We start from the raw sequence: 576,716 nt of genomic DNA, 5'->3' as shown, positions 1-576,716 counted from the left end.
TAGTTTCACAAACAGAAGAACCCTGGGGCCATTTACATCTACAAAGAGTAAGTAGAGCACAGGGTTATAAAGCAGATTCACTCACATTTGGTTCAGACAGTTTCCCCTCTGGCACTCTTTGGAAGAAGGTTGATATGAACAGAAATTCTTAGATATTGGCTGACAGTTTCCTGTCCATTCACATTTTAGTAATTACTTGGCTATAGTTTTTAAGCTTCTCTCTCATATTCTACCATTTATGTGCAAATATTAATCCAACTATTCTTTATAGGTATAATCATATAAAATAAACTTTATATACCACCTTTATTTAAATTTTCAACAGAGGACTGGTTTCTCCAACAATGAAAACAAATTAAATGAAAATTCAATTAAGCAAATAATTCTGATCTCTGATTTCTAAATTATCTTGAGGTTCTGCTCTCTTAGCCTTACAAGAGCACAAACCATAGCTACTGGGAACAAAACCATCAAAGCTGACTATCTCTTCCACATACAATTGAACACACTGTGCTCAATCATCTTCCTGTCTGCAAGTTAGGTAAACACAGTTATTTCTCCCCTATACGTGTATGCGTCCTTACAACTTGAACTCCATGTAATACCCCTTTAGTTTGGTGGCTCTTGTTCTTTATATTCAACCAACATGACAAGCTGACAGGATGACATTCTAACAAATCTGGCCATTTGAAAGATTTGGCCAGCACAACTGTTGGCTGTAACTATTAGCTGATTAGGAAGACTCTAGAACTAAAACGGACAGGCTATAATTTACTCATTTTGGAATGACATAACAAAACACGAAAGATGAATGAATAAAACACAGAAGCATATTTTCCAACATTCTGCGGAATCAAATTCGAGATATAGGTGCCATAATGACTACATTCAGATGAGAGTCATTTCTGGATTGTGCCTGATTCCTTCCTCAATGTCCTCAAGTTGCAGATAGAGCATCCTTATTTCTTACTGTGTGTTTAAGTGGTTGCCATCATGGTTTATATTGTATTATCATATTATTTACCCTGGATGCTCCTAAAGGCATCATCAACTAATAAAATTAGAATATAGGGCTTCAGCACAGGATTTTGCAAATGCCACAAACTTTTCCATAGCATAGTTTAGTTCTATAGATTAGTTTCACTTTTTTCTTCTTAAAATGTTATATGTGTGAGCGTCTTCCTGCCTGCATGTATATGCCCATATGGGTGCCTGTTGAATGATGAGCTGAGAAAACAATGTCAGCTTTTCAGGAAATGGAGTTTCAGATGTTTGCGATGTACCATATGGGTACTGGAAATCAAACCTGGACTCTGCAAACATAGTGTGCCTGTCTATTTTCCAACATGAAAGAGATTGAAGGTTCCTCCATCAAATTTTACTATCAAAAATTTGGGGGAGCATTATCCCATTATTAACATGGAAGGACCCAATCCACTGCCACCCATGATAAAGTAGTCCTTGGTTTTACTAAAATTAAAGTTAAGCAAGGCAATAACCAGTCTTTTGTTCTGCTCTTTGCTTCCGTTTCTTGCTTCTAGGTATTTTCCTTGAGCTCCTCCCCTTTCCTTCCTTTATAATGGGCAATGCATATGCTGTAAGATGAAATAATGCCTTTCTTTCCAAGTTACCTTTGGTCATGGTGTTAATGCACCCTAGGACTAGCAAGTGATATCAAGTACTGTCTTAAGCTTTTCTACTGCTATGAAAAGACATCACGACCACAGCAATTCTAATAAGGCAAACATTTAATTGAGAGGGCTTACTTTCAGTTTCAGATGTTCAATTCGTTATCATTATGGCAAGGAGCATGGCAGCATGGAGCATGACAGAATTCAAAAAGCTTTCTGGCTAAGTTGCACTATCTAAAATCTAGCAAAGAATCTCTTGTAAAACCAGGAGGAATTGTACAGTTTATAAAACTGCAGAATTCCACACCATGAGGTACACATTAAGAGAGACACCTTAGTTATCCAAATACCTAATTTCAGGGATCAGTTTCCCCTAGTCAACTGATATGCCACAGTTTTGTCTTTACACTCACGGATATAGTTAATTTTGGCCATTGGTTGTAGTCAAGCTGGGCTTTAACACACTGCTGAAGGAAGAAAATTGTGAGCTTTCATTTGGCAGAAGATGCTGGAATACGACAGGAGAAACCCTGTAGACTTGGAATGCTTGCTTAGTTCTCCTCCATAGACATATTCTGAGCACTTCGACTTCTCAGAACTCTGGGCAATTAAAAACAAAAATGTTCTCCAGGGCCCTGCAATCATCAGCACTTCAGGAAAATGTCCTGCTGAGGTAAAGTGCTTAATCTCAGCCTGTGGGCAAGTGGCTAAATTCTTTCAGGAATTTGTGAGATTTCACACCGTCATGAGCAGAATATGGTGCTCGGCTGCCAAATGCTCAGGAGCAGAACATGAAATTTTACTTTAAAACCTCTAATGCTGTCATTTTTTTTCTCACTGGAAAATGTATTAATTTAATATTTCCAATGAAAATGAAAATAAACTTTGGGAGTTGTAAATATACTTGCAAATAATTATGAAGCACTGCTTTGAAGAAAAAAAAAATGTGTTCTTCCAACCTGTCACCTTGCATACAGTTTGGAGGTAATTCTAAAAGCAGAGGCACGGAATCAGACGCACACTCTAAAATATTCACCTCATGAGCAAAGGCTTCATTGTTATGATGTTCCCCTCTCTTTAGAACCATAACACCTAGTATATGACATATATATAGTAACAACTAAATAGATATGGGCTGAATCAAACCTAATGAATCAAGAAAATAATCTGGTAACATTTATATTTCAGTCTTCAGTCAAACTTTTGCTTTTTTTTTTTACTATGTACATCTTGAATGATACTCTTTAAATTTTCCGCATTATTGTTTTATTTTATCTAGGAGATAAAAATAATATTACCAAGCATAATTTATTATAAAACAAACACTCGATATTTTAAACTATAACTAGGGATATGGTAGATTTGATTATTCTTTTACCATGAATAATCAAAATACATTATTATTAAGCAAGACAGTATTTTTGCATTCTTATTAGATAAATAAGCTTATTAGAAATATTAGAAAATATAAATATTTCTTAATTTTCAATTTCTATTCATTAACTGACAAGTGTGTGAAAATCCTGTATATTATTCATGACTTTTACAACTATTCTTAAAAAAATAAATCAAATGTTAAACTTCAGTAGGCTGAGAAATCTAACATGATCTGTTCTCATTACTGTCATAGCTAAGCGTTTTCCTTATAATCAGGCAGATTATTCCAAAGTGATCCTGATGGAACCCAAATATACGTCACACTGTGATCGTCCTTTACTGCCTCATTAACTGCCTCAGGTCAACTAACAGAATGTTAAAGCAAAAATAGCGCAACAAATGAGGGTCGAGTAGATTAGAAATATGTTTGCCAATACACTGTGCTTTGTGATGGAAACACATAAAGTCATAAAATATTCCAATGCTCCTATAAAGGTATTATTTTGTTTCTAACCAAAGTCTAATCAAGGTAAATAATGAGAAAATTAAGGAAAATATAAGCATTAGATAATAATAAAAAGCCAGTTAAAAACTGTGAAAATAACTATTTGTGTTGGTAAATTTCATTCATGTTCTTATTACTGACATGAATGAGCAAGACGAAGTCTAGATCATAACCTTGAGATTCTTAAAACAGTATCCTGCATAAAAGATAGAATGGGGACATAGAATCGGTGATTCTTTTTTTAACTCACAGTCTTGAGAAGTACTTCAAAAAGACAGATAAAATCAACACCTTGAATTGCTATTTAATGCAACTGTCATTTTACGATAGGCCCATCTTTACATTGTTTGCGTATTCTAGATAAGAAATCTAAACAAATGTCTTTATTTCAATATTTCTAGTTATTTCTTCAGAAATTTTCAATGAAATTTTATGTCAAATATGTGGCAACGTGTCTTATATGGAGAAATGTCCATGAAAAGAATTTTATTCTCTATTTCTTCTAGCAGTTACAGAGACAAGCTTTACAAATACTTTCAAAATTAGATGCTTTTCTGTAATTGTAGATTAATATGTATGTTTGGAATTATTCTCAATTTTTAACCATCAGTTGCAACTTACATTTGATTTCTCTAATGTTCATTAGCAAAGCAGATGCATTGAGGCACGGAGCTCATGCAGAGGCCGTAGAGGGGCTGCTTATTTGATTTCTTGCGCTCCTGCCCTCACGGCTTTTGATGTTATATATCACTATTATATGTTATATGTGACTGCTCTATGTCACTGTGAGTGAATTAAACCTGTTCTTCCCAACCTTGCTTTTCACAGCAATAGTAATTCTAACTAATTCAAGTTGGACCTAGGATACTGGGGTATTGCTGTGACGGACCTGACCAGCTTTGCTTCAGATTGTGAAAAGAAAGGCACTGGATCTGTGTGCTAGAAAACTCATTGAGTTCATTGGAGTGTTCTGTAAGAGGTTGGAAGATAAAAATGTTGAGAACGGTGCAGACCATGGAAGCCGGGCTTCTGAAATTCTGAAGAGAAGATTCAAGACTTAATCAGAGCCATTTGCTATTTTTATTTGAAAACCTCGGGTTCTGTTTTTTTTTTTTTTTTTTTGTGGCCAAAGAATCAGGTGTGATTGACAAAAGACAAGAGCCAATAAAATAAAACCTTTATATTACTGGCATAATGGATGTAAGGAATCAGGATGCCAAGAAATAAGCAGTGATTAAAAAGAGACATTCGTTACTGAGCTTAAGTCTTTATGGAAGATTTTCCTCATAGCTCTGGCAGCTGAATTCTATTAAGAATCATCCAGAAGTTACTGGTTTTGAAGGCAAAAGGGGTCAGGGAGCCCCTGAGGTTTGGCACTGCATGAAAGGGCAGCTGGCCCAGAAGAAGGCACAGGAGGGGGTTGTTGTTGAATGTGCAGCCCACTTGCATCACGGGACCCAGCATTTTGGAGATGCCGGTGCCACCTGACGACCACCAGGACCAGCAGTGGTGGATTGAAGCCCATGAGAAGGAAGATGGAGTGTGTGCACAGGGCAGAATCATAGAAGTGACCCACGCCCTTTGGAAGGACCAAGAAGACTGTGAACGGATACCAGGTAATTTGACATCAAGTTGTTAACGCTTTGAAAGTTTTGTTGTTTGTTCGGACTGTGACTGTGCTGTGGTTCTTCTCTCTTGAAGTAGGAGAGTATTTAATTTACTTGTGATTGGTCAGGAGCCCACAGATGAGAGACTTTGAATTTTAAAAGACTTTGGATTTTAGAGAGATTGGATCTTTTAAAAAGACTGACTTTGTTGGCGTTTCAGATTTTAAATACTGAGACTTTTGATATTTGGGATATTTAATATCATGATGTTCCTGTTAGTGTGAGATCTTGAGGATGATTAGGAAGGAAAAATTTGTGACATAAGAATGAAGAGTCTGAGTCTCAGGGTAACAAATAGTCATTGTGCTGGCTGCACTAGCTTTCTGTCATCTTGACATAAAATAGTGTCACTCGAGAGAAGGGAGACTAGATTGAGAAAATGCCTCCATAAGTTAGGGCTATAGACTACGCTTTAGGGCATTTTCTTAATTAGTGATGGATGGTGTTGTTTTAGATAGTATGTCTAAAATCTGACTAAGGGCTGACTAAAATATTGATGAAACAATGCATACTAGAGAACATGGCACAGGTCAATACTGACAGTGTCAAATGAAAGTGACACAAAGAAAATATATTTAAATAATCATTGGAGACATTTGTGGAGGAAAAGTATGTTGTAGCAGAGCAATGTTGGTTTAAAGCATATTTTTGGTTGTGTATATTTTGGTGAATTTTGGTGAATTGTGGATAACCAAGCCAGGCAGTCTAGAAAATATTCCATGAATATGCTTTAGCACACATTTTGCAGGTTTGTTTTCTCTTGCTCACATTTTCTCTCAATGCAGTTTCATCTGCTAAGAATCAATATGATAATTTCTCAGAAAATTAGTAAACAATCTATTCCAGGACCCAGCAATATTACTGTTGGGTATGTACCCAAAAGACGCTCAATCATACCACAAGGATATGTACTCAACTATGTTCATAGCAGCAATTGTTGTAATAGCAAGAACTTGTAAACAACCTAGATGCTCCTCAACCAAATAATGGATAAAGAAAATGTTAACATGTACACAATGGAGACATCCCCGTGGATACCTGGGAACCCCTCTAGAGCCAAGTCTCTTGCCTACCCTAAAATGGCTCCCTTAATTAAGGTATCTTCTTCCCTGCTCCCATATCCAACCTTCCTCCATTTCCACCATCCCACTCCCCCAAGCTCTCCCCAATCCTCCCCTTCTCCCTTCTCTTTCTCTCTTTCCCCTTCTCCCCCTCACCCCCACCCCCATGTTTCCAACTTTTGCCCAGCGATTTTTGTATGCTTCCAATTTCCAGGAAGATCTATATGTTTTTCTTTGGGTTCACATTATTGTTTAGCTTCTCTAGGATTACAAACTATATGCTCAATGTCCTTGTGCTTATTGGATAGTAGAGACACTGTGCAGCCAATGTTGACAGTTAATCTAAACCAATGAGAAGGCTGTAGTTGTTTTGGATGTCAAAACTTGGAAGATCATTGCTAAGTAAGCAAGACTTTGGTAAAGTGTTGACATTTACTACAACATATATTACACAGAAAACACCCTCACAATCTAAAGGAGTGATTCATAGGCCACATGCTATATGTGGGAGGGGAATAAGTCAGAGTTTGCTCTGTGACAGTGCTTACATGGAAACTCTAAAATTTAGTAGAGGAGATGGTAGTTTGACTCTATGGATTCATTTTTGAAAAACTCTGAACAATTTATTTTAAATAGTGAATACTGTACTATAGGAATTTCATCTCAGTGAGGCTGCTGCTAATGTTTAGAAGACTTTGAGGCATAAAATAATTCCACAAATGATGAAAATTGACTCTTGTTCACTAAACATATTAGTTTCTTCTGTTTTAGGTTTTTTTTGAGAAAAAAATGAATTATAATTATTTTTAAATGAAAATAATGCTGACTTAGGGAGTTCAGGCACCTTCCATCAATCTCAAAGGATACATATGATCACAGCACCCCACAGGTGGAATGAGGCCCCCAGTGCTGAAGGCTGTCCATTGATCTCATGTCATGCCACACACACACACATACAAAAAAACAAGTAAACAAATTTGTGATTAAGATTTGAAAAAAAATTAAATTCCATTTGTCAACAATTTTATAATAAGTAAAAAACAGATAGTGATTAAATAAATTTGCAATTAAAATGGGAAAAAAACTAAAAATTCAAATGTTCCCTATACCATGACAATAATTATCAGCTATTTGTTCTATTTATGAGATTTTAATTTATAAAGTAAATAATATACTTGACAAAACTATGAATGTGCATTGAAAAAATCTTAAATTTATTGTTCTATTTTTGTGGAAACGAGAATTTAAAACAATTATATGCTTTACACACGTGATTCTCTATTCTGTAGTTTTTCTGATTTTTCTTAGAAAATGCAAAGCAGCACCCTATTATTACTGTTAATGTTTCAAATTAACAGGTAAACTACATGCATTTCAAATTATAAAGGAAAAGTAATTTTTTAAATATTGAATTAATAAAAAGAAATTTTATTAATACAGGTTGAGTGGTAGTGACAGCCCTAAAACATTTCTTCCATTTAAAGCAAACTTAAAAAAATATTTCGATTTTCAATAGAGAAATATGAGTGTTCAGATTGCTTATAAAATTGCTATTGGAAAAATGTCATGTATTCAGTTTTTTCTATTCTTCCAAATTCTTTTAAAAATTATATTATGTAGTCAATACAGAAAAAAGAAAAGATGCAGTTAAAATTAGTAAGTTATATGCATTATATCAGCTAAAATAATTATATATATGCATATTTGATTTTTTTTTTGAGACAGGGTTTCTCTGTAATTTTTGGAGCCTGTCCTGGAACTAGCTCTTGTAGACCAGGCTGGCCTCAAACTCACAAAGATCTGCCTGCCTCTGCCTCCCGAGTGCTGGGATTAAAGGCGTGCGCCACCACCGCTCGGCCATTACTATTTTATATTAATAGGTGATAGTTTTTAAATAGAAGAACAGTTGTAAGAATCTTCTTCTAATGTGTGATTGAACTTGCAATTATTTTCTTTGACTATGGATAAAAAGAGAATCAAAGAGACAGACAGACAAACAAACAGACACATTAATACATATATACTTATGATATTCTATTTTATACAAATTACTTTTCCTAGCAATAATTTCAGCATTTAAAAACAAAACCCAGTAAGAGTCTTATTGTTTTTGCTTTACTTTTTATCATCTAAAGTCCTCAATTGGGAAAATGAAAATGGTGATGTAAATTTATTATAAGGAAATAGAGTTTGATACCTCTACAGATAAGTGGTCAGTTAATGCCTTAAAATCCTGTCCTCACTAAATGAAAGTCAATAGATATTTAAACATTAGTGTACATTGTTTTCAAGTTTTATAGCTAATGGACATTATGCACATTTACAAAAGCATATGCATAAAATACATGCCCAGGAAGATCTATTGGGCTATTTGTAAATAATTAAAAATAACTCTTGTGTGTATAATCAGGATTTGGCATTTACAGTTTGTGAGTTAAATTTGTACATAATATATATGTATTATTATAAAGCATTTAAAACAAACATTATGCATAATAAAAAAGTTTTTAAAACATTTCTTAAATACTTAGTCTTTTAGTTAATTGGATATTTAATGAAGAATTAAAATGCTTATATCACATTTGGAAAAATCATTTGTCTCATTTTAAAGGAATTAGTGAACAAAGCTAGTGATTTCTGCCTAGATATTATGTGGATAATTTTGTTTGTTTTAAAAAATAAAAACTAAATTTAATTGTCAAATATTGAGCAATACCAGTTACTGAGGGTGTGTTGATGAGTGTGGAACCCATAAGAACTGTGGACATTACATGTTGAAAGTATTTTTCAGAATTTCCTTTTCTATATTTCCCCCTGAGTAATAAATGCTTCCTTTTTATTTAAATCACACACACACACACACACACACACACACACACACACACACACACACACAAACTTTTAAAATATTTTAGTAGAACTGTATGACTTTTGCTCCTTCTTTTTACCATCAACCTCAAGCTCCTCTCTACAAGACTCCTCCCATGATCCCCATCTCCCAAGTTGTTAGTTTCTGTTTCTTTTATTATTATTGTTCCATACATGCATGTAAATATATACAAGTATATGTAAATATAGCCCATTGATTTAATTTTCTTTGCTTGTATATATATATATACATATATGCATATACATATACACATATATCTATATCTATATATCACCTAAATGCCTTAATGAGGAACGGAAACTGTTGATGTATATATATTATTAGGAAATATATTTTGATACCCCTATAAATAAAGAGTCATTTGAAGCTTAAAATCCTGTCCTCACTGCATGAAAAATAAATAGATATTTAAACATTAGTGTACATGGTTTCAAGTTGTATAGCACTTTATCTAATTAATCATCACTGAAGTCATAAAGAGTATTTCTTTAATTCAAAAATCAGGTAATCTAACATGTATAAACATAAATATGAAACAATATGCATTTAAGTTTTTTTCAAATTCAAATTCACATGTGTGCATGTGTATATGAGTGAGCGTGTGTGTCTCTGTATGTTTGCCTCTTCATAGAGGTACTTATGAGAAAAAGTTTTAGCTAAGCAGAATAAAATATTTTAGTGGTGAGGAGAAAACCAATCTATAAAGAAAATATGACTACCCTAACCTACTCAAGCATATGTAGTAGATTTGTTATTTTCTAACAAATGCAATTTAAATTAGCCTTTTGACTTTGCATTTATATTGCTTTTTAAAAATGTTTTTCTCTCTTTCCCTGCATCATAATTATTTATGTTGTGGCCACTTTATCAAAGTCAGAAACAAAGCTTATAAGAAGACACGGGACTATCACTATTCAGTCCGCCATTTCTTTGGTCAAGAGCACTGCTGGAGGGATTACATATTTAATGACCTCATGTGAGGTGGTTGTCTGCAGCACAGCTAAAATTTTCAAGATGACCATGACTAGGGGCTACCTCATGAATGCAGTCCCTGAAGTAGTCCACTCAGCAGTTTGTAGAAGAGACTATTGAAAGACTCTTTCCAGTATTTGCTGGTTATCACTATTTGACAGTCACTGTTCTAATGCAGAGTGTGACTAGAGAGAACTAACAATCAGACCCCGGGGAGTATGTATTGGATAAGTCAAGGAAAGAAAACCTGGGAAGTACATTAATAAGCAGATGTTAGGTGAAAACAGTTCTATGTCAAAAACATAAGAATCCTTACTGAAAATTAAAAGATGGTGATTTTGCTAGTAGAAACTTTACTTTTTAAATACTGACTGGACATTTTAAATGAGTATAAATGGTAACTAGAGTCAAATACCAGGAAGCCTGAAAAGATTTGGTATGTTTATTTTTCAAGAAAATTAAGCCAAGTTAACTGTTGGCAAGATCACTAGAGTTCCATAGCAAAGAGCTTAAGCCAAAGAGTGAAAAGAAAGGAGTGATAATTGATCTTTATCGGTTACCAAAGCAAGAAAATCATATGTTACTGAAGAAAAATAGATTTTTAAAAATTGGTTTCAAGTGCAGGGGGAAAAACGGTGTGTGCCATACAATTCTATAAATCTTAAAAGTTTGTTGGTTTTGGGAAAATGCCCATTGAAAATGGAGAATAAAATGAAGATTAAGTTTGGAGCTTGTGGTAGTTCATGCTAAGCTAGAACAATGAGAATTTGGAAAGAAAGCCAAGGAAGAGTATACCCAAATGTATGGATGCCACTGACATACTAACAGATTAGGTACATGAAAGTCCAAGCGATCTAGTATCTGATGACACAGATTTACAAAGAAAGAGCTACACATTTTGTGCTCAGTATGTGAAAACACAATTTTAAATCGGAAAATTCTCTTTGGTGAAGGGAAACCAGAAGTAGAATCAATTTCGGAAGTTCATTGATTTTCACAGTATCAACAGATAAACTGCAAAGTAGATAATTCATTGGGATGGTGAAATCATAAAAACGTTAAGTTCATAATGAATATGAAATGATAAAATATATGGCAGAATGAGAAATAGACACCATCAGTTGTCAAAAGAACTAAAAAGGAATAAGAGTGGAGAAATGATGTGGTCTGGAAAGCTAATCCTGGATTAGATTTATGAGTCAACCACACTGCCCATATTCCAATCTGTCATTGTAACTTTATTATTTGTGCTATGTGTGAAACAAATGTTACATGACAAAGTTGAGGTATCAAGGGCTGCGGCATTGGATAAATTTGCCCTCAAATCTCTGTTCTCCAACTTCAAACATAAACAGAAATATTAAAACTTAATCTTGTACACTATTCTCTGTAAGAAAGCACAAAAGGTCATAAAGGTTCAACATTTTCTGATGTGTATGTGTGTGGTGTGTGAGTCTGTGTATGTGTGTGTATGTAGACCTTAATTAATATGATATCAATAATATTCCTTAATCACTCATGAACCTTTAGTTTGTGTAAAGGTCTCTCAATTGAACCAGAACTCTCTAACCTATGGTTTCTAGCAAGTTCCCTATCTGAAAAATCTCCTGTTGCTCTCTTTAGTTGGATGGTTCATCTTCAAGTTATTCTTAAAGAAAAGGAAAACAAAAGGCTATTCCTCAAGCAGATCTATTGTTCCCTCCTCTGTCTTTAAAGCATGGCATTTCAGTTTTGTTCTGAGCCACGACACAGGTCTGCAGGCGCTGCGTGTGTGACATAGCCACGTTCTCCGTTCCTCGGGTGTTCTGCTGCAGCTTCCTTATACACAGCATACCTTCATCCTCTTCACCATCTGTTTCTCTGTCTCGGCTCTCAGATGGCTGCATGAGGTGGGTAGAGCAAAAGTACGACCGTACAGGTGTGCTTTCCAACTTTAGCTACGTCTTAGCTCTGCTCTTTGATCCTGTTATGTGGCCCCCAGGTGGTGTCTTCATCTGTTTCGACAATTCTTGCAGAACTCTTTCTGCTCCTGAAACTTCTAAAAAGTTAGACTTCCTGTTACCTTAGCCAGTTAGGATTAAATGATCTTAATCCTCTTCTTCTTCACGTCTCCTGTTGATTCTTAACAGCCACAGTGAGGGATGGACATATAGATGCACGAGCTTGCGTTTGATGTCCTCTATCTACGGCCATGCATTCTGTTTGCTAACTACATCTTTGATTTACAAAACTGCACTTCATAATACAAAAAATTAATTACATATCTGTCCATGGGCTTTTGCCAGAAAAAACTATCTAGCTTCACCAGGTAGCTTTGCAAAGAAACTGACAATTGATGTTAGCAATTATAATTAATGACCACAAACAGATCTTTTACCTCTTCAATCTTAGTAGGCCTGATAACAGTTTAAAATGGATTATTTGATGCTTTGGTACCTTGTGTTTGTTCAACAAATTATTTTCATACTAATTGCTCAATATAATCCCATTTATTATTATTCATCTTTTTGTCATAGTGTGTACATGTTCTCTCTGTATTTCTCTATTTCCCTGTGTGTGTGTATGTGTGTGTTTGTGAGTGTGAGTGAGTGTGTTTGTGTTCAGGAGTGTGTTTTTTGTATATGTGCATGATTTCTCAGGTACCACACTCCATGTTTTGAGACAGTCTCAGAGATTAGTCTAGGCTGACTAGTAAGAGACCTGTGTCTTCTTCCCTAGTTCTGGGATTACAAGCACTCCCTAGAACACTCAACTTTTTGGGTTTGTTTAGTTTTTTGGTTGTTTGAGAAAGTGTTTCTCTGTGTACAAGTTTTGGATGTTCTGGAAATCACTTTGTTGATGGAGGAAGGTCATTGGTTAAATAAAAAGAAACTGCTTGGCTCTCATTGGTTAGGGGACAGGTGGGAGGAGTAAACAGAACAAAACGCAGGGAGGAAGAGGAAGTGAGGTCAGACTCCACAGCTCTCCTCTCCGGAGCAGACGCCTCAGAGAGACGCCATGCTCCCCGCTCCAGGGAAGATGCACGCTATGAAGCTCCGACCCAGGATGGAGTTAGGCTGGAATCTTCCCGGTAAGACCGGTGCTATACAGATGATAAGAAATGGGCTAGTCCAGGTGCGAGAGTTAGCCTAGAAGAGGCCAGGTAGAAATGAGCCAAGCAGAGATTAAAAGAATACAGTGTCCATGTAATTATTTCAGGGCAGGCAGCTGGGGTGTTGGGGACGCAGCCCCACCGCTGCCCATATTACTACACTTTGTAAAGCAAGCTGGCTTGAAATCCCAAAAACTGTCCTGCCTCTGACTTCTGGGTGCTGGGATTAAACATGTTCACCACCACTGCCAAGCTCCAACATTCTATTTAGGCTCAGGAAAATTACATGCATGTCCTCAGCTTCCACTGAAAGTACTGGTTATGATGCTTCACTATGTTCTATATGCTCAGTTGTTTTTTTTTTCTAGTTAGTAATTTTGTGTGTGTGGGGGGGAATATATGAAGAAGACATTTTAAAAGTTTGTTTTATACGACTGTCAGAAAATTATTGGATCTGTTTCAATTTGTTACATCATTCAGACTGAGGTTTGAAACCATGCTGGCTAGTACACTATTACAATTGTCAGATTTTATTATAGTTTATCTGAATTTTCTAAAAATATAAAACTTTAAGTTAGTCAGCTAGGAAATTAGACTTCTGTATGTTATTTCATATTATAAAGAAATATGTTGTGTTTCAAAATATTAAGTCATTTTGTAATTGAAATTAAGTCCAAGCAAAACAATAGATGCCATAGGTACTCACATTAAGCAGAAAAAAAATGTTATGATTATTCCAATAGAAGATGTAATAGATCACAAAAAGCAACTTAGAGTTTCTAATGATTTAAGAGCCTGCACAGGGGCTGGAGAGATGGCTCAGTGGTTAAGAGCATTGCCTGCTCTTCCAAAGGTCCTGAGTTCAATTCCCAGCAACCACATGGTGGCTCCCAACGATCTGTAATGAGCTCTGGCGCCCTCTTCTGGCCTGCGGGCATACATGGAGGCAGAATGTTGCATACATAATAAATAAATAAAATCTTAAAAAAAAGAGTCTGCATAAAGCAGAAGTATCTCTGCTCTAAGTTGGAAAACAACATAAGTGGATGCGCTTATTTAGGATAAAGAAATACAGGTGGATGCAAATTCTTTAGGAAAATGTGCAGGTGTCCTCGGAAATCTTTTCAAAGCCTAACTATGTGTTTTGCTATAAATACAACATTATGTATCCAATTAATTAAGCAACATTAGACTTATAGTTCTGTTTCCACATTTGCTTATTTCAATATTAAATGTGTTTCTCTTTTGACTGAGTGCTTAGAAATTTTGAATAACACATAGTTACGTTGAAAGGCAAAATCAAAATTATATTTGTGGGTTAATGAAATCATTGTGATTTCTCTTTTTAAAAGAGCTCAAGAAATTAAAGGGGCCTCATAGTGCTTTTTCTTCCAGTGACCCACCCTGAAAGCAATTTTAATTTTTTTTAATTGCACAAGGAGTAAATAAGAACTTTACATAGTCAAGTTTCGCCTTCAATTTGCAATCAGGTTTCAGCCACTTTTCTCATGTTATCTGATCCATAGTGCTAGCTAGAGCAATAAGACAAAAATATAGTATCTTAAAAGTGAGAGAAAATTGAACTGAATTTGACAACTTTTATAAAAACCAAACAGTAAGAGGCTGGGAGGTGATGGCTCTCACCTTTAATCCCAGCCCTCGGGAGGAAGAGACAAGCAGATCTCTGTGAGTTCTACACCATCCTGGTCTACAGAGTGAATACCAGGACATCCAGAGCTACATGGAGAAACCCTGTCCAAAAAAAAAAAAAAAAACCCACAGAAAGAAACAAAGCCATTCTTATACAGTCTCTCCCATTTTTGTTTCCTTTTGGCAGCTTTGTTTATTATATACTCTTTATCAAATTCCACTTGTAATTTTATTTTTATACTGCAATTTAGTTTCTTCTTCCACTATGGCCATATCATATTCATTGTTATAGGCTAATCAGAATCTTTGATGACTACACCTTTTGATTTGTATTTTCTAGAAAGTTGAATAGCTAAAACATAGAAGTTGATGCATTTATAGAAGAACAACAGTTTTGAATTGATATAGAGAGAATAGACAACTTTTCCTTGCCTCTTATTTTAGTGAAAATGCTGTTAGCTTCTATCCATTTAGTTTGATGGTTATAGTACACATACATTCCCATTATAAACTCATTTCTCTCATATACTAATTTTCTTTTGAATATTTTGTCCAATTTAAAATTTAAAATCCTGAATTTATTTGTGCTCATATGTTTGGGTATGGGTCTGCATATCGGTATGTGCACACACATGTAGAAGCCTGTTGGTAGACAGAAGGCAGACAGTGTTGGTAGACAGATTTATTGGAACTGATTATAGGTGGTTTTCAGGCACTAAGTGTGTGCTCTGCCAACTGGACTCAGGTCTTAAAGCAGCACTATCACTCAGTCATTTCTCCAGCCCCACGATCTGACACTTATATTGCATTCACAACTTTTAATACATGTCCATCTATAAAAGCATAAATATATAATGTTTAGTGGCCATTCATTTTAAAGCAACATATCCAGGGCCCCTGACATGGCTCAGCAGGTATTTCATGATTTGTGATATAAATCTGGCAAGTTGAGCTCAACCCCTCAAAGCTACGTAAAGGTGGAAGGAGATAAGTGACTTGAAAAAGTTGTCCTCTCTCCTCCCGTGGCTCAATTTAGGTTTCTCTCTCTCTCTCTCTCTCTCTCTCTCTCTCTCTCTCTCTCTCTCTCTCTCTCTCTCTCTCTCTCCTTTCACAAACACACACACATGCACACACACACAGGGCTGGGAAGAGAGAGAAGGCCCATACAATTACTAAATAATAAATCAAGAAAAACAATAGAAATGGTCTTATCCTTGTGTTGTTATTCAGGAACTGAAAGTAAATAATTTATGCTGTTTTCTTTCCATGCCCTAGTTTGCTCTTTTGTCTAATGTACATGTTTGTATTGACCTCATAGGTCTTGTTTTTCTGTGAAGGTGAGTAAAGAAAGACATATATTAAAGCATTTTTGGTGCTGAAGTGCCACATCAGGCACCCTTAATTTGCTGCAAATAAGACCAAATTAGAGTTTAAAATGAGAACACTGCTACATGGCACTTCTGGTAGCCATGTAGCATCCTAACAGCGTGTAAGCCATTAGAAGATTTAGAACTGAGCTCAATCAGTGGCAACAAAATTAGAAATAGAAGAAGATCAATATGAAGTGCTGTTTGGAATGAGGAAACAGCCCTGGGCTGGAAAAAATCCATTTTATCTTATTTCTTCTAGTTCAGTATTCTGGAAATATCTGACTGGACCAATAGAAACCAAATCCAGTCTGTTTATGAAGGAAAATAACGGTCAACGGCAGCAAGAATGATACATAAAGATCAACACAAAGATCTGTACAGACACATATGTTTAAAAGATGAATTGTCCAAGTAACATACAATGATTTTAAAGAAAAACCACAAAAAATTAAAATTATACTTAATTCAAATTAGTAGAAAATATTTAAATGGCTCTATAATTTGATCTGTTTTTATCCAGTAGATAAATGGTATTCTTTTTATTTTATAGTTTTATATTAAAAATGTTCCTCCAATAGACTTGAGGTGCTTCAAAATTATTTTATGATCAAGAGAGATTACATGCCTTGGAAAAGAAAAAATAGTCTAAAAAATAACTCTGTAGAGCCTTGAACTTCTTAATTCAGCAGTGATTGTAGAGCTCTTACTAGAGGCTCACTTCCCACGGAAACACTAGTGTTTGGAGGAATAACTTCTAAGGTGCCTCTAGGAAGCTGTATTTGGTCTCTTTACATGAAAAAAACCATTCATTTGGATGTATTCATTCAGCACACCAGTTTGTGCATTGAAAGCCTCTGTCTCTCGTCCTTTTGCTAGATGATAAAACTGGGAATGGAGATTTAGTAACCAAGTGTGCAAAGGGTCTGTCTGAGTGTTCCGAAGCCCAGGTGGAGACCATGGTAGTCTATACTATCTCCAAAGCAGGCTTCTTGATAGCCAATGAGTTCTAATGCATCCCCTCTAACCTACAGTATATCCTTCAAAGAGACTTATAACACAAGCAGCTCTTGAATGTTTATGAAATACAGGGTATATTTGAACTTTTACCTATGAAATAAATCTCTGGAGAGATGAGACACTTTAACATTAAAATATGTGCTTCACAAGCTGGAGATTCTATCGACCCCAAGCAAACATAATATTTATTGAGCGTAAAATATCATTAAGGGAAATTTTTTTTCAAAAATGTAAAAAATCTTTACAAGGAAAAGATGAATAGTGTCACTGGGAACTATAAATCTTCCTTGTGTTTGGAAGGATTGAAAATACCAATATTCTACTTCAAGATTTTTGTATGCAGAGGTCCATCGGGAAATTATTAATTGTTTTAATCATCAAATTTTATTTTATTCACACTGTCAAGTTGGGAGTATAGGCCCTAGCCCCTCACATCTATCCCACACCCCAGGCCCGGTCTGGACTCCAAATCCCAGCAGGCCAAATCCTGACTCCTCCCTTGGGATGGGGGTCAGGACCACTCCCCAGGGTACTTTAGTGAGCTCCCAAAAGAGGAACACATGGTCTCCCTTTCTTCCTCCAGTGGTCGCCTTCCTGTGACTTCCCGGTTCCCCCTGTGGCCACCCAAGAGCGCAGAACTCCTATTAAACCTTAGGAATATTAAGAAATATTCCTAAGAAGAACCAGTTTTCATAGGAGAAGCATCACATCTTAACGTTTCAATTGTTTACATTTTGAACAAATTTGAGTTAGTATTTAGACAATCTACAGAATCCAATGTGTGATAAATTATTATGGAAAATAATTTATCTCTTTACAACCTAAAAATAATATAATCCAGGAGATTCAGTGCTTCATTTTCTTAATGAGAATGAATACCCGATGTATCATCCTGTTTTTAATTATCAAAAAGTAGTCACTCTTTGTTATCAGAGTGCTTAAAAGCTGTTCCCAGGAAATTAATAAAGGGATAAGTCACCATGATTTAAGTACTTTTATGGACACTGTAAAATCATCACTTATAATGAAAAATAACAAAGCGGCCTTAGATCTATAATTAGCCTGGGAAGTTAAGGGATTTTTTTTTTGCTCTTTCTAAAAACCATACTCCATTTCCCAGCTCCCACTTCAGAGACTTCCAGTTCCAGGGGATTTTTTTTTTTTGCCTCTCCTGGGCTCTGCAGGCACAGTCATATGCAGAAACCCACACAAATAAATAATAAATAAATATTTTAAATGAAAAATAAGATAAAAATAAATGTGCTTCAATGCTATAATACTGAACTCCTAATGTAGATTACAAATTCTCAATTGGGTACTAGGTTTCAGAAGAGTAAAATCATAGAAGGGGGAAATGTTTGCTTGCTAAATTTCTTAAAATTCTTTTTATAATCGTTTTCATCCTTTTGCCACAAGATCTTTAAGTTAGAAACTTAACGAATGTCATCCGGCTCTATTGAATCACTACTACATCGAAAATGTTAATATCACTTGATCATGCTGAATAATGATTTAACATGGCAGTGGAATTTTGTGGTAGGATCAAGGACAATATTACTAAGAGCTGGGTGGTCTTGTGAGCTGAGACCATTGCAACCAGTCAAAAACTAATGCTGTCTGCAATCGGTGATAGACTATGGGTACATTTCTGCATCTGACACAGGAAGGGTTTCTGATCTTTATCTATCACACTTGTCTGGAAACAGAAACCATTAACATCTTCATGGAAGTTTTACCAAGATGTTATTAAATTCCTAGTCAAGTTTCTCTGTTTAATAACCTTTCTGTTCTCAGTAAAGGCGATCTTGCTTTATGCTACAGTTCCTGAGGAGGTTGTGGTTGCCTTGGATTCAACTCTTTACTCCGATGTATCCGGACCCGTTGCTTAGAGCCTAAAGAAGGACTCGTACACCAGTTTTGTCTTTCTTTCTTCTTTGATACGTCTTTGATTTATTTTCTATCAAGAACAAGCTGCTTTCCCTCACCTATATTAACATTCTTATCTATAATAATAACCATATATAAAAGACACAGCTTTTGCTTATGGTCAGACTGGGTCTTTGGAAAGCTCAGTGTTTTCAGGTTCATATTCAAGGACCAACTTTTAGTCTCCATTTCACTTTACTTTTGAGATTTTCTTTTATGGGTACTGAACTTATGAGAGTTTTGTATTTCTTCCTGACTACAACTTGTCTCTTATCTCACACTCCCTCTCAAATTCATCACCTCTTCTGTAATTCCTAGACATATATACATACCTCTGTGTGTGTGTGTATGAGAGAGAAAGAAAGAAAGAAAGAAAGAAAGAAAGAAAGAAAGAAAGAAAGAAGAGAGCTTGTCGCTGTACGTCAAACCATCTGAACTTAGTATTACTCTTGAGTACTTGTACTAAGGGAAGACAAGAAAGACAATTTGGCATTGAAGAAAGAAATTGAAGAGGATACCAAAAAATGGATGGACATCCCTTGCTCTTGGATTGGGAGGATCAACATAGTAAAAATGGCAATTCTACCAAAGGCAATTTATAGATTCAATGCAATCCCCATCAAGATCCCATCAAAATTCTTCACAGATCTGGAGAGGACAATAATCAACTTTATATGGAAAAACAAAAAACCCAGGATAGCCAAAACAATCCTATACAATAAAGGATCTTCTGGAGGCATTACCATCCCTGACTTCAAACTCTATTACCGAGCTACAGTAATGAAAACAGGGTGGTACTGGCATAAAAACAGAGAAGTCGACCAATGGAATCGTATAGAAGACCCGGACTTTATCCCACAAACCTATGAACACCTCATTCTCGATAAAGGAGCTAAAAGTATACATTGGAAGAAAGCAAGCATCTTCAACAAATGGTGCTGGCACAACTGGATGTCAACCTGTAGAAGAATGAAAATAGACCCATATCTATCACCGTGCACAAAACTCAAGTCCAAATGGATTAAAGACCTCAATATCAGCCCGAAAACACTGAATCTGATAGAAGAGAAAGTGGGCAATACCCTACAACAGATGGGCACAGGTGATCGCTTCTTCGGTATAACCCCAGAAGGACAGACATTAAGGGCAACATTGAATAAATGGGACCTACTAAAACTGAGAAGCTTCTGTAAAGCAAAGGACACTGTCACTAAGACACAAAGGCAACCTACTGACTGGGAGAAGATCTTCACCAACCCCGCAACAGACAAAAGTCTGATCTCCAAAATATATAGAGAACTCAAGAAACTAGACTTTAAAATGCTAATTAACCCAATTAAAAAATGGGGCGCTGAACTGAACAGAGAATTCTCAACAGAAGAAGTTCAAATGGCCAAAAGACACTTAAGGTCATGCTCAACCTCCTTAGCGATCAGGGAAATGCAAATCAAAACAACTTTGAGATATCATCTTACACCTGTAAGATTGGCTAAAGTCAAAAACACCAAGGATAGCCTTTGCTGGAGAGGCTGTGGAGGAAGGGGTATCCTCATCCATTGCTGGTGGGAATGCAATCTTGTGCAACCACTGTGGAAGTCAGTGTTTCGGTTTCTCAGGAAATTCGGGATCAACCTACCCCTGGACCCAGCAATACCACTCTTGGGAATTTACCCAAGAGATGCTCTATCACATGTCAAAAGCATTTGTTCAACTATGTTCATAGCAGTATTATTTGTAATAGCCAGAACCTGGAAACAACCTAGATGCCCTTCATTGGAAGAATGGATGAAGAAAGTATGGAATATATACACACTAGAGTACTACGCTGCGGTAAAAAACAATGACTTCTCGAATTTTGCATGCAAATGGATGGAAATAGAAAACACTATCCTGAGTGAGGTATCCCAGACCCAAAAAGATGAACATGGGATGTACTCACTCATAATTGGTTTCTAGCCATAAATAGGGTTCACGGAGTCTACAATAGGCGAATCTAAAGAAGCTAAGTAAGAAGGTGAACCCAAGGAAAAACATATAGTTATCCTCTTAGATAAGGGAAGTAGACAAAATTGCCGGGGAGAAAAGTGGGATGTTGGGGGTGGGGTGGGATGGGGGTTAGGGGAGATGGGGAGAGAAAAGGTAGAAGGGAAGGAGGGGGGACTTGGGGAAACAGGAGGATCGGGATAAAGGAAGGTTGGATAGGGGAGCACGGAACCACAATTCTTAGTTAAGGGACCCACTTTAGGGTGGGCAGGAGACTTGACCCTAGAGAGGCTCCCAGGTGCCCAAGCTGAGGTCCCCAGTTAGTTCCCTGGGCAGCTGAGGATAGGGAACCTACCCTAGAGCAATACTGACGAATATATTGCATATCATCCTAGAACTTGCATCTGGCGATGGATGGAGACAGAGACAGAGACCCACACTGGAGCACTGGACTGAGCTCCCAAGGTCCCAATGAGGAGCAGAAGGAGTGAGAACATGAGCAAAGATGTCGGGACCACGAGGAGTGCACCCACCCACTGAGACAGTGGAGATGATCTACTGGGAGCTCACCAAGGCCAGCTGGACTGTTACCAGAAAAAGCATGGGATAAAACTGGACTCTCGGTGAGGGCTGATGAGACGCCAAGGACAATGGCACGCGGTTTTGATCCTACTTCATGTTCTGGCTTGGTGGGAGCCTAGCCAGTCTGGATGTTCACCTTCCTAGATATGGATGGAGGGGGGAAGACCTAGGACTTACCACAGGGCAGGGAACCCTGACAGCTCTTTGGACTGGAAAGGGAGGGGGAGAGGAGTGAGGCGAAGGGGAGAGGGGTGGGAGGAGGGGGAGAAGAGTGGGAGGAGGGGGAGAAGAGTGGGAGGAGGGGGAGGGAAATGGGAGGCTGGTGGGAGGAGGTGGAAATTTGTTTTTTTTTCTTTTCTTTATCCTCCTTTTATCAATAAAAAAAATTAAAAAAAAAAGAAAGACAATTTGGGACTGAATAAACAAAAGGAGTTGGGTTTTTGGAGGGCATGGATTCTTTCTGTCCCTGCAGTTATTAAAAAATAAAGAAACAAATTCAAAATACACAAGCACATGAAAAAAACACGAGGAAAAATATTATTAAAACTATAATTTCTAGTCTTGAAAGAAGTGTTTATCTACCTTAGTCACTCACACAACGGCACTGTAGATCATTAAAATTCTGTAAGAATGGTAATATACTCTCAGGCTCCCTGTGCAAAAACATCTCCAATCGGCCTGGAAATGTATCACCCATGGGAAATAGCCCAACAAGAATATCAGTGCTCTGAATTCTCCTCTGGCATTTGTTTTTATTAACTGTGAAGATTAATAAAATATATAACATAATCTGTGGAATTCCGGGTAAGAATTTAAAACTGTTCTATCATCTGCTGTTATTTTATTATCTGTATAATTAAATGCAAATGAAAATAACAGAGAAGAAAGTGTTTATGTTCATTACACCTTGATACAATACATTGTAATTTCTTTGTGAAAAAGAAAAAAATCCTTCAATTTTTGAAATCTCAAGTGAAACGAAAAGATTAGTTCAATTTTAATCAAATGCTTCAACAACCTGGGTTATATTGGGATTGTATGCTAAACACTCTTTTTAGTGTACTCCCAAGTTTCTGTTTCTCAGTACTGAAATTTTTTTTCAGACATACCTCATTTTCTGATTTAAAGAAAAATGCTTTCACTTGTGTTTATGATACTTTTTTAAAATTAGTATTCTACATTCAGTATTCAAAATTTTATGTACTGATCTCTTTTTTTTTAAGGATGGGAAAGAGTTTAATATAAGTCTTTTCCCCCTTTTAAAATTTCCTTTTAGATTTCATTTTGCATTCCAACCAAATTTTACCCCCTCCTCCTTTCCCCTTCCCTCAGCCTACCTTCCACACCCTCCTCCCAAGAGGTAAGACTCTGATGGGGAGTCAACTAAGCTTGGCATATTAAGCAGAAGCAAGACCAAGTTCCTCCCCTCTGCCTTAATGCTGAGCATGGCATCCCATGGGAGAGAATGGACACCAAGAAGCTAGGTCATACAGCAGGGATTGATCCTGGGGTCCCTGCAGATAGTTCAAGTTTTATCACTGTCTTCTACATATGGAGGACCTAGTTTGGTCTCAAGGAGGCTCCACAGCTGTCGGTCTAGAGTTCATGAGTTTCCACAAATTTGGTTCAGCTGACTCCATCACGATCTACATCGCCCTTGCTCATTTATTCCCTCCTCACTGTCTTCTACCGGATTTCTGGAGCTTTGCCTGGTGCTCAGTTGTGGATCTCTGCATCTGGTTTCATCAGTTATTGGATGAAGGTTCCCTGATGCTTAAGGATGTTGAGCAGTTCGTTAAATGTCTTTCAGATATTTGGGATTCTTCTGATGAGAGTTCTTTGTTTAGCGCTCTGCTCTATTTTTTAACTGGATTATTTTGTATTTTGATGTCTAGTGTTTTGAGTACTTTATATATTTTGAAGATCAGCCTGCTGTCAGATGTCAATATTTCCCCCAGGCTATATAAAGCACATGGTCACAGAGAAGTCATATTTTAAGAATTATTGATAGCATTTTTCAACATTTTACTAGCACTCTGATTTCAATGTTTATTTTAATTTCATGTACTGTACTTCCTTCTTGTTTATCCTTCTTTTTTTTCCCAACTCTGGAATTCATGGGATGATACTATTCTGATAATAAGTGCACGGTAAATCTGATATACATATTAACTAATTATATATAAGAGATCCTCTGTAGAGGCTGGAGAGATGGCTCAGTGGTTAAGAGTACTGACTACTCTTCCAAAGGACCCAGGTTCAATTCCCAGCAGCCACACATCCTACAGCTCACAACTGTATGTAACTCCAAGATCAGACACCCTCACACAGATGTTGATGTAAGCCAAGTGCCAAGCACATAATTTATAAAAATTATTTATGGTAATAAATAAATAAAAATAGAAATAAATTAAAAATGTCTTCTCTGTATAGGACCAAATTCTGTGTAATGAACAAAATATCTATGATCAGACTGTTTTTAGTGAGAAAACAAATTTCAATATCTGCTTTTATGTTGTTACTCATGTTCTAAACAAACTTAGGCACTTGATATAATTGGTTCAACTTATGTACCTCCATAAGAAAGATAGTATTTTTCTTATTTTTGGTGTTATTTTGTAATTTTCAACACTTCATTTTTATGATGGAATTTTCAAGGCTAGAATTTCCACAGCCGAATCCAGCTACAGTGAACTGGATTTCTACCATGCACTGGCAACTGAAAAGTACCTTCCTATACCCTATCATGTACACTCATACAGCACACAAATAGAAACACACACACACTCAGATGAAGAATCAGACATTAAATAGCACATGTATTATATTATTTTTTAGCCATTTTCAGAGCAGTTTTTAAATGTCATACATCAGAGGTTTCTCTTAAATTCTATTCTCCTTTAACTCAAATGTTATTATGTATTTGTGTTTTTGTGGTTTTTCATTGTTACTTTCCTATTTTAAAGACTTCAAGTTGTTCTGTGGCTTTATTTCTTTCATTATTGTTTTTAATAAGATCCATATTTCAAAGTGGAGAGACCACAAGCCGTGGCCATGATTTTTGTCTAGAATGTGGCCAAAATATTCTCAACATAACCATTTTATGTCATAGTAGTAGTCCAGCCTCAAGCCCACTTGTTTAATTTTCAAGTATATCATCTTTTACTTTTCTAAAATTCTGGTTTATAGTAAAAACAAGAAGCACATTTTTGGTGTTTAATCAAAGAACAACTACCTGCTTTGACACGTTGTTTGGGTAAAACAATGTTTAAGACTTTAGTACATTTAATTCATCACCTTTAAACAAACCTCTGTGGAAAAGCCTAATTCATTAAGCATTAGAAAATGAAATTTCACTGTGCTTTTCTGTCTGAGACCTGAGCTTATTGAGTGTGACAATATGCCAGGCAAAGTGTCAATAGAAGGGGATTAGGAAGGACTAAAAGCACCTTTGATCTATTTGGCATCGACAGGGAATAAAACAACTTGGTAGAGAATAAAATACCATCAAAAGCAATGAATTCGCATTCAACGTGTCTCAATAGACCAGAGGTAGTGAGCTGTGGAGAGATAAAGACTCTGTTTTTCAGCAGCAGCTGAAATTACGTAGTTTTTACCTTGAAGCTAAGGCTTCATTCCCTTGTTCCCTGTCCTCCACATTTACTTTGTCTTTTGATGGGGTGACCTTTTGTCATCTTCATAATTCACCTTCACACACAGGTTATAGAATCCTGTTACCATGTGTGTCTTCTTCATCACTCCTGAATCACATTGCTTTTTATCCTGTTTGCTATTAGTTTAAAGAGATTTATATCGCATCTTTTGTCTGTTGGTTGATAACACTATTATTATTCCAACATTCTGGTTGTTTGTATGCAACATTGCTTATTTTTAGGTTTAATGCTACACTTTTTAAAGTATTTCTTGACTTAATAACTCCCTATTTCAGGTTGAATTTTGTAGTAACTTGGTACTGTTAGAAAGAAAAGATTTAGCCTTTAGTACCTTTTTTCTCCCAAAGAATTGAGTTTGTTTATTCAACTATTGTTTATTTTTTTTATTGATAAAAGGAGAGTAAAAAAAAACAAATTTCCACCTCCTCCCAGCCTCCCATTTCCCTCCCCCTCCTCCCACTCTTCTCCCCCTCCTCCCACTCTTCTCCCCCTCCTTCCACCCCTCTCTCCTTCTCCCCACTCCTCTCCCCCTCCCTCTCCAGTCCAAAGAGCAGTCAGGGTTCCCTGCCCTGTGGTAAGTCCTAGGGTTGGATAGGGGAGCACGGAACCACAATTCTTAGTTAAGGGACCCACTTTAGGGTGGGCAGGAGACTTGACCCTAGAGGGGCTCCCAGGTGCCCAAGCTGAGGTCCCCAGTTCCTTGGGCATCTGAGGATAGGGAACCTGAAATGACCCTATCCTAGAGCAATACTGATGAATATCTTGCATATCATCCTATTGTTTATTTTTTTCAAAGGTTTGGTTCATATTACATTTTCTGTATTTATAGTAGAGATCTACTGAGCAATTCAGGTAGTCATTATCTTCCTTAAGACAAATTTTCACTTGTAGAGAGAAGGGTGGCATTCACAGAGCCAAGGAATCAGTTCTTTTCACTGAATGATGGAGTCTCTGTCCTCTGAGGAAAGAAAGGAAATCTGTTAAAGTCTGAACATTCTTGCACAGAGTCGTGGTCACGGCAATAGAAGAACCTAAGGAAGACTAAGGTAGAGAGGATGCTGGAAATAAGAAAAAGATGGTCCTCTGTCAAGAATATCTAGATGTTTCCTGTATTTAAGGAGCTAGCCTCAACTACGAGCATGGAAAACGACCCTGGCAACACGTGTTTCCAGTTTTAAAAGCTTTCCGTCAGAGGGAAATCCAGATTGTAATGTCAGAATGAAGCAGTTGTTCTGGATATTGAAAGAATTATTAATAGACTTACTATGGAGTTATTGCATGTGTAAGCAGATGGGATATTGAAATGATAGAGATTCATTAATAAATATTACTTTTTATTTCCATTTTGGAGATCATTTCTTTATGGCTTTTAAAGGGCTTGACAGCTGCTGTGAATTTATTTGTACTTATTATTTCCCGTGGCCCAGCATGTGAATGTTTTTTTAGAAGAGTGCATATATATTATTCTGTTATTTTTTAATTATATGCATTATTTAATCATTATGAAATATCTGATTAAATAAATGGAAAAATAATAGGGAGGAAACTAAGGATTTCTATAATAAAGGATTGAATGCCACTTTTATAAATTCTTTGTATAAACACTGAACATTCCTATGGATGCTCTTACTTAAGAAAAATATTTCAGGAGAGACCCACACTGGAGCACTGGACTGAGCTCCCAAGGTCCCAATGAGGAGCAGAAGGAGGGAGAACATGAACAAAGAAGTCGGGACCATGAGGGGTGCACCCACCCACTGAAACAGTGGAGCTGATCTACTGGGGGCTCACCAAGGCCAGCTGGACTGTGACTGAAAAAGCATGGGTTAAAACCGGACTCTCTGAACATGGTGGACAATGAGGGCTGATGAGAAGCCAAGGACAATGGCTAGGGGTTTTGATCCTATGCAATGTGCTGGCTTTGTGGGAGCCTAGCCAGTTTGGATGTTCACCTTCCTAGATATGGACAGAGGGGGGAGGACCTAGGACTTACCACAGGGTAGGGAAACCTGACTGCTCTTTGGACTGGAGAGGGAGGGGGAGAGGAGGGGGAGGAGGGGGAGGGAAATGGGAGGCTGGGAGGAGGTGGAAACTTGTTTTTTTTTCTTCCTTTTCTCAATAAAAAAAAGAAAATAAATTAATAAAAAGAAAAATATTTCAGGAGTAGAATTTGTTGCTTTCAATTAGAATGCCTAATGTTAAAAAAATAAATGAATAGAATAATCCATTAGCTTTTAAAAATATAATATATAGAATAAAAATTCAAACTGGGTTTGGCATGGGACCTGTTTATCACAGGGCCCAGATCTGATGGGCCATCTGCATTTGGGTGCACATCTTCCATGTCTCATCTTCGTGATTAAGCTCAGTGCTGCACCACCATTTGCCAGCTTCCTGAAGAGAATATGTGAGTCACAGTGGCCTGGTGGCAACTAGGAAGCTTCATTTTTGAATCCCAAGACATAACCAAATCTTCCTATGATTGTAACAATTAGATGCCAGCATTCTGGCAGTGACATCATTCAATGATGCTTCTATTTCAGCTGAACTGTCAACAATTTCACCCTACTCGTGTGTGTGTGTGTGTGTGTGTGTGTGTGTGTGTGTGTGTGTAGCAGAACATAAGCTTTACAAAGACCAAACAACACAGTGATCATGTTGGTATTCCTTCCTGGAAAGGGAATGAGGTCAAGGGATACAATGCTTGATATTATCCAACATGTAATTTCAGAATGATTCTTTATTTGTGTCTATTGTCTTTGCCTTTGAAACTTTTTCCAGTGTATCTCAAGTCAATGGGTTTTTAAAAGAAGACGAAAAGGAGAAGGAAGAAGAGAAGAGAAAGAGCAGGAGGAGAAAGAAAAAGAGGAAGAAGATGAGAAGATGAAATAGGACAATGACTACTCTTGAGGAGAGTTAGGGTTTATACAGAAACTAGACGCAGGCTAGATAGTTCAAATATAGTGTTAGAAGGCTGGGTACTGAAAGATAGAATAATCCCAACAAGTGCCCAAAGCTAGTAAAAATCTTCTACATAATTGTGTGCTCTTACTGGAGAAGGAGGGGGAAAGGAGTGGGGGGAGGGGGAGAGGGTGGGAGGAGAGGGAGAAGGGTGGAAGGAGGGGGAGGGAAATGGGAGGCTGGGAGGAGGTGGAAACTTGTTTTTTTTTCTCATTTTCTCAATAAAAAAAATTTAAAAAAAAGAGTAATTCTGCGATGGATTAGTTATATCATCTGGCCTTGGCTGTCTCACAGCATTCAGTCACATCACCCTGGGATGAACACCCTTTGATCTAGGGTAAAAGAGAAATTTCTTCCAAGTCCACCTACCAGACTGTTATTAACTCCATTCTAATACTGTAATGATGGCTTTAATTCATTGCTGCTCATTGTACAAAAATGTTCTTAACATGGTAATGACAGAGGAGAGTTGGGAGAGAGGAGAGGAAGTCTCGGGGAGAAAGGGAGATAAAAGAGAAAGCAATGTCTTTTCCTATAATCAAATCTCTGAAGGGGAATTCATCGTTTCAGCTATATTAGTTATTAGAAAAGTCATTATCCTAAAATAGGCAGAAAGGAAGAGAAATACATATAGGTGACATACTAAGAGGCTGAATCGCTGAGAGTCATATTAAAATATCCTTATTATTCTTAATGTATTGTGTCCAGTTTCTAATAAGAGGTTAAGAGAAATACAGTTTTAAATAAAATGTATGATTCACTTTTCAACCATATTCCCTATACAAGAACACCTTATTTTTAAAAAATTATATATAAGCATATATATGTATGCACATGTGCATGTATATATACACATGCATTATACACATATACATACATATTTTGTTATATATTCTATATTATTGGGAGACACTATCACTTGGGAGATGTAAGGAAACACTCACTTACCACAGAATAAGAATCAGATGTGCCAAAATAAAAATGCCACCTAAGTCCTGTTTGCTCATCCAGGGAATTAATTGTGCTTGTTTACAGGGCGATAGATAATCCAAACACAACTGCATCCATGAACATCTGAGTCTCCATGGTGAGCACTTAAAGAAAACTGGACCACTGAAGCTCTCTGCAGAACATTCAGCTTGCTGGACAGACAGAAGAGTCTTTTCCTCATTAATTAGTTACTAATATTCTAACAACCATGGGAGTGAAGTCTTGTGACACTAAAGACTTCTAAGTCTCAGTGTTTGAAAACAAATGATGTTTGTAGCCAGGCGGTGGTGGCGCATGTCTTTAATCCCAGCACTTAGGAGGCAGAGGTAGGCGGATCTCTGTGAGTTCCAGACCAGACTGGTCTACAAGAGCTAGTTAGTTCCAGGACAGGCTCCAAAGCCACAGAGAAACCCTGTCTCGAAAAACAAAAAAAAAAAAAAAAAAAAAAAAAAGAAAGAAAGAAAGAAAACAAATGATGTTTGCTTATTTGCGGAAACTCATAAGCCTCCTTACCATTCGACATGGTTCAAGTTAAACTCTATTATTACTCAATCCCTCTGGTGCTAGAGAAATTTCCAGAAATCTACAAGAATGACCACTGCTAAGACTCATATCCATTGTGGAGAGGGTGCCTGAACTAGCCTTCCCATATAATCAGAATAATGGCTACTGTAATTGCCATCATAGAACCTCCATCCAGTAACTGATGGAAATAGATGCAGAGATCCACAGCCCATAGCCAAGAACTGGGCTGAGCTCCTGGAGTTTGGTTGAAGAGACAGAGCAGGGAGGCACCAATCATGGCACAGAAACAGCTGACCTGAGCTAGTGGGAGCTCAGGGACTCTGGACTGACAGCTGGGAAACCTCAATGGGACCAAACTAGACCTGCTGAATGTGGACGATAGCTTGATCTGCTGTGTTGGGAGGGCTGGCAGTGGGACCAGGACTTATCCTGTTTGTATGAACAGGCTTGTTTGAGCCCATTCCTTATGGTGGAATACCTTGCTCAGCCTTGATACAATGGGGAGAGGTTTGGTCCTGGGCCCAGCCCAACTTGCTATGCAGCATTTTGTTGACTCCCTAAAGGAAGCCTTACCTCCTCTGAGGGGTAGATGTGGGGTGGAAAGGAGTGATCTGTATAGGCCAGAAGGTGGACGGGGAGTGAGAACTGGAATTGCTATGTAAAATGAAAAAAAAATTAAATGAAGAAGCCATTGCTACATACTGCTAGGTATTGATAAAATTTTACAACTATAATATGACTTAGTAGTATACATTCAATAATGTTCTATTGAGGTTGTTGAAAAATATATAGATAAGGTTCGGAGGCAGAGCCTACAAAACAATATTTTATATAGTTTCAGCAGGAAAAGAAGAAACTACTTAAATGGAGCCACGTGCTAAAATATTTAGTATAGTGAAGAAAACATTCACATCACAAGTGTTACTTGAACACCTTTGAACTATCAGTTAAGCTCAGTGAGATTCAGCTGTAGGTCCACAGCAAATTTTATTGTCTTTTGGCATTAAGAATAACTGAAATGAATACATGCCTCAAAAGAATATTTGGATTAATTGAACGTAAACTCATGTTTTCCAGGAGTGAGGAGCAGTGTGGAAGCTGACATAGATTTGACATCAGGAAGTTACAGTGCCATCCCAAAACTCTAATACTCTGGACCTTTTGTAAAATAAAATAGTCACCAGTCTTACTTTTTTATTGGATAATTTAGTATTTCCAACAGGGAAATTTAAATAATTATAAAAAGCTATGGTTGTGATAATGTTAATGAATATTTGTTTTTAATATCATAGGCATAAATACATTCAAAATATTTACTCTGGTCTTATGTCTAATACTTAAGAAGGGATCAAAGTAATTAAAATACTTTCTATATGATTAAAAGACAATTTAATGGGAGTGTCATGAAAGCCTTTGGCATTAAAGCAGCATTTGTTGTTAATTTTCCTCAGATATTATTGCTCTCTTCACTTGCACAAGGTTTTCATGAAAGCCCAAAGCAAAAACTGCCTTTCATCACTTGTACCTTGGAATAAACAAGGAGAAGAGAAGTTTCCCGGGCCGGAGTGATTAGAGGTTAGGAATAATCTAAATTAGGAAATTGACTAGGAAGGATGACATTAACGGATGTATTGCATAACAGGGTGACTCCATGTCCTGGTTTGTCTCCATTGTCTACTTGATGGGAATTTGAATTACCTAGAAGACAAACCTCTTGCCTTGATTGCGAGCATCAAGAAAAAGAGGCTAATTTGAGGATAGAAGGCGCACCTGGACTGTTGCTATTGCATCCATGCGCTGCAGTTTCAGACTAAATAAAACCGAGAGTGTAAGAACAGCTTTATTTCTCCCTACTTCCTGACTGGAGACAGTGTGGCAAGCTGCCTCAAACTCCTGCCACTATGACCTCTCAGCCGTGATTGACTGAAACCCCACTCTGAGAGAACAAAAAGAGCTTCTTTTTTGAGGAACTTTGTCTGAGTATTTTGTTACAGTAACTTGGAGAGTAATTAATACACTCTGCTAAATAACAATGCTTTAGAGGCAACATTCCCGAACCCAATTTTTCAAGATGTTTGTCTCAAAAGATAAAAAAAAATATGTGAATTGACGCATAGGCGAGTGAGCTCAAAGAAGATATTATTCAGCAATGCATATTGCAAAACCTGAAAGGCTTTTTTTGCCTTGTTTTTACTAAAAGTGTTATATTATGCTGTATGTAGAAGTGTACGGCGAAATGTGAGGAAGGGGTCTTTTCTTACTGTAAACACAAACAAACTGGAGATGGGGGAAAGTGTTTCACCAGGGCTCACATTTCCAAAGTACTTAGTGCTGAGGGAAGCATGCATATCGTGACAAGCCATGAATAATGGAACACAACCATTTCCCTGAGAGCTAGTGAATAAAAGAGGATGCATGGGAGACAGTTCTCTCAGGATACCATTCAGGACCTTGGCTCAGTGGCCAGAAGACTTCACAGTAAGCCCCACCAACCTTTAACCCATAGTACCTAAACAGACTCTCTTCTCTCTCAAACAATTTCTCTCCTCTCTCTCTCTCTCTCTCTCTCTCTCTCTCTCTCTCTCTCTCTCTCTCTCTCTCTCTCTCTCTCTCTCTCTCTCCCCCTCCCTCCCTCCCTCCCTTTCTCCCTCCCTCCCTCTCCCTCCCTCCCTCTCTCTCTCTCTCTCTCTCTCTCTCTCTCTCTCTCTCTCTCTCTATCTCTCTCCCTCCCTCCCTGTCTGTCTCTTGACCACGTGTGCACATTCATACACAAATATGGTATTCTCATACTTAAGCAAACATATCAAATTTTGGTTAGACGCAAGATATCAACATTTAAAAAATTTTCACTTTATTTTTTTGTTTGTGAGCAACTTCCTATCCATGGGAGATCCAAACAAATATTTATCTGCTTTTCAAAAGGTCCCAATGATTAACCATTGCTCAGCCTGGGTTATCAATCAGTTTGTTAGGTCTTTCTTTTTTATAGCATTGATAAAGTTTATGGACAGGAATGAGGTTGACCTTAAGATAGTCATCCCGGGAGGTATGCACTAAGAATGGATGGAGGCTCTCTTATGTCTGCATACAGGGAGCCACCTGCCAATGGCCTTCTCCAGCCAATATGTCCTAGAATCTCCTCAAAACACAGACGGGATGCCACCTAGTGCAGGTTTGCATACAAAGGCTTTGAAACGTCACTAGAAAACTCAACTGAGGACCCAATGGCACTCCTTTTCCTCTTTCCCTAGGAGCAAATATCAGTCACCAACAACTACAATTATGACTAACTCTTGTAGTGCAGCACACCTGACCTGATGAAGAGTGTGGCTAGGTTCCATATAGGGTTTTGCACAATGACAATATGTATATTTCTGCATCTTTGTGAGTCTATGTGCACATGTAAATGCAATCCTCATCTACTTTTTTTTTTTTTTTTTTTTTTTTTTTTTTGGCTTTTGGAGACAGGGTTTCTCTGTGTTGCATTGGAGCCTGTCCTGAAACTAGCTCTTGTAGACCAGGCCAGCCTCAAACTCACAAAGATCCGCCCACCTCTGCCTCCTGAGTTCTGGGAGTTCTGGGATTAAAGGCATGAGTCATCACCACCTGGCATCCCATTGACTATTTTAAGGCAGGATCTTTTGCTGAATCCAACAAGGTTTGTAGTTTCTTGCTACTTTGGAAGTCAGCAAGCCCCAGTGATTCTTCAAACTGGTTACAGGATCTTAGAGGTTCATCCAGCTTGTGATGGTTGTAGGATCTGACCCCTGGGAGTCATTATTACATGCTTTAAACAGCAGGGCAGATATTTTTTCAGTCAAAATGTCAATATTTCTATCTTTCTTTTAATAATTCTATGTTGAGTTGGGACTAAGAGCATGTTAGTTATAGTAAAAAAAATATTGACATGAACTTCAGAGTTCTATGAAAATATACTGAAATCACCTAATGCAAATATTTTCCTAAAAGAAAAACTTATTTCTGAGGTTCAAACATATTTAAGCTACCCAAGTACAGCATTTTATAGTTAATATTTTGATGGTTTACAGAGTTAGAAATTAATGATGTGTCATCACCTGAAAATAAACAGAGTAGGTGTTGTTTCTAAGAGCAAATGCTAGATTAATGTCATTTCCATCACAAGAAGCTGAACATCAATTTCGATGCTAATCAGTGGTTGAAAGAACAGATTAGTGTTGGAGTGAAGAACATTATCTTTTCAAGAATCTCTTTATATGATGCTCCCTGCTGAGGCTTAAAAAACAATAGAAGGAGGTTATGGCATCTTAAAATGAAGTATCAGTTGGAGAAAAAGGTGATGGAGAGATAAAGAACTTGGGAGAGGAAATATCTAAGTTGAACGTCTCTGTAACAAATTTATTTTTGCCTGTATTGAAGTATCTTGCCAGCAATATAGTGAACAAAATTATATCTAAAATAAACAGTGTAGAGCCCTCTAAATTGAAAAATACAAGCTATATGATTTTTGAAGGGGTTTGTGTTCGATCATTTTACCATAAAGCTCTTAAGCTCAGAGCTGCCTTTTTCATCTCTACTCTGAGATGCTATTTCTGACTTACATTATATCTGTTCTACTGCATTATTAAAGAAACCTAATCAATAGAGTAGAAGCAGCAGCGTGCTAACAGTCCTCAAAGGAAATAAGATCGTGTTACTCAACTTTGAGGGCAATAAGTAAGTGATCAAAACCACGTGTTCTTATACTGGAAGTCTCTTATTATTTCCAATGAAGTTTTAAATGAACATATCTCTTGTATCTACAGATATTCTCTATGAAAATATATTCAAGTGAATATAATAAATTTGGGTTTAAGGAAAATTGTTTAAATGAATAATGATTTTTTTCATATTTCTATACATGAATTATCAGTTAAGCAGAAAAGGTAAAACAAAATACTTAATTTTCTTTTTCTCAATTTTTCTAGAATTCTTATCTACATAAACAGGGTTCTGTACAGAAATTCAAACTTTGGGAAAGAGAAAATCGTTTTGTGTTTATCAAACTTGCTGCATGCTCAGGCCAGCTGTGTGAAAATGTTAACTCCCCTACCTTCCATGATGGATAGGATGAAACTTGTTCTCCAATACCGTCAAGAGAACGTCAGTACTTTAAAGCTCTCATTTAAGCACAATACTTGTGATCCTAGTTATTCAGAGTGTTGAGGCAAGAGAATTAGATGTAGTAGCCTACCAGGAATGCAGACCTCATTACTGTATCTCAAACTATGTGTGAAAGTTCAAAGATCACCCAGACAACTTTGGAAGACCCTATTTTAAAATGAAAAGAAAATACAATTTGTGTTTGTTTGTACTGATTATATTTTATGTATTTTTTGTTTGTTTATTTTATTTTTTTAATTTATTTATTTATTAAAGATTTCTGTCTCTTCCCTGCCACCGCCTCCCATTTCCCTCCCCCTCCCCCAATTAAGTCCCCCCCCCCTCAGCCCGAAAAGCAATCAGGGTTCCCTGTCCTGTGGGAAGTCCAAGGAACCCCCACCTCCATCCAGGTCTAGTAAGGTGAGCATCCAAACTGCCTAGGCTCTCACAAAGCCAGTGCATGCAGTAGGATCAGAAACCCATTGACATTGTTCTTGAGTTCTCAGTAGTCCTCATTGTCCGCTATGTTCAGAGAGTCCGGTTTTATCCCAGGCTTTTCCAGACCCAGACCAGCTGGCCTTGGTGAGTTCCCGATAGAACATCCCCATTGTCTCAGTGTGTGGGTGCACCCCTTGCGTTCCTGAGTTCCTTGCTCATGCTCTCTCTCCTCCTGCTCCTGATTTGGACCTTGAGATGTATTTTTGAATGTAACTTGGTAAAGATGGGAAAGAGGACCAAGTAGGGATGCAATTAAAAGAAATTTTCAAGCATAGCTTTACTCCAATTCATAGTAAACATTAGAACACGTAACACTGCAACCCTGTTCCAATCTGTTACAAGGGATGTTTCGATTTTTTTCCTTAGAGGAAGAGCACACATGTTAGGAGGGATGGATGCCTAGAGGATCTGCGAAGACTTGCAGGATGGGAAAGAATATGATAAAATTGCACTGTTTGGAATTCTCAACGAATAATTGGTTCTAAAATATAGTTTTTAGTATTAATTGATGACAGGGTGTTTTTCAAGGTATTCTAACTTTTTATGTCCTTGGTAGCTTTAACTTGAAACTTAATCAACATTCATTTTACCATCCAACAGTAAGACAATATGTGGGTACTATTTCATTAACCTTATTACATAAAATCTTAAAAATACACATTATTATGTATCCCATTTTCATACAGTGCAACTATTAGTGATAATTAACTTTTTTATGTGATACCTACATGACAGATAATCTAATTTTCCATAGTACAAATGCAGAGGCCACCTATAAAAGCCAAATAGAGGCAGGAAACTATGAAAATCTTTGAGTAGTTAAAAATGAGCTTCCAAGCAGCTGAAACTAAAGAAAAGGTGAAATTAAATATTTATTCAACACAGGTTTCTTCCACATTCAATATTTATTTACCCCAAATGTCAAAGTTTCTGAGTATTTTCCAGATGAGACTGTATTTTGATCGACTTAAATCAGAATATTAAAAGTATATGTATTTTTGAAAAAAATAATGCATATCTAGAAATTTTGCTTAGGTATGTAACTCTAAATTTATAGGCTCAAAATTGGAACATTTTAAAAATTATACTTTTAATAATGCATCAGTACAAGCAAACAAAATTATGGAAGACCAAGAAAGGTGAAAACTATCTTGAGGTGCCTGCATTATAGGTAAGGACATTTTTATCCTGAGAAACAATTCTTAACTTGAGAACACACTCTGGGTTTCATTCCCTAAGCAGTGATTATAAATATTTAAGACATACACAGATTGTCTTAAAGATACCAGTGGGTCATAGGCAACTTCTCATACCACTATATATATTTATGTATATATATATTTAACTTATGTTTTTACTGAAATTTAAAGCCAATAACTAATTTTAAAGTTCTCAATGGGTTAAACATGAAACAGATAAATTTTGGTAATATTACCAGGTGTGGTATTATAATTCTATTAAAATATATGCTTCTTCTTTGGAATGTACAATCAAAATAATAATGTGATGTGTTGCCAGAAAGCTTAGAAGAATTTTCTGCCTACAGATATTAACAGTATGAACTTCATTATGTAAGTCTTATTTACACAGTTTACAGCATTATTACTTAGTTTACTTATTTCTAGCTAGTTTTTCTAACATAATTTATCCTGTTTCTCTTTAGCTACATTTTGCCTCTGGGACTTTTAGCTTTCTTTATTCTATATATCTTTCTTTCCTTCTTATTCCATGGCTGTCTGCGTGGCTTTTTGTCCGGCCCTTGGAGCCCTCCTCTAATTCTCCTTTTCTTGCCACTGCCTCTCTTCCTTAGATTTTCCTCCTATTTATTCTCTCTGTATATCAGCCCTGCCTATCCTTTTTCCAGCCTAGCTATTGGCCAATCAGTTCTTTCTTTATTAGACCAATCAGGTGTTTTAGACAAACAATATTACCCAGCTTTTCAGAGTTAAACAAAGGCAACGTAAAAGAATGTAACACAACTTTAATTAATATTCCACAACATTTTAATTAATATTCCAGCAACCATGGACGCATTCACGAGCTATGAAGTCTGCCCAGGGAATGTGTCCACTCGTACAATAATGATACAACAGTTTTTGTAATATCAAATTATTATTTTATTGGATTTGAATCCTTCACGAGAGAACTCGTGTCTGCTTCTTTAAACAGTGGTTTAAAACTTGCATAACAATGGGCATCATAGATCCTATTGGAGAACGTAATATTGTTTTGCTGATTTAACCTGATGTCAAACTGCTTTCTAAATACTTGATTTCATACCCCTAGAGAAATGCAACTATCAACCTTAGTTAATCAAGCCTTTCTTTGCAGTGAATGACAGTAAATGCAGAGTAATGGCTTCCTGAGGTGCTAAGATGAGAATAAGTAAAAGTTCATATGCAATTTCAAAACAGGACATTAATTAATCCTCCATAAACCTCCCTGACAATATAGAAGAGGATAAATTAAAAATAATGTAGAACCAGGTGATAGTGAGAAAGACAAAAATGATATATTTTTTTTTCCAGTAGAGCTAAAGCAGTTGTGGTTGCCTATACTGGGACTACACAATACTGTCTACCAAGAGTAGGTCACAGACTATGGGGAGAAGGGCTCATGGTATGTACCCCACCTTGGGGAACTATTGGCTATTGGATCCTGGAGAAGAGAGAATTAGTTTCAATTGTTTACCCACTGTAATGGCTTGAGCCTCCAGTGGACATGTCCACATACATAAATGTGCTGACCGTCCTTGGTTAAACTCTGTGGTTTACAAATAAAACAGAGAGACACAAAAGTAGATAGACTTGTAGCATTCTCAGTCAAGGGAGTTGATAAGAACAGGAAAGATACATAGGAGGACGTGGGAGTAGCCAGAATGCATTGTATATGTGTATTGAGTGTACATGTTTGATTGTGTATATGACATTTTATGTAATAAAATTTCATTTTTTTGTGTTTTTCAATTCTCATAAAGAAAACATAACACAGTTGTGAATTTATCCCTGATGATGCTAAAGTTGACGATAAATGTGTTGCCATCTACTCACTTGATTATAATGCACCAGCGCATAATGTATCATCCAGTGTAAATTATTGTCATAAATGTAGAGATAAAAGCCTGTAAAGACTAGGGAAAGTACATAATGGATACATTTCTTCAGCCAAACGTGATTATTACAAGAAATGAAACTCGAATCGCAAACAGAGAGGAAAAGGCATAGCATGAGCTCTAAGTTGAAACAACACATTCAGTGGAAAAAGTGCATCTCTCAGAACACATTCAGGCATTTTTCCATGAGTAGGATAGCTCTAGGAATTTGTCCCAGACCTTGGGAAGATAAAAAGTTGCAACTCTAAATATCAGCCAAGAAACGAGTTTTCCTTGCTTGAGTAATACACAGAATGAAATCTCTGTTACATCTGTATGTATCCGAAACAGCACCCTCCGATTTTCTGCGGTTTAGGGGAACTGTGGAACACACACTAGCTTTCACACTTTACTAAGAGCATGAAGCCCAATTATAATATTGTCAGTTGTTCTATTCAAATGTGTCAGTTTTCATATTAAGATTTTCACACCTGTACTAGCTAAGATTAAACAGTCATGTCATCCAAGACCACCCGGCATCTAAACTGTGAAAATTAATTTCAGTTTCACCTAAGCACAGACCCATGCTGGTTTCCTATTATTCAGGTAGCAGAGTATCTGTGACTTTTGCCAACCAAATGACTTACTTATTATTATAGAAAACACTGGAAAGAGTTGTGGGGATAGCGTATCATATTTTAGTATAAAGCTAATAAAAGCACTATTTTGGGAAGGAAAGTAGATTATGAAGTGATTTTTCTATTTCCTCCTTGGTGATTATGCAACTGAATATATCTTAGTGATGAATAGCAAGCTCTCAAAAGTATCTGTATGAAAATATGTGTGGTAATATTAAATAATAAACCATTATATGCCCCAAGTTAGCATTTCTAAGAAGTAGTTTTTCAAAATGAAAACAAAAGTAAGAGGAATAAAGACATCATAATCACAGTTGGAGTTTTAAATGAAATATCACATCACACGATGGCATTAAACGGAAATGAGGCACAGATTTGATTGTGAATATTGAAGTCATATGAATGGGGGTGGATATGATCAAGATACATTTGTTTAGATATGTGATTTTCAAAGTGTGAATAAAAACATTATTAAAAATGTTTTCTCCAGTGCATGAAAATGAGAGCATCTCTTTACCAAATAGTTTAGCTCTGAAATACAAAACTGTTTTAACTATGAATATAAAATGTGTTATGAAAAAAATCACTTGCTACAGACCTAAAAGTCATCTCTTAGAAACTATAATTGCTTTTAGTATCTTGGTAAGAAATTATCTCATTGACATATATTTGTATTAAATGAAACAAACACAAATTGAGTCAATGATATATTTGTTAATTAAGAAACGCTTACATTGAAACCAAGACAACAAGACTGAGTATTTATTTCTCCTCTTCTTATTTCTTACCTATGTTGCAATTTCCCATACACATTAGATAAAATATGTAGAACAGTCTAAAATATAAAAAAAATGATTACTGGATATAAGAATGTTGTACCTAATTTCAGCTAGTCATAAGTTTCTAGATTGTTGTTTATCAATCAAGTCTTTGGAGGTAGGAGATGGCTCAGTGTTAAGGAGAGCTTGCTAAAGAAACATGAGGATGTGAATTCGAATCTTTAAGCCCTATAATAAAAAGAAATATAGTCATAGCTATGTATGCCTATGACCCAGCTGCTGTGGAGGAGGCAATATTGTTCTACCATATTCATATAATCATGATTGTTAGCAATCAATTATGTGTTATTAAAACCGGACAGTAGGAAAACATGATGTTTGAGGTGCTCTGAATGTTGAGCATCATAATCAGATTGCTACATATTATATACAGGTATTGAATTATCTCACTGCACTCTATACTATAAATATAGAAAGCACATATCAATTAAAAATTTTCAAAAGGTACATTTAAGAATGATCTGAGTAGAGAATTTTTTCTAAAGATGAATATGCAAGTCTACCAGTTAGTCTTTTATTGGAATATTTAGAGTGACGTCCTTAGGGTATTTTAAAATCCTGTTAATAATGGATGACTAGGATGATTTAAAGAACCATTATAATTGTTCACTCATGGATTAATAGTCTTAATGTTGTCTCAGAATGCATGGGTGGGGGCGGCAGAAATGTTTTGCAGAACTCTTCAGGCTTCTAGTTTCTATGGGATGAGTTTGCTGAATTGACTAATATGAGCAGGAGACATTATTTACTGCTCATTGGTGTGATGTGGCAGGTTTCACAAGTAAATTTTCATATAAATATATCATATTTTTGATCATGTTTATTTCATCATACTCTTCTGCTCCATTTCTACCACCATTGTTCCTAGTCCTCTTCATTTCTCAAGACTTTCTCTTCTTCTATATAATTTCACAGTGTTCCCAAGTGAATCAGCAATTAAATGAGCCATAAACTAATCTTGAATATATTTCACAAAATAGGATACTCATCACAGGAATTTTCTGGTACATGAAATAGGAAGAACATTATTTCTGTTGACTGATATATCAACTCACAAGCTTTCATAATGTACTCAAATGTCTACAAACATTTTCAAATAGAAAAATTGAATTTATCAGTCACTCTTTTCTTTTTTTCTTATTGCATGAATGAGTATTTCTTGGCTTGTTTACTAGGGTTGAAAAGAAGGCATCTTTTATTCTGTGGGAAAGTATTGATCCTTTTCTCAATGGTTGTGTGCATGTTGGATTTCAAAGATGCCTTCAGCTGAAGGAAATTTAGAAGAAACACATCACCACATCGTGGGTTGCATTCCGAGTGATTACTTCTTCCACAGTGCACGTGTTGCAGTATAGCCTTGTTCAGAAGAATCAGGTGGGCAAACCGAGATCCATGTGAGATAACTTATTACTATCTCAACAATGTTGAGACTGGGATGAGACATGATTTGATTTCAAAAATGGATAGAAGAAACAAAACACTTAATAGAGGAAATCAGTAGGGTTTGTGACATCAGAATACAGGAAAAGAGGAGAAGAAACTGCTGGAAGACCGACGTGACAATTCCTATGGCTGGTGAGCTGGGAGTTGCAGGTTAGAGGTTTAGTATGTTTGGACAACTTTTGGTGTGTAGCACCATTGCGGTTTTTAACTTGAAGACTAAATTTTTAGGTAGAAATGTTATTTATCATATACATAGACCTACATATACATGTATACACACACACACGCACATATACACCTTGAGCTCAGATTAGAAGTAATAGACTTTAATATTATTAAAAAGTTTGACATAGTAAAATATTTTTAAATGTCTCAAATAAATAAGTGATTTTATTTTTGAAATCTCTTTTCTCTTAAATATGCTAATATTGAAAACTCACACTTTCTGTATGAGACACATTTATAAAATGACTTAAATTTGTGCTAAGTGTCATGGGATGCTTTTCCTAAATTAATTCACTAATTTCACTCATTTATTCATTACTTTCTTTCACTCTGTTTTTCTTTCTTACATTCATATTTTTAATAGATCAGATTCCTCTCTCATACTATACATCCATAATGAGGCTTCCCCTTTATCCACCCCTCTCAGTCCCTTCATCTCTCCTCTTCCCCAGATCTATGTCTCCATTTACCTTCAGAAAAGAGTAGGTCTCCAAGAGACGACAGCCAGTCAGATAAAGCAAGATGCAATAAGACAAGTCCAAAGCCCTCATTTCAAGACTGGCCAAGGCAAACCAATAGGATGAAAGGAATCCCAAGACTAGGGACACCCACTGTTAACAGTCCTACAAAAACACCAAGCTGTTACAGACACAAGTAGGCATCAAGCTTGTTGCTTGAATCTTTATGACCATTATGAGTCCTGCTTAGTTGGTTAGGTGGACCATGTTCTCCTGATGTTCTCCATCCCCTCTGGATCCTACAATCTCTCCCTTGCCTTGTCCAAGAAATTTACAGAGCTTGGAAGGGAGAGACTGGATAGGGACCTCCTATTTAGAATGGTGGCCCAAACCTTGTGTGAGTGGTTAAGCAATATCTGGTTTAAGTTTAGGACCACACCACTAGAGGGAGCACATGCCCTATACTGCCTGGATGGCAAGTATTCTGAGACTGGATATCCCAGAGACCTTGTGTAGAAACAAATACAACTGAACAAGAACAACAGCAACAAAATCAATAAAATGACTCCCAATGCTATTCTGCTATACTCATAGATTGGTGCCTTGTCCAGTCGTCATCAGAGAGGCTTCTTCTGGAAGGAGATGGGAGTGGGCAGATACAAACAGAGAGATATTATATGAAAAGACATTTTTTTGCATATAGATTATCATTTTTCTGAACTAGTAGTTGTATATTTGTTTTTTAAACAGTGGATCTTGTACACATATATTCCTCACCTCTCTTCTGCAACTCTTCCTAGGCCCCAAATCACAACTTTATCTCAACTTTTTATCTGCCTTTTATACTTATTTACTTATTATCTCGATAAGACTCCAAAGACTTAAGATTGTAGTATGTAACTATGCTGATACAGAAAAGTGGCAATATAGATACTTTTCTGTTTAACCACAGATTCCAATTAGTGGGGCCCACGAGTGTGTGGGTTCATCTAGTGGAACAACAGCAACTTTTCAACAGCTGAATTCCTAAACACACCATGCCTACCTTCTCCAAATAGCCAGCAATGGCCTACTGTTCAGATAGGGTTTCTGTAGTAGGACAAGCGTGGCGGGCTGCCTCCTGCCGCCCAGCTATCTTAACCCCTGAAATAACCACACAAACACTGTATTCATTTAAACACTGCCTGACCCATTAGCTCTAGCCACTTATTGGCTAACTCTCACATCTTGATTAACTCATTTTTATTAATGTGTATTACCAGTTGACTGTGGCTTACCGGCATGGGTCTAACCAGCGTCCGTCTCAGGCAGGAGAATCAAAACATCTGCCACACTTCCCTTCTTCCCAGCATTCTGTTGTCTATCTACTCCACCCATCTAAGGGCTGCCCAATCAAAAGGCCAAGGCAGTCTCTTTATTCAACCAATGAAAACAACACACAAACAGAAAAACCTCCTACACCAGTTTGACCTACATAGCTCCTCTTGACTTCCTCTTGAAACTCTTATCTGGCTGTATCTTAAGCAAATCTTGTGTAACTGGTCACTGTTGCACTGTATACACAACTCTGTCGCTTATGGAGTTTAGCATTTCACAGTCTCTCCTCCATCCTTAGGGTTGCATGCTTTTAATATAGTAGAAATTTTGCTCAAGTAATACTATTAATTTTAAGAATTAATCAACCAATGCTGGTTTTCAATGCAAACATAATCTCCTTGGGGAGATGGGCTGTAAAGAGGCTTTGGAGGTCCAATATCTGTAATGTCTAATTATGTAAGAATAATCCACAGTTTTCAAGTTATTCAAAGATGTAGTTATCCCAGGAATGAGGTCAGATTTATCTGATAATATAGAGTACTCAACAAAAGATGTTTTGCCTGTTTTAGATATTACAACACCATAAAATTCTTTTTCAAACTCATGCAAATATATTATCACAAAAATTTAGTAGTTGTTTAACATATCTCATCAAAATATTCATAAATAAATACAAGTTTACTTAGAGAGGATATAATGCTCCAAACCAATGTTAATATTTAATGCGTTATTGAAAGTAACATCATGAAAAAAGCAAAATAATTACTTTTAGGGAATTTGGCAATTTTATTAGATCAATTAAAGTAAATGATTAGTGAGTTTTACTGTTCTGTGCTATAAAAAATGGGTTATTTAGATTTTACTTACAATATTTAGGAGATAATAAAATTGTTTCTCCATAAACTTTTTTCTCTGTAAATACAGATGAATAATTTCATAACTGTAAATAAAACTGTTGTGTTTTAATGTATACTGAAAAAAATTAAAGAGTAGGAGTAGTCAAATTAGCATAAATATCAAATTTTATTTTAAAGTTGTAATGACTATGTGGAGACTTCTGGTAGCAGAGCAAAGGGTATTGACAAAATCCAGAAGTATGACCTCTTATGTAGGGTTAAGCCCCACCCTCTGGGGGCGGGTTTGCCTGGGGCTAATGTTTAGCTATAAATCTGCAAGGCATACGCCCAACCTTCCCTTCTGCTTCCTGTTCTCCGTGGGAACCGTGGTACTGTAAGTCTTTTGCTCCATTAAAGCTGTATATATTTTTTACAATCTGTCTGCATTCATTTACGCGGCTACACTCTTAGTCTTAGATGGGCCAACATTTAATAGGTTCTTTTGGCATCACTAGTATTATGGTAGCCATCTAGCTGCTGATTTTATTTATCCTTAAGATGACCATAAGCTCAATATTTTATTTAATTTTCAATGATTCTAAGATTTGGTATAATACAGAAAATGTCAAAAGCTACAAACTCAAGGTGTGAGGGAGGGTTTATTCAGGTATATGTGAATATATATCTCTGTCATTGTTGAAATATATTAACTTGATTTCTTCAGCTCTGATATAGAGCCTATATTAATTATATTTAGGAACGAAGTGTGAAGTGAGAGAGTATTATTGTGATAACATAAATGGCCCTGTTTTTTTTGCTTTTATTAGGGATATTCACATACACAATTTCACTATCAGATCTACGTTTTCATTATCACCATTACCAGTGTGCTAGCGGAGTGAGCAGAGCCAGGGAAGCTTCTGAAAACTACCGGAGAGGTCTGACATGCAAAATAAGCTAAGTTAGAAAAGTCTGCTCCCATAGGAGGAACTGTCTTTTATTTAAAAGGTAAATATGATATTAATAAAATGCCTTACCAATCATGAAGGTTACACAATATATTTCTTTTCTGCTATGCAAACACTCCCTTCCATGCCTTGGTCTTTGAGATAAAGTAGCTGTTGTTCTAAATGCTCAAGGCTAGTTACAAAAACAATGTCCCAGTGTAAAACCCAAACCCATCAGTGAGACATGATACTCAGGCAATAAAGTACAAACCAGAACTGTTTTATTTTTCCAGAAAAATCACAAGGAGGTCCTTTTTTGTTTTTGAAGAGACCAAGCAACAATTTAATAAAAACATGCTTGGTCACAAAAGAGACTCAATGCCACCAAAGTATAAGAAATTCTTTGATAACCGGGGGAGATAGAACCAGTTTCTTAATGGTGATTACATTCTGCTTAATATAAATTGTACTCTAGGGGGTTATCATTTCATTTTTATGGTAATAAATACATTCATTACTTATTAGTGTCAAGAACTGCAGTGATTATTTAAGCATTTAAAATAGTAATTTTGAAAATGCTGTCTCTTCTTTCTAAATAGGAATTAATTTTTTATTTGAGAATAGACATTATAACTTGTTAATTTTTCAACCACATTAATATTCTTAATTATCTGTATGCAATTATGTTTGGAAAAAAGGATTCTAGTGTATGTCATAAGGTTTCACAATAGAAATAAACATAAAATAATTACTAGATGGCTACATATATGCATGTGTCTATATTAAGTGACTTAGACTAACACAAATTTTCATAAAATATGACAGTGTTTTATGATTCATATGTTTTAAGGAATGCAAATGTGGAAAATTACAGTCTTGTATCACAGTGTACCCATAGATATTTTAGTACAGCTCATAAGTTTAAAATAGCATGAAGTGATTAATATTCATCAAAAGGAAGTGGGAGAAGAGGCATCATTTTATTTTCAATTAATAGAAAATATGGCATTGTGTATTTTTAGTCTCTTAGCTATTTATCCGTTCCCCATGGAGGCAAACGGGCTGCCGCTCTCTTCATGTCCTTTTTCACTGAAATGCCTGCCGGCACTGCCAAGCTCACCACACAATTTCTATGTGGCACAGAAACACTATCTTCCTCAGCCATGCAAGTCTGTGTTCTGTGATAAAGTTCAGTTATAGGAGGCCTTGCTGACTCTACTCAGGGGTAGAAAGAATTCTGTCTTGCTACAGGATTCCACTAAAAAAAGCCCTTTAGATGCTCGACTTTCTTCTGTAAATGCACCTGTCATTTTGATGCTTGTTTATATTGTAAATCATTTTTTCCTTACTAAATAGAACTTGTTTAATTCTAAATTAAACAGAAAGGACAGTTGCTGACTAGTGTGTAAAGTAAATCTTATAGGGGACAAGCTACAGTTTATGGTTTAATAAAGAATTATTTAAATATGCATATTAAAAATGTTCAAGGTACTGAGAGGAAAAATTGTCTTTGTGACTTCTTGGTATCTTCATTTTGACTAGCTCAGGACCTGAAATGATTATAATAAGCCACTGTGTTGGCTTTATTATCCATGACTGAAATATTGAAATTCTATTTAGTGTGGAAAACAAATGGATCATTTGTATAGAAACACTATCTTGTGTTATTGATATCTGATATTCTGTCAATAATGCGTAAACTTTCTTACTTCAAATGCCTAGACTTGAAAAAATAAGTTTCATATATGAAGAGCAAATGACTAAATCATCATGCTATAATAAAGAAAAATCTTAAAACTTTATCAAATTAGCAATTCTACAGGAAATCTAATATGTGCTTATGGGTTCTCTGAGTAATGAGCATGATAGCATTCGTTTTGTCTGTTTTTATTAAGGGGGAAAGCTTAATAATGATGATACAAATAGACTGACAATTTGAAAGGGGATGTTCTATAGTTCCAGAGTCCTGGAAATGCTGTAAATTCAAACGTAAATAGTTTATAAAGAAGGAAAATCCATTGTAAAATCAAAGAGATTGGAAAATAATATCTAAGTTCACTTACTTGTTCACTAAAAACTTTCAAAGCGAAAAAATACAGTTCCCACACTACCTTGGCTCACTGTCAAGCAGGCTAAGCTATTTTAATTACATAAACCCCACTGAACACTAGAGGTAGTACTAGGAAGCATTAGCTCTTGGATTCACTTCAGAAACAAAATAAAAATTCGGTTGGATAAACATAGTCCCAACAACACTGTACAGTATTTCAAGAGATTAAATAAAACTAAATCACTAGAACTATGCTCAGAATACAAAATAAAGAATCATCCAATGAAACATTCACCTATTAAAATTTTATAAGAGAAACATAGGAAATTGTATCTGGTCCTTCGAACTTTAAGAAAACTATCAATAAAGACTTTAGCATAAGCTTGACAAATATGCTACATATGGGCAATATTTAAAAATAAATAAATATTTTCAGTTTGGTTAGAAAAAGGATTATTTTCAACCTAGACAAACAAGATTAAAAGAAAAAATGTTTTCTTCAGAAATATATTTGAGCTGCCTTGGAAATGAGAACTCGGGTATTGAAAAACCAATGGAACAAAAAACTCAAGATGAGAACAAATTTTCTAGATCCCTGAAGAAATCATAGAAAAAATGTTAGGTTTGATGCATCAGAACATGTATTGATAATATAAATTTCACAGCATTCGGGACAACTAATTTAGGACTCAAATCTTCAAAGGAGTCTATATATATATATATATATATATATATATATATATATATATATATATATGTGTGTGTGTGTGTGTGTGTGTGTGTGTGTGTGTGTGTGTGTATACACACCCACATATATATATGTATACACACACACACACACACACATATACATATGCCACGCATATACCAGAATTTAATTGGGTGCTAACCTACACAAGATTAGTCATCCTCTCAGAGCTATGGGGTTACCAAATGAAATGTCCAAGGCCATGTGAGGACTCTCCACCCTCAAGCTGTTTGTCATGTATGTCACAAACAGCACCTAAACAATACAGGATACTGCACTGTACTTGAGAGAGCACCAAAACTTTACGTTGGGATGCTATTGCTGAGGATAAACTGAACGTGGGTAAATCAAAGTACTGACCAGGGATATTTTTCCCTTGTGGCTATCTTTCACACTACTAGGAGGTGCTATGTAGGTGTATTGAAGCTCAGTTTGGGGCAATAAACAATAGTCTTACTCAGACTCAGGCCCCATGGTGAATTGACTATCATCTATTTTGCTAAATAGATATAGTATCAAATTTTCTACTAATTTCATACTTACCTGACCTTAAAGGGGTCAAGCATATTTACTTATATTTATAGTGACAGGAAAGCGTGTAAACACAGTAATCACTATGGAAATGAAAAAAGTATATAAATAATACCTTTTGGGCTTTACCTTAAAAGTGGTCCAGAGATGCCAAGGATGTTGAGAAAGCAGAACCGTGGTACGGTCAGTCCTTGTAAGTGATATCATCACTGTGTTAAAAGGAAAGGCTATTCCTCAGATACTGTAAGTAAGGTTACCATAATGCAACCTGCTTATTCTGTGTCAGATATTTTGAGGTACAAGACTTTAAGAGATAACAAAAGCTACAGTCTATCAAAAAATAAAAATCTCTAAAAAGACTATTGTTAAAATTATATCCATCCATCAAAATGACAAGTTTTTGTATAGCAAAATATTTGAATGCCAAATATGTATCGACTTATTTTTCTTTTTCCAGTATTTATTAAGAACTCTGCTTCCAAAACATTTTATTTTTAATTATTTATCAGAAACTACAATACTCTTTTAAATAATTATTCTGAAATGTACGCATGCAGTCTCAGTTATTATTTTATTCCTTTGACAAACAAACAGACCAAAGCTGACCAAGACAACTTCTACAATGAAGAGTTTATTTGGCTCTAGAATGAAAAAAAAATCCATCATGATTGGGGGAATGTAGGTGGGTCCTAAGGAACCCTCTGTCCCTTTCACCGGGCTCATAGTGTCTATGTTGTTGATGTTGTGCCTTGTCACGCCTCTCAACTCTTCCCCAGAGGAAGGCATTAAGGCCCAACTAAACGGGAGGGGTGGTTATAGGAAGGCATGGAAGCACATATGATTTAAAACTCACAATGAAGCAAGGCAAGCACATTGTGACTGACACTTGGCTTTGAAACTTTGGTCATTCGATTGGACGTACTTCCTCCAGCGGGACCACATTTCAAGTTCTAAATCTACTCAATCTTTACCACCAGCTGGGTATCAAACACCTGAGGCTGTGGGAATATTTTCATTGAAATCACAACACAAACTACTTGCACCTTCAAATTTAATTGATAACATTGGTTTCACTACTTTTTGTGGGAATACAAATAAATACTTATACCAAAGCCTTTGAATAAAGTGATGTTATTGAAACTGAAGAAAATTTCTGAAAATAACCATTATTTATGCAATATTAAGGAAAAACATCCTTTGAACAATTTTATTTTCATTACAAAATAGACTTATTTACATGTTTATCTTAACATTTTATTTTCAACTATGTATGCATGTGCTCTCTCTCTCTCTCTCTCTCTCTCTCTCTCTCTCTCTCTCTGTCTCTCTCTGTCTCTGTCTCTCTGTGAAGGCCAGGAGAAGGTGGAGTTAAAGGTTCTCTGAGTCATCCATCGTGAAGCCTGGGAACAAAACTCTGATCTTGGAAAAATTAGAAACTATTCTTTCTTTTAAAAAAGGTACTTTTGATTCATCTATTTTTTTTAAAATCTTGGCCTAAACCTTCCCCTCCACCCTATCTTCCCAATACCTCACATCCCAATACTTCCCATTATCTCCCTTTATTCACTCCTCTTCTATTTCCCCAAGAAAGGGCAGGTCTTCCATGAGTATCAATAAAAATGATGTATCAAGTTGAAGTAAGATAAAGCATGATAGAGGAAGTAGATTCTTCAGTCCAAAAATGTTGTCAAAAATATTTCTAACACAAAACATCCTAGGAATCTGGGACACTATGAAAAGATAAAACATAAGAATAATAGAAAAAAGGAGAAGACATTCAGCTTAAAAGCTCAGAAACTATAGTTAACAAAATCATAGAAGAAAATTTTCCCTACCTAAATGAGGTCATGCCTATAAAAGTACAAGAAACTTACAGAATACCATATAGGTTGAATGAGAAAAGAAAATCCCCTTGCCACATAATAATCAAAGCACAAAGCATACAGAACAAAGGAAGAATATTAAAAGTGGCAAGGGAAAAACACCAAGCAACATATAAAGTCAGACCTATTAGAATCACACCTGATTTCTCAACAGAGATCTTATAATTAGGAAATTTCAGAAATGTTGACTCTAAGAAAGTGCTCTTAACCATGTTCTCTTCACCTCGTTTTTATCTTAATTCTTTTTTCTTAAGGCAGATAATTAATGAAAATTAGAAACCATTGTATTATTTACATTCATGGTTTACTGAATTGTTGGTTGACTCTATATGTTTCTATTTACAAAGTTTAGCACTGTTGCCAAGTACTGGGCTGTTAATGGAAATCAGTCTGCAGCATTCCTGAGACTGGCAGATGCATGTTCAAAGGAGCCTCATTGTGTAGGTGGAATTTTTAACTGGTCTGTTTATTTGAATTGCATTTCGCTTTGTTCTAAAATTTTCTCTGATAAGAGTCTTTAAAGCCATTGCAGTGATTGCTGATTTTCATTCTTCCATCATTACAAAGATGCTTAAATGTCATTCATAGGATTTTAGAATCACTCATATTGTCAAGAACTTAAGACTTCTGAGGCAATAATAATTCTGATGTCAAGTTAATGGAATTTTAGGAATCATATAAGAATGAATTTTATGAATAGCATAATGAAAAGAGCAGAATTTGTTTCCTTTTTTCTTCTTTTTGTCAGACTATTTCTTTCCCCTCCACTAAAGTTATTAAGTTGTCTTTTAAAACCTCTATTGGATAATAGCAATCTCAACATACTGTTCCTTTGGGAAGAGATAAATGTCAGTTATTCTTTGATACTTTAGGAAGTGTCGGTACCAAATTTCCACTAAGATTCTAAAGTTCTGATGCTGTTCTAAAACAAACTTCTGTCTTAGCAGCAAAATATTCAACATTAATCTGAATTTATAAGTTCCCATGTTTGGCATGGAATATATTATTGAGCTATCAATATCCATATCATATATCTGAGGTAACTATAAATAGTATATTTACTTGTGAAAATAAAATTACCTCATATCCCTAAAGTACATTTTCAAGAATTTTAATTCTTTGTTAATGGCTGTTAAATAGTGGCTGTAATTAGACAATCTACAAAGATAATCTCTTTTGTGGAAGGATGAACTGGTCCATGACTACTGTTGAATACAGCTTCTAAAATTGGTTTTATTTTTAGGTTCACTCTTGCAATAAATTTAGATTTAAATCTGTCATCATCCACAAAGAGGTCAACCATTCTGAATAGTCATATTTTAACCTAATATATATGCTACAATGTATCTACCTTTCACAAATTCATGGCTAATAGTCAATCGCACATACACACACACACATACACACACACACACACACACATGTGTACATACACCAAACATGTATGCAAACACACTCCTCCTGCCAAAGAGGTAAAGGGTATTCTGTTTCTCAGCGACTATGAGTCAGTTTGTGTCAATGGAACCTTTTCTCAAATGTCCTGATCCCAGCAACGTACTAAAAAGAGAGCCAGGTGATACCTGATTGCACACTTGTGTAAGAGAACTAACTTCCGAGTTTAGGGGAAGCCCCATGTTTTTTTATAAGAAGGCCTGCAGTAAACCAAACAACCTTTGCTTCAAATAATGGTATGACAGTGAAGCAGTATGTCCTGTGTTCTAAAGAAACACATTCTCTCTTTTCAGGGTGTGTGTAAGTATCATTGAAAGATAATACAGAATTAAAATGGTTTCAATGGATCGTCATACCATCCTGTAGTTATAAATGTCCATATAATTATATATGGGATGAATATGCATGCCACATGGATTTGTTAGGAAATAGTAATATCTCATTGCTCATAGCTCCAAGTGCAGATTATGTTATTTGACTCATTACTGAATTAAATAGACTCTAGAAGATGTCTCCGAAAATGTGGAAGCAAGTAAGCAACTTGTTGAGAATTCTAGAAAAATTAATATTATAAAGGTTAGATATTATAACATAAAAATCAAATGAAATTTTATTTAGTATAATTTTAATTCATGATGGTTTTAAAGCATTTGAACAACTATATTCCAATAAATCTGTTTAGAAGATTGGTAAACAGTCTCAAATCTTATATGGAAATTTTATAGTAATCAAGAGAGGAGGTTGATGGACTTAGGAAGGTTGAGGATAAGGGCAAAGATGTGGTTTTCTGAGCAACTTGACCAAGAATGATGGCAGAGCAAAGTCAAAGATTTTGTACCCTTTCTAACGAGTGTTATCTTTCAGAAGACAAAGAACCTAATGCTCTTCTAATTGGTTTCATTTCTGGAAGAAAATTGTAATGTGGAATCTTGAACAGGAAACTGGATTTCGGATAAGTCAAGTCATGTCGGTATAAAGTATGTAGTTCTGTATAGCTTTGTTTTTAAATATAACAACACCTTCTGCCAAGTCTTATAAACACATTTTTTAAAACATGAAATCATGAATGAGGATGAATTCATACATTTACTACATATCTTTTATACTAGTGACTTTGTATCACTGGTCCTCAAATATCTAATAGAAGGATTTAAGGGAAGAACATACTTCTGTCTTGATATAAGGGTTCTTACTGTGGCTATTTGGTTAGAACGTTCTGGTGGTAGGAGCTTATTTCAGAGCCTTATCTGTTTGCTGTAGATAAGAAGCAAAGAGAAAGGAAGAAATAAATAAAAGAACCATGCTGAGATATACTGGAAAGGACATATCCCGAGTAATCTACTCAACAAGGTTTCACTTTCTACTTTGGATTTCCAATCAATAATACCACACTATTATGAATATACCAAGGGATTTACCCAGTCATTAGATCAAAGCATTCAGGATTTAATCATCTTGCTACTTTCACTTCTATAACACAAGGATGAGAGAAAGTGTAACATAAAATATACACAAAATAAGAAAGTAAAAACTTGACCTTACTGTTTTGCGGAAATGTTGTTCCTACAAACACTACAACTCCACGAACACATACACACACATACATTCAAGTATGCACTTATAGTAATAAGAATGAAGTAATGAATATTACTAGAAAATAAATATTAGTTGATCAAAGGAAATACATTTAAGGATAGGAATGACTTTAATGTAAATAGGATATCTAAAAAATATGAATAAATAATTCTCATCATAATTCTGCCCATCCATGACATATGCTTGTTAAATATTTTGTACAGAAATACATGATTGAGCTATATTTTTAAGGTGACTACAATGAATCACAATCTGCTGCCCGCTGAGTACTAATTAGTATCTCTTAATTCATTCTTCTTGTCTCTTCTTTAGCAGATTACATCAGTTGGATCTGGATGGTATAAGCAAAGAGTGTCACCTAAATTAGGGAGGGAGGTTTTGAGACACGGTTCAGGGATTATGAGAACTGTTTACTCTTTCCACAGGTCCAGCTCCCACAAGACTGTTAACAGCACACTGTAGCTCCTGTACTAGAAAAATACAGTACTTACTTTTCTGGAAATAATTACTCAAATGAGGAAATAAATGGAAGTAGTAGACAGAAAATTCTAACCTTTATTGTAACAAATTACTTAACAGAGTTTTTTTTGTACATAAAATTCAGTAAGAGTTTTTTATCTTTTAATTTCTTTGTACAGATTTGCTTAGAGGCAGTACTAGGCAATCTATTATTTCAACACACTGATGTTTTCTTTTAGAATTCACCCATATTCAGCAACTGAGGACAAACCTTATAAATATTATGACAGGTTCATTGAGTTATCACAATATCTAGAAAGATTCAAATTATTATTTAACTTTTAGGGTGACCATGTATTGTAGGTAGATACAATTATTTCCTGTTCGCTCATTTGATGTGTCTATTTTCATGTCTCCTTTTCCCTTGTTGAACTCCACTACTGTGATATTGTTTAATATTGATTAGTGTATCATGTTTGAGTTACATTTATCTTTGTTTTGATAAAATAGTCTGACAAAAACTATTTCAGCAAGGAAGGTTCTATCTCAGTTTACTGTGTGGGATGATTCAGCCAGTTATAGGACATAAGTCCTGTGAGTGTTTTGGACACTTTGCATCTATTATCAGACCAACAGAGAGAGACAAAAGGTGAATTCAGTTTCCATTCTCTATTTTATGTAGTCCAGAACCCAGGTGATTATCAAATGGTACCTCCTACATTTACATTGGTTTGTTCCACCTCAATTATCCAAGTCAAGAAAATCCCTCTCTGATATACCCAGAAGCCAGCTAAACCTAGATGATTCCTCAGAGGCAAGATCAAAGACACTGAGGTCATTTTAATCTGATAATCCATATACACCATCACAGTATTTCACTTCAAAGTTCTTTACAAAGCTTAGATTAAGAGCTAGTTGCTGATTCTACAATGCTGTGATTATAGGCTCATCAAAGACCTTAGTAGAAAGAGAGCCACAATTATTATATTTTATGTTTACTGTAAATCATGAAATTGATCCTTATAATCACATTTACCTGTGTTATTTTTCATGTTAATAGGTATATCTCAGTAAATAAAACAAAGACATAAGATATTTAGCCAGATAACTTTTGAACTAATTCACGGATGAGACACTTAATTTTCATAAAATGCTTGTCGCTTTCAAATAAGAAATAGCAACATAATAGAAAAGCAATATCTAATTATAAAAATATTACATAAACATTATTTACCCATAAATTGATTTAAATTTATGCTGGTTAGGTTTATCAACATGATACAAAAGAGAAAGACCTGGGGGAAGGGGAAGACTTCTTTTTACCTAATTAGCCCATTAAGAGCGTCTGTGAGCCATTATTGTCTTGACTGACTTATGACGTGGGAGGACCTTATCCACAAGAGCGGACAGGAGACCCTGGCTTGTATCAGAAAACTTCCTGAGTTCAGGGGAGTGGGAAAAATAAATAAATAATAAAAAATATTTTCAGAATAAGGGGAAGAGAAGAGGGCTGGAAACACTGATTCCCCATGGGCTCTGCTTCAGTTCCTCCCTCCAGGTTCCTGTCCTCGTTTACCTAAATGATGGAGTCTCACTTTTCTTATTCAAGTAAGTATTATTTTTTAAATTTATTTTGTGGTTTTTATTGAGCTGTATTGTTTCTCTGTCCTACTCCTTTCCCCTCTCCTCCCCTTCTACCCTCTCCTATGATCCTTTTGCTCCCACCAAGTTACTTTGATCATAGTTTTAACTAATAGTTAACTATTACAGTTTAATTATTTATCACATAAAATTATATGCTTCAGAATTTAAATAGTATTTCACTACCTGAATTTTTTATTTTAATCTATTTTATGTGCATCTCTGTGTAAGGGTGCATGTATGTGTGCCCACAGAGGTCAGAAGATGGCTGTTGATGCCCTGCAGCTGGAATTACAGGCAGCTGTGAGCTTCAAGATATGGTATGGGGATGGGTAACCAAATTTGGGTTTTCTGCAAAAGCAACCTACACTCTTACCCACCTATCTATCTTTTAAGCCCTACTCTATTGTTGAAATAAAACAAACCATTCAGATATTGTGTGCAATACATTTAATCTTAGTAGCTTTAAATTATTTTATGTAACTATTTTTTGCTTCTTCCATTCAACAGTGGTAACTTGGAAGTGGTAACTTACTCTGGCTTGGTTACGCACTGTGTCCAAAAGAATTCTAATGATTATAGGCCAGTGTGAATTACCTTTAGGAAAAAAAAATGACTTATATCCAGTACTTCATACTCTTACTTGATAGCACAACATCTTCTGAATTGGCCAATTTCTCATACTGGATTGCCATCCCCAGCCTTAATATGTGGGGAGGTGTTTAGTCTTACTGCAACTTCATATTCCATGTTTTGTTGGACGCTTGCCCTTTCATGAACAGAAATGGAGGAGGAATAGATTGGGTGTCAGAACAGAGGGGATTTCAGGAGGTAGAAAAGAAAAACACAGACTGGATGTAAAACAAACAAATGAATGAATTCTTTAAAAACTATTCATAAAAGAATATTTTATTACTTATACAAGGTGAAATTGTTTTAATATGGTAATAAAAACAAGTGGAATAACTTTTAATTTGTATCATTAGTGTCCAAAATATCTCCAGTCTTTCTCTTCCTCTTTTTTATCCCTGTCACTATTCCTTCCACTGCCTCCCCATAAAATGCTCAAATGGAAGAAACACTGAACAGATTTTTAAAGTAGTTAATGCTTTAGGCAAATCCAGTACACACTTATTTCATGTCTTGCACTATGTGTAGATTGTGAAAGTGATTTTAATAACATTTTCAAAAAATATGAAGAATATTGGAAAGTAGAAAGGAAAATTGGTGCCACATAATTATTCCAATTTAACAAGAAATTTGCATAAAGTGATTCAAAAAAAGACATGTTTAAGTGTTGTGTACAATTATCTTCTCCCTAATAGCAAATAAAGGAAAATACCACTTGACAATGGATACTTGGTTGCAGTTGAATAATGTTGAGTTCTTGTACCTCTATTAAAATGCACATGTAGCCAGTGTTTAGGAATGGCGTGGCAGACATACCAATGTTAGTCTCAAATACAATTTCTCTGCTCGTTTGTGGGATTCACAGCTTTAATTCCAGAATTTGGGAAGTTGAGACAGAAGGATTTCTATGACATCCATGCCAGTCTGTCTTGCAGAGTGAGGGTTTGTGTCAAAAACGTAAAGAGAAGGAAAAATATAAAATTCTACAATCAAAGAAGTAAGAAGCAGGAAGAAAGAAGCTGTTTTGTGTCATTAATCCCATGCAAAGACATGATGGTTCTAGATCCTATGGGGGGTGACATTTCTATTTTTCTTGCATCCAATGAGCTTCAAATGATATTTGCCAAGTGCATTGTCTAACTAGTTATTACAAAATTGTTTTAGTAGTATAATTATGATCAGTAGTATCAGTAATTTTAAACAATATCTATGTATCATCAGGATATGCAACTGATTTATGGTTTAAAAATTAATACCATGACCAGAACATATCTATACAACAAATACTGATAATTGCACTCTAAATATTACACTCACAGAAAGAAAATAAGGAGTCAAAACCACAAGGTTTATGGAGCATTGGAGGTTTTGATGGGCGAAACAGATTGTTTTAAAAGTATATTGAGATATAAATAAAAGCAGATGGCAAAACAGAAGCACAAAATGAAAGGAAGTATGGTGTGAGCTCGTAAAAACTTTAAAAAAGAAGTAATGTCAAATGTACTTCCACATAAATGTATGTAGGCTACATCGTGAAGAAAACGAATCCAGGTAACACAGAGATAAGTGTTGAATTCTAGAAGTCTAAAAGTCCTCTGGACAGTTAAGTGGTTCACAGCTATAATTCAAACAAAAAAATATAATAGAATGTAATTAAATATAATATAATGTATATAATTTTAGGTGTGACTGAATTGAGTTAGATATTACTTGATATCTTTTATATTTGTTTTCCTTTTTTGAATATCCAATACTATTTTTTAATTTATTTATTTATTAAATATTTCTGTCTCTTCCCCGTCACCACCTCCCATTTCCCTCCCCCTCCCACAATCAAGTCCCCCTCCCTTGTCAGCCCGAAGAGCAATCAGGGTTCCCTGCCCTGTGGGAAGTCCAAGGACCACCCACCTCCATCCAGGTCTAGTAAGGTGAGCATCCAAACTGCCTAGGCTCCCACAAAGCCAGTATGTGCAGTAGGATCAAAAACCCATTGCCATTGTTCTTGAGTGCTCAGTAGTCTTCATTGTCCGCTATGTTCAACGAGTCTGGTTTTATCCCAGGCTTTTTCAGACCCAGGCCAGCTACTATGTTCATAGCAGCATTGTTTGTAAAAGCCAGAACATGGAAACAACCTAGATACCCTTCAATGGAAGAATGGATGAAGAAAGTATGGAATATATACATATTAGAGTACTACTCAGCAGTAAAAAACAAGGACTTCCTGAATTTTGCATGCAAATGGATGGGAATAGAAAACACTATCCTGAGTGAGGTAAGCCAGACCCCAAAAGAGGAACATGGGATGTACTCACTCATATTTGGTTTCTAGCCATAAATAAAGGACATTGAGCCTATAATTAGCAATTCTAGAGAAGCTAAATAAGAAGGAGAACCCAAAGAAAAACATATAGGCATCCTCCTGAATATTAACCTTCATCAGGCGATGAAAGGAGATAGAGACAGAGACCCACACTGGAGCACCGGACAGAAATCTCAAGGTCCAAATCAGGAGCAGAAGGAGAGAGAGCACGAGCAAGGAACTCAGGACCGCGAGGGGTGCACCCACACACTGAGACAATGGGGATGTTCTATCGGGAACTCCAATACTAATTTTAATCCAATACTAATTTAATACAACATTTTGGGTGCAATCCTATGACTCATGCTGAAGAATCTTTGCTCATTTTAAATAAATATCCTTGATAATGAGTGACTGACACGGATCTTAACTCCTGACTTAAATTTAAGTAAATTTCTAAATTGGTGTGTTTGGGGTTTTTAATGAATAATAGAACAAAATTAAAAGACTCATCAATAGGAGGAAGTGACGTGAAAATGATATATCCAATAACTTCCTATAAAATTATGACTTCCAAAAATATTTTATATGAATATAAATAATAATGAATGCCTTTGAATTCAAAATTACTGGCAGTTCTATTGTAATAAGAAGCCAAGGATCATTTGTTTGTATTGGATTGTTTTATTTGCTTACTTGTTTATTTTAGGATTGATTTCTAAATCCTAAGAATGTAAAACCCATTGGAAATCTCTGATATAAGAAATTTCTTCATGTACAGAATGAAATAAGTACATTTACAAATCATATGAACTCAGAACTTTAACATCTTTATCAGATCACATAGAAGAAGTGTTGGAACTGATGACTTCCTAGTTTGCTTCCTCTTCTTGTGTTAAGCATGGGCCAAAACCAATTTGGGTAGAAGGGCTTATTTCAGCTTACAAGGAATGAAGAACTCAAACCTGGACACTTCAGAAAGGAAATGAAGCAGAAATCTTTGCAGAATGCTTCTTTATTGACTTCCTCTTCATGGCATGCCCACCTTGCTTCTTCATAGTCAACTCAGGAACAATGGTCCAGTACTGAGAAAACAGTCATGGATCAGGCTTCTTTCAAACAGAAAGGTTAAGAGATCCTAGCAACTTAGCCTACGAGTGGACACAGGTGAGAGGCAATAGAACCAGACAGAAGCAGCTTCCCTTTCCTCATCTAAAGCCACACAGTTGGCTACCTACACTCTTCACATCTTCGAATGAGAGCCAACAGAGAGCTTGAAAAGTACTACAGAAGAGAAAATTTGGAATCTGTGTTTCTAATACGGCTTTTGAGTTCATTCTTGCATTTCATTGGAGTTTGCAAGCAAAGGATCGAAAAATTTGTTAATTTTGGTTAGGCTTATCTTTCTTAGACATGCATTCATCAGTTGTCTATCTGTTATTCTTTATAGCTCAGCCATTTATTATCAGATGAAACTTTGAAATACAAAATTACAAACTTATAATTTCATAAAATTTAGACTTAATATTTTTTTGTAGTATATCACCTAAATTACTTTGATATAATCGCATAGAGATGCAAAATGTGAATGTTTGAGGATAGAGACTTGCTCATTTAATATGGGGAAAGATATTAAGTGTGATGATTATGGCAAAATATTAGAGTCTAAGTATGCTATAAATGAAATGAAGCTCAGAAGCTGAATAATCACTATGAGTAAAATACTGTTTAGAGCTCTATATTTTATTGAAATATTATACATTATATTGTGTCACTGTTTTAATGAGGGAGAGGGACTTGATTGGGAGAGGGGGAGGGAAATGGGAGGCAGTGACGGGGAGGAGGCAGAAATCCTTAATAAATAAATAAATTAAAAAAATAGATTACAACTTGATATAATTAAAAATTAATCTCATATTGCCCATCACAAAAAGAATAGTTTAACTACAACAATGTCAATATATAATATAGTGGTAATCATTGAAAAATAAATAACATTAAACACAATAACCAAATAGACTATGTTTTTTTGTTTCTTATTTTGGGATTAACTCTTAGTCTATGACAGCACATTACTCTTGCTATTTATATGGTCTTTTGTGTAAAACATAGTCAACTGAGAAAGAAAAGAACTAGAAGTTTAACAGCGTCTATAAATCCAAGTGAAGAGTAAATATCTGTGTTTGTGTTCACTGAACGGTAATGCAGGTGCATCAAACTTTCCCTTGAACTGGTTCATTATCCCCATGCACAACTTTAAATCATGGGAAGTTCAGAAATGAGTAATGGAGACAACAGCTGGACTTTTATTGCTCAGCTGAAGCACACAGTACTATAAATAAATCAATTTATGTTTATTTCTCTACAATGGCCAAAATAATTTTCTCTTTGAAATCAAGACTTAATGAATTTTGTAAGCTCTCTGGGAATCCAGTGAAATGTCCATTAGTCAACAATAAAGATAAACGCTCTGTGTGGACTTAAAGTACGAATCTGCACAGCTAGTAACCTGCTTGAAGGAAAGGGAACCAACAATTTATAGAAGAGTTTGGTCACATTCTCTGATTGTGCATTCAGAAAAGTTCTAAGAGAAGGGAATAATTCATTATGGCACAGCTTGTGATTCAGAGTGAGGAGAACATGGGAGACAGGCCAAGTGTGGTGCAGGGGTCTGAGAATCACACATCACTGTTAAGAACACAAACCGTGGGAGGATTTCTCCTACACAATCTTTACACCCACGTATGGTGGGCATGGTCATCTTTTCAATCCCCACTTATGCCAGGCAATGGTTGCGCACACCTTCACTCCCAACACTCCAGAGGCAGAGACAGGTAGATCTTTGTGAATTCAAGGACAGCCTTATCTAAAAGAGCTAGTTCTAGGACAGGCTCAAAATCTACAGAGAAGACCTGTCTTGAAAAACCATAAAAAAAAAAAAAAGGAAAAAGAAAAAGAAAGAAAGAAAGAAAGAAAGAAAGAAAGAAAGAAAGAAAGAAAGAAGAAAAAGTAAAAAACACCCACTTATACATAGAACATTTAAACATATAAATGTCTCAGGTGGAAAAACGTCACAAAATGTATTATTTTTCACTGTCGACTTCTAACCGTTAGAGGAAATACATGAAACCATTTCCCAAGTGCTATAAATTGCAGCAACATTTTCTAAAGCTTTCTTTAGTTACCACACCTTTGAGGAGAGTTGGTACAGCAAGCTTCACGCTCATCTTTCCATTTTACTTTCTCACTTACAAATCATTTGTTTACCTAACTAAATTATAATTATTTTTAAACTATAAACTTAATACATTTGTGAATAGAGCATGATTATTTATGATACAATTCCTAGAATATCAAGTGAATGTTATTTTTAAAATCTCTATATATAATCCATATATATATATATATATATATATATATATATATATATATATAAGTTTCAAGTATATAGACAATATAAATTCAATGTTTATATTTAAAATTTGCAGTACGGGACAGGGTACAGCTATTTAGCCATGACTAGCATGAAACTCTTTGTGACTTGCTGGTTTTGTACTCACAATATTTGCCTACCATTTGATCCTGATTGCTGGGATTAAAGATTTGTATCATTCCTTAATTGCTATTATTTATTTATTTTGAAAATAAATGATCTTTTTATTTTTACAAGTATTAGAACACATATCTATTATATTGTATTGCATATTTTATTTTATTTTTTTTACTGAAAACAAACTTTATTTTTTCATTATACATAACCAATCCAAGTTTCCACTCCCTCTCCTCCTCCCATTCCCTCCACTTAACAACCCCCTCACCCGCAAAATCCTATCCACTCCTGAGAGAGGGTAAGGCACATTGCTTACCCTCCCTACTATATCTAGACAGAGAAAGGTATCCAGCCAAAAAGAATAGGTTTCCCAAAGCCAGAATAAGCAGTAGGGATAAATTCTGGTGCCCATTCCAGTGGCCCACAGTCTGCCCCAGCCATTCAACTGTCAGCCACGTTCAGAGGGACTAGTTTGGCCCTATGCTTATTCCTTCCCAGTCCAGCTGATGTTGGTGAGCTCCCATTAGCTCAGGTCAACTATTTCAGTGGGTGAAACCATTATGGTCTTGACCTCTTTGCTCATTTTCTCACTCTACCCACTCTTCAACTGGACTTTAGGAGCTCAGACCAATACTCCAATGTGGGTCTCTGCCTCTGTTTAAATCAGTTGCTAGATGAAAGTTCTATGGTGATATTTAAGATATTCATCAGTCTGACTCCAGGGCAAGACCAGTTTGGGCACCCTCTCCTCTATTGCTTAGGGTTGTAGCTGTGGTCATGCTTGTGGATTCCTGAGAATTTCTCTATAAATTTATGTATTTATTAAAGATTTCTGTCTCTTCCCCGCCACCACCTCCATGAGCAAGGAACTCAGGACCGCAAGGGGTGCACCCACACACTGAGACAATGGGGATGTTCTACTGGGAACTCACCAAGGCCAGCTGGCCTGGGTCTGGAAAAGCCTGGGATAAAACCGGACTCTCTGAACATAGCGGACAATGAGGACTAATGAGAACTCAAGAACAATGGCAATGGGTTTCTGATCCTACTGCATGCACTGGCTTTGTGGGAGCCTAGGCAGTTTGGATGCTCAACTTACTAGACCTGGATGGAGGTGGGGGTTCCTTGGACCTCCCACAGGACAGGGAACCCTGATTGCTTTTCGGGCTGGGGGGGGGGACTGTATTGCATATTTTAAAACAATCCAACAGACAAGGACACCATAAAAATATTGTGATCTCAATCATACTAAATTGAGTCAGGAGGAGGAATTTTTGGATTTAAGCTGCAGAAACTTTTTCTAGAATATGGTTAAAATCATACCAAAATAAAGAAAAACATAAAGTATAGCCTACTAAAATTATATAGTGATGGATCACCTTTCATATAAATTATCTTTTAAGTTTTCTTAGTTTGAAATGTATAAAAGCAGGTAGATTTTTTTTAATTATTAAAATTCTTCACTTAATTTACATCCAGATAGCAAGTTATTTTCCCCTTCCTCCCATTCTCTTCCCTGTTTTTTCTCTTTTCCTCTCCTCAATCCATTCCTCTTCCTACTCTGTTAAAAAAGGAGCAGGCCTCTCATGGGTGGCAACAAAGGGAGACCTATCAAGTTGAGGTAGGACTATGCTCCTCCCCTTGTATCAAGGCCAGGTAAAGCAATTCCACCACTAGCTACAGGTTTCCAAAATCCATACAAAGCCTTGTGGACAGGCCTGTTCCCACTGCGAGGAGTCCTACAAGACTGTCACACTTATGCAGAGGGCTAGGCAGGTCCCATGAAGGCTCCCAAGCCAACGTTTCAAGCCAAGCATGCCAGTTGCTTCGGTGTGTTATTTTTTGTTACCCTGAACTTCTTGCCTCCTACAATCATTCTTTCTTTTCCTCTAGAGGATTTTCTGGGCTCAGGCCAGTGCTTGGCATCTGTTTCTATCAAGGACTGGACAAAGACTCCAGAATGACATTGGGGTAGCTACAAATCCTATTATAGGAGTTGGACAGTTCAGCCTACCTATCTTCCATTGCTAGGAGTATTAGCTGGGGTCATCCCTGTAGATGCATGGGAGTTACTCTTGTTTCAGGGTTTAAAGCAACTATTTTAATAGAATACAATGACTCAGATTATTCAGCTTTTTGTAGGTAATTATTTGTTCATTACAAGTTACATATACTTTCTTACTTTATACTTTGGAAGATTTGAATAAACTTGGAGTACAAATAAGAACATCAATGGGTAATGTTTTTCTCTTATTACAAATTAATTTGCATTGAGTTTTTATACAAAATGCATATTTATAAAGTTTATTGTAGTGATATTTCATTTGTATTTTAATAAATAAATATTCCCTGGAGTTTAGACAGTAAAAGAGCCCCACTGATCATACAGACTAGACAGTGGACACACACATTTTTAACCCCAGAAACCACAGTAGTTTGCCATAGAAACTGGAAGGAAGGGGGTGGTGCATGCCTTTAATCCCAGCCCTAGAGAAAAATATAAGACAGGAGGAGGCAGTTCTCCCACACAGGCTCATTCTGAGATCCCTGGAGGCAGGGTTGCCATTTCGGACAGAGATAGAGGCAAGAGCCAGTAGCTGGCTGTTCTACATTTCTGACCTTCAGGTTGAACCCCAATTGCTGTCTGGGTTTTTATTAATCATGCTACAGCTTATGTATTTCCTTACTTGTGTTGTTTGTTGGAGACTGTCTCCCTGGTAACTAAGGCAGGCTTTTAACTCCTACTCTACTTGTTCCAGCCTCTTGATTGTAACTTTAAGACACTACATATAGCTATCATTTTCTCTCTTAATTAAAACAAAATTATGTATACATGTATAAAATCAGTACCAAGCAATATCATTATTTGTGTATCTGGCATATAGCCACTATCTATTTGTATTAGAAACAATAAAATACTCTCTACTACATATTTTGAAATATTCACTTATCAGCCCTAGTTAACTTTCCATGTTATAGAAATTAGAAGAGACTCATTGTACTTAGGATGTTCACCACTCAACTTTAGCCATTACTTTTATGTCCTTGTATCCCCCCAAAATTAATAGTATCTATTTCAGAATATTATTCCCTGTTTCTTTGAGATCAGATTCTTCGTTTTTACACATACATGAGAGCATACAACACTTGCTTTTCTTTATATACTTTGCTTTATTTGGCATAATATCCCCCATTTCCATGCATATTGCTACAAATTTCATAGTTTTCTTCTTTCTAAAAGAATAGTTAATAATCTCTTGTGAGTATATAGCTTATACATTCATTGGATGTTTTGAAAAGTATAAATGATAAGGCCCCAGATATCCGACATATTGTTTCATTCCCTGTGATTTCACACCTAGCAGTAAGATTGCTGCGTCATTCGAGAATTATTTAACTAGTTCATTTGGGGAAAGCCCCTTCTAAATTCCATATGCTATTCTGGTTTACATTTCAACAGTATTGTGAGATGTTTCCTCTTTTGTCATGCCTTTCCCAGCATTTAATTTTGTCTCTTATTGGTAATGAGCAATCCAACTGAGGTCAGTTAATAAGTCTTTATTTTAATTTGGATTTCCCTCCCTCACTCTTAGGAAAGATGGGCATTTTATTTACAATTTCATTTATTCTCGAGGTTTGTTTTCTAATCTAGAAAAAATCTATTATATATATATATATATATATAATTTTAAATATAAATATACACATACAAATTTTCTTCCTTTTCCTTATTTTTACTTTCTGACCTCAGTTTCCCCTTTCTTCTCTCTTCTAAGTCCCCTATAACCTCCACTCTTCTGCTGCCCCATCCACTCCTTCTCCATTTATATTGAGAAATAGCAAGCACCTCTTAGTTATCCACCAACTGTGGCATATCAAGTTGCAGTAAGGCTAGGCATCTCCCCTTGTATTAAAACTGGACAAGGCGGCCCAGCATGAAGAATAGAATCTCAAAAGCTGCCAAAAGAGTCAGAGGCAAACCCTTCTCCCACTGTTAGGAATCCCACAAGGAAACTTAGTTACATAATGGTTGCATATATGCAGAGGGCTGAGATCAGCTTCATGCAGGCTCCTTGATTTTCAGTTCATTCTCTATGAGCCCTTATCAGGCTAGGTTGGTTGACTCTGTAGGTTTTCATAGGATGTCCTTGATCCCTCTCGTTCCTACAATTCTTCCTAACCCTCTTTGGCAGAGTTCACTGATGTTTGCCTAATGTTTGGCTGTGGATCTCTGCATGGTTGGCCACTCCCACAATTTCTGCACCACCTTTAACCCAATACATCTTGTAGACATGACAAACTGTAGGTTGAGGGTTATGTAGCTGTGTTTGTGTCCTAATCCCACCTCTGGAAGTCTTGCCCGGTTACAAGAGATGGCAGGTTCAGGCTACACATCCAGTATTTCTAGGAGTCTTAGCTGGGAGCACCCTTAATCGTACAAGGTTTCCACCTTACCAAGAAATGCCCCCATTTTCATTAGTCTCTCACCACTCTCCTAATTAATTTCTCCTGTTTCCATCTCCACCGGCCCCCAGTCCACTTGTAAATTCTACTCCATTTCCTCTTCCCAGGAAGATCTAAGTGCCCCCCCCCCCTTGAGCCTTCTTTCTTACCTAGCTTCCGTGGGTCTGTGGGTTTTAGCATCATTACCCTTCACTTGAGATCTAATATTCACTTATAAGTGAGTTCATACCATGTTTTTCTGGGTCTGGCCTACCTCACTCAGGATATTTTCTGATTCGAAGCATTTGCCTAAAATTTTATGATTTCATTATTCTTAACAGCTGAGTAATTTTAAAAGCTGAGTATTTTTATTCATTCTTCAGTTTACGGATATCTTGGTTGGTTCCAGGTTCAGGCTATTATGAATAATGTTGCAATGAACACATGTGATCAAGTGTCCTTGTTGGGTTTACTGAGCATCCTTTTGGGTATATGCACAAGAGTGGTATAATTGTGTCTTGATGTAAATCGATTGCCAATTTCCTGAGGAAATTGAATCCAACCTTTGGATTTCCAAAGTGACATTACAGGAATGCACAGCCACCAGCATTTGAGGAGTGTTCCCCTTATTCCACATTCTCTCCAGTAGAAGCTGTCACTTGTGATTTTAAACTTAGACCTCCTAAGAGGAGTAAGAGGGGGAATCTCAGAATTATTTTTATTTGCATTTACCTGATGGCTTAGATGTTGAACAGTTCTTTAAGTGCTTCTCAACCATTTAAGATTCCTTTGTTGAGAATTCTGGTTTGATCTACCCAAGTTTTTAATTGGATTATTTTTTTTATTTATTTTTGATGTCTAGCTTTTGAGTAGTTTATATATTTTGAAAATTAGCCATCTCTCATACGTGGGGTTGGCCAAATTCTTTTCCTGTCCTACTGGCTGCCGTTTTGTCCTATTGATAATGTCCTTTGTCTTACAGAAGATTTTCAGATTTATGGGGCATCAGTATATTTATTATTAATCTATTAATTATCCATTAATTATTAATCTCTTTATTAATTATCAATCTTTGTTTCTGTGCCAAGGGTATTTTGTTCATGAAAGTTGTCTCCTGTGCCAATGAGTTCAAGTCAGTTCAAGTCTATTTCTTGTTTATCGGGTTCAGTGTATCTGTATTTATGGCGAGGTAATTGAACCACTTGGAACTGAGTTGTTTGCATGATGATAGACATTGTTCTCTTTGAATTTTTATATATGCTGACATATAGTTAGATCAGCTCCACATATTGAAGAATGTTTTCTTTTTTCCATTGTACAATTTTGGTTTTGGTCATAATCAAGTGTCCATAGGTTGGTGGATTTATATCTTTGTCTTTAATTCAATTATATTTATCCACCTGTCTGTCTTTATGCCAATACCATGTGGGTTTCATTACTATCGCTCTGTAGTAGAACTCAAAGTCAGGGACAGTCATACCTCTAGCAGTTCTTTTATTGTACAAGGTTGTTTTGGCTCTCCTGTGTTTTTTTCCAATATGAATTTATGTATTGTTCTTTCAAGGTCTGTAAAAAGTGTGTTGGGATTTTGATGGGGATTACATTTAATCTGTAAATTACTTTCAGTAAGATTGCCATTTTTACTATGTTAATCCTATGATCTATGAGCATGGGCGATAATTCCATTTTCTGATATATTCTTCAATTTCTTTCTTTAAGGATTTGAAGTTCCATTCATATGGGTCTTTCACATGCTTGGTTAGAGTTTAACCATGGTATTTTATATTATTTGTAGCTATTGCCAATGGTGTTGTTTTCTCGATTTCTTTCTCTGTATATCATTTATTAGAAGGTATCCTGACATTTTTGGGTTAATATTGTTTCCCACCACATAGCTGAACATATTTGTTAGTTGTAGAGGTTCTCTGATAGAAGTTTGCGGCACACTTATGTATGCTATCTTATCACTGCAAATAGTGATACTTTGATTTCTTCCTTTGCAATTGAATTGTCTTGATCTTTTTTAGTTGTCTTATTGCTCTGGCCAGAGACTAGAATTAATTGAATTCTGATATCACATCACATATTTTCTTCAAGACATTACAATATTGTTTGGTCTAAATATTCATTTAATGGTGATTGGATTTTTACATTGAATAATTCAATTTTAAAGATGAGAGAACATAGACTTGATTTTAATAATTAAAGCGACTTAACTGTCCTACCTGATTAAGCTTTAAAGAAAGTCTTCCCGAATGTCAACTCAGAACATATATCTGTCATTAAAATTGAGTTTAACCCTTGAAATTTACAGAATATCATGAACTAGGTTTATATATAAACCTTTGATAGCTTTTTACAAAAAATACAAAATATTCAACTTTCCAGACTCACAAAGTAAAATGTTTCATTTCTTCATTAATAATCCCCATTAACACAGGAAGCAGTGTTTACCTAAAATGACAAGTTAATGTATGGTAATCTATCTATGATAACTATGGTATTGTGTAATGTTTTGAACCATTCCCCTCATAATGAGCTGAGTAATACAAGGATCTGGCCAAGCCTAACCATCTGGTACCTTTTTATTATCTTCTAAAAAGTTTTAAAGGTGAAAATATTAATCTGAAACCATTCATTCCTTACAAATTATACTTGGGAATATCTACCCCTATTCAGATACATTAAAGTACTTTGGCCTTTTCTAGACTTGGAAGTATATCTAATAATTACGTTCAATAATTGGAAACTTTAATAAGGCACATTTCATAAAGGATACAAGAGGGAATTAAATTAAGAATAGTAAGGTAATAATCAAAGAAAAATATGACTCTTGTTAATTTTCTATACATTTAATAATATGTAATTTAATAGAATACAGAGGAGCTAAAAATATAAAGAAAAAATATTAGTGGGGTAGCCATTATCTGACAGAAAAATATTTAAAACTTTGCTGTTGTTTCGTATTTTATATAGATTTTTTCTTTCAAAAGAAAATGATATACAATGCAAAATGGCTTTAGATTCAAAGCTAGTTGTCAATTTGGGCCTCTTTTTAGGATATGGGATCTTTTAAAACCTGTGATGATATTCTTCTGAAGACTTAAAGGCAAAATATAAAGTTTTTTAGGTGCTTATAAATTTTTCCAGTCTTCTATAAAAAAAGATGCTCACCTATAATAATGTGCCCTTGATTCTGGTCCATAATAGATAGCCTCAGAGAGACTTTGTAAAACTGACAAACTTACATTGAATTAAATTCTAGATGCTTGAGGACTTTATAATTCGGGTATTTTAAAAACAATCATTGGACTCATTTTATAGAGGCTCATAAAGAGTATTAAATACAGAATCCTTTAAGAACATTTCCTGTTTTTTCAGAAGACCTGGGTTCAATACATACCTGCTAAATCAGGTTCCCAAGTATTCTTATTGAAGCCAGAGGAGATCTGACGCCCTCTTCTGACTTCAGTGGGTAGCATTTGATATACAGACATACAGTCAGACAAAACACTCATACAAATAAGATACATATTTTAAAAGTAAAACAAATTATGCCTAAAATGAAAGTCAATAAAGTTTTTTTTTAAAAAAATAGGAATTCTGATAAGAGCACAACTTTATCTTTAAAGTGGCATATGCATATTAATTCCAAACATACAAAAGTTCACATACATATATATTTCAAATTATCACGCTACCAAATTCGCTTTGACCATTGTGTGTGATTATGTCTGAAGCGACAGTCTCATCTTCAGTTTGAATCTTCTCTTCCTCATCATAATAATGTCTCTAAATCCCTAAACCTTGAAGATTTTCTAAATTTTTATTTTTTCCCTGTTTTTTTTAAAGTTTAAACATTTAATTTGGCTTATCACAGGTAAACATACACTATTTTCTGTGAAACATGCTCACATTTTTGATGTATGATATTGATGTTTCTGTACTGAAAGGGGCCATATTCATAACTAGTTTGTATTTCTGAAAGATGCAATGTGGCCATATCTAAAGAGAGAAAATTCATAATGAAGTCTTTTTTGTTATCCCCAGTTTTTATACATTAGACTTAGGGTTTGGAGCAAGCACAGTATATAATGGTCCCAAAGTTCACTGAACAAGGAAACGTGGCATGTTTCTACTGTTAAGGCATAAGAAGATGAAAATCTGAAAGATTTCTCAAGGAAATATGCATAACATATTTATTAACCTGACAAAACTCAAGTTTCTGTGGATTAAAGACCTCATTGGAAAGACAGTGAAAGTGAGGAATAGCCTTAAACAAAAAGGCATGGGAGACAATTACTACAACAGAACATACGGACAGCAAGGAAAAGCAATCTACAAATGATTTCTCACTAAACTGAAAAGCTTCTATAAGGCAAGGAAACCATCAATAGGAAAAAAAATGACAGTCTATAGAAAGGAAATCGATGTTCCTCAGCTTCATATTCAAAAGATTGTTAATATCCAAAATATATATTAAGAACTCAAGAAACTAGACAACCAACCAAACAATCCAATTAAAAAACAGTACAGAACTAAATAGAATTCTCAAGAGAGGACTATCAAATGGCTGAGAAGCACTTATAGAAATGTTCAGCTTCGTTACCAAGCAAGCAAATGCAAATCAAAGCTAATTGGAGATTCCATCTTACACATGTTGGAATGAGTAAATCAATAACACAAATGTCAGCTCATGATGGCTAGGGTGTGGAACCAGGATTAAGGGTCGGGATTATCTGTGTTTGAAAACCATTTTGCACTAACAAACTTTGTTGGAGGGAGCCGATTGTTTGTTTCTGGCTGCTCAGCCCCAAAATATTCACACAGAGACTGTATTAATTAAAGCACTGCTTGGCTTATTAGTTCTAACTTCGTATAGGCTAACTCTTACATATTAGGTTACCCCATTGCTAGGAATCTGTGTATCACCATGAAGTTGTGGTTTACCACCAAAATTTCAACATGTCTGACTCTGGAGGTGTCTCTTGCAGTTTCTCTGACTTCACCCTTCTTTCTCCCAGCATTTCCCTGCCTACCTAAGTTCTGCCTTGCTATAGGTCCAAAGAGGTTTCTTTATTCATTAACCAATAAAAGCAACACATAGACAGAAAGACCTCCCACATCAAAACTTTAAATTTTTTGCCCATTCTCTTTCTTTCAGATCATCATATTTATTGTTGGGGCTATATTTTGCAGTATATGGAACACTTAAAATAGACTTTGTCAATCTTGATTTTTTCTCAAAGAGCCAGTGCTTTGTTTCATTTATTTTTTGTATTGTTTTCTTTGTTTCTATTATGTTGATTTCAGTCCTCAATTTGAGTATTTCCTAACTTCTAATCCTCCTAGGTGAGTCTGCTTCATTTTGTTCCAGAGCTTTCAGGTGTGCTGTTAAGTCCCTAATATGAGCATATTGTATTTTCTTTATGTGGGCGTTTAGTGCTATACACTTTCCTCTTAGCATTGCTTTCCTAGTGTCCCGTAGGTTTGGATACATTGTGCCTTCACTTTCGTTGAATTCTAGGAAGTCTTTAATTTCTTACTTTATTTCTTTTTTGACCCAGGGCAGGAAAAAAGAAAAGGAGTCAGAGAGTGTGGTGACTCACTAAATGCCGAGTAAGGGCAATTGCCATGAAACTGATGATGGAACCAAGCTTGAGAGAAAGAAATAGCTGACGCTATAATGTTGCCCTATGAACTCCACATACCCTCTCCCCCAAAACTATATCTTTCATACAGCAACATCAGTCTTAGAAACATGTTTGGCTTTACTGTTATTTTACTAATATTTTAATAAATATTTAAACTTAATGACCTTTGAAAAATAAATATTAGTTCTACAGCTTAATACAGGACATATAACCCATAATTAAGTTTTCTCAACTTCCACGTACTTATTCCATTCATTTCAAAAATGTGTAACTTATAATGTTCTAATAATATACCTGGATTTGAAGTATTTTCCAAGTTTTGAATGGATAGTGGAGGAAGTGAAGGCCTTTAAAGTGTTTTATAGATCCCTTGGTGTTTCATTTGAAGAAATAATTAATTCAATATTCACTTAACTGCCTAGAACTGAAACCACTTTGATCTGTCTTGGATTTAATGAGTGCTCATTTGCCGTGTGTACTATGAACCACTACATCATTCAGTGGGCTATCTTTAAATTGGTAATTAGACAATACTGCAGATAATTACCCTATAAAAGGTAGTGTGAGTATACTATATGAATAGTTGAATCTATTTCCTTAAGTACTGAGGTAAATATTTATTGGGTGTGCAATAATCATTTAAAAATAATTTTACATGACATTTTTCACATAAATAACAGTTCAAGTTTTGCATATTGTCTTTGGGATGACTCATAGGACATAAGAATTTTAAGATGATAAGAAAGCAAATCATTTATTTCCATGCCATTTTCTTCACTGTAGCAAGTCCTGTGTCTTAATTTTCTATGCTAACAAAAATTATATCACAAGAAGGAATTGAGAACATTGCGCCAGTAAGTGTATTTTTTATTTCATTTTAAATTCTTATATAAGTATAGGAAAGAGTAAATAATGATGTTTTAAAAGTAATACGATTTCAGAAAAAAGACTGTATCATACAGACTGTGCTTTTTATAAGAGTTTAAGGATGATATGCGGTAGTGATAGAACTGATGAACTTCAACTCTGAATGTGTTATTAGTTATTATAAGAATGAGTTAGATGCATCACTATCACCTTAAACTTGTACAGTCATTTTTTAGAGTTGTTAAATAATTGCTTAATGTTCTGGCAGCTAAATTGATCCTATAAGAGAGGGATCAAATAATTTTAACTTGAAATCTACAACAAAACAAATTTTAGGAAATTGGGAACTTGATTTATTAAAGAAGGAAAAAATGAGGGCAAAATGGGAGTTCACATTTAAAAATGCTTCTTACCAGTTTTTAAAGAAATTTGAAAGAATATTAAAAATTCGAGCAAGAGAAGTTGTTTCAGTATTCTCAGAGGAAGGTCAGTAACAAATGGGTAGAATTATGAATTAGGCAACAGGGCTATAAATCATTTTGCAGAAGATTTAGATTACTAATACATAACATCTAGCATGGATAACAGGGAGAAGAGCAGTCGAGAATAAACACTTCAAAGTCCTTTAGTCATAGAGGATAGGCCAATGTGTCTTATATTTATAATATAATAATACATATTATAATATGATAATATTATAATATATTAATAATAAGCTAATATAATATAAGCTTCTCTTTGGTTTTTATTAGATAATCTTTGTATGGATTTGTCTTGAAACACTGTCACTATGCCTATGGATTTAAATAGCCTAATATTATCTAGGAGGCAGATATCTTCAGTTTCTGCAGTTCTAAATACCTTTTCTTATATCCATTGATAATGAAGCTCTCATTTTTTAAGAAATACATTATCTATGCTATTAGCTGATGGAGACCATTGAATTAATTAATTGCCTACACACAACATCTATATTGATGGCTCATGGAACATACAAAGAGAGAGGCAAAAAGATTACAAGAGTCAACAAAATAAAAGATCTTATGTGAGATAATGTTTCCTACATATGGCATGGAAGGGTGACCCAAAAATCTTAACAACATGCCTGTCTAAATAAGACCTGAGAAATGGAAAGGAGAAAACATACAAGGCCTCATCCTTAGATGGCTACTAATAAAAACCATGTTTGATTTATAATTGTAATTAAGTCATACTCATATCTAGGCACATAAAAATTAATTTAAAATAAAAAAATTATTCCTTAAAATTTGTAAAGTTAATATAATTATCTCATTTAATATACATACAGTCATATTAATATTAAATGGACATAAATAGATATTGTCTTTGTATTACATAGAATGATCTATTTTAATCATAACATATTAGATTTTTCTGAAATAAACAGTTGGTAATTTTAGATTTGTGAATGTATGATTTTTTTCTCTTCTATTATGGGTATCTAGTATAAAATGCTTACATTTTGTTTTGTGAAATTTAAATATATAGGTTTCACATATAATTGTATACAGAAATGAAAACGTTTCAGATGGAACTCTAGCATGGTGTGTGTATAGGTTACTAGAAATGGAAGCTGGATAAATCAGATGGACTGAAGCATTGTTGGAGAAAACAGTTACGTGAACACCCACGAAAAATATGTCATAGTAACACTCCTAAAAGAAACAATCTAGGCTTTCTGAGTAAATGCTATAGTGGGTGGCTAGTGGAAGCAATTTCCTTAATATTGCATGTTTTACCAAAGCAATTATATTCTGCAAGTGCTGTGGAGTCCTTCTGGCTGTAGTAATAAGACTTTACAATGAAAATTGCCCTGCATATGTAATTTCTCCTGCACATATGGTCACACAGTCTTCAGTGTTCCTTCTCAGAAGTGGGAAGAGTTGAAACATTTAAAAGCACATACATACACTATATACCTTCACTGTCACGCGAGATGTTTCCAAGTGCACAGAGTAAGGGCCCTGCTGTAACTGGGTCTTTTTTGTTTTTGTTTTTTTTAATTAATTAATTTATTTATTTATTTAAGGATTTCTGCCTCCTCCCCGCCACCGCCTCCCATTTCCCTCCCCCTCCCCCGATCAAGTCCCCCTCCCTCATCAGCTCGAAGAGCAATCAGGGTTCCCTGACCTGTGGGAAGCCCAAGGGTAACTGGGTCTTATCTGTGTGGTGATTCCCTTGATTCTTCACGGCAGGGCTGTCCTTACAGTTAGCATACTTGGTGTATTGGTAGTATTCTGGAAACTAAATTTAACATTTTACAATTGTTGTCATAATCTTTTGCCTGCAAAAATAAGAATATTTTTTGAAACTATTTTTTTAGGTGCAACTTTTAAAATTATTATTTTTTATTTATTTTTACTTAAAATTTTCCACCTACTCCCCTCCTCCCATTTCCCTCCTGCTCCCCCTTCCTCCTATCTCCCTCTCCCTCCCTCTCCAGTCCAAAGAGCAGTCAGGGTTCCCTGCACTGTGGGAAGTCCAAAGTCCTCCCCACTCCATCCAGGTCTAGGAAGGTGAGCATCCAAACAGACTAGGCTCCCACAAAGCCAGTATAAGCAGTAGGATCAAAACCCAGTACCACTGTCATTTAGTTTCACAGCATTTACTTCTTTTTAAAATTGTCATTTAGGGCTTATATGAAATAAATTTGTATTCTTACAGCATTATCATAAATGCATATATTTAAGCTTTCTATTGTTATTTCCTGCCTCTTCTCCTATCCTTAGCCTTTAATTGCCACTATAGTCCCTACATTCACATGCTGGACATAGAATCCAATACTCAATCTTGTTCTCCTCCTGCATTTTTGCACATAAAAGATAGTATGCAATATTTATTTTCTGAGTTGGCTTATTTCCTCTTCTGTAATAGTCTAAAATTCAGTCTGTTTTCATGTAATTTTAGAATTTTATCCTTTATTAAGATTGAATGAAATTCCATGTGCATTTATGTCACACTCTACCTCTAATAATGGACATCCGGGCTCCTTTCTTAATTTATGTGTGATTCCGTCTCACACCTATAAGAAAAGCCAAGATCAAAAACAGTGATGGCAACTTATTATGGAGGGGTTGTACGGTAAAGGGAACACTTCTGCATTGCTGGTATTAATGCAAACTGGTACAGCACCTTTGGATGTAATTGTGACAATTTCTCAGAAAATTAAAAAACAACCTTCTTCAAGATCTAGTAATACCACTTTTGGGTATATTTCCAAAAGATGCTCAATCGTACCAAAAGGACATGTACTAAACTATGTTCATAGCAGCATTGTTTGTCATAGCCAGAACCTGGAAACAACCTAAATGTGCCTCAATTGAAGAATGGATAAGGAAAATGTGGTACATTTACACAATGGAGAACTACACAGCAGAAAAAATAACGACATCTTGAAATCTGCAGGCAAATGGATGGAGCTAGAAAACATCATTTTGAGTGAAGCAACCCAGACCTAGAAAGACACATGTTCTCACTCATAAGTGTTTTTAAGCATAAACCAAATAAATAAATAAATAAAGCCCACAAATCACAATCCCAAAGAACCCAGACAACAATGAGGACCCTGAGAGAGACATACATAGATCTAGTCTATAGGGGTAGTAGAAAAAGACAAGATCTCCTGAGTAAATTTGGAGCATGGGGATCTTGGCAAAGGGTTGAAGGGGAGGAGAGAGGCAGGGAGGGGAACAGAGAAAAATGTGGATCTCAACAAAAATCAATAAAAAAATTTAGGTGTGATTTTTATAATTTAGCAATTTCATAACCAATTACAAAAACAAATTTCTTTTAGCCAGGTGACTTACATTTTTCTAACAAATTTTAATAATTTCTTGATCTTTTATTTTATGATTGCACGCTTCTAAATCTACACGTATATCTATATCTATATAAACTTCCATGTGTTCAGCTTTTGGTTGGTCTTGTATTTCTTTAATCTTAGTGGCTATTGTAGGGTTAACTTGTTTTCATTCCTCTGTTTAATTTTTGTATATTATAGAAATTTATTCGTTTCTTATATATCTTCTAATTTGCTGGACATTCGGTTTATACAGAGTTATTTAATGATACCTGAATTTCATTAGCCTCTTTTATAATGTTTTTCTTTCAGCTCTATTGTTATTGATTTAATTTTTTTCCCTTTTGCTTGTTTCTGCTAACTAGGAAGGTTACCAATGTTGACTATATTCTCAAGAAACCAATTATCTGCATGATAAATTTTTGTATTTTTCTTCCAATTTCCACATATTTACAGTTTATAAACTTTAATTTAACATACAAGTTCTGCCAGTTATTTTTTAATTCCACTTAATATTAACAGCTTCCAATTTCTCTCCTAAATTTTTCAGCAACATATTGATCTTTCAAAATTACATTGTTTAATTTCCATGTACATACAAGATATTCTCCTGAGTTAGTGATGCCAAGGTTTAGGATATTATATGCTAACTTGCAGGGAAATATTCTGATTATTTTGCATTTTTGATGTCATTTATAGCATAGATGTGCTCTTATTTTAAACTTCCATGAGCCTCTGGAAAGAATGTGTGATCATCAGTTGCTGTGGAATATTCTGTAGATGCCTAAAGCTTCATTCGATCTTTGATATAGCTTGTGTTGTCAGTTTCTTTTATAAGAAAAAAATAATCTATTATCTTTTATCTCTAGATTATCTGTCTCAATTCTTCAGTTTGATGATATGAGATTGCTGATTTTGTCCAAGTCAAAACAACAAACAAAACGTAACTATAAATTTCTACCAAGAGATAGATTTCACTGGCAAAGACTAAAACTTGAATAATGAAACACTATACACCAAGCAGATTTTGAGAAAGACTTGTTCTTAAGAGGTGAAGAGGTCAGGTGGCGGTGGCTCATGCCTTTAATCCCAACACTCACAAGTCAGAGGCAGGTGAATCCCTGTGAGTTCAAGGGCATCATGGTCTACAAGAACTAGTTCCAGGACAGCTAGGACTGTTACACAAGGAAACACTGTCCTGAAAAAAAAAAGTGAAGAAAGTCACTAAATTTCAGTAAAGTTTATAGAGCCCAAATAAAATGTGACCATAATAAATCAATAGGCACCAAATATTGTTTTTTTAACATGTATGAGATAAATAGTACCAGACAAATAGGATGAATAGGTGTGGATGAATTTAATATGCCATTCTCATCAGAAGGTGAGACTTTTTAGGAACACTTTGAATTTTATAAGGGGAGATAATTCCGTGACTCTATGAATTTTGCTACAGAGTGCTGAATATAATTTCTAGGTCCTTATGTTTCCCTAGTGTTTAACAGTCCTATTGGAAAAAACATTGCACTTGATACACAGAGAGTTTTGAAGTGTATATTCTAATCACTTCTAAGTAGAAAATAGAATAATACTATAAATCAGTAGAATCAAACATACACACACATTCACACACAATAATAATTAAGGAAAAGTTGTTTATTTAATTAATTATTATTTTATTTCTATAAATAAATAATATATACACAACAAGATATATATATATATATATATATATATATATATATATATATATATATATATATATATATTTGCCTATATTTACCACTTAGGTTTATAAAGAATTACTCATTGATACCAAGCATTATTATTATTAAAATCTTCATTACACAAATTTTCCCCACATTCCCATCTCGCCTACATAACACTATCAGTTTTCAAAAGTCCAATTCTATGGGATACAGTTTCTAATTTATGAAATATAACAACTTACAGTATTACTATTGATCCATTTAACCATAGCTTATTTGAATGATTCTAATGGATAACATTATTATATATTTTTAGGAATGGAGCTATACTTGTATACTTATAGAATGTGACATCAAGTACATAAGTATAATTCTAGCAGTAAGTTTGAAGGGAAATAATTATTTAATAAATGAATTCAAAATGCATCATGAAAATTCAACAAAATTTTAGACAGTTAAAAACATACCCAGACTATGAGTAGTTAAAAAAAATAATTCTTGAAATTTATCTGACAAGCAGGCATTGCTTCAGAAGAAAGTACTCATCAATATAAGCAAAATGTCTTTTAAATTACTTATAAATAGCTAGAGGCGTCCCTTAAAATCCAGGGCAAAATCAGCATGTGTATGTGTGTGTATGTGTGTGCATAAATCCCAAATATATACACATAATTTTCCAAAATATTCTCCATCAATATACATCTTATAACAATACCAAATATTGGTAAATGAAATTGATTTAATACCAGAAGTGCAATAATTTCTAGCATGTAGTCTTGATTACACAAATCTCAGAATCTTGTGACTTTTAAGATCACTTCATACACATGTCTAAGTAAGATTTATATTGCTGTGAAGAGACACTATGATAAAGGTATCTCTTAAAAAAGAAAATATTTAATTGGGTGCTGGCTTACTGTTCAGATCTTTTTTTTAATTTTTATTTTATTTATTTATTTATTTATTTATTTATTTATTAAGGATTTCTGCCTCCCCCCCCTCATCCGCCTCCCATTTCCCTCCCCCTCCCCCGATCAAGTCACCCTCCCTCATCAGCTCGAAGAGCAATCAGGGTTCCCTGCCCTGTGGGAAGTCCAAGGACCGCCCACCTCTATCCAGGTCTAGTAAGGTGAGCATCCAAACTGCCTAGGCTCCCCCAAACCCAGTACGTGCAGTAAGATCAAAAACCCACTGCGATTGTTCCTGAGTTCTCAGTATTCCTCATTGTCCTCTATGTTCAGCTAGTCCGGATTTATCCCATGCTTTTTCAGACCCAGGCCAGCTGGCCTTGGTGAGTTCCCGATAGAACATCCCCATTGTCTCAGATCTTTAGCCCATTTTCATCATGGGGAAAACTTGGTGGTACGGAGCAGACATGGTGCCAATTAAGTAGTTGAGAGGTTTTTTTTTTTTTTTTTTTTCCTGATCCATAGACAGAAGGAGGAAAAATATGAGCCACCAGGCCTGGCTTGAGCATCTGAAATCTCACCCCGCCCCCAGTGACACACTTCCTCCAACAATATCATTCCTAATTCATCAGTGCTACAGGGGACATTTTCATTGAAAACCACCACAGCACATAAAATTATAGGCATCTGAAAAATTGAAATAATAGGTTCATATATATTTTTAAATTTCATATTTTAGGAATTTAGTCACAGTGGAAATTATTTGAACTTAAAATTAATAAAAACAAATCCAAACCAAACATAGGTCCATGTCTTTCATCTCCAACAAAAAGGGAATTTTAAGGAAAATAATATTTTTATGAACTAAAGAATAGACTACTTCAAGCAAAAACTTCAGCAGTAGCAAACAAATTATCAATAAGATCTTAAAAATAAATGTATAATTTTCCTTCCAGGTAAATGTGCAGTAAGATTAATAGATTGTTATAAATTTTTCAGCATTCAGAGATGTGAATTGGAGGACCATAAGAGATAAGAGATGAAAAGCTTTAAGCCTTCGATGATGAGTGTTGTGCTAATTAAACTGCATAATCAAGTAATGTCAAGGATTTAGAGATTATTACGCAGCTGCTTCAGATTGAGTGTGGAAAATGAGTGAGGATTAGTTACTATTTGTTCCTTTTTAACTCCTTTGAAACTTACATACATCCAAGCTATAGGTTGCGGGGAAGAGAGGAAACAGGACCAAATGTAGACTAACCCTTCTCTCCAAGAAAGACTCAGCTTTAAAGCTTAAAGACATCTTTTCATTTGGGTGTGTCTGATTTCTTTTTTTCCTTTAGTCCAAATTTAGTTTTTCAAAACCATCTGCAGTCATTTCTTAGTTTCATATTGGAAAACATATTTATTTGATTGCTGTAGTCCCTATATACACTTCATCCCCTGAGAGGCCCAAACAAACATACAAAATAACTTGACATGTGTAGAATGAAACAAGACCAGGGACAGATGCAAGGAGTATGATTTAAGAGTAACAATTGCTTTCCACTTGCTTTAGATGCCACAGTGATTTTTCCCTTTTACTGACGGAAGGATTAAGAGGGTGAATTCTTATTAGCTAATACTTTGCCTTTCAAATATAAAGCAAATTTACTTTCTTTTCATTTACATTCCTGAAAATATTGATTGAAGGCTGATATTACCATTCAAGAATTAAGCTTTTTTTGTTTGAAAACTTTTGTGCACGTTCATACCCAGGTGGACCATAGGCAATGGTGATATATCTCACTCTGCATTCTTTCCCAGAAGACTGGATGCCACAATTGCATTGTCAATAAAGGACTTCAGTAAATATGCCAAGGCCAGTAGTGAATGAAAGAATATTTGGCCCACTAGGCTATAAGCACTGTACGAAGAGACACTATATCTGTCTTAGGTAGTGTTGTAGCTCATAATATTTGGTAAATTGTCTCTAGAAATATACTTCATTATTTTTATAGAATTTTTGCTATCTTTTATTTGATATGGTTATGTGACATAACATTAATTTTCTGACAATATAATTTATTTATGAGGCATTATTACTGTTTCATTATTCTTACTGTTAGTTATTATGATGAAATTAAGTGGCTGGATTTTAGAGAACCAAGTCCTAAGCTACTTTGTGAGGGCTTTGCAGTGAATGGGTTGATGTATTTTGTGACTGCCTGGGCCTGAGTTTGCTATGTCCAATGTTATAGTTTGGAGTTATAAAATCTTAATTATTTATAAATTCATCTGTACTTTCTTAAAACAATTGTATTTTCTGACATAACTGTCACATTTATCAGATATTTGTAGCTTATCCATGATAATTCAATGTAAATATAGATTTATTTATATATTAGTATGAAAAACAAATGAAGATCTTCATATTTGATACTTTAAAATATTTCTGCTGTCATTATATATGCTATTATTCATATAAATATAAAAAAGAATGACAAAATTGTTATTTGTAATTTATAGCATATATTTAACTGTATAACAAGTCACTATAATCTATAATTTTTAATGATTGATTTTTAATTATTAATCTTTTTTGTATAGTATTTAATTTTATTTTTTCCTATAATTTAATGTCTCAATAAAAAGAGATTTCAAATTCTGATGGTACATTCTTGCTACCCTTCTAAAATCGGAATTGTGGAACTTGTATTTAATGTCTGGCAATTTAAAAATAGGATAACGATAATTTTCTTCTGTACTGAAATGTATGAAAACAATTGTGATTATACCCCTTCAACAATAACAGTAATATATGTATAAAACAAATACTAAGAAATGTATCTATGACTCTTAAGGTAACTGGGACTCAGGAAACCTTCCCTGAACATTCAAAGGGATGGAAAAACACACGGTAACTGACAGGATGTAATATTCTGGGTGTAACTCATGATGTCATAACAGTAAAAAATTTAAAATAGTCTTTAGATTTTGATGACCAGTTTGAGACAGATATGTGAGAAACTCTTATGGCAGTGAAATCCTGAAGATAAACTTGAAAGATTTTTATCCCTATGAAATCTTCCACGTTTTCTTGGGGCAGAAAAGAGGAATGCACGTATAGCTGACCTGGTTATGAGGTAAATATATTAATAACTTAATTACATCAATTAAACAATTAAACGAACTAATAAAAGACTTATTAATGAATCATAAAATAACACTCTAGAAAGACAAAATTATATGTTTCCTCCATGTAATAATAAACTTATAAATATCTTCAAAATCCCAATTGGAATATGAAAAACTTAAAATAGTCATCACTGAATAAAATCTAGATAATGATTAGATAAGAAGTGCTTGTGAATGATCCTAACACCAGGTGTTTTCATATAATTGATTTTAAACTGGTTTTCAAGTGTCCTTTATTTTGTTTTCATGTTTATGATTGTTTGCATAAATGTATGCTTTTGCAAAATGAGTGTGGTAGTTGATCACAAGGTCAAAAAAGAATGTTCAATCTCCAGGAACCGAAGTTATATTGACCTGTGAGCTTTAGTATGAGTGCTGGGAACTGAATGTTGGTTCTTTAAGAGCATCAAGTACATTTAATGGCTGAGCCAAATCTCCAGGCCTCCAAACAATGCATTTGATCAACATATTATTTTGGTTACCAAAAACTCAACCGTGTTCATCAATTATGTGTTGTAATTGCAGTTTATAAGAAAATGCAAGTTGGTTGGTATCACAAAGAAATAAAATAATCCAGACAAAACAGCAGAACAGCTTAAATTCATACACACCTTGATCATGACATGTATAGTTTTTAATAGGTATTTGAGCCTTCATAGATAGCACATAGTACTATTTCTTGGGCTTTCAATTGAGAATTCTAAGAAATATGTACACCCCACTATCAGTAAGCACTCCTATGACCCACGTGTTGGTTTCTCTATTGCTCCCTATAAAAAAAGAAAACAGAACCCTGAGGAGAAACTCCTGACTGAAGTAGGCAGTAGGCAAGATTGTATGAGATATTTTCATGCCCTATAGATGAGGAATTTCAAAGAAACAAAGCAAACCCGAATGATTGGAGCTTGTTTGTAGACATAAGAACCAGCTTCTGAGCAACAAAAGAAGCATGCAGCATTTTGCTTATAACAAAAAGATTAAGTGGAGCTTTCCAGAGTCTACACTGACATAAATGTAGCAAAAATTGAGATAAAGGGAGAGTGTAAAGTTTTTTCAAATAATTGATGTAGATTTAGTACTGTCAATGTGGTAAAAGATTGGAGAGGGTGTCTTAACTACCTTTCCCCTGTTATCATATTGATGACTACCCTAATTGTCATCGTAAAACCTACATCCCGTAACCGATGGAAGAAGATGCAGAAATTCACAGCTCAGCACTGGTCCGAGCTCTTGGAGTCCAGTCTTAGAGAGAGGGGAGTGATAATATGAGAAAAGAGGTCAAGAGCATATGGGGGAAAGCCACAGAAACACCTGACCTGAGCAACTGGGAGCTCACTGAGTCCAGACTCTAGTTGGGGGACCTGCATAAGACCAAACTAGGCCCTCTGAATGTGGGTGGCAGCGGTATGGCATGGGCAGTTTGTGCGGCCACTAGCAGTGGAACCAATGTTTATTATTTATTCCTAATCTATAAACTGTGTGTGTGTGTGTGTGTGTGTGTGTGTGTGTGTGTGTGTGTGTGTGTGTGTGTTGAGCCTATTCCCTTTGGAGGGATTCCTTGCTAACCCAGATACAGGAGGAAAGGGAGGGCCTTGGTGCTGCCTCAAGTCATGTGACAGACTTTGTTGCCCATGGGAGGAGAGTGGACAGGGGGTGGGGGGATAAAGGTTAGACAGGGGGAGATTGGGAGGATGAAAAGGAGAGAGAACTGGGATTGGTATGTAAAATAATATTGTTTTTGTTTGTTTGTTTGTTTGTTTCGAGACAGGGTTTCTCTGTGGCTTTGGAGCCTGTCTTGGAACTAGCTCTGTAGACCAGGCGGTCTCAAACTCACGGAGATCCACCTGCCTCTGCCTCCTGAGTGCTGGGATTAAAGGCGTGCGCCACCATCGCCCAGCAATAATATTGTTTTAAAAAGAAAAAAGAAATCCAACTTTCAATCACTTAATTTTGAGTCATGATAGTAATTTCAACCATAAATGGCCTTAATAGAATAGGGGGGGCAGAAAGAAAACAAACATAGTTTCATGGCAAGAAAACTCATTCTGTCAAAAGATCAAAATTAACAAAAACCTTGTTTCTATACACTTTCAAGATGACAGCAAAAACATGCTCTCCCATTCAAAACCCATGCACATAGGCTAATTATAAGGAAAAAATTAGAAATAATTCCACATTAACTAAATTATCTAACTAGTATTTCTTAAAAATGTAACAGCCTTCCAACGCAAGAAAATCTACAAAACATTACAACCAAGCAGAGATTAAAGCCATGGACAGCTGACCTAATGAGGAATGTCTGTGGTTCTCTTGGAAAATAACAAATATTAAATGGAAAGTAATAAAATGTAAATCTGTGGTGTAATAATTACATTTGCTGCTTCTTTCCTCATACTTGTATTAAGAATTTCTGGGGCAAAATTAATACTCCCTTAGCCATGAGAATAAAGTTAGAATAACAAATTGGTGCCTTAGCATACAATGAATATGTGTATGTGAGCTTATTTTGTATTTTAGATCTTTGGTGTATTTGTTGGGATCGTCTGAGTTCCTCAAGGTTGTTATTGAACGCACTCCACCTATAGCTTCTTTGTATTATTCTCTAAAGTGCTGATACTCTTAACATGTTGAATTTAGAGAACGTGCTTGAGACCATGATGAATTGTATTTTATTGTTCTGTCTTTTGTGTGGTTTGCATTAGATAGGTCAAGAGATTGATAGCACTTTCATAATGCACAGGCTTGTTCACTGAAGAAGGGCGAGGTATGACCTTGCTATTTACACCATTATATGGGCATATCTTTATGAAGTAACTTAATTTGTGGTTTCACCAAATACATTGCTGCACAGTCTGCTTAGCTACTTTCAAATCCCTGCCTCCCTTCTCACAGGCACTCTGTTATGTCTCTGTCATATGTTCTGCCTTCTGTGTGTATTTTCTCATTGGACTCTGAAATTTTCTTACTGAACTCTTGAAGATATAGGAGTAATTAGCATTTAGCTTCATTAATTTCTTACTGGAAATCCCTACGTGTATAAGTAACTGCCAACATTCAGAGGCTGAAGATACAGCTAAGAGGTTAAGAGAACATGAAGCTCTTGCAGGGAACAATGGAGTTCAGTTACCAGCCTCCACATCAGAGAATTAGAATTGCCTGTGATTCCAGCTCCAAGAGATTCAATATTACCTCCTGTTCTACTTTGGCACCTATGCGCAAACACACACACATACAGACACACACACACAGAAGAGAGAGAGAGAGAGAGAGAGAGAGAGAGAGAGAGAGAGAGAGAGAGAGAGAGAGACAGAGAGACAGAGAGACAGAGAGAGACAGAGACAGAGACAGAGATGCGCACGCACACATACACACATAATTTTAAAAATAATTGAAACTTGCATGTCAGAAATTTCTGACTAGGAGTTTGGACATGACACATAAATAAGGACATGGGTGGATGTTCATAATGATATCTGAGGATATTTGTCCCACAAATTTAAATTTTTATGGTTTCAGATGCTTTGCAAGGAATTCTTCATGCCCTGTATTTTCCTAAAGCCAAAGAGATGAAAACAAAAATGGAGAACTATACAATGGCTGTTCAGAAATGCCCTATACTGCTGTGACTTTGAAGAGTATCTTCTTCTCTGATCCTCACATTCAGCCTTTAAAATAATCCAAGTTTAGCTACAATGTCCCTCCTGGTATATCATTGCAGTTTCTTTCAACTATAGATAGAGGGCGAACTTTCTGCAGTTTCTAAGAATTCTTGCATTGAACAATGCAAAAAATATTGTCTCAGTATGTCATTAGTCTAGGATCTTTGTCTTGACAACTTTATTATTTGAAAGAGTACTATTTTGCTGCATTTGGTATCTCACTCATATATTACATACACAGGATGAATGCGTAACTTTGGAACAATGTAATAAGAATTAGAATTTAAAAATATATTATTTAAACATATAAAGATTTTTAATTCTTTGATAGCTTTACTTTGGCAATTGGGAAGATATATAGGATATCTAGGATATATAGAAGAATAGATGTATCCTTCTATCATAAGTAGATTCTGTAAATATTAATGTGTCCGTTGTGATTTAATGACAAGTTCAGTGTTCGAGGTAGTTGTCACTTTAGCAGTGCTTATGTTTATAATGTCCTATAACATATTATATTATGTTATATAAGATTATAAAGAAGAACTATTATAGAGTTACAATATATTTATTAAGGATATTTCATCTTGTGTATGACTGACTGAAAAGTTTTGATATTGCCATTTTAATTGCTGCAATTATTATTAAGTCTGAAAGAATTTATAAAGCAGAAACCCACAAGTATGACATCAACAAAGACTTCTAGCAATAGTGGAGAGAGTGTCTAAACTGGCCACTTACTGCAAGCAGATTGGTGACTTCCCTAATTGCCATCAGAGATACACTGTCCAGTAACCAGTGGAAACAGAGGCAGAGATTCACAGAAAAGCATTGTGATGAGTTCCAAGAGTTTTGTGGAAGAATGGGAGGAGAGATTGTACCATCCATGGGGTGTCATGATAGGGGAACCCACAGAGAAGCTGACCTAGGCTTGTGGAGACTCATGGATGCTGGACAATGGTCAGGGAGCTTGCATGGGACAGACCTAGATTCTCTCCATGTGTGTGACAATCATGTAACTTGGTCTATTTGTAAAGTTATTCTAACATTGAGAGCAGGACCTCTGCCTGGCATTTAGCTGGCTTTTATAAACCTGCTCCCCAAGCTAAATTACCTGGACCCTCTAGATGGGAGGGAAAACTCGATTCTGCCCCAACTTTTTGTGTCTTGCTTTGTGTGAGCCTATGGGAGGCCTGTCTCTTTCTGGATGTATATGGAGAAGAAGTGTATTTAGGGGGTAGATGGAAAAGGGGAGAAGGCAGGAAGAAAGGAAAGAGGGAAAACTGGTTGGTATGGAAAATAAATGAACAAAAGTTATTTAAATAACTAAAAAAATAAAAAATAAGACCCTGCGAAATATAAAAATAAAAATTTACTTTTAATGACTAACTTATTTTAATTCTACTTTATGACTACTGTATGCAGTGCTGACATAAATTGAATATATACAGTAATGATGCATTTCAATCACTTTCAGTTCTTTTGAGTATATCCCAAGATGTGTATGTGAATTCTATTTTGGGGAAGCAACCTTATGACTTTTTCATATTAGGTGCCCCATTTGACATTCCCAACTTTAGAGAAGAATGCTATTTTTCAGCGTCCTTGTCAACACTTATTAGAGTCTAGCCTAGAAGCTGTCCATCTGAATAGGGATGAGATAGTATCACACTGTACCTTGATCCAACTTCATCTAATGGCTAATGACTTTGAACATCTGTTAATGGTATTATTTTTCACATGTATTCTTTGCAGAAATTTATATCCAGTCTTTTAAATATATTTTAAAGGAGATTGTTTAGTATTTGCTGTTGAATTGCTGCAGTTCTGTCTATATATGTTATGAGTTAATTTGCGTTTTAGTTTTGTGCTTATAAATGTTTTATTATGGTCACAGCCTCACCCTCTTTAATCCCCTTTCACCCCAGTTTTATGCTCTCTTCTGCTAATAAGTTCCTTTCATACTTTCTGGTCTTTTTGTTTTGTGAATCTTTGTGTTGAATCAGCCCTCTCTTAATGTAGGCATGGACAGAACCAGAGACTGGAACTGAGGACACTCACCCCTGGATTCTCCTCTGAAAATATTGACCCTCTGCTCTCTCAAGAGCCTTCCTCAGCCACATGATCCCAAGATAGGGTTAAGATAGGTCCCATGATCCCAGCACCCCATCTTTGATCATATGTTGAGAGATTTAACTGTACTGGCAACTTCAGCAAATTTAAGTTCATGAGTGCATCAGATATGTAATGTCCATAAGATAGACTCCACCGCACTCTTCATCATCTTACTTCTGACTCCTCCTCTGAGATGTTCCCTGTGCCTTAGACCTGGTAGTATGGATATACCACAAAAGGTTGAACTCAAACCTTATTTGCAGTACCTGAGCTAGCCGTTGACTATTCCTCTATTACACTCATTTGTTGCATTTATTTTGGCAAATACTTTTTCCACTTCTGTGAGTTCTTTTTCACTAGTCCTTTGGTTCTGATATGGTTTGATTAGACTGTTATTACATGTTTACTTACGACCTGAGTGTCATGTCAAAGAAAGCATCATCAAAACCCATGTCATAAATGAGTTTCCCTGCATTTACTTCCAATAATTTTATAGTTAAGCCTTTTATGATTTAATTTTCATTCATTTGAATTCATTTACATGTCTTCTGAGATAATTGTCTAGTTTCAGCCGATTGCATATCAATGACCTATTCTTTCAGCATCACTTCTTGAAGCATGTTCTTTTTTCAGGAAATGCTGTCTGTGCCCTTGATGGAAACCATATGAGCACACAGTAGGTGTTCATGTATTTATTTAGTGGTGATAGGAATTGAATGAAGGACATTGCTCATGCTAAGCAAGAATTCTAAGTGTGGTCATACCTGGTGTGTTAAAGTTTTCTTTATTTGCTTACTGTTCAACTCTAGTAGTCTAAATATCTGTCATTTCACCAGAACCACCTGCTTTAGTAGAGAGCTATGGGAAGAAGCCCAGTGCAGGAGAGGCTTAGATAAAATCCATAATGCTATCTGCTATGCTTTCTGTTTGATGACTTTTGATAAAAATGGGTAATATTTCCTAGGGCAGACAGATCATTGTCAAAATGTGTTGTATCATCTCCAGGAAATAATGAATATACAAATTATAATCTATAATATCAATTCCATTTGTATGTTTAAGAGTAATAAATGACATGTATTAAAAATTAATCAAGGAAGTGACTCCTAACTGGCCAAGGAGATGATTCTTGCCATTAAATAGGTGAGATATGATGGATTATGGGAAGGATGGTATGAGGTGTGGAAAAGATGAGAGATATTTAAGTTATGTAATCAGTGCATGGAGGGTTATATCCAGGAGGAAAACCCGTAATGATTCAATGAAACCTTTAGTGTTTCATATTTTAGTAGCCTGGTAGGTAGTGGCGCTTTCTTTGCCTTAAAGCTTCTGAGGTGTATGAAACTATGCTTTGTTTCTTGTATACATAACATGCTCCAGAATGTATAATCTCCATCCTCCAGTTATGATTCTGTAGTAGATAAGGTTAAAAGCAGGATTTTGATCTAACATTTTTTTTTCTGATTTCCAGATGATTGTATTCCCTTTGTTTTCCCTTTGTTTGGGAAACTCCATTCTTAGCGTGGGACCAAGAAACGACATAAACATCATACCATAGCATACTCAACATGCCATTGCTACATACAAACAAACACAGAACATACACAAGATTGATTTTATAGGCATTGGACTTTTTTCAAAAGTGTATATACTCTCAGAAGATTCTATGCCCTTAATTGCCCTGTCTAAATATTACATGCTTTTCCGTGTGACAAATCTAACACAGAAATCTGTGCATGTTAAAAATCCTTAAGTGCTTTGCTTGATGATAACACACCAGATGAACTCTATTTTATGCCTCAAATCCAGAATATTATTAAATGACTTAATGTTTAAGGCTCAGTACAAAAATTTAAATTTACCTCTTAGGTAATTTATTAGAATTAGATGTTCTTACTTTTTATTTTTTATGTATCTTTTTTATTTTTTATGTCGCTTGAAAACTCTGTATTTCTATGCAGAACTGCATACATTTAAGAAATTGTCTCTTAAAAATGCCAGTTTTTATTATTGTATATAAAATGTTTAACAAGTCTGTATATTAAAAGATAGTAAAATTAATGCAAATAAAAGAATAAATTTATGACAGATAAATGATCATGAAAATAGAACAAAATAGGAATTCTTTTTAACTAAAAACTTTGGTTCCATCACATAGAACTGTATATATCTCGATGGTGTGGATTCTATAGTATAGTCTAAGGGAAGGCAATAGTGCAAATAAATTCCGTGCCAGTAGACACTTTAAAATACTAGATTTAGCAGCAGTCACATTAGCTTAGATAATGGGAGAATTTTTCTCCATTGAAAATGCTCGCTGTCGCTTGAGAAGAACTTACTGAGGCAGCCTGCCATCTAGCTTTTTCACAGAAAAACAGGCTTGCAGACTGCAGATGAGAGTCTGGAGCACAGACAGTTTTAACTTAGCCATTCCTAATTTATCTCAAGCGTTTTCAATTCATCTTCACTGCTCTGTGCACACAGGGACACCAGATTGCCTTCCCTGGGGAAGAGACTGCAACCGGGGATCTAGAGAGCTGTCACATTCCAAGAAATATTTAAATTGTGCTGATTTTCTTCTGGAGAGCTGAGCCCTGGGAATGAAACTCTCCATCCAGTCATAGCTTTGCGGGCAATAGATCAGAGGATATTGCCAGGTTCCTAATGGATTATTGTTATCGGGCAGGTTTTCTCTGAAGGTACGTAGTTATTTTCTCAATTCATTACCCTCTCCTGTTTGTCAAGTAATAAGCTAATGAGCTGGGAATACAAACCTGTAAATAGAGAAAGCTGTTAAGGAGTCAGTATTGACTGAGTAATGGCACTTTATTGCTGCATGTTTGTTTGTGAAATAATTGGATTTCTTTATTAAGATGAGTATATATATATATATATATACTTTGAACTGCAGTGTCAGCACAAAACAGGCAAAAACCAAAACAAATCCGTGCTGCAGGCTGCATTATAATAAGTTCATATTAATTCTCTGGAGGGGGTTCCTTTTGTGGCTGCAGCCAATAATGAAGGGAATTGCATACTTTGGAAACTTGCTTCAGCCTGCGTATTTTGGAATAGTCATAACATTTTCTCTCTTTCTTGGCAAATACTCTCTATCAAATGCTGTCATTAAATGTGCTGTTTGTCATGGATGCTTATGCAGATATAGAAATGATGGAATTGCTTAATTTTTACAAACTCCAGTATAAGTATTTCTGAGAAATGATAAGGGGGCACGTGGTTTGTGTTGCTGATCTGTATTTGTGAGTTCGAATAAAATGTATTAAAATTAATTACTACCCTGCTAGTGAATTACATTGTAAAACTCATTTAAGTTTTCTGGACAAATAATGTTACCATATTCCCTTTGGTGGGAAAGCGTTAAGTAAAGTAAAATGTTCAAAGCTGACAAACTTCTGAACAGTAACTGAGCTAACAAAAATGGATAAAACATCTTTATCCTAAGTAAAATGTGTCTTATTTTACTCTGATCTATTGCCACTGGAAAGGATGACTTCTCTCTGTGTTTTCTAAAAGTTAAAGGTGGATGTGAATATTGGGGTCCTATGTTCTCCATCGGATTAGAATGAGGGTTCTTGGTAGAATGCAAGCCCAGAACAACCACAGAGTTTATAAAACAAGAGGACATCTTTAAAGCTGCAGTGTTAAGGGCTTTTGATGACTGTGTGAATGGGCTCAGTGAAACCTCCTGCCTTGCTGGTTGCTGGTACTTTTCCATGGTGAGAAATGGCTATTAGACTCAATGGAATTGCAGGTTTCCTTGGCGTGGGGTGCAGTGTACCAGCTGCTGAGCTTGGACTGGAACGCAGGCTTTGCCCACCCATCTGTGGGTTAATCACAGATTTAGAAGAGGAGATGGTGGCTGAGCTTTGCAAGGGCACTTAGTAAATGTTGTACATCCTTTGTAGCATTGGAGAGAGTGTCAGGAAAAAGAGAAACGAGAGAGAGACAGTGGAGGAGTGAGTCACGCAAACAGTCACTCTTAGTGTATTACTCTGAACCTCAGAGGAATTGTAGAGGGCAAAAGAGAAGAAAAACAGAAGAGAGTAAAGAGAATAGAGTCCTCAAACTCTACTTTCAAGTGCTGCCTTCCTTGAATCATACAAGGAATTGAATAACAGGAGCTGAAATTGAGGTTTTCCTAAGGACACTTCCATTTGGCAAGCTGTTCTCTTTTGTGAAACCTCTTTCCCCACTTGTTCCCAGTCTGGCTTCTCCACCAATAATCAAACGCTCCAATTCAAATCTACACAGGAACACTCAGAAAGTGCTCGCCAGCCTCTTATCTCAGAGCTTTCTGAATCAATAGTGTCTGAATACTGCCGGATGAGGTGTGTCCATTTCCTTTTAACCACTGAAGTTTTTAGAAATTTCAGTCTCTGTTCTAAACAACACTAGCAATGTTATTTTAGGGAATGGATTTTGGTGTTGCAGAAGGGGACCACTATATTATAAAACGTAGTTGTGTCAGTTTGGGGCAAAGGGAAGATATGATAATAGCCAAACAATAAGTTATAAATTTACATTAGAACATTCTATGAATTGAACAAATTTGAAAATAGCTCCACCTATCAAATTACAATGAAAATTCTCATCACTCTGGCCTCCTATTAACCTTTGTTACTACACTTTTGCCATTACCTCGGCCTTCCTCTAGGATGCATTTACTTACCCAGCTCTTTAAATTGGCTCAGCTTCTTGTTCTAGTACTAAAAGTTATTTTATTTCATCTTATGGTGAGTTCATTGCTAAATATATTACTGTAATTTCATTTTATTATTTGCCACTAAATAACATTAACATTTATTGAGTGCTTGTGATGTGCGTGCTGCTTCTGAGCAACATGTAGTAAGAAACCATGTAATGCTATCCCATCCTAAATCAAACTGTTTATTAATATTTCAGGGCCTCTAATTGGTACACAGAAAATGAGGAAATTAAACCTGGCTTTTCTAGTGGCCTCTTATGTACCCATGATGTATTAAATGTGTAATATTTAGTCTGTGACTTGAGTTTATCTTTATCAAGGAGTCATGCAGATTATCTGGTTGCTTTCAAATACTCCTTTTACTTCATGCCATGTGTTAAAGTACCGTAATGAACAGAGGATTGGATTGAGGGTAAGAGAAATAGCATTAGATACGGTAGGCAAGTATATGTAAGTTCACTGAACCCTATGTACATGTTATTTTGTGACGGAAACAATAATATCTACTTCGAATAAATTGGTTTAGAGAGATCACATACTCAAGCATCAAGCAATTTAAGCACAATGAATACTGAATAAATGATACTCATATCAAAGGCAGTTTTATCATAACCTTTCAAGTAAGAAACATAAATGTTCCAACTGAAACTACTTTGGCCCTCCAGTTTTTTAATAATGCATGTCTGTTGGCTTGGTTCATAATATCATAATTATATTTAATAAGAAATCAAACTTTAATAGTGTTTTACCTTTTGGTAATAAATTACTTGTAGATACATCAAAAGATTATGCATTGAGATATAAATTCAGGAAATGATTAGCTTTAGAAACCAGTGGGTATATTTTATATAGATATCAAATAACTTAATTACCAGTCATAACTTAGCAAGAGAAGCAGGCATAAATACATTTCATCTCTTGTAGCTCTTCCCAAAGGACGTAACAATAGAAGCCAATAAATCCTCTTGCTCATTAGTCTTTACCCTTCAACCCTCTTATTTGCATTTTATTTTGTTATTATCCCTACTAGGGAGATGACCTCACATTCCAGCTGCTCAGAGGAGTTCAAGCATATAAAACCTCCCCTCAAGGAGCAAAGTAAACACATGAGAACTTTAGTTAAAATAAACAGCATCTGCATGGAGGGCACCGTAAATACTCATTGTTCCTTTTAATGAAAAGAGATTTCTTCCTTCTGATTATGGTGTCCATTCCCTCTTACTCCTCCCAGTGCCTCCCACCTCTCTTCCCAATAGGATCCACTCCCTTTCTCTCTATCATTTGAAAACAGGCTTCCAAGGGATAACGGCAAAGTAATAGATAAGTAAAATGAAATAGCACATTAGAATGTGGGTGAGTGTAAGGGAGGCAGAAGAACAAGAGACCCATTTTCACACACCGAAAAATCCCATTAATACACTCTACTGGAAGGCATATACTTATGAAGACGAACACATTTGGACCTGTTCAGACTCTATATGTGCTGCCCCAGTCTTGATGAGGTTTTCTCCCTTGATTTACTTACAGGGCCTCGCTTTGTTGGGGTTCTCCATCCCTTCTGGCTCTTACATTCTTTCTGCCTCCTCTATCACAGTGATCTCTGGGCCTTGAGGGGCTCAGATATAATAGGGACATCCCTTTTATAGCTGAGTGTTTCATAGTCTCTCACTCTTCCTAGAATATCTGGCAGTGGCCCTCTGTGTTTGTTTCCATCTGACGAAGGTGAAAGCATCTCTGTGGACAGGCGAGGAAGGGACTAAGCTATAATTATAACAGAATGTCATTATCAGTCATTTTATTTCTATCTATCTATCTATCTATCTATCTATCTATCTATCTATCTATCATCTATCTATCTATCTATCTATCTATCTATCTATCTATCTAATTTTATTCTAGTATTTGGTTTTAGGCTGCTTAGATACCTAGTCTCTGGTTCATGGTCACCTAAACAGTGCTGGGCATAGTAAACATCTACATGGCCCTTAAGTCAAATCTGGTACTTGTCTGTGCCACCATGGCCCTGGCATATCTTTCAGGCATGACACCATTATTAATCAACGGTTTTGTGGCTGACTTGATGTTTATGTTTCTTTATTAGCAGTGTACATGGGAACTTCCTACAACAAACACCATAAAATGTTGGGGCAAAGGCTGTTATTTAGGTACCGGCTGGACTTTTCCATATTCACTTAGTTGTGAACATTGCTGTCTTCAGCAATGTTCCCTGGAGTCAGTTTTTAGAGAGCGATCTATAGTCTTAGTAGCAGCGTGGGTTGTTGGGGGATTCCAAAGGGAGCCCTTTAGCCAACAACTCAATTCAATGTAACCTAGTCCTGTTCCCGGAAATATGATTTGATGATGATAAGAGATGTCAAATTGAGACTTTTCCTACTCTGATGCTTACTGATTACATTTAGATTGATTAATATATGCACATATCATATTTGTCCATAATATTTTTACAAATTTGCACACCCATCATCACGAATCAGTATCAGAGGGTTTCACTAATCTTAGCCCTTCAGTGGAGTGTAAGATAAATTCTCAAGGCCGTTTTGTTTTGATTTTTCTGATGATCAAGGATGTTGAATATTCCCTTAAGTGTTACATAGGCATTTGAATTGCCTTTTTAAAGAATTCTCTGTTTTGGGGGCCTGGAGAGATGGCTCAAAGAGTAAGAGGATTGCCTGCTCTTCCAAAGGTCCTGAGTTCAATTCCCAGCAACCACATGGTGGCTCACAACCATTTGTAATGAGGTCTGGTGCCCTCTTGTGGCCTGCAGGCAGACACGCAGAGAGGATATTGCTTACATAATAAATAAATAAATAAATATTTTTTTTAAAAAGAATTCTCTGTTTAGATTTGTACGTGGTTTTTAAGTTGGATTATATTTTGGTGACATATAGTCCTTTAAACTTCTTCATATATTTTATAAACTAGCCCTCTACTGGATGTGTATTGTTAAAAATCTTCTCTAATTCTGAAGGCTGCTTCTTTGTCCAAACGATGGTGCCCTTGGTTGTGCAGCAGCTTCTCAGTTTCATGATTTGTAGTAGTGGTAAAACTGTCACATGCCAAAGATCAGTTCAGCCAAATGTTGATCTTTACAGTGGCTTTAAATCCTCACCACAATACCCAGTGTGGAAACTGTCTTACCATGGGTCTCAAAATTAATGAAAACATATGTGTCTGGATTAGCAATGTACTTTATATACCCAGAATATATGGGAAATTTACTTAACCCTGAATGTGAAGAGGTCAGATAGTAAGCTTTCTGATACTGGAATTTTGTTGATGAAGCAAGAAGATAATTACTTGGAAGAATAATGGTCGAGAAGTTTATACTATATTATAGCTGATTGGTATTTAGGCATAAGTAGGACATACTGGTAATATTGTTTTATGTTCGTTCTTATTTGTCACCATTACCAATACTACCTTAAATTGCAAATACTTCCCAATTTAGTAATCACAAAATAATTTATGCATATGACTTGACCTGACTCTTCTAAACTTTCTTGAAACATGTATATTTTCCTGATTCTCAAATTTAGAAATTTTAATACATTATTAAAATATAATCTGAGCAGGAAGGTGGAGCATACATTTAGTCCGAGCATTGAGGAGGCAATGGCAGACAAATATTAGACTTCAATGTCAGCTTGAATCTCCTAGATTGGGTTCTAGGAGAGGAAGAGCTAGCTGCACAGAGAAAGCCTGTCTCAAAGAACTAAAAAAGAAAGACAAAACATTATGGTCTACATTCTACTTTCAATTTAATTTTCTAAATTCTTTCCTTGTCCAAGCAAGGTGGCTGGTAGATAAATATCCATAGATTAATGTTTAATGAGTAAAAAGATGCAGCAACATTGTTTTAATGAAACCCCTTTCCTGTAAGTATAAAAATAGTTATGGGTATCATATTTAATGCCACCACATTGCCAGTTTGAAATGTACCCAAGTGCTGAGTTGCTTTGACTTATCTTTATTTTTCAACTTCCAATAGAATCTGAGATCTCACATGTTTATTTCCTCTGCTACTTCTAACTCCAGGAAGATAATTGCAAAAGTTTAACTCACCTTTTTTGATACAAACGAAATTTTAAACTGAGTAACTTAGTCACCAATACCTCAAGGTGAATTTCCTTCAGCGATACCTGTTTAATAGTTGATTCATTTTGCTTTTGAGATGTTTTGCCAGCAAGCTAGGTTTTTGTCAGCTGATGAAAGATCAAAGGAATTGTGGTATAAAGGAAGAAGAATATTATTTATTTTTTAAGAAGAAATTAAATCATTTGAGACAACTTGGATAGACCCTACTTGATATTATGTGTTTTGAAATAATTCAACCAAAAATTTAGCGAAGCAAGTTTTTCAGATGAGAGACTCTATCAACTTGTGAATGATGAAAAATACTTTTAAGGAGACACAAAATCTTGTTTATCATACACATCTTCCTCAGTTTTTTCTAATACAAGTTGGTGTTCACTCTCCCTCTGTATGAGGATAAACAATAGATGTTATGGGATGAATTATGTTTGTCCTGATATAAACATAGAAACTCGAATTTAAAAGCCCTTGACATGGTCGTATTTGGAGGTAAGGTCTTTAAAGAACCAATTACAAGGTAGGCTCTACTCAAGCCTTTAAAATGTCCTTGTAATCAGAGGGCATAATTAGGACAAACACACAGATAAAATTAAATGAAGACTGAGGGAAAAGGGGGGAATCTGTGAGCAAGGAGAGAAGCTTCAGAGGAAAGGCCCTGGAGACTCCTTAAATTTGGCCTGTGTTCCACAACTGTGACAATTCAATGGGTTTCATACTGTTATGAAATCTCAACCACGTAAGTTTAAAAATATGGAACTAACATACTAGACCTCAAAATTTGATCAAAAGATACCCTTCAATTCCATTTAATTGCAGAAGTCAAAACTGGTTTTAATATTGAAAAAACTAATCTCTTTCTCCCCCCCCCCCCAACCCAGTAAATTACATACATATGTGGTGATTATTTAATAGAATAGTCTCGGTCCTTTTCAATAGGACGCTGATGTGCCCCAGTGTTTAAATGATGTTTGAAGTGGTAAATGATTTAAAAACAGCCTTCTCATTTAAAAAACACCCCCAAAAGTAAAATTTATAAGATCTGTTGAGTATTATTTTTATGTGAATCTGACTATCATATTTACATGGTAGTTATTACTATCATCAATTTATGGATGTAAGAACTGAGGAATCAAGAGATGAAATAAGGGTCTGTTGTTATTATGCATAAGGTTACTAGGAGTTAGAGCCCGTGTATAACACTTAATCAATATACTATTACAGAACCTAAGCCATGGCAAGATTTTATTTTTAAATTACATTAAGAACTTCAGTGAAAACTGTGAGGAAATGCATTGAGATATAGTTCAGTGGGAAGGAAACAATCACTTGGGTTTTTTATTTAATATTTTATATTAATTTATAATAGTTCATGACAGTACCATACTTAATCATGTCACTTATTGGTATTTTTCTACAAAAGTATGGGATATTTTAGGACTTTTTAAAAAAATTGATGACTGTGTATAATTATAAAGTTAGTTTGAGTAGATAATACCTGATATAAAATTATAAACATGAATTTTAGATGTGTTATCCTTAGTTTTTATAGAAATATTATTACTTTAATAATTTGTACATAATGAAGAAGTGGTTTACAGACTAGTCTAACACATAATTTAAAAGGTTGTGTTATCTCTGCCCATTTAAACACAATTAAGATGGAATAGAAGGATAATTTTTGCAAGGAGGAATCTGAGTGGAAACTACTGGGGAGTGATTCTGTTTTATGTTTTATGAGCATATGATATTGTGTGGATTTGTGAGTTGTGCTTTCTAAGCTCCAGCTCTACCTGAGGTGTCTTCAACAGGTTTTATGGAACTGAATTATATTTTCTAGCTGAATGTAAATATAGTAGAGTCTCCATGACAGGAAAGTAGGCCAGCACCTTTCTGTAGTGTAAATGCAACTGACCTACTTCCTGTATTGTTCTTCTATCACTGCAATTACAGAACAGAATACATCTCAGATGTACAAACCTATGGCCAGAAATATGATTGTTCTGGAGAAGGCTGTCATTCATCTGCCAAAACCTAGCAACACAAACATCTGCCTTACTTGTTCCATCCAAAATTTACATATAATGTCTATGTTGTAATTAAAATAGTCGTTACTATCTAAAGCTTACTAGAATGGGGATAATGTTAAGATTATTGTTTGCGAATTTGTTTCAGTAGGCTTTCCTATTTCAGACACTTGGAGATTTCTAAATGGGATTTTGCTTTCCAACAGTTAGTTCCTTAATGGTTTTTATTTCAACAGGTAATCAACTATATTTCATAAGGTCTAGACCTTATGATCAATGTGATTTAGATTTAGTATTTCTAAAACAGTTTTATCGTGACTATGAGCGGCAAATATGTTTCTTTCAAGGATTATCCACAGGAATTGGCAAAGAAAGTCTGTTTGTAGTATATGGGGAAATGATGTGAAGTTGGATAGGCACTCTTATCTCCCTACCAAATGCATCCTGCAGTGTACAGGAATTGGATCATTCAATCCCTTGTGAATTGGATGGCTCCTTTCTCTTCAGATCCATCTACACAGTGTTACTCCTCAAAGAATAGACCAAGTTTTATAAACTGTCTCACCAAGACTATTTTCATTTCTCTTTGGAAAGAAAAGATGATTTCAAGAGTTAGTATAGTCTCCAAATAATAGAAATATTTATGAGGATAAATTGATTTTATCTATGGGAATTATAATTATCATTGTGAAATCTGAGAGTATGGCCCACTCTTATAAACTGTTGTTGAGGATAGAGGGGATAGAGCATGATATGGAAGCTAAAAATTGGAAAATAGCTTCTCTAGACTGTTCAGGAAATTTGTACCACCACACTTTCTCCCCTCATTGTGAGACTACTGTAGTTGGTATTCTTTCAAGTAATGTTTTTATTTGCTACTCCCATGTAACTGCTGCCAAACATGTGGAGAATGCCCACATAGGCTTGGAATGAAGATACTGTGGACGTAATTTGTCCATCGTTAAAGTAGTGAATTAATAATTCTCCTCCTCATAAAAAATAATCCTATAATGTGAGTAGCTATAATAACTGATCAAGCAGAGGCCGGAGAGGAAAGCACATGGACCTATCTATCACAAGTCATATCTTAATGAAAGATAATTATAATGACAAGAGTGTACCAGAGCATGGAACAGTAATTGGTAATCCACCATCTCCCAATTATAATCAAACTTGACTGTAACTGAAGGTAATGGATCAATTCTGGGAAGTAATTAATTAAAAATAATTTACTATTATGTGGATTGGAGATACATAGGAGGTAGATATTTGATAGGCACACAAATAAAATACATGAACAAAGTACTATACACAACCTTCGAATAAAGCCCAACACATAGATAAATCTGTGAAACCTAATCAATTGTCAAAAGGGGCAGTTAAGGTCAGTTACAGCGCAATTGAAAGTAGGCTCACTCATCATCATCAACAGTTGTACTGTCAATGTATATATGTCCAACTTATTTGTGCATTTCAATGTTACTGTTGCCTTAAAATTTAGGATTAAACTATTTCAATGTTATTAACAAAACTATTAAAGTTTCTTTCTCAGTCCTTTTTGTTAAAATTGCAAAACACAATTCTCAGTATGCATGTGGACATGGCTTGCAATTAACCTCATTTTCTGTTTCTAATAGCACTGTCATTAGGTAAGACAACAAACGATGTCAAGTTATTGTGAGCAGCCGTGGAAATGTAACCTTAAGGTCTTTTCAAACACTATAGTGTATGAGAAAAGTCAGAATCCAGGAAAGAGCGCAACCAGGTTCCTTTCTCTACCATAGGCAACATTAATTGCATGCCCAATATAAAGAAGAACAAAACACCACTGTCTATAAAACATTCTGAGTGCTAGAACTCTCTGTAGCCTATTGTCTTTTTGTTGAAGGTCACTGAAATCATTCATAACTTATAAACTTTTTTGCTAGATAAAAGACATAAAAATCAAAAGAAAATATGATCCCATGAGTGCATGGAGATTTAAGGCTTGAATGAACATATGTTGGACTTTGAATCTATAAAATATTTCATTATTACATTATATGTTACCATTGGGTTTGTGGAAATAACCATTCATTCTTTCAAGTGTTTTAAAATTATAAGGATACTAATTCTATAGCAGAAAGTGGTATTTACTTAAGAGTTTCTTTACAAGTTTGGAAGGCTATGTAATCTGTATAATACAATCCATTTGTAAACTACCCTTACTGATATAGCATGCAGTACTGGTTAGTACCTAACTATACTTTTTTTCCATGGTAAGGAGAAATATGCCAATCACCTGGCAGCACTGAGCAATTTCTCATATTTTAAAATCTCCCTTGATCAAAACACTTGCTGCTTCAGCAAACTAACGCATACTAATCTTGCATTGCTGTTTGAAATAAGGTTAAGTTAGAGAGACAGAGACTGGTATTTTTCATTTGAATCGCTCAAACAGCCCTCAGAATTCAAAACATATGGTTCACATGGCCTGGTGGTAACACTGGCCATGAACATAAACACAGACTCTGGTTGCCATAAGGTCATGGATCCAGATCTGGCTCTTGGCAACAGCTTGGGCTGGACACAACCCTGTCCTTGGTTGACAGCACAGGGTAAGGACATCAACCTGCTTCTCACTGCCTTCACCTCTTTAGTTCCACCTCTCTCCACAGTACATAGGCTCTCGACTACACTTTCTCTTCCATATCTCTACCATATATATATGTGTGTGTGTGTGATATATATATATATATACCAGACCAGTGCCTCAAGATACCAGGTGTCTGTGGTTGTCTTCCACATGCCTGCCTTTCCACTTATTTTTTATAAATTATTCTTTTAATAATTTTGTATTTATTACAATCAACATTTAGAACGGTTTCCATGTTCCAATAGGCAGCAGCACATATATGTATATAGTTATTATTTCACTCAAGACAAATGATGTAAGAGAACCCAGAAGCTAATCTACTTTAGGTCTATATACATTTGCCTTTTGTAAACAGTTCATACTATTAGATTCTTGCTTTATGCTGCCTTTTGCTTTTCTTTGTTCATCTTGAATGTAGTATCTCTTCATGGTTCAACAGCATCATACATTTTTGTTGCTGCTTATTCAGTTCATGCCCTTAGCTGACTCTTTTTTAGTGTTTTTAAGGTTGTTCAATCACTAAAATCAAATAGGCTGTTAAATACTTGTTAGTGTTTGTCAACTTGATGGAAGAAACCTAGTCATGCCCGGACAATAGGTATCACAATTGAAGAAGTGTCCCCATCGGAATGACTTGTGATCATATCTGAAGTAATTCCCTTGATTGCTCATTGTTGTAGCTTGCTCTTAGTCTCTGCATCTGTCAAGCATCAGGTTCCTGACCAGAGTTCCAGGCTTGCCGTCCCTCTAATATGGTTTCCCTCTGTTATGTAATTTATAAAGTCCAATAAACCCTTTCCTTCCAAGTTACTCTTGGTCATGGTATCTCATCATAGAAGCAAAGCTGCAAACTAGTATCCCTGTATCTTGAATCTCTGTGTCTGAAGCAGTAATGTAAGCTTGTGAGCAAACTGGAGTTCAACTTATTTCAGCCTTCAGCCACAGTTGATAATTACTAGATTCCCCTTTGAAATACTAAGAATAAAACAAAATAAATCAATAAAAATGTTTCAGAACTTTTTGAAGATAGGGAAAGTGAGAGAGAGAGAGAGAGAGAGACAGAGAGAGAGAGAGAGAGAGAGAGAGAGAGAGAGAGAGAGAGAGAGAGAGAGAGAGAGAGAGAGAGAATCTAACTGGGAGAGAGATGGAGAGAGACAGAGAGAACCAAAGGAAGAGAAGAATATTGGGAAGTTGTACTGAACCCTAAAGCACTGTTTTATTAAGCTAACCTAAGAAACTTACAATATATTGTTGTAAGTATTGTTTGAATTTAAAATCACAAATTTAAAATAACAGAGTTTAATTATATAAACCTGATGTTATTTGCATATGCTTATGCTTGCAAATTTTAAAAGTTTTGCTACAATTTAACTGATCATGTAGATCTTTTTGGAGACAAACACTAGAATGTCATTGAAAACGAAGTTCTTTTGTTCAGTCTGTCGTATGACCCTCTAAACATATTCTGATGTCTAGGCATAAAACAGCATCATAAAACTTCTATCTCCACAATATCAATAATATTAAACTTTTATCCTCACAACTATATTAGTTCTTTTAATAAGTACCATACTGACATGAATTTAGTCACTTATCAATGTCCATTATTTATAAAATCTGTGAATTGATTCATCTATCTTTTCTCATGGTTTTATTAATTCATTATTAAATTTTGTTTTTATATGCGAAAGCCTTTTCTAACATTTTGGCCTCATTTTCAAGATTTAATAAAATTTAGTATAACTTAATGTGAAAAAATAATTAGAAGCAACTATTTGTTGAAAATTGAAGAGGATTCAAGGAATTTGTAGTATGTTCAACTTATTAATATTTGATCAACAAATGAAGTGTTTTAAAGTAGTTAATTATGTGAGACTTTTTATATGCTCTACAGAAATAATAATTCAATATTTTTAAAGAAATTAAGAAGAGCGTCAATGTACTATCAAAATGATTGTTGTCCTGGCTAGTGTTATGTCAACTTGATGTAAACTATTGTCATATGAAAGGAATGAAACTCAACTGAGTGATGCCTAATAAGATCCTGCTGTAAAGTAATATCTTAATTAGTGATTGATGGGAGAAGGGCCAGCTTATTGTGGTTGGTACAATCCCAGAGTTCATGGTCCTAGCTTCTATAATAAAACAGGCTGAGCAATCTACATGAAGCAAGCCAGTAAACAGCACCCCTCCATAGCTTCTGCCGCAGAATTCTTCCCTTTAATGATGAACAATGATGTGGACGGGTAAGCCAAATAAACCCTTTCCTCCCTAACTTTCTTTGGTGATGGTGTTTTAGCACAGCAATAGTAACTGTGACATATATAGTTATTTACCAGATAAGATTGTTTGGTTAGCTTTGCAAGCATTAAAATCATCAAGAATTCATTGTGGCACAGTACCTAATTTCAGGAAAACTTTCTTGTTTTCATTTTGTATATTTTTTCCTTAAAAATAAATGCAATTTCAATCTAAAAAAATACAAATTAAACTGGAACTATTAAAATATTCACTGCACAATAAGGTAATTATTTCACATATTTATAAGAAGAGTAGATCAAGATAGCTAATATTTTATTTCTCAAAAAAATTGGTAATATTTAGTTGCCCTTGTTCAACAGCCCTTCCTATTGAAAAAGCTCATGTTTTCGAAGGATAGTGGGAAATTAAGACTATAAATATTACCTGCATGTATAAGGCACATGAATCAAGTACTTGAAAGATTATTTACTTAGGTTAATCAATACATTACCTTCTACTTGTTAATGTATGTATAAATGAAAGATTAGGCGTGACTAATAAAACTCAGAGAGAGAAACCTGAAGTTCTAAAAAAAAAACCAGCCAGCCCCAAGCTCTTACCCTGACTTTAGTCCAAAATTGCAATCCTGACCCTAGGAATCTCAGAATGAGACTGTGTTTGAGAGCTATCTCCTCCCATTTTATAATCCTCTCTAATTATGAGATTAAAAGAATGAACCACTGGGATTAAAGGCATTCATGCCTGGTTTCTATGGCACCTGGTTGCTTATTGGGATTAAAGGTGTGTGTCACTACTATTTGGAAGTAAGGCTGACCATTAGGGATGTTTTCCTTTCTGATCTTCAGGCAAGATTTATTTATCAAAATACAATTGAAAAGCCACTACATACAGAAACTATCATAAAATGCCTTATGAAGATGAGATAATATAATTCAGGTAATGTTCATTGGAAGTTGAAAACCTTGAGATAAATACATTTTGGCTATTGCAGCAACAAATGCTGATATTTAATGTTAAAAAGATATGTGATTAACTGCTAAAGTGCAAATTCACTGACATTTTTAATTATAAGATACAATTTTATTTTTGATATTCTAGGGCTTTCTTGATTTTATTTAGTTTTAACCTTTTATATATTTACAGGAAATATACTTGGACATAAATTTCTTTCTTATGAGGATCCATTTTCAAGTAATTGAATATAACTTTTGTAATCTCTCCAAAAATCAGGAGCATTGCTTTCTCAATATTAAATGTTTATTTTTATGGACCTTTAGGAGTTTATTTTTTTCAGAATGCAATTATTTTTTTTCAGAATTACAATTATTTTGTAATTTATGTTAGTTTTCAAAATTTAAACCAACATTTTCTGTACCAGAATGTCTTAGAATAATCACTGCATTTTAATCCTCTTTCCTGAACATGGCTTTTAAATTTCATTTAATAATTAAAAATAACTTGTAAGATAAAGAAAGTTTTATTCATACAATGGTTACCTATATGAAAAATCATGTAATTCTGAGTATTTCTGTTTTAAGTAGCATAAGTTAAATCTAGTACACTTAAAGAATTCAGAAATATCTTATTTAAGGAGTAATAGTAAATAATAGAGATAAAGAAAAAGACAAACAATGTATTCTTTCAATGCGCATAAAGAAGGAAAATTTGCCAATATGAGATGGCAATCTATCTATAATAATATTATAAGTGGTGTGTATAGGCTTTTCCAATGACTGTAGTTTAAATGCAGGGGAAAAAAGGTAACAATGGCTTGTCATCTAAAGGAATGCTTCAAAAAGGAAATTCTAAGCATTTTGGATACAAAATTATCTAGCAAATAATGACAAAATGTAGACAAATGTAGGTAGGAAATAGAGCTGACCAAAACTGGTACCCAACATAATTATAATCTAAGCTCCTTCTCCTGGTATTTAAATCTTCTTCCATCATTTTCCTCATATTTCTGTTATATCTCATCATGCGTTATTACCTGTGTATGGCCTGCTCTATAGTCAGCATTGAGATAAGAAGAAGGTCTGGGAAGAAATAGTGTCAGAGATGTTTTGATACCAAGAAGGGTTTGAGAAGACAGGCTTATAAAAACATGTTTTCTTCTGAAAAGGAACATTATTAGAGTCTGAATCTAATGCTGAACTATGTAATTCTCAAGGTAGCATGTTGTTTCTAGCTACTAAACTTGATTCAACAAGCCCTCATTGAGAATTTCTCTGTGCACCATACTAAAGGTAATAGAAACTTCACAGAGAAAAGGCCCTTTTGAAAATGTTGTCTGGAAAATAGGGAATAGGACAATAAAAAGCCCCGGAACATGTCTATAGGAGTATGACTTAAATAATACTAATAAATATTTATTTAAAAATGTAGAGATTAAAAGAGAAGTGGGATTCAAAGAACAAGAAAAATGTCATCAGACAGACACTGGTAAAGACCTATTTTCATCCATGTTGGTCTTAATTAAAATAGATGATTTAATAAGAATGTGCAGTATTACAAAAAATATAAATGATTTAAAATAAATTAATGTATTAAAATAATTATTATATGAAACAAAATAAAACCTTTAAACAGTTTCAACGGATGTTTACAGTTATACCCCTTAAAGTATTTCCTGATTTCTTTCCCTGATGCACAGTGTTTTATAAATGAAAAAAAAAGGACATCTGTGATTCATTTCTGTTTATTTAGAAAGATCCAACAGATGTATTTGTCTGAATAATAGGCATTCTTTGTCCCTAAGAAATTATTTATTCTGGTTGCGCTCTGAAATATTATCATGAATTTTAATACTTATAATTATTACCGCATTATTTTACTGTAGTTAGCTCTTCATCTGTCACTTTCTACCATGCCACATTTCTGAAATTTTTTTGAAATCAAGTTTAATCTCTTCTTCATTTTTGTTTCTGTAAGACTTAAAATTCAATAACCTTGTTGCTGGTGTCAATGCTAAATACTTGTATACCTCAACGGGCATGCACAGAGGAGTTTTTGGTGTTGTGGAGACAATACTTCAAAGAAAACACTGTGACCCAAGCTGAAAGACTTTGTTAAGTGTATAAAGAGGTTCAAAATTGGAACTCAAGCTAATTAATTTTTTTGTTTTTACTTAGAGGTTTAAGTTAATATCCATCATTTTGTAATAAACTATAAATCTATAAAAACAGAAAGGAAAATATATACTACCTCAAGTATCTATACTTTCAAAATAGAATATGTTGGTGTCTTCTTTTGTCTTCTCATATATACACATATGTGTATATAATAGATAGTACCTAGTAGTTTTCTAGAAAACATCAATATTGAAGTACTGGAATAATGGTATATTTTACTTAAAACTGTAATACTGGACCTGTATTTCATTGGAGGTAACCTCTTCTATATTATTTTTAAATTGTGTATTTACAACTCATTGAAACAAAATAAAGTGAATCCATTTCATATTTGATATTTATGAGACAATTATGAGATACATGGTGATTCAAAATTCTATTTTTATAATAATTTACATGCTAACATTAAATATAATTTCCCCCAATACTTGACTTTAATGTTGAAAAGTATTTAATGATTGTCAAATTCAATTATGTTTTTATTTCTTTATGCTTTCAATTTGGAATTTGTTGAATGCTAATTAGAATTCAAGTAAAAGCACATAAAACTAAATAGCAAGTATGTAGCATCACTTTAGGGAAATATTGCTCTTAATCATTTTTGAACTAATATGCTACCTTCCTGCTCCTACTGTTAGTAGTACCACAAAACACCCATTTTTAATAAAACACATAAATGTGAACAAGAAAAATAAAACATAAAGGATGGGGAAAGGCATTAATGCTTTTCAGGAGCCAATTTCCTCCTAAAATCATTACAGGAACCATCACCCTGGGGAGTCTGCAGAGAACCCCACACCCATAATTGTGTTAGGAAACAGAGCCTACCCCACACCCAAATTGGCTGTTAATGAGAGCTATCTGTTAGCGGAACCCACCCCACATTCCAAACTATCTAGGGAGCTAGGTGTGTCAACTTCCAGGCCTACAGTGACCTGACCGAAGATAACTCCTGCCTACGTGACCAACTCGGACCATGTGACCAACGTGAACCACGCGGCAAGAGACCAGGCCCCTGTGCCCATCCCCCAACTCCTTACCCTATAAAAAGTTGTATCTCGTCCCTAATAAACGGAGGCTTTGACAAACTTTGCATGGCCTTCTTCCTGTCTCCTAGCCCATATCTTCCAGGTAGTGCCTCTCCGGGACCCTGGAATAACTGAACTGCCAGGCGGGCTACTAACCCTAGACTAAGTAGCCCGCCAAGGCAATCAACAGTGGCGCCTGAACAGGGACTGGCGGGCTACTTAGAATGCTCAGTGTCTATAACCCCTTTTCTTATTATTTAATACTATTTCAGTAATCTACTCTGTAGTTTTATGATTCAATATCTGTTGAACTATTGACTGTACTATTTTGCTTCAATACACTATTCATAAGTTTAAAAAGAGATTGTTTTATCATATAATCTATCCCTATTATAGTCTCCTCCCCGCTCCTCCAAATTCCTCCCCACCACTCCACACCTTTGGATTCACTCCCTTTCTCTAGAAAAGACCAGGCTTCTAGGAGATAACAACCAACCAAGACAAAACAAAATATATTAAGATGAAGCAAAGACTATCATGTTGAAGTTGCAAATGGCAATTCTAAAACAGAAAAGAATTCTACAAACAGACATAAGGTCAGAGACCCACTTGTTCTCATAGACAGGACACTCAGAATAATACTAAGCAATTAGCTATACTAGATAGATAGATAGATAGATAGATAGATAGATAGATAGATAGATAGATAGATAGATAGATAGATAGATAGATAGATAGATAGATAGATAAGATAGATAGATAGATAGATAGATAGATAGATAGATAGATAGATAGATAGATAGATAGATAGATAGATAGATAGATAGATAGATATAGATGTCCTGGTGCAGATTCATGTAGGCCCTGTGCTTGCTGCCCAGTCTCTGTGCTCATATGACCCCTCTTTAGTTAATTCAGTGGGCAGTGTTCTCCTGGTGTCCTCCATCCCCTCTGACTGTTACAGTCTTCCCTGCTTCCTCTTCTGTGGGTTCCCTAAGCTTGCATGGGAGGGATATGATGTAGACTTCCATTTGAGATTCTCTCTCTGCGTATCTTGTGTGTAGGTCACTGTATCTGTTCTCATCTGCTGCCAAAGGAAGCCTCTCTGATGATGATTGTATAAGGAACTATTCTATGAGTATAGCAAAATTTCGCTAGAAACCACTTTATACTGGTTTTGTTTGTTTGGTTTTGTTTGTTTGTTTGTTTTTTGTCCAGTAAGTTTTGGTTTTAAGCTAGGACTTTGGGTTATCTAGTCTTTGGTTTTCAGTTACCCAACCAGTGCTGGAGAATGTTTGTTTGTTTGTTTGTTTCATAAAGTGGGCCTTATTCTAATCAGGTGTTAGTTGGCTATTCCCACAAGTTCTGTGCCATCATTGCCCTAGCATATTTTGCAGGCAGGACAGATTGTTGTAAGTAAAAGTTCTGTGAGTGGTGTGATGTCCACATTTGTCTTTCAGGAGCCTACAGAGTTCCTTCCCCCACCAGACAGACAAGAATGTAGAGATGAGAGCCCTTTGTAGGCACTAGCTCAGTTTCTCCATGTTCAACGTGTTGTGTGGGTGTTGTGATTACCAAAACCTGGCACTGGGTTTTGATCCTACTGCAAGTACCGCCTTTATGGGAGCCTAGACTTTGTGGGATGCTCACCTTCCTAGACCTGGATGGAGGGTGGAGAACCTTGGACTTCCCATAGGGTAGGGAACCCTGACTACTCTTTAGACTAGAGAGGGAGAGGGGCAGAGGAAGGGGGAGGGTAAGGAAAACGGGAGGAGGGGAGGAGGTGGAAATTTTTAAGTAAAAATAAATTTAAAAAAGATTCAAGACATGAAAATTCTCAAGTACAAAACTGATTGTTATGTTAACTCATTACAAATTTATTGTCAAAGTTCACTTTGAAGACTGACATCAAAAATAACCTATAGACAGGCATGGTAGAATGAATTTGAAATACCCATTCTCAGGAGGATAAAGATGGAGGTTTAGAAGTTTGAGGGCAAAGGTCCACAGAAAATTACTGTTCTAAAGAGACTATATTATATAAACATTCATTTCATAGCATTGGGATTTAATAAAACCACATATTTGCCAACATATGAGACCTGACAATTGCATTATTTTGTGATTTTTAATTAAACAGTTATGGACAATTTTGGCACAATATCAAAAACAGCTACAAATATTTGTCAAAAGTATATATTTTTTAAATTTGAAGATCTTTGGTAGTAAATAACAAATAATGGCTTTCCCCAAATTCCCATGAAAATGTTGAAAGATCACTCAAACAACTGTGATTTTGTTCTCTGCCTTTTTGTAATTTTGTATTTTTTCTTTATATTTCATAATTAAAAGGCAGAATAATGTAGAGTGAAGAGCCCAGATTTTAGAATTAAATATAACTACATCGTAATCCCCAGTTGCTAATCCATTTACCAGCTGTGTGTTCTCTGGCAATTTATATGTCCTTTGTTTTCACTTCCAGGAAAAATAACAGTGGTTTACAGAAAAGTAGTACACATTTGTGCAATTTGATATATCAGGGAGTAAAGATTGTTCCCTTTTTAATATTTTATTATAGTCTTTGTTTGTTTTGAATAGTGCAACAGTTTCAATGTGCTTTATATTGAAGATTTAACTATTCTTTTCTTATGTTAATGTAAATTAGTATTTTTTAATAAGAAAACTATAAATACTTATATAGGTTTCTAGATTAATCCAAGTAGTTGTCTACTTCACAAGGAAATGGTAAAGGTTTAGAATCATAAAAACAACAGTTATGTATTTATTACTAGAAAGATCTACATTCTGGAAATCCTCTTTTGAACACTAAGGAATGAGTAATTTTTTCATAAAATTAATTTATTAAAAAAACTATCTATTCTATTTACATAGCAATCCAAGTTTTCATTCTACCCCCTATCCTACACACATCTACTCCTCAGAGAAGGTAAGGCTTCCAATGGGATGTCAAGAAAGTCTAGCACATTGCTTTGAGGCAGGACCGAGGCCCTTATTATATCTAGGCTAGGGAAGGTATACATCCAAAGAGAATAGGTTCCCCAAAGCCAGTACAAGCAGTAGAGAGAAATTCTGATCTCACTGCCAGTGATACCACAGTCCACCACGACACACAACTGTCATCCACAATCAGAGGACCTAGTTTGGTCCTATGCTAGTTTTCCCACTGCCAGGCCCAAGTGGGTGGGCTCCCTTAAGGCAATGTAAGCTATTTCAGTGGGTATCCCCATCAAGGTCTTGACCCCTTTGCTCATATTATCGTTTTTTTTTTCTCTCTCTCTTTGCCTGAACTTTGGGTGTTTGGCCCAGTGTTTCGCTGTGTATCTCCGCATCTGCTTCCATCAGTTGCTGGGAAGGTTCTAAGGTGACATTTAAAATAGTCATCAATCTGACTACAGGACAATGCCAGTTCAGGTACCCTCTCCTCAACAGCTTAGTGTCTTAGCTGCGCTCATCCTTGTGGACTCCTGGAAATGTCTCTAGGGACTCACAATGGCTTCCTCAATCAAGATATATCTTTCTTTCCTCTCGCTCACTGTCATTCCCCTATCTTGGCCATCCTGTTGCCTCAAGTTCTTCTACTTCCCCTTTTTCCTTCCTCCCCCCTTCTGTCCTCACTTCTCCCCCACTCTTGGGTTACTCTCCCCCCCGCCCCCCCGTTTTTCTGTGTGTCTTTTTTTTTTATCTAAGCAGTCTCTGACATATAAGAAGGAAGCCACTTTGCTCAATTGAGTGACTTAGGGTCATCAAATATGCTAAAGATAACCTCTTGGGTTGCTTAGTCTGCCCTTTTACGTGGAGGAAGCAAATACTTCCTTTGTTCACTCTAATACCAATTAATTTATAGTTGAGCCAGAATTTACACAAAATCTTTTAGTTTTCTTGCTTACCAGCTTCTGATCTTCAAAAATGCTTGATGAAGAAGTTTCTCAAAGTATACTAGCCTTTCAGAATTCATATAAACATGTTATTAGGTAACATCTATACATGAAGATACTTTTGTATTTTCTCTCTCTTTAGCACACACACACAAACATACACACATGTGTGCGTGCATACACACAAAGATGCACCTTAAAGAAGACTAAAATCTACAAATACTTTTCAACATTAGGACCTTCGAAATACTGCTGGATCATGTACATGATCTTTGTCTGTTAACTCATATATAAGTACAGTAATACCTTCAATTTTATATGATAGAAATCAACACAGGGGAAAGAATTTTAACATAGGATATGCTATTAGTAAATAATGGAACCAAGAATTGAATCACAGTCCATTTACATACACAAGCTGCATCCATCTCCCTCTCTCTAGAGAGAAAAATGTTTTGAAACTAATTTAAACTAATGTACTATAATTATAGTGAATAATTAACCAGTACTACAGCAAATACAAAGTTTGAATCTATATAGAAAATTTATTCAAAATAGGAAAGATGGGTATTCTATGCATTGCTAAATTTTATGACTTTTTATTTTATTATTTATCTTCCAAATTGTCATAAAAGAAAACAATTGAAAATCAATCTCAAACTGCCTCTGGAGAAGGCTCGTGCACAGAGTCAACCTGAATTTTTGTGTTTCCTTTAGAAAGAGACTGTCAGCATGTGACATCTATTTACGTCCTTGTGTTTCCTCATCCTAACTTTTTCATTTTCCAAAACTACTCTCCTTTAATAGTTGAAATCTGTGCCAAGTACTACTGGAAAGATTTCCAAGTTCTAGTTCACACTCTGTCAGCTTCTAATTTATTTATTTATTAATTTTATTTCCCACATACCACTCCAAGACTCCCAGCCAAACAAAGACCAAGCCAAGGACACATTCTGGTCTACCAGAACTACTTTAAGACTGCAGTTCAATTCTGATAAATTATCTGAAAATAAACTAGATATTCTTGAGGTAGTAAACACACAGTCTAAACACAGCAGACTTTTCAGAATTTATAGTGCTTCAGCATCAGAACATATCTGTGAAAAATAGTTTCCTTACATTTTCTCTTACACATCTCTTAATGAGAATGATTTACTACATCTCTAAACATAAAAGAATAGTTTGCAATATCCCTATGACTATATTAATCTGCCTTGCTTAAATATGCAAGTGTGTTTTCTAAAATATTTGATGAAGTGTATACATCGTTCTCAAATAGTTGATTGCTAATTATTTAACTACATTTGTTAGCCAAATACACAATTTTTTATCAGATGTTATTTTCAGGACAATAACCAGTAAAAGATACTGAGTGCTTACATAAATGACATGGTTGAATGCATCTTAAAACTCTTAAGTATGCAGTAGGAACCTATGGTCCAGAATCATGTAAGTGCAAAGAATGACCAGAAAGCTAATGATATGACATAAAACACTGTAGTAGAGTGTTTCACAGATTTCACTTAAGTATTCTTCAGCATAAGTGCAAAGATATCCATATTTATTAAATGACAAATCAGATCTTTATGATGTGGACACAGATATCTTTAACTGGCATTCTCTAATAGCCTGTTTAAATTTGCCAAAGATTTTGATTTAGATGATTATCTCAAAAGATATTACTTTAAATAAGAAGAAATTTTTTGTCTGTTGTATTATAGATATATTGAGTAGTGATAAATATATCTTAAGAAAAATCTATTATCCATATAAACTAATAAATGATTGCTCTTCGGGCTGAGGAGGGGGGACTTAATTGGGGGAGGGGGAGGGAAATGGGAGGTGGTGGCGGGGAAGAGACAGAAATCTTTAATAAATAAATAAATTAAAAAAGAAAAAATCACCACAATGCAATAAAAACTAAAAATGTAATTTGTCCAAATGAAGTTTACACATCTACACTCTTTAGGAACATCACATATGTTGATGCACACATAATGTAATATATCCACAATAGCTCAATAGTTTTTTGTTTGTTTGTTTCTTAAGACAGAGTTTCTCTATAGCTTTAGAGCCTGTCCTGGAACTCCCTCTTATAAACCAGCCTGGCCTCGAACTCACAGAGATCCATCTACCTCTGCCTACTGAGTTCTGGGTTTAAAGGTGTGCGTTACCACTGCCCAGGCACAATATTTTTTTCCTTTCTTTTTTCTCTTGTTAATTTTACCAGTGATTATATTATTTTATTATTATTTTTTAAAGCACAATATCCACAAATGAAATAAATGTCAGTGACAGTGTGGCCTTTAGTAAATATCTTCAAATAAATAGCTGCCAGTATCTTTCCTGTAGCTTCTGCAAGTATTGTTCTGCCAAAACTTATCAAACTGGAAATTATTTGCACCAGAGTATGAAACCGGTAGCACCTTTTACCTTTTCCTGCTGTGTCCTTTCCCTTATTATAAAACAGATACCTTTGGAGACCTGGATAGAGGTGGGCGGTCCTTGGGCTTCCCACAAGTCAGGGAACCCTGATTGCTCTTCGAGCAGATGAGGGAGGGTGACTTGATCGGGGGAGGGGGAGGGAAATGGGAGGCGGTTGAGGGGAGGAGGCAGAAATCCTTAATAAATTAATAAATTAATTAAAAAAAGGAAAAAAAACAGATAGTGAATTGCTTTTAAATTTGTAAAGCCTTTCAATAATAAATACTAAAATGATAAATTTAACTCACACAATATCTATTATATATATTACATATGCACAAAATAGTACTATGTTAAATATATATGATCAATAATTCATACATATGCTTGCTTACTTTTATGGCCTTGTTATTTTAAACTAAATTACTATTTTTTGCCATGGTAAATACAGTGATAAGATTCTTCTGAAATTTTCAATGAATAAAAAATTTGGTGCCTTACCGGTTTTCAGGTATAGAGGTATAACAGGATTTGTGACTCTGTAAAAAGTACTTTAGCTGACCTTGTGAAACAGTGGCTCTTTTCACTACTAGAAACATCTTACTTATTTTAAAACTTTAATATTTTTCTAAAGCACAAGGTTTTGATATGTTTACAAAACGCTCCACTAAATAATTTCTTCTTCTTAAAATCACTTGAGCAATAGATAATCTCCCAGCCTGATTCTTCTGTCCGTATTTCTCACTAACTTTTCGAGAATCCCTTGTCTTTGGGTGGGGCTTACATTCACAGAAGGAAGTCCTCATCAGAGCTCATTACAGAGCCTTCTCTGCTTTCCATCATTAAATTAAGGCTGTCATAATGATAAAGCTCAAATCCTTGCTTCTTAAAATGCTTTTTAAAAATATTTAAAATCCTTCGGAAGTGTAAATGAAAATTCTCGGTAGTAATTAAGAATCATATTTCTAGGCTAGAGGAAGGTAATTGGAATTAAATTGGTAAATGTAGTGAATTATTTCACATAAAAACAGATTGAGGGGAACATGATTTGTTTTAAAATGAAGGAAAAATGAAAATAACATAATTATTTCTGAATACATCTAACCCTGCAAAAGGCCCCCCACTCCAAATTCTTTGAAATATATCTGGTTTCTCATACATGCACATGTAAGACTGACAATGAAAGGAAAGGAAGATTATAAGTCCCTTTATTTAACTATCTGGTATGTTCTAACCAAAGAAAGCTAAACTTGTATTATACAGTTAATATCTATGTAATTAGATATTTTTCAAGGTCTTTGAAATGCCATCTATGAATTGAATTATATAAGTAATTGAAAAAGTATAAACAATTATTTCACTGAAGTAGCCATATTTACATATATATGCATGCATATATAATATACATAAACACATACATACATATAAGCACATAACCTTGTATTTTGAGAATATGGGTACATCATATGCAGGCTTATGTTTTGACCACACACATATGCACATATTGTTTATTATATTAGTATATTACCTTATAAGTAAATAGAAATTAATAAAATCATATCCACATACAGTACACTCAAAAGTTCTCTAATACTGATAAACATCAAGCAGATTTTCATTCCTTTTTTTCTCAGAAGTAGGATAATTTTGTATGTTTTATGTCTGTTTCACACATGGTCCCTATGTATTCCAGGCTACTTGGCATAATCTAGAACACCTGTCACTCTGTGGCTAAAAATTAGGAGGTTTTTTTTTTTCTACAACCAAGTGAACTATAGGTTATAAGACTGTTGGATGAGTATGCTCTAGGACATGTAGACTATGCTTCTGCATGAATTTACTTGAACAGCCTTAACAATATGTCACAGAGTAGAAGGCTGTAAAAGAAGATTTATTTTTTTCCAGGCAAAAACAAAGCAAAAAGCATGTTGTCATCTTGGTTGTTTCTCTGTTGCCTTCAAAAATATAAGCAGGCCTCCCATTGATATCCTGGATAGCCACCGAACACAACCTAACAAGATAAACATGATAAATAAGACTGGACACAATCCCTCCTATCTCTGCTAGCCATGGCAACCTAGTAGAAGGAAACTGTTCCAGGTGCAGGCAAAAGAGTCAGAGACACCCTCACACACACACACACACACACACACACACACACACACACACACTCCAATTATTGGGTGTATCACAAGAACACCAAGAGACACATCCATAAGGTATACGCAGAACACCTAGCCTTGACACATACAAATTCTGTGAATCCCTATGTATGAGTCCTGCTTAGCTGATTTTGTGGAAAAAAAAAAATGTTCTCATGGTGTCCTAAGCAACTCTGGCTCCTACAATACTTCCTGCCTTTCCTTTGTGGGATTTCCCTGGCTCTTCCTAGTGTTTGACTTTGGGTCTCTGTATCTGCTCCCATAGTTTGCCAGATGAATGAAGATTGGGTTTTACCCTCTAGTGAAGATTGAGTTAAGGCATCGATCTCAGAGTATAGTAGAATATCATTACGAAACATTTCATCGACTTCTTTTTTTTTTCTTTTCGTCAGTCGTGTTTGATTCTGTTCTGGGTTTCTGAGCTGTCCTGCCTCTGGTTCCTGTCCCTGAAAGCAGTGGCTCCCATGGATTGCCTCTTCGCATTGGTCTCATGTTTTGGCCACTCACACAAATTTTGTACCATCATTCCACTAGAATGTTTTGCAGGGCAGACTGATTATGGGTTGAAGGGGTTTTTTTTTTGGGGGGGGGGGGCGATGGCTGGGATGATGTCCCAAGCTGTGCCTGGTTATAGAAGATGGCTAGTTGAGGCTCTGTATGCACCATTACCAGGAGACTACAATAGGGTCACTCAAGATGGATTTCTGGGAGTTTCCTTAGGTCACAATAGATTGAATGCTTCTTTCTGGAGGCTGAGAAGAGGGAGTTGCTTCAGGTTTAACCCCTTCATTTATTTGCAGATAACAGTAACCATCTTAAGATCTTATCTTCATACATGTCTGCTCTCATTTACCCATCTTCTGGGGGACTAGTCATCTCAGGAAAGACTTGTCATCTTGTCTTAATTTTATAAAGACCCTATTTCCTCCAAATGTTTCACACTCTGAAACATGACTTGTAAATATAGAGATAGGGTAATGCTTAAAACATTACACTTTGTTCATCTCTGTCAAACTTACCACACTCTTTAAATAAAGATTTCTAAGAATTCCAGTAGACTTTGTTTGACGTAAATACAAAGTTACCTTCCCTTTTCCAATTTAAATCTAAATTTTAAATGTTGTATTTTTAATAATATAAAACACTGAAAGCTTCAATAATTAAAATATACAAAATTAATTTAAAATATGATATTCAGCATTAACTTCGGATTTATCAAAAACTGCTCACATAAGAGCCCGAACTATAAAAAAATTAAAATAATGTTTATTATTCAACTACTTTAAAATTTTTTGCCATCCAATATATACATCATAAGTAATATCAGTACTGACATCTCAAAACCATAAATTATGGATAAAGAAGAAATCATGGGGAATAATTCTTAGAATATATCTTTCAGAATTCAATGATTTATCAAAATAGCAGAATTGCATCATTTTGCTTGTTTATTTAGTGTCCATTATTTTCTAGTATTAAATAAATATTGGGGAGTTAATCAAACAATTTGTATATTCTTGAAAAGTTTAGAGTATTCACTAGAGCAGTGTGGAATCCTGGATACAAAAATGCAGTTTCTGTTCAGAGTGCTCACTCTGAGGTCGCTAGAAATGGGTATTTGAAATAAGAATGTTTTCTATTCATCGATTGTTTACAAAATACTTAAAATGGCCTCTGTTTCTGAATTCAGGGAATTCGTTATTATTGTAGGACAAACAGAAACATAAGTGCTCAAGTTGGTCCATACAATTTCTAGTAGAATGGAATCAATGCCATTGTTAAAAGTATTTACACATACAAAGTTCAAGTGAAGGGACTGATGGGGGATGGTTCAATAGGCAAAGTACGTGCATTGCAATCAGAGGCAAGTGAGTTCAAACACCAGAGCCCACATATAAATTCTACTCACTGAGGCACACGCCTGCTATCACAGTTTTGGGGAGATGGAGACAAGAGGATACTTAGGGTTTGCTCCTTGACTGAGTAGCATAAGTGGTGAGATTCATATAATTTAGATGAGATACCTTGTCTCAAATAATAAAGATGGCTTTCCTCATAATAATACCAGGAGTTTTCATCTCTTCCAGATACAGGTGCATGCATGTGCATCTGCACACATGCATTCAGATACTTGCATATAAAATGTTCAAATACAATTATTAATAACATATACCATATGCATAAATATGTGGTTTCATTTTCGGAAGTACAGTTTTGTCTCTTGGAAATTAATGGAAAATTAATTATTACATTATAAAATGCTCAAATAATTTGGTAATTCTTAATAAAATTACCTATACAGTCATTATTAATTGTGTTGGTAGTATCTTAAGCATAGATATATACTGATGATATAAAGAAATACAAAAATAATTTCTGTCCTCTAATTCTTCAGAAATTTCTTAAGAATATAATACATATGATGAATATTAATAACAATTAGTACAGCAAATTAATGAGCTAAATTACTGCTAGATTCAATCATAGTCAATCATGATTGCAATGAAAGGAATAAAAGTTAATACATATTCAGGTTACTCAGAAGCAAAAGAAGGGGGAACTTTTATCTTCATATATTCATGTAAATATATTCATGTAAAGCCAAACTCTGAAAGTCGACTCACGGTTTTCTTTAGCAGCTAGAGGGACATGGCACTTCTCTTTTGCATTTCCCGGTGTCATTTATGCACAGGTTCATGTTGTGGGTCACGTTTAGTACTTTCATTCCATAGTCTCTCCATCGTGATTTCAGGAGAGTTCAACATGTACTCTCCTAGTGAGACAAGCTATGCTTATATTGCTGTATTTTTTTCATTCCCGTCCAAGCAACAGTATATTTGATGAGGTGCTTTTTATAATAAAGTATCTTGAAGGAGATTATATTCTACAAAGAGGAAGAACACATGTTCTAATTCAGTATCTGATTTATACTGAATACCCGAAGACTAGAAGATTCTGTATTTGTTTTTCATTTGAAAATGTTAGAAAAGATAACTTCATAACGGACATGTGATTTCTTTATTTATTTGGTTGAACCTGGTGCTACTTCCCAGTGATGTATTTTCACACTTTGAGAACTGATTCACTGTCTCTTTTGTTAACATCCAACTAGATGGAGGAAAGTACAGACTATTTTTAGATGTCAGAGATACATTTCAAAAAGAATTCATTATTTTATTTTTCTTTAAACATATACTAACCATTTAATGGTTCTTTTCATAAATCACTTAGAAGTTGAGTATTGCTTAGTGACTCAGAACTAAAGTTGAACAAGGTACCGTAATGGTGACAGAAGAGATTTTCTCTAGCCCATTTGAATGACGGTGTTACCACCTTGTCTGCAGAGAGTCTCTCGCAACCAACTGAAACTGTAAACCAGGAATGGAAGCTCAATTCTATAATTTTAGTTATGCCAATCACCTCAGCTTGACTGGGAGACAGAGTTACTCTTAAGAATCTATTTAGGAATAATGAAGATCATCCTTCCTTGGGGGAGAGGCGTAGAGTAGATACAATTACAAAGGTCTTTAAGAGAGAGTGGCAAAAGATAAAGAGAGCAGAAGGCAATGCTATCACGGAAGCTGACATTGGAGCAGTAGGGGTATTGGAAGAATGGGGGAATGAGTCCACTGATCAAGGAACACTGATAACCATTAGGCTGATACTTGACAAAATACAGATCTTCTCAGAGAGTCTGTAAAGGAGACTAGCCTGCTTGACTCCTAAAACTCTGCATTTAGTTTAATATGTCTACTGCTAGACTTCTGGAGATCCAGAAATTGAAAAGAATAAACTATGTTGTTTAAGGAATTGAGTTTATTTAATGTGGCACATTCATACCACTATCCCTGATCTAGTAGAAGTAAGTAATTGCATTCTCATAGTGTTCCAAACCACTAGACTTAGGGCATCAAAACACATTTAGAGATAGTTTTTAATATCCCACAATAATATTTAACTCCTAAAGAAAGACCCCAGTTATCACTAATCAAACCAAGGTGTTTGTCTTAAGAGTTTTCTAGAACCAAGTAGACAGTGGTGGTGCATGCTTTTAATCCCAGAATGCGGGAGGTTGAGGAAGGCTGGTCTCTCTGAGTTCAAAGCCAGCCTGGCCCATAGAGTGAGGACAGCCAGGGCTATTACCCAGAGAAACCTTGTCTCAAAAAACCAAAATGAGAGAGAGAGAGAGAGAGAGAGAGAGAGAGAGAGAGAGAGAGAGACAGAGAGAGAGAGACAGAGAGAGAGAGACAGAGACAGAGAGAGAGACAGAGAGAGAGACAGAGAGAGACAGAGAGACAGAGAGAGAGAGACAGAGAGAGACAGAGAGAGACACACAGAGAGAGAGAGACTTTGTATCCAAATCATGTTTGTTGTTTCTCACTAAGAGTATTGCCGTTTCTGTCTCTTTCTTTCCTAGATGCAATCAATATGCAAAAGCTAGGCATTAAACATAGCTTTCCTAAAACATCCTATCTAAACTACAAGATTTGCTCTTTTAATAGAATCACAATGTTGAGTAAATTCATATATTTAAAATCTATTATTTCATAGTTATTCACAAATTCATACACATGAGAAACTGCTACTAAAAGCTATCAACTCTAGAAATCATCTTCTATGCTGACGTAGTCATTTCTTGGAAATCTTTTACACATGGCTCTCTGGCACGCACTGCCATGTTCTTGTAAAATCAGAGCATCTTTAGGGCTCAAATGTTCATAAAGAAAACAAGAATCGAGTCCAGGCTATTAAAGAGTAAAGCCCCTGCCTAGTGAAATACTTCTTCCTGTAAGACTCCAACACCTATAGGTTTCACCATCATTAAACTGCACCACCAGCTGGAGACTAAATATTCAAACACGTGAACCTATAAAGGACAATTCATGGCCAAACCACAATATTTCTACCTGGGACTTGTGGGATCATAGCTATATCATGATCAAAAATATACTTGTTCCAACCTTCAAAATCCCAATATTCTCTTATACCTGCAACATGAACAGGATTACACCACAGGGACAGTGAGTGTGGAGGTTCTTTCTCATAGCCCTTACAAGTGCCAGGTTTCCAAAAAGAATATCAAATGCACATGACCAAATGCCATTTAATTTATTTGTATTTGACCCTTTGTATTCATTTAATATTTATCTTTTGACTGATTAGCAAATATTATCATGGGAAGAAATCATAGCAGCCAGAATGTCTCTGCTGAATTTATAGATAACTATTTTGTTACTCGCCAACAAATAGGTCTAAGACATTTACACACTGTTTTTTTCTCCCTCTGTTTTCTTTTTTTCTTTCTTTTTTCGAGACAGGGTTTCTCTGTAGCTTTTGGTTCCTATCCTGGAACTAGCTCTTGTAGACCAGGCTGGCCTCGAACTCACAGAGATCCGCCTGCCTCTGCCTCCCAAGTGCTGGGATTAAAGGCGTGCGCCCCCTCTGTTTTCTTAACTGTAAAGGTAAGATAAGTCTGGTAAATGGATCCCTTCCTAAACATGGGACAAGTATTTGATTAACTCATAAAAAGTAAAGAAGTAACTTTTCCAAAGGATGGCGCTAAGAGGTTAAATGTTATTTATTTCTTGCAAGACATTCAGCAATGAAAACATGGACGAGCTTTGTTTTCCAACATTTGGCAACTTACCAAGTTTCTTTTGATTCATCTTTATCTAGATACATGTTTCTCTGATAGCCTGCCAGGTTGGTCCAGAAAAATCTTTAGTGGTATATGCTTGCAAAGTTTTACAGCAATTTACCTTTGTGACATTGGTGGGAGAAGAAAGGACCTTTGGTAATTGAAATGCAGTTTGTCGGCTTTCAGTGGAAGCTCATGATGTTGCTCTGCCACCTATCATAAGAAAAATGTATAGTGTCCCATAAATTGTGCTCAATACAAAATGTTCTTTGAACAATTTCAAAAAGAAGTTATTAGGAGCAGGCGTTTTGCCACTCACTTTCCGGCTCACCCTGAGCATCCCAAATGTGATATCCATTGGTTCCATAGTAACTGAGGGCTAGAGGTTTTAACAATGACCAGACATGACCCACAGAGGACATAAGAATTTCAGCCGTTAAAATTGAGGTGAGGCTACGGTTTTTTGCTAAATAAGAAGTTGAATTACTACTTCCTATAGGGAAGCATGGCTATCTTTTACTGCCTTGAGGTTAAAGTCAGTAGAAAGGCAAGAATCACAGAATTTTACTATATTGTACAGAATACTCTCAGAAGTAGCAGACATCCTGGGTATCGTTTATGGTTTTAGGAACAAATATACATTTTAAGAAGAAAAGTCTCAATCTAAAGAGTGTTAAACTGTTTACAACCAGCATTTCCAAATCATTCTGGAATTCTGAAGAAGCAACGGGGTCCATTTGCAAACCTCTGGGACTGGGGGCTGGGAGCTTATGTAAATCTAGATGCCTGAATCTATGCAAAGATCTCTTCACTTAAATTAAAGCCCTTCTCCCACACCCATCTGATTATTATGCTGGATTTCATTGCAAACCTCTGTTTATTTTTTCTTTATCTAAAATGAATTTTGAGGTTTGGTTTTTGAACCCTTTTCACAGACATGGGAAAACTACACGCTATTTTCTGCAATGTGAAAATTAAGCTTAAGCTAGTTCCACATGGTTTTAGGGAGGTTTGGCGAATTACTTTGTAACAACAGTTAGTATAATCATTCGACAGTATAAACTCTGATTTTCAAATTGAGAACATCCTGCTATGATTATGCCATTATAAATTTGACGATAACACTTTTGTTCAGTAGCAACAATGGCTGTTTAGCTCTTAGAACTGCTGAAAGACCAGATTTAGAGTATACATTGGGCTATCCTTCCTCTCTCGAGTCTATAGCAATATGTCACACCTCATTTCATAAGTTTGAGGTTATTTTGAAACCTATGGAGTAGCAAAAGCAATTTTGCTATTTTGCTATTCAATGAATAAAGGAAAATATTTGTTTCTGCTCTGACAGGGATACCAAGTAACTCATCCATTTTACTTTATTATCTTTTTGAAAAAAAACATTTAATACCTTACTCAGTTTACATATATGCTAACTCTACAGTAAAATGTATTTAAATCTGTTCTGATTTTCTAATAAATGTAGATTTTATTTTACAGAAGTAAGTGATTTTTATTATTTGAAGGAGAGCATTTGGGTAAATCTGAGAAATGAATCAGCTTGTCCTAAAATTCATACGTTGAAGCCCTTAACCTTTTCCATAATAGTTTTTGGAAATTACTTTGAGAGGCAATTAGGATTAATGAGGTTACGCGGTTGCGGCCCCGTGACTGGATTAGCTTCCTTTCAAGAACAGACAACAGCCATCTTATCTCTGCTCCGGTCCCCTTCTTTTGCACCCCTCTCTCTCCCCAGCACAAACTTACAGTGCAAAAGTCAAGTGAGCATGGATAACTTGATCATCACTAAGCCTAAAGAGCTTCACTTTCATCTTGGGTTCCCCAGCCATTAAAACTGTGAGCAATAATTTCCAGAGTTTAAAGCATATGTTTGGTTATGCTGGCCCAAAGAACATGATCTATACTTTTAAGATTTGGTTTGATACCAATTGAGAAAGTTACAGAAACCTATTATAACCCCCCCCCTTTTTTTATTGAGAAAAGGAAAAAAAAAAACCAACAAGTTTCCACCTCCTCCCAGCCTCCCATTTCCCTCCCCCTCCTCCCACCCTTCTCCGGTCCTCCCAACCTTCTCCCCCTCCCCCCACTCCTCTCCCCCTCCCTCTCCAGTCCAAAGAGCAGTCAGGGTTCCCTGCCATGTGGTAAGACCTAGGTCCTCCCCCCTCTGTCCATATCTAGGAAGGTGAACATCCAAACTGGCTAGGCTCCCACAAAGCACATTAAGAAGGATCAAAACCCCGTGCCATTGTCCTTGGCTTCTCAGGGAAATAGACAAAATTGCCGGGAAGAAAATTGGGATCTTGGGAGTGGGGTGGGATGGGGGTAAGGGAAGAGAAAAGGGAGAAGGGGAGGATGGGGAGAACTTGGAGAAAAAGGATGATTGGGAGAAAGGAAGGTTGGATAGGGGAGCACGGAAGCACAATTCTTAGTTAAGGGAGCCACCCTGGGGTTGGCAAGAGACTTGAACTTAGAGTGGCTCCCAGGAGCCCAAGGCGATGTCCCCAGTTAGTTCCTTGGACAGCTGAGGATAGGGAATCTGATATTATAAACCCTTTAAATGTGTGTGATTATGATTACTTAAATAATTAAAAAATATTTAAGTAAATAGTAAGATGTACATAGCTGTATGGGCATGAGAAAGTGAAAGTCCCAGATATGATTTCCTTTCTCTTTATTAATAAAGGTGTATTACATTAGCTATGGCCTCAAACGATTAAAATTCTCCCAGAAAGCAGAATCAGTATGATATAGATTGAAAGAGATGCAGCTGTAACTATAAAGCAGGCTAGAGATTAAGTCTGATTGAATATATTAAGAATGTTAAAAAAATGTTTTGTCATTTAATGTCCAGTCTCTCATGGAATTTTAAGTTGTAGCTTCTAGTGCTGTCTAGGGAACCAGGGACAAAAGTCCACTGAATTTCAAGTCCTTCCTAAAGTCTGCTGTACAGTAAGATGGATTCAAGAGGATCACATTGTCTAATTCCATCCAAGACTCAAGTAATTTACTTGGAACTTACTGTTTTATGTCCACATTCACCAGAAGTGACAGTTACCTGACCTTACAGTGCGTTTTGACAAGCAACACCTTCCCTCTTGTCTGCGTCTAGCTCAGGGTGCAGGTGGTTCTCCGGTGATATTTTAAATGGATCTAGTTGTCATGTTAAATATGTCGCTTCACATATTTATTATCTACATTTCAGAAAATTTTATCTTATCCACTCTTCCTTAAAACTAACTTCACAGCCAAGATAAGAAAGATAGTTTTAGTTTCTGTTATGAAAGTATGCAACCATACTCATGGTACTCTTCTCTCTCAGAATTGTATTTAGATAAACATTCAGTGTGAACTGTATTAATCAGCTTTGATATTTTGGGGGATTATATTATTCTGAGATTCTTTAATAATATTTCGTGTAACTGTATGTATTTTCCTCAATAATAATTCGTGTTTCATTGCAAGTTGGTGACACAATATTTTGTGAATTTGCCCATTGAGTGACATTTAGATTGGGCTGTTGGAAAGAAAGCATCTTCGATAATTCATATGCTAGGATTTACATCTAAGTATGTTCTAAATTCTCTTGAGCTACCCCTTAAGTCCTCTACTGAATTTACAAAGCACTGTCTCTGTCTTTGTGCTTCATATTACATAAAAACAATTTAAATATTTGTTAAAATTAAAAAAAAAATTATCATGTATGTTTTCCAAGAGTCATGTATCAAGCCAAGCCTGGTTTTAACCCTTAAATTTTAAATAAATGTGTGAATCTAATTTGTAATATATTCTCATATATTCTCTTTCTCTCCTCATTGTATTTTTTCTTGTATAGTAAACAACCAATAACAGGATTTTTTAAAAAAATTTATAGGTTTATATTTATGTCTTTTTTCTTACCACTAAAGGCTCTCCTCTGCACGTTGATGTCTTTATTTACCTTAACTTAGCATGAAGATAAACAATGCATGTTTTTTTCTGGCAAAAAATTCCAGATTTCCATAACAAAACATACATGAGAAATAAATTTTCATTAACTTTCAACCAGTCTCTCAACAGAGCTAATGAAGAGAAAAATAATAAGCTGCTTTCTTTCCTGTTGGAATTTGGCTTATGATATTCACATGAGTCTTTTCTATGCCTAGTCCTAGTTATCACGGAATTAGGCTCACCTTACTCATATGAGTCTTTCCCTCTTAAGTTTCTTTCTTACTTCAGAAAATTTCCCTAGAATTCATCCCCAAAATCATTTTGGGCAAATCTGAAATAATACTATATGGTTCTGGTTATTTTTGTTTGTTTTCCATAAGCAAACTTTTTGGACCCCAATGCCTTGAGAACCCACCAAATTTGTAAAACAAGTCTTGAGTAAATCTTTAAAAAAATTAAGAAGAGTTTAACTCCCACCTACTACTTTTCAAAATTACTTTTGAGCATGTGGTCCAACTAAAAGGCACCACAAGAAAAGCAGGTGGAACTTAAGACTGGGACCTCTGAGATGAATGTAGTTGGTAGTTCCAGCTTTAATGGTGGGGCTCTCACATCCTTGGGAAATGAATCCCTGTATTTGAAGCTCCATATCTGTTGTAGTGAAAGCTTGGCTTCACCTGTGTGCATCTTCCAGTGCCGTTCTTAAACTACATTATTCCACAGAGCTCTCAGTAGGCCCATCTCAAGGGCCAGTTTGTTGAAGTTTTGATGAGATATACTTCATCCCAATTTATTCAGATGTGTAGCAGGGGAATAAATCTCAAGGCTCTAATGTGTTCGTCCTCAGTATACTCCAACTTCGTGAAAGGAACCAATTTATGTTTATAGATGACAAAAGTTCTTATGATCGGCCTGATCCCTGATGATTGACACTTAACCCATGTAATTGGGTATTTTCAGTTTCTTGAGACCCATTGTTATGCTGGAACTGACTTCAGTTAGAATCTACAGTTTAGCTAACTGAGAATGCTTCTTGTTCTGGATGAAAACTTGACACCAAACTGGGAAATGTCTTTAGAGATTGTGTGATGGAAGCTATGACTTTTAAAAATTCTCTTTCTTTTTTAATTGTAATATATTATTGCCACCTTCCCTCTCCTCCATTCAAACCCTCCCATGCTTCTTTCCTTACTCTCTATAAAATTGATGACACCTATTTTCCTTGTTCTTACATACATATGTATATGTGTATATATATTAATATACATTCCTAAGTACATAAATGAAACCTGCTCAGTCTCTATAAGGTTAGTTGTGTGTATGTTTTCAGGGCTGAGTATTTCATATTGTATTGAATAATCAAATTATCTTCCTAGGAGAAGACTATGCTTCCTAATCTCAGGATGCCGCAGCTGCCTGTAGTTCCTTGTGTCAGGTTGAAGCTTTGTGAGCTTTCTCATAATAACACATTTGCTGCTGTTGTTATTGTTTAGGTCATGTTTTGGCAGAAACTTTATAGGTGTAGTTTTTGCTTTGTTTTGTTTTGGTTTGGCTTTTGGTTTTTTTAAGACAGGCTTTCTCTATATAACAGTACTAACTGTCCTCACATTAGCTCTGTAGACCAGACTGGCCTTGAACTCTGGCCAGTCAGAAGATCTGAATGCTTCCGCCTCTCTAGTACTTGGCTTAAAGTTATATGCTACCACTGCCTGGCAAGGTGTAGTTTCTGATGTTACTGGGAGACACAATCTCACAGCCATCGTATTAACACTATCTAGTTTCACAAACTAATACCATTTTTTTTCGGGATCTACAGTGTTTCTTCCCATAAAACTGAACTATTGTGTTTGACACCAAAGTCAAGTTTGTCATAAATAATTTACTTGAGAAAGAAATATTTAAGGTAGGCACTTCTGAAAGTCAATGAATACTTCCAAAAGATTTCATAAAATACTTTTTTTCTTTTACTAATTTTACTATATTTGAGGGCAATGCTTTGATTTCGATGAGAAAAAAAACACATCAAATAAGAACCTATTATTTTGCGTATGGTGATAGGTAACATTTTACTATAAAATAACTGAAAGATAATGCAGTTTTTATACTTGACATCATATTTAAAAATGAATATTTTGTGTATTTTATGCTAAATTACCCAACAAAATTAATCAAAATTGATTACATGTTAAGTATTAAAGGGATTACTTGTTGTCTCACTATGCATGTAACAATTCAGGTACATAAATGTTTTAAAAGGTAGGTCTATTATTTTTAGGAGTGCAAAACTTAATGATAAAAAATATACATTTATAGATATATAACTTCATTACACTGCAATAAATATATTTCAGATCATTTCACTGACTTCCAGGTCATTGCTGATCTGTGAGAGAACCCAGGCATGGTATATTATCCAAGCCAGAATTAATAGGTACAGTGGGGTAGCAGAGAAAAAAGTCATGCATTAGCAATCTCTTAAGAAGTGTGTATATTATCAAATGAGAAAAGTTTGAAAGAATTTCCTTCGAGAAAATATCTAAGATGGAAAATAACACTTCTAACTACTTTACCAATATAAACATGATGGTTACTTCGTCTGAGTGTTCCACTGAAATCTTCAAAAAATTAATTTCCTCTACAACTAGGCCATTTTATTAACATATGGCTTTGTAAATGCTCACAAAAAAATTTGACCCTAGAAACACATTACAATTCACATCTTTTAGCATGAAAATCTCTGAGAATACCAATGATTGATTAGTACGCCCTGCTGATATTCTCCTTTGGTATGCATACTACTGCAGACAGGCTTCTCTGGCCTTGGCTGCATTTTAAACCAACATTAACATCCCCAAACTGGCACTCCCTTTGCTTTTATTTCAGGGAATCCTCTACTTTTTATATAATATTTCTTGGTGCTCTCATTAAGTCATGGTCTCATCTCACTTCTTTACTCCTGTGATTGCCAGTTGCTAAAGTCAATTTCTCCTTAATTAGATTGCCATGCAAAGAACAGGAGTGAATATCACCAATGATTTATTTTTCACTTAGCAGCAGACTCAGAAATCAAATTTTTCATTGCCTTTTGCCCATTTTTCAGCTTCTAAAATTGTCGATTTTTTCCTATTAGTCCCTGGCTGTTTCTGAGATCATGCTACAATTAAAACAAGTTCACAAACATTTTAACATCTAATGTTGTCCCAAATACTTGACAACCTAGATACTGTGTATCTCCCTCACCTGTGCACAAAAATCCTTCCTCTTTATGAGATATAAATAAGACAGTTAATGGAGTTGTGAATGCATTTAGATTTGCTTTACCATGTACCGAGTAAGAAACTGATCAATAAAATAGCCATGTGCAATAGGTGGTTTGGTTCTTGATTGTTCTAAAATGTACAAGTAACTTAATGATAAGAAAATTATATTTCCTGCTCTTAGTGGTGATAAATAACTTGTGAATTGCAGAACAAAGTACTAAAGACATCAGGGGTTTCATTCATGGCATAGATAAAGAGGTTCTTTGGTATTTGTCTCGGTACATTATGTACATTTTCACCCATGTCTGTGACCCAGGTTTATGATCCTACAAATAAAATACACCATCTATTTATTGCCAACTCCCTTTTAATTTCCTCTCCAGCTACCAGTGGGAAGAAGAATGCTGACACTTCTTAATTTCGCTCCAGAGAGCAAAAGACACATCTGAATGATGAAAGTGCCAGATAGCTCAATAAATGTTATCAATTATATTAAGAGTAAATTGTAGTGAAATGTGTTCTTTGAAAAGAAGAAAAATGCCCTATATACGTGTTCGCACACAATTATTTATAAAACAAATAGTTCAGCTATAATGCTTTTATTTTTAAACTAAAATTTTGGTGGTTTTGATGAATTTCACTTTATAGAGAAACACTTGTAAAATTGGTATATGCATTTACATAAGTAGCTACTTTGATTAGAATCAACACATGAGTACAGGTTGATTAAATTTAACTCACTGTTTTTTAAATACACAACGGATTAGAGAGACATTTAGCATTCTCTACTGAACTTCACTGTCCAGAAAGTTTTTAAGTCATTTAGAAAAATTATACTCATAGCTCAGCAGCGTTTCTACCAACACTTAGAAAAATTATCGTTTAAATTGAAGATGATTATGACCATAAATGGGGTTTATAGAGATTTTACAGACATTAGTCCATTTAATCCCCAGCGAAACCTTGCTTTGAATCAAAGGCATTCCCAAGATGATGTAAATAGTATTGAGATACAAATTTAAAATCAGTTAGTCCAGTTCTCAGTGCCAACACCAGCATTTCATTTATTTCTAATCACCTGGACTGTGCCAATTCACAGCAAGTCTGCCATATTGCAGAAATTGAGGGCATCATTCCAAAGAGGACAAAATTTTTCATGCAGGTAGCTTAAATATGTCAGGTGACAAAATGAATTATGAAATTGTTTTAATGACAAACACACACACACAGTCTTGAAACAGACTTAAAGATATAATCAACACTTTGTAAGGGAACACAGTGCATACCCAGCACGATATTTCTTCATTTTCACATATTTAATTAGGCCTATGTAAATGAAGAATTGTCATAGAGGAAGACTGAGGAACATGTATCAGTAGCAGAGGTAAGAAAAATACGGCTGCTTAAGTAATCAGTGAGTTATTTATTCACGGTGTTCTAAGTGTTGTCTTTAAGAAAAAGTAGACTAAACTGAGGAGAGTATTCACCGTTCAATGGAACATTGGACGTTTTTAAAGGTACATATATCAGAATGACCAGATAGCAAAAGCATTATCAAGATTTAGTATGGGAAGTGTGGCACCCCTATTCAGAGAATATGTGCAGATTTATCTCACACTCAGTTACAATTGAGACCTCCCACGGAAGCGGAGTACAAACTTCCAGACATCCTGGAGGATAAACTAAGGCATCCGAACGCACGAGGAGGCACTGTTCCAGGTCACTGGATGGTTTTAAGTGGAGGGTAGATGCTGCAGTAAGATTCTACTTAAAAAGATAAATCCTCTCTCTTGCTCCTTTGCACAGAGAAGGTGAGGAGTCAAGGGAAACAGTACCACAGTTCCATATTCACCTTGCACAGGCGGATCTAACCTCAGAGACCTGGCAAGTGCTCAAAGAATTACAACGTGTTGATTATGGCTTCTGGAAAATGAAGTGTCAGATTCTTAGGAGAAGAGAAAATGGATGGCGTGTGCTGGAAATACAAGTCCCAAGTTCCTACAAAAGCTAGCAGGAAAGTCAATTCATGGTACAAGGTTCCATGAGTTAAAAGGTCTATAATTATACTACACTGAAAACTATCATTAAATCCTAAGATCAGTTTAAGCTTTGAAGTTTGATTTTTATTCCTAAAGCTGAAGGAAATTCTTATTGATTCAAATGAGAATATTTAATTGATACAATAAGTTTTAACCAAAGCCATTAACTGAGATGAGTTTTTTTTTTTATCTATCATTTGTGCAGTTTGATAGAAAATGAATTGTTTTCACGGAGTCAGGTTTATTAATTCATCCAAACAGACTTATTCAACTCTTTAACATGCAAAATTATTTTGAGTGTTAAACAAACCCGGGGTCAATACAAATTGTTGATATATTTGAGCACCTACTAAAAGTTGTTGCTATAATTCATAGATTCTTCATGAATTTACCAGGGATGTATAATTGTCTTGGAATTCAAGTCTACTTACATTATGCCTACTGTATTGCAAAGTTTAGGCTCCACATTCAGAAGGATAAATTCAAACAGTAATTTATATTCATAGAAGCATACAACTGTCTTCTGAAATTGGAACTTCATTTGTATAAAATCTGCCTTTGGTTCTGCAAAATCCTTTGATTACACAGAAATAGGAATTTTTTTCGTCTTCCAGATGCCAACTTCTTCATGTACATTACCACTTAGAATCTGAATCTGCTCTTCTTTTGGTTACTTCAGACTTCTGATGGTATTTTTAAAAATCTAAATGTACTTCTATTGATAACAAGAGACATTAATTTTCTGTTTTAATTTTGCACAGGTGTAATACAGGTGGTACACCCTTTCCTCTCTGCCCCATAGGGTGTAGCTCTAACTACCCTCTAGGGAAGAGAAGGTTGGGTGAACAGCCTTACTATTTCTCCAGCTCAGTAATTATCTACAAACACATTTCCCTTCATTGTCTAGGTGCTATTAAGTGAAGCGAAGGCTGGGATGTGCAGAGAAGACTGTATAATGGTCTATCTTCCTTTCCACAGTCCCATTCAAAATTCTAATGCAAGGACTTAAGCCGATTACATCTCAAATTTCACCTCTTTATATTTGTAAAGTTGATGTGGTTGATTAAAAAATATCTTCATGTTTGGTTGGGAGGGTATACAATATGATGTTTTTGATGTGGTGTTATTCCAGTATTTGGTGACTTTCACTGAGAAGATAGGAACAAATGCCTATTCACCTAGATAAGACACTGACAGAAGGGCAAGACGATTCCATTTTTGTTTATCTTAATGAACTGATGAGTTTATTGTATCCAGGGTTTTGTGTTGCAATGAGAGGCAGCTTGTTTTTCCCTGCCGCCCGTGTTACAATGAGCAGCAGCCTTTTGTCCCGGAAGCCTGGTTAGCTTATACCTGAAATGCATTACTTGGCTGTGATTAATACAATTCTTAAAAATCCTGTCATTCATACCATCTCACAGTTAATGTTTGCTTCAGAGTAATATGAATGAATGCTACACTTATCTGAAGAAAACAAAGTTCAATTGAATTGCACACCTGTAGTTCAGTTAGCTGCTAAAAGTACTTGATGAATATCCTCACAAGCATGGAATAAATAAGAGGTATCTGGAATGGGTATTTGTTTGGAAATATTAAGCTAAAGAATCTTGAAAAATCTAGACATGCTTTCACATCCTTTAAGTCAGAAAATGTGTTTGATATTTTCAATGTAATTCCATTTGTGTGAACTAATTAAGAAAACAGAAATGGAGGAGACCAAGTAGGAAATTTATTATAGCCAGAAAACTTGTATGAAAAATTAAATATGCTGTTTATTTTGATTCTTCCCAAGCATTTACAGTAAAATTTAGAATGGTATCTAATGGAAACTTTCTCTTTGCCTGACATAATTGAGAATACATTTACATGCAGTTTGTATTTCATTTTTTCTTTAAAAAATATATTTACCACCACATCTTTCTTGGTTGTGAAGAAATGCTTGCTTTAAGTTTAGACTACTCACATTTTCTAAATAAGAGCCAGAAAATGATCTGCCTTGCTTATAGGTCCCTCCTCTTGTCCTCCTCCTAGTTCTGGTTCCTCATTTCTGGTTCCTCTCCTCCTCCCCTCTTTCTTATCCACTCCCTGTCTGTCTTTCATTAGAAAAGAACAAGCTTTCAAGGGTCACTAACTAAACATGGAAAAATAAAATATAGTATGATGAAGTAAAAAACTATCCTATCAAGGTTGGACACAGCAACCCAAAAGGAGTAAAGCAGTCCCAAGAACAGGCACAAGAGACAGAAACCCATTTGATTTCCCAGTCGAGTCCCACAAAAAATATTAAGATAAATATTATGTAGTAATTATAGCTGTTTTTCAGAAATTTGAGAATCAATATACTTCCAGATCAAGTTGTACCTCTGTTGCGCATATATATCCAAAGGATGCTCTATTCATACCACAAGGACACTGGTTCAACTATGTTTCTTTGTGGATTTATTCATTTTAGGTAGAACCAGGAAACCATCTAGATGTACCTCAATGGAAGAATGTTTGTTCTAAATTTTAAGAGCATATTTATGATGTAATTAAAAATGAGGTAAATATTTTTGCCTCCACTTTCTTATTAAATCTATTTGTGGAAAGTCATCTACCTAGTATTGATTCCCTGTATGAAATATTGTTCAAAGAGTGACTGATTTCAGTTTCTTCTTCATAAAAGCAAATATGGATTATAATGTCAGTGACAAAAATATACAATACTTTCATGGAAACACTATACTTGCAAGAGGTTCCTAAAATAAGATTTATTGAGTTGCAATATAATGAGACACCTTAAATATTATTTATATAAAATAGTTTTGGGAGACACTAATATTAACTAACGAATAATTTCCACAAATGTAAAAATTCTCAAACATGTATATCAAAATTACTTGAGTTAAGAGAATTAATAGTATGAATATCCTAAGTTGATATTTTCTGAAGATAAATTATTTATGATCATAATTAAGAAAATCTGGGTGCTTATAAAATTAAAAATATATACTTGCTCATTTTATTCCAATTTACAATTATACTGTACTTATTATCTGCCAATATATAATCACTGATTTTAGGTCAAATATGAATTACTTATTATACAAATGTGTTCATTTTAGGTATATAAAGTACTCATAGTCTTCTTCTTGTTAAATTTGAATATCTAATTGCAACATTTTCATGCCTAAAACATATATCCTAAATAAAAATTAATTAAAAATTGCTTAATGTTGTAATTCCATTTTTCACATATGAATAAATTACTTTATTTAGGGTAACATTACATTTTGGTAGACATAATAATGCACAAAAATCTGCTCTCAATTACCCTTTTCCTTCATTTTTTCCCAATTTTGTCTAGAACTCATGATCCCAATGCCTTTATACTCTGAGAACAGGGGCTAGAGTTGTGTGTCACTTGCACCCAACTAAATATTTTCATCACATTCTCAGCAGTATTTATAGTAAGAACTCTGATATTGTTGAAAACAGTCTCAATTCTAAAAGTTAATACTTAATAATTTACTTTTGTAGGTCTTCAAGACTGTGAACATTCAATTTTCTATTTGAAATTGATTATAAAATGTAACAAGTGTCACTAATTTTTACTTTTCTATGTAACAAATAACCATTGAGTACCTTCTAACTGCACTGATTGATCTACATGTACAACAAATCAATTGTAAAAAGGGAAAGAGGCAAAATATCCAGTTAATTGAACACGAAAATTATGAATATGATAGGATGGAATATCTTCCTAAAATCTTGACTTTTTCAGTATAAAAATCTCAAGAAAATGGATACATATGATTAGACACTCAAACCAAACAAAGCAAAACAAAAACAATTAGAACAAATACTTTAAGATATATGCAGTTTTTAATAAAAAAAATAACTGTAGAAGGGTGTTGAGATAGATGTGTTTGCAAAGAGCATCTGTTCAATCTTAGGGTTTCTAACTCAATTTCATCATGTTCATTTTTTTTTTAATCCAAGTGTCACCTGGAGGCTTTCAAGAAGGGAATCCTGTGGTCACTTAAATGTTTCCTTCATCATCTTCACTACTCCTTTAAAGTAGGCTAAAAAATAAACAGGAGAAAGAAAGATGCAGAAAAATGAACAGAAGGTTATTCTAAAATACGGGTAAGAAATGACTTGGGCTTACACTCATAAGCAAGCAAAACTGCAGAAGAGAGAAAGAGAGAGAGTGAGGGAGGGAGGGAAAGAGGAGGAGTGAAGGGCAGGAGGAAACATAAGGGAAGGAGGGAAGAAAAGGGGGAACATGAAAGATTGTAATTTTAGGCATGCATTCACTGTGATGATGTAAGATTCAGTTTTATGTTGCATTTGCTATATGTTTTACGTTTTCTAATGCTGTGACACATAGCATAAAATGTCCCTATGCAAAAGGGAATTTGAAGTATCTCGGATTTTTATTCAGTTAAATCCAAATTGTTTTTCATCCTTGTCCCTTTCTTCCTGCTTGGTTTAATTTCTGGGAAGTTTGTGTATTATAATAGTATCAGATAGTAAGCTTCAGCTTTTCATTGTTGCGTTTTGGCTCAGTGCCAACCTACAATTACATCTCATTGACTCCTTATATCAGCATCTGCTGGTGTTTCTGAATTCCTTCCTGGTTTACTGATGCACATTCTGTACTTCTCTTTGTCATAATTCCCTTGAGTCATGACCAAAGGCCCCTCCAATACCTGCAAACTTGAGTAACAAAACTGCAAGTTTTATGACTGAAGAACTCAGTGATCTTATGTGTACACTTGAGCATAAGTAAAGTGCCTGCTGCTTCCTGGTCTCCAACAGCAAACAGGCATCACCGTTCTTTCTTTCCCATGTCACAGAGTTACTTAGAAATCCAAAATGCTATGTCTTTACACTGTTTCAGACAGTAGCAAGTTAAAATGCAGCTATTATTAATAGACCTATGACCATGTCTGTGAGTTCTGTCAACATCCTTTGTATTTACACTGACTTCCCAGAGCACTGCATCATGAGCAGAGCTTCTTTGCAGATTCCAAATGTTTTATGTGCTCTCTCTCTAATGGATTTGATGTATTTTTCTGTACCAAAGAGAGCAATTATCCCTTTACTCTAACAAGAAGAGTGGTTTAATTTAAACCTTTCGCCCATTATATCAGTGGCATAGCTTTCATTAAAAGAAAAGCCAAAGATTTAGCATCTCCTTTCTTAGTTCTTCACTATCACTTCATTACAGTGAGATGGGCTACAAAGAAAAAGGAACTCAATGCTAAAACTTGAACTTATTTGATAATGAGAAGGGGAGATATTTATGCTGCATGACAGAATGATTAATCTGCTCCTCTCTTTGATTAGGGAGACTAAAAACTATAAATGATGAACATATTAGAGCTTTTAAATGCATCAATGAGCAAAATAGAAAGGAAAGAATACTTGGAGGCAAAACTAAATGAAAGGAAGAGGCAAGAAACGATGGGCAGAATACTGATCGCAGCTTTCTCCTTGAGGGCAACTGTGGCTTCTTGTGAACTTGAGTTTTGCTTTCACAGTTTTGTAACACACAGAGAAAAGTGAGCTACTGATGGCTTGAGATGTCTAATTCCATTGCAAAATCCGTAAATGTAAAATTTAAGAAAATGCCCAGAGAAGAAAGAAAAAGTGATTTAGAAAACTTTGAGGATTTTATAAGGAGATGTTTCTAGTACCAAACAAATGGGAGAAAACAATCCTAGACAAACAAAATGCAAAGTATTGTGCTTGTTAGAGAGAGAAAGTGAGTGTGTGTGTGTTTATGTGTGTGTGTGTGTGTGAGAGAGAGACAGAGAGACAGAGAGACAGAGAGAGAGACAGAGAGACAGAGAGACAGAGAGAGAGACAGAGAGACTGAGAGAGAGAGAGAGGGGGGGGGAGAACCACTTGTGTGAAATGCAGTGCAGCATAGTTTAAAATTTTCTTGGTTCATGGAACTCCATGAACCTGGCAGAAACAACCACAAAATTTCTTCAGAATGTTGTTCTCAGTCCATACAACTGTTTATAAACATTTTCACATATAAATTTATTATAAAAGTAGTTTAAAACATCAAAGAAAAGCAGAAACTATTCATTAAATTTTTCAGAAACACAGGACAGAACATGATAGAAAAATAAAATATAGCCGGGCTGTGGTGGCGCACGCCTTTAATCCCAACACTCGGGAGGCAGAGGCAGGCGGATCTCTGTGAGTTCGAGACCAGCCTGGTATACAAGAGCTAGTTCCAGGACAGGCTCAAAAACCATAGAGAAACCCTGTCTCGAAAAACCAAAAAAAAAATAAATAAATAAATAAAAAATAAAAAAATAAAATAAAATATACTTCCTGGGTTTTATTAAGATGTTTCTCGGAAAATAAGAATAACCCATTGCAATACTAATGAGGGCAGGAAGATTTGTGAAAAGACATGTTTAATATTGAGAAATTCTGCTTGAGCATGCAGTCTCAGAAGGGGACTTTTAGGTTGACAGTTGTAACCAAGAAGTTGATATGGGTATATACTTAGGGACAATGTCTCCTAGGCAGAATCAAAATCTGAACTGGACAGAAGGCAATGAAGATACAGATTGAATTGAAGGATCAGCTGATTGTATCATAAATGTTGGAGCTAATCACTCCTAAAATTGCAACTTTTAGAGTTTAATTGTATTATCTCAATAGCTCCACCCTGCAAAATGAATATGATGTTTCTATGGGGATACTGGATCACACAGATACAACCATTAATAAACAATTGGAAGCAACAAATGCTACAAGGATATTTTTACTACCTACAGAAGCAAAGAAAACCTAATAGGGCCTTACAAATCTTAATTCGCCTCTACTCTAAAAGATTGCTAAATAGTTGAACAAAAGTTAATTGTTCTATATTCACTTTTATCTCTCCTAGAGTAGCATTGAAACAACTACTTTATGTAGAATTGCAGAAGATACAATAGGAAAGATTTATCTGGAGTTAAGTATAGCATCTATTATAAAACAAAAGTTTTAACTGATACAATAAAAGCGCATCAGAACCATGGTCACTGATTCTGCTCCGTCACTTTTACTGTAGTTATTTGTCCATTATCTTTAACCTATTTGTCTTAAGACACTATGCATCTGTTCTATAATCCATGTCTTATTCTGCTCCCCAATAAACAAACAAACAAATGTATAAAGAGTACTTTAGAGGAAGGTTTACTTTCCTTGGAACTTGGAATATATTGTTCTGCAACACAGGAGGGCTCTTGCTTCTTTTTCTAATACTTACTATATGTGTATAGTACAAAAATATCTGATCTTTATTTTCTTTTGTCATTATAACACGCGTGTGTATAACACTGATAATTACAGGTACTGTATATTTTTGGTGTTTTTAGTAATCATGGGCCTCCCACAGTCATGTTAACAGAATAAACTTAGATTCTAGCAGTGGAATTTAATTAACCAAGACATTCACTGCTAAGAAATGATGTTGAACTGCTCAGTTTTCATCTGCCCCACCAAAGACTACATACAACTTTTCTTGCTATAACTTTAACTGTTTATTTTCTACATTAAAATAAGCTAGGTGACAATTGTTTAATTAAATAAAATCATTTCCCACTCTGACTCTTTAAAAGTTGTAACATTAATGCTACTATTTGGAAGTGTCTTTTGTTTCATTTCTTTTGTTTCTTTTTAATTGTGACAATTTCATGTATATCCCCCCCCGAGAGTCTCAAACTTCAGCTGTAGCTAGCGATGACAGAGAAGTTCCCTAAACTCCTAATAGATGCCCCACCTTCTGACTACTGTGGGCAAACCAGTTTGTCTTTAATATGTTGCCAAGGTGCTCCGCATAGCCTTCTACCAAACTGGCCTACATGCCCATCCCTAATTCCTAATAATTATGGCTAAAATGTTTTAAATGAGTGATAGAAACTGAAATAGATACAATGTATAATAAGATCTACAATAAGTAAGCATTTTGTTTAATTCATACTGGTTGACCATACTTGTGGCTTTCTTCTTTAATGAAAGTCTGGGTCTACATAGCTCCTGTGGTAAGTTGTCAAGATGAAAAATTCATGCTGTAATGTCAGCTTGCAGAACTTGTAGTTTAGGGGATATTTACAGCACATGCTATTTATTTTTCAATCACCTCAGATTTAAGAAAGAAACTATACAACAATTAATCTCAAAAAATGGAAAGGCAATTATTTGTACCATTTTTTTTGGTTGAAGTGTGTAAAGTATGCCATTTCTGAAGAAGCTGTTAAAACAACAGCATACAATTAGTGTACAATTAGTGTATATATATATATATATATATATATATATATACATATATATGTAGAATAAATAAATATTGGTTACAAAGGTATAATTTAAAAACAAAACCTAAAACACATACACTATGCTTGTCTTGGGGTATGATTTCACAATTGTTAGATATAAGTAATTCATTATTTTTTCAACATTGTATTTTTGTTTGTTTTACTGTAGATATTTTTATCATAATATAAATAGAGTATTTTTCCCTTCTCTTTCTTTCTTCCCAATCATCTGTGTATAAATTATTACATACTCTCTGCTCTCATGTCCTTTTTTCATTAATAGTTAATGCACACATATATATATTTATATATATTTATATCAAATATAGGCTTCTTAGTTTAAATAATGAAGTTTGTTTGCGTGTTTTTATTAAAAATCTATAATACATGTACTTCTGTATATAACTATACTTATATAGTTTTAGTGAACTTTTCTCATCTGGGCTGACAATTCTTATCCAAGAATCAAAGACCACAAAACAAAATCGTAAGTTCTTTCCATACATAAGTAAAAAAATACCTAAAGAAAATTATTTTTCCAAACAGTTATAATTTATTAACTAATAATAGTGCTTAAGCTGCCTTTAAAGATTTACCCTTCTCATGTATGACGATATAATACACCAGTTACCTCTGTTTGAAATACATTAATATATTCATTTCACTAATTTATTTTCAAATTGAAATTTCCCTTACTGCTCTAGGTTAATTTTATCACTGTTTTCTCAACACTTTCTTCTGGTACAGTCATATTTTCACTGATGTTCTCTGCCTCTCCAGTTCATTCTCAGCAATTTTACCATCTCTGGTACCTGCTGGGAAATAAGAAGCTGCTCTCAGGAGCCATGCCATACAAAATGTCTTTAAATATTCATTTAGCCAGAGAGTGCCAGGAACCCCAGGACATTTTATGAAATCACAACACTGTGATCTATTACTGAGGTAAAGAAGACAACTCATCGATTACAAGTGACTGTCTTTCACATAGTTCCTCATAGTCCCATCCTCATGTAATAACAATATATTTTACTAATTCTCTGGCATACTTCTCCATAGCTACTCAGCCACTTTGATGTGCTTCTTAAATGCTAAGTGTTACATACTTGTCTCATTCCTATAAAAAGAATCTTTAAGTACAAATATTGTGCTTACCAAGTAAGAGAAAATGAACATTTTCTTGTCATGAATTTATCTTGTCATGAATTACTGTGAAAAATAGATAGTTTGAGGGGTTTTGCCTATATCTTATGAATAATCAAATACTTAGACTTGAGATTTTGATAGCTTCTAGAATTGTATACATTTTTAATGAATACATATGTTTTTCTTATTTTTTATGGTATTAAAAGTTACAGCTATGTATAAGTGGTATTTACTGTTCTTTGTAAACATATATTTAATGTAAGATGATATAATTTTGAGATGGCTATACTCAAATTCTAAATGTGAAGGGAATCTATTTGGTGAAGTTTCTGCTATGATTATTTGAATGCTTTATGTGACCATCTGAAGAACATCCTCTGGTTCTGATATAAAATATATTTATATACTATATGTCTAACATTGCAGTCATAGGCACGATAATTGCTTGCAGTTACCCAAGATAAGAAAGGGGCCATGGAGATTTTAGTGTTTGCTTCTACCCAGCTTTGTATGGAGTCAGTCACTGTGCTGATCAGGTCTACTTGTTCACAGAATCACCTTGCGAAACTCTTAATGAGGAATTAACAGTATGAGATTGATCTATGAACATGTGGGGGGACTCTCTTAATTATTTATTGATGTGAAAAACATACAATTGTAGACTGCACAATTCCCTGTGCAGGAGATATTGACCAGTCTAAGAGAGGTAAAAGTAGCTCAGAACAAGGGAGAGAGCAAGCAGAGATACATTTATTCTCTCAGTTTTGTTTACTGCAAAAATGATGGAACTAGCTACTTGAAATCCTGATTAATTTCTCCAGAACTGTGAACCTTCATTTCTAATCCATATTGATCCTCTTACTCTTCTATATTGCTTTGGTTAGAGTTTCTGTCAATGCAAAAGAAACCTAAGTAGGACCTGTACTCTTTTGTGTCAGTGATAACAATGCTCCTTAGCTCTAGGATCCTGAAGAATGGGGGTATTTCTTCCTGAATTTAAAACAAAACAAAAACACTGATGCATACCAAAGAGATATCCAATCAAGTAATGATGATATGATTAGCTCTTCATTAATTAATATAATTGGAAATTATGGTCTATTCAAGCTAATAAAGAGGTAAATTAGCCAGTTTAAATTCCATTTTAACATAACGTGGAATAATTTTAAAAATGTTCTAGCCAATGTAATGGCATCCAGCTATTTTGACTTTAGACTCATTAGTCTCCATTAATCACTAATAGAGATACTTTTAAAGGCAGGTAGTATCAGCTGTTAAGTTTTCAGAATTTTAATAAATTATTTATTTTAATATCATTAAAAAGATCTTTCACCAAAAGCAAGCTGTTTTCAATTTTAGCATATTTTTATTTCAACCTTGAAATGTCAAGGATGAGTAAGCCTTTATGCTATACTTATTACTGTATTGTAGTATGGAGTTCAGGGCATTATTGATTATCAGTTGTCTTTTAAATGAACAGCATTGAAATAGCTGATCTGCGCATTAAACTATTGTTTAAAGCTTTTTGTAAGGTGACATGTCAGCAACATAAAGACACTGAAAAACAACACTAAAATTATAAATATGGTTAAATGAGATCCTCCATGTTCTAAGGTCTTGTTAATAATCAAGGGTGGATTTATGAGTATATAGAAACATACAAGTTTGTCAGAGATCAACTTAAAAAAATAGAGCTGAATAATTTGCCTAAGGCTATTGTGATAGTAAATTTGTAATGATGTTTGCACAAAACACCAACATTTATGATTTTAATATTTCATAAAGTATTACAGAAATCACAGTGTGTGAACCCTAGAAACTTTAATAGTTCCTGAGAGCCACATAGGACAAGAAGATAAAAAAAATCACATAATTTCTACTGACCTCCTTACATATGCCAGGACATGAGTGTGCCTACATATGCACACACAAGCACACACACACACTAAATAAATGACAAATAACTGCAAAAGACTGTTGTGGAAATGTCTGCATTACTTTATTTTGAACAATTATATTTATTGGCAATTTTGAATCTTTATAAAATCCTAGGCATTTTAAAACAGTATAGATGTTAAAAACTATGGCAATACTTGTTTTGTGTTTGAGGTGTGTTATATTTGTTAATTCTTTTTCATTATTCAGATTATACTATACCTATTTATCCCTTCCTTTCCCTCCATTCAAATTCTTCCCTATACCCTCCTAGCTCTCTTTCAAAATCATAATGTTTTATATACTCTTTTTTAATCACATGATATGTGTATATATATTTATATATTCAAAAATATAACTGCTCAGTTTGTATATTATTATTTGCATATATATTTTCAGGACTGACTATTTGGCACTGGACCACCAGTCTTCTCTTGGGAAGACCACCTCTCTTGCTCCAAAAATTTCTGTGCTATGCTTATTATTTCTGTAGAAAGAAGGCCTCTTGTGCTCTTCCCCACCCACTTCCTTATACCTATTGGTGTTGTCCTTTTCTGCTCACTTAAGGGGAATCATGTTGGTGAGACTTTTTCAATATAATTATGACTTCCCTAGGAGACACAATCACACAGCAAAGGTATATTAATAGGATGGAGCAGAATGTTTATCATTAAATGCTGGGATATGAGATGGGTAGCCCAAGAGGCTATAGGTTAAAATATATAACATTTCCAGTGCATTTTAAGGATAACTCAAGATATCTGTGTGATATAGTAACAATAATTATTGTTCTATTGTAGATTTATAAGTAAGAGGATATACATTGTTCTTATTATATAAATGATAACTATAGTGCATAAAACACATTTTATTGTATATCATTTAGTCATTCCATGTTGCATGCATATAAGAATTTATTTTAGCATATACAAACACTTTTATCCATAAACTAAATAATGATTAGTCGAATTTACAATGCATGTATATTGTACAGAACAAACGCGTGTTTAGTCAAAGCAGAAAACTGCATTTTATTCTTTTAATTATTACATAAACAGTCAATTACACACAAAACAATTTGCAAGCATACAAATTCAGACATTCCTTCAAAGAAGAACAACTTAATTACATGCTGTTTGAAGAGTTGCTAGGGACTCTAGTGCAGATGTTACATTTTATTTTTACTATAATCTATTGAATATGAAAAAAATATGCCACTTAGAAAAAAATATGCTGAAAAGTTGGGCCTAAAAAAGTGGATCAGTGACCAGAAGTTAAATTAGAATATTGACTATGAAAAAACCCTATTAAGGGTTAACTATGGCCTTCCTAAACTCAAATAGTACGACAGTACCTTAGAATAAGAACTTATTCGAAAACCATATCTTTAGAAGAACATTCAAGTGAAAATCTTTTTACAGAAGACTGTTATAGAAAGCCACAACTGGTCAAAATGCAGAGAACAATTAATGGTGCAGTGACCAGACCCAGTGTCAACCTCCACAGAACAATCTCTCCACCTAAGGCTCAAGGAGAATCAGGAATCGAGCAAGACTGTAAGAGCCAGAGGATCAGGACTTTGATACAGTGACTTCTATTTAGGGATGCTGTGCCCATGCTATATCAATAGGGTGGTCATCTAAACAAAACCTGAACAATGACATCACCAGATGAGATGCAAATATAGATGGAGCATTCTTACCAGGTCCCACTCACAGATGAAGAACTACAGGTATTTAATGACTACTGAGGAATGGAAAATTTCTTGTTTGTACTTTAATACCAAATACAGATGGAATTAAAAGTGATAGAAATAGCCAGGCAAGTGTAAAAAAGGTTGTATTTTCCCACTATTATCTTTTAATTTTTCAGCAGGTAAATTTATTAAAAATAAGAGACCTTTAGGCAGATTTATAACCTTTTAATCCTTTATTAAAATGTAAAAGCCGAATGTCAGATTTTGAGATTGAGAGCTCAGTTCTACCGCCTCTAGGATCTTTGGAGAATCAGCATTCATAGAGTCCCATCAAGCCTGCAGCAGGGCTAGATTTCCCTGCCTTCCATTGTGCAGGATGCTTGCTTACTGCTCTGCATACTTAACAGTGCCCTCCCTCCTGCTGTCTCCCTCATTTCCCTCCTCCTTGTGATCACTGATGGGAGAAGAAAACCATTACTAAACAATGACTGCAGAGCACTGCCTTGCTCACCCAGCCAAGCAGCCTTGTATTTACTGTCCTTGTAATTTATGTTGTTATTTCTTTAATCTAGGGTGTAAGTACTTGACATATGGGGTGATTTAGCAACACCATAGAGATGAAAGTTAGTTAAAATTCTAACATTAAATACCATGACATCAATAACTCTCAGGCTGACTGTTTTACCCATGGAAAATATAATGATATCTTTAGGTTCATCATATTAAAATATTCATTAGAAATCATTGAGGCACAGCTTGATGCCCATATGATTAGATTGGATATAATCAACTGGCCAACAAGGTTTGACTCTCTGTTGTCTAAAAAGTCTGTTGTTTTTGTTTGTTTGCTTGCTTTGGTTCCTTATTTCCCTTTCTTTGTTTCTTTCTTTTTCCTTCCTTCCTTCCTTCTTTCCTTCCTTCCTTCCTTCTTTCCTCCCTTCCTTCCTTCTTTCCTTCCTTCCTCCCACTCTCCCTCCCTTCATCCCTCCAGTCTTTTAAATAATTATTATTGATTATCTTTAAACCAACTACACCAGCACTTTAAGATAAAAATGTCAAATGTGTATGACCCACCCTATAATGACCATGTTTTGATGTACCATCTCTCAAATCCTCAAAGACTTAGCAATATGAAATAGGGAGGTGTTTCTTCATTCTTAAACCCACTGTTCATTTTTTTCTTTTTTGTTTTATTTTTTCATTTTTTATTACTAAAAAAATACCAATCCAAATTCCCACTCCCTCCCCTTCACCCAGTCCCCTCCCTTTCCCTCCACAGACCCTCCTCCCCACCCCTCCAACCCTAAGGGAGTGCCATGCACCCTATCCTGTGTAAAGTCCGGGCCCTCTCTACTATGTCTAGGTTGAGCAAGGTTTACATCCAAAGAGAATAGGATCCCATGAAGCTGGTATATGCAGTAGAGACACATCCCAGTGTCACTATCAGTGACCCCTCAGTCTGCGCCAGGTGTCAACCCCCTTCAGGGGGGCTTGGTTGTTCCCATGCTCATTCACTCCATGTCCAGTTAGAGTTGGTTAACATTAGCTCAAACAAGCTGTCTTAGTGGATGACCTCCTCATGGTCTTGAATTCCTTGCTCATACTCTCATCCTTCCACTCTTCAGCCGGATCTTGGGAGCTCAGTCTAGTGCTCTAATGTGGTCATTACCTCTCTTCCCATCTGTTGTCGGACTAGGGTTCTATGGTGATATTTAAGGTAATCATTAGTCTGTCTACAGGGTAAGGTCAGTTCAGATACCCTCTCCTCTATTGCTTAGGGTCTCAGCTGTATTCCCACTATTCTTTTTAATTAAAGATTCTGCTGAAATGATGGAAAGCAGGCAATGGCTGAGAGAAAAGCAAAGCATGCTATTATGAATATGAACAAATGTCTTCTGAGCCACAGGTTTGCTCTATTCAAGGTGATATTCTTTTTTTTTCTTTCTCTTCTTAAAATTATTTATTTATTTTTAAAATAGAACAAACTATATTTTTCAATATACATGCCAATCCAAGTTCCCACTCCCTCCTTTCATTTCATTCTCTCCACTTACCTCCCATCCCACCCCCCATCTACTCCATACACAGAGAGCAAAGCACATTGTTTGGGGGAAGGTCCAAGGCCCTCCCTACTACGTCTAGGCAGAGCAAGGAATCCATCCTAAGATAATAGGTTCCAAAACCTCAGTACAAGCAGCAGGGATAAATCTTGGTGACACTACCTATGGCCCCTCAGTCTGCCCCAGCCTTGTAACTGTCAACCACATTCAGAGGGACTAGTTTGAACCTATGCTTGTTCCTTCCCTGTCTGGCTGGAGTTGGTGAGGTCCCATTAGCTCAGGTAGGCTGTTTCAGTGGGTGTATCCATCATGTTCTTGACTTCTTTGCTCATATACTTACTCTTCAGCTGGACTTTGTGAGCTCAGTCCAGTGCTCCAATTCAGGTCTCTGCCTCTGTTTCCATCAGTTGCTGGATGAAGATTCTTTTTTTATTCTTTATTATTATTATTATTATTATTATTATTATTATTACTACGAATTTTCACCTCCTCCCCTTCTAGCATTTTCCTTTCCCTTCCCCTGATTCTCCCTCCCCTTCCCTCTCCAGTATTGATACTTTTGTGTGGATAATGGAATCAGATTTTAGAATGTGATGCATGTAATGAGTGAACATGAAGTCACAGTAGAACATATATCATTGATATCAATTGATTACCTAATTAGAGTACTATTGTGAATTAAAGGTAGACTATAAAACAAAGCAGCAGTTTTAAAATATACCATTCTTTTTCTGTTAAAGATCTAAGTTTGTGTCTATAGTTCTAGGACTTGTATAGCTTTGTGCCTATTTCAATCTATCTACTGCAAGATACGTGAACCTGAATAATTCTGAAGCTAGATTAAAAAAGACTGGTGAGTTTCTGGAGGTCTATCCTTAGAAACTCGTTTGGGACTTCAAATGTCAAAGAAGCACCTACTTCAAAGATGTCATGGGGGAAGAGCACAAGGAAAGATATTTGGAGATGAAAGCATTAAATTTTAAATCAAATTTCGAACAAAGGTTAACTATGTCAGGATTTTCCAGAACTTTCTATCAACACTGGCCCTGCATACTTATATAATTCTCAACATTAGTTTTATGTGTTTATTAGAAATTCCCTTGTTATATTTTTTTGTTAGAATGTATAGATTACTTTGAGCTAAAATGACAAAGACTATGTAACTATCTCACACACAGAATTCTGAGATTCCTGGAAGCCAGATTGCCATTTTGGACTGAGGTAGAGATAAAAGCCAGTGACTGATTTGCTGTTCTGACCTTCAGGTTAAATCCCAATTTCTGTCTCTGTGTTTTTGTTAGTTGTGCTACATAGGTGTTTGCTTTTCTGAGTCCTCAGGGCAGATATATTTGTTCCACTGTTGGCATGAGAAACACCGGTCAGGCAAACATGCCATTGCTACTAGGGCCTTTTAACTGTGAGGCAGGCATGATCAAACTCTATTATTGGTGATGTTATTGGCTAGTATAGAAGAAGGGTTACATAACAAAAGCTGATCATGAAGTACATGTGGAAATTTGAAGAACACTTTTTTATTATCAAGCTTGAACGGTGAGCTTTTTGTAGACTTTAGTTCACATTCAGATATTCTCCACACTTTCAGTGCCTTCATTTGCTGCTGGTAATTGTGTTAATAGGGTCCGTTTTCTGTATTAGTAACAGAAGCTGGATTATGACTATGAGATGCTGACGGTTCACGCATCCACAAATATGACTATCAAAAACACAAAATGATGAGTGGGGGTTAGATTAGTAAGAATTCAAAATAACCCATTTAAAAAGAAAAGAAAAGAAAGAAAGAAAGAAAGAAAGAAAGAAAGAAAGAAAGAAAGAAAAAAGAAAGAAAGAAAGAAAGAAGGAAGGAACAGTGGGAAAAGGAGCCTTCAAGAGTGCAAGGGTTACGTTCTTTAAGGGTATAGTCAGACTAGTCAGAAAGTCTATCAAATTCACTAATAAATGGCTTCAAAGACAACATTGGAAACAAACAAACAACCAAAATAGCATCAGAGTCCTATGATCTAGTCGCAAGTTGGCAAAATGTCTATCTTGAGCACTTTTATTTTTACATAAGCACATACAATTAGGGTTTTTTGTTTGTTTGTTTGGGGAGTTTGCGTTATCCTTTGTTGTTGTTTTTTCTGTTTTTTGTTTCCTTCTGTTAATGCTTTAGCTGATTCCTCATGGTCTTTTTTATAATTTCAATCAAAACAGTCTATATTATAGCTCAATAACTTTTAAAGAGATGAGATCTGTCCATCAGATAACTATAATTTATCATTCTGAGAATGTTAGAAATACTTATCAGGTAATAATTGCTAATTGAGACTAATGTAATATGCTGAGAATTTCTGACAGCATAATCTTACTCTTCAACTTTTGATTAAAATAATTGCATGGCAACTTGCAAGTCTAATTTGCACTGTCCAAATTGCTAATCACGAAAATGAACAAAATGATGGAATTTACAGTTGAGGGAACACAAAGTTTTATTAGGGTTCCTGTGATTTGTCCCACTATATCACTATTTTAAGAAGTTTCTGGTCTTTTATTTGACTCCAACTGTTATGGCAGATATTTAAAAAGAGGTATTGTAATAGTTTACAGTAGCTTATTGTTGGCTTCAAAGTTTTGGCTATAAGCAGTTAAAGCCATTGCATTAATTGTCTTAGTCTCTTTCACCGTTGCTTTGATGAGATACTTTGGCAAAAGCAACTTAATAGAAAGACGGTTAGTTTTAGCCTACAGATTATGGTACAGATGATCACTGCAGTATAGTGAAATATTAGGAACTTGAAGCAGATGGTTATTTGCATTTATAAGCAGGAAATGGAGAACAATGGACATATTCTAAACCTCTGACTGTACTCTATATTGTCCAGGATCCCCTGCAAAGGAATGGTCCCATCCACAATTAAGATGAGTCTTTAATTACATAATCAAGAAAATCTTTGTCAGGTGTATCTACCTGGTGACCACGTGTCTCCATAGCCCTGGTGATTTTAAATTCTGCTGATCGTTATACTAATCATGTGGCACACATTTTCTCTTCTTCCCTCTCTGACTTGAAGATGTTCATTGATCAGAGAGTATAAAATCCTTCGTATGTTTGATTTTCATATTTGTAGGTGAAGTATTGTCACTATCATTTTAAAACAGCCTGGTCTGGATAGCTGGTTGACACAAAATATGAGAAACCAGAGTACATTAGAGCAAATTCATCTTCAGTACCGGACAGTGCAGATAAATTAGTAGATCAATAAAAGCACATGAGTGTATTATATAATGTCAGAAAGTAAAAACAATCCATTGCATATTTAAAGGGACAAAATCCATCCACAACCGAAATACCTCTTTAATATTGTGTCAACTGAAAGGCTCATTACTTGCATACCGACCTCATCATGTCTAAGGCTTACCTATCACCTACAAAAGCCATTTTCCTATCTTTGGTTATTATCATGCAGCAATACAAGGCTTGGATTTGTCAGAGAAATAAGATATTTTTTACCTAGAACATTCAATTAGATTAAAACCATCTTTTTCTTTCTAAAAATGTTGCATAGTAAAATGATGTGCAAATTAATTTTTAAACGGTTTCTAACTTTGCATTCGTTTATTTCCTCATTGTCCATGAATTTTGTGAAAGGAGAATGAGATAGAAGTAATGTCTATTCCTTCAGTGTTGATATTCTTTTTTTAAAGAAATAGCATTCAAGGAACTGCTATTCATTCAGTGTTGACATTCTTTTTTTCAAGGGCAAGATGTTAAATGAAATGTGATAAATTACATTTTTAAGCATCCACGTTTCTCTGTCTGTCTCTCTCTTTCTCACTCTCTTCTTCTTTCTCTTTGTAAGCATGGAGAAGATTTTTTAAATTGTATTTATAAGGGAGGGAACAGTCAGAGAAAAGAATCCAGGCTGAGCATGGCTGGTAGAAACGGGGTGAGAGCAAGAGTAACTAAAAGGGCAGCCTGGAACAAGAGTGACAGTCACATTCAAAGTCAAGTGGATGCCAACCAAAAGATTTAGGAAAGATAAGAATAAATAGAAGAAAAGGATGGAAGGTGGGCACTTATGATTTCAAAGTAAACTTGAATCTCACAGGGTTTATCCAAGTGGTTTCGTATATAATATTGCCATTTATTTGACTTAATATGGTAGAAAATAAATCATTTGATACTAAATTGATGCTTTATTTTTTTTTCGTTTCTGCATGTATCTCCAATAAGATATATAAGATATGGCTGGTTAGTGAGTGGGCAGTTTGCTTCGCATATTTTAGAAAATCAATATGATATGGTTTTTGTGGCACTAAGAAACAAAATACAGCATGGTGCTATGTCTTGTGTTTATCTACCTCATGCAGTATGTCTCAGGTTTTAAATAGGTGAACTAAATTCAGTTGAATAAACTAAAAAAACAAATTATGAGAATATAATAACAAAATCCTATTTGTCTACCAGAAATACTTTGAGAGTGCTTACTTTGAAAATATGAATTTGTGATGTCATTTACATTGTCATTTACATTGTAACATTTTTGTAGTAAGGCTTACTGAACTTTAATTTTACGTGCGGGAAATATCACCATTGACTATGATGACTTTCCAGTCAAATAAGACCAGTTAATGTAATGATAGTCCCAAAATAAGTGGAACAGAATCCTTTGAAATGTTATAAAATGAATATTAGTTAAAAATAAAGAATGAATGTGTGTTCATGCTCCAGTTTAAATCTGGTGAGTGACTGAGCTCAGAATTGAAAGTTTATATTTTATTACGTTACCAAGGTCTTGATATTGAAATGTTAATGATCTAGTCATTATAAAATACACATAGGAAACTATGCTACCTGACAAAAATACAGAAACTATAATTAATATAATAAATATGATATAATTGTTATTCCAACACCTAGTTCAATATAACAGCAGTAAAGCCTTGAGTATCTTCTCTCCTCTCTCTCATTTGACTCCACCATATCCTCATTTTAACAGGCACTTCTACCCCAACTTTTTATTATGGCAGCTTGCTTTTGTACATATGTAAACAGATATCTTTAAAATTGAGATTATCCTTATAAATATTAATAGATGTTACTCTTATATCAACCAGCTTTTGGCTAAACAGATGCAATAACTATGATGCGTTAAACCACGAAGATGGCTGAAGATTTTTCAGAAACAGATAATACATCCTCAGATGGAAGGGTCAACCTAGTACTTGCTGGTTATGTTCAACAGCTGTTTGAACATATTGTCATTTCAGAGGGAAAAGAACCAATTCATCAAAATCAACAGTATCCACAGAGGGAGTTGCACTGTCTCATAGCTACATTTACATCAAATGTAGTCTAAAAAAAATTCATAGCTCAAGCCATCTGTTGTGGATAAGAAGACACTAAATTACAGCACTACTATTTCAAACAGAAGCAGAACTGCCAAGTATAATAGTATAAATGTCATGGGTATGGTGTGTGTGTGTGTGTGTGTGTGTGTGTGTGTGTGTGTGTGTGTGAATTGCAGCCTTCTGTATTTGAGTAGAACAATTTCACAGCAATTAAATAAAATGAAAATGTGTTCTACAGAAGTCTTCAGGATAAATAGTTGCCAATTACATATTCCTAAACTGTTTTACCACTAACCTTTTAACAAAATTTCTTTCCAGGAGATGTTTCTAATGAATGTTCATTATTGCTCTCGTGGGGACTGGGTGCAGAAGGGGCCTGCTTCTTTCCTTGATTTAGTGTCGTTAGATCAATAGGTGTTAGGTTAGTAAAATATTCCCTCAAGGGAAAAGATTTCAAAGTAGGAAAAACCGTGGGCAGTTTGCCACTGCCTTTCACCTTTGATTCAATCCAGCTTGTGCTTCCTAAAGAGATTAAAAGTATCCTGGCTGTACCTTTCTCACTTCTTTCAGTATTAATCTTTGCTTTAGTCCTCAAGGTCTAGGGGACACAAATTTGAAGAAAATAAAATAAAATATAAATGCTGTTTTAGTGATTAATGGTCAAATGACAAGTCAGTTTGGAAAGGTTATTTTCTCATGACTCAAAGTGACATGAGATGACATAAAAGCTTTGTCATCTGTGTATAAGCGACTGAGTAGTGGGGCACAATTCCAGAGATCCCTGTGTCCCTCTGAAGACTCATGGCCCCTGTGTTGAGAATATACAATCCAGGGCATTAATGCCACTCACGTTTGATGAGTCTCTACTTTTGGCTTATACACAGTACCCCAAGAGTGTCTTCTTTCTTCTAGTCAGGAGTTGACTTTTTTCTTTATAAATCCAGAACTGCTGTACATTGTAACTTTCAAAAACACTTTTTGATCCTATTCTATCATTTGTGTTTTTGCTAAATCAAGATACCTTGTTTCACTTTGGCGTGGTAAAGAATATAAAATTTTATGTATATATGTAAAAAATATTACTGATTGTAAATTTTTGATACCTGGAATGAGTATAAGGCACTATGTGTCAAATATTTCTTTAATTGGAGTTTTATACTCATTTTGTTTTTACTGTTAAATGTACAGCGTAGTTAACTGCATGAAGTTGGAATCTTGAAATGTCAGTGATATTAAGAGACATTTATAGAATATGGCAAACAAACTCGGGCTCAGGCGTTATGAACACACTGAAAGCCTATCCTCTTAAAACTTCAGGATACCCTTGAGGCAAGAAGAGACTTTACGTGTAGAAGACAAGCAGTGTGAATGGGGCTGTATAATCCAAAGACCCTCATGCTTGCTTGCTGATGCTTTCATTTATCCTTCAAAGTTCTTGACAATGTTTCAAGGGAGTTCCGCAGTTTACATGTTAATCAGAGTCTTTTGACATGCGGATTGGGGCTAGAGAAAAGGCTATGCTGTTCTGAGTACTTGCTAATCTCCCAGGAAACCAGATTTTGATTCCCAGCACCCATGTCAAGTAACTCACAACACCTTGAAACTCTTGCTTCCCTATTATCATACCTCCACAGGCATCTTCACTAGTCAAAATACCTACACAATCATTTAAAAGAAATGTTTTCATTGTGTATATGTCCCTAATACAGATTATTAAAAAGTCAAGAAATGACAAACTGCATTAACATTGCTCACTATATTAGCAGTTTTATTATAAATATAGCAATTTGAATAACTAAATTTGTAACATGCAAGTCTATCAGGATCCCTTATTGACTAGGTTCTTAGATCGTGTGATGAACCTGACTCAGAAAGACGTGGGAATGAAGAACTGACAGACAAATGGGCACAGAGAAAGAAAAAGATGGTATCAGGTAGGATGTGATGGAGAAATCACAGAGCATGTTTACTATGTAAAGTTGAACAGAGGGATAGGGTTATTGCATAAAACAAAACAGGAAAGTAAAATTACTGTTTCTAGATGTAGAAAGGAGGCAAGGAGGCAGGGTTAGTAAATCTCAAAAAGAGTCGTTTCTATGGAGAAGTCTTCAGATTAGAAATAACTAAGAGTTTTGAGAAGTCGTGATGGCCATTTTCTACACACACTGTCAGCATACGTACATGGAATTGAGGGTGGGTTTGATATCTCTTGAAATCTTACAGATAGACAGGTTTCGGATTTTCCATTTTCCCATAGGTCTGGGGCTAGGGCCCTTGACATGGCTGTTCCCATGTGAACAGCACACATTCACTTAGAACTTCACAAACTCTGGGTTTCCTCTACTTTCCTCACTTATTTTGTACCATTTTTTAAACTACTGGTGTAATCTTTTAATTAAAGTAAAAATTGTTAGCTGAAATTGTAATATTAATAATCTACAGCTACTTTTTCATTAGTGTAAGAGTGCAGGAAGACTCTTCACACAAAATCTTGAGTTGACATTTGTTCATGTTATGGTTACAATGATAGACAAGGTTTTCCTTTGAGAAAGTCATAGGTGACATTTCCTTAGACATGTCTTTACTACCCTTTTCTTCTCCTTTCCTTATTCTTCTTCATATTCTGCCTTGAGTTACTATGATACTTAAACTTAACTTGTTGCTGAAACTTACTGTTTTGTGAAAGAAGAGGAAAATGGTTGAATTTCACACTAAAAAGTTACATTATACTACTAATTACTTACTATCGTCTGATGGCTATGATATAAAATAATTTAATATTATTTGTCATTTTATTAATCCTTTAAATGTCTAGTTTCACACTATTAGTAATTAATTCAGCTTATAACGATGTCCTTACTAATTTTCTTTGAAAGATAATTTTAACAAGACCAGTCTCTAAAACATTGTATCCAGTAGGAAGGTTAGTAAAGCAATTTTACTCAGCCTCTGTACCTAGGTGTTCTGTATACATATAGGAAATATTTTATGACAATTATTAAATAAAAGTAGTTTTTTTCACTAAGTAGGTCTATAGAGAACCTAAATACATTTAGAGATTCAGAACTTCAATCTATGAAGTTTCAAGCAAATAGCATTTTGTGTTAGCATCTATGAGACTTACAATGGAACCATCATTTCTTGTGGATCGTAAGTTTGAAATTTTTTTTAAATATCTTTGCTTGCAGGTGTTTACTTTTATTATCAATTTTTACAAGAGGTAGAAATATGGAACAAAGGATGAAAGAACATTTGTGTCAAATAAAACCCTTCAAAAGGACAGCATTACCTTGTGTGTCTTTTATTACCTAGTGGCAGTTGGAATTTCAGGGAACTTTATGTTTGTGGAATAAAAATGCCAGTGCCTAAAGGAAAGCACTGTCTTGACATCCTTTTCTTGCTTCTTTAACTGCTATAAGTCACAATATGACTGAACCTGTAAGATATTATTTGAAATTTATAACAATAAATAATAAATCTTACTTTATTATTATTATTTGACATTCATAAAATACAGACCTCTAAAATCCATCTCAGTGTTCATATATCAAAATTCACTCCCATCATTCTAATTGCTTCTCTTTTTTTCCCCTCTAGTAAAAACAACAACACAAAAGAAAACAGTCAAACAAACAAAACCAAAACACTGAATGCTGTACATGACAGTAGGGTACTTTTTGAAATGTCTAGATATTCCTTCTACTGGTGTTTTTGTCCTAGGAATTTAAGATGCTGAGACCTCAACAAATGACAAAAGCCAACTCAGACAATTCTTCTTGGCTTCCTTGTCTCAAGCCAATAAGGATTAAAGATATATGACTGGTATCTATTTGAAGAAGAAGTCAATAATTTGAGTGAATCATAGAAGAAGATGGAGGGAGAAAAGAAAGGAATAGGGTGAGAATGCTTTACTCATATATAAAATTCTCAAAAAACCTTTTAAAAAACATTCAAGACACATACATACGGGATAGAAAAACAGGAACAAAACTTACTAAGATAAAAAAGAATAAGTAAAAAATTAAAGAGAAAGAAACTCTGAAAATTGCAATAGATTTCCAGTACAGGAAAAAAAAAAAGAGATTCGATTTTAGAACAAGTAACAGAAACTAGAGAAAGACTGAAGTCATCAACTGTATATGTCCTTCTGGCAAAACCTGGGAGATAATTCTTTTTGGTTATAGTTTGATCATAGAGTTAGGAGTCATTTGGGCCACCCCCACTCTGCATCTCTTCTTCACTCATTTCTGAATTAAATTTTAACTTCTCAGCATGACTTGGTAGAGCCATTAGCCTCTACTTTCAACATTGTAGGTGTCTAACTACAGGTCAATTAAATTCTGTTCCCTTGATTCTCTTATGCACATTATTAGCTTACAGTTTTACAGTAGTGGACAGTTAGCCCTCACTTCCTACGTGATGTAGCTAAAATCACTCTGGGTTATTTTAAAATAAGCTTTTTCTATTAAGTGGCCTGAAGTGGCATTTTACTAAAAGAATGTAAGATATTCAGTCACATCATGTCTTCATTTGCATATAAGTATATTGTATCTCACAAGAGTGACAAAACAGATTTAAAGACCCTGTAGAAATAAATCTGCTCTCTAAAGCTCCTGATTCCACCTCTCCTCCCCACTTTTTGTTACATTTAATCTTCTCTTACATTTTTTAGTTTCTTTAAGGTAAGTCCTTGCTTATTAAAAGCCAGCAAAAATTTCTTTTTGGCAAGTCTCCCATATATTTTTATATTCCATTTGAATCCTATTTCTAGATTATATTTCACTTTGATCTTATGGTTTGATTCAAGTACTCTGATTTTATGATTTGATTCAAGTATACCATCTCATCCTATGAGTAGGTTTCAAAAAGTATACACTTCAGTATTTCATAGTGTACCATTTCGCTAGAATATGGTGCTTCCTCCTAAATTTATCTTAAAGCCTATCTGTACTTCAAAGGTCCTGTAACATTCTCATTCTGTTTTTGGACCTTGACTGCTCATCACCTTTCAGGCTTGGCCTCTTCTGGTAGCTTATATTGTAAATGCCAGCACAGCACCTAACCATGTACCCGACCTTTCTTAAGTATGCTTACTAATGAAATAATAAAGTAAAATCTATCTTTCAAAAAAGTTTTCATGTATATCTAGATACCAATTAGATGCTTGATTAAGAGTTAACAAAGAGATGAATTGGGAGAAAAAGAGAGAGGAAGTGGGTAGAAGTAGAAAGAAGCAGGAGGGAAGAGAGAGAGAAAGGGAGAGGAAGTCTATGTTTTGATAAATTAGGAATGGGGATGGAGTTTTGGGGGTGGTGGTACAGTCTATTTAGTGTTCTATAAGCTTCTTGTACCATCATAGGGATATCCTTCTTTAGGTTGGGAAAGTTTTCTTCCATGATTTTGTTAAATATATTTTCTGAGCCTTTGAGTTGGATTTCTTCTCCTTCTTCTACCTTGTTATTTGCTCTTTTTCATGGTGTCCCAGATTTTATGGATGTTTTGTGTTAACAATGTTTTAGATTTAATGCTTTTTTTTGCTTGATAAATCTATTTTCTTGATAGTATCTTCACCTGTTATTCTCTCTTCCATCTCTTGTATTCTGTTGGTTATGTTTACCTTTGTATTTCTTGTTTGTTTACTCGAATAATCCGTTTCCAGAATTCCCTTGGTTTGTGTTTTCTTTATTGCCTCTATTTTAGTGTTCAAGTCTTGAACAGTTTGAATAGATTTTTTTCATCTGTTTGGTTTTCTTGTGTTTCTTTAAGAGATTTATTGATTTCATCCAACTTTTTGTTTTTCTTTTTCTCCATATGTTTAAAGAAATTTTTCATTTCCTCTTTAAATGTTTCTATAATCCTCATAAAGTTACATTTAAAATTGTTTTTTCTGCTCCTTCTGGCTTAGGGTTCTCAAGTGTTCCTGTTTTATGGCCATTAGGTTCTGGTGTTACCATGTTGCTTTTTAGATTGTTGAATGAGTTCTTGCATTAGTGCCTACCCATCCCTTCCTCCAATTGGTGCGGACAGTGTTTTTACCTCTTGGTCCAATCCTTGCAGTTGCTGTCTGTGTCTTTGGGAACTGTTCTTAGTCTGCTCTGTACTGTCTTTGTCTTTGTCTCAGGGAGTTGCTCTCCCTTAGTATTCTCTCTTGGTCCATTATTTTGGTCTGTTCTTTTGGTTTGCTGTCTTGGTCCTCTCTCTGTAGTTGAAGCCTGTGTTTCAGAGTTCTTCTGAGGTTTCAGGGGATAGGAGGGTTTAGGGGCAGAATGGTACTTGTAGCTTGCAGAGTCTGATAAGTGGGGTAGGAATGTTGGAGCAGCAAACCTGCAAGCAGCTTACCGGCTGGCTGGTTAGATAAACTGAGGCAGATTGGGGAGGGGCCCAGGGTTTTTCAGTTGTAGGAATGGCCTAGAGAGAGGGGTGAACAGCTGTGTGGTTGCTCATTTACCTCTTGGTCTTCTCTGTGTAGCTGCAGCCTGTGTTTCAGAGTTCCTCTGAGGTCATGGGTGTTAGGAGTGTTTGAGGGTGGAGTGGGACTTGTACCTTACACAGTCCAATGGATGGGATGGGGGTGTTCAAGCAGCCTACCTGTAGGAATTTTGCCTGATGACTGGCTAGAGAAGCTATCATGTATTTTTTAGGTACCTCTTATGTGCTTTTATACAATAGTCTTAACTTTTATATTTGAGGTTCATCATGTGTAATGTTTACTTTTCTTACAGATTTTGTTCACCTATGATTAAATATTAGAAAGCAAAAAGCACTTTTGATCATATTTAGTACTAAGACATACATAAACTCTCTCTGAACTTAATTTTTCTTCAGTCACCACATTATAGAACTTTAAAGTGATACATGTTTTCTGAATAGCTAAATTGATGCATAAATTATGAATATGTATCAAATCAAAGTCTAATCAGACATAGAATGAATAAATGAGGAACTCCATTTTTCATCCTTGAAATGCATAAAAACAATATTCAATAGTACACTAAGAAAATCTAAGTGATTACATTGCTAGTATATATTGATTTTCAGACAGCAGGATCTATCATAATTGCACAGTAAAATACCCTTTTTAATCCACGGTAGTATTGTCAGAAAGATGTAATTTAGAAATATATACAAAATGAATTTAAATAAGTCCCTTGGATTTATTTATTTATCTACTTCATTTGAATTAAATTTCCCTCTGTGTGGTAATGAGAAGTTATAGAATCCCTGTTTAATGATGAGGGATGATTAGAATTTTCACATTTCTTTTTGAATATAAATTAATCCTCTAGTTAGTAAAAATGGAGAGGAATGCGCCTTGCTGCTCTGAAACACTTAACAGAGAATGCTATCCTGCCCATTAACTCGGAGCTTACTGCCTCTTTTTCCTTGCATGTTTTCTAATCAAGGACATACTTTCTCCCGGAGGCACGTGGGAGTTTAGCAATTACTTGCCGTTCTAACACTAGGCAATTTCTTCTGGGACTGCAATCTGTTAGAGTTCAATTTTCTCAACCACAGACAAAATGATCAGAATGAATTCATTCCTTCAGAATGAAACCAAGTGAATAAACTAAATGTGATCGAAATGAACTTACGTGGCACTCACACATAAATCAGCAGGATATCCGGCACACTTCCCAACTGTACGCATCATGGCATGTGTTTCGCATTCTAGCAACTTTTTGAAAGTTTTTTATTTTAAATCTCTAAAGCACATCTTTTAACACCACTGAGATTTCAATATAAACATAATGATAGAATTATATATAGATATATACCATAGTGTTTGGTAAAGATAGTGCATATATTATATTCCCTCAATCATAAGAAATGAAAGAACTTCGGCATTGCCCCATGACCTTTTCAAAGCATTCCAGTAACAGATGCTCTTTCTTTTTCTGTCTGTTACATCTGTTAATCTGTTACATTAAACACACACACACACACACACACACACACACACACGCACACACACACACACACAACTTCACTTATTTCTTTTCAGAGACGGGGTTTTATTCTGTGCAATAGCTCTAACTATCGTGGAAGTCACTTTGTTGACCAAGCTTTCCTCAGACTCACAGAGATCCATCTGCTCCTGTCTCCCAAGTGCTGGGATTAAAGTTGTGGGCCACCACACCCAGCTTTAGGTAAATTTTTTAATTTTTTCTATTGTTGTTGTTAAAGGCTAACCCAGTTTAAAACTGAATAGTTGGTTTGATGTGAGACAGATTTTTCCCATATTTTACTATTACACTGATATGCCCTTATTACAAATGCATAAATAAATATATTAGAAAGCAATAGATCTATAGTCATTGTTGGATTTGGAAAAAGCTAAGGGTCTAAAAAATCACATGAACCCATTGGATAAAATACTGATTAGGAAAGTTGCTATATTTATATTTAATCAAATATGAAGCTGTTGGAAAGAATGAGAATTATGGCATACAGAATTATTTTTTCTAAGAGAAGATAATAAAACTGGGTCTTGGGTTTTCATATCCACATTAGAACAGAAATGTATGCTTTGTAGTGTTTATATTATCTTCATTATTATTTATTTATTTATTAAAACGGGCTTACATTTTCTTTTCACGACCAAAATCTAATTAGTTAATAGGAGCATTATGCATGTCTACCTTATACATATTTAAATAAAATTTATCATTAATAAGTCTTAGTTTTCCACTTCCCCAAAGAATAAGTCAGGGATGGTAAAGTCTTCCGAAATGTAAGAATGGGTACTACACACTTTAGATGAAGAAATTTAACTTCTGTGTCACCATAAACAATGAGATTTGTAGTTAACTTTCATTGGCAACTTTGTTCCATATTATTGAAATGAGAATACTGTTGTGGAGTGTTGTAATCACACTGTATGCAGAAAAGGTTATATTCAGATTTAGTGAGATGTAAATTGCCATTTTCTCAAGTCACCTGTGAGTCTCTACTTCCTCCACTTTAGCTTCATTAAGTAGTAGTAGAGCCTGGAGAACTATTACGCTTACATACAGGTAAGGAACAATGGGAAGATCACAAATACAATTTATGAGATTAAAATAGAGGAAAATTATAAATAAATTCTGCTTTAGACTATACAATTAGGAAATTCCAATTGCATATCTATGAGTCTATGTGCCCTCACTTTATAGTAATCAAGGAAGGCTAACTTGTCAGTCTAAGGTAAAATATATTTTTTTAGCTTTATTATTATTATTATTAAAAATTTCCATCTCCTCCCTTCCTCCCATTTCCCTCCGCCCTCCCCTTCCCCCTCCTGTTCCCTCTCCAGTACAAAGAGCAGTCAGGGTTCCCTGCCCTGTGGGAAGTCCAAGGTCTTCCCCCCTCCATCCAGGTCTAGGAAGGTGAGCATCCAAACAGACTAGGTTCCTACAAAGCCAGTACATGCAGTAGAATCTAAACCCAGTGCCATTGTCCTTGACTTCTCAGTTAGCTCTCCTTGTCAGCCACGTTCAGAGAGTCCAGTTTGATCACATGCTCCATCAGACCCAGTCCAGCTGGACTTGGTGAGTTCTCATTAGATCAGCCCCATCATCACAGTGGGTGGGTGCACCCCTCGTGGTCCTGACTTCCTTACTCATTTTCACTCTCCTTCTGCTCCTCATTTGGACCTTGGGAGCTCGCCCAGTGTTCCAGTGTGGGTCTCTGTCTCTATCTCCATCCATCGCCAGATGAAGGTTCTATGTTGATATGCAAGATATTCATCAGTGTGGCTATAGTATAGGGCCAGTTCAGGCGCCCTCTCCTCAGCTGCTCAAGGAACAAGCTGGGGACATCTCCCTGGACACCTGGGAACCCCAGATGAGGTATTCTTAAGAAAAAAAGAGTAAGAGCGGGAGCCAAGATTAGGAAGTTGGAGGATGCAGGTAAGCATACACTTCCAGTCCTGGTTGAGCCTTTGTTGCCAGTTGCTAACTGCTGGCACATGTGGAGTCCATTTTTTTTTTTTTTTTTTTTTTTTTTTGCTCACTGGTATGGCCTATGCTAGGAAGAGCACCCTCCAGTGAATGCACAAGCATACCAAAGCAGATGAGCATCAAAAAAAAAAAATGATGAAGTAGGTTAAAAAAATGTAGGATGCCATGTAAGAAGGCAGGAAAGGAGGCGATAATTGGAGAGGAGTTTAGGGAGGAGGATGAACATCATCAAAAGCACATGGGACAGAATTCTCAAAGAAATTAAAGAAACAGAATCAACAAGCATTTAAGCCAGTTCTTAAAAAAGGGAAGGGTTCAATGTGTGGTACTTAAATAGATATGAAATATAATGAATTTTTATTTACTTTAAGGTGGAAACTACTTTATGACTCTCCATTCCAAGCTAAATTAATGAACTAAGAAAAATAAAGAATCACCTGCATAAGGAATTTTCAACCTAGGTAAAGAATAGGCAATACATTCAAAAAGCAAGGCACAGGGTAGCACTAATAAGGACTTTGCCCTCTCACCAGATGTGACAAGCCCTTTTCTCCTTGGATTTATTAAACAGTTAGTGAACCTCTAATCTTTCCTTTAAAATATGTTATTACTTCATTTTGAGCCTCTACCAAAATTTTCTTAAGAGTAAGTGAGATAATGTATTTACAGTAAAATTCTATGTCATACAATTTAATAAAAGGTATTTCAAATCTAGTCTCATTTTCCCTACCTATTAAATTTCAAGGTTAATAAAAACCTGTCTACCTGACTTTCTTATAACATAAAAAAAGATTTGTAATAGTTAGAATTATGCCACTGCTATAGATTTGCATATGATTTTGCATAAGTCATGTGAACCCACAATTAAAATTGAATTTAAAAATCTAAAATCTCTGGTTTGGATCCATTGCTGCTTCTCTGGTATTCGCTATCTCAGGCATGGCCAGCCTAGGTCTCTGGCTCAGTCCTCTTTCCACAAATGTCCCTCCTGCTTCCTTGAAGCTGGTCGTCCCAGGTCCATTTGGACTAGGTCGCTGCTTCAATCCTGCTCACCTGGAGCTTGCCTCCTCAGGCTTGCTCTGGCCTAGGTCCCTGAGAACCTAGGTGGGTGGGCGCACCCCTCGTGGTCTTGACTTCCTTGCTCACAACAATGAGGACCCTAAGAGATATATACATGGATCTAATCTACATGGGAAGTAGAAAAACACAAAATCTCCTGAGTAAATTGGGAGCATGGGGTCGATGGGAGAAGGTAGGATTGGGGGGGGGGAAGGGAGCACAGAGAAATGTATAGCTCAATAAAAATCAATAAAAAAATCTAAAATCTCCATTTACCACCCAATAGAAAGTTCTATATGTTCTATCTATATTTTGCTCATTGCTTTGAAGGCTGAATTATATTCATCTGATTAGATTACACCAAGGAAAGTGAAAAAGAATCATAGCATTAGCATGAAAAGTTGCCTGAATTTTAAGTCAAGTATCTTCCCATTCTAAAACTCAGAAACTCTAAAAATTCAAAACTTGATTTTGCCTGAAACCAAACAAAAAAAAACTTTAGAATTACATGATTGACCTACTTTAGCTTATAAGAATTGTATTTTGCAATTCCAATGTATTAATTTATAACTAAAACTTAAAACAGAATATGCCTATATTCTCTGAAGCCATTGTATAGCTGGAAAAACACGATAATAATAGATCTTTTCTTAGCTCACCAGGGTATAGACATGTCTATAGAACATTCTCTACTTTTTTATCCATCTTTTAACTGCAAGCAAGTAACACAGTACTCAATTAGTATAAAGAAACATGATGGTGAGTGAGTGAATTCAGATGGCGTAGTCTTAATCCATTATTTAGAATTAAAAGAGAACTGAGCCTATTAGCTGTCAGAGCACAGTGTATGTAAAGCTTTCAGAGTAAATATCCTATGCAGATGGGAAAATCTCATATTCACCAAGATTAAAAATGTCATAGCCAGTAAAGCAATTATCATAAAAGACAGGTCTTTTTTTTAAATCAAGCTCTGTACTGTGTATACTTTCTGATATATAGTATGTATTTTTTAATCACATCAATGGTAAGCTAGTTAATCCTGACATGCTTATTATAGAGGCTATTACAGCAGTGCAGAATTCATAATGAAATCTAAATTCTAAAAGATAGGATGATGGGATAGTTTATGGAATATAAATGTAGAGTCTGCCCAAGGAGAATCACAAATTTCACTGGGATTTCTTTCTAGTGTATATTTTCCTCTTCAGGAGTAATAGGTCCTTCCCCATAATTTTTATTTAAATAAGTATGCTAAGGTGATTTTGAAATAAATTACTAACATCTTGAAAACAGAATGCACCAGGAGTCTCATGAGCATGATGTATCACACTCGAGAAAAAGAGTGTGTGCAAATGTGTAACAAATACGCTTGCCGTTTCTCCTAGAGCTGTTGATTTAAAAAGCCCTGGCTTCACAGCTACATAAAGAAGAAAGAAAAAGAACCACAATATAGGAACTTACAATTTATAAGTGATGAGCTAGGGATTCTGGATGGTATTCAGTGATATCAATCTCATTCTAGTTGAAGCTTAAGGTTATGACTTTTGCTTCAAAAGACTGTAAAAAATGTAATATTTATTTTATAGCAGGGAAATTGGATAAGTTAACTGGTTTTTGTTTGTAAAATATTGTTTACTTGAAGAATAAGTTATTTGGAGTCCATCCTTTCTAAAAATGTGGTCTTCTCTGGGAAATCATGTAACCACATTGTCGGGATTTATGCCCTGTATATCTTTTATAATATAGAAACACAAAACAATTCCACATCAGTCCTCACACTCAGCCACTTATTCTTTAAGGTACTTACTCAAATTCCCTGCTCTTTGGAGACAATGTTTTAAGTTGAAAGGTAAATAAAAATAGGAATAAAGAATCTTCAGCATGACAAGCTTGGACGAGAAAAGGATAAGGAGTTGTTAGGCAGGTAGGCATGCATCAGGTATATTGGCCAACCTCTCCTTATATTAGCCTCTCGATTTTGTTTTTCCCATAAGACAGACAGATTTCAAATCACTCTTCTTCATCCAGGAGAATAAATGTTGTCGTCTTTCCCAGTGTTATTCCTCATCATCACACTCTCTCCAGTTACAATATTCCTGAGCACAAGCAACTTCCAAAATCCTCATAAGTGATTGAACTATAGCTTTCTAATGAGGTTGATTTTTACTGTTGTGGATGAACACTTTCGTCTGATCATTTGCATTTCCTAGAGTACTTCTATGCAATACATATGATGACCTCATTTAGAATCACATGACCCTAAACTCACCACATGTGTGTAAATCGTATTAATAGATATTTAAGAGATAACATGATTAAATAATACGCTGGCACTTTCCTTGCTCTCCAGATTGGATCCAGAAAAACCTGTATAAAAATGAAAGCACATAATCTGTGTTTACTGTGAATTCCTTCTCAAGGAATGGGCCTTATGTCAAATCAGTTATTGGCAGGTTACTCTCAAAAGATTGATGCTACCATTGCTCTATTTTTTTCTTCTAGTCAGTGGGTACCTCAGCTATGTCACCTCCATAAAGGTCCTTTGCTTTAAACAAAAGCATAAATATAGCCGGTGTATTTTTGAGTAGCCATTGTAATTATAATTGAGTTGTACAGTTAATACCAACTCTCAACTTGAGAGTTTGAAATTTTGGGTTATCTGTTTTTTCTTTTTCCCTCTTCTTCTATTGGAGTCAATTCAGGTAATCAAAAATCAGAAACTCTGTGATCTAACATTATAGATCTATGATTTAACTTCAGTGATGTTTTTAAATTTGTCATGTGTTTATTAAAGATAATTACTTAAGCATGTATTATTTGAAAACAAGCAGATTACAGACATATGATAAAAATGTGAGTTAAAACAAATAAAGAACTGTTTTTTGAAGAATATTATCTTAAGATGTGTTAGATAATTAATATAGAACGTTTGTTTAATGATGCAAAGATGTGTTGCATTTGTTTAACTCTGTGAAGTTGTGTTACTTTTGCCTGTCTAAAATAAAGAGCTGAATGGCTAACAGCAAAGCAGGGGAAAGGATAGGCAGGGCTGGTAGGCAGAGAGAATAAATAGGAGAAGAAATCTGGGAGAAAATAAAGGAGCAAGTAAAGGAAGAGTTTAGGGGCCAGCCATCCAGCAACACAGAAAGCCACAGAAAATGATGTAAGGAAATATACAGAAGTAGATAAAGATAAAATCCCAGAGGCAAAAATTAGAAGGGATAATTTAAGTTAAGCAAACCTGGCAAGAAATGAATCAAGCTAAGGCTGGATAGTCATAAGTAAGAAAACATCTCTGTGTGAAATTACTTGGGTGAAATTACTATGGGGTGGCAGCCCCATAAAGAGTATGAGTAGAAAAACAACCAAATACATTTGCGCCTGTGGGCTCTACCCCCATCCCAACTCTCTGTAATCTGGTGGTCAGTTCCTGTGATTGCAAAGGAAACAGAATTCGACAGGTTAATAGCATTTGACAGTGCCTTCTCCACCCATTTTAGAAATAGTCTCTGATTTAAAATTACCTGACAACAATTTTCATCTTTCTCATCTTACCAATCTAGAAGTTTATCTTCTGCACCTTTGCAGTTACCAACTTCTCTACTGAATTTAAAATGTAAGAGGACAAGTTTGTGAGAATACTTGTTCGCTAGAGATCTTATTTTTCCACACAGGAATGGTCTATATCAAGTTTGCTTGGCATTTCAATCAGGATGGAATTTACATGAGTCATAGCTACTAATAAAGTAAGGTAGCAATATTTTGATGGTGATTCCTTCATACAGGTTTAAAGAAATGCATTTTTAAACAGGCATGTTCAATTTTTTTTTTCTGAAACAAAATGATCTTACTATAAGTGTGGTTCTACTGACATTTCTGCAAAAACATTTTACATACAAAAGGTGGACAGAAAACCAACAGTTGGGTGATTTTGACCTGTGGGATATTGTTCTTAGTTTTCATGTTTAAGAGTTGCATTCACACTTATGTTAAGAACATGTTAAGATCATCTGGTAGAAGCTACAGAGAAATGGGCTGGGTTTTCAAGGATTCTATTATGTTACAATTCAAACTCTCCTACCAGTAAGTGTCAGTGATTGGCACTACTAAGTGATGTATTCAGTTTTGAACATTTTTTTTATGACAGTCGACGTGGTCTGTATTTGATTCAATTGGTTCATCTGTAGTATAACGAAATGTTACCAGATGACTTTTTCATTGACATATCTTTAGAAAAAAAATAAGTGTGATAATATCATAATGTCGTTCCCAAAATTCAATCTTAAAATATGGTTTATAAAACCACAGTTCCAATATTTTACACTCTTGTTTATCTCTTATAATATCCTCAGACTCAAAGTCTTCTGGGCTCAGATACTTCTCATGTACAAATGAGATGTGGCCATTTTAACTCTCTCTGGCCACTATCTAAATACCAAACAAGTAGAAATAGAAATTCTTGTCAGCTACCAATACCTAGAGACATATTTTCCCTTGAACCTCAGTGACCACAGTTATCAGGATCTAAAAAGAATTTCAAGAGAGGGCAACAGAAATCAAGAAATGAAACACCCACTCAAAAAAATGAAGATCAGATATTATCAATTAGAATTATAACCTTCCCCCAAACAAGTACAGATGTCAGCATAAAAAAATCAATTAAAAACAGCCAGAAAAATATGTCTGCACTAGAGCCTAAAAACACTACCACAGCAGGTCCCAAGTATTGCAACACAGCTGAATCACACGAAAAAAGACCTTAATATACTCTTGATGAATAAGATAGAGGTCCTTAATGAAGAAATGAAAAACCCTTTAAGGAAGTCTATAAAAAATTAGACAGTGGAAGGAAATTAATAAAAGTGTTCAAGATGTAAGAACAGAAATAGAATCAATTAAGAAATTCCAAATTACAGGAAATATGGAAATTAAATATCTATTAACCCAAACAGCAGCCAAGAGGCAAGCTTCACAAACCAAACACAAGCGAGAAAAGAGAAAAATCTCAAGATTTGAGGACATGACAGAAGACATGGATAACTCAGACAAAGTGTTAAATCTAAAAATCAATAAATGAGAAAATAAACAAATAAATTTTAAGAAAATCCTGGTATGAAACATCCAGGAAATGTGAAGCACTATGGGAAGACAGAAATCTAGAAATCTAATAGGAATAGAAGAAAGAAAAGAAACCCAGGTAAAGACACAGAAAATATTTTCAACAAAATGATAAGAAAAATTTCTTTTACATAAAAGAAACTCACAGCATACTAAATAGGCTGGCCCAGAAACAAAATTCCCAATGGCATATGATAATTAAAATAACAAATATACATAACAAAGAAAGAATATTAAAATATGTCAGAAAAAACCAAGTAACATGTAACAGCAGACCCATTAAAATTATACTTGACTAAACAGATGTTATATAGACTTTATGAGACCACTGATGCCAGTTCAAACAACTACACAGAACAAAATTTTCAGTTACCAAAGATGGAGAAAATAAGATGCTCCAAGATAAAGCCAAATTTAAGCAATATCTATATGTAAATCCAGCCCCTGAAAAAGGTAGTAGAAAAAAAAATACCAACCTAAAAGATTAGGCACACTCAAAAAACAAAAAAACAAAAACAAAAACCACAATTAGCTGTTTTAGTATCTGCCACAATACACTTGAAGCCAAAACTAATCCAAAGAGATAGGGAAGGACAATACATACTCATTAAAGGAAAATTTCACCAAGAAGGCATTTCAATCTTTTCAATTCTTAACATCTGTACCACAAACGCAAAGGCAACCAAACTCATAACACAAACACTACATCATTGTAAATCATGTATTGATACTCACATACTGATAATGAGAGACTTCAATAACCCACGATCACCAATGCACAGGTTATCTAGAATAAAACATAAACAGATAACTATAAATGTTATAAATCATATGAACCCAATAGATACAGAATATTTCAGTCAAACAGAAAAGAATATACCTTCTTCCCCAAATCTCACAACTTTCTCCCAAGCTGAATGAATCTTTGGCTTCTAGTTCAGTGTTGTTATGGGATTCCTGATATTACAAAGGAGTGGGTCTCCATTTCTTGTGCCATCTATGGGGGTCTTCCTCCCCTCTTTTTTTTTCTTCAAATTTCTATGTGTTAATATATGTTTTGTCTTTTCTTATTTTATTTTCTAATGAGAGACAGAAAGAGGGTTGATCTGCATAGGGATGGAGGAGAGTAGAGACTGTGAGGAGTATTATGTAAGAAAAAATGTAAATCTATTTTCAATAAGAGGAAAAAGAGAACAAAGAAATCATACTTACCTTGTTCATATTGCTAAGTTCTATGTAGCACAGAGGTTATTTCAGAAACTCATAGAGTCTTTAGTGTGGAATAAAGCTCTAAAGGCAAATTGTTTTGTAGCACAACGTGAGTTCGAATCCAGATCCCACACTTTAAAAATACTAGCCCTGTTTTTTCACCTGTGATTTCAGCACTAAAGAGGTGAAGTGAGGTGGAACCCGGGGGGTCACTGAGATTGCCTACCTAATGAGATTGAGGTCAATGAAACTGCCTACTGAGAAAGCAAATGCTGAAATAGGAACAACTGTTCTTTCATCTCAAACGGTACAGACAAATGCATATAAATAATCATACACACACACAAATGTCATTAGTTAATTACATCCGATTACAGTGACTTTTAATCATATGGTCTACTTTAATCAGGTCTTACCATTAGAATAAATCCTCCAAAGTCCATAAATTGAATCTATTGAGTGATAATCTGCCATAAATGTGAAATATGGATAATATTTGTAAGGATTGCTTATTGGAATTTTCAATCTTATTCTGTTGAGCTAGAATAAAATTAAACATTTTCCATTGGATATTATTTATGTTCCTCTACCAACCAGCTTCAAGTTTATTATCTTACATAGATATTCTACTTCCACAGACCTGAACTGTTTCTTGAGATCTCTCAAGTGCACTACGGTTACATCTCTTAAACCACATATTCTTTCTTCCCGATTTCCCTGTTTCAACTTGCCCCTTTATTCTTTGCTTGGATGATGTTTTATTGATGAAAATCCTCAAATTTGCTAGGAGTCTTTAGCCTAATTTTATCATCCGTGCTGTTTTCATTGCTTATTTGGTACTGCAATAGAAAACTTATGTATTGATTGTAATTATCTGTTTTCTTAATACTTTTTTTTCATTTTTATCCATGAATTCTAATACAATATTTTGTAATTTTGGTTTATTCTCCTGTATAAACATCAAATACATAACAAGTATGTCAAGAACTAAAGAAAACTAAAAAAAGAGAAATGGAAAGGGGGTGATAATGGGATATGGATTAGGTGAAGCTGTAATAATTTATATTGAACATATACAATAATATACAAGAACATTCTAAATGTTATAAGGCCACACTCGTTACCTAACTTCTGCAGTTTACTTAATCTATGAACTTAACTGAGATGAAATTGAAGGAAAGTGAGAAGCAAGTAGTGAAGAAACTCTAAATATATCCAGTTACATAGAGCAAGTATTTTCCTAAGTATGTAGATCTTTGTATCCAGTTCAAAAAATAAAAAAATGACATATATGTATTTGTGACATATAGATACAGAGGTACAGAAATAGATGATAAATTGATTATAGATACATACATACATATGTACATACATACATACTTGATAGACTCAAGTAGATCTAGATTTAAGTAAGAAATAAGGTTCAAGCTATCAGGAATTTTCTTTCTTTTGTGAATTATTTCTCCACTTATTTACTGCTTGTCTGTATGAGGGTGGCAACTCCCCTGGAACCCTTTATTCTTTCATTGGTAGAAAGGAACTATTGAATAACCCATGCTCATGAACGGAAAGGATTCCTTGTCTTAGCTTCACTTGTGTGAAGAAAGTGATTAGTGAACACCATGAACTATATTGTACAGGAAGGGCTCATAAATCCTTTTTTGATATATACTTTCTATTGGCTATTACTCTAGCAAGATATGACCAATATGGATATTAGACTGCATACAATTCATTTTATCATTGGAACAGATTTCAGATTTCAAGGCATTTTAGAGCCCCTAATACTAACACAATGCTTTTCTTTAAAAAATTGTATAAATATTAAAAATAAAATGCTTCAGGAAAATTAAAAGTCACAAATGTTCACAGCCTCATTTCAGACCAGTTATCATGTAGAATAGAGTCAGCACACAGCTCACACCTAAGTTTGAACACCACTAGTTTGGTAGAGCTGCCTAAATTTTACAGTAGAGAGGCTCGGGACCTTTGCATGTGATCTTTAAAAGGCTTGGTCGTCAGCTTTCCTGACCTAAAGCCACTGAGCAGAATCAGACGTGAAGACTGTCAGAGGCAAGCAGCATGATTACAGATATGACAGCTAACAGCTTGACAGGCGCCTCATCACCTAAGGGTGTGATAATGGATGTTCAGGATGGAGGTGGTTGAGTCATCAAGATAAGAGTAAATCCCCTTAGTGACCACTTCTAACAGATGACAGGGAAGCACTAATAGTCTTCCAGAAGATTGCCGTCAAATAAAAAGTGATTAAAATAAATGTTTCCATGGCACTCAGAAGGCACTTTCCACATTTAGCGCGGTGAGCGGGTGCACTTCTCTTCAGCAGAAGGTCAACTTCTAAGGAAAGACTGGAATACCATTCAAGTTCTGATTCTGCTGTGTGTTCACAGTCTTGGAAACCTGGCATAATTCTGACGTGAGTTTCCTCTCTCTAATTTATTGATAGGAAAGTAACCTGTGTTAAATAGATCATAATGGAGATAAAAAAAATTAGGTAAGTTTTTCTTAGAGATTATTTCTTGCTATCCTAAAATAGATTTAAGGAAGTGGTACAATGGCAGGGCAGGGGGAAAAAACACAATTCAGTCCACATGAATTCAGCTAACCTAGTAATGTTCAGTGTGTATTATAACCATATTAAATATAAGTTATTGAGGACTGGAAAAATAGCTCAGAGAGCTTGATGTTTCCTGGGTATCCTGAGTCTAGATTCAGCACTTACCACAAGTGGCTCATACTTGCCTGTAACTCTGATTCCAAGAGATATGATATTTTCTTCGGATCTTCCTGAGTAACCATTCAAGTATGGCATACACTCGCAAGGATACATACCATACACACACACAAACACACACACTCACAGAGAGAGGAACAAAAATAAAAATTCATAAATTTAAAAGTAAATAATTGTGTTTAGTGTTTATTTGTTTGATTTTATGCTTCTATCATGATGTATATATTTGGCAAAAAAGTAGCATGTCAGTTGTATAAAATGATTAAAGCAGATTTGCATTTACATATAAAATTATACATGGCTCCTCAAGAAAAATATACGTTATACTACAGGGATACCCATGTATGATGAATCTATGCACAAAAAGAAAATGTCCAAAAGAAATTTGGGATATTCATCCAATTTTAGCTAAGAATTTCTGTTAGAAAAATATCAAAACTTTCTGTCAGACATAGAAATATGTAATCTTAGATATTATAAACTTAGACCTAAACATTGAAAAGGAAAACAGTTTAGCTCTAAACCTAACTTGGACAGTAATCAATGTAAAGAGGCAACATTCATTCCAGAATTTAGTATAACATTTATGTCTATTTTTCCAATTATTTTTGTCTCCTATTTAAGTTAACTATATCATTACACTTAAAAACAGTGGTGTGAGGATTTAGTTTTAAAGGTTCTAAAGACAAAGAGAAGAGAAAGTATTGTATTTTGCTAGCAAGGCTGTCATTTACAGTACATAAACATTCTCTGTGAAAATTCAACCAAATGTTGAAGTAGTCCATGCTAAGGAAAAGACTGCTATGTGTTATTTGTGGAGAACGTCAATCTATTTTAAACTTCTGATTGTATTTTCACAGAGTGGATGCTCAAACACTTTACTGAGATTGGAACTGCACATATAATGTTCATTTAGAGGTACTGAGTGATTTCAGTAAAATAAAGCATTATTTTCCCATTGAGTTGTATTTTCCTATTCCATTCAGAAAAGATTTCAGTACAAGTGAAGGTAGCTGTTTGATCGTCCTCTACTGGCTTCAATACGTTGATCTAAAATCGTTATTTAAGTAACTATTTAGACCAGTGGTCTTCAGCCTTCCTAATGCTGCAGCCTTTTAATACAGATCCTCATGTTGTGGTGGCCCCACATTCCATTGCTATTTCCTAACTTTAATTTTGCTACTGTTACGAATTTTTAAGTATATATGGGATATGCGACCTGTGTCTGGACCACGACCCACAGGTTTGAACCAGTGATTTAGAATAAGACAATGTTTTCTTCCCTTTTCATATACTTACTAAAGTAAATATTAGAATATGTTTGAAAATGAGATTTATTTATTTTTCTGATTTAGATGATTTTCATTTTTTCCCTGATTTCTGAACATATAATCATGAAACTACAATTATCAAGAAGAAGCGATCTTTGTGAATTTAGGCAAACGTGGTCTACAAGAACTAGTTCCAGAAAAAAAGAAGAGAAGAAGAAGAAGAAGAAGAAGAAGAAGAAGAAGAAGAAGAAGAAGAAGAAGAAGAAGAAGAAGCTGTAAATTTCACCAAACAGAAGTTTATTTGTGCCACATAGGTTATGACAGTTATCAAAATTATACCAGTATATGAAAGCATGTGTGTGTGCGTGTGTGTGTGTGTGTGTGTGTGTGTGTGTGTGTGTGTGTTTTGTTGTACTCAGCCAAGGAATTTGGGTAAATGAAGATATTATACTTGCTAAGGTCCTTCCTAATACTGGTAGTAACTCCATGGGTCTCTGTTAGAAATGTTTTACATGGGTCTATTGAAAATTAACCTTGGAATTTTGGAATATGGAATATTCATATGGATATGGAATATCTTCATTAAATAGAAACCTTTTATTCTGGCTACAGTTTGTAATAAGCCTGGGTCGTCCTATGTCATCAGGCTACAAGTGCTAGAATTACTGATGTAGACTATAAAGCCAGACTCAGGTTGCATTTTAACATTTAAGTGAATAAGCTAGAAAAAAATGTATAATGTATTTTTTTTTGTAAATATACTGATTTCTTTTGACTATGCTGTAGTTTTAATATTATTCTGTTTGGAGCACAACTTCTGATACATTCTTTTTAAAAATCAGGTGCATATAAACTCCAAGTTAGACAACATAATTAGTAATTGCCAGCTTTACATGAGGAAAATGTTCTCCTTCTCAAGTGTTAGTCTTTTTCCCAATTGTTTACACATTTCAGCTTGTTTTCTTTTGTCTTTAGAAAGTAAATACAGATGTCAAATCATAAATAAGTTCTTGAAGGCAAAAGAAAGCATGTGCTCGTGAGGAATTATTGAGATATTGTGTTTATTTCTCATACTATTTCTATGTGCCAAATTTCCAGTTCTTAGTTCTTTTTAGTTTTTGTTATTTTTTAATGTCTATGTTCCTTTTTTGATATTTTGTGAATCTCAAACATAAACACTGTAATTACATCATTTCTACCCTACCTAACCCCTTCTCAAAATACTTCCAAGTTCCTGCTTCCCTTTAATTAGTATCACAGATGCACACATATGTCTGCATACTCCACCTTCGTACATATACATACAGTTTAGGAGACATTTATGGAGGTTAGTATGTGTGTATGTTTAGGGCTGACATATTATTACTGAATAATCTATTAGCATCTCATTCCTTGAGGAAATAATTCTCCCTCTCTTACAAGTAATTAATGAGTGAAGTCCTTCATCTACTGCTATGGTATTTTGGAATTTCTGACTTTAATGCTTGTATTCCACTGTTGCTGCTATTGTGCATGTACTGATTAGGTAAACATATTTTTTTAAGAATTCACAGGTGCAGCATTCTGTCATGTGTAGAAGATCCTCTCTCCCCAAAGATGCCCTGGTCCTATGGCTCTTACAATCTTTGCACGTCTTCTTCAGAGATGATCCCTGAACTTTAGGTGTCAGGGAAGTGTTGTAGAAGCTTCAGTCTTTGAGATACACCTTTAACACTTTACAATTATAAAATCCAAACAGAACAAAAATAAGGGTATATAATCTTTCTACCATAATCACTTCTTAATTATGAGTTCAAGTAATCTTACGATTGTCCCAAAACTATTTAGAAGAGAAGAGGATTTCTTTGAAGTTGTCAGCAAGTTTGGTACCTCACCTAAGAGACCTTGCACTTACTAATTCGTCCCATAAGTTAAATAGACTTATTATGATATTGTGGACAAATATAGGATAACTCATTTCCAACTACAATAAAATAAACTAATTTTGTAAGGAAAGTTAATTGAATTAAAATAATTAATATATATTATGTACTATGTAGACCCAAAGACATTAACTGTAACTTACTCTACGTGACTGTACATAATTCATATTATCTCAATGATTATTAAGTATCAAATGAGGGATTTGTAAATATCCAAATAGTTTTACAATCCTTTTAAATATCAAAACATAGCAAATTAAAAGACCAAACTATTTGTATACTATATATATTACATATGTTTTACATTAATGTGATCTTTTACAATTTATTACAATTACAAAAAGAAGCTATGGATACGTTTCCATAGTAAGATAGTTAGCAATATTCTAAACCACATAAGTACAGACTTTTATTTTCTTAAGTAATAATAGAGTTAAGGTTTAATAGGTTAATAACTCAGCAAGTTATGGATTAATTTTTGTCTTTTCTTTATGTAGTAATCAATATCTAAATATTCAATTGTTTTATGGAGCTAGAAAAATACCAATGCAACAAGCTTAACTAAATAAGTCTAAATTATTCAGAAAATTCTTAGAGTTCTTAAATAACTCACTTAAGAAGAAATTATTTGCGGCACATAAATTGTGACTGAAATATATGACTGAATTAGAAGTTGGGGACCATTAACATGCTTACCATATTGCAGAATGCACAGTTTTATCCTATGTTTTGCATTCTTACACTAATAAAATAAACTTTGACAAACCCTTTTGTATAAATATTTGTTGTTCATATCAAATGATTTCAAATTACAATGCAAAGAGAGAGGCAATGCCAAACAGAGGACAGAGGAAAGGAGAGGACCAAGGAAAAGAAAAAAAAGAGACAGATGGAAGAAGCAACTGAAGAACAGAGATGGAAAGGGGGAAAGCAGAAGAGATATGTGTTAGAAAGGAATGGAAAGCCAGGAAATCTGTTATCGCCCAATTTTTCCCTCAGAACAAAGAGAAGCAGTTCTCTAGAACACCGTAAACACTTTTGTATCAATGCTGGGTGACAAACAGTGTGTTTCAGAATTCCAAAAGTCTGCTGTTGTTTGCTTTGTACTCAGATTAAATAAATATATTTCCAAATGGTGGAATGCCAAGCCCAAACAGGTAATGAAGCAAAAGTAACTTGGACAAATAAAGGTTGATTAAAAGACTGACAGAAAGCACAACATTGAGAGACAGAGAGAGAGAGAGAGAGAGAGAGAGAGAGAGAGAGAGAGAGAGAGAGAGTTGTTGTGCCTCAAGTGATGTGACAGACTTCACTGACTCCTAACATAGGAGGCCTCACTCTCTCTGATGAGTGGATGGGGTTATGGGGTCAGGGTAAGGTGGTGGTGGGGGAGCAGGAGGAGGGAAGAGAAAGGGAACTGGGATTGGTATGTAAAATTAAAAAAGATTGTTTTAAAATTTAAAAAAATTCTAAGTAATTAGAACTTTAGAACCCTCTTCTGCAAGCAAATGAAGCAATCACATGCATTTAAACTCTCTTCAGACCTTCACTTGAAAATGCAAGAAATGTATGCCTTTATTTAAAAAGAATTTAGGACTATGAAATAAAAGTCAGAAACTGGAATGTTGGGGGACACATATTTTAGGCACTGTTATTTCCAGTTCCACGTTATATATTTTCCAGTATGGGAGCATTCCACTTCTGTAGTTTCCCATTGGCTGTCATTATATATAAGAATAGCATAGTAAACACCACAGCTAAGGGTCTAGATGGAAAAATCAATAGGACACATTTTCCGAGTGAAAATCAATGGTACTTAAAACAACTTTTCTTTCCTTAGAGGCAAATCTTGTGGTGAATTACTAAGTTATGCATGGCCTACGACCCTTTCATGTCTGAGTTAGCAGGTTCTCTTGTTTTAATACAAATGAAAATTTGATCAGTTCCTTTAGGAGATATTAGTTATTTCTGGATAATAATTCACTCTTGTAAAAGTTTCTAGAATAATATGGGTTAGTCAGTATGAAAATCATTTAAATTATGACTTTCAAATATTTATTTATATATTATTAATGTCTCGAACATAATTTCAAAGGAAGAGAATTCATTGAAGTTTCTCAAAAGAATAGCAGTGTCCTTTTTTTGACATTAATCAATGAAGTTAATTGCTTTGCCTGTAGCCTAACACACCCTGGGAAACTAGTTACACTATTTTATAAGTGAAGATTAAAGATGCTGCTGACTGAGTGAAAGTGTTATGCCCAAATCCACGAAGTCCCCCGGAAGCCAACAAGTAGACCGAGTTCTGTATGTAAAAGCAAAGAGCCTTTATTTTAGGCAAGTGTGCAAACTCAGTCTCTCAGCCATGTCCAACGTATTGGAGTAAACGGAGAGCCCTGAGCTCAGTTAGAGTTGGGTTTTATAGTAGTAAAGGTGGGGGTGAGGGTTTCTGAGGTTCGGGACCCCTGATTGGCTGACATTTGTCTAGGGGTGTCCTGGTGAGGCTGTGTTGGCAGGTGATCCTACCTATAGAGGTTGAAACACCATTTCCTCTGGATGGTCTGTTCTTGGGCAGCGCTCAGGTAATCTTAGTTTATGGTTCTTCCTGCAATCAGGTATTGCTTCAGGGTAAACTACTGAGACTCAGGCCTCCATTAAATTTATCAATGGCTAAGTTCTACTCCTGCAGGTGATAATGGTTGGAAGTAAAGAACTTCCTTTGGGTGATCTGTTCATATTTAGCTCATCATGGCTGGCTCCTACAATAGTAACTTGGTAGCTGCAAGAACAATGAATGTAAGAAGCCCCATTACCAATCTGACAAGCACTATGCCAGATGCTATATAAGAGCTTTTTTTTTATTTTTTCTATTGGTTAACCTCTCTGTTTTTATGCCAATACCAAGCTGGCTTCATTACTGTAGTTCTGTAATAGAGCTTGATGTCAGGGATGGTGATGCCTCTGGAAATTCCTTAATTGTACAGGACTGTTTTGGCTACCTTGGTTTTTTGTTTTTCTATATTAAGTTGATTATTGTTCTTTTAAGGTCTGTGAAGAATTGTGTTGGAATTTTGATAGGGATTGAATTGAATCTACAGATTGCTTTTGGTAGGATTGTCATTTTTACTATGTTGATCCTACCTACCTAAGAGCACGTAAGATCTTTTAATTTTCTGGTATCCTCTTCAATTTTTTTCTTCAAAGACTTAAAGTTTTTGTTGAAAAGGTCTTTGAATTCTTTGGTTAATGTTACCCCAAGATATTTTAAGTTATTTGTAGCTATTGTAAAAGGTGATGTTTCTTTGATTTCCCTCTCAGTTTCTTTATCATTTTTGTATAGGAGGGCCACTAATTTTTTTGGAGTTGATATTGAATCCTGCCACATCATTGAAAGTATTTATCAGCTGTGGGAGTTCTCTGGTAGAGTTTTTGGATCACTAATAAATACTAACATATCATCTGCAAATAAGGAAAGTTTGACTTCTTCCTTTCCAATTTGAATACCCTTGTTCTTTTTTTGTTGTCTTATTGTTATTGCCAAAATTTCAAGAACTATGTTGAATAGCTATGGAGAGAGTGGGCACCCTTGCCTTGTTCCTTATTTTAGTGGAATCACTTTTACTTTCTATCCATTCATTGATGCTAGCTGTCGATTTGCTGTATATTGCTTTTATTATATTTAGATATGTTCCTCGTATCCCTGATCTCTCCAAAACCATTATCATGAAGGGGTGTTGGATTTTGTCAAATGCTATGGGTTTTTCTTTCAGTTTATTTATATTGATATATTTTCTTTTGTTGAATGAGCCCTGCATCTTTGGGAGTAAGTTGAAATGACCATGGTGGATTATTTTTTTTGATGTGTTCTTGGATTTGGTTTGCCAGTATTTTATTGAGTATCCATGTTCATGTTCATGATTTAGATTGGTCTGTAATTCTCTTTCTTGTTGAGCATTTGTGTGGTTTTGTTATCAGGGTACCTATAGCCTCATAAAAGTGTTCGGCAATGTTCCTTCTGTTTCTTTTATGTGGAACATTTTAAGGAGTATAGGTATTAGCTGTTTTTGGAAGTTCTGCTGGAATTCTGCACTAAAACCATTCAGTCCTAGGCTGTTTTTGGTTTGGTTTTTGATGAGAGCTTCTACTTCCTTGTCGTTTATAAGTTTATTTAAATTGCTCACCTGGTCTTGATTTGATTTTGGTATACGATATCTGTCTAAAAAATTGTCCATTTCCTTTACATTTTCCAATTTGTGGAATGCGGGTTTTTGTAATATGACCTAATAATTCCCTGAATTTTCTCAGTGTCTATTGTTATGTCCTTCTTTTCATTTCTGATTTTGTTAATTTGGATGTTCTGTCTCTATCTTTTGTTTAGTTTGGATAAGGGTTTGTCTATATTGATTTTCTCAAAGAACCAGCTCTTTGTTTTACTTATTCTTTGTATTGTTTTCTTTGTTTCTATTTTGTTGATTTCAGCCCTCAATTTGATTATTTCCTTTCTTTTACTACTCCTGGGTGAGTCTGCTTCTTTTTGTTCTAGAGCTTTCAGGTGTGCTGTTAAGTCAATAATGTGAGCTTTCTCCATTTTCTTTATGTGGGACTTAGTGTTATGAACTTTCCTCTTAGCACTGCTTTCATAGAGTCCCATAGGTTTGTTTGGATAAGTTGTGCCTTCATTTTAGTTGAATTCAAGGAAGTCTTTAATTTTTTTCTTTATTTCTTCCTTGATCCAGTGGTGGTTAAGTAGTTCACTGTTCAATTTCTATGAGTTTGTAGGCTTTCTGAGAGGAGTATTGTTGTTAAATTGTAACTTTAATCCATAAGTCACAGGGAGTTACTCCAAATTTTGTGTATGTGGAGGTTTGCTTTGTTACCCAGTATGTGATCAGTTTAAGAGAAGGTTCCATGAGATGTTGAGAAGAAAGTATATTCTTTTGTGTTTGGGTGGAATGTTCTATAAATGATTGGTAAGTCCATTTGATTCATGACATCTGTTAATTCTCTTATTTCTCTGTTATGTTTTCATCTGGTTGACCTGTCCATTGGTGAGAGTGGAGTGGTGAAGTCTCCTACTATTAGTCCAGTTGTGGCTAGTAGCAGGGAGGGTCCAGCGATGGTTTTGGGAAACTCTCTGCTGGCTGGCTAGAAAGGCCAAGGGAGTTGGGGGAGGTTCCTGGGGTTTTGTCCCACTCTGAGGGTTCTAGTGAGTGGGGTGTCCTGCTGCATGACTGTTTGCTCACCTTTTTAGTCCCCTCAGTGTTGAAGCCAGCTGTGTTTCAGAGTTCCATTGAAAATGCAAGAGGATAGGCAGGTTTGTGGGCAGGGTGGGGCTAGTAATTTGGGAGGAGCCTCTGAATGGGGTTGGATTTTGGGGGAGCCTACGCACAGGAAACTCCCTGCTTTCTGGCTAGAAAAAGTGAGAGAATTGGGGGAGGAGACCGGAGTTTTGTCCTCCTGTGGAGATCCTCGAGAGTGGTGTGTTCCACCGCATGGATTGTTGGCTCAGTACTGGAGCAAGCTGTGTTTCAAAGTCCCACCAAGGTTGCGACCTATTTTGTATTCTTCAGGAGTGCTTTTATCACTTATTCTCCAGACTGCTAATAATCTAACTCACTACAATTCCTGTTTCTACACATAAAGTTTACTACACACAAATCCCATAGAGTTTTTTCTCTTGGTTGAAGCTGGACAACATTTAAAAGGAAGACAACCAAAATTGTCCCTCTAATTTCATCTCTATCTAGTTAATTTTTTTCTTTGCTTGTTTTTCTTCATGTTGGAAAAACTAAATGAAGTTGGTCTGCAGCAGTTCATGTCTTTCCTGTAGCATTTTACAACGATAACCGCAGCCTGAAAGGTTCTTTTTCCATAAACCTTGTATATAAACAAAGATTACCTAAACATCAAGCAAGCATTGGAGAGGATAAAGCCTGAAAACTGTGAAAGCATTTTATCTCATGAGGAAAGGCTATCCATGGTATTAAACAGAATAGAGGATGATTTTTAAAGGTGGTTATTTTACTGAAGATTGGCCAAGTTATATACTGAATAAAATCAACTCCAAGCCTCAGAGGTTGGTTACAATAATTGTGCAATTATTGTTGGTACTTTTGGCAGTCACAGATCACAGCATGATCTGGATTACCAGAGACAACCCATACAGACCATTATCTTAAAAGAGATCTAAATAGGAAAATATCTGTATTCAGAGGCTATGTGATGTGCTTAAAATGTCTCCCTGCAAATTTGTATCGCTGCTGTTCATATGCCATTGAACAAAGCCGTTCAGACAGAGCAGTAATAAGGCCAGTGATTAGGGAATGTCTCATCCTTCTGGCAGAACGCATAGCTGTGGACACAAGTGCACTCTACCATGGGATGTGAAGAAAACTTGAGAAACTGGCATCTGATCCGACACAGCTGAAGACCTGAAAGAAGTAAAGAAGACAGTTGTGGGCTATCTAGGGGCAGATCATTCTTATTAGGCACATAATGACGACTTCTGCTCTTTTGTTCTAAGTGGGAACACTGTAAGTGCAGAGAAAATGATTCTTTTAATAGTAATTCTCTTGACAGTAATTGCTGTGATATGTCTTGCCGGGTATAGTTAGCAAGTGAAGAAAATGAATCAGACAAATCTTCTAATAATTATTATTCAGGCAAATGATGAATCAAATAGGCAAGAGGATAAGAATATCCTCAGACACCTTTTCTCTTCAAACTTAATGGTAGTTTGTACTTTAAGCAATATTTCCTCAAAGTATGATTTTTGTGAAACACTTCATCAGATCTAAATTTTTCCCATTGAGAAATTATTTTCAAACTACAGTTATTCAGTTAATTGCTTCACAAATTTTTATTTATGAAGAGAATGAATTAGTATATCACATCACTATAAATTGAACGTTATTAAGAGTTGATAGGGAACAGCAAAATGTATTCTTGAAAATTATATTTTTCATTTGGGATAAACATTTTGTTGGGAATATAGGAATAAATTTCATCATTTAATAACTTGCAAACATTTAATTTAATTTAATTGCAAACATTTTCAAAGAAATAGAGTTTTCTTGAATACTAAAATAAGCAGTATTATTGAATCTATTGAAAACTTCAAAATATTTTCTCCAACTATTATAATAGTGTGTAATGTCTACAACTTGTTAAAATACTGTTTGTAGACTAAAGGTTTGTACTAGAAATATCAGCTATATTACTGTCAGGGCTATTAAAAGTCAATCCTTGGATATGGGTGTAAATGGAGAAGAGTTTGGGAGGAGAATCAACAAAATAACAGTATATATGAAATTATTGAAAGGAAACTCGTATTTTCTATGATAATTTTCTTATAATTTTGACCTTTTATGGAATCTTCTATTCCCTCAAAATACAACCTGTTTATGGTTTCCTCTTTCTACTCGTCCAAATTCCACCCCTTATCTCCTCCCACAAAAACCAAACTTTTTCTGTCTGTTATTAGAGAAAAAAAAACAAGTATCTTATCAATAATAATAAAATAAAATACATAATGAGATAAAATAAAAAATCAGAATTACACAAAACAAACCAAAAAGAAAGAAAGAAAGAAAAGAAAAAAAGGATAAAAAGAGCCCAAAAGGAGGCACCAAAAAAACAGAGATCCACTTGTTCCTAAGCTTAAGAATTCTATAAAATGATAAAAAACAATAGCCATAATATATACTAAAAAAACCCTTTCAGGTAAAAAGAGAGAAGATTAAAAAAATAGCAATAAAATAACATAAACATAAAACTTAAGACACGATTTAAAATACGAAAGGAAACAAGGGCCTCTAATGTTGTCTTTGAGTTTGCTTTCTGTTGCCCATCTACTGCTTACCATGCAGCATACCCTTAAGAGTAGTTTGTTTCCCCAGTCAAACTCCCCTGGACAAAACGCATTTCTCATTGACAAGTGGGTAAGACTTCAGGGATAACGATGCGGCATGAGTTCACTTCTTTCAGCTCCAAGACCCATTTGACGCATACATGTGCAGGCCCTGTGCACATTGCCTCAGTTTTAAGAATTTTGATTTTGTTGATTCAGAGGGTGTTGTATGCTTGTTGTCCTCCATCCTCTCTGCCTCTTCTACTTTCTGCCTCTTCTTTGCTGCATGCCTTCCCTAGACCTGAGAGGACATATTTGATGGTGACAACCCATTAGGACTGAGTGTTCAAAGTCTCGTCCTTTCTGCACAATGTTGTGGGTTTCTGGCTTTGTTTCCCATCTGTTACAGAAAGGTACTTTTCTGATGATGGCTGAGCAAATAAATGGTCTAAATGTATAGCAAAATAACATTAGAAGTCATTTTATTGCTATGTTGGTTTCCATTTTGTTTTGATCTTTTACCAAGAGTATTGGTTTTGAACTTTGGTCCCTGGGCTATCTAGTCTCAGATTCTTGGTCACCTAAGCAGTTTCAAATATGAATTCCAACTTGTAGAGTGGTCTTTATATCAAATAAGGTATTGCTTGTTTGCTTACTTAAGATCTATGTCATTATATTTGTGTATCTTCCAGATGGAACATTAATGCAAATAAAGGGTAAATGGATGTGTTCTTGTTTATATTTCTCTGTTGTTAATATGCAGAGTGCCTTCCTGTACAGAAAACTCTAGAATGCAAAGGTAAAGCTCTGTGTTCACAACAACTTGATACTTCCATTTTCAATAAGTTGTGTAGGTCTGGCCATTAGTTTGTGCAGAGCATCTTTTGGTTTTGGAAATATTTTGGGTTTATTGAGAATACCTATTGGATCCTTGTGGCCAAATTTTATTAACTTAACACAGTCTCAGAGCCAGAAGCTTAATTTTCTGATCAAGGTTTGCTAGTAGGGGCTCTTTCTATTCCATTATTTCTCAATTTATTTAAGATGACCTTCATATTTGTGAATATATGAAGCTTCTGCTGTATTCAGTTCCCATAGTACCCTTCAAATGGCACTAAATAATAACTGCATCTCCCCAGAGTGGTTTTTTCATCACCCTCTCCCCTCTTCCCCCCAACTTGATCTTCTTGTTCCAGCTTCTCCAACCATCCATAAATATTGATTAATTTTTCTTTTCTACTGATGTCTTTCAGTATACCCTCTGTTTTTCTACAGATTGTAGCTTGCTTATCATTGACTGTTGGGAGCTGTGAACCCCCAGATCCTGAATTTCTTGTAAACAACTTGTTTTCCTCTGCTCTGAGACAGCCTGCAGCTCCTGACCCTCAGGAGTTCCTGATGGCAGAGTAGTGTTTTCTGGTGTGTTTGGATGGGGAGTGGCTAGCAGTTAGGATCTCTATTTAAGCAGCGATTGGTACACAATAAGGGGCATTCCTGTTTCAAGGATGACCCGTGTCTCTGTCTGTGTGTCGCTGTGTTTAAATCTTTAGGCTCTTGCCCAGTTCATGAATGGTTTGGTGATGCATAGAGATCAGACAGGCGTGGTGCGCCGCAATTAACTTAACGACTAATGTCCACCTATCAGCAAACAGACACCATATTTGTTTTTTCGAGTCTCAGATACTGTACTCATGATGATTTTTTTTATTTTTCCCTCCATTTACCTGAAAATTTCATGATTTTATTTTCAACCACTGAATAATGCAAGTGCATAACATTATTTCTATTATTTCTATTGATTGGTATCTAGGGTGTTTCCAGTTTCTGAATATAACAAGTAGAGAAACAATAAACATGGTCGTGCAAATGTCTCTATAGTAGGATAAGGCATTTTTTGGATATATGTTCAAGGATGGTATAACTGTCTTGAGATATATTATTTTCCATCTTCCTGAGAAACCGGTATTCTTTTTTTCATAATGGTTGTACAAGTTTGCACTCCCATCAGCAATGAGTGTTCCACTTACCTTGCATCCTCACCAGCCGGAGCTGTTACTTGTGTTTTTCATCTTAGCCATTCTGAAAGGTGTAAAATGAAATATAAAAGTGGATTTGATTTGCATTTCCCTGTGGGTAAGGATGCTGAAAATTTCTTTAGGTGTTTCTCAACCATTTGAGATTCCTTGATGGAGAATTCTGTTTAGATTTGTATACCCTATTTTTATTGGTTTATTTTTTTCCTGATACCTAATTTTTTGGGTTCTTCATATTTTTTTGAATATTTGCCATTATCAGATGTGTAGCTGATAAAATATTTCTATTCTGTTAGCCTCTGTTTCATCTGAATGACAGTGTCCTTTGTTGCTCAGAAGTTTCTCAGTTTCAGTTTCATGAGCTCCAATTTATTAATCATTGACCTTAGTGCTGGTACTAATGGTGTTCTCTGCAGAAGGATTTTTTCCTGGGTCAATGAGTTCACAATTATCCCCCCACTTTTTCTTCTATTAGGTTATGTTTATCTAGTTTTTACTGAGATCTTTGATCCGTTTGGAGCTGAAATTTGTGCAGGGTAATAAGTATAGATCTATTTGCGTTTTTCTACATGCAAATATCCAGTTTGACCAGCATCATTTCTTGAAGATGCTGTGGTTATATTTTCAGTGTATATTCCTGGCTACTTTATTAAAAAAAAGAAAAAGTTGTCCATAAGTTTTTCTGTCTTCAGTTAGATACTATTGACTATCATGTCTTTCTTTCTTTCTTTCTTTCTTTCTTTCTTTCTTTCTTTCTTTCTTTCTTCCTTTGTTTCCTTCTTTCCTTCTTTCTTTCTTTCATTATTTCTTCCTTTGTTTCCCCCTTTCCTTCCTTCCTTCTTTCTTTCTTTCTTTCTTTCTTTCTTTCTTTCTTTCTTTCTTTCTTTCTTTCTTTCTTTCTTTCTTTCTGGGATAGTGATACTCGAGCAGTTTTTATTGCTTAGGATTGTTTTAGCTACAATGGTTTTGGTTTTTTGTTGTCATTGTTTTTTTTCTATGCTTCCATATGAATCTGAAATTGCTTTTTAATGGGGATTATATTGAATCTGTACATAACTTTTGGCTGGATTACCATTTCTTCAATATTTGTCCTATTGATTCATAAGCAGGCGAATATTTTCCTTCTGAAAGCTTCTTCAATTTCTTTGTTAAAAGTCTTTAAGATTTATTTTATAAGCCTTTTACTTGCTTGGCTATAGTTATCCAAGATATTTTAAGTTACTTCAGGATATTGTGAAAGGTATTGCTTCTCTGAATTCTTTATCAATCTGTAATTTTAGTAAAGGAGGTTTGAGGTTTGCTGATATTTGTGAATTAAGTTTGCATTCAGGTACTTTGCAAAAAGCATATTTTTTCTATGCTAATTTTATAAAACTCATGAAAATAATCTTGAGTACATTGTTCATTTGTTGATATTATTACAAAATATTTCAACAGTTGTTGTTAAAGTATTATACAACTTCTTAGTATTTAAATAGTTTTAAGACTATTCTCTGAAATCATTCAATTAACGTAGTAATGTATAAATAATCATCATACCAATTGATTTTATTAAACTTATACTTGCTCTCCATAGGAATTGTGTGTTTGTGTGTGGTATATACATACAAGTGTAAATGTTCCTGTGTTGGCAGATGCACATGGACATTATATTGTGCCTCTGTGGAGGCCACAGATATAATCTCAATGTTTCCCTCTGTTGCAGTCCATCTTAAATTTTAAGACACACTCTATCACCGAACCTATAGATGACCATTTCAGTTAGAGTGCCTGCCAAGATAGATGCTGAGACCTGCTTGTCTCTATTTCCCCAGCCATTTGGTGACAGCTGCACATTGTCAAATATACATGAATGCTGGAGAGCCATACTCAAGTCAATGACAAGTGCCTTCCCCAGCAGCCCATCTTTTCAGTCCCATCAACCTTTCAGTTTTATTCTGTTTGATTAGCTAGGGATGCCAAAAACTTCTGGAACTAAAGTTTTGTAGGTTCTTAAGCATGATCTTACTTATAAAAATGATAATCAGGTGGGTTTCTCATAACATAATTCTGGAATTTTCTTTCTCCATCATTTCTTTTTCTGTCTCTTTCAGCTAAGTTCATTTCTCCTTATTATTTCTTCTCCTACTATATAAACCATTTCAACATATTTAAATCTGGCTGTGGTGATTACATGCTATCAAACATTGTATGAGCCGAACAGTGACATGAGGAAAAGACTATTGCTTTCTGCAGAATGTGCTATTTCTTTTAGTTCCAAGTTTCATCCTTTTGTCTCATACAGATTCCTTCTACTCATTCCCAGCATATTAAAATGCTCAAAATTCATCTTAATTTATTTTTTGCACCCTGTCATACCTATACCCTCATATATCATAGGATTTTAAATAAACATGCAGCAGAAGATAAAGGAAATAAAACAGAAATCATCTTTCCACTGAAAAGGAAATTTGACATTACTTTGAATTCATATTATGCTCGGAAACATTGCATAGATCAAAATATGATCAAATCAAGGTTTGTAAAAACAGGAACCTTGTGCATACATTAAAATAGCCTAAAATTAAAACAAACTAAAACTACAAATGGAAATTGTATGTAGTTCTAATGTTTTCCTTGAGTTTCTGTCTCATGAAAAAGACTAATTAATTAGGAAGGTGTTAATTAAATCTGGAGAATTGAATTTGAAATGCAAAGACACGTTTGGCTCAGAGTATATTTATATGAGTATGAAGAGATCTGTGTGTCCATTACTCATCGTAATCACAAGGATGCCATGAGTGTTCAAATTGATCATCACCCTTTTTAAAATTTAATTTCATGATGTTACAAAAATTCTTCTTTTTCTTCCTGTAGATCCAAATGTGTTGGATGTGTGTGCATGTCTGTTTCTGGACATTATAAAATCACTTGCCTTTAGCTCAGGTTTTCTAGGAAATTTCACCAAGTTTCTGTATAAAAAATAATTACTAGAAATAACAAGAAGTATCTTACCAATTGACACAAATGAGAATTGGAACAGAATTCAGGTTCCACTCTACTCAATTGTGTTTTTCTGCCATATTCTTTTCTAAACTTCTCAATTATACTGTCGGTAATACAAGAGTACACCTCCTTCACATCATTATCCAAGAGTAACTGACAGTGATGGAATTTCAAGTAAGCAGCGTCACTATCGACCGTGCTCTTTTAACCCTTCTTTTTAAGAATGTGAAAGGAGAATGTGGAAAGGCAGGACTAAAGTAGATCACCTAACGTTTTACCTATGGAGCTACAACTGTTTCTACTAAAGCATCAGGTTTAAGGTGGATCTGATAAGTTTGATTGGACAAATGAATTCTCTTTCATCGAATTTGACATCTAAGTAATGGGACTGAAGTTAAATTGTGCTGTACCAATTCTGAGAAGATGGACAGGCGGAAGAGGAGGAACCTACTGAAGATGCAAAGATTCCAAAGGCAAAAGGAAGTGTGAAAGGACTTATAGGCAGCCATTCTTTGTGATATCTGCATGGAAGATACAAATTAGTCTATATTATTGAAAAGTTGTCAGTTTGGAATGGAGTCTAACAAAAGTGGCATTGAAGAGAAATTAAGAACTGAAGTTTGTATGTCAAGTTAGAGTTTCCAAATTAAGTACACTGACATATTTATTACTTTCCATATTACAAAGAGATTATTCATCTATTAAATTTTTGTTTGATATATTAATAATTTTTGTTACAACAAAAACTTTCAAAATGCAGAAAAAGCTCAGGAACATATGAATGTAACATTATAAGGGGAAAATGCATAATGGCTAAGGTCATGCATCAAATCACACAGCTTTATAGCATTCGATAACAGTAATGGTCTCTATTCTAAGCTTTGTTCTCATAACTAAAGAGAAAAAAGGAATATTTGAAAAAGCCAGGGTTTATTTGAAGAGGTACTATTTGCTTTGTTTTGATTATGGCTCAAAGTAAAAATAAGTCTTTTTCTTTTATACATCTGAAGCTTAACAATAAAATTATACATTGAAATAAAATGACATATAGTTGCAGATACATAGATTATATATTTTCTCTTGTTTTATCACTTTTGATATATCTCCTGGCTCTCAAGTATTTGAAAAGAAAACTGATTTTCTTTGTTTCAGAAAACAAAACAAAACAAAAGAGAAAGCTCTCAAAGTTATTTCAATTGTTTCTAACTTTTTCATTAGACTCTTTTATCTATCTTTCTCACATTAGCCACAATTTGTAGACTTTGCTCTTCTTGTCTGATGCAATCAGAGTAAATGAAATGGAGAATCGAAAAGTCGATACCTTTCTAATCCAGGAAACACAACCTCATTCTTGCTTTCTCCAATTTCTTCTAAACCATAAGATCTTGTTCATCAGTGACTAAAACTGTGTTACAATAGTACTTTAAGTGCATAGACAAACCCCTCATCATGTTCTAAGTTTTTCTTTTCTCATTATAGAATAAAATACAAGTAATTCTAATTATATATAATTGGACTGGTTTTACATTTCTCATTTTAGTTATATTAATGGAATTGATTTTACTTTATTATCAAAACATATTTTTACTAAAATAGAAATCACAGTAATGCTATCTATAACAAAAAAACTTTGCAAAGGCAATGATGGTATTTAAAATTAATGAGGTATTTCATTTGATAATTAGACACATTAGCATGGTTGCTTTTCTAAGCAATTTTATGTCTATTTACATATGTTCAAGCATGCACACACATATACTTGTCCTGAATAAAATATTTGAATGATGGAAAAATATTTCAAATCAAGGTGATGAAATCTCTGTTTTAGTTTCTTCTGCCAACTTATATTTTCTAAATTTATTTTGTCTTAGTGGAAAAATATAGAAATGGACCAAACCAGGTGTTGCTTGGTAGTAAGCCTCGTTATTCATCAAGTATTATTACTTCCCTTATGCTTGTACTAGTCTTCCTTACCCAAGTATAGTGGTTAAGATGTTTTAAGCACAATTAAAAACCATGAATTTTGTCTCTAAACTACTTCATTCTTGGATGCAGTTCACAGGAAGTAAGTCTATCAATGACTTGACAATGTATTTTTTGATTGTTTCATACATTATTCAATGAACTATAATAATGAATTCCACATTTATCCTACTCTAATTCTTAACATATCTCCCAAAAATGTTCGCTTAAACATTGTGCCCATTTCTATTGCTGGATAGCGCAGTAGGTCTGGTAATTGCAGTCCGTATGTGCATATCTCTGCAACAACTCATTGGACTATTGGAAAACTACTAATGGCCGTATACTCAAAAACTTATGCTTTCCGCCCCTGGAATAACTATTAACTCTCAATAGTTCTCAGCAAAATGTGGAGCTTGGGAAATACCTGGCCACCTGTGCCCTCACAGTGGCACCCTTGGTATGGGGAGGTCTTACGTGCAGGTAACTACAGTTGCTATGAGTTTATGAGTTCAATAGTCATACGATGTCAGAAGACATTATTTCCCAGCACTTCTCCCCATACTTTCCTTTACTTCTTTTCCTCCTCTTCAGTAGCATTCCCATAGCTTTGGTAGTTGTGGATTGAGGGACTATAAAAAAATGATAACTATAATAAAGCTTCAGGGCTAAGGTCTCAGTCTCTTATTCTCAACAGATTGAACAGTTGTGATTATCTGAACTGATGATTGCACACCAAAGAAAGAAGCTTCTGCAACCATGGGTGAAAGAAGCTCTTGTCCATGGACATAAACAAACATGTTTAGGAGACAATTTGAAACACGGCTATGTAGTAAAATAGCAATAGTGCATTCTATTGAAGGAACACAGCCATGGGCTTCTGAGCAGGCTTTTAGACCAGACATGGAATATCACCCTGTGAAAAAGATCTCAAATCCAATAGGAAAGCAGTTACTCAATAATAGTCAGAGTGGACAATTGCTGTAAAATTTTTGGGGAAAAATAGTGTATTGATGTTTAAAATTTTAAAGTTTTAAGTGTTGAGGATGTAGTTCAGTTGGTAAATTGATTGCTACTTATGCATAAGGACCGGAGTTCCATTCCCAGGAGGTGGTGAGCGAGCACTTATAAAGCACTTAATGCTGGGGAGGAAGAGACAAAGCACTCCCTAGGGACCACTCGCCTGTACACTCAGGAATCGCCAGGTCTCAGTGTGAAATCCTCTCTCAACACACAAGCTGAATGGTTCCCAAGGTTGTGCTATGGCCTCCATCAGCGTATGTACATACATTCATAAGTATACACTCATACACACAAAAAAAACAGAATATTACCATAATGACTTTGTCCTTCCAGAAAATCTTGTTGTAGACATTCAAGGGACAAATGCGTTTTAAATATCTTTGCAATTGCAGGACTGTGTGAAGGATTGTTTTTGCTTGTCAATTATCAGTATGTATTCAGATGAGTTTATGTATGATAAGAATATACTACGATATGTAAAATATGAAGAAATTAAATACAGTAAATACAGTGTGACCCAAGGAGAAATATTTTTCAGATAGTTTATTACTACATGTCTATATGAAGTTTTATATTATTCATCTAATATCTACACACACACACTCAGTTCTCCTCTCTGGAATTAGGTTTTAGAACCAGGTATTGAATATTTAATATCCAAATATTACATTTGGCCATTAACTTAGCTGTCACTGATTCCAAAAGGACAATATATATTGGCATTCTTAAGAACATGGAGATCCACTTATTCATTTTCTCTGATCACATTCTAAACTCACAGATGAAAAAAACCATGATTTTCCATATAGGATGAGGAATTCATTCTCAAGATATGTGGCCCAACTACATCTGAGTAGTTGTGCTGACGTTTGAGTGTAGCTATTTTATCTAAGAAGGTAATATCTGGTATTTCCAGGAACTAATTACAAATAAGATCCATATCTATCACCATGCACAGATAACTTTTTAATTGAATAGACATTGTCACATAAGATACTATAAATTACCCTTTTCTACTGACATTAAGTTATCCAAAGTCTAAAACCTTCATGATATAACTGTATACAGGTATGTTAGATTATATTCCCCTACTCTCATTACTTATATTAAAATTTAGATTTGAATTCAGTCTGTATTTATATCTCTTTTTCTGATTGTGATCAGTTTGAAAAGTGACTTTTTCTTTGGAAGAGGTGACACTGTTGCTGTAAAATGAGTGATACTAATCAATAACAATATTATTTATTAAGCCTTCTAAAAATATTTGAAATACATCAGAAGTTATCAAGCATAACATACAGAGTAGTATAGCTCATCGGGTGACTTTATTATCTTCAGCCTCCCTCACCTGCTCACTACAATCCAATGCTACTAAGGAAATATTTTTCTTAAGTTTTATTTGATTTATGGTATATATTTTATTTTACTATATGCACTAAACAACCTTTATGATTTTATTAAGTGATAACTGTATCATCATTGTCATCATCAACATTTTCTTTTTTTCAATGCAGGGTTTATCTGTGTAATAGCCTTGGCTATCGTCAAACTCACTTTGTAGACCAGGTTGGCTTTGAACTCAGAGATCCACCTTCTTTTCCTCCTAAGTGCTGGGATTAAAAGTGTGTGCTACCACCCTGGACTTGTTTTATTATTATTATTTGTAACTCAATAACAGCACTTACCCATTATTTGGTAGATGATACTGTGTGGCAGTGCTAAAATGGTAGACGTCCTTGTAGGAGATGCAACATTTTAGCTTCTTTGACCCTCCACCCATATCCTAGGAATACAAGACGTCTTATTAGGCTAGAAATATGTATGTGTGAGGCTGTTTTTTAAAAACAACACTGGCCCTCTTGTGTACTGAAAGTAATAATCAACTAATATAAAAGATTTCATTTTCACGTATATATGCATGTATTTATATGATGTGTGTGTGAGAGAGAGAGAGCGAAAGAGAGAGAGAGAGAGAGAGAGAGAGAGAGAGAGAGAGAGAGAGAGAGAGAGAGAGAGAAGATGACATGATCATTATGTGACGGAACAAGGTAAAGAGTTTGCTCCCAATTTCCAACATTTGGGTTCTACTGGTGAAATTCAGGCTTAAGGGCAAGGACCTTCATCCACTGAATCATCTCATAGTCCCAATCCTTAATTCTTCCTAGTAATTATATCTACTAAAAAAGGATAATGTTTGATACGAATGGCAGAATTTTAGTCTTAAAATTATACAAATTATCATAGAATTAAATGTTACATGTATTTTATGAACAAAAGATTTCTTTGAAAGCATTAATGGCAAAACTGACAACTGGGGTTTAAATCATGTGGTGTTGGGCTATTTTTTTTTGGCTTTCTGAAATTTGGTTGGGAATATGTCTTACATGTGATTTTCCTTGCATATATATAAAACAGAAAATAATGAACCTGGCACCATTTAACCTAACACTTTTTTTTCCTCAGTGTTCCACACAGAAGTATATTATGCTTCTATAATAGATCTTAATAGCATAGACAGGCTGAAACTTCTTTCTCAGGTAGACAGCACATGCAATGTATTATCACCTAACACATCTTACTGTTACATATAATTAGAATGTTAAATGCCAGCAAGTCTGCTTTGTAAGTTATAGCTAATGTGCCTCTTACCCGAGCTACGTACCTGCTGAGCAGCCTTCATATTTAAAAAACTGCTTTCCAGGCTGCCTATGCCCTCAAGGAGAAGATGGGCTCAAGTAATGACACTATTGGAACTGCACATAATCAGCTCCTATAAAAACATCTAGTCCTGATTCCAATTATGTTAATTCACTGCTGTGGGAACTGTACATTTCAATCACCAGAAGGTTCGGTGCCTTTCAGAAGCCCCTTGGCAGCACACATGTAGTCCCCTTGAAAGTATTTAGCAAATCCCTCTGTGTTGCATGAGGGTTTAAAGCCATTGTAAGCCAATCCTTTTACATTGACAAATTCCTCTTAAGTCAATGAGAGCTTTGCACAGGCTGGAGATGGAGGGTTTTGCTTCCTTAGTTCATTCTCCAAAAGAATCTCAGATAATATATAATAATACAGGCATCTATTCTCCACTTCCACAGTCACGAGAGGGCGAGAGGATTATAACTCAAAGTAAAACAACAGTTTAAATCTGAGCCATCTGATTCCAGTATCGTAGAAATGCTAGTGAGACTTTTATCTTCATGCATTTTGCATTTGAATATGTCACGGTTGCAGTCTCCTGTGCCTGATAGAACTCTCAGGCCACAGTAGATGTGGAAGTGTGAAAAAAAAATGCAATGCAGTTTTCTTTACCAATAAAGTTCCTTTGGTGACTAACAGGTTGACTTTTCTTTTCTTTTCTTTTTTATTGAGAAAAAAAATTTCTGCTTCCTCCCAGCCTCCCATTTCCCTCCCCCTCCTCCCGCCCTTCTTCCCCTTCCCCCACTCCTCTCCCCCTCCATCTCCAGTCCAAAGAACAATCAGGGTTCCCTGCCCTTGGTGGAAAGTCCAAGGTCATCCCCCCTCTGTCCATGTCTAGGAAGGTGAACATCCAAACTGGCTAGGCTCCCACAAAGCCAGAACATGAAGTAGGATCAAAACCCAGTGCCATTGTCCTTGGCTTCTCATCAGCCCTCATTGTCTTCCATGTTCAGAGAGTCTGGTTTTATCCCATGCTTTTTCAGTCACAGTCCAGCTGGCCTTGGTGAGCTCCCAATAGATCAGCACCACTGTCTCAGTGGGTGGGTGCACCCCTCGTGGTCCTGACTTCCTTGCTCATGTTCTCCCTCCTCTGCTCCTCATTGGGACCTTGGGAGCTCAGTCTGGTGCTCCAGTGTGGGTCTCTGTCTCTATCTCCATCCATCGCCAGATGAAGGTTCTATGGTGATATGCAAGATATTCGTCAGTATTGCTATAGGATAGGGTCATTTCAGGTTCCCTATCCTCAGTTGCCCAAGGAACTAACTGGGGCATCCTCTAGTATCGAACTCTATTAATGTACAGCACAATTTCATGTAACCACCCAGAAGGAATGTTCACGCTCTCCCTGTGGAGTTATGATCTTAGCCACAATGTGAACCCACTCTTTGATACATTTCTTTGTTGTAGACCACTGGTTTCTCTCCTAATAGTTACTATTCCCCCTTCCAAACATGAAACCCTCTATTAACAACTAATAGACCAAGGCTCTCAGAGAAAATCTACTCAGTAAAGAGCAGTTATTGTAAAACATATTCTGTCCCGGAAAACTATATTAAAGTTCATAACTCCAAAATCATAAGTTGATTAGGAATTGTGGTCTGTAGCAGTTAGCAGACCTTGATTTTTTTTCAATTTTCCAGACAGATGGTGCATTTCAGGAGACAGGGTCTGACCAATTTTGTCCTCCTGACTTAGAAGTAACTGTAAGGTTTTAATATCATTAAAAAATTCCAATTTGTAAAATACTGCATACATTTTCAATTTATAAAATATTATAGGGTCTTGAAAAACTTGTCCTAAAATATTAGAAGTACAAGTTTTTTTGTGAAAACTATTTAGGTCTGTACTCTATTTTTTATTGGATTATTTGCTCTTTATGATCAGTTTCTTGAGTTCTTTGCATATTTTGGAGATCAGACTTCTGTTTGATTTGGGGTTGGTGAAGATCTTTTCCCATTCTGTAGGCTGCCATTTTCTCTTGTTGACCTTGTCCCTTGATTTACAGAGATTTTCAGTTTCAGGAGGTCATATTTATTAATAGTTTTTCTCAGTGTTGTGCCACAGGGCTAACTTGAGGAAGTGGTTCCCTGTGCCAATGCATTCAAGTGTACCTCCCACTTTCTCTTCTATGAGGTTCAGTGTGTTTGGCTTTATATTGAGGTCTTTGGTCCATTTGGACTTCAGTTTTCTGCATGGTGATAGATGTAGATCTATTTTCATTCTTCTACATATTGATATCCAGTTATGCCAGCACCATTTCTTAAATATGCTTTCTTTTTTTTCCATTTGATATTTTTTGCTTCTTTGTCAAAAATTGGGTACTCATAGGTTTGTGGATTAATAGTTGGGCCTTCTATTTGGTTCCATTGGTCCACCTATTATGCCAATACCAGGCTTATTTCAGTACTGTAGCTCTGTAGTAGAGTTTGAAGTCAGAGATTGTGATGCTTCCAGAAGTTCTTTTATTGTGCAGGATTGTTTGGGCTATCCTGTTTTTTGTTTTTGTTTTTGATTTGCTTTTCCATATGAAGTTGAGTACTATTTTTAGAGGTCTGTGAATAAATTTGCTGGGGTTTTGATGGAAATTGCATTGAATCTGTAGATTGCTTTTGGTAAGATTGCCATTTTTACTATGTTAATTCTACCTACACAAGAGCCTGAGATATGTATCCACTTTCTGGTGTCTTCTTCAATCTCTTTCTTCAAAGATTTAAAGTTCTTGTCATACATGTATTCCACTTGTTTGGCTAGAGTTACTCTAAGATATTTTTTTGCTATTTGTGGCTATTGTGAAGGGTGATGTTTCTCTGATTTCTTTCTCAGCCCATTTATCTAATGTGTAAAGGAGGACCACTGATTTTTTTTTTGAGTTAATCTTCTATCCTGCTTTATTACTGAAAGTGTTTATGAGTTGAAGTTCCTTGATAAAATTTTTGGGGTTGCATAGATAAAATATCATATCATCAACAAATAGTGAGAGTTTGACTTCTTTTCTGATTTGTATCTGGTTTCTTTATGTTGTCTTATTGCTCTAGTTAGCAACTCAAGAACTATATTGAATAGATATGGAGAGAGTGGACAATCTTGTCTTGTTCCTGATTTCAGTGGGATGGCTGTGAGTTTCTCTCCATTTAGTTTGGTGTTGGCTGTTGACTTGCTGTATATTGCCATTATTATGTTTAGGTAAGCTCCTTGTATCCCTGCTCTCTCCCAAGGCAACTCTGATACTAAAAAAAACATCAAATGGGGATGGCTCACTTACAGTTTCAGAAGTTTACTCCATTATCATTGCTGGAGGTCCCAGACTTGGGTGCAACTGGACCCACAGAATTTCTGGTTCAGGTGTACTCCCTTGGAGGTCCCAGACGCACACCTCGACCAACAGAGGTCTCTGACTCTGGCCTACCGCCTCAGTGGTTGCTCCCCTTTACCTGCTCCTGTGAAGTTTGATGTCACTGCCTCAGTCCTGTTTCTGGAAATGTCCTTGGTCTCTATTTGCTCCTGCTCCCGTGGTGTTCGCTGTTTCATGAATGCTCGCACGTAACCCAAGGTTTTCACAGACTATTAGGACCTCCTCTTTCTTGACTTTCATTCTAAGACATAGAGGTCTCTGCTTAAATTAGCCATCTTTACACGGATAATTTCCATTAGATATTTCAGAATTTGTCTTAAGAAGGCTCCATCGAAACTTGCTACAAGAAGAATTCCTTTAAATAAAGCATAAAGCAATGTTGTAACCTTCATAAAGTGCATAGAAAAATTATAAGAAAGAATGGTCTTTAAATACAATAATTTCGCTATTTCTTATCATATAACGTTTCTGAGGATGGATGATCATTACTAAAACTAATGCAGAAATGAATGTTTCACATTTGGTATCAAAGTATGTGCTATGATTGAGTTAATGCATTATTTTAATGTCTGAATGCTATAACAAATTAGGACAATTTTGGAGGTTTAAAGATATTACATCCTAGAACATGAGACACTTAAATAAATAGAAGTCATGAATTAGAGAGAAAACATGGGGCACACATTGAAAATAATGGAGGTGGGTATTGGAAGGGGATATAATATAACTGTATTTCAGTTTCATTAGATTATTATTCAAAAGGAATAAAGACAAAATACCGTCTTATTCCTAGTGAAATTTAGTATGTGCACTTCTGGTATGGACTCCCAGTGCTGTAAATGAAGACAGGTATTCTGAGACTCATCCCATTAGGGTTTTAACCCAAGACGGAATACTGAGGCCACATGAGTTCATCCATGCCATGTGTTTTCCCATAGGTCATATGTCTAGATAGCATCACATTTTAAAATAGAACTCTCACAAATGAGTTTGTGGGGTTGCAAACTGTATACAGAAGTGGTTAAAGACCAGCTTAAAGGTAAACAGACGTATTATTACTTTTTTAGCTAATCCTCATATAAGGTTACCAGAAATTTCTAATTATGAAGTATTTGTCAAATAAATATTGATTTATTTTCATGTGACAGACTTATCTTCATAGTTATTTTTCATACAGTCAGTTGCTCAATTTTCATTCCATCTGCCTACCTTTGGTATGGTCTTTTTCATCTTACTATCAGCTATGCGTTATTTTGATTCCATTGAAAAAGAAAAGATAAATGGATCAAAATCTAGTAATTGTCAAGATAATAGTCTAATAAATTTCAGCAATCATAATAGAAAAAGATAGGATAAAAATAATTTATGGTAGTGTATTTTTTCCAAAATCATAAAAAATATTGGTAAAAAGGTCATATTACTTAGATGGAAAAAAAATCAAGAGAAAGCAAAAAGGTTCTATTGTAATGACAAGGTTAATTTTTTTCTTCTCCTCATATTTGGAAACTGGATTAATTATGCACAGTATTAATAATGATATTATATACTCATACAATTATTTGTATTATTAATATCAATATTGCTTAAGGCAATGAGAGATTGCATGATTTTTTCTCAGAGAGACACTCATAAAATTGTACTCTGTAAACACAAAAAAGTTTCAAAATAATTAAATTGGCAAAAGTCCAGATTTTCTGATTATATTAGTCTGTATCAAAATGATGTGCTTCTACAATGCTAAAATATTAACACTGTTCAGAAAAGTTATGAAATTAGAATGTTCAAATGATCATTTGATTACCACATTAAACTCAATAAAGGTATTGTTTCTCCATGATAGCTTAAGGCTTTTACATTTCCAAACTAAATTCATATACTTGTAAATAAGAAAAATTGAGAAGCTCTTTCTTGACCTTAGTAGCATCTACTTTTGTTCAATAGCACCTGGAATTCTGAGTTTATTCAATTTATATTCATCCACTGATCATAATTTATTGAACAAACCATAGATTATTAATGTGTACAAGGAGTGTAGAGCAATAATTTATTGCCAGTATGAATAAGTAGGAATCTACCAGATTTAGATAAACAAAAAGTGAATGTAGTTGTGAGTACATAACCTGAGTTTTCAAACTAATACAGAAGACGCTTAGGGGAAGAAATGTAAATTTAGCGTACATGATGTTTATAAAAGTTTGTCACTGAACTACTTAAATTTTATACAGTAAAATTTGATCTCACTACATAGTATTTACTTTCTAAAGTGAAATTCCCTTCATTATTCTGTATAATTGCATGTGCTATTTGTACACATGTCAATCTCTTTATGCTATAATCACAGAGCAAAGAGAGTGAAACAGGCTAAAAACAGCGTATCCCTTGTTAATTGTGCCAAATATGATTTTTTTGACTTCTAGAAAGCATACTAATTAAAGATAGCAATAGACTTAATTTAAAATTGGATATAGAAGTAACACAACTTAAAAACCAACCTCCACTGATTGGAATCTTTTGCAATAGTGTCCGTGGATTTTAGTAGTATAGATCATAATATGTTTGATTTTCCCTAATGCATTTTTGACTCATTTTAAATTAAAAAAAATGAACTGAGGTTTCCTGAAACAATGAAAAGAGTCAGTTAAATGTTTGGGTTACTTCCCTGCTTTATATAAAACCACCTAAGTTGTATTGTATTGTGCTGGGAGACCATCAAAAATGGTACTGGAAGAATGTAATTACAATACCAATCTGTATATCTGAGAGATCTCCAATGACCAGGAGGAAAATATAAATATATTAGTCTGTTGAACAAGAGCGATATTTTATGGTGGAATTGATCCCTAATCAATAAAACTGGGTAGAATACACTCACTACATTGACTATCAAACAGGAATTCTTTTTTGGGGGAACATTTTATAATTTCAAAACATTACTGAAGGACAGGGAACACATAAATTTTTCCCATATTTGCATGAAATGAATTGCTAGAATACCACTAAATAGTGCTCCTTTGAACCTTTTGATATTATTACATTTTATTTTTGAAAACAAGGGTAAAAGATGACTGTTGTCAAAAAGAACAAAGTGTAAAAATGTATCTGCCACATAGATTCATCACAGGATTAATAATATTACAAATAAATCCTGCTTTTATCAACAAATTTTTGTGGGAAATATTTTTGTATTTTCTACTGTTACCATATTTGAAATTCTTGTAAGATTTTACAGTGTGAAGAAACAAGGTGGTAAAGTGCATAATCCCAAAAGTTATTGGCAATATTTTATTTACTGCGTACTGAATACTCTTCACAATCTTTAACTGATCTAAAACAGGAGAGTAACTTTTACCATGACTGTTTCCTTCATAAAGATCCCACATGATATGCAGATGTTTTAAACTATCAGATTATGAGACTATAACAAAATATATTTAATGTTGCCTATAATCTCAGTCTTAAATAAACTAATGCATGAGTGACATTAGTAAAACCAAATTTTAATTTTTCAGAGTTCTGATGTCTCCTGGATTCAAGAGTAGAGGTAAGCATGGCTGAAGATGCTCACTCATTCAATTAGTTGGCTTTATTGGTTTTTATAAACTCTATGTTTGCTAGGTCACATATGCTTAATGCATTTATCAGCTGTGAACACAAAGTATATGAAATGTGTTACATTATACCCATGTTGTTAATTTTAGAGAAATTGACATAAAGAATTGCATATGAATATTATTTGTTATGTTGGATCTTTGTACTTACATTAAGTTATAATACACAGAAGAATGCAGAATTCATAATGGTTCAGTTTAGTGATAGCAAATGCTTTCTCCTCTAACTACAGAATAATGAGAATGTAAAACGTCTCTACTGTCCAATGAATCATGTTCTCTTTTTTAAAAATTTGATCATAGTTTTTAGCAAAGCATATTGTGTTTTATTTTTGTATTGATTGACATATTTTTTCAGTCAGGAAATTTCTCAGTAGCTCAGGCCAATAACTTTCATTCTCTATGACTGAATGTCCTGAGGAGTAGAATTACAGATCTGTGTGATCTTGTGTGTCTATGCATTTTAATGAAAGTAATAATTTATTTTTGTTTTTGCTAGTAGACATCACATTGGGAGATAACTTTCACTATATCTACTATTCAATTGTGTCATTATTAATGAAGATGTATATTCTGCATCTGCCAAATTTAAGGATACATGAAAAATACAATGAAATTTCCTAGCTCTGTTCTTGGCCTGTACATGTACATTATTCTGTTGCCTTGTGATCAGAAAAATCAGTAGAGTCTCGTGTACACATGTACATAGGCTAATTTACATGCTTATTGCATTTTTCAAAGTCATAGCATAAAAGTAAGTTTCCACCACAAAATAGATGAAGTATCAGTGATCTACATTTTTATACTTTCTATCATTATCCCTTATAATTCGATGCATTTGAATTTTATTAAGTAGTTATTATTAGACACTCAGTTTAATTTTCTAAGAATGAATTGTCAGTTTCCATTGTGATAGACTATTTATAAATACATGCTCGAGTCTCTCTGATATTGTTTAAAGAGATTCTTCTTCACATCTGTTTACTATCGTTACTGATTGGTGACATATTACTGGTTTCTGCCAAATGTGAGATAATATCAGTGCTCACTGATAAAGTGAGAAATGATTAGAGTTCATAATAATCTCTTACCAATCAGTCTTTTGGACCACCAACCAGCTCTTATATCATGACACAGAGACTTATTATTAGTTTTAAATGCACAACCTAGATTAGACATATTTCTGGCTAGTTATTTTAACTTAAATTAACCTGTTTTTCTTTTTCTAACTTTTGCCTTGGTTCTTATTATCTTTCCTTGCTTTCTTTTCTCTATATTTGGGTGGGTGATGACTGCCTTGCTTCTGGTCCAGATATCCCCACCCCTTGTTCTTTCCTCCCTTCTCCTCTAGTGCTTTTTTCTTTTCTTCTGGATCCTAGATTATTCCTCCTATTTATCCACTTCTATTTCTGTCAGTACTGCCTATCCTCCTTCTGCCTAGCTTTTTGCCATTTAGCATTTTATTAGACCAATCAGATGTCTTAGGTAGGCAAGATGAAACAGATGCAACACATCTTTGCATAATTAAACACACATCCTTAATTCATTAAACAAATGCAGAATAAACAGAAGTAACACACCTTTACACAGTTAAAGTAATATTCTGCAGCATAAAGAAATATAACCTATCTTTGCCCAGTTAAAATAATATTCTGCAAAATACCAGAGCCCATGTAATCTTGAGGGGAAAGTAACAGGTTCCCTTCAAGGTATGGTGTTAATAGAGTGTGATTTTCAATGCAGCTTGTGTATTGAATTTATTTTCACTTCAAAATATTTTTTGTTACTTTGCTCTTTGTTGTGTTTTCTTTTGTCCTGTCTCCTATATTGGTCTGAAATATATGTTTGTCGTAGCATTAATTCCTCACTATGTGGGTTTTAATTACCCACTATATTTTTTTCCTTTTTAAATATACTACTACTTTTCTAACAAGCATACATGTTTTTAAATTACATGTATGCTACAACTATGTGCTTTCTTTTCTCTTTGTCATTCTTTCTGTGATCTAAATAAAATCTTACTAGTTATCTGCCTTGACTGATCAAAGTTAATTAAAAAAATGCTTTTTAGCTAAATGCAGGAAAAATATTTCCAAATTACCTGGACCAAATATAGAGGCTCAGTTGTTAAAAGAGCAAATACAGCTCTTGCAGAGGACCCATCTTCAGTCCCCGACATCCACAATGGGTGGCTCACAAGCAATTATAACATAGCCTCAGGAGCATCAAGAGCACTTGGCCACTGTGGGTACCTTCATTCAAATGCATATGTGTGCACACACATACATGTGTGCAGGGATTCAAATAAAAAAGAAAACATGGGAATGTATAAAACAATCAAGGTATATTGATGGATGTTTTTGTCCCACCAGGTCCTTTAGTTGTTCAGTTCCGTAGAAACACACAGAGATCTATTTTAATTATAAACTGGTTGGCTTATTAGCTCAGGATTCTTATCAACTCTTATAACTTATATTAGTCCATAATTCATGTCTATGTTAGCCATGTGGCTTAGTACCTTTTTTAGCAAGGCAGTAACATCTTTCTTACTCTGTGTCTGGCTTGTTCTGTATTGGGTGATGACTGCAGACTGATTCTTTCCTTTTCCCAGGACTTTTCTGTTCTCATTGTTTCATCTTTACTTCCTACCTACTTTCCCCACCTATACATCCTGCCTGACTCCAGGTTAATCAGTGTTTTATTAAACAAGTAAATGAAACAAATCTTTACAGAGTGAAATCATTGTCCCACAGCAAAGTGATTTTTATTTTCATACATTATCTAACCTAAACATTTTTATTATTTAAATGATAATTAATCTTTGTCTGACATAGTTGCCTCCAAATTTTATATTATTCCACATTCTAAGACAGGTTATATATTTTTTCTTTCCTTAAACCAAATATTCTATATTGATTTGGTGGTTACTTGTGTATCATTCAGATTCTATCATATGAATCTAATCCTAGTCGGTATGGTTGCCTAGAGTGCCCTGCAATACTTTGTTGAGTTACCTCAGAAAGTTAGAAGAAAACAATCAAAATTTACTGCTGACAACCCCTTCTCCAACCTCCTTATCAACTATCAGTACTTTTTAGAGTCCTTAATTTTCTTGTGTAATTTGAGATGATTTTTCACTTATTTTAGAACTTCTACACTGAGAAAAATTCAACGTTTCTTTTTTAGATCTAGTCAATCAAAATAACCCCAGTGTTTGCTCTAGCTAATTGCACTGTAGTTACATTTAACAAGAGAAGAGGTGATGAGTACTGGCTGGATAAAAGAGTCAGATGTGAGAATAAAATATCTGTGATTTTTTTACAAAAGCTATCCTATGTATGCATAAGCTACCTTAAATTTATTTCAAATGCTTGCTCTTTCTGTATTTTTATGGTATAATGATATATTTATATCTTTCATTTGTATAAAATATACCAAATGCTCACCCCCCAAAGAAATACATAGAAGTAACATTATATAGGCTGAAGAGGTTATTCATTCATATATCTGTCATCAATTAATAAAAAAGAGGCCATGAATTTTAAGAGCACCTGTAAGGCTATATTTAAATTTTGGACAGAAGAAAGGGAAGGAGAAAGTTATTTAAGTGAATGGATTACATTATAATTTCAAAAGAAGAAATATATTAATAGAGACTCTGATATCTCTCCTTAAATAATAAAAATACATATCAGTTGACTGTGTTAATAAAAATATCAAATTGATGAATAAATAGTATACATAGTTTTAGTACTTTGCTCATGAAGCAACATCAAACCAAATAACTGTAAAACAAAGACTGAAAAATAAAATGTTCCAAATTAAAGGATAATTCAATATCTTATTGTCCTACCTACCATGACTTATGTTGCAAAACAGATATTATCTATTTTTTGAAAGAAATTCTTAGTGTTTAAAATATCAATTGTTTCTTGTATAATATCATTCATGATGAACTAGTTATTAAGATTCGAGACTTAAAACACAATAATTAATTAGTCATTTGGAACAATATGTGTGCTATTTAGTTGACCTTACCTTCAACAAATGAACATCTTGAATACTTGAAAATAAAGAATTACTTTTCTCTACATGCTCCCCATACACTTGATACCTAGCGTTATAAGCATGCACTAGCTTCTCAATTGGGTGATAAGATACAATTTCTGGTCCTCTTATTTTTAGTAGATGTTATTTATTTTTGAGTCATCTTTCCATTCCTAAAATTTTCAGTATTCTATATAAGATGATGTAATGTTGTAGACAGAAATCCTAGAAAATCAAGATATAAATATAAATATAACACACACATATATGGGCTTTTGTATATGTTTATATACACACACAAATATATATATATATGTATATATATGTAACTGAGAATACTTAAAAGCACAGAATGTATGCACAGTTTGTAATGTCACTTCTAAGCTGCTTATGACCATGAATAAACATTTATAAATAAGGTATTAGTATTAGAAAAATCCAGATTATGTTTGCTTAGAGGTGAACATCATGGGAGGCTGATGGATTGTAATGAATGAGTAGGTTTGGAACACATTTCTGTAAATCTCTCCCTTCATAACCAGTCAGTAGTCATTACCTGAAATATCAATTACAATAACTGGATACCATGCTCAATCTTCTTTATACCTGGCAAGAGGTCAACAATAAAATTATATCTAGGTAGAAATTATCTCTGATAATGGCTAAACAGTAGTTTGAATAAAACTAAATTGTGCTATAAATCATATCAATTATAGCACAAGTTATATATATATATATATATAATTGATATTACTTATAGCACAAGTATATGTATAATTATAATCATGTAGATATATTATATATTATAATAACTATGTATTCCTTTTAAGTCACAACAAAAGCATATAAATATTTTTATTGTATTGATTATTCAACTAACTACATTTGAAATTAAAATTTCCCTGTATTCTCTAAAATATAAAAATATCATTTTAAACAAGTCTGATGATGAAGTAAAAAACAACAAACCAGTCCACTGCTAAAAGCAAAACAAAGGGTGAAGCACAAATTCTTCAGTTAGTTTGGCAATCTGTATTTATTTAACACCATTTTCCCAGTCTAATCACCCTACCAGATATATGAAACATATCCCAATATCCTAACACAGTTTGTAAATGTTAGCTGGGATATACTCAATTACTAAAAATAAACATAAGACCAATTTTACAATAAATGATGTTACTACAGGAAATGATGATTCAAGAGATGAATTTGTGCAATAGATTTGAGAGAAGAATGGGGCTTCATGCTTCTTATAAAAGGACCTAATTAGAAAGCATGGGCAACTATCCTGAAGTTCAACTGTCCTACACCAACTACTAGGATTGCATCTAGCACAGATTCAAATGATTTATCAAGCTGAGAAAAGTAATGGATGGGAATATTATTCAAGAAATATACTTTCATATTTTATTACTGTGGCTCATGCATTGAGCAGTGTCTGATTGCACTAACCATAGGAGGTCCTTGGCTGGAATTACTCTATGCCCTCACTTTTGGAAGATGTGACAGGGACTAAAGTCTATTTTTTCCACTAAATCTGAATGATTCTTCGTTTTCATAAGCTTCTAAAATGATATTTGACTTTCTTTGGCTACAAAAGGAACAGAAATTTTTATTTTAAAAATGAGCAGTTTAGCCGGGTGATGGTGGCGCACGCCTTTAATCCCAGCACTCGGGAGGCAGAGGTAGGCGGATCTCTGTGAGTTCGAGACCAGCCTGGTCTACAGAGCTAGTTCCAGGACAGGCTCCAAAGCCACAGAGAAACCCTGTCTCGAAAAACCAAAAAGAAAAAAAGAAAAAAAAAAGAGCAGTTTAGAAGCATAAGAAAAGTGCAGGTGATCCGTGGTCCAGGCACAGAGACTTTGAAAAAATATCCACAAGGAAACTCTAAATCAACCTAACACTAGAAGTGAACATATTCATCATACAGTTATAAGCATAGAGAATCGACAGTTTTGCTAGAGCTACAAAAGGTAGACTCTAATAGCTACAATTACTAAGAACAGACTTCAGTAATATTGACGAACTTCTGCCTGTATTAATTCATCACATTCACTATCAAGATTTGCACACACTTCAAGATAACCATAAAAATTATTTGTTTCTATTATAATTTATGTGGCCAGCAACTGGCTTTCTGGTAATCGACAAAACACAGCAAGGGATAAGGCACAAAATGAGTAACATTGTTAATGGAAATCTCATGTTCACCTGAAGGAAAAGAAATTCTTCCACTATCATTTAGCATGATGTTTTTTAGACTGAGGATACAGCTGATTTTGTGGATCATTTGCCTAACATGTAGGAGCTCCTGATCCTAAACACTGCATGAATAGTGCTTGGGGGTAAATGTGTATAATCTTGGCATGTGGGAATTGGAAGAAAGAGAATCAGAAGCTTCAAGATCATGCTTAGCTACACAGTGAGATTCCGACCAGTCAAGAGTGTATGCCAAACTATCTTAGAATTTTTCACATTTGATTGATTATTTCTATTAAGACAAGTACATTAATCTAAGATTTTTGATGTCTGTTTAAACTTAAAAATATAACAACATTGCCTTATTTATTTTAATTCACTAATTAAATATAAGTTTATATTTGATAATACCACTTATTTACAAAGTTTCCTAAAACCAACTAGGATATAGTTCAGTTCTGACCAAAATTTGTAATTAGCAGCAGCTTTCGGCACCTCATCTGTCGGGCTTATATTACTCTATTTTACACTGATTTGTATTACGACATTTTTGATTCTTTTGATCCTATTTCTCTAAAATAAACCTAACAGTAAAAGCAGGTTTCTAAAATTACATGGATAGAGCTTACTGTCCTCGTTAGATCAGCTATCAATTTGACTCAGCCTAGATAACGTGAAGTCTCAGTAGAGAGATTTCCCAGATCAAATTGGTATGTGGCCATGTCTATGAGAGATTTTCTTTATTGATATAGAAGGACCCAACCCACTGTGGGGAGCACCATCCTAAGGCAGGTGAGTCTGGGCTGGACAAAAAAGCTAACTAAACACAAGCCAGTGAGCAATCAGTACGTTAAGCTAGTGAGCTGCACAACAGTATTCTCCTAAACGACTGCCTCTAGTTTCTATACTGACATCCCTCTACAGTGGGTTATGCCCAGGAAGCTTAAGATAAAATGATCAGTTTCCTGCTACGGTTGCTTTTAGCCAGGTAGCCAGTGAGCTTGTTTTTTTGTTTGTTTTTTTTTTTTTTTTTTTTTTGAGATGGGGTTTCTGTGTATAGCTTTGGAGCCTTTCCTGAAACTAGCTCTGTAGACCAAGATGGCCTCAAACTCACAGAGATCCACCTGCATCCTCCTCCAGCGGGCTGAAATTAAAGGCATACGCCACCAGTGCCTGGCTAGTCACGGTGTTTTATCACAGCAAAAGAATGTAAAATAGAGCAGCAGTTGCTTTGTATTTACATTAACATACTATTTTTCTTAACTGAGGTATCTAGTTCTTTTACATGCAATATCATTAATAAGGTGTGTAAGTTGCTGTCAATCCTTGATTCATTTCATTTTCTTCTCACGTTTTCTTCTTTGTAAATTGTATTTCACACTTAAATCCTAGAATTAACTACTTGTCTGTATTGATGTGGGAGGTGATGTATGCTGTGAATATGTTTTAGTGCCATTGGTTAAAAAAGAAACAGCTTTCGGCCAATGTCTTAACAGAACTTAGACAGACTGGAAGAGATAGAGTAGGCAGAGTCAGAGAGAAGTCACGTGACCACCACAGGAGACAGAGGCCTCCGTTGGAGCCTGCAGAAACTTTACCTGTAGGCTACGACCTTGTGGTGATGCACAGATTAATAGAGATGGGTTAGTTTATAATATAAGAGCTAGCTAGAAATCTGCTTAAGCTAATGCCAATGAGTACTGAAAATGACATAGTTTCTGTATGTTTATTGTGGGACTGGGCAGGGCAGAAACCTCCATCAACACTGCATTATGTTTTATATTGAATATTGTATTTTTAAAGAAAATTTCATTTATGTGCATTTGTGAATACCAGTAGAATGTATTGGATCCTATGGTGTCAGGTTAACCATTTATTGTTGGCTACCTGATGTGGGTACTGGAAACTGAACTCAGGTCCTCAGGATGAGCCCTGATCAATATTAATCGCTGATCAATTGCTCTAGACATACCTATATGTTTTTAGGTTCTTTTGGTGTCTTTAATTTGTCTTATAAAACTCTTCTATCATTGAGAATGTTAAGGTCAAAATTTGTTGCTTTATGTGTGCTCAACCTAGTCTGTGTTATGTCACTGTGTCCAGAAGAAAAATTCCTCAAATTTAATAATTTTCTTATATTATAAAAGGTTTGTTATCTATTATTGAGTGGTTCTAATTTTATATTCATATGAAAATGATGTTTAATTATATTTATTTGTCTATGCATATATTTACTTATATTTACGTGTGTGTGTGTGCATGCACATGCATGTGCTTGCATGTTTTCCACAGCAAGTACTTTTGAGTACAGGTCAAAAGTCTCTGGAGTCATTTTTTTGCTTTGAACATAGCTGAGTCAAGATCTCTCTTATTTCTCCTTATGCTTCTAGCTGTTTTTCCTGTATCTGGCTCCCTGCACAAGCTCACTGTAGGAGTTCTGGGAGCACAGCTGGGCATGGCCACACTTTTATGTTTAAAATGTGAGTCTTAGGACTAAATTATATTTAAAGAAGTTTGGAGGCACTGTGCTTACTTTCTGAGCTTTCCTTCAGGAACAGTATCTCACTTCTAGATATCGGCTACATACCTAATGGGAAATTCCATGCTGAAGACTTGATGGATACCAGAAAAGTATAATCTTATTGCAATTTTCCTAGTAAAAATGTGTATTATTTTTCCTAGAGAAAATCTTTATCTTGACAATAGATATTGTTATCTCCTTAATAGTTTCACATTATAATTAAGTTTAAGCTTCTTTTTCACTCTAAGCTTACTTCTTTCTTTACCATTGATTCCTTTAGTAAGAAAATTATTTTCTCTGAACCTGCAAACAGGATGAGGTCTTTAAGTAATCTTACTTTCATTATTTCTCTCTTTGCTTTAGTTATGGGAAATCTAGTGGGAAAGTATAAGAAAATAGTGGAACCCCATCCTAATTCTCATTGACCCAGTTTCCCATTGTTCCACATTCACAAGTGTAGTTACTCACCTAAAGGTGATAGCTAGGTTTTTTTTTTTTTTTTTTTTTTTTTTTTTTTTTTTTTTTTTTTTTTAATTTTTTTATTGATAAAAGGAGGATAAAGAAAAGAAAAAAAAAACAAATTTCCACCTCCTCCCACCAGCCTCCCATTTCCCTCCCCCTCCTCCCACTCTTCTCCCCCTCCTCTCACTCTTCTCCCCCTCCTCCCACCCCTCTCCCCTTCCCCCCACTCCTCTCCCCCTCCCTTTTCAGTCCAAAGAGCTGTCAGGGTTCCCTGCCCTGTGGTACGTCCTAGGTCCTCCCCCCTCCATCCATATCTAGGAAGGTGAACATCCAGACTGGCTAGGCTCCCACCAAGCCAGCACATTGCATAGGATCAAAACCGCGTGCCATTGTCCTTGGCGTCTCATCAGCCCTCATTGTTCGCCATGTTCCGAGAGTCCAGTTTTATCCCATGCTTTTTCTGGTAACAGTCCAGCTGGCCTTGGTGAGCTCCCAGTAGATCATCTCCACTGTCTCAGTGGGTGGGTGCACTCCTCGTGGTCCCGACATCTTTGCTCATGTTCTCACTCCTTCTGCTCCTCATTGGGACCTTGGGAGCTCAGTCCAGTGCTCCAGTGTGGGTCTCTGTCTCTATCTCCATCCATCGCCAGATGCAAGTTCTAGGATGATATGCCATATATTCGTCAGTATTGCTCTAGGGTAGGGTCATTTCAGGTTCCCTATCCTCAGCTGCCCAGGGAACTAACTGGGGACCTCAGCTTGGGCACCTGGGAGCCCCTCTAGGGTCAAGTCTCCTGCCCACCCTAAAGTGGGTCCCTTAACTAAGAATTGTGGTTCCGTGCTCCCCTATCCAACCTTCCTTTATCCCGATCCTCCTGTTTCCCCAAGTCCACCCTCCTTCCCTTCTACCTTTTCTCTCCCCATCTCCCCTAACCCCCATCCCACCCCACCCCCAAGATCCCACTTTTCCCCCCGGCAATTTTGTCTACTTCCCTTATCCAAGAGGATAACTATATGTTTTTCCTTGGGTTCACCTTCTTACTTAGCTTCTTTAGATTCGCCTATTGTAGACTCCGTGGACCCTATTTATGGCTAGAAACCAATTATGAGTGAGTACATCCCATGTTCGTCTTTTTGGGCCTGGGATACCTCACTCAGGATAGTGTTTTCTATTTCCATCCATTTGCATGCAAAATTCGAGAAGTCATTGTTTTTTACCGCAGCGTAGTACTCTAGTGTGTATATATTCCATACTTTCTTCATCCATTCTTCCATTGAAGGGCATCTAGGTTGTTTCCAGGTTCTGGCTATTACAAATAATACTGCTATGAACATAGTTGAACAAATGCTTTTGACATGTGATAGAGCATCTCTTGGGTAAATTCCCAAGAGTGGTATTGCTGGGTCCAGGGGTAGGTTGATCCCGAATTTCCTGAGAAACCGAAACACTGACTTCCACAGTGGTTGCACAAGATTGCATTCCCACCAGCAATGGATGAGGGTACCCCTTCCTCCACAGCCTCTCCAGCAATGGCTATCCTTGGTGTTTTTGACTTTAGCCAATCTTACAGGTGTAAGATGATATCTCAAAGTTGTTTTGATTTGCATTTCCCTGATCGCTAAGGAGGTTGAGCATGACCTTAAGTGTCTTTTGGTCATTTGAACTTCTTCTGTTGAGAATTCTCTGTTCAGTTCAGCGCCCCATTTTTTAATTGGGTTAATTAGCATTTTAAAGTCTAGTTTCTTGAGTTCTCTATATATTTTGGAGATCAGACCTTTGTCTGTTGCGGGGTTGGTGAAGATCTTCTCCCAGTCAGTAGGTTGCCTTTGTGTCTTAGTGACAGTGTCCTTTGCTTTACAGAAGCTTCTCAGTTTTAGTAGGTCCCATTTATTCAATGTTTCCCTTAATGTCTGTGCTTCTGGGGTTATACCTAAGAAGCGATCGCCTGTGCCCATCTGTTGTAGGGTATTGCCCACTTTCTCTTCTATCAGATTCAGTGTTTTCGGGCTGATATTGAGGTCTTTAATCCATTTGGACTTGAGTTTTGTGCACGGTGATAGATATGGGTCTATTTTCATTCTTCTACAGGTTGACATCCAGTTGTGCCAGCACCATTTGTTGAAGATGCTTTCTTTCTTCCAATGTAAACTTTTAGCTCCTTTATCGAAAATGAGGTGTTCATAGGTTTGTGGGATAAAGTCCGGGTCTTCTATACGATTCCATTGGTCGACTTCTCTGTTTTTATGCCAGTACCACCCTGTTTTCATTACTGTAGCTCGGTAATAGAGTTTGAAGTCAGGGATGGTAATGCCTCCAGAAGATCCTTTATTGTATAGGATTGTTTTGGCTATCCTGGGTTTTTTGTTTTTCCATATAAAGTTGATTATTGTCCTCTCCAGATCTGTGAAGAATTTTGATGGGATCTTGATGGGGATTGCATTGAATCTATAAATTGCCTTTGGTAGAATTGCCATTTTTACTATGTTGATCCTCCCAATCCAAGAGCAAGGGATGTCCATCCATTTTTTGGTATCCTCTTCAATTTCTTTCTTCAATGCCTTAAAGTTCTTGTCAAATAGATCTTTCACTTCCTTGGTTAGATTTACCCCAAGATATTTTATGCTGTTTGTGGCTATCGTGAATGGAGAAGCTTCTCTGATTTCCCTCTCTGCTTCCATATCCTTTGAGTATAGGAGGGCGACTGATTTTTTGGAGTTGATCTTGTATCCTGCCACATTACTAAAGCTGTTTATCAGCTGTAAAAGTTCTTTGGTGGAATTTTGGGGGTCGCTTATGTACACTATCATATCATCTGCGAATAACGAAAGTTTAACTTCTTCATTTCCAATTCGAATCCCCTTGATCCCATTATGCTGTCTTATTGCTATTGCTAGAACTTCCAGCACTATATTGAAGAGGTATGGCGAAAGTGGGCAGCCTTGTCGTGTTCCTGAGTTAAGCGGGATGGCTTTGAGTTTCTCTCCATTTAATTTGATGTTAGCTGTCGGCTTGCTGTATATAGCTTTTATTATATTTAGGTATGACCCTTGTATCCCTAATCTCTCCAAGACTTTTAACATAAATGGATGTTGAATTTTGTCAAATGCTTTTTCAGCATCTAATGAAATGATCATATGGTTTTTTTCTTTCAGTTTATTTATATGATGGATTACATTGATAGATTTTCGTATGTTGAACCAGCCCTGCATCTCAGGAATGAAGCCTACTTGATCATAATGGATAATTTTTCGGATGTGTTCTTGGATTCGGTTTGCCAGTATTTTGTTGAGGATTTTTGCGTCGATATTCATGAGTGAGATCGGCCTGTAATTCTCTTTCCTGGTTGAGTCTTTGTGTGGTTTTGGTATCAGAGTAACTGTAGCTTCATAAAAGGAATTTGGTAATGACCCTTCTGTTTCTATATTGTGGAATACATTGAGGAGTATAGGTATTAGGTCTTCTTGGAAGTTCTGGTAGAATTCCGCATTGAAACCATCTGGCCCTGGGCTTTTTTTGGTAGGGAGGTTTTTGATAACAGCTTCTAGTTCTTCGCGACTGACAGGTCTGTTTAGCTTGTTCACCTGGTCCTGATTTAATTTTGGTAAATCGTATTTATCTAAGAAAGTGTCCATTTCTTTTACATTTTCCAGTTTAGTGGCATACAAGCTTTTGTAGTAAGATCTAATGACTCTCTGAATTTCCTCTGTGTTTGTGGTTATGTCCCCCTTTTCATTTCTGATCTTATTAATTTGCAAATTTTCTCTCTGCCGTTTGATTAGTTTGGATAGGGGTTTGTCAATCTTGTTGATTTTTTCCAGGAACCAGCTTCTTGATTCATTGATTCTTTGGATTGTTTTTTGTGTTTCTATTTTGTTGATTTCAGCCCTCAGTTTGATTATTTCCAGTCTTCTACTCCTCCTAGGTGAGTCTGCTTCTTTTTTTTCTAGAGCTTTCAGGTGGGCTGTTAAGTCTCCAATATGTGCTTTCTCTGTTTTCTTTAAGTGGGCACTTAGTGCTATGAACTTTCCTCTCAGGACTGCTTTCATAGTGTCCCATAAGTTCGAGTATGTTGTTTCTTTATTTTCATTGAATTCAAGGAAGACTTTAATTTCTTTCTTTATTTCCTCCTTAATCCAGGTATGGTTCAGTAGTTGACTGTTCAGTTTCCATGAGTTTGTAGGCTTTCTGGGGGTAGCATTGTTGTTGAATTCTAACTTTAATCCATGGTGGTCTGATAAGACACAGGTGGTTAGTAATATTTTTTTGTAGCTGTGTAAGTTAGCTTTGTTACCAAGTATGTGGTCAATTTTCGAGAAGGTTCCATGAGCTGCAGAGAAAAAGGTATATTCTTTCCTATTTGGGTGGAATATTCTATAGATGTCTGTTAAGTCCATTTGCTTCATTACCTCCATTAATTCTCTAATTTCTCTGTTAGGTTTCTGTCTGATTGACCTGTCCATTGGTGAAAGAGGAGTGTTGAAGTCTCCTACTATTAGTGTGTGCGGTTTGATGGCTGCCTTGAATTTTAGCAATGTTTCTTTTACATACGTGGGTGCTTTTATATTAGGGGCATAGATATTCAGGATTGAGATTTCTTCCTGATGAATTTTTCCTGTTATGAGTATAAAATGTCCCTCTCCATCTCTTTTGATTGATTTAAGTTTGAAGTCAACTTTGTTAGAAATTAGTATGGCCACACCTGCTTGTTTCTTAGGTCCATTTGCTTGATAAGCCTTTTCCCAGCCCTTTACTCTGAGTAGGTGCCTGTCTTTGTGGCTGAGGTGTGTTTCTTGTAGACAGCAGAATGTTGGATCCTGTTTTCGTATCCAGTCTCTTAGCCTGTGCCTTTTTATAGGTGAGTTGAGTCCATTGACATTAAGTGATATTAATGACCAGTGGTTGTTAACTCCGGTCACTTTTTAAGTAGTAGGGTTTGTGTGTTTCCCTTCTTTGAGTTGCGCTGGTGAAGGGTCTCTAGATGTCTGAGTTATTGAGGTCTTTGTTGGACTCCTTGGTTAGTGATTTTCCTTCTATTATTTTCTGTAAGGCTGGATTTGTGGCTACGTATTGCTTAAATTTGTTTTTATCGTGGAAAATTTTGTTTTCTCCATTTATGGTGAACGAAAGCTTGGCTGGATATAGTAGTCTGGGCTTGCATCCATGGTCTCTTAGTTTTTGCAGGACATCTATCCAGGACCTTCTGGCTTTCATGGTTTCCATAGAGAAGTCAGGTGTAAGTCTGATAGGTTTACCTTTATAAGTAAGTTGGCCTTTTTCCTTTGCGGCTCTTAATATTCTTTCTTTATTCTGTATATTTTGTGTTTTGATTATTATATGGCGAGGGGATGTTTTTTTTTGATCCAGCCTATTTGGGGTTCTGTATGCCTCTTGAACCTTCATAGGTACATCCTTCTTCAGGTTGGGAAAGTTTTCTTCTATAATTTTGTTAAGTATATATTCTGGACCGTTGAGCTGCACTTCTTCTCCTTCTTCTACTCCAATTATTCTTAGGTTTGGTCTTTTTATTGTGTCCCATATTTCCTGAATGTTTTGTGATGAGAGTTTGTTGGACTTGCTGTTTTCTTTGATCAGTGCGTTTATTTTCTCTATGTTATCCTCAGACTCTGAGATTCTTTCTTCTATCTCTTGTATTCTGCTGGTTATGCTTGTTTCTGTAGTCTCTATTCGTTTACCTAGATTTTCCATGTCCAGCCGGCCCTCTGTTTGTGTTTTCTTCTTTGCCTCCATTTCATTTTTCAAATCATGAACTGTTTCCATTATCTGCTTGATTGTTTTTCCTTGCTTTCCTAGGGTATCATTCACTGATTTACTCAATTCCTCGAACTTTCTGTTATACTTCTCATCCATTTCTATAAGGGCGTTTTTTATATGCTGTTTAAGGGTGTCAATCACTGTCATGAAGTCAGTTTTTTCTCCTTCTTCATGATTAAGGTGTTCATGTCCTCCTGTTGTGAGGTCGCTGGCTTCTGGTGGTTTCGTGTTGTTCTTCAGATTGTTGGGTGAATTCTTGCATTGGCGTCTCCCCATCTCTTCCTTCCAATATTCTCCTATGGATCTTCTTTTACAGGATCAGGTCTTCTTGCCAACTGATGTACCTTCCAAGTGATGTCACTCCCCCGTGATGTTTCTCCTGGAGTCCAGTTCCGATCTCCTTGCTGCTTGGTTAGCTTGCAAACAAAGGCCCACCCTGCTTGCTGCAGGCAGGTTATGGAGACAAAGGAGCTACCACCTTCCCCTTTGCACTCACCTTCGGGTTCAGTCCCAGCGCCCAGGCAGGCTGAACAGGGAGGCACTCTGCTCCAAGAAGGGAGGGATGGAGGGAGACAGGGGGTAGGGGGATCTGGATGTAAGCTGGATGGGATAGGAAGAGAGAGGAGATACCGGGCAGTGTAGCCCTGTAGGTTGATCAGGAAGTGTAGGCGGGCTGTTCCCGGGTGCCGCAGCACTCACTCACCACAATGGTGTCTCACTAGGTGCCCTGATCGAAACTCCGTGCTGCTTGGTTCGCTCGCAGACAAAGGGCCCACCCTGCTTGCTGCAGGCGGGCTATGGGGACAAAGAAGCCCCCGAGCTCCCCTTTACCCTGCGCTTGGGGTTAGGACCCAGCGCCCAAGCAGGCAGAGCAGAGAGGCACTCTGCCACCAGGGAAGGGAGGGGGGAGAGAAACAGAAGGTGGGGGGATCTGGATGTAAGCTGGATGGGATAGGAAGAGAGAGGAGGTACCGGGCAGTGTAGCCCTGTAGGTTGATCAGGAAGTGTAGGCGGGCTGTTCCCGGGTGCCGCAGCACTCACTCACCACAATGGTGTCTCACTAGGTGCCCTGATCGAAACTCCGTGCTGCTTGGTTCGCTCGCAGACAAAGGGCCCACCCTGCTTGCTGCAGGCGGGCTATGGGGACAAAGAAGCCCCCGAGCTCCCCTTTACCCTGCGCTTGGGGTTAGGACCCAGCGCCCAAGCAGGCAGAGCAGAGAGGCACTCTGCCACCAGGGAAGGGAGGGGGGAGAGAAACAGAAGGTGGGGGGATCTGGATGTAAGCTGGATGGGATAGGAAGAGAGAGGAGGTACCGGGCAGTGTAGCCCTGTAGGTTGATCAGGAAGTGTAGGCGGGCTGTTCCCGGGTGCCGCAGCACTCACTCACCACAATGGTGTCTCACTAGGTGCCCTGATCGAAACTCCGTGCTGCTTGGTTCGCTCGCAGACAAAGGGCCCACCCTGCTTGCTGCAGGCGGGCTATGGGGACAAAGAAGCCCCCGAGCTCCCCTTTACCCTGCGCTTGGGGTTAGGACCCAGCGCCCAAGCAGGCAGAGCAGAGAGGCACTCTGCCACCAGGGAAGGGAGGGGGGAGAGAAACAGAAGGTGGGGGGATCTGGATGTAAGCTGGATGGGATAGGAAGAGAGAGGAGGTACCGGGCAGTGTAGCCCTGTAGGTTGATCAGGAAGTGTAGGCGGGCTGTTCCCGGGTGCCGCAGCACTCACTCACCACAATGGTGTCTCACTAGGTGCCCTGATCGAAACTCCGTGCTGCTTGGTTCGCTCGCAGACAAAGGGCCCACCCTGCTTGCTGCAGGCGGGCTATGGGGACAAAGAAGCCCCCGAGCTCCCCTTTACCCTGCGCTTGGGGTTAGGACCCAGCGCCCAAGCAGGCAGAGCAGAGAGGCACTCTTCCCCCAGGGAAGGGAGGGGGGAGAGAAACAGAAGGTGGGGGGATCTGGATGTAAGCTGGATGGGATAGGAAGAGAGAGGAGGTACCGGGCAGTGTAGCCCTGTAGGTTGATCAGGAAGTGTAGGCGGGCTGTTCCCGGGTGCCGCAGCACTCACTCACCACAATGGTGTCTCACTAGGTGCCCTGATCGAAACTCCGTGCTGCTTGGTTCGCTCGCAGACAAAGGGCCCACCCTGCTTGCTGCAGGCGGGCTATGGGGACAAAGAAGCCCCCGAGCTCCCCTTTACCCTGCGCTTGGGGTTAGGACCCAGCGCCCAAGCAGGCAGAGCAGAGAGGCACTCTGCCACCAGGGAAGGGAGGGGGGAGAGAAACAGAAGGTGGGGGGATCTGGATGTAAGCTGGATGGGATAGGAAGAGAGAGGGATAGCTAGGTTTTTAATATATCTTGCTTCTTTATAAACTATTATGTATATTATACATATGAATAAATTATATATATATACATAGTTCTTCACATAGTTCATGGAACAATGCCAAAATCAGTTTTGTTATGAAAGCCATACAATCTTTATCTCCTTGCCACATTCTTTCTTGTTGGTAAGTCTATGACTCCCACATCAAGTTCTTTGTCTTAGTCTCAGAGGGCTCTTCTGTCCCCTGCTTGTATTATGGTGTAGACATATTCTTCAGAGTGAACTTTTCTAGCTCCTTCTAAGTTGCAAGACTTTCCTCTCACAATGTTACTCATATTCAAATCTCAAGACTTTTATTTTCTTAAACAGTTTTTTTTTTCGATATAGGGTTTCTCCATAGCTTTTGGTTCCAGTCCTGGAACTAGCTCTTGTAGACCAGGCTGGCCTTGAACTCACAGGGATCCGCCTACCTCTGCCTCCTGAGTGCTGGGATTAAAGGCCTGTGCCACCACCACCTGGTGACTTTTATTTTCTTAATGGTGGTAAGCAACCTTCATAATTGCTGTGATTTCAGGTACATAAGAAAGGATTAAATAAAACAACATCTTTATACTAAAGCCCAGTTTCACATGTTTGAATAATACAAATGTGTTTATTGTTTGTTAGCTTTGTTTTGTATATTATTTTCTGGCTTACCATTAGTCTACAAACCAGTTAATGAGATTTTTGTGTTAAACATTTTGTTATTTTATGGTAGAGGAGAGGAAAAAAATGGTTTGTTTTAGCTCATTTCATTCCAAATAGTTAGCCAGTTATGTCAGCCTAGTTCAGTTCATATGTAGAAACAGTTTGCAACATAAGAATAAATACTATATCTTTTAGAATTAATATCCAATACTGTTGTAACCTAATAAGAAATTTTGTGTTGCTGATTGCTTAAATTCTTTAATATGTGATGCTATTTTTCAGTTACCAATTGTTGAGAGCAGAACAGAAGTAAAACGTTGTGAAAGAAACTTCAGTGATCTAGAAGTAAAAGACTTCTCTCCCTTGTCTCATGCCCTAACATGGATTTCTCTAGTAATACCAAGAGATTGACAGACATGTGTACACCTATGTTTATTCTCTCTCCATGCACTTTTGTATGTACGAAGCTGTTTTTGATTTCCGAGTACAGTGCTGTTATTGAACATGGAGGAAAGAAAAAGATTGGACCAAGATACTGTCAAGTCCAATAAAATTGAGTTCACTCAAAAAGCAGGCAGCTTCAGGACTAAATGGGCACTAGGTTTCTGTGAAGTGAGGATGTTTTCTAAAGGATTACTGCTGTCTAAAATGTTTTCAGAAGATCAAAACTGAAAAGATGTGTCAGTAGTTAGCAATATTTTGTGAAGTTTCTTTACAAATGTCAATGTTGGCTGTTGTCTATAAGCTGTGCATACCAGTATATAGATGAAGTATATAAGCAACAAGTATGTATTTGAAGTATTTAAGAAATAAATAATACATTTTACCTTTTTTAAGTTTAGTTTTTTTTCACTTGTTGAAAATAAATTAATTTCATCTGCCATATTCTGATTAAGATATCTCTCCCTCAACCCTTTGTAGGTTCACACCAACTCCCCTTCTATCTGTATCTTTTCTGTCTCTCATTAGAAAACCAAGGGGCTTCTAAAATATAATGATATATATACTACAGTATGTAATATAAAATAATTATAATATGATATATTATGACCAAACAAAAACAAAAAGCACAAGAATAGGACAAAATAAACCTAAGGAAGTAAACCCAAGAAAACCACAAAGAAAGATAGATGGAGAGACCCATTGATTGACACTTTCAGTAATCACATAAAAACACTAAAATAATCTGCGGCCATAACGTACGGCCATTTCCACATCCATCAAGTGTGTCTTGAATCAAATCAGGTGTTGGTTGGTTATATCACCAAGCTTTGTGACGCCATTGGACTAGCATATTTTATGTGTAGGACACTATTGCAGATCAAAATGTTTATGGCTGGGTTGGCAGTATATTTCCCCTTTGGTAGTATGCAAAGTACTTTCCAGTACCAAGAACAATAGCCTGTAGTGTCAAGGTTCTAGTTAGGCAATAGCTCGACTTCTCAGCGTTCAATGAACTATTTAGGTGTTGTCTTCTCCATGAGGCCTCACTGTTAGTTACTGCAATCAAACTCTAACACTGGCAACAGCTTGGGTTGTTTGGGAATTCTCCCTGGATTATTATATGTGATTGATTTTGAAGAGCTAGAAGATTACAAAATTGTAACGGCTTTTATGGGCCTGGAAACTATATAATTGAAAGGGTATATTTTATGCATTAAAATGATTAAACTATTAATATTGCAAAACTTATATAGGTTTAAGGACCAGGAAAATGCCACAAGCAGTTGGCTGTGACAAACCTGCTAAGAGGCAGTCTAGGAATCTTACCAGTACTTTTAAAATTATATAAATATATAATTATATTAAAATATATATATTTGTCTGTTTGAACAAACATTGGTATTTAACCAGGCACAACTTTATTCATTATGCTGATATTTATTCTTTCCCAATTAATTTTATAATCTGAATATATTAATAAACTCCAGCTTATAATTCTTTAATATTGTTTACTCTTGAGCAAGTGATACTTAAACCGCAGTACCTTTTATATATTTTTCTTTCATTTGTTTTTCCTTCGCCACACACTGACTATTACATATCTAGAACCAATTCAAATTGCTATACAATTACAAATAAACAAACAATTGTAATACAGAAAATCATTTAAAAATATCACCCATGAAGATTGTCACAGGCATGTATCACATATTTTTCATTTATCATATTTTTCCACACAATTGAGCTTAATGAACGTTTCCTGAGTTAATCCATGCTACCATTAACTTTTTTCTTGTTTCAATCAAACCTTTGTTATTTTTTATTAAATTAAATAGCTATAACTTTCTAAATTTCCCATATGTATGAAAAGCCACTAGATTCACATGACATATTAATTAAGGAATATTTGAAATGCTACTAAAAGTCACATAGCAGATTTTGATGTCTCTTTTCCTTTTGATTTAGATTTTTCTAAAGATATTATGCTTGGGTCTTTTGAAACATTCTCTGGCAAAATGTTGAGAAAGGTTTTTGAGTATGTACCTCAAAAAGTCATATTTCAAGACTATGTCTTTTGACAGCTGTGAAATAAGTGGGTAATTGCAGTGTAACTGTGAAATATGACTTCTTGTTTGTAGAGAGTGGATCTTTCATCGATTCTGACATGTATACAACAGCTTCAGTATATCCTGTTTCCTTCTAATTAGTAAAGTCTCAATATTCACTTTGTTAGATTCATGATCATGTCTTCTCAGACAATGAAATAAGATGATTAAATATACCAAATGAAGGAAAATGGAAAAGCATACATTCTTTTGCTGTTATATACTGTGAGATACTCTTTTTCTCTGCATAATACTTGTGGGAGCATCTGCTTTCCAGTCTACTCATTTGTCTGTTTCTCTCTTCTGATAGAAAAACAAAAGAGAAGTGAGTGGTATATAATTTATAACTAGATAGATGAACAGAAACATATATTCAAGAGTTCTTGCTTTATATTAAGATTATTTTGCTTACAGAAATTTTTATTGACTACTGTATGGTATACCATAGCTGGAAAACTTATCTTCATATAGTAACTAAAACACTTTTAATTTTCCCAAAGGAATTGAAATAAAGATATGTAAGTGTAGAAGATCAGAAATGATCATACAAATCATTTACTGGAAGAGTATAAAATTTATCCTTTTAGAGAAAAAAAGTGAATTTGGATGTAATCATTTCATCATGAAGCAATTAAAATGTCATTGATTCACAGTGTCTAGTTCACTTAATAATAATAATGTTATACTTTAAAATGTATAACATTAATTTTGGGCAACAAATTTTATAGTTATAGGAGAGTTGTTTATAATTATAACAAAACAAATGATAAGAATTTTATGAGCTGAATTTGCAAGTTTTCATCTCTAAATTAAGAAAGACTGGATTTTACTTTGTGGGATATGGGATATTTACCACTTTAGTTAAACAATTTTTGTAAATAATAAAATGTCTTCAGTTTTTGTTCTTAAAATCTAAGAGATAAGTGTACAGAAATCTCTGATGAGATCTAAAGAGCAATAGAGACTATATAGCAGATTGTGTAATAATTGTTTAGCCAATGTTTAAAGCTTGTGCATTGCTTTGCCTAGGAAAGAAAGGTTGAAGCTATGTGCTAATGTATAAGCCACAGAGAATAGCACACATTCAACTGTATTGTGTATTTGCTTCTCAGGGTCACTATAGGTTACAGTAGGAGATGGGCTGACTGGAAAAGCAGATAGAAGTCTTAGAAAGAGACACTCTGAAGTTTAAGTGTATTCTGTCACCAAATGTCACTAACACTGAGATACTCAAAGTTGCCAAAGACACTTAAACAAATACAAGCTTTTTTTTTTCTAACATAGATACAAATCCAGAGCTGCTTGACTGATTGATTTTGAAAGATGGTGTCTTCATATATAACGCTAGCATGCAGCCAGTAATTGTTCATTCTCAACTTCACAAGTTAGGGGATTCCAGATTGCCTGACTATGCCAATCTCATAAATTAGATTATAAAAAAATTATCAAATAATTTGAAATTTTATATGTACCAAACTATCATAATAAGACAGAAATTTTAAATAGTACCTAAAATATTGACATATTTCACAGCAAACTGTATAACCTAACCAGCTAAATTATATAGACTATTATATAGCTTTTATTAAAGTAAAATCCAGTGTTTTTAACCTTGGTCATTTTTACAGGTATAAGATAGAATCTTAGAGTTGGTTTGATTTGCATTTCTCTGAAAACTAAGGATGTTGAACACTTCCTTAAGTGAGACATATATATATATATATATATATATATATATATATATATATATATATATTACACCCCTGTAAAGGTTTAAGGAATATCATTGAAAAGAAAGGAAATAGAAAGTCCATAACATTTGGAGCAAGCAGAGGTGGAATGCTATGTAATGATGTCTCATAAACTACATGTTTATCTCACTCATGAACCTGTACAAGACCTACACAAGATCAAGTTGTCAAAAATTCTAGTATAGATGGTACAGACGATCCCTATGCTCCATCCCTTTTTGTGGAGCTATTTTCAATAAATAGTTGCTGGAGGAGGGAGAATTCACACTGCAGTGGAAAGCTCCCTACCAAGGAACAAATGGTCAGAATGCATTGGGCTTAGTGGTAATCAAAAATATTTAAAGAAAAGATATAAAGTTGGGAAGGAAGCATAATGCATGGTAGTGGAAAATGGAGGATGAAGGCTAAATATAAGAATTTTTATTGTATATAAATATGACACTCTTACGTTAAAATGTAAGGAAACATCATTTGTATAAGAGCATATGTTAATAAAAATAAAGGATCGCAAGCCCCACCCCCAAAGTGCATTATTTTCTGTTAGCAACCATTACTATTCTAGCTAATGGGATGACAGCATTACTGGAGAAAGCTGATGGCCAAGGGAGGAGGAGTACTGAGTAGGAAAGCATCATAAATTGATAGAGTTGGCCCATAAATATTATAAAGGGCAAATTAGTCCAATGACCAGAACACATTAAACAGACATATGTTCCTGAAGGTCTGTCACTCCTGTGATCATCATGTTTCATAAAGAAGCACAATACTTGGGGGGGGGGTGAAACTATTGAAATATGAAAATTTGGTTTTATTCATACTATTTACATTTTTAATGTTTGGTTGTGGTTGTCCCATAAGTACGATGGTGATGAGAACAGGCTCCAGTGTTCAAAGTACTTCCCTTACTGCCTCTATATGTATATTTTCAAAATCTCCTGCCACGTTCTCTCTAAAATGATGCACTTCCAGATTTCGCCTAACTTTTTTTATGAATATAGCAAAGTAGCGGGCATAGCTTCCATTTCCAGCCTATGTATTATGCCTGGGAAGTTCTAGGCAAGTCTCCACTCAGGTGTTCTATGTTCACCATGGAGAAAATTCCAGGTTCTAGGCATTTTTGAACATGACCTTTACCCTTGTTTTTCTATTCTTTCTGCATAATAGCAAGCCAGCATTGCAGTCGGAATGGGAGAGTCACCTATTCCTGCTGCCGCTCTTCCTTTTCCTATCACAGGTGTTTCTGACAATAAATCTGGCCATCTTCTAATTTTTCCCAGATGCATCCTTCTTACTCAGTGGTCACAGTCAAGAAACTGGGCAATATTATTTAATGCCATGTTTGGAACGACAAGATGGCTCAGTGGGTAAAGTAACTTGCTGCCAAGCCAGGTTATGACTGCAAGGTCTTCAACCTGAGCAAACACGCCATGACATGTACACCTATACATATACACCCATACAAATACAAAGAAGAAATGAAAATACAAAATTGAACTGATGTATCGTATAAATACACGCTTAGCATTTTATAGCACAGAACATTCATTCCTTCAAAGTAGAGACCACCTAGCCTTTTACTCAGAATTTTTGAGTTCTCATCTCTATCTTCTTCAAGCCAGGAGACTGTACTTTTTTTTTTTTTTAACAAGTACGGAAGTTAATTTCTCACTGTGATATTTCAAGAGCACTTCAACTTCCTTTCATCAAGCTCTTAAAAGTTAACATCCCTCTTCAGCACAACAATTCTCACTACACCCTCAACCCTCAATCACCTTCACAAAGCGTTTTAGATTAATCACAAATTATAGTGTTAGTTTCCTATTATGTAATTTTTGGTTCTGATGGGGTAAACATTTCTATGCTTTACTTGGTTGGTAAATTCTAAAGCATTTTATGTCAAAAATAATTGAAAAATGTCCTTCAGATATCTTCTTGTTTGACATCTGTACCCAATAACAGGTTTCAAATAAGTAATTGAGAATAATGTATTTTGACAACTGTGGTAACCCCATCACCTATAAATTCTCGATCCATGGGTTACAAAACCAATGTCATATTTGCAGCATGAAAGTGATTTGGATGTTAAGACTACATTCTATTTCAATTGTTTTGTGTGAAGGTCTAATGTTGAAGAACATTCTCCCTCTGACCATTTTTGATACTAAGTTAATTGTAAGAAATGTAGCTCTATATATGCATCCAAAATTTTGTTGTGGCAAGCTGTGAAACCTCTTTGAGTAAATGGTAATTTTAACAATTATAGAGAGCTTTGTATTTTAACTATGCTAACTTACTTAAGGTGTGGCTTTACTATCGGATATATCTTTTTGGAAAATAGATCAAGAATTCAATATCAGCTTTCTAAAAAGCTTTTTCTCATCTACAAATGAATATTATCTAACAGCATAGGATTTAAAATATTCCTTTAAATGTGCCAGATAAATAATAATTTATTATACAGTGAATCCAGCTTCTACTATTATTGTGAGGATCCAAGAATAGCTGAAATTTAGAATCTATTGTGTGCCTAAGGAAACGTTACACCACTTATAACTCTTAACCAATATTGTCTTCATCTTCAACTTCAAACCACCAAAATCTCCATCAAAATGGTGGAGAACTTGAGTTAATTATTATTTTATCTTTATATCCATTTTGCCATTTTTCTCATGTTTTCTATCAAGATTTAGCTATGTAACCATTTATCTTTACAAAACATATTGGATAATAGAATTTTTAGTGTTTACGCAAGTAATACGCCAGACTTTATTTACATAAATTAACTTTACTGAGAGCAATTTTTTCTTGGCTCTCTTTTCTAATTTTCAATGTAGTAATTTTAGCTAATTCCTCATAGAAGAGTCATAATCGATACCTAACCCTAAGATACCAAAGGAATGTATTTAAAACAAGTAAAGATAACTAGACAGGAAACACAATATGATGTAAAAAATTATAATGTGTTTATTAATTCCATTATTATGACTTACACTTAACTTAGACAAAGACTTTGTGGCCAGCTTGGTGTTTTTATTTCTCTTTTCAAAGTATGAAAGGTCAGTTTCTGTGCCAAAGAAGCTGGATCATAGATGTTAGGCTCTGTGTAAGCATCTATTCGACATCTCTATTTTTAATAATCTTTATAGGTGTGGCTTACAGCAGTGGAGTCTTCTTGTTCATTTTGTGCAGAGCAGCCTATATTTCTTGGTATCAGCCAAGTTTGTTGGAGGATTTCTGTAGGTCCTCTATGGCCAACAACTGATTTGGATGAGACCCAATCCTTGTACTGGAAGCTTTGTTTGGTGATAAGAAGTATCCAGTTGGTACTCCCACACTGTTTGATATCATTCAGATAGCCTTTGTATATGTATATAGCTTAATAAGTTTATACTGTATTAATTTTCAATTTCTACAGTCAAATACCCCCCAAATTTAGCTGTCTCTTCCTGTATTCCCTCCTACTACCCTTTCTTTAGTCCCCCTCCCCATTTGTCCATTCTATCAAGCCCATTTATCCATACATATCTATTCTATTGACCCGCCCTAATGACATCTATCTGGTTCCCTTATTCTTTCCTTACCTACCTTGGTTTTATGGATTGTGGCTTGTTTATTATTAACTTAAACAGCTACTAGTCACATATAACCAAACTCAGAAGATCACTATTTTCTTTTCTTTTATCATGGAATGAAATTTCCTAATGATGTACCATGTAAACTAGATCAGTGCCTGGTGTTAGTACATATTTTTATTTTACTTTATGAGTACAAAGGAGAGTTTAAGAATTTATGAAATGACTCAGTATGTAATGGCAATTACCAGGAAGTCTGGGGACCTGGGTTAATTCCTGGTGGTATCAGGAGGAATCCAATTGTGGCATGCTTTCCTCTGACATCCACATGTGTAGTATAGCAGACATGCTTGCCATTGTACAATTATTTAATAAATAAAGCTAAAGATAAATATTTTAGCTAATATTTCTTCTTATTTTTTTCATAGTACAAACTTATATTCCATGGGTGGTAGTCACATTAATTTAGAAAGTTTTATTTTTAAAAAAGCTAATTTATGAAACTGTAGCTCAGTGCTAGTGCTGACCTAGCATGCACAAGGTCATATACTTGACCCTTAGAACTGAAAATAATAACAACGAAATGAAGAGCTCTATGGCATTTTCCCACGGATAGCAGAATGTTTACGAATTTCTCTTTTCTTCAAGTCTTGCTTTTTACAGCTTCATCATCTTAAAAACTCAACATATTTTAGTTGAAGCATATCATATGCTTACTAAAGTATAGAAGATAAATGTCATCATCTAACAGAAGCATGAAAGCATTGGATAGGCTATCGAAACATGTTTAAATCTGCTAAATATCCAAACACTGATGCTTATGTTTTAATGTGAGAAATAGCCAAAATCTATGGTGTACACCGGGTCCCATTTATTTACAGGGAAATTTGCAAAGACACCCTGTGTTAGAGCAGTCTCCAAGAATGCAGATGGCTGTGCCAAAACATTTGTTTTCTCTATGGTAATGTGGCCTTTTTCTAGCTAGCAATCCTAGGCGTTGTTTGCTTTGATCAAGTAACACTGAATCACTGAATCCCAATGAGGACAATGACTCTTAAAGATACATCTTGTTAAGGTGAACATTCAGAGGTAACAGGAACAGCTGTGTTTTCTGAGTGAGCTAACAGGGACTCGCGCTATGAAACTCTCAATCAGCAGAGCAAGATGTTCATTGTCTTCCAGCCCATGAGAGGGAACCGCACAAGCCAAATGATGTCCCAAATGTCTGCTGCTTTGTGTTGTTCATTTAGATTTACAAAGGAATGGCAAACTAGAATGGAAATCTGTCTTTTTTTTCATTATTTTACAAAATATACATGTGGTAGAGCATTTAAATGATACAAAACAAAATCACAAACTTTTAAGAGTAGAAGTGTTCTGATCTTGTTAAAATTCTAATAATTTAGAGATACATGCATTTAGATATATGTGTGTATTCATATTTCACTGATACCAGAATATAGTAGCAGGACCCATCCTTCTTATAGCCCATAATTCTGATGTCAGGATACCCTGTCTACCCCAAGAACTTCAAAATGTAGTGTGATTAAGTGGATGTAGCTTCTCCAAATTTTTCTATTGTTTGCTGGAGACAGAGTGCTGTAGGTTTTCATTTATAGAGAAGTTTCTGCAGTTAGCTAACATATGCAGGAGTTTTAACATCTTTTATTTTCCTGGATGGATATTTTTAATGAAACATCTATATTACTTTCAACGTAATAAGTGCCAGGCAGCAAAACACTGATAGAATGAGATTACAAACAGAAACTTGAGTCAACTAAAGAAGCAGGCCTCTCAAAATAGCCCAATGACTAGAAACATTTTAATTACTCACCAGATGTATACTATTTACTTTACAATGTGAATATATTTGAACATCACCTAGCAAAGCTATTAGAAGACATTGTTTTAATGACATGTTTGTAGATTAAGCAGGGTGAGGTATTAGCTTTGTTAATGAAATAGTGAAATCGTCCTTTTAGAAAAATCACTATAGAAATACTACTTAGGTCCATTTAGAGAATGTTAAAGAAAATGACTTTCCTTGATATCTTACACGATTGCTATGGTAAAAATGTATAAATAATTACATAAGGTTAGTACCGTATTTATAAGAAAAGACACTTCCGGTGTATAATTAGGGAGAAAAATGGCTGTCCTTGTGAAATCTTGAAAAATATGTCTTCCCTATGTTTTAGAGAACTATGAATCATTTTTAATTCATGACATATATCATTTGTTTATGCTTTGTCATGAATGCGAGGAAGATTATAGTTTGATTTATTTAAAGGGATATTTATTTCTGTGAATACCTGTATTCATACCTGAAGTTGTTGTATACCTTTTACTTCCTAATGAAACAAATAATCATATATTGAAGATATCATAAACCTAAATAATATATATGTTAATTTTCTGACCAAGGAAAGGATAAAAGACATTTTAAGGCCCTTATATACAAATAATTAAGAAATATTAAGGTAAATAATTTCACAGTAACATCTACACAATTGTCATAAGACTTTCATAGGGGCAATTGTTATCTATATTGTGTATCAATTAACAACATTGAGATTCTCTGGGAATTAATAATATTTACATTATTTATCATTGAAAAGTACAATATAGTATACTTAGTTATGAAAATATATTTTCTGTCAACAAAAATCTTCAATATTTTACAAATAAGAAATCTTTTATTTTTAAATCATTGTTTCTATATCCTGTAATGAATACTATAGGTGTAGGGTTTGCCATAACTTTAAATTTCTAAAATGTTTAAAAATCAAGAATGTGCTTATTTCAAATAAAAGGCATTAATCATAATAACAGTTTTGGCTTGAAAACATACTCAATTCAGTTATGGCATCTTTAGTAGACAAAGATGAAGATGAAGTTTATGTGAAAATTTATAAACTGATATTTTGTATTAAAAACCTTTGCATAATCAATATAGTTTTGAAGGATTATTTCAATCTGGGTAGCCAGAAAATGAATGTGCACTCTCCATTTACAATAGAATAAACATATATTACAATTGGAGTTTATTAAGTCGGCTTATACTGTACCTGTATTGTATGTAGGCTACGTCATCTGACAATGTTAAGGAGGAATCTACATCCCAGAGAAAAATAGAATACAGTAGCCTTTCTGTTCAGTCCCCAGAGCTGGTTTGATGATTCACCAACCCTGTTCTGGCAATAGAGATCTGGTGAGGGAAGATTTCTGGAGACCCATGAGATTTTAGTCCAAGTTGAAAGGCTTTAGAATCTGGTTTCCCATGTTTGAAAGGATTACAGCACCAGAAACAACAAGGGAATTTCAATTTTCATCAGAGTGACAAGACAGGAAGACAAGCAACAAAAACAGACCCTTGCTTTGACTTAAGACATCTTTCTATTAGGGTTACGGCTGGTTGTTGAGTATTGGGATGAGTATTCCTCCTTCACTCAATCCTTATACAAATAAAAAATAAAACAACTTCACAGAGCACCCAGAAAACAAATATATTACAACAATTGTCATCACACTGTTTGTTATTGTTAGATGGATGCGTTCCTATTACTAAGACGTCATCATTAGCCAAGTATGATGCCTTATGAATTTATTTTAAAGATGATTTGTCTTACAAGGATCGTGATGAGATTTAATCCTTGGTACCAAAGACCATTATAGGCAGATATCAGCAAGTAAAATGAAGAGAAATGGAACAACCGGGACCCCAGCACTGCACTAAATAAGAAGTTATTTTTAAATGATCACCAGTTTGCTATTATATTCATAGAATTTTGAGAAACACAGACCAAGAAGGTAGTAACCATGGGGAAAGAATCTGAATGAGTGATGACCACATTATATCAAGTACCTGGGGCCATCTGTATGGAGTAAACTCCTGAAAAGCAGCTGAAGAAGGGACATGCTTTTTCTTGTTGGCAGGTTTTCCCCAGGATTTACTTGATATGAAGACATTCTTTTGCATCAGGTTTTATGATCTCTGAGTATTAAGAGTCAAGAATAAAGAATCACACACCTGGCTTGACAGAGTGAAAATCTCTAGAAAGCCACTCCCAGGGAAATGGATGGGTATTATAAAATAAAACTTGTAAGCACTTAAATCCAACAATGTTAAGCCAGACAGCAAATAAAGTGACATTCATGTTTTAAAGTCTGCAGACACCTGTACTGTCGACACTGTAAATTTGGTTGTGAGTCTTAGTCATTTGAATAGAGACAGACATTATGTCTATTAGACTCAGATTAAAGAGCTGAAAAATCCCATCCTTAGTAATAGAGCCAACATTTTGATATTCCTTGAACCTCCATTTGCTGGACCAATCATGTGTTCCATCACTGCTTCCTATGCTGCCATTGGTTCATCATGCTGTGACTAACTATGATGAAGTCCAATGTGTAGGTGGAGACTTCTTTGTGTACACAGTCCCTATGCTGACAAAATCCTAATGTGTGAACTGCTGCTGGATTCACAGGTTTTCTGCCTGTTGTGCTGTTTGCTTTTCCTGAATAGGTCTCATGATAAAAGAAGCAAATCAGGCACACCGGAAACTGATGCTTCGTTTATTCACAGATCCTCAGCAGATAAAGTGGTGATGACATTGTGTGAGAAGCTTACCTTTGACCCTATCTCTAGCACCAGCGTTATGATTCTGAAGTGATGTCTTGTTGCGAATGGGCACACCAAGAAGACACCTGAAGTGCTTACCAACAGCACCTAAGTAGCAACGATGGAACATTTCTTCCAACTGTAGCACATTTTATATTCATTCATAAGGAAAAGCCATGTATTCAATCAAAGAAATATATCTCATTCTACTTAAAAGAAGAAAAATCATTTTAAAATGTGTGCCAATCAGAGTGGAGTGGAACTGGAAATCAGTAACAGAAAGTAATTTGGGAAGCCATGAAAATACTCTAGTATGCAGATAGTCTAGAGTACAAAGAACATATCACAGGGCTGTTATAAAATACTTTCATATGAATTAAAGTGAGACTTGCATCCTAAGTTAGATGAGGTTTATAAGAGGACCGTCTTCCAAAGGTCCTGAATTCAGTTACCAGCAACCACATATAAAAGCAATTAATTCATCAAGCAAAAGGCACAGCTTCAAATGTGTTTATGAAGAAAAAAGAATGTGGCACATCATCAAACAAAGTCTCAACTCAGGGAACTTGAAAAACAACAAATTTTTGATAAAACTAGAAAATGAAGGGAAACACAAGAATTAAAGTTAAAGGCATAGAGAAAATAAAAAAATACTGAAAAATTACTGAAAGATGATGATGATTAAGATGAGACATAAAAAATTACCAAATTTTAGCTAAATTGATCCAAATATAAATCAATAAAAGAAAACAAACCAAAAACAAGGAAAAGGTTGAATGAAACTTCGACAACTATTGAAAGTGAGGCCAATTGCTGGATTTGTTGAATTTAATATTTGTTATCTTTATGCATGTGTTCATGTATGTCATATATTTGTGTCATGTATTTGGTTGCCTTGGAGTTCAGAAGCATATCCCAGATCCCCAAGAACTTCTATTACAGGTGCTTGTGAAAAGTCAGATGTGGGCGGCAACTGAACTCAGGTGCTCTGGAAGAGCAAAATGCGCTCTTAAACAGAACCATGTCCCCAGCCCTCGCTTGCTAAATTTGAAAGAATGAAATTGTAACAATAAAATACTGTGAAAGCATGTATTTTAAGTTAGAAGACTTAGATTGGACAGACAACAAGTTCTTAGAGAAATAAGTACAAAAAAGAGAGGAAATTCTTAAACACAGCTGTTGATAATGAAAAGCAGAAAAAGCTGTCAAAGTCAATGACATTTGCAAGTGCTACTTGATTGAGACATGATATAATTTTTAAAAAGTTTTAAAGAAATTGGGGAGACGGGGAGAGAAAAGTGAGAAGGGGAGGATGGGGGGAACTTGGGGAAACAGATGATTGGGATAAAGGAAGGTTGGATAGGGGAGCAGGGAAGCACATATCTTAATTAAGGGAGCCATCTTAGGGTTGGCAAGAGACTTGGACCTAGAGGGGCTCTCAGGTGCCCAAGGCAATGTCCCCAGTTAGTTCCTTGGGCAGCTGAGGATAGGGAACCTGAAATGACCCTATGCTATAGCCATACTGATGAATATCTTGCATATCACCATAGAACCTTCATCTGGCGATGGATGGAGTTAGAGACAGAGACCCACACTGGAGCACCAGACTGAGCTCCCAAGGTCCCAATGAGGAGCAGAGGAGGGAGAACATGAGCAAGGAAGTCAGGACCACGAGGGGTGCACCCACCCACTGAGACAGTGGTGCTGATCTATTGGGAGCTCACCAAGGCCAGCTGGACTGTGACTGAAAAAGCATGGGATAAAACCGGACTCTCTGAACATGGCGGACAATGAGGGCTGATGAGAAGCCAAGGACAATGGCACTGGGTTTTGATTCTACTTCATGTTCTGGCTTTGTGGGAGCCTATCCAGTTTGGATGTTCACCTTCCTAGACCAGGATGGAGGGGGGAGGACTTTGGACTTTCCACAGGGCAGGGAACCCTGACTGCTCTTTGGACTGGAGAGGGAGGGGGAGAGGAGTGGGGGGAGGGGGAGAAGGACAGGAGGAGGGGGAGGGAAATGGGAGGCTGGGAGGAGGCGGAATTTTTTTTTTCAATAAAAAAAGAAATTGGGAGGTTAGGTATGTTGGGGCAGTTCTGAAAACATTATGTAGTTCAATAGACAAAAAAAAAGAGCATTCTAGTAATACCACCTCTGTCTAGATCTGGAGGTAACTGTCTCTGTGTTCAGATGTAATAGTAACTCTTTTTTACCAAGCTCCCAGTTCTAGCTATGCTATCCATGTTTACGAACATAATTTGAAACTTGAAGAAAGTATATTCTAAAAAAAAATGACTTTAGAATGCCTTTTGAGTAAATTTTTAATGTAAGTTTTAATATTTCTATTTCCATAGTTAAATGTGACTTCTAGAAGTTTGCTATGGTTTAGATGCAGAATGTTACCCTTATGCCTGTAAGTTAAATGTTTGTTTTTCACCCTGTTAAAGAGAGGCTCTTAGGCTTTGAGAGGTTAAGTCTATTTACTATTGGAAATGTTACAAGTTTGGCCCTAGTCAGTAGGTGCCTTTAAGAGGTAAGGGCTAGCAATCTCAGTACCAAGAAGGAAAAGTAGACATGAAGTTTATCTATAACCAGGGACATAAATATTATAAATCATTATATTGTTATAGATTGTTGTGAATTGTTTTCAAAGGAACTTTGGAAAAATACACTATTTAGGGTAACGATTTAGGTAATATTTCACTAACTTTGTGAAATTATTATTTTATGTATGCATACAGGTATCTCATGTAATTTGACACCTTGTTGATTTTTTAAAATTTTTAATTCCTTTGCTTTTATCATCCATCTGTAGAGCAGGAGGGAATTTTTCTGCAAGTACCACTGAATCCAATTTAGGTTAAACTTTAGAGAATTAAATATGCCAGTCTGGTCCCCCATTTTTTTACATTGCTTTTGTTGTCATTTGGGGGGAAAGCAGGTATGGCCTTCTGTACCACTGCTAACTATTCAACATGATTTTTGTAAATGTTTTTGTGAATATGGAATATACACGTGTGAGTGGGGGGAGGAGAAAAAAATATTACCAGGATAGTTTTTTGTTTGTTTGGTTGGTTTTTTTTTTAAGCATTGGAATTAAATCAGTTGCCATAGGCTCACTTTTTCCAATAAGCTGTTTCCCTCATAACATTTTTCTTACAAATAAGAGATGAATGAAATGAAGCCATCTGTAGTCAACAGAAACCAGTTAAATATTAGACGCTTGCTGAAAGTCATTGCTCCAGGGTTGGAGCAAAAAGACAGGAGCTTTGGAAAAGACAGCATAGCTATGGGAAGTAAGTCTCTTGCCTTGTGAGAGTATCTATCAGGGGGAATTACTGAAGTTTCCTGACCCCTTATGTCATCCTCAGCAAATGGTTGTGATTAGTGTAAATCCACAGGGCTTACACAGTGATTACAGCTAGAGATCATTCAGAGGGTGTGTTACTGATGTAATATGCATTTCGTCTTCTTTGAATTGATTGAACCTGCACATCTTTATTTTCTTTATTAGAACAGAACACGGAAAGGTCCTTAGACTACGATTAACAAATATTCAATGTAGCCATTTCCATACAGAAATTCCATGGGCTAATTATGACTTTTTAAATGTTTTATAATAGGAATCTGAAGATGCAGAAGTCTAGTCAATTTATTTTTATTTTCTGACTTTGGACTTTGGTTTATGCTTTGGAACAATATAACTTCCAAGTAGCAATGGTTTAAACATACAGATTATTTGAATATGGTACACTAATCTGTTTCAGGTTTTAGAAACAAGTAAAAACTAGTGATACCATATATTATGAACTGAGCAAGGCTTCCAGGTGTCCACAAGACAAGGATTGTTTACTCCTCCTACAACCTACTGAAACATAAATTGAGAGAAATAATCAGGCACCAGACATTTTCCTCCTACAACTGATATACTACTCTTAGGCTAAACCTCACATATCATATTTTATTAATGTGTCTTTTGAAATTTTGGGGCCTCAATTAAATATGTGATTCTTATTCTATTGGTTGTGACCCCAAAGGTACCATGTCAAATATCCTCCATATCAAATATTTACATTGTGATTCATCATGATAGCAAAATTACAATTGTGAAACAGCAATGAAATAATTTTGTATTGGGGGTCACCACAACATGAGGAACTATATCCAAGGGCCACAGCATTAGGAAGATGAATAACTATTAATTTAAACTTAATTCATGGTAGGTTACATTTCATAAAATAATGGATGTGAGAATGTTATAGTACTTTGTTTTATACATAATACATATTTATATGCTTTTATATTTTTACTATAATTCTAACAATGTACAGGAATGCTACTTTGGAGTAATTATACAATTTTCAAAATAAATAGACTAATTAATTATATAGACGTCAAAAGATGTATCCCCATAAAGGAAAACAGCCCTATATCATATCTTCTATAAAGCAAAGGTAATACAGTAACGCTAATATATAAGGGATATATAGGTAAGTATAACTTTCCTGAGATCATTCTATTAATTAGGTTAATAAAAGAAAGAAAATGAACTAGCAGAGACTGAAAGGAAACATGATTGGCCTCTGCTCAACTGTCATATTTCTGAAACAAAATTGTTACTCACAAAGACATACATATAAATCAGCAGATAGGGAGTTATCATCTCTGTTTACAACACAAGTTATACTTGCTAAAACATGAAGAAAAGTGTTATGAGAAAAAGATGCAGATAATATTACCAAGAAATTAACTGAACAGAAAGTGAATAGGCCCAAGAAGGAAAACAGGCTTCACTACACATGGAAGGTTTGAAGACTGAAAGGAACAGTGAGATATTCTAAGTTACCGGCTAGCAGAAATCTGAAAGATTAATTATTCAGTGAAACTGGACTCCATTCCAGACTTGGCAGAACTTGTCTAACAGCATTTTAAGCATCAAAGTACACATGTCCATCGAACCAGCAAGCACATTCTGGGCCAAGATCCAATACATATTTAAGTGTCATCAGGCAGAGATAATGTGTTAAGTGAATTTTTATCGTACTATATTAGGAGTAAAAAACATAGAAAAAGGAAGATGAACATCCATCAATAGTAAGTTACTTTAAGGCATGAATCTGGGATACTATATTTAATACTAAGTTTGAGAAATCACATTATAAATCAAGAAAACAAAGGGACAGGATGGTACATTGAGGTATTGATGTGGGAGTGTCATATATCAATCTGTTGATTTCATTGGTTAAGCAATAAAGAAACTGCTTGGCCCTGTGGGTGGAGTAAACAGAACAAAATGCTGGGAGGAAGAGGAAGTGAGGTCAGACTCCACAGCTCTCCTCTCGGGAGCAGACCCCTCAGAGAGACGCCATGTTCCCTGCTCCCGGGAAGATGCACGCGATGAAGCAAGCTGCCAGGTCAGACATGCTGAATCTTTCCCGGTAAGACCGGAGCTACACAGTTTATTAGAGATGAGTTGATCGGGATATCAGAATTAGCCAGTAAGGGCTAAAGCTAATGGGCCAAGCAGTGATTAAAAGAATACAGTGTCCGTGTAATTATTTCGGGGCATAAGCTAGCCGAGCAGGTGGCCGGGGTGCTGGGAACACAGCCCCGCCGCTCTTATTACTACAAGGTATGATTCTTTCAGCCCTATTCTCTAGAATTTTTGTCTTGAAGGGATACTAGATTTCCTCAAAACATTGTTTCTGCATCTGTTGAAAGAATCAAATATTTTTGTCTTTAGTCCATTTATATAATTTATTGTATTTATTGACTTACACAAATTGAACCATCCCTGTATCTATAAGATAAAGGTAACTATTTGTATAACATCACTACCTAATATGTGACCTGAATATTTAGTTGTTTAAACTAAGTATGAGAGGGAACAAACATAAAACATGAAAATTTCCAGGATGCTAATGAGGCAACACTTAGATGGAAATTTTCAGATTAAACACCAATGAAGAAAAATTGCAAATACGGACCCATACCTCAGAACAAATGTATGACAAAGACCTTGTTATCTACTTAAAGTATTTACTCTGTGTGTTTTAAATCCTAAATAAAATATTAGAGACTCTATTTTTTTAATTTTTTGAATAAAGAAAAAGATGAGCATTAAATACAACTACTGAGTAAAAGTGTTATTTATTATATTTGAATAGGAAACAGCGATAAATTTGAATTTTTATGTGCCTGTAATGCTTGAATATTTAAAATTATACTTTGCACGTCACTGAGGGGTACACAAATTTATGTAATGATAGCTCCACATTTTATTCATATTTTGAACTATTTGTGAAATATTTTAGAGCTCGTAGTATAAACAGGATATGTTTGCACAGAACGACTGCGTTAAGCAAGTTAAACTCGCAGTGATACGTTTTATTTATGATTTCGGAGTGGAACAAAGGAACAGTTAAACTTTTTAGTGCTGTCAAAGAACAGGATTAAGCTTTGAAGTGCACAGCATGGAAGCTGGTGTTGGTATTTATTAGCAGATGTGTTGACCCTGATAAATGAGTTCAGCCATTCATTGCCAGATAATGCCCCTGAAATCCAGCGAGAAGAAAAATAAATAGCTCAGACTAAAGAGAGTTTGCCTTTAAAATGGGCTGCTGTTGCCAATGGTTTTCTTTATTACTTTTGTTATTGAGAGGAAAGTCATTGAATATTTCATTTACTCTCTTTTCGATAGATGTTTTGATAGCCTGAGTGCCCCTTTATGGGAAACTCATTTCCTCAAAAAAATATTGTAATGTAAATCTAACCGATTTGAAATCCCTGGGGTTTTTTCTTTGTTCTCTTGTTTGTTTGTATTCTGTGTGCAGTATGTAGTCCTAAAGGCACAATGCTCTTAAAAGCACAAACTTTTGGAGAACTTACAGTAGAATTATTCGGATTCTGGCTTTTTAAATTTATATATAAAGGAAACCACTGTATCTTAAAAATCGTTGTTTTTCTGTCCTGTTTTGTTTTGTAAGCCAGAGGGAATATGTCTTAGCTGTGATGAAACATTATGATCATAGAGCAAGCTGAGGACGAAAGCATGTATTGGCTTACACTTTTTACTTTACTGCTCATCACCGAAGAAAGTCAGGACTGGAACACAAATAGGACAGGAACCTGGATGCAGGAACTGCTGCAGAGGCCATGGAGGGGAGCTACTCACCAGCATACTTTCCTTGGCTTGCTCAAGCTGCTCTCTGAAAGAAACCAAGCCCACAAGGGGCGGGGCCTCCCTCATTGGTCGCTAATTAAGAAACTGTCTCCCAGGTGGATCTCACAAAAGCAATTCCTCATCCTAGGCTCCTTCATCTTATGACTCTAGATTATCACGCAAGTTGATACACAAAACCATCCAGAACACAATACAATGCCATTTTTGTTGGGGAACAGCCTTGACAAAAGTACCTCTTGATAGGATAAAAGCATGGGGATTTAGAAATATAGTAAAGAATATAAAGACATGAATGAAAGTAATAAAACAGAGAATTATATAGGAATAATATTGGGAGGGGATTCCAGTGATACTAAAATTCACCCGAATTTAATTTCCAACTGCTTAAAATACCGCTTAAAAGACAAAAAGCTGCATTAACATGATACAAAGAAATGAACATATCATTTGAAGGTCACAGGCTATATTCTGTTGCTAGAACCAAACAAGTCTTACACCTTCCACCAAAACATTCTGTAGGCAAATCGTTCTCTGAGTGGAATTGAAAGTTATCTCCTTAAGGTGTTGCTAGAGGGCTAGAGGTCATTTGTTTCTTTCCCAACTTCCCAGTAGCTCAGACCCAAAATAACCACACAGAAGCTATATTATTTAAATGTTTTTTTAAATTAATTCTTATAACATTGCACTCAGGGTATCCTGATCATATTTATCTCCCCAACATCCTCACTTACATTTTTCCCTAAAATACATATATATTCTTTGTTTGTATTCTGTGAGTGATTTGTAATCCTAAAGACATAATGATGATGATGATGATAATGATTATTATATAACTGAAATTTTACATACCAATCCCGGTTCTTACTCCTTCCACCCTATGTCCCCCAGCTAATTCTTATTCTCAGAGTGGGTAAAGCTTCCCAATGGGAGTCAAGAAAGTCTAGCACATCACTTTGAGGGAGGAACAAGGATCTCTGCATCTGCTTCCATCAGTTGACTGATGAAGGTTCTATAATGAAAATTAAGGTAGTAATCAATGTGATTACAGGGGAAGGCCAGTTCAGGAACCCTTTTGCACCATTGCTTATGGTCTTGGCTAGGGTTATCCTTGTGGATATCTGGAAATTTCCCAATTGCCAGGTTTCTTGCTAGCTCCATAATAGCTCCCTAGATCATGATATTTCTGTCCCTGTTCTCCTTCACTGTCCTTCCCTGATCTCGACCATTATATTCTCCTCTCCACATCCTTTTCTTCTCTACTTCTCTCTTCTGCCCTCCCTTCTCCCCAGACCCCCCTATCCTTTGTGTATATGCCCAAGAGTAGGATTACCAATTTTATTATGTTGATCCCACCTATCCAAGATCATGGGGAATCTTTCCATTTTGTCATAATTTCTTCAGATTCTTTTTTTCAAATACTTAATTTTCTTGTTGTGCAGGTCTTACATTTTTTTTTTTTGGTTAGAGTTACCTCAATGTATTTTTCTATTTGTGACTCTAATAAAGGGTGATGTAAAGGGTGATGTCTTTCTAGACCCTTTTATCATTTGTACATAGGAGGGAAACCTTTTTTTTTTTGAGTTTATATTATATCCTGCAACATTATTGAAGGGGCATTTCAGCTGTAGGCATGCACACGTAGGGTTTGATGTACAATTTAAACTTTAGTAATGTTTCTTTTATGTATGTAGGTGGCATAGATGGTAAGCATTGAGACTTCATCTTAATGAATTTTTCCTGTGATGAATATAGCTTTATCTGAATTTATTTATAAATGATAATTTATAGCTATTAATGTAAGCAAGTTTGTGCTACTAGCTGTGTTTTTGACAAATGATTTTGAATACAAACATGTATTCATTACTCTTTATTTAGTGTATAAAATACATTACCATGGTCCAATTATGAAGTACTCCGAGACTATAGTAGTAGACTGAAGAGATAGAATTATTAAGCATATTAAGCTAAGATTTTAGAGAGAAAGCATGTATTTATTTAAAATGTTATCAAGTGAAGTCAAAAAGAAATACAGAGGAACATATGAAATTAGGTGTGATTCAGGGAACTGTAGGTGAGATTTGTTATTTAAATGATCATACTCACTAATAAAGTACAAGTTGGTGAAATTAACGTGACAACATCTATATAAAAGCCCTTAAATCAGAAAATAAAAAATGGAAAAAATATAACAACAGGAAAATGGAGAGATTACAGAAGCACGGATGATATGGATGACTGTTGTATGAACAGAAAATTTTGCAGAGACTGGACGTGTGTGTGTGTGTGTGTTTGTATGTTGATTGGGGGAGATATGATCACATATGTTATAGGAAGGATTTCTTTTGCTATTTAGTACACGAATATGTTTGGCCAAGTATAGGTAAACTTTACAACTTATTTTTTTTCAAATTTAACATCTTATTGTTTGTTGCTTTCACAGCATGCATCTCAACCCCACTCATCTTCCCTTCCCTTCCTATCTCTCCTCTAACCTCACAACACTCTTCACCCTCCAGGATAAAAAAGGTAAAATTTCCATAAAAAAGAAAAGTAAAATCTTCTTGTGGAAGCTATAGTGTTACACAATGAGTCAACAGCCCTTTAATCCATATATTGATCGTTGCAAGTGTTCATTGCATTGAGTCATTGGTCTGGTTTGAGGTCTCTGGTTTTTGCTACATCATCCACACTGGGCCCTCACTGGATCTACTCTTGGATATCCTGCTGCTATCCTATGTCATGGAAGGCCTGTAACTTTGAGTCTTACAAATCTAACCATTCACCTGCTGCAGCTAATCATTGAGAACTGGTGGATGATGGGGTGGGCCAACTTAAAACTCTGGTTCTGGGTTGGTCATCCCTCCAGCCTTCTTTCACTTTTGACACCAGGGTGAGCTCTGCTACTTCTCAAACCAGCTCATCTTACATGGTAAGCAGCAAGAGGCAGGGCCAAGCCCCCTGCTCTCATGTCTTCAAGTACTGCTCTCCTTCATCTACCCCACCAGCGCCATCGCTATCATGTTGCCTAATTCAGGTGTAGGAGCCACTCTGTCTAGTGCTGCGGCTGGTGGGAAGCAGGGCCAGGTCTCTCATTCTAATCTCAGGTCAAAAAGAATTCACCCACGAACTTCCTGTCATTTCTAGCCTGGCAGTCTCTGGAGGACCAGCAGAGCAGCGCTTTATTAGATTTATGTAAAAACATTTTAAACCGAGAACTTCAGAGTAAACAAGCTTGTTTTAACATAATGTTATAGACATTATTTTGTTATAAATATATAAACCCTTCAGGAAACAATAGGATAATCAATATATTAAAGAAAAAAATGCATCATTTATGAAAAAGACCAAATAAATAAACTGAATCCTTAGTTATGAAAGCAGTTAATATAATCTTAAATAAGAAACACTTTGTTAATCAACTAAATAACATATTTTGCTAATTGCATTTCTCTGCACTTCATGAACCAAATAAACTGGATTATTAAATCTTAAACAAATTTACTCAAACATTGATTTACGTATATCACAACCCTTAAGCATTAGGCATGCAAAATAGAAAAACGAGGCTGATCTCAAATACTCTAAAAGATTAATTAGAAGACTGAATAGCTGATTTAATTATAAAATTAATTAGGAGATCCATTGTGAGATTACAAAATTTATTCCAATGTTAATATCAAGAGATAACTATTAAGTATGTCTGATATCAGGGGTTCTGCTGAAGATGCTGTTACAGAAGACAAGATGCTTTGTTTTAACGTGGGAGTGAACTTGAGTTTCTTGCTGGGCAATCTGTAGGCAGAACGAAATGTGTTTCTTAACTACATCTTGAATTAAATATTCATAAATAAAGTTTTCTGAGGAAGTAGTCTTGGGAAAACTTGTGTGTCAAAAGTAAATATTCTAAAAAAGAAAGATGATCCCAGGTAAATGACAAAATGGGTCTAGGAAAGAGTCTGGAGAAGATTTTATAGCAGTGACCCATTTGAATGACTTGAAGAAGCACAGAACACTGTTAGTCACTGGGAAAGGAAGTATCGATGTTCTGAAACAGCTGCCGGGGAGCTGGCCAGCTAACTGATGAAATATTTTTTGACAGCTATAAGCTAGAGGTGAGCATTATGTATTAAGTAGAAAACAGATGCAAAATGGTGAACTCTGTGGGTGAGTGAGACATATTATTGATAGGCCAGTGGCTTAGTCTACTATCTGTTCACCTGGAGACACTGCAAGTTTTGGGGATAAACAGGTAGACACACTTGAAAGGAAAGTGGGTACTATTCATAATATTTTACAAAAGAATTCAGAAATAGTTTACTATAATCAAGGTGATATAATTATAGGAAAAATATAAGGCAAAAAAATCTAGTTGAAGAAAATGTTGATACAAAATGGGAGAATTATGTGCCGTATTCAAAAAATAGGGGGATGGGGGTGGGAAATGTGGAAGCCAAAGGAGATAAATGTTATTCCTAAAATTTGAGGGAAGAATTTGCACTTAGAGATTAGCTGACTGTGTAGAGGCTTCTTTACTGCTTTATTTAAGTGAGGTTTGTCTTTGACAATCTCATAAATGTATCCAGCATCCTCCATACCCTCCCTCCTACGCTTATAAAAACTTTCCTTAAAAGTCCCTTTGTGTGTGAAAATACTTCATTTTGTCTTGTTCTGATTTAGTTTAGCAAGTGCTGTACGTGTGAACATAGCTGTAGAGTTATCCACTGTCACGTGCTGGGCTTATTAGTGGGTACATGATTGCAGATAATAAGTCCCTTTTGGCATTATCCATCATAACCTGTAGTTTCCCAAGTAAGGCTATGGACCTGTGATGTTCTCTCACATCCTTGACTTGTTCTCCTAATAAAAATACATATACTATAATATGAACCTCAAACTGTAACGTAATAAAAAGCTAACAATGGAAAAAAAACCTTCAACCTAAATAGTTCCCTCTACATTGACATAAGGAATGAGAAGTAGCCATCCTTTTCTTATGCATATGTAAGTTTAAATAAGTAAAGGTTATGTGCAGTTCAAATGTCACCATAAACTGTCACAAATCGCCAGTGTAGGCTTTGGAAGAGGCTATAATTTTATTGGTAAAAGTAGAAAAAAGTCGAGCGATAAATTCTACTTTGTATGAGTCATTTAAAACAGGATTTATTACCATGAATTTAGGGTGAACCACCCTCTTCAAAGGGCTTCTGAAGATTTAGGTAGAAAACTAAGTGCCTAATATATATTTCATCTCTCTGACCTTAAAGGAAATTAACATTTCTCAGTGGGTGATTTTCTTTGGGTTTTGTTATTCAGATTTAATTAAATCTTTTTGTAGTTACCCATCAAATATCCTTGCTAAGAATGGACTAAAATGAGCTATATATTTATAATAGCACAAATAAACACACACATATTTAAATATTTCAAATTAATTCATAATTACATCAGTTCCCTCTTCTCATTCCCCTCTGAATCTGCTCCCATAGGCCTTGCCTTAAAGGGCTCTGTGCCTGCCTTCATTTCATTAAATTCAGTTTATTCCTATGTATAGCATACTTTGACAAAAATTATCATGTTTCATAGACTTTAAATATGTTTGTAGTCAATTTATTTTTCCTACCAGTTCTAGCTCTGTTATATAATTGAATAAAATAATGGGTAGACAAAATATATTTCAAAAATTGAATCATTTCTATTTTGCAGGAACAAAAATATAACTAGGATTTAAGACTTAAGAGTAAATGAGCTTCCTTGCTAAAATTAAGTGAGCAAAGAGTAAAATATCAAGCGCACAGCATTAGTGTAGCATATGCCTATTATGTATGGATGAAAGTCAGATAATATTTTTAATTAAGTGTATTTAAAGATCTTTGTCTTTTCCTTCTAAATCCAAAGCTATAATGGAATATATATAGAATATGAATAAGTAAATTATAATTTATATAGCGTTTTGATATATGCATCACCTCCAAAAAATGATATTTTGTGGGAAAAAAATGCCAAATCAACTAATCATAGCTATGGAATAGCACCTAGCTCAGCCTTCTATCTTAGAGTCTTTGCACCATACAATAAATCAATGGAATATTAAATGAACAATATTCCTACTGCCAGCCTATAAGTATACCCACGCTACTCTCTGTCCAATTTGTTCATATTTCTTTCCAGTTTGATCTACAAGTAAGGCCACACATTTGCTTTTCTGCCCTTTAATATATTTTATTCTCTCAAAGAGCAACATTTTCTTTTTCCTCACAACTGAATATTAGTGTATATGAAAGAAATAACTTAATTAATAGCCCAAATATTTAATGACTCAAAGCTACCCTCCAAATATGAGTGAGAACATGCGGCATTTGATTATCCAGTTCTGGATTATTACACTAGGAATAACTACTTCAAGCTCTATACATTTACCTGAGAATTTAATTTTTCTTTAAAGATGAATGACAAAATATTGCATTAAAGGATTTCTAAAAAACACGTGCATATGTTCTACACTTCCTTTGGATAGTGGAGAAGACTATTTGGTGGACATCTATGCTGGTTTTAACTCCAAATTGTGGTGAATAAGGCAGAAAGCATCTGCTTGGGAAAATATATCTGCAGCCTGGATGTTCTTTGGGAATATATTCAAAAGCTGGAGCCTTTTGAGGGGTTTACACCAGTTTTAATTCCTGCATACAATAAACACATGTTCTCATTTTTCCCCACAACTACCCAGCACTTGTTATCATTTTTAATTTCTTTTTTAACCATTCTGAGTACTATAAAATGCAATCTCAAAGTATTTCTATTGGTCCTTCTCGATGCAAGGAAATTGAACTTTGTGTGTGTGTGTGTGTGTGTGTGTGTGTGTGTGTGTGTTGTTCAACTATTGGTATTAATTCTTTTTAGAATCTCGGTGTAGATATATATGTTTAAATAGGAGACCATAGAGGTTAAGAAATTGGTAACTACAGGAAGGAGGTGAATTCCCAGGGGGCAAAGAAGAAAGGTGATATGAAGGAAGAATGGGGAACAATTGAACAAGAACTTTAGATAAGAGTCGGGTGAAAAAGCAAAGTAAAGGTGGGAAAATGGTCATGAAGACCTCTGAAATGCCAAATGAGAATTTGCCTATAAGTGTAGAAGTTTCTTAAATATATATGCTTGTATATTTTAAGAGAAAAATTTAAGGGCTCTACTCTATAACATACATAAAATTGTATGCTATAGAATAAAAAAGGCTAGATTCAGGGTCCTGTAAATGATGTCTTTTTAAGTTGTGGGTCACTAATGTCCCATATTAATACACTCCAAAAACATAATAGCCTATTGTCTTTGTCTTGTTTATCTTTCATAACTTTATGGTTAGGCTCCATTGCTGAAGATACCACGTATTTGAGTTGTAGTAGGTAGCTGATATTGACTTTGACATTTCCTCACCACTGGCTAGTTTTCATCATGCTAAAAGGCTCTATAATGATACCAGAAAAAATACATCACCAATCATTAATAGTTGTAATCCTTTCTATCTATGAAAATAACTGTCTTGCCATGATATGCCCATGGGTAAAATAATGGCATGAGAGTTATTAGAGTAACCAGCCATTTTATGATCAGTTAAAGTGTAATCCACAGAACTGAATTCATGCTTGGTACATTTAACTAGGCTAAACTTGAGCACAGAGAAGTTATACACCCTACAGGAGAACCTCACATTGTTAACCCGCTAAATGTCTATAATATTAAACTGACCCCTAAGTTCTTTATGGCCGTAGAGTAATTCATCTCTCAGCAATCAATCATCAGAGAAACTTCTTTTGTAGTAGATAGAAATTAATACAGATGCCTGCAACTGATCAGTGGACAAATGACAAAAAAGTGGGCTTTTTAATTAAAACATTTATATTATACTCTGTAGGCTCGCTGTCATTCTCCATAAAGGGTAAAAGACTGAAGGAGCCAGAGATAGTAGATGTTGGGAGTGAAAAAGTGTTTTCTCAACATGACAGGGTTGTTGTATATCCAAAGGTAGAAAATCTAAGACATTATACACTGCTATGCATAAGATAAATCCAGCCAAACTTGACACATTGATGCAAGAAAGGCTCCTGAGATCTTAAGCTAGCTAACGAGATATAGACAATTAATGAATGCTGAGGGAGAAGAGAAAGTTTTCTTTATGAGAACAACCCTTGACTCAATCAATACCCATGGTCTATTAGAAGATGGCTGTGCATCACCAAGAAGGATCAGCCATTTAAAACAAACAAAAAAAAATTCAAGGAATTAGAGGGAATAAGATGCAGGAGCAGTTAAGGAATAGGAATGAAGAAAAAGGTGTGGGTTTTATCAAAACACTGTGTGTGTGTGTGTGTGTGTGTGTGTGTGTGTGAAATTTTCAAACCATACAAATTTGTTAAAGTATGTGAATATTTCTATGTAAGACATTAAAATAAATGTGTTGAGTTTATTTAATGTCATAAACTCTGCAGAAACTTAATCCTACAGAATACATATAAAATGCCAGGAAAGGATGTATAGTTTATGGTTGCTATTTTTTTAAAATATTAATATCACTTTAGTGTCATGAAAAAATTAAAGATGTCCTTTATGTATGACACTGGAATACAGCGCATCACTAAAAATTAGTGCTTTTTTTTCTGCTCTGATATTGTCGTAATATCCATGGCTTTATTTTAGAGGAACTGTGTGAATGCAGAACATCTGGTTGCAGGAAAATTAAATCATAACATATGCAGTTAGTTATTTGTAGGATAAGTTGTGTGTTATGAATAAAGGTTTGAAAATAAGTAAGGTGTTGACTTATATAAGTAATTCACATGAAACAATTTCTGTTTCATTATTGCCATGTTCCATCTTGCTATCTTTCATAAAGAAATAATTTTGGATCGCTTTTTAAAACCTCTACCTCTGAGTAAATATTTTAATGTATGTTTTAAGAGTTTAACAATAACCGCAAAGGTTGTGTTTGTGGATAACAGAAAAACACTGGCATAAGCCACGAAATTTCTTCCAGGCTACATTTATATTCTTTAAAAGATCCAAAAACAAGAGATGGCAGTAATCAACAAGTCTCTATATGGACTTAAGACACATTGAAAAAGATGCTGACAGTTGTAGTCCTGGAAATGTAGCCAACTCCCCAGGTGTAGTAAAGTCACGGGGATTGTGGGAGACCTATAAACCACCACTTTATTAAGCCAGCATAATCTCTAACTTCATTTTAAATATTTGTTCTCATACATTGACTCAGAAAATGAAATCGTAACCAGAAGCGAACAAGGGGTCTAGTGACCTGGTTCATTGGTAGAGAGATTGACTGTCTGAATGAAAACTTAAGTTTCTTCATCACAGCACACAAAAACACGGCCTGCTGGGTATGAAGTATAAAGCCAGAGATGGATACATAACAATTTCAATGTTACCATGGTATATGTAAGAAAAGAGTAAATAAAGTGAGAAAGGAAGGAAGAGAAAAACAAAAGAAGGAGGGAAGAAAAGAAAGAAGGAAGGTGGAGCAAGGAAAGGAAGTAAAGAACATATAGTTGTGGATATATTTCATTGCTAGAGTGCAGGTTAAAAACAAACACATGAACATACATTTAAAAAACAATGTGACTAGAAACTAAATATGAGTGAAAGCCTGGGATAAAACCGGACTCGCTGAACATAGCGGACAATGAGGACTGCTGAGAACTCAAGAACAATGGCAATGGGGTTTTGATCCTACCGCACTTACTGGCTTTGTAGGAGCCTAGGCAGTTTGGATGCTCACCTTACTAGACCTGGATGGAGGTGGGTGGTCCTTGGGCTCCCCACAGGGCAGAAAACCCTGATTGCTCTTTGGGCTGACGAGGGAGGGGGACTTGAGTGGGGGAGGGGGGGGAAATGGGAGGCGGTGGCGGGGAAGAGTCAGAAATCTTTAATAAATAGATTAAAAAAATAAATATAAAACAATATGATAGTGACAAAGAAAGAGACAAAACAAACAAAAAAAATAAAAAAAAACAGACATATCTGAAATGGAGATGATAGAGATGCCTGAACATCTGTTATAAACGTGTGATTGTGAGTTTTAAGGGAAAAGCAGCACAAACAATAGAGCTTAAATAGATCAAAAAAGATAAAAATAAAATAAAATGCTCTGAGATGTGCATTTCATGAAACACCATCAATATCTATTCTTAGCTAGAAAAATATTATAGTTACGCATGTAAATAAAAATAATTTATAAATGGGTCTGCATCTCCGAAAGAAATTCTACAAATTTCTGACTGTCTCTCCTGTATGTAAATTTGTAGTCTACTGTTCATGGGTAAAATTATGCTTTGGAGATAAGTGGGATTAGAATGACATGAAATCCACAAAGAATCAATGAAAGTTAAAAGAATTATGCTTGGCTGAGTAAAGCAGTAAATGTTGATGCAATTGGGCAAAAAGTTTCCAATTGGAATTTTAAAAAATGATCTGGTTAAGTGGGGGCTTTAGAGGTTTGTAACCAACTTCACCTGACTGCAATCTCAGAGCCCTGGTAGCTCTTAAAGGAGAGAGAGCAGCTGTATGTCCACTGGAGAGGTGTGGGTAAGCTGTTTCCAGTCAGATACATAGTTCCTGTTAAAACAAAGAACAGAATACAATGTTAAATATTTTTTCTAAATCAGATTAGAGATACTTATTCTTTCCAGTAACACACTGCTTTATTTTTGTTCCAGACTAACTTGTTAGTAAAGATTCGAAGGCAAATAGGTACTCGCCAGGTTGTGTTTATTTTTAATAGTGTTCTGTAAAATCGTAATTTAAGAAAATCCAAGGTATTCAAGATTAACACCTACAAAATGTTTCTCAGCGGTATGAATCTAAGTTTTACACAATGAAATAACTTATAAGATATACTATGGGAGCCTAGGCAGTTTGGATGCTCACCTTACTAGACCTGGATGGAGGTGGGTGGTCCTTGGACTTCCCACAGGGCAGGGAACCCTGATTGCTCTTTGGGCTGATGAGGGAGGGGGAGGGAAATGGGAGGTGGTGGCGGGGAAGAGACAGAAATCTTTAATAAATAAATAAATTTAAAAAAAAGAAAAAAGAAAAAAAATAAACTACTATCTCCAGAGATAGAGAGGTGTCGTTTCCAAGGGTTTGCAATTGCATCTCTGCAGGTGTTGGTCAGGAGACAACTGATAAGCTCGGGAAGTTCTCCACTTATCCTAGTGGTTATGTCTAACACTGATCTGTGAAAGTGAAAACCACTGCCATCCTCTGTTGTCTTCCTGATGGCTGCCAGGGTCTATACTGTATCTGAACCCCACCCCTACCCCAAACAAGCAAAATCCAAGTCCAGAAAAGGGCAACGAGATTCAGGTTGGGAGCAGTGGTTTTGGAAATAGTTTTGCACAGGTCTGTATAGCTGAAGGGGAAACAAAAAACTTGCTTTGCAAGAAAATGTGCATAAGCATATTAAAGGTAGAGCTAGAGTTGAGAAACAAACATTACAGACAATATTTGTTTCAGACACAAATTTCAACAGTGCCTTATCATATATGTTAAATTTATTTGATTGATTTTAAGTATGTGCTTGCTCCAGCTAGTCATTTTTGGAAGCATGCATATGATAACTGAGATAAACGATCAGAAATGTTTTTAGGAGGATTATAATTTCTCCCAACATTTGTATTAGTTTTAAATGCCTCAGAGAAGCTATCCTTGATGCTAATAGTAGAAGCCAAGAAAGGAAGGGGGAGAGATCAGGAAAAAGGAGAGAATTAAGAACACTATTTATTCAGAGTCCAATTGTTAAACTGTGACATATGCAAACAATTAAATGAACAAAGCAAATACTACTTTGCTATAATATTTAGTCTTAATTTTACAGATGAAACAACCTCAATAAAAGAAGGTATCAGCAAAGGTAAAGACATATGAACAGATAGAAGTAAGTTACCAAAGAGAGTGTAACTTTCATCAAAGTATATACCTGTTTACATTAGAAATATTGATTTTCAGAAAACCCTGTCATCACCCTTGACACAAAAGTAAGAGGTTGTTTTGCTTCTTAAAGTGCCTACAGAGTCAACAGTGTTGAAATAGAACCATTGACTCAAAAGTTCCATTTTCCTCCTAGGTTTCCTCCAGTCTTTCCCTCTCTGCCATCTCTTTCCAGCCAAGCATCTGGAAAGCTTTCACAGCCAGTTTGGAAACCTTCCATGACATTTCAGCTTCGTTTGTCAGTACACTTTTCAGATAAATGCACCGTACTTCTGTTCATCTACTTACAGCTTGGGAAAACTACCTTTCAAAGTGTTTAAGTGAATATGTTTTTTCACAGCAGGTAAAATTTAATCATAAAACTGTTTTAACAAATGCATGGAGAAGCTGTTTCTGACCTTTATGTCAAAGGCTACTATAATTTGAAGCATGCGAAAATAAACCTTTTACGAATTCATAAATATTAGGGGTGTAGTTTTCTCTTTGCTCTTTAGCATTCAATGGAATCACTTTTTTTTTTCTTAATGTGCGATGGTTCAGCGCTGTTGATAGGCAGTGATGGAGACTGCTTGCTCAGTGTCTGCAGGGACAGCCTGGAAGGAGAGGTAAAAAGCACGAAAAGCATCACGTGTTTCCATAGGAATTTAGGTTGTCCAGATACATGCAATTCTAGAACTCTGTACTTTATATCCTACAAAAATAGTAAGGTGACTCATATTCAAAGAGGTCAATTCTGTTAGCAGCAAGAAATATTTCTTTAATTAGTTTCATTGTTGAAGATATAGAAGCAAAAAAAAATCCATGCAATTTTATGCTTTGAAGAATAATATGAAAAGAGCATCCAGAATGTTTCTTTATAAAGCAGTTTAATATTTCAGGTACAGTTGTCATTCACTGACACTTTCATAAAAGAAATTTTCCTCTCTGGCAATATTCTCAGAACCCGTGTTTCTAGGTGAGAATTAATTGGTAGCCTGGGTAGTTTTTCACATTAATATCACTTTTTTTAATTTGGTTCAGAATAGTGTGTATTTCCATTCTATCAAAAGAGTATATTTTTTTTTACTCTCTAAAACTTATGTTTCCAAATATTATCAAGATAAGTATTCAGTTCATTGTACCATTTTAATGGGAGAAACTACTCCTAAAAACCCTAAGCAAACAATTTGAAAACATATGGTAATCAAAAGCTCATAATCGGGTGTTATGATAGCAGTCTGTTATATGAAGGGTTTTGTGATTTGAATGTTGCTTCTCATCTAATCTGGCAAAAAATAAAAATAAAAAAATACTATCAAGTAAGCACGTTATTTAGAATAGACACAGCCTGTGGTTATTTAAAATTATTCAGCCTATATTGAAACGGAGATACGTTCTAGTTGAAATAAATGTTTCGTGGTGCAGCATCTTCATGAGGTTATCAAATTACCATTTCATACCATTTCAGAAAAAAATTACTGCATTTTAGCATTGTCACAGCATCTGCTGTAGAAAGCAGATTCATATTTAATGAGTTTCACAATGCAGTCCCCTGTCAGTGAGCTGCACTACTCTTTAGACGAGAACATAAATCATTATTTTATATCAATTCTCATTTTAATGTGCCAAATATTAGATATTGGAAGGGATGTTGTGAAAAATATATTTGTACAATGAAGGTTTAAAACCTAGAGTAGTCTTAGGCATTCCTTAGAAAAGTGATGTTTTCTTTCTGGGGCCAAGTCATACTATGGATCTAAAATTTTGGAAACTCGAGTGAAGAAAGTTGGCAGATAGAAAATGAGATTAAGCAAGTATAAAGCAACGACTATCACTTCTTAAAAGGGTCACATGTGAGTATAAAGTTTATAAATATGTCATTGTCATTTCTAATGGTAGTGGATCTACATTAGAATAAGAACTGAGTGTTCTCATGGCACGTTTTTATAGTTTAGAAAGTAAACCTTTCTCTTTAAATATATTTTGAGCTTTGTCGCCCCTTTATCATAACTACCTAAATGTAAGTGGATTGATTTGTACCATTACTGTGTTTCTTATAACTTCATATATACTGTACTTGGTTTTAGTAACTACATTGTGTATAAACACACACACATTTATATGCATATATACACACACTGCGTATGCCTACAAACGTATGTAGGCATATGCATATGTGGATATTGTGTGTCTATATAGTTTATATATATTATATAACTATATTATATATAAAATTATATAGTGTGAGTGTGTGTACGTGTGTGGGGGTGTATGTGTTAGATAAAGTGTCAAAACTTCTAGGTATATGACTTACTATAGTACACTAAGAACTACTTGAAAAAATAGTTACTCATGGATGTATTTGTTGATGTATTTTAACAAATTCTTTTGGTGGTATGAGGATTTCAATTTTTGATGAATTTTCAAGTCAAATGCATCCCCCTCACCCTGATGATATTTGGAGCACTGGTTTTTAGGCCTCATTTGGAGAACTATAATTAGTGAAAATTCCTCTCGGGCACCAACAATAATTTAAATGTCATATATTCATGTATTGCTTCAGTTTTTCAGCAACACAAATTAAAAATGTAGACCTCCTAAATGCAAGTTCTGTGCTCTTCACGCATAGCTTGTTGTAACATCTGAGTACAAATGACAGCCCTTCTTGCAGTCGTGAGAAAGCTCTTCTGGGGCTTTTGAACCTGTTCCCCTCTTGAGCATTTACTAGCTCAGGAGGGCAACAGGTTCAAAACAAGTAGCAAAAATTTTAATTTCTTAGTATTTTGAGGTATTAAGATGCCTGTTTTTTTTTTTTACTAAGTCTTCAAACTTAAACAACTCAGGCAGTTACAATAACCTCAAAGATATGTATCTGGAACAATCCTGGATTATTTAAGAAATCCCCATTTATTGGACATGGCATTTCTCTTTGGAGTCAATAGTGGCTACTCAATACAAGAAAAAAAAAGCCACAAAAAACATATGGATATCATCTGGCTGTCTGGTGATCTTAAATTATAGGTAAGAGTACAGACAACTTTTAATCAATTTTAATTTTTCCTCAAATGTTAATATGTTAACAATTCACATCATCCAATAGTTCTACATATTTTTTGGAATAAGAGTAGAGGTCCCGGGTTCAATAGCCAGCACCCACATGGCAGCTCACAACTGTCTGTAACTCCAAGATCTGATACCTTCAAACATACATGCATGTAGGCAAAAGACAAGTGCACAGTACACATAAAATAAAATAAATTATTTAAAAATAGAACTTTTATGCTTTAAATTTTTACCATCTCATAACTCTTATTATTGCTGTTTCTAAAATTTTATTTGTTTCATGTTTTCTTCTTCTTCAAACCTTTGTACTTATAAGTAAATAGTTTATTAAACTATTATATCAATTCATTTTTTATGCTAACAAATTTCAGCACATTTAGGGACTTGAAAGAGTCTTCAGAAGACCATATTTTTAGGAAGAGATTATATTAATTCATGAGGGCAAAAGGAAACACTCTTGAGTATCTTAAGTTCAATACCCCATAATTATTGCTGCATACATCTACATATTATACATAGATATATCTAGATAATTTTATAATATATAGAGATATACAGATATATATATAGAGAGAAAGAGATATACAAAAATACATGATCAAATTATTTGGCTTCTTATTGGCCACTTAATTCATAAGGAACCCAAGATTTCATTATTCTATATCTACAAATCATTTTATCTTCATCAATAATAGTCAGTTTTATTGCTTCCCTTAGTCACTTTCTTGAATAACAAAGGCTCCAATATGTCCTGTGTTTGTCCTTGACTTATAATTACTTGCAAAGATCATTTTCTTGCCCAGACTTGTCTCTTGACATTCTGTTTTTCAATTGCCAGTTTGACAGGATGATGTGCAGAAGAAAAAAATGCTTTGTAGTAGACATAGTTAGGTGTTTAAAAGCCTACTAATCAGTGTTGTGGCATTAGATATATAGTATAATAAGTCTGTGAATCAGTTTGCCTAAATGTATATAGTAGCAAAGCCATAATTGCTTAGCAAAATGTTGAGGAGGTTAAGATTATAATGAATGCTTGCAACGGTGGATCACAAATGATTTCATCACCCAGAAACATTTGTCACTACCTTCTCGAAACCTTTTCATGGTGGTCACACTGTGCAAGAGAAACATGCTATTTTATAGATTTTTTTTTAAGCTAAACAAACATAATAACATACTCAAATACACAAGATCACATCAGACTACAGTGTCAACTCCACTTGTTGACTTGAATGACCTCCCTAATTCCAGACATCTGGTCAACCTTTATTTTGAGCATTTCTCTGGAAAATTTAATATTTAGATCAGTGGACTGAGAAAAGCAGCTTGGCTTTCTTAATGCGATTAAAACTGATTAAGTCAGCTGGGGTTTGAGTAGGACACAATATCCTGTCTTAGAAAGGGAGATTTTCTCCAACCTGAATGTCTTTGCTCTAGGGGAGTGATGTTTTTGACTTTAAAGCAGAGCTGACACATTAGCTTCTCTTGGGTCCTCCACCTTCCAGATCTTGCAACATAGGTTTTAATTCAGTGCAGTAAATAGGGTTCCAAATTAGTTTACTTCTCTGGAAAATCCCAAATTCTATAAATATTGAAACATGCCTTCCCTAATGTTCCTGGCCTAATTACAGTGCAATGCTTAACTAGAAAGAAATAGATGCATATACAGTAAAATGAATTCATTGGCACCCATCTGAATGGGTGCTCTAAAATGGTCCTATAATTTAAAATATTAGTCAGAACCTAATATGAATTAGGTAAAACTTATAAATCTATTTCTCAGGCACTATATTAATCATTTTGAATTCTTATTAAGTATATGGCAGATTTTTATGAATTGCCTACTATACAATTTTGTTCAGATATTTTAGTAGTTTTGAATTTCATTTTAAAAATTCTATTATTTTGTTTAGTGATAGGATTGGACTATAAAATCCTTGCCCCTTCAAGGCTAAAACTGTTAATGGCTTAAGTTTGGTAACACACTATTAAGAGGCAGTGAAACTCTTCAAGTGGGATATGGGTGTGATAAATGGATTAAGGGAGACCAGTCTTAAAAGATAAGCATTCTCTTTAGTCTTTTTCTGTCTTTCTGCTTTTTGCCCAACATGAGTTGAGCTGCTCTGTAACAACATACCTGTATGTCCTGGTTATTTGCTTGACCACAACCCAGACATACAGAGCCGTCTAACCTTGGCTAAGACCACTGCAACCATGAGTTAAAATAAAATTTCCACTCACATATTCATTGATTTTTTTTCACACATTTTCCTTAGTGATGAAAAGAAGGACACCTTTTAATTTCATTGATGTCATCAAAGTCTTATAGAGTGTTTTAAAGTAGGGATTGTAGCTAAATTGGTGGAGTGTTTGTCTAACAGGCACTGAAGCCTGGGTTAGTTTTCTGTTTCTATAAAAATTACCAGATGTGATAACATGTCTATAATTCCAGGACAAGGGTAGTAGAAACAACAGAATCATCAGTTCGGCGTTTTCTCTTGCTACACTGGGAACTTGCAATCAACCGGGGCACTAGAGATTATCTTTAAAATTACAATTAGGATTGAAATTGTTTTTCAAAGTTGGGGCAAGAATGTAGAATTCCAAGGCTGTAAATTTACAAAGGAAGCCATGCATGCATTTGCATCTTTGGGTGCTGTATGGTAATTTTTCTGTAATGTTACAAGAGGATTAACTGCCTGGATTTGCAGGAGTTATTTACGACCACCCAAAACCCTGTTGAAGGAGGTTTTTTTTATGGTTTATTATGTCACTTTGAAAATTCTCTTTCTGGCAAGCTCACAAGGAAGTAACTTAGATTGTATGATGACTAATTATATCACTTGTATCCAGCAATTATTTCCAATTTGTTGATCTTAGTATGTGAGGATGAAGTAGCTCAATCATATGTTAAACCTTTTGAATTACATCGATGCCTGCATTTAGTAAACTAAGGGTTTTAATACCTTAATATGTAACATTTGTAAATCAGGCAGAAGAATGTGTAATACTGTATTAAAGGAGAAATGTGTATGATTAACTTAAGCACAACTGTAAGTTTACCTAAATTACCAATTTATTGAAAATGACAATAATATTTATATGTAAAAATTAATACTTATTAAACATATTTCATGTGTTTTCGTTGAGTTAAAATGAGTCATCTACTTTATGCATAAATACATTTACTTCTGCTTAATGATACTTGTTTAAATTAATATGGTAAAAATGCTTCCAGATCAAGATGATTGCTGTGACATAGACACATAAATGGGAATTTTTTAGACTCATAATTTGCATCATATTTCATTTTTTAATTTGCTTTATTTTCACAAATGTTACACTAATTGAACACATCTTTGCCAGTCCAGGCGATGCAAAATTGTCTATAAGCTAGTGACGCCTCAAGTGGACAGGAAATTCAAAGAAAGTTGAGTAACAAACTCATTGACATTTTAAAGAAGGGTAAATACAAGTTTGACACTGGAGTCTTCACCGTTCTTGCAGGAATGACATTGCATAATTTTTGTTGATACTAGTTTGATTATTTTACTCTGAAACATTTATTTAACAAAAGTAGGCAGTGGGAAATGTTAGCAGTTGAGATTTATTGAACGAAAATTAGTGTGTTCCCCTTTTGTCAGACACTTTCATGATTATAACATCTTGAAAGATTATTTAGCTTTTCTCAAGCATGTTATTCAATACTGTACATTAATGAGAAAGGATAAATAAGCATATACATTATAAAACTATTATATATATAATATTTGGAATTTCTATTTCCACATGGGCAATGTGAGAATAAAATTAAGTTAGATGCATACTGTGAAAAGTGACTGCAATGTAGGAGTCATTCTATAATTGTGACTCGTTTCTCATTAGTCTGTTACTTGCTCGAGCTGATAAGACAAATCTCATTACATGTAAATCTGCATAAGCAGAACCATTGGGAAGTTAAGTATAAAAAAATATAATGACGAACTGAAAATGAGATAAGAATGCACTATAAATTGCTTATTAAAATTATCTCCTAAAATATGACATGCCAATTAAAGACCAAGTTGTTGTCCAGTAAAGGCAGACCATAATGGCATCTTATCCTGATGATGTTCAAAGTAAAGTCATCAAATCTGTACTGCTGCTTTAGTGTAAACAATAAATTAGCTTCTTAGCTCTCAAGTATCTTGGTAAACACATTATTCCACCATATAAACTCACTTTCTAATCCTTACAATAACCAAGAGTATCATAATAATGCACAGGACCGTGACGGTTCAGAAAATGTAATGCGATCATCAGGAGTTACTCCCTGAATTACCTTCTGCATTTAATTAACCAGAGACGTTCCTGTCCTTTCATTCTCTAGCATGGCCAGAGTCTTAGAAAAATTACTAGTAACTTTCAAATTCTCTATGCTTTAATACCTATTGCTGTTCTATTTTGTCATTTGTTAAAATAAAAACAAAAGAAAATGAAAATAATATATTGGCCCGGAAAAATGGCTTTAGCTGGTCAAGTTTAATCCAGCCCTTCCAGAAAACTGAAAGTTTGAGTTTTATTCATGGAAGCCATGTTGCAGATCATCTTTGCATGCACACATATGCACTTCCCCATACATGTGCAAGGTAAACAAACAAATGGAAAAACATTAAATATTTTATAACAGTTTTTCTTAGATAGAATTCCTATATTTGAGTTATCTCATGAGTTAACACGGTTAAGTGCCTATTGAAAATAATGTGTGTATGAATCTTTATGTATTTTGTTGTCAGGACAAAATATATCTCTATTTTAAAGAAAATTTATTTGGAGCCAAATATGAATGAACCACAATGGCTAGGAAGATGGATTGAAATTATTCTGAATGGCCTGCTCTTTATAAGAGGTCTTAAGAACATTTATGACCATAGAACTAAGAGAGACATAAATCCATACACTGACCAAATAAACAGGTAGGGGAACAGAAAAATGGGAAGCAGCAAGGCAAGGGTATCTTTATGTTTCACAATTATAGTATAAAAAGTTAAATTTAATGTCCTTCTAAACTTACTTTGTTGGTTACCTTAACAGTGATAAAAATGTTACCTGAGATACAGAAATAATAAATGATAGCTCAAGATAATTTAGGCTCCTCTGTTCAACATTTAATTTCTTCTAAATTCTGATGTAAAATCTAGGTGAGGTAACATTCTATAACGTCTATACTATATGGTTTATTTTCAAAATATATCCTTTATATTCTGATAACATGTAATTAATTATCTCTGCTACTTATCATTGGCATGTCTCTGTGAATATAATCTGTCATGTTTTTTCTAAGTTACTGTCATTTGTAGTAAGAAACACTTTACATAAGTCAATCAAATATTCTAGTGACTAAATATTACCTTATTCCTAATTTGTAAACATATTAAAGTATCTGTTGGGCCTTAGATGGCATTGTAAGGAACTTGGTTCAAGTCTTTCATTTTCTAATTAGATATTTCCATAGGATTAAATATCTGGTTTCTCTACCTGCAAGACATCTTTTAAACTTCATTAACCCTTATTCAAATCCTCTATAAATCCAGTGTTTATCAGAAAACACGTTTTTTTTTTAAATTTTAAAGTCCAACCTGTTATCATAAGCTAAAGAACAGTATCTGGAACCTGACAATAGTACCTTGTCTTTAAAGACACCACCTACTTTGAGTCATTGAATACCATGACATGAATACCTGAAAGCTTTAATTGAGTTTGCTAGGTTTCATCATGCTGAAAGGTATTCATCGCATGTTACGGGAGAAGAAAAGGAATCTCATCTAGTGGTAAACCCTGTGAGCTATAATAATGACCAATCCTGGCAAGACATGATCACTGGTGTGACAGTGTCACAAATGTCATAGGAGATGGGTGTGTGTAGAATGAATGGTTGATTTATGTTGGGAAATTCTGCAGTCAGTCATTTAATCTCTGCACCTTGAGCATTTATGGCTCTCTCTTTTAATCATCATCCACTTCAAAATAAACGTCTCTGATAAGAGTTGGCAAATGAACTAATCTATATTATAAGTTATTGAATGTTGCTTTAATACTACCCCTCTTTAGCAGATTGATAAGTTCTTTCAGGCCTGTGACATATGTAGTCACAAGATTGGGACCACAATGTTGATGCCAGGTATGGGTTTCAACTTGTTGAGAAGAACTTCAAGCCAATCAGCATTCATACCCCATGTGCATCATCTCCCATGTCTCAGTATCAATGCAGAGATTTTAAAAGTTGGAGGTAGTAAGAAACATAAGTGTAATAGTGTTTTCATGGATAGAGCAATCAGTTACATACAAACTCACAATAGTTTCACAGCAAACATGAGACAAGTAAAAGCTAAAATCAGACAAATTCCAAAATGGAGAAGGGGAAAGGGAACATAGCCCTTCCACTTGCAAATAAAATGTTGGCAGTTGGTAGCTGCTGGGAAAGGGAGAGTATGATCTTTAAGGAACTGACGACAATTGGGTTTACAACACACCGGTAGATGGGAATATATTTAAGAGTATATGGAAAACATCAATTGTATCAATTGTACTTTTTTTGAATCTAAGAAACTAAAACCAAAACTAGACACAGAGCTGTGGGAGAAGGCAAAGTGGGGTGGTCCTGGGAGGGGATGAGGGAAGGTGAACATTTTCAAAATGTATAAAATTCTCACAGAAGTAATAAAAGTGTGGGAAAATATCAAATAATATTAACAAACACTTTAACACAAAGTTAAGTAAATATTTAATACACAGAACATTGGTTATTTTCATTTACTATCGGACATACTTCTGAACCTTGTCCGACAAATTACAAGATAAGAATGGCCCACCACTGAAGAGCAAAAATATGGGGGGGAAAGTCTCTAAGGTAAACATTTAAACTCAAAAGTGTTAAAGTTTAAACATACATTTGGCTCTCTGCAAGGTCCTACCTGTGAGTAAAGGAAAGGGCAATCTCTAAACAAGTGAATCCCTTAACCAAATATGGCTTTAATGACCACAGGCAATGCCTTGCATCACACTGGGAAGCAAATTGGCAGTCATTGGAGACTGCTGCGAAATGGTGTGATATTCCCTGAGGCTAAAACCAATCAGCAGCCAAGCCATTCTGTACCCCACGAAGGCTATAAGTGGTTTCCAAGGGCAACCTCTTTAGAACACATTTGAATAATCTAATTTGGAGTTTCACATGTGGGGCAAATGATGGGTTCATCACAGACTAACTGGTCCCATTCCTTACAATGGGAAAGGATCACTCTCATATTTTATATAGTTTGTAACGTGTATTTTTTTAAAATCAGTGTTGCTCGATGCTGTTTAACATGTCTCATAAACAAAATCTCTTTTATGATTAGTTTTAAGACAGCGTATCCTGTTATCATGAAGCCCAGGCTATTCTTAAATTTGCAATGTAGACAAAGATGATCTTGAACTTCTGGCCCTTATGTCTCTATCTCCTGTGTGCTAGGGTTAAGTATGTAGCAGCGTGTGTTAAGCATTTCTGGAGATCAAACCCAGGTCGTCTTGGGTGCTAGACAACCACTAAACTAAACCCCAGCCCACAAAAGCTTTTCAGAATTCTGAGGATGAATTGACTTTTCTGACTAGTTAAAATCTGTTCCCTTCTAAAAACACAAGAGCATACCTTTATCTTGTAGTTCTGTGCAATAAAAATCCACAAACTCATTTATTGTTCGCGTTTGCGATATGACTTTTTGCATCTACATTAGAAGCAAGTATAGAAAACATATTGGAACCTCTTCCTGTTGTAGCCAATAGATCTGGTTCTGTCCAAGCAGAGGACCCAGGTTCAGTTCCCAGCACCTAAGCTGTGACTCACAACTGCCCATAAGTCTAGCTCCAGGGGATCCCATGCTCTTTTCTCGCATTTGCTAGTACTGAGTTCACACATGATCCACTTCTATGCATGCAATCATGGTCTTTGATTGTGTGAACAAGTGCTCTTTACCAACTAGCTGTTTCTCTACCCATAAGGATGTGTGCATTTTGAATTAATGTGTTCTGAAAAGAAGTACTATGTTCTAATTGCAAATACCTCACTTTAAAAAATAAATAGGATAACTGTTAAAAAAGGGAAAGGAAAAATGTAAGGTCTAATGCGTACAGTGTGTATCTAGAGGGGAAAAAAGTAACCAGCCATATTTGTGTTGGTGCTCACTCTTCACACTAGTGATACCCTCATGACTAAGTGCTTACTATTCTTCTAAAGTTATAGTACTATTCATCTATAGAATTGCAATCATTTAATTGCAAGAGGGGAGATGATCTTCTCCAAATACAGAATACAAGCTAGAAGTCATTTCATGGAGCCATTTGCAATTTCATCACAGTTCTTGGCCTTTTGGATCATAGTTAAGAAAAGCCTCTAAAATGAGGAGTAGAAGAAAAGGCTTCCCTCCGGATACCTAATTAATAAGTTATGGTCATCATTTATTCACATTATGTGTCGATAATTATTAATGTACATCTTCTGGATTATTGCAATTATTAATGTACATTTTCTGGATAAGTGCTGTCCTAGCGTGAACCTTAGCAGAATCTCCATTTTGCTTGATTTTTATTTCTATAATGATTCAGGGAATCTTATTAAGTATCTATTAGCTACTTGTATTTTCTGCTTGAAGAAGTACCTCCATAAATCCTTTCACCATTTACTTTAAATTTGGCTTACATGCCACAACAGTTGTTTTGCATGATACACAGTCTTTCCTTGCAGTCATGCAGTTTATGAATGTCTTCTACTTTTCTGTTGTATGTCTTTTCATTTTCCTGGTGTGTCATCTAAAGAACAAGACTAGAATTTTGATGAACAACCATTTCTTACATTTCCTTTCTTTATTTCCTTATGCCTTTTGTTGTTACACTGAAAACAATGCATCATTACCTGCCTAGAAGAATTGATCATTTTTATACTTATTCCCCAATTTTAGTATCTTTATGTCTCAGTCTGTTTTCTATTTTAAATATTTTTTAATGTTTTTTTTAATACAGTGTGGAGTTGTAAGTACATGTTTTCACACAGATACCTAATTGCTTCACCTTTGAAAGAGGATGTCAGAGGAGTATGGCAGCAGGAAAAGAGAGAGTAATGAGGGTATCTGTGAGTAGGAAGCTGTCAAAGGATAAAAACAAACATAAGAAATATGTTTTCTTGTTTAATTATTCCTGAATCTTCAACAGAAATCATTGTTATCATAAATTGAAAGGCTTATATGGAAGTTTCAATTAAATTTACTTTTCTACCACCTATTTAATGAAAATACCATAACCTCTTGATCACAGTACCTCTGATGGCTTCCAGAAGATATGCAGAGTATCTTCTTAGTCTTTGTTTTATCTTATTATTTTATATTTTATTTTATTGTTATATTTTAGAAACTTGCTTTTTCCCCCTAATGATAGCCAGAAAGGAGTGGGTCCAGATCGGTGAAATATGGGGAGAAACTGGGAAAAGCAGGGTGAGAGGAAACCATGATAAGTTTATAGTATGTGAGAAAATAATCTATTTTCAATAAGCAGAATAAATAAATAAATAATGTTTTAGATGAACTTGCTTTATGCCATTTCTATATTAATTTAGTAATTTGTCAGCCATTTCCAGAAATCAAATTTCTAAATAATATTTTGAAAATAATTTATTAAAATAATTGTTTATCTTTACAGGTATTTCACAATTTTGAGCCCTTCTTAGGTAATGTAAATCAAATGGTGTCCCAGCATCTATATTTTAGCCTCTTAAAGCAGCTTTCTTCTCTTGATGGTTTGCTGTATAATTCTTATACTTTTTCTGAAATGTATTTATTAGTTTTTTATTTATATGGATATGTTCCTTTAATGTTATCTTTGATTGATCTATGTTCATGTGCAAGGTCATAAATTTTCCTGAATACCAGATGATCTTGTATCTTACAACCTCTATTTAAGAGTTACTATATTTTCCTATGTGTTCAGTGGGAGTAATTCTATTTGGCAGATCTTATCCCCTGAGAATATAATTTTATTCTTCTTATCCCTCTGGACCCTGTTCACATTTATTTTCACTAATTTTCTTTTACTGATGTATCTATTTCTTCTATTATGCCTTCAGCACCTGAGATTTTCTCTTCCATCTCTTGTATTCTCTTGGTGATTTTTTTATCCGAGGTGCCTTCTAATGTACCTATATTTTTCTTTTCCAGAATATCATCAGTTTGTGTTCCCTTTATTGCTTCTACTTCAATGCTCAGATCTTGAATAGTTTTATTCATTGTGGAGACTGACTTGACCCTCTGCATATATGTCACAATTATTTAGCTTGGTCTTTTGTGAGATTAATAACAGTGGGAGCCTGGACTGTCTCTGAATCTCTTGCTTGTTTTTAGAACCCTTATCCTCATACTGGGTTGCCTCATCCAGCCTTCAAATTGATATGCCTTGTTTGATTTATAACCATGGAAGGCCTTCCCTCCTCTGAATAGAAATGGATGAGGAGTGGATGCAGGTGTAGGCAGAGGATAAATGGAGAGAGAAGTAATGAGAGAGGAGGGAGGAAAATAGTAGTCAGGTTCTTAAATAAATAAATAAAATATTTGAAAATAATAATTTTCATCCTACCAGGAATGAGGTGATTTCTTTTACTTCATTTAAAACTTCAGCTATGATTAATGGTGTTCAGAATTTAAAAATGAATTTAGATACCTAATGGAAATCCTTAGAGGAAGATTATATAAAACATTGTCTATTTTTAAGCTTTCTTTTTTTGCAATTTAGATGTAATTTCTACTTTTATTTTGAATAGAAACCTCCTGGCAGAAACATGGTTGTCAAATATTTTTTCCCATCTCATTGACTGATTTTTAAAACACAAAATATTTCCTTTTATGTATGAAGACTTTATGTTGAATTTTATTTTGATATTACATTTTGTCTTTCTCTGAATTTTAACTTTACGTCTTGAGTTCAAGACTTAATTCTTTTAGGGTAGATTTTTATGTATGCTGTGAAAAAAAAAGGCTTAGTTCTTTTGATTGTGAATGTCTTGTTACCCAGCACCATTTGTTAGAACATTTCATTTTTAGTGTATACTCTTGATATTCTTAATAAAGATCAGATTATTCTATATGTGTGGTGATCACTGATTCTGATATAATAATCTAATATATAAAAAAAATAATAAAAATAAAAGTACAGTAAAAGCATTCTATTCCAAAGGGATAGCATTGGATATCCATCGCTGATAAGGAATTTTTTTATCCATTCCCTTATTGAAGGACATTTTATTTGGATTAGCTGTCATCATTTTAATGTTCTTTACAACCAACTTTATTTTACTCATAATCAATTTGTCAGTCTTTCTTCAGTAACAACAGTGTCTTGTGCTTTCTGTATAAAATGCCCCAAAGGCATATATTGAATATAACATAATAAGACAGTTGGTTCACATGTGGGATCATTTGCCAGTAATTAGAACAATGGTGTTCTAACTTCACATTTACTCTATAGCTGAGCTTCATTGTAGGGCATTGGTCCCTAGAAGCATGACTTGGAAGAGCATATTCTGCTCCAGTCACTATCTTACTTCTTAATCTTGTGACCTGCTTTGCTCTGACACAGATCTCTATCAGCAAGTCATTCTGCCTTGCTTCAGGTACAAAGAGATGGTGTCAGCTGACTACTATTTCTGAAAACAAGTGTTAAAGTCTTTAGGCTTATCTTCCTATGTATTTTGAAGAGCAACAGAATTCTGGGTGCTGGTTTGTTTTGGTCTCTAATCATGAGTTTGTTTCCCTACCTATTGCGTCTTGTGCTTTCCTATGCCATCTCCTAGATAGAAGCACTCTTGTCTTAAAGTCATTTGCACACCATTTGCACAGGATATAGTTTTTCAGATAAAATTATCTATAGACTCATTAAAGTCTTCTATGAAATGCAAGGGGCTCTGCTGTTAAGAAAACCTTTCTATCGCTGGTGAGAGCTTGCTGACAAATCTGGTGGGTCTTTTTGCCTTTTTCTGAGCAATCATCAGTGATGTATGCTCTGTAGATATTCTTAATAGGAGAAGCCAGATTATCAAATAAGACAGAAAATAGATTTGACATGTCTATGCTTGGAATTTTCTGGAAAATACTTTAAAGTCCTAATATAAAATCAAATCCATTTTTCTATACATTGGCGCAAATAATCTAAATATTGTATATTTCCCCTTGGGTCAAAAAATGCTGCATTAATTTGTAAGTGACATGGCTCTCAAGTCCTAAAAGTCTAATTTATCAATGCTTAATGCTTTGGATTCTTTTCTCAGTGGTAACTTGGTTTTGCTAATGACATAAATCATGCACAAAGAAATTAAGCAATTTAAAATCAATTACAAGGAAGAACACATTTTGAATTAAAAGTAATTGTAATTAACTAAATCCTTAGCACTTTTAGCCATCTGGATTTTATTGAAAATATTTACATTTCAGTAGTCTCTGAATTTTATAAAGCTGGGCATTGTGTGCTTAAAATTATAAACATTTTATATTTATTACAACATTATAAATTCTTGAGATGAGGACTGAATTTTTCTTCCTTTAAGAAAAATTATTTATACTGATTCTGTTATGTCTGTTACAGTTATTTTCAAATCTTATACTTTATGCTCTCATGAAAGAACCTTAGGGTCGCTGGTATATTTCTGGAATAAGCTATAGTTCTCTCGAAATTACTTAGAGCAATTACAAGATTCATAAAATATTTAAAGGAATACAATGAAAATTTTATAAATGACTGACTGGTGACCTCAATTACACAAAGCCTAGCTAAGAAGTGTTTTCCATGATGATATTTACATTTAAATGAAATTTAAATGGAATATTTGTGTATTTGTTTTGTTGTTTTCCATGCATCAACCTGCTTACAAATTTTAAAAGCTTGATTATCTACTTGTTGAATAAGACAAATTGTAATGAACAGCCAACAAAGATAAATTTTTATCTTTCATAAAAAATTTGCAACTTATTAAACTTAAGGACAAATAATTTTAGGTATTATACTCCCATACCTCCACTGCACACTGCTTTGAAAAGAATGACAAAGATAATCTCAACAGTTCCTCCAGACAGAGCTCAGCTCCTTCTCTCAGCGATGCTGCTAGTAATTAATCTAATTGTTTTATTATATTCATTCATTGAAGGACTAGTACAGTATAATTAGCAAGATTAACCTACTAGTGAAAAAACAGCAAGTTCAAAAATGAGCTTAAATATCCAACTTGTCAAAACGACCAAAAGATTCTTGACATTTATGTGATAATATTGCAAACAAACATTCAGGTTCCCCCCCCCTTTTTTTTCCTTTTCAATCCATAGTCTTCATCCATTTTACCACCTAGTGAAGTAATAAATGAAAGCAAAGTGAAGTCACTAGTGTGGTAATGGAATGTGTTTTGAAGACTCACATTTTACTAGCTAACATTAAATTCTATAGCCCTGCCTCCAAGTAAGCAAGGGTAGAAGGTAGCATATAAGGATGCCCGAGGTGAAGTACCCACTGATGTCGTTGAGGCATCTTGTTACACACAGAGGTAAATAAAATGAAAATCTTCAAGACCTCACAAATATAAAGTTGTTTTCTGGGCACACAAAAAAGGGCTTTGTGTATTTGCCTTGCATGCATGTAGGTGGCTCTATATAAATGATTTTTAGTAAATAGAATGGGAGTATAAGTTATATAAGAGAACTACATAAGAGAAATGCATGCGTGCATGGGTCCGTGTGTGTGCATGTATGTATACCTATACATAATACATGTATCTGTACCTTTTGTATATGAGACCATAGAACTTTGTAGCTCTCTCTGAAATTCCTATGATTTATGAATGTTAAACGTGAGAATTCTGTTTATTTGTATCTGTTTATTTCGATTGCAATATACAAATAATTGAGGCATATGATGTTTGCTTGTGCCTTAAATTATAATGTAATTTAATCAAGATAATTAGCATATATTCATCATCATATACACTTACTAGGTTTTGTGTTAATAGCAATTAAAATCTAACTTTTTAGCAAGTTTCGAGTGTGAAATATTTGTTAAATATGATAATTCTAAGATATTATTTACAAAAATATGCTAAGCAAATAAATTAGTGATAGAATGACACAACAAAAACAAAAGAAAAAACTCATAATGCCACTTACTCATGGAATCTATAAACATAATGCCACTTATTCATGGGATCTATAATGTCCAAAGGCATAAAAACAGATAACAATGTCTACCACAGTCAGGAGGGAATGATGGATGAGCAAAATAAATAAATAAATACATAAAAGTACATACAAAATAATAATAATAATAATAATAATAATAATAATAATAATAATAAAAAGGACAGGCACTAGTCCAAGAATGCAAGGTTTCTGCTGTTTGGAAAGGCAGTGTTCCCCACAAAAGTTCCTGTTTTCAAAGTCTAGTTCACAGCTGCTGAATACTGCATCTGATTACTGAAAGTGATTGACAGCGGAGGACTCTGACCTGGTAGAGTGAACGTTACCTCCATTCTCCTTTTCTTCTCGCTGTGAGTGTAAATTTCCAGTTCTGCCTGAGCACGCAAAGCATGAACACCCTTCTTCCCTCAATGTGGTCATTAAATTAGGAACCTGTCATGAAAATCACTTTAATCACAGAAAATGTTTCTCATGGAGGAGGCAAGCAAAGGACATGGAATGTCGTCCTCTTCTCTGACCTGCCCTTTGACACAGCCACAGTCCCCTGTTTTCTTCAGGCTGCCTGCTTCTCTTTAAGCCTGAGATGCAGATCAAACAATTCAGTAAAACAGGCAGGCCTGCAACTTTAACTGGAAACGCCTGAGCCTCAATCTAGAGCCACTGAAAAGCCATCAGTCACCAAGAAGTAAGCCTATATATGTTCAGAGCCATGGAAAAAGTTACAAATTTCAATATAGACAAAAATATTATTACCAACCTAATCATACTTTTTCATATGTCTATGTTGCTAAACTATAACATACCATATGTAGTTAGTTGCTTTTCTTTTTTTTAAATTTATTTTTCATTCAAAAATTTACACTTTCTCCCCTCCTCCCATTCCCCTCATGCTCCCCAACTCACCCTTCCCCCTCCCCCTCCCTCCTTAAGAGAGGGCAGGGAATCCTACCCTATGGGAAGTCCCAGCCCCACCCCCCACATCCAGGCCTAGGAAGCTTTGCATCCAAATAGACTAGGGTCCCAAAAAACTAGTACATGGTCATCTCGAATATCACCATAGAATCTTCGTCCGGCTATGGATGGAGATAGAGACAGAGACCCTCATCAGAGCAAAGGACTGAGCCCCAGAAGTCCAGATGAAGAGCAGAAGGAGGGAGAAGATGAACAAGTTGCTTTTCTTGAGACGAGGTTTCTTTATGTAGACCTTCTTTTATATTTGTCCTAGAACTCTTGAGGTAGACCATGATGGCTTTGAACTCACAGAGATCTACTTGCTTCTGCCTCTCTACTGAAGGTATTACCTCACCTGGCCTTGGTCTTAATATTTCTTAATAGTAATACAGCTCATATGCTTTATACATGACTAAAAAGAATGCAATTTTCAGATATAAGCATCAGAAAATAAGTAAATGTGGTTCCCAAAGTCATCTGGCAATTCTGATTTGAAGAAAAATCAAAAGACAAGAAACTATCACAATTTTCAATGCTGTTTATTGGAGAACTGATTAAAAATGTATATATGCATATACATATTTTTCTATCTATGTATATTTCTATCTATGTATATATATGAAAAAAGTTTGATGTTAAGGTAATCTCTAAGGAGGCATCTTAGCAAACAGTAATAAAAACTAGAGTTTGATTTTATTTTTATGTGGTTTTATTTGAACGTATATTTGAATTTACAAATACTATAAAAACAAAATCACCTAAAATGATGCATTATGTAAATTTATTGAAAATTAACCTTTGGTAGTTAGAAAGAAGAACTTCAGACAGTTCTTATGTTTAAATTATTGAGCTAGAAGAAAATGAAGAACCCCTTGAAGGGTATAATTAAGGACATCAAAATGCTGAAATCAGGTTTTTTTTCTATATTTGATAAGTTCGTGACTGCAAATGTGGATAATTTTAATAATTCAAAACTCAGGAGTATAAAATGATGTGAACCTCCTGGGAGTTCAAGCACTGCAAAAGATTATGTCTACATTTCAAAGACACTGCTTTGAGCAAAATCTTTCCCAGGGGTAAGAAAATTGAAATATAGAAATGTTTTTTCTATAATGCAAGTATGCATTGCTTATAAACAAAGACATTCTGGTCTCTATGGTAATTAATTTCTTCTACAAGAGTAATCCAGTGAATTTTGTAACAAAATTGTATGACTTTGTAAATTCTTACCAGCTGGTCTCATTGGAAGGGAAAGTCAGGTAGAAAGCCATAATATTATTCTTTTTGTCAAAGGTTCTCTACCTTATTAAAATTGGATTTTGGATGTTACATTGCATGTTTGATTTTTGGATGTCATATTGTCTAAAAGAATAAGGACTACACCCATTTTAAACACTGAACCAAAACTTCTTGCTTAAATGAATAAAATTGAAGATTTATAGTTTGAATAAAATGCAGTGTAGAAGGAAGGAGCTGCTTGTTCTTCCCAGCTGCCCAGCCAGTTTATCCCTCAAATAATCACACAGAAACTGTATTCATTAAATCACTGCTTTTCCCATTAGCTCTAGCTTCTTATTAGCTAAGTCTTACGTCTTAATTTTATCCATCTCTATTAAACTATGTATCACCACTAGGCTGTGGTTTACTGGGTAAAATTTCCAGTGTCTGTCTCAAGCAGCTCCATGGCTTCTCACTCTCCACCTTCCTTCTCCCAGTATTCAGTTCAGTCTTCCCTGCCTACCTAATTTCTGCTCTATCAACATGCCAAAGCAATTTCTTTATTAACCAATAAAGGCAACACATAGACAGTAGGACTTCCAACACCAATGCATCTATTCTGGTCAGAACTATCTGTGGCAGCCTATCCATGTAAGTCTCACATACTAATTTTAATATATTATATTTTTATACTTATGAGACAAATAATAAAATTGACTAACTCTTAGACACCTTATAAGATGTCATAAATGAAATAACATTATAGAATGCAAAATAAGAAATTTATCCGTAACGTTTCCATTATCATTTAAGATTCTCATTTATATCTTACGTAACTAAAAACACCTGTAAAATGTACTATGCTCAATGACTGTTGAAAAATCATAAACATCTAGATCACCCTTGCAACCTGATAATCCTTCCTTGTTTGGATACAAACTGGTCCCCCTATAATGTTAGTCCCTATCTCCAAAGTTGAAGATTCCCCCCACCACTGTTAAACAAACCCCATCAACCACACATCTTAATTTAACCTTCATGAAGAAAGTCCTTTTTAATTCATTTATTTTCAATAGGCTTTAATTACTTCCCTCCACTCTCCCTGCTCCCTCCAACCCTTTCCATAAATGCCTTTACCCTTTGGCTCTCTCAAATTCATAACCTCCTTTTAAAAATGTTTTGTTTTATTTAAATATTAACTATTTTTAAATAAAACAAAACATGCAGAGTACTTTCAATGTGGCTTTGTATTTATATAATTGCAAAGATAATCACATGGCAATGGATAACCAATTAAGGGACTCACTCCTTGAGAAAACTGTTTTTCACTCTCTCAGCCTTCCTTAGTTGCCTGTAGTTCTTAGTCTAAGAGCAGAGTTATATGAGATTTTCCTTTTACATTACAGTATTTATCTGGGTCTTGTCCTGTTAATTTTTGTTTAGGGAGTTACTTTCCCAATACATGATTGATGAAGTATCTCTATTATCTCTAAGAAATACAGTCTACCTCATATGTCCTGGTTTTCTAGGTCTGACAAATCTTTTTACTCCCTTATATTCATTTAAAGTGGTACGATGATATCATATTTTACTTAAATAATGACAATTATAAAAATAAATTCAATCTAAAAATTTACTAATAAAAACAAACATTTATAAAGTAGTTATTTAAGAAAGCTAGCAGAAATTCTGTACAATCCATGTGTTTTGTACAACTGAACCTTGCCAAGCTTTCATCTTTTCCTCTTAATTTATTTGTTAACCTTTAAAACCAACATCCAAAATCAAAGTTAGAATCAGCAGGCTGTATGCTACTTTAGCTAGTTCTGGCCTTCTTCAAAATCACATGTGTGATAGTTCCCTGGAGACTCATTTGCAAATTAGTTTTTACTTTCAATATCTCAAAGGGCAACCATGATTAAAAAAAAAAAGAAAAGAAAAAGAAAAAAAGGGGGGAAGCTTTTTTTCCTGGTTATGTTGTTGAACACAATTGATTAAATAATTTATGTATGATATAGGTGGAGGACACAAATTGGTGACAATAATCTGAATGATCAAGATGAAATCTGAGAAATAAAATCCTTACAGGTTGTTAAAATTCACATATACTCAGAATATTTTAAAGCCCATGCTCTCATAATCAGAAAACACCTGAGAAGTTCCCTTTTCCTCTCAATGCCAAAATCTTTTTATCTGTGAAAACGGGAAATAATATCTAGGGAACAGTTGTCACTGCCTGGCCAATTAAGTATGCTCCCAAATGAAAATGGATCATCTGCAATTGAGAAGAACAAACAATGATTCTAGTAATACAGAGAAACCTTTATAAGATCATTTGACCACAACACGCAGTTATGTAAGTAGCATCAAATTTTAGAGATAACAGACAGATTAAATTGGGTCTGACATCAAGTAGAGACTACTAAGGGACAGAATGTTAATGGTGTTAACAAGAACACACACACACACACACACACACACACACAAAAGCAAAGCAAACAAAGAACAAAAAAAATCCTAAAAATATATAGTAAAATACACTAAAGAAGATTTCAAAAACATGTAGGAGAATAGTTATTTTAAAAATAATAATAGAAAACAGGGTACCAGAGATATTATATGCAAAACAAATATCAAAACAATACACTGTGTCAAAAGCTATACAATATTAGGGTATTGCATTAAATACTCCATTTCTTCAAAATATCTCAGAATAGCTTATGACAATACTAGACTTCACTAAAAGCAGGCAAGTTTATTCTCTCTCATAAGCCCATGTATATTTATCCTATTCTGTGACACCTTTAGAGATCGTGTGTGTGTGTGTGTGTGTGTGTGAATCTGTCTTTATTGTGCATCTGTAATCATTTTTTTTTTACCAGAAGCACTTCTTAAAATGCCAAGCAGGCATAGCTAAGACTAATGCTCAGCTTTGCCTGTTGTCTCTGCCCTATCCAACATGGTGGAGATATGTTTGCTGCCTCTGCGAGCCATGCTTACCACCACAGCTCTAGGGACACAGTGGGTCTAAGTTGCCACTAAGCAACTTGTAGCACTCTTGCTCACAAACCCTGTGTGCTCTGTAGCAGAACCTCCCAAAAGAGCCAGAGTGGTTCATGCTGCCACTATGAACCAGGAAATCATTTCTTTCTTTTTTTTTTTTTTTCAGGTTACCTTTTATTTGTAATTGGCTACTATTTTTTTTGTATTTTTTTTCTTTCTTTTATTTTTAATTTATTTATTTATTAAAGATTTCTGTCTCTTCCCCGCCACCGCCTCCCATTTCCCTCCCCCTCCCCCAATTAAGTCTCCCCCCAGCCCGAAAAGCAATCAGGGTTCCCTGTCCTGTGGGAAGTCCAAGGAACCCCCACCTCCATCCAGGTCTAGTAAGTTGAGCATCCAACCTGCCTAGGCTCCCACAAAGCCAGTGCATGCAGTAGGATCAGAAACCCATTGCTCTTGGATTGGGAGGATCAACATAGTAAAAATGGCAATTCTACCAAAAGCAATCTATAGATTCAATGCAATCCCCAGGAAATCATTTCTTATAGAAGTCGCGTTTCTGCTTGGCTATCACTATACAGTCTATCAAAGAAATCAAGACAAATATGACCAAGTCTCTCTGGACCCACCTGTCACTAGGATCTCCACCTAAACACACCTCATCTCCACTGAAAGACTTTTCAGGAGACACCGTGACAATACAAAAAGCCCGATTTTATTAGTACACTTTCACAGGGCAAAACAGAAAATAACCAAAGGATTACTGTCATGGTCTACACTTTAGGCAGACTTTGCAGTGTTTTTTTTAATGACTCTCTAGAATAAGAGTGTCCTGACATTTGGTGGTGGTGCATGCCTTTATCCCCAGCACTCAGAAAACAGAGGCAGTTGGATGTCTGTGAGGTAGAGGCCAGTCTAGTCTACAAGAATTACTTCCAGGGAAGGCACCAAAACTACAGAGAAACTTTCAAAAAACAAAACAGCAAAAAGCCAAATAAGAGAGTCCTGGTTCACTTGGTCTTATCCCAACAGTGGGAGCTACCTGTTATTAGCTAGCTACCTTGCTGATTAGTTTTAACTGTTAACTTGACACTGCCTAGATCTACCTGAGAAGAGTGCCTTAATTCAAGAATTATCCAGATTATGTTTCCTTGCATGCAGGACTTTGGGAAAGTCTCTTGATTATTATTTCTTGGTTATTATTTATGCAGTTCACTGTGACTTAGTTGACTCCATAGGCTGCGTTCTATGCTCTATTAATGTAGAAAGCTATGGAAAGAGTAGCAGCAAACAGGCACCATGAGAGCATCTGTTTCTCTCTGTTCTTGACGATAGATGTGATTGGCTATTGTATGCATTCTTGTCTTTGTTTCCCACAGTGGTGGGGTGGAACACGGGAATAGAAAATGATGAACGCTTTTTTTTTCCTAAGCTGATTTTTTTTCATCATAGTGATTAATAATGACAACATAAAGAAATTATAACAGATAGTTGTTCCAAAGATTTTAGTTTCTTAGAGTTAAATTTAGATAACTACTTTGGTGAACCTTTGTGGCAGCTTATGATAACACCTATCCTATGAATAGAAAGAGATACAAGTCAGGTAAATCTGTTCTGCTATAGGCTGTTAATGTTGAAAGGAGCTGCCAGCCTGAAGACCCCCCCCAAGCATTCTAATTATTAACCAATTGCCCAAGACAATTACCAATTTTCATGATGTTTTTGGAAGAACAGCACACATACAAATCTCCTCATCCCAGATAGGGAGTCCACCATGGACAAAAGTAGATAACACCAAATTTGAACTTGGTGAACCATAATGTTATTGGGACCCCTTCTGGGAATATAGGTAGTGGTTACTAAAGAAGCAGAAATGACCGAAAGATAGTGGTATCACCAAAGTTTACCTCAGCAGGGTGACAGCTCACAAAACCTGGGATCTTAGAGCATATACTCTACAACCCAAAGCAAATCAACAAGCTGGAGAGTATCCTTCCAAAGATATTTAATTATGCTAACCTTTTTCTATGTAGTTTAAATTGTTTCTGCGTCATCCATGCAGCTGCTCTGGTCTTGTATCTTCTTTGCAACTTCTTTTGTCTAAAAATGACTCTTAACAATATGGCTTCTTACTTTTAGGAAGGGGCCTAGTGAATTTGGTCAATTTTAGAAACTTTGTAAATTTTTTTTAGATGTTAATCTACCTGTTTGAGGAGCTTCTCTACAGAATGGAAGGTTTCAATCCCAGAGGAAATAATTAGTACAGTAGGTTTTTAAATTCAAGGAATATGAATTTTTCCATAAATTTATCACCAGAAAAGTCTACACAGAGGGCAATGTAGTAGGGTAAACAGGTTTAATTATTTATTTGAAAATTATGAGAAAAAACCACAGTAATGGTAAGGTGATTTAGTGAAGATAGATACGGAAAAAATGGTCAGTGTAATGATAGCTAGTAAATAAAAATCAAATTGCCTTAATTTGAATGCCCACTACCTTAAAATATGCATGATACATATGTGTTTTAATATCTATATATTCAACTCTAATATGTACATAATTATTTACATATGTTCATTCTTATATCTATATGAATTAAAAATTAATAACTGATTATAGTTCTGTGAAAATCTTGTTGTATTGTTATACTTCTTTCCTCAAATAAATAAATTGATTCTTTCATTTTTCTTCAGAAAAGATAAATCTTTATCCTTTATTGCTGTTTTATTAAATATAAAACAGAAAACATTTTCAGAAGGAACTACAATGACAGGTATGCATTCATAGTGGAATGGCTCATTAGAGCATTCTTTCTGAAATATTTTCAACACATTATCTAATAATATTCTCAATGTCAAGCTCTCCAAAATTGTGTGAATTTGAATCAGAATAGTGTAGACATTAAGTTTAATCATTAAACCTATGTTTATGTAAATGACAAAGTTATTCATTTAGTATTCTATTTATTATTATATTACTGGCCAAGTTATAATTTAGTTATAATTTTTATCTTTTTTCTAGAGGTAATGCTAAAAGTAAATAAATGTTAACAGTCATCAGGATGTCCAAATTTTAGCCAGAACCATGTCCATGTTATGATTATATTTCTTTTCCATTCTCTTTTGCAATTTGATGACTTCTTTGCTGTCAATTGTGACAATATCAGTTTGAAGCAGTTTCATCATACCAACAATTGCAGCATGATGAAGGAAATGTACAATAAAAAGACCATCTTCCTGTTTTATAATAGAGTCATCTTCCTTACTAGGGCACCATTAACTGAATAGAGATTTCTGTCAACAACAACTAGCAATTTCTCATGCCACCACAATTACCTCTTAGTATTTCTTTTTGTTATCACATCAAATTTTATAAACACCTGTCTTCTAGTAAGGTATTTCAAGTATAAAATGAATAAATAAAGATAGTGATAATATGACCTAACATTTGACATGTATGTGAGGACCAACTTTTTTTCCATTACAAAATAACATGTTTTTATTTTAATCTAGTAAAAGTCAAAAAGTACCAAGAAAAAATTATAAGTGTTGACTCACTTTATTAAAATTGTACACTATTTATTTTTTAAGCACAAGGATTATTTTAGCATTTATTAATATGCTATTGACTAGCTCTTCTACATGAAAGAGAAAATAACAGCCTAGATTTCAAGCATGCATCTATCAAATTACTTAGAATAGATAACATTAGTAGGCTTACTGATTGGAATTAGCAAGGTATTTGATGTTTGAATTAGTTTCCATTTGATTGTATTGACATGTACTTTCTCATTCTGTCAGGAATATATTTCTAAAACTGGGAGATTATGCTGATTTAGTATTTAATATTCACATGCCTTTCAAATATGTGACACTTCAAAATTTTAAAACTGATATTTAAGGAATGTTGAAATATGTTTAATTTTGGAATAAGAAATACTATATTTTAAACATTTTTTTTTACAAAAACTTTATTATAGACATGGGTTTACTTCATTCTCGCTTTGTTTACTAGCTTACTAGTCTGCCTTTAGGAGGCTCCTTAAATCTATAATTCTCAGCTTTTTTAAAAAGTGTGTAAATAAGAGCATAATAGATTTTGACAATTGAATCAACTGATGCATTAACAAATTAAATTCTTGCCAGGCGGTGGTGGCACATGCCTTTAATCCCAGCACTTGGGAGGCAGAGGCAGGCGGATCTCTGTGAGTTCTAGACCAGCCTGGTCTACAAGAGCTAGTTCCAGGACAGGCTCCAAAACCACGAAGAAACCCTGTCTCGAAAAAAACAAAAAAAAATTAAATTCTTTGTTTATACAGAGACTGTATAATAACTCTGTGGAGGCCCAAAAATATGAGGCTATTTCCAACTTGTCTGAAGGTCAGACAGTCTGAGGTTGCTTAAAATAGTTAACAGCAACCATGGCTACATGTTTTGACTCAGGATACTTGATGCTTTTGACATTAAGATGGCTCATACACTCCACCCTTAAAAATGGTCAGGCTGTCTAAGCATACTCTGCTCCTTCTTTTGAAATAGGAAGCTTGATCTTGGCAATAGCTGACTTCAGGATATTTGGTCAAGGGTGGATTCACTGCTAATGACTTGATACTCAATGTATTGTAGCAATTAACAGTTTAAGCTGTCCTTTGTCGTGTTAAAGAAATCTTTTGTTGATTTCTTCCCCATTTGTATTGGGGTATAAAAGTGTATAACAAAATTAAACAATGGGATTTCAGTATTCACTAAAACTCCCTCCCAGTATATCCTGTGTTTTTGCTTTTTTATTGTTTTCACTCAAGCCTTTATTCTCTTTACTATTTTTTCTTATCCCCATGCCCCTACCCTGGTAAGTGAGATTTTTATCAGAACTGGTCTCCAACATAACTCTTAGAAATGATAATAAGTAATAAATAGGTATGAAATTAAGTCAATTTGTTAAAATTACTTTGTATCAATTTATACTTATAATATTTTAATTGATGATTATATATGGTATGGGTTCCTACATCTTTTACATGCTGATTTTTCTTGAAGCAGACTATACATAATTTTAAGTTTCAAGAAATATATTACAACCATTAAAGATATAATATATTGTCTATAAAATATGTGGCTCTTGCATTCTAAAATCTTTCTCTTTTCATGACATTACAAAATTAATCATCAATAATTTAAAATATTTGAAATTTTACCAGATTTGCTTCAAGTATCCATCCTAATGTTCATAAAGTTATCAATTTAATAGCAAAATATTTCTCTCAATATCAAATTAAATATGATTTAAGAGAAAATGTAACTTTTGTATAATTTACTATATTAATATTCTATGCAACTATCCTTATAGAACATTTTTGATCAAGAAAAATATAGATTGTACAAGATTTATTAAGGGAAAGTAAAAAAAAAGTCTCAAAAGGGGAAGAAGCTATTTCCAATTCTTTGTTTCCTACAAATTCCATTTTGTAATGATTGATAAAATACGTTCTTAGAATTACACTAAGCAAATTTTATATAGTTAATCACTAAAATAAGCCATTGAGATATTGAAGGGTTTCTTTTTATTTCCCACTTGAGAGAGTTAATTTTACCAAGCTTAAGTTTATTAAAAGTTATACAGTAAATGAGAAACTGAAAGGAAGTATGCTGACCAGGAGGTTATGTCTTTATTTTCAAGTCATATTATTTTAAGTACATAGTTGTACCATTTTACAATAGATATAAAAATAAATGCTGGTTAAGGATAAATGCCTGAGCCAGGAGCCTGCATTTATTCCCAGCACACAGGAGCTAGAGACAGTCAGATCTCTATGAGTTCAAGGCCAGATTGGTCTACAGAGATAGTTCCATTATGTCCAGCACTACACAGAGAAACTGTGTCTTAAACACCAAAATAAATAAATGTATAGGTCAATAAAAAATACTTAAAAATAATTCATTTGAGGGGTTTATTTTACATATTCTAGGGTGCTTAGTCATTTTATATGTTTTTGAACATAATTCCCATGTATCAATTATCTGAAGAATGGAAATAAAAGACTTATAGTTTATATTTGCACTATACAGTGAAGACTAAAAGGATAACATTTATATATCTGTGTACATCATATAAAAAGAATGATTTGTATCGAAGTAAACTTTGATCAGACCATACTCCATATTCCAGAGTGTAAAACCTATATTGACTCTTAAACAATAAGCATTTATACAAGAAAGGAACAAAGCTAAATGGCCAGAATATTAATCTTCAGGAAAACTGACAGCCTTTCTTTCCACTTATACAATTCATAAAATGAGCTTAACCTCCCCAGACGTAAGTGTGTGTATCTATAATTCTGGTGCTTAATTACTTCTAGTCAAGAGGGAGGCTTCAATATGACTGTCCCTGGCTTTGTGTTTGCTAAAGAAGGAGATCTCATTATCACAGCCTACCCTGAAGAGACTTTGGGAGGATGTTCGAAGGGAGAATGCCATTACACATCCTCAAAAAGAGGTCTACGACACTATTTTGTTTTTCAATTTATTCTCTGCTGGGGATTTCTAGTTTCTGCTGTAGAATAAATGTTTTTAAATGAATGCACCAGAGTCTAAGATAGATAGTATGACCCATGATGCCTGAGCAACACTGGTTACGGAAAGTTCTCATTGTCTCCTCCCAAAGTGACCCACATTCTCTCAAACTTTTAATGCTTTGTTTGAGAAGCCCTTTTTTTGTTAAAACTGAAAAATGTAAGTATCACTATATTAAGGAAGGAAATAGAAGTGCTTAACTCAAAATATAATAATAAATGATATGATAATACATATTCTTACAATATTTCAAAGTAATATAATTAATTGATATTTTGGTTATTACAATTTGTCATTCTTAGAGCGCTTTGAAATATTTTCAGCACTCATAGGGACAGTGAATAATTGAATTTGACATTCTAAATTATATATTATTTTCTTGTGAAATATATATGTACTTAAATATTTTACTTAGTTGTATCTATTTTGTCTGTAGATTCTTCCTTTGATTTGTAAACATCGCATGAGAAGCGATCTTTTTCATAGATGAAAAAGTCTATATCTAAAATCTTATGCACAATTCTACTAAAAATATTGATATAGTCATTTTATCAGTCATCACGACCAGGTATTTTTTATTTATTGATGACTGTCTTCCTAACTAAGTGAACTAACTACAAATAAACACCTAACTTCCTCCTCCTGCCTTTTCAGTTTTTTTCTCACTATTTTCTAAGTATAGCTCCTTTGTCATTTAACAGATATTATTCTAATTGTTTTTCTTGTTCTAATTTCGAATTTAAGTGATTAATTTGTGCTTGTAAAATTATATTTGTTAATCTTTCTTCGTAGTAATTATTTTAAAATACAACATAAAAAATGTTCTTAAGGTTAAAAGTATTATTTGTTACACAGTTAATATTTCTCCAGCATAAGGTATATGAAAATTGGTAGGGTATTTCTAAACTGAAGGAAAAACATCCCACTTATTGGCTAAATAAATATTTGCTTTGTATTCACTAGAGAAATTTCCTTTTACATTGTGCATTCCAAAAGTAATTTTGCTGTCTGTGGAATCTGAGAATAATTTTTTTCTTCATTTTTTCCCCCAGATGTTTTTGTACAATCTTTGGTTTGCCATTCCTGTCTGGTGAGATGCTACTGTCAATTAAATCATTGTTCTTCTATCAAGTGAATAAAACTATCAAAAGTGAATAGGGTGAGAAGCAGACAGGGAGGCGATGAGTTTATATTTTGTGATGGACAGGGCTCAGTGCTTCTCATGCGATGCTCATATAAGATTAAAGGCTTGACTTTAAAACAGAGAGTCTACAATCACACGTTCTGCAAAGCAACCATTGAAGCAACTCATACTTTAAAACGTGTGTGCTGACTCTGGTACTCAGGTGGATAAGTGGAAGCAGGGATGCAAAGCAATGCCATCAGTTCAACGCCTCAAGTAAATATCAGGGTGTTTCTGTGGCATTTTGAGCAAAATAAGGGCATGGAAAAAATTAGGAACTGATTAACTTCGGGGAAAGTACATTAAGAATATAGCCAAGAGGGTTTCATGATAGAGTGTGTACAACGTGTGGTAAGAATACATCAGAGATTAGGACAGAGGGTTTTGTTTTTTTCTTTAAAACATAATTTTATTGATTTTTTGGAAATGGCATATCATGCACTCTAATCCTGCTCACCTCCCAGTCCCTCCATAGCTGACCCTCACCCCTGCAATGCACTCCCCAAATAAATAAAATGAAAAACAAAACAAAAACAATTGACCCACCTAGCTCCTCCATCTTTCCAACACTACTTCTTTATCCTACCGTCATCGGGAGCTGTGTCCTCCCAGCCGATTGCAAAATATTAATTCCAGTGAATCATTGGTCTGGTTGACAGCCCGTGGTTTCGGCTATGCCATCTTCATTGATCTCAACGCTCATAGACACGCGTCTCAGATATCCTGTTGCTGTCCCAGTCATGGAGATTGTACACTTATGTTCTGCAGGATTAGTTTCTTTGTGCACTTCAGCAGGTCAAAGATGGGGGAAAAGGTTTTGACTCTAAGATCACAGAGAAGGACAGCATTATCATCAACTATTACAAAATGGTTTTGCTCTGAGAGAGCTTCCTTTTAGGTAGAGAATATTAGGATTTTCATCAGAGTAGTACAATTAGTTAGAAGTATTTAACTTTTAACCAAATGGATTTTATTCTGTGAGATTGAACAAGCTATAATAACTTGCACCTACCATATAGCATACATGGTTATATTCTGAAAACCTTCTTCATGGCTGCTTTCCTCTGAAAATGTCCACCTCTCCATCCAGTTATTATTTATTTTTACTAGCTCCATAAGTTTTTATTTTCTACAATATTTTCTACTTAAAATAATACAGAATAGAGCCATTCCAATTTGCCTTTTGCATTTAATAATGTGTCTGTTAGCCTAGACGAACTATGCAATTCTGTGGCTTGGTATCTCATTTCTATTTAGTGCTCAATAATATTACATTGTCCATATGCCATATATTTAACTTGTCCAGTCACCCACAAATATAACACTTGATTTATCCTCAGTCTAACAAATCCTAAATGGAGGCACCATATATATCTCCATGAAGGCTCTTTTGTAGGTCTAATTTTCAATATGTCTGAGTAGATATGGTTGAGAACAAATGTTAAATCATGTTATTAAATGTGGAAGGGGTTTTAATAAACTATATAACTGTGTTCCGCAGTGGTTATAAGAGTTTTCCTTCTCGGTAGTGAAGAATGAGAGTTCTTGCTGCCCCACAAACTAAGTAACATTTGGCCATGATCATTCCTCAGTGTGGTCATTCTGTCGCAGGAAATGTTGTCTCTCAGTGTGATTTGCAATTCTCAGACAATACAGACCTTAAAATTTCTCCTGTGGATATGCAATGTCCACCACTTGCATATTTTTGATCTGTAATTATTGATGGCCCCTTTGTGATTGGGCTATTTTCTCTTGCTGAATTCTTATACGATATTTGTACAGTATTTATATTACATTTTTTAACCTGAAGTCTTTAAGGGTATATTTTAAATATTTTAGAGATGTGGTATTATTTGAAAAAGAGAAATAATTAAAATTTATTCAAGTTTATTTTATCATTTTATAGGTTTTATTTTTTATTTCTTTTTTAATTTTTTTTATTGAAAAAAAATTTTCTGCCTCCACCAAGCCTCCCATTTCCCTCCCCCTCCTCCTGCCCTTCTCCCCCTCCTCCCACTCTTCTCCCCCTCCCTCTCCAGTCCAAAGAGCAGTCAGGGTTCCCTGCCCTGTGGAAAGTCCAAGGTCCTTCCCCCTCCATCCAGGTCTAGGAAGGTGAACATCCAAACTGGCTAGGCTCCCACAAAGCCAGGACATGAAGTATGATCAAAACCCCGTGCCATTGTCCTTGGCTTCTCATCAGCCCTCATTGTCTGCCATGTTCAGAGAGTCCAGTTTTATCCCATGTTTTTTCAGCCACAGTCCAGCTGGCCTTGGTGAGCCCCCAATAGATGAGCCCCACTGTCTCAGTGGGTGGGTGCACCCCTCGTGGTCCTGACTTCCATGCTCATGTTCTCCCTCCTTCCACTCCTCATTGGGACCTTGGGAGCTCAGTCCGAGCTCCAGTGTGGGTCTCTGTCTCTATCTCCATCCATCGCTAGATGAAGGTTCTATGGTGATCTGCAAGATATTCATCAGTATGGCTATAGGATAGGGTCATTTCAGGTTCCCTATCTTCAGCTGCCCAAGGAATCAGTCGCCCTCTTATACACAAATGATATGGAAGCCGAGAGGGAAATCAGAGAATCATCAACTTTCACGATAGCCACAAATGGCATTAAATATCTTGGGGTAACTCTAACCAAGGAAGTGAAAGATCTATTTGACAAGAACTTTAAGGCATTGAAGAAAGAAATTGAAGAGGATATCAGAAAATGGAAGGATCTCCCTTGCTCTTGGATTTGGAGCATCAACATAGTAAAAATGGCAATTCTACCAAAGGCTATTTATAGATTCAGTGCAATCCCCATCAAGGTCCCATCAAAATTCTTCACAGATCTTGAGAGAACAATAATCAACTTTATATGGAAAAACATTTTATAGGTTTTAATATTGGTTTTATATCTAAAAGTTATCATGATTCATAATGTCACCACAAATTATGATTCCTGTTAAATTATGAGTATTTTTTATATTTAGGTCTGTGATCAATTTTAAGTTCTGAAAATGTATAAGATATGTTCCTGAATTTCCTTCTCTATGGGTGAATGTCTCATCGTTCTACTAGGCATCATTCATTTTGGGGAATGCACCATAAAATCTAGAACATGGGTGCAGAATATCGAGGTTGATCTTTGTTTTCCACTTATTGATACCTAAATGTTGGTAAAAATTGCCTAACTATTCTGACCAAATTTTTCACTACAATACCAGGTTAGCACTATTTCTATCACCTCTATGAATAAGCAACATAAAAATATCATTTCATCATTGTGTTTCATGCAATGTGAAGTATTATGTAAACATAATGTACTTATTTATATTTTGATAATAAGTTCATTCATGAAAGACATACATTTATTTACAAAATTAAAAAAAGATTTTAGTCTTCAAAAATTAGTCTATCACTTTTATTTAGATAATATGATATTCAGATATTTAGCAAACATTATCATAGTATTGTCATGGAGTGTGTTCTCTTTACAGAAATATGAATTAGATAAGCAAATATTTATTTGCCAAGATGAATATATCTGGATAGATGAGGTTGTTAAACTCTGGTAATTTTGATGGACTATGTATGTAAGGCTTCATTTTCATAAACATATTTTCCGAACATCTGCATGAATTTGAATGTACCATCATCAAGGCAAATTTTAGGTGCAGATGAATTAGACGTACATGGAGGATATAGACGGTTATTTGAGACGTGATGTTACAATCAAATACTAGCAGGTGTGCATGTTTCAATGATCATGACTTCCATATTGAGTGACTTCAATAGAAAATCACTTTTAAATGTGCCAAGGCAATTTTCTCTATTTCCAACGCTTGTTCTTTCATACTTAAACACTGCAAAATGGCATTTTAATGTTTTTAAGTAAACAATTTGCGTCTACCTTTAAAGAGCTTCATTAGATTAGCAGACGCCTCAACAGCAGCCATATATGACGCACTCGTCACTGAAAATGCCCTATCTTCTCCAAATCATCTGGAAATTTCTGCTTAGAATTTTCAGGGAGTTATCATGGAGAATATGATGTGGAGTTCCTCACAGGCAGTACCATATTTTAGGCTTACAACACCTGGGAAGAGGCTAGATGATGCAAAAAGAAAACACGCAGAGAGAAGTCTGGCTAAATGAATATCTCATTAACTCTACATAGCTACGTTCTTAATAAACAAAAAATATGAAACCACACCCAAAACATATGTAACTAGGGAACCAAAGGAAAGTCGAAGTATTGATTTAAATGGACTATTTTCAGAATGCCATTCTGAACTTAAGTTTTCAAGCTATTTTCAATCATTGCTTATTTTCTTAATCCATGCACCAATAAATGCAAATTTAAAGCTAGTTAGTCAGGGCTGCAGAGATTGTGCAGTGACGGACAGCATTTCCTGTTCTCATACAGGAATGGGGTTCTGATCAGAGCGCCCATACTGAACAGCTCACAGATGACTGTAATGCTATTTCCAAGAGATTCAATGACCAGTTCTGACCTTGTGGTACAGATATTCATTGAATAGGCACGATACATATAATTACAAATTGTAAAGAATAAATTAGTTAAGAAATGAAACTTCATATTTAATTAATGAGGAATATTGTTGCACTAATTCTTGTCAGCTTCAATAAAAACTCCAAGTAGGGGTTAATCCAGAAGATCAGAGAAACTGAGAGTCTGAGAGTCACTAGAGAGTTTTTTGTTTTGTTTTTTAACCTCTGCCAATGCTCATACCGAAGGGGCGATCCTGTCCTCAGACTGCATCTTCCAACTCAATCTGACTCCACCAAAGCTCATACTGCAGCTGTATCCACCAAAGATCAGACTACCAGAGCTCCTGTCTCCTCCCACCTTATATTCCTCTCTCTGCCCAGCCAGATCACTCCTGTCTCCACCTCACTAGTGCCGGAATTAAAGGAATGGGATCCCAAGTCCTGAGATCACCTTTGTGTGAGCTCTGTTTCTCTTTTAGACAGGTTCAATCTTTATAGCCCAGGGTGGCCTTGAACTAACAGAAATCCGTTAAAGGTGTCTGCCACCACTCCTGGGCCTCTAGCACCTTAGTTTGACTCTCTGATATTTAGGCAACCTTAATTTGTTAAAAGATAAACAAAATATAACTACAGAATATGCATTATGTTCTCCTTTTTAAAATTTCATTTTACATTCCAGCCCCAGTTCTCCCCACTTCCCGGCCCATCTTCCCACCATCCCTGACTCCCCTTCTTGCCAAATCCATCCTGCATCCACTCTTCCCAGTGGTTAAAGGCTCCTATGGAGAGTCAACAAAGTCTGGCACTTTAATTTGGGACAGATACAAGCCCCCCTCACACTCCACCTTGCATTAAGGCTGAGCATGGCATCCCACCATAAGGAATGGGTGCTAACAAGCCAGTTCGTGCACCAGCAATAGATCCTGGTCCTACTGCCAGGGGTCCTTTAGATTGTCTAAGCTTCACCACTGTCTCCCCCATTTGGTGGGCCTAGTTTGGTCCCATAGAGGCGCCATAGATGTCAGTCTAGAGTTTAAGAGTTCCATGAGCTTGGTCCAGCTGTCTCTAGATTTCTCCATCATGATCTTGAGCTCTCTTGCTCATATATTCCCTCCTCCTTCTCTTTAATTAGATTCCTGGAGCTTGGTCTAGTGCTTGGTTGTGGATCTCTGCATCTGTTTCCATTAGTTACTGGATAAAGGCTCCATGATGATAGTTGGGGTATACACCAATTTGATTACAGGGGGAGGCCAATTCAGGCACCCTCTCCACTATTGCTGGTAGTCTTAGCTGGGGTCATCCTTGTGAATTCTTAGGAATTTCTCTAGCACCAGGTTTCTTTCTAAGGTTGTAGTGAATCTCTCTGTCAAGATCTCTTTTTCACTGCTGAGTAGAACTCTAAAGTGTATATGTGCCACACCTTCTTTATCCATTCTACTATTGAGGGGCACCTAGGTTGTTTCTAGGTTCTGGCTATTACAAATAGTGCTGCTATGAACATAGTTAAACAAATGCTTATGTAGTATGATTGGGCATATCTTGGGCATATTCCCAAGAGTGGAATTGCTGGATCCTGAGGTAGGTTGACTCCCATTTTCCTGAGAAACCGCCACACTGATTTCCAAAGTAGTTGCACAAGTTTGCATTCCCACCAGCAATGGATGAGTGTTCCACAACCTCTCCAGCAAAGGCTATCATTGGTGTTTTTGATTTTAGTCATTCTGACAGGTGTAAGATGGTATCTCAAAGTTGTTTTGATTTGCATTTCCCTGACCGCTAAGGAGGTTGAGCATGACCTTAAGTGTCTTTTATCCATTTGAACATCTTCTGTTGAGAATTCTCTGTTCAGTTCAGTAACCCATTTTTTTAATTGGTTTAATTAGAGTTTTAATGTCTAGTTTCTTGAGTTCTTTATATAATTTGGAGATCAGACATTGTTCTCCCACTCCAACCCTCTCCCCCCTGAACTGTCGTGTCCCTGCATATTCTCATCTCTCATCCCCTCCTCCTTATTTCTTTCCCCTTGCCCTAGTTTACCTAAAGGATCTCATCTAATTCCTCTTTGATTGGCAATTCCTGTGTCCATTTTTTTGTCTTCCTTGTTACCTAGTTTCTCTGGAGCTGAGGACTGTGGTCTAGTTATCCTTGGCTTTACATTTAATATCTACTTATGAGTCAGTACATATCTTGTTTGCCCTTTTTGTGTTTAGGTACCTCACTCAGGATGTCTTTTTTAAAGCTCCATCTATTTGCTTGCACATGTCATGATGTCATTGATGTTTTTACAGCTGAGTAATACAACATTGTATAAATGTACCACATTTTCTTTATCCATTCTTCAGTGGAGGGGCATCTCGGTTGTTTTCAGTGTCCTTTGCCATATAGAAGCATTTCAGTTTCAAGAACTTCCATTTATTGATTGTTGCTCTGTCTGTAAAACTAGTGTTAGATTTAGGAAGTGGTCTCCAGAGCCAATGCGTTAAAGGAATCACGCTTTCTTTTATTAAAACATTAATCTCTATGCTTACATTTTTGGTGAATATTCAGCAGCGAATTGAAACATTAATGTTAATGCTATTCAAAGACTCAATCCTTCTAAACAAAGATGATATGGTTGGTTTTTTTTTTTTTTTTGGTTTTTTGTTGTTGTTGTTTTGAGATAGGGTTTCTTTGTAGCTTTGAAGCCTGTCCTGAAACTAGCTCTTGTAGACTAGGCTGGCCTTGAACTCACAGAGATCCGCCTGCCTCTACCTCCCAAGTGCTGAGTGAGTGCCACCACTGCCCAGCTCAAATATGTATGATTTGAAGTTAATCTTGCTTTTATGACAGGGAGGAAAAGCAAAAGAAAACTTTAAGTGAATTTTTTTTGGTGAACAGGTGTTTGCAAATAAGTGTTATGAACTGCATTAAGCATAGTTCTATGTAGAGCCATGCCAACGACAATATCTCATTGAAAGAACTATAGGCAACAGGAAATTCCAGATTCAAACTTAGAACAATATATGATTTACTATTGTTTATAGAAAATGTAAATTTTTATAAAGACTAAGGATGAATAATCTATTCAGTATTTAAAAATATTCAAGAGTATATCTCAATAAAACTAATACTATACTTTATTTCCTGATAGGAAATGGCCTTTTTGTGTTTCACATATTGATCATTATTTTTTGTTGATTTTTCTGAATTCCTTTTTATTTGTTTGAAGGAAAAAAGATAAAGTATATTTCAAGCATATTCCATTTTCTTTGTTATTGTTTTGTTGTTGTTGTTGTTCCGAGTACCTACACAAAAGAGCAGATAATCTGGTTCAGGCTTCACCCTAAACCATTAACATATCTTGGTAACTATATGTTCAGCCCCACGACAGTACCACTAGTAAGTCACTACCGATTGAAGCGTTTTAAACTTCCGCATCACTAGAGGATTATTTGGTCTCTCCCACTCCTCTGCCTGAGTAGACTCTTTCCTTCTAGCCAGGTACCATGTCTACGCATCTTCCTGTGCAGTCTAATGTAAAGCAACGACTTAAAATTACGGGTACTCAGTCAATAATATATATTGAATATATGAATGCAATATTTATGTTAAAATTCGTTTGAATAATGCGGTGGCAGCAAATTTATTCATATGAACAAACTGTGTCTAACGAAACAGTGTCTTTAATATATTATAGAAAGCTTATTTTGTACTGAATTCAACTTCCACTACATCAAGCAATGCTTGCAATATCTGTTATTTTAATGCCCATATTAGTTAAAGTGAGCCTTCCACCATCTGTTCCATCTACTAACCATGAATGTAAAGGAACACATTTTTCTATTACTTTTGCAAAATGTGATATATAAATGATTTAAATACAGTTATATGCTCATGAAGTTATGCTGCATGCAGCTGGCATGTAACTCCCTTATGTTACAAACAGAAGCAAAGGAGAAAGTATATTCTATATGACACAGATAACTTTATGTTGTATGAGTTTTCATTGTCATGACAGTAGAAGATCAAATTTTTACATCAAAACTGGACCTCTCTCAGTATTGAATTTGCATTATGAACATCAATCCCCCCACCTCTCTTTCCATAAAGTCTTTGTTCATCAATACATTTTGATTTTGCTAGAATTTCATTCAATATGGTGAAGGTCTATTTACTGCACATTTATGTATGTTGAAATGCTTGGTGCTACTGTGAGCTATTGATCCTACTGTTAATTTGCATAGAGATAAAAAATCTACTAAAAGAATTGTTTACTGAGCTCAATTAAAATATAGTCTGCCTTAGAAACATTGAGAAGAAAGGACCATTAAAATTTAACAAAATTGCTTTAGCTGGACTGTCAATCCTGAGACTTTACTGCAAAAATAATTAAGAAGAAAAAAGATGTGTCCTTTTATCTTGCCTGTCACATCTATATCCATTCCCCATGAAAAACATTGCAATGGTTTTCAGACCAATAACTTTCTAGGGAGTAATATTCATGAAAAAGTCATGAAATCTAATAAAAATTTATATTTAAAGATCATAGGAAATGAGAATTGACAGGAAGAATGTGCTAAGACTTTAAAACTTTTTACATTGTGTTACCATAATGTATCCTTCACCCCTGAATAAAATAAGACATAGTTTTCATTGCCATGCAAATTGAGAAAGTAGGCTATTTCTTCCATGGCCTGGTTTACTGTCGACATTTAGTGGTAACATTAAAAAGTGGGAAAGAGTAGAAATTTAACATTTTAACTGCCATGAGTTATATCCTTGGCTTTTACATTCTTTGTTCATATAGCATATTGCTTAAAGGAAAAAAAATAAACTAGCAACTTGCATCTTTGCTCACCACAGTGTTATCGTCATATATAGAAATTGTTTCTAATTGCTTTTGCCAATTATTACAGACAAATTCTACAAACACACATAAAAATTAACTTATACTGTGTCAATATAGCAATGTGGTCAAAAAACGTAGATGGTCAGGAAGGTAATCAATAAAACATCACCAAAAAGAACTGATATATATTAAGGATAAATGCAATATCATAAGGTGATATGTTCTTTTTTTTGAGTTTTGATAAAATATCATTGCATCTTTCTCCATTGCCTTTCTTCTCTCAAAGCTGTCCTTTCCACCAATCCCTTTATTCTACATAAAATCTTTGGCTTCTCTTTTTATTAATTATTGGTACATGTACATATATAGTCTTAAATATGACATATTCCATCTGTGTGTTTTGCTCCCTTATATAACCTTAAGGCAGATGATTAGCTGTAGAATAATGAATCAGTGTGTTCTTCTCAGGAAGACACTATCTTTTCTGATCTCAGCATCGCTTTGTCATCTCTAACTCTTGGTGTATGGCTGCGTGGGCTTATCCCCTCCACTTTGGCATGCTTGTTGGTGTTGTCTTGTTCACTTCAGGTAGTCCTAAACCTTCATCCATGAAACTTCCCTTGCAACTGACAGCCCCTTTAGACAATCATACTATTTAATTTTAAATATGAAAGTTTACCCATTTGCAAAAACATTTTAGTTTTGTCTTTGATAGGTTTCAGAATCATAACATTGAATAATTGACTTATAAGGCCTGGCAGCGGTAGCACGCATCTTTAATGCCAGCACTGAGGAGGCAGAGGCAGGTATATTTCTGAATTAAAGCCAGTAGGTCTACAGAGTAAGTTCCAGAGCTGCACAGACAAAGTCTCTCTTGAAAAAATAATTGATTCATTAATTTAGACAAAATAACCTCAGTATAGACAGTTTGCCTAATATTCTGTTGTAAGTCCTGCCAAGAAGGTGGAAGGGATTCAGTGCATATAACCTCAGCTCTATTACTCCCAAGAAACGTCTAGGATTGAAGAATTTGCATTCCAGGTTTTCAAAACTACTATAGTGTCAATAATTAATGGCTTATAAGTACTCTAAAATATAAAGAAAGAAATTATAAAAAGAACAAAAAAATCATTTAAAAAGCTATGTTCTTAATTTTTAGCAATTGATGTTACATAAGTTTATTTCTTGTGACTCCTTGGTTAACAAAGGATGAAAACTTTTATTTTACTTTAGAGAAATTTTATTGGCTGCCTTAAAATGTTTGTTTTTCATTTGTGTGTTCTTTTGAGAGGAGCGTTACAGGGATGAATTCAAGTTGGTGGGGAGGCAGAGAGGAGCTGGGAGGAGGCGAGACTGGCAGTTGGAAAGTGGAAATAATATGCAACCTAAATCATGTGAAAAATACATTTTAAGTGTTCCGGTAAAGCTAAAAACTTAAAAAAAAAACAACTATAACATCTCCTGTAAACTTACCCCATGTCTGCTTTCAGGACAAGCTCTAAAACTGGAGTCAAATGAAATAACTTACTTTGCAATTCTTTCAGTCCAAACGTCCCACACCTTGTCAGCCTACAGATAAGCAGGTTTTCCACGAAGAAAAAAAAAAGTTTTCATCTCTGCCTTTAACCATACTCTGAGATAATTACAACTTAACTAAAAGCCTTTTGTATTTTATGGACTCCAAAGGAAGCTCTGTCATTCCTTTTATGTGTAGCGATCTTACCTGGAAATGCTTTTCCCATAGAGCCTCACAAAACCACAAGGAGTCCACTTAGTTATATGTAGACACCTGCTGTAGTACAGTGCACAAGAGGAACACTCAGCAAGCCACTGCTTTCTCCCACCCCCATCCATTCCTTTAAATGGAGGTGGTATTTTTATGTGCATATAAATATTAAGTTCAAAGGCAGCCTCGCCATATGGCCGAGGTGAATTCACGGGTTCACACTGAGAACGGGAAAACAATCATGTAGCAGAGCAAGGGCTGTTCCACACTTTTGAGAACTGTTGGGAAGACAGGGGTACAGACTAATCCTGGACACTGAAGACTGAGATAAGAGCAAAAGATAAGGATGCTTCAGTTTACAGGCTGTACATACTTTAAGTACTTCTAATGTATTTATTCCCACTATTTTAAAAGCAGTTTTAATGAAATGGTAAAACTCTTGGGGTAGTTAATTCTGAAGATGCTTGATTTTGAAGATAAATATTAGGAGTTCCATGAATTATAATGTGTTGTGATTGGCTACAGGTTTTCTTTTAATTTTTCTTTTGGTTCTGTTCTGAAAAATTTAAATCAGTCCTAATTTGTGGCTATTTGTCTATGAATTTTAAGTTACATTAAAATGACCAGCAATGGACTAGAATGAATGTTCAGAAGTTAAGAGTTTTTGATTTATAGTCATGAAGATCAGAATTTGAATATCAGCACCCGAAGGGACTCACAAATGCCTGTAACTCCTTCAATAAAGTATCCATTGTCTCTTCTGTCCTGAGCACTTACCTGTATGTGTGTGTGTCCTCACGTATACAAACAGTCATGCATTCACATGAACACAAGGACACATGAACACTCAAATGTAAACAGTATTTTAATCTTAAAATTATCTTTTATTTTTTTATTTGTACGTGTGTGCTTGCACATGCGCACACATATTTGTGTGAGTGCAACTGTGCAGGTGATATTGTGTGTCATGAATGGGGGAGCAGGATAATGAGGTCAGATTTTATCACTCTGGTATTGTCAAGCTTTCTTTTGTTGTAGTTGATGATACAATGTCTATACCTGAAGTGCATTGAGAACGTCTCATTATCTACCTGCCTCTGCCTCCCAGGTTCTAAGATTACAAGTATATAATTTCTTGCCTGGCTCCAGTCAATGCTGGCTTTCTAACTTAGGTCCTCACGCTGATGTGGCAAGGGCTTTCCCAAATGAGCCTTCACCTCAACCTTAAACATAATCCTTTTGTTTTTTAAGTTTCTTCTCCCTCCCCTCTTCCTGCTCCTCACCCACCTTCCCCCACCCAAACACCTTTCCACTCTTCAGAAGGGGTAAGGGCTTCCATAAGAAATTTACAAAATCTGCAATATAAAGTTGAGTTCAATAAATGGAAAAACATTAAATCTACCTGGATTATTTCATTTAACAAAATGCTCTCTAGGTATACCCATTTTTACTCAAATGATACTACTTTGTTCTTTATATTTTGAATAAAATAATATGTATATTTTTATTTAAAAGATAAAATTTAATTTAAAATGCTTCATGATCTTTAAAATGCCCATGTACCCATAGGTGGGATATTCGGGGATTCTTGTAATTAACACTGGACACACTCTCTATTACTAATCAAATAATGATGTATGTTGCCATTATAATTTGTGCTAGTAATATAAATTCAACCTTTATATGAATGTGTGCCTTGGGCACAAATCTACCAAATACTTTCATTTATCTAAGGAAACTGCAGGTCCTTATTCTTTTTTTCTTTTTTCTTCCTTTTATTGAAAATGGCTTATTTTTTATATAGTATATCCTGATTACAGTTTCCTGTCTCTCTGCTCTTCTTAGTTCCTTCCTTCTTGCCTCCCCCTTCTAATCCACTCTGTTTTATCTCTTATGATAAAGTGAAATATAAAATAAAACAAAATCCATCACTTTGAGGATAGACAAGGTAAACCAACAGAAGGAATAGAGTTTTAAGAACTGGCACAATAATCAGAGATCCCCCACTAACACACTCAGGAGTTCCATAAAAAATACTAAGATAAAAGCTATAATATATATGCCGAGAAACTTGTGCAGACCTCTCTTAGCCCTGTGCTTTCTGTTTCACTCTTTCTTATTTGATTCAGAAGCCTTGTTCTCATGGTGTCTTCCATTCCCTTTGACTTTTACACTCTTTCTGTCTCCCTTTTGCTGGGTTCTCTGAGCTCTGGTGGGTAGGATTTTATGGAGACATCCCATTAAGAGTTGTGTGTCCAAAGATCTCTCTCCATGTAATATCTGGCTGTGTGTCTCTGCATCTGTACCTACCTGTGGCAGAAGGAAGCTTCTCTGATGATGAGTAGAGCAGAATATCATTAGGAGTTATTTTATTGATACATTTTTTTAAATCAATTCTGTTTGGTTTAAACCCAGGTCTCTGAGTTACCCAGTTTCTGGATCTTGGTCACCCAAGTAGTATTGGGCATGGGTCTTATCAATGTCAAATCAGACATTGGTTGTCGGCTTCCACAAGTTCTATGCCACCATTGCCCTAGCATATCTTGCAAGTAGGACAGACTGTAAGTCAAAGGTTTTATAGCCAGGTTTATGCTTACATTTCATTTTTGGTAGTTTACAAAGCACCTTCCCACATCAAATATGCTAAAGTGTAGAGGAGAAAATTCCGTGTAGGTATCAATTCAATTTCTCCATGTTCAGTGAGTTGTGCAAGTGCTTGGTTCTCTTCTGTTTGTTTGCAGAAGCAATCCACTGCCTTAGCAACAGCCTGGGTTGTTAGGAGACTTTTATGGGAAAATGCTACATTGAATGCAACTCATTCCTGCTAGTGGAAGCCTTGTTTGGCGACAAAAGTTGTTCTGTTCAGATTCTGTCTCTCCAGTTATTAGGAGACCCCCATTGGCATCCCCTTCATATATTTTAGGGAGTTTCTGCTATACTAGGTTTCCATATCACAGCCTCCTCATTTCCAGCAGGCATTCCTGTATTCACTCCCTCATCACCATCTCCATTCCTGCTCCTTTCTCACCCTCAACAATATCTATTCTCTTTTCCTCTTCCAGGGAAATCCATGTGTATGTCTATTTCCTTCATCTATTCTCCAAGTCTACAGACTGTAGCTCCGTTATCATTTATTTAATGGTTAACATCCAAATATAAGTGAATACATCCCATATTTATCTTTCTGGATCTGGGTTATCTCACTCAGGATTATTTTTAGTTTCATTCAGTTCCCTGTGAATTTCATGATTCTTTTTTTTTTTAACAGCTGAGTAACAATTCCTTTTGTAAATGTTTCACATTTTCTTTATCCATTCTTCTGTTTGGAACATTTTCTGGCTACTATGAATATAGGAGCATAGAACATGTTTGAACAATGACACGTGTTTGAACAAGTGTCACTGTGGCAGAATGAATCTTCCCTTGGGCATCTGACCAAGAGTAGTAAGCTTGATTCAGAGGTATATCGATTCCCAACTTTTTGAGAAACCACCATAATGATTTCTATTGCGACTGAATAACTTTTTACTCTGACTATCAAAGGATAAGTGTGACCCTTCTTATACATTCTAGTGAGCGCGAGTTATGGTGTAAGATGGAATCTCAGAGTTGTTTTGATTTGCATTTCTCTGGTGGCTACAGATTTTTAGCATTACTGAAGTGTTTCCCAGCATTTTAGTGACTTCTACTGGGAACTGTTTAGAGCTGTACCCATTATAATTGGGCTACTGGTTTTTTTGTGATATCCAGTTCCTTGATATATATATATATATATATATATATATATATATATATATATATATATATATATATATTTGGATACTAGTTCTAAACCAAATCTGGAATTTGTTAAATTTCTTTTCATTTTGTAGTCTGTCCCTTTGTCCAAATTAGGGTGTCCTTTGCCTTACAGAAAAATTTCAATTTCATGTGGTTTAATTTATCAGTTTTTGATCTTAGTGCCTACTAGTATGCCTTTTAGGAAGTCTTCTCCTGGGCTAATGAGTTCAAGGTTCTTCCACCATTATTTTTTTTATCAGCTTCAGTGTATCCAGTTTTATGTTGAGGTCTTTGTTCCATTTTGTCTTGAGTTGTGTGCAGGGTAATAGGGGTGGGTCTATTAGCATTCTTCTACATACAGGCACACAGTTAGGCCAGCAGCATTTTTAAAGATGCTATTTTTCTAGTGTGCTTTTCTGGCTTCTTTATCAAAATCAGGTGGCCATAGTGTATGGCATCAGGGCTTGTTCTTCATTTTGATTCAAATGATCTACCTGACATTTATGCCAATATCATGCAGTTTTACTTTACTATAGTAATACAGCTTGACACAGAGAATGGTGAGATATCCAGCAGTTACTTGTTTGCTTTTATTGTGTACAATATTTTTCTTTTTTTGCAAAATCAAGTTAATAATTTCCTCAACTGAAAAGCATTCAATTTTTCATCTATTACATTTTATATGTCCATTACCTGTTAAAAGAGACTGTGATTGATTCAATATTAGGGTCACTGTGAGTAGGCAGAAATAAATATTGGTTCATGTATCTACTTGATATATTGAGTAAGTTTCCTTTGGTTATACATAAACAGTGGAAATGTTGGATCCTGTGGCAAGTATGACTTTGTTTCTAAAGGAATTGTCATGATGCTATGTTTGGTGGCTATACTTACTTACATTTCCTCCAAGGTATAGAAAGTTTCCGTATGCTCACAGGCGCTTGATTTTTGTTATAAGAGTCACTGGGACTAGAGGGAAGTGACATTATATTGTGGTTTTGATTTTCGTTTCCCAGGTAATTTGTGTGAGTGACTACTGTTGTTTAGGCTTGTCGGAATCTGAATGTTTTCTTTTGAAAAAAAGTACTCAGGTTATTGATTTATATTTTACTACATTATTGGATATTTCTTTTTGAATTTTTGTTATTTAAGACTTATTTTATTTATTATTTCATGCTGTTTGTCACCATTGCCCATATAAGAATATGTGTGCATATACCCTGCACAAACAGAGAACAGAAGAAAGCATCTAACCGTTGGTACACAGTTTGCAGGTGTTCGTGGTGCCTGGGCCTGAATTTTAAACCTCATGATTGCTCAGCAAGCATTTTAAATACTGAAATGCACAGAAGACTTAATATCTTCTCAGAAATTGAATCTAATTAAATGACAGAAAGCTATATGGACCATGTCCCATGGTATATTGTCTAAAACATGCAGATGGAATAGGCACTTAACTTTTTGTTCTCATCTGTCACTTACTATAAAGTAGGTTTCAGGTGTTTTAACCTCCTAGTTCCTTGTTTGCAAACCATACAGGCTACGTGGTAAAGGGAAACCACAGAAATCTCTGGTGGTTGGGATAAGAACCGTAAAGCATCTGGAGGAAAAGTATGGTTATTAAAGGGGAATGGAGAAGTCAGAGAACAAGACGGAAGACAGACTGTGACATTTCTATTTTCTACAAGCACAAAAAGCAGTGGGTAAAGATGCGGCATCTATGGAGAAAATTTACCTTGGCAGGAGACAAGAAGACTTAGGAGAAATAGTCTGAGAAAGTAGATGTGTGTATGTGTGTGTGTTTGCGGGTGAATGTGTTTAACTTACCTTTAACACGAGCTCTGTCTATACTATTTATCAACTCTAAAATACACTGCACAGTTTGTGACTATAAACTACATAGAAAACCATCTTTATATATCATAAGCTAAACAAATTGAATTAAGAAAAACTACGTTAAAATGTATGACATAAACAATTCAAGATTGGTTTAATATAGACTTTTTAATGTTTCTTATGTGCATTATTTCTAGAATATCTGGTATGTTTTTTATCTACAGCGTGTTATGTGAAGGTCCATTAAAAATTATAATGTCAAAATCACTACAACCATCTTCATGTTATCAGGCAGGATTTTTTTTAAAAAAAGATCCCAACTTCTTAATAACCAAAATTGCTTTTTGTTAAACAACCTACTTATTAAACAGCTTGTCCCAAATAGTAATTGCCAGAATCATGCATGATCCAGAATGGTTTTAAGATATCCATGGTAGAATTGAAAACTGGCACACTAGAATTGAAGACTGTGAATTATTTACAGGATGAGACACAGTGTACTCATAGTAGCAATGTGAAGTTGAAGAGAATTTAGGTTGTATGAACATATTTTGCATGTTTAATAGAAAAGTATGAATGAATATTATATACAAAGTTTAAGGGTCAGAGCTGAAGGCGACATAATATCAAAACTTGGCCACAAATATTAAAAATCTAAATCAATGGCAAGAAAAATAAAATTTCAAAGTGAATGATATCTTTGCAAGTTTTTATTACAGTTTATGTGAATATTAGTCTGTATCTTAATGTACAAATAAAAATAAAAGAATTGAGTTCCTTTAAGTGATAGAGATGAAAGCCCTAGTAAAGCCCTAGAAATACATCAGCTAAAAGGGAGAAAGAATCTGATGCAGTATGTGAAACATTCAGACAAACAACAGGACTATAAGATAGGTTCTGTAAATATACAATTATTATGGAATAAAGAATAAAGTTACAGAAAATGAAGAAAGGATGAAGATAAGAAAAGAGGGGTGTAAGAGTCAGAAGCCAAAGAGGATTAAGAAAAATATTTTAAAAATTCAGTTCTATTACTTTTATTCTCCCTTCAAATTCAAGCCGTTATTTCACATGGTACTTTAAAATGGTTATTTTGTAGTAACAGTCAATGCTATTATGACCACCTACTCATCTCTTCGGTAACATCAAAACAATATGATTAACATTATATTGGCTTTGGTAACTACTCTGTTGAATGATAATATCCATAATTTTAAGAACTGACTTTTACTTGACTGGTTTTGTTAAATTGGGACCTGCACAGGTGAGAAAAGAGGGGGTGAGTTTGTGATGGACTTTTCATGGGAGACCTATTTCCCCAAGCCATGGCTCTAAAGCCCTAAAGTGTTATGGCCCCAGAGGGCACAGGTGACAATTGTAAATACCAGATTACAGGTACACTGCTGAGGCTTTGCTCAAATCCAAGTCATATTAATCTCTATGCACATACTCATTACCATTTTTCTTAAGCTTATTACATTTCAATGAAATTAAATTTACAACCGAAAATTCTTTTTTTATTGAGAAAAGGAAGAAAAAAAAAACCAAGTTTCCACCTCATCCCAGCCTCCCATTTCCCTCCCCCTCCTCCCACCCTTCTACCCCTCCTAGCACCCTTCTACCCCTCCTCCCACTCCTGTCCCCCTCCCTCTCCAGTCCAAAGAGCAGTCAGGTTTCCCTGCCCTGTGGTAAGTCCTAGATATGGACGGGGGGGGGGGGGGGAGGACCGAAAATTCTTTTAATGTAGATATTTTGATGATATATATATATAGATGGATAGATAGATAGATAGATAGATATAGATATAGATATAGATATAGATATAGATATAGACACACAGATTGTAAATACATAGACAAACAAAAGCTTTTGGTATGGAATGATGTCCCCAGCTTATTCCAAAGCCTAGCACTGTCCACATCTCCAATCAATCCTTGATCTGCTTTCTGATAGAATCTAGCTCATAAGATGCAAACATATTTGTATTTTGCCATTAGGAACAGGGACACTTTCTTTAGCCATATTTAAGATTAACATAGACATAAAGCCAAATCTGAAACTACCAAAGTTAGTTAACGTGATGAAATACAGGGTGAGGACAATGCATCATCCTAAATCAAATTTATATTTGTATTTTAATTCATTTATTTTGCAATTTGTTCATTTGTATGTTCAGAGTCTTGTTTAAAATGGACATTATCTTGCTCCCAGCTCCCTATCGTATTTTGCACTAAACTTTTCTGTGTGGAAAACAATCTTTACATTTTTCTCATGAAAAAGTGTTGAGAAAGACTCTAAATCAAGTCTGTTTATAACAGTGGGATTAGACTCTGGTCAACCCAAGGACTTTTCGTGGAAAATAAATCTCTTAATCTTCTTCTTTCTTAGCATAACAGATTTGTATCCAGTATAGGATTTTTCTTTAGTAGTAGATAATGATCTCTGAACTTTTATAATCTTATTGACCCAGTTCTTGTTACTTGCAGATATAATCAAGGTGCTTCAATTATTTCCTTTCTTTCCTCAGCCTGAAGTGCTAATTCACAAGTACGAACTAAAGTAGGACTTAAATTTTAAAAATTCACAATTCCAGAGTGTTCTTCAGACTTTAGAGTTTCATTGTTATTAACTTTCTCTTTAGCATTGTTTATTTATAATACTTTTTATTTCAACACATTCTAAAGCTATCACTTTTAGAATTCACTTATGTTTTGTGGAGTTATGAGCATTTGTATATTAGTTAATGGCTTTGTACTTCTATGTATATATATGACAACTTTTTATGTTAATATATAAGCTTATGTTTTCTCTCTATATAAAGGTCTATTTGGTCCCTTTTAAATGGACCTTATTATAAATTTAGAGTTACCATTATTAGAGTTATCTTAAATAATGCTATCTTTAAACTATAGTTACCTATAAACTCCAAATCAAAGTAGTAGGCTTATTACCACCCTTTCCCCACAGATGAACAAATGCACGTGCAGCTATTGTTAAATAAAATAAAACAAACTTACTCAATTGTGCACATACTTATCCTCTTTTCTGATAGCTGTAATACCCATGTTTTTCATCTATGATTCATGGCAATTAGATACATCAGAAGAATGAAATAAATAAGTCCGACAGCATTTTCTTCTTACATGAACGGTGGACTATGCAGAAGACAAGATGTACATGGTTTGAATAATGTAATAGAAGATACAGTAAGAAAATATATGTATAGATGTATGGTAAATCCTGCTTATTTATTCATTAAAATATTGACTTAATAAATATGCATCACTGTAAAACAACTGTATCATAGATGGGAAGCATATTAAAAGTAATATTCATACTAATAGGGTGTGTTATTTTGAAGATTAATGCAGTGTTCACTTTCCCAAGGTTGTTTGTAGTTGTTTTCCTGAGATGAGTATTTACTCACATTTTATTCTCTTTTTTAATAAATCAACTTGATCAATATGACCTTATCATCTGTTCAAAATGAACCATTATCATAGCAGCAGGTATCACAAGCATATCAACAAATACTATATCCTGAGGGATGTATGGCAGTCCATTAGTTAATTCACGCACAGACATACAGACACACACAGACACACACACAGACACACACACACACACACACTAAACGGAGACTGCTTGTTCCATTTCCCGGCCATCCAGACTGGAATAATCACACATAAGCTGTATTAATTACAACACTGTTTGGCCCTTGCTCAAACACATTTCTGGCTAACTTTTATATCTTAAATTGGCCAATTTCTATTAATTTGTATTTTACCACGAGGCTTGTGGTTTGTTATTTCTTGCTTCGGGCAGCTATATGGCATCTCGCTTCTTTGGTAGATACATGGCGTCTCCCTGACTCCACCTACTCTCTCTATATATCTCTTCCAATTTAGCTATATTCTGCCCTGTCATAGGCCAAAACAGTTTTATTCAGTAACCAATAAAAGCAACACATATACAGAAGGAATACCACCTCTCTCTCTCTCTCTCTCTCTCTCTCTCTCTCTCTCTCTCTCTCTCTCACACACACACACACACACACACACACACACACACACACACAAAAGCTCGTGAATAGATACTTGATATATAGATTAAGCATAATAGCAAACAAAGTAATAGTTCTAAAGTGAATAACAAAATGAATTTTCACAGTGAATTTTTAAAATTTTTATTGGATATATTCTTCTCTTATACATCTTGACCACAGTTTCTCTCCTGTGGTCCTCCAAGCTCCCTCACCTTACCACCACTCTTGATGTTAGGGCTCTTACTCTTTTGTATGCTTTAGGGACTCTCTTAATCTTGTTGTATTTCCTAGTCCCAGTGGATTTTATCTGTGTATAACCCTAATAAGAAAAAAAAAATGTAAGCAATTTTTGAAGCAACAGTTTTATTCTTCTTGTTAAATGGATGACCAACAACTAGGAGAGTGATTTCTATCACTGTATTTTAGTTCTCTTGAAGCTAGTCAGAAAACACACACACACACACACACACACACACATCGTCAATAGATCAATTGTTGAAATTTGCTAAACTACTGAAGAATGGAGAAAGGTCTGGTTTGCAAAGGATATGGTATAATTGACTTCTTTGTTAGGTCATATTTCAACTAGTGATCTTTTTCTTTTGGAGAGCCAAGAGTTCAAATCAATATACAATACTCAGTGTTGTGGATTATCTTCAGTTTGGTGGATGATATAATTATCTTTCCAAAATAAATTTTTGTACTTTTAGACTAATTTTGCTTGCTTGTAAAAACAGGAGTTGAAATAATTCATAACTTTTAGACAGTTATGTAACATAAATGTATAAAGTTATGATTATTTTGTATTTTTGTTTAATCTATATAAATGACATAATCAAAATAATGACTCTAAAACTGCAATGATATCTCATCGCTTTCTAAGTGTCAGTTCTTACTATTTCAACTGTGGCAAAGCTCATAACTGTTAACCAGTCTTTAAACACACAATGGAGAAAACAGCGATAACATACTTGTATAGCTGTAAAGTGAGCTTATGGCTTAGATCACCACAAAGAACTATTCAGCTTGGTCTTGTTTTTTTTTTTTTTAATTGGGGCTTACATTTTGATCTAGCATTAAAATTCTCTTGGTCACAAGAATATGCCACTCATAGTTATAATCAGCTAATGTTCCCATACAATTTGAATGTTAAAAATCAGAAAAAGAATCAGGCTTGTGTGACCCCCTTCATTGATCCCATAAAAATTGAAAGATGTGATTGTGTCTGGGCCCCTTTGAAGGTTTGGGCAAAAGAACAGTGGAATATTTAATGAGATTTAGAAGCACAGAACAGCTGGATTTAGACTCCAGGGCATGTCGTATGCATCATTGATAAGACTTCTGTGAAAAACAGAGATGTAGAATGCTCGCTTATCTGCTATCAAATAACCAATGAAAGACACTTAATGATGCTGACACCTCGTTAGCATAAGGCACTATGCTATGACAGTAGCCTTAGTCCTTCCACTCATAAAATATAAAGTCCTGTACATGCTCAATCAATTTATGGGATAATACAGTCTTAATTTAAAAGCATGTGTCTTTTTTAAGTCTGAGACTGTACTTTCAGAAACTAAAGGTGACCGCACAGTGGATTGGACACAAATCCATTTTTTTTTCTTCAAAGATTTTCATCTCAGCATTGACTGGAGTAATTCTAACATCTGGGATTGAACAGAGAAACACAATTGGACTGTTTTGAAAAAGTCTACAAGGGAAACAGTGACTAGATTCAACATGCAACTGCCATCGTGATGAATGTTTCCATCACTTTCTTGAGAGCCAATTACACTGTTTTGTTTTGTTTTTTTTTGTGTGTGTGTGTGCAGGAACCTGAGATCAGCCAGATCAGTTGTGTACACAAAACCGCTGTGGATCTGTCTTTTCAAACAAGAACTCCACAAAGTGCTACAGCAAGCTTGGAGCGTTATACCAGTCTGGTAAGAGACACTTTCTATTTCTTTACTATGGTGAGATTACATAAGATATCATTTCAGACCATGGTGTGGTCTGTCAGACAGGAAGCAGCTGCTCAGAGACACGAGTTATAAAATGTATTGTGCTTTGAGATAACTTTCCACAATGCTTTTTTCCTTATGTACGATAAACTGTAACACAAAATTCTACTTGCCATGTAAACATGCAACGGAACTTCGGGAGTCTAGAGCTACGTGGTGTTGAATGGATGTGTTCTTGGTTATGTGACGTTTAATATGATAACTCTGATCAAGAGGGAGGCTGTTGAAACCATAGTGAGTTCATCTGTGTGCTTAAGTTTTCCTCTGTCCAATAGTGGGATGAATGACTGCCCCCTCACCATGACTTGCGGGGCCTGGGGGATTATCGACAGACATTCTGGAGCATGCTAACTTCTTTTCATTTTCAGAATTGAGAAAGCTGTAGATAAGAACTCCGGGAAAATTGGTTTATAGATGGATTTTCCTCAAAGCTCTAAATGATATGAAGGTGCACATGTGTGTAAAGAATATGGTTTTGTTGTTCCTATCTTTAGGCTTGTACTGCTCCTCAAGAAGTATAAAAAAATCCCTGCATGTTATCAACTCCCTATGAATTCATTTGTGTCTAAAACCAAAGGAAAAATATTAATATCTATCTATGTGTACTTGTGTCTATATCTACATCTGAATACATGTTTATATATATATATATATATATATGTTTATGCATATACATGTGTGTACCTGTGCTCATGCAGGCAAATATGTTTATTCAATACATGTAGAATGATATATTCTCTTCTGAACTTAATTATAAAATTGATTGTACATAATAGCCAATTGTTGTGCAATAACAGGGTAAATCCACAAATTTTTTGACGTTCAGTTTTAACTTCTCAGCTTCATTACCTTAGTAAGCATTAAGTTCTGAAAATAATGATGTAAATATTGAAAGAATCTTCCCACTGAATGAGCTATATTTGAAGATAAATCTAATATTTCATATGAAAATAAATTTGGTGCAATTTTATTCTGTTTGGCTACTCAATCACATCAATATTTATGTATCCATCAGGTTTGAATATAGCGCTTTTGGGTTTATTCATAGCTTCCAAAAAGTTAGTAATTTGCAAAGGCCTGTATGTCTCTATTATATATTCATACTTTTCTCTTTTTACAAAATTTTAGTGCCTACTTATCTCGATTGTGACTTTAGAAATGAAAATTCTTTAATTTTAATCAAGATGAACATAAATATTTTGCACAAATTTGATAAACGTTTAGCAAATATGCTTGAATATTATTATTTTGAAGTGAGGATTTGGTAAGGACAGACAGCAAAAAATACCTAGAACAAGGAAGACTCAAAGGTGAAATGAGAAGTAGACTTTCTGATTTAACTTAGCCTTTCTTTAACTCATTAACTCACGTAATTTCATAAAGGTCATCTTACCTTGTTTTGCTTTCATTTCAACCATTGTGTATCTGTAACCTTTTGCTGTCTTGAAGAGCTTTTAAATAGGCAAGCATCTTGGTTACAGTGGCTCTGGATTCTGGCTCTACATCTCTCCACTTTCAAAGTGGTGGAGGTACCATTACTGCCAGCCCTGGGACTGCCAGGTAGGAGCCGTGCTCAGCGCTTTAACTCTGAGAATGAGCAGGAAGTACATAAACCCTTTTTATCTGAGTAATAACTAAATATGCCATTCAGAGCATTGTGCAGCCTGGAAATATCTCTGTGCATAGTGGCAGGAATCCTCCATGATCTCCTGCCTGTGCACTCCTATTAATCCTGATCCCACAGCCTGTGCAGGCAAGGGGCACTGAGCTTCGGGCATGGTCTCAGCCACTTCCCCAAGTGGCATACAAACACCTGGCCCCACAAACCTCATGCAAGTGCTCCATAGCCCGACCTCCAGAAAGAGTCAGAGTTCACGCTATGGTCCAGAAAAGCAGCATTTCAAAACTGCAGCTTTTTTTTTTTCTGTTACTGCTAAATCAGGAAAACCTCTGTTAAAGGAGCCACAACATGCTGCCAGCAAGCAAAGGCCATTCTGGAAAATAAATGCAGCTAAACTTTGTTTTTTAGTGTCTAGAATTCCTTTCCAAGCCCTTTCAGGTGTTCCGTGGATTTAGTTCACCTCATTGTTGCCAATTTATTGTAAGAGAGGCTTCCTGACTAAGCTTTAGCTGAGAAATCTTGCAGCACTTTAAAGAAGACCTGCCACCAAACACTTAAATGGTGTTTATGAATTGCCCACAGAGAGTTTCTTGTGGTGTCAGGGACCTTGAAATGTCACAGAGTTGTATCAATAAATGTGGCTCTGTACCCCTGCCTTGGGGCTAGACTCTCAGAAAGCTAAAGAATGGGCTGGATCCAGCCATTAAAGCCAAAACTTTAATCCTAGCCATATTGATTATCAAAATAAAGACTTGTGTGGTCAGATAAAGAGAGATATTCAGTAAAGATAGATTCAAATGAATAAAACCTCTAAATGGTTTAAAATAAAAAAGAAGGAAAAAGTAGTTGGGTGTGGTGGCACACACCTTTAATTCCAACACTTGGGGGGAAAAACAGGTGGATCTCGGTGTGTTCAAGGATAACCTGGTCTACAGACTGAATTTTAGGAAGCCAAAATACACAGAGAAACCCTGTCTCAAAAAGCCAAAAAATAAAAATAAATGAAATAGAGGTTAAAATAAAGCCACATAGAAATGAAAAATACACAGTCTGTATACTATATGTTATTGTGTTGTCTTTAAATTGTTTTATGGTCGAGGAAGGAACAACAGCTGCTAAAAGACATTTAATTATAAATGCTCAAGGATTAATCCAACATATATATTTTGAAAATGCTTTTTCTTTAAAATTTAAGTCAAAAGATATTTACTTTGGAGAAGAGGTTTTGCTTTTGTTTCCATAAAAATGAGAGACTGTGGATTCATTCTTTGTTAAGAAAAATCAGGTTTGACCGAAAAAGACATCCTGAGGAATCTCTGATAGGAGGAATGGCCCAGATGTCTGAGCACTATATCCACAACAGTTCGAAGACTGCTGCCTGAGATGATGAAGCCTCATTGGATACTTCAGTCAGGACTTGATTATAATTCTAAATTTTCTTTATCAGATTATCAGAGCCCCCAATCAGCAGGAAGTAGCCTAGAAAAGTATGCCCACATTCCTAAAAACTGAATTATGAATAATTTTCTTTGTTTAGAATGTTGGTTATAATTTGTATGGATAATGGTCAGGAAGAACACTAAAGAAGGGATATTTGATTTAGAGATTTTGTTTTAAAAAAAGAAAAGGGGGGGGGGTGAAGTGTTGTGAGACAATGGTTTTACTCTATAAAGATTTGTTTCTTGTACTTGTTTAATAAAATGCTGACTAGCCAGTAGCCACGTAGGAAGTATAGGCAGGGTGATGGCAACCAGCCGGAAGTAGAGGCAGGGCAACAACAATTCTGGGAAGAGGAACATTTCAGTCTGCAGTCATCATCCAGACAAAGAGGAAGCCAGACACAGAGCAAACAAGATGTGTCTGCCTCGCCAAAAAAGGTACCAAGCCACGTGGCTAACATAGACAAGAAGAATGGGCTAATATAACCTATAAGAGTTAATAAAAAACCTGAGATACTAGGCCAATCAGTTTATAATTAATGTAGATCTCTGTGGTTTCCTATGGACTTAATGACCGTGGGAACTGGGCAGGACAGAAACCTCAGACAACATGTTGTACTCATAGATTACGTGTGTGTGTGTGTGTGTGTTAGGCTTTGTAGTACGAAATTATCATATGATTTTTTCAATTTCTTTATTGTTATTTACCCCTTCCTATATTCCATACTCTTTCCACCCCAAAACTAATTTAACCCTTACTATTCCACTCTTTTCTTTTGCCTCTTTTTAAACATATCGAAAGTTGTAGTTGACACCAAATTGTTTGAGATAGCAAAAGAGACAGAGACAGAGAGACAGAGACAGCGAGAGAACAAGAAAGTCAAGAAGATATTTAGTAGGTAAAGTTCTAGGCAAAGTTAAAAGTAGTCAAGGAGTGGAAATGTTCAAATTGCAACGCATAAGCATGAAAAATTTGAAGAAAGGATTAATATTACATTACAAATTAGTGAGATGTTGAGTGACAATATTTGGTAAGTCCTGGATTAAATATTTACTGATATTTAGTATTCAATGTAAAGAAAACTATGCTCATTTTTAGGATAATAAATAAACGTGAAAATCTACTTTTTAGTAAATTTGAAAAATACATTTCCAAGAATGAGGCTTTGGTAGATTGGTTCTATGCTAGTCTCAGAGTGTTTGTGTTTATATTTTAGTTTATAGAGACTTAATTGTCGATGTCAATATCAACAGTAAAGTAACAGCTTCTTGTTAATTCAAAACATAATTGACCAGATTACTCTAAACAGTAATTACAATCTCATAAATACTATATTATCGTATTATGTTTACACTCTATAACCTAATATTTTCAATGATTAAGTTGTCTGGGTATTTTCTTGTACTGCCAAATTCATGTGCTAATTTTACTAATTACCATATATTCACAAAAACTTAGCCAACTTTATTGCACTAAAAACGCGATAAACACACATAGTTATAGAACTTATAAAATGACGGCTGAGAAATCCACACATTGTGAGACAGTAATCAGCACTCCTTCATCAGCTCCTGTGTTCAGGTTCTAGGACTGCCTGAATTCCAGTTCTGACTTCCTTTGATGATGGGCGAAGATGTGGGTAATCCAGGAAAACTTTCCCTCAACAGCTAGCTTTTCCTCATGGTGTTTCATTGCAGCAATAATCCTAATTAAGACACAGGCATAATTACCAATTTATAAATACAACTAGTTGTTTTGGATGTTAGGATGGTGATGTATACATCACCTTCATATTGCTCAGATGCGGCTGCTCTACCCCAAGTTGTGCAGAGGCAACTATGACCCAGAACTTTGCTTTTCAAAGCTTTTCTCTCTCTGTGCTTCTTCCCTCCTCTCCTTTCATGAAAGTTTAGTTAAGAATATATATAATGGATTCCTACGTTTTAGAGGTATTCCTCCTTCTGTTCCATTATCTATTATTGTTAATAATGTGGCTAATCAAATAAAGCTCCACTAGGCGTTCAGTTATTCGTGTTTAATATGGAAATAATGACATCAATTTTAGAGGATGATTTAGACAAAATGATTTTGGTTAAGGATTATATATAATGTGCACATTTCTTAGTTCTATAACCTAATAGGAAGTAACTTAAAACTGATACCTTTACTAAAAGAGCTTTTAGATATTTTATGGGATTGAAAAGGTTCCTCACCTTTGTTAACATTTAAGAAAATAGGTAGCAATCAGACAATTTATCTCTATCACATAAAAGAGAATGCTATGTTCTATTATTAGACCCGTGTGCATGCACACGCTGTGAGAATAGATCTTCCTCTTGCACGTGGGAGAGGTGTGAGGGTGCCTGCTTGCAGGTGTGTGGTTTTGATAATTCTGACATCTAATTCAAAATAGGACTTTTGGAACTCCGCAATCCCATCACTTTTTTTTTTACACAGAAAAAGAAGAGGTTTTACTGTATGGTAAAAATAGAACTCCGTATACAATTAAGTTAGGACATGTTCTCATTGTCCTGGGGAAGCTTGGTGCATTGCCAGGGTGTGCCGGAGACATAAGTAGGCAGAATCAAACAGAAAGAGTAACTGTCCTGGCAGTAAACAATATCAAAGCAGTTTTTCTTGCCAATAAGAGAATGAAAGTTTGGCATAGTAGTGTACGGTAAATATGATTCTGGATATTCGGCTATTTAGGCTTTAAAAATCAGTAAGCAGATACTTACCTACATTCCCCCAATAAATATTTCTAGGCAAAGTGGAAAATTGAATTCCCAGAAAGCACAGGTATTGTTATTTCCTTTTGTTCAACTGAAAGTTGCTTTGGAATAGTCTAGGTAGGCGGCATATGCTCCTAGAAGCACACATACAATGTCTTTCTTGAGGATGAGACTTATAAACCAAATGTAAAGACATAGGAAAACTTTTGTCCACATTATAAGATGAGTCAATGAAAATAGAAAACACCATGCCACTAATAAAGTATGCTTATGTATTCATATTTTAAAACAGTGTTATTCAGTGTTAACTTTGATCCACACATGCATGCCCAGGTAACCATAGTAATATGTATATCAATAGAGGAAGATAGCATTTTGTCAGTGACCAAAATTTCAGTTTTTCTTTTCTGGAGAATTTATTAATGTGAATAGAATTGAAAAAATAGTGTTTACTATCTGTTTTCTGAGACTTCCTTTATTTAATTTGAAAAAAAATGTGTATAAATTGCTAATAATATTAACACTCCACATTAAATAATTTTATATCACATTAAACAACATTGATCAAATTATTGGTTTATGTAATTAAAATCAATATATACTGGATATCGACTTAAATATTAATATACTAAGATTTTTGCTATGAAACAAAACATGTACTATTTAATACAAACAGAAAGGTCTTATAGTCTAAGGATATTCTTTAACTACCTAATGTACATAGTTAGAATCAATTTACATTTAATATAATGGCACTGTCAAAGAATCAAAAATCATCTTAGAAGACAGAGTTGACTTTCTAAATATCCTTGAAACTTTATTAAAAATAATTATTTTATTCTGATTTTATGAGGGTTACTTTTCACATATTGGACATCAGTCATTCTATTCCACACAGCTCAATGAATAGGTGACAACTCCCAGCATTTGACGTTGGCAGAACAGAGTAGCAAGGGTTTTCACTTTGACCAATCAGATATATTAAACCTTTTCTGGAGGGAGGAATGCATTGAGGAAAAATTGTTTTGTCATCATAACCAAACTAAACTCATTTTTGCTTCATGAAAACTTGAAATGTTATCAAGATATTATAAGGAAATAATACTTAATTGCAGGTCCATCTATACTTTAAAGTATTTTATAACATCTTGATGTATATGACGTATTATTTAAAAGATTTCTTGAATTGTTTTGGTAGATGAAACTATGGGATTTTTTTGGGAACAGATTTCATTCATAAAGTTTGTTCTTTCACAGTTTCACACAAATGCTGTGCATTGTGATCTGTTTCTCCCACACTCTCTCTTCTCCTGCCACCTCCTTTATGCACCAAAATAAATATTCCCCTTAGTTACTAGTTTGTGTGTTGTTAATACAGCAGGACCGTTCAGGTTACTTGTCAAGCTAAAGACTGTCTGGGACATAAATGTCAAATCTTACAGGTTAAATTTTGGTTCAGTTCACAGCTATTTGTGGGTCTGAAGACTGAAATTTCACAACACTAAGATAACCAGAGGTATTGGTGTGCTTGTTTTATCATATGCTACACTAATTTTATGATTGTCAATGATAAAATGTGATTTGATTTCCAATAAATGTATTTATCATTCATTTTAATATTCATTTTCCTAATAAGTAAATTTGGAAAGAAACTCACTTCTCCTTTTCTGTCTTTAGTGACTAAACCAGCTATACAGAGCCAATCAGCATTCCAAGGTGTTTGACATAAGCATTATACCTGTCAAGTAATAAAAAAAAATCTGTGCCTGTATTTTAGCTAAGAAAAGAATAAATAGCGAGGCAGCATAAGAGGCGTGAATTGGAATCGAGGGAATGCTCAATAGAAAATGTTCCCAGATTGCTCAATGTCCTTGATTTTATTCTTAGTCATAATTCATCATTCTATTTCTTTTTTGAATAAAAAACCTCACAATTCTAATCCTTGCTTTAAAATATCATATTGACATCAAAGTATTAGTGATTTACTTTAGCTTCTGAAGTTGACTTTCTGCATAGGTTTAAATAATTGAGAGGGACTTTATATTAAACTCATAATATCTGGATACATATTACTCTGTTTTAGTCTATGCTAGATTGCATGTGCTACTAAGCATTTGTGTTAAATTTATGTAGTTGATGCTTGCTCTTTAATCCAAGGTCTTTAAAATATCATAAAGCTGTTTGGAAAATTGCAAAATGTAGTTTTGTGGAAATTTCTTTCCCTTACGTGTCATTGATGTAATTAATACACAGAGATTATATTCTGAGAATCTTATGTATGGAGTCAACACTCAAGTTAATATATAAAACATAATAATAATATCTATACATGTCATAAAGAGCCTGGCTTCCAGAAACATGCATCATTATTCCTACCCAGGATAGAGCAATTGTTGTCAGCTGAAGTAGAAACTAGAGGTCATATGGAACACATCATCAATATATAAAGACCATTTTATAAAAGCATTTAGCCTTATTTCTGTCATAGAGACACTCAGAGGTCAAGTAAAAAGAGACTCAGGTTTAAAGTGCGTGGTTTTTTTCCACAATAGCTATTTGGATACTGACTCATGTAACGTTTCATTTGGTTCGCATGGTCCAAGTTTATATTCTCTGTAGGTAAATAATTTCAGAATGTGTACCAATTTAAAAAAAACATTCAGGGCATCAAGCTAATTAAGTCAGAAGATTCAGATGTTGCAAGAAAAGTTATATCAGATAAGTATTGACCCACTGGGCTTTTTAAGAGCCAAATAGCTTTTGTGGTAAGCTTTCTATGTCAGATATTGTTCTGGGCCAGAGCTGTTGTGAACTGCCGGGTGCGTTAAAATGCAAGTTGACACAAAGCCAAAGAACAGTGTGGTTCTTACGGAATTGTTGGTATCTTCATGTCTTATGCTTTATAGAGAAGCCTCGTGATATTTTAAGGTAGCCTAGAAATGCCTCGGTATTATATGCCACTGAGATTTGTACTAGCTTTAAAGCTTACTCAAATTCAAATGTCCTATGAATAAACTTAATGTTTATTAATTTGCATACTTAGGAAACTTCCAAACTGTATATTTGTCAACTATATGAATGATCCATGATTTCAGTTCATATTTCAACCTTAACTTTTGTTTCTAAAAGAAGGATTTTTTTGGCCATGATTTTGTTGAAAGGAAAAGAAAATCATATTTAAACAAATTCTAAATAGTGTTACTCCTAACATTTTATCCACATTTCTGTCATATACCCTCCACTCAAAATTTACATATAAAGTGATAACTATTCGTGACCTTCTTATATATTCAAGACATCTCTTAGTAATGAGAGTCAAATATAATCTTCCTTAACCTACAGCTACTACATACATCTATTTTAATAAAATGACATAATGATTCCATATGAGTTTCAAAAGTTTTATTTTTATTTCCCTGTCATCAAAACAAAATATGATGAAATAAAACAGAATAAAACAGCAATAGAAAAAACCCACCTGCATCACTCATTCATTTGAAGCCGAGTTCCAAATTTGACTTATCTATCAAACTGTAGGTCTTTAAGTTTCACCACAACTTTAAACATGATATTTATCTGCAACCTTAAGATGTTCTACTCTGTACCTTATCATTTTTCAGGGTAAAATAGGGGTTTCTTTCCTCCATCTAGAAATGCAACATAGAGATAAAGTGAAAATTGTTGATGTAAATATTAGAGTTGATCAATGTAATTTTATATGTAGATACAAATTTATACTGCATGATTTATAACGTTATTATTTTACATGAGTTTCTGCAAGTATATACGTGCATGTGTCTGTACACACATACACACATGGTAAAAACTTGAAAAACTTCTAGTTTTTTTACTTTGAATATAGAGACTCTAACCAGACACTTCTGACTTGCAAATGTAAGGTTTGTTAGTGAAGTTCAACCCACAAATATTTATACATTTATAAATATTACTGGAGTTTAAGATCTTAGAAAGTTTTGAGGTGAAGAAATTCTTTAGGTGTGAGAAGCTATAAAATTTAATAATTTAACTAATTTTTCATACTAGCATATCCACATTTAGAGCCTTTCATTAAATAAATTTTAAAAAACAGACAAATACATTAAACTTTGTCCACCATGAATATATTTTAAAAAGCACAAAGTATAGTGAATAAAGTTAGGAAACAGGCTTTGCTCTATTGCTAGCGTAAGCCTTGTTCAATGTCTGTAATAAATCTCCAATTTACAGAGAGGCATGAAAACTGTTCAGTGTGGAAAGAAAAACGCTAGGATTTTTCTAGGAAGTTATTGCAACAGAACATTTGATCTCAGTTTTCAGCCAACACTATTTTGAAAGTCATAAGCTGTTTCCTGGCAAAACCCTATCCACTATCTGCATTTTCTCTGCTGGTTTCAATAACAATCTCTTTGATTTCTTTTCTCCTTTTGTCTACCTATAACTTTATTAATTATTAGACTCATTTTGTGTCTCTTTTTCCAAACTGTATTTATTTATGGTCTATTATGTGTTATAAACCCAACTCTGTCATAACAGAAACATATGGTTTCAGTTTGATTTATAAATAATTTGTTGTAAGTAGGTTTGAAATGAGAGTATTAAGGTAATAGTATATAAAACCACTTATCATTCATAATATTTCATTTTTAAAACTTTTAAAAATAAAAATGTGCACTCTTTGATTATATATTTATAAACCATTTCAAATGTTATACTTATTTTCAATAAGGCTTTAGAGATAATGAAGTCCAATACACTCTCCATCAATTCTTAGTTGTATTAAATTAGACAAAAAAATTCATTAAGCATTTTCTCACTCTAATACATTTTTATGAAATTAATTTTATAACGTTTGTTTATATACTTTCTGTTTCAAACATTGAAATGGAATTGTTCAAGTCTGTGAGACAATAAGAATTACTAAATTCTAGCTCTTATTATTTGAGTTAGACTTATAAAAACAAACCATTTTTGTGCTGGAGACTCTGATTCAATTGATAATTGCTTCCAAGAATGAGTACCTGAGTTTGGATACCCAGTATCCACATGACGAGATAGAAGGGAGAAAATCACTAAAGCTGATTGGCTAGCCAATCTAGCTTATCTGTAGATTCTGTAGGTCAGTAGGTTCATTGAAGAATTCTGTCTTTAAAACGAAGATGCTTAGAACCATCCCAACCATGGGTTTTAGGCCAATGAGTGGCATGAATTCCTTCCTGTGCATTTGGCCCTGCATGCATAAGATAATGGTTGATTACTCCATAACCATAATGCCATTGTTTGAGTAAAGGGTATGTAGTGTCTGATAACAGACTGATATTGTAGCATATAGGGTCTAATTTAAATTAAAACTATTAATGACCCCCCTCCATGACCTGCATACATTTCCCTACAACCTTCAATGGGTCTATTAATTTCCTTGTATCATGTTAATGTAGTTTTTTTTATCTTATTCCTACCTCTTAGGGTTGTGGTATTTGAGCAATTGGAAGTTAAACACGGGTGCCTTCAGTAATCACGGTAACTCCCTGCTGGTTGTATTCTATGGTTTCTTTTTTGATTTTCATTCCCATCTTTGTACTCTTTACATATTTTTCTATCCCCATACCCCTACACTCACAAGTGGTATTTTAGTTGAAGCTTGTCTCTGACAAAAACAACAGATTATGAAAAAAAAAATGGAAAGAATTCCATGACTGTCCAGCTCCTTGCCTCTATGCTCTACGATCTCCAAGCTAACTGGTCCTCATAGAGTGTTGATGAGAAGTGTAATTGGGTGCAATTTCCTGTAGCTATTGTGACCACAGAGTGCAAAGTGGGTACCATAAAATAAGCCTATTTTTCTATAGTTCAGAAGTCCAGAATGTCTGAAACCAAGTTGATATCAGAGTGAAAGTTTTTTTTTTTGAAACCCTGAGGAAAAGATTACCTTTCTGTTTTTGAGATTTTAGTCTTTGTCAGCGATCCTAGCATTCTTTAACTTATAAACGTGTAATTCAAACTTTAACCTAGATCTCTGTCATCATCTCCTTCATAGGTGTCTCTGTCCTCACTTGGTTCCAGTGTGCATGGAGGTATCTGTTGTTAAATTTCCTTTCTTACGGAAATGCCAATCATGCCACCAACTCCCACCTCCTGCTCTATTCGCATCTTAATAACTTGATTATTTCAGTACGCCAGCCCCTGTACCGCTAACCTGATTGCTCATGCTCCCGTTGCCACTCATCCTCAGGCCACTCAAGAAATCTCTTGTATTTCCCTTTTCCGGGATGATGTGAACTGTAATTACTTTAGTGTTATACCTAGCCTGCAATCTGTTTATGGGGAATTAATTCCATTGTACAATTAGGAATATTTGTGTTTTTCTAGGAATTCTTGAAAATATAATATTAGTATACTCTCAGCCTTCAAACAGATAGCCAGTGCCTACTAGAGAGAAAGCCTATCTTCTGTTCTCTACAGCATGCTTTAGAAGTCTTTGTAGGAGGTCTACTACTACTCAAGTAAAATGTGATTAAGACTTAAATCAGTTTCCAATCCATAAAGGAATTGATTATGCCAGAAGCCAATCAGAAAAGGTAAGATTTTCTGTTTCACAGTTTCATTATACTGCAGGCATGAGCCAGTCTCTTCTACTGTAGCTGATAGCTAATTTCTTCTCTGAATAAGAAGTACTTCTGGACTGAGGAAATGACACACTGTCGTCCAAGTGTATCACTTCAAAAATATGAGGAATAACAGAACTTTGTAGTCCAGATGTTACCTTATCCCCCTTGAATCCCTTTTGCTCTATAGAGTTTCCACCTGTCTGGGATTTGTCTAGGTTCACTGATAGCACCCCAAGCTTTGTGTTTCCATATCATCGTTGTAAATGCTTATTTATTCCAGTACAGATTATTCCCAGACACATTGTGGGTTATATTCATTCTACAGATAGAAGGGACTGTTTGGCTTATAAAATGAACATTTATAATGTTGTGAGGAAGCAGCTTCAAAGAGTAGAAATAACTACTTCTACTTTCTAGTGTTTCTACTGATGGAATTAGGAAAATGTCAGTTTGGGGAAAGTGGCCCGAATTCACAAGCCGTCTTCCCCATTTGGTTCAAAATTAAAGAAGCCTGAAACAACACACTTGTAACAAGATGCCTAATCTCCTATTGAGCAGTCAGCCATTAAGGTACACTAGTTAGGAAACCCTAAAAGGACACAGTGATTAGGAATATAGATCTTCAACATGAAGGGGATTTATTACAGCTTGCAAAGGTAACTAATGACTGTTTTAAAATATCCACAGTTAGGAAATCTTGTTACAGTTCTTAAAAATGGGCTTTTCTGACAGCTCATATATTGTCTAAGTCAATAAGAAGTAATTCATATGTGCTCTGCACATTCAAAAAGAGGCTCTAAGGTTTAAAATTGTTCTTCTGAGACCAGGGTTTCTGGCTGTGTTTTGTTGAGCATGCCTGATATTGTAAATACTAAATCTGTGAGGGGAATAATTAAAAAGCAAGAATATGTCTGTGTGAAAAACATATTGATTAATGCAGATGATCTCCTGATTTGAGTGTTTGTTTAATACTAGTTAAAATACATTCTTAGAATCTTCAGGTTTGTATTTGGCTCAAAATTCGTTCCCACAGAAGTGATTTGCCTCAATTATTTACATCTAAAAAATAAATTTGAGGACTAAAAGCTATCAGAATTTAATGTCACCCTTTGTATCTGTGTTTTTACTAGTTTATTCAAAAGATTCCTAGAATATTGTGGGGGAAGACAGTATATAATAACCATTTTCTTCAATAAATATTTTTGTGGAGAATTCTTATACTTGGTGTTCAAACTGGCTATTACAGAAGCAAAATGTAAAGACAATTATAGTTATAAACAAATGCATTTATTTTAAAAACAGCATCTGAAGCCGGGTATTGGTGGTGCATGTCTTTGATCCTAGCACTTGGGAGACAGAGGCAGGTATATCTCTGTGAGTTCAAGGCCAGCCTGGTCTACAAGAGCTAGTTCCAGGACAGACTCCAAAGCTACAAGAAACCCTGTCTTGAAAAACAAACAAAACCCCCATCTTTCTGTCTCCTCTTCCAATATTCCCCTCCTGGTCTTCCCTTCTCCCTTTTCTCCTGTGACCATATACTCATTCGACTAACAGGGCTAAAGGCCAGCCAGTTAAATCTAACCAGTTCAATCCAACACTTATATTAACACCTAGAAATACAAAGTTAGTAGGAGAAATTCACGGTTGTGACTTGAGTACAAAACACCCCCATCATAGATTCATACACTGTTCCCTAGCTGGTGGTACTGTTTCATCAGGTGGTGGAACTTGGTGAGTTGAGGCTTAAACCGTGGAAAATGTCACCCTGGGCATGCCTTTGGAGGTTAAAATAGTTTCCAGAAGCCCTTCCTTATATTCTATTCCCTATTTATCATTAGATGATAGGCCCTTTCTTCCAGAAGATTTGCCCACCAAGATGTTCTGTTCCACAATGCCCAGAATCTGTAGAACTAAGGAATGGAACCTTAAGTCTCTGACATGGTGAGCTGGATTAAATCTCATTTCTCATATGTGGTTCTTTAACTGCACATCCCACTGTAGTCGGGCCTTCAAGTTTAAACTGCCTCATGGTGTTTACATCTCAGTCCCTCGCCAGCACAAAGCCTGTTGCAGCTTTAGTAATTATGTGAGCCAATTCCACTAGTAGATTCCTTTATCTGAATTATTTATATCTATATTTATGCATGTCTATCACCAGAGCCCAAGCATACCTAGAGTTTTACAAATGACTATTTTTATTACAAAAATATTTATCTATTAGCTTATGATTTTTCATATCTTCACCATAGACTATTTTCTTTTATAAATGGTCAGGCGGTGGTGGCACATGCCTTTAATCCCAGCATTTGGTACATCCACATATACTTTGAGATCATACTTTTTCAAATACAATAGCTGTGGGTTTTGGTTGTTCTTGAAAGTAACTCTCTCTCTCTTTCTCTCTCTCTCTCTCTCTCTCTCTCTCTCTCTCTCTCTCTCTCTCTGTGTGTGTGTGTGTTCCGATAATATTAAATTACATGATCACATGAAGTATGTTTAAACTGGCCAAGAATGCTGCCTAACAACAATGTAGGGGACATAAAAGATGATGTATGCATATGTGTAGAGTGTGATTTGTCTTTATTTTAGCTAAGTGTTTCTAGTTGTCCACTCTGTGGCTATTGAATATCTGTTAAGTTTACATTTAGTGCTTGGCTAAGCTGTGCTTTCCAAATAAATGCAGCTGTAAATTTCGATGTTATGTTTAAACATTGTGGCTAGCACAAGACCCTAATATGTCTTTATCTTCCTAGAGAAATATCATCTCTCCTTCCAGAATGTACTAAATGGACCTTAGAGAATAGTGAGCTGTGTGATTTATTCACATATTCGAACAGAACAAGCAGTTTTATGGTGCAGAATGAAATTGTACCTGAGGGATTTGTTGAGTCAAATAAACTGAATAAACTCTAAAAAGTAGTATTCACCCTCAGTAGCATCCAATTTAAAATACCATTAGTTTCACACAGTCATACACACATTTGTAAGCAAATGAAAGTTTCACTTTAACTTACTTTCTTCCCAAAAAACGTGAACTACGCATAGCCAATAGTAAAAGAATTAAGTTTAGCATTGAAATAGATACAGGAGATAGCCATTGTCTACCCTTTATGTAGCTACCTATTAGCTTTAATATTTCTAATATATTTGTTTTTTTCATTTTAATATTGTAAAAATTACACAATTTATAAAAAAAGCAGGGTGCTTGATTATATATTCAATGGGAACAATAAACATATTGCATACTATCATGCATTTTAAATTGTATTTCTTTTATATAAAGCGTGCGTGTATCTTTTGTGTAAGTGTCTGTATATACAAACATTTAATTATGCATTGTACAGCCCACATTTGGAGGTCAGAGTACAGCTTGCAAGAATTGGTTCTCCCTTTCCTCCATGTGTGTACTCAGAATCAAACTCAGTTTATCAAATGAGGCCATTTTGTATTTATTATAAAACAAAATGAAATAAAAACCAAAGATGATATTATTTTATATTTAATAAAATCATTTGCAAAATAAAACATTGATCTTAAGATAACTTTTGAAATAAAAAAATAACAAAAATATATTGTTGTTCCTAGTATTACAAATCACTCTGACAACTTACAAAATTTAAATTATAATAACTCTCATTAAGATTTATAAAAATTTTCAGTCTGATTAATGACCAGGGATATATTTGTAATCAAAACCTTAGGTAGACTAGTTTTTGTGTCTGAGTCTATAATTGACGCCAAATAAAAAGTAAATTAAATTAACATAGTTATATTCTTCTTTTTCTTTCATAAATGCTATAGTAAGTGGTTTTATTCTAAAATGTTCTAACATAGTTTATTTTTTATCATGAACACAGTTCAGTTATATGGGAATGGAAAATAGTATGTTAAAAAATAGAATATTATTATGAGATCATCTGTTTAACTATCAATAATATATAGTCTCAAACTAGGCCTGCATTTTTATAAGACATATTCTTTTTGTTCTAGTCCAAATTGATCATTTATGCAGCCTATGTAACCTTGTGATTTCATTCAGTTTAATAAGGGTGTAGATTCCTAAAATACCAAGTCAAATAGACAATTGTCCTAATGGTTCATTTGCATAATCCTGATTTTACAGGATTACAACCACAGGAATTACTGCCATAATTCATTCCACCTTTGCATGATTTTCAAATCTTTGGATTCAGAGTGCTAATGTAGCTAAGGTAGCGGAATTACACTTCCCGAAAAATTCTTGTGAATCTGATGCCAGATGTGGCACCAAAACATTTAGTAATTTACGTATCTTGTGAAAAAGGAATATTATTTCAACTAGGGGATTTAGATGTAGTATTTTGTTAGTGACTTAGTGTTGGAGGAGGGCCCGCATGTTCATCCCAGCTGCCTGACTAGCTTAGCCCTGAAATAACCACACAGAAATTGTATTAATTAAAACACTGCTTGGCCCATTAACTCTAGTTTCTTATTGGCTAACTCTTACATACTAATTTAACCCATTTTTTTTTTTTTTACTCTTTATATCACCACGAGGTCATGGCCTATCAGAAAAATTCCAGCATGTCCGACTCTGGCAGCGGCTCCATAGCATCCTCCTGTGTCTGCCTTCTTTCTCCAAGCATTCAATTCCATCGTTCCTGCCTACCTAAGTTCTGTCCTATCAACAGGCCAAGGCAGTTTCTTTATTCATTAACTAATAAAAGCAACATACAGATAGAAGAGTCTCCCACACCATTTCCCCTTATCTGTTAAAACAAAAAGGTAGGCTTTAACATAGTAAAATCTAGCAAGAATTAGTTACAATATTTACATCTACTTTATCTTTTGTCACAAGTAAGGAAAACTATAACTATCTATTCTTCAACTCCAAAAAGAATACAGAAAGATATAATATTACCTAAGTAAACAGGAAGTGTATTTTAAGCAGCTTCCAAATCTCCAGAAATGACAGAGAGACATCTCACTGCCTGGATAGTAACCAAAAGGTCTTCTGTACCATTGGGGAATCCATATTCAGCCTTCAGACCCATAGTATCCAACAGATTTTTCCATGAAGCAGGAAATTTCAAAGACAGTTCAGTCACTTTTTTGTAGCCTATAGAATGTCTCGCAGACTCTTTCATGAAGCATGAACCCTGAAGAATAACCTCACCTTTAGGCAAGTTCAGCAGTCTTTTCTCTATGGATCCTGCATGTCCAGTAAAGCAGTCCAGGCAAAAGCATTTTTTTCCCCAAATGGCTAACCAACTCCATAAGGAGCCTCTTCAATGCCCATCATCCTCTTGAAGTAGCTTGGTGTTGTCAGAAGCAGATGTGTCTCATTGTCATGAAAAGTCCTAAATTCTTAAAACATTTTAAAGATATTATATCATTTTTCCCCAAACACTTGGTTATGATCCCTTTGTTACTGAAAAAAGAGGAAGTGAACAGAGAGAAAGAGAGAGAAAAAATAGAGAGAGAACAATTTTCTATGCCTTCTTTTGATTCTTCTTTCAGTAACTTTGCAATTGCCTTCTTTACTTACTATTCTCACTGAGTTATCTTGATCTATAAAAGGCATTTAAATTATAAATATACTTTGTTTTCTTTTTATGTTTGGTTTGTTGGTTGCTTATTATTTTACCTTACTTTTGTAATTTTTCATATATATATATTTATGATTAAATATGATTCTATCTATTCCCTATCTTCTCTGAACTTTTGCAATGGATTCTTATTCATTCTCTCAACTACATATATATTTTCCCCTCCTTCCCTCCTTCCCTCTCTCCATCCCTTCCTCCCTCCTCCTTCTTTTCTTTCTTTCTTTCTTTCTTTCTTTCTTTCTTTCTTTCTTTCTTTCTTTCTTTCTTCCTTTCTTTCTTTCTGTTTGTCTTTTTCTCTTTCTTTCTTTCTTTCTTTCTTTCTTTCTTTCTTTCTTTCTTTCTTTCTTTCTTTCTTTCTTTCTTATTACATACAACCCACTAAGTCTAAATAGTGTCATCCATGTATACAAGAGCCTGGAGCATCCACTGGAGCATGTGAAAACTAGCAGTGCTCACATCTTCAAAGAATGATTCTCCTTCTCCCAGCAACTAATTCCAACCAAAGCTACCTAGTAAATAGTAGGTGGAGACCCTACCTATGCTGCAAAGTTATAAAGGTGACTATGGAAGCTGTGAGGTCACTACTACATTGACCACTTTCTGTCTAGAAAACAATAGGAAGTTCTTCATTTTTCAATAGTCTAATTTGTCAGTTGTTCCTTTTGAACCCTAACCCAGATGCATAAAATTACTTTTCTGCACTATCCTCTAAACCTATCACAACTATATTTCCAGTTTCAATTGATTTTATCCATTGACTAATTTAGTAACAATTGACTTCTGAAAGTGGAAGTCAATTTCCTTTGAGAGTATAGCCCTTGGTAAGTTATTCAAGCTCCAATAGAAGTCCATACTTCCAAATACATATGGGCAGTAAAAATTGGACTCAACAAATGGAAATTTCTTTTTACCAAAAAAAGGACTTGGCTGGATAGGGAAGGAGGAAAGGTTCTGAGAAAAGATAAAAGAACTGGATTAAAATGATGATCAAAGTGCAATGCACAAAATTCTTACAGAACCTCAAATGTAGATAAATATCTTGTTTTTATTTCAGACTATGTTGCTTTTCAGTATGAAATCTCACATGAAATACATGAACACTGTTTTCTTTTTACTTTGAAATATTTTCACATGGAATAGAAGTAACACAGTAAGACACCAAAAATATTATTCTGTCAAATTATTGGTGCATAACACTTTCTAGTCTTCAGCAGCCCTTCCTATCACCTTCTCCTTGCCACATCTCACCATTCTCTAACTTCTGATAACCTATCAGTTCTTTATGTTAGAGATTTTTTAAATTAGTCTAGAGAAGTTATACAATTTAAATCTTTGAAGATTGCCCTTGTCATTCATAATTATACCCCCTTGAGATCCAATAGAGTAACAACAGTTAGTTCATTCTGACTATACTTTAGTGTAATTGCCAGTTGTTGAATGCATTCAGATGTTGATAAAGCAGTAAAAGACTTCGCAATGCGGCCCATTCCAGATTTTGTCCTATACTACTTTTCATAAGGAGAGTAAGAACTTATTGGTATGGTTGGCATCTAAAATCAGAGGTATCTAGTGGGACCAAGTTCTCGGACTGCAAAAATCTGAGTTACACTACCTTGCATTGTTTAGTAGAGAAAGAGACAACTCAGGAAACTAAAGGTAAACATCTTAAGCTGTTTTAATACACATCCCCTTCCCTAAACTGTCCATTCATGTGTAATATTTAGATGATGCTTGCATTTTATTTCATCTATCCCACTTCCTAAGTGATGTTGAGTTTCTCAATAATTCTAGATTCTTTTACAGTTATTAAAAAAGAGGAAAATTATGATAATAGGCTATCAGAAAGAACATCTTTTGGTGAATGAGATACGTGGTACAGTTTCATCATAAAACATTCTGCCCTCATTGTGCTCAAAACACTATGATGTTGGTGAGAATTTAATGAAAATGAAGCTTCTAACATCAACATGCATACATACATACATACTTATTTACCCATTCTTCTAGTTCCTGTTCATATGTCCTCTTTAACTAAAAAAAAATATGACATATGAGCAAAGACAAATGACTATTGTCAGTAGGTAGAAGTCTATCAATGTATCAGAATGGTAGGCTATATCATGATACCAAATTAAATTAAATCACAAGTCTGGCTTGTATAAATGTTATAAGAGACAGTTATTTTTAAATTAATATTTACCTGATCATCATAATGAAAAGAACGATTCTGAGATGGATATTGTCCAGGGTTATCCAAGTGGTCCCCATGTGCAATGGTATACTTTCTTTCGACAGAGGCAGTGGGATGACTAACCTAGCAAGATATATAATCTAGAGATGTCCACATAAACCAAAGGGGAATGGAATCACCAAAGCTAAAACAGGGTGGAGGTATAAATTGAGTCTCCAAAAGTATTCCTGATACACTCGTTTTGATCGAGTGCTATTGAGTATTTTAAATACTATCACTATGCATCCCCTAACTATGTAACTACATTGCAATTCATAGCTGTATCAAAATAACAATTATGAAGTAGCAACACAAATATTTTTTATGGTTGGTGACACTACAACCTGAGAATTCTATTCAAGGGTATCAGCATTAGAAAGGTTGAGAACCACTGATCTAAAGCGATGTTTGAAATATGTAGATTTTGGTAGTTCAAGTCCAATATTGAAACTACAGTTTGTAAAGGTTTGAGACAAAGCTGATGAATTTCCAAACAATACCATTGTATACATATTAAAATTAATATAGGCAAGGATTGCTAAACAATCAAAGACTACATAGTGAGACCCTTTCTCAAAAATGGGTATTAGGAAAGTAAATTTGTGTTTGTGACTCAGTGTTAGAGTATCTACCTCCTATGCACAACCTGTTTCTACATCTAGTATTCACCCAAATGGAAGGTAATACCAGCACAGTTGCACACACTTATAATCCTTGTACTGCTAAGAAAGCCAATGGGGGTGACTTTGAGAATGTCCTGGGCAGCACAAAGACACCTTGTATGAAATTAAGGGGAAGAAGTAGAAGTCTAGCCATAAAAGGCAAACAGATTCCAAACAGTATCTGTCTGATGATGTGACTGTTTAGGGAAGATATTTTTAATTTTAAGCACTTAACGATTTGAAACGGAAGGAAATCAAGAAATTGTTCTGTTATTATAATTACTGTTCACTGAATTATAAATCCAAAAGGCCACTGCACTTTCAAAATCTAAGAGTTCAGCAATACACACATTAAAAGCCTAGTTTGGTTGATGGTGCATGACAGAGCACTAATTTTACTGGTGCATTTAATCAAGAATATAATTTTGAAAGCTGTATCTTTGACTGAATTCAGCTCAATTTTCTCTAATTTTTGGATGATCCCCAAAATTATCTCAGGTGCCAATCATAGCTTCCTTTTCTTTCTAGGCTTATTTGAAATCATGTTTTGAAAATGGAGAGTGAATACACATTGCCTTAAATATTAAAATGTTTTTACTTATGAATGTTTACATAAGTTAGAAAGATAATCCAACTATGATGTATATCACAGTGACAAAATATTTTCAATAAGCCAAATCCTCTCTGTTGAATAATGTACTAACGGTTTATTCATTTCTGATTTGTAAAGCTTAGAATTATTTTTTAATATACAGAAAGTTAACTGGTTAGAACTAAAATCTTGAATTTTTATCACAAGAATTGGTAAGAACATCGGCATTTTGTGATTCATCTTTTTAATGTTAGGAACTTCACTAAATTGCTTAATGCTTCATCTCTATTTATTGTTCAAAAATAATTCCTTTTGACTTTGAAAGCTCTTCCAACTAGATTTTTTTCTGAAAGAGAACACTGAGAAAAATGAAGAGAAAAGGACTCACAAGCGGTCTTTATTTGACTTCTTGTTAACTAGGTTGTGCTGGGGAGATCGTTCAGTGAGTTAGTACTTCATATGTGAGCATGAGGAGTTGAGTTTGGATCACCAACACCAATGCAAAAGATGTCATATGCACAGTGTGACCTAGAACGTAGGGCAGAGATGTTGAAACCAAGGGTTTTCTGGACAGGCATTCTACCAAGTATTTAGTGCCATGTTCAGTGTGAGACTAAGTTAATTAAGATGGCAAGTACTCAAGAAGGAATAATTAGTTGATAACAGCAGGCATCAACGGGAACTGTATTATCATACATCCACAAAAGAATATACACTTACAAAATATCACACACACACAAGCACACACACACACACACACACACACACACACACACAAACACACATACAACCTTTATATTTAGTACACAAAAAGTATTCACCAAAAGTTAACATAACTCATCAATATTTCTAATAATATTCAAGTTCAAATGAGAATAGTCTGCATATTATTTTCTGTATCTCATCTAATTCCTTTAAGAAAAACCAACGTTAAATTGCATAATAGAAGCCAAGATGGTTTGAATGAGAATGTGCTCCATACACCCATATATTTCGAAACAGTTTCCCACTTGGATTAGTAGGTGTAGTCTTTTAAAAGAAGGTGTGTTATTGTAGATAAGATTTGAGGTTTCAAAAGACTCCATCCCAGCTAGCTTTTGCTCTTTGCCTAGTGATAGTTTGTGTCTCAAGATGTAAGCTCTAAGACACTGCACCTATCTCAGACCTTACAAGTCTGCTACTGCACTCCCTTTCGTGATGGTCCTGAACTCTAACTTTCTGGAACAATAAAAACCAAATTAAATGCTTTCTTTTATAAGTTTCCTCAGTCAAAGTATTTTTTCATGACTATAGAAAAGTAACTAAGGCAGAGCCAAAGTGTGTTCACAATGTGTATTTCCAAATTTATTGAAGATATATAGCATGATTATTAATATGTATCATAAAGCTATTCTCAGATTGCCTAAGAAACAGGATTTACTCCTGTTCATATGGCTATTCATTATTTATTAGTTGAGAACTAAAAGGTGTTCCTTCCCCAAACTGGTTCAGTAAGGCATCCTTCTTTGTCACGCTGTTGGTTTCCTCATTTTATGCTGACTTCCTCGTTACACTGGTTGTTTCTCTTCACAGCCCACCTCTTCTCTAAGAAAAATGCTTGAAGCAAGGAGAGGATGGGAGTTCACAAGCACTTTCTTCAAGCTACCTTTAGTCCTTCCTTCAATGACACAAGGAAAGTCATTGATGTCCACTATGGACTATATTTCATGTTTTATTAGAATGAGCACAGTAACATATTCATCCCTACTCGCTAATTCCTAGCAACATGGAACAAACTTGCCAGGATTAGAGAAACCAGTGTGTCCAACTGGCAGTGTTGACATTTTTGATGAGGAAACCCATTATAGACCAGGACTGTCTCTAATCCCTGGAAACTAAATGCCTGTGGCTAATCACCATGACAGCCAACATCACTCTCCATACATTCTGGAGAATCAGAGCTGCCAACCACTGAGAGCCGGTGATTAAACACTGAGGCTGGGCATGTTGCCCAGAGAATAAAGTCACTTATTTTTCAAATCAAGGGGAAACAAAGACTGGCCTTGAGGAGATGAACAGAGTCAGTAACACTTCTGTAAGGGAATGAGCTAATTACTTTATCTGTTTGTTCATATAACTTGCCACTAACAAGGCTCTAGTCAATACATCAGCTTGCCGAGTTTGTTGTGTTGGACTAAAAGTTCCATGTCATCAAACTTGAAAGTTATGAACTCTGAAAGGATAGTTTTTAATTTTAAGATACTGTTTTCTTCAAATGCAAACATCATAAGATCTTTATTTTATTTTTTACATCAGGTATTAGTTACACAAATTATATGTTAGAGAAGAACAATTTAGATTTTTACAAGTTCCCATGATTTTCTTAAGGGATCTCTAATAGTAAGTGAAAGCAAACAAAAATTTGATATAATGTAATGTTATATCAATCATATATACCAAGCAATTTTAAGGAATACTTACTATGTATAAAAACCAAGGTTAAATGAGTGGTTTGAGCAATACTTATTCAAAAATCTATAAAATCTTTTTGCTTTACCTTAAAAATTAACCCACACTTTATATGTGTATTTGTATATATAAATACATTAACAGTTTTGTAATTGAATTATTTTTCTATTTGTTATAGTTTAATAACCCTTACAATACTGCAGTAACTCTGTAAAAATGTAAATGTTCTATGTGCCTTGTGGAAATTTCTGTAATATTATCACTCAAACTGTTTTTCAGCAATGAATATTTTTCAGCAATTATTTTAAGTATATTTAAGGTTTTTATTTAAAACTTTTGTTTAGCTACATACGCATATATAATACTTACATTTTGTTAGTTAAATGTTTGCTATATATTTGCTACATAACTGCATGTATTCCATTGGACAACTTTATTCCCTATGTCTACTTTTTATATCTCACTTCCATTCATCTTTCAGAGGTCATGTAAAATTTACTCCAAAGGCAATCTCCGACTATTCTCTAATGATTAAGAAGCAGCTTTAGATAGTCTTAAGCCTCATGCTACTTAGGATTCTGGAAAAGGTATACACTCAGAGAAAGGGATTCAGTGGCCTTCTAACATAGTACTATACTTTTTTATCATGATTTGCCCACTAATTCATACTCAGGGCTTCATGCTAGTCTCAAAATGCATAATAAATTGCCATTAGAAACATGATTTAGTCATTATCATACTATCATTATCTATAATGACATGAGGATATCAAGATTGTCCCCTTCCTTTCATTATCAGTGGGAAAAGAATGAAAAGAAATGGGTAGCTTCTTACATACTGTTAATATGTAATATAATTTAGAATTCAAATGAATTCCTCTCAATAGCCTTTTCATGAACGACAGGTATGTATTGCAAAGTTATATTATGAATCACTGAATGAAAGTGGCCACTAGACCGAATCAGATAACTAGGAGCATGCAACCCTCCGTTTCTTCCAGCAATCAGTACTCCCTGTCTTCTAATGAGTCTAGCATATATATTTATATACTCATTATTTATTACTCTGTACTCTCACTATCTTCTCACATCCTCATTATCTCCTAACATTCAAAAAACCTTGTGGCACAGAGGTCTGATATTCCATTCATGGGATATACCATGCAAGCAGAAAATGCTTTATTGTGTAATTCGGAATTCCTAAAACTCTCTGAGTTGATACATGTGTTAAAGTACAGTTGCCACTTGGTCTCCAATTTTAGGGGTGTTTTTTGTCTTTCAATCACTATTTAAAAACTCAAGACTGTTTTAAAGTAGGTTAATTGCCAGGGATATTCAAGAAAAAAATAAATTTTGAATACTCCAACAAGCAAAATAAGAAAGAAGTGTTAAGTTATTTAATATCCTCATATCTTGTCGCATTTCAACTTCTTTAAAAGAGAGATATGCATTTAAAATTAAAAAAAATCTTTCTAGAATTGAATGCTGGAGTAGTAAAGTAATCATAGAGTCAGAAGAGATGAGATCAAGTTTTGGGCCTAGCTAATGAAATTGGTCCCTTTTGAATTAATATCAAACTTTCTGAGCTTCAGTTTCTTACAAAAAAAATTTCTAACTCTCGTCTATAACTAAAAATTGAAAGTAATACAGTGGGACCCACGTACTCTTTAATTCATTAAAATATAACATACATTTTGTAAGCTCTAGTCACTAAATATTTTTCAGGAATCTTTATTACCCAGTGTCTCTAATTTGCAGTTGAAACTGACAATTTAAGTGTTAGTCATTTTTCGGAGAGGTCATTTACATTTCTTTATAGATGTGAACTCATATTCATTTCATATGTATTATATATTGATATAATCCACAAATTTTATTGTTTAGGAAACAAAGAAAGTTAAAATAGTAAAAATTCATTTATGTTTTAACTTACCATCTCCATAAAAATTCCCTGTTTGTTTCTAATCATATTTTATACAATGAAAAATAAATTTTTCACCTTGGCGATATATAATACACTAATATTATATATTAATTATATATAACAATATATAGACATGTCTAGAACTGAGTAGATGGCTTGGTATGTAAGTGCTTATTATGCAAGCTTGAAATCTGACTTCACGTATCTAACGTCAAGGCAAAGGCTGGACACACTGGTAACCCAGCACCAAGAAGGTTATGAAAGCCCAGTCCTAAGACTAAGTGACCAAGCAGCAAAACCAAGACGGCAAGCACCAGTTCTATAAGATTCTTTGTCTCTCAAAACAAGGTGCAGCCTGATTGTCCACTGGTCTCTGCAGACACATACATATATACATAAATACATCCACCACACATACGCGTTCTCTCTCTCTCTCTCTCTCTCTCTCTCTCTCTCTCTCTCTCTCTCTCTCTCTCTCTCTCTCTCTCTCTCTCTGCCACACACACACACACACTAAAAAATGTTTCTTAACAATAGGATTGCAGAAAGGCATATCATAGTTTTCTAACCATAGTATTCTAGTAAGACGTGTGGGGATTTTTTTGTGTGTCTTATAGACTAATAATTCTGGACAGAAAACCATTTTTATCTCTTCAGATTGTGATGTAATTGCCAGTTATTTAGTTAAGCTGATCTTCACTTATCTCTACTAATTGATCTTCAGGGATCATACCGCAGCTGTGGGTCACCTGGACAAGGTTCTAGTCATTCACAGGGGGTGCGGGTCTGTATTGGGCATTTTACTAAGAGCTGATGTGAACATAACGCCATCAAGAGTGCATGTTCTTTCAGCAGCTATCCTACCTAAAGACCATAACTCACACTTCATATAAGCTACATACTCTCATGAACTTTGATGTGACCAAACCAATTCATATGGGAGCTACCAACCATATTGATATGCTGACATATTCTGCATTCTGAAAGAGAAAAAATTCTAAAGTTTGTATGAGGTAGTTTCACCCAATATTCGTGTGGAACAGAATTTTGAAGATATCCGGCTTGAAAATAGCTCAGTATTGTATATTATCAGTTGTTAAATGCTCTAATTTGACAACAGGATACTAGTTTTGATTAATTTTGTAATTTGCAACGATGATATAGTACAGGAAAAAAAATAATTCTGCACTTAGAAATGAAACCAAAGTGGCTGTTAATCATCAGATTTCATCACAAAATCAGTAGAAATAACTTTTACTTTTGAGACACTTCTTATTTTCTTTCAGTTTTCTCTGATAATTGTGTAAATTAAGTCACACAATTGTTGGATAGTTGTATTATCCATTAAAAGTACATTATTATTATTTTAAAATATTATTAGTAAAATAATTATTATTGTTTAATTTTTTTTACTTCTTTGTTACCAATACAACATATGAAGAGTAAAATTGAAAAAGTGAACTTCTCACTCTCAATATTAAAAGTAAACCAAATAAAGTCTTGACTCTCATTTTAGAAAGCATGGTTCATCTTCCAAAATTAAAAAAGAATATGTATTAAGCATTGATTTTAACCATATTTTAATTAATATTTAATTTTCTCCAGAAAAATACATATATAGATGTATTTTAAGCAATGTTCATATAATCCCCTGAACAACATTGTAAAAAAATATTCTGATGTTTCTTGTTTTCCTGAGAAAATGGGAAAGCTAAGATACTAATAATATTTCATCATTATAGTCTTTCCTCTGCATTTAGAGGACTGCTTTGCAGGAATCACCTAAGATCGACGGTTTGAATATTTATATATGAAGGAGAATGACATTTCAGCTGCCGTGTCTGGACTATAAACATCAATTCTTCCTTGTGCATAAATGTTTTAGCATTAATATCTGCATACCACATTGAATTTCACAGTAACATCTCCTGTTCCTGCTTTGTGAAACAATAGGGCATTTTGTCACAGAGCCTCTGCTATGTACACATTTATCAAATTATGATTAGCTGAGGTCAGGCTTGCAGCTACAAATAACATCCATGGCATTTGATAAATAATGCAATAAAATATCATTAAGTACTCCAGGAAATGGATGATCTACTTTTCTTCTATTGTGTTGCTCAGCTATGATCTTTAGTGCTTCACAAGTCTCAGTACAGCTCAAGCAATAATGGGCTTGTTATTGAATCCATTAACTTAATATTTTCCCACTTTATTGCACATTCTAGATAGAACAACCAACTGACAACATTTACAAACAATGTCAGTGAACACTGGTTGAATAGATCTTTACTGTGCTTTTTCTCTCAGATGTTTTCCAAATGTAGATCATGGAACTGTTTATGTATACTAGCACAAAAAATATAAACAATCACAGTTTAAGTTTCTTCATAGTTTCTTGTAGAGGAATATCAGCATGACATTTTTATGTACATATTGCTTTTAATCCTAGATAGGTACAATTAGCACACATATCACATATACACGAAGTGCACACACTGGGACCTATCTAAATAACTATGTTTAGAAAGAACTAATAATAAAGAAAGAGGATGCAAAAAGCATTAGGTTCAGAAACATATATTCATTATCTCAAAGCAACAAGGACTAGTTAATGAGAAGGCTATGTTTTGTCATTGCTGTGGGCTGAAGATCACTTGGATATTCAAGACAGAAATTAATTCATTCAGGCAACTATTGTTAATTTGTATTTGAAGAGGTTTAGAGAAGAGGAAGAAATTTTTTACAGTGCCTGATAAGTTGACATAAAATATGTACTAATCATAACATTATGTATGTACTTAAGCTGATTTGTATAAAATTAGGAGTGATTATTGCAGTTTATACACAGGAAAATTGATCAAAATTGTATTAAGCTAATAACTTTATACTTTTGGGAGTGAACTGCAAGCATGTAATTTGCAGTAAAAAGAACCTATGATGTGGGGAGGGAGAATGAGCTAGTGAAAGAGGGATATTAGGATACTGATGCTGGGAAGGAGGAAATCCAGTGAGGGTTTAACTGGGAAGAGACAGGGAGGGAAATAAAGAAGAGGGAGGAAGGAAAAATAAGACTAAAGATGCTTGAAAGGGTATAGAGGAATAAGTTGTATTATGCTTATTTAAAATACCTATATTATAAATATGAATATATTTGAAAAATTGGTGTCTGTATATGCACACATGCATACACACACACACACACACACACACACACACACACACACACACGGGGGGGGTGAGAGAGAAAAGAGACACTGACCTTATATTAGGGTGACAGTGCTTCCCTAAAGACCCAGAGTTTATATAAAAGAAACCCCAATGTCATACATGGAAAACGTCTCGAGATATTGAATAGGATAGTCCATGAAATTCTCAAAATAATAAAGGATATTGTCATTGCCTTCAGTTGCCTCCCAGAAACTGTAGTTAAGGGCAGACACCAGGATATAGGACTTGAAGGGATCCAGCTGGAATTGACCTGGAAGAAGCCTGATAACTAGCTCTCATTTATCAGAAGGTGCTTTGTAAGCTTCCAAGGCATAAATGCAATGAATAGCACTACTCATCTGTAAAGGCTATTCAAAAGTGAATAAAAAAATGAAAATGTTGCTCTCAAAGAGTTATTTTCATGCATATGATCCATGTTCATATCAGCATTCTTTGCAATGATTTCAAATAATTAGAAGCAATTAAATAACTAAAGCAAATGAGTATATGCAAATTACGATATCATTAAGGAAATATTAGTAAATGGTAAAATGAAAACTTATGAAAATTCTCCAACCTGCCTGAACTTTGCACACCCTGTGCAGTGTGAAACTTACTTTTAATCATTAGAAGCGCTTACATGAAGTAAATAAAGCAGTTAAATTCACAGAGACAGAAAACGCAGAACCACAGTGGGAGGCAAAGTCAAAGGATCATACGTTCATGTGAGGCTACAAAAGCTATCCTGGTTCAAGAATAGCAGAGAAGAAAAAAGCAATGCAGAGGGAAAGCAAGAAGAGAACTGGAAGTGGGGAGAGGGGAGGAAAGAAGGAATGATGGTTATGCAGGGTTCATCATGAATGAATAAAAGGAATTATTGCTTAATGGATATGACGCTTAAACAAGAAATCCAAAAAAAAAAAAATTTTAAGTAGATAATAGTGATACTCACATAATACTATGAATGGTTGTCAATTGTCTTGTGACATACTTTTGTTTTTATTGATCACACACAATGAGGCCAACCTTACTCATTTTTATTCATTCTACCAGTATTGTCTTTATGATATTTTGATCAGTGTTGTAGATGCAGGGGAATATGACAATTCACGGGGGCGTCTTTATACTCTAACTCAAAAATTATATGGCTATACACAAAAATATTTCATGGTTTACTTGAAGTGTAACTATTCATTTGCATACTTAGAGAGAAATGAGCAGTGTAGTACAGGCATATAGCTTCATTGTCTCATATCATATTGTAATCTTCCAAAATGAGACCTAACTTTTATTCTTTACACAGAGATCTAAAAGAGGGCTTAATATTGAACATCTTTCTTGCTTTCAACATTTTTCACAGATTGGCACTTATTATCACTTTGAAGCACTGGATATTGCATAATTCTAATCATTTCTAGCAATTCAATGTTTACATATGTTTATAGATGCTTACTGCATAAGATTTAACTTATCTTATATAATTAAAATTTTCAACATTGAAATTCTAGTAACAGATACACACATAGTCTCAGCTGTTAACTTGTCCAGTAAGATGTACTCTAGTTTAACAAAAATCACTAGTTAGCTCTGCCCATACATGCAGTTTTGTCTTCCTTATGGGAAATATTTGAAACATTAGGAAATGGATATTCACCCTGTTAACTCTTAGGAGAGAAAAAAGGAGGGGTGTTAATGACTGGTGAGGTGGTTTAGAGAGTAAAGACCAATCCAAGCACAGTCTGATGACATGAGTTATGAAATGGTGGAAAGAGGGAACTTCCTCCTTCCAGATGTCTGCTGATCTCTACACTCAAATTTGGTTATGTGCACCACCTGGTATGTACTCAAACATCCTCACATGCACACAGAGACAAAGTAAATAAATAAACATGCATGTGTGCAAAGACTTTTCAAGAAAAATAAATGAGCTATAAAGACCAACTTATAAACAGTGAACCTGATATCTACTGGCACTGTGCCTATTCAAAATTTCCTTTCTGTTTACTATTGCCTATGTTCTAGGTGATCTGAAAGGCATTTCCAATGCTGTGTCATGACATAGTGCAGACTTTTGTTCATAGACGCCCCATATCTCTCTCTGTTATATGTCGGAATGAATAGTTGAGTGCCCTAATTTTTTTTGCCTTCTGCTTTTCTAAGCCTCTTTGCACAAAGCCGTTTGAAATAGAAACATTATACTTTGTCTTTAAGCAAGCCAGCCTTCATATTCATATAAGAGAAGTGAAAATTAAAAGAATATATTTTAAACATAGGCGCTTACTAAACTTGGCAGTAGAGTGTTCTAAACATAGGACAGGATATTGAATGGAAGTGGATTACCATTTCTAGCATTATTTCTAATGAATTTCCCTGAATTGTTATCATATCATAAAAGTTGAGCTATATATTATTGGGCATCTACCATGTGTCAGTCAACCTGTTGAGTATACCAAGTTTGGTGGAAAAAATGATTACTAAACACAGTGTGAAGGGAGAAGCAATACTAAAAAAAAGTGTAGCAGATGCACAGAAATGAAATGGAATCAAAAGTATTATGGCATTTATGGTAAAGAACAGGTTGTAAGATAAACTTAATATAAGGTATCCCCCCCCCAATGTCTAATTTCTCTGTTTTGGATTACAATGGAATAGAAATTATCAATTCTAAATATTTAAACCCGTATGTCCTTGGGCTATCTTTCTGTAGAAGCTTTTAAAAAAAGAAATAATTGAAGTTGATGAACAGTATAATTCATCATTTCTGTGCACATCTCCTTCAAGAAAGGGCCACGGTTTTCCTAGATGCAATGCATAAAATAAGAAAGAGAAGACTGAGATGATTCTGAAATATTAACTTTCTTTTAGATTAATCACTTTTTCCCTTTTAATAAAAAGCCAGAGGCATATTGTAAGATGAAGATACTCCAGGGTATATTTTTATTGATCCATTAATATATGATGTGGGCAGTTAAAGCATTTAGCCTTTGCATTTGAAGCTCATAACATACCCTAGGCATGAATAAATGCAATACTAAAATGTCCCCTTGAGTTTTTAATGTCTTATTGAAAATAATAAAACACATGAACTAATATATTCAGAATTCAAAAGAGCAAAGGGTAAGTATGTAAACAAGCCTTCCTCTGGTGTAAACCCTATTGACACTTTGTATGCGCTTGATATTAAGGTTACTATACATAAAATTTTATTTCTAAACAGTATATTTTTATAAGTATGTGTGCTAAAATCTTCTAATGGACTTGAGAAATACCTTAATTAATGTTAAAGCACCCAAAGAAAAACATTGGATATTTAATATAGATGTGTTGTTAAAAATTCTGATTTCCAATGAGTATTTTATGATTTGTTCATACTCCTCTTCTGGGTCTGTTTACAATCGTCAGTTAATTTATTTTCTATTTCATTTTAAAAATGTATTTTCCTTGTTGTAAGCAATGAGCTGGGCATTGTTGCAAATATTCAGAAATAAAAGATAAATAAAACACAATGTCTTGATTTAAGAATTTGTACTCAAAAGTGAAAACCGCGCCTAAGTGATTTCATTCAGTGAAAATAAAAATGGGGACTCAACTACTTCTGCCTATGGGGTAAACAAAAGCTTTGCAAACGAAGACACATTAATAAATAGTAATAATAATAATATTACTTTGAGGAAGATGGAAAAAGCAGAAAGAGAACTAAGTAGATGTGGGTGTCACCTGGTGAGCAGTGTGCTATGACAGAAGTGATGTCTTAGAATTCTCCCTGAAGGCAAGGGAAGATTACTGATTGCTTTTGTTGTTTTATTTTTATTATTTGTTTTTATTTAAGCAAGGGAATAATATGAGCAGATTTGTCTTTTAGAAAGAGCCTTCTGGCAGTAGTGTGGAAGATCAATTGTCCTGGGATAAGGTAATTATAAAAGCCTAAGTGAGAGATGGCAAGACCCTAGAGACAGCGGGATGGGAATGGAAGGCAGCATATGAGGGATCGGTCTGAGCTAAAGACTTTGCTTCTCCACACACAGAGAGTAAAGCAAGTTTTGGTGAACACAGATAAGACATTAGGCTAGAAGGCAGGAAAGCATAAGGGAGGAAGGAATAATTCGTGTATTTTGGATTTCTTACTCCTAGAGATAATTAACCTGAGACCCAGACGAGTGAGCACCTAGTGGAGTCTCATTAATCCTACAAGACCCAGGATAAATTTTATTTCCTGTTGGAAATATTTTCTCAGAGGGCTGACCTAATATTCCAGGATCTCCCAACTGTGTATCTGACTGTATCTATTCAGTACCTATACTTATACCAATGTCAGATAGATAGATCAATAGATCAGATAGATAGAGAGATAGATAGATAATAGTTAGATAGGAGAGAGAGAGAGAGAGAGAGAGAGAGAGAGAGAGAGAGAGGGAGGGAGGGAGGGAGGGAGGGAGGGAGAGAGAGAGAGAGAGAGAGAGAGAGAGAGAGAGAGAGAGAGAGAGAGATATGGGTAGATAGATACATAGATAGACAGGATAGATAGTGATAGAGGGAACTGTCGGTAGCTAGGGATACAAGGGTGTGGCATTGCAGTCTCTTGGAACTGAGTCAGGTGAGCCTTGTGCCAAAGGTACATAGATCCTGAGTCTACTTACTAAGCTCAGACATAGAAAGCATCACTGCGCTTCCTGTAGTCCCTAATTTGTCAATTAAATCCTTTATTCAGTGTTCAAGCACAAGAAATAATATAAGTAATATTGACTTAATAGTGTTTTTCAAATATTTCATGCATAATGAAAAATTCTTATCTTCCACTGAGAGAAAAGAAACTGTTTGAAGTGACAATTTCATCAATTTATGATTCTGTATTAATGTTGTATCCCAAGAGGTTACTTATAAACAAATTGTTGCTTATCAATTTCAGAAGAAGAAATACACAAAATGATAGTCTACCTTTAAATGGCAAGTAACATATCCCAGCATGTACAAATGCTCTCAGAATTTTAAAAAAAATGTGTATACTTAGTGAATAGAATTTGAAATTGGGTTAGAAAATGTACAAAAAGATGCCTAGGAAATATCATTATATGAAGGAATAATAAACTATTAGAAATCAAATAACTTATGTGTAACTTTCAAATCCCTTAAGAAATTTAAGGTTGGGCTGGAGAGATGGCTCAGAGGTTAAGAGCACCGGCTGCTCTTCCAGAGGTCCTGAGTTCAATTTCCAGCAACCACATGGTGGCTCACAACCATCTGTACTGAGATCTGGTGCCCTCCTCTGGCGTGCAAGCATACATTGAGGCAGAATGTTGTATATATAATAAATAAATCTTTAGAAAAAAAAAGAAATTTAAGGTTGCCAGGCAGTGGTGGTGTACACCTTTAATTCTAGCACTTGGCAGGTAGTGGCAGGGTGATCTTTGTGAGTTTGAAGTCAGCCTGACCTATAAGAGCTAGTTCCAGGACATGCACCAAAGCTATAGAGAAACATTGTCTCGAAAAACAAAATTTAAGGTCAGTCAAAACTCTGTGTATGGTATTTTAATACTTAAAATAAAAATTTATTATTATAAAGATGACACATGTAAGTGAAGTTTGTATATCTGAAATAATTTCACCTTAAACTTTTAGAATGAGAATACCATGCTATCATGCATACATAAGAGAGTACCTCTTCAGCGATTCAGTGGGATGCTCTTGTGGAGATTTTAATAGATATATATGACTCAAAATATATATGCACATAGTCACAAGATAAATCAAAGTTAGCATCCAGTGTTAGGAGGGGTCAATATACCAAATAAACATCCCTATGAACAGCGGTCTCCTCTGAGAGTGTCTCATTTAATATAATTGCTGAGAGATAGAGAAAGAAAAAGGTGGAGAGGAACAGAGAGAAAGAGAATGACAGAAAAAGAGACAGGGAGAATTACATGGCTGTTTAATATTTAAAAAAGCACTGGTTTCCTTCAAATTAAGTATTTATTTAAAATCACATTTGTATGGTCACCAGGACAAGGTACACCAAAATATAACTGGTTCATCTCTGTGGTGCATTCAAAATAAACTATTGAGAAAGAGAACATAGTATGTAACTGTATTATTCAGCAAGGTTTGCTTGGCTAAAATATTTACAAGGTTGATGGTTAGAAGCCGGTTCGTTTTTCTTTTTGCCCCTGGAACACTTTCATTTTGTGGATTAGCAGAGCTGTCCCACGGTAAAGTATTCTCTTCTCCGGTGCCTTACTTAATTCAAACAACACTTTCCTCTGACGAAAGAGTCCCTGGGGGCAGGCGAAAACTAAGCACAGATATAAAAATGATTTCATTTCAAACTATTGTTCACACCTCATTCTTTTGGACGTCACATTTTTCTTTCAAGTTTTTAAAGAGTATCCAAACCCTTCCGACATGTTTCTTTTGTTTACTTTTCAGCTTGAACTGGTTGACTTTCCTGGAGAAATTCCCACTGAAATTCAAATATAGTGCTATATACTTCAGGATGGATTAATGTTAAAATTGAAAATTTGCCATCCTTATTGTGGCAGATTATTATCTTTGCACTTAACTACTATTATTTATTTATTATATCAAAAACTACTATTAGGAAGATTAAAGAGGTAGAGGAAGAAATGATTCAGATCTTCAGATATAGGTCATCCCCACATGAGCGCATTGTTTGCTGTCAAAAGCCTAGGCAAACAGCAGGCATTCTGTCACCAGAAAGTACACAGGTGTAAACAAACCATTCAGAGCCCAAAGGAAAGAGGTGGGGATAATGAGTGTTTCAAAAACAAAAGGGAAGGGTGCCTGAAGAGAAAAACAGGTAAAGTTGGTTTCTGTCCCATCATACACAGAGGGACACACACACAAACCGGCACACACACACACACACACACATACACACAGTTTAGTTTCCAGGGATACCAAAGTTCACTGTAAAATATATCTGAAACATCGCTTATTAAAAGTGCTTTGATTTGATTTTCTTTGTACTTCTGGAAAATGTCTCAACTGCCTATAAGAGGCTTTACAGTCTCTTCAGATTTTAGTATCTCTCTGAATTCTCAGACAGTGAATATTACTTTATTGTGTTACTTTTCACATAGGAGTTCAGAGCATAAACTAAGATGCAAGGCATGTTTTAAATCCGTGTTCTTCTCTGTCACTTAAACAAATCGTTTGACCCTTCATATGCTCCATCTTCTCATCCAGAACGTGAGTACAATAGCTACAAAACAGAGCTGTTTCCAAGACAAAAGGACATAAAATAATACTTACTTCAATCTGTGTCTCACAAGTATACTCACATACTATTTCACTATCACTCTTCATCATTAGATTATATTTTAAAATTACATTAATTCAGCTGATTTCATAAAGAAAACATTTATATTAAATAAATTAATCTTTTTTCGCAGAACCTTCTACAACAAATATTACCATCTAAATCGAGACACTTTTACCAAGTAAAAAGCTGCATTCTTTAGAATTATTCTCAGAAAACTGTTAAAATGCCAGTAAAGTCTGTCAGACTTTAACACCGACTATTTAGCAAATTTTAGCTTCTGCTACCTATCACGTAACTTGGAACATTCATATGCCTGGATTCCAACATTAACATCTTATTTTAATATTTTTGACAAACATCACAATAGTATTTTACATATATATGTGTGTGTGTTTGTATGTATATATATATACAATATAAACATAATAATACTAGTTTTAAAATTCTACAAGTTCTCATTTTACTTATTTTTATTTTGAAATTTTTTTAGTATGTGAGTGCTATACTTATATCATTCTTGCACTCCTTTCCTCTCCAACTTTTTCCAGGTTCACCAATTTCTTAAATTCACAACTACTTCTTTATTATTGTTTTACACACACACACACACACATGCACATACACACACAAGTGTATATAAAAAAAAAGTTGGCTGAGTCCAGTTTTATTTTTCCTCCATGTATGTGCTTAGGACTGACAACTTGGGTTTGGATAACATATCAAGGAAGTTTTCCTGAAGTAGACAGAATCTCCTACTCACATCATGCATCTACTAATGGCTCACAGCTCATTATCTTGTGGTGGGGCCTTGGGAGATCTACATTGTCATGAGAGCCCAGATACTGGAGTGGTCATTCTGCAGGTCTAATTGAGGACACTGTGTTTTAGACATATCATGAGGACAGCTCCTCTGCCATGTAAAGAAAAATTCTACTTCATAGGAAATATCCTGATCCTCTTGTGTTTACATTATTTTTTGTCCCCCTTCCATGCTGTTCCCTGAGCCTTTGGTATAGGTTTTATGTTGTAGATGCATCCTTCAGTATGTTATGTGTAGGTTTTATGTCAAAGACATTATCATTTAGCATGCATTTAGCATCCAGTCAGTTCTCTGCATTTTGACCAATTGTAGAATTCTGTAATTTTATCAATCTTCTAGAAGGAGATGCTTCTTTGAGGAAGGGTGGGAAACACACTTATCAGTAAATATGAGTTTTTAGATTACAGCCAGAAATTATACTGGTTAAAAAAAATGGCAGGAGTAGGTCCTCCTCTAGGATCCATAGACGCAAAATCATGGTTTGATTGTTAGGATAGCAGTACTAGGCATAAAATTCCTTCTATTCAGTGGGACTTAAGTACAACTAGATTCCTGTTGCTTACTTCCAAACTGTAAGTGCCACTATTGCAATCTTGCCGCGCACCTCGCCCCCATGTCTGCGCTCTGTGCACTGGCACCCAATTCGCGAGCTTCGGGCAAGAGGGGCGAGAGGTTAAAATACACAGACACACACAGACAGAGAGACAGCGACACGGATAATCGTTGAATTCCCCAAGAATGCCCCCTTTATTGTGTTCAGGGGCAGATTACATAGAGATAGCCACGCCCCAGCCAAACCCACCAGAAACCACTCTCCTGCCATCAGGAACTCCTGAAGGTCTCGTGCTCAGAGCAACTGTAGGCACTCAGATCAGGGGATCACAAGAAATTCAGGATCTGGGATCTTACTGCTCCCAACACAACCTTGGAGATATCTTGCCATTTGACTCATCCTTTTGGTCCATGGTCTTTCCATCTGGGTAGGAATGCTGTTTGTCTTTCTCTCTTGGTAATTTGCATACCATCTTCAGAAACTATGAGAACAAGGCCTCAAGGAGAAGTCCCCCACGGTAGTTCATTACCCCTTCCATCACGTTCTGCATTTGAAGTTTGTTCTGTCTTCAGCAACAGAGCATTACCTTCAGATTCTGGGAGGCAATCAAGGGAGCAATGTCAATAATCTATTTCAAAATACTGAACTAAAACCTGCAAATTAGGCATGTAGGCTATGATCTATTATAAATACCACTGAGAATGCTTTGACATTATAATCATGGTATTCTAGGTGTTAAATATTGTATGTGCAATTTTCTGTTTTATCATCATAAAAAGCTCGTGTGGCAGGATTCTGATGGTCCTACTCATGAAGTGAATAGAAGTTACACCAATTTAAAAGACAACTCCAACTTGCTAGATGAAGAGAGGGGGTTTGAAATCTGAGAACTTGATGCTAACACCATTGGTTCTCATCATTAAATTACACTTTTTCTCCAGTGGACATTTTGACCCAAAGACATACGAATGGATATTATTCAGTGAGTTATTCCTCTGTCTATTGTTATGTGCCCATCTGTTCTCACACCCCCAACCACATCCCTCTGAACAGCTGTTTTGATCATCTTTTCTTCACACTGCAATGTGAAGCTATTCTGAGGCTTTGATACGCACAGTGACTGCCTTCTGTAGCTGTTGGCCACTTCTAATTTATCTGGAAGACAATTAGATAATGCTATAAAATTCGGATATCATGACTTCAGTGGAAGTCCTTTCATCTTTTTTATGTTGCCTATAATATGTAAATAAATTTTTATCAGGTTCATTTCATTTCCTCCATCAAAACTTTTGAAAGCCCCGTCCCACTGCCTCTCAAATCCATGACTACACACACACACACACACACACACACACACACACACACACACACACACAATTTTCCTTTCCAAATCACTTGTACTCTATTATTCCTCTCTTTAGATCTCCCTCACTCCAGCTGTCATGGTCTTTCTTACTTTTTTGGTTTCTGTGGTTACTCCAGGATCTACACACTCATCTGAAGATTTGGAACTCAGGGCTATAGATGATATGCTTGCCTTTCTGGGTCTGGGCTACCTCACTTAGTATAATACTTTTTAGGTCAATCTATTTATCTGCAAATTACATTTCTTTCATCTCAAACTCAATAGAATTACAAATATTAATTATCTATTCATCAGTTGAAAGATATATATTGTTTCTATTTCCTAGTTACTGTATAGATATGACATGTTTAGGGATGTGCAAGAATCTGTGAGGTAAGTTATCAAGTCCTTCGAGAGTATTGTAAGGAATGGAATAGTTGGGTCATATGATAAATTTATTTTTAGCTCCTTGGGGAATTTTCTTTACTGATAGAGTGGTTCTATCAGTTTGTAATTCCATCAACAAGGAATGAACATTCTCCTCTCCCTACATTTTTTCCAACATTTGTTATTGGTTGTTTGGTTCATCTTAGTCATTATGAGTAGGGTAGGCTGAATTCTTGATGTAATTTTGATTTGCATTTTCTTAATTGAAATGATGATAATGATGAACATTTTTCTTGATATGCATCTTAGTCATTTTTTCTTCTTTTGAAAACTCTATGATCAGATTCACACACCCTCTTCTGTTTATATTTTTCACTTTTCGTTATTTATGTCTTTTTCCCATCAATGACATTGGTAATACTCTACCAATATCATTCTCTCACTAGATAGAAAATATGGAGTCAAATACAATGTCAGTCTTAAAAAAGACTGAATTATTAATGACCTCTGGAATATGCAAGACACCTGCTAATCTGAAACCCATGAAATATCATATGTGCTCTACTATTTAGTTTGTCAGCTTGACATAGTCTAGAGTCACTTGGGAAGAGAAAAACCTCAGTTGAGAAAGTGTCTCCATTAGATTGTCTTACAGGTGAGTCTATGGGGCATTTTCTTGATTAATGATTGATACTGGAAGCCCAGCCTACTGTGGGCAAGTGCCACAGCTGTACATGTAGTCTGCAAGTGGTCCAGAGGTGTATGATTTTTTGGGGGGCTGAGGGCATTGCAGGGGCAGAGGGCAGATACAAGGGGGCAGGGAGATGAGTGGAATCTGAATGCATGGTGTGAAATCCACAAATAATAACACCTTTTTTAAAAAAAAAAGAAAACAAGAAAGAAGGTCAACTGACCAAGCCTTGGATAAGTGAGCAAGTAAGCAGAGTTCCTACATAGTCTCTGCTTCCGGTCCAGCCTTTGTTATTGTGGTCATGGACTTTAACCTGTATGTCAAATAAAATACTTCCTCAATCATGCTGGTTTTGGAATTTTTTTTTCTTAACAGTAGCAGAAATAAAACTAGAACAATAGTTAAATATGCTCTCAAATAACGAAATTTAATTACAAAAAAATAAAGATACTGAGCTGAATGGCTGAATTACAAGGCAGAAGGATGCTTAAGAGCCCAGTCTAACTAGTAAAAAATGGGAGAGAATTTTAGTTTTAAGGTACACAATGACACCAGTCATCCATATTTACTAATTTTATTCAGAAAACTGGCCATAGAGACATTATAATTCTTGCTAGGTTTTGAAGTTTCCTAAAGAAAGACATTTCTGGGTTGTAAAACTGGCAGGAGACAAAGAGATTTCCATTTCAAAAGATGGATAAATAATTTACAGTTGCAATTTATCTTAAGTGATTTAAGAATATGGAGGTCAGGATCTTAGAATCAGAAATAAACCTGGTTAAATTTCATTAAGTAGGAATAAATAGTAAGTGTGTCTTGGTGAAGATTTAATTGCTAAGTTAGTGGTAAACTTAATAATATAGCGGATGAAATGTACATATATTAACAAAGGGGCAATTGTATGACCTCATATTCATAGCATTTAAGTAAGTTATTGGAAAATATGTAAATGACATGTTGCTTCTTTAGTACTTAAACTAATTGTTCTAATTATATTTTAACTTTTCTCTAGTCTATAAGGAAGTAGAATAGCAATTTCATAATATGATACGTAACGGATAGAGCAACACTATAATCTCACACTTTAGCTCCGTATTTGCTAAACCTTCTGAAAGATGAATGATGTCTTTGAAGTACTTGTAAATAAAATATTTCAAGATAAGCATAAAGTAAAACAGGAATAATAATTTTATCACCTTCAAGTGGAAGTTCTTGCATATTTTAAATGGTGTTTAATGTTGCTTAAATCATTATAGCTATAAAAGTATATATCTGATATAATTAATCTTCTGTAATTTCAAAGAAGGTAAATTCAGTAGGAATATGTATATCTCCCAGGATGTCAGTAAATATGGTGATAATATTAGGAAGATATTTTTGCTATAGTTTATCATATTTAGGACTATATAAATTACCTAACATACAGAACATTTAATTTAGCTAAAATTACCATGTTGTACATTGTTTAAGTTATATGGCTTTTTGTTTTCATTCTTGCATTTCCACACCACCATGACTTCCCAGTGTACATATCTAACCAAGCCATGGTGCATGGTTATATAGCTTTATTTCATACCTGAATTTAATTAAATGACCACAGCTCTACTTGGTTTCCTACTGTAATGAGATCACTGTGAAATTCTACAAAGTGAGTGAGTGAGAGAGATAAGCCTTGTTACATTTGAAAGTACAAAATTTAGAAATTGGCCCTCTTTAGTGTCATTTATTTGTGAGCGTTTAAGAGTCTATGGTAAAGAAAATTAAACTTCCCTTTTATTTTTTACACAAACTCACCTAGAAAGAGCAAGTCTGCTTTGCATGAGAAGAGCCACCTCTAAAAAACAATCTAAACAGTGAGTGTAGTTCCTATGTTTTGAACTGTAAACACTTTACAACGGATAAAGTGAAATTAAATGGTTATTGTGAGCATACACCAAAGGAGGATGTTTGGTGTCCTTCTTCATAGCTCTCTGTACTAATCCTTTGAGACAGGCTCTCTCCTTGAACCTCTCAGGCTTACACTGTTCAACTAGGATGACAACCAGCCAGACGGTCCTGAGTCTGCTTCCCAATGATGGAGCTGTGTGCACTCTGAGGACCACCCTCAGTTTGCGATTCAGGAGCTGAGATCTGAGTTCAGGCTTTCATCTTTGCACAGAAGACTCTCCTGTTGAGCATACTCTCCACTTCCTACTCCAGCCTTTTAATTCTTTATTATTTACTTTTACAGATTATTCAATTCAATGAGCTTTCCAAGTTAAATGTCTTCTATTATTTTGCTTTTTAAAGACGATTATCCACAAATACTTAGAACATACATTTAGCATTTCTGGTTTTCCCTGCTATTTTTTTTCAACCAGAATAAATTAAAGATGAACTCTTGAAGGCTCCTATTTTTCGCTCTGTCATGGATCTATCTTCACCACTTTACTGATGGCTGACATCTCTCCTCCCTGTTTGGCCTCTGATAAGTTGTTTTTCGATAACCTGCTGTTTTGTTCTTGAACCGGGCCATGGCTTCAACTTGGGGATATCAGAGCTGTCAAAAGAAGAAAAAGGGCAAGAATCACAGAGCTCATGAAAGTCGGCGAAGACATAAGGCCTGATCATCAACAGATGAGTGTTCAGCTGGCAGACGGTTTTCACTTTGCTCCGTTCGCTGCCACAGGTACCTAAAATAATAAGGGGATTTTTTCCCCCACATAATAGATGATGGCAGTTGTTTCCCTTGTGAGAACCTGCCAAGGCAACCTACCCTGTGGTTTTATCTTTGGAAGTAAGTACGAAACAAGCTTGCCTGGCTGCAGATAAGAGACTCAGAAAGAATCCTATTCAGATGTTCCTGTCACTAATTTATCTGCGGGGTTTGTGATTCATACATACTGTTCTGTGCGCAATGGAGCATTAAATTGGTTTCATCTGGGAGCAGGTCACATTCAGGGTCCTCAAACTCACGCTGTTGGACCAGGAAAGCTAGATTCATATAGCTGTTTGCTCCTGAATTTTCACTAGTACAAGGTGGTACCTATTTATATCTTAAAAATTTCTATAGTAAAATAATTGACTCAAACTTATCTATCATTTCATAAGCAATTGTAGATAAGGACAACAAAAAAGCACTTCTCTTGTTGGCATAGTGATTTTTCCTGATTCCTAGAGTTATAGGTATAGTTTTCTTTAATGACCTCGTTTTTGATAAATGTACTTTTTAGGCTCCTTTATTTATTAAACAGAGATTGAGACTTAAACTCACTAATTTATATTTAAAAAGTACAGAGCTTCTTTGAAGCAAGAATTCATGGGTGAAAATTATTACAAAAGGGATGTAGTTCACAGTGTAGTTTCCTATATATAAATTCCACTCTATCACTACAGAATTTGAATGATAATATCCTATCATGCAGAATGGTATAGCTATTGCTTTGAAGTAGATAGGAGCATATAGGTATGAGATCCTTGTTTTCTAGGTTACAATAGTGATATGGGTATACACTAGGGATTTTTAAATGTAGGATATTTGCAAAACACAATACTGCCCCACAAAAAATAAGTTTTTATTTTATTATTTCCATGACGGGGTGGTGGACTTGCTTTATTTTCCTGGGTTTTAAGTGTTCTTCATTTTGGCAAAATTCGACCAATAAATGGTTAAGTGGCAGTTAAAGAAAGCGATCAGTGAAATCATTCTAAAGTATTTCTAGCGCCCATGACAATAGTCTTTAAGTGTGTTAAATGTGATACATAAGGTGATAGTCTCTCTATTTTTATAAATTTAGCCCCGTTCTTTATATTCTGTGCTGCAATTAAAACCAATCCCGACCACTTCTCGAAGCAGCAAAATGGAATTTTACACAGGGTTATAAATGAAAGTTTTATTCTCATTTATTTAGTATAATTTCTTTAATTTTGTCCCAGTTGTGAGCATGTGGTGCAGATAAACCAGAATTCTCATATTGATGAATTAAAGCATAATTAGGGCATTACTGTAGGGAACTTTTTTATATTTTTCATGCATAATTCACTGTATGTAAATGAGATATTTTCTTATTGGTCCCAGTTCTTAAATTAGATTGTGACCTGAAAACCTTCTAAGGCCTACTCAGAAACAAGGGTTTCAAATTAGAATATTTAGTAGTATTACTGTGAGATTTTAAAATGTTCTTGTAGGCATTTTTGTGCGAGAAGAAAATACAAAGAAAACAAAACTGCAAAATTAGGAGGAAAAGAGGCATACTATCTGGAGACCGCAGATAACTGGTCATATTTCTCCCCTGTTCTTTCTATCTATGTAATTTTTCTTGTGAAAAAAGGTCTAAATTCTTAATTTTCCATATTTTTATATAAGATGCATTTTCACATCTTACACATGTGTTTGTCTCCCATTCTCCACTCCAAAGCACTTAAATATACAGAACTATTAGTAGTTCTTAAAGAGCAGCTCAACGAGATAGTTTGCTTTGTGATACTTATTTAACATTTTGCTGCTCAGACTCTAGGGAAGCTTTCAAATCATTTACATATCCTGAATTTTTCACTGTTCAATTACTCAAACTCTCACACGTCAGTTCAATTGCGGAAGACTTTTCGAAAGGTCCTTCTTAACCCTCTACCTTACCCATATCGCTGGGCATAAACCTTAACCATGTGAAATACATGTTCTCTTTTTTGATCCTTTTTACAAATCTCAGGGTTTCATACTCCATTTCTATAATGGAAGCTGGAAATTTTTAATAACTTATAAGTGCATGAATAGGTAAAATAAAAATAAAAAGCAGGTAATACCACAAATAAATAAAAATCCATGAATTACATAAACACAGAAAGTCAAATTTCTATGCTCACTAGTATATTTAGCAGACTATGTACAGGTTGACTTTATATTTGAAAAGCAAATATAAATATAATATATTTATAATAAGTTATAAATATTAGCTTTCTTCTTGCAGAACTAAACTTACTATGTGCACTTAGCTATTATACATAATATGGAAGGGAAAATAGTGATACAAATTTTCTTTTCTTTTTTTTTTCCTTATTCTTCTCTCATACACTACATCCTGAACACAGTCTCTCCTCCCTTCTCTCCTCCCAGTCCCCACCACCTCCCTTCTCCCCCAGAACCACTGCTTCTGCCTTTCCCTTCAAGAAAGAGCAGGCCTGCCAGGGATATCAAATGAACGCAACATGACAAGATGCAATAAAACTAGGCATAAACACTCATATCAAAGTTGGATTAAGCAAGTCAATAGGAAGAAAAGGGTTCCACAAGCAGGCAACAGAGTCAGAGTTCCCCCACTTTCATTGATAGGAGTTCCACAAAACCCCATCTAAACTACCACAGCATTTATGCAGAGGACCTATGTAGACCCATGCAGGCTCTGTGGTTGCTGTTTCAGTCTCTGCCAGACCCTATGAGTCCCACATAGTTGACTCAGTGGACAGTGTTCTTCTGATACCCATGACCCCTCTGGCTCCCACGATCTTTCCTCTGCCTCTTCTATGGGATTCCTCTGGTTCTGCCTAATGTTTGGCTGTGGGTCTCTGTATCTGTTCTCATTAGCTGCTGAAGAAAGCATTGCTGATGATTAGGCTAGGCAACTGAGTATGGTAGAATATGTCTAGAAAATAGTCCATGGATTTTATTTGTCAGTCATGTTTATTTCTTCCCTAGGTCTTTGACCCTTCCAACTTCTGGATCCTGGTCATCCAGGCAGTGTTGGACATGGGAAGTCTCTCATTACTTGGGTCTCAGGTTGATCCAATCGTTGGTTGGCAATTGCACAAAACACTGATCCACCATTGTCCCAGTACATCTTATAGACAGGACAGGCTACGGATTTGAAGGGTTTGTGGTTACACTGGTGTCCCACTTCTACTACTGGATGCCTCACCAAGTTAGAGAAGATGGCCAGTTCAGGCTCTGTAACTTCCATGAATAGGATTCCTAGTTTGTGCCCTTTTTATAGGTTCCAGAATTTTCACTACAATAGGCTTCCACATACCCTCCTAAATGCCCACCTATTCTATTAGTCTTGCACTGTACTCTCATACTCACGCCCTTTCTCCACACCCTGATTCCTCTTGTTCCCATCCCAATTCTCCCCAGTCCATCCATGAAACCTACTCTCTTGCCCCTTCTGAATGAGATCCATATATTCCCCTAGAGTTACCCATGTTACATATCCTCTCCCGGTCTCTGGATTGTAGTGTGATTATCCGTTACTTAACACTAAAATCCTATCATAAATGGGTACATATCATCTTTGTCTTTCTGGGTTCCTCTTTCTCCACATTCTTGCCAGCATGAGCCGTAATTCATGTCATTGATCTTGTCATACTGACACGTGTAATGTGGGATCTCGAAGTAGATTTAATTTGCATTTATTTCCATGGTGGCTAAGGATGTTGGACATTTCTTTAAATGTTTTTCAGCCATTTGAGTTTCTTTTGTTAATAATTCTCCTTTGATCAATACCCCATTTTTTAATTGGATCAATTAGTTTGGTGAATGTCAGTTTCTTGAGTTCTTGATTTAATTTTTTTATCTGTCTTATGATTCTTGAATAAAAGGAAAATTCCAATAAGCTTAAGTTTCATGTGGCACACAAACCTGTAAAAATGATTTAAAGAAATAGGAGAAACACTACAAATTTGGGGTTAATGAAGAGTCAGTATGTGGATTATGATGATATAAAAAGGGTACTAAATAATGCTAATACATAAATAATGCTTATACATTTGAAGAGAAGAAAGTTAGAAAGGTCAATTATATTTTTTTAAAAAAGTATCTCTACATGTATTATTCTTTTCCAAGTATAATTCAGGAAAATAAAAACTCTCATTTTTTATTTTATTTATATTATTTCCTCAAGCTTTAATTAATATTAATAATTTTGAGGTATCAATTAAATTGTTTTATACATCCTGTCTGAAAATATTTACTTATTCCCTTTTAGTTGCATCGTTAACCTCATGTTAAAAAGATTTCTCGATTTCTTTGTAATCGTGAATATTTTCAAATTCCTTCTGCTATTGATTTCTAGTTTTATTCTTTTGGTGGTCTGAAAAAAAAATACCTAGAAATCTTCAGACTTTTTCAACATATATGATTTGTTTTGCAACTTCGGCAGATATTCACCATAGAAAATGTCCTATATGTATTGGACAAAAATGAAAATTCTACTCTATTTCATTAAATGAAAATTAACTCATAAAAAGGTAAATTATTGAAATGAGGTATCTTAAGATGCCAGTAATTATTGAATCTCATCTATTAAAAATGTACACTTAACAAACCCAGTAGCCTGCCTATATTTCATGTAGAAAATGCAATACTATGGAAATCTGCAAATTTTGAAGTAAAACAAATTTATTTAGATCTACATAATTAATATTTCTTGTCTAATAAACTACCAATATCCATGGAAAAATATGCTTTAAAAAGAAATAGAAGAATTAAATTTTTATTTTTTACACTTATTTTAAATATATATATATATATATATATATATATATATATATATATATATAACATATACATGTGTGTGAGAGAGAGAGAGAAAGAGAGAGAGGAGGACACACCTATGTCATGAGCATATGTGAACGTCAGAAAACAATGTTATGAAACTGGTACTGTCCTACCTTCATGTATGTTCCTGGGATGAAGCTCGAGTTGTCAGGTTTGAAAGGCAAACAAGGACTTTTCCTAGATGAGGCCTATCTCTGGCCCTGCTGGAATATCTTAATACTACTCCTATATAAACTATTGTGTTGAAAATCCAGAGCACAAGTAAATATTCACTTTCAGAGTTTAGAGAAAATTTTTTCAGCATAATATCGATTATTTGGAAATTTCCTACAATGCACCAGATCATACTCATTTTCTATTTCTCTCAGGGCCACCCTTCCACTCTTGTGTTGTCTACAGAAAATGAAAAAATAGTTAATTTGTGTAGTGTGAATTCTAACTGTTCTTAATAGTAAAAACCTGGAATCAGAGTTCAGGATCAATGCTGAAAGATCAGAGAAGCAGAGCAGCCAGCCACTAGTTCCTGCCTCTACGAATTCCCAGACCAAATGGGGTTACCTGTCTCTACAAGTTCTTGGACTAAATACTGTCTCTAAGAAACCTCAGACTGAATGCCGAATTCCTGTCTCTTCGTGCCTTATAGTCCTCTTTCTGCCCAGCCAAATCACTTCCTGTCTCTACCTCCCTATTGCTGGGATTAAAGGTGTGAGTTACCACCGCTTGTCTCTGTTTCTCTTTTAGACTGATTCAATATCCTGTAGCCCAGGGTGACCTGAATTTACAGAGGTCCATCTGCCTCTGCCTCCTGAGTGCTGTGATTAAAGGTGTGTGCCACTACTGCCTGGCCTCAGTGGCTAACTAGAGTGGCTAGCTCAGCACTCTGATCTCCAGGCAAGCTTTATTTGTTAAAGTACAAACAAAATCTCACCACGTATTTGTGTTCCTCATATAGTCCATAGAGCTTGGTCAAATTCCCTGTGGCAACTCTCCTAAAGATAATTGAATCCTTCCCCACCCTCCACCCCTGTCAGAAGGCATCAACTGTGAAAAGCTCCACTTCAGTATCTTTATCACAATTTTTAAGGACTCTCTCCAATTGGGTCTTATCTGGACAGTTTTCTTGGAAGGGAGTGAGTGGGTGGAGAGCAGAAAGTATTGGCTCTTATTCTTAGCCAAGGACATTAATCTTTATCCATCGTTTTGTCAGGTATGAATATAATCGTAATTTGTAAGGGAAAGTAAATCTTTCTTTGTGTTTCTTCCTTTTAGTGAGAAGTAAAAAGCTATATGGTCCCAACCTTAGGGTCACAGACAGCAAATACATTATGTTCAAGACTGGTTTTTAAGGTTTGGGGGAGGGGGTTGCACTTAGCAACTTGCACATGGTAGAAAACACTCCGCAACTGAACTACATTCTCAGACTCCATTTTTAAAATTAAATAAGTCATTACCTGTAGTGAAATAACTGAAGTAAGTACTGTTTATATAAAATAAAATTAGAATTTTGGTTTGGAAATACATTTACTTGTGATGTTACCTAGGAACAAAGAAACACAATTGTTTGCCCTTTCAAGTCTATGTTATACTGTGACTCTCTTTAAAGTAAATACTGTTAAAATGCATCTTTAAGTCTTTATTTATACACCCTATTTCCGATTTCAACGAGACCATTAAAGGGCTAGTTAATTGTGATTACATAGACAAAGAAACATACATCACAATTTTCTTGTGGAAAGAAAGCTAGGTAAAGTTCCATTTTTAGCTGGGTAGCAGGAAGGTGGTAATTAATTTACAGTTTGGCTCCCAGAAATAGGAGCTCTTAGTCACTTTGTTTTCAAATACTAAGTGAAATAACCAAAAAACCTTCCACCTAGATCTAAATATAGTTTTAGCTTTCTGAAAATCAGGACATTAAAAACAAACAATACTCATTCTTTTTCTTAACAGTGTTTCCCCCTTGGGAGGGCAAATTTTAGTATATAGAGAGTCTCACTACAGTGGAAGGTCATATCCACTCATTAGGAAGTTTATCATACTCTAACCTAATCTAATCTAATGAAAGGTCAAAAACTGATTCATGCTTTTGTGTTTTACCTCTTCATAATGTAAGATTGCTTCTTTGGATCAGATTGACAGGAGTTTCGTGAGCCTTAGTTCATCATGTTTTCTACATGGCTTGCATAATTGTAAATGTCTATCATTTAGAATGTGTGCATCAGAAATGCTAATCTCTTCTTCAGTAAGCCTAAAATGATGATACTGGGCTGGTGTTCATCAGATTGTGCAGAAACTTATCAATTTTAGTCTTATTTATATTTCTAACATCAGTAGAAAGTCTACCACTTCAGCATAAACAGGATTATTTGTTTGTTTATTTGGTTGGTTTTTCAAGACTGAATTTCTCTCTGTGTCTTTTTTTTTTTTAAATCTCCTTTCAGGATACAAATCCAATGGAAAAAATGTCAATATTGTAGTCAGGTATTTTCAGTCTCCTGTTCATGTTGGCATGGTTCATAGTATCAGGCTCTTTCCTACTTTCATATCAATGTAAAGTTTATGTCAGCATTCTGACAGAAACAAGAAATTAGTCACAGAATTTTAACTGCCCTGTAGATATACTTGTACCAAGCCTTGTTTTATCTTCTTTTACTCCAATTACTTTCTAGATGAATAAAATGAGACACTGTGATTGTATTTCCCATATTAAAGGTATGACGTGAAACATGCCCCCAGCAATGCTGGAGCATGTATGGGCAGCCTGTTTATATTGGGTTTCACGGACTAAGTTGATGAAGATGACTGAGCAGGTCTCTTCCTCAAGAAATAGATTTCACCGAGATTCAACCTCTGATCGCTAGATTCAGAGTTTAGAGCATGAACCACTACACCACGGGAGCTGGTTGTGTCTGATATAGTGAGCTATAATCCTTCCTACTCGAGTGTTCAAACTGAATCATATAAACATCCCACTATCCAAGAGTTTATGGGTTTCATAGAGGCCTTTGGTCGTTCCACAACATAAGTTACCAGATCTAATATATATTATACATCACTTGATTAATAGAATTCTACATGGAAAGATGTGAAAAATAATCACTATTTGGCTATAGGGGTGAGATGCCCTTTCATAATTGTCAACTTTACGATTTACTGTGAACTAAATTATATTAAGGATAACCAAATCTTTAAGGAATAAGAAAACAAACGTCTATGTTTATCTGTCTACCTTCTACAAGTAAACAAGTGCAGACTTGATTTGATGTCTTCAAATTGCTGTTCACCCTGCATGAAGCCTAAATAGAATGTCAACATTTCATTAAAACAATTCATTGCCTCGAAAACCCCACTCTATGACACAAAAATTGGTATTTATTACTTAAGTTGTATGAAAATAGCTGCAATAACTTCATAACAATAACCCACATCATTTTAATACTTTAAGGCTGAATAATAAGCATTTTGGAAGTGGTTCATGGCAAGAACAAACAGCTGCCCTTGGTTTTCCGAGACCGCTGTCCAAGAGACAATAATAAGCCACCTCTCTTGAGAATGACACAAACCAAGTAAACATTCAGACACAAATCTGAGCAGAAGGGAAGCGTTCCTAGAAAACAAATATTGACTGTTTTCCTAATTTTCTTTGCACAGGCAAGAAAAGAAAGAAAAAAACAAAGCACCTTGTTTCTCTGAGGGTTCGTTATCACAGTATTTATGTTCCGGCCATTTTAGCTTCTAATACAAAGTTAGAATATTTAAAATGGAATAATTGCTGTTATTCATGTAGTCTCCCTTTAGGATTCACAGAGAATAAAGTGGCACATTTGAACGATGGCCTAATTATTCCTATGTTTAGATCACATGCTTAGTAATAAAATCTACAGCTAAAAGCAGTTAAGACCAAAGCAACAACATATATCATCAAGCGGAACCAAATAAAATGAACGCAGAATACATTTCCATCTATGAGTTTCAGAAAGGAGCACTAAGAAGGAAGGAAATGTAAGACCATAGGCGCATATGGTAATGGCACCTATTACAGTTGCTATTCAATTCAATGCATGCCAGCTTTCTATGTGGACGTATGACACAGTGTGAACCACCTTTATTGCAGGCCTTTGTAAACTGAATGAATTCATGTTTAGATAAGGCAGGGAGAAAGAGATGCCTCAGTAGAGGAATTGTCAGACAAGCTTGAGGACCTGAGTTTTTTGTTTGTTTGATTGGTTGGTTTTTTGTTTGTTTGTTTTTCTCTATAGCATCCGTGTAAAAGCCAGGGATACAACCTGTGATTTCAGTCCCACTGCCTAGGAGGCCAGGTCAAGGGAACAATTCTTGCTTGCTGAGAGCAAGCTTGGTCTAAGTGGAATTCCAAAGTCCAATGAGAGATTCTATCTCTAAGGAGGTGTATGGCTTTCCCAAGGATGACCGCCGTAGTTTTCCACAAATGTCTGCATCCATGTTTTTCTTTACCTACTGATACGCATGTATCACATGTTCCTGTAAAAACATGGAAATCCAACACATATCCACACCACCAAAGACTTAGAAAACTTGGATTATTTATTTTGAATATTGACATTTAATTTGTTGTTTTAGAAAATATTGATGTTTTGAAAATGTGATTTCTTTTCCATGGCTGTATGTCATTAAAAGTAAAAATAAATAAATAAATCTTCCACTCCTAGGAATAAATCAAATCAAGAATAAAATTAGTTAAATGTGAATGTCAAGTTCTATTGATTCACAAATAGTTATAAATTTAATATGTGAAGACACTTTGTTTTCACATCTGCTGATTTTATCTTTGTATATGCCAAATGTGTATTGGGGACAAAACAATGAGGTATTTTTGAGTACTGAGAAACACTGAACAAGTTTATACAGCCTTTTAAAAAGTATTCAGCTATATAATAGGAATTGTGAAATTATTAGACATTTTTAATAAGAAACTGAATATAGTAAATAATTTTTTTAACTGTTATGAGTGAAGATATGCTAAGGGTGTAAGGAATACTTGCAGCTCAGGTGACCTGATTTTAGCTTTGAACATGGATGTCAGGCAGCTTAGAACCACTTGCAACTGCAGTTCTAGGAGATCTAATGTCCTCTTCTGTTCTTAAAAGATACTTGCATTTTCACTGCAGACAAAGAAGCATACACATGTAACTAAAAATACATTTCTTCTTAAAAGAATTAAGTGCTGTGAGTTTTATGTTTATACATATGAATTAAATGCACTGTGATTTTATATTTATACATATTATATATATATATTACACTTTGGTTATATGGTTCCTTGTTGTGAACCTTGAATGATGTCTTCACACCCAGTATTTATCAATAACCGTGATAATGTTCTTTTATAAAAGCGCTGAATTGGTCAACCTCAAAAAAAAAAAGCTGCATTCACTGTGTTATCATTGAGTTTTCTTCTTTCCCTGTGCCTATTTAAGAGAGTGGTGATTATTATGTAATTCTAAATGACTATAAGCTTTTACATTGCTAAGGGTTGAACCCAGAGTGTGTGTATGCTGATAAAGAAAACTACCACTGAACTCTAGCCTCACCCTATCACTACTTGTTGAATGTTACCACTCCGTTGATTTTATTTTAGAAAATATATGTGCAATCCCTGAACATTTTGCCCAATGTAACATTTCCTACAAATAAAAAACAGGCAAAATATTACTATATAGATTTTATTCTTTGATAATGCACCCTGATTACTTTTATATTCAGAGAGAGATGCACATGACAATATGTACCTTCCATTAACTGATAAGAAAAAAAAAGACTTGACTGAAAGAGATGCCAGTGTGACACCAGTAAGGATACATTCCTGGTCAGTCATGGTAGTGATGGCTTCTAGTGTTTATAGCTTTGGAGAGCTATTGATGGCTTTTCTTCCTTGGTAACTGGCATAGAATGTTCCTATAGTATGAAGATTAATCCTTATAGTAAATATATTTAAAAAGCCATAGAGAAGTATATTTATGTTCACACTAGGTAGCAATGCTAATGCTCCATCTAAGAACCAGGCACGTGAAACCTCCCTTTGATTTACATCAAGGTACCTAAGAGATGCCCCTAAACAATACGTGGGATTGCCATCGCCCCAGTTGCATCCTAGAACTTGAAAGTAGCATCTTATTACTGATGACAACACATATTCTGGATACAGAACATTGGGAAATGAGCATGACAGAACTGCAGGTCTGGGTATCTTTGAAGCAGGATCTTCATGTTTGGTACAGGTTGGCCTTCAAACAGCAATCTTTCAGATTCAGCTCCCCAGGTCCTTCAGAGCTATACCATCACACACTGAGGTATAGTGTCTTTGTTGAGGATGTATTATGTAATGTGTGCATTTTTTATTTTGTCATAATATATGGGAAAATGCGTGTAAAAAGGAATGAACCCAATATCTGAGAAGGAAGAAGGAATCAATTAAGAACATAATCTAACAGAACTTGGGAGCCAAATAAAATTCAGTTGGTAATGTGCTTATTGCAAAATTAGTGGAACCGGAATTCAAATACCCCACACCAAGAAAACAAACGAGACCTAGCAGTGCTGCATTGGAGTCCCCATGTCCTTTAAGAGGAGAGAAGACAGGGGATCCTGGAGCTCCCTGGCCTGCCAGGTTGGGCAATATATGAACTCCCATTTTATGAAATACCACCTCAAAATAGAAAACAGAGAACAACTTAGGAAAACACCTGGTCTCAACTCCATTCTTCCACATTCTCTCTCTCTCTCTCTCTCTCTCTCTCTCTCTCTCTCTCTCTCTCTCTCTCTCTCTCTTACACACACACACACACACACACACTCTGTCACAGACACACGCATACACACAAACACACACATACATACAGGCATACACAAAGACAGTCATTCACACAAACACACATGTTCTCTCTCTCTCTCACACACACATACTCATATACAAACATTTACTCACACCCATACACAAACACATACATGCTCACAAACACACTCACAAGCATACATATACAAACACATACACATACAAAAGTGATCTTATTCTATGACAGGCATGTGGTGTGTATTAGTGGTAGCATTTATATTACCACCATCTTTGTTTAGTTTCACTATAATTCTAAGAATGTATACGAGTATTTATGGAAAAAAATATCTTACTTTTTTATTTATAAGTAGTTGAAGACGTGTGTGTATTTTATTTAGGTTTTCAAGGAGGTCATCAAAGACTTGTGAATTCATCCTCCATTTTTGTCTCAGGTGTATATGACTCAACAAAATCTAAAGTTAAAATAAAAGACAATTCCAAGAGAACTTTTCTGTGCACTTTATTAAGTTTTCAAATCCCTCTGTAATTATTCTACCCATTGAACCTCATGTATTCCTGAATTTTACAATGCCTTTCCAAGCTCTGATGCAAAAGCAATAAACATGAGCAATGCTTGTGATGAGTTTGTAATCTGCTTAATAATTCCCAGAGTTATGAACAAATCCGGAATTAACTTTCCTATTTCCTTGCAATACACCTAAAAATACAGACAGAAACCCAAACAAACAGGGTTGCAAATTTTAATGTGCTACTTTCACTATCTGAAACACTGTATTTCTGCTATTACAATTTTGAAATCTTAATAGTGTTTGTCTCGTGATGCATACAGTGTTATTTTATAGGGACTACAAAACGGCAAGAGGTAGCATTTGAAGGATAATCTTTAGTTTCTGTTCAAAGCAATTGAATCGCTTCTTGTTGACCATTTCCAGTGGATTTCCATAAAGTAGCCGCAATGCTATCCCTACAATCAGGAGTTTCAAAAAAAAAAAGGAACAAAAAAGGAACATCTAATTTTTTATAAATAATAAATTCAATATGATACTGACCTTGCTTTTATCTCTTAAAAATAAACAAGGAACAAAAAATCTTATCAGATTATGAATCTAAAAAAGAAATAATAATCATATTAATATGTAAAGTTATGGTTTAGAATACTGACTCAGGGTCACAGTCCTCCAATCTATAAAAGTACAATCAAAGGACATTTTATAAAGCATGGCAGAGACTGAGTAAATATAGTATATAATGGTATTTGACAATGACTTTAAAAATTCAGCTAGTATCATTTTCAGTTATAACTGCTGATGTTTTTTCTTTGCCTTAATGATAAAGTATAAAAAAGTATATTTCAAAAGCTTCTAAGATAGCCCATAAAGTTTAGTAACCATCCACTCAAAAGTTTGATTTAATCCATAAGTTAAGACTTGCCATTCATCTTATGGCAGTATAAACAATCAAACCATACTAATATTTATAATACATAAATGATGTTCACAAAAATTAAAAAATATCCATTTCATGTTACAGTATACCTTAAAATAGATTAAAACAAATCCCTGGTAAATTCAATCTCAACCACAGGCAGACTTAAAATGTCTTCAAATATTGAAAATAGAACATACAATTGGGAAATTCATATCAAATTAAAATGTTCGCTAATCAAAGTGAAATAACCTTGTATTTGAAAATAAAAGTTGTCATGTTTTTTCTCTTAATTTTCAGAATTTTATATAAATCTCCTTGCCTAAGTTTAAAGAGTGGTAAAAATGAAACAAAAGAATTTATAACTTGAAGCTCTTGTTGTAAAATAGCATCACATTATTTTAGCAGAAATGATTTTGAGGTTTATATGACTTTTTATATCTCTTAGATATTTACATAAAATTTAAATGCTTTGAACTCCAAAATTTTGTAAAGAGTCTAGCCTATCATCTATTGAATTGTTTCCATTTATATTGTTAAGAGAAAAAGAATAGGGTTAAATAGTTAACACAAAAGCCTCACTCATTCATGAATAATGAATTTTAAGTCCCACTATTGATTCCCAAAACTGCAGGAAGGGTACAGCAACCCACATGTACATAGTTTACAGTACTTAACACATATTCATACAGTCATACATACATATATTCAGGTTTACATACATTACCAATCCTCATAATATTCAGGTATACATATTTTGCAAAACCCCACAAATATTCAGGAACACATACTTGACAGAACTCCACATGTATAGAGGCATGAATACCTTATAGAATTTCAAATGTGAGCAAGTTTACATACCTTAAAATTTCAATTCTTAAATATTTAGCTTGTGATGTATGTGTATGGGTGATTTACCTATATGTATGTCTGTGCAACTTGTACATTTCTGGTGCCTATGGAGACCAGAAGAGGGTGTCCAATTCCCTGGAACTAAAGTTACAGATGTTTGTGAATTGTCATGTGAATAGCGGGAATTGAAGAGCAACATTGCTCTTAATTACTGAGACATCTCTCCAGTAATCATAACTCAAATTTTAAAATAAAGTTAAACACAATAAGTTTTTTTTATGAACAACAATAGCTCATATAAATTACAATGGTGCCCCCTCTCTCTTTCTTTTCCAACATGTACAGTACTCACCTTTGTTGTGATCAAAGTGTGATAGCTCACACACTTCTTACAGTATGAACTGAGGAGATCCTAAGCTTGTTGCTTGCATTGGGATACTACCTAAAGTTTCCTTAAACACAGAAACGATTATACTGATCATCAAGAAAGCTGCTAAGTGGATAAGTAAATAAGGGATGGTTACATGAAGAGAGTGGAAACTTCATACATAAGTGATTCAGTCCTCGGTGGTATGAGGTGAGATGGCTTGAGATACTGTACAGAGCAGCATGCTAGTACTTAAGAATTGTACATTTCCAAATTATTACATGTAATTTTTATTAGCTACAACTAGTTTAAGGTAATTAACCTTCGAGAAATAGGACCATGCATACCAGTGGACTATCATATAAATGGAGTCTTAGCTTCTGGCTCATTAAGGAAAATGACACGATAAAAATGAATTTTCCATTGCTTACAAAGAAAGGGCTTGACATCATCTGAGGGCTACTTGCATCACTTCATGAATGGCTGTTCCTGAAAAGCAAGGTGAGCATTTATTTTATTTTTACCCCTTTGGTGTAAGAAGTTTCAGGAAGTTATATTAAATAAACAAAAAACTGGTTATTTGTGCTCTCACGTAGACTAACACACACTGATTTACACATAAGGGGTAGAACAGTAGAAAAAATCTTTGTTGTTATTATACACACAGACAGTAAAACATAAAATACAGGAAAATCTTACTATTATTGACAGCAGCAATGCTGCCAAAATGAGTAAAAGTGATAATGTAGGTGGTCTTATTTAGTGCCACAATACAGAGAATACGCATATATATTAAGTATCTGAAAGCATTCACCTTTAAATCCTGGGTGGACTGTAGAAAAAAATCTGATTAAGAGCGAAGGTAGAATTAGGGACAATGTGGAACCTGAACATTATTTAAAAAGTTTTTTCACAGAAATGGTTAAAGTGATAGAAGTATTCATAAGGATTTTCTGGAGTTATCCTGCTGCGAGTGTTACATATTGTATGCTAAATGTACTAAATCCTTTATAGTTTATCTAAAAGTAAAATGAGATGTGTGTGTGCATCTGTGTGTGTGTGTGTGTGTATGTGTGTGTGTACATAGAAAGGCCAGACAACAACCTCTGTTGTTGTTCTGCAAAATCTGTCTTATTTGAAGCAGGGTCTCCTGTGATTTTACTTCTGTTAATGCAAGAACAGCATCTAAAGATTCTTCGGAAAATGCCTTCTAGCACCTCGTAGGCTCATTCTGGAATTATATACACCGTTCCTACCCATTTGGATTTCATATGGATTCTGAGGATTTGAACTCAAGTTCACAGAATTGCATAGAAAGCATGTTTCCCATTGATCCTTCCTCCTAGCCTGAGGAAGAAGATTTTGACAGGAGAAAGATATTATCAGAATTGCAATATAATAAGTTCTCACAGGCATCAGAATGATTCTGGTTAACAAACAGTAAGGTGATTTAATAGGAAACTAGGGTAGTTAATTTTCCCTTGATAAATATGTGTGACTTCGATGGTAGCAGAAAAACACAAGAAATTATATTAGAAGAGATTCAGAAAATTCTTCCCCACAGGGAAAATTTAATCTGCATCTTGTAGGAGATGAATGTTTGTAACATCTTAAGAAGTGCATAGGATTTGGAGGCTAAATTGAAATCTCAGACAACATGGAATGATTGGAGAAATTCACAATCATGGAAACCATGTCCCGATCACTGAAAGTTAACGTTTAAGATAAAGAAAACCACAGAGGAGCTATCAAAGATAAAACTGATAGGCTCTTTCTAGGAGTGATAATAAAGAACATTGCCAGAAACATCATTGAACGAGAACCTGGGATGAAACTGAATAATGGAACAACAATAAATGTGATCAGTGAGATGTAGGTGAATTCAGAAAAAAAAATTCATTGTCTGAATAATAGAAAGAAGTACAATATACATAGAAAGAAGTATATATAATTAGTATGGTTAAATAACAATGATGTTATATTAATTGTGTGATTAACACAATGGAGTAGAACAACCATTTTGTTGACGATGGTGGTGGTGGGTTAGATCTGGAATCCATGTGGTCTTCTGATACAATATGTGCCATTTTTTCTTAGAAAAGACATGTAGGAACCTATGTCGTCTATAAATTGTACTTAGGAACGAACCATGTTCCACTAATTAGAGGTGTCTAAGTATAAAGGTACCAATCTTTTGTCCACTCTAACAATTCCAGGAAAGCAGTGTGTATTTAGATGCTAGAGTCATCCTAGGAGGTTATATGCCACTTTTTTTATGTTATGACTTCTTGCTTAGACATAAACTATACGACTCAGGAACATTGCTTCAGTTCTATAAGGTGTGTTGAAAAACTCAGTCTAAATAAGATGATTAAAAATTATTGTGTCTTCTGAGGTGTAGATTAAATTTGAGCTTGAACAGTATGATAGCTTTAAAAATTATACATTTCAAAATACTCAAAGTTAAACCAAAAACATCTATTCTGATGGAGCCATTTCCTCCTTTATAAACCATTTATATTCTTCTAGTCTCTTTATTCCTTTGATATCTCAGAGATATTTTCAACTAAAAATTTCTTCAAGGCAAATTTAATACCCCCATTTTTGCTTTGATTTAAATTAAATTTGTTAGTTTATTTCTATAAGTAAAAGTTCTTTATTTACATAAAATGAGCATGGATGAGGAAAAATGTGAGATTTCTCATTGCAAACATGCAGTTAAGACATTTTACATATGAATAATGTGATTTAGAAAGCCATTATCGGTTCTTTGAAACCACTCAAAGCGTTTCCACCGCAGAATATCATATCAGAATGTGCCTTACATGTAAGGTTCATCCCTCAGTTACCTTGCTGACCATTCTCTCCTTTACAATATATCCCTTCCAGTGGTCTCACAGCAAAGGCCTTCTCTTTGCTTAGTCACAGTCATCTCATGCTTAACTCTCCCACTCCTCTTACTAAATATCCTAGCTATTCAAAAGAGAAACCGAGAGAAAATGCAAGCACTGGAACACTTCTGCCAGACCATTGCCTATCTGCTTCCCTGTTCCTGTGAGAACTCGAATTTTTTGCTCTGAGCCTTGGTTTCCTCATTGTCAAAGACCAGGGGACTTTGCAGGACGATTGGGCTGATCAAAACCACTGGAGACAGTGCACTGGATCCATGCCTGCTACCCAGCAGGTACTCAATAAATAGTGAGCTTCCTGCCACCTGCAGGGCAATCCAGATGAAAGAAAAGACAGACTAAGGCTGGAGGGTACCCGTGACTAGATGGGAGTACTAAGTCACAGCATCCACAATCCATCCTTAAATGGTACATGCACATTAGTCTCAATTGTCAACGTGGCAGGATCTACAGTCACCCAAGAGCTGAGCCTCTGCATCCACCAGTGAGAGCTTATCTAGATTAGGTAAGTCTCCAGGCCTGCCTGGGAGGCGTTTTCTTGATTAGGTTAGTTAAAATGGAAGGCCCATCCTAAACTCTTTCTGTGGTACTTTCCTGATGTAGAGTCGCCGAGGTGGGGGTTGTTTTTTGCTTTCTTGTCTTTGTCTCTTTCTGGCGAGTGCTGCTGTCATTGTTGCCATCACCACTGTCCTCCCCTGACATCAGAATGAAGTTTCTTTGGACCCCTAACCTGGGCTGAAGAGCAGTGAGTATCCAAGAATCTTCCATGCTCTTTGGTACCCAACTGGGATGGCTGAGACATGCAGCTTCGTGGATGAGCATCTTCTGCTCTCCCACTTTCTGTGATACAAAGACAGGCATTGCTGGACTATTTGCCCTTTATTGTGTATGCCAATTGAATAAAGTTCCTTCTAATATAAAAAACAAAAAAACAAACAAAAAAAACAAAAGAGAAACCGAGAAGTTTGCCTTGCTATCTGTATGATTTATATCAGCTGTCAAAGCTACAAAGCAGGGTATACTCACTTCCCTTTCCCAAACCCATCTGCAGAAGACAAAATTCCAACCTTAATCAAAATATTATTGGAAAGTACTTGGATACTTCCATGAAAATTAAGGTGCTAGTAAAAAATAATAATAAACATGGTTTGACTCCATCCATTAAACCCCATTTAAGCCAGAAAAAAATTGTTGGGTATTCCAATAATATTTTGAAGTACTAGTCGACAATAAAGTGCTTTTATTTTTATCAGACTACTTGAAGTCACCTTAAATCTCAAAATCCATGTTAGAGCTGCTTTGTTCTGATGACTGCGGTCTACAGAAGGCAAATTTCCTCCTTCCTGAGTATTTCCACAGTAACATGTAATCTATGGTTGCAGAATACATCACTCTCTGGTTTATAGCACACAAATGTGGTATGGATTGAAATAAGAATAAAGAAGCATTATGCTACAGCATTCTTCAGCTACTTTAAAGGCTAAAGTCCTGAGCAAGAAGAGAAATAGACACCCTATTCCTTAAATTTCTGATGAGACGAACTTTAGAAAATCCTGTAGGGTTTTTAAACACAATGACTTTTATTTAACAGGTGTCAATAGTATTTTTTGCCCTACATGTAACCCTTTTATCTTCCCCCACTGTTGTTAAGTCCATTCTGTGCTCTGTTAGAACATCCTGCAGAGACTCATTCTATTGTGCTGAGGGTTTAATGATGTCCACAAGTTGAACAGTAAATGATCCCAAAAGATAGAAATAGATCTGTGAGGACATTGATGAGTAGCTTATGGCTTGTCTGAAATAATACCTATAGAAAACATTTGCCCCAATACTGCCTTGGTTATAGAACAAGAGAGCATGGGCCTAAATAAGAGGAAATAATGTACAGTTGATTCAATGAAGCAGAGGTGATTCACTTGGTTACCTCAATGGGAATTAATTCTAACTACTCGCTTGGTTCCTACTATTTCTATAGTGATTTAAACTTGTCTCACATTTGTGAATTCCATTTCACGGTACAAGCTCTCTTTCTAAAGACATTGTATATCATTTGGAAAATCTATTTAGGTATTCATAAGCCTTAACTATTTATTTCCAGTATGTTTCACCAAGCAATTGATTATTTCTAATAACCTCTGCAATTAGAAATAAAATATTTTATTACCTCACATTCTTTGTTAAGATATAATGTGGTTAGAGTCCTATGAAAATATTGAGTTATACTAAAATAATTGTGCCCATTTTTCAAATAATCTTATTATTCATTGATTGCATAATTTTTTGTTTAATTTGATGGGAGAAGTAATTATTTTGTTTAATCTTTGCTTTACACAAATGTACGAATGTAATTACTTTGGCTTTTAAGTAAGTACATTAGAAGTCTTTGGCTGTCTTCTGTTAATTCTAACATAAACATATTTTTACTGAGTATATAACTGTGCTTACTAACTGACTTATGGAGTACCTTTTAATAATAATGATATGAGACCCTGAATGTTAAACATGCTAATTTTATTATTTTGAAAATATAATCACGTAATTTTAACAAGAGTATAGAATATCTTGGAAAAAATTTCCATAACAGAGATCCATATTGAATGTTTTAATAAGAGTGGAAAAATTAATTATTTCATAAACGGATATGCTCAGTCATTTCTTAAAGAATGCTTAAGCGGTTGCAATAAAAATTTTATGAACTATTTGGAAGTTAACTTGACGGACTTTAAGCTTTTGCAATTATACAAGAATCATTGGTCCTTATATGGAAATTGATTTTTTTCTCACAAAATATATCCTACTACTATTCTTCCAAGTTCCTTCCCAACACCCCTTTTTTCAGGATTTACTCTTTGCTGTCTCTTTACAAAACAAATAGGCCTCTAATGCATAATAAAAATACAATCCAATAAAAAGTTAAAATACTTGCATATTGAAGTTGGACAAAACCAACGGAAAAAAAGGAACCCACAAGAAGGTATAGGAAACTGATGCATTTGTTCCTACATTCAGGAATCCCAAAATATACTAAGCTGGAAATTATAATATATATGCAAAGGACCTGGATCAGACCCATGCAGCCCTGCTATCCTTCTCCAGTCTCTATGAGGCAATACAGGTTTTGATTATGATGAGTTAGAGGACCTTTTTTTCTTCGTTTCCTCCATCCCCTCTGGTTCTTATGATCTTTCCTCCTCCTACTGAGCCCTAAGAGTAAACTTTATAAGGGGAAATCTAGTTTAGAGCTAATTATTCCAATGTGTCTCCTTCTCTGCATAATGTCTGGCTGTACTTCTGTTCCCCTCTCCTTTAAGAAGAGCTGCTCTTTTTATGGCTTAGCAAGGCACTGATCTATGAGTATAGCAGAATGTCATTTGAAGTCTTTTTGGTGTTAAAAAGGTCCTAGAGCTATCTAGTCACAGATTCTAGATCACACAAGCAGTGTCAGATATGGGTTTCCTGCCATGGAACCTTAATTGGTCCTTAAGTCAAGTCAGATACAGGTTGGTTACTCCCACAAACTTTGCATGTTGAGCACCATCGTTGAAGGATTAGTGAGTGGGTTGGGGTTTCTCCTTCTCCTTTGGTACCATGCAGAATACCTTCCTATACCAAAGACACTACATTGGAGAAGTGGAGGCTCTATGTAGGCACCATCCCATTGTCTCCATGTTCAGTGAGTTGTTTGGTGATGTCTTCAGAAATGGTCCAAGCCATCAGTCTTAACAACAATCTGAGTTGTTTGGGGTTCCTATGAGACCTCTTTGAACAATTGTTGAATGTAACCCATTTCTGGTACCAAAAGTTCCATTTTATGACAAGAGATAGCCAGCTGGAGCTGTCGCCTCCATTTTGGGGCAATGTCAGATCACCATTCATATACGCCTATATTTTAGGAAGTTTATATTGTTATTTCCACACTATTCCCAAATGGTCCTTAATTTTATCTCTTTCTTTCCATGTTTCCTCCCTATCTCCCTTTCTCCCCTTCCTTCCCACTTTATCCTTCCATTCCAGCCTCCACCATCTTCGCATAACTACATTCTCTTTCCCTTCCACAATGAAATCTATCTATCTGTACCTATCCTCTTTACGTCTATGAATTGTAGCTTGGTTTATTGACTTAAAAACTAATATTCACATACAAGCAAATAAATATCATATTGTTTTTTTTCTTGCTCTGGGTTACACACTCAGGATCATTTTTTCCCCAACTCTATCCATTTGCCTGTGACATTTATAATTTCATTTTTAAAAAGCTAAAAATTATTCCACTTTGTAAATGCACCACATTTTCTTTTTTCTGTATTCTTTTGTTGATAGGCTTCCAGTTCATTTCCATTGTATGACGTTTAGCAGTAGAGAAGGAATGAACAGAGTCAAGTAAATGTCTTTGTAGTAGGATGAACTTTCCTTTGGGTTTATGTCCAAAAGTGATCTAGCAGATCTTAAGTTGATAGACTCCATCTTCCTGAGGAACCATCACACTGATTTTCATAACAGCTGTACAATTTTGAAGTCCCACTAGCAATGGATGATTCCCCTTATTCCTCGTCTTTGTCAACATGAGCGGTGACTTCTTTTATTGGTATTAACTATTCTGACAGGGGTAAAATGAAATCCCAAGGTAGTTTTGATTTGCATTTCCTTGATGGATAAGGATGCTGAATATTTCTTTAAGTTTTTCTCAGGCTCTTAAGTTTCTTTTTTGATAATTCTCAGTCTAGATCTGTACCTCATTTTGAATTTTTTTGATATCTGGGTTTTTGTTTGTTAGTTTTTAGTACTTTGGTTATTATCCCTTGTTCAACCAAGGTGGAATTCTGACTTAGAGGCATTCAGTCATAATCCCAGACATAGTTGCTTCACCCCAAAGTAACAATTGTGAAGAGTGTTTGGACAAGTATATTGCTAATTATCAATTATTACAACTATTAACCACTAATCTAACTTTACTAAAGCATGCAAATAGACCAATAACTACCTGTCTGTAAATTATCAAAACATATAAAGATGCAGAAATTCTAATAGCTAAGCAAACTCATTTAGGCCTACCACAGAACCTAAACAGTGTGCTTGGGTCCAGTACTTCCACAGTTCTGCATCAGCTTTAAGACCACGGAGGCTGTTTCACATCTACAAATTGTCCCACCACGCAAGGCGGGGTACCATACACATTCATGTTTATCTGCCTCAGAAATGCTTTTGGATGGTGCCGGATTGTGACTACTGAAATAAGACGGCTGCATTTCAACTCAGTTCACCCTACCTGCACGCTGACAAATGGGAACTGAGATTTAAACATCTGTCTACAATTTCAATCCCTTCGTTGTGCCATCTTTGTCCAATGAGATGACGTGGGCTTATAAAATAAAAATGTTATGAAAAACATTTTGTAAAAGAATGAAATTAGCCAAGTCAGGTTAAGCGACTTGCCCCAGGTCCCCCATTTTTAGAAAGTGGCAGAACAGGAGTTTGAATGAGGCTTGTTTGAACATGCCCTTCTAGCCTTACCAATGCTGTATGTGTGCCAAAGGTGAGCGAGAGGGAGCAGGTGCATTATAGGAGAAAGCACCAGCTCTGGGGCATGCACTTGCTCTCACGCTTTCCAGATTTAGGCTACGGAACAATGCCTGCTTCTAAATTAAAACACTCCCCACTTCTCTCAGCTAAACTCTTTCAAACACTCAGGTGTTATTAGTCCATTTAACTGGATGTCAGACGTTGGAAAGAAAACAAAAATGTGGAGTGCAGGGAAAAGAGGAGGTTAGAAAAACAAAGTACCTTGGAAGGCAGAATCACTTAGATACAGTGTTCAGTAGTCAGAAAAAATTAAAATGAAGACTCAATGTTAAGAAAGCCCTTTCTTTTCCATTCTAAGCTTCTACCCACTAACCCTTTTGTCTTCTTTCTTTCTTTCTTTCTTTCTTTCTTTCTGTCTTTCTTTCTTTCTTTCTTTCTTCTTTTCTATCTTCCTTCCTTCCTTTCTTTTTTTTTCGTTCCTTTCTTTTATAATTTATTCTCTGACTCATCAGCCATAGAACTACTCATAGGGCAAGGATCCCACACTTCCAGCGACCCAAAAACAAAATAAAGCAAACACACAAACAAAATTCTCCCTGTAGTGCCAGAGACTTGCTTCAAAATTGTATTGATAACTGCTGACTGTCCTTCCCTTCTTTTCAAATACGTCCAAAAAAACAAAAAACAAATAAAAAAAACTAAATGAAACCGATAGCGATCTAGCCTCAAAGAATTATTGCACACATTAAATGAGAAAATGACTACAACAGTTAGCACACTTTCTCAGCAGTACCAGTTTCATATAAACCCTAAGCACTAAGAAAACAGAAATCTCATCATCCCCCTAAGGGATCTGCTATTTGATTGAGACAAGAAACAGTGACTTTGTCTACATGTCTCTGTTTACCATGATTTTCTTCTATTTTGCCATTCTTGTTTTAATGGTCTATTTATTAGAATTATCACCCTCCCTGTTAGGCAGTTACATCCCAAGCAAGCAATCAGTTTCCTTTAACAGCAACAAACACACAAATCCTATTTGACTTTACCAAAGCAAAGTTTTCTTTTCTGCTGTCTGAAACCTCTTTTAAGTAAAAAAAAAAAAAAAAAAAATTCTGGGTTTGTGTTACTCTTGCTAGCCCTGAGATAGCTTTGTAAATCCACAGATCTCAGAAGTACATAGTTACAAATATCCAATATGAGAAATCTCTGAATTTACCCAGAGAAGGTGAGGTTTTATTTATATTTTTCTTTTACCATTTGATTGCCACAAAATAAAGATTTGAAAATTCTTTCTTTTTATAGAATAAATTGAAATATCCAACTATTTTAAATATAGGAAAGCTGACCACGTGCCACATACATTTATTTATTCATAGTATTCATATCTTTTATAAATGCATGTTTACACGCATTAAAATATAGGATTCTGCTGCGCTTTTGTGGCACATGCCTCTAATCTCAGCACTCTGGAGGCATAGGCAGGCAGATCTCTGGAGTTTGACTCTAGCCTAGTCTACTGATCAAGTTCAAGATCAAAGGACAAGGCTATACAGAAAAAAAAAAACTGTCTTAAAAAAAACAAAATAAAAGAACAATCAGAAAATCAAAAGAACTAGTAGGAGTGAGAGCAGGCATATGTCTAATTTTTTTGCTATACTCTTGAGACTCTTTTCCTCCTATTGGGTTACATTTTCAGCCTTGATAGGAGGGCTTTTGCCTTGTTTTATTTCATCATGTTATGTTGTGTTTGGTTGTTTTCTCTGAGGAAAAAAAAAAACTCTTTTCTGAAGGGAAACAGAAGGAGGGTGGATCTGGAAAAAAGGGAAGGTGGGAGATGCTGGGCCTTGAGGAGAAAGGGGAAATTGTAATTAGCATGTATTATATGAGAGATGAACTTATTTTCAATAAAAAAACAAACATTAACAAGACACAATAATAATAAAAAAAATAATAATAGTACATCTAAGCAAGCAGCTGAAAATATATGCCTTAAAATATTCCAGACAAAGTAATTGAGAAGAAGATGTCTGCTCCTACACAGGAAGCTATATGCTCCCTCATTCATCCTCTGTTTCTGCAAAACAGTTGCCGAGTCATGGTCCTCATTCCCCTTTCTTATTTGCCTCTCAGTGGTATCTTCTGTTCATTTTTTTTTTCACAGCTGGGCAGTGATGGTTCCCATCACCTTGAATGCAAAGTATATTTTTTACAAGCATTTGTTAAAGAGCTTACTCTGTACGGCTAGAATATTAAATACTGTCGTGATAAGATTATAAGCAGTTTGATGATGTAGAACTGTGTCCTTGTCATGAAGTTGATGAGTGTTTCTAATTAACACTGTGAATTTAGATAGACTATCATATGTTCTCTCATGATTATTACGTAAGAACTACACATTTAAAGCATGTCATTCATTAGTCTGTAATGTAAGTTTCTGGAACAAATGCAGACATTGGAGAGTTTATTAGTAAGAAAAGTATCTCAAGTGTGGTTTTTATTTTGAGTTCAGTGAATGTCTCTATATTAAATAATAGTGAGTAACTCTGGAGTAAATATGATCCAAGAATTCTGAATAATGGTAAACATTTCCATTGCAACTTTTGGGAATATATGGTGTAGAAAGTCCTTCTGTATATGTGTTGTTCTTATTAGTTAATTAATATAGAAGCTATTTTGGCCTGTGAATAGAACAAGGCAGGGAAAATTAAACTGTATGCTGGGAGAAAGAAGGCAGAGTCAGGAAAAGCCATGTAGCCACCACTGGGGACAGATGCATTGGAACCTGGACTGTAGGCCACGAGCCTCGTGGTATAATATAAAATAATGGAAATGGGTTAATTCTAGATTTAAGAGTTATATATAAATATGCATAAGCCAATAGGCCATGTAGTGTTGTAATTAATATAATTTTTGAGTGGTTATTTTGGATCTGAGCTGCCAGGCAACAGGGAACAAACAAATGGTTTCCTCTAACACATATAGACATTAGAAATTACTAGTGGATTAAATAATATATTTCTGCAATTTTTAATCAAATTTTCCCATATTCTCTCATGAAATGTTTCCAATATGCAAAATTATATAATGATAGAATACTTCCATATTCTCATTAATATATTAACTACTTTTAATATTTACTAATTCTCTATATACTTCCTTTGTTATTTTCCTTTATTGTATTTATTGCACTTGAATTATCAATATTATTTGATATCATAAATTTTTATAAATTTATATTTTATAATTCACTGTACAATAAAATTTTATACAACCAAATATTCTTACATTTATCATTTCATTAGTTTTAAGATTTTATGAACCTATACAATTCACCACTTATCCCGGTACAGAATATTACTATAACACAATTCCATCACAACCTCTAAATAGCCAATAACTTCATTGATTTCATCCATTTTAACATTTATATCAAAAGACCATACTACATGCACTCCTTGTTGCAATCTATCATTTAACATCCCTTACATAAACGTTTTACTTATTTTCAGTGTATATGAAATGTGAGTACTTCTTTGGTTGAGTGAAAGCCAGAAGTGGGATCAGATAGATACCTTGGAGCTAGAATTACAAATGTGTTCAGGAAGCCTGTTTTGTTACATGAGAGGCAGGATCTAAACTCAAGGATTCTCAATGTGAAGCAAGTGCTCTTCGAGCCTCCTCTCCAGCCTATATGCCGTAAAATGTTTAAAGCAATGCTTTTATTAACTCGTTGAGAGTTCCAAACAATGTATTCTCATCATATTCATCATCAGTCCAGAATGTCTCCTCAGAGCTGTCTACCTACTCTGTACCTGCCCAATTTCATGATCCCCCCACTCTCTCATAGCCATGTTTATTGTTTATGACGGGAGTGAGTGGTCCTACTCCTATGTCCCTATTGCCATACACTCTTCCATGTCTTCCACATCATGATGGACTGTAGGCATTCAAACTGTGAGTCAAAATGAATCCTGTCTATTTAGGAGTGCATTTGGAAGGCATTTGCCCAAGTAACAAGCAAAGCAAGACAGACGCATTTCTGACAATGATGCCCTTTAACTACTTAAAGAAGTGTGCATGTGTCTAAGTTCCTCCTTTTGATTCTAAGTTCATTTAGAAAGTTCAGACTTTGGGAACCAAAGAGAATACAAACATAATAAATAATAATGCCTTAAAATATTTACCTTAAAATAATATGCACATAATCCTAAATCAAACTTTAAGTTCTCTTTCCTAATTTTTATTTAATACAGTATTCATAGACTTATTTTTAACAGAAGAATAGGTAGAAAATGTTCACTGACAATGAAAAAGGAAAAGCTATAAGTAAAGCAGGAATAAGGTTGATTAAAAACAAAACAAAGGCAGGGCGGTGGTGGTGCATGCCTTTAATCCCAGCACTTGGGAGGCAGGTGGATCTCTGTGAATTTGAGACCGGCCTGGTCTACAAGAGCTAGTTCCAGGACAGGCTCCAAAACCACAGAGAAACCCTGTCTCGAAAAACCAAAAACAAAAAAACAAAAAACAAACAAACAAAAAAACCCAAAAAACATGATCCTAGCTGATGCAGAGGCCATAGAGGTTGTGCTGCTTACTGGTTTGCTCCTCATGGCTTGCTCAGCCTGCTTTCCTATAAAACCCACGGCCAGCCCAGGTAGGCATGGCCTACCATGGCCAAACCCTCCCCCATTGATCCCTAAATGAGAAAATGCCTTACAGATGGATCTCATGGAAGGATTTCCTCAGTTGAGGCTCCTTCCTTTCTGACTACTTTAGTTGTGCGTTGACACACAAAACCACCCAGTATAAGCCAAAGAGAACTGATGGGCAGTTCAGACAACCAGCTGCTTCATCTTGGGAACCATGACCTGGGTTCTAGCGGTGATCCAGCATAGCTCACCAATGCCTGTAACTATAAGGTACCTCTAATGGGCAAGCAGGAGGCATGGGCTCCCAACTGGTGGCAGACCAAATGGAAGCATTTAGTGAAGGAGACAGGTACATGAGCAACTGGAGCAGGAGCTGTGACATGGCCACCTGTTACAATCTTCTGGCCTGGTCTGTCACTTGGGTACCCTGTCCCTTTAAGAGACAAGCTCTGCCCACCCCCAGCCAAGTTCCCCTTCCTTGTAGGCAAGTGGATCTCCTGCCTCTGGCCTGCACTCCCTCTTTATTCCCTCTCCTGAAAAAGTAACTACTGCCTCTCTCATCCATGCCCCCATCCCTCCCTCTCTCTCCTTCTCTCCCTTCTCACCTCCCCCACCAAGGGGACCCATCGAGGTCTTGGATGACCCACTACTGTGCCTTGTGTGGCATGCCTCCTGTCCCGCCTGTCTTTATAAATAATAACACCACCCACCAAGCTGGGTGGGCTGGAGACCTGGTAATATATTCTACCCCAGCCATGGCCCCTGTGTGCTCCCAGAACAAGGGAGGACCTTCCTTGCTCTTCAGATTTAATCTTAACTCTGTAGTTGAAATAGCCTAATCTCTCACCTTTATACACCATAAAGGAATATTTTTACACAGAGTTCCTCTATTCTTGCCTCGTAAAATCTTGGTCTCCATCCTTTCATGATCCACAAAATCATTTCTCATCTAAACCCAGGCAGAAAAAGTATGTTGGCTGTTGAAATCATGGATGAATTGTCATATCATCTCAAATCCTCTAATATTTCTTTCCTTTTCTTTTGAAAGATTTTATTTATTTTTTATTTGATGTATAGGACTTCTTTCCTGTATGTGTATATGTGTGCTAGGTGTATACCTGCTTTCCGTGGAGGGCAGAAAATAGCCTAAAACCTCCTGAAATTAGAGTTATAGACATATGTGAGTCACCATGTAGATGCTGAGAAATGTACATGAGTCTGTCTCTACAAACGATCTTTATCACAAAGTCATTCCTCCAGTTCCATGTGTAATATGTATGACTAAAGACAACATATAGAATTAGAAAACAAATACATAAATAAACAAAAAGTAACCAAACGGTAGCTGTGGGTTTTCCATGAAAATTGCTTCTTTATTGTAATAGAAGCAATCAAATTCTTCTAAGATTTATTTATAATTTGAATATTTTTTATTTTCAAACATTTAATTATATATGTCAAAACTTAAACTTTATTTAAATATTTTTTTGCACTTGGAATATATAACTAATTCTATTACCAGAAATATCAAATCCATCTTTTAATGATATATCAAAGCAAAAAATATTAATTCTGATAGAATAATTTCACTGACTGTGTATTAATGCTACATTTAGACTGGGCTTGAGGTACTTCGAGTTTTGGATGGATTCATTATAGTATTTCACATGCAAACAAAATAGATTCATGAAATATTTCATTAGTTCAGAGGACACATGCTTTTATTTTTATTTTCACAACTATGAAGAAGATGCCAATACTACATCAGTAAGTAAACATTCTTTTGAATACTCTGTTCATAAATTCCAAGATGCCATCATTCCTAAACTATGCCAAAAATGCAGGTTATGTTTTTACTTCCAGGAATTATATTGATGCCCAGCTATTTAGGATGAAAATTTATTAATGAAATCTTAAAATGAAAGCATTTTTTAGTTGTAATGATATATGGTATGGCATTTTAGAATATGCTTCATTGCTATTTGTTGAAACAGAAGCCCTTTGCTACAGAATACCACAAATTCCAGGACCACGATATGTTCTATATGCATATGAAAAGCAGATGAAAATAACATTCATGCCATCTTTCAAAATTAAGGGAAAATGATAGAAGAAATATTCATGCAAATAATGTTTCATATAGTTGGAGAGAGAGGTCAGAAATGTAAAAGCACAGTAAAAATCTCCACTAAGAAATAATTTTTTTACAAAATAAATGTCTTTGAGAGAGGTACCAATTTTTAGCCGCAATCACAATACTTAGAAGAGGATTTATTCTCTTTGCTAAAAACAAATTAAGAAAAATATCTAAACGAAGCTGTAGTATAAACAGGAAGGCATTCATCCGAATGCGAAGTGAAGGTCAGGAAACATCTCAAGGCTTGGAAACAGGGCTTCCAAAAAATAAATGAGTTTGTGATAAGTGTTCCTTATCTTTAAAAGTACTTACAAGACTCCCTGAGATAGAAAGCCCAGCTTAACATTATCTATTTTGTTCAGCCACCCTTTGAGATGGTCTGTGTGTCAGACTTCTCACAGTTGGTGAGCCCCTGCGTGTAGATGAGTTAATGAGGGCCCAACACTGCAACGTGATAAATGTGAAGTGCCGAAGGATAGAATTCTAAGTGCTCTCCCGTTCCCTCACCAAATCTGCCCTGCAGGGCCCAGCAAATACATCAGTAACTCCAAGAGGCCCATTGCCACATCCTGAGCCTTAGGGATTGACCTGACCCTGGCATGAGGCAATGGAAGGACAAACACAGTTACACAGAAAAACTTCCACAGGATGGAATGGGCTCTTTGAGGGAACTTTCAGCCACCCAGAACCTCAAGCTTGGTATATGTATTACATAAAGTTTGACATGGTGATAGGTGTGGAGTGACTTTGTACAGGCAAACAATAAGGTAGGTTTAATCAATCTCTCCTTTAAACAGTAGCAGTCTCCATAGAATAGACTTCAGGTATAAACATCCAAGAAGAGAAATCTAGGGTGAATGTTTACTGAACACACTGTCAGCATGTGCACTCAGACCAAAAGAAAGCTTTGTTACCCCTTTCAGCATCACACTTTGGGGTGGAGGTGAAAGTTTCCAATGGGTCTGAACCACTGGTCTTTGACATGCTAGTTAATCACACTCACTCAAAGCTAAATTTACTCCCTAAAATCCATTGTTTTGATTAGATTTGCTTCTTCTTCATTCCTTTTTCTTTTCTTTTTTTTACATGATTCCCCTTAGATTGTAACCATTCGAAATCTGAGATCATGGCTGCATATTATACCTGTCGGTTTCTAGGGCTCAGTAGAATATTGCAGACACTGAAAAATGTTGCAATGATACAGGCAAGCATTACTTATTATTATGCATGAAACAATACAAGACTTGAGAGAATTCTGGATGATTTGGATCAAAAACAGTCACTTTCTGTTGTGTTTAATCCTCGAAGTTATCATTGGCCTACATTTAATGGAAATTATGAAAGAAGTTAACAAAGAATGAATACTAATGTCGCTGCCTAGCTTTTCACTTAGCTGTCAAACACACATTGAACTGGATGTGATTAAAACTACGTGTGTATTTTAAAGTAATTTTATTTTTTATTTCTGTTCTTTTTCTCCACTGATGAAGATAAATGTTCCGCTTAATCCTAGACATGGGGAAACAAGATTGTCTGTATCCTGCATATGTATTTATTTCTAAAGTTTCCAGATGTTGCCTCGAGAGACCTCAAATGGCATTTTCTGAGAAGTTGGCAGATACCTTGGTGCTATGAATGAAGATATCCCACAGCATTGTCTATGGCAGGGTATGCTAGTTTGAAGCATTGTAACTATTTTACATACAGGCCATGCAATGCAAGTAAACTTACTTTCAGAGGAATTCAAAGGAATATGGGAGTAGATTGCTGCACCATCAATTAATATTTTACATCTTAGATGCACAATAGTACTTTCAGTGGCAGAATATTATACTGGCTAGTTTTATGTTAACTTGACAGAAATTAGTTATCTGTGAGGAGGAAACATCAGTGGAGAAAATATCCTTCTAAGAATGAATGACATGGAAAAAAAAAAGAATGAATGACAGACAAGCCTGTTGTAGATTTTTGTAATGACAGATGGGAGAGGGCTTGACCTACTGTGGATTGGGCCAACCCTGGGCTGGTGATCCTGGGTTATATAAGAAAGCCAGCTGAGCACATCAGAGGAAGCAGGGCAGTAAGCAGCACTCCTCAATGGCCTCTGCATCACCTCCTGCCTCCAGGTTCTTGCCTTACTTGAGTCCCTGCCCTGAATACCTTTAATGATGAACTATGATACAGAAGAGGAAACCAAAAAAAAAAAATCATCTCCAAATTGATTTTGGTCATGGTGTTTCATCATAGCAAAAAACCCTGACTAAGACAATGGGTGGGGATCTGAAGACACTCAGTTACTATCTCATAGATAAAATCATCAGTTCCCATTTGTCCTACTCATAAAATAACCATTTGTTTTCTATTTTTACCTATTATTACTCAGGATTTGACAAATTCTAGATAACTTGTTTAATTAATCAATTCAGTTTTAATATTCACTTTATAACTTTAATGGAGGATGGGTTCATTGATTATTTTTTAATACTAATTTATTTTTAATTGGTTTCCTAATTTTTCTTTTAATAAAATGCTTCTTAACTAATACATAAAGAAATCAATGCTGTCCTTTAATTAATGGGGCAGCACATAATTTTAAAAATAACTGTACTTTTTCTTTTAAAATATTTTACATGTATACAATATAGTTTGATCCCTCCTACCTCATACCACCCCACTCCAGTTCCTCCTGGGAACCACTAGCCTGTCTCCCTCCTGAATTCCTGTCTTTAAAAAATGTTTATGATTATTATTTTAATTGTTTCCTAAGTCCAATCAATGTGAATGAGTGTGGTGGGGATAAGTAAGTACAGGCAAAGGTTAATCAAAACTAAGCTAATCCAACAGTTTGTAGACCACTTACATGGCATAGCATAATAAAAGGAGTTTGAGGAGAAGTAGCATGCTTGAACAGACAACACTTCCTTGAAATGACATGAATGATTTAATGAAAATCTAATTGCTAGGTACAGAATACTTTTTAATGAGTTATTAAAGGTCAGGAAGTACCCTGAGGCAACCAACATCATACAGAGTATTGACCTTATTATTGGCTGTCCATTTTAGCTAGATGGCAAGATCCTACCACTAAAGACTCTACACACTTCGGTTCCTGATTTTTAAAAAATCATGATCCTATCTTAATAAGAAGAAGACAATCAATTTCTGCTATAATATTCATTTTTAGAACATGCCATAGGTTTTTCTTCAGCAACCGCTCTTCCTGATAACTTTGCAGTGCAGTGCGAAGCTGCTGTCAATTCCTAAGAACAAAAGGAAGAAAAAAAACTGGATGCATAGGGAGCAAAATGGCATTTCACACTGGGTGCTTTGTAAATGTGAGCCAACTCAGACAAATACGTTAGGCATCAGGAGAGATGGAGCTGAGCCAGCAGAGAAGAAAACATGTCCAAATAGAGAAAGTTTGCTCAGCAAATTGAAATTCAAGCCTAAAATTGAAAAGTTTGAGTTAAATCTACTGCAAAGGGCATATGTCATCTTTTATTTATTTTTTTATCTCACAAGGCAAAGTTCATTAAATATTTTCGTAGTTGAAGATTCTTTGCATATATCCAGTTTTTTTTTTTATCTTGATTTTCTGACATAGCTATTATCCATCAGGAAAACAGCAATATAAATAAAATGTTAAATACTCGAACAATATCATGTGTGTACATAGACAATATTAATTCTGTGTAGTTTCTGCACCTTTGGCAATAGACAATCTGGTAATCAATGCTCCAAAGAAAATTTATTTTATTAAAACAATTTAGCTATAATCAGAATACTTTACATAAAATATATGATTTCAACAATTTCTCTGTCAGCATCCAACATACGACTGTACGTTTTAGAATATTAAAATAAATGTGATATGGAAAGAGAATTTAAATTACTAGGCCAAGCGGTGGTGGCGCACGCCTTTAATCCCAGCACTTGGGAGGCAGAGGCAGGCGGATCTCTGTGAGTTCGAGACCAGCCTGGTCTACAAGAGCTAGTTCCAGGACAGGCTCCAAAACCACAGAGAAACCCTGTCTCGAATAAAATAAATAAATAAATAAATTACTGACAAAAGGGCTGGAGATATGGCTCAGGGGTTAAGAGCACTGACTGTTCTTCCACAGGACTTAGATTAGATCCCTAGCACCCACACAAGGATTAAAGGCTGTAACTTCGTTCAGTGGGTTCTTCTGGCCTCTGCATACAGATGGTATACAGATATACATTCAGGCAAGACACCCATACATATAAAATAAAAATGAATAAATCTAAAAACTAAAACTGACAAAACAAACAAACAATCAGAAAAGTAACCTACAGCATGTTTGAATAAGAACTGCTCAGATAGGATCACATGTTTTGATATTAGGTCGTCATTGGTGGGACTGCTTGGGAAGAATTTGGGGGTTTGATCTTATTGGAGAATGATTGCCACTGGGGCATATCTTAGGCTTCTATTGTCATCTGCTATCCCTTGTCTATCCTCTCTCTCTCTCTCTCTTTTTCCCTAACCTGCGTTTTTATGTAGCTAGACTTTGGAGAATCTTCTCTGTGCTTCTCTTGTTTCTCCTTTCTTACAGTTTGTTATCTTTGTATTTCTAGTAGACAGACCTCTGGATGCAGGGTCTGCACATGGATGTAGGTAGGAATGGGCAGGAATAACAATGAGGAGCTGAGAGGAAACGGGTTTGAGAAAGAAGCATGAATTACCTCATCTCTTAATAAAGTAGGAATCTGCTAAAGAATCTTACATTTAGGGGGAAAAATTCCATGAAAAGGAGAACAAGACTCCAAATCGAAATTATAGGAACTAAGGAAATGGCAAAATTTAATTTTACTCACGCATTTACTTTATATGTTGGGTCATTGAGATGACACTGGGTTGTAGGTTATCTGGAAAACCCTATGTAGCCCAAATTAGTCCTAAAACTGACAATGCTGTCATCTAACTTCCTCAGGGATGGAACTGCATACCACATCACCTGATGTGACAACATTTTATTATGTGAATGAAAATAACCTACAATATAAAAATGTAAAACCTGAGGTATGATTTATACATGTATTTTTTTGCTCCTTGTTTTGTACATTTATTTCAAATATAGTATACATTTGAGTTTATTAAAATACTTTCCCTGAGTATAATAAAAGAGTTGGAGGAAACAAGACCCTAGAGCATATAATATATATGATATGAATGGGTATATACAATTATATCCTCCTATATAAGAAGAAAATAAGAGAATAAACAAATTGGATCTTGTAACCCGGGAGGCAATCCACAAAAAGTATTCTAATAAATAAGTGTTGTTGGTTTGTGAAATAATAAAAATATCATCTGTTGAGACGAGGGCAAACATTTGAAAGCAAAAAAAAATACATGAGGACAGTGTTACATCACACACACACACACGTATTTACATATTTGTGTATAAGTGTATGTATGTGTCTATAAATCCTAAACTGTTTTGAAGTAAAACGGTTGCTTACATATGACATAGAAACAAATCCTTCCTAATTATCTCCATTATCCTCTGAAGAGCTATAGATTCAGTTCAATGTGTTTCTTTCCTGTGGTCACCTTGTGTTCAGCAATGTAGCTGTGCTGTTATGGAATACTTGTTGATCTTATTGCTCCGGGGAAGTCACTTCCCAATTCATGTTCAGCCTTAGTCTCATCCTATTACTCAGCTCACCAGAAATCCAAAAGTAACAAGTTGAGATTTTTGCAAACTGAACTGATAATGTAATAAGATTGGAATTGTTCTGCCGGCAAACGGGAGGGGGGCAGGATGAATAGAGGAAAGAATTGGAGTATGAGCATATTTTGAAAATATTCCATCCATGGAAAGGAAAATTGGATCGGAAGATGGGATCATGAGCCTTGGGGTCATTGGAGGATATGAACCATTTTGAGATTCTTTGCTTGAAACCAAATAATCTATTCCTTTATAAATAGTCATTAAAATGGGTGTCATAGCAACATAGTAACAGTAATTTAAATGTAAGATCGAAATGGTGTTTCTTGGCACTAATAGAGGGGGAATAAAAGCAAGAGGGGTAGTAGGCTGCGTCAGTTATGGATCCTTGGCAAATGAAAAAATGGAAGAGGAGTGCTTCACTATTGAGATGGAAGGAAAGCCGCCCAATGTTGGAAGAAGTTTTAAACAGAAGAACACACACACAGAGACCACTACATTTGTAATTCAGGAATAATTAGAAATCTTGAGAGGGAAGATTTACTATGGTTAAAGATTTGAGAGTGAAATCTATATAGTAAAGGAAAGAGAATATAGCACTCATGGAACCAAACATGGTATTCACCAAAAAGGATTGTATTATTTCTGAAGAGAGAAAACCACTTTGTATGGGAGCAAGAGCGGCAGAGAAAAAACAGGAATAAGTTTTGCTTGTCTTCCCTCGTTTTTCAAGCTAGCCAAGCCCTGTAAATATTTTCATGCAGAGTGAGTACAGAAAGTCACAGGCTGATAGTCAAGTGACAATGACTTGGCTTGGTGCAGAGGAGAGAGAATGGGAAAGGTACTTAGAGCCACACAGAGGACAATGACTTGGAGCAAAGTCCTCGAATAGGCCTGTTTAGACAAACAGTAAGAAGAAAAGGTTACTATACCTTTTCCTTTAACTGAAGATAAGAAAGTGCATATAAATTGTGAGATGAATATAACAAATTAAAGAACACAAGAAGGTATAGATAAAATACGTGGGATAAATTAAGAGCAGGTAGAGGAGGGGAGAGAAAGGGAGTTGAAGGGATGAACAAGAGGGAAAGTTTTGTAACTGGCATTATATCTTAGTTAGGGTGTTATTGCTGTGAAGAGATACCATGACCACCAATGTTTATTACTCTTATAATAAACATTTAACTGGGGCATGCGAACAATTTCAGAGGTATAGTCAATTATCATCATGGCAGAAAGCATGGCAGCATGCAGATAGACATGCTGCTGGAGAATAGCCGAGAGTTCTACATCAGATCTGCAGGCACCAGAGAGAGAGAATGTCACTGGTCCTGACTCGAGCTTCTGAAACCTCAAAGCCCACCCCAGGTGAGATACTTCTTCCAACAAAGCCACATCTATTCCAGCAAGACCACACCTATTACAGCAAGGCCACACTTCCAATAATGTCACTCCCTATGGTCTATGGGGGCCATTTGCATTCAAACCAGCACACAGTACTGACCTCAACCAATAGCTCTCATACAATTCAAAGACGGGTGAACTTGGAAGCTTCCTTTTCCTTGGCTTTCCCTCTATGTTCTGGAGTATGGGCTATGGTTTTCTATCTACCCTTACAGGAGATGACTAGAAAGGGTGGAGTTTTATTTACTATTTGTTTGTTTGACAGGAACTGGAGTGAAATAATAATAGTCATAGAAAATTGAGCAAATATTGGGATATTCATTTGCTTATAATCTTATACACTGATTTGAAAAGTATCCACCAGTAAGGAAAGTAGACCAATGTTAAAGTTTTGGTTTAGGATGTTTCACAGTATAGACGAGATATAGATAGATACAGATATAGACGGCATAGATATAGCATACAAATATTGCCATGTTACAATATTTATACATTATATAAAACAAAAAATTCCCTTGAAACTAGAATTTGAATTAACCAGCATGAAGATAAAATGCACTTTCTTCAATTACAATGTGGGAACTCTAAATTCCAATTATTAAAACAATTTATTTCTTTTATTTAGGATAAGAGGCAATAAAAATATTCAGTGACTTAGGTGAAAGGTTTTATGTTTTCTTGAACTGGCCTGCTCATCAATTCATAGCCATTGGCATTTTGTAGTAAAAGGACTTGGGAGGGAGGCTCATCTTGACTTAGTGCTTTATCACAAAAATAACGTTGAATTAGCCAGGTCTGTATTCTTGAAAGCAAATCCTCTTCGGTATCCCAGGAACAACTGTCGAGAAGGTATTCAATTTAGTGAAAAATGAATGCTCACATCATTTCAAATATTATTCAATAGTAAAAATTAAGTATTTAATTTATCAGAGGGTAGTACCATACATGCTATAAAAACTTGTTTATCAGTTTATATACTGTTGAAAGGGGTTTCTATCCTGCCTGGTCCTACAGCCGTTCAGTGCCTAGAAATACACAGAGGTCTACTACATTGATTATAAACTGTTTGGCCTATAAGCTCAGGCATCCTATTAACTAATTCTGACATCTTATATTAACCCATTATTCTTGGCTGTGTTAGCCACATGGCTTGGTACCTTTGTCAGCGAGGGATTATCATATTGCCTCCTATGTGCCCAGGTGACAGAAGCAAACAGAGCTTTCCTCTTCAGAATTCTCCCGTTCTTGGTGCCCAACCTCTACTTCCTGCCTGGTCATCCTGTCTATACTTCCTGCCTGCTACTGGCCAATCAGCCTTTTATTTAAAATAATACATGTGACAGGATAAAAGGCCATTTTCCTAAAGCAAGACACCTTTTCAATGCTTTTTTTAAAAATATCTGTGTGAGTGTCTAACTATTTCAACCACTTTTATGATTTTCCTTGTGTACAAAGATATATGAACTAGCTTTCATAGATCCTTAAGAAATCAGCACACACGGCACATGGAGAAGCTGCTGTTATGATCTACGTGCTTCCAACTTTTAGGCGTGGAAAAAGAAAACAGTTATTTCCCCACCTTGCTGGCTTCTCACTAATAGCAGTTAACTCGCAGCAGCTGTTCTCTCTTCTGTCACGAGAGCTGCTCTTTCGTGATTAAAACGAGTCACCAAGCACTCCCTGCTATCAGTTATACCAATTAAGGCAAAAAAAAAAAAAAAAAGAAAGAAAAAGAACAGCAGTCCTTATGGGAATCACTGTGGGCAACATAACCTATTATTAATTTGAAGGCGTCATATGACAGCCTCTCCAGGAGTTACCATTAATTATATCTAGACAGCCATAGGTAAGCAGGACTCTGAAATCCATATGACTCTGTATTCCTTGAATTACATGGAAAAAAAAGACCAGGAAAAATATTCATGCTATCTTCATGGTTCTTACATTCTCAGATGGAGAATATCTGAAATCCTAATAACTGCATGCAGATGATTCTTTGGAACTCTGATTAATGACAGTTGACTTCAATAGCCCCACCTTCACAACTATACTCACAGTTCAGAAATTGGAGAATGAAAACCCACGTATTGTGCTTTCTGCATTTTCTACACACACAGTAACAGAGGCACAATAACTGAATTACAGCTTTTATTTAGAAAGCAGAAAACCCACCGAAATCATTGATCCATGACATGGCGGAATCCAGCAAGGCAGACCCCATGCTGTCCAGCTGCCTAGAAAGAAATTAAAAGGCTGTTTAAGCCTGTTTATATTCTCTAGGAGTAACATTCTGGTCTGGAAAATTGATATAATTAGATGTTGTTTTTCCTATCCTATATAATCATATTTAAAGTAGGGGTTTAAATATAATTTTTCTGCTTAACCAACTTGTAGAACCCATCTCTCATTTGTGCTTAACCTTACATCCAAGAGATCTTTCAGTGGATATAGACTCAAGCCCTTTGAATCTGGAGTTGTAGCTATTAGACAATAATTCTTCAGCAACTTGGAAGACAAATTCTTTGCAGGTGATTTTAGCTAGAAGTAGTCAGAAGACTAGACGGTTTTTCTAAATATGTTTCACTCCTTTTCATCCTTGGCATATTGTGTCTCGGTCTCAAGTCACTAGAAAGCCAGAGGATTGATGTGACCTTGGCAATAAGGCCCCAAGTACTGTTCTATATGGTATTGTTCTGCTGAAGCATCTCTCTGGGTCCTGACCATCTTAATTTCTCTTAAATTCCAACTCTGTGTGACTTCTGTCTATTACTTTTGTCTATTAATTCTCATTTCTACTTTGAACTTGTCAATAAAGGCTAACTGTCTTAACAACAAGTATCCAGATCACAGGACTCCATATTCAAATGATATAACGGTGCCTCATCCTCTTCTGGGGAGTTTACTTAGGTGCTAAAATCCTTAATTAACTGCAGGGTTCTCAGGAAAGTACCTGCTCTGCATTCATAAGGCCTTTAGTTCAATCCTTAGAACACACATAATGAAAGCCGAGCTTAGAGGTGCAAATGTTTAGTTCTACTTATAGGAGGTATAGACAGACAGATCCCTAGCACTCCCTCAACAACAACAATAATACAGACTCTTGATATCTGCTTTCCAAGGACTTCTAGTGCTAAGATCCCTCACTGCCAAATCACTGCGAATGATGCTATTTAAATCTATTTTCAGTGTTGTTCACAACAGAACAGTCTGCTTTATCTTTGTATTTTTGTCATCTTCTGCCTCATCATTAAATCTTATATTCCTTGTATTTTACTTCTAAATTTTGCTTCAAAGAACTAGCTTCTGTGTAAACGTGAATAGCCACTTGCTATTGATATTGCTAACCATCTAAAATTCCCTTCCAAATTATCCTTCTTTTATAAATCCAATGTGGGTCTTTCAGATGATCAAGTTCTGGGCAGATCTTGCCCTCAAAGTTAACTATAGACCCCATCTTTTTCTACTTAATATCACAGTTACATTTAGACCATGGATCACTTAAGGGTTGTTAAGGGTTGGATGCTTCTTCCAGAATGTTCACAAGTGTTCCTTGAAGCTCACATTTTACTTTCCTGTTTAAGGCTATCAGAGAATGTTCAAAGGAAATACATGACCCAGATTAGTTATATACTAGATGAGATGAAAGTCTTTTTTATTGAATATTATTGAGCTCTACATTTTTCTCTGCTTCCTTCCCTGCCTCTCCCCTCCCCTTAAAAGCTCTCAAAAGGTCCCCATGCTCCCTATTTACTCAGGAGATCTTGTCTTTTTCTACTATTCCTGTAGAGTAGATCTATGTATATCTCCCATTGTTGTCTAGGTTCTCTGGGATTGTGATTAGTGGGCTGGTTTTCTTTGCTTTATGTTTAAAAACCACTTATGAGTGAGCACATGCGATAATTTTTTTTCTGATTCTAGGTTACCTCAGTCAAAATGATGTTTTCTAGCTCCATCCATTTGCCTGTAAAATTCAAGACATTATTTTTTTTCTGCTATGTACCACTCCATTGTGTAAATGTACAACATTTCCTTATCCATTCTTCAGTCGAGGGACGTTTAGGTTGTTTCCAGGTTCTGGCTATGACAAACAATGCTGCTATGAAAATAGTTGAGCTCATGTCCTTGGCATGGTTGAGTATCCGTTGGATATATACCCAAAAGTGATATTCTTGAGGAAGGTTGTTTCCTAATTTTCTGAGAAATCACCACACTGACATCCAGAGGGGCTATACTGGCTTTCATTCCCACCAGCAATGCAGGAGTGTTCCCTTTACCCCACAACCTTTCCAGCATAAGTTGCCATCAGTGTTTTTGATCTTGGCCATTCTTACAGGTGTAATATGGAATCTCAGCGCCATTTTGATTTGCATTTCTCCGATGACTAAGGATGTTCAACATTTCCTTAAGTGTCTTTCAGCCATTTGAGATTCCTCTGCTGAGACTTCTCTATTTAGGTCTCTACTCCATTTTTTTATTGGATTATTTGTTCTTTTTATGACCAATTTATTGAGTTCTTTGTATGTTTTTGAGATCAGACCTCTGTCTGATGTGGGGTTAGTGAAGATATTTTCCCGTTATGTAGGCTCTCATTTTATCTTGTTGACTGTGTCCTTTGCTTTATAGAAGCTTTTCAGTTTCAGGAGGTCCCATGTATCAGTTCTTTCTCTCAGTGTCTGTGTTGCTGGGGTTATATTAGAAAATGGTCTCCTGTGCCAATGCGTTCAAGGGTACTGTTCACTTTCTCTTCTGTAAGGTTCAGTATGGCTGGCTTTATTTTGTGAAATGAAATTCTTAGTATTAAATGGTTTTTAAGAAAAATATGATAAAGTTGGGGGGAAATGTTCTTAATAGCTTATTTAATTTACTTATAGTCCCAATTTTAAACATAAGCCATTCTCTGCATACAAAGTGTAGCTAACCCATCGTGGGCAGTCAATTGTGAAAGTGTCATGCCTATAAATGTTAATGCTAGTACAAAGTTCTAAAATGCAAATGACTGTCATGAGTGAAGAACGTTGGCCCTTTTGTTGCATTATTTTCTGCAGTCCAATTCCTGCTTCTCAAACAAATACAAGCCATGTGCCAGATTGAAATAGATTTTCATGGGTAGCTAATGTGGAAATATTGTGTAGTCGCTTACTGCTAAGGCTGGAGTTTTAATTAGGGTATCTTTAATGTTCTTTTTATTGCTAACATTTTATCATATATGACACTCTCAAATTGAAGCCAAAGCCATGCTTGGCTACATTTAAATGTGTGTGAAACTTCACGTCTCTCCAACTCACTAAGTATAATGATCATAATTAGTGTTCTGATGATAATGTAAAGAACAAAATTGATTCAGGGGTTAAATATGAAAAGCTCCTTAAGATCACTTTTGTCTGAACTGTAAATAGCATGCCTCTTATAGGAAAAATAGATGAACCAAAATAATAAAAAAAAGTTGTAATACCTCCAAAGTGCTTAGCACTCCCAAATGCTCCCCTCCAAAAAAACCCTTTCTTCTATGTTTATTTCATATATCTATGGATATGTTTTTATAACAATGTTAATATACAAAAACTTAGTCCCACTTTTTATTTCATACATGCCATATTGTAGACATCATTTGATTGTCTACAAATCTATAATAGCAATGTGTGTATATACTATGTAATTATGTAGATGCCATCTTTATTAAATATTAAATTGCTCTTCAATTTGATATTCAGTGACATTACTCTTTTTAGTGGAATAATATATCTTTGTGTGTGTGTGAGAGAGAGACAGACAGACAGAGAGACACAGAGAGAGACAGAGAGAGAGAACATCAGTGTATTTTATTTTAATCAATGGCTGGTAAATGTTCAATGTACTTATTCTGTAGTTTAGGGGTGGTCATGACTTCTCTTTTTCAGATCAAGTAATGCACTCTCCCTTCTTCACAAACACACACAGCACACAAATAGGCTCTGAGGATAAACCATAAAACATTTTTTCACTTGATGGATATTGTTGGGGTTTTTTTTTTGCTTAAAAATAAATATACAATTACAAAGATGGAAAAAATAGTGCAGATGTAAGAGAGTTTATTTTTTAAAAAAATCAAAACAAAACGAAAGAAGAAAAAGCACAAATTGTACCAACTAATGGGATTTCCTGTGGTATTCCACACATGCCCACATCAGACACTGATTGTCTCTGTCACTCTCCCTGTCTCTAGAAACTGATAGCTTCAATATGAGAGCTTTTGACAAATAGATCTCATCACCAAAATCATTTAACACTAGAAAACTGCCCCCAAAATGTTTTCAAACAACCACTTATCTATAGCAAACTTTCTGAGAGAAAGAGGAAAGAGGGGAGGGAGGAAAGGAGAGAGCATGCTACTTTCTCATTCATTGGTATCATTCCCTTTATCTTGAAGTGAAATAGTAACTGTGTTTCTTTTTATATTTTTTATTATAAAAAATGACAAAAGCTATTTCTTTTCATTTTACATACCAATCCTTGCTCCCACTCCCTCCCCTCCTCCTGTGTCCTCTACATTATATCCCCACCCCATTCCCCCATCCATTTCAATTGCTTTGTGGAAGGACCAACACCCTTACAACTATATCTAGGCTGAGCAAGGTATCCGTCCAAAAAGAATGGGTTCATTATTTCCTAAATTTTGTCACTTTGACACAGAAATAAATATTCAAATTTTGAATTTCTCATTAGCTCAATGATTCAAATGTTTTCTCTTTGAAGTATTACTGTAAGTTTTAGGAAAATACTAAACTTTAGTTGAGAAAATTGACATTTCATGAGGTGAAAATAGAAAAGGTGATATTTAGATGCTATATGTGCTGAGGAAACACCTTATTTTTCTCTCACTTAAAACTGAAATAAACTTGACACTCTACATGATGCATGCATCTGTAATCACTAGATGACCATGTTCCAGAGGGGGGGGGGGATAAAACATAGCAACAGACTGCAAGCAAATGAAACAGTCATGCAAACATACATGAGCTATGTCAAGACTGATTTTCAATGCACAGCTACATGTTTCCCCCCCAGTTTTCTGTTTCATTCTTCATCTCTTTGTAATTAATTAGAGTATTTGATAGCAAAATTGTTTGTCCCGCCCCTTAGGGGGCGTGTTCGCCTCGGGCTAATGTCTGCCTATAAATTTGGCGAGCGTGCTCCGAGCTGTCGCTTCTACTTTCCTGGTCTCCGCGGGAACGGTGGTTCTGTAAGTCTATTTCTACATTAAAACTATATATATTTTTACAAACTGTCTGCATTCGTTTATGCCGCTACATTTTGGCGTCCAACGTCGGGCTATTTTGCCCCTGACTCAAGCGGGTAGCCCGCTAGCTAACACAGCACCCTCCTGGGTACTGTTTTTCAGTTCGTGACTCCGGCCCCAGTGCCGAGTCCGAGAGATACTCGGCCACACAGGCCCATTCTGCCTGCCTTGGCTAAGTTTTACAGCGGAACCCCACTGCCTGAATTAGCCGAAGCTCAAGTACCTACGGTTTTGCAACAAAAGCTGCCACAGCGGCAGATTTGGTCTGACACAAAGTGACTTGGCAGGGCAGTGGTGGAGCACGCTTTTGATACCAGCACTTGGGAGGCAAGGGCAGGCGGCGGATCTCTGTGCTTTTGAGGCCGGCCAGGCAGTGGTAGCACACGCCTTTAATCCCAGCACTTGGGAAGCAGAGGCAGATGGATCTCTGTGAGTTTGAGGCCTGCCAGGCCATGGTAGTGCACGCCTTTAATCCCAGCACTTGGGAGGCAGAGACAGGCGGATCTCTGTGAGTTCGAGGCCAGCCTGGTCTACAAGAGCTAGTTCTAGGACAGGCTCCAAAAACACAGAGACCAACAACTGGCAGGAACCGATCATTGCAGGTAAAAAATTTTTTCTTTTATAAATAAAATGTCTGAACACATTACTGTTCAAGAATTTAACAGTTTTTTTAATTGTACCATGTGGGAGATTTTACAAGAGGTGTCTGTCACGCCACCTCTATGGATCCTTCTGGGATTCGTAGTTTTCATTGGCACCAAATGGTTTGATAATAGAAATATGATAAAGTCTTTACGAGACGAATCCAGGATTCTTAAGGCAGAGATAGAACGCTTAAAAACAATTGAGAATGATAACAATCTTCTCAAGAATCAGTTTGGAGTTCTCCAGACTGATAACAATCTTCTCAAGAATCAGTTTGAAGTTCTCCAGACTGATAACAATCTTCTCAAGAATCAGTTTGAAGTTCTCCAGACTGATAACAATCTTCTCAAGAATCAGTTTGAAGTTCTCCAGACTGATAACAATCTTCTCAAGAATCAGTTTGGAGTTCTCCAGACTGATAACAATCTTCTCGAGAATCGGTTTGAAGTTCTCCAGGCTGATAACAATCTTCTCAAGAATCAGTTTGAGGCTCTCCAGGCTGATGTTAAGGAGAAATTCATTACTATGGAAGAGGGAACAGCTGATCTGGATCGTAAGGTTCAGTCCCTCTCTGTAGGAACTGAAACATTAGTGGCTGATATTAAGGAGAAATTCATTACTATGGAAGAGGGAACAGCTGATTTGGACAATAAGATTCAGTCCCTTTCTGTAGGAAATGAAACATTAACTGAGAGAATCAAAACTGCTGAATGTGACAATCAGATTTTGTCTAAAGCTTATGACAGATTGACGGAAAGATTGTCAATACAAGAAGGCATGGTTTATGCCATAAAAATTATGTCCAAAGATGATATGTTATCTCTAACGGACAAACTTCATACTTTAGAATCCTCAATGAAGGCTTTGGAACATAATTCTGGACAGGAGATTCAGACATTGCAGAAGGCAATAGTGAATAGAATTGAAAAGATTGAGGAATTTCTAAATTCTGATGAAGAAGAGCAAAGGGTAGAAGGGCAAATTTTAACTACATCTGTGGGTAAATCTCTCCGGGACAATTTCCACAAAGCTCTACCTACAGCTCTACCTGCCTTTCCAGTAATAACAACAGAGAAGGTGGTTGGTTCCAGAAACCCTAGGGTCATCAAGGAGGATACATGGGAGCCTGTCCGTATGAATGACCTCAAGGAAATTAAACAGGCTGTCATGACTTTTGGGATGCAAGCCTCTTTTGTTAAAGAGATGCTAAGATCTTGGGCCACGACAAACAAAGCAACCCCCTTGGACTGGCTCCAGCTGAGCTCTGCAGTACTTGAGAGTGGACCACAATTGAAATGGCAATGCTTATTCAGGCAAGAGGCTAAACTCTTAGAACAGCAGGAAAAAGCAAAGGGAATTGACATTTCCCTAGATAAAATTCTAGGTGAAGGGCTCTTTTCCGACCCTCAGGAACAAGCTAATTTGGATGAAAACACACTCTCCATGTGTACTACAGCAGCCTTAAGGGCTTGGGACAGGGTACAAGACCCAGGACAGAGAATAGAATCATTTGTCAGAGTTAAACAGGGTCAGAGAGAACCCTTTAGTGACTTTTTACAAAGATTAACTAAGGCTGTACAAATAGGGATATCTGACCCAGAAGCAAGACGTATAATGATTGAGTCTTTGGCTTATGAAAATGCAAATGTGGAATGCAAAAGGATTTTGGGGCCTTTAAAGCTCAGATCAGCGCCTTTGGAAGAATGGGTCTTGCATACACTCAATGTTGATACATTTGATTATGGCACTGAAGCATGGGTAGAAGAAGCAATTTCCAATGGTAAAAGGAGACACCAGAATACCAAATGTTTTAATTGTGGCAAAATGGGTCATATGAAAAGGAATTGTAGACAACGGATTTTCAGAAATAATAATAATGCATCTTTCAGAAATAATAATAATGCATCTTCTAGAAATAACAGAAATAGGAGGACTCAGCCTTCAGGTTTATGTAGAAGATGTGGAAAAGGCAGACATTGGACGAATGAATGCAGGTCTACAAGAGATAGACAAGGCAACCTGATACAGTCGGGAAACGTGAGAGGGGGGGCCTCACAGGCCCCCATGGCAAACATGGTTCAGTCATATCCAGTTTCTGCAGAGAACGTGCCTCATCAGGACAATTAGGAAGCCCCATGCCTACTGTTACAAGCAATAATGATCAGAAAGATAAGTTACGTGTGTTTTGGCAAACTTCTATAAATGATCAAAGACCTAAACTGAGAGTGTGTGTAAATGGCATTTTTATTACTGGCCTGCTGGACACAGGTGCTGATGTAAGTATCATTACCCCAGAATCTTGGCATCCGTATTGGCCTCTTCAGAATGTAAATGTTCAGCTCCTGGGAATTGGAACCCTATCTCGAGTAAGGCAGAGCACGAGATGGGTTGAATGTATAGGGCCAGAGGGACAAATAGGAAAATTAAAGCCATATGTAGCCAATATCGCAATGAATTTATGGGGTCGTGACCTATTACAACAATGGAATACCGAAATTAACATTCCTGCTACTTCTAGAGCCTATAGTTCTGAGAATAATATTAAAAGATATTACAAACGGAGAAAACCAGCCATTCAGGCTGTACAAGAACAAGCAATTGATGTCCCTTCAGAGATACCAACAACCTTGCCTCTAAAATGGTTGACTGAGAAACCAATATGGACAAAGCAATGGCCTTTAGCTGAGGAAAAGTTACAGGCTTTAGAACAGCTGGTACAAGAACAATTAGATGCTGGACATATAGAAGAATCTACCAGCCCTTGGAATTCTCCTGTATTTGTGGTTAAGAAAAAATCAGGTAAATGGAGAATGGTGACAGATCTCAGGGCCATCAACAAGGTTATTCAACCTATGGGCCCTCTGCAATCTGGAATTCCTTTGCCCTCTTTATTACCAAAAGGATGGCCTCTCATAGTTATTGATTTAAAGGATTGTTTTTTCACCATACCTTTGCAAAAAGAAGATAGAGAAAAATTTGCCTTCACAGTGCCTACTTATAACAATTCTCAACCTTCGAGGAGGTACCACTGGACCGTTCTCCCCCAGGGTATGTTAAATAGCCCCTCCCTGTGCCAATATTTTGTGAACCAACCATTGCAAATAATACGCAAGAAATTTCCCAAATCTATAGTATACCATTACATGGATGACATCTTGTTATCCGATTCAAACATGGATACCTTGAACAGACTGTTTGAAGAAATAAAGATACTTTTACCTAAATGGGGATTGCAAATCGCTCCTGATCAGATTCAGAAGGGAGATTCTGTTAATTATTTAGGTTATAAAATAGGTTTGCAAAAAATTAACCACAAAAAGCACAAATTAGGAGAGATTGCCTACGGACTCTTAATGACTTTCAAAGACTGTTAGGAGACATTTCCAGTCTACGACCAGCTATTGGAATAACACGTGATCTAATAATTCATTTGAACAAAACCTTGGATGGTGATAAAGATTTAAACAGTCCCAGAGAATTAACAGCTGAAGCAGAAAAGGAACTGACAATGATTGAGGAAAAATTACAACAGGCACATGTGGACAGGGTGAATCCAGAGCTCAATTGTATTCTTGTCATACTACCATCAAAAATTTCTCCTACAGGAATTTTAATGCAGAGAGATGATATTATTTTGGAATGGATCTTTTTACCACATAAACCAAGTAAGAAACTGAAAACTTATGTGGAAAAAGTCTCTGAGTTAATTATAAAAGGCAAGCTGAGACTTTGTCAACTAGCAGGCATAGACCCAGCAGAAATTATAGTGCCCTTCACTGCTGATGAACTAAAGAAATTATGGGAAGATAATGAACCATGGCAAAGAGCTTGTGCTAATTTTTTGGGAGACATTAATAACAACTATCCAAAAAGCAAGCCGCTTAACATCATAAAGAGAACTTCTTGGATTCTTCCTCGAATCGTCCGTGATGCTCCAATAACTGGAGCCCGTACATTCTATACTGATGCCAATAAATCAGGGAAGGCAGGTTACAAATCAGAAGACTTGGATAAGGTGGAACAAAGTCCGTATAATTCTGTCCAGAAGGCAGAATTATATGCCATTCTTATGGTGCTAAGGGATTTTAAAGAACCTATTAATATAGTTACAGATTCACAATACGCAGAAAGAGTTATTTTACATATTGAAACTGCTGAATTTATACCTGATGATACTGAACTAACCTCATTGTTTCTCCAGGTTCAAGATTTGATCAGGAACAGGCTTTGCCCTATGTACATAACACACATCCGATCCCATACGGGTCTGCCAGGTCCTCTAGCACAAGGTAATGCAGAAATTGATCAATTACTGATTGGTAGTATGCTACAAGCCTCTGAATTTCATAAAAAACATCATGTTAATAGCAAAGGTTTGAAGAAAGAGTTTTCAATTACATGGCAACAAGCTAAGGAGATTGCAAAGAAATGCCCTACTTGCTCTTTCTATAACCAAACGCCACTGCCTGCAGGGGCTAATCCAAAGGGCACCCAAAGGAATGAAATCTGGCAGATGGATGTGTTCCACTTTGCAGAATTTGGCAAATTAAAATATGTTCATCACACCATTGACACTTATTCAGGCTTTCAGTGGGCAACTGCTTTAAGTTCAGAAAAAGCTGATTCAGTAATCACTCATTTATTAGAAGTCATGGCTATCATGGGTATACCTACACAAATAAAAACGGACAATGGTCCTGCTTATGTTTCTAGGAAAATGAAACGGTTTTTTGATTATTACAATATCAAGCATGTTACAGGTATACCATACAATCCTACAGGTCAAGCAGTCATAGAAAGATCAAATCGAACTATAAAAGATATGTTGAACAAACAGAAAGGGGTGGAAAACACCCCCAGAAATAGGCTACATAATGCTTTGTTAACCTTGAATTTTCTCAACGCTAATGAGAAGGGAACAATGGCTGCAGAAAGACATTGGATAATGGAAAAGTCTACTGAACTAAATCAACCAGTTTATTTCAAGGATGTGCTGACCTCACAATGGAAGCCAGGATATGTGCTACATTGGGGAAGGGGTTTTGCTCTTATCTCCACAGGTGAGGAAAACTTGTGGATACCATCAAAATTAATAAAGGTTCGGTTTGAAGAAGAGAAGCCACTTGGAAAAGATAAATAACAATTCTTTCATAAGGATGGCGAACATACTGATGGTAAGAAATACAGATAGGTTGGAGGCAGGGTTCTTTTCTCATCTCCACAGGAAAATACTCATCTTCAAAGAAATTGAGGGACCCTGAATATTTAATTACTGATGGATGGACACATTTTGTAAGTATTAATTTTTATTTATATGTCTTATTAAACATTTCTTTATAAATATATAGAGCTGGTTTTGAAGTTGGACACTGGCTCAGTCCCTCTCCAATTCCAAGCCTGTTAGTAAGAGAAAAACCCAGAGTTTCTGGAGTTTCTGTCTCATGTCAAGAGCCATGATATGGGACAGAAAGAAATATGAGTTTAGAAAACATCCTTGCTTTTCTTCATATCTATCATACTTTTCATTGAATATATATATCATGCCTTTTATTGAATATATATATGTATGTATATATATGTCTATATGATTAATGTTTAAGTTTTTCACAATGAACAATGAGTTTTTCCCGAAGTGACATTTGAAGTTTCCAGGAAGAAGATGGGGCCCCACAACAACAACTCTACCTGGTTGATATGACGTCATGATACTGATAGCGCTACTACAAGACCTGTTTTGGATACCAGCTGCACAAGACGATCCCAACTTGGTTAGCTGAAATGGTGCACATCTTGTACAACATTCTGGCCAGACCTCCACAAAATACTCAGAGACTATTTGCAATTTTAAAAGACATTGATCTTGAAGTTTAACCATCATTTTACTTTCACAGGATCCCCCAGAAAGAACGTCGCCCCCATGACAGCTGGAAGTAATTCTAGAGGACGACGTCCCCTCTCCCAGTAAAGTTTACCCCTGGGTTTAGGGACATCATTTGGGGGTTGGGAGGTTGGGGGAGGAATTTTATAAGCTCAGGGATCATTTTGAGAAAAAAAAAAGAGGGAATGATGGGATTATAGATTTATAATTGTGAGTTACTGCTTTTAGACAAATATATTGGTATCAATTCTTGTATATTGAAACAAAGTTAAATTATATTGACTATTGTATGCATGCATGTTTCTATGTCTGTTTAAAACATTTTTATGTATTGACATATATTGTATTGATATATATTGTATACATTTACCATATTGCAATGTACATTTCTACCTCTGATTAAGATACCTATATAATGTTTGTGCATTGATATATATTTACCATATTGCAATGTATATTTGTACAGTGTTTATATTTGGAGGTCATTATCCTCATTTGTTACACAGTTGTTTATTGTCTTAGTCTTTAAGTTAGATAGATATTGAGAATTATATAGATAAATAGTCATCTAAGTTTGTCATTTATAATCAGACTAATCAGGTTCTTTAGATATATAGAGATTATACTCAGTATAGATAGATAATCTTCAACCTCTTTAAAGAGCTGTAGAAAATGGCCTTTAATCTAACTCAGAGTTTCGTGATAGTGAAACACAATTGCTCCTGGCAACACCACTCCATTCCCGAGAGAATGTTGAGCACCAAAGACACTCCACCTGGAGCCTTTCTATTTGGCAGAACTGGCCTTTGGGCAAAGAAATGCCTATACCTCAACCACTGACACAGATACAGAGCGTGCATCAATGGATAAAACAGGACTGTCATATCCTGCCAAGACAGGGTTAGATAGTTTTCAAAAGTTCCTTGCCTTTAATAATGGTATGTCAGTTATGTTAGGCCTTAGCCAAAATTGGTTGACTCAACATTGCAAACGAGACTTTGGGTGATTGCCCAGGTAGTCAGTTGTCTCTGTCAATTGCTGCACATTTTGGATATATCTCGTTTGTTGAGTAGTGTTTATTCCCTTCTCAAATCTTTGACTGAGTTGAAGATTATATAATTGTAGTTAATCTTTACATTATTTGGACTCCTTGAGATAGAATGTTTAGCAAAGCTTTTGTTCTCAATATTGTTTGTTATATTTATTATTTGTTGTTATTGTATGTAGTTGTATTTGGTTTAGTTCTGTCTTATTTAGACAAAAAGGGGAGATGTAGGGATAAGTCCCGCCCCTTAGGGGGCGTGTTCGCCTCGGGCTAATGTCTGCCTATAAATTTGGCGAGCGTGCTCCGAGCTGTCACTTCTACTTTCCTGGTCTCCACGGGAACGGTGGTTCTGTAAGTCTATTTCTACATTAAAACTATATATATTTTTACAAACTGTCTGCATTCGTTTACGCCGCTACAATTTAGATGCTATATGTGCTGAGGAAACACCTTATTTTTCTCTCACTTAAAACTGAAATAAACTTGACACTCTACATGATGCATGCATCTGTAATCACTAGATGACCATGTTCCGGGGGGGGGGGGATAAAACATAGCAACAGACTGCAAGCAAATGAAACAGTCATGCAAACATACATGAGCTATGTCAAGACTGATTTTCAATGCACAGCTACATGTTTCCCCCCCAGTTTTCTGTTTCATTCTTCATCTCTTTGTAATTAATTAGAGTATTTGATAGCAAAATTGTTTGTAATGTAACCAAGCCTGAGGGAAACGGAAAATGTGAAACAGTTTCCCTTGGAAGATATGATCTATTTCTGTATGGGATTTTAGCAAGTATTTTCATATGAGGTCAAGCTAAACCTGCATTATAAAAAAAAGCAACTTAACTAGATCTTAGAATGAAGTAGAATCTCCTTTGACAGGAGAGGCTCCATTGGGGGTAGGGGATGATGTGTCCTTCCAAAGACATGAATTACAATTTGTGGTCTGAAATATAAAACAAATCTTATTTCACCTATATTTACTCTAGAGTTACAATTAGAACAAACTCTCAAAGAAAGTAGCAAAAAGTATGAAAAATTGTACATGTCATTAAAACATAAAATATGTATATTTGGTGGTTTTATCGTTTTTACATAATATGAATATAAATCTTGCAAAACAGGTTAAATTTATCAAAAATTGCAGAGAAATGCAGAAGAGGCAAAATAGCCTTTGTCATTGAGACTTGAACAGAAATATGTAATATGTAATAACAATAGTGAAAAGTTAATGGTGGTATGCACATTTAATATCTTGATGTGTTTCCTGTCACTCTGGTGAGTTCAAGCATTACAACTTAGTGCTTAAGTGCCCAGTGCCAGGTCAGCACTATGTCTCTAGTTACGTCATGTGTCATGGGAAACTGTAAGCTATCATGATTCTCCTTGTAAACTGCATATGATACCCATATGGTTTTATGGAAATCAGTATTGATAACATCTTCAAGGCTTCTAGTCAATAGTAGTCAGGCTATCCATCAAATTTTTTAGAGAATCAAATGGGTTATGGTTAGGATTTGGGTAATATAGGATGGTAATTTTTTTTCTTTGATTTTCTTTCGTATATTCCTTCTATTTTTGAAAAAGATTATATGTTTGTTATTTGTTTGCTTGTTTTTAAGCCCAGACTTTCCTAGAGCAAACTCTAACGTAGGTTGGTTTGCACATTTGTGTCTCTGAAAGCTTTACGAACAGCCAATTGCTCTTTACCGGAAGTCTTCATGACAACATAAATATATATTTCCATTAAACATATTTGTGTCATATGAAGTGTATGAGGAGAATAGCTTGCTCTTTACTGTACTGTGTTAACTTGTAGCCTCCTGACTGTGTGGATAGCAAATGTTTCTTGTCATATCTGGCATAGGGAGGAAAATGTAAGAGGTTAGGTTCTGGGGGTGGTGGTGGTGAGCCCTCAAATGGATGCTGGAGCTATAGCGCCTCCTGTCTGTCTTTCATTCTGGGTGGGAAGAGAAGGACCATCTCCTGCTGCACGTCCCCATCATGCTTCACTGCCCTGAAGAGGCCTAATTTTGTGCATCAATTGACCATGCATCTAAATGACCATGAGCCAATACAAACCTTCCACTTTCTTTCCCTTCAAAAGGGGTACTTCAGATCCTTTTTAAACATTTTTATAATTTTGATTATTTTTTACTTTTGAAATTATAATATATTTGGATCATTTCCCCCATTCTCTTTGCTTTCCCCATATTCTAGACATAACCTACCCACACTTTGTTGCAAATTCATGACCTACTTATCTTCTTATTGTTACATACACACACAGACACGTACACAGTCTCTCTCACACAAACACACATTTCTAAATACATAAAAGTATTTTAAAGTTGATTATCGGATGTATTTTGCCACAATAATAGCTGATTAAAATAAAAAAGTTTTATATGAGTTTCTGAGAGATTGAGATGTCAGTGTCCATAAATTTCACATTATTTAAGAGACAAATATATATATATGACACACACATGTGTGTGTATAAATAAATAACTTTTCTTACTTTTTACTCATATTCACCCAAAGAAAATATTATTGCAAAAATGCATATTTTCTTTACACTGTCTACAATTTAAAAGTGCTTTTATGTAAGATAAACTGCAACATATATTGAAAAATTGATTACAAAATTAAATGTGGTGTGTGTGATGTTTCTAATATTGTTTGTATTTTAGAGTTTCCTATTTTATTTCATTCACCAACCTATTTTTTTTTCTTTTAATCTCTATGTGTACCACACGTGTTGAGCTGTCTAAATTTTATAGAACTTGTTGTCTGTCTTTGATTCAGCAACATAAAGTCCCAAGCAACATGGACTATCGGATGGAGAAGATTCGGTGTGAAAGTAAACTGTAAACGCTTTAAAGCTGCAGCACCTCAGCAGAAAGTGCTGAACATGCTTTGTATTCCATAGAGCAAAATACTATATCTCTCCCGAACTGTCAGGGTGGAGAAACGGAGTGTGGCAGCGGTTGTAAACATATCACACATAGACGTTTATTCAGACAGATAGAGATGTAGTTGTGTGTCGTTCTAAAGCTCAGATGCTTATGCTTTTGCCTGAGAACTGACAACAGATGCATCTGTAACATGGAGTTTGAAAATGTGTAACTACTCTACAAACAACATAACATCCTTAATAAGAGTTATTATTATTATCCCTGTTATTAAAATGTATTGATTACTCATATTAATAAAAGCATACTACTTAAAAGAAGAATCTTTCATGGTAAAGGCTTTTAAAACATTCTTTCCTACTTTATTTCATATACTTTTTTTTTAGAGAAGAAGATACATCCAGATTTTTAAAATAACTTCTTGATTTGTTTAGTATTCCAGAGATAGAAGAATAATTTCACAATGAAGCGATGGGGTTTTTGTATATGTCATAAGTTAATAACCAGTTCGCCCAGCATATTTACCTACACAATAATATAACATATCAATACATAATTTCACATCTTTCCATGACAGAGAGTTGTTTAGTTTCTTTCCAACTGTAAGTCTGTATAAGAGCAGATAAGTCAGAGGAACGATGGATGTTCATATTATGAATGAAAGAGCGAACCAGCTTACAGCGATACATAAAGTAAATGCAACAATAGCCACCGATTTCTGCTTGCAAGAACTTTCCTGACCATAAAGTAGGACAAAATTTGTGTCCCATGTTAATTACCCTGGCTGCAGTTCCTGGAGGAAGAAGTGTAAGACTTTGCTAGTTGTGAAACATTGGAATAAACACTGTGTGGTTTTGCCCAAAAGGCTGCACAAGCCCATCACAGGATTATGTTAATATTTGTTTAAATGTAATATTCAGTCTTTGATATAAAGTTTCAGAGTGCTGGAACTCATTCCATGTGTAATAAACTAGAATCCTGGGATGGTTTGAATGATAATGACCCTCCATAGGTTTATAATGAGTGACGCGATTCAAAAGATTAGGATGTCTGGCCTTGTTGGAGTAGATAAAGCCTTGTTAGAGAAGTGTGTTCCTGGGGGCTGGGCTTTGAGGTCTCAGAAGTTCAGTCTAGACCCAGTGACTCACTCTCTCTTCCTGCTGCCTGCCAATTTGATGTAGAACTCTCAGCTACCTCTCCAGGACCATGTCTGCCTGTATGCCACATTGCTTCATGACGACAATGGGCTAAACTTCTGAACTGTAAGCCAACACCAATTACATGTTTTCCTTTCTAAGAGCTGCCATGGTCGTATTATCTCTATCCAGTAAGAGAAACTCCAAAACTAATGCCAAACAGTTTATTCAAACCTGAAGATAAGACAGACATATAATCAAGAATAGACTTTGTAGTAGGACTATTGTAATCAAAGAGTAAAATTATTTTAGAACCATCCTTCAGAAAAACTGAAAATCAAGGCTGAGAAAATATAAAATATTTGACTTTAGATGTGTTATTGCTAGAACCAAACTAAGTATCTTAAAAGAACAACAAAATATGATTTTCAATAACAGAATCCACAATGTGTATTGTAGTACTGCTATTTGCTAGGTTTGATGAAGCATAAAGGTAGTCTAGTTTTAGAAGCAAACAGATGGTGTGTATATCAAAATTAGGTTATAAATATGTCCTTATGTTATTGCAAATGATATACATAAAATACAAATATGAATACTAAATTATATAATAATAAAAATAATTATTAATAAAAACCTAAGTGGAAATTCCAGAACAGAGATAATATTATTCAATATGAGAAAGTAGGTGGTAAGATATTATGAAATTGTTAAAATAAAGAAAAAACAATAGAAACAAAAAAATGATACTTAGAGGAAAAGGTAGATAGCAAAACAAAACAAAACAAAGGGTCTCAGTCATCTATGGAAAATATTTACAGTTCTGACCACGGTTTTGTTGTCATTCATGAAAGGAAGCAATGCAAAGGATGAGTCAAAACATCCTTAATAGAGTGGTGTTATACATTTATCATAAATTAAAAACATGATAAGATAGAGTAATACTTACAGTGCTGACCACGGTTTTGTTGTCATTCATGAAAGGAAGCAATGCAAAGGATGAGTCAAAACATCCTTTATCATAAATTAAAAACATGATAAGATAGAGTAGAAATAAGTTTGTTGGATCTGGTTTACTAAATATGACAGTTCTTCCTCATGCAAACCATCCCATTTCCTCATGTTAACCTCGCCGCACCCCCTTTCCACTCCTCCTCCCTTTCCTCCTTTATTCTCCCCCACCCATCACTCTGTTTTCTCAGGAGATCATGTCTATTTGTCCTTCCCCAGGGGAATCCATGCATGTCTCTCTTAGGACTCTCCTTGTTATCTAGGTTCTCTGTGGTCATGGACTTTAGGCTAGTTATCCTTCATTTATGCCTAATATCCACTTATGAGTGAGTCCATTCTGTGTTTGTCCTTCTTGATCTGGGTTACTTCACTTAGGATGGTATTTTTTTCTAGTTCCATTCATTTGCATGCAAATTTCATAATGTCATTGTTTTTTTTTCCACTAAGTAGTACTCCCTTGTATAAATGTTTCACATTTTCTTTATCCATTCTTGGGTTGATGGGCATCTAGCTTGTTTCCAGGTTCTGGATATTACAAATAATACTGCTATGAACACAGCTGAACAAACGTCCTTATGATATGAATGTACATCCTTTGGGTCTATGCCCAAGAGTGATGTTGCTGGGTCTTTGTAGGCAGAAACTGCTTGTTTGTTCCCGACTGCCCATACCCAAATAATCTCACAGAAACTGTATTAATTAAAACACTGATTGGCCAGCCATTTGGGTGTATTGCTAACTTGCTCTTATATCTTAAATTAACCCATCTATATTGACCTGTGCAACACCATGAGGTCATGGCTTACCAACAAATTTCCAACATACTCCCTCAGACTCTTGCAGGTGTCTTTCTCCTTAGGCAGCTACATGCCATCTCTCTGAGTCTGCCTTCTTTTCTCCTCTATCTGCTTGGAATTCCCACATTACTCTATTCTGCCCTGCCATAGGCCAAAACAGATTTATTCATTAACCAACAAAAGCAACACATATACAGAAAAACGTCCCCCACCAGGTCTTGAGGTAGACTGATTTCCAATTTTCTGAGAAACTGCCGTACTCATTTCCAAAGCAGCTGTACAAGTTTGTACTCCCATATTCTCATCATGTAAATTAGGACTTTAAGGAATTTGACCAAGGCCACATGGTTGTTAAATAGCAATGTTTGAATTTGAAGCCAGAAATCTCGCTGAAGAGAGTATCCCTTTTCTACCCTTTACACCATTTCTGTGAGCCAAATTTTAGAAGTTTCACTTGAAAATAAAGATGTCTTAACTATGAGATTTTTAGCTATTCTGTCATTGAGAAAACTTTAAGATTTATATCACACCTCTGTAAGACATCATGACAAAAAGAGATAATGAAGTCAATAATTTTAAGGACACCCAAAACTATGCAATTCCACAAAGTTGTAAGATGAAATAAAGCATTGTCTTCATGACTGAGAGGATTTAAATAAGTCTGGCTGGCCATCCATCATCCCTAATGAGATCACTTGATGCTTCAGTACCAGGCCCACCATCATAAACAGACAATGCCAGCATGGCTTTCAACACATGCCAAAGCCACCATAAAGAGTGTTGCAGCTGTAAATATGTCCCCTATATTTTGAAGAGAAGATTTTCATTAGAATTATTAAAAATGACAGGGATTGTTGCAAGAGAAATGAGTATGCCATTCCATTTGAACTCTCTTACATGAAAAGACTCTGAACCATTCTCAGACAGGAGCAATGTATCTTCAAGTCATAGAAATGACTAAATTTTTACCTTAAAAATATACTTACCTTTTCTCTGTGTTTAATAATATTTTTCCCTTTGTAGACCCACCAAACTGGTACATTTTTTCATATGTCTTTATTGATTTATATTTTATTGTAAAGTTCCTGTATGTCCCCTCCTTTAATTTATAGAAATCTAATGTGTTCCCAAAATGTATTTAAGGAGCAGCTTTGAATTAAAGAGAGTTCTCAATTATTTATTAAAAAGACAAAAGTTAATAGAAAATTCAAAATTGTATTATTTTCTAAAAGCAATATCTGTATATATATAAGTGATATTTGTATTTATATGCCAAATTTTAGTGTTATTTCATAAACTCAATGTAATATTTCGTTATATAAATGAAAATTTCACCTCCAGAGTATGTTATCAAACACTCTAGCAGAAAGATTTATGGAAAGAAAAGGCACTAATATGCTATTTGTGATGGAGAAGAGAGGAAAAGTTGGATGTGGAGTCTAATTCAAAGTTGAACTAGGGAGATTGGGGTCAGAAGAAACAAATCAATCTAAGACATATTAGGACAATTGCTTTCTCTCCTTTAAGAATACATACCCTTAAAAGATTTTATACAAAGCTTTGAGGAAGTGGGGGTAGTGTGATAAGGAATTGCTTCATTTATATGACAAATTCTGTTCACTGAGATTCTAATGTGCTTCCACTCAGAAGAAAACCCTAAAGTACAACACACTTCTGGCATGCTCTCAATTAATCATGAACTCTATTACATTTAATCAATCCAAGATGATTCACAAGGTACTCGAGTGTCTTGATATGCCTCTTGGTCCTGGTTGTGCATATTGAGAATCAATAGAGTACCATAGATACACAGGCTGCAAAATATTGTTCTGAATCAGTCATGGTGTTATTATACATCTTAAAAGTTGCTTTTCTCAGGAAATTGTCTCTAATAGCTTGCTGAAATTTTATTAACTCAAGCAAGAAAGAGAAATATTTGACACTTCAGCCTTATCGGAAAACTTATGCTTGTTTTAACTCACTGATAATAAAATTGGTTCATATTTTGTTTAATGGCACAATTTTCTCCTTGACTGAGAGTCCCTTGAAACCAAAGTGTGAGTCTGCTTTATGCCTATATTAGCAATGTCTGGTTATATAAAGTCATTGAGATTTGTCAGTTAAAAGAAAGGAAATTGATAGCATTTATTTACATGATAAGTTGCAAATATTTATCAATTCTTCAAATGATTTCAGCAATTTTAATAATATAATATTCTTCACAAGAAAGAATTAGACATTTTTCACTACTTATCTCAAACTCTGTCACCAGATGTGTGTGTATATGTGTGTGTATGTATACATATATGACATATGTATATATTATATATGTATGTATATATTATATATGTATGTATGCACACATATATAAAATCATCATCCATCCTTGTTCTGATTAAGAGTAATGAGTGATCATAAGTACTGTTGAATAAGCAAGTATTTTGATATGGTAAAGAAAAAATAAACAACTTTTGTTTATTCCAAAGGTGGTTAAGGAATTTGGTTAAAATTCATTTTCTCTCTATGAAATGGGCAAATGCGAACAATTACCTAGATAGCTTATATAGTTTATATTCTTTTTAATCATTCTATAAACCCATTGAGAACTAATTCTAATCATGAATCCATCTTAGCCTGAGCTGGGAGTACTGTTTCTCAAAGGTGATCACCATGCTCCTTTTTGCTGTCAAGGACTGTAGCACCACTGATCAGTGCCAACAGCCCTGGTATACATGGTTACCTGTGTTCTAATGCAACCACGTCACTAGAGGGCATGCTGATTAATCTTGATTGTCAGCTTGATTGGATTGTAAAGTTCAGCTGAGCATCCCTTTACTTGTGTCAGTGAAGTTGTTTCCAGGGAAATTTATTATAAAGGGGGAAAGATCCACCCTGAATAAAGACAACACCACACTGCACACTGGGTTAAAGGAAGAAGAAGCCCAGGCACTCTTTGCCTTACAGGAGGGGAGATGCAAGATTCCCTCCTATACCACACCCTCCTCCCATGATGCATGAAACCATAAGACTGAGATATTCTCTATGCTTATATTATATTACACCCTATACATTTGTGTTATTATATACATGTATATATAATATTAAGTACATAAATAATACGTGATGGAGAGGAGGGTTGAATAACACAGTTTAAAAATGGAAAACTTTCTATGTGTCACTACTGGGGAAGAACAATTAATTGAGAATACAAGGAATGTGAGTGGCCTGAAGCAGCCTGTACAAAGGCTTAATTCTAAGACTATACCTCTCCCTATATGATAGAGACTTAAGGGCCACATGCCTGATTCAGAAATGGAAAATACTGTAATTGCTTGAATCTGAAATGTTCCTCATGGCCTCATAATCTGAGCCTTGTTCCATCCAGTAAGTACATTGAAGAATGCCGGTGCTTGAGGAGGAGGGGCCTTATGGGTGAACACAGACCATTTCATTTGTTTTCTCAGCTTCTGTCTGCCACTCTGAATGCACAGCCATGGTACATTCGCATTACCATAGAATGAGTGATTCCTTCACCATGCCTTTCCCGCTGTGGAAGATTTAATCTTACGAACCCATGAGTCTAAGTAAACTTCCCATTCTTTATGCTGATTCTGTCAGATACTTTGTCTCAGTGATAACGAAGTGTGTACTGATGAAGTGGTTACATTGCTATGATTAATCTAACCACGTGGTTCTTGATCCTATGGAAATGGCTTAAAGAAAGACTGTGAATGAGTTGGGAGATGCATGATAGAAAATCTCTAAAATGTCATAGACAGCACGTAAAAGTCTTTCTATGAAGAGACTTGAGGGCTAGCAGACTGATAGAAATGGGATCAGTGAACCTTGTTCATGTGGGGTTAGAGATAGAAACATGAATGCTGGGAATTGAGCTAAAAGTTATTCATGTAACAAACTTGCAAAATTGCTATGTATTCCAAAAGCATCTTAAAATTATGTGAGAACTAAGTTTAAAAATAATGGCAAATATAACATTTAGGATGATGTTGTATTGTTGTTTGTGGTTATTGCTCACTGAGATCTAAAAGTAAGTTCCCAGAAAAAAAAGAAAGAAAAACGTATAATATAAAAATGTAAAAAAGAAAAGTTCAGCTTGATAAGGAAAGACGTTTAAGGACTTAAAATTATAGACAAGTTGAGTGAAGACACAGGCAGTATAATTGTTAAAATGCCAAACACTATCAAGAAGTTGTTCAGTTTCAACCAAAGACATGAGGAATGGATCCTTCAAAACAAAACCCTACCCATTATAGGCTCCAGCTTGTAAAAATGTAAACATCTTTGCAAAACATGTATTTTAAAGAAGAGTACCATAAATGAAAGAGATACTGGATTCTCTGCCCCAAAATGAGTTTCTAGGAATGTTTATGTTTATGCCAGTTCAATCTCTTAGATACTCTGAGTGCTGTGCCATAGTCCAAAGAGGTCCAGCTGCATCACAATCAGGTTAGCGGAGCTTGGCATCATTTGTACAGTGTTGTTTTACAGCAATACAGTCCATAAGAATCACAGGGTTCAGACTCTGCCAAGAAGACTCCACAAAAAAAGAAAAAGTGAGAAGCAAACAAATACAAAACTACTACAAAAAAACCTATCATTATGGTGAGATAGGTCAGTGTAAATTATGGGTAGATTCTCTGTAGAGAATTCCTGACACGTGGAAGCTTGAGGATGATTGTTGGGAGTATCTATGAGGTTCAATGTAGAAAAGTTTAATGGGAGAGAAAAGAACCACCCTAATTGAGGGCAGCGCCATTGATTGGGTGAAGTCTTGAGCAGAATAAAGATTATAAAACAATGTGAGCACCAGGATTTGCCTCTTTTTATTCTCTGCCTTGGAACAGCAGCCCAAGTTATTAGCTATGCTGCTTGCAGCCATGATAGGTGGTGTCTCCTCAAACTGAGATGAACACTTGTTCTCTCAGGTAGCTTTGGTAGGAAACTTGTCACATTAGTCCACGAAGTCACTGATACCAGGGTGAAGCCTTTGGTGCAGTGGTGTCCCCAGGATACTGGAGATACCAAAAATGTTGGTTTCCTGCTGTTCAGAATGGAACTACCCCCAAAGAGAGGACATGTGAGCTGTGAATGGTCTTACATAGAGCTGAAGCAACTGATTCCATGAGCACAGATAATGGCTGCCACCATATGCCTGGATGTCAGACTTGGGGCCACAGGACTGATGCTTGCTCTGACTGGTTTTGCTTTGATTCAGACTTTCCTTTTATCCCCTTTGTCTTAACCTTAGAATGAGAATATTGCTGTCATTATATATATATATATATATGCACTTATGTGTACAGTATGTATATTTGCATATATTTGCATACATACTCCCTCTCTCTCTCTCTCTTTCTCTCTCTCTCTCTCTCTCTCTCTATATATATATATATATATGTGTGTGTGTGTGTGTGTGTGTGTGTGTGTGTGTGTGTGTGTATGTGTGTGTGGTTTCACATCTTGCATTTGTAGTTTTGGGGGTTTTGTTTTGTTTTGATTTTGTTTGCTTGCTTTTTACTTTTGAATAGTGATAGGACTGTTACAATGTAAAATAATGACAACATTGGAAATTGGATTAAGTACGTTTTGTGTAAAACAGTAACTGTGAGCCCTTGTGGCCATGGACTAGAATGTTATCTTTGAAACAACCTTCTTATGCTTTTGCTTTAAGTGATTATTCCTCATTTTGTAACTATTCGTAGTGTGTGTGTGTGTGTGTGTGTGCATGTGTGTGTTTGTGTGCACTCTATTTGTGAGCATGGGTGCATATATATGGGTATATGCTATTCTGCTGACTCCAGAGCAGCCAGGATGTGAAAGAAAAAAGAGGAACTGACTTCAATAATATCTTCAAGGGCACATACTCACAGCCTAACTTCTCCTCACAGGGCCCCAATAAAGATTCCTCCACCTCCCAAGAGCACTGTAAGAGATCCAATAAGCTGTAAATGCATGTCCTCTAGGCTTCATCCATCCAAAATATACCTGCCACACATAAGCACCCGATGAAATATATATATTTTACACAGTGTTTACCCTGGATATTCCAGCCAAAGCTGTTGGAAAATAGTTGTCTGTTTTAGCATCTTAATTTATCTTGATTTCAGACTGGTTGTGAGGAAGGAATACTGCCCTTGTGACTTTAAGAATGTTTGATCCACTGTGCCTAACAGAGGCACAGTGCATAACACTTCCCAAAGAGATCATGTCTGGAAGGAAAATACAATATCGAGTTGCTTTGTGTATGCTTGTGTTGCCAACTAGTGATTTTTTTATTTGTTCAGTTTGACTTTAAAAGACCTCAGTACATTTTCCATATACACAACATCATCAATATGGTCCTAAAGAGATGACAAACTATATGCCTGTAATATTATATATCGTTCACAGACAGCACTTTCTATTTCTTCGAGAAATTGTAAAGATCTTATAGTTATCAGAGTGATCACTTGTCTTTCATGAGGTCAAGGATTAATAGGGATCATGAGATCCTACACAATAGTCAACCAAGATCTTATGTAGAGATATGGGTTCAAGTTCATCCCTGCAAAGACACAGAAGGATGCTTTTTACTTAGCTACCAAAGGCCACCCAGACATATTAAGATTTGGATCTTGAATTCACAGCTTTACACTGTTGCTGAATAATGGCAGGTGAAGTGATAGATGGTGCATGATGCATTGTCAAATAATAGCAAAGTAGCATTAAGCACACAGATGCAAAGAGGAGTTGTTTAACATAGATGTGTAAAGCATTTTTAAAAAGTAATTCTAGAGTCAGTCTCCTAAATACATTAAAGAATAAAAAAAAGGCTGATGTGATGTGAGACTTAAAGGATCAGCTGAAAAAAAAACAACTACTGTGATAGATTATAATGACGTAAAAACTGCAACTATAATACACATACGTGTATGCATATGATACACACACACATCAGTGACTTCTTGGTTAGAGAGAATTAATCTAAGTTAAAGGCATAGAACTGCACTGGACATACAACATAACATATATAATTAAAGCTGTTTAAAAAATCTCACCCTGTCTTGCAAAGATGTTGAAAAATAGGGCAAATGAATCTGGCGATGTAAAATGTTTAGAATAGTTCCTAGTTCAAAATAGTCACCCAGACTGAGTCAGTAGTGGTGGTAAATGGGGTGATGGCAGTGTTTCATTTATTATTAAAGTAATGCTAAGCCTACTCGTGATAACTGGATTGTTCGGAATACTTTAAATAATCCTCTATCTCAAAGTAACATTTAAGTTACTATTTCTCAGTGTCTTTCACATAGAAATATCTATGTGTCTGACACTAAGTTTTAAGCATGTAGATTTTGCATGAATAGGCTATTTCTTTGGTAGAATATAAAAGTAATTTTGGGCTGGAGAGATGGCCCAGCAGTTAAGTGCATTGCCTGTTCTTCCAAAGGTCCTGAGTTCAATTCTTGGCAACCACATGGTGGCTCACAACCATCTGTAATGAGGTCTGGTGCCCTCTTCTGACCTGCAGGCATACACACAGATAGAATATTGTATACATAATAAATAAATATTAAAAAAGATCACTTAAGAAAACAAAGTAATTTCAACTAGATGATTTTCACTAAGATATATTTTTTGAATTTTCATGGTAATAATGTCACTGTACTTCATCAAGAAAGAAAAAGAAAGATTATTTGATCAACTTTGAATAGCATGACACAATAAAAAAGGCCAAATAGAGGTGAAAAATGACATTTGTATAAGGTTTTACAAAAATAAACATTATAAATCAAATCAAATGGCCTTAATGAAGGAGGAACATGTAAACACAGGAGGCATGGCTGTTCAGAGGACATGATAAGCACAAATGTATAAATCCATCAGATTTTAGTTCTCATCATTTAACATCTTCAAAATATACACAAAACAGAGTAAGTTGCACTCAAAATCACTGTTCTAAATCATCAAAATATCATTGGGTCCTTGTCTTCATTATGAGGATCCACATTTCATTACCTTTTCTCACCCCTTTCAAATTTTTTCATCCTTCCCAAAGGTGACAATTACTGACACATACACACAAATAAGTATATCTTTATTATACATTTCCTGAAAAGAAAGTAATGTGAAGTGGCCCAATAATTCCAAGAGTTTTCAAAAAATTATCTGCACCATAGCAAAGATAACGATAATATAATGAAGTGTAAACTGAAGAGATTTGGGGTAGACTTAAAAAAAAAGTGACCGTGAAAATGATTACATATTAAAGGGAGATTCAGGTGCCATTAGTAAATAGATACTCTTATCGAAAATATATCTGGAACTGATTAGATGGAGAGTGTGCTTCGCATAGCTCTGTCTCAGTGAGGTAACACTGCCGCAGTCAGTTTTTAGTGCTAACTTTGTATTTTAAAGCAATACACTGTTTTCAAACAAAACAATAACTTATAAAGAGGGTGGCTTCATAAATTATTTATCATGAAATATTTGGGCATTGGTTTAGTTAGTTTTCAGATTGAAATGTCATGGTTTAAGGTGATTTAGATAATTGCTATTTTCTACAGATTTTATTATGCTGAAATAAAGATCACATAATCAGTGATATATACTTAAAAGTTATTCACGTTCTTTACATATTACAAGTAGCTAAAACAAGATCACATTAAATTCCTAAGTGGCCAAATAACCAGAGCTGCCATCTTGTGGTTAGCTAGGTAATGGGCAATGCTCTGCTTCAAGATGATGCAGGATGCTGCAATTTACTATTCCACCTGTTCAAAGTAAAACTGGTTAGAACCATTTAAGATTGTTTGAACTGCTATGTTCTCTCTGCAAATTATCACCTGAAGGATATGCTCATCTCTTGCAAAGTTAGCATTAACCTAAACCCCATTAATATGTAAGATGAGAGACAGGGTAGGATGGTTTCTCTAGTCTAATTAGCCTCCAGTGCTGATTTGTTTTGATAATATAAATAATTAGTTTAACCACAAAATTGATGTAACAGAAATAATTGTCAAGCAATTAAATACTGCAGTGATTTCAGCTCTCGGGAAATGTATAGCATGTAGGTATGGGTAATAAAACTCAGTGAGATGTGCTTGCTTTAACTACAAAATAACATCAGCTTTTTTAAAAAATAATTTACAGCCTCTATGTTCTTCATAGCATAACATATACACATTATAAATTCACCAAAAGTAAAGACTACATTAATTGCTATAGTGCTTTTCCTTCTTTATTTGCTATTAAATTTCAAATATTTTATGCTCTTTGGAGTTCAGCAATGCTAGCTGGCCTCCATAGCAGGAATAAATAATAAATAGTTATACAATGTCAATAAGTATATTTTAAAGTGCAAAGTTTATTTTCCTTTGATGAAAACATTTTTCAAAGTATTGAAATAAAATGTTTTTTACTACAGTGTGTATTAAGGTTAAAGTTGTTACTCAAAAAATATCATGTGATTTGTATTTTCCTTGCAAAGAACACACTTATATTACTCCAGATTGCTTGATTAATTTTCACATATGATTAATTATATCCTTGGGTTATCTCAAACCCTCTTTGAGTATAACTAGGTAATTATTCAAAAATAAAGCATGTTATTTAAGGGCTGGAAGCATGACTTAGCAAATCAGCAGATGTATTGCTCTTGTAGAGGACCCAACTTGATCCCCATCACTCAAGTTAGTCAGCTTACAACTGCCTGTAATTGCAGATCCACTGATAACCATTGCCGTTGCCCTCTTCTGGCTTCTGCGAGCACCATCATATACATTCTCTGACCCACACACAGACACACAGACATTCAAACAAACACACACACATGCACACAAACAATTTGTTACTCTCTAATAATGAGCTAGAATAAAATGATGCTCTAAATGCTCATTGATTATAGCCTAACATTAATATTAAGTATTTCTTCTCCACTTGCTCTTCCCATTACTTCTCCTATTAGTTAAAATACATTCTGCTAATTTTAATTATTCATACAAAACTTAAAATTAAGATACAAAATTATTTTTTCACTTAAATGAGTGGTATTGCAAATTTAAATTATTGACTCATTAAGATATTAAACTTTTGAATACATACTCACTAAAAACTACACCTTAAGATTATAAATTTTATGACACAAAACCTGTACCTTGTACTTAGATAATCAATGATAAATGACTCATGTATAGAAAGCAGGTAACTGGCACAAATTGTCAATGGAACACTCGTCATATCATATCCTATGTCATATCAAATTATTCATAAGGCTATGGTAAGCTGCACTGGAACACTAGAACAAATGCAAAACATTATCATTTTGCACAATTAATTATTGTAATATGTATTTATCATAAAAACTAACTGAATGAAATACACACACACACACACACACATATATATATATCAGAATGTTTTATAAGTGAAGCTGGATATAGCCTAATTTCTTCTAGTTATCTATCTCTGGCATTAAATATTTATATCATTAATATTTTATATAAAACATGAAGTATAGGAGCATATTTTACTTTATAAATTATTTTCTCCATGACATATTCTCTTAGCAAATGTAATATTGTAGTCTTATCATTTGTCTGCCAGAAATATAGTTGACATTCCCATTGTCCAAATTCATCTTTCTGGTTTGTAATTTAATTTTAGTTCACTTTACCCAGCATTCAGATTTTCATCCAAAACCTTGTGATTTTAGGCAGAAGTAAATGGACAGTGTCTTCCTCATTTCTTCAAATATTTCTTGACAAATAGACTTTTTTTAAAAAAAAATTTAAGTTCTTCTCAGGCTTGACTAATATGATTAAGTCCACAACTATCCTAGAAAGACAACAACTTTGAAAAAAAAAAGATCCCTTATGTGAGTTACTATTATAAATCAAGTTAATTTGACACAGTATGTCTCAGTTGAAATTTAAAGAGTTTAACATCTTTCTTCTTTCATTATTTTTTGAGCACTGAGTTCACTTTCCATTTTAACCTTCATAAACATAACTAAAGTGAATAGTTGATCATTTGCAGGCAATATTATTAATTTTTACCATGTAATATACGTTGGTTTGTATAACAAGTCTACACATTGCCCTATATCATTTTTGCTATGAATAATAGTCTCACACTAGTTCTTTATAATTGATGCTAATGGGATCAAATTCTTATAGATTGTAAATTATAGCCTTGGATCTTGAAGTTCATCCAGAACCCAGGCTCTTGAATCACATACAATCTTGAAACACACAATGAGTTAATCCAACAGTCAAAATTGTCAGAATGTAGTAGGAGCTGAGGGCAGTTCTTTCTAGTCGTTGTAAACTTTTGGAACTTTTATGGAAGTGATCCAGTAAAATAATTTATTCATTTTGAAAGTGGCCAGTCATTAGAAGTCATATATCCCGGTGCCCATTATTCAGAAAGGAACAAAGCAACAGGCATTCACAGCACAAGTCAAAGGTAGCATCCTTTTCCTGAAGGTGGATGTGAATGAAGTGAGCCTCCTGGTGTCTGTCCCTGGTGCTGATGATGACTGTATTTTGCACTGCACAGCTTTTAAAAGGTTAGCCTTGGGATACATCAGTAATGGATTTAGGAGGTGCTCGGTCAATTCTTGCATTTCACAGTGATGCCACTGACAGCTCCTTTTGGTGAGGGAACCTGGAGTATATTTCAAGGGGATTGTAGTTCTGTCCCTCTGGCAGCAAGCTACAATAACCAGCTTATGCCATTATCTTCCTCTCCCAATGAGAACTAGCCTGGGGAGAAATATGGGGCTTTTGTCAAGAAAGTAAAGCATGGATAATTATTCCCCATTTGTGCTGAAAAAATAAGAAGACAGCATTTTAAAGTAGCTTTCAATTACTTAAGTTGAATTGTCTACAAATCCAGTGACTTGTAAATTACTCATTTGAAAAACCAATATTAATAGCATTCTGTAACGTTATATTTTTCAATATTTCATACTTTAAACTTTGCTGCACAAACCTTGAAGATCTTGTTTAACATTCAGATAGTAAAATAAATGATCATTTTTTCTATTTATATTAGAAAGTTAAAAATACAGTCATATTTCTGGGAAGATTGGCTGTACAGTAATCTACATTATACTTTTTCATAACTTTCATCAATATAGTTTTGTCATCCTATGAAAGCAATCTAAGGACTCGTTTAAAAAATCAAATCCTAAAATGCGATCACTCTAGTCATTCCCTTAGTTGTTCCTCCACTTAATCATCTTAAAAAGTAACATTAAAAAAATAAATGTACTTGAGGAAAAAATGCCTAACATATCCTAAGTAATTAACTAGTTCAATAAGTCTTAGCCTACATGGAGCGCAATATTTTTGTATGCCATCGTCCAATAACTTATTCGGACCTCCCATTCTTTTTTGAGCAGAAATTGCAGCGAGAGAGAAGCATTTCGGTTTTCAGCTGACAGTTTAGGGTTAAGATATGATTCCAGGTAACAGAAGCCAATGAGAGTACACCCAGTTGATGTTTGTGACATCATCTTCCAGTCGGAGTACACAGAACAGCTGAGGCAGCGTTCAGTTTCAGCCCGAGTGCCATTATGATGGATGTTTACATGTCTTCATTGAGAGCCAATTATCTTGCTTTTGTGTGAGGCCCAAGGATCACTCATGCTGCCAGGCTGCACAGAGCGCTGCTGGATCTAGCTGAACGAATTGTTTTCTCTGTCTCGGGTAAGAGCCTGTTCCGTTTACCTTCTCATTCGAAAGAGAGGTGGATGTGTCTAACGGAGGGAAGAGTACAAGGGGCTGAGAGCTGAGAGCAGCCTTCCTATCCGGTAAGCTTTTAATCAGAGCAATGTTTAGCATGGTTAAAAAGGAGGCTCAAATGTAGCTAAAGGGACGGAAAGAAAAGCTGCTGGTGTGTACCTCGCAAACTAATCTGTAGTAGAAAATGGATAGCAGGTATTTCAGCTTTTCCCTAGAAAACGGAAAGTAAGTGATACCATTGGACTGCTATCTTTTAAATGTTCTAAATACTTTTGTGTATGGATAACATTCGGCTCATTTCTTCATATGTTGCTGTTAATGGTAAAGAGGGACTGAAAGGGTCAAAGTAATAGGGCCACGCATGTAAAATAAGTTCAAGTACCTAATTGTTAAATGACAGTTCTTTGGGACAGTTTTTCTAAACTTGTACCTGGCCAGCAAATACAGAATTTACCAAGTGAGCACAAGGCTTCAGTTTTGTAATGAACTTGGGTTCCTTTCCATGCAAACCTACTCTTTTAACTCAAAGAAGTGGTAATAGCAAATAATTTTTTTTTTTTTGAGACAGAGTTTCTCTGTAGCTTTGGAGCCTATCCTGGATCTAACACTTGTAGACCAGGCTAGCCGTGACTCACATGATTTTAAGGAACAGCGTGGGGTATTTTCCCTTGGTATGAAGTTTATTGTACTAACTGCTTTGGGGTGTATAGGTAATCCCATATTTATGCATCTGAGAGTCGTGAAGACCTTCAATGTTGTGATCATTTCTCAGTACTGATATTTTCATCTGAGGATCCTTTTCATGTTATACCAAGCTAACTATGTTTACAGTCGCTGAACTGCTCCGGATATAGGTGATTGAATCTGATAGGGATCTTAAAAAAATAAATATGCTGAAAGCTTTTAATTGATTAAGAATGTCCCTAAGCTAGCAAAAGAATTAAAAAGGAATACATTTAACTTTTCAAATGATGTCTGCTCTAATGGTGTAAGGTAGCAGCTTATTAATTGATTGAAAGGTGTTCTTTATGAGATGAAGGCTAAAAAAAAAAACTGTGTGACTGAATTTAACATGCTTTTAATTTGGAAAGCTCTCTGTCACCCTAGAGTAATAAAGTTTTGAATAATGATCACTCCATGTGGCTTTGATGCTCTTTTGCTCTTCAGATTTATTTTTATTCTTTTTTTTTTTAGCATCAAGTATCTAGCCTGTCTTTTCAAACCAGTGATGTTAATAATTAGAAATCAGGATCAGAGGTATTCAGGTGGTGCTGACAGACAGCAGGGGGTCGCAGTAATGTCTCACTCTGTCTTCTACTAGCCTGGTCCTGTTTGGCAGTTCTTGCCATGACTGTTGTTCGATTTGTCTCTTTCATTCTATTCATTCCTGAACAAATCCGAGCTTAGAGTGTCCAATACCTATTAACGCTATCTAAAGAATGGGGCTTTTTGTCTCAGTCAAGACAATGTGGAATCAATCAAACTTCAAAAAGTTTTCAAGTGTGCTTTGGGGATTCATCTTTCTCCGAGAAAAATCTATATTTGTATATACTGTGAATTCCAAAATCACTGGATTTGAAAAGACTCAAAATTAGGATTATAAATGTTTTGTACTGTGAATTCAGAGAAAAAGAATACCTTGCTTGGAATTGAGGTTTGCCTTCATTTATTTTGCCTTTAGAACTTTAAAACAGAATCAAATGACCCATGAGTATGGATACGATCAATCTTGACTAAGAGAAATCATTAGTTTCCTAATAATTAATTCTCTAAAAAAACTATTTGTTATCAGTCTATCCACAGTTGATAGGCTCTTACTCAGTGGGTAGTCTAGAAATTGCAGTTGTATTTTGCTGTGTATGACAGTGTATTTATCTCTGTTTCAGCCTCTCTAAAAACACATGCACTTGTACTAGCTGTAATTAATATAAATACCTTATCTCCTGATTTCTCTTTAGCAAGTCTATGCCATGTGTATACATAGGATGTGATTTTTCCAGTTGACAAACTTCACTAACTAGAGCTTTTAGCTTTTATTTTCCTTTTCTCTTAAAAGAACATACCAATACCTTTTGCTATATACTTCTGAGGAAAGTCTCCACACGCAATTTACATAGGTGAAAAATGCTCTGTGTTCTACAGATTTCACTAGTGATATCTAATGTACAAATATTGTTGTGTCTGAGTTAGATACTTTATCCTTTTGAGTGTGTTTCTCTATTATCTCATAATGTTCTTTGTATTTGGCACACCAAGTTAACAGTCAGAAAGGTCTTTCTTAAGAAGAGCAAGGAGGCATGGTGATGAACAGGTCCTTAAAGGATTCTGTGTGGTTCTCTGTGTTTCTCAGAGAAATGGGGAGAGAAGCCATCACGCTTGAAAATTGTTTTTCTCGTGATGATTTCTCCTCTCTCTCTCTCTCTCTCTCTCTCTCTCTCTCTCTCTCTCTCTCTCTCTCTCTCTCTCTCTCTCCCCCCCCCCCTCTCGCCAGTGTTCAATCTCTCTTACACTTTCATGCAGGTCTCTTCCTCAGCTGTCTAGAATGTATAAGACCATTTAGTTTTCTAACTTCTCAGTTCACGCACTCAAATGTACCATATGTTTAAAGCTTTCTAGCTGACTTTCTACTGAGGCAAAGTGGAGTTACTCTGTTGATATCTTAGTTTGAGATTTAATATTTTTATAATAATTATGTGTATCTTGCAATTTGACTTGTGTTTTGATGGACAAAGCCATTCATTTCTAGTAGCTGTTCTGTGATAAAAATGTGTGTGCTATAATACATTGAAGAAAACAGGAACTTGTAATTCATATTAGGAATTGTAACTTAATCTCAGAGCTCATCCGTTCAGTAAACTAATGGTAGAGGGGAAAGGGCTCAGAAACAGATTTGTAAATGTCAGTACAATCAATCAATCAACCAATCAATCAATTCATCTCTCTTTTCACATATTTAGGCACTTACCTGTTAACTCATCAATTGCCTACTCTATGCCAAGGACACGTCTATGTGCTTAGTACGTACAACTCAGAGTATAGAACATGTTAATTTTGCTTTCCTTTAATCTGGCAAGGTTTTATATTTAAATTCCAAAACTCATAGCATTTACATGAATGTATGGAGAAGAAAACTTAGAGCTGAATAGAAAATGAGGCACCAAAATTGAGGGATGGCTTCACTTATGTTTTTGATGTTTCCATTTAAGTTCTAAGATCCTGGAATCCAAATAAATTTTCGCATCTTTTGTATTCAGATTTGGAAAAGAATCCCCCAATGACTTTACAATAGAAACTTGACTCTCAATGTTCTAATTGCATTTTGGCAAAATTAAAATATTTAACCTAAATAATATAATCATCAAGCATATTAGACTTTGTTTTTCTGTATTTTTAGTGTAACCACAAGCTAACTATGTTTGTTTTTATTGTGTTTTTTAATAAAAGAGTCCTTAGCTATTAAATGCATTGGGTTAATCCTTCTCTTTTAGTACAGTTCAGTCACACAGACGACAATAAATGAGTAGGGGAACTTTTTACTTGCATTAATAAAAAGTATCTTTCAAGTAATAGTAATATATCTAGACAAGCAAACAAAGCAATATGTGACTTAATATCTACTTTTTCAGTAGTGAGAGAGAATTCTATTACTATTAGTTCTTAAGATAATTTAAGTCAACTGTAATATTTAGTAGCTATCAATTTTTTTTTTTACCGAATTTAAAGGAGAATTGTGAAAGGCAACTCCACGAGAAACATCACCCTATCCAAACAACTGATCAGTTCAAGAAATGTGTTGGATGGAATCATTCATTTAGCCACTGAAGTTTTTCTAATGATATACCTATAAATTGTGAAATAATTCAAGCTTATTGATCAACCACAAAACATTTCACATTTGGTAAATAGCTCATTTTTCAAAATAGGAACGCTTAATATACTGTCTTTACTAGAGTCCATATATGAAATAAAGATAGAATGGAATAACAAGGGAAATCAATCACTAATATTATAATTTTTAATCTGATTCTCCTTCTGGATGGAGAATCATAGAAATCACACTGCACTTTGAGAATTGAATAAATGATGAAGACTGTCTCTCTTCAGTTTCAAAGAAAGTTACCATGAGATATTAGGAAGGAGAACATACAAGGCAGAGACATTACTCGGTATATGCTTTGCCAAGAAGTTTTAGAAGGCACTAGGCCTTGGAATGAGCTATCTTCACCTAATGGAATTTCCAAATTTATTTTTATAATGTTTGTGATGAAGACAACATAAATTGAGGTCAAAGTGCTTTTAGTGTCAAATTCTCCCGAAAAGAGAGAATTAGCTATTTTATGTGTTATTGATTTCTTTAGCTAGGAGTTGAGCAAGGTGAGAAGGTCATCTTGGCCACTGTAGTCATAAAGTCTCGTTCAACTGATGTGCCAGGGCGAACAGCAAAAGATGGAATTGTATGCCCATGGCCCTGGGTCAATGTGGAAAATAAGTTGTTCCTCATTCTGAGTATAAGTATTCTTATAGCAAGTCAATCATGCGAAACACCGAGCCGAACTCTGAGGGAGAGCATAATAACATCTGCCCTGGTTGACAGAGGTTGAGTAGAAAATTAGGTGCCACAAACTTTTCTCAGTTTACAATACAGGAGACAATCTAATCAGGTTAGCAAAGCGTTCTCAGCAAGTCAAGAAATCAGCCTGTGTGTTCACACCCTCTCCTTTGCACGCACTGGGGGTAAGAATAGTTTCTGCCGCCAGACGATGTGAGTAAAATTTCTTCTCTTGCACATTTATATCCTTTATATCTTCGCATAAAAAGAACAATAAAACTGCCTTCTACTGGGGTTGTTCTGAAAATTGTGTGGTCTTCAAATTGTGTGCACTAATCTTATAAAAGCTGAGGACCACAGTTGTGTGCAGTAAATGCTCAATTAGATTTGCCTCTTGATGGTAGTTTTTATTGTGAGTGCTTGCTGGGTAGAATATGTGTATGTGTTGTGTGTCTGTATGTTTGTGTGTTTGCCTGTGTGTGTGTATTTGACTCTTTGTGTGGGGGGAGGTGCAGTGTTTACTAGAAGGCCTTTAGCAGTGATATTTGCAATCCTGTAACTCTGCTAAAGTAAAGTGAGCCCTGCTATTTAAACTAATACAAATAAGGGCACTGAAAAGAGTGGTTTTAGTGAACGACAGTAGTAAATGGAAGCTTACTCCTTACTCTGATATGACTCTCAAATTTGCAGCTCAAAATCTAAACTTTCATCATATAGTATGTCATATCCACATAAAATTTGAATGTCTGAATCAGTTTCCACCTGAATTTACTCTACTCTGATTATTTTATTTAATTTACACTGTTCTAACTTTCAATAGCATATTAGCTCATGTAGGTGATGAGGTGGATGAAATCAAGCTGAATTCCTTTTTTAAGTCAAGCAATTCAATGTGTTGCAAAAAAGTACTTGGGGAACATAAACAATGAGTATATTAATTTTTTTTGAAAAACCGGAAGAGCTTAAAAAAACAAACTAGCACTTTAAAACAAGTACAAAAATTGTTACAGATAAAAAAAATTGTTACAGATAATGCAGAGTTTATGCAGAGGGGCCTCTAATAAATACAAAGTCCAAAGTATAAGGAAAATTCACAGCAAGTTCAGAGAAAGACAGCTAATTTAGCACGAAGGAAGGAAGGCATGAATGAGTATTAAAAATTAATGTTCATCTATGAGAATTATTGTTGCTTGCAAAACATGGTTCTGTGTAACTTGTTACACCTGGCCACAAGTGACTCCTTGGCTAGAAAGCTGTTAGGCCCTTTGAACTCAAAATGCAATAGATGGTTTACAATGAGAGCTTTCTGTGGTCTGGAAATAATGGGAAATGTTCCCTAAATGAGCGCAGATGAATGATTGTCTTGGACTATTTAACCTAATCTGACATATCAGAGCAACAGGAGAGGCCCAGCGACCATTCTTCTGCATTGCAACTAGTGTTATTAGAAGTTGAGTCTCATAAATTCATGTTAAATGGTAGGTCATTGCCAGTAAAACAGCTAAACACACAAGCAAGCAAAGAAAGGAATGAAGCTTTCTTTTATCACTGATAAACAACATGATAGAAAGCAACTTGGGAGGAAGGGGTTTAATTGGCTTCTAGATTGCAGTCCATCAGTAGGGGAGCCAGGGGCAGAAGCTCAGAGGATGGACCTGGACGTAGGTACTAAAGAGATCATTGAGCAGTGATGCTAACTTTCTTGTTTCCAGTGATTGCTTTTTGTGCTTTATTGTATAGCCTAGGGCTCAGGGTAGCCACGTTCCACAGTGGGACAGACCTTTCCACATCAATCATAAATTAAAACAATGCCTACAATTAGCCTTCTCTTTTCCCACTTGATTCTAATTTACATCAGATGACAAGAACTAGCTAGCACGCTCACTTTTCTTTTCAGGGTCATATTTTTATTAAGATGCATTGATGAGGAAAACACAAATTAATTCTGGGCGGGGTGGGGACAGAGATTCTAAACTGTTTTTAGAAAATTCTATTCTGAGTTCTTTCATTTATACACTAAGATGAGATTCAAATACAGAAAAATATTTGACACCAAGCAGGAGGAAACAATGAGACATGATATATAGCCAACCACACTCACAGTGTTTTAATTACTATAGAGGACAAGTATAGGCAGAATAACAAGTGGGGTGGGATGATGTTGTATTAATAAAATTGATGTATGGTAGATAGGAGAGGATCTTACAGGTTTGTTCATGGAAAATCCAGATTATTGAATTTTTGTCACAAGTGCTTATATAGGGTGGATATATATGTTTAGATATGAACATGTGGAGAGCAGAGGTTGACATCTTGTCAGGTTTCTTTCTCTACTGAACTTCACTATATTAGAATTACTACAACTAAATAAAATAATACATCACCTATCAAATTAGGCAAATCCACAGTCTATGCAACTCAGTAAAATTCCATAGATTACAAACTAACATTTGGAATGGGAGATGCAAAGTTCTACAGTCAATGTTACACATTTATCATCAAAAGTATCTTATGCATTTACTCACCATGAACACCATAAAACTAAAACTAAGAAAACAATTAGCTTGATATCCCCTTTTATGACTCAACCTCTTACCTGACTCACATGATCTCTTATATGTTCATACCTACCCTTTCTTGTTCTCTTTTCTTTATGTTATACTGTGCTCAACAGAAAATTCCCATTAATATATTCATATATTATTGGTAAGGGTCCATATATGAGGGAGAATATATGATTTCTTCCTTTCAAGAATTGTGTGACCTCACCTCAAGGTATACATTCTGAATCTAGCAATATTCTGGCAAAATTAAACTTTTTCCCATTTAACTGAGTAGTTCACAGCCACAGACACACACACAACACACACATGCACACATATATCTGTATGTGAATTTATTTATTTATTAAAAATTTTATGCATTCATCTGTTGTTAACAAACTAGATTGATTTTCATTATTGCTCTAGTGAAAAAAAGTAGCAATAAGCATTGCTGCAAACATCTCTATGATAGGGTGTAGAATTCTGTATGTATTGCTTTGGGTGAAAGAGCTGGACGATATGGTAGTTCTATTTTTAGGTTTTGAAAAATTTTTCAAACTGATTGCCACAACGGTTATAGAGTTTTCAATCCCACTAACAACTAATAAGGGTTCCAGTGAGTCTACATCTTCTCCAACATTTGCTCCCAGATGTGTGTTGGAAATACCCATTCTGAGGTGAGGTAGTACCCCAAAGCAATTTTAATTTACATTTCTTGGATGACTAGGGACATTGAGAATTTTTAAAATGGTTATTGGACACTTGGGTTTCTATTTCTGAAAACTGTCTATCAGTTTATTTCCCACTGAATTAATTAACAGTACTGTTTTTCTGCAATTCTTTGTATATTCTGAATATTAAATCCTTATCAAATAAATATTTTCTCCTATCTCTTTGGCTGTTTGTTAACTGCTGATTCATATCCTCCCCTGTCTGTCTGTCTGTCTGTCTCTCTCTGTCTCTGTTTCTCTCCCCCGTTTCTTCCTCTCCTTTTCCTAGTTTCTACCACAATTTAAGCTGATCTATGACACTACACTTGCATCACCATGATAGACTCCAACTTTTGCAAACAAGTGCAAAATTATGTCTTTTCCCCCCTTTAGCTGTTTTCGCAGGCAGTTGTCACAGAATCAGGATGTCTGACTAACACTGTGATAACTCTCATCACACAAAATTGCTTAAGAAGCCGCAAGTGTGATGTTTTAAAAAAAGGAAGAGGGACTAGACCCGGAGACAGTAAACAGAATGGACTATAAAGCATCAGATTTACTTGAAGCCATCTGCAACATCTGCCCATAGGCTGCATAAGTCACAGGCAGCACATCTGTATAAGACATTTTTTCGCAATGCTCCTCATCTCTAAATGTCCCCTTCTTATTATATGTGAATGGCACCATAATTATAATACACCAGTGTTTAAACACAACTGTACATCCCATGCTCCTCTTTTTTGGTCTGGCTTACCTCACTCAGGATAGTGTTTTCTATTTCCATCCATTTGCATGCAAAATTCAAGAAGCCCTTGTTTTTTACTGCTGAGTAGTACTCTAATATGTATATATTCCATACTTTCTTCATCCATTCTTCCATTGAAGGGCATCTAGGTTGTTTCCAGGTTCTGGCTATTACAAACAATGCTGCTATGAACATCGTAAAGCATGTACTTTTGTTATATGATAAGGGATGTACTCACTCATATATGGTTTCTAGCCATAAACAAAGGACATTGAGCCTATAATTAGTGATCCTAGAGAAGCTAAATAAGGAGAACCCAAAGAAAAACATATAGGCATCCTCCTGAATATTAACCTTCATCAGGCGATGAAAGGAGACAGAGACAGAGACCCACATTGGAGCACCGGACATAATTCTCAAGGTCCAAATCAGGAGCAGAAGGAGAGAGAGCACAAGCAAGGAACTCAGGACCGCGAGGGGTGCACCCACACACTGAGACAATGGGGATGTTCTATCGGGAACTCACCAAGGCCAGCTGGCCTGGGTCTGAAAAAGTCTGGGATAAAACCGGACTCTCTGAACATAGTGGACAATGAGGACTACTGAGAACTCAAGAACAATGGCAATGGGTTTCTGATCCGACTGCACGGTACTGGCTTTGTAGGAGCCTAGGCAGTTTGGATGCTCAACTTACTAGACCTGGATTGAGGTGGGGGTTCCTTGGACTTCCCACAGGACAGGGAACCCTGATTGCTCTTCGGGCTGAGGAGGGAGGGGGACTTGATTGGGGGAGGGGGAGAGAAATGGGAGGCGGTGGCGGGGAAGAGACAGAAATCATAAATAAATAAATAAATAAATAAATAAATAAATAAATACAACTGCAAGCTTAAAACATAAACTATAACAAAAATACTCTTAATACCTATTTGTGGACCTTATTATAAATACAGATAGGAAACGGTATGCAGAAGTGCGGGCTTGGCAATAAAAGTGGGGTGGGGTGTAATAATACTTGAAGCCCGTTGTCCCACCGCCACTGCTGCGATGGAAAAAGCAATTGCGTTAGAGGGGTCAGACATAGGAAAGGCCGAAGCAGACTCAAAGTATGGGGACAAAGAAAACTGCTCTTTAAATTGAAAAAGGGTCGTCGGTGGCCTTAAAGTAGTCTGTGATGCTGGGCGGCGAGGTGTCGAGAGGAAATTGGTAGTTAGCAATTGCAGTCATGGTCAGGCAATTTGGAATTGGAAAGCAATAAAGACCTGCTAGACGGAGCTGTCAAGTAATGACGCCTTCAGAGATGAAAAACTTTATCTGGTGGGCAAATGTGCAAAAAAATAACATTAAAAATTCAGACGTGACACTCATGTCCGTGAGCCTTGCACATGGGAGGTGGAGACTAAATATTGCTGTGGATTCAGCAGGTCACACGGTGAAATCAGGATTACCTGAAGTAAAAACCCATACCCTCTTCAAACAACAGTAATAAAATAAACCAAAGCATCAATTTTGCAACTTACTCTTCCTAACTTGTATGTAATCCATTTATAATATTTATAATGAACTGTTCATGAAAAATCTTTCTGAATTAAAAACTTTACCATAGGGAAACAATACCATTAAATCTACCAAGAGAGAAAAAGGATGACAATTATTTTCCCCAAAGTGACTTTATTCTTAGGCTAATTACTGTGGTGCGTTAATAAATAAATAAGTATATTAATAAACGAATATCATTTCTCATTTTAAGCAGATATATAAATGAGCATTCTGACATAAGGCATGAACTACACAGAAAGTCACAACGTGTTCAAAAGTTTAAAAAAGCATCAGGTTATATATATATACATACATATATATATATATATATATATGTGTGTGTGTGTGTGTGGTATGTGTGTGCAATTATTAAATGTAAGGCTTCCCAGAACTTGAGATTGGACTAATTAAACAAAAGGAAAAGGTAAACATATGATAAGTATATATTTTCTGTTTTTACATATATAAAAACGAGTTGTGATAGAAAGTTTTAGAATAAAATATGACTGTATATCACAGAGTTTATCCTCATAGGTTTATCGTGATTATAGTTATTCTTAAAATACTTACTGTTAGAGGAAATCACTTTCTTTTATTTATTTCTTCCTATCTTAGAAAAACACATAGCTTCTATGAACAATTTAGACAGAAGAGAAACATTATCTCTGGTATTTCCAAAGTAATCTGAAACCTGAAGAAGGCAGCATACTCTTATCTTAGCATCTAAGAAGAATTGCTGTGAACCTTGGCTACAGAGATAGTGAGGTCACAGGATGATTCCAATATTAAAATGTCTTGACATAGCACTATGTCTAGGAGTTTCCACGGCATCTCGTAAGACAGAGACATTTCAGTGTTTTATAATCACACTGAATTACACTCCCTAGACCCCATCTGGAAAAAGATGTATAGTTAAAACAGATGTGTGGGTAAGAACATAAACAGGATGAAAACATGATGAAGTTCAAAATTAAGACAGAATGTGACATCTTAGGTATTATCAATGGGAATAGTCAAGAAGCATGAAGTAAAAACAGGAATCTAGCTTCATTCTAGAAAAATGAGATTAAAACCATATTCGTATGAAATAGGAGACAGCCAGCAGTCACTTTTTCACAACAACCTAATGACTAAATAAACACTCTGAAGAGGATTTGCAGCGCCTAAAGATGATTGGAAAATGCAGGTGGGGTTAGTAGCTCAACAAGAAAAAGTAGACAACTGGTCGACTACCCACCCTACTCTGGCATATTTGGTTTTAGCTTATCATTGTTGTATTAGTTTAAAGTCCTACCTTTAGAAACCATTGGCTGCTTTTACATCTTAGCTATGCTGTGTCCATGAGGGAGTGGGGGGGAGGGGAGAGAAACATCTTCTTTTGGCTTCAGTTGCTGGTTCAAAGGAATGCAATGAGGATTAAAGATGGTTATTCCAGATAACCCATAGTGCCCAGGATTAGCGGCTACAAACACACAACTTTGGATTTTGGTACATGTTTTCTTCTTAAGAGTGCTACGTATCTGACACAAGTCCCACTTCACAAATTAGTGGCCTTTGCAGAACCTAGAACTGTAGTGGCATTTCAATTATATTTTGATAGATAAAGACTGCCTAAAGATCCGAGCGTAAAACAGTCCCGCTGGTTAGCCTTATAGACCAGATTATGGTGACACACATCTTTAATCTCAGAAGCCATAACGACACACACCTTTATTCCCAATAGCGACACTAGTTGCCATAGAAACAAGGCAGTGCGTGCCTTTAATTATTAGGTGCACGCCATTAATCCCAGCCCTAGGGAGGATTAAAAAAACAGGAGGAAACAGCTCTCAACAGACAGTCTTATTCTGAGATTTCAGAAGGCAGGATTATCATTGAAGACTGGGGTCGAGGTAGGATCTAGTGGCTGACTGCTTTGCTCTTGGAATCTTCGGGTTGAACCCCAATTTCTTTCCCTGAGCTTTTATTGATCGTGCTTCACTAGAACCTCTTGCATGGGTGCAGAATCTTCATTTGTATTTTGAGAACATCTTAATTTTCCTTATCCTGTATTTTACTCGTCCATTTCCTTCTCTATGTCTCCCATTAGACTCAAAGCCCAATGTGTTTTGGGATTTTATAAGTTGTAGCCACTGCTCTATCAGCAATACTAGCACTGAGTAGAAGCACGTTAAATGGTAATTAGGTGCATATATGGAAATAAACCACAGCACAGTTCCCTCTGGAAGGATTTCTCAATCACAGTTTAATTTGTGAAATGATAGAGTCAAAAATGAAAGGTCTATCTGCATTGATCGCTACATAGACAATGTGGCTCACTACATGCCTGGAAACGAAACAGCCAATAGAATATGAATGGCAATATGAATGTTTTTTTCAAATAAATTATCTTAGAAATGAAAATTTGACTGACCCAACATGCCTCATGCACAGTACTACGTATTTGCATTTCTATAAAGATTTCTCTTAGTTTTTATTTTGCTTAATTTACTTATTTTGGGGGAAAAATTAAAAGTTCAAAACCAGAAATTTTTCTGAAGTCATTTTGGAAACTTAAAGAGAAAACGGACTTAGAAAGTGGGAAGACAGGGTTAAAGATTTTAAATCATGTTTTTTTTGTTTGTTTTATTTTATTTGTGTGTGTGTGTGTGTGTGTGTGTGTGTGTGTGTGTGTGTGTGTGTGTGTTTCTGGACTCTTCTCATTGTATGGGAAAAGTGTTCAGCCAGCAGAAGATTCTGTTGCTCAAGTCTACTGAGCTGGAGACTTGTTTGAGATGATATAATTGTAAACGCATACACCTGACCATTGGCACATTATACTAGCTTAAAATAAGCCCCGGACCTTGCCAACTCTCAACATGAAGTAATTAGACAAATTATGATCTATTGAGAGTCATCGGAGATCATGTGTAAATGATGGAACAATCATAGAAGATTCAGAAGACCAGAATATAAGTGATAATCAACTCCCCCCCCAAATTATTTCTTAGAAGTACCCGAAAGACACAGTTTTGATTGAGAAAAATTGCATTTCAACAGGATAAACAAGAGGTTAGAGGCTGATGGGGTGTCTGCCTGTTGGTTTTTTTTTCCCTGTGTACTCGACAATCATAAAAATTAGTCATGCAATTTGATTGTGGATTTGTAGAGCTGGCTCCAGGGCTATAGCACTTTACTGGTGTGAGAGAATGGTCTGTATGCTTTCAATTATGTTTTAAATAAATGCTGATTGGCCAGTAGCCAGGCAGGAAGGTGGTGAGACAACCAGACAGGTGGGCCTACTTATGACTAGAGAGATGGGTAGGCTGCTTAAGAGGATTTGCTTTTCTTGCAGGGGACCAGTGTTCGATTTCCTCCCCAGTCCCCACATCTCACAACAGTCTAGAATTGCACGTTTTGGGGTTCTTATATCCTCCGCAGGCCTCTGTGAACACATCATTCTTTTGCACAAACACACATACACACACACACACACACATGCATACACACACATGCACACACACTCATTCATGCACATATGATTAGAGTAAAAGTAGAATTATTAAGAACAAATAGAATAAAGTGGTCTTCCTTGATGTTAAGGTATTATGAAATAATACAAAATAACTCATTAACCCTTAATGATTTTGCAAGACACAACTGTGAAGAGTTCAACCAAAGTGAGGGTTGCACTTGGTAATTCTGTGGAATACTAAGATGAAGGTAAGTAACTGCAAAACTGGAAGGATAACTTCGAAAAACTGAAAAACCCACCCTGGTAAACAGAGGGATTTTTTCAAACCTTCCTTCCTTCCAGCCTCCTAATTCATAAAAAAAAGAGGACAAGTTTTGCAAGGGAACTTCTGGAAAAATTAGAAAAATGTCTCACGTGGACCAACTCTGGCTCTTTACAGATTTCAGCAGAAAACCGTTAGCATTGCCAGCCACAATGTACCATCATGTAGCCAAGCTCTTGTGTTTGGAGCTGCAGAAGAGTTAAATGAAATTGGAGTGGCAATGCATGAAATACTTTTCAGTGCAGAAGAGCCACTCCAGTCTGGGATCTGAGGCCAGCCCTGGATCCATGGCCATGACACATTTTGCGGTTTGCTTTCCTTTTGGGGAAGTGCAACTCTTTTCCTGGAATATATCCTCCTCACACCTATTTCAAACAAAACAACACAAAAAGTATAATAAAATGAACAGGGCATAACAATCTCTGGGAAATTGACAAAACTAAATTCTATGAGTAAACTCATGAAATATCATCAGCTGAACCAATCAACAATACCTAGTGGCACTTTTCCACAATAATGTAGAGAACCAACTGGTAAATGGGGTGAGAAAGAGAATTGGAAAATTCACTGTTTGAGTTATGATAGCATAAATTCCATCAGACAAAAATTGCCAATGCAAAGTGAATCCAGGAAATGATTTGGACTTTGAGCAGATATTCAATGTTTTTGTATCTTTATCTCAGGAAAAGTGCTTGTCAGAGGATAAAGAGCCCATAGTCCATTAACCCAGATAGGTTAGGTAACAAGGAGAACCTTAAAAGAAACATACATGGATCCCTCTGGGAAGGGAAGGTAGACTGAATTTTCTGGGAATGCTGGCTGCATGGGGGTAGGGTTGAAGAAGGTAGGGCTCAAGGGAAGGAGGAGGAGAGAAGGAGAGGGACAACTTGAAGGAACAAGATAGTCTAGATGGAGGAAGGACAGAGAGGGAGAGCAATGAAAGAGATAATTTTATTGAGGAAGTCATTACAGGACTAGCAAAGAAAACAAAAACAAACAAACAAACAAAAAACAACAACCTGGCACTACAGAAATTCCCAGGGATTTATAAGGATGACCCTAGTTAAGACACTAAACAATTGTGGAGAGGGTGCAAGATCTGGCTTTGTCCTGCAGTCAAATTGATAACTATCTTAAATATCATCATAGAACTTTATCCAGCATCTGATGGAAACAGATGCCGGACAGAGATTCGCAGCAGAAAAGAGGAAGGAGCGATAATATGAGCAAAGAGGTCAAGTCCATGATGGTGATCTCCACAGAAATAGCTTACCTGCGCTAATGGGAGCCCACTGACTATGGTCTGACAGCATTGGAACTAGCATAGGACCAAACTAGGCCCTCTGAATGTGAGTGACAGTTGTGTGGCTGGGGCAGTCTGTGGGGCCACTGGCAGTGAGACCAGGATTTATACTTATTGCTTGTACTGGCTTTTTGGAAACCACTCTCTTTGGAGCAATAACTTGCTCAGCCTAGAAATAATGGGGAAGGCCTTAGTCCTGCCTCAAAGCAATGTGCTAGACTTTGATGACTTCTCATGTGAAGCCTTATCCTCTCTTAGGAGTGAATTGTATGAGGGCTATGAAGTTGGAAGGAGAAGGAAGAGGGGAGGGAGTAAGAACTGGAATTAATATGTGAAATAAGAAAGATAGATTTTGTTAATAAGTAATGAAAGAAAAGAAAAGTGCTTGCGAGAGAAAATAATATTTGTCATTTTAGTGGAAAAAAACTGTCTGTATGCTAATTGTCTCTATAAATTTACCCAAACTGTTCTTTTAAATAGTAAAATGGCCATTATATTCACCTGTGCCTATATGTTTTTGTGTCTATTTATAGGGCATACATTTCTTGCATGGTATTTATTTAATATAAAAACCATTACTTCATGCTAAATACATATTATCAAATGACTTGATTGATAGTAGTTTAGTTCACGTTCTTACAAATAATGGTCTGGTGAGATGACTCTTGGTAGAAGCATATGTATTTCTGATGACCTCAGTTGGAACCCAGGACCCACAGGGTAAAAAAGGAACAACTCCTGTATGCTGTCCATACAAGTCCTCAATGCACTGTGGCTTGTGTGTACCTATGTGTGCACTGCAATAATTAAAGAAGTGTGATTTTTTTTATAATAAAGCCTTTTCTAATGCATCAATATGATTGAAGGCTTTAGAACTGCTTCTAGTAACTGTTTACCAAGATAAGCTTAGTGAAAAACTTCCACTCACACCTGCAATAGATTTTGTTGTTATTGAACCATGTGGTACTTTCAGAAACTCTTATTTTTTTTAAGCTAATCTTAATTGACCTTTGAATGACATAATCAGGGTCTGTTCTTATAATTACAGCATTTAAAAAGACCATTTAACATTCCCAGCTTCTTGTTCCTGTCTGTATTAGTGAAGGCTCTCTAGAGGAACAGAACAGATATAATGAGGTTATTTTAAATCGTGATTTATTAGATTGACTTACAAGGTATTGTTTAGGCATCTCAACCATGGTTATCCCACACTGAAAGAAGCTGAGAATCTGGTACTTTCTCAGTACAAGAGGCAGGGTAATAAGCAATTCCAGCCTGGTGCTGAAGACCTGGAGGATTTCTGATTTTCAATCCATATTGGAAACTGTAAGAAGTTGGGTTCTGGTAACAAGGAAAGGATGTGACACCCATGAGATAGGTGAATTTGCAGTGGAAATGGAAGGAAGCATGGAAAAACCAAACCTTCTCCTTTGAAGTTTTGTATAAATTGCTTCTGGAAAATGCCTCTCTTTTTTAGGTATTTCTTCCTACTTTAAATAATTTAAATTAAAAAGTCCTTCATAGAGGTGACAAATATTTACCTTTTAGTTGATTGCAAATCCAATTAAGCTGATAATCCAAATTAAGCACAAGCTACCCAATCTATTCCTATGTTTCTTTTTATGTAAAGAACTGAAGTTGTGATCCAAAGTATGAATATTGGCGACTTCATTGATCTTTGTGCACTGGTTTTGATGTGACTACTTGACATCTTCTGCTATTTTCCCCATCATTTATCAGAAACAATGTTCAATTTCATGTTTTTCTGTCATAGACCTAGAAATAGAATTGCAATCTTTGGGGTATAAGATGAAACATATTAAGATAAAGACAATGAAATCTCCTTTTTCTTAAATCTAAGAGAGAAAAAGGATCATTTTGTGCATCTGTTGCTGACGTGTTGCCAAAATTCAGTAGTCTAAGGCAATAAACGTCGAGGGACTGGATATGGAGAAGAACACATTTCTTCAATAATAGCTTTTAAAGCAACAACATCAACCAAACTTGAAAACACCCTGATTTGTACTATGAGATGAGATTGTGCCGTAACTTATCTCCTCACATTTGATTGAAATCAATTTTTTTCCAAGGACTATAAACTAGGGTAGCCTATGGACTGACAAAGTGGTTAAAAAAATTATACCTTTCAATCTGCTGAAAAGGCAGTTTAAACATTTATTTATTGCTATGGTGTAATACTAAAAAAAAAACTGAAAAATTTTTGTTATGATTACATAAACACCATTTTGGGGTTTTTGTAGCTATTAGAATTTTTTTAAATATTATGTCAAATATTTATATAATACCTACTTTGTTTTAGTCGGTATGCTAACAGATAAAATTGTCAATAAAATGCAGAAATCACTGTATGATTACTCTATAGTAAGGAGACAGGTATCTACTTAAAAGAAACATATTGTAAACTTCTGAATACAGGGCATAACTCTATTATGGGAGTGATGATTTCCAGTGCCAAGTACTTTCAATCTTTAGATCTCAGTGAAGTACTAAAACATCTCAGTCAAAGATATCCAGGCAAACATGAAGTGATACTTAATATATAATACACAAACAGACTGAGGTAAACAACAGAAGTTTGTGTGGACCTTCCTACAAAAAAAAAAAAAAACTGCTCTTGGGAAGAGAATATAAATAACCCAAGGGGAATGGATGAAAAAGTCCCACAGGATGGTGTTTTGTTTGTTTGTTTTGTGTGTTTTAGTTTTGGGATGTGTGTGTGTGTGTGTGTGTGTGTGTGTGTGTGTGTGTGTGTGCAAGTATGTGTTATTGTAGAAAACAGCAATGGCCAAGTCTTTTAAAAACATCATTTAAAAAGAAACAAAAATACTGACAAATCAATTCCTAAAAGAGAACAATAAAATCAACAGAAAACTATGTTTTTTTCAAGACAGGAGAAGGCAATTGTAATTGTCCATTGTAATGTTAGATTCATGTTTAGGAGTAAGACACTTGAACAAACGCCCATGGGCTTTAGTAAAAAGGAGGTCACTGGTGATTTGGAGGAAAAGCAGTTTCAGCCAGGTGCTGTGGGAAGAATACCAATTAGAATTGGTTTAGGAATGAATTAGAGGTAAACTAGAAAAGACAAAACTCCAGCAGCTAATGTAAGGGTGCGAGTGTGGCCGTTAAACAGAAGGGACACCTAGTGATGCCCGAGAATGCTACACTGACGCACGAGTTGTCAGGCATTCTGAGGACGGACTCAGAGACTGTCACTGCAGACTGGGACTTAGGCTTGCACACACTGTTTACCCAACACAGATTGGTATCTACTTTGCATTTAGAATGATCCTCGGACCACAGCCGGCTGCTGACTCAGCAGAGTGCCGGAGCTTGACGGAGGGTTTCTCTAAGTGTGCGCGCACAGTGCAGTGCTAGATGCACAGCCATCCTTCAGCAGCCATCCACAGGACACCATTAAAAGCCAGGCATATTAATCTTGGCCAGGCTACAATTTTATGCAGTGTAATTCACATCTTCAGGCTTTTTGTTGGTAATTTCTTTCCCAAAGTGCTGGTCTTATCAATGTAAAATGAAGTTAGATCATTTTGCATTTGTAATACCTCAATTTAAACACACTACTTTCCAATATACTTTATATTTTTTGTTATAACAGAGCTTCCATGCATTTTTAAATAAAAAGCTGGACAAAGTAGTTTATTAAAGTGAATTCATATTATTCATTACATATATATGAATTCATTTTAATATATACACACAAACACATATATCTATATACATACTATTATGGCTCAGACTTTTTCTTTAGTATTATTACTATTGCTACCATAATATCATAATTTATTATGTTTTAAAAATAAATTGATGTTGCTTAGTATAAAAAATGATTAATTGTGCAATTTCAGATAAGTGCAATTAACTCATTATAAAATTTGTATAATAAATTGCTGGAGAAATGGCTCAATGGTTAAGAACATTTGGTTCTTTTACAGATGCCCTGGTTTGTTTTTTTATTACTTACATGGTAGCTTAAAACAGTGTCACTTCAGTTCCAGGAGTTCCAAGAACTTCTTCTGCAACCCTTGTTACAGAACCCATAAATACATTTGGTGTTTATGCATTCATGTAGGCAACATACTAATGCATATAAAATAAAAATAGTTATATTTTCCTTTAATTGTTTATATATATATTCAAAATAAATCTCATAATCTTCAAGTAGTAGGCTGAAATTATTGTTTAGCTGTCATTAATGTTGAAATTTAGAATAAATTCATGTTCAAATATATATAATCAAACTTTTATTTCAAACAGAAATGTGAAAAATAATTTATCATGTAAACTTAGCTTATCTCTCCAAAATTATATATACATATACATATATATATATATATATATATATATCACAAAATAGGGGCTCAAGAGATGGCACAGCATTTGAAGTGCACTACTCCACAAGTTGATCCTAGTTTGGTTTGTAGCAGCCACATCACATGAGTCACAATCCCCTGTAAATTCAATTCCAGGAGATGGATATCTATTAACTATAGGAGTTTTTGTACATCCATGCATATCCTCCACATGCATATTATACTATAAATAAGTAAATAAATGTTTGACATATTTAGAGATGGAATTCCTAATGCATAAAGATCAAATATAAAATTAGTAAGATCATGTATTTTTTAAGGTTCATTCTTAAAGATTCATCCTTCTCTTTAGTTAGAGGGAAAAAAAAGAATTGTGTTGGGAATCATCAAGAACAAGGCAACACAGCTGTGCACCTTCACTCCTCAGAAGACTGAATGTTCCATTCTTGAAACAGAGCAAGATCATCACTGATCAAGCACCACGCCTATGGAATCTTGGTAATAAAGTTATTTAGGAATAATTTCATGAGCCATTGACATTACAGTGTCTTTGCAGACAGAGGTTTCACCTTAAACACTTTGAGTACTAACTGCTTGCCCCACTATCATGCTCTGAGCTGCTTCCTGAATAAAGCAGGGAGACAGTAGAGTAACTCAGTCCTTCAAACAAAGACTTGACTCTAAAAGGCTTAAGGATAGAGTTTTCATTTCAAAAGCACAGCTACTTCGCATTTATCAGTATACACATTAATAATCAAAATCCTTAGGTTTGAACTGTATGTGATGCCAATAATCCTCTATCCATTCATCCAAAACAGAGTATTCCCTTGACTGGGCTTTCATTATTTTGTCATCGCATCCCTACCCACGTTGGCAGAATCTACAACTGATTGAATATTTATTAACCATTTCACATATATTACAGGTGTCTGTGTGTTCGTATTGCCACATGGGATCAGAATGTTTTTCTTCCCAAACGAAGTATTCCAGCATGACACAGCGGCCACTCGCAAATGTTCTGCACCAACACAAGATGACATTCCAAGGCAAACCCTCACTTGCTCACTTTAGAAAGTCATTTTCTCCTCTATTGAGCTGTGAATTCTTTCACAATTTCCTCTTTGGTGATCACAAATGTCTACACACATATTCACTGATTCCATAACCTATAAGCGTGGGACCAGACTTTATAAGAGGTTCTTTTTCACTAGATTAAAATGTCAAGTAGAAAAGAACATAGACTGAAGAATTAGGTTAAATGTATATAGTTTAAATGAGTTCATCCGCAACATAGCCTTCTGCTCTAGTTTAAAAGTGAACTTCATAGGCTCATGAGTTTGAACACTGGCTGGCTCTGTTTGGAGAAGGTGGTGTTTTGGAAAGTTTATACAGCCTTTGAGATTATAGCTGACATCTTAAAATTAGGAAACTGGGAGTCTTAGACAATATCTACCTCTGACTGTGTTCCAAGCTTTCAGCTTCTTATTGGTACAATCTAAGAAGCCCTTGCCAACACAGACTGTGTTAGCCCAGCTTACACGCCTTCCTTCATCATGGTGGACTGTATCCTATGACCTGAACTAAAATAAAATTTTCTTTCTTTAAGTAATTTTCCTCAAGTATTTTAACTCTGCTTAAAAAAACAGTCAATACACATTCCATGGTGAGTAAAATTTGCCCTGTTTACATGGAAAAAGAGATAGCCTAAAGTCCAAGAAAAAGAAACAATACATGATATAAGAACAGATGACAAAGACAAGTCATAAATGAAGACAAACTGGTTCTCTCACTTTGAGCTCTCCAGCCTACTGCATTTCCTTCCAAAGCTGGCCAGAGGCAAGCATGTTAGCATACTTGGAGGACAATTATTGAGTAGTTTTGTGAACACTGTCTTCATCAATCACTGTTAAAAGACCATTATTTTCTTAACAAAAATGGTTTCTAAAATATTTTTTTCCATAGAGAGAAATAACCAGACAAGCTGTACTATCTTATGGAAGTCAGCAGACTTTAATAAGTTACATAACCTCTTTAAAGCTTTACTACCCTGATTGCTAATAAAATATATTCTTAACCGTTTTTAAACATAAAGCAAAGAAAGCCAGCCTACAATCCACAATCTGAGAGAATTTAGAGAACAATGCGGAGACTAAGAGAGACTTACATAGATCTAATCTACATGGGAAGTATAAAGTAGAAAAAGACAAGGTCTTCTGAGTAAATTGGGAGCATGGGGACTTTGGGGGAGGGTTGAAAGGGGGAGAGGGAGAGCCAGAGAGGGGAGCAGAGAAAAATGTAGAGCTCAATAAATATCAATAAAAATGTAATATATATATATATGTATGTATATATATATGTATATATATATATTTGTGGTCTGATTTCTAATAAAATATATCCTCATAGTGGGTTGTGGCTAGAATTAAATAATGCCCTTATTTATTTTCAATCATGCACAACACTACTCTTATAATGTTACCCAAGTAAAATTTAGAGTTAAACAAATAAAATGAAATTCAAATGAAAGAAAAACAAATGAGGATTATTTTCTTCTCTAGTCACAGATTTAGAGCACGTGAAATTGCTGAAGTAGTTCACATGCATTTGGTAACATAAAGGTGTTGTCTCCTAGGACTTTAATTTTGATGATTAATGCTCATTTCCAAAACTGGATTATTCTTTATTAACGGAACACTCTGCCTCTTCTGAAAGTTACATAGGAAGTCAGACTGGAAGATGACTACAAAGGAAAAATAAAAAAATCACTGGGTAGGTACATGCATATATGTGTGTATGTATACATACACACACACACACACACCCATATATATATATATATATATAAACAAGAATTCTGCTAGACTCTGTGTTAGAAGTCACAAAAGAATCAAATTATTTTAAGAGATCTTAACTCAGAATATGTTATCTTTTTTAGCTTAAAAATTGCTCTGTGTCTGAAATTTTCTTTTTAATATGGACAAACTATCATCTATGACATTTCTGAAACAAATTTCATTGAATATTTTAGAAATCCACAATTAGTGAGAAATAAGCTCTACAATCTCCATAATTTTCTAAAATAATTGATTATCAGATTATTGATTACCTGAAATTTCAATATGTGTTTTATCTAGGAGATGTAATTAATCTTGACCAAATCTTTTGCCACATGAAGTATAATATGTGTCCAATCTCGCTGATGACCCTAGAAACTTTCAGTAAGAGAAGGTGAATTGGTTATAATGGAATGGAAATAGCTTTGCCCACTTGGCTCATAAATTAGGAAGCAAGTTAGAAAGAGGGAATATTAGAAGCACATAGTCCTCTGTTAAAGGTCAGATTTTCAGACCTATCTTGACTATCCACCTGAGGAACTATTATTATAAAAATAATCATTTGCTTTCCCTGCAAATGGACAGAAGTGAATGTCTGCTGTGTTGATCAGGACTTTTCCTTGTATAGTATTCACACAAAAAAAATTAAAGCACAATATTTCATGTGTTTCTCTTCCTTTCCTAATCAAAATAACAAGTGACACATTGTCATCATCAGCTTCCCTTTTCTCATTTCATACCACTTAATTAGACAACGTACACTGGGCACATTATGTTTGCTCCCAAAGACAAAATTGAATTGAACAATTTGAACTAAACTTTACTTACGCAAGCATTGCAATGTAAGTGCTAATAATGGCTTTGAGCTAAAGGACGGATGAAATTGAAAAGGTCAAAACCTATTTGGCTTCCTGTAAATGTTTGATAGCTTGTTTACTTCATTTTTTTTATTTCAAATGTCAAGACATTTTACACTTTTTATATAGATTGTAGTGCTCTTCATTATTTTTCCTGTTTTCTGTTCACTCCAAAACATTAAATATTTCCCAGTATATCAACGTGTATACGGTAGTTAATTAAGAGGTAATACTAAACTTCGGAGCTCACAAAGTTGGTGGGTGGAAACAATCACTTACCAACAGGTAATTCTGGTGTTTTTCCATTCATTCAATGCACATATATAGAATGTCAGTCTTCTAGAATAGAACTAAACTCTGGAAAGTGCATATCTTCCTGGGTGGATCTCCTTCTAATGTGCTCCAATGCCAATAACTTAGAGAATCATGGTCCTCTTCTCCTTGAATCTGTACGAGACTCAATACAACAGAGCTGGAAGGTGGGAAGTAGTCCTTTCTGCTTGTAAAAATGGCATCATTTTGTCCTTATTGCATTAAAAGTTGATCCGCAATAAAATTTAAATTTTTTTATATTATGCTTTTTTAAAAACGTATTTATAACCATGCCTTCGTTACAGAGCCTAAAGCTTTATTTTAATGCATAAACAATATTCTTCAGTTACTTTCCCGTGCACCTTACTGTGATGCTCCTGATACCTGTTCCAATCTTCCCTGATAGCCCAATCCTTTAAAACTTCTTGTCCTTCATAATACCCGAAGAATTTTTCAACTTTGTTAACTAGTGTTTCCCTTTGTCATTTCTAAGCAGAAACTTAATTATTGGGGTGAGATCTTACAATGCTCAGTACTTCATTGTATTTCTAACATAACACATGTCATGGGCCTTAACAAATAAATTATTGTGTGCTTATTTGAAATATATTCAGAATAAATTTAGACTATAAACTAAGCAAACATATGAACTCGGTGTTCTCAAATTCTGCTTGAGATTTAGCATAATTTAGTATCACATTTTTTTATTTATTAAAAATTTCCACCTCCTCCCATTTCCCTCCCACTCCCCCCACTCCCTCTCCCCCTTCCTCTCCAGCTGTAAGAGCAGTCAGGGTTTCTTGCCCTGTGGGAAATTCAAGGTCCTTCCCCCTCCATCCAGGTCTAGAAAGGTGAGCTAGTATCACATATTTTGTCCATAAAGATAGTTTAATTCTTTTTACATTATTCCAATGTGTTAAATACATAGCTACAGGTTCATTTTAGTATAAGTGTAACATTTGATTCCCAATAGCACTGACAAATATTAGATTAAAATATTGTTACATTAATATAAAGAGTATATTTTAAGTCCAACCCTTGAAATTTATGTCACTGGAAACATTGATTTCCAAAGTCATATACATTGCTGTATTTGTGTTATAATGTCTCCGTGGCTTACCAAAAGAAGAAAGAGCTCTAGCAAAATTATTATTTATAATTTTCTTAATCATTTGCTTTCCAATTTTTATAGACATTAATATTCAAAATGCTAATTACTTTATATGAAATATCGGTTATCGTAGATGAAGGAAAAGCATCAAGCTAATTATCATCTCTTTCCAAATCTGCATGCATTTCATGATCTCCCAGGACATTGGAAACCCCAAGTTCACATTCTCTTGAGAATGGCTTTGATAATCCCCGATAACATTTGCTAGCTTGTGGAGAATGGCTCCTGGAGGAGTTCTTCATTTCACAGGCTAGGCTTGTTAAATTGAATTTCGCTGATCTTAACAAGAATTAATTTTCCAAGTTGTGTTGAATATGTAAGTATTGGGTTGAAACTATGCCTTGCTGCCAGGATGAGATTTTCTCTTATCATTGCTGTTGTTTTAAATGTGTATCTCATAAACCTAAAGAGAAATATTAGGATGCATTGACGTAAATGATATATTTTTAAACGCATTTTCTTTCTCTGGCTAACACATAGAGAATCATTTTGTAATAATATGGTGTTCGCTTTGTTGTAATACAGATATTCTTGTAAAGGGGAAGCTTCTTTAGCTTCCCTGAGCCTCTAAAAATACTTCCAAGTATTTCCCTTGAGCAGTTAAAAACCTCTGGAAACTCTTCTGTGTTTCAATAGTTTTTCTTCATTAAAAGCAGCCCACAATTTAAATATGTATTTACACAAAGAAGTCATTTATGTGTGCATTTAGACTCAATTAGGAAACGGATGAGAACATTGTTCCGTTATTATCTCTCCTCTACAAGGTCTGCATGCAGACAAAATTTAAGATGACTGATCTTCTTGTAAATTTTAACATTCTTCCTAGTCACATGATCTTCCCCGAGGAACATTTACTTGATTCTTTTAGCGTAATCCTCCTTTTCTATTAAATTTCTTTTTCCTTCTCTGTAGCAAAGTCAATAGGAAGAAGTGATGGATCTGAACATGCAGTTTCTAAAAGAAAGTGAAACAAAGTGGCCCAAAGCAAGAATTATACATCATTCATCCTTCTTATGCTAATGTCTAAGACTGTGTTTGATGCAGAGAGAAATTCAATAAATATCTGTGTGATTGAACATGCTGTACACCAAGGCCATGAACAAGCTCTCCTGAAATAAAATATGGCTCTCCACAATAAGAGAGGCGTTTTAGGAATATTAAAGAATCACAGCTCAAAATCTTGTCATATGCAGTTCTACTCTAAATCAAAACAGAAAAAAGATCAAGCCCCATATTTCTAATCACATTGTTATATGACTTTATACCACCAAGAAAGACAACCCAAAACATTTGTTAATCTGCTTCCCTTCCCCCACTAAACAGAATTGTGTTTCCACATCAAGAGAACTAGTCTTTGATATATAACGTACTGAATTTCTAAAATAACCTCATAGGAATTGAATTCAAATGTAGAGTCAATGAAGGGTTATATTAAGCAATGACATTCAAGATAATATACCATGATAGTAACCATATTTAACAAGGAATAAAAGTTGAAAATGTGTTGTAAAGGTCTGTCTTTAGATCATATACATGCAGGTAAAATTGTAAAAAAAAAATGATCATGTCTTTTTTCTTCAGGAGAGCATGTGTGTAGCAACAATTGGTAAAAGAATCTGGGAATTTGAGAGAACAAGAGGAAATAATGGGGGATTTGAGTGAGTGAAAATAGGGAAATGGCATAATTTCAAAATATAAAAAAGAAAATCTTCTCGTGTGTGTATGTGTGTGCGTAAGAGTGTGTGTAAAAGTCCTGAAATCTGAAGCATAATTGCAAAGCTGCCATATTGGATATATAAAGAATCTACACAGTATAAATCACCAGAAATAACAACAATATCCTCTTGGAACTTTTGTTATGAATTTTGTTGAAAGCAAGGGAGTTCTATCTCACTGAAGGACCGTTGCTATGTAGAAGGGTGCCGTGGCACTGGTATTAACTGCATGACATTCTCCACCCACACTCCTGAGCAGAGCTTCATGCTGTCTCATCTGTGGAAAGGATCTCAGCCTTGGCAAGGTGTATCAGCCATGGAAGCCCTTCAGCTGTGTCTGCTTGACTCAGGCTTTAAGGCTTGTGGAGTACCAAGAGCTTTGGCATGGGCAGTTTCAGGTGAATATGACCCAAAACTGGAGAGAGAGAATAGATTAAAACATTACACTACTATAGAAATGTTTACAGGTTTGACAAACCCAATGATTAAGTACAAAAGCTTTTGAATTTGTGAATTTATATTAGATACTTCATGTACAAAGATATAAACTTAGAATGCACTTTGGATACTGAAAGTCCTGAAATACACTGGTGAGCACAACCAAGAGAAAACTACTTAACATGTCCCCACATTAGCATGATAATAAGGAACTGATACATACGTACATCTCACATGGAAAAAAAAATAAGACAGGCTTCTAAGAGAGGACAATAAAATGAAAAAAAACACCTATACATTGGAATAGAACAAAACAAACAAAGAGATGGAACAAAGATTCAGAGGCCCACTCATTCACACACTCAAGAATCCCATAAACATACTAATCTGGAAGCCATAATAAATACTCAAAAGACCAATAGGGTAAAACAGAAAGAAAAATAATAAATAAATATATTGTGATATAATGAAATTAATATAAGAAAATGTTTTAAAAAAAGAAAAAATTCCTGAAATAACATTTGAGACATAGCACCTCCAAAGATACCTTTAGTTTATTTTCTATTGGCCAGCTACAGTTGATCATGGAGCCTACGCCAAGAGTACTTTGTCTGTCCAGCGACACTCCCTTGAAGAAAACCAAATTTTTATTTGCAAGTGGTTATCACCTGGAAGAAGCTTCTGGGAAGGGATGGGGGCATGTACGTACTTCATTTTCAGCTCTAGGTCCCCATGTGGTACAGACTTCTTCAGGCCCTATCCACACTGCCTATGTCTCTGTTGAGTTCACACGTGCATCAGTCTCATTGATTAGTAGGCCTAGGTTATTGTCTGAAAGAATGATTCCTGAGCTCAGGGTGGTTTCAAACAATCTAAGTATGAACATTTGGAAGACATTGAAAATACCAAAAATAATTTAATTTTTTATTAATGGCAGATGAGGGCACAATATCCAGAGTTAGACAACCAAACGTTTGCACCACAACCAGCTATGCTCCGAGATTTGGAATGAACACCAACAACACATCTCTTGACTCCCTTTGCCTTCTACTCCCTTTGCATCTTAGTAATAAATGTAGTATTTCAAATATGGATTCAATCATCACTATTTACACTAAGTTTTGCTATTGCTATTTAATATTTGAATGAATCTTTGAAATAATCCAATTTGTTTTAAAAGCCCAACGACTTAAGCAGCAGATACTTATAATATAAGGACAGTAGTACCTGTCTGATGAAGTTAATGGTATTGAGGACTTAATTTAAGCACTGAGGCTTGTCAACAAGAGAAGCAACATGTTCTCAGATAATACATCACACCTATGTCGGGAAGTTGGAATAATAGGAGGAGACAATATTAGGAGTAAGGGGCATGAAAGAGTCTACTTATTATTTCTTGTATACTTTATACCATGTTTTTTTTTATCTGCTACAATCAAAGAGTCCCTTATGTATGTCCTGCTATATTAGAATAATGAATTTAGTAAAGAAAATGAAAATAAGTACATTAAATATGTCTCTAAGAAAGAGCTGATAAATTTTGATTGCTTTATTAGACTATGCCCAACATTTATTTTATGCTCATGTTTATTTTTCATTTCTATATCCCATTGAAGTGTCAAACAATCTTTCTGTAAGATTATACTTTATAATACTTGTATTATTCTGATTTAATATATTTTTCCAGTGTTTCTGTGCAAGACACAGTACCAAAAACAAAACTACTGTTCTTGTATTTTATATTCAAGCTATATGAAAAACAATAAAGTAAATTTATCAAATAAGACATTAGTTATGAAGAAAATAAGAATAAAATAGGATATGTAAAATCAAGGTTCTTTTCGATCAGGAAAAAAATGAATGAAATGTATTTAAATTCCTAAGTGAGGTTCATTCATATAATCCTTGAATTGACCTGTGACGGCTAGGTTTCTGCTACTATAGCAAAGTATTTCAGGCAACTTTAAAAGAAAAGAAACATTGATTTTGGCTCACAGTTTGTGAAGTTTCAGTCCATGGTTAATTCATACTATTATCTTCTGGCCTTTAGTTACATAGAACTATGTAAAAAATGGGTATAAAGGAAGCTGCTTACCTCTAAGAATCCTAGGCAGCAAACTCCGGAGAGAGGCTGGAGCCTCATATATTCTGTTTTAAAGCATACTCTCTAGACCTAACTCCAACAAAGTTCGACAAACTCAGTTGTACCAAACTTTTGACATGTATATCCAAGCTATAGCCTAGGCACCGTGCTGAAATGGGAGAGGTCTCTGAATTAGAAGGGACCAGAGCAAAAGGAATTGTGATAGGTCAGTGAGAGAGTGTGGTGACTGGACAGATGGTTCTATTTTAAAAATAAAAAGATGGGGTGAAGTGCTTAAAGTGTATGGGTATCCTGGAAATTGATAATTGAGTAAAATACTACTGACTAAATAAGGAGAAAACAGAAAGATTATGGAAAGGTAATGGGTCTCTATGTCTATGTCTGTTTCCTTTGTCACTTCTTGGGCTCTTTTCTTTCTGCTTATGTTAGTTTTTGTTTTACCTCAATTTATTTTGGTTTACTATTTTCCCTCACAAGCAGACTTCTTTTTTTTAAAATGCAAAGCAGAAAGGTATTCGAGGGGAAGTGGAGGAACTGGAAAGAGTAGAGAGGGAAAAAATTAATTGGCATAAATTATGGAAGAAAAATATGTGTTTTAATAAAAGGGGAAATAGATGAAGAAGAAAGTATCTTTGATGACAAATATAAAGATGAATGACAAACTGTTGGTAAACTGTAGCAACTAGGGAAGAAAGAAACTTCCTTCTTTGAGGGTGTGGTCACTATGTGGTTTCCTGTTATCCAATGGGTGACTCCACCGTGGTGCACATTAAGGGAGGCACCATTTGGAGTTAGTAGGTTATTCTAAACAAAGTCGAGAAGAAAGAGGAGGCAGTGAAAGAGGAGAGGGAAGTAGAGGAAGAGGAGAAAGAGGAGGAGGGGAAAATTAAAAGAAGCTAGGAGGAATTAGAAGGGGAAAAAGTGATGTGTATATGATAATATTTCATTGCATACATGCATGATGTATGAGAGTCTCAAATTATATACGTGTGTGTGTGTGTGTGTGTGTGTGTGTGTGTGTGTGTTTATGCAAGAACATTGAGGACAGAGATGCGGCCTACTGTTATAGTAAGTTAGAAACTGAATGTCTTGAGGTGGGGCAAGGCAGCAAAATAAAAGCTTTCAATTATTCTCATGCTTACTCAAGAAAACACACACAAAAAACATATCATAGGAGAGTGAGAAGAAAGATGAAATGGAAGTCTAAGAACATGGAGAAATAACTCACTCGATCAGAAATAGCAAACTGCCTAGGTTGAGCAAAGAAAAAAGGAATGAGCAAAGAAGTTTGTAGAAATCTCATCAGCAAACACATCTCCCTGGAAACTCTTCTTCAAATGGCCTGTTCAAGCCATACAATTGCTTTTCTTGGCCATGAAATATGGGGTTACATCTGAGGTCCTCCTAAGGCTACTGCTCTGCTAGGAGAAGCATCAGCTTTTAATTGTTCTTTAAATCTCCATTTGCATGGAAGGAAGCTTTCCTTCCAAAAAATTCCAAATTACCCAATTGTATCATACAGGGTACTTCGTATATTTCTTTCCTTTCAACGAACAGGACATACATTTCTTCCATTATGCTTGAAGACCAGCAGTAGTTATGGGCAGAATATTATATGTGTGTGTATAGTGTAAATACATTATCATATTACACATACGTTATATTCTTTCTTGTTTCCCCCACCAAACTCAGTTTGTTTGAAAATGTATTGTGTCCTCAAAACTTGCAGAGTAAGTAAATATTTAGAATTACATTTTGTAAGGCTGAAAAAAATATCTCAATGTTTATGATGTTGCACTGGGCAGGTGATTGCTCAGAATAATTTGTATCTTACTCAAGCCAGATATTACCATGTCCACGAGAGAAAGTGTGAGAAGAAACAACCAATTCTAGATAACAAAGCACCTCATAAAAAAATATAGGCTTATAAAGAATGACAACTTTGATGTGAGAAAGGATCAAGTATAATAAAGCTTGAGAAACTTAAAATTTAATATTTAATTAAAAAACTTCTGAAGGAACTAAAAGGAATTATAATTCATCTTTCAGGTTGCTGAGGTGTTCCATAATTACCCCAAAGATGTGATTCAAACTTTAACTTCAGACAAATATAAAGGTATAATTTAGATGAAGAGAAAGTCCTAGCAATACAACAATGTGACAATAGGAGGCTTGAAAATTTCATTCAGTGTGAGGGAAATATAATAGAGAAATCTGTCACTTTTGATGGAGAACAGAGTATAATTAAATTTAATTTAGCCTTATTTGAGACCTCTGTTTCAATTTGATTTTCGGTTAACTAAAGCTCATTGTTTAGCTTAAAAGCTTGTAAATTTGGTTTTCTTATCTGCACAAAGGGACACATCTAAAGCACCACACCTGGTTTTCAAATGCATTTGGAGTTCTGTGTGATCTGCATTGCAGCCTGATGTAGTGCCCCTGCTCTCTTCAAAGGAATACACACATTTCCACCCACCTCTCTCTCTCTCTCCCTCTCCCTCTCTCTCTCTCTCTCTCTCTCTCTCTCTCTCTCTCTCTCTCTCTCTCTCTCTCTCACACACACACACACACACACACACACACACACACACACACAAGCATACACACACGCAGGCATGCACATGTATGCACAGAGATGGGGATTTGAGAGAGAAGAGAATGAGACAAAGAAAATGATTATAATTGTGGTCACAAGTTTTAGACTGTGCTTTTGACTATGTCTATGTAGCAAGTGGCACAGAATTCTGTTGAAAATCTTTACTTCTAACCTACGCATCATTTGCCACAAAATAAAAAGTAACACTAACATTAGAATCCTAAAGAAATACTTTAATGGTATAATATAATCGCAAGAGTATATGTGTGCATGTTATTAAACAAGATAAAATGTACAGATACCCCATCTATTACTAAGGAATATTGCTTTTCTCTAAATGAATATAACATGGAAAGTTTGTCAGAAAGCTATAATGTTTTGGGAACAAAATGTGCAATACAGACAACCTGTGGCAGAAGGAATGGTAGGTAGGATAATAGAAATTATTCCCACGAATCTATGGGTTGCTTTTAATTTAAAATATATTTACCCTCTTAGAGTTCCAGAGTTTATAGTATGAAGAACTTACGTATCAAATCATCCTCATAGAACACATTGTCTTCTTCACAACTAATATATAATGTGATTTATTTAAAATAAGACAATCAGTGAGTCATAAACACCTTTTGAACGCTATCAAGACTGAAACAGGAATCTCCAAGTGAAGGATATGTTGCAGTGTGCCTAACATCAGATTCAGATTACTGATTCCAAATAAAAGCAACTTTGCTAAATGTTCATATATTATATGTTGTTCTAGACAGTAGATATTTGATTAAAATAAGTTCCTACGGTAAACTAAATATTTGTTTGATCATATTTAGAAATTGGCCTTCTGAAGGTAATTAAGCCATAGATGTAGATCCAGTATGAGTAGAATAGATGTACTTGAAACAAAACATAGAAGCACATGCTATCATTGGCTTTTGAGGTTATAATATAAAAGCAAGTTTCTATCAACCAGGAAAATATTGGTCCCCAGATCGAATCAGCTTGTACCATGATCTTATACTTCCTCCCATTCTAGAAGTATAAGTCATGTTTGGGGCTTCAGTTTCCAGCTTATAATGCTTTGTCATATTGACCCTAACTTGATGAGAGAGAGAGAGAGAGAGAGAGAGAGAGAGAGAGAGAGAGAGAGAGAGAGGAGAGACTGAGTTTATACCATCAGAAACATTTCAAAAAATATCTGAGGGAAAGAGTCTAATTAGAAAAATCAGATAATGGGGCAAATATTTAAAATAAAGACAACAATGAGGATCCTAAGAGAGACATACATAGATCTAATCTACATTGGAAGTAGAACAAGACAAGATCTGAATAAATTGAGAGCATGGGGACCTTGGAAGAGGGTTAAAGGGGATGGGGAGAAGTAAGGAGGGGAGCAGAGAAAAACGTAGAGCTCAATGCTCAATAAAAAAAAAAAGCCAAATTGGACAAGAGTACCCAGCCAATACAGATGATCTCCATGAAGGGGAGGCTCTTGGTGATGCAGACAGAGAAAAAAGAAGGACAGTTAACATCCAAACAAAATGTGATTACACTGAGTTATAAGACAAGTATTGACAAGGATACATGGCTCAGAGCATTACAGACACAGAGCAGCTGTGTTTTTATATTGCACAATGCAGTTGGTAGCATATTGGACGTGAGTTCACAGAGTTAAGCTTAAAAAAAAAAAAGCCTGAGGTGGACCTTGTAGTGTCAGAGACCAGAAGCAGAGTCTTATAAAGAAATAAACCTGGGTTATAAGATATGCTTGAGTTTCCATTGGCCAATCAGAACTTCAGGGATGAGTCAGATGACAACAGAAAACCAGAAGGACCACTTAAATAAAGCAAATAGGAGATGGAAATGTAATATTAGGCAGGTCCATAGTAGTGAGGAAAGTCAGAACTTTTTCCATTTTTCAATTAAAATTAGATTCTTTTCCTCTCATACAGTGCATTCCGATAATATCCCAACCCCAGTATCCATTATCTCCACTTCTCTGAGCCCCGCCACACACACACACACACACACACACACACACTCACACACACACACACACACACACCCCTCCCCTCTCTTCCAGATCCACTCTCCCTACATTTGCCTGCAGAAAAGATCAGGCTTCCCAGAAACAACCAAGCAAGACACAACAAGATACAATAAACAAGACAAATGCCCGATAGAAGCAATCCAATAGGAGGGAAAGTGTCCCAAGAGCAGGAGGAAGAATGAGAGACACATCCCAAAAGCCTGGTTCTTGCAGCTTCCACTTATCTGAGCCCATATAGCCCCTGCTTACTTGATTATGTGGGCCAGGTTCCCCTGGTTTCCCCCATCCACTCTAACTCCTACAATCTTTCCTCCCTTTCTTTTGTAGTGTTTCCCAAACTCCAAAGAGAGGGACCTGATTTTCTTTAAAACTACATCTAAATCAATGTTTATTTGGATCTACCTTCTTTATTTTTATTTTTCTCCAATACATTTTAGCACATGCCAATCAATGCAATCTGTATATGGTATCTCTAAATTGCTAAACATAATACTTGAATAAAAAAATCAATGTTGTCATGTGTTTTCAATTTTCTACCATGTTCTTTTTAAATTAATTATCGCTAGAGGTTCATTAACCATAAACATTTATGATTATGGTAGTTCTTTAAATTTGGAAAATGGTCAAATATTTATATTTAGTACCAGGAAAAAGCATACTGTAATAATATCTACCCTTTCCTCTCACTATGAGGTTAAAGCTCACAGTTCATTAAACGTGAAAATATATATATACTTTTTGTTTTTAGATGATTCTAACCAGTCTTTATCATAATGATGTTGTTTTCCCCCAAGTCTGTGAACCAATCAACACACTGTGGTGACATTTAGTGGAGGTGTCTGCCAATAAGCAGAGCTGTATCGGTGACAGTGGCTCTCAGTTGAGGGTATCTTTGGACAGACAGAACAGGAGCAATTCCTGGGCAGCAATTTTAGGTCTCAGACTCACTTTTAGAAAGAACTTGATAAGTGCTTGTTTCTGTTCCCAAGTGATTTGTCAATTTAGGTCACTGATACCAAAACCTAGGAAAGTAAAGCTATCAGGATATCAGGTGTAAATGCGAACCATATCTGCCAGCCACAAATTCTGTTATCCCTCAGTGCACAAAGCTAATGTTCCAGGAGTTTAGCTATTGAGCTGGTAAAGGAGATGTCACAACTCAAAACCCATGGGGAAATATGTCAAACTGAATCCTCAGAACACACCACTGAATGTTTGCTTTAAGAAATACAGTCGCCATAGTAACTTTTGTGATAATTTACTAAAACAAAAGCTTCACTAAATGGTAATCACCAATGTTTTTATTAAACTGGTGTTTTGCCCCATTTTTAGCATCTATTCAAAGATCTCACATAATTATTTGCAATATGAAAGAACTGGAAAGATTGTTCAGTGCTTAAGAGCTCTGGCTGCTTTTCCAAAGGACCTACATACAATTTGGAATACCTACCTGGCAGATAAAAATCATCTGTAACTCCAGTTCCAGGGAATACAATGCCTTTGAAACTCAGGAACATGGTTTATACATGGACACGGAAAACCCTTAGACCTAATGGTAGATATTGAAATATCATTTTTAAAATTAAAGTAGTATTTAGTAGGTGTAAAGATGAATTATGAGTTAATGGGTAGTGCTTATATTGGAGAGAAAGAATGCTTTCAAGGTGAAGTAAAAAAAAATTGAGCCTCAGCTGTTGGGCTTTGTTCTAGAGAAGTAATAAAATACCCATATTTGTAAGCATGAAGAACCAAGATATGAAACTAGTGAGCAAAGGAATTAAAATTTCCACATTAGGCATTGCTAGAAAACAGACTCTCCCAAAAGTGTCCAAATTACTTTTGTTTACCAAAAGTAACAGTAGAATCCTTTATTGCCTTCCTTCTTGGAGATGTTTGAAGGAACTGAGAGTCATACAGCATTTGAGGCACCAATGCTGCATGACTAAGAATTTTGTAAAATAAAAGCATGAGACTTGAGTCCAACCCCCCAAATAATAGCTAATGACAATAAGTCAAGGATGACTTTGCTATTCTGAGTTCTCCCAGAGTGGTAATATTAATCACTGGAGTTTGCAGTCAAATTAATTTAGATTACTAGGTGAAATTCTGGTCAGTGAAATGTTCTATCAAAGGAGCAGAGAGAGGAGGGGGAAAGTAGGAAGGGGGAAGAAAAGAAGGAAGAAGAAATCAAAGGCCAGCTTGATGTGGTGGTTCACATCTGTAATCTTAGCCCTGTTGAGGTTGAAGTGCAAATATCACCCGAGTTAGAGGCCACCCTGTGTGTGGCATAGAAAGTTTAATTCCATCCGCCTCAAACTAGATCACTGTATTCTGTCATGACTGCCTTCCAGATGGCAAAGCCAGTCTCTCACTCATCTGTCTAGAGATTGATAAAAAAGTACAGTTATCTTATTAAAATTACACTGAGAAACTTGGATCAATTTGGCTAAGTCAAATCAATTAAATCTGAGATGAGAAAGAATTTCATTTATGCTAAGGGTCTACAGTAACGCAAAACATTACACATGCTGGGACCCACTAACATTACTGTAACTTGGTGCAGAGAATGATATCAGAAGCTTAAGCTAATAATTGGACAGCAGGTAGATTTAATATTATTGAACATAATTCTTTATGCCAAAGAATATTGGTAAGAATGTTACTTTGAAGGTATTATTAAATGAGAAACCACAAAGATGATTTATCTTCATATTACTTTACAGAATGTCCTCAGGAAGGATGGTATCTCATTTTAACACAGCGTAATATTGAAATTACATAATACTTGTACTTTCCATTAATGCCTATCTATATTCAGAGAAAAATTAATGGGAAACTGTAATATATAATATTGGAAAGTATGAAATATGAAATGTTCTAAAACCATTCATAGAAAATGCAATGTGTTTATATGTTAGCCCACAGTTCCGTCACAAAAAATCTACCAAAGCTGCTCATGAGTGCAGGAACAGTAATACTTTCATTGAGCAATGGAGACAATGTTCTTTTTTTAATGCAAAGAGCAGGTTTTAGAATTTTACAAATAAAAGTAGTTTTTACATATAATGTAATGAAAAATAAATTTACAATTCCTAAAGAAATTTATTTTGCATTCTGACACTTTATTGCTTACTTAGGTAGATCTAATTTGTGAGAGATGGATCTATTTTTCAAGAGCATTAAATTCACAGTTAGAATCGGAAAATTAAGATTAAAAGGGAGCCAGATATTATATCCTGCAAAATACTATTTTCCTTCAAAGTAGTAGAGTTGTAATTATGACAATTTTTTGTAAAGCAAAGCAAATTTTTGCAAAGCAAACTTTAAACAGTAAATAAATTTTATCTTAATCTATTGTCGTAAGCAAGAGAAATCAACCACTGGCTGAACAGTCTGCCAAGCATTTCCAAGGAATGGCTCCCAGCTCCTTGACAATGACATTCTTATGTTGTAAACCTGACAAGAGGCTTTTTAAAAAGATTTATATTTTAAACCAGCAAGGGAAGGCTTTACACGCATGCTTTCTAAAATAAATGTTCCAGGAGCATGGGGAGAACTCACTGAGTAGAACCTGTGGATTCTGAACTCAGGGATGAGGGAGGGGTTACAGATATAAATGAAGTGCACAGCTCAGAAAACTGTTAGATTATCACAAAATTCCTCATAATATAGTGAAAATCTCATCCGTTCCTCTTTGTTATATGCCCATGAAGAAAGTTTCTAAATTCTATATTGCTCTTTCCTCTGATTCAATGTAGATGCCCCGTGACAGACAGACAGACAGACACAGACAGACAGACAGACGGATGGATAGATCGCCAGGGCCCACTGCATAAGCACTGGCCCAAGAAAGGGACAAAATTGAAAACTTGCAATACTTCTTCTGATGACCACATATCTCTCATTATAAACCAATTTGAAAGTCACAGGTTAGGAGCCACTGATTTGCACTATTCAATTTGAAACTTTCTTATTAATAGTTTAAAAAAAGTATTATTTTGCCTTGCCTGTTACTAGCTCTCAGAACCACATAAACATAACTGACACTGGTGGTCATGAGCTGCAGCTTTGCTGACAGGGAAACAAACTGAGGCAACTAAAAAAGAGAAGAACTTGGCTTATCTTTTATAAAAAATTATAATTCATTTTACTTACCAACCCCAGTTCCCACTCCCTCCACACCGGCTACTATCCACCCAACCTTTCCCACCCCATCCCCAACCCACTCCTCAGAAAGGGTAGGGCATTCCATGAGGACTCAACAAAGACATGAAATAAAGTAGAAAATTATATAATATTCACAATTTACAGTGGAATTAGTTATCATTTTTACTCAAAATTCATATTAAAATATCTCACTTGGAGAAGGCAAATTTAAAAAAGCAGAATTTTCATGATGATAAAATAATTAAAGAAATTATTTTAAAATAATATTAATTGCAAACTTAGCAAATGAAACAGAAAAAAGTAAAGATTCAGTACTTACTAGAATATAAATTTTGTATGTATTTTAGATTGATTGATCGCATTTGCTTTTATGATTTTAACTTTACATAATAAAATATTTCTGTATAATTAAAATGTCATCATGCAGTATACATACTCATTTTTAAAATTTCTACTGTGCACATCAATTTTGCTTCAAGAAAACTTTATTTTTTATTTTAATGTGAGCATTGACCACATAGGAAGAATAAAGTGATTGTTCAAGTGACTCTTAGAAGACAAGTCTTTGTTTTTTCATCAACTTTTCCTCCTTCTCTACTTCTGACTTATACCCTGTGTAGTCACTTGAATTTAGCTTCTTGAAAAACAACCTTGAAGAATATTTCTCAAAATTCATCCAACATTGTTTATAAATCTATATTACTAAAAGTTTAATATTTATTATCTGTACTTTTAAGTTTATCATTAATTCACAGATTTATTCAATGAATTAATAGTTATGAGATATGGGTAATTAATTTTTCCTCTCAATAAACTCAAGTGAATTGGAAATCTTACAATATCCCTTTTTTTTCCTTTCTACTGGATTAATGACTTCTAAATGTATATTAGTCAATACATTCCGCCATAGTCTCTTGAATATAAACAGCAATGTGCAAACCAATTGTTTCCGACTACCCAAATGTAAAATTTAAGCCGCTAAGATAATTAATTTTCTTTACTCAGAATAATTCTAAACTATATACTTGGTCCTTTTTCATGAACGTTTAGAATTTTCTTTAGGCATTCCTCTAAGGTTTATTTCTGTGCTTGTTGAATATAATTCTGATCTTTTCTAAAGATGAATTGTCCCCACAAGAATCACAAAGGGAAGAAATATGATCCTCATAAGCTGTACTTTCCATTTATACTGTTAATGTTCCATTGGATGTGTGTGGCTGTCCATAGGTAAGGAGTATTTAATGTTTACATCCTAGAGAGAACGCTCACTTCCTCTTAAAAGCATTTGTCTTATTTCTGTATTCAGGCATGAAAGCACAATAAGCATTCCCCTACTCTATGTTACCACTTGAAAATCAACATACTTGAGTAGATAAAATAACTCCATTGCCTTAAAAATGGCTGTCACAATCAGTTAGCATCTTCATTCTGTTCAGATGGTTTGTGATTCTTTTGAAAAACCACTCCTATAATAGAACTTGGGCAGAGAAGTTGCCCTGGAAAAGAGAAATGTCATCTCTGGGAAAAAAAAAAAACTTAAAAGAGTTAATGGTACAACCATTCCCCCCTGAGCATAGCACAATCTCAGTGGACCTTTGATGTGGATACTTTAGTTATCTCATTTGAGAAACATCAAACAAAATTACTCTCTATTTTTTAAGGTAATTTCCTCCCCAATTCAAGATCACACAATGGACTTTCCCAAGATCATCCGTTCTCAAATTGTGTAAAATCTGTGCAATGTTGTGCCCATTAAATAAGTAGCCAACTTTTAACATTTTCAAGAGAAGAGTCCTAAGGAGGGAAAGATGGTTACTTTGCTATTGGAAGATAGAAACACATTGGCATGGGTTAAAATAATACAACTCTATCTCATTGCAATACCACTATTGTTTTCCTACTTTTGGCTCTCTATAAGCAAGACAAAGCAGTTCTGAATGAAAAAATTATTAATAATATTACATTTTAGGGAAGGAAAAAACATCTAAAGAAATGGTTTTTCTACCAGTAGTAGCCAGAATCTGGAGACCTAGATGATGGAGAAAGAAAATTATGGCCGATGATTGAGACAGCATTTGGACACTAGAAACACTACTATTGAAAATGTTGATAGTGGTATTCTTGTGCATCAGATTATGCCTCCCTTGAGCCGTTCTACAGTCATTGAATTTACTTATTTGTGTGTGTGTGTGTGTGCATGTGTGTGCCTTGAAGTAGCGTATCACTATGTATTCCAATGAACTATTATTGGAATGGTGGTGATCCTATTGCCTTAGCTTCCTGAGTGATAGAATCCCAAGTGTTAAACCCTACAGATGGCCTAAAATATTGTCTTATTTTTAATTTTATTTTGTAGGGACAGGATAGGAGTCTGTAGCTCTAAAATTATCCTGGAACCTACACAGTAGGTTGGTTTGCCAGAAACTTATTATAGAACCCAAACCAATCCTCCTGCCTTGGTCTCTCAACTATTAAGATTATACAATGATTATAGATGTTAATATAGTTAGAATTTTGGAAGTATGCATCATCTGAGTGTATGAATATTAATTTGAGCAACTATATTTGTCAACAGTGATACATACTTTAATGCACTAGCTTCTTATCAGTTGAAGCCTTTCAATTCCTTATCTTATATAAAAAGCACCATAATCCAATGCCCGCACCAGCCTTACATGGATATTAGTATCATATCTATGGTTGGGTAGGTATTTCTGAGGAGGCAGCAAACATTCTAAAACAACAACCACACACACACACACATAAAAAAAAAACACCTAAAATGTGGCTTTTAATCTCGAAACTTATCTGACTATAAGAAGGAAAGAGAACAGAGGGCGAAAAAAAGAAGGAGGAAAAGAAGAAAAGAAAAAGAAAAAGTAAGCACTAAAGAAACAGACTGGATCAAAGATTGATGGAGAAAATTGGGGAGCTGCATGCAACCAAAGATGGGGTTTTGAAGCCCAAAGCATGATGAAAGCATGATGAAAGTCAGTTATTTGTTGAGGGTCTGCTTGGTTTATGATAAGAAAAGAAAAAGAAAGAGGGAGCTTAGACTTATTAATATAACTACCAGTTTGATGTCTGCAAACCCAAGTCCTAAATGTGAATTTCTCAAGGCTCAAATCTAGCTGAATAGCCATTCAGGTACAAATGTCTGCAATAGGATGAGCAGCCATCTCAGATTGAGGGAAGAGAATATGGAAAGAAGATTAAATTCAAATCGTTTAAGTATAAACAGACACTCTGACACTATAAATGTAATGAATTAACAAAATGTGGAAGGGCAGGAAATGCCATTTCAATCTTTCAAGAACAGGAATAGAAACAAGGTGATTGAGAGGAATCACCATTTGGCTGCTAATTAAATTCTCATCGTATCTGTGAACACACAGGCTTACTGTCTAGGATTATGGGAATTATAAAGCCTCCACCCAGACACTGTGTGCCATGAAAATTGTAAACTGTCTATGAGTCCTTTCAGTCTGCACATGATCTATACTGATGTTGTATAAATATATTCTCAATTACGAATAAGTAAAAAGAATCTAATTATCAAAAAACAACTCTCCTATTATAGGCTTTTCTGAACACCTTGCTAAGTAACTAAATAATTTTGATAGGTCCTAATTCCTATACAATATGAAATTATCAATCTCAGTCTTGGAAAGCCAGTTCTAATTATCAGTTCTTATAAACATGAAGATAGAAGACTGATATAAAAGGAGTTATACACATTATTTATTTTCCTTTTTATTTATTCTTTTTTGAAAAAATACATCCTTGTCACACTTTCTCCTACTTTCACTCCTCTCAGAACTTACCTCAACTCCCCTCTTTCCTAGAATCACTACTTATCTGTTTCCCTTCAAAAATAGCAGGCTTCCAAGCCAGGCAGTGGTGGTGCAGGCCTTTAATCCCAGCACTCAGGAGACAGAGGCAGGCGGATCTCTATGAGTTCGAGGCCAGCCTGGTCTAGAAAAGCTAGTTCTAGGACAGGAACCAAAAGCCACGGAGAAACCCTGTCCCAAAATCAATAATAATAATAATAATAATAATAATAATAATAATAATAATAACAATAATAATAGCAGGCTTCCAGGGATATCAATTGAACGGGGCATAACACAATGCAATAAGACTAGGCACAAACCCTCCTATCAACCCAAGAGTAGGAAAAGGGTCCCACAAGCAGATAAAAGAGTCATAGACACCCGTACTTGCATTGTTAGGAGTCCCACAAACACCCCAAGATAAACAACCACAGCACATATGCAGAGGATCTAGTTCAGAACCATGCAGACTCCGTGATTGCTACTTCAGTCTCTGAGCCCCTTTGAGTCTTCTTAGTTGTTTCTGTGGTTTTTTTTTCCTCCTGCTGTTTTTGACCTTTCTGTCTCCTACAATCCATCCTCCCCCATTTTTCTGGAGTTCCCTGAGCTCTTCCTAATGTTTGACTGTGGGTCCTCCCATCAGCAGTGGGAGGAAGCTTCTCTGATGATGATTGGGCTAGGCACCAATGTATGAGTATAGCAGAATATCATTAGAAATTATTCTCTTTTTATTTATTTTTTACAAAAGAAAACAAACCATTTTTTCATTATACAAACCACTCCAAGTTCCCTCTCCCTCCCCTCCTCCCATCCTTTCCACATACCCTCCACCTGACCCTCATCCGCTCTTATGAGAAAGCAAGGCAAACTGCTTTGGGGAAGTTCCAAGACCCTCTCTACTATATCTAGGCTGAGCAAGGTATCCAACCAAAGAAAATAGGTTCCCAAAAAGCCTGTACAAGCAGTAAGGTAAATCCTAGTGCCACTGAGAGTGGCCCCTCAGTCTTCCCTGCCATGTAACTGTCAACCACATTCAGAGGGACTAGTTTGGTTCTATGCTTGTTCTGTTCCTTCCCAGTCTGGCTGCTGTTGGAGAGCTCCCATTAGCTCAGGCAGATGGTTTTAGTGAGTGAACCCATCATGGTCTTGACAACTTTGCTCATTTTCTCCTTCCTCCCACTCTTCAGCTGGACTTTAGTAGCTCAGTCCAGTGCTCCAATGTGGGTCTCTGCCTCTGTCTCCATCAGTTGCTGGCTGAATGTTCTATGGTGAGATTTAGGATATTCATCAGTCTGACTACAAAACAAGGCCAGTTCAGGTACCCTCTCTTTTATTGCTTAGGGTTCAGCAAGAAACCTGTCACTAGAGAAATTCCCAGGGATCCACAAAGATGACCCCAGCTAGAAATCATTCTTAAATAATCATGTTAGCCAATGTAATCAAGAATTTTCATGCTTTCTTTCACAACTTTCTGTTTTACAAATAATGATTTGTTTTCAAATGCATCTTTTTTTCATATGTTCTATTTTATATTTAAGATTTGGGCACAATAGAGGATAAATGATACATTTTATAAAGCATAAATGCATGAGCAGTTTTAAGTATAATCTGAGTATTTCTTTATTCATTCATGAGTCTTTTTGCCAAAGAAATGCCTGGTATTGAGAGACTTAAAGGTTCTGGCCTATAAGACTCTGTTTCGGGGTTCAACTAATGAAGCCATGAACAGCTAAAGGGTGACTAGAAATCCAAGGGTTAAAATCGAGGGGGTAAGAAATCTACTCACAATAGGAATCATCTCTCCGTGTTTCTGATTCTTCTCTCAATCCTTGTCCTTCCTTGGTCTCTCTTGTTCTACATTGTTCTTAGTTCTACATCCTTCTTTCTTGTCCTACCCATTATAAATCTTCCCAGACCTACATAGCCTTAAAATCAGAAATTCCCCAGTCCTAGGACATTCCAAGGTAGGAATTCTTTTGCTCCATACAAAATCAGATGAAGTTTTCACATACACACACAGATCAATGGGAGGGGCTAGTCCATGTCTGTTGAACTCCTTAATGGAGAAAGCTAGTTAAGAAAGTGATTAAATTATCAGGGAATTCCAGAGGGGATGGTTAGTACACGATGCTACATTTTTAGGTGGTTACTAAGAACTAAAAGGTTTGCTTTTAGTAAAATTCTGAAGAGGGCATGGATTGTTTAAATCAGTGTGCTACTTCTTTTCTCAGTACTACATATTGATGATACCAGGAATCCAGACAACCTATGTAAACAGTCAGAAAGAAGCTGATGGCTCTTGATCAGATAGCTCACACACCAGACGCTGCAGGTTCTATGGGCCTACATCTGGAATTAGAGTTACTGCTCTAAGTGAAGAAGAGAACTAGGCCTCTAATAGTTCTGGCCTACGCTGTTATCAGCCATTCTGATCATAGGTCTTTTTCTGGGTTGTAGCTAAATATCCCTTCTGCTGTCTTTGGGAGTCCTAAACTAATATCGCCAGTAAACTGAGGTGAAAGGCAACATAAGGAGTTAAGAATATTTTAATTCAGGTGAAACCAGAGCATCAGCTTGGACAGGTAGTAATTCTATGTCCTTGGAGATCTGTGAATATCTCACGTGTGATGCTCTATGCCTGGGTACCGATCAAATGTCTGCTGAAGAAGATAATAGCAGGAAGACAGATCTCTCATCTGGAAGTGAGAAACTGTTTTCATGACACAGTTCTGAACTGTGGAAATTAATTCCCAAATATGTAACAGGAAAGGGAAGTCAGCTACAAGTAAAAAATCTAAAGCAAAGTAAAGCCACTTATTCACAAAGCAGAAATGTCAAAAAGCCTTGCCTTTTGGTTAAGCCTTTCCCAGGTGCCCTGGTTCTGATAAGTCACTCATGAAAAGGCGGTTGAAAAATTACTGTATACTGTTGTGGCTTGTAGCATTGAATCAGAGGTTGACCTCTTTTAGCTCTTCTGACTTTATTACTTGAGAGATCAGTCCATGCAAATTCTCTATTCCTGGTTTCTATTGAGAGAACTGGGCACATTAAGGTTCATTTCAGTGCTGAACTCGGGAGAACGACAATTACTGCAAAACAGAGAACATGCCATAAAATAGTTGTTATTAACGATCTCTTTAAAACAGATTGACTAAGGTGTACATGAAAGTTAGTACTGCATGGATCTTTGTTTATTTCCTTTCTCAGTCTCACTATTTAGCCCTGGTTCGTTTGGTAATCTCTATGTAGTCTCAGCTGGCCTAGAACTCATGGTACACCTCCTGCCTCAGCATCTGGAACATCTACTAAATATTACACTGCTGCTATTCTGAATAAGGATGTTACAAACCCTCTAGAAATACACACAATGAAAGTATTTGTTACTAAAGAAAAGGTAATAGAAACTCATACTCAGTGAGAAAGGGAAAGACCCATGCTGTATCACAGAAATAAAAATACAGTTTTCAAAATAATTAATCCAGATAAGACACAATAAAATGTTAATTGAATTCCCCACATTTTCTCTCCCACTGGCTAAGAATATATTTGACAAAATTTTGTATCAGTATATACATGCACCATATATTATAGATTATATAATATACAGGCTACTATTAAATTATAGATTATTTGTAAATATTAATTTGATGAAAGAGAGTGAGTCTTTGAAAATGTAAATACATAATTGTGTAAACTACTATGACTCATTGGGAATAATTCCCACTGATCTGTTGTGAAGAAACAATGGCATTATGAATAAAATTAATAACTGCAGAATCTTAAACATTTGTTCTGTAATAAGCATTGCTGCTTGAGGTTTACTCAACATTTCTAAAAATACAGCATTCTGATAAACTAAATGGAGACTCATATTGTTTTAGTGATTATTATAATATATATATAAATGTTCACATATAATAAATTTGTTTGCCTAACATGGAATTTGCTGATACAGAGTTAAACTAAATGTTCATAGTAATAAAAATCACTATTAAGTGAGGGGTAAGTGGAAGCTCCTGTAAGCAATGTATGAATAGCTGATTAGTCTATTCTCCTCTTTACATAAGGAAGCAATTTAGAATCCTGATCACAATTTATCCCAGGCTGAACGGAAAGGCTCCAGCAGAACATTAGTGCTTCCATTAATGTAGATTTTGCTAGCTAACATTTTTCCTCTGTGACAGTTTCATATTCACAATTGTATAAGCCTGGCCTTCTACATGTATAATTTTATGGTTATATTTTAAATGATAATGATGCTATAAATTCTTACCTAAAAGTCATCAATGACCCTAATCGTATTAATACATTTGGTCATTAATATTAATTATTAAAAGTAGATGTAGACTAGAGTAAGTCAAATTTCTTTGGTTTGGAACTCTCAGCATTTGTAAAAGTGATCCAGTTTTTGTATGTGTAATCATTGGTACAAAATCAATCAATTGTGTCCCAGTGAATAATTGAGGAAAAGCATTATTTTTATTATATACAGGAACAATTGAAAATTTAAGGCATAATTTAACAAATATCTGAAATTTACCTACCATTGGATATACACCATAAATAAAAAGTAAATGAAACATAAGTCCTGGTTGATATACCAAACACATAACTGAATATGAATTTACCATACACAATTGTAAAAATAGATTATTAGTATTGTTTCACACATTGAGATAAAAGAAAGAGGTGACTTTATCTTTTGGTAACTTTTTCATATTCAATCAACTAGCAAAGAGCTTTGTGTAATGCAGGTAGCCAATATTTGTTAAGTAAAATGAAAATAAAAATAAATTATAATGAGAATTATATTAGGTTAAAGAATGAAAATATGTTCTTCAAAATGTTAATTTTAAAAGAATTTCTAATTTTATGGATATTTATATACAAGATATTATATAAGATATTTATATAAATGAAAACATTATTCTCGAAACTGAGCAGGTTGATGAGAATATATTTTTTTAAGCTTCTGAGTAAAGCATTGTTTTTAGCTCAAGAGTCACAATTTAGTGGCTGGCTTTGAAGCATAATGCTTAGCAAGCTTCAGGTGCTGTTCTCTGCCTTGTAGTTATTTTGACTCCTATCATGTCTGTAGCTAACTTGAGACATAAGTGGAACATTCCTGTAATTGTATTGGAAAAGAAACTGAAGAACATTCGAGAAGGCAGGAAGTAATATACACAGAGCTATATAGCACAGAAGTAAAGACTTGGGTTTACAAAGCTGTCTGGTTTGAGGGTCTTTCCTTTTAGCCACTAAGCCTTGCAGCTTTTCAAGACACCTATTTCTATTTATGAAATGATGGTCTCAACTTGCTGGTCTACTACAAATAATCTTATACAAACAGTGATTTTATATCCAGAGGATAACATGGATTGGTTTAACAATTTAAGAAATAAATCTAGTATATTTCAGACAATGTGGCAAATAGTGATAATACAAAATGCTTTACGAAAGAAAGACAGAGTCTAGTTGTCTAAAAGCTTTGCATCTTAAGGATGATTTATATTAATTTCCAGGCTAGACTATCATAGAAATAATGCTTCATGTAATCTTTCTTATACGAGGTGATGATGATTGAATTGAACAAGCCTCACACAATAAAGGTACTCACTCTGAGCTGAAGATGTAGAAACAGGACAAAGAATGATTGGCAGGACTTAGGTACTGCACACAGGGAAAACACCCAGAACTAAAGGCAGTACTGGAATCAAATGAATAAGAAGTCTTATTGAATGATAAATTACTAGGGCTCACTACAACCTTCCTAAGTCAATATCAGAAAGCACATAACAAATCTCAAGTCATTTAAGATAAATATAGTTGTTTGTGAATCCTAAAAATAAAATATATAGTAATGATCCAAATTGAATGTATGTATTTGTAGAAATACAGCAATATACATCATAAAAAATTACCTTGCTTTATGACTTTTTCATTATATAAAAGAGCAAACAGGAAAATTTATTTTTTCAATTTTGAAAATTATTACATTTCCAGTTGGTAACAATACTGAGATTCATTGAACTGAATCAGGTATTTAAGATATAAATATAGTTTTGTGAAGAGCCATGCTAATTTTGTTAGTGGGTCTGTATTCTGTACTGTGACAAATTACCTGAGGCTTTCACACTGAAAAAAAAAATGTAGCTTGATCCATGGATTCAAAAGTTTAGTGCATTTTCACTTGGCTTTGTTGCTCTGTGCTTAAGGTCTCTAGGTGAAATGTATAGATAGAAGAGGAGATTGATGTACTACATGTGGCCAGGAATCTAGAGAGAAACAAGTCAGAGTCTCAATATTTTCTGAAAAGAGCAGGCTTCCAAAAAACTAAACTCTCTCCTTTGGATCCCACCTCTTTTTTGTTTTTGCATCTTGTAAACATCATCATAAACAAGAAAATAAGCCTTCAACTTGTGGGATTCTGAGATATTTAAGACTGAAACCATTGCAGGATTATCTTTAGAAATTTAATATGCTTTAATGTCAGTTGCATGTTATATTTATTTTTTAATATTTCATATTTTCCCTATTCCATTTTAAGTGAACATAAGACACTGAAACTAAGATTTTCAGTGTATTCTTTATGTATTTTAATAAAGTAACAGTTTGAAAGTTGTCTATATTATGGGATACACATGTGTAATACATGAAAATGATGTAGAAAAATTAATTCAAGCTAATAGACAGAAGTTTCTGCTCTGCCTTGTCCCATAGCTGTTCAATTAGAAAGTGGTCTCCTGTGCCAATGCATTCAAGCATTCTTTCCACTTTATCTTCTATGAAGTAAAGTGTGGTTGGTTTTATGTTGAGGTCTTTGATCCATTTGGACTTGAGGTTTGTGCATGGATAGATATGGAACTATTTAAATTCTTCTACTATATGTTCTTTTTTTCTATTACCTTAGATAGAATTATAGGCTGATGTCTCAACTGGCCCTTTGTAGATAGTACTGTATTGAGCACTGACTACAAACATCTCAGTAGCACATGGATTTCAAATCTGCCAAAATGGACCATTATTAAGGAAATGTATATTACATTTTAAACTTCCAGTAAGACAAATTAATTTGCTCATTATTTCATTCATGTTTAACTATTATTGCTTTCTGAAAAAAAAATTCCAGTTAAAGCTCTTATCACTGATTATCAAAATTATATAAGTGGCTTCATCATTTTCCTAAGATACTTAAAAGTATTTTTATCTATGTGCATAATAAGAATATGAATATATTGAAGTGTAAAGAATATGAAGGCAATAATAGCATTCTACTAAATTTACATCGCATATGATATTCTTTATGCATGACTTTAATCTCATTGTGAGTTGATGCTTTCACTTGAATAAGTAATACTTTTGAATTATCATATTTTACATTTCATATGGATATAAATTTTTATAATTTTCAATACGGGATAATCAATGGGTCATTATGCATTTTCTTAGAATAGAATGTCATAAGGTAAAATGGAAAAAATGGCATCTTTTACTAGATTCATCAGTTCTCTTTCAGTTAAGGAACATTACAAATGTAAATACTGAGAACATTACAGTGTATGCAAATTATTCATTCATTGTATGCCCCCAAAAAGTTTTCCATGCTGTGGCAGCATGTGTTTTTCTCAGTGACACGTAGCTATGAGTTTTAAAAAGAGTACTTTATATAAAACAGTTCTATAAATGCCTCTACAGCATCAGGGACTCACCTCACAGTAATCACACCCCAGGACGTGGATGGCAAGAAAAGGGGAATTTACATAATTTTCTATTTGCCCAATATCAAATTAGGCCATGTTTTTGGTTTTGTTTTGTTTTGTTGATGTTGTTTTCTGGCCAATTATCTTGCTCTCGTGGGGAAAAAAAGTACTTTTGAGTCAGATTGATCTAGTGATGTGTTTGTTTTATAACATTATTTTAGGCCTTGAGATTCTGTGAGAGATATTTGAAGCTTCTGATCTATAATTACACTACAGAAAATTGAAGATATCAAAACACCCTAGATAATGTATTATCTACTCTGAAACCAGAACATCCTCTTATCTGAACCAGAACATTGCTCATATCCTGTACCTACTATCAATTTAAGCAATATTATCCATTTCTTAGCTGTAATTTACAAGTCAGTGTTTTAAAGATTCACGTTTTAGTTTTTAAATACATAAAATTAAAACGGCAAAATGATATATTTAATAATTTAATGAAAATATAAAACAGAATACCAATGATTTTAAACTTAGGAGTTAATGTTGCAATGCTAAAATTCCTCCAAAATCCCATGAGAAGTTACCTAAAAGTATTTATATATGTGTGCAAATGTACCTATGCAACATGAAAATTGAAAAAAGAAAGTTAACACTTCTGAATTTAGATCCAAGCTTATTTTTACTTTATACAACAATAAATGTTAAAATTTTATGTCACTAGGAAGAAATTAAGTAACTAAACAATAATATCTGTACATGGTGGCTCACTTGAAATGTTATCAGAGGTAGATTATAATTTGGTAGTTAATCAGATCTTCTTAGAATTACAATGTATCAAAACAATAACAATAAGAACAAGACTCAGAAAATGATAGTGAAGCTACAAGTCAAAAGTTTTCTACAGATTTGGAAAATGGCCTAGTTAATAAAAAGTTAAATCCAGTATTGCAGTGAAATAGAAATTATCTTCATTCTCTATTTACAATATGAGATTTCTGATCTCTCTTTCACTTGTTACATTTAGAGTTGTATTTATATGATTTTTATGAATACATGACTATACAGAAAATCCATATATATATATATATATATATATATATATGAATCACATGAGCATTGATTTTTTCTCCTACTTGGTATTCCAATATATTCTCTAGTGGCACCATCAGCATTAACAGATCTGAAATATGCATGTTCTCAACCTGCTTCTTCCTAACTTTTCCATATCTGTGAAAAAAAAAAGAGCTGCTTTTCTATGGATTCAAGTCCTGAGTGTAGGGATTTTAACTGATTAATCATCTCTTCCCTTTGTATAAACACACTATCAAAACCATCCAAAGTCTAGTGACTTAATGCCTCATAAAGTGAATTTTGTTGTAGCATGTTATACACACTATCAACAGTTTGCTCTATGCATAGAGAAATTGTCAGTTTATGTCAAAATAAGTAAGTTACTCTTGGTGGAGCAAATTCACTGTGTACTGTTTGCCTTGTTGACTTAATCTAGTGAGATACGTCAAAATTACGATAAACTAATATATTTCCTGGACAATAGAGAAATTCTGAACCGTGAGATCACTAGACATTGTCACTCAAAACTTAGAAAATTTCTAATTGATCAGATTCTTTCTGCATATGGTCCATTTACACCATGGCTGAGGAAAGTCAACAAGTGGCTCACATCAATTTGACAACTCTGCCATCAGCACAGCATCCGGGGATGTACAAAAGGTCAGCCTATTTCTACAAGAGATTGGAGCAGAGTTTTGGCGACTTTGCAAATCCCTCAGTCAGGAGATGTCCCAGTCCCAACACATTTTACAATGAGACCAGAAAACAAAAGTGAGGAAATAGAATGGCCAGACACTGCTGTGCCACCCAGAGAACTGGCCCACACTTTTGCCATATAGAAGAGCGCTGTTGGGAATATTGCAGGTCAAACGTATGCTTTTTAATTGGAAAAGGTATAGTTTGTCTAAATATGAATCCTTGTGGACTGAATATTTTTATTCACTATGCTTTGCTAAACTATCATTCTGTCTCACCAAATATTTTTTTTTATCCAACTTGTAGATAATTCTGAATAAACATCCTGTTCAGGAAAGGGAATGATGAGTGTATGAAACTTTTGGGTGCTTTATATATTTGGGGTACAAACATTTTACTGATACTTTTAGAGCTATCAGCTTTTATGACCTTGCGGCCTAATGTATGTAATGAGCTGGAAATGGAAATTTTAGAAGGTACAGTACTATAAATATGTTATGATTTTAGGGTCATTTTGCACAATTCACCCCAGAGACAATTTATTAAAAATGTAAATTTTAAATATTTGTTCATTAGGTTCTGATGCATTCACTTGAGAGTTGATATTTTCCCTAAGTGTTTTGAAAGTATACTGGAGATTTTCTCCAAGAGCAAGAGACCTGGAGGCCATCTGTATGTTGGATTTACATCTGTTTGTATCAAGAGAGGGCAATTCATTTTGATAATCTTTGCTTTTAATGGTAAGGAGGCTGTCACTCTTTGTCACACTTCGTCACATTAAGAGGCATGCAGGGACAAAGAGCATTACTTTTATAATCAGTGGTGCAGATTGGGATTCATGAAGTGTAAAATTTAACATCACAAACTTGCAGGATCAGAGCACAGTATTTTCCAGGAGGTTCCAAAGTGAACTGAACCATATTGGTCTCAGAAAAACATTAACACACAAAACTCAAGGAAAGAAAATGGGGAAGCACTTATGTGGTAGCCATTTCTACATGCAGATTTTCTATCAATTAAGAAAAGTCTAGAATGCAAAAAAAAAGTATAAGTAAACATTGGTATTCTGGAGCTAGGATCATGCATGTTCCTAATTCCAATTGTTTGCACAGTACCTGGTTTTTAATGGTCATTCCAGAAGCAAAATCCAGGAAATGTTGTAAATTACATGTTAAATGCATGAAAGGTTAATTTCTTTCTAAACAGAGTATCTTGTGAGCGATTCTCTATCTGGAACGAATACCCACATAAGCAACTAAAAAGAATTGAGGCAATAGTTTTTTCCAGTATGTTACCAGTACCCTGATGGCGAATATATAATCACCTGTATGGCAGTATTAAGAGGAAGAACATATAAAGGGTTTTCCAAGCATGAGGATGAAGTTCTTATGGATCATAACATTAGGATCCTTATAAAAGGATTTCAGACCATGAATGTGCCTCCTCTCCTCTTCCATCACAGGAAGACCCAAGCTCCATCTTGGAATCAGGGATTTCTGTAAAATCTTATCAGAAATTTAAAATCTCAGGTCTTAACTCAAAGACATCCAACACAATTTTCTACACAATAATGCCCAGGATACATAATTTGTGAACCCCATGTTTTGTTTCTTTGAAGTAGGAGCACTTAATGCAGCTCAAGTTCTAAGTGCACTCTAATCCCTTCCAATCTGTATAGCCTTCCACACGCATTTTCTGGTATGTGTGTTTCTCATTCCAAGACACAAACACACACACACACACTCACAAATAGATGAAATAAATAAACATCATTAGATCATTTTAATTATTTAAATGTCTGGAATGAGAAACACACATACCAGAAAATGCGTGTGGAAGGCTATACAGATTGGAAGGGATTAGAGTGCACTTAGAACTTGAGCTGCATTAAGTGCTCAAATTCTCTTTGTATAGGTTCAAAGAGAACCCTAGCTTGAGAAAAGGTATGTATGACGCTGAACATAAGTAATGATAAACATCTAGGTGTGCTCGGTGGAGCATGTTCCTTGAAGAGCAAGAAATATAAATCCTGTAACATTTTCTAGACTTTGCTACATGTCCTTTATACGTCTTACCTCATTTAGATATCAATTATTTCATTCAGGAGACATCTAAAGGTATATTGTTAAACAGATATTTAGAAAAGTTCAGGGAAGGTGTTTGAGTTTTTGATTTAATATATTATCTAGTTTTTTCTAAATATCCTCTTTAATTTTGAAGGCATAAATTACTAATCTATGTTAAAATGTGATCATTATCAATAATTCTATCTTTAGAGATAATATTTGATAGTGATATTGTGGATAACTCCAAAATGTAACGAGGTGGATAAGGTGTACTTCAAAGACTTTGCTCAAGAATTGTTTTCTAAGATATCATCTCAAGGTGTGGGGGGTTCTACTTTAGTTTCCTTCTAGTGTTCTTTCCTGGGTGATATTTTGTGATTCAAAATGAGACATTTAAATAATAATTAAAATGATCTAATGATGGTTATTTATTTCATCTATTTGTGAGTGTGTGTGTGTTTGTGTCTTGGAATGAGAAACACACATACCAGAAAAATGCCTGTGGAAGTTAAAGGGAGACTTATTGGGATTGCTTCTCTCCTTCCAACATATGGGACCCAGAGATGAAAATCAGGGTCTCAGGGACAGCAGCATCCTCTTCTACTCACCGAACCATCTTTCTGGTCCCATACTCTTTTCTTTTCCTTTGGCTGAGTATGGAATTCTAAGTGTATGAGACACTATATGAAATGATGAGAATTGACCCACACTGAGACTGTTTCTGTAAACTTATAGTGATGAATACAATTTACATACATGTACATGCATGTTCATGTATGTATACATTTACATGCATGCACATATATGCAATAAGGGAAGAAGAGGCTATCAATTAGAGAATGTATGACACGAATAGTGTTGGAGAGGAAATTGGGTGGGTGTGGAGGGAGGAAGGAAAGGAGAAAAGTGATTTAATTATGTTTCAATTAACATTCATTAAAACATTTAAGAAATAACTAATTTCAGAATTTAAAAGATTGAATTAATACTTTAATCAATTAAGATGGAATAACAAGCAATTTCCTTCTGATGTTAATCTAGAAAGGATGTATGTATAGCATGTTTATCTTTCTTATCATTTATAAAATGAAGACTTGGGTAATCAAATCAAATTTTGGTGAAGATTCAATTAAATACATGAATGTCAAATATTTTAACATAAATACCATCATATCACTATTACAGAGTATGAAATTATGCTTAATATTAATAATTTATGCTAAAATAAAGACTAGTTTTTATTTAATTTGGCATCCAGAAACTACTATTTATTTCTTTAACCTATAAGAAATTTTAAATAGAACATTAAAATACCATATTGGAGACCCTCCCACTGATATCTCATATCAGAGCCAAACTTTTATTTTTCTTTTCTATAATTGCTCATAAAATGAGAAAGAGGGCTCAGCAGTGCTTGAGGAGAGATATAAAAGTCAAACATTAATTTTATTCAGATGAGATGATTTGCATGCAAGCTATCAGGCTACAAGCTTATCTCATTACAAGCTCACGGCTGTGTTTCATCATTTCTCAGATGCCATTAAGTTTAATAATAAGACTGCCTGTATTATGTATTAAAAATGTGTCAGTTCTCAATTCAGTATAATGGCGAAGTGTTTGTGAATATTTATTACCCCATCTTTAGTGCTCTTAACTTTGTACTAAATAGCAAAGTTAATTGCCTTCATGGGTCTAATTGCACTGTTCAGAGTGTGTTCTGGTCTATCCTCTTCCTCTTCATGTGCAGAGAGAGTTGGAATATGCAGATTTTTTCTGGAAAGCAATAATTGGCATGTGAAAACTTGCACAGGCATATAATTGCACCCTGAATTAAAACACAGTGGGTTTGCTTGGTCTCTTGCAGGGTCAATTAGCTCCATGCCCTTCTCTGTGGGAATACTAGTAGCCAGGCCTGCTGGCTTTAAACAGTTACAGAGACACAGATTTGCATATGCAATTTGTTCTAAGAAATTATTATGAGGGTGATTTTAAGTGACACTAAATGGAATGATTGCAAAAATCTTTTACAATAGTTATTTAATTATTCATTCACTTTGCTTCTTTTCAAGTTAGTAATTCTACAAGAAATAGTTTAAAACAGATTTTACAACCATTGTTTATACTCTTCAATTTGGATTTCATAAATTAATCTTCACTTGCTTTACCCCACTGTACCCCTCCCCAAAAAAACCCTGTAAATTAGACTCTGAAGTAAAGTGAAGAGATTCCAACCATTTCAGGAGGGAATTTTACCTTTCTCCACCTTCCTGTATACCACTCAAAAGCAACATCTCCTAGTGATATAATAAAACATGTATAATCTTATCAGAATCATTAATATTTTTACTAGTATATCTTTAAAGTAGTTACATAAGTGTTTAATCCCTGATAGATGAAATTTCTCAATTAACGTGACCTATATTTGTTCTCTTCTCTGGAGATATTCTAAATTCGGCATGTTCCTCACATGGAAGACAAGAAGAAACTTAGTCCTACTGTTGCTATTCTTTAAACTAAATGATATTCTGTAGCATGGAGGAGACCCTTTGTTAGTTTCTGACTGCTCAGCCCCCTGAAATAATCACACAGAAACTATATTATTTAAAACACAGCTTTGCCCATTAGCTCTAACTTCTTATTGACTAACTCTTACATATTCATTTAATCCAATTCTATTAATTTGTGTATCACTAAGAGGCTGTGGCTTATTGGCTAAAGTTCCTATGTCTGTCTCAGGCTGGGCTATATGGCTTCTCCCTGACTCCATCCTTCTTTCTCCCAGCATTCAGGTTAGTATTCCCCACCTAGCTCTGTTACGCTATAACTCTGCTATAGGCCCAAAGCAGTTCCTTTATTAACCAATGATGTTCACAACATACAGAGGAGAAGCCCACATTAATATTCCATAGGAATGATAGTTTTTATTGTTTTATACAAGCTATTTATGAATGAAAATAGGGAAATTACCAGATCACAGGACACACAATGTAATCCTCTTTGAGAGTTTATTAAGAGAAAGAAAGAAACATGCTCAGGCCTGGGGAGAGCTTGTGTGGGAACGAGAATGTGGAGCAGGCATATCTAGCTTTTAAAGACTGTCTAGAGCATCGCACAGAGGTTTACACAGCTGCATCACACATAGATCACGTGACCATGCTGCACATAGATCATGCAGGGCTTGAGGAATCTGGGTGGCTATATCAGTGGCTATATTAGAACCACTTGAGCTGGCTAGGCATTTTGCCAGAACGGTGGCAACTTTGGGCAATGGAAATGATAACATTTCACCCTTTTGTTTATTATAAAAATTGCACGGGGGGGGAAGTATACTAGATGGGTGGGAATGGGGCATTGGGTTTCTCGAGACTGCTTCCTTCTGATTTGTGGGCATTGGAATGTTTTGGTGGTTGGCCATGTCCTGGGGTAGCTGCTTACTTGAGTTTATTACAGGCTTTGTGGAACTGGCTGGCTGGCAGCTTGGACCCCACAAGATGCTGGCAAGGCAGAAGATTACACTTAAAAAAGTTTTGATCCTGGTAATAAAATCTTTAATAGTTGGACCCACCTTTGTAAGTCATACTTGAGGGTGAATTACTTTTCTACAGGTAAAAATTATACCTGAAATATTATATACACTTACCTCATAAATTTCCAATATTGTATAGCTGTAGACAGTACAAATACAAGAGCAAATGTAACCAATGATTTTGAGATAGACCATTAGTTTAGTCTATCTGATGAGTACTATGCTGTGGGAGATTCATTTTATATAATAGTGCAATTTCAAGGAAGATATTGTCAGCATCAAACCAGGAAATGTCTGAGCAAGTAGATATAAAAGTACATATTTTATTAGTTGAAAAAATAACTAAAATATATAAGGAAAAAATCACATAAGGTTGTTATAAATTTTTGACTCAATCTCAATTATAATATATGTTGTTGAAAGCCATTAGCTATTTTTGTTTACAAAAAAAAGATAAAATACATGTTTTCCTGTACCCCAAATGTTACGATAAAGTGGCCGAAAAGATACCTTTGGCGGGCTGGCCAAAATGAATTGCACACTAAGCAACAGATCTAATGAAAGGGGTTTGCTGGGAGAGGGAGGAGAGTGAAGGCCATCTCGGAGTACAGACATGAGAGAGGGACAGACAGACAGACAGACAGACAGAGAGAGAGACTAAAATACAGAGATGAGGAACAAGACAACGAGAGCTATGTGGGATGGCCAAGGTTTTTAAGTGAGCACATAAGGGTACAAAACTCGAAGTGGCAACAATGGAATTAAGTTGTACCCATGAGCCACTGCCTCTGTACCTGCCACAGATTGGCAGTGCGCTAGCTTACCCCCGATTCTTTCTTCCTAGATCCTACCCACTCAACTATCCAACTTCTCTCTCTCTCTCTTTCTTTCTCTATCTCCCTCCCTCCTTCCTCCCAGCAGAAATCAAAAACCTAAAAGAAAACAAAACAAAAATAACAAATAAAAAAACAAACAATAGGACAAAAATGCTAAACACCCGAACCCACACCTCCCTTAAAAATATTCCACAACAAATAAACCCATGGAGTCTATTTGTTGTGGGTCAACATTCCTAAGCATTGGCTCTGACCTAGGGTATGTTTGCTATCACCAGTGGCACTTCATTGAAGAAATCCTACTCTGTCTTCCCAGCTGGCATCCATTGCGGATAGCTTCTTGGTCTGGGGAAGGACTTCTGTCCACTCTCCCTTCTCAGCTCTTGAGATTTCATCTGGTTTGAACCCATGCGAGTTTTGTATGTGCCATCACAGTTTCTGTGAGTTCATATTTGTGTCGGTCCTGTCTTGTCTAGAAGGTGTGGTTTCCTTGGATTTTAACCATTGCCTACAGTGGTATTGTCTAGTTTATAGAACAGCATTATAAGTGGGAACAGAACAATTGCAGTTGTTCCATAAAGGAAAGCGACATAAAAATTCTGTCCAGATATGATGCATATTAGAGGGAAGGAGCCTCAAGGCCACAAATAGATCTTGAGCATTAGACAGAAATAATATAGTGTATGGAGATATAAACAAGAGGGTCCTTTAACGAAAAGGAGTGTCTTTTCTTTCACACAAGGATATAAGTTTTCCTAAGAGTGAGAATGATTGAGATGGGGAAAGACAAATATAGAAAGTTGTCATAAGAGAGAGGAGCTATATTAAGGGCAATCTCTCAAAAAGGGCAATCCTTTTGAGGAGGGGGCAAACCAACTCCACAGAAAAGAGAGAAAGAGGAGAAAGAGGAAGGGAGAGAGAGAGAGAAAGAGAGAGAGAGATCTGATATTTTCTAACCTTTTAGGTGTAGTTGGAAGCTCATATTGTGTAACGCATTTCATCACTGCATAAGTGACAGGGAGTATCAAGGAGCCAGGTATTAAAAGTTGAGTATTGTCAAGTCACTGAACAGACTGATTCTTAACCTAGGCAGAACTGAAGGATCCATATTTGCTTCTTATAACTATGACTTCACGGAACTTACACTTGCTTTGACAAAGAAAACTTTCAAAACAGAACAAAAACAAAATGAACATGGAGAAAGAAATGCTGAGAAATAGTCAGTGCCCTGTGCCTAGGATGAAGAACTAGAAAGGGCATCAGATCACATAATGCTCAAGTCTAAAAGAGATTTGAACAGAGTAGAGAAAATGAAACAAAAGTCAACCTGTTTTTCTACTATAATTCCTAATCAATCAAACAAGAAAAACTGCTTGTAATTATTTACCATAACAGAGAAGTAAATGGGAAAACACAAAGTAAGGACTATTGTCAAATGAAGCAAAAGAGAGCCCTGGAACTGAAAATGTGTAGAGAAAGAAAGAGGAACAAGTTGAAGAATAAGAGAATGAAGATAGGGAGAGGGAGAGGAAAGGAGATGGAAGAAGACAGGATGAGAGGGAAGAAGAGAAAATGGGAGGGGAGGGAAAAGAAGGAGAAGCTGATGGAATGGAAGCAAAGAAGAGAGAGAGAGAGAGAGAGAGAGAGAGAGAGAGAGAGAGAGAGAGAGAGAGAGAGAGAGAGATTTTGATACCCATTTTCTTCCAACAAAATATGTGCCATGTAGCTAATTAAATAAATTATCATTGTTAAAATAAAATAAAAATAAATAAAAACAAATTAGATAGGATTCGATAGGATAGGCCAGTGAATTGTTCCAAGCAAGCATTGAGAGAGTTTCCCGGTGGTTTTCAGCAAAGAAAGTCCTGCTTGCAACAGTTAGGCTATAAACCTACTAAAATTAACAAAAAAAAGATTGTACTGTGACTCATTGATGAATACTCTTGCAGGCATGCTCAGACCCTTGATAGAGAAAATAAAAGAAGCAATGGTTGTTCAAGTACTGCCCCATCGTTGTTAAAATTTCATGATATCTCCTGTGCTTTCCTTCAGAATGAATACCTCTTATATGCTCAGGCTATGAAGGGATAGTACAAAACATGTTCGTCCATCCTTTAATCTGTAGCCCCTTAAAAATGTACTTAATTTCTTTTATGTGTGTAAATATTTTGCCTGTGTGCATGTATGTGTACCATGCACACGCCTGGTGCCCACATAGATCATACCGGACCTCTGGATGGTTGTGAGCTGGGATGTTGGTCCTGAAAATGGAACCTGGGTCCTCTGCATGACCAGCAAGTCGTAGTAACTGCTGAGGCACTTCTCCAGTTCATGCTCTAAAATTTTTGTGTGGACACATCCTCATGTCGCACCTTGTACAAATAACCTATAACTAAGTGTATAGAAGACAGTGTGTTCCTAACCTTCCTGAATCCCGTTTCTGACACATAGGGTTTCTTTGTTATAACTGGAAGTAGTTAGGAAAGCTCTATTTGTGGCAGGAATATTATTCTGTTTCTTTTAATGGCACACACCTCTCTCTCTCTCTGTCTCTCTCTCTCTCTGACTCTGTCTCTCTGTCTCTGTCTCTGTCTCTCTCTCTCTCTCTCTCTCTCTCTCTCTCTCTCTCTGTGTGTGTGTGTGTGTGTATGTTTATTGGAGAGGAAGGGGAAGGTTTATTTCAGCTTACAGTCAGAGTCCATCATGAAGGAAATTCAGGGGAAGATCTTGGGCAGGACCCTGAACACATGAACTGAAGCAGAGACAATAGAGGAACACTGCTTATGAGCTTGCACCTGTCTTGTTCAGCTTGCTACTTTATACAACCCAGGACCAGCCGCCCACCCAGGTATAAGCCCACAGTGGGCTGGGCCCTTCCTTAATGAATTTTGTTTTCTATGCTCCTAAAGTAATTATTTTACATTGAGAGAGAGAGAGAGAGAGAGAGAGAGAGAGAGAGAATAAATGTCCAGCAAATTAACATGAAACACATCTCTTTTCTGTTATTTTCAATCATCTCCGAATATGAACACAATTAATTTCCTGACATAGTAGTCCATAATGAAACACGATTTCTAGAGAAAACACCTTCTGAACACCTGATTATCTCAGGACCATGGATGTTTTCGCAGAATTAGAATGTAATTAGGTCTAGGTTTGGCCAAACTCCGGAGAAGGATTTGAGGATCTGCTAGGACGTAATGAATGTCTAATTGTTGGTAATTATGTTGTTTAGCTTCATGCACAACCCAATTTATTTTATTTTTGCAGGAGAGCCCATGCCAATTATACTCTGGCCACAACTGCCAAAGCTATCAACAAATTAAATACTGATTGTTAGGGCTGCATGATAATGGCCTCTGAACAATTTGCATAAAGTAAGCAGGCTCTTAAACGAGGAAAAAAAAAAAAGCAAGTCTGTGCTGAATGTTGTATCTCCCTTGTCACTTCTAATTACCCCCTAATAGCTAGCCTGGCCAGAATTTAATGCACACACTAGAGATGGATCGGCATATGAGTACCACAGACGTATTTCTTACTCTTGTTTAAAATATTTAGGGACGATTTAAAAATCTTACCGCCTGAGAGAATGTTGAACAAGATTTGGCATTTAAACCTCTCTCTGTCTACAGAGTAGCTCATCGTTTGCATTACTGCAGCTGAACTGAACCTTTCCTGTTTCCCTATTGCTGCTTTGTTTTCCTGTAAATTCCTCAGCTCAATTGCAGCTGCGGCAATGCAACATGGAAAATGGGCCTATAAAGTTCTGATTGTTTTATTGATGAAATATTTCTTCTCATAAAGTGCTCCTTAAAGTAGAAAATAATTCAACATCTCCAAGGACTGGTTTTCCAGTTTAACCTATGAATATTTTTAATGTTCTTGTTGCAGAGACAACTTCAATAACTTTGAATACGTGAAACAAAGCACGCGACCTCTAGTAAACCCTTACCATAATGCTCATTATGCCCCTTTAGCTGAGACCATACAGCAAAGCTATGTCACTGGAAATATGTTACAGGTTACAATGGTGATATAGGATACCGAGTCTCCGATGAAATGATTCCTCAGAGCGAAGGCATTCGGGTGTAATTCATTGGAACAATAGCTCTTGGTGCTATACAGTACATCACAAGCATGACAACTTTGTGATGGAATGTAATTCATAATCCCCTCAGTCAGACACTCCAATTTTTCCCTGACCCAAGGAGCATTTCGTCTCTATTTTAATAATAGTACCATTACTCTTCTTTTGGTAGTAAATAGATATAAGAGCTACACTTGAGGGCATAGGCGGCGGCGTGGTTTTGATTAAGGAAAGTATCCGCAGCATTATACAGAGCCTTCCTGGTGAAAGAAATACTTGGCTTGGTCAACCAGCAAAACATTCATTTGCTTATCAGCATTCAATTCCTAAGAAAAATTAAATAAAACAAATATGAAATACTCATTTTTAGATAGACAACACTTTCATATTGTGTGTTAAAGTAAAAAAGATATGTGGATTAGAAGGCATGCTTTGGGCTGAGCTATGTCAAACTATCTTTGCTCACACTCATTTACTCTCGCCTTAGCGGTGTCTTCAGGACAATATAGGCCAGCTTGCTGATCTGCAACCCCAGAATAGAGCTCTATGAAGATCTCCATTTGTTCCACTGGAACTTATGGATATAAATTATGCGTGAGATAGAGGTAGGATTCGCAATGGAGTTGTAAGCATGCTTCCTTAGCTAAAAGGAGCATCCTGAAAGTGAACCACATCAATCATGATCACAATGACATCCCAATCCCACTTGGCTTCATGTTCCTTCCACCAGCTCCTGTTGCTATTTATCTTGATCCAGAATATTATCTACCCATTAACAAGGCATGGTTAGTGTTTAAAGTTCTGCAAACAATAAGTTTTATCTTCTTTATTTCTTATCTCTATTTGTTCCTACCATGGTTTTAAAATGTTCTATATACAAAAATGAATATTTCATATTTGTATTCTTGGTTTTTCTTAGCAATAGAATTCTGATAAATTAAATGAAACTAAAAACTCTAGAGGATCCTAATAACATATAGCCTTATAACCTCAGCTACTTAGGAGGCTGAGATAAGAAAATCACAGACTCAAGATTAGCCTTGGATATAGAGTGAGTTCAAGGTAATTTAAGCAATTTAGTATTGTTGGGAGCAGTGAACGCCCAGATCCTGAATTTCTTGTAAACAACTTGTTTTCTCCTGATCTAAGTGCCTACAGCTGCTCTGAGCACGAGACTCTCAGGAGTTTCTAATGGCAGGGGAATGGTTTCTGGTGCTTTTGGCTGGGGCGTTGCTATCTCTATATAATCTGCCCCTGGACACAATAAGGGGGGCATTCTTGGGCCATTCTGGCATCAAGGAGGACCCATGTCTCTCTCTGTCTGTGAATCTTTGTGAGTTTCAATCTCCAGCCCCTTACTTGGTTCACGAACTGTATAGCGGCCCCAAGAGCACAGGCAAGCCTTGTGAGTCCCATAGTATGATCATGTCCCAAAGAGGGGACAAGGAGAGTCTCATTATAGAGAAAAACTTCAAATGCGTAAAGTGATAATATTTTTCCTGAGAGAGGAATTTCCTTCTCTTTGCTACCCCCCTAAAAAATCCTAAGTATAAATTTTCTCCCCTTTTCCATCTATTTATTTATATATCTCCCATAGCAACTTATCTGTACCTGTATTAGAATTTTTTGGACTACTCTTTTGAGTTTCCCTCCTGTTTTGGATAGTCATGTCCCATTATAAATTGGTTTTACCTAGGAAATCTTTACCCTTAATGAGGACCTTGATGTATGGTGATTTTTATTAGTGAATGATAGTAGTAGAGATACTTCTTAAGTTACATCACTTGTGAATTATACTATTATCCTGCTTTGCTATGCATAAATATAGGTACTTACATTTATATGCAAAAAGTGCCTCTCTTTAGAAATGGGGTGATAATTATATTAGATCAAGATGTTTAAGCATATATCACTGACTGGACACTTTAATGAACAGAATTCACACATGTATATAAGTTTTACATTATTATATATACATTGTATATTTATATTATATAATGTATATTCTGTTCATTAAAGTATCCAGTCAGTGATAAACCCTTAAACATATATTTTTCTGGAGAACAGAGTAGCCAACAAACTTAGTTTCCTGTGAGAACCCTTCTTGGCTTTTAGAAAGGATATTTTTCTTGTGTTCTCACAAGAACCTTTGTTCTGTGCATCAGTGGAGAGGAAATATACACTCTGATGTCTTGCAATCATGGAAAGAACTTGTATATATGTGGGCAAGGCATCTTAAAGGGAAAATGGAGACACAACCAGCTTTTCACTACTCAGGGGGGAGACCTCATCTCTCAACTATGAATCTTGACTACATTGGCTGGATTTTCTTCGTTTACTGATTTAGTCCTACTTTCTCTCTTCAGAATGTATACCATGGCTTAAGGTTTCATGGTGACATCATCACCTGAATTGCAAACATAAAATATAGCTGTCACTAGCTGATCTTAAATTCCAATTACCTTTTGAAACACTAGCATCATTCCTCTGGGTGGTGGTGGCATATGCCTTTAAACCCAGCACTTGGGAAGTAAAGGCAGACAGATCTCTGAGTTCAAGTACAACATGTTTGATTAAACAACTTCCAGGACAGTCAGGGCTACACAGAAAAACCCTATTTCAAAAATCTTATGCAAGAAAAAAAACAAAACAAACAAACAAACAAACAAAAACAACCCACATACACACACAAAACATACCAAAAACGGAGAATCCTTCTAGCTTCGCATCAAAAGTATGTCATGAAATGAATAGATTGCAGCCATTGGAAAGGTCACAAAATTGGCAACAACTTATGCTTCTACATGTGAGCATTGTTCAGAACCTGTAAACAGAGGTTGCTGACACCTGAATAATCACCCAGAAACCATATTAATTACCCTACTACTTGGCCTATTAGCTCAGGATTCATACTAGCTAACTCTTACATCTTACATTAACCTATTTCTTTTAACCTGTGTATCACCGTGAGACTGTGGCCTAAAGTAAGACTCCAGTGTCTGTCTCCTATGGCAGCTACATGGCTTCTCCCTGACTCTGCCTAATCTCTATATTTATCTCTGTTTGGATTTCCCTGCCTGGCTTTACTCTGCTAGGGTATTGACCAAAGAAGCTTTATTCATTATCCAGCAGAAGGACATCCCATATCAAAAACCTGATAGGAAACAAACACCTTGGATCAAGGATTCTAGTAACGGACTTTTATTGGAGAAATTTAAATTTTTTGAAGGCGCACTCAATTGGCCTCAGAGATTAGAGAGACTTCCAGTTTTAGAGTTCCACTGGCAGGTGTGTCTTAGAAACACACACCTTTTTGCCACTTGAATTGTAATATCTTTTTGATTTAAATTACATGCTTTTAGTTATGATCCACTTAACACCTCTCAAACTTAAATAGCTTTTTTTTCCTTTATGACTGAAAAGTTGAATTTAAATGATAGGTGTAGGTGGTAATTGGTGAAATGCATTTTATAGTACAACTCAGAGAATTAGGGGGCATCCAAAGAGGCAATCACTAAACCCTTTACCCACAGCTAATGGAAAAATGTTCGGCTTATAGCTGACCCTTAAAATGTTGAGTAAAACTGTCAATTATAACTGTTAACAGCCATCCATAGTCTTCACTGTATTTTACACAGAGATATGGAAGAATATATGTGGCATAACGTTATGATCAGCATTTGAAATCGGGAAATCTTCTGTTAAATATCTCAGTGTTCAGCTTTTAATTATCACTCAATTTAGTTTGAAGAAAATTCATATCAGTAGACATTACTATTTAAACTTCATTTTCTTTTTCTTAATATTGCTTGATAAAAATCTATCTCAATAAGGTTTGTGTCTATGTAAGAAAGTCATTTCTTTGAAAACCTTATTTGTTGTATGTTATAATTAGATTGTACAAATACCCACTAACTATATGTGACTTACAAAAAACGTGTGCTTAAACTTACCACAGGTATTCTTATATGATGCTTATCACAATGGTCGAAGAAGGCACAGCATCAATAACAAAGCAGAGAAACATTTGCTCTTTGGTTGTATGTTTGAAGGATAGGGATTACAAGGACATGGAAATTTGTGATGAAAACTGATCAGAAGTATGTGTATTTGTACATGAGTAAAAATGGACTTTCCAATTCCGTGTACATAGTATGCACTGACACTGTCATGTACTTTCTGTATGCTATATATGAATTTGCACAAAGCAATATATAACTGACTTCATCAGTTATGAAAGTTGTGAGGGGGGTGTTTTTCACAAATATGACACTTCTTCTGAGGTAAAGGAAAAATTTGTGAAAATTGGGGAAAAATACAGTATAAACAATTGGAGAAGTCAATGAAAGCCCTGATTGATTTTTAAGGCAGCCTTCCCTGAGCAATATCAACAGCAGAAAGGTCATTGTGATAGTATCATTTAAAATGAGTAAAAAGAAAAAAGCATGTACAAAATCCTGGGAGCAAGTTAAGGAATTGAGGTGCAGTGTCATCACAGCTTGGGATGGAGAAGTTAGACCATAAAAAATTCAGAGACAATGTTAGATTTCCAGAATTCATATGGCAATCATTAAGAAGCCATTATATAATTGAAAAAATGAATAAGTTACTTAATAGGGTTTGTGTTTGTAAACAGTTACATCACAAAAACAGATAAGAAATATAGCAGACCCAAACTAAAGGTTCTTGATATAAATGAAACCCTAGTAATTCTTATAATCTAGAGACTAGTTATGAATATAAGACTCATGTAAATATTTGGAATATTATTTTAATCCTCCTGCTAAACCAAAGTTTTATATGTTAGGCATCTAATATTTCTACTCTTGATATTTGAAGAAATCTTAGACTTACTCATCAGAAGATTATATATATATTGAATGTGTTAATTTGTAAAGAATCATGAGTTACCAAATATTTGTCATCATAAGAATATATAAATAAGTTGCAACTTTCCCCAGAATTTGAAAAGATAATAAAGTTATATTATGTTTAGATTATGAAATAATTCATTACCTTATAATTTTAAATATCGTAACTTTAATTGTCCTAAATAAAGACCCAGGACGTAATTGTTGTGTCAACAGAAGAAAATCATAGAACATTATAAATACTATTATCTTTTATTTATATTTTAAGTGCAAAACAAGTGAACAAGACAATCTAGAAATGCAGAAAAAAATGATGAATTTTAAGTAGTTTTAGGAAATAAGTGATAAAAGAATAAGCAAAAGAAAATTCTCATTATCTGGCTCAAGACAGAATCGAATAGGGTAATGGTGAAGAGTACAGTACATTTTTATACTAGATGTACATAAATATTTTAGTATTTATGGTTTATATTTCATATAATTTTGTAATGTTTATGATTGGCACATATTTAATTGCAAATAAACTTTGAACATAAAATTATTAAATTCAAGCCTGCCATTTTAAATATTAATACAATCTCATAAATGTAACCAGTTAGTTATGCTAAAAGCAAGGCCTCAAGACAAAGGAAGAAAAAGTTGAAAGTGACCGTAAAAGGCTGTGGAATTTTTGAGCAGCCTTGAGAACTTCGTCATAGATTTTTCTTCTGAAATCCATAGACAAATGACATTACTTCTGTCCATGATTCTTGGTACCTTTCTATGTTGTTCTTTGAGTATTACTCATAAAAATTCAGATGACTGAAGTCAGCCAAATAAACATACTTATAATCTTCTGCCCAGGTTTGAACATCCCTTTGGTATCATCGTGTACATTTTGTTTATAAAAAAGGATATGACTAATAATTCCCTTGCTAATTTTACTCCAGAGAATACTGCTGTGGTATAAATATGTCCCACAAAGATTGTGGATTGTGAACCTAATCCCAGTATTTACCTGTTAATGTTTGGAGCTTAGGCATTTAGTGTGTAATTAGTGCTGTATAATGTCATTTATCCAAACGATAGAATACATGATATTATGAGAAAACAAAGAGATACTCAAGATTGTATGTTAATTCTTATTCTTTTGCCACAAGGTATCCCAGGTCATCTAATGTCATCACAGGTGAGCACATACCAGATGTAGCCTTGTAGGTATTGTAATTTTCAGCCAGCAGAACAGTAATACATAAATATTTGTTTTTAATAAGTAGGCCAGGCTCAGGTATCCTGTTACAACAAAAGATTAGTTGGTTTATATTTATTAGGTATTACATAAAATGCAAAATTGGAATTGAGTTAGATCATTATTTCTTTTTGAGCTTGTTATCTTTTCCAGACATTCAGATGCGAATTGTGGGTAGGTAGATATTTTCTGTAAATCTCAAAGTAAATTCTAGCCTAGGGAAAAACTTATGACATTAGATAGAGATAGCTGAAAATTTATACGGATGACATATAGAGTGACTGAGAAAATGATTCGAGGCTGAGTACTTAAGAAGTCACACACTTTTATATTGAGAGAAGAAGGAAAAGTTCACAGGGATAATGACGAAGAAAAGCCAGAAATTATGTGGAAGATGGAAGAGGGCAGCATCTTGGGTCATACGTTGAGAAGCAGAAAATGTCATAAGAATTCATGTTTTGTTTGTTTGAAACATGTTACCTGAGAAATGATTGAAGAAGTAGGTAAGAGGGAGAGATAAAACAAGAGTGTAGCTTTAAGAAAAGACACAGTAACACTCTTGGTTTCTTATGCCCAGTCTGAAGTTAAAATCGACCCTGACAGCTGTTTCTGATAAATGAGATTGTATGGATTTTGATAGTTCTCCTAGCAGGACAAGATCGAGTTTTCCTATTTATTGAAGTTGAGACCCTCTTCTTTTCTCTGAAAAGGGGGTGATTGTTGTCTGTAGATAGGCCTGAAAATTCCACTACACTACCAAGAATCCAAAATCACAGGAAGTAACTGGATAGAGCAAAAATGAAATGTTTACTATGTTCAAAGGCTATCTAGCCAAAGAATCAAAAAGTCCCTGCTAAAGATGGCATCATAGTATCCAAAGAGAGGTTTTCAGTGTGCTCAGTTCATAAGAGTTTAAGGTAGGTTGAGAACTGACAATGATGAATTTGAATAAATATACTTGATTAAAGATGGCAATGGTTATATGACAAATGATAATTTATAAGAACTTGAACTTTGTCCTTTATGCTGGAAAAATCAATGAATAGTTTTAAGAAGGAGCCTGACAAATCATATTGGCAATTATCTCAGTGAAGACAATATAATGACATATGATGATACTTTATCAAAACCTGTGAAGATATAAAAATAACAGGGAGGCATAATAAATGCTTTTGGAATTAAGAAAAGGACTAAGGTTTCTTTCTCTTTTACTTAAGAAGTACTTGTCCATATATTAAATAAGAAATATTCAAAAGAAAAAATAATACATTGTAATAAATGCCAATAGACCTCAATATTTACAAAAATATAAACAAGTTGCTGATTTAATAGAATAATAAAAAAGGCTGATGAATATACACCAATTCAACTTTTAAAGGAGAATTCAGTTGTCTAGGTTCTTTCCAAAATACCAGACAGCAAAATTATGAAAGCATATAATATTGTCAGTCAGTTATCTTATGAAACAGCTTAATGAGTCAAATCATTTCCTAAGTAAGCATGAGATTCTTCTGAGTTGAAACCTCTGCCTTCCTACAAAACTCTACATATGGCTTCATGCTCCTGTCACCCCTGATGTGGGAGTCAGAGTCAGTGAATAGGAACTTCATGACCCACCAGTGTAGCTAAAATCACTACCTTCTAGTTTAGTGAGAGACCCTCTCTTCAGATAGCAATGGGAAGGACTATGGAAGAGGACATATGACAAAGGTTCCACATTCATGTACATCTCTGTGTCTATTTAATCTAATATATAATATATATTATATAGAACTTAAGATTGATATATGCCAACATCTGCATGACATTTAAATGTCATTAGATCAAGGAGAATACAAGCATTTTGACGGAGCCAGAATCTGATCAGTTTTATAGTAAAAACATAAATCAAAGCATTATGTTGTTATCTAACAGTCTTTAAACATGTGAAGCAAAGGACACCTTCAGGGGTAAGGAAGTTTCCTTTCCAAAGTTCTGCTGAAATACTCCATTGTAGAGTAGCCTGCTATTAGATCTCTGCCTGTGACAAATGGCTCTCAGCCACTGTCTCTCCACTGTCTATCTCCCCAACCTTGGACATCAGCATTCTTCTATGAATGCATTAGTCATTCATGAATAATGACATAAAAGCTTAGCAATGCTCCAGACAGAGAGCCTTCTATTATACTTTCCCAACAGCCATTAATATCTATAACACTCAGCAGTTTTCTAATTTTCTTTTCTAAAGGACGAGCTATAACTGTGTGACAGAGTAGCATGAGGTCCAAAACTACTACCGGTTTCATTAGTGAATGTGAGAAAAGAAAATAAGTGGAAAAAAAAGGGCTGTACCACTATCCGGCACAAGAAACTGTGGCTTAAAAATAGAAGACAGGGAAGTGATTGTTGGATCTGAAGTACAAAGTACAACAGAATGCATGTCATTTTATAAAACCATTTGTTTGTCCTCATAAATATCTTAGATAATAAAGAATTTCTATGTTAGGTAATAATACTGGCTTCCTTTGCTTCCAGAAGGGACAGCATCAAATTGATCTCCTGCTTGCTATGAACTCTCAGTAAATTGCCAAGTTCTATCAATGGTTAAGAAGACAAAGCAAGTAGAAACATCTCCATTTACAAGTAAGGAGACTCTAAGTATTTTCAAAGATAAAATGGTTTACATGAAGGCTAACTAATTCTCTGGGGAAGGTACTTTCTCCCGCTCTCATCATTCTCTCATTCCCTTTGTTCTTTGTCTAAGCTGTGGACCCATGAGCTTTCCCTTTTCATGTTAGCATCTCCATCAGTACATCATTGTTTAAGGCTTATTTAAACAGCCACGTTGATGCAGTTTCGTGGGCATATCCTCTATGGTATTTCCAGGAGGTACAAACTAACACCATCTTGACTATGCCTCTGGCTCCTCGCAGTGTTTCTTTCTTCTTCTGCAGTGATCCCTTTAGACTTAGGTGCAGGAATCATGTTATAGGAAGCAGAATGAAGATTGTCATTTGGACATTGGTCAGAATTTGTTGCTATTTTATTCTTTTTATTAGTTAAAGTACAGCGACCAAGCCAAAGCTTATGGAGTTTTCTAAAGAGAAAAGGAGAAAAAAAAAAGAATCTATACAGTCTACAAAAGCAGTGAACTGACTGAAGCCTGTATTTCTTTTTGTTGGTACAGATTAATTACCATTATAGCATGCGTTTATTTAATAACAATGTAAACAATTTTGATATTTTATGACAACATGTTCAAGTAATAGTTCATGTCAGCATACTTTTAAAACATGCTTGGTATCATGAGCTTCATGGTCAAAGTTACTTTCTAAGTTCACAAAAGGAAAAAGAATATTTCATTTGAGGTTTTGAAAAGTGGAACTCACTGATATAAAAGGTTAAAAGTAAATAATGGAACAGGAATGGTTACACTGGGTTAGAAAAACAGAGCATAGATAGAGGAGGAATATAGAAATGCATAATCACACTAAAGTCCCCTTAAAAAGATATATAGATACTTACTGCCATAGAAGCATAGAACCTTGCTAAAAAGAAATAAATAAGAATAAAAGAGATTGATATGTGGTGACCAGTGTGTGTTGTACAGGAAACCAAGAAAAAAAAAGTTTTGCAGAATATGTTTGAGTGCCTCCCCAAATGAGAACTGGCTTCTAACTTACCCTTGCACTGATAATGTGGGACACAGTTGTTTCCCTAAAGGAACCTTAGCAGCCATTTGGTCAACATGCTTTAATATCGAAGATGTGACTACCCAGTAACTTTTCAAACGTGCTTTTATTTCTTTTGAATTTCTGGCTGGCCTGAATTTCCTATGTTGACAAAATTATATTAAAAATAATGTAATATTGTCCTCTTCTTACTTGAGTTTCTTGTTCCATAGACCATAGAACATATTTTCCATTGTTTTTAAAGAACTATAAAACTTTGCCTGATACATGAAAGCTTTAGCACTTTTGTAATGTTGATGCTCCTGTTATTAAAACACATACACACACAGTAAGAGAATCATGGTGTCTTCAATAATTCCTACGATGTATTGCTGATTTTACTATTCCACCCAGCGGCAAGCATCCGCTCCAAGATTAATTGAAAGCCTAATGAAACCACTGTGAGCAACTAGATCATCTGCAGTGTTGATATTTCCGTAGCATAATGTTTACTTTCTCCATTTATATAATTAACTTTGATGAAACGCCTTGTGCAGTAATGCGGAGATGTTATAGATTAATTACTCATTTAATAGCCAGGATGAAATGTGTCATGTAAATTTTAAATATACCAATTAGGACTTTTTGCTTTGCTGCACTTACAATAAAATTGTAAGCTAGGAGTGATCACATAGGATAGTACATACTATTGAATACATAACAGCAAGAACATAATTTCAGTAGAGTTAGTAGATTTTGATTAGCCAGGATTTTGAACAGAAGAAACAAAGAGTGAATATATTTCTACAGTGAAATGTGGTATTATTTTTGCATAAAAGCATTTTTTGATATTTTTAGTAATGATAATATAAATTATGCAAACTTTACATTCTGCAATAATTTCACAACTGTGAGTTCCTAAATTTTCAAAATAAGTGCAAACTATTTAAAAAAAATGTCGCTGATTTTCTGGCAAAGTCATACTACCCCATAATTTTAAAATCAAAGACAGCTTTGAGTCTTATGTGTATCGGTTTTTTTGTACAGGTTCAAAAAATTTAAGTCAGGAAAGAACCGAAACTAAGAAAATTACTACATAATTCATATGTGCATTTTCTTTGCTTTTAACAAAATACAATTAAAAAATTGAAATGAACAATTTGTATAAACTTGGGCAAAGCATCCACTTCAACAACCTAGACAAATCAGCCATGCGTTCATCAGACTTAAATACAGCTTGCTTTTATTCAAAGCTTTTCTCTTATTGTAAGCACAAATTATTGTCTTTTGCCACTTTGTTTTAAAAATTAGCATATGTTTACTTGTAAACTTAAGATTCTTGAACGATCTCTTTTGCTGCATTTTGCACTATAACATAAATGTATTTCAGTTGAACTCTTCACTGTATATGAACAATGTGAAGCAGATAATGGTATTATTACTATCATGAAATTATTGTAACAGTGCCTGTGACATTTCCCTAAACTCTGGTTTGTGCCTTTCCAACTTTTTATTTAAAACAATTCTCAATATGAATGGAAATTTGCCATATATCTAAGATAATAGCATTTAGAGAAATTCCTAAAAAAAGTATAGCAATACGTGTCATTAAAAAATTATACCTAAAAATTTATCTTTAATAAGAATACTCTAAGTCTGTGAATAGGTCTTCTCTTTGAGGTTTCTGGGTTCCATCTCTCTTAAGCACTGTGGATACAAAGGATGGGGAAGAAAAGCTTCAGACCCACTTTACCGAATAGGAGTCCTACTGAAAGTGGAATTTTCCTTTAATATGCTATATCTCCTTTGCCTACCAATTCTGTTCCTGTCTCTTAAACGGTAAAACTGTGTAGCTTCATTGAGTAAATTTGATCTTCTTGAATTCTATTAAAGGAGCTTATTTCATAATCACCTCATTTTGCAGTGAATAGCAGAAAACGAGTTCAGTTTCATCACTAAAAAGTGTCTTTTCTATTCATAACAGACAACCGTTTTAGAATGGTATATTAACATTTTATATCTATATAAGTTCTTATCAAAATGTACAAGTGTTCCCAAAGGCATCTAACAAGATTATATTGCTTCCTAGTTATTTACTGTTTTAGTAACTTTGCCAGTATGAAGAGAATATATTTATTTAGTATGCTTTCATTTTAGTCCATGTACGTTTTCATGCTGGTCTTTGCTTTGCCTCAAACTACGGGTAATCTATCCTTTAAATATTGAGGTATAGAGATTTATCTGATTTAAAACTATAAAACTTTGTTTTATAAATATTCATATGGAAAGGTCTGAACTTGGCATTCAACTTTAACAACGGCTCAGCGAGCACACTGATGTTGGCACAGTAACTGTGCACATCACTACAAGGAGCCTCCTGTCTTTTATATGTCCCTGTTAGCAAGCTAACCTTAGTGTAACCCCATTCCAATAGCACTGTGAAGTCCAAGATAAAGAAAGGCTGGGAATTGGGGGATGCACAGAATCGATGAGTAATTTCTCCTCAATAGATACTTCCCTGTGACATATGGTCCCCTGTGTCTAGAGTATGCTTTTCTTGCCATTTATATTTTTCTCATCTTGCTCTTTACAAAGTCTTAAGATTAGTACTAGACATTCCTAATTCCTGGAGCCAAAGATACTGATTTTTTTTGTTCATTATCCCAAATACAACTTAATCAATTTTTAAGACTTGCCATGATACAGAACTAAAGTATAGAAATCAGGTGCGTCCTTTTAGGAAATGACTAGTAATACTTAAAAGGGGGAAGGGAGAGGGAAATTGGAGGAGGTGGAAATTTTTAATAAATAAATAAATTTTAAAAAATACTTAAGGAGTCTTTGCTTACATTCTGTCTGTTATGACTGCTTCTTCTTCTTGCTACAGTTTATTCCTTTTGAATCCTTTGTCTTATATTGCAAGATTGCCAGTTTTGCTTCTGTTCAGTTCATTGTTGTTTTTTGATAACACAATATCTTCCCTCATTCTTTTATGGCCCAATGTTTATTATTTCCTTCTTCCTCCAGTTTTTACTTGGGGTTTTTCTTACTTTTTATTTTTAATAATTATACATTTACTTTATCTTTTTTTAAAAAAAATTATTAGATTTTTTAAAAAAAATACCAATCCAAATTCCCACTCCCTCCACGCACTGTTTCATCCCACCCTCATCTAATCCTAAGAGAGGGTAAGGCACATTGCTTTGAGGAAGGTTCAAGTCTCTCCCTACTACATCTAGGCTGAGCAAGGTATATATCCAAAGAGAATATGATCCTAAAAGCCAGTACATGCAGTAGAGTATGGTGTAAATGGTTGTTGGAATCCTTTAGTCTACACTAGATAATCCTGGTTCCACTGTCAGTGGCCCCTCAGTCTGCCCCAGCTATACACCTGTCGAACACATCCAGAGGGACTAGTTTGTTTATCTTTTTTTGGGGGGGGGCTTTATTGGGAGGGAGATTCTCAGTGGTCCCTCATGAAGTCCTGAGTTCACATGTTGAAGAATTCCTCCTCGTTTATTCTCCAGTTTTATACCAAAACTTAGAAGTGGGACTGGTCCGTGAACCCCGACACTCCCCGTTTCCCTTTCCCTCTCTTCCTTCCCTTCTCCCCAAACCCTCATGCTCCCAATTTTCTCAGGAATTCTTGTCTATTTCTCCTTCCCAGGGAGGGGGGTGGAATCTATGTATGTTTCTCTTAAGGTTCTCCTTGTTACTTAGCTTCTCTGAGTTCAAGGAGTACAAGTTCCTTAACCTTTAATTCACAACTAGTATCTATTTCCTGTATAGAATCTCCAACCTTTGAGATTCTCTCTTCCAACTCTTGTATTCTGTTGGATATGCTTGCATCCGTAGGTCCTGTTCATTTACCCAGATATTCAATTTTCCGAATTCCCTCATTATGTTTTCTATATTGCCTCTATTTCAGTTTTCCAAGTCTTGAACTGTTTCCTTCACCTGTTTGATTAGTTTGTTTATCTTAAATCTGTCTTTTTCCAATATAGGTCTGAGGTGGTTTAAATGAAAATGGACCTCATACATTTACATGTTTGAATCCTTGGTCTCCATTCAGTGGTTTTGGTAGTACTAGGAGGTATAGCGTTTTTGGAAGTAGTGTGTCACTGTAGGTGGGCTTTCTGATGTAAAAACTGCACAACATAACCAGTTAGCTCTCTCTTCATCCTACTTGCCCATAAAGATGCTGATTCTAAACTCCTGCTTCACAATTCTGATTGTCTGGCCGTGCTTGTCTGGCTACAATGATGCCAATGTGGACAAACACTGGAACTCTGAACACAAAGTTAAATTCTTTGTTATATGCTATATTGTTTATGGTGTTTTGTCACAGCAGTAGAAAAGCAACTAAAACAAAGCCTGATGTGGGAGTGTCATATATCAATCTGTTGATTTCACTGGTTAATCAATAAAGAAACTGCTTGGCTGGCCCTCATAGGTTAAAACATAGGTGGGTGGAGTAAACAGAACAGAATGCTGGGAGGAAGAGGAAGTGAGCTCAGAGACACCATGGTCCCTTCTCTCAGGTAGACGTGATAGCTCTGCTCTCTGAGGCACACAGGATTCAGCTCTGACCCAGGATGGACGTAGGCTAGAATCTTCCCAGTAAGCACACCTTGGGATGCTATACACCTTATTAGAAATGGGCTAGTCCAGGTGAGAGAATTAGCTTAGAAGAGGCTAGATAGAAATGGGACAAGCAGTGTTTAAATGAATACAGTTTGTGTGTTGTTATTTCGGGGCATAAGCTAGCCAGGCGGCCAGGGTGCCGGGGATGCAGCCCCGCCACTCCTATTACAACAAAAGCCCTTCTAAAGCAGTATCTTAGTTTTGTTGCTGATGTTTTGTTACTTCTGATAAACTTTGCTGTATTGGCTTTCATTTTCATTGCTGAAATTTTCTAAAATTTGACATTTCGTGCATTCATTACTGAGAAGAAAGTTTAGCATTCATTTATTTGTATAATTTCCAATGTTCCTCTTTTATTGAGTTTTAGTTTTATGCTAGTATACTCAGAGAAATGTGATGGGGGAGTGTCATATATCAATCTGTTGATTTCATTGGTTAAGCAATAAAGAAACTGCTAGGCCCATTTGATAGGCCCACCCTTAGGTGGGAGGAGTAAACAGAACAGAACGCTGGGAGGAAGAGGAAGTGAGCTCAGACTCGACAGCTCTGCTCTCCAGAGCAGACGCAGGAGAGACGCCATGCTACCTGCTCCAGGGAAGACGCACTCTATGAAGCTCCGACCCAGGATGGACTTAGGCTAGAATCTTCCCGGTAAGACCGGTGCTACACAGATGATAAGAAATGGGCTAGTCCAGGTGTGAGAATTAGCCTAGAAGAGGCTAGATAGGAATGGGCCAAAGCAGTGTTTAGAAGAATACAGTTTCCTTGTAATTATTTCGGGGCATAAGCTAGCCGGGCAGGTGGCTGGGGTATTGGGAACGCAGCCCCGCCGCTCCATATTACTACAGAAATGCCTGATGTAACTCTAGGTTTTCAGAATTTCTGGAGATTGTTCTGGTGAATTAACATTATATAACCTATACCTATAAAATGTGCTTATGTATATAGGTACTGTGCAGTTATTTACTGAAATACTGTTTAACTGATTGTTGGGATCTTTTAATCTCAAACAGAATTTAACAGTGAGGCTTCATTATTAAAGTTATTAATGTTTTATTTGTGTGTTAAAAATGAGTTGTTGAAATCCTCAAATAGTGTTTTATCACCGTTTACATATTCTTTTACATCTAACTATGTTTTCTATATATAACTGGGTGCTCCAGAATTGGGTCCATATATGTTTCAATTTATTTCTTATTGAATTTAACCTTTATGGTTCAATGTCAACTTCTTTTTTTCTCCTTTTAAAAATCGATTTTTCATATCTAATTTATGTAAATAAGCAGATACCTTTGTTTGATTTTGATTTCTGCTTCTATAGAATATCATTTTTCATCCCTCCAGATCTGCTTGCATCTTTCTTGGGTTTGAGTTTCTGTTAGGTGGTAAATTATATTAGTTACTTTTGTGTTATTGTCAGCAAAGTACAACAGCAAATTAAGAGCAGGAATTATTCTCTTCTATTCCTATTTTGGAGATCTTCCTATAGAATCCTCAGAAGGAATATGAAGAAGAAAAATGTTTTGTCATCATGGCTGTCGGGAACAAAGAAAGAGGGACAGAACAGAGTAAGATACTACTAGGGGATAGTTCAGTGGTTGAGGCACTTGCTGTACGTGTGTGAACACCAGAGTTCATAACCCCAGTTCAACATGCAGCAAGAGGATGCTGTCTGTCTAAATTCCAAGCACTATGGAACTAAAGGCAGGTATTCATAAGAAAGCCAGAAACAGTGAGCTCCACAGTTCCACATTCAGCAAGAGATGAAGTAGAACCATTAAGGAAGGTACTCCACATAAACCTTAGGGCTCTGCATGAACACAAACACGCACATGCACACATACACACACAGAGAAAGTTTATCATGTCACACACATAAAAAACAAAGAGAGGAAGACAGAGTAGAGGGGTAGAAAAAGATGGGAGCATGCATGACATGTCTTAAATGACTCGAATCTGCCTCTTCCATTTTACAGTTTCCCAATAATAACATCCTTGTGTGCATTCAACCAACAGATTAATCCATGATTACACAGAGATCTGTCTGTCTAGTTGTGTCAGAGAATGCATTCATACACCCACCCACATTAGCTTCTTAATCTATCCCATGTAACAATTATTGTTAACCTTCACAAAAACAACTGGGTATAGGTTCTCCTTCCCCTTATTCATCCATTCTGCATCTTTTACTTTGGGGAACACATATGTTCCTTTCATAGATATTACTGATAAAGATGTACTCTTGTCTTTCTGTACTTTTTCACCTTTGTATTTGGATGGGTTTCATGTTAACAGATTTAACTTTCTCTGCTGTATCTGCTTTACTGTTCTTCTGCAATTTTTTCTCCCATTTTCATACTACTTATCCCTTCAGTCCTAGTATAGAAGTCTAAGAAAATTGCTTTTAAAAAAACCTATCGTACCTGTCCAATCTTACATTCTACATTTGGGTATAAATCTCCCAAACATGTTCCTACATATGTTAATTCCAATATATATTAAGAAAATCACACATTTTATTTCAGCACAAAGTTATTTTTGTTTTTCTTTAACCAAAGCCATGCTTTCTTATACAATGTTAATTCATGAAGTGATCTATTTGCTTGCCTGGAAATTATCAGGTCTGTTGTAGGTTATTTTTGAGTAAAGTAAAACTGTTCTTGTCAGAAACAAAGCCAGAAATGTCATTGCAGAGTACATAGTCACAGGAAAATTAGTTCAAAATAAAGCATGAAGTTATTTCTCTAGAGATGGTTCAGTGGATACGAGCACTGCCTGCTCTTCCACAGGTCCTTAGTTCAATTCACAGCAACCACATGGTGGCTCACAGCCATCTGTAATGTCATCTGGTGCCCTCTTGAGGAAGAGACCAGGTCAGTTGTCCTCATCAGCTTAGATCATTAAACCTAATACGGACAAGTTCAACAGAACCGCCGTATACAGGCTGTCCATGCATGCTTCAGCATTGCCAGGGCATAAATTTCATTTCAAATTTTAGAAGGTTTAACCATCCTATTATCTTGTAATTTCTAAACCTGTTCCCCAGTATGCTTGCATGGGCTAAACAAGCCAACACATGAGTTTTATATGGGAAGACTTGGCAATAGTGTGCCCATTCCCTGCACACTTCTGCTACCATCAATAGACTCCAAAGTCTGACTTTCCATTTAGCTTTTCTAGATTTGGCAAGAGATAAAGATCGTTTAGGTCATTAGTGACCCTAATACAGTTCTTTAATACAGTTCTACATCTTTTGGTGACACCCAACCATAGAATTATTTCATTTGCCTCTGTTAAAAATAATAAAGAAATATTCATGTTTTCTGATAGTTTGGGGTGACCACTATGAAAGGTTGCATCTCACAGGTTGAGAACAACAGTTTTAGGTATTTCTATTAAGTTCTCCTGAAGTGAAAGGATTTCTATATGTCAGCTTACTTAGATGAATGTTATACCATATCTCCTAATGTCTTGGTGTCAATCTATAAAAAGTCACAAACCCCCAAAGCATACAGTTACCATTGTCTCTATGTCTTCCTTTTAACACATCTAACAGAGAATCCAGGGCACCTTTCTTCATGGAAACCTCTTGCCAATCTGTCCATGTGCTTTGATAGAGATCTAAATAACATCTTGGACACCATCAGTGGGGTCCATTTAACTGTCTGAATAGTGAAGATTATAGTTCTAGTATCTTAAAATGAGGGCTTGTTTCTATAACCATTTGAGACAGTATATCTCCTTTTCAGGGTTCCATAACATTTACAGCAAAATTCTGCTGGGCAAAGATTCAGAATTAATCTTAAGGAACCTGACAACAGTGTCAGATATTACATTTTAGGGAGGAAACACTGCAAAGCCTTATTGAGTTAATGGCATAAAGGTAAAATAGTCTTTATTCCACAGAGACCTTTAGAGAAGACACGTAAAAAGCAATTTAAAAATTGTCAAAAATTTTATGCCATAGGGAAAAATTAACTATATTAAATATTTATTTATGTTTCTATGAGAGCTCCTATATTTCTAATAAAATTAGTCTAGGGATTCTACTATGTTTGTGATATCTACTTTCATGGATGTTTTCTACAACCAGAACCAACCCGTCTTGAATTTCAAGTATTAATAAAACTGTCATGTTACTCTGGGTATATAATAACTAAAATAAAAGTTCATTTATTAAATGAAGCAGGGAAAGGCTATCTCATAACATTTAGCAGGTATTAACTAGAGATAATCTCACATAATAAACCTCTCTTGGGGTTCATAGTAAATACTTTATTGCTAATAGCATTCTCAGAAAAGATATTTCCCTAGTGGTAACAGAAAATACAAATTTACATAGTAACCATTTACTAGGATCTATTTTATATTCTGTAGGCTAGTCACGTGTATTTACATGATACAGATTACAGCAGAAATAAGAAAGGAAGATTTAGTTTGCTCATGGCTTAACAGAATTTGGTCTCATGTTGCAAAAACTGTTTGTCTTGTGATGGTCAAGAAACAGAGAGGAAAAAGAAGCCATACTAGCAGGATGCTTTTTTATTAGCCTTTCCCTTCAGCTGACTTAGACAACTAGACAGTGCTGACCATAAGCTGTAAGGGAGAACCCTCCTCAAGTATTAGTCCATATGCCAATTATCTCTGAAGACAACCTCACAAACATCCCCAGAAATGTCTTTTCCCCAGTGTCCTATGCATTTTTCGAGTCAATTAACCAAGCTTAACTATCACATTGCAATTAGAAATTGAATTTTGAATGATATTGTCTTAGCCAGTGTTCTATTGCTGCGAAGAAACACCATGACCATGGCAACTCTTTTAAAAGCAAGCTTTTGTGAATTGGCGCTGCTTTACAATGTCAGAGGTTTAATCTCTATTATCATGGGATCACAGTGGCATTCAGACATACATTGTGTTGGAGAAGTAGCTAAGAGTTTTTCTACATCCATATTCTAAGGGAACAGGAAAAAAAGAGCCACTGGGCATGACTTGGATTTTTTTTAAACCTCAAAGCCCCACCTCCTGTGGCTCATTTCCTCCAAGACCACAAATCTAATCCTTTAATCTAATGCCTCCCTGGTGACCAAACATTCAAATATATAAACCTATGGGAGCCAATCTCATTCAAAACAACATAATATTGATGATGCTTATGAACTGAAAGCTTTTCTTAAAATACTTGGATCAATAGATTCTTAGTATCAAATATTTATAATATTTAGACTCATGAGCCTCTAAGTACTGTAAATATTATTTCTGCAAAGTTGTCTTTAACTAATACAGTCTTAATACTGCATCATAGAGTTTACTGAAATATAGCTTTCATGGATTCTTTACATTGTCTAACTTGTTTGTTTTGCATTTCCCATAAGGGAATGCACTCTAGTGTTCAGACAATTCTCATTGAAGAGAAAGTAGATCTACTTTTACATAACTCCTACACTCTGGCATCTTCTGATGAATCTACCTCCTTAGTCTCTTGTCCTGCACTTCAATGTGTTTAGAAAAGTCGAAATGTTCAAAGATGCACAGTTCATATTATGCTCCATCTCTACATATCCACTTGATTATTCTACTATTCTACACACAAAAACATGAAGATCAGATTCCTCCCTGCATGCTCTAATGTTCTATACAAATTGGCTTCCCATTGACAATTCAACTTTGTTATCTTCTCTTGTTGCTAATGTTTCTAACCACAATATATTTACCAATTTTTGGCATACCAAAAGTTTTCCTTTCTCAGAGATAAGTCATCATCTTTATTAGCTCAGATAATGATAATTTTGGAGAAAGTGTTTGCAAAGGTGAAATTCAACTGAAGATTATTCCAGGCATTCCCTAAGCCAACACAGCAACTTCAGAAGTGAGTATGACCTAGACATGGAAAAGGGAATACCACTGAATGCTGAGAAACACATACCCACTTACAAGTAAAGAAAGCACAGAAAAACTCAGTCTTGCTCATGTTAATTTTGAGCATTTATCTTCCACGTGTAAGAAAAAATAAAATATTATTATGCCCCCTATATTACTATACTCTGCTTTCATGGGCTAATTCTTTCCTCATTTTTATGGAATTTAAATGTTGCATCCTCAGAAAGGCCTTCTTTAAGTATAATAATTAAGGGCTCAAATACATTAACTACTCTCTGTTTCTCTTTTCTTTGATACCATTAATGCAAAAGCAATGTTTGTCTTGTTAAACTATTCATATTATGACACTAAGCTTCTTGAGGCTACAATTTTAAATTTTCTGGTCAGCCAACACTATCACAAAATTTTCATCCGACTATATCCAAGCAAATGGTATATTAGAAGTCTGTTGGACACTCTGATTTAGTGACACTTGTTTGCAGTCCTGGCATTTATGAGGCTGAGGCTGGAGGAGTGTGATGAGTTCAAGACCAGACATGACTACATAGTGAGTTGCAACTCACCTGGGGTGGTACATATGCAGACTGCTTGCAAAGCCTACCCTTTAAAAAGCTAAACTCCTATTCTTGATTTCTACCATTCAATTACTTTGATTTCTGCCTCATCTGAGACTTCACTCCCAGGAGTCTCTGCTTCCTGTCTGTGAAAGAAGAGTGGTTGTCTGCTTCCTAATTGCAAGTGTACTCCTTGTCCTTTGGATGTGCATTTCCACCACAATAGAGTTTATTGTCTTGGGAAACATAAGCCCAAAGCAATCCAATTTTCTCTAAGTCACTATTGTTATGCTCTGTGTATGTATATGTATGTACTATGTAATATGTCACAACTCCATAAGAATTTCTGTGGTTTCTTATTGGATCTAAATATATCCGTTATAATTCGTCTTTACCATCTTTGTCTCTTTGTGTCGATTTTAGAGTGACCCCAGTCACTCTGCTTAACTTCCAAATGCTGACCTTATGTCTTCACTCACAAATACAATTTCAGTACTTTTCAAACTCTTTTTGAGGGCAAACTTATTCTTTCAAATTCTTTTGGAGAATTCATCTAATTCATGAATTACATCATAACTACTGCAAACCCAATCATCTCCCCAACCCCCAAGTTTTGATTGTATTTGCTATATTTGGATTTACCTATCATTAACTAGTATTGCTTCTTGCTATTCATCTGCAACAAACAAATAGCATATAATGAAATCATGAAACAAAAACTACTTTGATTTTAAATATTCACCTTGATAGGAAAGATTTTATAGATATTTTCTAAATAATTTCTGGCTGGTAAATCATCCAGGCTTTCCCACAGAAATGTTAATAAGAAAGTAGATAAAGATCTCACTTTATTGCCCTTTCCCGAGACACCTAATTTTCAACCACTTTCCATAGGGAAAAAAAAGAACTAAACAAGGACATTAGGTACATCTGTAGCATTAAATGTAGCTACAAATATACTAAAAGTAAAGGAGAGGGAAGAGAAGAGATTACAAAGCACTATTTAGGGAATATTGAAATGTCATCTACCTTCAAGGTGAAAGAAATTTTAGCTACAAAGTGCTAAATGTTGCCATAAACCTGAAGCTCACTTCAGTAACTATTATCTTTGATTATAAGATTTGCCAAGCATGAATAATATGTACATAATTTGATTTTGAGTGTTCATCTCTTCCATAACTTTTATAGGCTATTTACGTGTGAAACATACAAAGTATGGATTTTATTTTGAACATGTGTAATGTGTATATGTTTATTTTGAACATGTATAATGATACCATGTATATATGTCCAGTTTATATAAAAACATACATACATAAGCATTTGATATTTTATGCAAATACTTTTTGCCTGTAGTAGTATTTGTCAAGTAATTACGTTACAGAAATGACTGGTAGTACACGGTCAGCCCCAGGTGACTCTTTTTGCTATTCAGAAGTGATTACAGAAAGATTGAAGAGATATTTTGCCTTCCATTTATGGTTATCTTTTATTGAACTTGGTTAATATAACATGCTTCTATGATTTTAGGCTTGAGAACAGGTGCAATCAACTTGGAAATGTGTTCATAGAAATGTGGGTGTAAAACATGTGGCAACTGTAGTCAAGCTTTCAAATGTGCTTTTAGAAGGAATTTAATTGAAACTCAGGTTTTAGACGTCCCTTAACATGTACACTTAACACATTCTACCCATGTGTGTGTGTGTGTGTGTGTGTGTGTGTGTATCATTTCCCCTTCTCTTTCCTTCAACAGTCCCCCTTGTATCTCCTTCCTCAGCCCCTCCTCTGACTTCTCTCTCCAACCTGCCTCGTGCTTTTTCACTTTCAAATTAGTAGTCTTACAACAACCTTCTCAGAAAGATGTAGTATATGAGTAAAATATTTATAGAATTCATGTTCTCAAAATGTTTGATTTATAATACCACGGTTATATACCAAGTTTTCTGGACACTCACCAGCTAAGGGTAGAGCTACTTATTTTGTTTTTTTTATTCAACAAATTGCTTTCGAATATGAGTCAAAATTCTGAAGAACTTTGTTTGACTGGGTAAATGCTAAGATTGGAGGTCTACACGGGAAGTTCCTGGGAGCTTGCTCTTCATTCAATCTAGTGAATTGGTGAGCTCTAGGATCAATGTGATACTCTAGGAAAACAATGGGGGGAATTATTGAATGTCAACATCTGTCCTCCACATCCATGAACTCAGATAACCACATCCACACATGTACACAATCACACAAAGATAAAGCACACACATACACATACACATCATATAGAAAATTCTGTTCTGTCTAGTTTGACAGTATTAAGGCTGTGAATTTGGTCAAACAGTGACAATCTGAATCATAGTGTGCTTTTCCTGACACTGTAGGCTGTTGTCTCTATAGTTCCAGTTTCTGTATTATCTATAAGATAGCATGGAGGAATCAAAAATTTTAAATAAAGGTCATTATTTTATTACTGCCTTATCCTTATCCAACTGCATAATATCTTGCCCTTAAATAAAATTCTAAATTTATTTATTTAATAGTGGCATATCCTTAATTACCTGTGGGGAATATCAAATGCAAAGGTAATCTGGACAATTTTAAAAAGTCATAAATTATTCAGTTATTTTAAATAAATACCTTCCTATTATAAAATTTACTGAAAATTCTCCAGTATATAATTTACATTAATTATTTAATTAAGAAATCTTGTCATTAACTTCTGTGACTCTGGTACAACCCAGGAATAGTGATTCATTTATTGAATATTTTCATTAAGCTCTGGAAGGATTTCAATGTGTGTAACAATAACAGATATCAAATAGTAGCTTTGATGAGATGTCAATCAATACTCTGCTCCGTGGGTATGGAAGAGAGCTACAGAAGCTCAGGGAAAATATCTTGTTACTTTTTTTTATAACTTGTGATACACCTGGAGAATTAAAGTTTATTTAAAGAAGAAATTTGATGCCTAATATCTTGATTCATATGTTAATGGCCAACAATACATCTCTAACATTACATCTCTAGCATATTAAGGAATAATACAGTGCTCTTTAGCATTGAAAATAAAAAGAAATAGCACTACATAATATTTCCAGGTATTCTACTTTGAAAGAGAATTTAGGCACTTAGTGCATAAACCCCATGTTACTCTCAGTTACCTTTTATCAATGCAAATGATCTTTAAATATGATTTCAACTAAAATGTTGTTACAACTAAATGTTATTACAACATGCTTTTATATTTTTATTCTGATACCCAATTCTTTGCAGACTCATCCCTTATTCTCTCTCCATGGAGCTTCATGTTCTTTTTTGTTAACTCCTAAAAATAAATTATTGCTATACAAATTATCTTGGTTGTGCAGTGTTCGACTGGAGCATGAGTGACTTATTAGAGATTCCACTCTCAGAGAAAAGCCATCTCTTCCTCTCCCTGCAACCAAAAATGTTATTAGGAATAAAGATGGGATTTTGTACCCAATTCTCATCTACGTGCTAATATTCTCTGTGGCTTAGCCTTCAGCAGACTTTATGTAAGCTGTTGTATGCTGTTACAACAGCTTCAAGTTCAGCTATGTCACTCTTGTGCTATTGTTCCCCTATAGCCATATATTGTCTCTGACTCCATACTCCTGCTCACTCTTAAGGATCACCAAGACTTATGAGAGCAGGTTCAGTTTTATCAGTTACTTTCCAATGGCTCTACTTTAAAAAAAATTAACAAGGCAACTTTTAAAATAAAGTATCTAATTTGACCGAGAGTTCTAGAAAGTTAGAGCCCATGATGCCAAAACAAAGGCATGCCAGCAGTCACAGTTGAGAGCTCACATATTAAACCACAAGAAGGATGCAGATAATACATAGAAAGTGGTTAGAGGTGTTTGAAACCTCAAAGTCTGATATCTAAGTAGTGGGACAATAATTCATCTGCTTGATTTCGCCATGCTCTTTGACTCGAGTATGTGATATCCTAAGTAATAGGGTTCTGCTATCAAGTTTTAAAATATCAAGTATTTAAAATCTTATCTAATTAGAACTTAAATTTCCAAATTAGTCTTAATATTCGAGTTGCATTGTAAAACGCTGCCAAAGTTGAAATCAAGCCCAAGTTGTCAAAAAATTTCAAGTATTTATTTATTTTTGTGATTATATTTATTTCCAACTAAAGAAGACACTTAGGCTTCAGGTCCACAAAGGTGAAGTTTTGAGGGCTCAGTAGACTAAGCAAATGAGAGCTAATCACCATGGATATTTTAACATATCGTGTGTAGGGACCCACAGCTAACAATCTTCATGAAAGTGCTGCTGAGTAGTTATTCTCTTTGTATTTTCTCCATGAAAACGTTATTGTTCTCAATGGATTTCAAATGTAAAATCAGCTGTGATTCAATGGAAATGCACATTAATTTCCAGGACTAATGGAAAAATTTGACCTTAAAAATACATCAAAGTGTCTGTCTCTTCTCCTAAGAAAATTCATTATTCATAGAAAGAAACACATGAATACTAAGGAAACCTTGAAATTGTGTAGATAAAGCAATTATTACTATTACCTTACTCAAATCAAGAAAATGCTGCACATTAGGGAAAAATAGAAGATTAAAGAAAAGTAGAAATGAATTATAATGTCTAAAAAAATCCAGTTGAGTCTTAAACAGAGAAGAAAATGAACCAAAAGAATAAATCTAAAATTATAACCACCCATATAGTATGCATAAAACATACACATATATACTATCTATTGATATAGATATATAAAATTTTTCAGACAACATTATGTACTTAGGAATTTGTATGTGAAATTGGGTTAAGATAATGTTACTTTAATACTGATAGCATTGGAGATTTTTGCTATCACTTCACTAAGGTTCTGCTATCTGGAGAATGTTCTTCACACTCATGCCTTAAATCCATAGCGATTTTTTTCATGTAGGCAAAAATACTTGTAAAATAATATTTATAAACCAAGTACAAAATTGAGTTATTTTATGTATTGTGAAGAATATTTATGTTGGAGACTAATTTTAGATTTTCCTTACAACCATTCTCACCAAAAGTTTGTGGTGAATAAATCATCATTGATATGGGGAAAAGCCTGAGTTATGTATGGAAAATCTTGTATGTTTATATTAATAGGATATACAAACAGAGTCTGCTTTCTCTCCTATGATATTTTTACAGGAGTTTTATATCATTTTCTGCATCTTAACTCTTCTTTATAGCAAATGCCTGACAGGTGCTTCAAAATCAATGTGAATCAATCAATATATGCTAAGATAAACTTACTGTTATTGAATTACCATTTCCAATTTCACATAGGCTAATAAATTGTGAGTGAGAAGCTGAAAATTGGCACCTATAACACCTCTCCCATAATACCACATGTTGAATGCAATTTTGGACAAATGAAGTTGTTTTTGTTTTGATATCATAGGTCAAAGTCAGTCTAGGGAAGTTGCTATAGTATGCCACTTGCCCTGAAATATTCAGCACACCATATTTAACTGCATTAAAATAAGTTGTGCTGCTTTTTCTATTTAGGTTCCTCCCTGACCCACTTTTCTTGATAATAGTGTATTATTAGCAAAAATGAATGATCTGAGGAGGAATCAGGCTTGACTCACTATACCAATCTGATTCCCAATGAGAGCAAGGGAATGTTCAATATGCTCAACTCAAAAGTATTTATATGCTGTCAAAGAACAAGGTTCTTGCCTGGCGGTGGTAGTGCACGCCTTTAATCCCAGCACTTGGGAGGCAGAGGCAGGCGGATCTCTGGGAGTTCGAGACCAGCCTGGTCTACAAGAGCTAGTTCCAGGACAGGCTCCAAAACCACAGAGAAACCCTGTCTCGAAAAACCAACAACAACAACAACAACAACAACAAAAAAGAACAAGGTTCTTTATATATTTACATAAGCATTCTTCTCATCTAGTAGCCAAAAATGTATAGACACAAAATATACGTTAGTGACAAGATTATTCTCAGCATACAAAGTGTGTTTTATTTTTAAATTATTTCTAATTCAGCAATCAGTCATGACTCATTTTGTTTAGTAAATTGAAATTTTAATTTATAAAAGAGGAACATGAATATCTACGGTAAAGATAAGAGGAAACTGAACTTTGGAGCATTAACTTTTTGAATAAAAGTTTTCCTCTAACTGCTATATTTTTCACCATTTTGCTTATTTCCTTCTTTTCAGAAATTCATTGGGATTTACTTATTTTTTCTTTTCAACATATTTTTTTCTTTTTATGAAGGCATGCATATATGTATGTATGTATGCACATGTGAGTGTATGTATATTGAAAATATATTCTTCTCTCATAAAATACATCCCAGACACAGTTTATAATCTATCTATGTCTCCCTGTCACCCCTGTTTTACAGAAACACTTCCCATCTGTTTCCTCTAAAAAAAAAAAAAAGGCCTCCAAGAGACTATAGCTAAACAGAACAGAACAAGATATAAGAATCAAACAAACAAACAAACAAAAATATCATGTGACTTTCTTTAAAAATGTTTCCTACTTAATTCTCACCCTTGATTTTACTTTTACCTTGTCTAATAAGATTAAAGATTATAAAACGCTTAAATGATAGAAATTTAGCGAATTTACTGGCGATTTGGCTAAATATCAATTATGTAGTATATTAAATGTTATACAAATTATTAGGGTAAATCTGATTTAAAAGAGTTATTTAAATAAATAATTTGATCTCCTAATTACTTTTAAACCCCTGCTCTATGGTTACTGTAACTAACTTCTGGCAGTCGAAACATGGAAAAAAGTGGGTCATCTAAGATGTGTGAGCCACAGGATCTCGGACATTAGGTCACGACATTGTGCTCTATCTAATTTGTTAGGGGTATGTATGTTAGAAAAGAACAAATCACTGACAGTTCTTGAATGCACACCTTTGCTGTACTCCCCACCTTTGGTCTATAGGAAAATGACAGCTAAAGTTCAAAGAAATAAGGTATAGCAAAGACAAGGTTTATTACCTAGATAGGCAGAAAAAAGAAAGGAGTCTGAAGTAGATCCCTGGGCCTCTTCTGATAAACACATCAAAAAGAGTGTTTTTTTTTTTAAAAAAAAAAGGCAGAAATGTGTTCTTCAGCTGTTGCTATGTCTTAAGTAAAAGTTCCTCAAAGATACATATGCAAATCTTATCCAAAAAGGTAAGATATTATTGGTAGATGATGTGGCCCTTTAAGAAGGGGAGCCTATGAAAGCAAACTCAGAAAAAGCACTTGCTGCCAAAACCTTGAGTATAGTTGGTAGAATTGACATAGCAGAAGGAGAGAAGCTATTAGGTTTTTGTTGTTGCTGTTGTTTAGTTTTGTGAATTTTTCTTTGCTTTTTTCCCTCACTCTGTTTTATTTTTTTAAAGATAACAAATTATCTTTTTGCATTTTAAATAACAATCCCAGTTTCCACTCCCACTCCTCCTCCCATTTCCTCCACCTTTCCCTCCCATTCCAACCCCCATCCACTCTCCAAGAGGGCAAGACACATTTCTTCAAGGAAGGACCAAGTCCCTACCCACTATATTCAGGCTGAACAAGGTATCCATCCAAAGGGAATAGGTTCCAAAAAGCCAGTACAAGTAGCAGGAACAAATCCTGGTGCCACTGCCAGTGGTCCCTTATTCTGCCCCAGCAATACATCTGTCACCCACATTCAGAGAGTCTAGCTTGGTCCAATGCTGGTTCCTTCCTTGTCGGGCTGGAGTTGGTGAACTCCCATTAGCTCAGGTAAATTGTTTCCGTCGGTGGCCCCATGATGGTCTTGACCTCTTTGCTCATATTCTCACTCTTCCCACTCTTCGACTGAATTTTGGAAGCTCAGCCCAGTGCTCCTCTGTGGGTCTTCTGACCCTGTCTCCATCAGTTGCTGGATGAAGGTTAGTCTATGTGGACATTTAAGATAGTTACCAATCTTACTACAGGACAAGGTCAGTTTAGGCCCATTCTCCACTCTTGCTTAGAGTCTTAGCTGGGGTCATCCTTGTGGATTCCTGGGGATATCTCTAGTGTCAGGTTTCTTCCTAGCCCCATAATCGATCCCTCAATCAAAATATCTCTTTCTCTACTCTCCGTCTCTGAAGTTCCCCCCCCTTGACTATTCCTTTCCCTCAAATTCTCTTCCCCCTTCCCCTTCTTTCCTTCTTTTCCTCTTCTGCACTCCCTTCTCCCCCGAACCCTCATTACCTCAATTTTGTCAGGTGATCTTGTCTATTTCCCCTTCCCAGGGAGATCTATATATGTTTCTCTTAGGGCTTTGGACTATAAGGCTCATTATCCTTTGCTTTTTCAGCTTGTATCCAATTATGAGTGAGTACAAACCATGTTCATCTATCTAGGTCTGGGTTACCTCACTCAAGATGCTTTTTTTTTCTAGTTCCTTCCATTTGTATGCAAATTTCAAGATGTTATTGGTTTTTACCACTGAGTAGTTCTTTATTGTGTAGACGCACAACATTTTCTTTATCCATTCTTCAGTTGAGAGGCTTCTAGGTTATTTCCAGGTTCTGGCTATTACAAATGATGCTGCTATGAACCTAATTGAACAAATGTGCTTGTAGTATGATTGAGCATCCTTTGGGTATATGCCCTAGAGAGGTATTGTTGGGTCCTGAGGTAGGTTGATTCCCAGTTTTCTGAGAAACTGCCATACTGATTTCCAGAGGAGTTGTACAAGTTTGCATTCCAACCGGCAATGCAGAAATAGAGGTAATAAAGAAAACAAAAACAGGGAATTCTGAAAATGGAGAAGCATTTTTTAAAAGTAGACCTTTAACCACCATTTATGCTACGGTCACACAAGCATCGCATACAGGAAGGACACATACATATATACACATGTGCATGCATGTATACACATACACACACACACATAAATATAAAACATTTTTAAAAGATGTGGATTCCATAGATAAATATCCATGGTATTTGGAGTAAAACATCCTCATAGCAATTATACAAACTTGTTCTTTTTTGCCCAATTCAGAGTCTAAACTGTCGGGCACTGCAGCTCCTGTCTGTGCTCTATGAGCTAGAACCCAGTTCGCGAGCTTCTGGCAAGGGGCTGGAGGTTGAGAATACACACGCAGAGACAGACCGACACACAGACCTTCCAACACTGGTACCAAAAAACCCTCTTTAATAGCGCCATGGAGGCTTAAAAACCCTGCAGTCAATGGCCAACAGGTGAAAATCCCATCCTCTGATCCTCTAGGCAAACACAGCTTTTATTAACTTCCATTAGAAGGCTCTAGACAGGGTAGAGCACCTGACGGCCAGGACTCAATTAGTCCCAACACTAAACACTGCCCCATGGTTTAGATAAAGGAATTACAAAGAGTGAAAGGACAATATCATACAAGAGGCCCCATTCTCTGCTTTCTGTTTCCCAGGCTGCCAAGCAGTAAGAAATAGGTGATGTTCAAAACTGTGAGAAAACAGACTTTTTATAACATTTGTTGCTTTAAACATCTAAAGAGGGTCCTCAAATTAATTAATCCAGTTCTGTATGGAGACCAGAAATCCATGAGCTCAAGAGTGGACAGCAACTGTTTATTCAGTATGACATGGTCTGCCCTGAAAACACATCTACAAGCAGAATTGTGAACACTGAGCAGTACTTACGTGTCATTTCTTTAGGCTCCTACTCAGCCCACTGCCATGTGAATTCACAAATAAATTTAGGTGAATCATCCTATTTGTCTACTGCAGGTTGTAGAAAACATAATACATTTTATTAAATTTAAAGGACTATTCTCAATAAAATCTATTGAATTTATAAACATTAGTAAGTATTAAAGTGTTAAACAATGGCTAAGGTTCTTAATTGATTTCTCATAGTGAAAAAAAAAAGATGCATGATTCTTAAGGAAGATTAGAGTTGCATAAAACTACCAAAAATATCTAATTTGGATTAAGATAATCCGCCCTTTTTATGAGGCTGTTACTGTATTTGTATGTGTAGTATGTAGTATTTATGTGTATGCATGTAGGTATGTGTATGTATGTAGGTATGTATATTTTGTCACTATTTATATGATTCTGTACTGGAAGATTTTTAAGCTGTTAAAAGTTTATAAGGTTAAAGTATTCAGGAAAATAAAAATAAATTTTAATAGGTATTATTTTGGGTTAATTTAAAAATCATTATTAAAGGTAAATATATTTCTTGGCGCTGCCTCAGTATGCTTTTGCTAATATTGTAATACACACAAATACACACACATAATATATTACCTATAATATAATGATATATATAAACTAAAAGGTGTTTATTTTGCTCTTGATTTTAGAGAGTAGGAGACTTAGGATAGCAAGGGCACTGGGGCAAGTTCCCTTTAATTCCCTTTAATCATTCTAATATTGTGATATTTTCATTAATATTTAATTTTTTGAGAATTTCCTACAAAGTATCACGATCATTTTTCCCTCTCTCTTTTCTAATTTCCACGACATTTCACAGTTCTACTACCTTCTAAGTCTTTCACTCCATATCACTTTTTTTTTTAACAGTCTCATGGTACGAGTCCTGATCTTCCAGCTATTAACAATCTTTCTGTTTCCTCTTCCATGATGTCCAAGGGCGTGAGTTGTAAATGGAGTCAGGCATCCATGGTCAATTTATTTCTGCCGTTCCCTAGTCTAGCTGCAGTTTCTTGTATCTTCTTTATCTATTTCAAAACAAGCTTCTTTGTAGAGGGGTGAAGGCTGCATTTGTATGTGTATTTACATGTGTATATAAAAGTAAATAGTGAGAATGAAGATTAAACCTATTCTGATCTAGGAACATAACAGTAGTAGTTTTTCCTCAATGCCATGGGTAGTTAGTTAATTTCAGTACTAGTAATAAACTCCCTCCTAAGGAAGGGCTGTAAATTGAATCTTCTGGTTGTTGGCTATCTCCAGGGTATAAGTGCCATGATTTCTCCTTTGAGAATATGTTGCCATAATGATCATTGTTGTAGCTTATAGACATTACAACTAGATATAACTGCTGGTTATTTTTATTTTTTTGCCATCTTATATGGCTACTTCAGACACTTTGAGAGCTAGTCCTTTGGGAATATGATTGTGGCTTATATTCAGATCAGGTCATTCCAAGTGCTGTATCTGAGATGTGTGATGTCTCCACCATTAAGGTTTTACTTTCTTACTGAAAATAGAAAGAGTAAAGGCAAATGCTTATATTCTTATGAAGTCTCTTGAAATACCCTGATCAACAATTACAAAGGAGACTATCTATGCCAGGCACTGGGATTTTGATAAATCTTTAAGTAGCAGCTGTTACTGGGAACAAAATAATTTCTTATATAAATAGAGATGTATTTAAAATAGCAAAGCTATAACCATTACCATTGATGCATAATTTTGGCTGTGTCATTTCTCTTAAAAAGTCCAAATATATTGTCATAGCAAACTGGAATGTTTCTTTTCATTCCAACAGCATTATGCATGGGCCTTTTTGATAATCTGTTTCTTAGTTATTCATCTTTTATCGGCATATGGCTCCTCTCTTACTTAATAATTTCTGCTGTGATGAAATGTGCTGATTAAATATTTTAAATGAGATATAAACAGTCACTATTCATAATTATCTTGTATCTCTTTTCTGCCATCCTTGATTAATTATACAAACTGACACCATAGATTTCAAGTAAGAAGTATCATTCCTTTAAAGATAAGTTTTCATTAGGAAAAGGTTTTGGATAAATATTTCTTGACACACGAAATTCAGAAGAAGGTTTTCAATTTATGGATTTAAGACATTATTGCCATTAATTTCAGTCGATAATGATAAATACACAATATGCATTTTTCAAAGGTGCATGCATAGTTTTACTGAATTCCTAGTCACTTTATGGTGTAACAAGGATATAGTTATTGTCTTAGGATTTATCTAGATCATTTCTCTGTTATACATTCTTCATGCTGTCGCCAATTTCACCACGGCACAGCATTTACAGAGCTATTATATTTGCTCCATAACTACATAGTTCTGGAGTTCCCACTGTGATTTAAATCAGCTAAAACAGCCATGTTGACGTGAGTGTCTGAACAGAGTTTTATATATAGTCTCTTTCAAATTTAGATGTCTATCACTTTATAAGGTAATTGTACGCTACAAATAATGGAAGTTTGATTACTCTTTGATTTATTATAAATTTGATACATTTTAAGTCAATTTACAATGTAGGAGAATGGTTTAAGACGGTCAACCTTCCTTTGAGCAGGAAAGAGTCTAGAATCACTGAGTAGATGAGGACCTGTCCCTGAAGATGTTTCCAGAAAGAATTAACTCGGGGAAGACACATCCTCACTGTGTAGGACATTTTATTCTATGCATTTAGTATAACTGAAAATACTGCATACAAAAGGGAAAAATGAAGGAAAACTTGATGAAAAAGAGATTTCCCTGTTTTCTATTTCTTGCCTAGTGTCCAGAATCTCAACGGAACCAACACCCACCACCATGAAATCTGCCCTGCTTTCCCCCACCACAAAATAACTGTATCCTCTCAAACTATTGGCTAAAATACATTATTTTCCCTATACTTCTCATCTTCTTAAATATTCGGTTGAAGTAAACAGAGAAATAGCAAATGTGGGGAACATACTAACTTGTGGAAGCAGTGCTATGATCAGGCAGACTGTATTTCAGGGCCTTTGATGTTGGGTTATTAAGGAATACAAAATAGTTTGGGGTTCTCTACAAATTCCGGAATACCATTGGCTAAGCATAGAGATCTATTCTGATGTGATTGGGACACATTAGATCCTCTATAAAGGCAGCCAGGAAAGACTATGCTCTGGGTGGGGTGTTGAATGGAGAAGTAGTAAACAAGGTCACAATTGAGAACTGGCCTAGAGTTCACAAATTATTCAAAGACTCATTCATAAATACTTTGGAAAAGAACCTGGGTATGTTCTGTCTTTATTTGGAACACTCAATTGAGGGAGTGTTTGAAACTAATGTACTAATCTGTTTCAAAGCATTATAAGGCACAAGCACCGTTTCTGCTAACTGCTCTTAGTCAGAGATACAGTTGGTGACAGTACAGACATCTGAAAAGGATACCCATCAGTAAAGCACAAGAGAGAGCTTAAAGTTAGAGAGGCTGCTCTCTAGGGAGAAAGCATGGTAACTATAAAAGACAATCGTCCATTAAATGATATATCCCACTCAATCGAAACTCCGGCTTCTAAAATGGCATTCGAAAGGAAAGAGCTTTTAAAGGAATTCACTGCCTAAAAGTTCGTGGGAGTGTTTTTCTAGGTTTAGTCATCAAAGCTTTCAAAAGCCTCTCTCTAGATCTTTAATTAACAGCCCAGATTAATAGCAGCATCCATATGGTGCTGAATTCCAGGCACACAAGGTGCAAACGAGACTTACAGTCCCATTGAAGCTCATGCCAAGACTGTAGATAGTCACTGAGGGCCTCACAATGTGTGTTGAAGTTGCCAAGATGTACTGAGGTCTAAGGAGCATACCAGAATTTTTATTATTGGAGGACTGGCCATGTCTGGCACAGAAAGTAGAAGGTGCATAATATAACCAGAGAAATAGAGACGTTGAATGTAGTTGGGGCTACACAAACATGATGAAGACCAATTAATGCCACCAAGACTGCAGTACACAGGACATAAAGAAATATGGGAGGGTGTTTGTCCTGCTATGTTTCTGTTTTTCTTTGGTCCAGTCTTTTTTCTCAGTTGCCTAATTTCTCTCTTTTAGAAGAGAAAAAAAAACTTGCTCTTCACCACTGTATATTAGATGAGCAAGTTTGTTTTATTTTCTAGGGCCTCATAGTTAATGGTTGCAGATTTTTAAATTTTGGAATTTTGAACATTGTGGACAATGTTGAAATGTTGGGGACCCAAGTAGACACATAAAATATGTTTGTCTTTTGAATTGAATGGGAGAATTTAAGAGCCAATAGTGGAATTTAATTGCTTACATTGATGGTTTGGATCTCATTTTGTAAGGGGATAGACTAGTGGTTATTTATCTTACTTGTTGATGTTACCAGATATAGAAACACCCACAACAGTGGTTCTCAAGTGTGGGTCATGACACCTTTGAGAGTCACATAGCAGAGATTTACATTACTATTCATAACAGTAGAAAAATGACAGTTATGAAGTAGCAATGAGATAATATTATGTTTGGGGGTAACTAAAATATGAGGAACTGTGTTCAATGGTCGAAGCATTAGGAAGATTAAGAACCACCGGCATACAAAAAGGCTTAGCTGGGAATGGAAGACCCACCCTATCCTGGTGTGAGTGGTGCTATCCTAACAGTTAGAGTACTGAAGAGTGTAATTATATAGAAAACAAAGACCAGCATTCATTGTATCTTTTTCCTAGTATGTACGGATGCAATGTGTCCCCGTCTTTTGCACCTCCCATGCGAAACCGTCTTTCACCTTCCATGCAATGGTGAATTCTATTACCTCAGATTGTGAGCCAAAAATATCCTTCTCCTAAATGGTTCTATCAGCTCTATGGTCACAATAACACAAGGTAACTATCATATTTCCTGCGCTGCTGTCTTCAAGGGACACAGTAAGTTTAATTCCACTCTTCTTAAAGTCTACAGGGGGGAAGGATCTTGACCTCTTTTAACTTCTACTAAAACAATATCCTTTAAGTAATTAAAATGTGACAGGAAATTATAAATGTTCACATGTATTTTTCCTTAGTATAAAATTTCTCTAAGCCAAGTTCATGAGCATTTAAAAGTCCTTTCCCTGATCTCCCTAACTAAAACCCAAGTATCTTGAAGTAGCGATAATATCATCATATCATTCAGAATAACTAATAAATGTTGCATATGCTTTAATGAACTGCAGATAACAATTTTAATGAGTTCTTTATGACGTGAAAAACAGGTAAGATTTTTTTTTATTTTAGTTAAAAGATGAATGCAAACACCAGCACTAACCAAAAAAAAAAATACTTCCAGGTCAGCAGTTTTCATCAAATATGAATGAAAATATCTTAATTTTTACAGTGTATTTTACAACAGGTGCAAATATCTTAAGGACAGTCATACAATTCCCTATGTTACAATTGTCTAGAAATAGAGAATCTTTCCCTTTTTTCTCTATTGAAATTCAACTGTGGAATTAGCACCATTATGAATTTTTAAGTGTAGAAAGAAAAAAAAGAAACTTTTGGGGGGCTGAGGGTGAAGACATTCTGTGTCTCCTAATTCATTTTTTTAAATTTTCCATCTGTTTATTTTTTCAAAATAACATTAAAATTTATTTTACATCCAACCAGTTTCCCCTCCTTCCTCTCCTCTTGTCCCTTGCACAAAGCATGGCACATTAAGTTGAAGCAGGACCAAGGTCCCCACCCACCCATCCTTACCTAGAGGTAGGAGCAGGTAAACAGCAGGCGAACAGGTTACCAAATGTCAGCTAAACACCAGGGAGAGCTTCCGCTCCCACTGTTAGAAGCCTTACTAAGAGACCAAGCTACAAGATTGTTAAACACATGCAGAGGGCCTAGGTAGGTCCCATGCAGGCTCCCTGACTGTGTGTTCAGGGTCCATGAGCCCCTCGATGCTCAGGTCAGCTGTCTCTGTTGGTTCTCCATCAAAACCCCATCTCACCGGCTGCTGGTACAATCCCTCCTTCTTTTCTTCTGGAATACTCTCGGAGCTCAGTGCAGTGTTTGTGGATCTCTGCCTCTGTTACTGGATAAAAAAATCGCTGATGGCAATTAGGGAAGAAACCAATCTTCTTATAGTAGATGGCCCATTCAGACGCCCTCTCCACCATTGCGAGGTGTCTTAGTTGGGGTCATGTTTGTGAGTTCCTGTGGGTTACGTGGCATCAGGTTTTTTTCCTAACCCCATAAACAACTTTTTATCTTATCAGTTTTATGCATTATATCAGGTGAATTGATTCTTTGAGATAAAAAGCACAGTCTAATCTTGAGAAAATCTATGCTTATCTATCACAAAGCTATTTAGAAAGAGAATTTGAGAACAAAGAGAGTGGCATAGTTAGTTATATGTATATATAATTGCTCTCTCTATAAATCATATATATATATTTGCTCATTTCACAGAACCTGAGAGCTAAATGTTATTAGAGATCTGGGAAAACAAAGTAAGGTGAAAGAAGGGGAAGGCAGATCAGTTTGGATTAGGTTACAGAGATCTTAATGTACGAAGAAGCAATTAGTATTGGGGCACCAATAGAGAAATTCTTACCAGTTTTGGAAATTGTATCTAGGCAATAATTAATGTTGAATATTTTGTGAAACTTACTTTATATATTTTATGCATAATAATATAATGAATAGCAAATTAGTGTATCTTGGCTGACACAAAATAATGATGGTTAAACCTAATGAAACAGGAAATTTAGCCATCCTTTGGTTCACAAGGACTTTGCAGCATATATTGAAGTATATAAACTCCACCCTTTGAATTTCTCTAGAAAAAAATGACAAAAATAAAATTAATAATTATGAGAAAGAAAATAAAGTCCCCATAAACACACTATAAGTATTTGAAGATAAAGACGTATATAAATTCTGAGTTTGGATGCGATACGGGCACCTTGAGAACAAATTCATGAGAAATAAATGACGGAGTGTTTTTTTAAAATCAAAACTCATGATTTATCCAAACTATTGAATAGCTAAGAATAATATCCTCAAAAGAGGTATAGAAGAAAAACAAGAATGAAAACAGCAAAAAAAGGAGTAAATATTTTATCTTTAGATACATGAAAAGGTCTTAAAATATCAAGTTAGATATTCATTTATTGTGAACTCTGATAAGTTATATAAGTTTTCACTAAACTACATCATAAAATTATGAGTAAATAGACTCTTGACTGAGGAAAAATATTTCGAAAGAAGTAGATAATTCAAATGAACTTTACTCATGCTGTCAACACTGATTATATTAACAGTGAGTATGAGAAATTAACTATAATAAAACAGTAAGATCCGTGAAATTTATTCATTTTTCCTTCCAGACTTTTTCAAGTTCCATTACCTAACAAGGCATGTTGAATGATGCTATAATCTGACCTCTGCTTTTTCATCCCAACTGCCAATGGAAAATGTTTTGCTCATGGCCTTACACTGATTCATTTTTATTTGAACATGGCTTGTGTGGTTATCTGACAGAACTATGGTCTGCAAGGAAAGAACCATTAGGCTTTTTGACAGTTTTCCTATGTATTTTCATTCCGTCATATATCAAAGAAGAATGAAGACCCTAGGATTACTACGGGGTGACAGAAAGTGCTGTACTTACTTTTCACTTCAGAGGGTGGGTTTAAAAAGAAAGACAATTTCTAATCCTACCTGTGATGTTAGAGAGTGCATGGCTTAGTGCCTTTGGGATTCTCTCTGGGGAACTATTATTAGATAAAGGCAGGTTAGTTTCTTTCTTATACTGTCTCTCTGTGTCTGCCAAATGCCAGGGGCAGGTGCTTGCAGACTCCACGATGCCTCTGCAACAGCACAGAAACATTGAGATCCATTTCAAGGAGGGAAGAAATAAACAGAACCGTACCTTTGTGTCAAGGAATGTTATTTTTCATTTTCCTCTATAATTCTATAGTGTGTCACCTTTCAGAGGAGTAACATAAAGTAGACCTGATGTCATAAAGCTGTGTTTCAATTTCTCAGTATTTCTTTGAGACTGCTATTTCTTGTTTGCCTACAACTTTTAGCCATTTCTGTCCAAGGTCTAATATACTGGAGACACTGTCATTTACAGATGAATTGTAACTGCCTGATCAGTCATTTTATGTTCTGCTTTCTATTTAATTTGCTTCATTTAAAACAAAAACATCAGCAGGATCTCCACAGATATTTTAGCATATGGAGTCAGTGAATTAATGGCAACAACCCATAACAATATTCATGTTTAAAAGTTTAACAATTACACATTAAAGTTTTGTGGATTTGCTTTGTTGACTGGACTCTTGAGAAATATCTTTTATTCAAGATGTATCTGCAATTGTTCTTTTCAGTCTCAATGATTTTAAAAATAAATATCTGAGATAACATTTTTTCTTAGAAAATATTACTGAGTCACCAATATCTATAGTAATTTTAGACTCAGCATATTAAATTATGGTAAGTTATTTACATTATATATACATTTTGTTTATTCTTCATATGACATATGAGTATAGAAATAACACAAAGAGCATTTCCAAAATAATGAGTCAAAAGTCTTAAAAAAACAGGCATGAACACCAAGACAATATGTCATTTTATTTGAGGTTTAAGAGTGACCAACATACATGACCAATATTTTGACTAGACTGGAGCCAATTTTCAGATAATTACAACATCGGTGGCGGTGCACGCCTTTAATCCCAGCACTTGGGAGGCAGAGGCAGGTGGATCTCTGTGAGTTCGAGACCAGCCTGGTCTACAAGAGCTAGTTCCAGGACAGGCTCTGAAACCACAGAGAAACCCTGTCTCGAAAAACCAAATAAAGAAGAAGAAGAAAAAGAAGAAGAAGAAGAAGAGGAGGAGGAGGAGGAGGAGGAGGAGGAGGAGGAGGAGAAGAAGAAGAAGAAGAAGAAGAAGAAGAAGAAGAAGAAGAAGAAGAAGAAGAAGAAGAAGAAGAAGAAGAAGAAGAAGAAAGAAGAAGAAGAAGGTGCATCCCCTCCTAAGTCTGGAATATGATAGTTATATGAAGATTTACTCATCACCATCAGGAGCTAAATTAGAAAAAAAACCTAATATGAAAAATACTGTTTAAGAAATGGTGATTAACAATGAAATGACTCCAAATTTGTTTTAATTCTAAACAGAAAAAACACTGTGGCTGTGTAGTCTAGAGTATAGCGAAAAGATCTTAAAACTTGTTAAGAGGAGATACCCTACAATGAATGACGAAAAATAATTAATACTATATTATATATTTTTATTTTTCAAAGTTTAATTTAATTAAAACATTTCTCCCTTTCCTTTCCCACCTCCAAACCCTCCAATAGAGCCCTCTCTGCTCTCCTTCAAATTCATGCCTCTTTTTCCCCACTAATTGGTATTTCTAAATAATACCTATTCTGTATATATTATGTTATCCATATATATGTTTTTACCTTAAATATGAGATAAAATATGTACTGTGAAGTAAATTATATAAGCTATACCACACATGCAAAGGAATCTTTTGAATACTGTGCTATTCAAAGTTAGAGTCTGTTCTGATTGAATAAATGCAGGAAAATGAGATTGGCAAAATAGAAACACCTCTAAAACAAAATTGTGACAGTGTAATTTATGGGTGTATATTGGTAGGCTGTTTTATAATAGATATGATAGCATTTATGTGAAAGAGTTTAAACATTACAAAGATGGGTAAATTTGCAAGTACATTTAAATACAAAGAGAAATATTGTATTTGAGTAAGCATATTGTAGTGAGACTAAGCATAGATTTCTGCCCCCCAAAATTAAAATACACAACTATTGTGATAGAAGAAATGAAATATGTGAATATTTTGAAATATACCAACTACATACAATCTATGTACTGTATATTGTATATATTATATAGTATATATTAAAATGAATAGTATATAGTATATAAACTATATGCATGATATAACATACACATACACTACATAAAAATACTATGATATACTATGTTATATATATATATGTAGTATATTTATGTATACCATATACACAATGTATATTCCAAAGTTAAGGTAAAGATATATTTCTTTTACTTACATGACATATATTTTAATACTATAAATATGTTTATAGTATTATGGTATTTATTAGTATTATGGTATTATATATATATGGAACATAAACAAGAACAAATTATATTGCTGCCTATAAAAAACTTTATCATGTTAAAATATAAATGCTATAGGATACACAGTTAATAAATTGCACTAAAACATTCAAAACCTTTCTATGTGTATGCTCATTATATATTAGGGTTTTATTCAATGATATTTTACTGAACTTTCGTATCCCAGTTTTGAATTTGCTGGTTTCCTTTACTTTCTTCTTCAAAGATGCCTAAAATATTGTTCCCTGTATGAATTCTTTATCTTCTTTAACTAGAACTAGTAGACCATTCATTAGAAATAACAGAGAGTGCTGCAAAGTGAGTCCAGGACAATCAGAGCTGTTCCAGTGAGAAAGCCTGTCTCAAAAAGCCAAAGGCAAAATCAAAATAAAAACAAACAAAACAAAATACCCATCAGGACCAAAAGCAACTCCTGGAGAAAATTGTATATTTCAGCTTACAGTTCCAGATTGTGGTTGAACACTGCTTACTGGCTTGATCTTCGTGGTTTGCTCAGCATACATACAGTACAGATATGCATACATACATGCACAGATAAAGTGGAGAAGTAACCGTGGTTGTCTGACCCAGCCTGCAAAAGAGTGGCATTGCCCACAGTAGGTTAAGCCCTACCACATCAAACATCAATTAAGGAAATAAAAACAGGTTTGACAAGTTTTTCCAGCCGCCAATCTGGAGGAGACTTTTTCAATTTTTTAAATTCCCCATTTCCAAATGGCTTTAATTTAGGTCAAGTTAACATAGCCAGCACAAATGGCATTTACGAGGAAATCATTGCTGAAAAAACGAAAAAGAATTAGCAGAAAGTGTTATCTTAAAATGCTAAAACCTTAAATGCCAGAAAAAAAAACAGTGAAATGTTCAACATTTTAAAAAAGTTATAATTTTAATAATTTTAATCTTTGAAATCATAGAATAAATAGAAAACAAGGTAGCTTTGTAAAGAAGAAACTGGGGAACAGCCAGTCTTTTGCAGGCTGGGTCAGACAACCACAGTTACTTCTCCACTTTATCTGTGCATCCGCTCCAATGTTAATCACTCGGTGCTGTGTTTCCTAACTACCTCCTGAAGAAGCCAACTTGTCTCCCTTCCCCTTTCTCTTACTCCGCAGTATATTTTTACTTAATGCTTCCTGGACAACCAATTTTCTCCTTCAATGGTGAGAAAACAGATCACGAACAGGTGATAACACAATGATCTTCTTTGTGAATCTTGACAACCTCACACCGTCAAGAGAATCATATTCCTACAAACTATCAAAGAACTGGGTCTTTGAAGCATTAGAATAATCAACAAATAAAATAATGAAACAGGGACACTCCTGAGCAGGAAGACTTCAGAAGGAGCCTCATGGTGACAGGTTCAGATCTGCTGACTCAACATGAACCTCAAATGTGCTTATTTTCCTGCCATACACTTCATGAGTGCTCATTGCTAACTGGATCAGATTTTTATTATAAAAAATATTTATTTATTTATTTATTTATTTATTTATTTATTTATTTATTTATTTATTATGTATACAATATTCTGTCTGTGTGTATGTCTGCAGGCCAGAAGAGGGCACCAGACCTCATTACAGATGGTTGTGAGCCACCATATTTTTGCTGTGAATTGAACTCAGAACCTTTGGAAGAGCAGGCAATGCTCTTAACCACTGAGCCATCTCTCCAGCCACCTCCTGTCTGTTCTTATGCCAATACCTCTTTTTAGTACTGTAGCTCTGTAGTATACTAGAGTTTGAAGTCACGGATTTTGATGCCTCCAGAAGTTCTTTTATTGTACAGGATTGTACATCTTTTCAACTATTTAGTTCTCGAGTTGGAAACGTAGAGTGTTGAGGAGTGTGTTTCAGTTATTTTATGTGGATGCAAATCCATCTATGCAATTGATGATTGACTGTGAGAATCTCTGTACCATCTTTTCAAAGATTGTAACATGAAGGGCATCTGAGGATCAGAGAGGCATTCAGCTACCCAGTTATGAATATATACTATTGTGATGTTTTTAAGAGATAACGTCTCCTTCTGTCTCCATGTTTCCTTAAAGCAAAGCTCTCAACATTTCTAGAGGATAGTATATGCATACCTACATACCATCTTTGCATTACCGTCATTTATTTCTTATTAACAAGATGTTGAGGTATATAAGACTTCTAAGTCAGAATTTGTGGGAAGCTGTTATTTGTCGATATATTAGGAACTTAGGAAATAGATTTGGAGGCTGACAGCCATGCAATCATGAAGACAATTGTACATAGAATCAGAAAACTGAGTTGAGAGTGTCATATATATATATATATATATATATATATATATATATATGTATGTATGTGGGTGCGTGTGTGTGTGTGTGTATACACATTGTATATAAAAGAAGTTATTTTTTGAACAGAAGTCTTAATGAAATTTTATATTGTTTACAGTATAAAGGATTTTAATAGGGAACACGACATTTCACTGGGCAGTTTTGTTCTGAAAATAACAATATACATTTCGCCACTTACAACTGTGAAAGCTTTATTTTCTTTTCTCCCAGAAGATGCCAAAACTGTGGTTGATATGTGTTAGTATTAAACTCCTATTAAGAAAATCTCTCACTTGACAAATAGATATACTTCAGATTGTCTCTGAAGAAATACAGTAAGACAAATGAGCTGCTGTCTACCAGTTTCTTTTGCAGTATAAACTTTTACTTTATTTCCTGTTAGTCAAAGAAATCATCCTTCTGAGAAAAGAAACACACATAGCAATGCTGAAAAAATAATGGACTTTTCAAGGTAAAATGGCCTTAGAAATGATTCAACTCATAGCATTCATTGTCAAAATGAAGAAACCCGTTTAATGCCATTTGAAGTATTAGGGATCCTGAGTTCTGGTTTGTACTCTAGTGTTTGTTTGCTTGCTTTTTTTTTCTTGTTTTGTTATTATTTTTTAAATTGTACGGTGGTCCCCATGGTATCCACTTTTAAATAGACTTCTCAGACAGTGCCAATGTGTGAAACACAGTGTTGTTTCCAATGGAAACACCTTTCTTGAAGGGAGAATCCCGATTTTCTCGGGTGCTGTAACAGCTCCCACTGGGCATGGGACCCTAGACAGTGTATTTCACAAGCTGTAATGAGCTGGAAACTGTCCCATTTCTCTGGGGACATGGAAGCTTCAATAATTAAAGTATTTGTTTAAATGAAGATATAAAAGAACAAGTTCAGATGTCTTCCCTCTGGACAACATCTCAGAAGACATGAACTACAGTCTGTCATGACCAGCAATTGTTTAGGACAATTAAGATGCTTTGGGACATCTCAGGAACGTTCCAGGAGAACTGCCCTGGTTTGTTTAGATCACTTGAACAGTTCCCATGGTCTTCCAGGTTGTCTTTTTGTAACTGAGCAACTGACTAACACATCAGTATGTACACTGTAGTCACAGCAATACTCAAAATATCAGACATGTTATTGCCAGAGTTCAGATATTATTTGGAATATGTAGCTTCCATTGTCCTTGTTCAAAAAGGCTTCTTAGTCATAAGTTTTTAGTCTTCATAAATTGTGCTATATAAGCACTTTTTCTTGAATATTTGACAACTAATTCTTACTGAATGTTTGTAACTTTATTTTTTACTTTCTACTATTATTAAATAATTAGTATAATTTTGACAATTTTAAACATATAATACAGTCCATTTTTCTTCTCAATATTCTGCCTTTCTATTTCCCTTACTACCCATATCAACCACTCCCTTTCTCGCATGTCACCCTCTTACTATGCCAAGTTGCTTTGTATTGTTGTTATCTATATTTCTTCTATTGAAAATAGCTCTTATTTTTATACCATCCATTTTGATTATATTTTCTCCGCTCAACTCCTCCCAGATAGTCTCACCTCTTCTCCCATCCAAATACACACCCTTTCTTTTTCTCTATTTGGAAAGCAAAAGTAATAAAATAAGAGAGAACAAAACAAGTAAACCAGAAAAAGAACTAGACAAACAACCACAAGAAAAGAAAAAAAAAGACAAAGAAAAGCACAAGAAATACATGTAAAGACATTTGGCACATATGTCCCCATACAGGAATCCTGTGAAAACACAAACTTGGAAACCATAATATATACACACAAAACCTGCAAGGCTGTTGGAAGGAAAGCTTTGGCAAGTGAAAAAATACCCTTGAGTTCACTTTCTGTGGGCCGTCCACGATGATCATAGGAACTGGCTGCCTTGAAGAGTCGTTTGCATACTCCATAAGATCCCATTGAAGAAAATAATTTTTCACATGCCAGTGACTATCAACGGGATTTAGCCACTGTTTCAGAGTTGCGGTGGCTTAGCTCATTTCCACTTCTAGAATTGACACCCCACTAAGCCCAGACCTGAGCCAGCACCTGTGCGCGCTTTCAGTCTCTGTGGGTTCATATGTCTGTTAGTTCTGCTATAAATCTCTAAAGGTTTACAAATAGCTTGTTAGTTCTGTAAGAATACCCTACAATGCCTTTCCATCATGTTCACACACAGAACCTACCCACCTTGTGTCCATTTTAACCCATTAAGTTCAGTTGAGCATGCTGGCTTTGAATATGTTTTGTTCCACTGGAGCGTGGTCGACCGATCCAGGGCTATACTCTTACAGAAAACTGTTCCGCCCACTCTAAGAAGTTTCTAATTGCAAACAGCTTCCCACCTAGGGTTAGGACTTTGTGTCCACCTCCTCTTTCCCTGCTGAGACTTGGTTAGGTTGTGACTACAGAGGTTGTGTGAAAGATTTCAGAACGACTGTGAGTTCAAAAGCTACTAGAATATAAACTACTAAAAATTAGTGGAATCCGTATGAGATTAAAATTATCTACCTAATTTCCATCTAATAAATACTTGCTTCTCCTTTGGGTCACAGACTTTCAAATAAAAACTATTTTGATTGCACTCATTTTCATTATCCTCAAAAGTCACCATATTAATAAATAATCACAGTAAAATGAATTCACTACTGGCTCTTTGCATCTATAGGTTCATAGGGCAGGTTACTAGAAAACAATATATTAGGTACATTTTTTTTTTACTTGCACGCCACTATTGTTGCTTTCTTAGAATTACCATATGTGCTTTCTTCAATGTGGACTTGCAAAATAGTTACAGCAAAGCACATGATACCTCTGTCACTATTAACTTTGATCATAGAGAAATTATTTCCAATCACATCCAGTGAATCTCATTCACTTTTAATAACTCTTCTGTAGATTAGTGCATAATTTAAGTGTTTACTGTTATTTAAATACACTATACATGGCCTTGATTTATTATATAACATCTTTTAAAAGACATTTTCATGCTGATAACATAAGTTCATTATAAAAATTAAATACTTTAATAATCTTGCTAACATTTTAATAATGCTAGAAAATGATAATTGCATTTTTAATCTTACACCAGGAAGCTAGGTTTACGAGGCAGCATATTAATTTGAGTATACATTAAATCTGTTATTAAAACTTATTTTTTCTCTGTGCCTACTAATATGTCATTTTTAAAGCAATGGATGGTTCAACAGACAGGAAAAACTGGTTGCCATGTTTTTGTTTTTTTGGTTTTTTTTGCCAACCAAAATCATGGTTCTCAAAATGAATGCTAATAACTGTATGTGTTCTACAATGTATCTATGTAACCATATTGAAACACAAATAAGTGGAATGGTCTTTCAAGCATTTTTCTCCTGTACCTGAAGTAGCAATTTATCTTCCTCCAAAAACTTAAGTACTGTATCTCATTATTTAAATATAAAATATATAATGCATAAGTGCCCCTAAAAATATGTTGAATAAGGTTTTCCTACAGATGATACAGACTCAAAGCAAAGTAATTGGATGCAAAATTAACTCATAAAATTCGGTAGCCCTCCTACATACATATGAAAAATGTACTGAGAAAGATGTCAGTGTAACAGCATCTTTCAAAATAGCATCAAATGATAGAAAATATCTTGGAGTAACTGTAACCAAGCAAATGAAAGGCTTGTTAATCAAAAGTTCAAGTCTTTTAAGAAAGAAATTGAATAAGTAATTGGAAAATGGAAATATCTCTCATGCTCTGGATCAGGAAGGTTAACATAATAAAAATGGCCATAAAAATCCCCACCAAAATTCCAACACAATTCCTCACAGATCTCGAAAGGACAGTTATCACTTTCATAGGGGACAAAAAAAACACGATAACTAAAACAATCTTTAACAATAAAGGAACTGCTAAAGGGCTCACCATTTCAAACTTCAAGTTGTACTACATACCTATAGTAATAAAATCAGCATGGTATTGACATAAAGCAAAACATGTTGATCAATGGAATAAAATTGAACATCCAGAAACAAATCCAAACATCTTTGTGCATCTTATTTTTCTTAAAGAGGCCTAAAGCACACACTGGAAAAGAAAAGACAGCATCTTCAACAAATGGTGCTAGTGAAACTGGATGGCTGCTCAGAGAATTATCCAAAGAGATCCATACTTATAACCCAGCACAAAACTTGACTCCAAATAGAAAATAATAGAAAAATAAAACCTCAGCATAAAATGGATACACTGTAACTGATAGGAGAGAAAATGGGGAATAGCCTTGAACTCATTGAAAAACTGTCTGAATAGAACATCAGCAGAAGTATAAGATCAATAATGAATAAACAAGATTTTATGAAACTGAGGAGCTTCTGCAAGGCAAAAGATACTGTCATTTTGACAAAAAGATATCCTCCAGAATGGAAAAATATTTTTATCAACTCTACATCTGATAAAGGGCTAATATCCAAAGTGTTTAAAGAACTAATAAATTAAATATAAAGGAAACAGCCTAATTTTAAAAATGGGAAAAAATATTTAAATAGAGAATTCTCAATAGAGGAAAGGAAAAATTCTGAGAAGTACTTTCCCCATCAGGGAAATTCTAATAAAAGTGCTTTGAGATTTCCTGTTATACGAAGATCAACAAAATAAGTGACAGCTAATGCTGGCAAGGATGTGGAGTAAGAGGAATACTCATCCATTGTTCCTCACTGAAACTCATGCATCTACTATAGAAATTGGTGTGTCAGGTCCTCAGGAAGATGGGACTCTATGTTCCTCAAGATATAGCTATACCACTCTTGGACATGTACCCAAGAGATATTTCATCACACCACAAGACACATGTTTATTTTTGCTTTATTCATAATAGCCAAAAATCAGAAACAAACTAGATGTCTCTCAACAGATGAATGAATAAAGAAAATGTACTACATGTAATAATTGAATATTACTCAGTCATTAAAAAATAACACCGTGAAATTAATCCTGGATATTAATTTTACATGTTTCTATTCTGTGAACAAAAAATGCCAAAAACGACATTGTGTTCCTTATGAACACAGAAGTAATATGTCAAGCAATATAAGTAATTATATAAATCAAAGGAAGAGTTTGTGAAAAATGGTTTACTGTGAACATTAGAAACACACTAGCTCTCACAAGGGAAGGAAAAAGTGTCATCTAAATCGAACAAAATGATGTCTTTAAGCATTGTATGGTTTACATCTTACTATATTGTGTTCAACCTACCCAAATGATGTAAACAACCTTGTAAATATTTTCTATAAGCAATGGACCATGCACTAATAAGGTTGAAGATGTGAAGAATTGTAAAACAACAGTTGAAATAGCTTATCTTATATTTAAGAAATTAATAAGCTGTCAAAGCAGTTGTTAAACCTATTTCATTATAATTGAATCAGCCCATTTTGTGTAAAAATAAATCTATGTAAAAAAATCTATTCTGATATATCTCTACATTCTGCTTCATGAGTTAATTTTAATTCAACTTGAGAAGACTGAAACATTGAATTGAATGTTGCCTTGGGGAAATTATGGAATCTTTTGTATATTCTAATATAAAAGTAAGAACAAGGTCAAATGTCACTGAGCATGCCTCTAAAGACTGTCCTAAGAATCAATGTCAATATTACTTTAGATCTTTTTCAGATTTAAGTAACTGCAAACTTCAAAGTGCAATTGAATGCAAGTTTTATTGACTACTATGTAAAGTCTGTGACAGTGGCTCTCAACCTTATTAATGGTGCGATACTTTAATACAGTTCCTCGCGTGGTGGTGATCCTCTATCATAAAATTATTGTCATTGCTACTTCATAACTGTAATTTTTCTATGAATTGTAATGTACATATCTGTGTTTTCCAATGGCCAGTGCGTCATTTGACCCCAAAAGGTATTGCAACCTGTGGGTTGAGAAACACAGGTCTAAGAGTATACAGTCTCTCTCTCTCTCTCTCTCTCTCTCTCTGGTAAGGGAGGTCATGAAAGATCATGAACATTTTTTTGGTGACACTGTCTGAAATATTTTCATATATATTTGAAGAGGAAAAGGCATTTTATACGAACTACTGAAATAGAGAACTAATATCTTTCTCATGAGACTTTGATTTGCATTGTCTTAAGTTTTATTCTAGCATTTTTGTGTATTACAAGTTATTGGGAATATTAGAAATTTCTGGATAACTTGGACTTCAAACTCCTATTAATCACTAAAATATCACCACAGGAGAATTTAATTTCCTAATAAAAGAATACTTTTATTTGCATCTTAATTTCTCTTATAACATTTTTCTAGGGAAAAGGTTAGTTTAATGTCTAAACAAGAAAGAGAAGCAATATAATTTTAACAACTCTAAGATTTTCTGTGGAATTTGTATTATTCGAGAGACCCAGAAAGAACTGTCAAAACAAAAATATTTTCTCAAATAACTATATATAAGATTCAATTTTGTTTTCCCTAAACAGTCAATTAGTGGGAAAGCACATATCACCTAGCAAGCAATCATTGCATATATACTGTATTCTAAACACACACATACAAATAAATGTCTACAGTTTCATTCAATACAAAATTTTTCCCAGTGCGATAAATTTAGATCTCTAAGTTTAACCCTAAAAAGAGATATAAACAATCCTGTAGGAGTCATGGACTTTCTTGAAAAGATGAGAGGAGAATAGGGTTTTACCCAGGAAAACAGAATAGAGGTTAAAGGGCCTTGAGGGCTGAAGTATATTAACTGAATTTGAAAACTAGCAGTTGATCACAATGGCTGCAGTGCAGAATATTCAATTGAAATAGACCACACATCTAATAAACTTATTAAATCAAATTGAGAATGGGAGACCTTATATGGTCTGATTTTTGAAATAGTGAAAAACCAATGAGATCAGTGTCAAAAATGATTTCACTCGGAGAGTCTTTTAGGTTATTATTTGGGCAGCAGAGCTACGGAGTTCACTAACTTAATAGGAAAAGGAGAGCCTTGGAAGAAAATCAGATAAGTTTTGTGTAAACAGAAACATTGTTTTGTGGTTGGAAGCTTAAAGCAAGTAACAGAGCTCCCAAAAGTTGGTGGTAAAAAACAGGTAGTGTTTTTGTTAAAATTTACCCTTCCCTGGGATCCTCATTAATGCTGTACAAAGGGTAATCCAGGTTATTCTTGTTCCAAAGATAGTCCAAGACCAAAGGGAAACAAGGCATTGTTCACTGTTCTTTCACACTCTTCCTAGGGTTGCAAAGTTAGAAGCTTCCAATTCTGTGAATCCAGAATGTGAGAAAAGAAATACCTTCACAAGTCTATGATCATGTCACATTAGCATGCACAGTGAATGTTGATCTCACCACTCATGAGAATCCTATGTACTTTTATTACAAATATTAAATAGATACATCTTTGTTAGAGGGAGGTTCAAGTAGTTCTTAGCAGGTGTGTCTCTTCCAAATGGTGCAAAGCTGTATGATTTTCCAAATAATATCTTTTAAGTTTTTTATCCCTACATAATAGTACAAACACAGTGAATCTGTTCTCCTCACACTTAGTAGAGCATGGGTTTGTATTATTTTTTTCACAGATCTTATTCTTCCAACTAGATGGCTACGCAAGGCCAGAATATTAATTATAACACAAATATTTCAGTACCACGTGATTTCTAAAGCAATATGTACTCTGTCAAAACAGTAGCTATACTTCGAATAAAGAGCCACACCTACCCTAAGCATTAGTAATGATTATCATATCAGAGCATGCTAGTAGGCACAGATATAACTGAGAAATAAATTGCAAATGTTTTAAAGTGACCTAAATGTTTGCCTTCTTCTTTTCAACAATGTATAAACTCAAGCGATACAGTTTTATGCCAAAATAAGCAAAGACTTCTTTAATACACAATAGGTAAGAAAAGTATTAAACAATCACATATACTTAAAAATGAGATGAAAATATTGACAAAAACAAAAGAAAAACAAGCAGAAAATCAGATTTTCTGTGTTGTTTCAAATTCTAGTGCCAGTAGTGAAGGACAATACCTTTACAGAAACACGGTTTTCCTCTCTCTGATTGTGTTCTATGTTGTATCCTGCACATCCTTGGGAATAGAAACCCTGGGTAGAGGTAGTTAGGGAATGAAGGAGAGAAACACCGCCAACATACATGAAACTCTGATCCAATGGAATTCTCTGACCCCTATCATAGCAACCTAGAACAGTATGTTTATTAGGTATAACACAAGGGCGGGGTTAGCTACTCTGAATAGGAGGTCTCTATTGGTGAACAGAATGAGTCTTCATATACCCATGGGAAGAAAGACATACTTGATAGTCATTGAAAAACACTGATGGATCTATCATAAACACTCATAGCTGGATTCCCAAGGAAACTTTTGAAGGATCTTTCATTCTTCATTAACCTGGGCAATTCCTGTGAGCCTTGATAGATCATATCCATACCGTATTTATAACCATGTCAAAATGCATTCATATTGAATTTCAGCCAGGGTTTTTTTCCACTTCTATATCCCTTTTCTTATTTCTTCAATGCTCTTAATTAACCTTCACACTTGGTTCAAGAGTAGTTTGCTACAGTGCTTGATACTGGACTGTAATGATGATAAGAAAGAAGAATATAGCAAACACTATGTCCCCCAAAACCAGACTAACTCACTCAAGACCTTCTCTCCTTCCTACAGTACTAAACACATTTCTTCACACAAGTATTGATTGACATGCAGAAACTACCTGGTTCTTTCTGTGACTCTGGTTTATTCTGTGGAAGAAGAATGGTGTAGACAGAGTTTCTGTCTCACCTGGTACCACAGCAAATTCAGTCCCAAAGAAACACAAGAGACTTATACTAATTATAAACTGCTTGGCCTATTAGTTCATGCTTATTGTTAACTAGCTCTTAGAACTTATACTGTCCCATAATTTTGTGTATTTTTAACTATGTGTCTTGGTACCTTTTATGAGGCAGTCTCATCTTCCTCTGTGTCTTACTGGCAAGTGACTCTGCATTTCACCTTCCCAGAATTCTCCTAGTCTGGTTGCCCCATCTATACTTCCTGCCTGGATACTGGCCAATCAGTGTTTTATTAAACCAATATGAGTGATAAGTCTTTACAGTGTATAAAAGCATTAACCCACAGCATAATGGCATCCAATGTAAATGTGGCCACTTTTTGCTGCTGCTGTTAATGTTTGTATGGACTAATTTTAAAAATTCCATGTTTACAATGTCACAATACTTTAGGATTTATACATATTCCATGTGGAATGGATACATGAAACTAAGTCATTTATGTATTAACTTACATACCTATGATTTTATTCTCTTACTATTTTAAGAATCTAGGAAGTTGTTGTTAACTGTAGCCATCCTATTATACAATAGATCTCTTGAGATTATTCACATCCAGCTAGTATCTTGTATCATTTTCTGAACATCTTCCTCACCCTTAAATCACATTCCTGTTCCTGCCATCTTAGTTCTTTCCAGATATAGCATGCAACTGAAATTATTACTTACCTTTTGAGAAATGACAAGGATTTCCTATTTCTTTCAAAGATGACTGCTATGTCATTGTGAATGGAGAGATAGAGGCATTGCCTTTACCTTTTCTTTACCCATTTGTCAATTGAGGGACCTCTAAAGTGATTCTATCTGGGTTATCTTTATGAGGTACCAATGAAAGTGGACTAGAAGATATCTCTTCAGTTTATTCATCTTAATCCCTTAACGTTGTATATCTGGTAGCAGAATTATCAGATCATATGTTTGCTATATTTTTAATTTTTTGAGGATCTTCCAAAATTGTTCTCCTTAGTGACTATACTATTGACATTATTATCTGTATTATTCAAGGATTCCCTTTTCTCCATATTCTCTTTAATACATTATTGCATCATTTGATACAACCTAGCTAGTAGGTGTCAAGTCATATTTTATACTACATTTCATCTGAATTTCTCTGATGATCTGTGATGTTGAGTATTTTCCTGCAAAGCAATTGGTCATTTGTGTGTTTCTTTTTAGAAATATCTAGCCAGCTCTTTTTTTCATATTTTAAAGAGGTTAATTTCTTTCATGTTTCTGAATTAATTTATCAGAAAAAAATATTTACAGAGGGTTTCCTCTCATGGCTTTCGTTTTCACTTCACTGGTTGTGACCACTGCTGTGCAGATGTCATCATGTTTGATGTAACTCAGTTTATCAAATTTTGCGTTTGTTCACTATGTTTTTGAGGTCCAATATAAGAAATAATTGTTAGAGTCAACATTATGGATCTTCCCCTGTTTGTGGTTTCAAAGAGGCTGAATCTTAGAACATTCTGTCTTGTATGGATCTTTATATATAAATACATGGAGTTCAGCCAAAGTGTCACAGATAAACCTGTTAAGTAAACCTTACTTCATGAGCCAGGAAGCCAAGCCCTGTTTAACAAGGGGCAAAACGGTATCTTTTCAGTTTAAAGTATTTGGAGATCTTTAATTTACCTATCTATAGTGAATTGAATGTTCAAAATTGAGACAGTGGGCTTATTTACCCAAATGTAGTACATTAATATTCTTGTTATATCAATACTTTGATATAAAAAGAAAAGGCATCGTTGCTGCTCATCTTATTGAAAAGGTCATTTTCAACAACAGTAGACATTCACAAGCAGGGGCTGATGTGAGTTGGGAGGGAACTGTCTTCATCGCTCCCCAAAGATCTTTTACTTTGCTTGGCTGACTTTGCAGCTATAGTCAAGTGCAGCCAGACTCCAGTAAAAAGAAATAAAGTGAGCACTTTACTTCCTGGTATCTCTGCTGTGGTTTGCACTTCACCACTGGCTTATAGAGATGAAATCTATTACTCGGCAGGCAATGCTTGCACAAATGAAAGATAAATTTTTCTTTTCGATGAGACAGATCACTGAGACTCATAAAATATTAATGATGAAAGCTCTGGGAATTTGGTATATCCCTGAGCATAGGTTTCTTTTGACAGTGACACACTGTCTGTTTAACCCATTTTTCTTCCTGTAAGATTCACATCAAGAATGATACGGAAGGGAAAGCAGACAAGATTTAAGAGTCCGATGAGCATAGATTTTTTGAGAAAGGTAATCTTTCTGTCTTTCATTTTCTATCATGTTTTGTGTTTCTTATCTACGGTAAATTCTTCTGAGTGATGTAACATAGTAGATGTAACGCGTGTTGCAGTTCAAGTGCTCACGGGGGAAACTGTCTGGGAAGAATGCAGGAAGTTCAGTCTCTTAAAGTAACATATAACAATAACAGACATGTCATAGAAGAAACTTATATAATTCATAATTAGGTTATTATTGAACTTTTGTATTAATATATCCATACAAAGTAATGAGTTTCAGCTTAGTATTTTCATACATATTTCTTATTCTACTTTGCTCTAATTTGGCCCTCACGCATGGCCTCCCCCTGTCTCCACTACTTCCCACTTGATGGTTTCCTTCTTCAAACAATAAATGTCCCCATGCATGCTTGAATGTCACACATATCTCTTTACCCAACTTGCCAGGATTGAATATGCATTTAGATGTGTAAAAATATTAATAAGTGATATCAGTTCTACTTGTCTGGTTTTTGTGAGTTGTTAACATTTCCATAATCATCTCAGATTTGTTATGCATGCTCTTTTTATTATTTCATTTCTAGAGTACATAGGGCAACTATTATTACCATGAATCATTTTAGCATATTTAACCAAATTTTATTCAAAACACCAGTTATATTACTAAAAAACTAAAGTTGATAGAACTAAGTTTAATATTTTAAAATGTTATTAAATTATATATCATGAGCAAAAATTTTAGAATTATATATGTGGGTATTTATAATAAATCTAAGTATAGGAAATTTACTGAGAGTAGTGAATTATTTTCTTTAGCATTTCATAGAATATCCATATAAAAAATCTTATTGTTTTAAATAGTCATCGAAATATTTTACATACAAGTTTATTGATTTTGAGTGATGTCAGGAAATTTCCAAAATCGGGTTGCTTAAAAAAGACTTGAACAATGACTACTTGAAGATATATAGACAATGAATATGGCAAGCAGGAGAATAAGTCGACTCCCATGCTCAGCACTTCACTTGGTTATCCAACAGCAAGGGGTCAGCATTAGACACATAGACACATAAATACCAGCAAGTAGACTCAGCGGTTTCTGTGTGTACATGTGAGACAGAGAAGAATTGTGTGTGTATGTAACAAAGAAAGTCCATGAATCGGAAAGGGACAAGGTGATGGACAATATGGGAAGTGTTACAGACTGGAAAAGGAAGGTATAAGTGATGTATATACAGAACAAACATACGAAGTATCAAAAAAAAAACCAAGAAAATAAACGCATTAAGTAAAAAAGCCTTAAAAACTTTAAACTATAAATGAATACATAAGAAAATTAACAACATAGAAATTGCCAAAATACAATTTGGAAGTTTCTGTATGGTTATTACTATATAACTAAAGATGTATGATATTGTTGTACAAACATTGTCGTAGAAAATTTAAAGGAAATACTTCCTTGATGATTATTATCACTGAAAAAGTTTAGTAGAAAAAATAAATTAATAAAAATGAAACATATTGATTATAAAATAAAAAATGTATACTAAACAGAAACAGTATCATTCATTAATTAATTCAAACAAGTAACTCCTGAAATAAATGAGAAATCTAACAGAGGTAGTTATAAAAATAAACAGAAACTTTGAAGATAAAGGATTTAATGAATGATATTGCATATGCTAATGCATTCATAATCACAGTCTAAATTAATTACACGAAAAACTTTAACTTTAGTGGAGATATTTTAATAGATAAGTTAGATGAATAAACAAGCACAAACACATAAACATAATAACAATAATAAATCAGAAAAAAAGCAAAGAAACTTTATACAACTTTTATTAGCCAATATTCTCTAGAGGATCAGGATGGAATCAATACTTACTATAAAGGAGCCTGGTTAAATTGGCTCGCACAATATGGGCTAGGTAGTCCACCAATAGCAGTGCGCAGGCTAGAAAGACTAAAACGGGCAATCTCTTAGTAAACCTGGTTGCCTCAATAATCCTAATCCTAATCTTGAAAACTACAAGTCTTTCATTTATATTGGAATGCCAAATAATATGTGACCAAATAATGACATCTGCAGCAGAGGATACAGGAAAGGTAAATTTGTCCATATGGAACCAAGGTAGAAAGGCAGGTTGCCCACCTTTTCCCTCGGACTTTCTTATATATTGCATACCACCTGAAAGTGCCATCCACTGTCTTGGAGAGTCTTCTTCCTTTAATGCTCTCAGTAAATACACTTACAGACTTTCCTAGAGGCGTTTGTCTTAGTTGACCCAGAAACAACTAAGCTGACAACTAAGCTGTAAGACTTCATTAAGAAAATGAATAACTGCCGGTTAAAGTTTCAAAATAGATGGTGAAAAGCACAGAAAGGATAAAAACAAATCAAGATGAAAACATTCTAAACTTTTGAAAGAGCCATGATAATTCTGTAGCAGATGCATTTATTATGCTCTTCTGTTATAGAATATTATCTTACCTGGGCAAAGGTGTTATATTTGTTTATACTGAAGAATATTCCTTTAATTATGTGATGGTGTGTTACATTTGTTTCTGCTTCCTTTGTTAATGAAATAAAGATGTTTTACGTTTGTTTGTGCTTCATTTGTGCAATTCTGAAAAGATGTGTTGCTGTTTTACCCTGCCTGCCTAAGACACCTGGTTGGTCTAATAAAATGCTGAATAGGCAATAGCTAGGCATTAGAAAGATAGGCAGGGCTGAAAGGCGGAGAGAATGAATAGGAGGAGTAAGTTAGGCTCAGGAGAAGAAGAAGGAGGACTCTAAGTTCAGGAGAAGAAAGAGAACAGAGGGAGAAAGAGAGGGATACACCCAGGGCCAAGCAACCAGGCAGTTGTTAGCCAGATACGGAAGCAGTGAAAGTAAAATATACAGGAAGAAAGGAAGGAAGGGAGGAAAGGAGAGAGGGAGGAAGGGAAGGAGAGAGAGAGAAAGAGAGAAATAGCCATAGGCAAAATGTAGATAAGGAAAAACAAAATAAAATAAGAGATAAGCTAAAGCCAAGCATTAAAAACTAATAATAAGTCTCCGTGTCATGATTTGAGAGCTGGTTGGTGGCCTAAAAGGAAAAGCCTGGTACACTCCGCAGGAGATTCATTGAGAAACACACCTATAACTATCTGTCAAAAATTTGTGAATTAGTCCAGAAAGTGGATCTGCATTTCTAACTCATTACAACATTATTTTTAAAAGTCCAGAAATGAAGCAAGCATAGGTTACTCTTCTGTTGGATACAGTGATACATGGATTTTATTATATATACACAAATGCTACTTACTCTGTCATAAACAGTATACAAGCCTGTTTCCCAACAGCATGACAGAACTGAAGAATACTATGTTAAATATGTGAGGCACAGAAAGAAAAATAGTTAATGTTTTAATCTATGTGGAAATTAAAAGCATTATTCATATAGATTTGAAATTAGAACAGTATTCACCACAGGTAAGAGGGGGAAGACATAGATGGTTAAAGGACATTGCTTTAGTTGAGTAGGATAGGATAAATATTTAATATTAAGAAATTAAAATTTTTGAGATCTCATTTCACATATATAATTCTCTTTAACAAGAGTATATCTATACTTCGAAACACTTAGTTTTATGCTTTAAAAGAATTTGTAGAGAGGATTATAAATGCTCTCTACACATAAAAAATGAAAATATTTGGTATGCCTGTATTGAGTATCCTAATCTAATCATTACGTATGACATGTATGTATTGAGCTATCACAGTATCCAAATAAATATATATATAATAATTGGTTAAAATGATGAAAAAGGTTTTACTTGCTAAATAATATAAGTTCCCAAACTACTATTTAATAATATCTCAAAATGTATGAGGTAGAGATAATCACTCAGTATTCAAAGAGATGGCTCAGTGGTTAAGAGTAGTTGCTACTCTTACAGAGGATCCAAGTACAGTTCTCAGAACCTGGTTGGGGGGGGGGGGCTCATAGTTGTATGTAAATTTATTTCCATAGATACCAACACTCATTGATACACAACTTTATACACATGTGCACGTTTGCACAAATATAAGAAAATATTTACAAAGGCAATACATTTCCAAACAATAAAGTCAAGATAAGTAATGATGCTATAATTCTTAATATTATTACTAAGTTTTGACAATCTTCACAGTAATGATTTAGCCAGTGAAGATATCTGAGTTAATAGCCTGTGGATTTCTACAAATGAATGTGATCTTATGAAATTAATATTTACTTGGGGCTGAATTCAAGAAAATAGCATCATTACTCCTCCTACGAGATACATTAGTAATTCAGGGTAGCACCATAGTAGTGGTTAATTTTTTAATAATATAAAAGGTACTTTGATCTATACAATAGAGCATTAGTGATAATTAATACCATATTTATTTCCTATTCTTCCTTTGGTTAGGTAGATGCAAATGACTTTGGAAGTAAGCAATTCTTACAGAATCTGTTTGACATTTTCATTGTATTATAGCTTCGGTTTTACTGTGAATACCCTTGTTAACATAGTCTGGCAGACATTCAATAGCAAACTGTGTTCCAGGCAATGAATTTATAATGTTGTAGCAGCAACAATCTCGTGAATGGTATGAGCCCTTATAGATGATGGAAAAATCAATAACTTGGATAAATTGGTAGCAAACTACCATATGTGTTCTTAGGTGAAGAGAAACTCAATACTGTAGACTAAAATTACTTTCATATAGAGAATAGGCCAGAACATAAGTGAAACATTGTAATGTATAATTCATTGTTTCGCATAAAATCAATTATGTTAAAAGATAATTGTATGTGTTACATTTGTAGTATGTTATGTTACATACAATTTAAATTTTTATTTGATGACATTAAATGTATAGTTTAATTCAATGAAAAACATTTTATAATATGTATCATAAACTATGCTAAATATATTCTGTATTTTATGTATATTTATAAAATGTAGTAAGTATAAGGATAATTCAGTTTCATGAAAATAGCCAATTTTTATAAAATCTTGTTCATCTTTTATTTCTTTATTTTGCATCCTGACTGTGGTTTCCCCTTTCTCCTTTTCTTATAGTCCCTCACCCCAACATCCCTTATACTATCCACTCCTCTCTGTTTCTATTTAGAAAAAGGCAGAACTTCCGTGGATATCAACGAAACACGGTACATGAAATTGCAGTGAGACTAAGCACCTCGCCTTGTTTTAAAACTGGGCAAGGCGACCCAGAATGAGGAGTAAGGTCTCAAAAGCCAGTGAAACAGTCAGAGACACAGCAAGGGACGAACCGAGGCCCTCTGCATATATCTGATAGTTGTGCAGCTTGGTCTTTGGGTGGGGCTCCTAATAATGGGAGAAGCGGCTGTCTCTGGCTCTTGTTCATTTATTTAAATCAGTGATGAGTTATTGAACTACATTAGTAATATTCGATTTTCTTTATTCCAGGGCAACAATAATTTTTATACAGGACAGATTATGACAACTTCTTTCTTAAGGTAAGATGTGTGAAACAGTTATGTTCTGAGGGACTGTACACTCTATTAACAAGAAATGTCCATAATTAAAATTTGCTGCTAGTAGCTGTATTTTGTTTTGGTCTAGGGATTTTATCATTAGTTCCAAGGTCATAATCCTTTTGTTCATCTGAATCTCTTTTGCAATAACTCTGAAGATGTTTCTAAGTCAGCTACTGAGCAGAATATCTATAGCTTGGTGTTTTAATTAAAACAGAAATATGTTAACCATTAAAATAGAGTAGTGGGATAAAAATGAACTATTGTTAAGACAAAAAATAAAGTAGGCTAATATAAGTAAGCTGTCTCCTAGTGAGCCATTCACAGATTTATTAATATCTTAAATTTTCCTAAACATACAAACATATTGGGCTATTAATTTTCATGAACCTCCAGACTCTTCAGTTAATTTCATGGGTAGTTTTGTTCTGTCTGCTTTGTTAGTCACAAGTTGGCTACACGTACCCAATAGCTTGGCCAGATTAGAAAAGCAAAGGTTTTTTATTATAAAGATGCTAACACTTGAAGCTTCATGTTTTTCAGATAAGTGTAAATAGAAATATTTTTCTTTTTTGACTTAAATTCAATAACTAACCTCTGCTAACCCTTTATTTCAAACTAATTTATGACATCTACAAATTTTCAATCTTTTCCTTCCATAATTCTGTTATGCTCCTATGATTTCTTTCCCTTCCCTAAAGCGAGGACTTTTTAGCCCATTAATCTCAGCAAACTATTAAGCCTTGTCAACAGAGAAAATGGGTAAGAACTTTGAGTGAGCAATTTGAAGAAAAAGAAGTAATTGGTGTTTCTCTTCTGATCTTTTATATGCCTCAAATAATATGACATATAATGCTTTTGAGATTGAGGTAATTATGATTATTACATACTGCATGTCTAAAAAAACAGTATGTGAAGAGCCTATTTTAAGTATATGAGGTCTTGCTGGAGGAATTACATCATTAGAGATGGTCTGTGAAGGTTCATGAGTTCAAGCCTCTTTCTTTCTCTGTGTGAATGAAATGTGATCTCTCTCCTTTCTGCTCCTGCTACCATGCCTTCTCCACCCGTGAAGGAGTCTACCCTTCTGTAACTGTAATCTAATATAAACCCCCTCTTCTTTAAATTGTTGGGGTTTTTTTAGACAGGATATTTTATCATAGCAACAAAGAGTAACCAACACACTCGTGTTGATTGGGTATATAGTAAAGTAGCTGTCCTTGTTGCCCCATGGCATGTAGCGTGAACTTTGTCTCTTTTGGCTTTTCCAGGGGCCCATCACCCAGCTCACAAATCAATCACACACAGGCTTATTATGACCTATGAATGCTCAGCCTTAGTGTGATTTGTAGCTTGCCAGTTTTTCTTATCTTAAATTATCCCAACTACCTTTTGCTTCTGGGTTTTTATCTTTCTCTTCGTCCATGGCTGCTGGATGCTGGATACCTGTTCCCTTGCATCCTCCTCTCCTTGTTGTCTTGTTACCCTTCTTTTGTCCACCCAGATTTCTTCATCTGTTTCTACCTTCTGCCTGCTAGCCCCACCTATCTTTGCTCCTACCTCCCTATTGACCTTTGGGCTCTTTATTATGCCCACCAGGCATTTCTGTCTGGACCTACATTTTAAAATGAACTGCATAGATACAATACCTTAACCAAGAGCAAAAACATATACACAACACTGGTATAACAAAAAGAATCTTAAATTGGTATCAATATACAAAATCATTTTAACAAGAGTAGAAACATATATGCAGTGTGTTGTAATACAAATTACCTTAAATTTGTATCAATATACAAAATTCCTTTAAATAAAAGTAAAAACATATATACAGTGTAACAAAATTGACTTTAAATTTGGACACATAAACCAAAATCCATGTCAATGCAAAAGTCTCATCTTAGATTAATAGTTGTCTTTTTATCCTATATTCCCCAAAATATAACAAGCATCCATGACCCACAAAATTACCAAAGACCACCCACAGCCCCTTTTCCCTTGAGAATGTGGATGTTTCATTCCCTAGACTGCTTCCTGCTTAATGTGGATGAAGTATTTTTGAGATCCCAAAGAAAAAATTGGAGGTAATGGCCAAATCCTGGGAAGAGCACGTATAACCGTTGTTGATAGATGTCACTTGTCAAGTCTCAGGAGGTCTCCCCTGATAAAATCCAATCCAAATCAATATGGAAAAAAATCCACAGCCTCTTCTCCAAAGCATTTTCTATTTCCATTTGAGAAATGCATTTTTGAGTATTTTAAAATTTAAGACATTCATAAAATATCTAGGCTGGTTTATTCCCACAGCCCCTTTTTCATTTTTAGGTCTCTAAGCAGCTGTCCTTTGCTTTTCAGCAATCAAAAAATTCAAAATCAACATGACAGCATATAAGATCCTAACATCCTGTGTGTTTCTCTTCTTTACGTGGCTTTTTTCTTTTATGTTACTTTTACTTTTTTTTTGAAAACATCACTTTATTACTTTTAATCTCTTTATTTCTTTCTATGACTGCCTATAACCATTTTCTTTATTTCTTAAGCCTACGCACATTGTAAAACACACTGGAACCTGTTTAGAGAATTTTCTGTCTGGATTTTTTTTTACTGTGTATCTTTTCGTCTTTTTTGACCCCAGGAGCAAACATTAGACTGTTAAATTACTACAACTGGATACTCCACATGCTCCAGCAGCTGGCTCTGCCCAGTCTGGAGTTGAATCCTGAGACAAATCTAAAGCTTGTGCCCTGTTGGAGGTCCTGACTGAGAACTACATTAAACCTTTCTAGCTATGGAATTTGGTACTTGAATAGCCACAAGTGGTTTTTACTTAGCTTGCCATTTCTAGTTTCTATTTAGTGCTCCCAGCTGAACAACAGTGCCTATTTTAAAGGGGCCGCATACTTTTTTTTTGTTTCAGCTTTTTCATGCTCTAGATGGATATTCGAGCCCAAAGTTTGTACACCAAAATATTGTGTGATGTTTACGTCTTTTGACCTACCATCCAGCTCCCAAATAAATCTCAGAGATATATTATCACTTTTGAATGCCTGGCCTTAGTGTGGCTTGCTTCAATGCCAGCTTTTCCTATCTTAAAAAGTTCCAACTACCTTTCGCCTCTAGGCTTTCATCGTTCTCTTCTGTAAATCTTACTCCAAAGTTACTGGGCTGTCCTTTGCGCTCTCCTCTCTTTGTTCTCTTGTTGCTCTTTTTTCCACCCAGATTTCTTCTTCTATTCATACAAACTGGCCTGCTAACATTGCCTATCCTTGCTCCTGCCTCGCTATTCAGCTCTTTATTAGAACAGGCAGAGTAACACAGCTTCACAGAGTTAAATGCAGTATAAACAAAAGTCATACACCTGAAAATAATATTCCCCAACAATAGTACAAATATTTAAAAGGTTTTTTTTGAATAAATGTATAAACATGCCAAATGGTTTAAAACAGACATATCCTAGTTAAGAAAATATTATTATGATCCTGTACTCGAACTATGAAGGTTTTTGTCTTTTAATTCTAAGATTATAATTGTATACTATTAATTATGGTGAGCTCAATTGATTAAAATAGCTTTTTTTTTTTTGCAAAAGGCTTGCTGAATTATGTAAGCTGGAATTCTTTTTTTTTTAAATTTATTTATTTATTAAGGATTTCTGCCTCCTCCCCGCAACCGCCTCCCATTTCCCTCCCCCTCCCCCGATCAAGTCCCCCTCCCTCATCTGCTCAAAGAACAATCAGGGTTCCCTGCTTTTTAAACAGCAAACTAATTTCATGTTTGGGAAGCAGGTTTATTGTGTGTGTGAGGAGAGGGTGAGTGTGTGTGGGTGTTTGTATGTGTGTTAGTTATGTTTTTGCAAGAGCACCTATGCGTGAAGGCATACTCACACATTTAGCTCTCTGTGTGTTCAGGCCAGAGGTCAACCTCTAGGTCCATTTCTCAGAAAAGCTATCAACCTACTTTGTAGCAGATTTGCTCATCGTCTTGAATCTCACCAATTAGGGCTGGACCAGTGATTCTCAACCTTCCTAATGCTGCAACACTTTAATACAGTTCCTCATGTTGTGGTGACCCCCAAATATATAAGCCATCAGACTATTTTATTGCTTCTCCTTAAGTGTAATTATCATACTGTAATGTAAGCATCCGATATGCAGGATATCTGATACGCAATCCGCAAAGGGGTCCGTGACTCACAGGTTGAGAACTGTCGGGCTACACTCTCTAGATCGCGCCATTTCCATGTCTCCAGTACTGCAATTCAGTGTGTGATCGCTGGATGCGGCCTTCTTATGTAAGTTCCACAGATCAAACACAACTCTTCACATTTTAAGGCCAACACTTTCCCAACCAACAGTCATTTTACAGGCCCTAGATTTATGCTCTTAATGGGATGAAGTACAAAGAGATATCACAAATGAAGTGCATGTAATCAAAGGAAGGTAGGCGACTTCACCAGGAGGTCCCCACAAAACTACAACACAGGAACATAAAAAAATGTAAGCTTTTATTTGCATTTTCATTGGTCCATTTACCTTTACTGTATCCGATGGAAATCTGTAGGGTCATAAATAGAAACAATAGTGATGACATTCAAAACTTACTACTTTTGACAGAACATGGTATGTGTGTGTCTATATCCAGAGCATCATGTTGAAAAATATACCCTGGATGTACCAAATGAATATAATGATTGAGAGTGTTAAATTGATGGCCAATTTTTTATTACACATACTGCAAATATTAACTGAGCTGAAAATACATGAATAGTCAGATTTGGTAAAATCTCATTATATTCAAGAAAAGATATACATTAATAATTCACATTCAAGCTAGGCTGATGTCTCAGCTTTGCAATTATGAGAAGCTGTGTTACATCCCCATAAAGAACATTTTATCATGAATTGTGTTATATCATTTTAATTATCTGACTGGTGATTGGAGACAGGGTGGTCCTGAGGCTTGCTGGACAGCACTCTAGCTTCCTTGATGATCTTCAGCCTTTTCAGACCTGGTCTCAAAAGTACAGGTGGTCAGAGCCTGGAGAACTCAAGTTGTTCTTTGGCCCGCAAAGTATGAATTCACAAGTATAAACACAGCGTACACTGACATGAACAAACACATTCACATACACATTCCAAAGATTGATTTTCATCTGATAAATATGAAATATATATTTGAGCACATTTTGTCCATTTAACTAGACAAGCACAAAAATCAGGCTGTTGTTTAAATCATAAATATAAACAACTGGATACCAGATTTAAAAAAAACATTAAATGAATTCAGTGTGGAAAACAAGCAAGTGTTACAGTTTTGACATGGGTATTTTCCTTCTTCAAGTTTGTCGTGAATATTCATTTGTATTTTAATAAATAAAGCTTACCTGAAGGTTAGAAAAATGAAACAGCCACACTGGCCAGCCTGATAAACCAGGCAGCGATGACACATGACTTTAGTCCCAATAGCCACACACGCTAGCTTGCCTTAGAAACCAGGCAATAGCGGTTTCTATTGCTCTTAATCCCAGAGCTAGAGAGGATTATAAAATGGTAGGAGACAGCTCTCAGTTTCAGTCCCATTCTGAGGTGTCTGGGAAGCAGGATCACCATTTTTCAGGCTGAGTTGGAGGTTAAGAGTCAGTGGCTGATTGTTTTCCTTTTCTGACCTTCAGGCCAGCTTTATTTATTAAAGATGAAATGCCACTACACAAATTAGAGAATTTTTACAGTACAGACTACATACCTCTTTACCTCAAAAAGGATCATACAACTAAGACAAGAAACACTAAAAATTTTGCAGCTTTCATTCCCTTTAGAGTCTGCAAGAGTGTTGCATAATTAACTATAGAATTGTAGGCATAATGCCAATGAGTCATTAGTGAAATTAACAAAATGTCAAGAAATTTGAACAGGGAAAATTGTAGGAAATAAGAATCTTCGCCTCCAAGTTGAAGAATTTGTTTTAAATGATTCAACTAATTATTGTATGTGGGAGTGAGCTATGACTTTGTATTCTAATTTCTACTACTAGATATTTATCTTGAAACTCATCTTCCTTTGTGGAACAATCAGATTGAATGTACAGTCTGTGAATGCTATCACTGAGACACACCCCTTGCTATTCTTCCTTTGCATGTTCGTAATGGACAAGTCAATCCTCTTAATGTGGATATTTTATGAAAATCACAACATATGAACATAGTGGATGCTATAATAATGGTATGTTGTTGTTGTTGGGTTTTTTAGTCTTATATAAACTATGTACTGATTTGTTATTGATCTTAATAAATTTGCACATAGTCACAAATTATTCTCTCTCCTCTCCCTTTTTTCCTGCATCCTTCTTTAAATGTTAAGATTCCTTAGTTATCATGCATTATTGTGTAGGAATAACTTAAACGAATTCAATCAAATAAGGAAATATTGCCACATAATCTCTTCTACACCCAAGTAAAAAGGAAGTGTTAGAAACAACAACGTGTATAGAAGTATATAGGCTATTTTTGCAATTTGATTTTTTTTTTACACTTCACTATGATCCTGAGAATGAAACAGATGTGGACCTATTTTCTCAAATATCATTACCATTGGGGTAAACTTATTACTGCATTGAATGTAATTGTGGTGTTCATAATAAATGAATTTTGTACATAATGCTGAAGCCAAGCTTATTATATCTGGCACTCAATAGCAAAATGCACAACAATATATATATATGGCAGCAATAATTACTGACCACATTAAATTCAATTTTAAGCACAGTATCAATTTTTATGTTACATAAGAGTATTATCCTCCTGTATTGGAAGAGACATATTTGATGCTGCTGTTGGTCACTGGATTTAATAGCTACATGAAAGACTATACTCTTAGACAATATGGACAATTTTGCATCCTTTCAAATATGCCACAATGAGTGTTGGGAAAGCTTTAGTTAGACTCATTCCCATCTTTCTCAAACAGAGGGAGTTATGTGCAGCCTTTGTATTGATTTATTTCCTCTTGGCATAAGGGTGAGTAAATGATATTCACCTTTCTTTCCAGTTTGCATATTCTAATTATGTTTGATTTTATGTCATTTTGAACGTTAATAAACGTTTAATCATATTTGAGTGACTTAGTCAAAGATATTGGCCTCTCTATCACAATATAATTAAATTATGCAGAGAAGCAATACGGATGCATTTGTTGCATCTAAATCAAGTTCTTCCATCTTTACCCTCTTCTAATTAAGTTCTTTTAATTAAAAAAAAACTTTTTATGGTACTGGCGGTTTAAGTTGTGCCTTGTGTATGTTGGGCAGACACTCTATCATGTGTGATGTAGACCACAGACTCATATTGCTCTTTTAAAGGCATCAGCCTAGTGTGTTGACCTAAAAGACCCTCAGCAAGTGCTGAAAAACATATTTTTTTCACTGATATTAATTGCTGACTTTGATTCAGTCAATTTGGTCATTTGTTATGATTTTTCTCTATGTGTTAAAGATGGTATAAGGTATACCAAATCCAGAATTTAGTATTATGAACTTCGTTCCTCACTTGAGTAAAAACGATACTGGCAAAACAGCAATTTTCATTCCACAAACTGCTTTCAAGTTCACTGTCATAAACATCACACAAATTGTTCAGCTCTCCTTTTTATCATTGCTATGAAATTTAAAGATTCAAAAGCCTAAGGGCAAGTTTATATGACGTAGCTATACAGCAATGTGAAGATGGGCAAATGGCTTCAGACTCTGAGCCTCTGAGTGCGCAAAGTCACATGACTTAAACCATTCATTGCCATATGTTTTCTTCCTTTCTTTAAGGTAAGTAGGTCATTCATGGTTTGATATATGCTTTACTTTCACTGTGCTCCTCTTAGTAGGCATGATAAACACATTCACATCTCTGTTGCTCTCTGTACCTAAGAAATTTGTTGGCCATCTTTCAATGAATGCTTTTATACTGTCTCCCAAACGGCACCTGGAGTAAATTTAAGTTAAAATCTAGATACCCAACTTTCATTTCTCTTATAATGTCAGAGTGTTACACATAGTAATTAATAATATAGAGAGATATTAAAAGGGAAATCTGGGCAGGATTCTAATTGCAGTGTGTTTATCCTCTGAGGCCCTCCATTAGTTCTATGAACCATCACTGAAGGCATATCAGGCATATTCATTGAAGCAGATACACTGAAGAAAGCAATAATTCATAGTCATTAATAAATATTTGAGAAGTTTCTATCCTCTGTTTTCTTTAGGGATTTAGACTTCTGAAGATTTAAAACAGGAAATTGCGATTACCCAAAGATAAAGGAGAAATACGGATTCTCAAATATTTTACAGGGTTTGTTCTTTTGTTTTTGTTTTGCTAGATTTTACCAGACCAGAACTACATGAAAGCACGTATCGTATTTAAATGGGCTATTTAAAAAATGTACTAAAATAGACATTGTATCTGCAAACTTTCCTTTGTAACTATGCTAATCACATACCAATGACAACAGATTCAGGCCTGCCATGGTGTTCGCTGGATCTTGACCTTCATTTTCCGAGGTTCAGCTCTTCGTGTCTTGAAATAATGATGCTATATGCTTTTGCCTTAAACAAGGGTGCATTCTAGCGAGACCTGAAACTTTTGCCTTTGAGTGATTCTATTTAATTGATTGGCTCAAATGCTAAACCAATAAAAGTATGTGATACCAGTCAATTGGAAAACTCAATCCTGTTATAAATACAGTATGTTTATACTTTAGGACAAGTCATAATTAATAAACAAAATCTATAAAATTTGTATTTATGTCAAGAAAGCATGCTATAATTCTGTCACATATGATGATTTTGATAATGCTAATTTATACAATGCTTGTGTATTACACAATCTATTGGGTGGCACATAGCTACATTTTAAAATCGTACAGACAAAATTTCTATACATTCTAAAAATGAAATGTGAACTCTATAATGCCGCATTCAGGGTAGGTCAGAGTTAAGAATTAAACTGTTGTGCATTTGTCCATGTACACAGCACTAGTTGCTTTAACTCAACAAAATAATAATAACCCTTGAAGTCAAGTACTGATATGATGATCAAATTTATGAAACTGGGTGTAAAAGCTGTTTCTAAAATGACACAACCACAATGCTCTTCCAAATCTCCCTAATGTCCATATTCTGTCTCTAAAGCTGATACCAAAATGAGCTGGCATTTGGGATGACCCTATAACATAAATAAGGGTTAGTTAAGCACTTAAGGATGATGAAATTTGAGATGTAGGAAACAATGGAGCAAATGCACATGATGTAACAGTTGATATCACTTAGGAAAGAAAGAGGCATTTTTTTTTTGCTAGATAGTTATTCCTGAAATGGGATCCTATAAACAAAGTCAGAGATGCAGTGGCCAACTTCAAACATTTCTACTAGGTAAACATAAAGTATCTATTATTTGCTAAATGTTTTCATATAAGTGACTAGAACTAGAGAAAACGGGAGCTTTATAAAGACACCACTGTTATCAGCATGAAGGATGCAATAAAAGAATACGGGATTTTGACATGGCAGTCAATAAATATCTGGTTTAATGATGAAGACACAGTAGTTAATATTTTTGATATAAATATTAATGAAGAACAAGGCTCCTGCTTTTGATCAATGTATTCTCACCAATATCCTCTTTGATCATTTTGAGAACAAAATGTGTAATATTTACTAAACGCTTGACCCTGTGTCTAGTAACTGTTGTTGCTATAGTTACCAGCAGAAGCAAGGGATGGAGACCTTTCACTTATAAGACTGACTTCAGGAAAGAAAAATACAGCCTGGAGGAAAAGACAACAAACATTAACAGAACAGTGTCAGAGACTTTTGTGAGATACAGTAGACCGTGAAGGGTGAGGTGCTGGGTGCCTCAAGTCCAAGTGACAGAGTAAAGGAAGTTAGAAGTCATCACAATGTTTATTAAACACAGTGGTACACAGCTGAGACATATTAGTCAGACAAGCAGCACTTCAAAGGGTTGTGCTGTTATAATTAGCCAGAATTTTTAAATGCAGGTTTAAGAAGACACAGAGTATTCTCTCTCTCTCTCTCTCTCTCTCTCTCTCTCTCTCTCTCTCTCTCTCTCTCTCTCTCTCTCTCTCTCTCTGTCTCTCTCTCTCTCTCTCACACACACACACATACACAAACACATACACAAACATGAGAAAGAGAGAGAGAGAGAGAGAGAGAGAGAGAGAGAGAGAGAGAGAGAGAACACCAGAAGAGCAGAAGAAACAAACAAAACATCAATTAGGCTGAGAATACGCAGAGTCACTGGTGTCTGCAAGTGGGTACCTGTCATGGTGTCCCTTTGTTTGGGAGGAACAAATTTCATCTACTTTTGTATATCTCAAGTCCAACTCCAGACATTCAACATGGGCTCAGCAACTTTATTGTAAACAAACAAACAAGTACGTATTGTGCATAATATAAAGTCTGTGATCTATAACTGACTTGTAATAAAATTTGAATAAATGAATTCCTCCCTCCCTTTGCCATTTATATTCTAATTGGACAACATCAACTCTCAGAAAGACACAAGAAGTAAATCTTGTGTTGCTTGGTTAATATATTAGGTTACAATTTCCCTTAAGTAATAGCAGTATTAATTGCTCCCAATTTCTAATTGCTTTCCTAAACATCCATTTAGCAGAGTAACACTTGATATTTAATTATACTGGGAAAGGCTCTGCAACCAGATACTTTATAATAGTTCGGAAAAATATATTCATATTTGTATGATTATGCATTATTCAGGAACACAGGTGACACAGAAATATGACAAGTATATCAGTTTATTAAGAAAAATAAATGAAAAGACGCAATTTATAAACCAAAGCCAAATGATTTAAATCGTGTATGAGAATCAAAGTGAATAAAAATGCTTAATCTATGGTTCTGGAGTCACTTCTAATATTAAAATCTGGATGTTTTCAAAACAAATATATCATTTGAGAGGTCTTACAGTTTAAAATCTTTAATGTACAAAGAAAGCAATATTCTCAAGTCAAATAATAAGGGCTGAAAACAATGATTTTAAAGTGATTATAACATAATAGAGAAAACAATGGTAAAGATAATTTTAACAATAAATAAAATATTTATTAAAGCTATGAATGTTAAAATTTGATATAACATTGTTATTAAATCCTAGAACATATAGCAAAATTACAAAATATTAGAACATTAATAATATGTATCACATATGTGATTTAAGGCAGATTCTTCTGTAGAAGGTTTTCATACTATTTCTGAAATGGTCTTTAATTTTAGCTCTCTCTCCTCATATTGTCTTCTGCACCCTCTCTCCCCTTCATTCAGGGACAGTTCCTTTGAATATAGCTCTGGACTTTGTAGGAATTACAGTCAGGGAGATTGGAAAACATAAGAAAATCTATTTAACTCTCTGCCAAGCACAATTAACTCAGATCTTCTTAAATTAATTAGATAAGTGAAGTATGTAAGTTGCTCACTATACACCTAAATTTGCAATAATATTCAGTACATGGGATGTTCTACAGGATTACAGAGAACTGAAAGTGTCCCTCATAAATCATTGCACTAAAGTGTTTCCATTATAATTTATATCTAAATATTAAGTATAAAGGTATATTATAAATACTGATATCACAGAATTTTCATAGTAGAAAATAATTTGGATTTATATAAACAGATATTTAAAGGGGAGACTTACAGAAATATCTTTGATATTATGTGCATATGCAGTACATATGAAGTAATAAAAAGACATAGTGTGGTTCAGTGTGTATATTTAAAATACTTGTAGAAATAATATCTGTGTGCACACATGTGCATACATGTGTATACATGTATGAAATGCTCTGACAATTACATTATAAGAAAAATGTTATCTATAATTAAGGATAGAATAAGAATAAAAAGAATGTTTGCAATTAATATAATTATAATGGCTATGTAATTTTTATCACAGCATTTGCTGCTTACTTTCTCTCTCTAACCCTAACCCTCATTATATATGCCAAGCTATTTTCAATATTTGGGGTCTATCTCTGTCTTAGCCTCTTAATACTGGAATTGCAGAGATGAAGTACCATACCCAGCTTATTTTAAATCCTCTATTATGACAGCTATAAGCTTTCATAGCCAGTAACATAACTATGCCATTGTAACTTCTAAATTTAAATACATTTAAAATACATAGATATAGGTATGTATCTGTGCTAATTCTTCTTAGTTAACATTCATTAAAAAAGATAATAGAAAAATAGCCAAATTTTATATACTTATTTATACAGATAAATACATTGTAAATGGTTTATGATATTTGATGATAAATTAAATTTGGGATTTGAAGGAGAAATGACACATAATGACAAAAAACACACTAATTAAAGTCATGTAAATCTTTGGTTTGAACCGAAACACTGATAGAAGTTGCTAAATTTCCGTCAAACCCATTGATTTTTTTTTCTTAATAGAAAATATCATTTCATTGTCATTTATTTGAGTTCCTTGAAGATTAAAAAGGCAATGCATTATGAAGTCCTATAATATAGTGGCTTCAGGTTTCTATAAATTTTAAAAAGATGAGTGATTTTATAGCTTGAATAGGTACTTTCGCTTATAATTTACATATAATTCTCCAAACACATATAAATATTGTTCTATGAATTTCTCAAGATACCTTAACAAAGTTATTTATTTCTCCAGTGGCATACCTAACTATTGACTCTAGTAATATTAACATTTTAGTTTGATCCCATGAGAGGTTACCTTTTTACATATTGCATGTAACTTCTTCCATTTAATTGATTATCTACATATAATCATGATTCAGGGATAGTTTGATTTCTCATGAGGAATGCTGCTAGATAGATTAAAATGATGAACAGAAAAATTGGTTATCACTGTTGAGAATATGACTTCCTTCTAAATTGAGTTTTTCATTACAGGTTTTCATTATGCGCGCAAACCGCAGTGTTCTAATCAATAAAGTAATTCTTACCATAAGAAATGAGAAAGATGACTGAGAAGTTGACATAGATATTATGTTTAAGGGACTGACAATAAATCCATGTTAATATTTCCACTTTACAATTCATTTTTCTATATTGAAACCCATGTGATAGCCCTCTTAGAAACTTTTGATTAGGAGAAAAAAATACAATCATGGTTCTGCTTCTGTCTGAATATAAACAAATTGAATTAAAGCTGTCTTATATACATTACGGTCCATTACTGTAGCTGGACTTGATCTTGATCATGACTTTATGAACTGAAAAGAATATATTTACACAGTTTCCAATTTCAATAGAGATTTTAATCTAAAAATGCTTAAAATGTGAATATTCCATTGCTACTAATATCTCTAGACTAATGATGCTTCTTGCTTCCAGTTAATCAATTAAGTGTGAAAATTAGTATTTCATTTCACTAAAAACAAGTTGAAGGCTAATAAAAGCATTTCTTATATCTTTGTTTAGATAGAGTCTGAGACGTCTAATTATATATTAAATGTTGAATTACACCTCTAAGCATATGTTCCATAAAATATATACGTGGTAATTTTTCACAACATGAAAGAGAATAGAAGAGGAACACTTTACAGTTACCTTTTGCTATATGAGAAGTCTGCCCTTGAACTTCAGTTACTGGACAATAACATTTGCTTTCAAACAGTCCAAAGTAATCGCTCATGATATTGTCTTCTTTGTGTGAATGTGAGTGTGTATGATATGTTTGTGCATGTGTGTGTTGGTGTGTATATATTTCTGTGCGTGTTGAGGTGGCGGGAACCTATACAATACGGCACGTATATTTATGCCATAAGAATACTTTGGGAGTGATCCGGGCACTCCATCTAGTTGTTACTTGGACATCTAGAAAATCTTTTGTCTTAGCATTAGCATTCTAGCTCCTTGCTGTGGTAGCTGGAATTACTGACTTTTTGTTGGGATCTAACATGGGTCATACAATTTTATCAAGCTTTTAGCGGGTCCTGATATCAATTTATCAGCATCGACAAAGCGCTTTTTGCACTGAGTCATCACTATCATTCTTGCTAATTAAAATGTTGCATAACTTGTCTGGTGAGATGTTTCAGTGGGTAAAATTGCTTGATGCCTCTCCAGAGAACCTGTGTTTGATCTCTAGAACAATCATCATGGAAGGAGAAAGCTGACTCCTACAAGCAGGTTTTTGAACTTCACATGTGAATCACCACCACATTCGCACACACACACACAGACACACACAAATAATAAATGTAAAATAAAATAAAATTATTGCATAATAGAACACTCAAGCCAGCTTATGCTTTGTCATGATTACTAGAATATGTTATCTTGTCATATATCTGTTGGACACTAGTAAGACATTAAGATTATAGGAGGAAGCAACTGTCTCTAACCAAAACATGTATTTTTATTGTTGTTGCTGCATTTGCTCTACTTTCTGGATAAAAGATTGTAGAGATTGTTCCTCTTACAGATACGTTGTGTCTAGTTAAGCATCAATATTCATTTCAAGGAAAGAAATCCAAATAGATGGTCATGATTTTTTACATGAACTTCTTTGGTTTTAGAATTAAATAACAGATTTGGAATTTAATTTAGAATTTAATAAAGTTTCAGAAAATCAATGCTTACCTAAAGGAAAGCAGTGTTCTCTCCATATATTATTTGAACATAGAAATGAATTTAAGTGTGTTGTTTCTACACATGTATGCTATTTGGTACTACTGGATACAAGCTAATTTACCTGATCTCTTGCACTGCGGGTATGCACGCTGATCTTTTCAAGGTAGTTCATTTATTTTATTTGTACTATTCTGGAAAGTGTACATACAAGCTTTTAGCCCTCCATGGTAGAAGCATTGTTACTAATAGGATTCAATATTGCGGATTTAGTCAAATTTTACCTTGACTTTCAAATATGGATCTTATGTGTCTCTGTTAAGCGACTTTTGTGGATGAGGGTGGATAAGAAATCTATGGTTATAACCAGCGACTTATCATACCCTATAGCATACTCACTGTGTCGCATACTCCTCTTAACACTGGAACTGAAACTTGAGTGTTACAGTCAGTATGAATGTTTCTATTATTCAGATACAGTTTGCTGTTACAGGAGTCTTATGCCAGAAGCCTAGTCTCTACGGTCATGTAGCCTGAGCACTAGACCCAAATATGATGTGCACACATACAGTCAGGTAAAACACCCACAAATGAATAAACAAACAAACAAACAAACAAGCCTGTCTCGAGTCCTTTTCTGCCTTTCTGTCTTGCTACAGCACCACTCTTGGACTTGTGACGTCATGAACCAGGTGGGTCTCATGACGACGTGCAAACAGAGATGGGTCTGCTTAATTTCAGTCTCTCAGTCTCCATTGAAATGTCTTTAATTGTTTTATGCAGTAGGAGGCCCAGAGTATTTCATTAACTCAACAGGAAATGGAATAACACAAATGTACTATAATGATATAACACCATATTAGTTTACTAAGGGTTTAACAAGGAGCATGACGCATCCCTTTAAGGTCGCTGTGATTGCCACCAAAATTGTTGCTTTAGTGTCTAGCTCAACTCAGAATAGATTCAAGGTTAGAGTGACCCCTGGCACAAACAAAGGTCTATGCTAAGAAACTTTGACCTTCCCACTGTGGCTTACGTTCTATTCAGAAACTTTCTTCCTTTCAAATCCTGATGATAAGTAGAAACCGATGGGGAAAAATGCCGTCCGGAAAGCAAAGCACATGAAGTAAGTAGCGCTGTTCCTCATTTAGTTCCCTTGGATACTGAATAGGATTGCCTCTCTATCCAATATTACTTTCACATTTGCTGTTTTCATAGTAGGTGACAAGGAAACCCCCAGCCTGTCAGTGTTACTAGTTTTGTCTACATTGTAACTTAACGCGAGCCACGAAAAGTAAATCTTGCAAGGCGTTGCTGTGAACCCTCAGGAATGGTCTAGGCTGCGAAAAGTAAATCTTGCAAGGCGTTGCTGTGAACCCTCAGGAATGGTCTAGGCTGCCATCCTTTTTCATCTCACTGCCACATACAGCCAGAAATGAATGGCCCGAAGAGAGATGAGAGAAAAACTCTGAGGGGGAGAAACAATTACATTGGCTGCTATCAATATCTGAGACTTCTGTACCAAATATAATGATAATCGTGTTTTTTTTTTTTGAAAGCCTTCTGAAGCTTTTGCTATGTCAGCAACGTTCTTTCTATTCATCAGAAAGTATTGACTGCTGCCCTGAGGGCATGCTCAGCCTTCCACAAAGCAAGGGAGAAAAAAAAATTGGGCAAGCATTAAAAAAATGCAAGCGAAGCAAATCTGATACACAGGGGGCCGCATGTCAGAGAGATGAACAGTTGACTGTAACACTTTTTTTTTGCATGTTTTCATTGATGAAAGGTTAAATGTTATATACAAATTCCCATATTTAAAAGATTAATTTACTTTATTATTTTGTTAATTATAACACCTACCAAACAAAGAATATGTTACAAGTTGGTGCCTTGGGGTAGATTAATGTAGCAACATTGATTTATACGGATAGGGATTTGTTTCTTTATTTTTTCCTCCAAAATCCTCATGTGGCCATAACATAATATTTACTGCGAAGGGGGGAGTGAGAAATATTTTTTTCTGTTTACCATGAAGGTCTGGAGAGTGAGGATATGACTCATTAAAACTGGGCAGTTTGTTACAGGTAGCCCAAATTTTAGAAACAGGATGGACACACATAAGCATCTGGGTTGAAGCAAAGAGCTTTTTTGTTGTTATTGAATTTTAGCTTTTAGTTTTTCAAGACAGGGTTTCTCTGTGTAGTTTTGGTGCCTGTTCTGAAACTAGCTCTGTAGACCAGGCTGGCCTCGAACTCACAGAGATCTGTCTGCCTCTGCCACCAGAATGCTGGGTTAAAGGTGTGCACCACCACCACCTGGTGAAGCAAGCAGCTTTGCAGTATAACAATTCATCTGTCACTTCTTGAATTTCAACAACAATTCTTTAGTAAATGAATATTTTGACTGCATTGATAAAAACTAGCAAATAAATTCCTATAGTGGTAGTTGCTCAAGGGAAAAATATTTTGACATTTTTTTAAAGAGAGCTTATTTGCTTCCACGAATAATAATTTGAAACAAGCATTACTGATTCATACTATTCTAATAACACAGTGAGCATGTCTATATGTATATGTGTGAATTCATGAAGGTAAGTAGAATACATTTTAGAGTATCTGTCCTTAGTGTGTACCTTCTAGAACTTCTTGTAGTATTTGGATTTTGATACCGAAAAATCAAATAATATATTACATTTGCAGGCTCCCAAGTACAAAGTAATTATGCTAAGGGTCTACTAAATACCCATGTGTGCATACAATTATATTTATATAGGTGCATACAAACTGTCTTGATTAACGAGATATTCTGCGTTCAGCAAAGTTGGGGATAGAAGCTTATTAAGGATTTTGAACACTGTCCAGAAAGAATAATTACTTTTAGATTGAGATTGTTTCCTCCTCCCACTTCTATAAATACATTTAATAACTTAACTATTTTATTCAGGTTATCCGGAACATGTCAATCATGTCAAAAGTTCTCAATGTGAGGTTACAGCAGTTTAACGGCTGGACATCTGGAAGGGTTTACACTCCATAGCTGTTGAATTTTTGTTTCCTGCCACTTCCAGTGTGCTGTTAGCAAAACATAAGAGTCAAGCTTACAGAAGGGCAAAGTGAGTGAGTTTGATAATCATCTTTCCTTGTGATCATTTGATTCTCATTTGCAAAAAGTGCAGAGTTTGGCATGCCAGCCCCTAAGATGAAGCCCTCTCACACCTTGTAGCAATCAGACAGTGGTTATTTGAGCTGATTGCTCAGATATCCTGAGTAACTGTCCAGAAACTAGATGCAACACCTGAGGCCTCCTTATTTCACGATCAGCACTGCAGCAATTGCTGAAGGTTTTCTGTCCACAGTCTGTCTCTCTGCTGGTAACACTAAAATGCGTTTTCTCCATCTGCACTCTGGGTAAAATTATTTGACCTACATAATCATCAGTGATCTCAAATAATATGTGTCAAACCAGCGCATCCATTTCCGTTAACGAGGGAAAGATTCAATCACAGTGCAACATGTTCTAGCTCTCCATCTTCTCTGCGTGTTCCTGGTAGACGTGACCATTGCAGACACAGCAGGAAGAGATGCCACCAAATCCTCTGGAAAACGCATCAGCCCCCTCCCTTTGAGCCTGGTTTCTGTTACTCCTTGTTATTATTTTAGCAAGAGAATGATGCATAATTGTCATTGCTATTATTAAATGCTCTCCTCTAACTCATCCCTGCTCCACAGGGAGGGCCTCCTGTGGAGAGTCAACAAAGCTTGGCAAATTAAGTAGAAGCAGGACCAAGCCCCTCCCCTCATCATCAACACTGAGCAAGGCAGCCCACCAAAGGGTGTGGGCTCCAAAAATTAAGCTCATTCACCAGGGATACATCCTGGTCCCACTGCCAAGGACTCCACGAATGGACCAAGCTACATAACTATTAACCACATGCAGGTGGCCTAGGTAGATCCCATGCAGTCGCACCAGTTGTCAGTCTAGAGTTCCAGAGATCCCAAGACCTCTGATCAGCTGTTTCTGTGGGTTTCCCCATCGTGATATCAACCCCTACCTAGATCATATCATCCATCCTCCCTCTCTTCAACTGGACTCCTGGAGTTTGGTCTGGTGCTTGGCTGTGGATCTCTGCATCTGCTTCCATCAGTTACTGGATGAAGGTTCTATGATGACAGTTAGGGTAGTCACCAATCTGATTACAGGGGAAGGCTAGTTCATGTACTCTCTCCACTACTGCTAGGAGTCTTAGTCGGGATCATCCATGTGGATTTCTGAGAATTTCCCTAGCACTGAGTTTCTCTATCAAGATATGGATCAACTTCAACATATGTCCAGGTACACTGAACCTGATAGGAGAGAAAGTAGGAAGTAGCCTTGGGCATATACACTCCTTATACTATGTTCCTTACATCTGTTTAAAAATTAAACCTAAAATTCAGTACAAGTGATCACTTTCTTGATAAACTTTCCAACTCATACCTGGATGTTTGAATAAGAGTAGATAACTTTAAAAGATGTTTGATTCTAATAAAAAAATATTTTTAAAAAAATGACAACCTTGGCCGGGCGGTGGTGGCACACACCTTTAATCCCAGCACTCGGGAGGCAGAGGCAGGCGGATCTCTGTGAGTTTGAGGCCAGCCTGGTCTACAAGAGCTAGTTCCAGGACAGGAACCAAAAAACCTACAGAGAAACCCTGTCTCAAAAAAATCTAAAAAAAAAAAAAAAATGACAACCCTGTAAGTCAAACAGTCCATTTGCTTATTTACTTACTATTTAATTTATATAGGAACAAAAACAGGCTGAATATGTAAGCAATAAATCAAGCATGAAATAAAAAGAACTTCTCAAGAAAACAGAGGAAATTTTACAAGACTCCTTACCAGAAATAAACTTGTCACCATGGTTAGAAATAAGTGCTAGAGTACATTCCATGTTCATCTTTTGGGGTCTGGGTTACCTCACTCAGGATAGTGTTTTCTATTTCCATCCATTTGCATGCAAAATTCGAGAAGTCCTTGTTTTTTACTGCAGCATAGTACTCCAATGTGTATACTCGCACATAATTGGTTTCTAGCCATAAATAAGGGTCACGGAGTCTACAATTGGTGAACCTAAAGAAGCTAAATAAGAAGGTAAACCCAAGGAAAAACATATAGTTATCCTCTTGGCTATGGGAAGTAGACAAAATTGCAAAGGGAGAAAATTGGGATCTTGGGGGTGGGGTGTGATGGGGGTAAGGGGAGATGGGGAGAGAAAAGTGAGAAGGGGAGGATGGGGGGGACTAGGGGAAACAAGATGATTGGGATAAAGGAAGGTTGGATAGGGGAGCATGGAAGCACAATTCTTAGTCAAGGGAGCCACCTTAGGGTTGGCAAGAGACTTGAACCTAGAGTGGCTCCTAGGAGCCCAAGGCGATGTTCCCAGTTAGTTCCTTGGGCAGCTGGGGATAGGGAACCTGAAATGACACTATCCTATAGCCATACTGATGAATATCTTGCATATCACCATAGAACCTTCATCTGGTGATGGATGGAGATAGAGACAGAGACACACACTGGAGCACTGGACTGAGCTCCCAAGGCCCCAATGAGGAGCGGAAAAAGGGAGAACATGAGCAAGGAAGTCAGGACCACAAGGGGTGCACCCACCCACGGAGACAGTGGGGCTGATCTGTTGGGAGCTCACCAAGGCCAGCTGGACTGTGACTGAAAAAGCATGGGATAAAACCAGACTCTCTGAACATGGCGAACAATGAGGGCTGATGAGAAGCCAAGGACAATGGCACTGGGTTTTGATCCTACTTCATGTTCTGGCTTTGTGGGAGCCTAGCCAGTATGGGTGTTCACCTTCCTAGACATGGATGGAGCGGGGACAACCTTGGACTTTTCACAGGGCAGGGAACCCTGACTGCTCTTTGGACTGGAGAGGGAGGGGGAGAGGAGTGGGGGGAGGGGGAGAAAGGTGGGAGGAGGGGGAGGGAAATGGGAGGCTGGGAGGAGGCGGAAACTTCTTTTTTTCCTTTTCTCAATTAAAAAAATATTTAAAAAATAAATGTGAGGAATCGCAAAGGAAAAAAAAAAGAAATAAGCGTTAGATTTCTAATTTTCTTAAACAACCCAAACTATAGTCTAGCACATGTGAAGGAAGCAATAGCCTCGGGCATTGGTAGCAAGGAGAATAGAGTAATGAACTTTGATAAAGGGAAACAATTATGGTGGTTATGCTAGCTTCCCCCCAAGAGTTTCTAAGTTATGGCTCAGGGAAAGGACACCCAAGTGAGAATTTCTTGAGCTGACTAGGCAGAGAATTTTACAAACAGATGCAAGAGAAAGGTGAGTGGCTGCTTAATGTTCTTACAGAAAGTTATAGAGAAGGGCTGGAGACGATGGCTCAGTGGTTTAGAGCACTGGCTGACCTTCCAAAGGTCTTGGGTTCAATTCACAGCAACCACATAGTGGCTCACAACCATCGGTAATGAGACCTGGTGCCCTCTTCTGGCCTGCAGGCACACGTGCAGGCAGAACACTGTATACCACATAATAAAAAAAAAATAAACCTTAAAAAAAAAGCCTAGAGAAGTCAGTTCAACACTCCCTTTTAGGTATTACGATGAATACATTTTCTCAAACACTGAAACTATATCTTAAACTTTGGTTACTTTTAAGACATTAACCCTAACTATGTTGGATGGTTGTCATACTTGAACCCTGAGTTGCAATTGCCCTCATTGCCTGTTAGGGATGGCTAAAGTCACCACTGTAACTTTTGAGTAATAAAAAAGAAATATGGATGTTGCTTTCTCCAATCACCCAATCAGTTACAGACAGATTTCTCAAGGCATCAGTGAAAGACACACCTTCTACACTCTGCCAAAGTATGCTTTTCATGCTATAGCTAGCAATCTAGTGTCCCTAAACCTTGTGATCCTTCCTTTTATGTTAACAAATCATTCAGGGTAACCCATTATTGATCCGCCTTTCAGCCAAGCAATCAATTATCAAAACTCTTAGCACCCTTTCTAACTCCTGCAAAATTAAGTATAATATTTAAGCCAAGGTAGGCCATACTAAGAAATTTTGTTTGACCCAACCTTATGTTCTTCATCTATTTTCCTACATCCTTTAAATTCATTATCACACAGGTGCTATTAGGTTTCTGCCCCATGAACTGGAAAACTAATTAGTCCTATATGATCTTAGTATTCTTCTTGGGTCACACTTTGAACATTATCTTTAGGGGATTGGCAGACTTTGAGTATAGTTAAAGGTCTCGAAACAATAATGATTGGTAAGGACAGGTTCTGAGGGAGGTTCGTTCTATTCATTCATTCTATTCTATTCCGTAACTGCCTCTCATGAGCCTTTACTAATATTTCCAAGCAATAATTCCCTGTTTTAATGGTGAGAGTGAAAAAGTAGTTCCTGTGGGAGTCAGGAGGATATATCTAAAACTTTTTTGTTTTTTGGTTTTTCGAGACAGGGTTTCTCTGTGGTTTTGGAGCCTGTCCTGGAACTCCCTTTGTAGACCAGGCTGGTCTCGAACTCACAGAGATCCGCCTGCCTCTGCCTCCTGAGTGCTGGGATTAAAGGCGTGCGCCACCACCGCCCGGCTATCTAAAACTTTAAGGCATCTTCAACTTAGACTTTCAGTGTTTCTTATACTATGCATTAAGGAGAAATGTCTCTATAACTATTTAATTACATAGATCATACTGAATAATTGAGAAATTGGAAGTAGCTAGACTTCAAGTTAGAAGCATAAAAACTGAGAAATATCCAGAGGAACAAATGCCCAGTCTAACAAATCATATCAATTTTATTAGGTATTCTAAAAGTGAGAAGGAAGGTATTTAAACTTTGGCAAGCCTTTATCTTAACTTTGAGTTATAGATTTATCACTTCCATGGCTGTATGTCTCTTTCTTCCTCCATTTCTCAAATTTTTGTTATTTTAATGAGATCTTGTAATTCCCAGTTATGAAATTAAATTAGATGGGTGAACAATTTATATTCAACTATAGGTTATCATTTACTATCTTAAAGAAAGTAATTATTCAAAAAATATATTGTTCCCTTTCTTCTACTTTTAATCCATTTGCTGTCTTTCTAGGCAACAATAGATAGCTATATATGATGATACATTGGTAAATGACAATATAATGTATAAACTTTGAAATGAAATTTTAGCTGAATGATAAGATTATACTCTTCATACTCCAAGTTAATTGTAAGTAATTCGTTACCTTTTTTTCACAGGAGAAGATGTTTAAATTTTATCAAATGAAATATATTTTTCAAATACTGGATAAAATGAGATGCTTGCGAAAACGTTCTACAGTGTCTTTCTTGGGTGTTCTTGTCGTTTGCCTTCTATTCATGAACTTGTACATTGAAGACAGCTATGTTCTGGTGAGTTCTGGAGACATTATTTTTAATTCAATATTCATCCTCAGTAAACTTAGTATAGGTCTAGTTATCCCCCGACTTTGATGTAAAAGGCAGTGTTTGTTTGAGCAGAATTATTTATGCATCTGTCCTTTCATTTTTATTTTATTTATTTATTTATTTGGTTTTTCAAGACAGAGTTTCTTTGCAGCTTTGGAGCCTGTCCTAAAACTAGCTCTTGCACACCAGCCTGGCCTTGAACTCACAGAGATCCACCTGCATCTGCCTCCCAAGTACTGGGATTAAAGGCATGCACCACCAGGGCCCAGCTGAAAACCATTTTTCATGTACCTTAAGCCACCTTCTTATACCTTCACAAGTTGTATCTATACACCTCAAAACATTCTCATACTCCCACAGTCTAAGCTTTCCTGTTTTGAGACATCTGTAATTTGTATCTACACACCTTAAGTCATTTTCTTTGTGTCCTCAAACCTTTATACATACCGTAAAATATCTTCTTAGACCCTAAAACATTTTTCTCAAGATACTCATGACATAATATATACTGTCATATAATACAGACAGTTTACACTGATTTCATACATATTAAAATATTAAGATCATTGGGCTTTACTGTGAACATATAGACAAAATCAATTTTTCTTGATAGTATTACTCCTATCCTCCTTATTTTACACTTTAGTGTTGAAATTTCCTTGAAAGTGTTACCCTTTATTTTGCCAATTATTTATAATAGTATTGAAATTTTCTTATATTTCTTATTATTAAAAATTACATATAAATATATTTTGATCACATTTTCCCCTCCCCTAAGTCCTTCAAAATACTTTCTCCCTCCTTATATACCCAACTTAAAGTTCTTTAAAAAATAACAGATTTTCTTAGTGATAATTCAGAAGATTCAGAATTAAAGGTCCAGCACACACACTGTGGCTCACAAACCTTTGAAACTCCTGTTCCTGGGGAGTTAATGTCCCCTTCCATACTCCAATGCCATTGGCATGCATGCATTGCACATAAATTTATTTAGGCATGCACAAATACAAAAAAGTCATTTAAATAAATAAATTTAAAAAAAAACAAAAAATATTATATATTTTATCTTTATGTCATATAATTACATCTTTTCCCCATCCCTTTCCACCTCCAAACCCTTCCAAATACTTATTCTAGGTCTCTTTCAAATTCTGGTCTTCTCCTTAATTGCTGTTATACACATGAACAAACACACACACACACACACACACACTACACACAAACACAAACACGCCCCATTTTGTAATGGATAATTAATTAATATTCTTTTTTCCAAGAGGAAACTATTTCTTCTGTTCTTGGCGTTACTTAGTTGTTGGTAGCTGTTTGGGGAAATGCCGCTTGTTGGTTCCCCCTCTCCCAGCTAGCTTAGAACCAAAATAATCACACAGATAGCTTATTAATTAAATCACTGATTGGCTGATTAGCTCTAGTTTCTTATTAGCTAACTCTTATATTAATTCAACCCATTTCTATTATATATCTGTATATCCCCAGGAAGTTGTGTCTTACAATTTAAAATTCCTAGCATCTGTCTCCAGCAGCTCCATGGCTTCCCTCTTAACTCTGTCCTTCTTTCTCCCAGCATACAGCCTAACTTTCTCCACCTGGTTCTGTTCTTCCCTGCCATAGGCTTAAAGCAGTTCTTTATTCATTAGCCAATAAAAACAACACATAGACAGAAGGACCTCCCACACCAGGTTGCTCTTTGCATCAAATTGAGCCTTAGTAGGCTTTTCCCCATCTACACTAACATAGCTATTGTTATTGTGCTTGTTCAGCCCATGTGTTGGCAATCATGGTGAGACTTTATAAATGTAGCTGTGATATGCCTAGAAGACAGAACTTATAGTCAACTCCATGTTCCTCTGGATTCTAAAGTCATTCCACCTGCTCTTCCAAAACAATTCCTGAGACTTAGGTAGAGTAATTGTTTTCCTAACCAGCTGTGATGCCTAGGAACCACAGCAATGACAGGCATGGGGGAGAAACCCAAACTGAGCAATAGCAGCATGCAGCATGTGTAACTTTGTGGCAACCAACCGGTCTATAATTGGACTTTAAAACCCACTTGACAACAGGGAAATCATGCCTGGTACTGGAAACCCAGCCAACTGCCTAGGGCCAGTTAATTCATGCATCTTGAAGGAGAATCACCACTGTAGTTAACTAGCATATTCCCCAACTATATTCTAAATATTTGTCTTTATACCCAAAGAGCTAAGTATGATTCTTACCCCTCATTAAAAAAACTTCTCTTTGCAACAGAGATCATTACAGAAAACCACAACAAATCAAAATTCAGAGTTGTAGAACCCAACTTCTATACAAATAAATCTTATTTTTAATGTATATATCTAAAATGTGAATATTTGTAAAAAAAAAAACCTAACTCTTGGAATAAATCACAATATTATTTCTGCTTAATACTTTTCCTTTTTCATTTTTTTATTTTTATTTATTTATTTATTTATTTGTTTGTTTGTTTGTTTGTTTTTCGAGACAGGGTTTCTCTGTGGCTTTGGAGCCTATCCTGGAACTAGCTCTGTAGACCAGGCTGGTCTCGAACTCCCAGAGATCCACCTGCCTCTGCCTCCCGAGTGCTGGGATTAAAGGCGTGCGCCACCATCGCCCGGCTTTCATTTTATTTTTTATAATTTTCTCTCTCTTGGGTATTTTCTTGCCTCCATAATGTGCATATAATTTTCTAAGCATAAACTGCAATGTCTTTCATTTGTGTTGCTGAAATAATACTTGTAACTCCAAGAAACCAGATGAAAAGAATTAGTAGTCTCTGGAGTTATTTACCACATTCAATTCCCTTTTTGATAGAAAATTTATTTGTGGTTTGAAACTATAGGCATATTAATGTCTTGGTATATTTGCTTTTGTTTTAGAAAGATAAGTGACTTTCAGTTGGAAAGGAAGCAGAACTCAGTGAAAGAGACAAATACTTTACAAGACAAACTAAGTGGCAGAGACGATGCATGCCCAATCAACTTAGCCTTTCAGCTGTGAGCATCTTCAAAGTAGCCACCAGGGTATATATTTAGACTGAAGTGAGACCATTGAATTGCATTACCATCCAGAAAATGATTGTCATAAAGCTTTGCCTTATTACTGAGACACACACTTTAGCATAGTTACTGCAGAAAAGAAGGCACCCAGGGAGCCTGGATGTTCAGTCAGTCGCCTCTGAAAGCAGCCAACCAGACAGGCTCGGGTGAAAGTTACATTTTTATTGATGCTGAAAGTATTAAGAAGCTTGTTCTTCAGAACTGAATTAAGTACTTTCATGTCAGCTCTGTTTCATTTTATATTCTGCTGCGTACTTCTACCAAAATGAATGTATTCCATTTTATCACAGAAAAAGTCTAGACTTTTACATGCTCAGGGAAGAATTCTTAAAAAAAATAGTAACTTACAGTTTTGTTAGCATGTAGCCTCATATAATAACAGAATATCAAAATGTATACAACATAGAGACTACTTTGATTTTATAGAAATGTCTTCATGGCTTCTATTGATACTGTACACTACTAGAGTATTGTTGAACAAGCTTATGTGATAATTAGTCTGCAGTTACTTTGTAACAATCTTAAATTGTTTGTTTTATACATTTATTGCATTATATATTTTTTGATCTATAGAAATAGATGAACATATATATGTATGAGAGTGAGAATGATCAAATTTCAGTGAATATTCAACCTCTATATTTATAAAAGAAAATTTTCTTTAATTTTGCATTGTAGATATTTCAAATATATATATAGCTTTGGAACTTGATGGATATCCTATAAACCTTGTGAAAATGTCCTTTTTCAAATAATTAAAGTGGCGTAAAACATAGAAGTATGTTATCACAGACAGAATAAAGTCATGAGAATACTTGAATATTTGAAATTGTAGGATTGAATTTTTTTAATTCATAGTATAGTTAAAGATTCTTAGCACTCCTGTTAAATTCCAGTATTTCTTTTTTTAATTCCATGAAAAATTCTGCTCATGATTTTAAAGTTTAATTGTGTTTTTTGCCTTTGAATCAGTAACTATTTATTGTCCTAATCAAGGTAAAACTTATGTCTGAATCTTATACAATGTTTTGGAAGAGAGATTTAATTAAAGTTTTATTGACCACAGATAAGAATCAAGGCAAAATTCATTTAAAGAATTTACTTTTTCTAGTCTTAGTGGCTTGTACTTGATTCATTTAAGTTCCTACCAGAAATACTAGAGATAAATCTATGTAAGAACACACAGGGAAGTGGACAACTTTCCACAAAGAAACCTAATTAGATTCTACGGACATATATGGTAGTGAATCATAGAATATATGCCCCAAAAATAATCTAATAAGGATATGGCCAATAATAACTTTATCAAATTATCAAAGTCTACCATTGAACTTACATCTAAGCTCAGAGAAAATGGAAGCAAATAATAGTTAACCTGAATTTGGAAAATTTCTTAAATGTAAGTGCTTCTGTTCATATAATGACACGAATTACTATCAGCACAAAAATAATTATAATTATTATAAATGATTTCAGTTATCTTCACCAGAACATCAAACAAAAGCAAATTTTCACACATGCATCTATCAACACAGAGAGAAAGACTACAATAAGAAAGATGAGAGCCCGACAGGATCTCAAATCATTTTACTGACTAGGTACCAAGGTATTCTAATTGATGTTACTGAAGAACATTTTCAGATAAGCAAGTTCATGACAAAATGTTGATGGTTAATCGTTCTCAACAATTTGAAATTATGTCTCTCCTCGTCAATGTTCTGTTGCTATGAAAAGACAGCATTACCACAGCAACTCTTACAAAGGAAAGTATTTAGTTAGGCCTGGCTTGCAGGCTCAGAGGGTCAGTCCATTGCCAGTGTGGCAGGAAGCATGGCTGCATGCAGGCTGGCATAGTGCTGGAGAAGTAGCTACGTTCTATGTACTTAGCTGTAGACAACAGAGAGTGTGACAATGGGCCTGGCTTGAGTATTTGAAACATCAAAGCACACTTCCAGTGACACATTTAGTCCAAAAAGGCCACACCTACTCCTCCAAGGCCATACATCCTATTAATGCCAATCAATGTCTATGAGCATTAGGAGGCAATTTTCATTCAATTCACCATAATGGCCTTACAAGGTCATCTATAAATGAATTGATAAAACTTTGTAACAACTTTCTCTAAAACTAAATAATTTGTTTACACTTAAAACTTCCTACTCATTCTTTAAATGTTGTAATCGATACATCGATACTTTTTCCATTTGAAAGCATTTGTAGAAGATTTCAATGATTAATATGGCTATTTCTGAAAGGAAATAATTTCCGGTGAAAGCTCCAAATTTATCATCATCAAACTATAAAGTCCTTTTGTTTTGAAATTTTAGAATTTTAACGTGTTGAAAGTGGGGATTTTCGAGTAAGGATAGATTTGCTGAAAATGGGATAATCATGCATGCTATGGAAAATCAAATGTGTCACAGAATAAAGATCATAAGTGAAAAGGCTTAAAGCAGAAACTAAAGGTAAGAAATCAGGTCAAAGTTGAGGAGCTTGTGATTGTGGGCTGGTAACTGAGATTCATGTAACTTTCTAAATACATGCACTACCCTCTTCTCCATTTGTGGCCAACTATTACTTATTAATTTTGCATGTATTTATTTTTGCATTTAGGAAGGCGACAAACAACTCATAAGGGAAACATCCACACATCAACTTAATTCTGAACGCTATGTTCACACATTCAAGGATTTATCTAACTTCTCAGGAACCATAAATGTTACCTATCGCTACCTAGCTGCCACTCCTTTACAGAGAAAGAGTAAGTATCCATAACCTTTTTATTAAAATTTGCATAAAAACTGAGATTTTTGCAAAAATAATGATAATTTGTTATGTTTGTGTATCAATACAAGATTTAGAGATTATTGGGATCTATAGTTTAAGAAGAATTTGACATCCTTTAACCTTTATATATACTTTCTTATTCCATAATTATTAAGATACTAACTTTTAATAAAAACTCTTTAGAAATTTGTTATGGTGCATTAAGAGAGATAATTATCCCTTGACTGTAAAATTAAATGTCTAACTTGAAAATATTGTTGTGCTGTTTTACTTCCAATCTGATGGTTTAGTTTTATAGTTTCTAACCAGCTTGGAATGTGGTCTTGAACGTGCACTATTTTATAAATGACAATCACAGATTACCACAAACCAGAGGATTTATTATTATTATTATCTCGTGGTTCTAGTAGTCAGAATTTGAGATTTAAGTGCTTGTATTCTAATCATCCTTACGATTGTTCCAAAGAAAATTTGCCAACTTAAAATTCAAGTTGGGGAGGATTCTGTAGGATGACAAAGTTTACTCAAACCAATATGAAGATTTTTTGATTGGGAAAAAAAATGATAGCCAATCAAAATTTAGAGCTCCCTTAAGTGGCTCCTGTGTGGTCTAGGATTTGAGAGAGTAAAAGATATGCCCAAAGAATGACCTTTCAACTAAGTGATGGTTACCACTTGGATGGGTACCACTTGCATTGCCTGACAACAACATCACGTGTTGTTAACTTAAAACGTGTCAGTGACTTAAGTCATGTGACAGTGACTTAAAGAGTTGTACATTCAGGATAGGAAGGGCAGAAGAAAGGAATGACTTTCACTGGGTTTGTTAAACATCCCTATGGTATCATGGTAAGGCCCATATTAACCCACTGATCCTTACACATATGCACATTATCACTTTTACACATTGGTGATTAAGGAATGTTATTGAATATTCAAGATAGAAAATCAGATTTTAGAAAGATACATAATGCGTATCAGAGGTGAACCGTATGAGGTTATTTCTCGCCATAAAAACATCCAGTTCTTATTTTTTAACTTTAATCTAAGAAAAATGTCCCCTGAGGGTAAAGATGCAAAGTGTTTTTCAAAACAAACGAAACAATAAATTCATAGCTTTGAAGCATACATTTGTGAGATTTCTTTCTCCCTACATCCTATCAAACTGTTTATTTTCTATAAGACATATCAGGCAAATTTCAAAATAAGGCTAGGAAGTCTGCCTTGGAATTCATTTAGTAAAGATAGCAATCTGATACCGAACCCTGAAGTACACAATGCACTCTCTGGAAATTTTATAGATGATTTAAATTAATGTCTAGTCTTCTTTCCTCATCACTTGAGTCTAGCTTGCCAGCCTTAATTAAAAATTTGCTTTACTTTTTATATGTATTTATTACTTCACAGTGCTCATTTTTTATCTTGTTCTGGGCTTTAAATCTATGTGTATACCAAACTAGCCTTGAACTCAAAACAGTCCTTCTGCCTCAGTCCCCCACATGCTAAGACTACAGGCATGAAGTGCTGTGTTTCATTTCTTTGTAGACACATTATCTCTAAACATCTGTCTCTTTTCTAATGGTAATATATAGGAATATTAGGCTATATAGGATACTTTAGGATAATTTTATTTTCATAATTCATAAGCATTTTTGTAATATACGATCTATCTTACATTGCTCAAAGAATATAAATTGTTTTCTATATAAAACATCAAAAGTACATGAAACACAGTAGCCCTTGTGTAGCGAGTTTAATACTCTAATATTAAAATGTTAAATATATAATCATTTAATAGATTTGTTTGCTATAATTGTGGGCCTAAAGAATTCAAATCTTGTTTATTTGGTTCCTATTATTGTATTATTTGAAGTCTATTGACATTTAATTACTTTTCCACTGATTTTTTTTTTCTTTGGTCAGGGTATCTTACAATCGGTCTTTCATCAGTGAAACGGAGAAAAGGAAACTATTTACTTGAGACAATAAAGTCAATTTTTGAACAGTCCAGCTATGAAGAACTAAAGGAAATTTCAGTAGTGGTGCATCTAGCAGACTTTAATTCCTCCTGGCGCGATGCGATGGTCCAGGACATCATGCAGAAATTTGCCCATCATATCATTGCAGGAAGATTGATGGTTATACATGCTCCTGAAGAATATTATCCAGTTCTGGATGGTCTTAAAAGAAATTACAATGACCCAGAGGATAGAGTCAGATTTCGCTCCAAGCAGAATGTAGACTATGCTTTTCTTCTGAATTTTTGTGCCAATACTTCAGACTATTACGTCATGCTTGAAGATGACGTCCGGTGTTCCAAAAATTTCTTAACCGCCATCAAGAAAGTCATCGCATCCTTAGAAGGGACATACTGGGTAACTCTTGAGTTCTCAAAACTTGGCTACATCGGTAAACTCTATCATTCTCATGATCTCCCACGTCTGGCCCACTTTTTATTAATGTTTTATCAAGAAATGCCTTGCGATTGGCTATTGACTCATTTTCGAGGTCTCTTGGCTCAGAAAAATGTGATCCGATTTAAACCTTCTCTCTTTCAGCACATGGGCTATTATTCATCCTATAAAGGAACTGAGAATAAACTCAAGGACGATGACTTTGAAGAGGAGTCATTCGACATCCCTGATAATCCCCCAGCAAGTCTCTACACCAATATGAATGTCTTTGAAAACTATGAAGCAAGCAAGGCTTACAGCAGTGTTGATGAGTACTTCTGGGGAAAGCCACCATCCATCGGAGATACATTTGTGATTGTATTTGAAAATCCAATTACGATTAAAAAAATTAAAGTGAATACAGGAACAGAAGATCGACAGAACGACATTTTGCATCACGGAGCTCTAGATGTTGGGAAAAAACTTATATTAAAGAAACAAATAAGACAATGTGATACTTACTTAAGACTGGGGGATTTCAAACACGGAAACTTTGAAATGTCAGAGGTGAATCAAAAAATTCCATTTGACATACATTGCATAAGGATATGCGTTACCAAAACCCAAAAAGAATGGCTCATAATTCGGAGCATCAGCATTTGGACTTCCTAGCCAATGAAATCAGTCTACTGAGTTTCTGAAGCAGGACTTCCTGTTTCAGTATTTCCTCTCTTCCTCTTTTGCTACTTTTGTCTTTTGGAAGGCAACCAATGGATGTGATGTGTCCCGGGAAAAGTTGATCATCTCAGCCGTTCTGATTGTAGTTTAATGAAACACACCCTTGTATGCTTTCACTTTTGAGGTCAAAGGCCATTCTGTAGTTAAAGTTGCTGCCATCCATATATTTAAGTGTTTAGAGATCCACGATTTCAAACAGTAGTCAAAAGAGTGATGTGAACGATTTAAAACAAGAAAATTCTTTCCGTGGATTATAATTAAAACACAGTTGCCAACGGTACACACTTATTCATGAATTTTTAATTCATTATATGGTCAGACATCTTTCTCATTCAGAATCTCTGAGAATATGCATTTGGTTGCAATCGTAAACTGGGATACTTTTCTTGGAAATTTAGGCTTTCACTGACTGCTATATTTTTACAGTTAATACCTCCTCATAGCAGTGAAGTCTTTGCAACAGACTATTTTGTGTAAGTAGGGCTAAAGAAAAAGAGACTTAAAAATAAGCATTCCTCTGGTTGTTTCTATGAAAAGAAACATTGCTCCTTGTTTTAAAACATTTAATTGCTTCAAAAAAATTTAATTTACATTTTCTGTGGGAAGAATTCCATTTCTAACTTCCCACTTGAAGTAGATAGGTAAGCTTAGTGTTTTAAGGTTACATAGGACCCCTGTAATTAACAGACAAAAAGAGATGGCCTGTGCTTAGTCTATTTGTTCACAGTTTCAGTATATGCAGACAAAATTGAAATTGATTTTATATTTTTTTATTAAAATTCATGTGATTGAAGTCGTTGCAATTTATCATGTTTTGGGGAGATTAAATGACTGTCTTAAGTGGGAGAAAGGTAAAAACTGTAGAAACTAATTTTGTCTTGTTTTGTTTTCCTGTAGTCAATGAGCTATTTCTTCAAAAACCAAATAACAAGGCATTATTCTGCTTTTTTGTCTTAATTAACAGACAACACTCTTTATTATCTATGGAGATCTCTCGTCACAGAACTTAGGGCTTCTTTTTTCTTTATCCCTTCCTTCCTTCCTTGATTTTTCTCATTCTCCTTCCTTGTATGTGTGCATTTATTTATTTAATATTTATTTGTTTGTGCCTACCTGTCTATGTATGCCTCCTGTGCGCAGTGCCTGCAGAAGCTGGGGGAGGATATCGTGAAACGCAAGTTACAGTCCATTACAGACCGCGTTTCAAGGGTGCTGGGAGCCAAACCAGTGTCCTCTGCAAGAGCAGCAAGTGCTCTTAATCACTGAGCCGTCACTCAAGCAGCAACTGTTCTGTGTCTTATTTAGGTTTCAGGTTATTTACTAGACTACCTTGAATTAGATAACAAAACTGGTCTATAAAGCATTATGACCATGCGGTGTAATGACTGTGACTCGTTTTAATTGACATTTCTGTGCTACCTGCATACAAATAGTAATCAAACTCTGTTAAAGATTTGGTCAGCTGTCTCTATTTTTCACAAGAGAAATTCAAGACACCACAGTGTGTTTAAAAAACATTAGTGTTTCAGAATGTACTTAGTAGTCACCCTATTCACAATTTGTAAGTGTTTCAGTGAAGAGGTTTTTAATGAAGAGAAATACAGGATATGTATGTGCTTATGGGGAAAAATCATATTCTCACACATGTGTGCGCGTGTGTTTCTGTGTGTGTATGTGTGTATAATGTGTGTGTGTTGTGTAAAGATATATTTATGATACTAAAAAAAACAGAAAAGAAACAAGAAGTGTGTCTGCTCTTCTTTCTATCCTAAAATACAGTACTGAAACTTACGTAATACAAGGGATTAGGCTGTTTTTGTTATATCTGTTCTGCTAAGATCAATTGAATTCAAACATCAGACTTAGTCAGAATTTTTGTAGTTTTTAATATATTCAGTATTGGATACCTTGTTTCCCACATTTCTCCAGTGTTAGAGGAAGATGCTAACCTTTCCTGAACGTGCAAATAACTAATAATTTGTGATACTAAATATTAAACTTGTAAGAAAATATAAGCACCTCCATGAAACAATGGAATTTTTGTTTGAATGATAATTGCCATAACACTTAAAAATATTCTGCTTTCCTGATATTTTTAAAACTAGCTGGCTGTACAGTGTTCCACATGCACCTCAGAACTCACAGTAATGTTTTTCTGCATTTCTGGTGATTTAGAAGTACACAGCTATATTCCAATTTTATGAAATATTAAAACCAGAAATGATTATTTACTGTGAGCTAAAAGCTTATACAAATTGACCTGCAAGTGAGATTCCAAAGACCATCTATGGTTCTATAGAAATTTCTAGAAAATGCTTTAGTAAAGATTGATGAGGATAAGAGGTTGGGGTCGGAGGTTAATATGACCAAAAAAAAAGTTTTATTTTATCTTAAGTTCCTTTCATTATTGAAACTATCATTGTATAAAGTACAATTACCTAGGGGAGTGTGTATGTTTTCTTTTCAAGTTGTTCCTGGGTTAATCTACCATCTTTCTTGCTTTTATTCTATTTATTTATTTTACCTATTATTACTTTATGTTTACCAGTGTTTTGTCTACATAGATGTCTGCTGTTTATAGCGTGCATACATAGTGTCTGTGGAATTCAGAAAAAAAGGAACTAAATCTCTGGAACTAAGGTTATAGATGCTAATTCATCACCATATGGGTGCTGGTCACTAAACACAACATTGACAAGAGCATCCAGTGCTCTTAACCACTGAGCCATGTCTCCAGGCTACCATTTTCTTCCTAGTACATTAATTTTTAACTTTCTTTTTATTATATCAAGTAATGCTTTACATTTTGTTACTTTCCAAACATTTTATGTTGCTTTTTCCTTCCCCAGGTGGCATTTATACACAATTTAATTTTAATAAACTATATTAAAATATGTAATTGTGAAATTTGCAGAAAAATGGGTGGTTCTAGAAAATAACACTTGAAGTGACTCAAACAAAAATCACATTTTCTCTCTTACATGCATATGCGAATCTATACTCATGAGTGTAAATAAAGGGGTATGAAATCAGCTAGACTACCACAAGAAGAGATGAGAAAGTTAACACCCCAGTTGGGGGTCAAAGAATAATAATGTTAACTTTATAAGTAAAACAACAGCCTTGACAAAGAAAGCTTCAAAAAACAGGCAAAGGAAGAGCAAAAAAACACATTTTACTTCATTTTATTTTTTTAATTTTTAAAACTCATTTAAAACTTTTATTTTTCATTGTATGAGACTTTCATCTGAGTTATCGCATGCTTTATCAACTTTATCTCCATCTTCCTCTTATCAAATTTTTGTCCCATCAACTAACATTTTTCCGTCCAAACGTTATGGACTCTTTTTCAAGTTTATTTAAATAACTTTTTTCTTATTTATTTTACATACCAACCTGATTCCCCTCCCTCCTTTCCTTCTATTTCCTCCCCTTTCCCATCCACCCTCTTCCCCTTCAGCTCCTCCTCCATCTCCATTCAAAAAGGAACATGCCTACCATGGGCTTATACAAGGGTAACACATCAAGTTGAGGCAGGACCGAGCTCCTCCCCTTACATCCAGGCTGGGCTAGGTAATTCAACATGCAGATTACCAAAAGTTACCAAAAGTTTACTTTCTACTGTCTGTTTATGTGTGGTGTGAGACAGTACACAGGAGAATGTGCTTTCCTGGGCTGAATTCCTAAAGAAAACTCTCTCTCCCCCCCCCCCCCTCTCTTGCTTTCTTTCCCATTAAACAGCAGATGCCAATAACTCCTCATCTAGGGATAGGGCCTCATGAGCTCCTCCTGTGCTGCTCAGGCTGAAATTTCCGTGGGCCTGATCTAGTGCAGGAGGTGGGCAGGCACTCTGAGATACTGTGAGTCTACACATTTAATGTCCAGTAAATACTTGCACTGCAAGGATTTCAGACTGTATATTTCAGACTGTGTTCCAGACAATTACGTTGGAATCTTTCCTGAAAAACATGAATAACTGCAATCAAAATGGCTTGTTTTAGTAAATCAATTTCTCATTTCACTTTCTAGATACTTATTTAGAAAAGTCACCCCTAAGTTAAGTTCATTATAAAAGGAAATGATGGGTAAATTTCAGGCTTGCAAGATAATTATAATCGCATTAAGAAGACAACACATTTGAAGTTAGCATTAGATGTTGGATTAAATGATGCACCCTAAGCTAAATAGCCATGTCGTCAAAATATACAAGGTGAAGATGTAATGATAGGACCATTTGTATTTTTATTGAGTGAAATGTCCCACTTGTTAAATGCAATGACAACTTTATTTTGTGATATTTGTCTGTAAAAATTACAGTGAACAACTACAATTTAGAAACTTACTCTATCACACAACAGACTGTGTGCTATTTCTACCTAATTGGCAGGAGTCAACCTGTTTAAGTACCTGTATACGTTTATCTATGCAGACACCTGCACATATGAATATATATGCAGGAATTCTGCGCCCAAGAAGATAACCATGATCCAAATGTGAAAAAGTCACATAGAAAATGAAGCAATGCAGGGTAAACCATAGGAGGAAATTAGAAAATGATTTACAATCCTTTCATATACACTGGATGAGATATAGTGAACTTTTCCCTCCCTCTCTTTCTCTTTCACTCACAATTAAGTCAACAAATATGCCTTAAGAATTAAACACAAATATACATCAATCTTTTTTTTTTTTGAGACAGGTTTTCTCCGTAGCTTTTGGTTCCTGTCCTGGAACTAGCTCTTGTAGACCAGGCTGGCCTCGAACTCATAGAGATCTGCCTGCCTCTGCCTCCTGAGTGCTGAGGATAAAGGCGTGCGCCACCACCACCCGGCTCAATCTTGTTTTAAAAAGTAAGTTTCTATGCTCAATGACAAACCATCCAGTTAAATACAATCCCCTAATTTCATTCAATTTTCTCAATATGGCATGACATACTGTTTTCAACAATATGTCTCTAATGTTAAAGATAATTATTTACTTACCTTACTTATAAGTCAAATATTCTTCCAAATCTCTAAAATAATTTTCATATTTCTGGTATCATTACCCATCCTTTAGTCGAGTCTTGCCTGCAAGTCACACCAATCTCCTTACAATTGAATTCTACCATTCACTACAGAGCCATGTCCAATGCTAATAGGAGATAACAAAGATCGTGTACTAATGTTATTAAATAAATTAAAAAATGAAAATGAAATTTTACCAAGATTATAGACAGGTCCCGAAGGTTCGTGTCTTTCATTATTTTATATCACATGGAAATTTAAATCCATTGTCTAGAATTTGATAAAGAATTGGAAAAGTGATAATCTGTAGAAAAGACTAACATCTCTTCAATGCAATTTCTTTGATTTTTAAATTAGCCCAAAACCAGTTATTTTTGAAAGACCAAATGATGACTGCTAATAGAATGAATATAATATTTTATCCTAAATGAAACATCACTGTCAGCTAAGTAAAGAACTGCAATCTTCATTGTCCTTCCCTTGCCTGTCTTCTCATTTCTTACTTTTTCTTTTCCTCCCTCCCCTCCTTTGCCCTTCCCTTTCTTCCTCCTCCTTCCCTGCACAGGGTCTCCTGTGTATCTCTGTATTTGATCCCATCTGCTACATTTTTACCGAGCAAGATACTCATTAACTTTGTTTTAATATATTTTTTCAAAAATTTACACACACACACACACACACACACACACACACACACACACACAATGCATCTGATAAGATCCACTTTCCATCTTTCCAACTTCCTCACTTTCCAACCTTCCCTGCTCTGACCAACATATCTTCCTTGTAACTTAATAATGTCCACCTTAAAATATGCATTTTCCACTTAATCATGTTTGCTCTGCTCATGTTTTCATAGTATGTGGCTACTCCTAAAAGAAATATGGCTCTCCCTCCTTCAGCGGGCATCAACGGTGAAAGCTTAGGTAGAGGTGAGATCCTCCATGCCCGCTTGTTTTGTTTAGTTTTACTTGTTATAGAGTCTCACTATGTAACTCTTGCTAGGATGAAACTGGCAATATTGATGAGAGAGCCACCTGGCTCTGCCTGTGGGTGCTGGGATTAAAGGTGCGTGCCACTGTGTTGAGCTCCCAGTTCCACCATTTTTAAACGGTTTGATCGTGTGCAGATAAACTCAGCTGCTGTGTGCAAAAAACATGTCATGTCCAGATATCAATATTTATAATATTTATTTCATTAATATAACCATAATTAGTAAAACACTATAAATGTGAGCTTTACACTATAAATATTACGAATGGTATACATATTTTCAAAATACTTCTTGCTTGAAGCAATAAAATTAAGAACAACACTGCAATAAAATGGAAGGTTTTACAAGGTGCTGTTTTTACACAAGTCATAATCCTCAAGCCGTTCTTTAACCTTAATTTCATTTGAAGTGAACTCTTTATAGGAATATGTGATTTGTTTTTTTTTTTTTTTAGATAATGGCACCCTAAGAATGCACACTGAAATACTGTGCAGTTACAAAAACATCTTGTCAGTAGATCAATAAGTCAACTCTACTACTGCGTCAAAATTGTAGATTGGTAAATTTTACGCATTGCTGTTCAAGTTTAAGACATCTTACTTGAAGGGCATAAATTGCTCATTTGATTATAAAGCAAAATTAGAATTAAATTATTTAAAATATGAAGATTTAAGAACAGCCTAAGAGCAGTGAAATCATGTAAAACCTCACTGTTCTCAGTGTATTCAAAACATAAATAAATTATTACAATTTGTACATACATAAAAAGTAGTTTCTCCAAAATAATTTTAAAACTAAATAACCTATGATAGGAAATCATATAAAAATTACCTTATATAACCATGATTTGAAATAGTAAGGAGGATTTTTGGGTAATAGCT

At 35.2% G+C, this 576,716-nt stretch overlaps 1 protein-coding gene across 9 annotated transcripts; it reads left to right on the top strand.

The window, feature by feature from the left end:
• The first annotated feature begins 90,818 nt into the window (after window positions 1–90,818).
• On the top strand, window positions 90,819–572,203 carry Mgat4c (MGAT4 family member C). 9 transcript variants are annotated; one of them, XM_075954474.1, is made up of 8 exons: window positions 90,840–91,172; window positions 200,931–200,962; window positions 303,457–303,567; window positions 486,725–486,832; window positions 537,688–537,737; window positions 560,652–560,804; window positions 566,531–566,678; window positions 568,628–572,203. In XM_075954474.1, the coding sequence occupies exons 6-8, from the start codon at window positions 560,658–560,660 to the stop codon at window positions 569,767–569,769; spliced, it is 1,437 nt and encodes a 478-aa protein (XP_075810589.1). In that variant the 5' UTR covers window positions 90,840–91,172; window positions 200,931–200,962; window positions 303,457–303,567; window positions 486,725–486,832; window positions 537,688–537,737; window positions 560,652–560,657; the 3' UTR covers window positions 569,770–572,203. The 9 variants fall into 9 exon arrangements, with proteins under 9 accessions (XP_075810591.1, XP_075810589.1, XP_075810590.1 ...); XM_075954475.1 differs by lacking the exon at window positions 200,931–200,962; XM_075954472.1 differs by lacking the exon at window positions 486,725–486,832.
• The last annotated feature ends 4,513 nt before the right edge of the window (window positions 572,204–576,716 follow it).

The sequence above is a fragment of the Microtus pennsylvanicus genome, chromosome 20 (assembly GCF_037038515.1).
Source record: "Microtus pennsylvanicus isolate mMicPen1 chromosome 20, mMicPen1.hap1, whole genome shotgun sequence".
NCBI classification, from domain to species: domain Eukaryota; kingdom Metazoa; phylum Chordata; class Mammalia; order Rodentia; family Cricetidae; genus Microtus; species Microtus pennsylvanicus.
The sequence above is the reverse complement of the archived record's forward strand: the minus strand, read 5'-3'. Positions and strand labels throughout refer to the sequence as shown.

What these genes read in the sequence shown, in the direction of transcription:
- Mgat4c (XM_075954476.1), top strand. Translation starts at nt 560,658, where the DNA reads ATGTTTAAATTTTATCAAATGAAATATATTTTTCAAATACTGGATAAA. An exon ending in TTGAAGACAGCTATGTTCTG is followed by an intron (nt 560,805 to 566,530) that starts GTGAGTTCTGGA and finishes TTTTGCATTTAG; the next exon opens with GAAGGCGACAAACAACTCAT. An exon ending in CACTCCTTTACAGAGAAAGA is followed by an intron (nt 566,679 to 568,627) that starts GTAAGTATCCAT and finishes TTCTTTGGTCAG; the next exon opens with GGTATCTTACAATCGGTCTT.